Source organism: Cnephaeus nilssonii, assembly GCF_951640355.1.
Source record: "Cnephaeus nilssonii genome assembly, chromosome: 2".
Lineage (NCBI taxonomy): Eukaryota > Metazoa > Chordata > Mammalia > Chiroptera > Vespertilionidae > Cnephaeus > Cnephaeus nilssonii.
The window spans coordinates 108139915-108716630 of record NC_137073.1 but is presented as its reverse complement, the minus strand read 5'-3'; the positions used below and the strand labels follow the sequence as shown (position 1 = coordinate 108716630).

Below are 576716 nucleotides of genomic sequence, written 5' to 3'. Positions count from 1 at the left end.
TTGTTATTTGCCTGTAGGCCAGATCTTCTGCTCTTTTGGCCGACAGCAGTGTTTACCTTTTTCACTGCAAATGCGCTGCAGCCTGTGTCATTCAGTTAGCAACAGCCTTCCCATCACTTGAGCGTTATTCCTGGGGTTCTTGAGCCATTGTCATTGTGTAAGCACGCTTTCTGTTTGCACTTGCAGCGTGGAGCAGCCTCTGTGGAGAGGGCCCGCCTCCCTCTTGCGCTCTCGACTCCTCCTGGTCTCTCCCCACTTGACCTGTAGGGCAGGAGCCAACCTTACCCAGACCTCACCAGCAGACAGGAATGCACCCTTTGTAGAACATTTGCAACGGGATTAACACCCACCGCACAGAAGGCTGGAGCCAGTGAGGTCCCGTTACTCTACTTGACACGAGTGGGGGACGTCTGTGCACTCCAGCTCCTGCTGCATTTCCGGTGTGTCCTGTCCTTCCACTGGGTCCACTCTGGCTGTGTGGACTTTGCTGCCACTGCCATTCCACCTCCAAGTCAGTTGGGGGCGCTAGATAAGAACATGTCCCATTCTGACACTTTCCTGTCTTGTGTTCCTTCAAATAGCAGGCTGCTAAGTAGGTGGCCGTTACCAGAAGTCAGAGGATGGGAATAATGCTGGTGGAGGGAATGTCCAGAAACTCTTCAGTTTCTCTTTTTTATCCAGCCAATGCCTCTGTCCTCCCACCCATTCCAAACCCTGTCATACCAAGGGATGAATGACAGCGTGGCCAGGCTGATCCCTCTGGGACTGTGTAGAAGGCCAGTCACTACCCTGGACACTCACTATGGGTCTAATTTAAATAAGTTTTTTAAAAATTATTACTAGGATGTTCCGAGTGTTCTCTAAGATTTATGCAGTGGATGTAAATTTCTAGGATAGTCCACATACCATGCCGTTGGAATAGGTCCTGTTTTCCAGTTTCGCTGATGGAGTAACGTTAGAAATGAATTTGCTCTCAAGCTTGAACTGGACTTCTCAGTGCAGGGAGAACCTGAGAGAGTGTCTGTGGAAACTTTATGCAGGAGGAAATGGGCTCAGAGAGGGTTAAATAGAACGTCCAAGATGGACACAATGAGTTGTCCGGTGGGGCGGGGCCACTTCCCTGTGGCCTTAACTCTGTTGATCCTGTACCGTCCTGCCTCCCTGTAAGGCAGTGCTCTGTACACCAGTCACCATTAGGCAGATTCATCTCCAGTGGGGAGAGCTCCATTGTGCATGGGTATCAGCAAAACTCATGATACAAGGAAGAGCCTAGCACTGTGGCTGCAGTGTTTCTTAGGGTTTCTATGGGATTCTTTTTGTTCATTATCATGGTCTGTAAGTCTTGCTGTATTTGAGGGGCTGTTTGTTTTATGCCTTCAGAGACGTGTAGACTTTGTGAATCTATATTTCTAATTAGAATGTACTGAGGGTTGTGCACCTTATTGGCCATAACGTCAAAGTCTTGAAATTCTATAATCATTTTCTTTCAGATACTATGGCAGAAAATTCTCTTCCTCCCTCTCCCCACCCCCTATTTTCCTTCTTTCCTTCTGTCTTCTCTTTCCTCTCTCCCTTCTTTCTCTTCCTCCTCTTCCTTCTCTAAGCCTTCTACTTATCTCCTCCTTCTCCTTCTTGCTCCTCCTTTTGCTAAAGGAATGGTTGGGAGTGAATTGTCAGGATGATGTTACAGGGTATGTTTATGACCCAATCAATGCTAATTGTTTTCAAATAAAACATTTTATTTGGTGGCTCCCTAAACTAAAAACCAAACCAAACCCCCAACCATAGAAAAAAGGATATATAGCAAAGACTTAAACAGGCTTCTCCCTAAGACTGTGAAATCTGCAGTTCCTAATGGCATTCTTGTGAAGAAAGTGTGATAATGGATGACATGGTCATAGACTAGATTAGATTTATGCATATTTGATTCCTGCATCCCTGGAATTTTAAGAAGGGATCTGGGACTCCCGAGGGTGTAAAAGGGGCAGCAGGGTTATCTAACTTCGCCAAACTAAAAAAAAAGCACAATCAAGCCAATCCAGGTTAGCATCTTTCCTTAAGAGTCTGGATATGGTCTCACAGGAGTAATGCCAGTTGTTACAGGCCAGAGGGCAAAACTCGATTTGGATTTTATTGCTAAGAGTCCTCACAACAGAATTAGTTCTGGTCAGGCTGCAGTAGGCAAAGGAATTAATGCTAATGAAGGAAGAGTGTAACTAAGCTCACACTAAGGGAAACAAATACATTCCTAGAGATTAGAAGACACAAATGTTCCCCATAAAAGGAGGGGTGGGACCTAGTCTCTTCAACCAATGTGTGTGTTTCCTCTTCTCTGGAAGCTTCTTTTCTTGATGTTGTTTTTTAAGGCAATTTAGACCACATTTGATAATATGGAAATTGTCTAGCCATGATGGTGTTGGACGATTAAGGGCCTTTTAAGTATTCCCCTGGCACCTCAGAGATGAAAGGTGCGTGATCATCGCAGGCCATTTGGAAATTGTAGTGACAGTCTGTGTGGTAAATGCTTCCTTGTGAACTTACGGTTCTCATCTGATTTGGGAGCCTGCTGATGGGCAGGCCAGGGCGGCGCTTCGGGCTTGACTGCTTCACTGCTCATCCGTAGCTTCCTTTCGTCCCCCTTTCAGCTTGGGAGCTCCGCAGTATTTCAAAGCCCACGACACTGCCCAATCGCATTCCTTAGAATAGAAGGAAGCACGTCTGTTTAAACTGAATTAGGGGACGTCTCCCGAGGCCAATGAAGCTTTTATTGACCCGTATCTGGAAGGCCTAAAACACTAAGTGGCTTTCTTTGCTTTGTGCTTTATTGTTCCCGTGCAAAGGTAATCTGAATTGAGGTTTGATCCAGCTGATGTCAGCTGAGAAGTGGGACGTCATGCATAGGACAAAAGGAGAGCAGGAGGCGGTGGGAGGTGACATTTTAAAATACTGGGGTAGACAGACTACTTGGTTGAATTGGAAAGGGAGCACCTGAGAAGTTCAGAAAGTCAATTAGAGGCTTCGGTGCACTTGCTGGGTGTATACATGTCAGATGGTGAGGGCTTGCTGGGGAGTCTAATAAGGTTCCCAGCAAAAGGTACCCAAACTGGAAGATGTTCCAGATGGAAAAATAACTAGGGAGACAATTGGATAACCTTATAAATAAGGAAAAGTTGGGATAGAATTAAAGTGTAACAGCATCAGATCACAGAACCAAACTGTGATAGAGTTATTGATGTATGTATATATGTGCTCGCCTATGCACGTGTATGGATGTATAGTCACTACAAAAATATTTTTTATTTTTAAAGAGGAAGAGAGAGAGAGAGAGAGAAATGTCAATGAGAGAGAAACATTGTTCGTCTGCCTATGTTATTTTTCCATCTGGAACATCTTCCAGTTTGGGTACCTTTTGCTGGGAACTACCCGGGCATGTGCCCTAACCTGGAATCGAATCAGTGACCTCTTGGTTCATGAGTCAATGCTCAAACACTGAGCCACACTGGTCAGACAAAGATAAACCTTTTTAAGTGAACACTTGCTGTGTGCCAGGCACTGCTCTGGAGTCTGTGATTTGAATCTCACAAGACATCATTTCTCTGAGTGGTGCTTTGATTTCTGTAGGAAGCTCGACCTACAGATGTGGAATTGTCCTTGTTTGCCTACAGTTCGCCTCCAAAGGAATTAAAACAACAACAAAAACAAGCCACAAAGCTATCTGATTCACTGTGAGTACTATCATTAATCTCATTTTATAGGAGCATAAGAATTTGAGTAATTTACCAAAGCCACGCAGTTAGGAAGTGGAATCACTAGGAATTGAACCCAGGAAGTTTGGGACCAGAGCATGTCTGCTTAACGACTGGACAGGCACTTCTTAGTTTTTTCTGTTTATCATCATGCCAACATGCACATACAAAGATGCTTGTGGGAGCATCATTTACATAGCACATTGGTGGTAAACATCTACATGTTCTACCAGAGGGAACGCTTACATAAATGTTGGTATATTCACGTGAGAGAACACTAGGCAGCTATTAAAAATAATATTCTAATGGAATACATATGAATATTAGGTAATGTTAACCGGAAAGGCAGGCAACAAATTCATATGTATAATTTGATGCCACTTTGGTGTTTTAATGATTATAAAGGGGAAAAGTGTAGGCAGTCCGACTGTATCAGGAGAATGAGTAAATGATCCGTGACTTAGTCATAGAGTGGAATACCACATTCAGTTTAACTGAATGAAAGTGATCTCTGTGGGTCAACAGGCGTCAATCTTCATGCATACTGTTGACTGAAAAAAGCCACATGCAAAAATTAAAACATACAAAAGTAACATACATAGTTATGGATGTATAAGACAGTAACAGTGTAAAACTATGCACCAAATCACCATACATAGTTATGGATGTATAAGACAGTAACAGTGTAAAACTATGCACCACCAGCCTCAGGATGGCTGTCACTTCTTTGTTTCTTTTAGGTGGGAGAATTAATTAGATAAGGCTGGGTTTTAGCTGGACCTATTTTATTTTTAAAGAAAAGAGAAACCTTGGTGTACACTCAGTGGTATAGAAGCTTCTTTTATATTACTTTCTGTATGTTTGAAATATTTTACGATAAAAAATTAATATATGTAATAGATACTCAAATATACAGGATGTCCCCCCAAGATGTATCACCCTTTAACAGCTGATAGCTCAATTTGGAAAATGAAATGTATGTGAATAAACACTAATTATTCAAAGTGTGTGTATACATTTTTGGGGGTCATCCTATATATGGAAGAGAGTAGCAGATAGGCATCAAAATATAAACAATTCTTATTTTCTTAAGTTGTTCTGTATTTTCCAAATTTCCTATAGTGAGCATGAGATAGGAAATAAAAACAGCAAATGACTTTTTATAAAGTGTCAATATTTTGGGGCAAAGAGCACTGCATTGGAAGACAGAATCTGTTCCTGTGTGACAATGGGAAACTCACTCAGCTGATTTGAGGCACAGCTTGCTTCCCTGCGTGGGTGGCATTGGAGTCTCTGTGAAAGACGGGCTCCATGTTCAGTAAACCGACTTATTTTTCTTGGTAACCGTGGTGCTTGGTTGGCCATGTGACTGATTCTTGCCAACAGAACTGGAAGAGGCAGTTAGAAGTGAGAACACCTCCCTCTGTCTGCTGGCTGAACAAGCCTGGGTGTCTTGGAACCCTTGATTGAGATGGTGGAGCCACAGCGTGGAAGTAGCCTGGATCCCGTGTGTCACCACTGGGAGGAGAGTGGCCCAACAGGAACATACATACTGGATTCTGTGAGGACAGAAGTCAACGTTTGGGGTTGTCAGTTACAGTGGTTAGCTTGCTCTGACCAACGCAGGCTCCATCTCCAGGTTCCTCCAAAGTCCAATCTATAATATAAAATAAATAATAATAAAAGCGTAATATGCAAATCGACCGGACAGCCGAACAGTGGAACAACCATCTGGACAACCTTCCGGACGAAGCTGGGCTGCGAAGGCCTACTCTTGCATGAATTTTGTGCATTGGGCCTCTAGTACTCTATAAACACAAAGAGGTCTTCGGTTTCAAGTTGTCTGTCCATACATTTGACTCTTGCTGAGATTCACTAGTCTTGGGGACAAATGAATTTAAACCATTAATTTGGATGTGTCCAAAAGAAGAAGTTGTTACAATAATAAGTGAATTGAAAAGATAAAGAAAAGCAGAAAGCAGGCCAAGGAAAAGGGAGAACCAAGTACATTTGGGGAGGGAACAGTTCAAGGCTATTATGTTTTACATTTCCTGAGAAAAACAACCTGTACCCCTTTGATCTTGTTATATGCTCTATTTATATATATCATATATATATCGTCGCACTTAATCAATCCTGTCAGATGAATAAGCGAAGGTGTGGCAAGATGCTATCAAGTGCTAATGTTCACATACTTGAGAAGTGCCGTGGTGTAAATGTGTTTCCCCAAAATTCATATTGGAGTCCTAACCTCCCCCCCACCAATTCTGGTTTTAGTAGGTGGGACCTTCAGTCATGAGGGCAGAGCCCTCATGAATGGGATTAGTGCTCTTATAAAAGAGGCTCCAGAGAGACCCTTAGCCCCTTTGCCCCTGTGAGGACACAGTGAGAGGTATTGGCTGAACCAGGGAGAGACCCCTCACCGAAAGCCCATGTGCTGGTGTCTTGATCTCAGACTTTCAGCCTCCAGAACCGAGAGAAATCCATTCCTGTTGTTTATCAGCACCCAGTCTGTGGTGTGTTATTATAGCAGCCTTAATGGCCCCAGGTACGAAGCCAGCACTGCTTAACTGCTGGGGTTATAGTCATCCTGAACTCAGTTCTGTGATACGTGGGCGATGGTGCCCTTTCAGTTCGGGGAAGGCGCTGAGTGGGACCTGCAGGAGTGGGACAGGCTGCGCTAGAACCCTCCGTGGCTCTGACTCTTCCTTAGCCTTTCCATGCCTTTGTTCTTAGGTATAAAATCGGGTAAAAAATACTACAAAACTCCTGTTGTCATTTTGAGGATGAAAGGAATTCATGCAGCTAAAGCAATTAGTATAGACCTGCCATAAAGTTGAGTCACTTGGAGCCATGACATGAATTCCAAGTGACCCTCGTTAAATCAAGATAAGACTCTCCCCTCTCCGTCTGGGTCTTCCATAGCCACCAATCTAAGCCAGCACAGGTGTGATTGGCCTTGACAAGATGTCGCATTGCACTAGTCATGTGCTCCAAAATTGCCTTATCAGACCAGCAAGTCATACTTGCTGAAGTCATCGCTGGTCCTCAGGCAGCAGGAGGAGGTGTCCTGCAGGGTCACTTACTGCTGCATGACCTAGAGAAGGCGACTCAAGCTCCTGGAGTTTCCCGGTCTCCTCTGTGAAGTGGGAGAAGACACCTACCTGTCATGTAGGTGACTATGAGGATGCAATGGAATTCCTTAAGCTCAGTGCCTGGCATGGAAGAGATGTTTGTCATTCTGAGCCCTCCATGTCACTTCTTTGAAACCCAGCCATGGTTGAAGCTCAGAAGACATATTTCCAGTTTTTCTTCAGAACACTGTGGTTTTGTTAAAACTCACATACATTTTTGGAAGCTTTTATTTGTTTACATTTTCCCCCCAAACACCCATTTTCTTGAAGGGAAATGGAATCTGTCTGGTTTTGATTCATTTACACTCAACTTGTTAATATTGTTTTATAAGCACCAGCCAGCATCCAAGTAGCGCCTGGAACCTTGTTTTAAAAACTGCATTTTTTAAAGTCTAGAAGTTTATTTTTCTTCCTTTCTTCTTCTTCAAAAAAATGCTAGAAGGGAACTGGACTTTAGCACCAGTCTGAGTTTGGGTTTATTCTCAGGGCATGACTGGCTTCCAACAGATTTGGTAAAAACACGCTTTGCCATTCCCGCTTTCGAAAGTTCAGCTCCATTTAATTTACTCTTGAAAAAAAGCTTTCCTCTTCCAAACGAAGAGAACGTTTGTGTGTTCTGTCGCTTGTTCTGCTGGATTGTGAGGTTGGCGTCTCTTGAAGACCTTTGCTGCATATTTGCATGGCCCTGGTTTTCTGCGCACCCTAACTACATGGATCTGGTAGAGGGTTTTCGGTGGAAATGGGTAAGAAGTTGCATTCATGTAGTCAGACATGAGAAATTACATGTAATTATCCAAACCTATACTCAACAAGAGGAAAAACAGAAGGGAGCTGGATGCTTCCCTTGGTGTTTCTCAGAGGTTTCTAATGAGCAGGACACCAGCCCCGCTCTCTACCGTATCATTTTACCCGCGAAGCCCGTCTAGTAAACACAACCCCAAGACAATGCCGCTTACTTGCCATTGTGTATAATCGGCTTCATCTGCTGTTTCCGGGCAAACAATTGCTCATTGTTCCTGCTGCTTCAAGGTTTGGAAATGGAGTTTTCTCTCTGTTTCCCAGGGGAGACAGGAAGCCTGGAACCAACAAGGAGCAGCCACATCACTTGCCGTGGGTCTCCAGTTGTGCATCTGTGTATTTTAGGAGATGAGTTTGCAACAGATTAGACTTTTGTGTAAATTTCAGTTTGCACTTAGGTGCTGGAGCTCAGAGGGGCTTCCTGGGCACACTGGGTGAGCCTTGGCAAGTCTGATCGGAGTGCTCACTTCCAGACAAGGAAGGCGTGTTTCTGGTTTTGTTAGAGGAGCAGTGTGTTCCTGTCTTCTAGTCTTCCACTTTGCTGCTGTTGAGAGGCAGCGCGTGAAATGTCACACCGATGGTTTTTATCTCCACCTCCATCCTGAGCATTTTGAGCTGAATAAGGGAGACCCACAGGTATCAAATCAGTTTCCTATGCACCTGCACGCAAATTTTCATGTAGCCAAAATAGCCACAGAAGGAACGCAGGAGATGAAGGTGGTAAACAATCCTTGCAGCTCTTCCTACCTTAACTAGGCAGGAGGAGCCCAGTTTGAACCTGCCTGCCCAAACCCCAAACTAAGAATAATGCCCCCCCCCCCCCCCCCCCAAATACTAATGGAGGTGGGGTCTGGGAGGAGTGGAGTTATGTTTATGGTTTGTTTGGCTGTTTTCTTTTTCTTTTCTGAATTTTTATACAATGTGTGTGTGTGTGTAGCTTAAGTTTCTGTTTACCAAAAAGATGAGTATGTATGTTTGTTTTTGAAAGTCAAACTGGTATATAGAAGTGTATAGAATGAAATGCATGAGTTCTTTCCATTCAACCTCCAACCACACTCTGCTCTCTAGAGATCACGGTTGGTTTTGTGTGTAAACGTCCAGACTGTATTCTGTTATATATGTGTAACTGTCAATGTTATGTTGCGAGAGTGGGACTCCGTGTGGTGTAGGTAGAGAGCAGTTTCCCCTTGCTGCTCTATAAATGTGATGCGCAGGCTTGCTCTAACTTTCTTGGACACAGACACAGTTACAATTTTGGGGTCTTCTAAACAAAGCTGCAATGAATATTTTTATCTGCATTTTTTGCATGTGTGAATACATGCTAGTATATCTCTAGGATAGAGGCATAGAAGTGAAGCAAAAGGTTGAAAAAGGTTTGTACCAGAAAAATTGTGCTCGATGCTGCAATGTGCCTGCAGGAGAGGTGTATGAACGCTCCCCCTCCCCCAGCAGTGCCTCAGGGAACCCGGTTGCCCACAGCCTTGCTCCATATTTTCATTGTTTTTCATCTTCACCATTTTGTGGGGCCAATAGTGATCTCATCATTATTTTATTCTGCATTCCCTTGGTTACTAATTAGGTGAGTTATCTGTTCTCATGTTTGTTCATTTGTGTCCGTGCTCTTTGAATTGCCCCAGCACACATCCTTCTCCAGTTTAGGATTCCAAGGTCTTTCCCAGCAGCTGGTAGTTCCAACCAAGGGAGAAATGGCAAAATGATAAAGGAGAGAGAGACTGTGGAGACTGGGTGAGAACCCTGGCCCGGCTCCATGAGGACAAGAAATGGCAGAAATCCTACCACTCAGATTTTATCACTTTTATTTCCAAAACTCTTTGCAAGTCTGAATCTGAAACAACGGCTACCCTTTTCCTGAAATTGACACACAGAATTTTAGTAGTAAAATTTCAACCAATTCCTTGTGTTTGAGAACATGTATAAACTGACTTTGAATCTTAAGTCCAAGCAGTGGCATTTACGCATTTTTGTTTCTTGGCCTTTATTTGGCACGTATTAAAAATTACTAAGGGCATATTGGGTTGAGAGGAAGAACCAAATGAGGTTATTTAGGAACACCTAGCAGCCATGGCAACATGCCTTTAGAAGACACGTACTCTGCTAAAAAATATTCCACTTATAGGTAATGACAAACGTTTGCCAAACAGCCCCAAGCTAACCCAAGAAAGAATAGGCAGATGGTTTGAGGTGTGTCAGGAACAGGATTTAGAAAATAAGATTATGGTTATGTTGGAAAGTAAGCAATCATTGTAAACAGACTGAGCAGACTCACTTTTTGCATGGGGCAGAGGAAGAAAGGGGTTTTGCATTGCTGCCTGTGAATTGGAGTTGGCTCACCTGGATACATAGCTCTGTGGGGATTTACAGATTTTGTAAGCACTTGTATAGACCACATGACTGGGTTTCTTCAGATCTGAAGCAGGGGAACCACATTCTAATTCTAGACTTCCCTGATGGCATTGGCCCTGTTTGGGTTGTGTTTGGCATACTAATCCACATCCGTTTCTACATGAACATAACTATCACATCACTTGAACCATCAGTGGAGAAGACAGTGAAGAGAGCTGGTCTGTTTATTCCTGAATGCCTATTTTGGCAGAATGAATTAGAGGGCATAGAGCACCTCCCAGGTCTGATTGGCCTATCCCAGTGGTCAGCAAACTCATTAGTCAACAGAGCGGCAAACCGCGGCTCGTGAGCCACAATTTGCCGACCATTGGCCTATCCTATCTAATAAAGAGGGTATATGCTAATTGACCCTCACGCCATTGCAAAGATGGCAGCACCCACAGCCAATAAGGAGGGGATATGCTAATTGACTGCCCCACCCTCAAAGGTGGCAGCGCCCACAGCCACAAGATGGCGGCGCCCAGTCCCCTCAGCCCCGCTGGGGCAGCAGGTGTGCGGCAAGGCCGGGCCCTCCCCCAGGTGGGCCCTGCCACTCTGTGTGCCTGCCTCTGGAGTCCCCCAGTCCCCTCAGCCCCCCAGCCGCCCAAGGCTGGCCCAAGGCACAGGCAAACCTTGGATGGTGGCTGCCCAGCTGCCTAGGGCCGCCTGAAGCTCAGGTAACCAGGGCCAGCCAAGGCTTGCGCTGCCGGCAGTGGCAGCAACAGAGGTGTGATGGGGCATTGCCTTCCCCTGATTGCCGGGATGCCTCTTGCCCCTGAGGACTCCCGGACTGTGAGAGGGGGCAGGCTGGGCTGAGGGACCCCCCCTCCAGTGCATGAATTTTCATGTACCGGGCCTCTAGTTTGCTTATAAGACCAAATCCTAGGCCTCGAAGGTGTAATGAAGGTGTTTCTTCCCAATTCAACTAAGAATTTAGAAAGAAAATGCTCCCTCTGGGGAATATTTTGGCATCTTCCATGGGAAGAGGGAGGGGTTGTCCATGGGGATTTGCTGACAACATGAGAATAAGGGGGTCACAAAGAAAGCCTGGAGATCTCAGAACTGGGATGCAGATGAGGCCCCCTTGCCTGGTTGGGAACCGTCTCCATGAAAGTGAAGGGTGGAAGTTGGCCTTCAGAATACATTTCCATTAGTCCTAGTATGTGACCGCTAGTTCCCAGTGGTAGCCCGAAAAGCATGTGAGGCCTCCAAATTGGCGAGGCCAATCTCTGACTAATGGGGAAAATTACCCAATGAGAGTGAGCAATATTGCGTCACTGGTCCAAATTCTTGCATTGCCTTTCATGTAGGTAACAGAAGAAGACTACCAAAAGGAGCCGGGACTGGTTTTAACATGGCCTGTTGGTCACCGAGACAGGAAATATTTGACGTGAATCAGACTCCTTTGGAAAATTTTTCTTTGTCTTGAGCCTAAGGTTTCCAGGTGTTAGTATTACTGAACACTCATCTAGCCCTTTTGTGTATTAAAAATGTGCCCTCTCATCCTGGATACAAAAAGTTGGCCTGACTTGGCTCCATCATGTTCTTTATTTGTACCAGATTTTTCAACATTAACCCTTTTGGAGAAATGGGGTCTCTTAAATGTTAAACTGAGAAAACCAGTCCTGACCAGCTATCCCAAAGAACAGCATTGCGGTGACAGGCTGAATTGATCCCAGATGGATTCTGAAATGGGCGGATTAACAATTACGTAAAATGGCCTAAATATGAATTACACAATGGTGACCCTTTAGAAAGTGGCTTGACCCACAGCCACATGAATCCTCAGAGCTGGGGCTTAGATACACTTCCTTGGTCAAAATGATGAAAAAATGTTAAGTTAAGCTGGTGTTGGAAGATGGCATAGTTTGAGAATAGCTGTAGCAACTGAGGCATTAAACTTGCCTTCCTCATCACTGATGTCAGAAATGAGAAGCTGGGGGCCCAGGATAGAGGCGACTCAGCTCCTTTCTCTTGTCATGAGACTGTGTTGCGAAACTCTGATTTTGTACATTTGCTGCCATGTCTTTAGGTGATAATATCAGCTGAGCAGAGGAAGGCCCAGTTTGGGCTCTGACCCCTCGCTACCTAAGTACAGTAAATATAATGACGATAATGAAAACACCTCGAAAGCTTCTTTATTTATTTCTCCATGGGAAGTCATGAGATTAAATGGGGCATTCATTTAGTGGGTCCCATTTGGGGGGAGGGGAGAGATATACAAACTGTGAGATACCTCAAGCCTATGAGATCTATCTTGGACCAGAGGGTCCATGTCTGACCCCAGGTAACAGGGGTAACCTGGGCAGACTGCAGGATTAGATGGGACTACCTCTTTTGATTCTGTTTTTAAGAGAGATATGAACTGTGCACCTAGAACAAATTTTTCAGGACACAGGCTACAAACTATATAAGCTAAGAAACGACTAACAACTTAGGTCAGATAATAAATTCCAGCAAAATGCTTTCCTTTCAATAAATCCAATGTCAAAGTCCAAACGGCCTTTTTGAACACCTCCATGATATACAGGAAGCATGGGACTCTGGGAACACCCCTCCCCCCCACACACACATATTTTAGCACAGGTCTGTACAGTCTATAAATCAAGATTTCTTGGGAGGAGATTTCTAAGTCTTAGGCTGGTGGTTATCATACAAACCAGGCTGCATATTAGAATTATCTGGGAATTTTTTTGGGGGTGGGGGTGGGGGAGGGAGACCAAGTTCCCTGACTCCATTCCAGACCAATCAAATCAAAATCAGGGCACTGAATTCTTTTTATAAAGCTCCCCAGCTGATTTTAATGTGTAGCCAGGTTTGAGAGTCATTTTCTCAGTAGTAGCTTGCTGTGATGGTTACTCTGACATTTCCTTCTCTCTTCCAGGTTTACTAGAATTTTCCATTAGACTCTAGGCTCCTTGAGGGCAAGGCTGCCTTGCAAAACTCTTGGTTTTCCAGAGATCTAGCTGTCAATAATTTATTTGTGAATACCTTTGCACCAGAAAGGGCACCGAGTTCTAGTGCTGGGTTCTTTCATTCATTCGCTGGGTGACCCATGGGTAGGGTGGCCAGATAAAATAGGTAGGATGCCTAATTACATTTGAATTTTACATGAACAATGCATAGTTTTTTAGCATACGTATTTCCCATGCAATGTTTGCATATGTATTTTTGTTTGCTAAATCTGGCCACCCCACCCAGGCATGTCTTCTTGGTCTCAGATGATTGATTCATAAAATGGGAAATGCAGGCTGCAGGGATTAGAAGATTGCACTGGAGCCCTGGCTGGTGTGGCTCAGTTGGTTGAACGATGTGTCATGCACCAAAAGGTTGCCAGTTCGATTTCAGTTCAGGGCACATGCCCAGGTTGCAGGCTCAATCCCCAGTAGGGGGCCTACAAGAGGCAGCCAGTTGATGTTTCTTTCTCTCACATCAATGTTTGTTTTTTACTCTCTCCTTACCCCTCTTCCTTCTTCTTTTTCTAAAATCAATAACAACATATAAAAAAATTCATTGGAAAGAAAAAAATGTTTTAATCAGATCCACTTTTATTATTATTATTATTATTATTATTTATTTATTTTTTACTTTTAATTCTCTTTTAATTTTGTGGCATCATTAACTTCCTACTTCTCAAGGAGCATGATTTTTAGCAACATTTACTTTCTGGTTTTATTTTTCCTCCTCATAATCTTTCTTCTTCTTTTTTTATTGTTTAAAGTATTACAAATAGTAGTACATATGTCTCCTCTTTTTCCCCCCCAATTGACCTTCCCCCAGCCTCCCCTACCCCCCCGGCACATGCCCTCACCCCCCTCCCAGTGTCTTGCGTCCATTGGTTATGCTTATATGCATGCATACAACTCCTTCAGTTATGCTTATATGCATGCCCACCAACCCTACCCAGCCTTCTGAACCACTTTTAAATATTATAAATTTAAATTGAAGTGTGGCAAATATTTTCCCCATTTAGGATTTGCAAAACTGGTCATTAAATGGTGTGTGTGGGTGCATATAATACTGACCAGATTGGCAGATACAGTGGTTATTATAAAAGCGCTTCTTTTTCTTCATTTAATGATGGTTATATGGATTTCAAGGGACTCTTTCAGGTTAACACCAAAAATGTAGTCTTTTCAGTTTCTATAAAGATTGGAGATATTTGATTTTGAAAAGCCCTTCTCTCATCAATTGATTTCTTCAAAGCACACAGAGGGTCTTTAGCCCACCTAATTGAGAGCATTTTCCCCGCAAAACAAATGAAAAGTTTTGTTTAAATATTATTGTGTGTGTATGGGTGTGAAATTTTGTCCTATTTCATTAAATGCTGCAACATGCAGCAACTTTTGGAGTTCTAATACTTTATTCAACAATAGTTATTATATCGTATTTACATATATACAGTTGTCCAATGCAAAGCTAAATGGAATGGAATTTGCATCCTAAGGCAATTTCTGTAAACTGAAGAATCATTAAAATTTGAATTTCCAAATGATTTTTTTCCCATCTTAAACTCATGGAATGGAGCAAGTCAGATGTCCAGGAGAGTAATTAGCAGTGTTCTTTTAAAAACAATCACAACTTTTGTGAGGTGAAGACTTTCCTAGTTTCACCTAGCATTCATGTAGTAAGGCAGGGCTGGGAGAACACTAATGCCTGGTACATGTAGCACTTCCTAAGGTCACCAGAGGGAAATGGGAGGAGTTTTCTCACCAAAGTGAATTTTACAATATGGTCAACATTGTAACAGGAGAAATATTAAAATGTGAGTGTTTAAAAAATGACTGTTGTAATATCTAAAAGAATGCCGTTTTCTGTTATTTTAATAGCAAGGTCAAATGGAAAATAGAAGTCTTTGGACCTACCAGATTGGAATTCCTTTCCTGTTCTCCAGTCTCTTTCCTAGAAGCATTTAGGGAGTGTGCTGATTACTTTCATTATTCTGACTGGGATTCTCAGTGGACATTTTATATCCCAACTTCCTCTTTTTCATTTTCCCCTCCCAGGTGTTCCTCTGGGCCAGTGGTCGGCAAACTGCAGCTCGCGAGCCACATGTGGCTCTTTGGCCTCTTGAGTGTGGCTCTTCCACAAAATACCACAGCCTGGACGAGTCTATTTTGAAGAAGTGGCGTTAGAAGAAGTTTAAGTTTAAAAAATTTGGCTCTCAAAATAAATTTCAATCGTTGTCCTGTTGATATTTGGCTCTGTTGACTGATGAGTTTGCCTACCACTGCTCTGGGCCAGACACTACACTAGATGGGGACACACCCTGCCCCTCTTGCGGCTAGTCAACAGCCCCTCAGAAAGATTCTAGTCCTTTCTATTTTAGTACCCGTACTTGCAACAAATTCTACTCCAGAAATCATTATTGTGCAACACTGTGTGCTAATCCTTGTGCCAAACATTTTATATGCATGATTTCACTTAATCTTCAGAACAATCTTATGAAATAGACATAATTATCTTCAATTAACAGATATTTTGAGGTCTATATAAGTTAAACATCTTCCCCAGGGCCACAAGGGTGTTAAGTGGCACTGGTAGAACTTGAACTCAGGGCTCTGGAGTTCTTGATCACTATGTTATGGTAAAATTCTAGTTTTATAATAGTGACATCATTCATTAAACAATAATGATTATTATTTTTATAGCAACACTTACTGAGTACTTACTATGTGTCAAGTATCATGCTAGGTGCTTTACTGACCATCTCATTCGTACCAGGGTTAAGTCGGATGATATCCTATAGGTAGGTGAGTCACACAGCCGAAAAGCAGCAGACCCAGCTACCCATCCCAGAGTATTTATCTCAAACCCTCATGACCTTCTGTCTTCATCCCTCCTCTTCGGGAGTCTCTGGCTATTGCCAGTTATGTCTAGAAGGGTCTGAGTACAGAAGGCTCTTCCTTCAGCACGGGTCTTCTCTCTGCCCTCCTCCTTCCCTTTCTACAAGGCTGGAAGTTATCATCTGCTTGCCCCATTGCAGAGTTATCATCTGCTTGCCCCATTGACTGAGACACTATGCTGCCCGTCCTGACATAAACTTGGATTGGATGTCCAAGGTGGCACTAGCTGCCCTTGAAATGAAGCAACCTTTCCCTTGGGCTCCTTGAGCAAGGCCATTGTTATCAATGAAGACACACTCAAGGCCGGGCTACAGGAAAAATGCTCAGCCTCACTGAGCCCATGTTAGTGACACAGATGAAACTGTTCTATGGAAGCATCAAGTCGGTATTTGATCCTGAACAGAAGGATTCTGGTCTTCACAAAAGGAAAATGGTTTAGCAAGTGGCATCTAAAGATATTGTGAATCTTGTGAGCTTAGTTGGTAAAGATGGGACATTTAGGAGGAGATGTGGGGTATGATGACCATATGTTCTGGTTTATGCCTGTTTTATCTCAACATGATTAATAATCAGCATCCAGCTCACCCTCAAAAGTGTCCTGCGTTGGCCCTGGCCAGCATTTCTCAGTGGTTAGAGCATCAGCCTGTGCACCGGAGGGTTGCAGGTTTGATTCCCAGTCAAGGGCACATTCCTGGGTTGCAGGTTCGATCCCTGCCGCCGGTAAGGGTGCATGTGGGAGGTAACCAATTTATGTGTTTCTATCTCTCTCTCTAACCCCTCCCTTCCAGTCTCTCTAAAAATCAATGGGAAAAAATATCCTCACTCCTCAGGTGAGGAAAAAAAAAAGTGTCCTGGTTTGGATGGTAAATTATATGGTTGCCCTACATAAAAGAGGTAAAAAGTAAATGCTATGTGATTTGTTTATCTATCTATCTATCTATCTATCTATCTATCTATCTATCTAACAAATATTTATTGAGTGCCCACATACTCTGCACCTGGCAGTGGGCTAGGGAAATAAAGCAGATAAGGTGCTTGGCCTCCTGGAGATTAAAGTCTAGTAGGTGTGACCAACAAGTAACAAGTAAACAAAGAAATGGATTTTCACAAGTTGTGATAGGAATTATGAAGGAGGTACCTGGGAAAAAGAAAAGAGTGGCAGGAGTGGCCTCTCGGGGGGCATCTGAACATGGGGGACTTAGAGGATGAAGAGGTGTCGGCCATGGGTTATGTGGGTGGCGGTCAGACTGGAGAACCTGCATGAAGGTCTTAAGGTGGGACAGAGCTAAGTATGTTCTGAGGGTGAATGGATTGGAAGTTAGGGTACAATTGTGGGAATGAGGGGAGGTTTCAAGGAGAAGGGAGAAGGAGGCTTGCTTATTAGCAGAGTCTTGAAAGGTGATTAGGGGAGTGGGTATTCCACTGGGAAAGGAGCATGAGCCAGGCCCAGGGTGGGCTTATTAAATAGCAGGTGTGCTCGTTGGACTGGTCTATAAGATCCGATGAAAAAGCAATGGGAGAACATACTGGAAGCTGGGCTGGAGCTGGAGCAAGAAGTTGCAACATGTAGTTTTCATTCTGATGCTTCTTAGTAGATGGCCTGGCTTTGAAGTTATGCCTACACCAAGTGCTAAATTCTGCTGCCTGCTTTTTGTTCTGTGTAGTTAATTAACAAGAGAACTAATCTGCTGGGTTTGTGATGGAAACCAGTAGGTTTTCCAGATAGAAGAGATGTCTGTTTCATCTAAAATTTTAGGGTTTTTGGGGAACATACCAATTATAGTCTGTTTTAATGACTGCAATTCTAATTTACACATATTTTAGCATTTGAGAAAACTATTATGTTTCAGGGGCTCAGTTCTGATACCTCCCCCCTCCATTTATTCCCTTCTTCCTCAGCTTTCATCCACAGATTGCATAGGGATTTTTTTAACCAAATTTCTAATAAGTAGGCCCTAAGAGAGTTTTATAAATACATTTCAAATATATCATAAATACATGTAGCACTGGACTAAGGCTCAGATTTCTGGATTAAAACACACATTTATTCCATAGAGCTGGGTGATATTTAGGAAGAATTGCGAGTGATTTGGAATTTGTCTTAGGTATGATAGAGCTAATGACTCACTCCTTCTTTCCCCATTTACTGGGCCTTCCACTAACACGTGTAGCGCCTTATTGCAAACGTGGAACGAGACCTCTCCCTGCAGGCAGAAGCAACCCTCTTCCAGGTTGCACATTGGACAAGAGGAGTGTGAGCTGGATCTCAGCCTCCAGTCTCCTCTTGCCTGGGTGCTGTTGTGCAGCAAACAACCGGTATGGCGGTCCCTGATCGTCCTTTGCTGTGGCTCCAAACATTCAGAAGATCTTAGCTTCCAGCAGAGAGTAGCAATAGGCCTGATCTGTCAGGGACAGGAAAGACTTTTTTGAGATCATAAAGGCTCTAATTATCTGCTTATGAAGCCTCAAGTTTTAACCCTCTGGTTTGGGTTTCTTGGATCACACTTGACTTGCTCTTGGACCCCTTTGATACTTTTGTCTCGGGGGAAATGTTTAAATGTTCCTCCCCGAGGCAGTATTTTCTAAATTGAAAAAATAAGAAGTAAACAGAAGTTCCATTTATGTCCCCCCCCCCCCCCTATGTATCGAGTGGAGAGCCCACTCCTGGAAATCCTTTAGAAAGGCAAACATTTTCCACTTCTATGTTTCAGCGGATAATTCTTGACTAGTCCTCATCCTGTGTGAATCACAAAATAGAGGAACTCATCAGTCTGTTCCATGCTACCACTCTCTTGGTAGATGTTCACCTCGCCTGTAATTCCAAGTGCAAGTTGTTCAGTGATCTGTGAGGCTCAATGCGCCTCTGCCTCCAGTGATGCTCAGTGCATAGCAAAGAGCTCAAGAAGCAAGCAACCAAAGAACCCCTCGTCTGATTAGTCATGGGAACAGAACAGATTTGACTCCAAGATCAGAGCAAAACTGTGGCACTAAAGTAGCATTCTGATTGGCCATTGCAACTAGATTTGTAGTTGCCTGTAATACAGAAGTTAGGGTATTTTCCCTCTTAATCCAGATATATAAATAGACTAACATCCTAGGCAGGGGTGTTGGAGAGCAGGATGATGGCATTTTTTAGGTGCTTCAGTCACTCTAATTTTGGACACACACCTTACAACATACAGGAGGCATGTAGGAATCAGCACTCAGAAATGCCCTGGCTGACAGGTCTCATGGCTAAGTTACAACAGTTAACATCCATAGCATTAGTGTCTTAAATTATTCCCATAGTCTGCATGCTGGTCTACCTCCAGGTTTCAGGCAATTCGGCCCAGAGATGTGTACTGATACACTGTACAGCAGTTACCACTTGGATTCTGTTGTCCTACCAGTAGATTCATTTAACCTCTTTGGAGTTCTCAATAAAATTATCTAGGAGTCCTACACCTTCATTCTAATCCAGTGTTTTTCAAATTCTAATTTGCAACACATTAAGGGATTTGACATCAATTTACCCATGTTTGGGGCAGGGGGGAAGAAATGATATTAAATAGACTAGAGTAGTAAATATCAAAGTGGATTCACACAATAAAAGTTAGTATTATTGCTTGAAATTTTCTCTATATTCCATTCAAGACATATCACCCCATCTAAGATGTACATTTCCCCCATTATCTACACTAATAAAAGAGAAATATGCAAATTGACTGTACTTCCGCAACACCCACAATCCAATCAGGAGTGAGTATACAAATTAACCCAACAAAGATGATGGGTTAATTTGCATACACAGGCACACGAAGCGAAGACTGAAGACATAAGACCGAAGACTGAAGATGACTGAAGACCGAAGACTGAAGACTGAAGAGGCTTGGCTTCTCCGCTGCGGCCAGAGTGAATTCCTGGGTCCTGGGTGTCGGAGGAAAACCCGTGCCGGCAGCCAGGGGAAGGAGGGCCTATTGCACAAATCTTCGTGCAAAAGGCCTCTAGTTTCATTATAAATCTCTGAAATCAAGATGAATTTTATTATAGACAGCACTTTTTTTCTTTCTCAGTGGTAAAATAATGATATCTTGAAATCAGTGACAATTAGATTTGATACATGTGTGTACTGGGTTTCATTGCAAAATGTATTTCTTTCTGTTGGGAATGACCTGAAGAGCTTGAAGCAGGCTCTTTTCACCTGGGCTTTCCAAGTTCCTTCCCCACTGGAGGTTGGGTGGTTGGTCTCTTGCTGCCTGAAGACTTACGCAGGATTTCTGATCCTCCATTGTCACCTGTTTACTGATGGGGAATGGTTGTCCTCCCTCCACAGGGAAGTATGTATTCAAAACCTGGTCATCTCTCTTCAGACGTTGAAGATGAGTCTGTGAGGCTGGTCATAGTGTCAAAGATCTTGGGAAATGGTGCTTCTCTGGTCTGACCCTTCTGTTCACCTGTGTGTAGGGGGAGGCAGTTCTCTTCCTCTTCTTATAAGGTCATAGGTCTTATGGGATTAGGACCTTACCCTCATGACCTCATTTAATCTTAATTACCTCCTAAAGACCCTATCTCCAAATACAGCCACATTGGGGGTTAGGGCTTCAACTTATGCATTTTGGGGGGGGGACACGATTAAGCCTATAGCAGTCACTGTACCCACTGAAACCTTTCCTCATCTACAAAATGAGGACACTCATACTTGCCTCACTGGGTGAGTGGGAGCATTGAAAGAATACATGGCACTCCAAGGTAGCTGGTGTTTGTTTTCTCTTGTTCTGTAACTTTATTCTTTGGGAGAGAAAATAGTAAAAGTGAGAATGTCATGACTCCGTGATAGTATGTGATCCTATTGACAGAATCTAAAGCCAGAAGGTCCTACAGACTTTAAGTGACTTGTCCAAGGTCACGTATTAAGTGAATTACAGAAACTGGCCAAACCCTAGGTCTCAGCACGGTGAGGCCTGTGTGATGCGACATTGTCTGACTTGTTTGGCTCAGGGTTGACAGAGTGGGCGGACCGCTCAGCAGGCTTAGATTTGTCTTGGGTATTTCACAGCAGTGCCGCCCCCAGACACATGCAGGCATTATGGGCTGAGTGGAACACTATGTGCCCTGTGTAAAGCTATCCTTTCATTGGATTAGTGAGCTGGGGCGGTCTCTTTGGCTATGCTCAGGTCTGGCCTCAGAGTATCTGGTTTCAGAAGAGCGTGATTGGCCAGCACGCAGGTCAGAGAGAAAAAGTTCTGCGGGGGTCACCAGTGCCCTTGGGGAGAGGGGATCGTGCTTCTCAGCAGGCAGAAGGCTGTGCACCAAGTGCATTGTAAAGCGCAGGAGCTCAAGCAGCTGAAATAATTTGCCCTCTAAGGCATTTGGGTTTTGAGGGGCAATGTCTGCGATTGAATGACTCTCCCCAACTGAACTCCACATGGCTCCAGTTACCCCGATCATTCCAGGCTGCATGGGCATTCTTGCTCTTGTCATGGGTGGCTAGGCACGTTATCCAAGACCCGGCTGGTGTGAGGGTAGAGAATGTGCTCTTTCCCAGTTGTTAGGATTTCAGTGTCAATGGCTGAGCTCCATTGCCCCCGAAGATTTCTTCAGTGGAGCGGCTCTATGCTTGAACTCTCACCATTCACAATGAATTCCTTTATGTGTTGACGTCTTTGGGGTCATTATCATCCCTCTTTGGGCCTTTAGAACCACTTCATCGATGAGAGGGTGCCAAGCTATGTGAGTCTCATCTCAGTTGTCAGGCAGCTGACCCCGTGGAGAGGTGACATAATGCAGACAGAGAAATGGTGTAGCTGCAAGTCAACCTATCTGAATTTATCTAACCCCCTTGCTCTACAGCCAGGGAAACCAGAGTAAAAAGACTCATCTGAGGTCACACCATTGGTTAGGATGAAGCCTCGTCAGCTATCCAGACTTCTGGCTTCTGCTTCTGTATTTTTTTAAAGTATAAGTGACGATGAAGAAAACAGATCGGCTGCAGAAGGCCGAGCCCCGGAACACAGGGAATGGGAAGGAGACCAAAGACAAACTCTAACTGCCTCCCAGCTGTGCCTGAAGCCAGTTCTGGTGTCAGCTCTCACGCAGGAAATCCCCTCTTATAAACAGAGTCGTGTTCCAAAAGTTCCTTCATGTTTATTTCTTGAATCGTGGGGCTTGTTTTCCCATGGAAATCATAGTTTGAATGTTTTAAATGGTGAACTAGGTTGCCCACGATCTAGCTATAAAAATCTATTTAATTCATGGAGTATCTAAAGAATAGTATTACTAGAAGTATTTCAATAAGTCCTACTCCACACTTGCTACTATTGCTTCTATGGGAGTATAATGTAGGGTGCTGAATTTTAGATCAGGCATTAAGAAAGCCATCTCCCGCACAGGGCAGGGGTGACTCTTAGAACAGAATCAGGAATATGAACATGGCACAAATTAGGAAGCTTGAGAGTGGCAGGGGGCAGCCACCCTCTCTGAACCTCAGCTCTAAAACAAGGACAGTAGGAATAATTTTGTCCTGCCCACTTCATAGGTTTGAGTGGAGGACTGAGTGAGATAGTAGATAGGAAAATGCTTTGGGGAAAAAAAAAAAGAAAGAAAAATAAGCCCTTTTTAGGTCCATCACTCCCTAGATATTTCGATGGGGTAGCTGGGGAAAGATGCTGGGGTGGTGGTGGAGCTATGGGGATGTGTTCAGGCCTTAATGAATAGTATGTGACAATAAAGTAATGGATAGTATGTGACAGTAAAGTAATAGTTACAGAGAGCTTGCAAGGTGCCAGGAATGGTCCTGGGTGCTTTATGAAACTAATTTATTATAACCATTGTAATGATTAATTTTAAGTATTAAACTGGCTGGGTTATGGTACCTAGATATTTGGTTACACAGTAGTCTAGATGTTGCTGTGTAAGGTATGTTTTAGAAGGAGATGAACATTTAAATCAGTAGACTTGCCCTAACCGGTTTGGCTCAGTGGATAGAGGCATCGGCCTGTGGACTGAAAGGTCCCAGATTCGATCCTGGTCAATGGCATGTACCTTGATTGCGGGCATACCCCAGTAGGAGGTGTGCAGGAGGCAGCTGATCGATGTTTCTCTCCCATCGATGTTTCTAACTCTCTATCCCTCTCCCTTCCTCTCTGTAAAAAATCAATAAAATATATATTTTTTAAAATCAGTAGACTTTGAATAAAGCAGAGTACTCTCCTCCACATCTTTCTTACACACACACACGTTCTGTTTTTCTGGAGGACCCTGACTAATACACCCACTTAACAGGGAAAGAAGCTAAAACACAGGCACTTTCACAAGTAAGAAGTTATGGCAGAGAGTAGGTAGCTGTTCACCAAATCATTTTCCTCTTCCCTCTGGTCATGCAACAAGACTACATTTCCCAGCCTCCCTTGCAGATTGGTGAGAATGTGTAATGGAGTGCTGGTGGGTGAGACAGTGATCACACACTTCCAGACAATGACCACTCTTCCATGACTACTGACTTCAAGGCCCTGGGTGATGGTAGGGCCATAAGATGGAAGGAGCCTGAATCCCTGAATGACTGCATGGAGCAGAGTCGCTTGGCTACAGGCACACTGCACAGTGACCTGAGGATCAGTAAATTTGTGTTATGTTCAATCTCTGAGATTTGGGGGTTTGTGTTGCTAATTATAGCACTTTCCCTGACAAATATAGTGATGGAGTTAGAGTAGAAATCAGGCCATCAGGCTCCAGAGTCCAGATCTCTGTACTGTTCAAATATCCTTTGCATTCACTATTCAAGAGCTCAGAATAGGAAATGCCTCCTTCGCTTTTCCCTATCTGCTCCTGAAAACCAAGGAAGAGGTACTGAGCACCACATCCTGGAGCAAAAGGCCAGACACCATATTCTAGGGTGCCCGAAGCCATGCAGCGGAAAGTGAGTCCTGGGACATAAGAGGTGGGAGAGGAAGCAGACCGGCACAGAGTGTGCACTTGGTCTGTTTCCCAATTTCCCTGGCTGTGGCCTTTGTCTTCCCCAAGCAGGGTAGTTCCTGACTCTTCACTGACTAATACGTGTGGTCTGTTTATGCTGGAGTAGACTGTGGAAACACACAGCACGTTCTGCGGGTGCCAACCATTCCTCACTGCGCGATGCTTTTTCCAAGCTAAGTTCAACAAAGGAGGGAAGAGCCGCCTCAGAGCTGCTCAGGGAGGCTGGCGCGAACACATTTTTCCACATAAAGGTTGCCCTCTGTAAACAAAATCAAGGCTTGGGGGAGAGCGGGCTGCTTTGTGTTTGGGTTTTTGTTTTTCTCCTTGTGCAGTTGGGACTGGTTGGCCACTCTTATCCAGGCAAATCATGCCACCTCCCTGAAGCAGTGACATTCCTTTGATTTATCTAGGGGTTTAATTCTAGGGTCAAAAAAACCTGGGTTGGAAGGTAACAGATTGAGCTCTTGGGAGTAGATTAAATGAGATGACCAAGTCTTTTCACCCCATAGAGCAAAGGAGTCTCTGGGAGGAAAGTATAGATTAGAAAGGGATATGTTGATCCTTATATGCTTCCATTGATGCCAACCCAAAACCCTGTCCATGTCAGCTTCTGTACTGAAAGTGACCTTGCACACAAGCTCAGGTGCAAAATCCAAACCTTGAGGCATGTGTAATCCAGCTGAGTCTGTGGGAAGAATTTGTTTGGTTTAGTAAAACACAAAGTTAAATATAGTATAACAACTATATGAGGTCAAAAGATTTTTTTTAACAGATTTTTCACTTTTCAACTAGTGTTAGTTTGTTTAACTTCAGCTTCTGTCTAATCCATTCTTTTCAAATAAAGAAAAGAATTAAACAAAGGTTTAAGTTGACCAGTTAGTTTATTTTTGCCATATAGACCCTGACTACCTTTGTTTAAATAAAACAATGGTTGATTTCCTACAGTTTAGTAGAACTCCAGTATTTCAGCATGTCTGATTTGGAGGCATTGGCGGGGTGGGGTGTGTGTGGGGGGAGGGATGGATTGACAAAGCTCTCCATGTACCTGTGATCTTTCCTACTCAACCACACTCTTCCTTTTTTAAGAACCTCTGTTTTGTGGTGGATTGCTGCATACTTATTTGAGCTTGAGGCAATCAGGTTTCTTGATGACAAGCAACAGAAGCAGGCTTTGCCTAATGTCAAGCAAATGGAGATTTCTTTATTTATATTAGGAGTCATCAGATTTGGTGAGCAGCTGGGAGACCAACCTTGGGAATGATAGGAACCAAGAAGCAGAAAGTGGGAAACACAGCAGAGACCCAGAAAACAGGATGTGGGAAACTCAGCAACTGTCTCTATCTCTTAGCAAAAACCGTGTAGCTGGGATGTTACCACCACTGCTGCTTCTGCAATGAAGATGACTTCTGGGGATTCCCTGCCTATTGTAGGCAGAATTCTATGGATGTCCCAAGATTCCTATCCCCTGGTTATTCAATAGATCACTAATCTACACATTTGTGTGAAAAGATTTTGCAGGTATGAAGTCCAAAGTCAGTTGACCTTAAAATTTGGAGATAATAAAAATGGGCCTGATCTAATTATATGAGCCCTTTAAAGCAGAAGAGGAAGGCAGAAGGGGAAGTCAGAGAGATTCAAAGCATCAGAAGGATGATGTGTGCTGTTGCAGGTTTTCAATATGTAGGGAGCCATATGCCAGGACCACAGAATTATTGCAAGGAGCTGAGAGTGACCCCCAGCTAACAGAGCCCAAAAAGAAACAAGAAAGTCTTACAACGGCAGATGTGGCTCAGTGGTTGAGTGTCGACCTATGAACGAGGTCATGATTTGATTCCTGGTCAGGGCACATGCCTGGGTTTTGAGCTTGAGCCCACCAGGGGGTGTGCAGGAGGCAGCTGATCAATAATTCTCTCATCATTGATGTTTCTATCTCTCTCCCTTCCTCTCTGAAATCAATAAAAAAATAAAAGAATGAGCCTGGAAGAGGCATGTCAGATGAGACCACAGCTGGCCAACATCTTGTATCTTATAGATTCTGTATTAGTCAAGGTTCTCCAGAGAAATAGAACTAATAGAAGATATAGGTATAGATTAAAGATATAGATATATATTCATTATAGAATTGGTTTACATGATTACAAGGCTGAGAAGTTCCATGATCTGCCATCAGCAAGCTGCATAACCAGGAAAGCCAATGGTATAATTCAGTCTGAGTCTGAAGGCCTGAGAATTGGGAGGCCAGTAGTGAAGTCCTAGTCCAGGTCCGAAGGCCTGAGAACCAGGAGTGCTGATGTCCAAAGGTGGGAGAAGATGAATGTCCCAGCTCAAGCAGACAGCAACTTTACCCTTCCTCCACTTTTTTATTCTACAAAGGCCCTCAGTTGGATGATGCCTACTCATATTGGTGAGGGCCATCTTCTCTACTCTACTGACTCAAATGCTAGTCTCTTCCAGAAACACCCTCATGGACACACCCAGAAATAATGTTTTACTATCTATCTGGGCATCCCTTAGACCAGTCAAGTTGACACATAACATTAACCATCACAGACCTCGATCGAGCAAATAACCTAGCCACAACATCCCAGGATTCTGACCTCATACAGACCTATAAGCAAATCAATGAGTGTTGTTTTAAAATGCTGTTTGTAAGCATTTGCTACATAGCAATCAGTAACTAATAGCAGAAGAAGGTTTATAGTTGTGAGTATGCCAGAGTTTATTCTTGTGTTATTATTTATTAATTATTGTACTAGAGGCCTGTTGCATGAAGGTTTGTGAAACAGTCCTTCCTTCCCCTGGCTGCCGGCACTGGTTTTCCTCTGGCACCAGGGACCCAGGCCTTTGCTCCGGCCACAGTGGAGAAGCCAAGCCTCTTCAGTCTTCAGTCTTCAGTCTCCAGTCTTCCCTCGGGCTGGAGCCTTTAGTCTTCGCTGTGTATGCAAATTAACCCGCCAGCTTTGTTGGGTTAATTTGCATACTCACTCCTGATTGGCTGGTGGGCATCATGGAGGTATGGTCAATTTGCATCTTTCTCTTTTATTAGTGTAGATTATTTTCCATAGGAAAAAGTGTAAACCTACTTTTGCCCACTTGCATACTGTGCCCTGTGTCACTTGGGAGTTATACATTATTGGAGACAGTGTCTTATTGAGTGAGCTTAGGCCCCTGACTGTACCCCTGGGCAGGTATTGTATGGATTGATCTTTCTCTTTGTGCTTGGGAAGTGGGCTCTGAGAATTACCTCCTGCCATGGCTACACACTATAGGAAAGAGCTGATTTCCCCAAATGAAATCAGGTGTGATAACAAAAAGACATAGAGCTAGATAGCCCTGGTAAACGTTGACCACAATTTTCTTCATAAATGTTCTACTGCACCTCCTGCTGGACCTGCATGTGGCTACCTTATGGGCAGGTGCTAACCACCCCAGAGTTCCTAACACTTCCCTTCCTATTTGCAGACTTCTTGCGTAAAAATGTGGATAGCGTGTTGTGTCTAAAGTACCAGCGTTTGAGGATAGGCTTAGGTATGTTTAAGAGGTAGAGTGGTGTGATAAAAGGGCTCTAAGTTTGGGAGTCTAGACAAGTGGATTTTAATCCTGGGTTTTCCTTGGTGTCAATTTGGGCAATCACTGACACTCTATGGATTTAAGTTGCCTCTCTGAAAACTGGAGGACTGTGATTAATGACATCTGCAGTCTCTTCTAGCTGAAAGAGCTTCTGCTTATCTGTCTTGAATTCACTCATTCATTGAATAATTAATTATTGAAAGTTATATATGTGTCAGGTTGTAAGGATATAGCAATGGGCAAGGATGGCATGACCCCCGACGTACCGGCTCAACATTACACAGAAGTTAGGAAAACCTCTCTGAAGAGATGATATCTGAGTATGAACAATGGGTTGATAGGCAGGATACAGTTGGGCACAGTTTAGACACAACCCATGGTATCTGCCAGCCTGTGTTTGTATGGCCCTTGAGCTGAGAAATGTTTTTACACTTTAAATGGTGTGTTAGTTTTCTAGGGATGCCATAATAAAGTATTACAAATAGAGTGGCTTAAACACCAGATTTATTGTCTCACCGTGTGGAGGCCAAGTCCAAAATCAAGGTGTCATCAGGGTTGGCTTCTCCTGAGAGCTGTGAGGGAGATCTGTTCTATGCCTTACTCCCAGCTTATGGTAGCCTCAGTCTTGTTCCTGATTCTCACATTGTCTTTCCTCTATCTGTTTCTCTGTGTCCAAATTCCCCCTTTTTATAAAGACACCAGTCACATTGGACGAGGGCTCACCCCAATGACCTCATCTTAACTTGATTACCTCTGTGAAGACTCTATTTCCAAACAAGGCCACATTCAGAGGTCCTGGAGATCAGGGCATCAACATATCTTCTCTAACCCACAATAAATGGCTGCATTTTAAATATATATATATATATATATATATATATTTACAGTATCCTCAACTTTGTCTCTTGACCCACAAAGCCTAAAATATTTGCTATCTGGCTCTTTAGTACGTAAACAGTCTGTCAACCCTGATCTAGATCAGTAGCTTTCAAATTTTAGTATGTATCTGTCATTTTGATGGCTTTATTTTCGGAGTTTTGAGAATTTGCAAGTGTTGGTGATGCTGCTAGTCTAGACAGTGGCTCCCACATTGGAGTCCTTGGATGTGCCACATCATGTAGGGAACTTGTTGACAGTACAAATTCCTAGCGCTCCAGACTTAGTCAGAATTTCCAGGGCCGAGGCTAGAGATGACTCTAGACCAGGTGTGGGAACTCCTGGTCTAGCTTAATTATCTTGGTCAGGAAGAGTCACTGACTGGATTATTCCTTTTTGATTGGGTGGATTGCTTGGGTCTCATCTGTCTGTGAGAGATCAGGGCAATTGGGGATCCTGTTCTTCTCCTCAAGACTTGTGCTGAAGGAAAACGTCATTGAGAAATGTATTGTCTGGAATTTTCCAAGGCCAGGGATCTTTGTTTAGGCTGTTTGATAAATATTATTGTCATTAAGTGGCTTGTCAGCAGCTCATGGTAAAAAGAAGACATATTGACTGTAAACTTAATGGGAGCCAACAATGTGGGACATCTGCTGGGAGACCTCAGGCCTGCTGGGCTGCATGGACAGCCACATGCCATCCAGACCACAGAATGTAGCAGTCCATGTGCCCTGGGGCCCGAGCACCGTGACTCCTGGTCAGTGAAGCAAACTTTCAGAGAGACATTGACACCTGGAACATTTCCAGGGGAAGGAGATGAGGGATCTGGAAACTAAGAAAGAAGGGTTGAGAGAGGGCTTAGAAAATGGTGGCCTGGCCGAAACCGGTTTGGCTCAGTGGATAGAGCGTCGGCCTGAGGACTCAAGGGTCCCAGGTTCGATTCCGGTCAAGGGCATGTACCTTGGTTGCGGGCACATCCCCAGTGGGGAGTGTGCAAGAGGCAGCTGATCGATGTTTCTCTCTCATCGATGTTTCTAACTCTCTATCCCTCTCTCCTCCTCTCTGTAAAAAATCAATAAAATATATTTTTAAAAAAAGAAAAAAAAAAAAGAAAAAAAAAAAAGAAAAAAAAGAAAATGGTGGCCTGCAGACCAGTCCAGCCACAAACATTATGCTCAGCAATCTTAGTGCTTAAATTTTTGGGGGAATTTGATTGTCTTTGAGTAAAGCGTTTATCTGGCCAGTCCCGTGACCTTTCCAGTTCCTGTCTCTTTATGCCAGCCTCATTCACAGAGCTGTGTTATCTCCTTGCTCTCTGGGCTTTACAATTTGAAAACTCTCAGGAGGACTAAAGACATATGATCAGGTTATAGAAGGCTAAGGAGAGAATATGAGCTATTTAAACTATCCAAAGACATGCACTCATTTGTCCGTTGTCTATTGAGTGCCCACAATATGCCAGATGCTGGGGGAACAATCGTAACAATCATAAAACAGCTCAGCGTGGCCACTCTTAACATTTTCTTGTAAAGTGTACACACAAAAAAACAATTGCACCATGTGGTGAGCACTTTGAAGGAAACAGCAAGGGCGTACGTAGAGAGCAAGAAGGAACATCTTAGTTTGATGGTGTGGGCAGGTCAATTGCTGGCCACTGGGAAAGTGAGAGAAGACCTGCCATGTGAGGCAGAAGTGTGCTAATCCTGGTTTTCTTCTGAGGATGGATAAGGAGTCCTGAGGGGCTATTTGAAGGACAGATTTTATTTCCTCATAAGAAAAAAGCTTTCCAATTAGAGCATGTAGGGACCTTGCAAGATAATGAAGTTCAAGACAATGGAAATGATAGGCCTAACCACAGACCTCGGTAGGTAGAGTATGAAGCAAGTAGGTGAGAGGGTTTTCTCATCTCCAAAGAGATCCCTTGCAATTCTGAGATTCACTGAGGTGATATGGTAACAACAGCGCCAAGGCAGAGAAATCCTATTATACATCGTGTCTAATGGGGTTGTCTACACATTTCACAGGCAAACAGAAAAAGTAGACGTGCCTCATTCCACAGAGAACAGAGAACTTAGACTGTACAAATGGGATCTTGACGTGGGAAAACCCTGGGGGACTAATGATGTTTCAGAAAATTGATCTGAAACTGTCAGTCAATGGCCCCTGTGATTATGTTCTTCCAGAAGAATGGGATTGGAAGTGATCTGGTGCTCCAGTCCCTGTTATCCTTAAAAACTACAGTATCTGTTGAGCCCCATCCAGATTGTGGAAAACCCAGGCAGCCATTCTGAGCCCTGTTTTGTTTGCCTGTTTGTTTGTTTTGTGGGTGTTAAGGGGCCAAGCTAGAATCAGACTTCTGGAGCCATCCAGTGAGGGAGGATGTGGTGGTCCCATTAATACAAAAATACCTCTGGGATTCAGACACTCAGCACAGGTGCCACGGGTCAGTTGCTCAGCAAAATGAACACCTCCCTCCTGACAACTTCAGCTCCTCCCTAGTCTACCACCTCCTCTCAGGCTCTCTCCTCTCCATTAGTAATAATTACAGCAACTAATTATGAGAGTTGCCTACATGCCATGCTTCCCATATGTTACCTTCTTTAATGTACAAAGCAATCTTTTCTCCATTTTACTGATGAAATCAAGGCTCAGAGAGGTCAGGCTGGCAGCTCAGGTCACACAGCAGCTTAGGCACAGACTGGCTTTGAATTTAGGGTTGCCTGGCTCCAGAGTCCAGCTTTTCCCATCAAACTGTCTCTCATTATCTTTGGGAGTAAACGCTGAAATTAGTAGGTTTGAATTTCTTATCATAAATGTGTTAAGAAATTTTGCTGGGGCTAACCCTGACAGTAAACCTATATTGCTAGAAGGGGAATCTCCTCAGGTTGCATACAACTTTCTCTCTAGAACAATCCTGCTTTATGTGTATCTGTGTGTTTTTTTTTTTTTTAAAGTAAAACTGATAGCCGAAACCGGTTTGGCTCACTGGATAGAGCGTCGGCCTGTGGACTGAGGGGTCCCAGGTTCGATTCCAGTCGGAGGCATGTACCTTGGTTGTGGGCACATCCCCAGGAGGTGGGTGTGCAGGAGGCAGCTGATCGATGTTTCTCTCTCATCGATGTTTCTAACTCTCTATCCCTCTCCCTTCCTCTCTGTAAAAAATCAATAAAATATATTTAAAAAAAATAATAAAGTAAAACTGATAGTTTGCTTAATTTTATATTACTTCTTTGCACTTTTCCTTTGCATTGTAAAGTCAATATATATATTTCAGAGAGGAAGGGAGAGGAAGAGAGAGATAGGAACATCAATGATGAGAGAGAATCATGATAGGCTGCCTCCTGCATGCCCCCCACTGGGGATTGAGCCTATATCCTGGTCATGTGCCCCGACCGGGAATTGAACCATGACCTTCTGGTTCATAGGTTGACACTCAACTACTGAGTCACACGCCAGCCAGGCTGGTTGCAGTTTTAATTCGTTTGATTTCATCTCCAGACTCACCTGCAGAAGGGCTCTGGAACCCTGAGCAGCACCAGGGCCTGGGAGACCTCTCTCTCCCTCCCAGCTCCTCCCCAATGGCTGCTGACGCAGCAAAATGCCTATTGGGGAGCAATGCTGTTCTGACCGGTGTATTTCTGTGTTTGGGACTCCTCCAGGTTCCAATGTTCCATGCCAGCCCACACTATGGTGAAAAGTTCAGCTGATTTCTCTTCATCCTATCAAACTCTTTCTTTCTCTATCAGGCCTACTCCTCCACCCGCCTGTCCTCAGCTAGGCAGTTTGTCCCAAGTATGAAAATAACCACTACTTTGTGCTCTTCTATGAAGGGCATGTCGCTCTCTGGAATTAGTTATTTAGACTGTGTGTGTGTGTGTGTGCGTGCGTGTCTGGTAGTCTTTGATGGCTTTAAAGGAAAATATAATAATTTTTGGTTTGTTATTTCTTTTTATTATGTTGAAAGTGATCAGCTCTATGCCTTTCTCTGGGAGCAGGTTTTCCATAGTTCCTCCTAGTTTTGTCTTAGATTAGCTCTGCAGGCAAGTGTAAGGCCTTAGAGGAACCTAACTAGCCACAATTCTGGATTTAGACTTATTTAGATTTAGAATGCCCATTGCCTGAGTCATAAGCAGTATTTGGCCTTATAAAGTATTGCTGTTGTGTTAACCCTCCTTCCCACCACCCAAAGCAGTTAGCTTTACCGCATAAGCTTATTCCATATGCCCTTTTACTTATTCCAATTTAATTCAAGTCTTTCTGGGTTTTCCTTCAATTCATCTCCCTTGGTACCGTCCTGCTCTAACTACCACAGCCAGATAACAGCAATAGCTTATTCCTGACATCCCAGCTGGTTTGCCCACTGCCCTCTGGGTGCCCTCTAATCCAGTCCCCACACTGCATCCAGACGGATGGTTGTGAAAATGTAATTCTGATCAGATCATCCTCCTGCTTAACTTCTTCCAGTGGCTTCCCACTGCTCTTAAGGCACAGACAGAGCTCCTCAGCATGGGCTCTCCAGCTCGGTTTTGCGCCCCGCCCCATTTCCCAGTGCGCCACTGGCTTTCTTTTAATCCCTACTCGCTTGGCTTTCTCCCACCACACAGCCACTGCGCATGCTGATCTCTCCCCTGCTTAACTAGTTCATGCCTGTCCTCTTCCCCATTCAGAACTCACCTCAAGTATCACTTCTCACAGCATCCTTCCCTGACCTCCCTGGATTTTCCTATCTCTTTTCTTCTATGTGTTGTCACTTGACCCGGTGATGAACTTCGCATTTGTTTGTCAGATTATCTAATTATTGGCAATATCCTTCATTAGACTAGAAGCTCCAATGAGGACAAGAAAAGTATTTGTTTTTCTGATCACCATTTCATCCCCAATGCCAAGAACAGTGATTGGCACTTAATAAAACTGTGTGGAATAAATGAATAACAGAATAATGAATTTGGAGAAAACAGATACATTTACTTTCTTTAATATGGGGTTTATTCTTTAGATGGTTCCTGTTTTCTTCCTTCTTTTCCCTTCCTCCCTCCCTCCCTTCCTCCCTCCCTCCCTCCCTCCCTCCCTCCCTCCCTCCCTCCCTCCCTCCCTCCCTTCCTTCCTTCCTTCCTTCCTTCCTTCCTTCCTTCCTTCCTTCCTTCCTTCCTCTCCTCCTCCCCACTCTTTACCACCACCATTATCATCATTTCTTTCTTTTGTTTTCTAAAATCTTTAGAAGAAACCCTTGGACTTCAGAAGTTTGTCTTAAATTAGATTTATATAAGGCCACATATTAAGTAGGAAGTATGCCTACTTTTAAACTCTGAGTTGACCATGATAAGTGTGTTATTTGGTTCACAATAGCAAAGGAATATGGCTCACAGAGCAATAAAGGAATTCTCTAATTCTTCCTTTGCTGGCTGCGTTGACATGTCTATTTCTCTTGACCCAGATAACTAGATTGGATGGGAATTGAACATTTGCCAATTAATTAGCGACTTAAATCACTTGTGAAAATGGCTGTAAAAATCAACTCAAGCTGGCCTAGCTGAATTTTCAGATGCCATGTAAACATAAATGGTGTTTTCTTTTTCTGTGGTGGTGTCCAAGGAATTGTGGTCAAGACTTAAGATCATTTAAGACCTCCCCCATAGAGTTCTTCTTCAAAGACTGGGTCTAGTTACCTAAGCTATTCTTAAATTATCTCCAGGTTTCCAATTCCATTCCTCATCAGTCTTTTGATCCAGTGTGCAATTACGGGCATTGGAAATGGTGGAATGTAAAGGAAACATCTTTCCTTTAAAAGTCAAGAAGATTGAGTTTCACACTCACATGGGAGTGATTTTAATGTTTTGGTTCCTAATAATTCTTTGGCACAACATTTCAAATGCTACTGGCACCCCAAGATGACTCAGAGTTGAGAGATTCTCAGAGTCTCTGTCAGTGGCTTTGCCCCAGCACTTTAAACCTCAAAGAAAAACAGCACACACGGCTATTCCATCTCTCATGTGAGGGTGCGATCCTCTGCCTCTCCGTCTATTACAGATGGTAAAAGATATTGCTTGAGTGAAAGCAAGAAGACACAATTAAACTGTCTGCTGAAAGGAGGTAGTCAGCTACTCCCTGCCATCTCTCTCTTTCTTTTAAAGAAGAAGTAAATAAGTTCAAAAAAGACTATATTGCATCTTAAATACTTAATTTTCTTGACATTTTAATATGATTAATGGGAATTGAGCCAATCTGGAATTGTTTTAAATGTCAAGAAATGCCTGTTTATGGACTGGTGTGTGTGTGTGTGTGTGTGTGTGTGTATGCTCACACACGTGAATGTATGTGACATAGATTATAAAAAAAGAGCATAATTATTCTATGGTTGAACATATTGCAGGTCTCAAGAAAATGAAATCATTGTTCCGATTACTAATTCCTAAGCATTTTTCTCTTTTCATTATCTTTCTCTTCTGCATGTATATAAACATGGGGTAATCATGGGGAAAAAGATGTACCCTAAGCCTTGAACAAGAATCTTAATGTTATTTTACTGAATCACATTTTTAAGGAACATTATTAATTAAGTTTTTATTTCTCAATATTCACTTCAAATGAAATCTTTAGCACTGTCTGGCTAGAAAGACAATATGATTTCTTTATATTTACTAGTTCAACAATTTTTGAGCAGCTGCTATGCACATGTATTATATTGGGTGCTACGAATTATATGTTAACTTGGAAAAATTATAACTTTACTTGAAAAATACTATTGGCCTTCTTCTCTGTGCATCCCTTGTATCCTGACAAATGAGAAAAAAATTGTACAACATATCACAAACAAAAGTTTAACTATTTTTAATATACAGTATAAGCAGCCAATTGAGAAATGAGCCAGGGTGTCAAAAAACAGCTAATATTAATAGATACAAAATTAAATATCAGTGGATAACTGATGTGAGAATTATTTCATCTTTAGTAATGCTCAAAGAGATACCTATTTAAACAATGAGATGTGATTTTTTCCTGTTGAACTGGTGAGTGATATTATCTGTTGGAGAGATGGGTTATGGGAAGCTGGCATTGCTATACACTACTGCTGGAATTATAACTTTCAGGGAATACAGTTTGGTAAGGTGTCTAAAAGCATTAACTTGTGTATATTCTTGACTAAACAATTCAATTTTTAAGAATTTATTCAAAGAAGATCATCTTACATATGCACAATAATTTATGTACGATTATGCTAGTCCAAGTATTGATTCTAATGGTGAAATAGTACAAACATTTATAAAACCAATGAGGCGATTGGTTCAATGAAAGACGTTTGCATTGAAAACTACACATCAAAATTGGGATCATGCTCTATATATCATTGCATGATCCTATTTTATTTAACAATGAAAAACATGACTCCATTGCTGGCCAACATTAATTTTTCCTACTTGTTGGTAATGGCATCTTATAATTCCTTTGGGAAACCATCACTCCTCACTGACCTTTTCCCACCTCTAAGGAAAGGAGCTGGTTGATTTAAGTAAATAACCATGTGGTATCCTCCTGGCCACGGTGATGTTGTGGGGATGCACATGCCATGTAAACATCACATCTCACAGGGGTGACCTTGAACCTTTGGCTGGGAACTACAGGGACAAAGACTGCCTTGCTACTTAAGTTTGCGAATGTGGAAGCAAGTGGCTTCAGGCGCTGTTGGCAGCCATCTTTGAACCATAAAGAGAGACCTGAGGATGGAGCTAATGCAGCTAAAAGTAGAGCTGGGAAGTGGTGAGCGAGAAACCAGGTGCTCCTCATATCCTTGAGCCCTGGTGAAGTCTTGTCTGAAGCAACTATTTTGCATGACCTCAGACTCTTCAGGTATATGAGCCAATACTTGCTCCTCCCCTTTCCACTTCTCAGAGGTGATTTGGATAGTGATATATGTTTCATGCAGTTGAAAGCATCCTGACAGACACCTATCTCTCTGTCTCAAACATATAACTTATATGCTCAGGACACACTGATTCCAATTCTAAATAGCAAATGGCCAAGGATGAAAATATGCGTATTACTGAAGCAGAGGCTATGGTCAAATATCATGATCATTGAAAGAATTTTTGGACTGTAAGAATAAATCTGAAATTATATGCAAACTAGAGGCCCAGTGCGTGAAATTTGTTCACAGGTGCGGTCCTAGGCCTGGCCGGTGATTGAAGCGCTGCAGCACATCCACTGCTGCCAGCGCTGCGTACGCCCACCATGTTCCACGCCTCTCCCTGGTGGTCAGCACATATCATAGTGAGTGGTCGAACTCCCGGTATCCCAGTCAAATGACTGCTCAAGGGGACAATTTGCATAGTAGGCTTTTATTATATAGGATGTTTCAATTATTTTCATAGTTAATATTTAACAGTCAACATTTTAAATTTTGTTATTATATTCTAGGGACATAATAGTTTCTCAGAGCTGGCAACTGCTAGACAGTTCTTTTAGCCACTATTCTGCACATTCCAATACTAAAGAGAGGAACACTTTCAACTGGCACATTTAAGAATGTTACCAACAACTTGTACATAGCAGGATATAATTCAAGCAACAGTTTCAACACTGTTTTTTTTATTCTTTAATAAATATATTTTTAATCCTCACCTGAGGATATGTTTTTATTAATTTGAAAGAGAGAGGAAGGGGGAGAATGAGAGAGAGAGAGAAAGAGAGAAATATGTTAGAGAGAAACATTGATTCGTTACCTTCTATATGCGCCCTGACCAGGGATCAAATCCAATACCCTTTGGTGTACAGGACGAAGCTCCAACCAACTGAGCTACCAGGCCAGGATAACACTGTGTTTTCTAAGAGAAGTTTTTTATTGAAGATTCATAACGTTAGCAAATCACAAAAATTCTTTATCTTTGCGGTAAAGGACTGGTAGCTATAGCAATAATGTCAACAAGCTTTTTATTTAAAATGATAGCTTCTACAAGCTCAAAGACTATAAAGAATTGCTTTATTAGAGGATTCTTAGGAAGTTTATTATTATAAAATTGGATTAGTCATGTGGATTCATTTTTCTCTAATACCTTATTCTATGCTTTATACCTTCAATATTTCTTTCTTTCTTTTTTTGTTTTGTTTGTTAATCCTCACCCAAGCATATTTTTTTTCCATTGATTTTTAGAGAGAGTGGAAGAGAGAGGGAGAAGCAGAGAGAGAGAAACATAGATTGGTTGCCTCCTACATGCACCCCCACCAGGGCCAAGGATTGAGCACGTAACCAAGGTACATGCCCTTGACCAGAATCAAACCTGGGACCCTTCATTCCTCAGGCTGATGCTGTATCTACTGAGCTAAACTGGCTAGGGCCTCTTTATATTTCTTGTGCCTGGAAAATATGTTTTATTGTGGATGCTATGGTTCATGATTTGGGAACTTTTTCTCCTTGTGAAATTTTAAGGTGACAGAGTTTACACAAAAGTTTTAATTCATCTTTTTAAAAAAAGAGTGAAGAATTGATGCAGAAAAAGCATTTGACAAAATCCAACACCCTTTCTTCATAAAAACTCTCAGCAAAGTGGGAATAGAGGGATCATACCACAACATAATTAAAGCCTTATATGACAAACCTACAGCCAACATCATATTCAATTGGCAAAAACTTAACTCCTTTCCCCTAAGAACGGGAACAAGACAGGGGTGCCCACCGCTCCTCTTTGATATAGTACTGGAAGTGCTAGCCATAGCAATCAGACAAGAAGAAGAAATAAAAGGCATCCAAATTAGAAAAGAAGAAGTAAAACTGTCCTTATTTGCAGATGACATGATACTGTACATAGAAAACCCCAAAGACTCCATCAAAAAACTACCAGACCTAATAAATGAATTCGGCAATGTAGCAGGATACAAAATTAACACCCAGAAATCTATGGCTTTTTTATTCACCAATAATGAACTCACAGAAAGAGAAACAAACAAACAAACAAACAAAACAATCCCATTTACCATTGAACCAAAAAAATTAAGATACTAGGAATAAACTTAACTAAGGAGGTAAAAGACCTGTACTTGGAAAACTACAGGACATTGAAAAAAGAGATAGAGGAAGATATAAACAAATAGAAGAACATACCATGCTCATGGATTGGTAGAATCAACATCATTAAAATGTCCATACTACCCAAAGCAATCTACAGATTCAATGCAATCACCATTAAAATACCAACGGCATATTTCAAAGATCAAGAACAAACTCTCCAAAAATTCACCTGAATAAAAAAAGACCCCGAATAGCCACAGCAATCCTGAGAAAGAATAACAAAGTTGGAGGGATCACAATACCAGATATCAAGCTATATTACCAAGCCACGGTTCTCAAAACTGCCTGGTACTGGCACAAGAACAGACATATAGACCAATGGAACAGAACAGAGAACCCAGAAATCAACCCTAGCCATTATGCTCAATTAATATTTGACAAAGGAGGCAAGAGCATACAATGGAGTCAAGACAGTCTCTTCAATAAATGGTGCTGAGAAATTTGGTCAGATACATGCAAAAAAATGAAACTAGATCACCAACTTACACCATACACAAAAACAAACTCAAAATGGCTAAAGGACTTAAATGTAAGATGGGAAACCATAAAAATCCTACAAGACTCCACAGGCAGCAAAATAGCAGACCTATGTCGTAGCAATATCTTTACCGATACAGCTCCTAGGGCAAAGGAGACTAAGGAGAAAATAAACAAATGGGACTACATCAAAATAAAAAAGCTTCTGCACAGCAAAAGAAACCATCCCATTTACCATTACAAAACAGAAATTTTCCTTACAATAAGAAAGCCTACTGCATGGGAGAACGTATTTACCAATGCTATTTCAGATAAGGGTTTAATCTCCAAAATTTACAGAGAACTCATACAACTTAACAAAAGGAAGATAAACGATCCAATCAAAAAATGGGCAAAGGACCTAAGTAGACACTTTTTGAAAAAGGACATACAGAAGGCTGAAAGACATATGAAAACATGCTCAAAGTCACTAATCACCCGAGAGATGCAAATCAAAACAACAATGAGGTACCATCTCACACCTGTCAGAATGGCAATCATCAACAAATCAACAAACGACAAATGCTGGCGAGGATGCGGAGAAAAAGGAACCCTCCTGCACTGCTGGTGGGAATGTAGATTGGTGCAGCCACTGTGGAAGACAGTATAGAGTTTCCTCAAAAAGTTAAAAATGGAACTCCCATTTGACCCCGTAACCCCACTTCTAGGACTATAGTCCAAGAAACCAGAAACACCAATCAGAAAGGATATATGCACCCCTATGTTCATAGCAGCACAATTTACAATAGCTAAGATTTGGAAACAGCCTAAGTGCCCATCAGCAGATGAGTGGATTAAAAACTGTGGTACATCTACACAATGGAATACTATGCCACTATAAAAAAGAAGGAACTTTAACCATTTGCAACAGCATGGATGGAATTGGAGAGCATTATGCTAAGCAAAGCAAGCCAGTCGGAGAAAGACAAATATCACATGATCTCACTCATATGTGGGATATAATGATCAACATAATTTGATGAACAAAAATAGATCCAGAGACAAATGGCAGGGGAGGTGGAGGGGTTAGAGAGCAACCAAAAGACTTGTATGCATGCATATTAGCATAACCAATGGACACAGACACTGGGGCGGTGGGGGCTTGCTTGGGGTGGGAATGATTGGGGGGATCAATTGGGGAAAAAGGAGACATATGTAAAACTTTGGACAATAAATAAATAACTAAATAAACAAATAAATAAATAAATAATGTTAACTAAAAAAAAAAAGATGAAGAATTACAAAACAGAAATTTTCCTTAAAAAAATTATGGCCAACTAGAATTAAGTTGCTGAATACCATTCTGCCCAATTTTATTATTTAAAGTGTTATAAGCATGCTTTGGTTTAGAAAGGATATCATGACATTCCTACGTTATCTTGCTAATTCATTCTCTATTTATATTTGGTTAGTTTATTCTATATTAATATTGTGTTAATAGTTTAATATTTGCCAACTATTTCCTTATTTATTTAACTTTTAAAAGATTCTAGTAATCACTTTGATACATAAAATTAATAACTTGTAATCATTCTTAATTATTATAGCATTTTACTCATATATTATATATTTATATTCATATATTTTAGACTTATTATATATACTTACTAGAGGCCCGGTGCACGAAATTCGTGCACTGGGGAGGGTGTCCCTCAGCCCAGCTTGCACCCTCTCTAATATGGGACCCCTCGGGGGATGTCCAACTGCAGGTTTAGGCCCGATCCCTGTGGAATCGGGCCTAAACCTGCAGTTGGACATCCCTCTCACACGGATCGCCCCAGGCACCCCCAGGGAGCGGCCACGCCCCCTGGGGTGCAGATCGCCCCAGGCACCCCCGGGGAGCTGCGGCACGGGCGGGGCCACGCCCCCCGGGGTGCCAATCTCCCCAGGCAACCCCGGGGAGCAATGGCAGGGGCGTGGCCACGCCCCCCGGGGTGCCGATCGCCCCAGGCACCCCCGGGGAGCGGCCACGCCCCCTTGCCATGCCCCCAGGGGGTGCCGATCGCCCCAGGCACCCCCGGGGAGCAATGGCAGGGGCGTGGCCACGCCCCCCGGGGTGCCGATCGCCCCAGGCACCCCTGGGGAGCGGCCACGCCCCTATGCCACGCCCCCCCGGGGGTGCCCATCGCCCCAGGCACCCCTGGGGAGCGGCCACGCCCCCATGCCACGCCCCCCAGGGTGCCGATTGCCCCAGGCACCCCCGGGGAGCAGCAGCATGGGCGCGGCCACGCCCTCCGGGGTGCCGATCACCCCAGGCACCCCCAGGGAGCGGGCACGGGCGCGGCCACGCCCCCCCCAGGGTGCCGATGGCCCCAGGCACCCCTGGGGAGCAGCGGCACGGGCGCGGCCACGCCCTCCGGGGTGCCGATCACCCCAGGCACCCCCAGGGAGCGGGCACGGGCGCGGCCACGCCCCCCCCAGGGTGCCGATGGCCCCAGGCACCCCTGGGGAGCAGCGGCACGGGCGTGGCCACGCCCCCCCGGGGTGCCGATCGCCCAGGCACCCCCGGGGAGCGGCAGCAGGGGCGCGGCCACGCCCCCCGGGGTGCCGATCTCCCCAGGCACCCCCGGGGAGCGGCAGCATGGGCAGGGCTACGCCCCCCGGGGTGCCGATCACCCCAGGAACCCCCAGGGAGCGGGCACGGGCACGGCCACGCCCCCCCCGGGGTGCCGATCGCCCCAGGCACCCCCGGGGAGCGGCAGCAGAGGCGCGGCCACGCCCCCCGGGGTGACGATCACCCCAGGCACCCCCGGGGAGCGGGCACGGGCGCGGCCACGCCCCCCCAGGGTGCCGATCACCCCAGGCACCCCCGGGGAGCAGGCACGGGCTTGGCCACGCCCCCCCGGGGTGCCGATCGCCCCAGGCACCCCCGGGGAGCGGCCACGCCCCCATGCCACGCCCCCCCGGGGTGCCCATCGCCCCAGGCACCCCCGGGGAGCGGCCACGCCCCATGCCACGCCCCCCGGGGTGCCGATCACCCCAGGCACCCCCGGGGAGCAGGCACGGGCTTGGCCACGCCCCCCCGGGGTGCCGATCGCCCCAGGCACCCCCGGGGAGCGGCCACGCCCCCATGCCACGCCCCCCGGGGTGCCCATCGCCCCAGGCACCCCCGGGGAGCGGCCACGCCCCATGCCACGCCCCCCGGGGTGCCGATCACCCCAGGCACCCCCGGGGAGCAGCTACACGGGCGTGACCACGCCCCCCCGGGTGCCTATCACCCCAGGCACCCCCCGGGAGCGGGCACGGGCGCGGCCACGCCCCCTCGGGGTGCCAATCGCCCCAGGCACCCCCGGGGAGCGGCAGCAGGGGCGCGGCCACGCCCCCCCCCCCCCCCCCCCCCCCGGGGTGCCGATCACCCTAGGCACCCCCGGGGAGCGGCTGCACGGGCGTGGCCACGCCCCCCCGGGTGCCTATCACCCCAGGCACCCCCAGGGAGCGGCAGCACGGGCGCGGCCACGCCCCCCCGGGGTGCCGATCGCCCCAGGCACCCCCGGGGAGCGGCAGCAGGGGCGCGGCCACGCCCCCCCGGGGTGCCGATCACCCCAGGCACCCCCGGGGAGCAGCTGCACGGGCGTGGTCACGCCCCCCAGGGGTGCCTATCGCCCCAGGCACCCCCAGGGAGCGGCAGCACGGGCGCGGCCACGCCCCCCCGGGGTGCCGATCGCCCCAGGCACCCCCAGGGAGCGGCAGCAGGGGCGCGGCCACGCCCCCCCGGGGTGCCGATCACCCCAGGCACCCCCGGGGAGCGGGCACGGGCGCGGCCACGCCCCCCCGGGGTGCCGATGGCCCCAGGCACCCCCAGGGAGCGGGCACGGGCGCGGCCACGCCCACCGGGGTGCCGATCACCCTAGGCACCCCCAGGGAGCGGTCACGGGCGCGGCCACGCCCCCCGGGGTGCCGATCGCCCCAGGCACCCCCGGGGAGCGGGCACGGGCGCGGCCACGCCCCCCGGGGTGCCGATCACCCCAGGCACCCCAGGGGAGCAGCGGCTCGGGCGTGGCCACTGGGCACCGCCATCTTGATTTTATCAACGGTCGACAGGCCACCCGGAGTCCCGCCCTCAGCCTCCGCTGGCCCAATCATGGGCATAGCGGAGGTGCGGTCAATTTGCATGTTTCTCTATTATAAGGTAAGATATTTATACTTGAAACAAATTCTCCAACTGCTAGAATTTTAATATATGAAGCACATATAGGAATTGTCCCTCCAGGTTACATTTAAAATGCTTATGTATATTTTTAGGTGAATATTTAGATATCAGCTCAAAATCCAATTATGTCTTGTTCAAGTAACTGACATTATTGTAGAATTGATGGTAATCTGTTGCACCATACAGTCACTGAACAGACATGGGTTCAAGGTTGCCACATGGTGGAAAAGTTGGTATTCAGCTCTTTTCCTTGCCAAGGCCAAGGCCAGAGATGAAACCAAGGAGCAAATTTTGGAAAAACACAGAGGCCAAGGCCCAATGTTGGTGTAGCACTTATGTATCATTTTTTTTAGCAGCTACATCTTATGACTGGACCAGCATTTACTTACCCAGCCTTCCAGAGAAAAATGTCTGAAAACACGTGCCTCACAATGATAACAGAGCTTATCTATGGGTGGTGAAATTACAGATAATTTCTGTAATCTTTCTCATTGCTTATCAGTATTTTCCACTTCTTTCTACAATAAACATGTATTACTTGAGTAATGAAGAAAAAAACAAATCTAAAATGTCTATAATTTAGAATGAATAACAACAAAAAGTAAACAAATTTACAAAAACAACATCACACTAAAAACAAAACAAAACAAGACTTAAAGGTGCACCCGGCAACCCCTGCTGGTGAGACGTTGCCAGGCCTTGGAATCTTCAGGAAGTTTTTGCTCTGATGGCTCCTCAATTCCTCTTGCTGTGAGTTAAGCCCTTGCATCAAAGGAGCAGAGCAGCTGCGAATCCTCATCTAACCCCACCTCCAGTCGGCATGACACTTCATCCCCTGACTTCTCAGTTTTAGGCTATAAACACTTTCTTTTTGGTGTCTCTTTGCCACACCCTTGCTCGGAACAATTATAGAATTAAGGCTGACGGGACAAATTCCGCCCTCAGGACATACCCCAGTTGTTTTATTGCTTTGAACCTCCTTGGCAGAATGACGAAAGAGGGTGGGGGTGGGCGACATGGGTGAAGGGGGTCTGGAGGTGCAGGCTTGCAGGTATAAAATCAGTGCGTCGTGGGGATGCAGTAGTGTCTGGCATGGGGACTATTGTCAATAACACTGTCGTGCGTATTTGAAAGGTGCCAAGAGAGTAAACCTTAAAAGTTCTCATCACAAGAAAGAAAAAAAGTGACTCCGTGTGGAGAAGGGTGGTGAGTAGACTTCCTATGGCCATCATTTTGCAGTGTATGCAAATATCGAATTGTTATGTTGTACAAGTGAACCTGATAAGATATTATATGTCAGTTATATCTCAACAAAATACAAAAGCTTGTTGGAGCTAGGCCTTGCAGCACCAATTTGTAGAGGACTTCTAGAACCCAGCAAATAAATAGAGTTAGAATGGTTATTCTAGAAGCTCAAAGATAGAATAATAATAATAATAATAATAATAATAATAAAAGCACAACCCAAAACCAAGCAAATCATCACACACACACACACACACACACACACACACATACACACACACACACACACACTTTCCATATTCCCTGCCAGAAAATGCAGGAAAAGCCATTTCCGAGTTGTGTTGGGCCACTGGCTAGAAGGCAGCACAGTCTCTTCTTGGGGTGGGCCCAGCTAGAGAACAAGGGTCTGGACGAGGCAGAGCTTCCCAGCTCAGGCGGTTAGTCTGATCCAGGCGGTGCGGGTTCGAAGTCTGGCCGTCTGCGTAATTCTAAAACGAAGCAAGTGGAAAAGAGACGTTCACAGTGAAGACTGAGCAGCTCCCTGTTGTCCAGTCTTGCTCCCTCTGAGTGTGAACTGAGTGCGAGTATGGAGTTGACACGCTCACGGCCTGAGCCATCCCACCAGGCAGCTGCCTTGAGGGAGTCCCTGTGGTGACCTCCTGTAATACGGCCTCGGAGGAACGTAACAAATGGTCTTTTTGGGGGTTTACTCTTTTTCAAGCCTCTAAACTTACGGATTCAGATGAAAGTTGGGCAGGAGGTAGGGGTTGACCAGAGATATGGTGTGATGGTCCTGACCGAACCAATCACTGGACAAAGTAATGAGCACCTAGAACAGTGGTTCTCAACCTTCCTAATGCCGCAACCCTTTAATACAGTTCCTCATGTTGCGGTGACACCCAACCATGTTGCTACTTCATAACTGTAATTTTGCTACTGTTAATGAATTGTAATGTAAATATCTGTGTTTTCTGATGGTCGCAGGTTGAGAACTACTAGCAGGATTGCCTAAGACCATCGGAAAACACAGATATTTACATTACGATTGATAACAGTAGCAAAATTACAGTTATGAAGTAGCAACGAAAATAATTTTATGGTTGGGGGTCACCACAACATGAGGAACTGTATTAAAGGGTCGCGGCATTAGAAAGGTTGAGAACCACTGACCTAGAAGAATAGTGAGTTGGATCAGTTTTAAACTGGGAACGCACAAATTATGACTATAAATGATATTGTGTTGTTTCTGATGGTGTTATGAATGGCGACACAGTGAAATCAAAACGATAACTTTATTTGGTGCAGTAAATTATTCTAATTGGGAGAATCCAAAGCACAAATGATATGCCAAAGAATCCTGTGAATTTGTTTGGCCTACACACTCAGTGACCTTGGACCAAGATCCTTTTCTTCTTCAGAATTAGAATTAGAATTAGAGACCTTTGGGCACAATTTAAAAGAACCCCAAAATCTTCTTTCCAGCTCTTTGGTACATTGTTCTTTTCCTTGGTTTACAGGGCAAGTATAGAGTGTATTCATGCAAAGCTGCAATTGAATAGATCTGAGTCGGCTGTTCACTCTTGGAAAAGGTCTTCTCCCACGTAGTCTCCTTTTCTTTCCGTTTTAGACTTGGTGCAGAAGCGTATACAGGGGTGGGAAGGAAGATGGAGCTCATCCACATCATCGGAATTCGATGACCCTCTTGCTTAGAACATCCCGGCCAAGTGAAGGCAGCAGCTTGTCATTGGCCAGTCGTTTTGATCCCAGGACGGGCGATGCCCACGGATGGAGCCGTGCCACCCAGGGCTGTCACCCAAACACTCTGTGGGATCGTGTCCAGGAACTAAGCGCCCGGCGCCCCTGGAGCTGGCTTTGAGATGTTCTGTGGTGACGGCTGTTGTCTAGGACCCTTCGCTTACTAACGCGACTGACGTCACCAGGGTTGAGGAGAGCAGAGCGTCTGTCGCTTTGCCGAGAGTGAGGCAGTTGCTAAGGGGGAGGTAGTCTAAGGAGGGGCTCCTGGCCCGGGTCCTGCCGACTCTGCTGAGGGAAGGCTGATTCCAGTCCACAGATCATTGTCTTCTGAAACCTAATAGGACACACATTTTTCCAGTAAGTGAGGCAATTGCAGAATCCATGTTTCACAAATGCTCCAAAGAGGATCTCACACACACACAAAAGTAAACTTATAACTGATAGCCCTCGGGCGGGGGGCGGGCGGCAGGGGGTGGCGGGGGGGGGGGGGGGGGGAGATTGTATTTTCAATGACCAGGCTCACATGGCCTTCCACTGAATCTGGAACGCTGTTGTCGGAACTGGGCGAGGAGCCAGGTCTCAAAATAGCGTAAATGGGAAATATTTCGGCAAGCCGTGTGATATACACTAGGTGTGTTTGGTTATTGTAACACATTTCCCTTCAGTGCTTTCAAAGGCTGCGTGATGGATTATGGGGTTTGAGATGGCTGTAATAGGTGTTACTTCCCTTGTATGACATACCTGGGCTACAGGTCACAGGAATCGGAACTCACTTAGCAGAACCGGGGTGCATATGCCTTATTTGGGGAACAGACAAAAGCTTATTCCCAAAATAGCAACAGCTTCAGGTGGAGGAGGACACACAAATACATTAGCTTCACCTGTAAAATAGGGACGGTTGATTGCCCAAGTTATTTGGGGCTTTAACATTGTATGATGGAAACAAATTTTCAACCAGTTAATTTCAGATCTGTAAGGCCCGGCCAGTAATTGTCAGTACTTTGGGGACCAAGCTCAGCACTGACGTGAGGATTAAATGAGCTGATGTATGGAAATTCCCTGCCCTGATGCCTGGCGCTCGGGACATGCTCAGGAAGTCTTAGAGGCTGTGATGGTTGTTTTTATTGGTGTGTTTTGAGACCTGTTTAAAACCAGCACTACAGAGCCTGGCTCTGCCCCCTGCCCCCTGTACCTCTCACACGGCCTCACAGAAAGTATACATTTCTTCCAACAATGTTGCCACTGTGCAAATATCTCCAAATTTTGCCCCTAAAACGAAGATGATTGCTAATAGAATTAAAGGAATTAAGATGGTGTACAGGAGATACTTTGTAAACCAAAGGGAGCTATTCAAATATAACCAAAAAATGTGGGTTTGGCTCTTGCTGGTGTAGGTGCCCTCATATTGAAATCTCTTCAATATCTGTCTGTTTTAAAATGTAGGGTTTTTTAAAATTAGTCAGATATGGTGAGGCCAACAGATCAGGAGATGATGGCCATTGAAAAGAGAGTCTGTCACTCACAGTTCCCAAGAGGAGGGGGCATCCCAAGCCTTGTGGGGCCACACGGGGAAGCTCCAGGGTCGTGCAGGAGACAGAAGGAATGAGGGGAAAGCATGGGCATTACCTGTATTGTGGTTTTTGTGGGAAGAAATGGGCAGGGCTGGGTGAGCAGGCTAGGCAGTTTGGGATTGGCCGGTGTGAATGATTTCCGCAGGCTCAGGGAGGGAGGGACTGTACCTAGTCCCGGCGTGATTGGACCGGATAGTGGCTCAACTGGGGAGACCCTGATGAAGCAGGCAGTTGGTAGGTATGGGCTCCGGTGTGGCTGGTTCATTATATTTGAATAGCCCTCTTTTGTTTACACATTATCTCATGTCCACCTTCTCAATTTGTTTATTCCTGTCAGCAATTGTCTTCATTTTAGAGACAAAGTTTGAAGATATTTGGAGATACTGAATGAAAGGCATGCTCTCAGCGCAGTTCCTTGCTATCCCTGGGAATTAGCCAGCCCTGGGAGGGACGGTCTCTCCCTAGACTGATTTGAAGCTCCTTGTGAATAAAAGGGATGAATCTGATGAAACATCTTTTATGTGGTCATAGGGAGGCTTACAGGTAGGTCCAAGTCAACACCATGACATAGAGTTGGAGAGAAAACCACCCTTTTCATCGCCTCTCCTGGCCTCTTCATATGACTCGGCCCGTTCAGGTTCAAGAGGAATTAGAGGATTTGGGGCACCTTGAAGTGGCCCCTGGGGCACAGTTGGGCCTTGGTGCTCCCAGAATGGGCAATGGAAGTAATGGGTCATTTCCCCGTGGCTTTGCAGGCCGGAGTGGAGCAGTGGGAGCCAGAGCAGAATGAGAACAGACAGGCACACGGGAGGACTCTCTCTGGGCATTCCCAAGAATAACTTGCAGGGCCACTCTATAGCCCTGAACCAGTGCACATCTGGGGCGAACTATGGAAGACGCCATTACTTTATTTCACAGCCTCATTTTATAGTTCACCAATATCCACTGAGTCCTTTTTCTCAGTTCCACAAGGAAATTCATCTTATGTATTTTATAGCCTCTTCTAGCATTTGCCCTAAATGTGTGTTGACAGATTGACCACTGCCCTCTTTCACCAGCCTGGTACTGTGGTCTGGATCTGCTGGGGAGCAGGTGCCTGGAAGGTGTGAGAAGTGCAGGGAACAGGAGGAAGCATGGAAGGCAGGCAGAGCCATCAGGCCATGCTGCAGGTCTGGCACCCGTGGAAGGAGGGAGGGGAGGGGAAGGCCTCGGTGGGAAGAATGTCAGACTGCAGCACAGTTCTAAGAAATGGTCAGCTGGGCTGAGGGGAGCCCTGGCGTCCCATGTCTTGCTGGAAGGGGCCTGCCTTCCTTTCCCATGATGCTCAGTCATCGTCTGGAAGCCACACGGCGGAAGTACAGTGGAACCCAAGAGGCAGCAGCTGGGCCAGCAGTCATTTATGCTCCCAGCAGCCGGAGATCTGAGTGGTGCATTTTCATTGCTGCCACCTCTGGGATCAAAACGATTTTGACTGCTTCCCAAATCCAAGTTAGCTCGGACAGTGGATGACTTGCCCCCTCTGGGAACAGTAGTTGACGGCAATCCTGAATGAGGCACCCTGAAAGGAGGTAACTCTGGATTAGTCGAGTTCCAGCAGGGTCAGCGAGGGTGACCGCGCAGGGTTCTCAGAGGGGGCCGAGATCTAGCCCCCCGCTTGCTCCTCAGGCTGCCTGCCTGCCCTGGGCAGGGCTGCCTTTTCCAGCAAGGTGGTTCTTTTTCACTTGCATGAATGTTAGCACTGGGGGCTGGTTTCCTATGCGTTCGTTGCAAGTTCAAGCACATGTATTATAAAGCTCCACTTTTGGAAAGAGGGCTGTCTACCTCCATCTACCTCATGGAGACCTACTAAAACTCTCCCACAAGATCAAAGGCCTGGGCTCCTCTGTGCAAGAGCTGGCAGCCTCCCCCCACTTCTTTCTTAATCTCTCCTCACTGGTGGAACTTCTCCCCCCAACCCCCATCCCTCCTCTGCGGGTCCCACCCAGGGCTGCCCCGAGGTGCTGACCTTTCTGTACCCACTGTGCTGTGTTCCATCACACACCACCCTGCCGGCGCGTTCTCCTAAGAAAAATGTTGGACCAAATAGCTTCAGCAGGGGGTTAAAGACTGGCAACGCCTCCTGAGGGAACGGCAATAGGTAATATTTATCCAAGTTACTTTGTGTTAGGTGCCAGGCCAAGTGACTTCATCTCATCTTCATAACAGTGATGAAAGGGTAATAGCATCCCTGCTTTTTCAGGAGGAAACCAAAGCTCGAGGGATTAAATAACTCCGCTAGAGTCACATCGGTAACAAGTGGCCCAGCCAGGTTCTGCGCCTGAGCATTTTCCCTGCAGACTCCTTGCTCTTAACTGCCACACAAGCTTGCTTCCACCCCAGAGCCCTCTGACACTGCCCTCTTGGTATCAGAAAAACTTCTGGAAAAAAGAGAGAAGTTTTGGTCAACGCGCCTTACATTATGGCACAGGAATCAGTGTTTTTCAAAATAGTTCAAACATTTCCCAACCAATTTCATTGATCGTGAGCAGCATTTCAAAAACTTAAAATACCAATAATAATAATAAAAAAGAATATAATAGGCAAGAAAATACCAGAGGTCATTGCATATACAAAAGGTAGGTATTGCTCAGGGAAACTTGTTTCAGTTTTATAAGTGCATATGTTTGTGCGTTGTATGGCTAATGTATATGCATATGCATATGCATCTGCATTGTCTGTGATTACTGAGCTCTGTAAACCTACACAGACAATGTACTGTTAACTCTGGGGTCAAGGTCAAATGAGTCTGTTTCACAGTTGGGTGCTGGATTAATCTGCTTCCTCATTTATCTGGCCCCAGAGGAGCAGAGAGCTTAGTAGATAGCTATGCTGGCCTGAGCTCACCCCAGCCCTCACTTGAGCTCCTGACCTGCCTATCCGGGAAGCAGAGGCCCTGCAGGCAAAGATGTGCTCCCAGGAGACCTCCTCCCTGCCCACTCGGCTTAGCGCACCCTGAAGGCATGGTGGCAACTTGGTCCAGACGAATCAGGCCTTACTACCGGGGAGCTCCAAGGTTACAGAGCACACACAGTGTGAAACACTACTTTTATAAAAGTGAGTAATTTAAACATTAGTGACATTCACATGTTGACAACACATGAGCCCTTTTTCAGTGAATAGGAACAAGTGAGTTAAATCCTAGTTAGCAAGAAGAATTTAGTAAATTAGAGCATGGGACAACTTTGCCACTGAGACCCATCTGTGAGCCGTATCATGAGTTACAAAGATAAATTGAGGACGGGTGAGGGTGAAATTCATGCTCTTTGTTTGCAGCATTGGAATTCCTAGTTATTCTTTTTGTATTGATTTCAGGGAGGAAGGAAGAAGGAGAGAGAGATAGAAACATCAATGATAAGAGAGAATCATTGATTGGCTGCTTCCTGCACACTCCACACTGGGGATCGAGCCCGAAACCTGGGCATGTGCCCTGCCTTGACTAGGAATCACACTGTGACCTCCTGGTTCATAGGTTGGCACTCAACCACTGAACCATGCTGGCTGGGCCCTAGTTATTCTTACCTGTTCATAAGATAGTTAAGACCAGGGCTGCAATGATCAGTTGTTGGCCAACAATCATGAGGGCTAACATTGGTTATTTACTAAGTGAAGACATTCTTATAAGCTCTTTGATATAGATTATTTTATATATATAATCCTCATAGCAATCCTGTAAGTTAGGTTTCATTATTATTCCCATTTTGCAGGTGGGGGATTTGAGGCTGAGCGCTTGAATAACTTGCCATGGCCGTACGTCTAATAAGAGCCTACAGAAGCTCTGTTGATTGCTGTGATAGACTGACTGCAGAAATGGCTCTGGTTCTCCCTCATCTGCATCTACATCTTTTTCAATGTGGCTTCCCCTCCTCCTATAAAGGGACAGAGTCAATTTTCCCTTGACTTAGGGCTGGCCTTGCGACTCTCTCTGGCCAGTAGCTTTGGTGGAAGTGAGTGTGTGTGGTGCCTAGGCCTCAAGAACACCTGGGCGTTTCTGCTTTCCCTTTCGAGCCTCTGATTCCACAATGGGAACTAGCCTAGGCTAGTCTGCTGTGGGCGAGAGGCCACATGAAGCTGAGACAGGACATCCTCGCTGAGGCCATTTTAGACCAGCCCGCCGCTCACCAACCTATAAACCTACATATTGCAGACCCATGAGCAAGCCCAGCTGGGACCGGCTGACCCTGGCTCAGCTCAGCAGAACTGCCCAGCCAACCCATCGATTAATGAAAAGTAATAAATAGTTGTTATTAGCTGCTGAGTATTAGGGTGATTTGTTGTGCAGCATTATTGTGGCAACAGGTAACAGAGTTGTCCATCCACAGTCATTTCTTCTCTTTTCTTTGAAAGCACAATCTGCTTCCCACAGCAGAGGTTTAAAAGGCGTATGTTTACTTTTCAAACTTGTTTGCAGGTCGGGTGATCTTGTTCTGGCAGATGTACAGGGAAGCCAACTTTGTGGGAGAGGTGAGGGCAGGGGAATAGTTCTGAGAAACATCTTCCTTTCTGAAAAGAAAGAATGTAGAAATGAGACAGAGGCCTTCTCCTTTCCTTCCTATCTGCTTTGAATATTATTGAAAAATAGAGACTTGAGCAATAGCAGCCATGTTGTGACCACAAGGCAACAAGCCCACGACCAGCAATCTAACCATTGGAAAGAACAGAAAGCTGAAAAGAGCCAGGGTTTCAGATCACATCATTCAGTTGTAGAAATAACCCTGGAACTGCCTCACCTTCTGACTTATTTACTGTCCAAGCTTTTGTGTGTTGTTTATTCTAAGTGACTCAGTGCAGAAACCAGAGTCCAATTCTGGGCCGTCTACTTTGTAAGCATTATGCTGCACTCATGGAACACTGAGTGCTGTTAAGATAATAGAACCCTGGACTTGAGAGGCCCAAGTGAGTGTAGCCTGTGGTCATTGACAAGGCTTATTGTTGCCAAATGCTGGAGTAGAATCTAGCTCTTGCCCTGGCCTGGGCTGGAGCGGTGCCTGTGAGGATCCTTAGTCTCCTGGCTAACAGCACCAGGGGCCAGAGCATGAGCTTTCTTGGGGGAAGTCAGAAGGATCCCAAAACTTTTCCAAAGACTCAGAAGCAGCAAGGTAGAGGGAGGAAATATAAACTCCACCCAATACCCATGTCCTGCTCTCATTCCTGAGTCCAATCTGCAATGACAACAAAAACTGTTCTAAATTTGTTGTCAAACTAAACATTCCTTCGTATGGTCTTAATTAAATGTTCATATTTTGTAGTGTTTGTTTTATCACAAAATTATGTTATTATTAATAAAGTATCTTTGATCATATAGATCTAACTAAGAAAAACAGACTTTGTCTACACAGAAGAACCCATATCAGACTTCACACTGGATCTCATGTTTATTGGTTATATTATCTCTTTAAGCCAAGTCCAGGGTCATTTTCTGCCCCTGGCATTCTGTCTGGCTTTCTCACTATTCCTTATCTCCCCAAGTGGTCATGTGCTTTGGCCCCTTCCTGTTTCCCTGGTGTCTACTTCCTGTTGAGTCTCTCCTAGTATCAATGGGTCTCTCAGCCTCTACCTTTTCATGTGTCATAGCTCCTGGTCTGCCTCACACACTCCTGTCTAATCCCTATTGTTTGCACGGCCAACCCTGTCTTTGGTCACCCACAACCCAAGTATTTCCATCAGTGTACTCATTTATTCCTTTGCCTGTTACATAGCCTGAGAAAATCTTGCACAAATCAATCATAGTTTTTCTGTTAAAAAAAAATACAGTCCCTCCATCCCCTTCCTTTCCATACCTAACCCCACAACACACAAAAAATTCTAGCATGAAAGTTGGAGGTGGAGCAAATGAGAGGACATCCAGATAGATGCATGTTTTTGGAAAATGCTAGCACCCTGTGTTTATCACTTAGCAGGGCCAAGGACATAGAGAGAGATGTCGTGCACCTGCCTGGCAAACAGTTATTTTTTTCAATAGGCAAGACCTCCAGATCCTGGAGGGAAATCTGTACCTTATGGTTGGAAGACCTTTCAGGAGCACACGTGGGCATTTTGAAGAAATGGCTCCTCTTTTTCTATGTTACCTGCAAAATGCTAACTGGACTCTTGCAGAGATAGAAGAAATAGAAATGGCCGATCTAGAGTCATTAGCCTGGAGTTTTACAAAAAAAAAAGGGGGGGGTGCGGGAGAGAAACACAAAACATCTGACCACTGGCTCCTCCAAGGCTGCACACAATGACATATTTACCCAATTTCAGCATTGTAATTGCCCTGCCAACCACAGGGCATTTCCCCTTGCAGTAGGGACTCTCCCATCCAGGGCCATCTGGAGGGCCTGCCGAGGATGTCCATATGGCAAGTAAGGGAGAAACACACCAGACCCTGTCCAATCTGCTATATATCAATTTTTGTTTCAAAATGGAAAAAGCTAGCCCTAGCCGGTTTGGCTTAGTGGATACAGTATCAGCTGAAGGGTCCCAGGTTTGATTCCCATCAAGGGCACATGCCCAGGTTGCAGGCTTGATCCCCAGTAGGGGGCATACAGAAGGCAGCCGATCAATGATTCTCTCTCATCATTGATGTTTCTATCTCTCTCTCCCTCTCCCTTCCTCTCTGAAATCAATTTAAAAAATGGGAAAACCTATGCAGATATGGGTTCTTACCAGAGGAAGGCCAGCTTGTTGTCTCCCATGAACACTTGAGGGGTGGGGCCTGACTGGTGAATTCCATCTAACCTCAGCTTTGCAGATTGAGAAACCCCATGGTTAGCCCACCCAGTGATGTAGCTTTCAGGGATGGGCTTGCTATAGAAAGACCTACAATTGAAGGAAGCCAAGTTCTGATGAGAATATATCTAGGTCAGTATCAATTCACATGATCGAACTGTTGAATGGCTTGAGGTAAAGACCATCTGCCATTCCTCACTCCATTTTAGGGGTGATCTTGCCCATGGAGCCAGAAAACTCCCTTTGATGGTGCTCTTTTTTCTCTGTTTCTTGGGCTGGTTGACACTTTCCTTGCATATGTCAGCACATTAGAGCAGATCACGCCATCTACTCCAGCAGGCCTCAGAGCCGCTCTGGTCCTTAAGGTGGTCATGCATATGTCTGTTCTGATCTATTTTGTATTGATTTCAAAGTTTAAAGCATTAGAGACACTTTCATTTTATTTCCAAGTCCTTAGGGGACACTGCCTTACCATCAAGTGCTGTCAGCAGCTTTCCAGCCATCCCTCTGTGTGGAGGTCAGCATGTGGGCCCCACTGTCTCCCAACTATCTCCCCCTAACCAGCTCTATTATTTTGATTCTGTGTGCTTCTTTTTTATTCTTGTTGTTTTGTTTCTTTGTTTTTTTTTTCCCAAAAGCTCTGTAGCTTTATGGAAAGACCAGTGTTTCTAATATTCCAGTTGCTGTTAGAGATTCTCTATATCCACATGAAGCTAGAAAAACTCGAGGAACTCTGCTAATGGGACCCACTGGTATTTCATCTGTATCCTCACTGCTGCTCAATAGTTACTTTATTCAGCTCAGTGCTTCTCCATAGCATTCTCCCCTGAACAATGTCCACACTCTCCATTTCCTCCAGCCCTCAAACTAACTTCTCTGCCTTTGTTGTTCAATGAAATATTAAAGGTATCTGCATGTGAGTTTTCAAGTTCATCCTAAAATTTCCATCTTCTTCTTCTCTTTATTCTCAGAGGAAATAATATTCTTTTCCCTTTCAAATGCTAGGCCCATACTATATGTCCTTGATCTTAACTTTTTGTTTTAGTGGTTCCTCCAAGATTTTGTTGTGTTGCTCTTATTCCTGCTCTACTGAGTTTCCTTCCTTCCTTCCTTCCTTCCTTCCTTCCTTCCTTCCTTCCTTCCTTCCTTCCTTCCTTCCTTTCTCTTCCTTCCTCTTCCTTCCTCCCTTCCTTCCTTCCTTCCTTCCTTCCTTCCTTCCTTCCTTCCTTCCTTCCTTCCTTCCTTCCTTTCTTTTCTTTCTTTTCTTTCTTTCTAATTTATCTTTATTGTTGAAAGTATTACAGATGTCCCCTTTTTTCCTCCACGGACACCAATTACTCCTTTGTTATGGGCTCCTGCTCCTTGTCTTACAAACAAATGCAGGCCTTCCCTATCTAAAAAAATTTTTTTTCTCTTACCCCTCTACTCTCTTGAGTTAGCATCTTATCTCCCTGCCCTGTCATTTACTCTCAGCATTTTGAAGTGGAGTCTAATTGCCTGCCTCCATTTCCTCACCGGTGTGTTCTCCCTAATCCCTCTCAGTCTGGCTTTCATCCCCACCAGGGCTGTGAGGACAGGACATTGTGGACATCTCTCATTCACAGGGTCTCCGGGATTCAGAGCCCACTCAACAGCATGGAACACACTCCATCCCCGTTGCTGTATCACATCTGCTCTCCTGAAATGAGGAAGGGGAAGAAAACAGGGAACAATACTTGATGTTGACTTTAGAAGCAAATATGTTGGAGTCACCAATTTAATTTAAAAACAGGGTTTTGATGAAAAAAGCAAGACAAGGGGTCTACTACATAACAGCGAGTTAGAGAATACAGCTGAGTTCATACAGTTGGTCACCATCAGCACAAAGCTGGTGTGTACGTTATAACCTAGGGGAGTAGAATTCCATTTACTACAACTAGTACATTATAGCAAAAATTGCTTTTATAGGAAATATAAAGTGTCCAAATGTAAGCTTTACAACAGCTATGCAAAGGAAGATTTGCGACAATCATAGCTTAGTAGTCAAGGTTTACATTCCATGGGAGATACGATAAAACGTTTGTGGTTAGAAGCAGAAAAATCACAGGAGAGCTTCTTTGCCTTTTTCAATAAACAATTCAATTTTATGATGACAAGATACAGAGTATGTATAGATTTAATTTAAACAGGAACTTCTGCCCACCTGGATAACACTTCTTATTCTTTTTCTTAGAGTAACAGCTATGTATAATTTCCTGCCTTCTTTATTTTTACGACCAAAAGATGATTTTAATCCAGAACCTTGATATCTTTAAAACACTTTTGTCAACAGTCTCTTTCTGTCAAAATTGTTCTTTCTTTATTAGTTCCTACTTATAAAAACGCTCAGGACTTCCAACTCCTAAAAAGATAAAAGAAATATTATTTCAACCCTGCTCCCTCTTCAGTTAGCATCGTTTGCTTCTCTTTTCTTATTCTTAACATCTTAAAGGTAAAGGCGACACTGCCTATCCCTACCCCAAAATTTCTTATTAACCATTGTGATCCATGACATACTATTCGATAATGACTTTGAATGAGATTTAATCAATGTTTTAGGGACTTATAAACTTTTATATTCATAGAATTAACTTTAATCAGCACCAACTACATGTCAGATGCTTTATATACTAGTATTGTTGTCTTGTTTAATCATCATAACTGCACTGAAGTAGGGGCCATTTTTGTCATTTAATAGTTGAGAACAAAGATGTTGAAGACAAAGCTGTTCATTGCAGACCCTGGTCAAAGTCACCCATCTAGATACGTGTGGAGTGTAGATTCAGCCTATAACAGTCAGGATTCCTAGTTGCAAGCAATAGAAACAAAGGCTGGCTGATTCCAGCAGAGAATGAATTGATCATGTGGTTAGACCGTTCACAGGCCAGATATAGAGTTCAGGCTGCATAGCTAAGAGTGATCCTCTTCCAGCCAGAGGTAGATGGGTGAGGACACGTCAAGCAGCTCTAGACATGGTGGCTTTTACTGCTAACACTGCCAAATGGACAGTAGACAGAAGATGCCCTCATCAGCATCAATCTCATCACTGCCCCAGGAACTTCATATTTCTACAACTCCTACTCCATCAGGGAGAATTTCTTGTCATCCCCCTGATAAGAGGTAGCTATGGCTGACTGGCAGAACATAAGTCATGGGATTGCACCCTAGCTACAAGTTTTCTTAGGAAAGCAAGTCTGGAATTTTTTATGTCTTTAGTGGGAAATAGGTTTTGTCTCCCTTCAAGAATCATAATTTGTGTATATGTATGTGTTGGGGAACAGGGTGTACCCTTAAATTAAGGAAGGTGGGTTCAGGTATTGGATGTTCAAAAAGAAAAACTCGTTGAATTACCTGAATTCAAATGTGTCTGACCCCAAGTCTTTCCTATGTACAATGAAGCATTTTGAAAGTCGCTAATGATCCCAATTTTAATTACTTTCTCTCTGACCCTTTTTGTTAACAGCTCTAGACATTTGATGCTTTTGAGTATATCTCTTTCCTTCCTTTCTTCATTTGTTTATTCTTTACTAAAAAGAAATTAATTTATTGTTTTTGCAAAACAAAAAAGTAGAAAAGAAATAATAAAGAAAAGGACAAAGTTTAATGAAATAGAAGATAGGCAAAAAATAGAGAAAATGAATAAAAACAAAAGTTGGTCCTTTAAAGTATTAATAAAATTAATAAACCCACAGGTAGACTGATAGAGAAAAAAAAGAAAAACACAAATTATGTGGCATCTGTACAGACCCTACAGATATCAAGAAGATGATAATGGGGATATTATAATTTTATGATGATACATTTGACAACTTAAAGCACTGGACAATTTTCTTGAAAAAGACAACTTTCTGAAATTATCTTAAGTAAATATAGAAAATGTGACTACTCCTGTATTCGATAAAGAATTCTAACCCATAATTAGAAATCTCTCCACAAAGGAAATTCCAGACCCCAAGTGGCTTCATTTGTGAATGCTACCAAACATTTAAGTAAGAAATAATATGCATGAAATGTATCTAGCTGCAATTATGCCTGCCTACAGAACACCAAGGGGATCCTAATGGGGAGGGATAAGCATGGAGGAAGTTGATAGTTTGTGTGGTTCTGCCAGCAATTTGCCAAGCTGGAGAACGGCTTAAGAGCATCATCTAAGATTTCATGCCTGCTGCAGAGGACCTGCCTAACAAGTGGATTAAATGGTTTGTTCCAGTCCCTTCCAGCCCTTGATGTCTAGTCTTTCACAGAACAACACATAATAGATGTCATATGTAAAAGTGAAATAGTTGTTTATCAGTAGCACTTCTACATACATGCACATATATACATTTCAGATGTGAGTTTATGCTAAATATAGTTCATGTAAATATAGATACTTATCTCCTTAAATGTTTCCTTATCTAGTCTTTGTTGCCATTCATTCAATCACCATTGTTGCTGTTTTCCACACTGCCAATTTTCCAGTAGTGAACCATTTGTAATCAAATACAGAGAAACTGGTGCATCCGCATCAAATCTAAACAGAAAGTAACCAAACAAGTATGTGAGAATGGCCATTAAGTAATTCCCTTAACAGTTGAGATTGCCTGGGTCGAATCCTGTGAATATTCCAATTTTCCATGTCAGCTTCTCTTGCTTTTCCTCTAGGACAGTGGTCGGCAAACTCATTAGTCAACAGAACCAAATATCAACAGTACAACGATTGAAATTTCTTTTGAGAGCCCAATTTTTTAAACTTAAACTTCTTCTAACGCCACTTCTTCAAAATAGACTCGCCCAGGCCGTGGTATTTTGTAGAAGAGCCACACTCAAGGGGCCAAAGAGCCGCATGTGGCTCGCGAGCCACAGTTTGCCAACCACGGCTCTAAGACCACATACTCAAATGTTTTTTTTAAATATTCCAATCTTATAGGTTTATTTTTATTTATTTATTTTTAAATCCTACTTTATAGAAACTATCCTTTTGGAAAGGATCTTCATAAAAGCCAAATATGTATCTGAGAATCCTCTTGTGATAAGATAAACTAAAGACCATGTTTGCAAAGCCTAACTGAATGTTCGCATTCATTTTACACCCAGACAAAATTTTAGCCAAAGAACGTGGGTAGCATCCTTTGCCCTGGTCTGAGCCTAAGCTAGATTCCTGATTCAAATACCTCTCAGGGCACATTCGCAGAAGCCCGTGTGCATGGGGGGTGGGGACACTTTCTTGGGAAGCAGTTATCCTAGGGACACAATGAGGCTGGACAGGTGTGTCCCAGTAAGAAGCCTGGTCCTTGATGGGGTGGCCTCTCTCAGCCAGTTCCTCCATGACAGCATGTCTGAGTCCAGAGGACAGAGAAGACGAGGAGTCAAAACTCTGGGAGACACTGGGGCAAGGGCACACTGTGTGGGAAGGGCAGTGCTCCCCACTCAGCACAGCGGAGACTGCCACTTCCGGCACTGGTGGAAGCCATGTGCCCGCGGGGGTGGTGGCAGTGCCCTCGGTGGGAGCCAGGTCTCAGAAGCACAGAGAGGGGTGTAGGGGGGCGGCAGAGCAGCTAAGCTCAGCAGACACGAGTGGGTGCAATGGTGAAGATGCCTCTCTGAGCCCTGGAGACAGTGGCCAGATGCTGGCACACACTTCCAGATTGGGCAGGGATGGCAGCGGTGGGGTCAGAGTGGCGGGAGAGGGAGAAAAGCATAAACATGTATGTGAAAAATGCCCACCCTGTACAATGTGTTTGGGAAAGTGTATTTGGATCAGAGGGAGGAGAGAAGATAATTAAGAATCTTTGAAGAAGTTTATCAGATATTGTGCAATTTGCATTTCATTTGTCTTTTTAAAAAATACTTGTTGAATGTATTCATTCTCAAATAAGGCACAACTTGAATCTATTTATGTAATTTTATTAATGGTATCAGAAATAGTTTATTAAGTATTTTCAAGGAAAACATTGAGCCTGACAAGTCAAATACTTGACTTTCCATTTCATAAGTAAAAACGGATTTTATGCACCACATCACTGTTGAAGACATCTTACATCATTCCAAGTTTTAAAGAAAAAAGTCTTATGGTTGTCATAGATTATCAGACTGTGGGACTGAGAGTATCCTACTAGGGTGAGGAGGGGTGGCATAACTTATGACGAAAACGTAAGGGAAAATGAAAATGGGGAGGGGATTTTGCAAAGGCGGAGCAATGACAGAGGAGGGTTACTGGATAATGTTCTTAGATGCATCATCCAGCTTAGCTCAGTGGTCTTTACAAGAGGTGCTGCTCCTGTGAGTTACTCCGCTAATGAGCCCGTGTTCTGGTGCTCCCAATTAATCACCAACTCTGTGTCGCTGGGGACCAGCAGCGAAAATCCCTAACCAAAGGCATTCTGGTTAATCGGGTGAGAAGGCAAACAGGTAACTCGAGTGAAACATGGCACAGTGCCAGTAGAGGTATGCACAGAATGCTTAGGAAAGCACACGCTCATTATTCTAATGGAGAGTTAGAAAGCTTGAGTTGCACAGTGTATGGGGTGTGTAGGCAGACAAATAAAGATGGGAAGGGTATTCTAGAAGAAATAGCAAGAGCATGGGATTATACGTGGTGTGTGTGTGCCCACAAGAGTTGGGGGTTGGAGGGTGGAGGTGAGAGAAGCTGATTCACGTGGGGCAGGCAGAGTGCAGGATACCAGGGCAAACTGATGTCACTGATGCTGAAAACAGAGACGGGACAACTGACAAAGGAGAAAAGCTATGCATTGGACTGTACGATGCCAATTGTATTTTTCTATTTTTGCCCATTCTTTAATCTGTCCAACAGGATGTATGTAGATATAACATATAATGATATAAATTATATATCACCAAATTTATATATAATCACTAAATTGGGTTATTTTACATAATTACATATTGTATATAATTACATATCACAATTATAGATCATCACGAAATTGGATAATATTAATACATATCATTGTGTATATTACATATATAATTTATGAAACCACAAACTTTTTGGTAAATTGGAGTGGAATGCAGCAGGAAGCATACTCACAGGCTCATATTATTTCCTTAATCGTCAAGTAGCATGGTGGCCGGCTCAGGCATCCCGGTTTTCTCACAGTTGAAATACTTACATGGGCTATTGCACGTGTATAATGCCCTTGGCCTTGCATGATTGATGCTCCCTCAGAACTGTTTAGTTTTTGTGTAATTTATTCCCTTTTGGTGAGCAGAGACCGGCTGCTGGCTGGGGAGTCCCAGGCTGGTTCTCGCCTGCTCCCCCACAGCAGCCTGGGGGGCCTGGGCACACTCCCCGCCTTCTTTTTCGCTCTTCAGGGAGGTGCGCCTGGAATGAGCGTTTTCATGTGCCTTTCAGGGGCAGCACAGTCTGGTGGCAGGTGACGGGACCAGGACCCAGGACTCCTGATTGCTGTCTGGCTCGCCCCAGGGTGCCCTTTAACAAGTAAGTGGGGACTCAGTCCTGCCATCTGTTGAATGGGGATAAGCACACCCGCTCTGCTTGTTCTGTGGCTCGTCACGGGGATTAAATGCGATTGTGTTGGAAAGTGAAGCACTTGGCAAGTATCAGCTGGTCGTAGCGCTACATAGCTCTGAAGTTCCCACACAGAGGACCGTGCTGCACCAGCCACTTTCCCAGTCTTACCCAGTTCCTTCATGTTCCTGTGGTAGTGTTAACAAGATCCATTAATATGTCCATAGCATACATCATCATCTTAATAGTTAAGGTAGTGCTATTCATTCTGCAAACTCATCAGCATGCCACCATGTTCAGTGTCATCTCCAAGAGTCAAAAATGCCCTTTACTCTGTCGGTTGCTGTGTGGTTTACCAAAAGGATAAAGCAAAAGTATGTTTCCTTTACTTAAAAATATGGCAGAGCTTCAGTATGGCCTTTTTCTGTGGGAACCATGTAAATAAAGAAGCAAATAAATAATAATAAAACACCACTTTCAGAATAGGGGTCACCACTTACCCTTGGACTATGTGGGGAGGGAAAGGTGAGACCGGCTTAGGAAGTGAAATTAAAAAATAAATAATGGCAGACCCTGATCCTGTCATCATTTCTCACCAGACCCAATTAGACTTTGAAAGGAGGACGCGGTGGGTTTCATTTTAAGCCATGGGAAAACAACATGCAGTTAAATACCTGCACATAAAAATGTTGGGGTGGGTGGGTGTGTGGGCCAGGAGACGTCAGACAGCACTGGGCTCACAACCTTGATCCCCAGACCTTTCCCCATTAAGTATGATGATATGTGGCCAACCCTGATGGCGACCTTACTGTGATTGGAAGTGCCTGGGGCTACCTATTTGGGGAGATCTTTCTTACGGAAGTACCAGACCAAGCTTGTCATTGTTTTTCAAAATGTATTCAGCTAGCAGAAGAAATCATATTGCATTTGAGGTAGACCATTTGTTTAGAGACCATCAAGTGAAAGGATCTTTTTGAGGGAAAGGGACAAGACTAAGAGAGACGAATCCTGGACCACCCTAGCAATGCAGACCAGAGTGGAAAGTTGTCATGCCAGATCCTGCTGGTTGTTTTACTTTTTCTTTCTTTTTATTCTTTGCACAAATATTTCTTCAGCTCCCATATCCTGGGAGCCACTTCACAAACTCTGTAGTAATACAAAATGAAGAACAAGGCTCCTTAGGAAATGTCCGAAATAGACAAGTACAGCAGTGAGCTATCTGAGGCAGGTGAGTCGCGTTCACCGGCAGTGACCAAGTCTGCAGGGGAGGAAGGTGGCTGGCCAGCAAGGCTTCTCGGAGGATGGGGAGTTTGAGAAGAGCCTAGAGAGGTGGCTAGAATGGTGAAAGCCAAAGAGAGGTGGTGGGAATCGATTAAAAGTGTAGAGGTGTGAAAATGGCGTGTCTTTCCAGTTTGGCCAAAGAATGGTGGGCTAATGAGGGACGAGGCTGAAAAGTATGTTGAGGCTTTGTTGTAGATGGATGTGCCAGGCTGGGGGGAGGGTGAATTTCAGTTCATTGCCCCCAAGGGGACCACTGGAGGCTTCTTCACAGGGGCGAAATGACTGCGGGATTGAATGCCTGGAAAGGGCGGCTGGGAATGGGTGAGCCAGGTGGAGTCTGTTGAATGGCGGAGCAGAGACCATCGGGGAATGAGGTGGGGCATTGGTAATAGGAACCGAACTGAAAAATTTTTGTGGAGATAAAGTCAGCAGGACACGGCACCTTGCTAGGTGAACTGATGGAGAAAGAGGGTGTGCGTTTTGGCATCAGAGACAATGACTTGCAAGAGAATTGTGACACATCGAAGGAGTAAATGATGGGTTTTGAATACCCTGGGAAATGATGCAGGAAGAGGGTTCCTGGGCACATGGCAGGCATTTGTGTTGAATAGGTTTTTCCAGGGAGATCCGCTGCTCTCGGAGGACAACGGAGAGCCTGGGGCTTCCCCAGATCAGGGATTTTATGGGTAAGATGGTCTAGACAGGGCTGTTGAAGTTTGGGCTGGGTAGGGGTAGACATGAAACCAGAGGTGTTGATGGGTAAGAAAGTAGGAAGGGGGCTTAGGTGGAGAGGGGGGCGGGTAAGCTCAGTAGGAATCAGGGAGTGAGACAGTGGAAGACAAAGAGAGAGATGGTGATGTGTGAGGAGGGCTCAGAGGGGGAGATCTTGGAGGTGGTGGCTGTTGGAGTGACGGAAAGGACCAGTGTGGAATTGGGCCATGGTGCACAGACTCGAATTGTGGGCGTGGAGGAACTGTGAGGCTGTCAGTGGTGAGTAAAAACAAAGTCCCAAGAAAAATGCCCAAGAAAGACTGTGGGAGGCATGTATACATGTTGTATGTGTTTTGGGAGTGGGGATGGGGGTTACAGAAAAAGGGAAGGAAATTGCTGTATAGATATTGCCTCACATTTTTATTGCTGCCTCCTTAATTCTTTATGCATTGAGCCAACTTGGAGCTTACTCTTTTTTTATACAATCCATGTGTTTTCTCATGTCTTTGAATTATGCTGGATGTAACGTCTTTTTCTTTTCTTTTTCTTTGTTAATCCTGTTCCTGGGGAAACATCTACTGCAATGACTTCTGCCAACTCAGATTTTTTCTTAAATTAGTCTTTGCTCTCTCTGCCAAGGTTAATCTAAATACCTCACACCTGGCCCGAAATTTCCACTACAGAGTTCATTGCTCTGGCTGGAAGAGCAAAGAAGGGCCAGGCAAGAAGGCAGAGAGCTTCAGGTGGGGGGAGAGGGAGAAGGTGGGCAAACAGATTTGAACCCGTGGTGGAGGCCATGATTACAACTAAAGCATTTGAAAATTATATCAGATCCAAGGTTGCTTGCTTTTTCTTTGGTTGGGTGGGTGGGTGAGAGTGCTTTTCTTGCTCAGATGTCTCGAGAGGCAAAGCCATGGAGGAAAGGCAGCATGTTATCTGGACAAGGCTGTGAACTGAGAGCAAAAGGAATAACCCAGACTTCGTTTAGCTTTGGCTGTCCAGTCACTGCTGTTGGACTAGAACCTTGTCTGGCCTCCATGTATGTGCGCTCTGTCTACGTAGACAAAGGAAGGGGCCTTTGAGTTTCAGAATCCCTTTTGGGGGATGTCACGCCTGCTGCAGGGGTCTTCCCTCTACCTTTTCAGTTTTCCGGGTGGCTGCGGAGAGCCCAAGTTGCTCCCCTCGGCTAATAAACCCGCTGATGGTGGGAAGCTTTTTGTTGAAGGTTTCTGTTCATTTTGTTCAACTCCTGAGCCCTGTCCCACTGGAATCCTTTGGGGAAGATTCATCCATCGTGGAGAAGGAATGGGAAGGACACTTGGTCCTGGTCAGCCAGAAAGGTGCACCCGAGTGTTTGCCGCTGACAGGAAAGTGGCTCCTCTGGGGGTGGTCAGCGCATGGCTGCTGGAGGGGCTGGCGGGCTGCAGCTCTGACCCAGCCCTGTGAGTCACCCCGTGAGCGTGAGCGGAGAGGCCAGTGAGTGAGAGAAGTGGTTTCTGACTGCATAAGCCTTGGCAGGAGGGAAAGTCGAAATCCAGGCCTTGGAAAGGCCTGTTTTAAGCTCAAACTCTGGATTTCACAACCCGAGGTTTAGCTTTGAATGCAAATAAAGAACATCACTTTCTTGGTAACATTCTCCTGGGACTTGGGGGAGTGGGGGAGAGGGAGGAAAATGAGAGGAGGAACAAGTAACTTCTAAAACATGCAATAGGGCCATTACTTAAGCCTCATTGTTTAAATTCTTGAAGACAACTTTCTCCTTACTGAATTCCGTGTTAGGTGAGGTTTTTTTTCCCCTTCTTCTTCACTCTAATGAAATATCTCTTCTATTTATCTTTCATAAGACCATGTTTCATCACTTATAAATGGGATTTGCTTGGTCAGATGAATTTGTATAACTTAGCTAACCTTTGAAAGGTGAGGGAAAAGAAACTTTTTTTAAAAAAATGAAAACCTACGGTGGGCTGTACACACACACACACACACACACACACCACTTTTCTTTCACCTGGAGACCACCAAGAGCGTATGGATGGCGGAGAGCTGGTCTGGTTTTTGTTTGGATTGGGTATTTTTATTTTTAATATTTGTCCTCTGAGTCAGAAGTGGTTATCTCTTAAAAGAAAAATTTGATGGCTTGAAAGCTGGGTGTTTGTACTTTCCCCTCGGAAATGTTAACATTTAAGTAGCCTTCAGTGTGCTCCCAGCTAGCACCCCGCTGAGATAAATTAGTGACCTTCCCCCACGAGCCCTGCCCCCAGGCCCTGGTGCACTTACCTCCCCGCTGGCTGGGAGCCCCCTGTGGCCTGAAATGGGCGATTCTGTGGGAGACTCTGGCAGTCTGGGTGGCGTGAGTGCCTTGCCAAGACAATGGTGGCTTTTCATGCCGAGTTAGTAATCTGAAGAATGCGGCAGGCTGTCCTTGAGAGGAACCTGCTCCTGTTGATGTGTTTATGTGGTTTCCGGAGGGGGGAGGGAGAGGGGGTCGGGGCTGGGGAGGAGTGAGGGTGGAGAGTGACATGTGGATTGCCTGGAAATTTACAAGTCAGTTTGAACCTGATTTATGGAGACTTTATGAAAGTTTTAAAAAAAAGTCACCTCTCCGGTTTCCTGACACATTAAGTTAAAGATTGATGGAAATGAGGTTTTTCTGTTTCCAACCCTGACCCCGATGACCCAGAGACCCTACTCCTATCACAGCCCATGTGTCCAAGTCGTTTTAAATGGCATCTTTTTGTAAAATTCTAAGTTCTACCTCCCTCGTCTGCCTGGTCCATCTGCTCTCTTAGACACCCTGCTTGGCGTGTATGTGGCCATGCTGGGTGTTAGCGGCTTGCACAGTCTCTTCCAGCATAGCTTCAAGGGGGCCAACTTTGGTATCTATTAACTGGCTTGTCTACCACCATGGCAGGTGGGGGCGGGTGGGGGCGGGTGGGGGCAGGTGGGGACAGGTGGGGACAGGTGGGGGCAGGTGAGGGCAGGTGGGGGCAGGTGGTGGAGGGTGGGGCAGGTGGGGGTAGGTGGGGGCAGGTGGGACGTGCCACCGGGTGGGCAGTGGAGTTCGGAGTGTGAGTGTTCATGCACTTTCATCCCTGCTTCCACCTGAGCCAGGGAGTGAAGACAACACACTGAGCTTCAGTTTCAGCTCAGCCATTCGCTGACCCTCTGGGAGCCTCAGGCTTCTTGTCTGTAAACTTGAGGAGGTTTAGAACCACCCACAGGACTGCTTTGAGCTTTAAGAAAGGGATTCGCCCAGCATAGCGTTGGCAAATGTTAGTGAGAGCAGTATATGGAACAAGTACAACTTGTGATGTATTCAAGACACAGCTTTATCTTTGCTGTCCTTGGTACCTTTGCAGTTTATTTGGGGGGGCGGGGGAATGCTCCCGTACCCCGGACGAAAAATCAGGCAGGCCTGTGACTACCGTGCTCGTTCCCAGCTTGGAGTGCCTCTAAGTCATCTGGTCCGGAATCAGAAGGCAGAGAGCCCGCACTGGTGACAATAAATGTTCTGCACTTGACCTAGCGGCAAATCTCCCCTCCACCCCGACGCCCCGGGTCTGTGGTCATGCTGGCCTCAGCTGTCTTCCTTCCCCTCTCACCAATGACGTCTCTTGTCCCTGCCAGTGTGGTGGGATGTGTGGGGGGAGGGGAGGAGGGGGAGGGAATGAGATAAGGGGCAGAGCTGTTCCTAATCAGAACTTGGGTCCACAGCTCCTGGCAGCGCGTCCCCTCCCTCTGCAGGACGCACTGGGCTCAATGACGGGGACCCGCGAAAGACAGCTCGCTAGGTGTTCCCCAAACCCACTGGGAAGATGAGGGGAAGAGAGTTCAGAGAACAGTTTTCTCTAAAAATTTTCTCACAACATCTCTTTCTTGTCTTCATCCTCTGATCCCTGACTTACGTTCCAGGTTCTCGGAGCTACTCCTCTGGGTTTGTGTGCCTGTGTGGGTGTTCGTTTGTGTGCATGTGTGTATTGTGCACATGTGTGCATGTGTGTTTCTGTGCAAGTGTGTACTTGTGCACATGTGTGCATATGTGTGCACGTGTGGGTGTTTGTGTGCATGTGTGGGTGGATGTTTGTGTGCACGTGTGTATTTGTGCACATATGTGCGTATGTGCATGTGTGGGTGTGTAGATGTTAGTGCGCATGTGTGGGTGTGTGTTTGCATGCATGTGTGTACATACGTGAGTGTGTGATGGTGGAAGAAGCTGTTTCACGTTTGCCTTGTTATCCTGATATTCATCGTTTTGACACCTCAGTCTAAATTGAGGCAGGAAATGTCCACCTTCCCACACATGCGCATTGGCCATAATTTACCATAAAGGAAACTTTAATCGATGGCAAAGATGTCGCAGAATGGGACCTTAGCAATGATTAAAAACCAGTGCCTCGGGGCAAACAAAGCACATGGTTGAGGCAGTTGAAAAGAAATTGACAGTTGGTATTTCAAAATAACTTCAAAGTCATGGTGATGAGGAAAGCAGAGCTTTGGCGAGTTTTAATTTGTTGTTCAGTTTTGTTTTTATTTTGAATTGTGTGAGTGTTGGGGTCCAGGACCGCTTAGAGGGCCTACTATTCTCATCAGGCCCAGACCTCAGGTCGCCCTGCCAGGGGCTGGTCCAGGCGCCACCGCTCCCTGCCCTCCCGGGGCGCTGCAGCCGCCTGGGGGGTGCTGCCTGTCATGCTCATGGCGCCCTGACCTGGATTCGCCCTCTGTCCTGTAGTCTAGAGCCCACTCGAGGCCCCTCACCCTGAGAAGCCTGAGAGGTGGGCCCTACACCCTGGGAGCTGACCTTGTTTCCCGGAGGCCTGGGCGAGCCTTCGGGGCACCCCGCAGGCGGCTGTCCCCCTGCCCAGCCCTTGTGCAGCGTGGCCGGTGGTGAGAGGCCAAGGCTCGGAGCCCCAGTCAGTCCTCATCTGATGTCCTCGGGCTGTGTGACCTTGGACGCATGACCTAACCTCCTAAACAGGACGCGTGTAAGGCGTATCGCCACGGGGAGTCTGAGAATCCCCTGAGGTCAGGAGTGTGGGGTGGTTAGCTCGGGCCTGGCCCCTAGTAAACACAGGCAGCTCCCCGCACCCACCTCTGGATGTTCTGATTCTAGAATCTACATTTCTCACAACTTTCCCCAGATGAGTTGTCTGGTGATCCGGTTTGGAAATACTGGGTACACCTCCTCCTACTCTGTGGATTCATTATCCTCCGCAAGCAGGTACCCCATCCGATTTAGGCAGTTGAGGCCGTGTGGGTCAGTGGTTAGAGCTAGGACTCTGGCGTAAGAACGCTTGGGGTCAAACCCCCGCTTTGCCATTCTCTATAGTGTGTACCCAGGGAGGCTTCTCACCCCCAGTGCCTCTGTTTCCGCATCTGTAAAATGGGGACAGTAATGGTGCTGCCTCCTGGGGTTGCTGGGAGGATTCAGTGAGTTAACACATGCAGAGAGTTTAAAACCACAGCAGGCACACAGTAAGCACTCAGTACATGCCAGCTACTATTCGGGTTACTGATTTTGGAGCACTTCTCACATACCCTGAGGAAGTCTTACAAACCATCAACAAAAATGTGAATTGTTTTACAAATCACCTTCATTCTTTAATCAGTTCTTCAGTAACATACAGGCCACAAGTTACAATATGAGCCGTCCAAACATGGCAGAATTTTACTCATTAAATAGTAAGTAACTACATGTGAAGTATAATCATTGTAAAGCAATTTAAAAAATCCAGGACCTAAGGTCTGCCCGTCTGCCGCCCATGGCTGTCTGGCTCAAGCTTCTCTGTCGCCTCATTTAAGTCCTGTCATAGCTGCTGCTTAAAAGCCTTGTTTCGTGTTCCCTTTGCATTTATGGCACCTGTAGGTTCATTTTTTAAACAGTTTAGTATCCCTTTTTTTAAAGATATATTTTTATTGATTTCAGAGAAGAAGGAAGAGGGAGAGAGAGATAGAAGCATCCACGATGAGAGAGAATCATGGATCGGCTGCCTCCTACACGCCCCCCACTGGGGATCGAGCCCACAACCTGGGCATGTGCCCTTGACCGGCATCGAACCTGGGACCTTTCAGTTCGAAGGCCAATGCTCTAGCCACTGAGCCAAACCGGCTAGGGCTAGTATCACTTTTTAAGGTTAATTTTCACTTGATGATCTAATTTAAAAAATATATTTTTTAAAAAACATTTTTTTGAAAATGTGAAGGTGCTGATCGTTTTTTCTTAATACGTACTTTTTGGTTATTCTTTCCCACAAAAGTATCAGCATGGAGGTTAGCAAAGAGGCTTTCGCTTTAAAACAAAACTAAGCAGGGCCTACCCAACTGAAATACGTTGCTTTTTAAAAGGTCTTTGTGCTACACAAGCTTTTAACAGGCTTCACCACTAAGTTCAACTCAATGTACAGTGAAGTCTGGTGTCTGGAAACCATAGTCTTGAGTTTTAAGTGCCATTATAAGCAGCAGTGGTGAGCATATTGATGCAAAACATCTTTGCACATACCCTTGATTATTGCTCTAAATAAATGATTAGACGGAGAATTGCTGGATCAAAAGATACGTCCTTTATTAAAGTTTTGTTGCCTATCAAGTTGCATTCCCAAATAGCTGAACCAGTTCATACTCCCACCAGCAATATATGAGAATGCTCATTCCCTGCAGGCTCACACCGACACTCGTTAATATCATTTGCCAGTTTAATAAGTTAAAATGGTATCATATTGCTTAAACATGCAACTTTATGCATTCTGCCCGTGAGGTTGAACATGTTAAATCTATTTATTGACCACCTATATTTCCAACCTTATAACTCATATATGCACATTCTTTGACCATTTTTAGGGTTACTTCTTTTTCTTATTAGTTTGTAAAGCTTTTTATGTATTAAAGAATCAAGTTCTTTCAAATATATCACAAATATTTTTCTAGTTTGTCCTTTATCTTTTAACATATTTTTGATGCATAGAAATTTAAAAACATGTTTGCAACTTAAAATTTTCCTTTTTAATGTTATTCCTTTCCTTAAGAATAGATCTTACTAACCTAAGTTTCCATAAATAATTTTTTAAAAACATCTAACTCTTCAATATATTAGGCATTCATTTACTATGTTTTTTCCAAACAGTCGAACATTTTATCTCAGCACCAGGTATAAGTCACACCCAAGAATTGTTCCTGGTTCATAGTTGGAACTGAAAAAAATATGTTTGGAATCAATGAATGAATAATTAAGCTAATTTTCTTATTTAGGAATTAACTTTTAAAGTTTAATCCAGCATTTCCTTATATTTGGAGAATGAAGAATAGACAAAAATACTCATGTGTGTTGCAAAAGATCACAAACCTTGAAGAAAGTAGACCATGGTTGTCATGGAGTCATTTCCTTATGTGACCAGAGCCACCCGTTCCCCAGTGCACCACCGCCTCTAACAAATGCTGGGAAGCATGGGACTATTTTGACAGAATGGCAGACCCTGTTGGCCGCTCTATGACTACTTCCCACTTTTTCTTTAGAGCAGTGGTTCTCAACCTTTCTAATGCCGCGACCCTTTAATACAGTTCCTCATGTTGTGGTGACCCCCAACCATAAAATTTTTTCGTTGCTACTTCATAACTGTAATTTTGCTACTGTTAATGAATCGTAATGTAAATATCTGTGTTTTCTGGTGGTCTTAGGCTCTACAGGTTGAGAACCACTGCTGTAGAGCCTAAGACCATCGGCAAACACAGATATTTACGATTCATAATTCAAAATTACAGTTATGAAGTAGCAACGAAAATAATTTTAATGGTTGTGGGTCACCACAACATGAGGAACTGTATTAAAGGGTCGCGGCAATAGAAAGGTTGAGAACCACTGCTTTAGAGGGAGAAACTGATTTTATTTAGGAGTGGGTCAGCAACATGCTCAGGAAGGTGGTCCCAGGGCAAAAATCATGAATCATCTAACCATATAGGAGTAATACCCAGTGTGTGTGTGTGTGTGTGTGTGTGTGTGTGTGTGTGTGTGTGTGTGTAATTGGTTTAGAGGTGGGCATATAACTCAGTTATGACTAATGGGATCTGCCTGGAAGTCCACTGGGGAAATGTTTACATATTCGTAGGAAAGGAACAACAGGCAAGAGACGTTTCCTCCCCAACCTCCTCTGCTGCCCCCCCCCCCCAATATACATACACACTTGCACACACACACCCTTCTTCCTTTTGGATATTGTCATGTGAGGATGTGATACTTGGGATTATGGCAGCCATCTTGCCAATATGAGAGGAAGGTCTGAGTCTTAACAATGTTGACTTTCTAAAAATTAGTCCATTCTCTAGACTTCTTGTTACATGAGATGATGAACCCCTATTTTTTAAAAAATAGTGTTTTTTAAAAGTATATATTTTTATTGATTTCAGAGAGTATGGGAGAGAGAAAGGTGGAAACATAAATGATGAGAGAGAACCATTGATAGGTTGCCTCCTGCACACCCCACACTGAGGATCGAGCCCACAATCGGGCATGTGCCCTGACCCGGAATTGAACCATGATCTCCTGATTCATAGGTCAGCACTCAACCACTGAGCCATGGTGGCCGGGCAAAAAATTAGTTTTTTTTTGTTTTGTTTTGTTTTTTATGGCATCAAATACTTGTTCTCTTGGATGAGGCCCTCAACCTTTTTGGGCTTTAGTTTCTGTAAAATAGCGTGGACGAGCTGGATGTTGTCAGAGTCCTTTCCAGATGTAAAACTACAGTTCCAGCCGATGACTAGTTGCCCAATGGAGCATCTTCCTTTTCTTTATTCTAAGAGAAAGTACTTTAAATCCTGAACTACAGAAAATGATAGCATCTGTAGAGTACATTTCACATACATTATCTCTTGTAATCTTCATAGCCACTCCGAGAAATAGGCATACCCATTTTGCAGATAAAATCAAGACTCAGAGAGGTCAAGGACATAGCCAAGGTGTCTCTGGTAAGCTGGCTAAGCTGAGACTTAAACCAACCCAGCTTCTCAGCTCTGATTCCATCCCTCCTTCCCCTGTGCCTTGTAACCGCGGGCATCATTATCTTTGGTTGGTTTATAGCAGCAGACAAGCTTCCAATGTGATTAATTTCTCTTGCTGTCCAGATGATCACTGATCATTCTGAGAACAACTCCACGAGCAGCCAGAGGCTCCAGAAGGAATTTTACCACCCACCAATGGGTTCTTTTTTAAATGAACTTACAGGGTCAGGCTCTGATGTTTATATGAAAAGAGATAAAACACACCTGTTCTCTGGGAATATACTTTAAGGAAAGGAGAATATATGACTTATTTTGGATAGGATATTTATAACTTACTAATCTATAAACTAAATGATGAATTACTGAACGTCAGAAGTCTGCAGGCCCTGGCAGAATACAGTTTACACCCTGATCATGCATCCCAGCGCCGAGAGGAGAGGAGAGATGGCTGTGACAGGTGGGGATGGGCTCCTTGCTCATCACACCCCATTGCTGATGAGTAGCGGCTGCAGAGCTTGGGGACACATACCTGCCATCTCCATCTCCAAGGCCTACAGTTGCTATAGCAGGAGGGAGGTTGACATCCTCTGGGCCTCCCCCCGCCTTTATGGTTATGTCCTGTGCATCTAGCACAGAATCTGGCCCGTAACAGGCACCCAATAAATATTTTCTGCATCCTGTTGTTGATTAATGAAGTTGAAGCCTGAAGAGGTGAAGTGACTTGTTCAGAGTAAAATAACTAATAAATGACAGAGCCCAGACTTCTGGTCTCCTCGGTTTCATCTGTTAGGTTTAATTCCAATAAAACTAGAAATATGGACTTTGTTGGAGGTCAGAAATATCACTACACATGGGAAAATCACTGTTTTAATTGTGTCTCAAAATGTCTGGGATCCAATATAAATACATCATTCATATAAAAAGCAGCCAAATATGTCTTCCTGGATGAGTAGTGATATAGGTAGAATGGCTGGAATAGCTCTGGGAGTCTTCAGTTGTGGAAATCAGCCTTTGTTCCAGGGCCACTCTGAGGTCTATGGAGGTCTCTGGTCAGCCTGAGCAGTCCCTTCTCTATGGCCAGCATGACCTTGGCCACCCTTCTATACCTATTGGGCCACAGGCATAACTTCCCTACAGCACCTCAATTTCTAGACACATGTTGATGGCTTAAATATGATCCAGTGAGCCACCTTAAAGGAGAAACAAAGGTGCATGATAGAAACAAAGATTCTGAAAAGACTTGTGTCTAGGATGGAGAAGAGTTCAGACACTTTGACTTGGTAATGAAGGAGAGGAGAAAAGAGAAAGGACTGTTCGCTCTGGAGGGGAGAGACTGAGTAATGTTCGTTGTATTTAGCACATAGCAGGCAAGTATTTGTTGAAAAAATGAAAATTTTAGTTTTATTACATATGTTATGCACATATTAAATGGATGCATATATATCTGAGTGTGTGTGTGTATGTATGTATGTATGTCTGTCATTGGTTGGATGGAGCAAACATTATGTTCCCTGCTCTCTCCTGGCTGAGTCACTGGTCATCTTTCTTGTTTTAACAGTAACTTAGAGTCTCCCAAACACGCTGCTTGACATGATCAATCCAAGTGGTCCCACTATATGGCTCTGACTAGCAGAGAGGATGGGATCCATATATATAACAAGAAATTTCCTGATGTCACTGGGGAAGACGTTTCCTCTCTTCTGTGGAATCCACCTGGCAGGATTCCCTCTTTCTGATGGACAGAGCCACTGCATTGCACACATTCAGGGAGCACTGTGGTACTGTGATTTATCATAAGATAGATATTTGGTCTTCTGGGCACAGAGTTTCTACAAGTCTTGTAATTTCCTTAATGGTGAGAGCAATGAAGATGTCTTTTGCTGTGTTAGTGAGGTGAATTTTAGAAAGCTTCTAGGGTTAGGGGCTGGTTGCTGGGAGAACCAACCAAGTGCTTTGAGGATTGGAATTTTCTGTCCCAGCACCTGAGCTCTGGGGAGAGGGGTTGGAGGTTGAATCATCCCTCAATGGCCAATGATCTAATCCATCATGTCTATGTAATGAAGCCTTCATAGAAGCCTGAAAGGACAAGGCTGGGAGAGCTTCCAGGTTGGTGAGCATAGAGACTTGGACAGAGCTTGAAAGCTCTGTCATATGCAGCTCTTTGCCTGGATGTTCCTGAAGCAGACCCATTTACAGTAAACAAATCTAGAAGGTCGGATGTTGCTCTGAGTTCCGTGAGATCTAGCCAATTATTCAAAACCAAGGAAGGATGGGGTCCTTGGAACCTCCCATCGATAGCCAGTCAGCCAGAAGCCCAGGTGATAACATGGACTTGTGACCGGGGTCGGAAGGGGGACAGGAATAGTCCTGCGGGACTGAGCCCCTCACCTGGGCCCTTCCTACCATCTGGTGTTGTCTCTGGGCGATCGTGTCAGAATTAAGCTGAACTGTAGGAGATCCATTTGGTGTCTGAGAATTGCGTGGTGGTGTGGAACCATCCAAAATGGGTGCTCAGGATCTTCGAGGTAGCATTGGTATCATGTCTGTGTAAGTTCCATGAATGGTGAACTCTGAGTTTGTGCAACATGAGGACCTCTCACAGACATGAGGAATCGTATATCCCCAGAAGCTGCTGGCAGTCATCTTGTGGCCATAGGGACGCCAGCCTTAGGGTTCATACCACACGTGGCAGACACACTGGAGATCTAGGGTGAAACCGGCTCTCTGGTGACACTGCTAAGCACCCACACAAGCCCTGCTGAGCCTTCCTACCTCAGCATCACGTGGCCCAATGCCCTCCATTGTTTAAATCTGCTTGAATCAGGTTTTCTATGACTTGCAACCAAAAAGGTCTGAAGAGACCCACCCAGAGCAATGGATGTCTTAGATTTGAAGCATCAGGTTCATCAGTGTAGACACCCAGGTCAGACCACTTAGATCTGAGAGAGACTGTTTTGTCCCGAGTGTCCAATTTCACACCCTATTTATAGTCTCAAGATAATTACTCAGTGTCTGTTTCAGCTTAGAATAGACATGAAAGTGTCTATACACATTTAACAATTCTCATCAACAAACTTCAGCAGAACTTCCTTTACACCAGGCACTTTGCTAAATGCAAGGTCATACAATACAGATTTAAAAATCAAAATGTGTTTAAAACCATGAACAAGACAAGAACCCAGCCTTCAGGATCTTGCAGTTTCCTGGACAAGAGGGGGTTGTAGAGGAGGTAGGAGAAAGAAGGAGGCCCCAGATGCCTCCTGTTATATAAGGCACAATTGTTAAATGTAAAAAATGATTTAATTCCAAGTTGGGGCATCGGTAACGAGGTCAAGAATAAGTTTGCCTATGAGCTGGACTTGAAGAATTCACAGAATTTCCATAGCCAGCAATGAGGGTAAGGGCATCCCAGGCAACAAAGGGTAAGCAAAGGTCAGGAGGCAGGAAATTAGGGATGAACACTCTAGTGTTGCAAGTGCTGGTGTGTGGTAGTGAGGTAGTGACGGATCAGCTGGGAGGTAGGAAGGGCCCAGAGTTTGGGGGCCTGGAACGCTTTCAAAAGGAGCAGGACTTTATTTAATAATAGGATAGTCTTCATACAAATAACAATATATATCTTCTTTTGTGTCAGAAATTGGTCTAAGAAGATTACATCTATCTATCTATCTATCATCTATCTATCTATCTATATTTAATCTTTTATGACAACTTGATGAAGTGAGTACCATAATTATCATTCCCATTTTGCAGATGTGGAAACTGAATACAGAGAGGTTAGGTAACTTGTCCAAGCTCACACTGCACCACACTGGGCTGGTGAGGTGGGCGTTAAACCCTGGCAGGCTGCTCCAAGGCCTGAGTCCTCCAGGGTACCCAGAATAGTAGCCATGTGGCTACTGATGACTCAGGCATGACTGTGGAGGACAGAGGGCAGCGGGGCTCAGGTGGGAAACAACAAGAGTCTAACTAGGTCAGAGGCAGAGAGAAGGAAGGAGAGGAGATGGAGCAGAGGGAAAGACACAAATGAGGGACCTTCCCTGCAGGACTAGAAACTGGGCCACTGCCCTGTACAGTTCATCCTGTAGTGTTTACAGATTGAGCTTGGAGTGCACTTCGATGGACGATGCCCTCTGTTTCCCCATATCAGACCCAGACTCCACCTTCATTTCCCTCTCCAGGTGAACACATTTTTGACCCCTGTTCCATAGAACCTGATGTCAGGGAGAACCAAGTGAGTCAGAAACGAGGGTGTCTAGCTTGAGGGTGGCGTGGATGATGGTGCTTTTGACACAGCATAGGAGAGGCCAGGGCGAGAGAACTAACTGCTAGCCTCGGGTATGTGGACTGAGAGCTCTCTGGGACACACCTATGGATGGCCAGTGGGCATTTGAAAATAGAGCCTGGAGTTTGGGGCTGCAAATGGTTCTAGCATGGGTGTAGAGAAACTAGTTAAAGTCATGGAGGAGGTGTCAGTAACACACGAGGGCCGGGTCCACGTGCCTGAAATGGACAGATAGCTCATTTTCATCCATTTTAATCATTCAGTTGTATCCCATCCTACTCAGCAGGTTTTAGCCATACAGATCAAATCCCAAGAAACCAGAGGTTCTGGCCCCTGGCTGTGCATGAAAACCACCTGGGGAGCTTTAAAAATGCAGACTCTGGGCTTCCCCCTCCCCACCTATGAATTAAATGAGAGTTATCTGGGCATGGATATCATTTTAAAGTCCCCGCTGTCCTCTCAGGCAGTCTGAGTGTTCAGCAACACCTGGGTAGTTGATCAGAGGATCTTAAAAGTAAAGGAAATGCAAGAGGCATGCTACGCCCCAGTCCTAAAAAGTCTGTGGTATTGTGCCTATTACCTTACATCAGGGGTCCTCAAACTTTTTAAACAGGGGGCCAGTTCACTGTCCCTCAGACCGTTGGAGGGCCAGACTATAGTTTAAAAAAAAAAACTATGAACAAATTCCTATGCACACTGCACATATCTTATTTTGAAGTAAAAAAACAAAACGGCAAAAACACCCGCATGTGGCCCGTGGGCCGTAGTTTGAGGACGCCTGCCTTACATGGAGCACAAGAGAGAGTCAGACACCTGGTTATTCAGAGCAAATCAAATGATTGGACTCACATAGTGCCTGTGATAGTTGAGAGCAAGGTTTAATGCTTAGACCCTAAACGTTGTATGGAGCCTAGTTCAACCCTTCCTTCAAAAGCCAGGTTTGAGCCCTAGCTGGTTTGGCTGGGTAGATATAGAGTGTTAGTCTGTGGACTGAAGGGTCCTGGGTTTGATTCTGGTCAAGGGCACATGCCTGGGTTTCAGAGTTAGATCCCCAGTAGGGGGCGTGCAGGAGGCAGCTGATCAATGAGTTTCTCTCATCATTGATGTTTCTCTCTCTCTCCCTCTCCCTTCCTCTCTAAACGAATAAAAATATATTTTAAAAAACACAAATAAAACCAGGTTTGGCCCCTGAGTCGGAAGTGGGACTGAGCCTGCTGGGGGCAGGCAAGCTGCCCAACTGTGAAAGGAGATGGGACCAAAATGCCAGGAGCCCCATGGAACATTCATGCTTTTTAATGAGCCCATGGTGAACTTAGCTCATCTTTGACTATAGACAAAGTCATCATCAAAGTAAAGCAATAAATAGACAGATAATTAGATTAAAGTGTTACGAGTGACTTTAATGAGCAGCTAGGTGGCTGCCATGGCCCAAGCTGTCCGATTGAACGGCATCTCATTCACTGTGGATGATTGAAACTAAAACAAAGAGTTCCCCTAATTCTAATGATTTAAGGTAGGGTATGTTTTTCTGACTATAAAAGTAATAGATGCTCATTGTTGAAAATTTGGAAATTGAAAAAGGATAAAAGAACATCAAAATCACTCAAAATCTTACTACTGCGGGTAACTGTCTTACTGTGTTCCTTTCTGTTCATTTTAAAGTGCATGCATATATGACACTTATGGTTGCCATCATGCTATTTTATAACTTTATATAATTGTGTTTTACATATTTTATTTTATATAATTTTATTTTTCATCAGGCATGATATCATAAGCATTTCTCCGTGTCGATTTAGGAGCATAATTTTAAGTAGCTTCAGAATTTTTAATTTGTATGACTGAAATATAACTTACTCAATCATTCTCCCAATCTTGGAGCACTTATATTTTTCTCTTTTTTATGTTATAAATGATCCTAGTATCCTTTGTGTCCAAATATCAGATTAATTTCATAGGTCAAGTTTCTAAAAGTAGAAACACCAGGTCAAGAGTATGAACATTTAAAATATAAAGTCACAATTCTGCTTGGATATGTTAGTGTTGGAATTAGTGGAAGGGTTGGGAGGAACTCTGGAAGTTGGAGAACCTGCAAGTTGACCTACAGTCAGGCAGGCAGGACCCCGGGGATCCTCACGCTCTGTCTCCCTGCTCCCCACGGCCAGTCTCTGCGGCTGAAGTCAAACCATGGATCAATCAGCAGATAAGGGACAGAACACATACACACACACACACACACACACACACACCATGAAGGCATTGTGAGCACAGCATCCACCTAAACTTGTGTCTACTACATGAAGATTCCTAGAAATAAAATTCCTGGGTCAAAAAAAAGTATGTTTATCTTAGAAGTTCTTAATAGAAATAGCTGAAATTTCTTGCCAATTTATACCCTCACAAAGTCTGTGTTTGTATCATAATCCTGTATCTGGCAAATATATATACATTTAATTCCTCCAAAATGTGATAGCTGAAAAACATTATCTCATTTTGTCATTTTAATTTCCTTTTCTTTTTTAACTTGCAAGGGTTCTGACGGTTAATGATCAGATATTTGTATTTGCCCTTCTGTGAATTGAATCTTCTATCACTCATGCCCTGGCTGGTTTGGCTCGGTGGATAGAGCATCGGCCTGTGGACCAAAGGGTCTGGGTTCGATTCCAGTCAGGGGTACATGCCTGGGTTGCGGGCTCAGTCCAACAAGCAGGAGGCAGCCAATCGATGATTCCCTGTCATCATTGATGTTTCTATCTCTCTCTTCCCCTCTGAAATAAATAAAAATCTTTTAAAAAAATCATTGGTTGGGATCTTCGTTATGTCAATTACTAAAAAACATGCCTCTCTATATCCCACTGAAATTGCCATATAGTCAAGTAAAAGCATTTGTTTCCTTGAATAATGCAAAAGGCTTGTTTATACCTCATGGGCCTCTTCAGTGTGCCAGAGATTTGAATCTTGTTCTAAAAGAATGTTTAAAAAAAACATACAAAAGCTCCATATAAAAGTCTTAAAATTTCCCTTTATCAAACATGATTTAAAGGCCTTTGATTTGTAAAGTACTAAAACCCCCTTTGGCTTGTGTGGGAGTGGGGGACACAGTCTTTCACTAGCTGCTGGGTGATTAGTACTTGGAGGAGAAAAACAGTTTTCTCATGTAGACAGAGGAATAAACCTATCAAAGATTAGCCATCAGCGTGCACAGCCTGGCCTGTTTATGGGTAAGTCAAGGAAGATAATCAAAATTATGGGGTTTTTAATGATCGTTAAATAACTCTTGATGTGCCAAGGCAGGAAGTCCTGGGTTTTATGTTTCTAAAGAAAAATTGTTTGAGGCTAAGCAGTTCTTGGCTCCTCATAACTCGAGATCATCACCTTAATCGGGAGGAGGAATCTGTAAAAAGAACCTCACCGTCAGTGATGACTGCGTTATGTAAGCAAAAGAAGGCATTAAGGATCAAATGAAAACAAGACCCAAATCTCCTTTGAGACACTGTCTCCTCCGCCCCTCCCTGTGCTGTGAGTTGACGTGGCCAGATGGTTCCATTTCATCGTTCTTATCACAAATGTCCTTTCTGCAGTGGGTTTGATAAGCCCCCAGAATAGACTCCAGCTTGTTGAGTCTGAGGACGGAAAACATTCCCAGTGCTTTCATCAGTTCTCAGAATCAGGAGGAGCTTGTAAAGCCGTGGACCTTGCGGCCAACATCCTAGAGATAGGCTCTGTCTAAACTCATGTCTGTCCTATCCCAAGGGTTTATCTTCCAGCTTTGCAGGTAGGGGAGGGGAGGGGAACAGAGGAGGGAAGAGCACAGGGGACTGGCCTGATTAGCCTGGCCCACCTGGGCTGCCCTTCCAGGTCTAGAGTGGGCTGAGGGCATCACTATGGACATTTGCTATTAATTGAGATACGTATTTTTCTCACATCCAAAAGTTCAAAACAAGAAGGCTCCTAGGTAAGTTCCCACACTCCAGGTGGCTCTCTGCCACCCTCTGTTTGTGAACTATATCTCCCTGTGGCCACAGGATGACTGCAGGGCCTCCAAAATCATGGTCTTCATGTGATAGCTCCCCAGACAGAAGGGAAAGAAGAAAGCAAAAGGCTTTCCTTTGGTGCCTGGCTACTTTCTACCAGGAAAAAAATCCTTCCTAGAAACTCCCAGCCAACTTCCTCTTATATCTCATTGGGTCACCTGACCCAGAAGTGGGTCACCTGACTGCCACAGGTTTCCTAGGTAAAGTGAACTAGGGCTGTTCTGATTGGTCTAGACAGGCTGCATTCATTTCCTGGGGCGGAGCACATTGCTTTCTGGACAAAAGGGAGGCTCTGCTAACAAGAAAGGCTATGGACTGGCTACCAGAGAGGCAGCTTCCAGGGACTGGAATTAACAAGTCACTTTACAAAGTAACCTTCAGTAGGTGACATGACTTCATGTTATACAATTAAAAAGGGAGCCCTGGCCAGGTTTGCTCAGTGGATAAAGCGTGGGCCTGCGGACCAAAGGGTCCTGGGTTTGATTCTGGTCAAGGGCGCCTACTGTGATTGCAGGCTCCTCCCCGGCCCAGGGCCCTGGTTGGGAGCGTGCAGGAGGCAACCAATCAATGTGTTTCTCTCACATTGATGTTTCTCTCTGTCTTTCCCTCTCTCTAAAAATCAATGGAAAAATATCCTCAGGTGAGGATTAAAATAAGAAGAAGAAGAAAGAAAGAAAAGGAAAGATCACATGGACCAAGTTAAAGCAGAGAAGCAAGTTAACTGAGTACCTGTCATGTGCCTGGCACAGCGCTTGGCTGGTGTCCGATTCAACGCCCTACAGATGCGTGCTGTGGGCCTTACCTGCGAGGAATTACAAGCTGCCTGAGTAACCAGAGAGAACAATAGGAGCCAGAACATTCCTGAGGGCTAAAGTGGGAGGTAGAGAAAATACTGACATGGGAAATCAGGATGGGGAGACATCCTTGCAATTTGGAATCAGGAGAGGGCTTCAAGGAAGAGGTGGATTGGGTCCAAGTGGGATTTAGATGAGCAGAGAGGACATTCCAGGTGGGAGGACATTGCAGACCTGGGGGAAGGGCATATCAAAGGCTAAAACAAGAGTGCATGTGTTTGGGGGAGGGAGGGCCAGTCCGTTGAAGACACCTGAGTTTGGAGCAGATTTGGAGAGCCACTGATAGAATTCGTGGAATGTCAACATTCAAAAGGGCACCTCTGAGAGCAGGATGATGTCTGGCAAGTGAGTTTTGCTTCATGAGTTTTCCTGGAGGAACGTTGTTGTCATTGGCAGGGCAGTCTTGCCTCTAATGCTTACAGATAGAAGCCCTGTTTGTTGGTTTGAAATATTGCTGATGGGGGTGCGGCTGGGCTGCCGCCTTCTGGGGACAAATGACCATTTGTTGTGCACGTAGATTGCACAAAATCAGACATTTCCTTGTAGCTCCAGTCCTTATTTACACAGCATTGCATTCAAAGAAAGAGCAACACTGCCCTGGCCTTCCTTGAAAAATCACATCCACCTTTATTACACGTTTTCCTAGAGGGTGCCTAGTAACCTCGGTAGCCATCTTGCCCTTAGCCCAAAGGTCTCCCCTCCCAGCAGCTGCTGGACCCTCTCCCTCGGTATCCCCAGAACAACATGCTTCCTTCCCTTTGACTCCCCCTACTCCTTGTTCTCACATCACACCTTCCCCAAGATCCTGCGCCCTCTCTGTGTGCAAAGATCCTCAATTATAAACTGGACTCAGGAAATCCACCCAGACAAGAGCTTTGTGAGCTGACTGCAGCAATTGGGGGGATGGGGAATTGAGAGATTCCTATGCACATCCCTTTTATTCCTCTTCCCATCCAGTCCATCAACCTACAGGCTTGCAATTATTTTATTGTGGTGAAATACATAAAATATAAAATCTGCCGCTTTGGCTATTTTTAATGTACAGTTCAGTAGCATTACATTACATTCACAGTGTTGTGCAACCACCTCCACTATCTACTTCTAAAACGTTTTAATCATCCTAAACAGAAACCCTGTGCCTATGAAGTGATACCTTCCCATTCCTCCCTCCCTCCAACCCCTGGTAATCTCTCATTAGTATTCCATCTCTCTGAATTTTTTCTAGATATTTTATGTAAGTAGAGTCACACATTATTTGTACTTTTATGTCTGGCTTCTTTCACTTAGCGCCATGTTTTCAAGGTTCATTCATGTTGCAGCATGTATCAAAACGTTGTTTTTCTTTATGGCTGAATAATATTCCATTGTGTGTATATAGCACATTTTGTTTATCCATTCATATGTTGGTGAACATGTGGGTTATTTTCCTTTTGGCTATTGTGACTCATGCTGCTGTGAACATTGGGGTACAAGTATCTGTTTAGTCCCTCTTTTCAATTCCCTTGGGTATAAACCTAGGAGAGGAATTGCTATGTCATATGGTAATTCTAGGCTTAACTTTTCAATGCAACACCAGATTGTTTTTCAAAGTGATTGTACCATTTTACATTCTCACTGTCAATGTAAAAGGGTTCAGTTTCTCCACATCCTCCCCAACACTTGTTTTTTATTTTTAAAAAAATTATTATAGCAATCCAGTAGGTGTGAAGGGGTTAGGATTAGGGTTTAGGGAAATGGGGAAACCAAACACAAAATAGAACTTAAAGAGGAGATAGAGCGGGAAATCCACTGCTGCCGTCTGAGTGATGTGGGCAAAGGGAAGAAGCAGGGTTACTAAGGTCTAGGGAGCAGGCTCATTGGGCAGAAGGTAGAGCCACAGGGGAGATATGGCTTCTGCAATAAATACCAACTGAGGCCAAGCAGGAAAGGGAGAGGAACGTGGTTTCTCCCCTGGCTCCATGCCACCACTATCTGAAACCCGTTAGAAGTAGTCACAGGTTCTGGGATCACAGGACAATGCAGTCTGTGGGAGCCCTCCCCATTCTCTCTACCCCTGGTCCCCTGTAAGTGATCCAGACCAGAACAGAAGAGGATGTAGAAGGGATCTAAGGCTACATATATAGGCCCAGGAACTGCAAACAAGAAAAGGAAGACCCTCCTAATATTTGGAGTGTAGGAATCTGATTTGGAGTGTGCTGTTTTTAAAAAATAATGATAACAGTAGTCAATTACTGAGTTTGATCTACATGCCAACTGTTAGGCTCTTTGGTGTTATCTAGTTTAAATTCGTGAAAAGGCCCAAAGTGGTCAATAAAGTTGAATAGTTTTAAAGACAGAAAGAATGAGACGCGGTTAAGAGGCTTATCCAAGCTTGTAACTGGCAGAGCCAGAACTGGCATCCGGGCACATCGCTCTTCCCCGAGTCTGTGCTCCTAACCATGATGCTTGCTGCTTCCCGGCAGAGAAAATCAAGGTTAACAGTTCTTTGAGACTGAAAGTAGTTTTCTCTCCGCTGCTGCTGGGTTCCACCTGGCTAGACAGTCGTGCAAATATGTGAGTGAGTTACACGCAGCCAGTGTCATGAGGAAGATGGGCGATGCCTGGGGAAGGGAACTATAAAAACCATTCTGCCCTCTGGGCCAGCTTGCTGCTACTTCTAGAAATAATGTTGCTTTCTCTCCAAAATGAGCCAGCATGTTGAAACTGCCCACCATGTCTTAGAAGCAAGGGCAAGAAGCTCAGCTAGATGGCAGCGGCAGGAACTGCCCGAGGAGGCCCGTGGCCGCCTGGCCTGGCACCGGGCTGTGGGGTGGAAGATTGGTGGAGCTCTGAGGTGCTTCTTATGGTGTTTCATCCACACACGTGGCTTCTCCATGCCTCCTCCATCATTTTGGAATCAGTTTTCTGCATAAAATTCTCCCTGTGGCTGATGACTTCGGGAGTCCTTAAGGAATGAGATCAGCTGGTCCACTGAAGTACATCCAGGGTTCTCATCTAGTGAGGAAATCTGATGTAGTTCAACAGCATCTTCCCCACATACCCATCCCTCTTCACTTCTCTCATTTTCTTTTTTTTTTTTTTTCACTTCTCTCATTTTCTAACTTCCTTTTCTAGGGCTGGCTCACTTGCTCCAACGACACAGACCTGCTTGCTTTTCCTTGGACCCATTAAGCATGATCTTGCCTCTGCACGATGGCCTTTGCCCTTGCCATTCCATCTGCCTAGAACACATTTTACTTATACATCTGCTCTATCCTCTTCCTTTCCTCTTTTAGGTTCTCTGCTCAAAAGTCACACATAGCAGTGAGGCCTTCTGTAATTATTCAATTACTAGAGGCCCGGTGCACGAAATTCGTGCACGGAGGGGGGTTGTCCCTCAGCCCAGCCTGTACCCTCTCCAATATGGGACCCCTCAAGGGATGTCCGACTGCCCGTTTAGGCCCGATCCCACCAGGCAGTCGGACATCCCTCTCACAATCCAGGACTGCTGGCTCCCAACTGCTTGCCTGCCTGCCTTCCTGATTGCCCCTAACCGCTTCTGCCTGCCAGCCTGATCACCCCCTAACCACTCTGCTGCCAGCCTGTTTGCCCCCAACTTCCCTCTTCTGCCGGCCTGGTCACCCCTAACTGCCCTCTCCTGCAGGGTTGATCACCTCCAACTGCCCTCCCTTGCAGGCCTGGTCCTTCTCAACTGCCCTCCCTTGCAGGCCAGGTGCCTCCCAACTGCCCTCTCCTGCTGGCCATCTTGTGGTGGCCATCTTGTGTCCACATGGGGACAGGATCTTTGACCACATGGGGGCAGCTATATTGTGTGGTGCAGTGATGATCAATCTGTATATTACTCTTTTATTAGATAAGATAGAGGCCTGGTACAGGGGTGGGGGCCAGCTGGTTTTCCCTGAAGGGTGTCCTGGATCAGGTGAGGGTTCCCTTGGGGCGTGGGGCAGCCTGAGCGAGGGGCCTGTGGTGGTTTGCAGGCCGGCCACGCCCCCTGGCAACCCAAGCGGAGGCCCTGGTATCTGGAATTTATTTTCCTTCTACAATTGAAACTTTGTAGCCTGGAGCGGAGCCAAATCTAGGGCTCCCTCCGAGGCCGGCAGCCATTTCTGTTGGGGTTATAATTGAAACTTTGTTGCCTTAAGTGGTTGGGCCCGGCCAGGGTGTGCGGAAAGCTTTGCTTCCCCTGTTGCTGGCGGCAACCCTGGCCTGCTATCTCAAGCTCCATTCTGCCACCATTTGTTTGAATTTGTTTACCTTCTATAATTGAAACTTTGTAGCTTGAGTGGAGGCTTAGGCCTGGCAAGGGCAGGCGGAAAGCTTGGCTTCCTCTGTTACCTAGGAAACCTTGCTCTCTGTGGCTGTAGCCATCTTGGTTTGGGTTAATTTGCATGCTTGCTCTGATTGAATGGTGGGCGTGGCTTGTGGGTGTGTCGGAGGTATGGTCAATTTGCATATTTGTCTATTATTAGGTAGGATTAAAATAAAAACATTCTTCTCCACTAAGTTCCACTCCCCTGGCTTTTCCCCATGGCACTTATCACCTATACCCGTGGTTGGCAAACTGCAGCTCGCGAGCCACATGCGGCTCTTTGGCCCCTTGAGTGTGGCTCTTCCACAAAATACCACGGCCTGGGCAAGTCTATTTTGAAGAAGTGGCGTTAGAAGAAGTTTAAGTTTAAAAAAATTTGGCTCTCAAAAGAAATTTCAATCGTTGTACTGTTGCTATTTGGCTGTGTTGACTAATGAGTTTGCTGACCACTGAGTCCTATACCAAAAAGTTCTCACACTCTAGCAGGTGCTAGAATCACCTGGAGTGAGGTGGGCAGGAACATTCAAATCCAGATTCCTGGCCCCACTCTCAGTTTCTGATTCAGGAAGTCTGGGAGGGGCCTGAGAATTTACATGTTTCAGAAATTCCCAGGTGGTAATGCTGATATGGATTCCAGGACTACATTTTCAGAATCACTGTCATATATCTATCTGCCTAATTGTCTATCTACCTACCTACCTACCTACCTGCCTACCTATCTACCTATCTCAAGTTTGTTGGCTTTTAGTTGTTTATTATATTTTAATAATTTTAATACTGATCATTCTCCAATTATATTCTCTTTCCAGTACACATTTATTTATTTGCAATTCCTTCCTCCCTTTCATCTGTCATATGAGCTTTTCAAAAACCTGGCTTCCATTTTTCATATTTATTATTCTCTTTCTCTTTGTGGCTCTCATTATTCACACCCCATATTTTCTTTTTTCTTCTTCCTTCTTTTTGTGTGCTCTATTACTCTTTACCTTCCTGAGTTGAATACTTAGCTCGTTTTCCATCTCTCTTGTTTTTTGTGTGACATGTATTTATTTAAAGCCCCAACTAGCCCTCTAAGCACTGCTTTAGCTGCATCCATTAATTTTGACATGTAATGCTCTTCTTGCCATAAATCTCTGTAGTTTGTTCTTTTCTTTCCCCTCTGTGTTTTCAATAACTTCTTATTTGCTCTTGCACCCAAATGTTGTTTAGTTGAATTTTTTATTTTTTTGGTTTCCAGACATTGGAATTTTTTTTAAGCTATCATTTTGTAGATTTTAATTTTATTGCACTGTGGTCAGAGAACTGTCTGCATGATGTTAATGCCTTGAGATGTCTGACTCTTTTTTAACAACCCAAAGTATGTCCAATTTTTGTAATGTTTCATATGAGCTTGAATGAATGTGAATTTTATTTCTTTGGAATGAAGATACCTATATATGTTCGCACATTTAATATACAGGGTGGGGCAAAAGTCGGTATATAGTTGTTGGTATAGAACAAGACATGCTGGTTATGATCCTTACAATGACTTCATTAGCTGTGTTTCACGCACTCACAACTGTAAACCTCCTTTGCCCAGCCTGTATATTAGAGCACTTATATTAACATATTAGTACTTCTCAATCATGTTATTAAACCTGTACATGTGGTTGTTGTCTGCTTAACCCATAATTTCCTTCTCTGTTTGCTCTCATCTTTCCTCCTGAGATTCCTTTTAGAGAGATGGTGACACTTCTATCCCTTAACTCTCCTCTCATTCTTCCCATCTCTAGCCTTTCCTGATGCCTACTGGGATAATTCTTTATCTGAGCATCCAGCTTGTACATTCAGACTTTGTATCCGCTGTTTCCTGGCCCACAGTGAGGATCAGGATAGGCATCAGGCCAGGGAATGTGGGGACGAGAACATAACTCAAATACAAGCTCTTTCTCGTGATTGGCACTTCCACTGTGCCCCAGGCTCTCTCCAGCATAAGGTCATCAACATCCCCCCAACACGACCCCAGCCAACTGGGTCCCCACCAAAAACCTCCCCGAGGATTTCTCACCATGTTTGTGTTTTTTGGCTGAGAACACTTGAGATCCATCAACTTCCCCATCCCTCCTGTAGCATCCACAGTCCTGGGGTCCATGAATAGTCATTTCATGTCCATCCTGGATTGTCTGTGGGTCCCATTTCACTATTTTCGTAGCCACTGCTTGTCTTAATTTTAATCTTTTTAAAATCACGCAAGAAAGAAAATACCAAGAAGTGTGGGATCATTTTATTAGCAACAAATGTCTGTCAATATTAATTTATCCCATGTGTGATATATGAGTGAGATAAGTGCCAAACTATTATATTTGACTTAAACAACAGGAACAGCAAAGAAGGAACTGAAATTTTTGGCTAGTAGAGTAGCTACGTTTTCTCAGCGAAGTTGACCTGCTGAAGTTCAGAGGTCTGGAGTGAAAAACTTCAACAGAGGTTGAGACAAGTACTGAATCTGGGAGGACAAGTTTCTCAGGATAAATTCCCTGGATTTTGGCTGAGTGGTTTCTTCATAGAGTTGCTGGAGTTCACAATAAAAAATATAGGATATCCAATTAAATTTGAAAAACAGCTTTGCATGCCAAATTTTGGTAATTTATTTTTAAATAGCTGAATACAGGACACTTAAGGAATCCTGGTGAAGTCAGTACATGACACAGGACAAATCACTAAATACGGGACCGATCCTGTGTACATAGGTCACCTGGCAACCGTTTTCCCATCCACTGGCATTATTAGACTCAGGAGTAATGGTTGCTCACAGTCATGAGAAAGGTCTTCCTTCCAAAAGCGTAACCCATGACACCACGGGGGAGAACATTCGAAACTGGGAACATTTTGGAAATTCCAGGACAAGTATTTGCACAAAAACAGGCCTTCTGCACACCGGAGACCCTCAACCCTGGGGGTCCACCAGCATTACGTGGGGATTGGGTTGCCAGGTAAAATACAGGGTGTCCAGTTACATTTAAATTTCAGATAAATGGGAGTAATTTCTTCATGTAAGTATGTTTCAAATGCTGCATAGGATATACTTATAGTAAAAAAAAAAATTGTTTAGCGGAAATTCAAATTTGACTAGGTGCTCTGTAACTTTATTTGCTAAAGCTGGCAACCTTACCCGGGGAGCTTGTAAGACACACCCTGGCTGAGCCACAGTCTAGGCCAGTGGTCCGCAAACTGTGGCTCTCGAGCCACATGCGGCTCTTTGGCCCCTTGAGTGTGGCTCTTCCACAAAATACCACGGCCTGGGAGAGTCTATTTTGAAGAAGTGGCTTTAGAAGACGTTTAAGTGTAAAAAATTTGGCTCTCAAAAGAAATCTCAATCGTTGTCCTGTTGATATTTGGCTCTGTTGGCTAATGAGTTTGCCGACCACTGGTCTAGGCAATTAAATAAAAACCTGACAGGCCCATCTCTTTGTCCGGTTAAGAACCTCCCCGGTGATCCTAAGGTGCGCGCAGGGTTGAGCATCCTGCCTCTGGAGTTTCCAGCAGACCTTCTCCAGCTTAAATTTTCCTGTGAGTCACCTTGGGTTTCAGGGTCAGTTGGGGGCTATGGGCTGAGGAAGGGCAAACCGCAGGTGTATCCTGCTCGTGGGTGGAGTTCCCAAGGCCTTTGCTTTTTCTATCGCCCGGCATCTCACCCTGGTCCCTTCCAGTCCATTGTATGTACGTGTGCATGTGCCCACACCTACATACGCTCTTTCTTTTTTCAATTCTTAGGGGAAGTCCAAAAGTTCAGGTCACTGGTAAGATCAGCAGGAAAGTCTGGCTTGTTCCTCTGGAGTTGCTTAGTCCAGATCCCAACCTTTAAGGGTATACCCGCGACAAGGAGCTGGTCACTAGTGAATGCTGTCAGGTGTGGAAATTTGACAAAATCTCCTGAAAGTTGCCATATACTGCAGAACTGCCCTCCAAATACTAAGGAGAAGCGGGACTGGATGGGTCCCTGCTCCTGGCCCTCCGAAGAGGTGGAGGTCGACGAGTGGGAAAAGCAGTGATGCTTAGAGAAGATTTGATTCCTTTTTTAAAATAAGTCTTTATTGTTCAGATTATTACAGTTGCTCCTCTTTTTTCTCCCCATAGCTCCCCTCCACCCAGTTCCCATCCCACCCTATGCCCTTACTCCCGCCCCATTGTCCTTGTCCATAGGTGTTCGATTTTTGTCCAGTGTCTCCCCGCACCCCCCCCCACCCCCTTCCTCCCCGATTCCCATCTCAGTTCCACCACCTAACAGTGGTGTGGCTTAGCCAAGACGCTTCACTGGCCTGCCTCAGTCTTCTCCTCTGGAAATTGGGCTGGTTACACTTCAGGGGGCTGCCGAGGGTTAGTGAGAGATGCCGATGCACCCCGCACAGTGCCTGGCGCAGGGCAACTGCCCATCCATCGGTGTCGCCCAGTTCTGCCTTCAGGGAGAGAGCCTGTTGCCATGACAACGTCCTGACCTCAGCATCCAGGCTCTGCGGGAGGAAGGGGCCGAGAGCAGCAAAGGCAGAGCTGCGGAGCTGCGCAGCAGCGGCCCAGCTCGTGTTTATGGAGAATGGCATTTACAGCCGAGCGCTTTCCAGGGTCGCATATTTCAATAACACAAAACAAATCACACCAAAATACCAGCGCACACCCCTCCCTGGAAAAAGAATTTACTATGGATTTTACGAGAAGTTGACTGAACTGTTGAAAGAATGTTGACATGGAGAGCCACTTCTGAAAGCTCTCTCGGGCTCAGAAACATTTGGGCGCGTTATTAGCACCCTCTTCTCCAGCGGGGGCTCTGGCCCCGGGCCTGGGGGTGAGCCGGAATATCGCCGTTATCTCCCGCTGGACACGTGTCCGTTCCAAATGAGTCATTGCCGGGCACGTCAGGAAATGCCTCTCACCGGTACCCCCGGCGGAATGGCACGCAGGGAGCGCAGTATTCGACTCAGAATGCCAGGCATGTGGACATATGTTGCAGAGGCTGGGGATGCCCTGGTTTTATTTTATGATTGAAAAAATGAATTCAACTCCTGGTTCTTCACGTGTAAAGTGAGCAGGGAATTTGTTCCGCCTGACTAGTGTGGCCAGACATGGATTGCATTGTTTTTGTGAATAATGATATAATCCAGCTTAAATATATTCTGGTGTGAGTGTGTGTATGTGCACATATATGTGTATAGGTTAGATTATAAATAGAAAGTACATATATGCATAATATGTGTTAAATACATTGTGCTAAAAAATATGCTCTGTGTGTGTGTGCGCGCACGTGTGTGTGTGTTCTGTATAACTCCTAAAAATAAGGTGATTAAGGAATATTCAATGACAAGGAGAGGTAGTAAAGTAAGAAGTTGAAAATGATTATAAAACAGTATTAGAGTCTGATCCTAGCTTTGTAAAATTACACACACACACACACACACACACACACACACACACACACAGAAAAAACATACCAAGCAAAAATTCGTATACATAACAATAATTAGTTAGCTAGCTCTATCTGGGTGGTTGGATTACTGGTGATTCTGTTTTCTTCAGGCTTTTCTGCATTTTTTACATTTTCTTCAATGAATGTCTTATTTTTTATAACTAGGGAAAACCCCCCACAATGTATATGATTTGGGGAAATGGGATGGAAACGCTGGTGTTTTCTACGGCAGCGGGCCCGGCAGCCGCCTTGCCTTCTCGGTGCGATGGCGGAGACCTCACCGTTTCCTCGGCTGGCCTGGCAGGGCGAGGGGCGCCGCCTCCAGCAGGTGGGCAGAGCTCAGAGCCACCTTGAGCAGCGCTGCCTCGTCCAGTGAAGGAACCGGGGCCTGCCTGGTACTCGGCTTTGCACTTGAAGCTGAAAAGGGTAAAGTGACGCCTGAGGCCCAGACGGAGCCCTGAAGGCCCGGTGCTGGCCGGGGTCCCGCGGCCGCCACGGTGAAAGTCTCACGAATTTTTTGACAGAACCCCGCATGTTCACCGGGCCTGCAGATCATGTTGCTGGTCTTGCGTGAACCTCTGACCTCTCCAACGCGGGGTCAGAGATTATACAAAGAAACAAAAAGAGGAAAACCACAGTTTCGTTTCCCACTGCTTCAAAGGCCTGGTCTGGAGCGCACCACCAGGTTGAGGGGCCTTGGGATGTCACCCTCGAGGTCCCACGGCATTTGACACGTTCTGTTTATTTAAAACACAGAGCAGCCCGGCCGGTGTGGCTCAGTGGTTGAGTGTTGACCTATGAGCCAGGAGGTCACAGTTCAATTCCCGGTCAGGGGGCATGCGGGAGGCAGCCGATCAATGATTCTCTCTCATCATTGATGTTTCTATCCCTCTCTCCCTCTTCTTACCTCTCTGAAATCAATACAAATATATTAAAAAAAGAAGAAGAAAGAAAGAAAACACAACACAAAGCAAAGCAAACAAGCTCAATACCAGGTTGGTGGTGGCTTTCACTCAGCGGATCGATTTTTTTTATCCTCTGGAGGTGGTTGTGCGGGGGCCCTTTCCCGGCCACGCACCCCCGACTGGGGACCCTGGGGGCACATGTGTGCTCTGTTCTCAAAGATGTCGAGTGACCCTGTGTCGTCAGAGGGAAAGGGCTGCCCCGCTCCCACTTTCTAGGCTGTGCCTTGGAGGTGTGTGACTTACTTTTCTGTGTTTGTTTCTTTAAAGAGTAGTTTTACTCAACACCAAAAAGTGCCATCGATACAGTTCCCCTGCTTGGTTGGGTTGGCACGCTCTTAAAAGAAAAAGTTTGCATTTCATCCTGAATTACTTTGAAGGAAACTGCACATTTAAAACAGAAGACAAACAAGCCCATTCTTGACTCGGTCTTCTGCCAGAAAGAGGTAGAAAATCATTAGTCCAGTCGCCCCGAGGATGGCTGATACTTCGGTCTGCACGGTGTTTCACACTGGTTTCAAGCTTTGCTCTTGAATAAGGCACGAGCCTGCCTGGTGGCCGTGCGGCTGGGCGAGGCTGGCCTGGCCTGGCCTGGGCAGCTGGGGCCTGCGGTCACCTCCGCTGGCTGCCTGCGTGCCCCCCTGAGCCCGGCTTGTCATCTCCGTGTGGGCTCAGCTCCGGAGAGCTGGCCGTGGGCTCAGCATGCCCTGCTCAGTCTTGGTCTCACTGGACCCTGTCCCCGGCGGCAGGACCCGGGCTTCTCTTGTTACAAAGTCTCACCCTGCCTCAGCTGTTGGAACCCGGTCGCTTCGCACCTGCTTCGCGGAGTTCTGAGCGCCCCTTGTTTCTGATGAGCTGCTCACCTCGTAAATCCACCCTCTCCCGTTCTCAGCACTCGGCCACCACTCACGTGTGTCCCCGCTCAGCCCCTCGCAGCACCAGGAGGCCGCTTTGAATACCTCTGTTGACGTTAAAATTCCCCCAATAATGATGGACGGAGGATAGAAGTTGCATCCTGATAAAAACAGCCTGGCCTGAGGGACAATGGCCTTCCCCTCACACCCCAGGTGCAGACTTGTGGTTTTCCTAAAATCCCAGGAGAAAGCTGGCTCACCTTCTCACCTCTGCTTGGGGAATGGTTTGTTTGTTTTCCCTTCCTGAAGTGGCTGTCTGAGTTCTTTTCCCCTCAAAGAGTTTCAACACCACTCATCGCTGGAAATGCTGAAACCCTGCGCTCCAGGGAGCCCCTGTCCCTGTGGGGCTGCTCCCACCAGGGACGTCTTCAGTAAGGGAACCAGACCCCAGGCTTCCAGCCCTCACCGGCCTCGCCGAGGACAGAGCTGCCTTCCTCCCTTGTCCCCAGGCTGCAAAGAATCTCCCCTCTGGGGGTTCAGACAGCGGCATCAGCGCTTCTAGATTCTCTAGAGCTGAGTTTGCTAAAACCTAACGATGTCAGTGAAAGTAAATGTTGCCATAACATCATGCAAAAACAATAGAGACCCTTTTCTCCAGGTATGTTTGGGGTGGTCTGACTGGGGTGTACAAGACAGACACTTTGGGAGACCCCACAGTGATGCCGTCAAAGAGATGGACAGGCATCTTCTAGCATCACCAACACTGCCATAAAGAGCCAACTGGGAGAGACGTGCCATTGGTATTAAGACACCATGGACCGCGCAGGAGATAAGTGGTGCTGAGTATGTGAAGTCAGGACCCTCACACATTGCCGTTGGGAATATACGGTGGTGACTGTGCTATGGAGAACAGCGTGGCAGGCTCTCGAAATGTTAATCATCGAATTAGCTAGAACAGTGGTCAGCAAACTCATTAGTCAACAGAGCCAAATATCAACAGTACAACGACTGAAATTTCTTTTGAGAGACAAATTTTTTAAACTTAAACTTCTCCTAACGCCACTTCTTCAAAATAGACTCGCCCAGGCAGTGGTATTTTGTGGAAGAGCCACACTCAAGGGGCCAAAGAGCCGCATGTGGCCCGCGAGCCGCAGTTTGCCGACCATGGAGCTAGAACATAGCAATTCCACTCCTAGTTATCTATCCAAGGTGATGAAAAGATAGGTCCACACAAAGTCTTGTACAAGAACGGTCATGGTAGCATTATGCAGACTAGCTCAGAAATGGATACAACCAAATCCCATTAAGGGATGAATAGATACACAAACTGTGATATACTGACAGCATGGGATATTATTCAACAGCAAAAAGGAATGAAGTACTGATACATGTCACAATTTGGATGAAGCGTAAAAACATGCTACTTAAGCCAGCCACCTGAGACCATGCACTGCATAGGCATCTCTACAAAGAGAGATCCGACTAGAGTAGACGACTGGCTGCTTGGCCTGGGGCTGGAGGCCTGGAGAGTGATGGCTACTGCGCATGAGGTTGCTTTTGGGGATGCTAATGGTCCCACAACTCTGAGTATTCTGAAAACCATTGCCTACTTTAAATGGGTGAATTTTATGATATGCAAATTATCTCAATTAAGCTGACACCTTGAACAGAACAAATAGTCATTTCTATTGTAAATGCATAATAAAAAAAAGTCACAAGACCAGACCCTCCCAATTGGAAATACTGATCAAGGTAGATTTGGGTAGCTTGGCCCAGGGTTTTTGTTTACTGGGGGTTAAAGATTCTGCCAAGTAACGACAAGTTCACAGCTGGTCTAGGAGAGTAAGTGATCTGGTGACAGGCTTCCTGAACGGAGAGGCTCCATGTCCCTGAGTGGCTGGACCCCTGGGCCTGGAGGTAAGCACCCACCCCGGCTCCAGCACACACTTGAGGGCGGAGCCTCAGCCGCCCGTGCTGAGCTTAGAGTGCTTTGCCTCTGACCCGCCAGCTAAATCTGGCCCAGGCAGCCAGCCATGGTCCGCAGAGGATCGCTGAGAACTATGTTCCTTGTATAAAAACCTTTCCAGTTTGAAAAATTGCTCCAGGTCCACCTGCATGTGTCACTGTATTTGGGCCATTTGGCTGGAAAATGGATGGAATTTTTCAACATGACCATTTTACAGCTTGAAAGATAAACTGTTTTTTGTTCTTATTCAAATATTCCACTTGTTGCTAAGATTCTGCCAGTGGAGCTGAGCTTCACCCTGAGAATTATTTACACTGTCTTCTCTAACTCACTCTGGGTATTGTCATGGCCTTAGAAATGGAACCTCTCCTTCAGCAACCTCAAACTCTTTGGAGTTGTTAACATCCTATTTTTGTTCAATCTCATGAAATCCCCCTCATCAGAGAACCTGGGTGTGAGTCTGAATTCTAAGCCTCAGCTCTAGCACTAAATTGTGCATTCTGTTGAGCAAATAACAATGAAAAATTAAAGAGTACTGGACTGGACTTTAGGGAACCCTCGGTTCCACACTTTGATTCTATGCATTAGGGCCAACGCGCCTTTGGAAGAGTGGCAGTCAAGTCACAGCTAGTTATTTCGGGCCTTGGTTGGATCTTTAAAGTGGGATGGGTACTATTTTCCTTTCATTGTTGTCATTGCTTCATTCATGGAACTGTTGTAAGGATAAAGTCAGATCATCTATGTAGATGTGTTTTGAAAAAACTTTAGGAGAGCTAGATAAATAGTGCTTTTAATAAAGACATGCAAACTCAAATGAATTTTATTCTGAGAGGGTTAGTGTCTCCACTGAGTAAGTCTGAGACCCTAGACATCATTAGGAGTGGACACGTCTGACGCTTGTCTGATAAACATTGTGTGACCGGAGTAGAGGAGCTAATTCAGTTTTCTCAAGTCCGGGAGGAAAACTGTGCTTCATACACTGGGTTCCCACATATCTTTTAGATATCCATCAGCTGTGTCATGTTTCACTCAGAGGAGTTTGTGAGAATTGGAGCAATGAGGGAAAAGCTTTGACATGATTTCCTAATGAGGAAGAAGGAGTCTGAAAGTGCAACTGTGCCATGTCGCCAGGGTAAGAGTCACAGGGAAGCAACCACAGGAGAGGGTTTGAGACAAGGCAAAGATTTGGCTCCAGAAAATGATAGTGGCAAACATGAAATAGCTGTAAACCACTGATGCGAAGACGGAAAGATGGGACGATGTAGGCGTTCTCAGTTTCAATTTGAATGGGGGGGGGTGATTCTGAGGATTGTGTGATGTTCTAGTAGCAATGACAGCTTTCCAAGCCCATGCAAGCATGTCAATTGTATCCAATTTACCCATAACTAAGTGGGGCGATGTGTCTTAGCTGAAAAATCAGGCTAAAGGACTATGGAAATACACATAGAAATTCCCACATGGGAAGTACCATGAAGAAACTTGAATGAAAGTAAGACTGAACTAAAATGCACACCTCTTGATGCAACCTTTAACAGGGGTGCAGAACCTTTTTTCTGCCAAGGGCCATTTGGATATTTATAACATCATTTGAGGGCCCTACAAAATATCAGCTTAAAAATTAGCCTGCTGCATTTGGTCAAACATTTACTTAACTCACCCCTAAGGCCTTGGCAGGGCCAGTCCAAATGATTTCTTGGGCCTTACACAGCCCGTGCGGGATGTTCCCCACCCCTGCTTTAAGAGAGGCCAGATGCTTCTGTCATGCTCGCTGAAGCTAGTTCCACTTACAGCATGAACTGCAACTTTGCTCCCTGCTAAGAGAGAAAATAAAATCGTTCTGGCAGATTTTCTGCAAAGCTGAGTGAGGTTTAGAATTAGACTGTAGTCTTTACGCTTAAGCTCACAACTGAAAATGTTTCCAGTGCAAGAGAAGAAAAGACAGTTTATGGAGAGAACTAGCAGTTGGAGGTGTCTGCCCAATCCATGCTCCCCTTCTCTAGGGCACCATTCATAGGGATGGGCTCCTATGGCATATCTCTATTGGGTAACCTCTCCTTCATTGTCAAAACTGATTGGACCAGTGAGGGGACACCCAACCCAGGTTGAGCCAATCAAATTTTCTTCTTCCAGAACCTGGAATTAGGGTTCTGAGATGCTGGCCAGATTCAGCTGAACGTTTGGGCTAGGCTATGATGTGAAGTGGGGTCTCAAACAGAAGCAGAGAAGACTGGTGATCAGAAAGGGAAAAATAGAATGATACAGGTACACAGAGAAGAGCAGAAACAGAGACTATGTGGCCTCAGAGAGAGGAAGAAACTGAGTTGGTTCTGAAAGTTTCACAGTTTCTGGTCCAAGTCATTATAAGGCCCAGCTATACTTCCTGCCCTAAGGTACACACATTTTCTGAAGCTAGTTTCCACTATTTTCAATTTGACAAGCTTTATCCAAAATCTCAAGGAATTTTGTAGATGAGAAAAGATCGGATGGTTATCCTTTTTTGTAAAATATCCTTCTTGATCCCTAACATTTTTCTTGAGCACTTTGTTTTAGAAAACTTTAAACTAGAACACATTTTTTAAATGTCATATGAATATCATTCACATTATTACATACAAATGCCACGTTAGCTGGGGATGGCACGATCCTTAAATCGCAGCATAGTAGGGCCTCACTGAGTATTTGTCAAATGAATGAAGGACTTTTTCTTTGACAGCTACTCACTAAGCCCCCTTCCCAAATTAATCCTACATTTCTAAAATTAATGGTTAATGTTCTTGGAAGATCATTGTGTCTTTCATCAACACGTAAATGAAACATTTTTATAGATTTCCTAGACCACATGGCCTGCATATGCCATGCAGTTGTGTTATTTCCACAGAAGAGATTGATTGTCCCCTATTAGCAATCAGAAGAGGAAGAACGGTGTTGGGCCTTTGAAGATGTAGTTTATGGAGAGAACTAGCGGTTGAAGTTCCTACATGAGAAACTTTTAGTTTAGGGTTTATTCATTTGCCCTGTAGATACCTAAATGTAAGGGTAAAGTGATTTCCTTCATTTTAGAGTTAGTCCTGGAATCAAGTCCTGCTCAGTGTCTGGGAAGATGAATCTAACGCCTCTCTAAACGGCATGACATGGTTTCCGGAATTACCTTGAAATTGTCTGTGAAGAGCATCTCAGCTGCCCAGGAGGAAGAGGAAAGTTAATCTTTACTGGATGCCTTCACATCGAGTGACCACCTAAGGTTGATTTACAGGGGTCCTTATGGACACAGGTGGCCATCTGTCATTTGATGGGGAAATGGTGGCCTCTGGTTATCCCCACATTAGCTACACAGCCTTTTGGCCTAGAAACTTCCTGAAAGTTAATTTGGTAAGAGAATCTCCTGAAATATTCCACTGCAACTGCCCATTTTGAGTCCCCCATTAGCAATGAAATAATTCCTAGCCTATGACTTTATAAGGATAGGTGCTGTGTGTTTTCTGAAGCTGTAGCACACATGAAGGTTTTCTTGTGACTGATTATGTAAGAAATTTCTGTGTGATTTTTATAGCAATATTGTTTCTGTTAAGCATAATTTAATTTATGGAATAAAAGAATGAGACTAATGAGTTACTTTAAAGACACAAAGGGAAACCACAAAGATAATTTCTTTTGTTTTGTCCCTAACATGCAGAGTCAAATTCTCATTTGGTTCCACATCTTTGCAGGACAGTAGATAGGTTTGTATTTATCACGAGTCTGGCAGCAGAGATGTTTATGGGGAAGCAAAGATGTTTATTTCCTGACGTCTGTATCAGAAAATAATAGCTACAAGTAACAGCTCCCATCCCCCAAACAGTAGCTTACACAAACTTTCAAAAAGTCTAGAGGATAGTGGTTAATGGCTTTGGAAAAAATGGCTTAAAGACAGAAGATCTGAGAGGAACAAAGATGTAAAATGGTGCAGAGGCCTGTCCTCATTTAAGCCCCACCCACAAGACCTCTGTGCCACCCCAGGGGCTGGTACTCTGGGAAATGTGGATTATTAGCTGGATGCATTGCACCTCCCAACAAAATGATGGTTTGTGCGGAGAGGGCTGCTCCAAAATTACTTCAAAGCAAAGGTGAAGACAGGGTCCTAAACATCTGGAAATAATACCTCACTATGGATATGTGTAACCCTGCATGTATCTACACTTGCTTGAATCTATTTCTGTTGTCAGCCAACCTACTTTTTGTAGGAAAAGTCAACCATGCTGGAAACAAACAAATTCAAGTGGTTCTTTCCAAGCTGGTCTTTTTGCAAGATAGGAAGAGCACAGTTGGTGATGGTTACGTAACTTCACCATTTTGTGGTCCTCACTCACTTTCTAAAGAGCCACATGGGAACCATTAATACCTGGAGAGACTTCCCTGCCATCCCTGTGCTTAACCCCCCCCCCCCCCACACACACACACACACGTGTTCAAACCTTTCATGCAAACGAACTCCCATCCCCCCACCATATGCCAGACTGTCCTTGAGCCCATCGGTGTTCCGAGTTTGGGCTCTTCTCAAAGGCTCAGGGCATATGAGACGCATGATGGGACTGGAGCAGGAGTTTAAATCCCACATATGCAGGAGAGTGTATTAGTTTTCAGCGTTTTTCCAAGTTTGGCTCAGTGACCACCTGATTCAAAGCACTTGGGGTTTGTTAACATGCAAATTCCTGGACTCCAAGGACAGGTTCTGCATCTCTGAGGGAGAGCCGAGGAGATCTGCCAGGACAGCGCAAGCTCCAGGAAGGCAGGGACCATCTATTTGCCGCTATTGCTGTATCCTCACTGCCTGGCACAGTGCCTGGCATGAGGTTGGCACTCAACCTGTTTGTTGGAGATGAGCGAGCACTTACAGTGCTTCCTATGTATTGGGTACTGTTCTAAGGCCTTTTCATTATGAACTCATTTAATCCATATAACAGCCCTTTGGGGTGGCCACTGCTGTTACCCTCATGGGACAGGTGAGGAAGCTGAAGCACAGAGAGAGGAAATGACTTGCCCAGAGTCTCAGTTAGTAGGTGGTGGAGCTGGGGTTTGAACGAACGCTTGCTAAATAAAATTAATGATCAACAATGAAGCTAAAAATATTAGGTTGGATAGTAAAAAAGAAAGAAAGAGTTACTAAAAAATCTAGAGAATTGTGGCAGTCTCAGAATGCAAAGATAAATTTATGGGAGGAGCCAGACAAGTTAGCAGGGCCAATAACAAACTGTGTGATGCATACCATGAGAGAGGTTGGCTGGGCGTGAGGCCAAAGGAAGGAGTAGGAGAGGCAGTTGGGGTGTGGCCATGGTGAGGGTTGTGCCTGGAGGATGACAAAGGGAGTTGTTTGCCTTGATAAGGACACGTAGGCAGCAGCAGAGAGCTGCCCAGAGAAGAAATGGGTGGCTTGGGGCTTCTGGGAGGCACAGGGAACAGAATGAGAAAATGGATGAGCTCGGAACTATGTACTTATTCCTTCTCGTGAGCACTACAAAGACCAGTAGTTACTGAGCATCCATCTGTCATATGCCAAGGACAGTCCTCTATCCACATGTGCAGTCCTCATCTCTGCTGCAGTCCTATGAGGCTGTTAGATTCCCATTTTATAAATCCTGAGAAATAACAGAACCACTGACTTAACCATTTGCAGGAAGAAACTAGTAGTCCATAATATAGTACCAAACCTTCAAAATAGTAGAAAGAAAATGTCCAGAAAGGTTATTATAAAGAAACATAAATGGTAAACCAAATGAGATGAAGTCATTTTTTTTCAACACGGTTCACTGTCATTTCTCTTTAATGTGCACATTTCTCAATGCCATTCCACTGAATGTCAATTTCATGAGTGTTCTGTGTTCCAGATACTCTGAGCACTTCTCCAAAGCTGAATATTTCATATAAGAATGGGGTAACTTTCCCTTAAATGCAGTTTGCTTGTCAGAAATGAAGCAAAAACTTCCCTTTGTCAAATGGAGAAACAAAGTCTGTATGACTCTGAATGTGAAGTTTACACATGGTCATGGGTGTTTATATGTACTTAAGTGTGTTTTCTTGAGCATACATAGGGTGCTGGATGTGTGTTGCATGGCAGATACATATGTGAAGATATTCCTAGTCACACTTTCCCAATTCCCACCCATAACTCTAAACTTCCCTCTGTGAATTTATGAAAAACTGTAGACATAAAATTAAACTTCTTTTTCTAAGAAAGACAGATATTTTATTGTTTAGAAAATACTTGAAATTCATTGTATGTTCAACATTAGCAAAAACAAGAAGAAATTACCATGCCCCAATAAACTGTGAACTTTAAAGGACTCTGTCAAAATACAAATTGGCATATACTTTATAAGTATATATTATAAACAAGTTTTAAGTAAACAGATAATGTATCAAATCACTAAATTGATGAATGGCTATTACAGAAATTGATTTCTACATTTATCAGAATTATATTGGATAATTTATAACAGAAAATACCAATGGCAGAGGCTTAAGATAGAGGTTTATTTTTCCCTTCTGTAAAAGAAGTAGGAGGTCATTAGTGTTCCAAGCTCCTTCAATCTTTCATCTTGACCATCCTTAAGGCTTGCCTTCCATCCTCAGGCCCACCTCATGGTCCAAGACGGCTGCTAAAGCTCCAGCCATCACGTCTAGGTTTCAGACAGGAAGAAGGAAAAGGGGAAAATGGAGGAAAGGACAAAAGAACAAGTAGCAGCTGCCTGTCCCTCTTTTAAGGAGTTTCCCTTGACATCCTGCCTGAAAAACATCACTTGCATCTCAGAAGCCACTTCTAAATGCAAGGGAGGCTGGGAAATGCCATCTTTCAGCTGGGCACATTGTTTCCTGGAATCCGGTTAGGGTTAGTTTGGGGAGAAAGGAAGGACTCATGGTTAGACAGTCTTGGCCACAATACTGTACCCAAATCCCAAATTGGTTCTGCACATTAGGGCTCACATTTTAAGTAAGGAAGAAACCCTAGTGTCACTCTTTTGGCACTACAAAAATGAGGTCTCAGGTCTCTGGTCCCCAAAAAAGGGCCATAGACAACCCAGCAGGCAGCTATCAATCTAAAGACACAGGAACCTTCCTACTTTGGGTGATTCGTGAGAAGCTGGCCTCAGAGATCTCTCGGCCTTCATACTAATGTCTGCCTGAGAATCACTAGACATACCCCAATCCCAAGCGATAGATGAAGGGTGACAGAAGAGAGGGCCAAAGACAGTAGATTACTGTTATTCTCCAAACTTCCAGGGATGCCCCTGAAAAGATGTAGTTTTCCCATACAGGTTAGCTTGGACAGGGAGTTCCTTGTGATGCCATGTAACTGGTTGTACTAAATCGCAGCACAAGCTGTTGGGTCATTAGCACTCGCAGGTGAGTGAGCTGTGCGTTGGGACGAGGAGAGGGTTTGTCACATCCAGCCGGTGCTGCTCCAGCCCGGGAAGCCCTCTCAGTGGAAATGCTCAGGGCCGGGATGAGCTCCTGCCTGGTGAGGGCTTCGTCCAGAAGAACATGATGCTGAGCCCTGTCCTGGGGGAGGCGTGCGATTTGTGCCACGTCTTGTCTCCAGCAGTGGTGAGAATCCCACCCCTGTGCTCACAGTCACGTCCAAAACCGACATGGGGTCTGCTGTCGTTATGAGCATCCTGCAAACAGCGGGGCTGCCCTTGTGGTAGCAGCACTGCCAGGGGCCGTCCCCTGCTGTCTGTGGCACGCGGTGACGTTGCAGAGATAGGACACACCGAATTAATCCAAGCAACTGATGGATAGTCCCTGCCCTCCTTCCAGACGTTATGATTGCACCTCTTTCTCCCTCCTTTTTCTTTCCCCCTGGAGCCTTTTGTTTTCTGATCTTGCTCCAAAATCATCGGAAGGTTCATAGCAACCTAAACACACTCTAGGCTAGGCTCACCTTTCCTTGGATGTGCTGGTATTGTGTTCTGTGAGTTGTAAAAGGTTTTTAAGGCTTACCCAAAGTTAGGCTGAGAGTACCTGTGGGGGAGGAAAAAGGTAACTCTTTGGAAAGGTAGCTGGGGGAGAGAATACTGTGGCAAAGGGGCTGTGGGAAGACAGAAGTCTCCATTGTGCCAGGGCCCCTGGGGCTGGTGGGAGAGTCAGGAGTAGAGTGGGACTGAGAAAGCCTGGGCAACACCCAGTCAGTTGTCTCTTATGGCAGGATTTTTCTCATGCGGCCCCCTCCCCCAACTGGGCTCCAGACCTGCATCCCAGGGACTAGAAGCTGCTAGTTATGTCACCTGCCTCCAAAAGGAAACTTCGGGCGTTGCCATGGCTGCTGAAGGGTTTATAATGATGTCAGGACTTGAATTTGAGCTGAGCATTTGAGGGTTGTTGTGGAGACGATGTGGGGGAGTGTATGCTTTTCTACCACTTCTCACAAAAATGGAGAACAGCACCGTGTAAGAGAAATATAACATGAGCCACATATGTCATTTTAATTTTTCTAGTGCCCACCTTAACATGACAGATGAAATTAATTTTAATGTATCTTAACCATATATATTCAAAATAGTATCATTTCAAAACGCAATCACTATAAAAATATTAGTGAGATACTTTGAAATTTTTGTGTGTACAAAACCTTCAAAATCTGGTGAGCATTTTGCACGTGCAGCACCTGCTTTTCAAGGGCTCAGTAGCCGCATGTGCTAGTGGCTACCATGTGGATCAGCCAAGCTCTGGGAAGACCCATTGCTTCCATGTCAAAGCTACTTTTATCTGTCTTCCCAGACTCAGTGTCTCTCTTTGGAAATCTCTCCCTTCTTTCTCTGTACCCCCCTTAACTTCTTTCTCAATATCTCCACTCTTTCTCTCCTTTTCTTTCTTATACCAATGACCTGTATAAGTCACTTCTAGAATCATTAGAAATGAGAAGACAGTCAGGACCAGGAAAAAAGGGACAAAAAGAGCTTAACTTTGTGGTATAGAGAAGGGAAATAGGACCAAAAAAATGGTATGCTGTGGTAGCCAAAATTATAACATATCAAGATCGAAGAAATAATATTTCTAAGTGAATTTAGTATGAAAAGAGCTCATTAAATTAATTTCATTCCTAGTAAAAAAGAAATACTAACTCTCCTCTGTGATTAATTACTCCATGCCCAAATGTGTCAAATTGCCCAGTAGGAACCATGCTGGCTTTCCTTCAGTTGCATAGAATCTATTTAATCATTCCATCTCCTTCTTTATGAACTAGCATCCAAGCTCGTCCACAATGTGTGGGAGCGTTCTCAGATCCTATATATACTCTTCTCTGCCACGTGAAGCCCCCAACTTATACCCACGTTTCTTGGAATGAGAAAATAGTTTATTCCCTCCTCTTCCTTCTTCCTCTTCAATGTTCAAGGTGAGTTGAGCAGAGCCTCCGGGTGGCTGGCTCAAAGCTGTGAGATGTGGGATTTGCTGGGGTTGAAAGCTGTTCTTCCAAGTCTTGACTGTGCAGACAGTCCAGCTTCCCTCCGGTCCTGTTGCACTCACTGCCACCTATTGAGTTCATCAAAGACCCTTTTTGGATGATTCTGAGTATCCCAACTCTTCCCTCTCATTGGAATGCATCACAGATACAAACATCCTTTCCCAAGTTTGGATTTGGGGCCCTATTGACATGCTGCCTCAAACTCTCAATCCATTGAATTAAAATAAGTCAAACCGTTGTTCCACCTCCTAAATAGAAATGGTTGGTTGGCTGGTTGGTTGAATATTTTGACTGCTCATTGCCACATTTAGATATACTTTTGGTCAGATTGTCTTTCTCGCCACGTGCTAGCTCGACATTAAAACACGGCTCTCTTGGGCTCTAGCCTCACTGTCTGCTGAACCAAAGCTTTTGTTGTTTTCTGTCTAGCTTATCCACCACCCACTTCATTTGACCTTATAAACAAGTTTAAATAGATTTCTCGGATAATGACCATTTTAGCTGGCAACTTCCCGTTGAGATATTACAGCGGGCACAGTGCAAATTAGAGGGCAGAGCAGCAAGCACTAAGAATCATGAGACCCCGGGTAAATATAGTAGACGTGCTCAGCCTCGGAGGACAAGGCTGGGTCTGCTCGCATTTACCCACTGACTCAGGGAGTGACTCGGGGCAGGCAGAGTAAAACAATCATTGGTTTCATCGCGGGTGACTCAGGCATGTTGATCTCGATACGGGGGGCCGAAGAAAGAGTTTACTGTCACCAAGACACCTCATTTCCATCCTGATGTTTCACTGTCCCCTGGGCTTGCCTCTGAGTTCACGCTGAGGAAAACAAAAACGCCTTTTATACACTGGGGTGGGTGAGGGGAGGAGGGGGAGGGGACGCTGGGTGATAATCAGGTTGACTGGCCTTATCAGCAATGAGAAGAATCTTTCTAAAGCTCAGTGAATGGGTAAATAGAAAGAGGTGGTCAACCTGGTATGAAAAGGTAGCCTTTAAAGGGTGGTTTTGCTTGACCTGGTGATATTTTGATGTAATGTGCTTCACTGCTCTGTGATCATTCTCAGTAGTTCAGGTCTACAAGTGAGTTAGACTTTCTTTTTTAATGTATCTTTATTGATTTCAGAGAGGAAGGGAGAGGGAAAGAGAGAGAAACATCAATGATGAGAGAGAATCATTGACTGGCTGCCTCCTGCACACCCTACAGGGGATCAAGCGCACAACCCAGGCATGTGCCCTTGACCGGAATCAAACCTGGGACCCTTCAGTCCACAGGCTGACGCTCTATTCACTGAGCCAAACCACCTAGGGCGTGAGTTAGACTTTCAAGTTAGACAGCCTGCTGGTCTGCTCAGCACCCAGCACAGCATTTTACATCGACTAGGTGCTCAATGGGTGCTGAGAGGGTGAGTGAGTGGATGAAGGGCTGAAGAATGAGATGTGATTAAATCGTCAAGGGCTTGTTCACTTTCTCTGACAGTAGCTTTACTTGTTGACCTGACTTCCCAGGTGTCAGGGTGGTCCAATCTAGCCTCACGTCTTCTTCCTTTTCCTGAAGTTTAGAATAAGGGTTGACTTCACAAGCATTTTCAGTTACTTGGTGGCCATCTGATGGGTCTTTTACGTTCAGTTATTTGCAGTTCAGACTTATGTGGCCTAGAAGGGAAATATTTTGGATAACCTTTCATTAGTCCTTATTAAATAAACTTAATATATCCCCCTCCTCATTCCACAGAAATATATTTTCATATTTTCTGAGTTGAAACAGGGAATGAGAAAGTATACTTTATAAAACTGTATGGCAATTTGATGGACAGGATCTATGTGCTGATTATATTGAGTTTGGGTCCTGGTTTGACTTTCACAAAACCATATTCTGCTAGGATCCTGAGATAAGCATTGAAAAGTAGTGAATGACCTTGAGCTAAGGATACAACAACATCTCAGACCAGGAGTGTAGGGGACACTGCCTGGCTCTCCTCAGATCCCCTCAAGTCCATGTTACCATTTCGGTATGGCCCTCCCCTGGCTTCCATGTGCTTTTGTCCCATGGTTCACATTTGTGACTCTATAGAAGGCTGCCCCTTTGACTGCAGCTTGAAAACCAGAAGAGCCTGAGGGTCTCTATCTCTCTACAAAGGAGAGTGAAAGCCCAGATCTATTGCCTTAACTTGGAAAAAATGTGGGCATGCAATTCACACTCTGGAGTTCTCTTGAAAGATCAGACTCAATTTTCACCCTTTGTGAAATTTGCCTTGAAATCATAGCCCTACCTGGCTGTCCCCCATTCCATAGCCACCATCCATCTTCCTCAGTCCCTCATAAAACAAATCTTCATTTCAGAGTCTACATCTGGGAAAACTGTCCTAACACAAGGAAACTGTCCTAACACAGTTTGGGCTAAAGGTCTGTAAACAAAAGGAAAGGGGTGATGCTGCAGTTGAACCAGGATTATCACCTCCTTTTCTAGGCACAGGAAGACTCCCCTCTGCATCTTTTCTCTCTCCAGTTCTAAGCAGTAGACTTTTGGAGATGGCAGACTCTGGCAACCGTTCCCTGAATAGAAATGAACAAGCCTTCCCCCCCATCTCCAACATCCCCAATATAGTCTGTGTTCATAATGTGCAATTTGGAAATGATGACCAAAAGCATAATCATAGTCACAGCCTTATATCACTGCTCTGTACCCACACAGCCTGTTGCTCACCCCACCAATGTTTACCAGGAGGCAGCTTGCCAGAAAGGAAATCAGCTGTGGGGGCTGCACAATTCCAGGAGCCAATGCATCAAGAAGGCATTTGTGACTTTTGGGTGTGGGATAAAAGTGGAACAGAAGTAGTGTCTGTTTGCTGCGTCATGGGAGTAGCACTGGGAGACCAACCAACTCTAGTTGGTAGAACCCAGACTTTTAAGACCAACTTGCTGCCCAGTAGGAAGGCTATCCAATGGGTGAACCCAGCACCATGCCTCTCTCTGTCCTTCTGTCTGATTTTTTCAGAAGGAGTGCCAATCTGTGATAGGTTACACTCATGTGATGATTATTCTATTGTGCGTCCACTGACACTAATGATGCACAGACTTTCCAAAGCTCAACTGTTTTATAATGTTCCAAAATTAATTCCAAGAGCATTTCTGGGAAGAGGAAGGGAACTACTTTGACATATGGAAAAAATCTGATGATTTGTCTGAAATTGATCAGCTGAATTTTTACCTCCTTTGCCCCCTTCTAGTCTCTTAAGAAGTAAGAAGCAATCAGCGTCACATTGTCCAATTATTCCAAAGCAAGGAATAATCAATAGCACCTTACACTTAAAGGGGCTTTCTTTAATGACCTCAGTTTGTCACACAGAATATGACATTGTGAAATCACTAGAAACTGAGTCTGTAGCTCATGAGTTTTGACTTATGGAGTAGCCCAGTCCTAATAATCATTATTCTTATTGTTAATTAATGATTGAATTTTAAAATATATTGTACATAAATTCATATTGAAAGAAATGTCATCCTAGAAGATGTTTCAACTGCCTTGATGAAATGAAGATATACTATAATTAGCACTGCCTTCAACCAACATTCCGGGACAAAGCAGATTTTTAAAAAGAGTATTTTGACACAGTTTGGTCTTAGTGATTCTCTGGTTCCTCAAGGATAGAGCTTTGTAATCATACCTGAAGGGGGCTTATCAATTCTGAGTTAAATGAATAAATAAAAAATATATATAATATCATTGATCCATCCATTCATCATCTTATTTAGTACCTCTCACCTTAACTATGCTTTTTAAAGTGTTGTTTACACTGTCGGCTGGTTTTATAAGATTCTTTTTAAACCAAAGGCAAAATTCAGTGCAGTCACTGTCTTGTTGAAAATAGCAAATGTATAGTCTAAGTCTATGAGATTTTACAACTTTATAGTATAGATAATCCAGGCTTTTATAGGATCTATATGACATCTAGCCGTCAGAAGAGAGGCTGCCTTCCCCATGTATCTCTTCTTCTCGGCAAGGAAACCTTCTCAGAATCCCCCAAGCAAGTCTTTGTGTATTACTGACCGCAATTGGATCCATGCTCTTTTCTAAACCAATTGACAAGGGAGGTAAATTTACAATAGTTAGTTAGGATTAATAGAGATTTGCTCCCTGAGTCATGTAAAGGAAGGGTGCAGGCCTGAGCAAAAACGAAGGAAGGGAGCAATGGATGACGGCCAAGACACCAACAATGTCTGCTCCAACTGCCCAGCTTCTTCTGCTGCACAGTCGGGAGAGGTGTGTCTGAGGAATGGGAGGTGACTTTTTGTAAGGGCGGCTTTAACTGATGACATGAGGCTATTAAGCTATGATTAATGGATGAACATGCTTACCCTTCCAAAATGTCTCACTAATGAGCCTTCTGAGAAGTCCTACCTTATTCTTTTGGGTTAAATTATTTTATCTAGAATGAAAGTACTTAGTAAAATGCATGTATAATTTTGGAGTGGTATCGCACAGTTTATTTAGCAACTCTTTTTTTTTTTTAAGCACCTAATAGCAAGGCACGATGGGAGGTGCCAGGGGAGATGCAAGACTATATCACAATAGTCCTCCATAGTGACAATCTATTCATTTGAGTGAGCTATGTACACAGAAAACAAGGTATAAAATGGTGCCAGGGAGATGTGGCTGGTTGTTGGCATTTAGAGGTAGGAACTGTAACTTTGAATGGTGTAGAAGATGGAGGGAGAATGGTGGAGAGGACTCTGAAATGGAAACGGAGAAAAGGATAATTGAGACATAGATTTTCATGGAGATGAGAAGCATGGGGAACATACAGAGAAAACAAGGAGCTCTGCTATCCTAGGAGGAAAGAAGTTGGTAACTCATGGTTGGCATTTGGTGCCACGCTAAGGAGTTTGGTATTTATAACAAATATAGAGAAGATCCTGCCCGGCCAGCATGGCTCAATGGTTAAGCATCCACCTATGAACCAGGAGGCCATGGTTTGATTCCTGGTCAGGGCACATGCCTGGGTTGTGGGTTTGATCCCCAGTGGGGGGCATGCAGGAGGCAGCTGATCAATGATTCTCTCTCATCATTGATGTTTTTATCTCTCTCTTCCTCTCCTTTCCTCTCTGAAATCAATAAAAATATATTAAAAATACATAGAGAAGATCCCTTAAAAGTATTGGAAGGAGATGACTTTTTAAAAATAGAATTATTTTTTTAGAGCAGTTTTAGGTTCCCTCTGGTCCTGTTGTACAGAGTTTCCATATGCCCTTGCCTCTGTAGATGTATAGCCTCCCCTACTATCAACATCCCACACCAGAGTGGTATAGTTGTTACAGCCTACATTAACACATCATCACCTTAAACCCATAGTTTACATTAGAGTTCACTCTTTGTGTTGTACATTCTATGGGTTTTGACAGATGTTTACTGACATGCATCCACCAACATAGTAGCATACAGAATAGTTTCACTGCCCTAAAAATCCTTCATGCTCTAATTATTCATTCCTCCCCTCTAAGCCCTGGAAATCACAGATCACTTTACTACCTCTGTAGTTTTGCTATTTCCAGAATGTCATACAGTTGGAATCATACAATATGTATCCCTTTAAGATTGACTTCTTCCACTTAGTAATATGCATTTGTTTCCTCCATGTCTTTTCAGGAAGTGCCTCTTGATTAGAGATTTTATTAGTGAAATTATTTTTTGATTGGTGAATAAATTGGGGAGATTATAATAGACTGGCAATGGTAAAAGGCTTATATTTATTCATTAATGATTTGAAAGGGCCTAGCTAATTATAAAGCAATTATATATTTTGATATTTGCAGTAATCTAGAAGCAAAAAGATGAGACATTAAGGACAAGTAGTATGGTCAGAGAAGTTCAGGTTTACAAGAGTAACCCACTGAAATGTCTTTGACATCCAAGAGGCAATGCAAGGGTACCAGGGCCCCCAAGATACTCAGAGTGGGTGCAAGAGTTGGAGTGAGGCCCAATGGCAACTTGGGCTAAACTCAACATTTGGCCCAGAGTAGAGATTTCTCCCAGGCGCTGGTAGGTTTGTTTTATCCATGGAGACTAGGTTCCCAACCGTTGTCTATAGCTCCGGGCATTCTTGGAATTGGCACCAGCCAGTACCCAAATATCTCATTTGTCCTTCACTTCCAAATGACTCAGCAGCTTGTTATTCATGTTGTCTGAGTTGATTTAGGAAACTCTACTAGGACAGATGAGACCTAGTTTCCTTGGGGTCTTTATTCCTCCAGGTACTTTTCCATGATAGCAGCTTTGATGACCTATGCATTTCTGCCAACAATACTAGTTCTTTAGTTTGCACTTCCAAAATTCTTGGTGGCAAGTCCAGAGTTCAGGAATTCACTTCCCCAGCAATTTTCACTATGTTTGAATAGAAGTTGGCATTGGGATTTATGCAAGGCCACGCTATATATTATGATGGATTCTAATTGAGAATTGGGAAGTAGGTAATGTTAGAAAACAGCAAAGATGAATTCATTAGACTTTATCCATATCCATCTGTAAGAGAAGATATCTGTAATTTTTAGGACATTTGATATCAGGGTTTACTTTTGCCTGGTGTGCACCGTGAGAACATATTGGCCAACATCTGTTCTGTTATTGGTGGTGGCCCATGTGGTAGCACTAGTTGATATGTTGTTGGGCTATCACCATTGCACAAAATGCTGAATCATAAATTTAAGAATAAAACAAGTAGAGAAAAATAACTTGTTCAGGAAACTTGAAACCCCTAAATTAACACTTTTACATTGGTATACCCTGGTTAGATATGGCGACTTTTGGTGATTTTGTATCTACAGATAATTAGGTACAAAGAGGAAACTAATGTGAAAACTAAGTGTCATATTCAGAAGTTCCTTTGGTGTGTGAAACATTCTTTTCAAGCAGAGTTGATAGTTCAGTAGAATCAGAAAAGTCTCAGGAAAAAAGTTAGCATCCAGATGGGTGTATTAGTTTTCTGTTGCCTCTGTCACAGATTACCAGACTTAATGACTTAAAGCAACACAAATGTATTATTTTACTGTTCTGGAGACTTGAAATGGATGTGAATGGGCTTAAATTAAGAGGTTGGCAGGCTGTGTTCATTCTAGGGGCTCCAGGGAGGAATTGTTCCTTTGCCTTTCTTAGCTTCTGGAGGATGCCTGTACTTTTTGGCTCATGGCCTCTTCCATCTTTCAAGTCAGCAATGCCAGGTTGAGTTGCTCTCACACTGCACCACTGATACTAACCCCTCTGTCTCCTCCTTCCACGTTGAAAGGACCCTCATGATTATATGAGGAACAGTTGGCAGCCCAGTGGCAGGTCCCTCCTGCCGCACTGCCCTCTGCAGCGTGGTGGGTTGGATACACAGGAGCTGCTAGCACTGATGCTTATAGCTAAGCTTCCCTTTGACATTGCATGCTGCCACTTAACAATATCCAGGTTTTGTAAGTGGTTCCGAAAAACAGTTTATCATCTTGGAGCAAAGCTCAACCATGGGAAGGAGACTTTGCCACATGTGTAATTTCACTGTCAATTCTTTAGACATGGTTCCATTTGGAAATACTTTTTTTTTTCTAGCCCATTTACGTTATCTCAGAAAGATAGTTCCATTCTTGCAGTCTCATTGATTGTGTTCTTATGCCCCATTGATGTCAGAGTGAGGCTGCGTTATTCCAGTTTCTTGTCATCGATGCTTCAACAAAGTACTTTAAGTAGGTCTTTTAGAACAAGATGTGTACAAGACCCCAAGGACAAAACACACAAAACCCATGAAAATCATTTTAAGATGCAAACAAAATGGTCCAAGTCCAGTGAGACATTGGAAGTGGCTGGAGTTTCTTCTCCCCTCCTGCCTCCCCATGTTCCTAAGCACCCTCTGTCTACCGCCTTGGTCATATTGATTAAGATGTAAAAATTATCTTTCTGGTCTCCTTGTTTCAGCTCAAGTGTGAACACACAACTATTTCTTATATTTTCTTCCCAGAACTCTACAGTTATCAGCTGAAATAAACAAAGAGAAAAATTAGAAAAGAGAAAATAAATTTCAAAAGCAGTGTTTTTGGAAATACTTTTAAAATATAAGAAGGAAAAAGAAATGCCCTTGCCAGCCTGATTAAGGTAAAAAGATAAAACGAAAAGAATTAGGAATGAAAATGGAGAAAAAATATGGATTCCAGTGGGATTAAAGCAATATGAGACAATCCCCCTATGGCAACAAGTTGAAAATGTAAGGTACCGTATTTTCTGGCGTATAAGATTTTCCTGGGTTAAAACGTCATCTTATACACTGGAAAATATGGTAGTCCAATATATCTAATCCATTATATCTAATCCCATCAATATAGTCCAATATACCGTATTTTCCGGCGTATAAAACAACTTTTTAACCCAGGAAAATCTTATATGCCCAGTCGTCTTATACGCCAGAAAGTACACTAAATGTATTGACTATGGACAAGTGGAAATATCCTTTGAGTCTGATGGTTTTTCTCAGACCAAAGGGAAAGAATGCCGAGGCAAACCTGGACCTCCAGGAATGAATGAGGAACATCAGAAATGGTAAATATGTGGCTGAATATACAAGATTTTCTCCCTAATTTCTTTAAAAGACATTTGACAGTTTTAAGAAAAATTCACAACATTGTAACCTTGTCTTGTTGGTGTATAAAAAGAAATACACATGACAACTATAGCATATAGCACGCAAGCATGTCAAACTCGTGACCAGTGGGCTGCATGTGCCTGCCGGCTGCGAGTTTGACATGCTTGTGGGATATTGACTTACACAGTTGCAATATACAAAAATATTAACTCTAAGGAGACTATGAAATACTAATAAGTATCTTCATCTATAAGCAGCCATTAAAAAACTATAAAAATTCAAATAGTCATAGCTAAAAAGTCTGTTGATAAATTGAAATCAAATTCGAGGAAAATATAAAGTATCTAAAATAATCCAACACTAAATGAAAAATGTGTATAGGAAAGTGATTAAAATTTTCCATAAAAATGGACTTACAGTTGAACTTATAAACTCTCTCTAGACAATTCCAATGGGCAGCTAGTGTTGGTAGTCACTGATTTAATGTACTAACCCAGTGGTAGGCAAACTCATTAGTCCACAGAGCCAAATATCAACAGTACAACGATTGAAATTTCTTTTGAGAGCCAAGTTTTTTAAACTCAAACTTCTTCTAACGCCAGTTCTTCAAAATAGACTTGCCCAGGCCATGGTATTTTGTGGAAGAGCCACACTCAAGGGGCAAAAGAGCTGCATGTGGCTCGCGAGCCGCAGTTTGCCGACCACAGTACTAACCCATCAAAGAATTGATAAAAGAATGGGGCAATTGCCAAAGGAATAGTATATCCGGACTGTGGTACTCCAGACATTGTGGCTTTGGGATAAAGGAGATACTTTGGAGTTTGGAGCTGAAGGTCCTTTCCATCACCCCTTAATTCACGCTGTGTAGCAGCTGGAAGTTTCGTCGGTACCCCCAAAGCTTTCTGATCAAAATTCCCCATGTATCCCGACTGCAGCTTATATGGTCCCATTCGTTACCATTGACTAAGTGCTACCTGCACATTATCGTGGTGAATGCTCACAGTGATCCTGTGAGGTAGACATAATGAATTTCCTTGTACAAATGAGGAAACAGAGAGGAAGTAGCATGCGGGAGGCCACAGCTCAGCATGTGAGAAAACAGGTTCTCCTGTTCTCTGAGCCCCACAGTGCTGCATCCCAGGGGCCAAGGGTGATGCTGAACAGATTGGTTTGAGGAAAGGGACCAACCCACTCAGCCTAGAGCAGTGGTTCTCATCCTTCCTAATGCCGCGGCCCTTAATACAGTTCCTCATGTTGTGGTGACCCCCAACCATAAAATTATTTTCCTTGCTACTTCCTAACTGTAATTTTGCTACTGTTATGTTCATTCTAGGGGCTCCAGGGAGGAATCATGCCTGTTATGACTTGTAATGTAAATATCTGTGTTTTCTGATGGTCTTAGGCGCGACCCACAGGTTGAGAACCACTAGCAGGGTCGCCTAAGACCATCGAAAACACAGATATTTACATTACGACTCATAACAGAAGCAAAATTACAGTTATGAAGTAGCAATGAAAATAATTTTATGGTTGGGGGTCACCACAACATGAAGAACTGTATTAAAGGGTCGTGGCATCAGAAAGGTTGAGAACCCCTGGCCTAGAGGCTCTGCAGACCCACCACCACAGGGCGGCCTGTTGGGTCAGCTGCCTTTGGACCTTGAGTTGCACTTCACTAAATTATAAATAAGCCCCCTTCTCCCTCCTCAAAGCCATTGCCCTTGGAACGTCAGCAGCATTTCCATTCGCCACTCTCTTTTCAGATGTGAGGGTTGGATAAAAACATTGTATTTCACATCTTCCTTTGCCCCTTTCGCCTGCTCTGTTAAGACTACCACAGATATTTAGGGCTGGGAAAATGGTGGGGGGGTGGGAGAGGCGGGACTGGTAGGTGCCTTTGTCATCACCATCCTTTCTCTCCTGTTCTCTTTCTTCCCTTCTGCGGAATCCAGAACCTTTAGGCTATTTAAGCAGGACTTTCTCTCAGGAGAGGGTAAGCTCGGTGCATTACACTACAGTGTAAATGACTGATAGGCCCCAGGTGCCACCTTTCCCAGGGACAGTCACCTTGGACCAGGGGACAAAGAGTTCAGTCTGGGAGTCTGTTGCACGTGGACTTGAATCTGAGACTGCCTACGTGCTGGTTATGTAATGTTTGGCAAGCGACCGAACCGGTCTTGGTGTCAATGTCCTCATCTCTAAAAAGGGAATGATACCTCAGAGAGCTGTGGTGAGGGTTCCTGAGACTTGAGAAGGTGCCTAGCACAGTGCCTGGCACATAGTAGGTGCCCCTTAACTGTTCCCTTTTCCTGTGACCCCAGGGCAGAATCCATGCATCCGTTCGGCAGGAGTCAAAGTGCTTCCAGACATGTTGTTTCAGAAATCCTTCAACGGCAGGTGGCCGCTGCTTTCTCTGCTCCAGGGACAACACAAGGGACACACTGGACTTGTCCCCAGTCACACACACACACACACACACACACACACACACACACACACTCCATTGCTCTGTGACATAGATGGGTCATGTAGGAAGGTCGGGACTATATTTAGCCTCCAGGCTTCTTGTCAGCCCTTCCTTTCCACCCGGAAAAACCTCCCTGAGACCCTAGGTGTGAAGGCCCATATCTCTCCTCTGGTGCACTAACTGCTGGGATGCATTTTGGATGAAACAGCTACCTTCTCGGTCTTTCTTTCGACGGCGGTTGGACTGCAGTTCTTCTGAATGAGAAACTGGAGGCTGCGTGCACAGCGCGGGGCTGGAATGCAAATGCGCCTTGGCTTTGCGTCTCTATTCCCACGCTTAAAGCTTAAAAAGGCGACTTAGGAAAGAACAATGCAAAGCCCTTAATGACGGAGCTTTCAGGGGAGCTTTGTGCACAAGCTCGACTTTCATTATCTGTCTTTGTCATCCTTGTAAAAGATCCCGTTAGACTCTCTACCGAGGCAGAGGAGCCAGGCTGACAGCGGGGAGGGGTTGTTTCATTGCTGTTACCTTTGCAAGTTTGGAGCGCGTTTTCCTTTCCTAACGGTTCCAGGAAAAGAAGGCCGGATTTGAGGGCTGTTGGGGGAGTGAAGGACTGAGGTGGCGCTGGCTGCCGCACCACAATTCTTCTCATGTTGCAGAGCCTGCCAGGGACAGTAGGATTCGGACTTCACCTTGACGGGGTGTACAGGCCCAGGCTCTGAGCCACAGGGATCTGGGTTCAAAGCCCAGCTAGGCCACTTACCAGATGGCAGGCCTTGGCAAGCCATGTAATCTCTTCATGTCTCAATTGCCTCACCAGTAAAATGCGCAGAATGGCAGTATCTCCAAGGGTCTTGGTGAAGGTAAACAGAATTTATGTAACGTGTTGTCATGTTGCCCGGCCGAGAGTCAACTGAGGCTGCTGCCCTTCTCTTCTCTGTGCGACCAGATGGAGCTGGGCCCGCGCAGTTACCTTCCGTGAGGTCAGATGCCGTCAGTGGGCATCGCGGGCGGCGTTGGGCGGAAAGAGAGGTCGCAGAGGGGAAATAACTTTTGGGGGGTGTGTGTGTGTCCCACTTTTTGAAACTCAAAGGATAAACTGTAAAAACTCCAGTACATTTATTTCGATAACTATCTCACGGCAGCAAGTGCAACCAGCGTGGCTCAGTGGTTGAACGTCAATCTATGAACCAGGAGGTTATGGTTCGATTCCCATTCAGGGCACATACTAGTACTGGGGTTGTGGGTTCGATCCCCAGTAGGGGGCGTGCAGGAGGTAACTGATCAATGATTCTCTTTCATCATTGCCGTTTCTCTCTCTCTCTTCCTCTCCCTTCCACTCTGAAATCAATAAAAATATATTAAAAACAAAAACAAAAACAAAAGAGGAAGCCCAGCACCAGCCCTGGGAGCAGAGCCGCTTACCTGGCCCGGAGATGCTGGCTCTTTGGAAATGTCATGTTCAGAGCGCAGGGTCTGATGAGTTAATTCCAGTCCAGGCAGTAAGTATCTTGTAGAATAAATAACCGTGGTCATGCCTTTCTGAAACATGTTTTCTGGGCTTTTTTTTTTTTTTTTTTCTTTTTCAAACCAAAGGAGTCTTTTCTGGCTCCTGAACACAGGCCGCCCTCGTGTATTTCCTAAGCTAATCCATTATAAATTATGACAGGCTCCCGGGAGCCTGGCGGCCAGCGCGGCCCGATCCGCTGCCCACGTCTCATTTTTCTGTCTTGGTCATCTCCGACAAGCTCCCTGCGTGACTGGTCAGGAGGCGGCTAATTCCAGTCCACGCAGTTTTCAGATGAGCTTCACTTTATTTTTAATTTCCCCTCAAATCCACGCCAGGCGCAGGCCTCGTCAGTTACAGACATAGCTCTCTAATCTCTGCCGCCCTTCCGTAGTGCATCCTATCAGATGAATTAAGGTCCAGTTACATATAAAAGTGATTATGATCAGCGAAATGTCTGCCCACAGGGGCCCTCTCAAGACGGCCAAGCTGCGAGGCCCCGCCCGCCCTGCCGGCCCCGGAGGCCACGCGCTGTACCACACAAATGACCCATCAATAGTTTCCTGAAACCCACGCTGCCTCGGGATGTTCCAGCCCCGTGGCCTCTGGCCACCACGGAGCAGAGAAATAAACCGCTTTCTCGTGTTGGATGAAATGACTTGTTTTCTGTCTTCATCCAAGAAGATTTCTTTTCAGAAAAACTGACCTCATCCTTTTGAAATCTTCCCAGTTCACCTCTACAGGCATCTGGCTTTCGCTCAGAGCAGGTGACTCCTTCAGACCCTGACATTTTGAGGGGTCGGGCTTCTTGTCGTGTCGAGGATTCTTGGGAGGCTCATCCGGGCGGTTCTCAGGGCAGTTCAGGGCATGCGGCCTCTGTTTCCCCCTCCAGTCGCCGGGGGCCAGGAGCACACGGAGCAGGCATGCACGGGGACTGGGAGGTAATTGGGGACCAGGGAGCAAAGGGATGCAGGCCCGCTGGGTCTGCTCACAGCGTTTCTCCTCCACTTCCCGGAAGAGGAAATAGTCCCAAGGTCGCACTTAGTTACTGTACTTTATCGTCTCGGTAAGTCAGGAGGGAGAGAACCGGGAATAGTGTAACAGAAAGGTTATTCACGGCAGAGAACCGGGAATAGTGTAACAGAAAGGTTATTCACGGCCGAGGGGCTGGGTTGTGCCGCCAAGGAAGGGTGTGCTCTCGTTGGCCGCCCTGCCTCTCTCTGGGCCGGGGTCCCACAATATACAGTCTGCAATCTTCGGACTTCTGCGACAAGTGGGCAGAGAGCTGGGGGCATCAGGAAAGCCTTCCTTATTGGAGGTTCTAGAACAATGATCACAAAACCATAACCAGGCTGGTCCTGAGCGGGGTGTCTCAGGAGTCCCCCGGATCAGGCCTCTTCCTGTGGGGTTTTCCAACTTGCTGTGCAGACCCCACAGTGGAGGGGGCCAAGTTTGTTCAAGCCCTTTGGTACGGTCAAAGTGGAACCAAGCTGATAAAAGGTCCACCAAACTCTCCCCCATCTGAACCCTGGGCAGAGCCCAGGGGCAGTGGGAAAGGCGGGGGGAATGCTGCCCCCTACTGGCAGGAGCCCGAGTTACACCGGCTCCCCAGCCCGCCAGGCTGGGGCCCAACTGTGCTCTGGGACAAGCCAACCTTGGTAGTCACCCAACTTGAGAATCTTTTGAGCCCTTCCTGTCGCCATGCCCCACCCCATCCCATTCCACCCTCGCCTCTTTCTTCTCCTCCCTGGCAGCCAGGCTGTTGTCAGATGTTTACCCCGAGTTAGGACCTCAGTGGCTCGCCTGGGGCCTGGGCTGGGGGGTCAGGGGAAGAGCACCCCGGAAGACAATTCCTTTGGGGGGCATCTAGGGTGTGGCAGATGGATGCCCACTCTCTCCCTGTGCCTGACGGACTGCGTGGGCTTCTGCGTGTTTTCCCTGGTTGACTACGGCCGGTCTCCGGCGTGCAGTGGCATTAATCCTACATTAGCCCAAGTCGGATGCCCTTTTTTTGGGAACACCGGTGTCGTGTCATCTGCGCTCCAAACGCCCATCTCAGTGGTCTCAATGTGGTCAGGACATCCGGATTTTGTCACATCATTGTATCACTGTCCCCCGACCCTGACTCCATCCTTCAGAGCCCCGAGGACATGTAACTGGAAGCTGCTCCCGCTGCTCCCCCCCTCGGCGCGGACCCCTGTCACCTGCCGCCTTGGCATCATCAGCCAGGCATGCACTGTCACACTCCCAACCGGAATGCCAGCTTGCTGCTTGAGATTCACACCGACACTCGGTCCCCAGAGGGCCCCTGGCGGAGCCAGGGCGGCCTGCGCTTGGGAGCACATAAAAGCACAGGAGTCCCCGGGCTTGCTGGAAGCACTTCAAGCACCAGCCCCACGGAGAGACCTTGACCGCATACTCGCAAACTCCACAGGCCCCCAGGGCTCAAACACCATGATATTTATGCCCCGGGTGAATAGCCAGCATAGCTGCCTGGTTAGGCAGACATGGCTCTCAGTCCGGGCCAGCGTTTCTGACACCTGTTAATTGGCATTTGAGAGAAGTGAGTCGGAGGGGGGTGGGGGGCCCTTGGATCAGCGGCCAACCTGTACCTGAACAGCAGGGAGCCCAGCAAGGTTTTGGCCCCCCCAGCCGGTAGGAGGCTCCCCGGGGGGATGAGCAAAAGAGTCCGCGGGTTGCCAGAAAGGACCGTCCAAGAAGGAAGAAACTGGGAAGGAGGGGGAGAAGAAAGGTAAGAGGGAAAGAAAAAATAGAGGGCGGTATTTTTAGATCTGCCAGCACAGGGCTTTGTGCGGGCACCCTGGTCCCTGTGTCTGCGGCCCCGGGTCTGCCGGCCCCGCTCGGAACAGGCAGTCCCCGTCCTTCCCTCCGAGGTGCAGACCCGCTCACCCTCCAGGCCAGCTGCAGGACCACTTCCTCCACCAGCCCCTCTGGAGCCCCGCCCCGCGGCCTCCTTGGCACTGGCCACACTGGGTTCAGCACCTCAAACTCCCCTGTGGGCTTCTCCGGCTCCTCCCCTGCGCCCCTCCCCCATGGTTAATTCCCTGAGCCTTCCTCTGACCCACACTGCCCAGCACAGTCCTAGGCTCACAGTAGGTCCTCGGTTTCCTGCTGATGGATTGGGGTTCTCCCCTTCATCTTTGTCTCCTGTTGAGCCCCAGGCCTCCCGCTCTAACTCCCGCTCAGCAAAGCCCCCACTGCATCCCCATGTGGCTTCCAGCTGCCTCCCAGGGCCCTGGGGGTCTCCTTCCCTGTACCTGTCTCGAGGTTTGGATGGTCCACAGCTTGCCCTGAGGTGACTTTAGTAAAAATAGTTTCTGTATTTCATTATCAGTGCACAAGAAAATGCCCAGGAAGTCCCTGCTTATGAACTGACTTATATTCCAAAAAGTCAGCTTGTAAATGCATTGTTTGAATCTGGGGGTTCATAGAAACAATATTATAAATATCATTCATTCATTCATTCATTCATCAATTCAACAAAGACATCTTGAGCACAACCACAGGGCTGGCGCTCTTGTAGGTGCTGGGCATCCTGCAGGGCAAAGCATATTAAAACCCTTTGTCCTCAAGGAGTGTGGACGCCGGTGGAGGAGACAGAAAACCCACAAATAAATGAGTGAGCTGTAGAATACACCGGCTGATCCCGAGACCATGGGAAGGAGTAGAATGGAGAGAGGAGTAAGGAGCACTGGGGTGGGCTGGGGTTATAAGTAGGGTGGCCTGGGAGGGCCTTACTTGAGAGAGACCTGAAGGAGTGAGAGAGTGAGGGGCAGGGAAAGTTCCAGACTCAAGGCAAGAGTGAACTTGCTCTGTTTAAGGAACAGCATGCAGGTCAGATGAGCTGGAGCAGGGTGAGCACTGGGGAGAGAGAAATACTGGCTGGTTTCCCCTGGCCAGGCCACTGGTGTCCATTTAGTCCATAACACGTCTAAGCTGTAATTCTAATTCAAAGCCATGCACATTTCCTGATGCCCACTGTCTGCCAGGGATCAGGGCTAAGTGCTGGTACTAATATCTCAGCTACCATAACCACAGTTCTCTGGGAATATCCCCTGTGTGAGCTGGAGAGTGCTAGGGACCCACAGAGCCCACTCCAGGTAGCGTGGGGGCAGGCAGGTACAATGCCCGGCAGACAAAAGCTCCCTCCTGGAGGCAGCATGGGCCACCAGAGCCATCTCTTTTTTTTAATTATTAATATTTTATTGATTTTTTACAGAGAGGAAGGGAGAGGGATAGAGAGTTAGAAACATTGATGAGAGAGAAACATCGATCAGCTGCCTCCTGCACACCCCCTACTGGGGATGTGCCCGCAACCAAGGTACACGCCCTTGACCGGAATTGAACCTGGGACCTCTCAGTCCGCAGGCCGACGCTCTATCCACTGAACCAAACCAGTCAGGGCCAGAGCCATCTCTTGATTTCTCTTGTGCCAGACGGCTTCCACCATCTGGGGCGAACAAGGGTCTCTTGGTTGGGAGACTCAGCACTTGCTTTGTGGCTGAGCGTTGGTTTATGGGCTATGTGACCTTTCTGATCCTTGATTTCCTGGTGGTGGTAATGACTGTTTTATCTTTTTTCGTGTGTAAAAATTAAATGAGGTTAATGTATATAACAGAGCCTTATATAATCGTCTTTTGGTCTGAGTTGTCATGATTTCAGAGCAGTCACTCTGGGTTCTACGTCAGGAATGAAGTGAAGGAAAAGGGCTCAGACGTAGACACCTCCCACTGACACCTTCATTTCTGGGAGTTGCTGGCTTTATATGGGCTGTCTAATTTCCTCTGCTGGCGGGGCGGGCAGGCGCAAGGTGGGGAGCCGCTCTGCTGAGAGCCAGGTGGGAGAAGGCACCGCTGATGAAAGAGAACGTTGCTTGACTCCTGGGGAGGTTGTGGAGTAGGGTTTCAGGAAAAGTACATAATTCATTTCAAAAACAACAAGCAAGAGAACAGACCCGAACAAATCGTGACAGAGGTACAATCCCATTTCCCCTTTGTACACTGCTCCTTTCTCTCCATTTCCCTGCATCCTCAGGCCTCATTTCCCAGGTCCCATGAAGCTGCTCAACTAGCCCAGGTCTCACCACCCTGGCCCCAGCCATCCAGTTCCTCCCAAGCCTGCCTTCCCTCCAAAGCTGTGAGAATGGGGGACTCTACGGAGGAAGGAAACTCTAGGCGCAAAAAGTCACTTCCCCATTACTGTGGGGCTCTGCATTCTGGAGAGCCCTTGTCATTAGACCTTCTTCCTCAAGTCACTTGCCTCTGCTCCCCTGTGATTTGTACCCCTACACGCTGGCTCATCCTCTGAGGGACTAAGAGGCATTTTAACTAACAATTCTTTTAAGACACAGCTTTTCAGATATCTGAAGACAGGTCCTTACCCCAACACACTCAGTTCAAGATTTTCTCCTTATCTTTGGTATTCACATCATGAAGTATCTGCTGCTGTTGTGTAAATGCTGCCCTGTATGTAGTATGTGCTTTCTGAAGATTCATAACCTTTGCCACTTCATGAAAGTTCTTAGCCATGAATTCTTCAAGTCTGCTTCCGCCCCAGCCACTCTTTCTCTTTTGTTGAAATGATTACATGCATGTTGGAACCTCTCAGTCGACCTTCCCTGTTTCTGACAATCTTTTCATTTGTTTCTTTATCTCTCTGAACTGTGTTCTGAGTGAATTCTTCAGAACAGTCTTCCAATTCACAGATCCTCTCTTTAACTATGACGAGTGTAGTGCTCGCCCAACATTGTTTTATTTGATTTTATTATTTCTATATTTTAAATCTCTATGACTTTACCTTTATATTAAATGCCTGTTGCACAGAAATGTGTGTCTTCATTTAAAGTACAGCATTTCCTTTTAATGTTTTCCTTTTGCATTCCGGTTGTCATGGCTGTGTTTGCAGAACAATGGGAATTTAACTCTCTGTCTTGACTGTCCCTTCATGGTCCCCAAACTGACCTCATATGCCTGGTCTCCTGAGCTTTTCTGATCAGGATCCTGTCCTCTGACCATCCCCCCCCATGGGGTGCAGGCTCAGAAAGTCAGCCATAGAGACAGGGGGTACTGAGCAAACAGGATTCTACCAAACATATGTGCTTTTACAAAAGCATCCATAGGAGGATTAAAGGAAGACACCAAAGGAATTTCTTTGAGGCAATTAATGGGCAGGCTTAACCTGGGTCAACCGTAGGCCTATGATAAACAATGCCTCTCAATCCAGGGGAAATCGGGCCAAGTTCATCTTGCATGGTTTTTGGGGACCTAACTGCTAGTCAATGTCAGAATGTGGTAGCATGGGGTCTGAGACCTGGGTTTATTGTTGCCTAGCACCAGGTAGCCAGTTATGGAGGAAGAAGACATGGAGTCACATCCACCCCTAACTGCTGGAGGTGACCAGTATTTACCACTAGATCTGTCAACTGCTAATGGCAAAATGGCTTTAGGTCCTTTTGCAATCCCCTCTATTCTTAACAATCCTCTTCATTTTCCCACCTTCTTGCTTCCTTCCTCATCCCCAGTATCATCAAGTGACACCTAATCAAAGAAAGTACCACAGTCTGACATTGACCAGCAGTTAGGTCCCCAAACAACCAGGCAAGATGATCCCATAAGCTCAGAATGTCCCCATGTGGTCCTTTCAGACAATCTGACAAGCAAGTTCATGAAAGATTTACCCCAAAGAAGCCAAGCCAAACATATCAAACATTCTGACAGCAGAATCAGGAAACACACTTTCCTCCAAGTGTGGAGTCCAGAGGATAAATGAAATTCCAGGTAGGCTGCTGGACACCCCAGATTCACGCAAGGGCAGACAAGGACAGTTAGGCAGGAGACTTGGAAAGGTCTATATCCTTCAAGTGAAATCTAAAGATAGAAGTGAAACTGCAGTCACTTGTTCAGACAGAGGAACAAAGCACTCTCTCAGATCTGAATGACTTCTATCTCATGGCTTGTTTATTCTAATCCCTCCTTTGGTCAGAAAATGACTCAGTTTCCACTCAAGTTTGCTCATTCAACCACCACCCCTCACAGTCTTCAAGAGACATTTTCGATATAAAGATTTTCATATGGACTTGAGGCTTCAGAGCTAGGACAGCAGGAATCAGCGCAGACATTGGTATCACGTGCCTGTATCTGCATTTCTTTAACATTCTGGTCTGTTCAGTGCAACTGGATAGCTAACGTTGCACCTTAGGTAATACTTTTCTCAGCCGCTAAACTCCCTCTAATTTTTCCCCATTGGTTGGACAGAAAGACCCTGGGCTTCATCTACTGGCAGAATTTGATCAAAGCATTGGGGGTCTGGCTTTCAGCCTAGCCAAAGGTGCTAGGGACACTAGCAGGCAAACACACCACCCGTCCTCCATGGTGGAGCCAAACACCCTCCATTTTATCACGTCTATTGGGATGCTTAATATGAAGATCACATTGGGTTAGGAGCCAAATGCCTGGATTCAGGCTCCGTTATCTGACAGCTTGGTGTGTTTTTGTAAGTCACCTGTTCAATGTCCTAGTTAGTGAAGCGGGGCTAGTGAGAGCACTCAGACTCACAGGGTGGTCATGAGACCAAAGGGCAGACTGTGCAGATTTAGCTTTGTAAATCGTGTGCAAGGACATATTTGTATCAGTCATATACATGTACTCAATTGCTTTTTGTGAACCTACCTTATATTTCCAAGTAGACCTTAGGATTCTAGAAAGGGGAGGCTACAAACTATGAGTGTTTGTGGTACCTAGAAGAGCCTCACACCTATTGGTGTTTAATGGGTAAGTGAAAGAGTAAGGTGTTTTTTTAAAAATATATTTTATTGAGTTTTTACAGAGAGGAAAGGAGAGGGATAGAGAGTTAGAAACATTGATGAGAGAGAAACATCGATCAGCTGCCTCCTGCAAACCCCCTGCTGGGGATGTGCTCACAACCAAGGTACATGCCCTTGACCGGAATCGAACCTGGGACCCTTTAGTCCGCAGGCCGACACTCTATCCACTGAGCCAAGCCAGTTAGGGCAAGAGTAAGGTTTTTTTTTTAATAGAGAAGAAAGCAAGGACTTGTATTAATATTATATAGTATATCTAGAGAATTGTTTCAACACCATTTATTCAACCAAAAGTTATTGAAAAGACATACCATTTTCAAGGTTTTGTTGAAGCTTGAAACATAAGATGAGTATGATGTAGCCTTTGCCTGTAGGACATTAAGTGGAATTAAATGCTGAAAGGGCTGAACGTCTGTACTGAACACAATGGGGACACAATGAACCACAGGGAGTTGAGGGTGGACCTGAGAAAAGGAAGGAAGGGCTTCATTAGAGAGTGAAGCATGAACAGGGTCTTGAAAGATGAGTGAGCACTCGACTCAAGGGGACCCAGAGGACACAGGCGCTCTGTTCAACAGGAAGAGTGTGGGCAGAACCCGGAACAGAGTGCAGCTAAAGGCTACGGTGGTTTGTAGGGCCAGAGAGTAGGGAGCAAGAGGGGGGTGGTTAGAAAGAGGTGAGGCTGGAAAGGAAGTCTTTCCCACCCTTGGTTTCTAAGGAAGGGGTTTTTCCTATGTACGCTCCTGACTCCTCTCGTGCTTGGGGAGGTGCAGTGACTTCTCTGGCTGGTAAGTTAGGGAAGAAGACTTAGGCATATGTTGCTTAGACTTGTCCTCTTTCCTCGTGAGACCACGATTGTCTGCCACATGGAAATCTGCTCCTCCCTGTCCCAATCCACATGCCTGGGGCTCTGTGGGGGAGTTTGCCCAATCAGGGGATCAGCTGGTAGGCCCACCAGCTCTCATACTAAGCTGGGTTCCCCAGGTTTGCCTTTATCAGCAATAAAGGTGATTCTCAGGCCATATTTGCACTCTTTGTTTTATTTTGCAATTTGTCCAGAGCCCACATGGGGAAGAAGATACTGTGTGCTGGGAACCCAATGAGGGGCAGACCATGGAGGGCCTGGACTGCTCTGCCTAAGAGTTTGGAATTATGTGGACCAAAGGGTCTCCATGACAATGAGCACAGGATGAGAGGGCCCGCAGAAGGCAGCAGTGAATGGATCTGGGTATCAGGACCACTGGGAGCCAGCCCCAGCTCTGCCACTAACGACCACTTGACTTTGGTCAAATCGCTTACACTTTCCCGGCTTTAGTTTCCTCATGTGTAGAATGAGTTGGTTTATTAAAATCTTTAATAATGGCCCTCTCAAATTATTTAAAAAGGAGGATTTCCTAACAGGAGGAAGTTTGGAAGACTAGAGTAGGTTGTGGAATTTCTTTGCTTGGACGTCTTGAAGAAGCAGCTGGTTTAGCATTCAAGGTAGAAGCACAATCTAACTCGTGTATGCTGGGTACTCTATCTATGTGAACTCTCTCATTTAATCATCATGCCAACCTATGAAATAGATACTATTATTATTCTTCATTTACATATGAGGAAACTGAGACTCGAGAGTTAAGTAACTTGCCCGGGAGCCTACAAGTAGTGAGTGCCCGTGCTGAGCTTTGAACTTGGGCAGTCCGGCACCATGGCTGCAGGCTCCAGCACTTCACTGCACCGCCTCCATGCTAAGGGTCAGCTCTGAGTCCTTTCCCAAAAGCCCATCACGATCCATGGTGTCTCTGGAGGGACCCAGTTTGCAGCTTCTCAGACACGTGCAAAAGGCAGGTGCTTGGCTAGTGAGAGAAACCAAACTCTTTTGGCTCTCTCTTTGCTCTGTGCCCTCGGTTTTGACATTCAGGGGCGAGAAACACTTGTTTGGCAATTAATAATGCGCTGCCTTTTGACATCTCTTCTATTGATGTCTTTATTGTTCGGTTTCTATGCACTTATGACTTGTCTCCTTCCTTAATGTTGATTTCCTGGTTACCTCACCAGATGCTCTTCTGCATGCTTGGACTGTGTTATTTCATTTGACACTCACAACAAAATTTCAAGGGAGGTACAACTATTATGCCCAATTTCCAGCTGAGAAATCTGAAGCCCAGAGTTTGGAAGGATACTATTCAACTGCCCGTAGGCCATAGACATTGACAGCATCTACTAGGACCTTGATAGATATTTGCAAGGGGATTGATTAGTCAAGGTTCATGTATTTCAAAGATTCTCTTCATCCGGGTCCTTTTATATCATCTTCTATTTATTCTCTACTTAGTTCTCTCTTTTCTATATTTATTTTTATTGGCTGTGTCTAAGATGCTGTGGAAAGCCAAAACAGCACAACTGTGGGATATTCCTAAATGCCTGTTCTAGGAGCCCGGGGGAAGCCATAATACAGAGTGCACACAGCACTTAATAGTTATGCATTAATTGACTAACGTATTGATGGTCTGTTGGTTTGCTTCATGATCTGTTAAACATGTTTGTTCATTCCATTGTGAATTTCAGAGCTGGTAGTTACATTTTTCCTTGCTTTTTTTTTTTCTTCATTCTCCCGACTTTTGGCTTTTCTTGCTACCTGGAAGAGACATGGGAGAAACTAAAATCAGTAGAATGAGGGCTTATGGGGAAGATATGCTTTTCTGAACTGGGTTCTGTGTGTGTGTGTGTGTGTGTATGTGTGTGTGTGTACATATTTTTGGAGGAGGCTGGAGCTGGGAAAAATAAAACTCTCTCCTCTCTGCCTCTTTAATGCCTCATGAATTGTGTGTCAATGCCAAATCCACAATATCTACTTTTTCCCTTTGGCCCTGACAGGGAGAGTTTAGTCTTTTCTGGGAGGGGACAGGGTATATCCACTGTGGACCAACCGTCCACATTAGCACTGTCCTTTGTGAGCCAGTGCAACCTGACTGTGGCTCAGACAACAGTGCAGTGACTGCAGCTGGAACGCACACGATCAGGGCCCAGATAGACTCGCAGGCCGAGGTTGATTAATCCTGTGTGCCCACGGCCTCTGGTATCCTGACTCGTTTAAACCTCTTGTTACCATCCCTCTCATTGTAAACAAAGTCAGTTCGCCATGAGAAGAGTTACGCAAGCACCGACACAATCGACTCTTGGCCTCTTCCTTGCTGACCCTTCTCGGGCGCGCACTCTGCTTGGAGTTGCAGGTAGGGAAATCTCAGATCCAACCTTGGGCCTGTTTCCTTTGGCTTCGCTTGTGACACGTCTCCAAACAAATGTTAGCGTTTTGCAACTTTGGAAAATACCAGGAATACATGTTTCCCCATCAAGCCCAGGGAATTCTCAGCACTGGAGCACGAGCTGTCTCTCCACGACTCTGCACGCGGAGAACCAGTGTGCACGGCCTCCCTCTGGTGCATGCTCAGGCCTCTCCGGCTCAGGTGGCGCACGTGGCCATCTGCATCGGCTCAGCCTCAGCTCAGCAGCACGTGCTGGAGGAGCCCGGCTCAGCCCTCAGCCAGGAGGCTCCCGCTCTCCGCCTGCGCGGAGAAAGCATGGCTACATTGAATGAACCTGAGGAGAGGGGATGCTCGCCCACAAATTCTCGTGGTCCGGGTGGGCGCTGCATTATGAATCCCGCAAGCATGCAGTTCACGGTAGTGAGATCTGGTCATGCAATCTATGCCTTTCCTGGGATAGGGAGTAGCTACGGTCCACCCTTGTTAAAAATCAAAGGTAGGAAAAAACTACGAAGAAGCAAACTACGAGGAGGAAATGTGTGTGGCTGCCAAACATATGACATCCATCATTGTTAGGAGGGAAATGTAAGTGAAAACTACAAAAGGGCACCACTGTATGCCCATCAGATGGGGTAGAAATGTCTGACACTACCAAGTGAGGGTACAAACGTTGAAGGCTGGGAAATCGTATGCCCTGCTGGTGGGAGTATACATTGGTTCAAGTCCTTCTGAGAAAAATGTAGCATTTTTCAAAAAAATATGTATTTTTTTATTGATTTCAGAGAGGAAGGGAGAGGAAGAGAGATAGGAACCTCAATAATAAGAGAGAATCATTGATCAGTTGCCTCCTGCACGCCCCGCCCGAAATCCAGGCATGTGCCCTGACAGGGAATCCAATCTTGACCACATTCATAGGTTGATGTTCAACCACTGAGCCACACTGGCCGGGCAAAGTCTCACACAGTGCAGAGGAGATATGTACATGGAGATTTAGAGGGAGATTATGTGTTTAAAAATGGAAATAACAGCATCCATCAACAGTGCATAAATAAATTGTGCCACCTTCATACAATTAAGTCCTAGACTGGGGTTAACAAGTGCTGCAAGCATCAACATGGATGGAGGTCACAAACAAAAGCCACTTGTAGACCAATAAACACAGTATGATATTACTGATATAAAGTTAAAAGCAGGCAAAAATACCACATAATCCTCAAGGATCCATATATATGTACTAGCGTTCCCGTTGCAGGAAAAATCCTGCAATAGGGTTTCCTGCTGCACTCTACCCCGCCCTGCCTGCTGTCCTCCCTTGTCCCCCACCCCGCCTTCTCCGCCAGCCCCCCTGCTTTTCTCCCTTCTCCGCCAGCCCGCCCGCTCTTCTTTCTTCTCCCCTGGCCCCGCCTCCGCTCCTCCCTTCTCCCCCGGCCCCACCTGCGCTCCTCCCTTCTCCCCCGCCCCGCCTTCTCCGCCAGCCCGCCTGCTTTTCCCTTCTCCCCCGGCCCCGCCTCCGCTCCTCCCTTCTCCTCCCCCCGGCTTGCTTGCTTCTCCGCAGCTTTGCTCCCTTCTGCAGCTCTTGGCTTCTTTCTATGCTGTCTTGATATGCAAATTAGCCGCCATCTTTGTTGGGGTAATTTGCATACTCGTCCTGATTGGTTGGTGGGTGTGGCTTGGCTGGTGGGCGTGGCTTGGGCGTAGCGAAGGTGCAGTCAATTTGCATATTTGTCTATTATTAGGTAGAATATCATTTATACTAATAAAAGCATAATATGCTAATTAGACTGGATGTCCTTCTCGACGACCTTCCAGATGAAGCTGGGGCTGCGAGGGAAGCCCGGGTCCAGGTGCCAGAGGGAAGCTGGTGCCGGCAGCAGAGGGAAGGAACGCCTACTCTTGCATGAATTTTGTGCATCGGGCCTCTAGTAAAAGTATAAAGAAATGCATGGGCTCTGGCCCAGTGGCTCAGTTGAAGCATTATCCCATACACCAAAAGGTTTCGGGTTTGATTCTTGATCAGGGCACATACCTAGGTTGTGGGTTACATCCAGATTGGGGCGCATACAGGGGGCAGCAATCAATGTTTCTTTCTCAGCTCTCTCTCTCTCTCTCTCTCTCTCTCTCTCTCTCTCTCTTCCTTCTTCTTTTTCTAAAACCAATAAACATATCCTTGGGTGAGGATAAAAAATAAATAAAAATGAAAAGCACAATGTGATATTACCTCACACCCATTAGGAAACACACACACACACACTGGTGACAAGGATGTGGAGAAATTGAAACTTTTATACACTTACTAGAGGCCCAGTGCATGATTAAATCATGCACGTGTAGGGTCCCCTAGGCCTAACCTGCCATCCAGGCCATATCCACTGCCCCGCAAAGCCTAGCACGCTCCGTGGACACTGCTAGCAGCCTGCTCCCTGCTTTTGATGGCAGGGGGTCCGCTGGTGCCAGAGCGGACACACAGCTCCCCGCTTTCGATCACGGGGGAGCTGGGTGCCTGTCCTCTGGTGCACCAGGCCTTTCAGAAGCCTCCGCCGCGCCGGAGGCTTCTGAAAGGCCTGGTGCACCAGAGGACAGGCACCCAGCTCCCCCGCTTTTGATGTTCCGTGGTGGGACGTGGGCTCGTTGCCCCAGAGGCCCCTTCTGTGCCGCAGCACAGCTATGGCGCAGACGCTGAGCTCGCGCCTCCGCTGGTGACGCGAGCTCAGCGTCCCGCCGGCCCAATCGGCCACCCGGCCACCCCGAGTCCCGCCCCTCCGCGCCTCCTGGCCAATCATGGGCATAGCGAAGGTACGGTCAATTTGCATATTTGTCTATTATTAGGTAGGATTGGTGGGATTATAAAATGATGCAGCCATTATAGAAAACAGTATGAGGGGGTCTAAAAAATTAATTATAGAATTACCATATGATCCAGCAATACCACTTCAGGGTATATACCCCAAATAATTGAAAAGAAGATCTGGAAGAGGTATTTGGATACCCACATCCATTGCAATATTATTCCCAATAACCAAGATTACAGAAGCCTCCTAAATATCCATTAATAGATGAACGGATAAAGAAAATGTGGTATACACAGGTAGTGGAATATTATTCAGCCTTAAAAAGTGAAATCCCAGCAGGTGTTACAATAATAGATACAGCTTCAGGGCATTGTGCTAAGTTAAATAAGCCAATCACAAAAAGACAAATACGTATAAGTGATCCCACTTCTATGAAGTATCTAACGTAATCCAACTCATAGAATCAGAAGTAGAATGACGGTTGCCAGGGACTGGGGGAGGGGAAGAAAAGGAGTCGTTCCATGGGTACAGAGTGTCAGTAATGCAAGATGGAAAGTCCTAGAGATTTGTGTAGAGCGGTGCATGGCACACAGTCAACAATACTGTCCTGTATACTTAGACATTATTAAGAGGGTAAATTTATGTTGTGTGTATTTTTCTTAAGTCACAACTGAAAAGCAAAAACATGATGAAATCAAGGACCCATGTTGGGACGACTTGCCCATGATCCTAACTAGTCAGTGCTGGGGCGAGGTCTGGAGCTGGCCAAGTCCAGGCCAGGGGTCTTCTTCGGCCCCTTGCCACCTCTCTTTGCCTTGATTTCCGTTTGTTTCTGTAACTCCTTTAGTGGTGACTGCCCTGGAGGGACTCGGCTCTGCTGAGCAGTGAGGCCTCTCCTTTCAGTTTGCTTCTATCTTGATGAGGCCGCCCACCAACCGTCCACAGGCTTTTACCCGAGTTCCCGATTTCATTCCAACAACCACCCGCTGTGTCCTATGCGCTCGGCCTCTGCTGCCTTTCAGATGTGGAGCGCGAGGTCCTTCCCAGGCAGTGGAGACGCACGGCTTGCTTACTGGATGAAACCACAGCCGAAGGAGAGAGAAAGGTGTGAGGCCCAGGAAGGTCAGAGGAGTTATCTGCCATTGCAGTGCCATCCCTGAATTGCCTAGACCGGTGGTCGGCTAACTGCGGCTCGCGAGCTACATGCGGCTCTTTGGCCCCTTGAGTGTGGCTCTTCCACAAAATACCACGGCCTGGGTGAGTCTATTTTGAAGAAGTGGCGTTAGAAGAAGTTTAAGTTTAAAAATTTTGGCTCTCCAAAGAAATTTCAATCGTACTGTTGATATTTGGCTCTGTTGACTAAAGAGTTTGCCGACCACTGGCCTAGACCTTCTCCAGCTCTAGAAGAGGAAAGTGATTCAAAGACGGAAATAGAGCCGTTTTGTGCCAGCAGGCTCACCTTTGCCCTTGGAAATAACTCCTCCCCACTACCCTCTGTGACACTCAAATCTGACGGGTTCTGTGAGAAGAGCATAGGCAAATCCCTGACTCTAGGACACCTTTCTGGAGATTTTCGTAATGTGGGGTTGACGGAGACTTTGCCGTGAGAGGGGGCATGGGAAACGCACCCAGAGGGGGAACCGGGCATGTGGAAAGCCACAGGGTCCCGCTCCTAATCCAGCCCTCCCGTGACAGCCCACCCCACCGTGTCCTGGGCCCTTGGCTGGGGGCCTTTGGCTGCCTTCGCAGGGCCCACCTGCCCCGGACAGAGTGTGAGGACAGTCGTTAGAGGACAGCTTAGTGCAAAGCTGGGCAGGCAGCCCCCTCTGGGGGTGGGGGCCGGCACTGGTCAGCCGCCTCCTGGTTCAGCTCAGGTTCTCAGCTTGGAGAACGGAGGCTGCCAGTTGTTTACACCGACTCCCTGATGACTTTGCTTCCCTTCGCTGAACTGGCCCAGCCGGGCTCCAAGAGAAACGCCGCTCTGCAGAATGCAGGCCGGGTGCTCAGGGCGCCGGCCGCCCCTCTCCGGGGCCTGCCCATGGCCTGGGGGCGCATGGGGTGGGGGTGGGGGTCTCCTGGTGCCCTCGGGCCCCTGCGACCTGGGTGCTTGTGGGGAAGGGATCCCGATGGCCAGGGCGTTCCTCGCCTCGGGCGGCGCGTTGATCCCCTCCGGCCCCGGCCTGACCTCTGGGCCCGGGTGTTGGCACGGATTTATGACCCTGAGCTGCTCTTTATCTCTTCGGGAAGTCGGCGTTTTGGTTGGGAAGTTTTTCAATTTCCTCCTGGCCTGGACCAAACCGCTCAGATTTCCAAGGGCGAGATGAGATCCCCTCTCCTCCGGGCCCTCCGTGCACGGGGTGTGTTACAGGCTCGCTCCAGGCTGCTCCCGGCCTGGCGGGGACCTGACAGGCCCGAGGGAGGGGACAGCCGCCCCCTGCAGCCCTGCTCCTCTCACGCCCATGGGGGCGCAATGACAGCTTTTCCTAGCTGTCCCCTGTGCGTCCCCAGTCTCCGCACAGAGCAGAAGCCCTCTGAGACCCCAGGTCTGAGGTCCAGGCTGCAGAACCTGGACCGCGGATGGAAAGGAGAGAGCGGATCTAGTCCTCTCGCTTGTAATCCTCCTGCAACCCTATAGCATCGTCCCCAAGAGGAGAAAGGAAGCCAGGCCGTCCAGAGCCACGCACTGGGCTTCTCCCCAAGACCAGGCTCCTTTGGGGGGGCTTAGGGGGAAGCAAGAAGTTTGCATCCAGTGACACACATTTTTTTTTTTCTCCACGAGATCTCCCCCTCCTGGCCCAGCCTCACCCCCCACCTCCCTCCCCCCCACACACACACACACAGGCAGGGTTCCCTCTGAGCCTGTGGCCCACACCGTGTCATTTGAAAGTCAGGGAAGCGGTGGAGTGGGGCTCCCCTTTTATACGTCCCCTGGGATGGGCCCTCTCACCCTGCGGCTTCGCCCACTCCGTACGGGATCGCTTCACCCACCACTGAAGTCCCGCCAGCCGGGCCTGCAAGTGGCAGCTGTCGCCGTGTTTAGGGCAGGAAGCGGGGAAGAACATGATCTTCAATTAAAACGGCAGCGGGGACTCGGCGGGACAGCAGGGTCTGATGGAGACGGATGACCCGGGAGAGGAGCGGCCGCGTCCCGTTCCCAGCTCGGCCACCAGCTCCCTCCCGGGGTGACCTTGGGCCTGTCACTGAGACCTGCTGGGCCTTCGCTTCAGCTGAAACGCGGTGGTGCTGAGACCTGCGTCCTGGCCGGGACGGGGTGAGGATTAGGGAGATTAGGGGCGTGGACGGGCTCCTTTGATCCCTCAGAGCCAGCAGCAAGGGTGGGGGGTGCAGACGGCGGTCTTAGGCGGAGGGGCATCGGCCGCCAATGACAGGATGTGATTGGAGGTGCAATGAAAAGTCGGGGTGCAGGGGTGCCTCCCTGGCCAGCCTGCCGAGCTGCTCGGGGATGCTGGGAGGGCTGGAAGAGCAGGTTAGACATAAATGCGACCCATGTGCCATGGGGGCCGCGGCCGTCCACAGCCTCTTGCCCGGTAGCCGGCGTCGTTTGCCCGTTTCCAGGAAAGAGGGGCCCTGGGGACAGAAGTGGGAGGACAGTCACTGAGGACAGCTTCGTGCACAGAGCAAGAGATTGCGACGAGGGACGTGGAGGGCGGGGAAGTGTGTTCCGGAAGCTGGTGGAAGCACACGGCCATCGATGCCAGGTTATCAGTGACAGCACGCTGGCCTTCCCGGGGCTGCTGGCTGCTGCCTGCTGTCCGTCCCCGCGGGGCCATGTCCGCCTGTCCCTCACCGCATTTGCTCTGTGTGGCCTGGTCACGGGGTTCGCCTGGAGGGAGCCGTCCCGGAGGAAGCACGACGGCAGTGACGACGGCGCCACCAGTGCCCCCTCTTCCACTGGCACCAGCACACGCTTGCTGGGGCGCAGGCGTCAGGCTCGGGAGGGTGACGGAGTCCTGGCCCTGCCACTTTGCTCTGGAGCCCCGGATCCTTGAGCTTCCTGGGACCCCTCTCATGGCCTGGGAAAGGCCTGCGCTGGGGTGCTTCCCCAAGGCGAAGGGGTGCGTGGGAAACCGTCCCGCGTACAGGGCAGAGGGCTGCACAAAGGGCAGATGTGGGCTCAGGCAGGCAGGCTGGGTTCTGCTTCAGTAACAAGTAAGACGATGGCAATAGCTCCACCATTCAGCCACGGGAGATTTCCTACTCCCGCTGCGTGCCGCCCGCAGCTCAGCCCCGTCCTGCGGTCACGCCGGGACGCAGGCCCACGGAGCAGCATCAGGGCAGGGGAAAAACAGAACATGGAAGGCACACACCAGCTGACCTCGCCTGGGCAGGGACGTGCCATCCTGTCCTGTCGGGAGGAGACAGAGCTGGGACATTTGCTCACAGCCCTGTCACGGGCACAGTTGCTACTCCACGAGCCTGGACGAGAATTTTCCTCCAGGTCCCTCCGCAGAGGTTCCTGAAACTGCAGAAGAGCACGCGGCTCCCTCCCACCCCCTTCCTGCCTTTGAGTCCTCCTGGACCCTGACGCTCTAGCACATTCATGCCTTTGCTGCAGGCTGGTTGTAGAATAACCCGAGGCCTCTCTCTCAGAGGGGTGTCCTCCTTTGTCCTTGGTGCCCAGGCGGCAGGCGCCTCAGGGCGACCCCCCCCCCCCAGGCGGCAGCTAATTGCACCAGCTTCCATGCTGCTGGGAGGACAGCTCCCCTTGCCTCCAGCCCTTCCTTCCTGTGCCAGGTGCCTGCTGGCCATCCCGTGGCCCACACGTGGGTCTGTCCCTCTTCCATCCCTGAGGACGCTTTCCTGCAGGGTGCAGACATCTCCGACCTCCTCTCCTCCCCACCCACAGGTTCCTGGCACTCTCCCTCCTTCCTCCTCATGCCCCTTGTCCTTGGACACTTTAGCTGGTCCTCCAAGAGAAAATGAGAGCTTAATATAATACTATTAGTAATAACAACAACTGTAATAGCTTACCACATGCAAGGCTCTGTTCTGACAAATATTAACTCATTAAATGCTCCCAATGTCCTATGAGATGTGGGTTATTGTCACATCCTCGTTATAGAAATGAGGCGGGAAACAGGGCCAGAGAGGTTAAGGAAATTGCCCAGGTCACACGGCTAGTAAGGGGCAGAGTTGGAATTTAACTCCGGAAGTCTGGCACATTCTTTTCCATCATGTGGGTTATTTATACAGCAGTTGAGAGAGGTGGCCGAAGTTAGAGAGTGTATAACCTGCCGAATGCTCCTTTTGTGGATGGAGGAGAGAGCATTCCTGGTGTATTTTGAGGCCATGACTGCCCTCTGGTGGTCATTCGAGAACATTGCCACTCAGCGCGAACTGAACAGAAGCCATCAGCGAAGGGCTTTACAGGAAAAGTCAAAGGGCAACTGGCCAATGAACCTGCAGCTCACGCAGCCATGGCATTGACGATTTCTTTCCTCTGGCTTGGCGTGTTTTACATTTGTTTCTTTTTTCCCCTTGGAAAAAATTAAGGGGCTTAAAAAGCTCTCCGCCTCTGTGAAAACCAGCAGAAGAAACCACAATTATGCAGCTGTCACATGACAAGTGTATGTGTGCATTGTCATGGAAATGGTTGTGTAGCACGGAGGCCCAGGAAACCTCATCCTCCGCAGCCGGGAGAGCACGTTTCCAGTCGATTATAACTGAGTTAGGGCAGAATGCTTTCCTGGGTCAATCAGGGTATTCTTCCACGATAGAACGTTGCGTGCAAGAAGATCCTTATTTTTAAAGCTCAGGCGTGTTGGATCCCTGACGATGTGACAGAATTGAAAGAGACTAGGCCGAGTTTCCCTCTGCGTGAAGAAGCGTTTGCCACTGTCTTTGCAAAGCCTTTTGTTGTTGTTGTTTGTTTGTTTGTTTGTGTTTTGCAAGGCCTTTTCTTTGCCGTGCGTGCTGTGTGGTGTATGCAACCTCAGGTATGCCACCCGGCAGCTCTGGCTGTTTGGCAATTGGCTTAAGAGTCTGTTCTTTGGTTCTGCTTCTCTACATGAGTGGTTCTATTTTTTTTTTTAATTACCTTTATTGTTGAAAGTATTACAGTTATCCCCCCCTTTTCCTATTGACCCCTTTTCCCCACCCCTGCTCCCCAGGCCTTCACCTCACTCTTGTCCGTCCACATGAGTGGGTCCTAAGGACAGACTCAGGGTGTTAGTAGGAGGCCAACTTAGGTCTCAAGTCTAATTCACTTTCTCAGATTCAGCTGTTAATAGAAAGACCTGAATTTTAGAGTGACTGGGCATTTGTCTAGCTTGAATAAAATAGATTCTATATTTACATGTTTTTTTGTAAGGGTACTTTATAAGTTAGAAGTCAGGGAGGTGAGTTTAAGTTCTCTGAACTTTCAAAGTCACGAATCGGGTATTCAGCCCTAGCCGGTTTGGCTCAGTGGACAGAGCGTCAGCCTGCAGACTGAAGGGTCCCGGGTTCAGTTCCATCAAGGGCACATGCCCGGGTTGCGGGCTCGACTCCCATGGGGGGCGTGCAGGAGGCAGCTGATCAATGAGAAAAAATAAATAAATAAAGTTCAGCCTTTTGGGATTATCCATGTCCAAATAGACATTTGAGGTCAGGTTCTGGTTGGTGGTGGAGAGAGGAAGGTGGCCGTGGTGATGTGGCTGTAATCAGGCGCCTCAGCCTGAGACGTAGCGTTTCATCAGTGACCACTCTTCACGGGGCAACCTGGCTGTTCAGAGTGCGCCAGCCAGGAGGGCCCCTCGGGAGGCACAAGGTGATCCAGCCCAGTAAGTCTTTATGGGGGGCGGAGGGAGGAGAAGGGGATCCCCACCTGCTGCCACAGAAATCCAGTCCTGGAGGCTGTGTGTGGGGACTGTCCCGATGGCTCCAGATAACAGGTGGGTGACGCGGCGTCGGGCTCCGGGCGCCTGGGTTTTCAGCCCCGGACAGCATCATCAGCATCTGCGGTGCTGAACGTGGCTGCTGAGAAGATTGAGCGAGTCGTGTGTGCACAGCACTGACGTCACCAGCAGCAGATCCTGCCCCCATCAGAGCTCCTCCCCCTGGAACACACCCCAGTATATAATGCGGGAAATCACCAGAGAACCGCTGACAGGAAGAACTAGAAAGGAGACCTACCTCAGGGCACGCTTGAGGATGTGTACGTGCTCAGCCCCTCCACACGCCCTGCCTGGACCACGTACATGCATACCCTGCCCTTGGGTAACTTTTTCTCGCCCATGCCCAGGCCATCATCTCGATACAGGCTGCCCGTAAATCCATTTCCTTTCTGCTGCCGGTCCCAGGGTCCCGACTTGCATTCAACTGCCCCATGGATGGCTCCGTCCATTTGTCCCCCCCTCAGCATGTCCAATGGGATCCGAGCTCCCTGTCTCTGCCAGTGCCTCCCCTGACGTCTCGGTTTCCTTCAATGGTATCTCCACTCTCCCAGTGATTCCAGCTCAAAACCTCCCACTCCTCCACTTGCTCTCATGTTCTGTCCCATTCCCCGGACCTGGTCACTTGCCGATACGTCTTACATCTGTCTTCCTCCTGCCGCCTGAAGGCTCCGTGTAATGGACCAGTGTACGTTTTAGAGTCAGGCCTGGGCCCGGATCCCAGCTCCATTGTTTCTCATATGTAGGGATGTGGACTTTTCCCTTAGTTTCTTCAATCCTCGTCTGTAAAATGGATTCAGTATGAGTTCGGTGTGATAACCTAGGTCAACCGCTTGGCACCTGGCAGATGCTCACGTTCATCATTCATCCTGAGAAGCTTTCCTCCCTCCCTGCTTCTCGCCACCTTTCCCTGGCTGCTTGCAGATGCCTGCTTGCTTTCCACCGGCCCACTCTGCAAGGGGGTGGGAGCTGGGGCTCCCGGGTTCCTGTCCCAGGGGCCTTTGCCAGGCGTCTTCTGCTTGGGTTCCACCAGGGGCACACTCACTGGGTCTTGGAGAGCGAGGAGGGTAGAGGGCCAGCTGTACTGTCTCCAGGTGTGGAGGGCTCTGCTGGGCTGATGGTGAGGGACAGTCCTGGGCTCTGGCTCCTGGTGGCGCTGAGGCCCTCTCCTGGTCCCAGCGCTGAAGCTCAGTGGTCCCAGCACCAGCAAGCAGGGTCCCTTGGCCATCAGCTCTGTCACGTGGTGCTCCCACCAGGGACGTGGCCTCGTGGTCCCAGGACTGTTCCAGGTGCTGTCCTGCTGCGGTCCCAGCAGCTGGGAGGCACCGCCGGGTGGGAGGGTGGCCTTCAGCCCAGGTAACATCGCCTCTGTGTTTCTGCAGCCAAGGTGACCGAAGTTTCTTCCCCCAGCTACGAATCTCTGGGTCGCCTGGCATCCCTGGCTTTGCTCTCCTGGCCCACGCAGTGTTTTTGTAACTAATCCCCTGGATGAAATCCTCTAGCTTAGAAGAAATGTGTCGTTTGGTACATTTTTCAGGTTAGACTCTGAGGGACCCACCACCACCCACGCCCTCTCCTCCACCACACTCTTTCTGATCTCCCACAAAGAGGTCATCTGTTAACGGCTTGCTATTATTTAACACCTTTGGGCATCTTTGGGCACTTGTCATTTGTCATCTTGTAGAAAATTGGCTTATGTTATCCCATGCAATGTCCATTAGATAGTAAGCGCTTTGAAAGCAGTCGCCGAATCGTAATCATTGTCGTATTTCTCACAGCAACGGGCTCAGTGCCACGAACTCAGTGAATGCTCTGAGCAAATATTGGTTGATTGGAATTGATGTTCCACATGGTCTAAGATCTCAGTCAGTTCTATTGCCTTTGTCATGCTATGAGAGTGGTACTTACAGCAACAAATTTAAGGGTTTTTTGGGTTTTTTTTAAAGAAACCTGTGGTTAAATTGAAAAAATATTCTACCCAGTAATTCCTCAAACTGAAATGAAAATATTTGCACGCCCTATTTCCTGTCTTCTACTCATTCATTCCTACACTTAAAACAATGCTTTCCACAAACATGACCTCATTTAAACTTCACTTTGATGATGTAAAATAGGAATGAATACCCTCACTTCACACAGCACGGAATGACAGAGTTTGGGCTCCTAACCCAGGCTTTCTAACTCAAGGTCCAGCCCTCCTCCTTGCTGTTTTGATAGCTTTTGTTTGAAGTTGGGGTTCTGGCAAGCCTAGGACCCTCATCCTCGAAGTCTTCTCCTTACTGACCAACGCCATTAGACACACAGCCTTTCATGTTACAGAGCAAGGAACAAATTAACAGATTATTCGTGACTCCTTTGGCATCTGAAATAAAGGCCAAATGGCCGTTTTATTCCTTTGGCTGAGGGACGGTGGACAATCATGTTCTCAATTTCACAGTTCGTCGCGCGTGCATTGATTTGATTAGCGCTGGGTTAGCAACGCACCGTGGAACCTCCCGATATCTTGGCAGCCACTCTTTGATTGCTTTTCAGAACCGTAGACTCTGACCAAGGGTTATGAGTTAAAACCCAAGCGAGTGCTGCAGACAGACATTGAATGCAGTCCAGCCCCGGCTCAAGCTATTACTTCTCTCCACCTGTTTATGATTTGATTTTTCGCTGGTGCCACTTCTTGTCTCCGGGGCTGATGCTATGGGAGCAGATCTCCTCTCCGGGCCAGGAGATGACGGGCAGTACGCGTGCGCTGGCAGAGAAGAAAGGTCCTTCCATGTCTGTCCGTGGGTGGCCCCCCAAGTACCTGGAAACACAGCCCGGGGAGCTCATCTTGCGATCGGCTGAGCAGGAAATGCCCTGTGGCCGGCTAAGCATGCTGCGATTTGGAAGGTACTGGAAATGTCCAGGCCTACATGTCATTCTCTCCACCACACCCTCCGACATGATAGTTGATGCCTGAATTCCACAAGCAGTAAGTCACTTTTTCCTTTCCATCTGGTTTTTGAATCCTGAGAAATTGAACACATTGATGCTGCGTATCTGATCTTGTCCAAACCCCTTATCTGATCAGACAGTTTTGGCTCCAGAAACTTAACCACTCTTTTAAAAAACAACAACCCAATTTTATTGATTTTAGAGAGAGAGGAAGGGTGAGGGATAGGGAGAAAGAAACACCGATGAGAGAGAAGCATCAATAGGCTGCCTCCTGCACAATCCCTGTTGGGGATCGAACCTGCAACCTGGGCATGTGACCTGACCAGGAATTGAGCTGGTGACTTCTTGGTTCATGAGTCAACACTGAACCACTGAGCCATACCAGCCAGGCCTTAACCACTCTTAAATGCCAACCTAATGTTGGCGAAGTACTTAGGATACTGCCTGGTATGTGAGTCTTTAAACAAAGGAAGTTATGCCCTAACTGGTTTGGCTCAATGGATAGAACGTCGGCCTGCGGACTGAAGGGTCCCAGGTTCGATTCCAGTCAAGGGCATGTACCTTGGTTGCGGGCACATCCCCAATAGGGGGTGTGCAGGAGGCAGCTGATCGATGTTTCTAACTCTCTATCCCTCTCCCTTCCTCTCTGTAAAAAATCAGTAAAATATATTTTTAAAAAAACAAACAAACAAACAAAGGAAGTTATTACTTTTGTTATTATTACTATCACTATTCAATTTGTTTTGTTGGAAAGTCAGCTAATAATAATGGCTAAATCTTATGGAGTTCATCCTATTCTTGGTATCAGCCTAAGCACCAACTTTGCTATTGAATGAATCATTGCAACCGCCCTATGAAGTAGGTACTATTATTTGATTCATTTTAAGGACGAGCAAATGGAGGCAGAGACTTATAGCACTTTTCCCAAAGTTAAAGAACTAAAAAGTGGAAAAACCAAAACCCAACAGTTGGCACCTCTAATAGTGGAGGAATGGAAGGAGGGGCGGCAAGAGTATTCTAACAAACGAGCCACCTACTTCCACGAGGGCTGGGAGGCAGAGTCTATCCGGAGAATGTTTAAGGGAATTTGTCTGGACAAAGAAAAAATTCCAAGGCTGTGTCAGTGAGGAATAATAAATACGGGCCCGCTTTCTCCCCAAAGCTTTCAGAATGGGGCACATAATATGGGAAGAGCCTGGATGTAGTACTCCCTCAGGCAGAAGATGCACTAGAAATGTGGTCTCCCCCTTTCCTGGCTCACATCAGATTTCTGTGGCAGACGACTCCCGGGGACATGCTTAGCTCTGTGCACAACCAACTCCAGCCTTGACCTGCAAATCCCTCCTTTCCTCCTCCCCTCGAATGGAGTAATGAAGTCATGTGTTTGGGCCAAATAACTTCAGAGAGCGTGGTTCTGGTAGCTCCCATGGGCGATCTCCAAGGGGAACTTGACCTTCTCATGCTCCCTATAGGATATCTGTGGGTGCAGTTATACCTACGGCTTCACCTTGAGAGTTGGGAGACTTCCTGACAGAAAAATGGGAGTGATGGAAAGGACAGAGGTAGGACTGTGCACGCAGACCCAGATCTGACGAACACAGTTCAGGCACGGAAGAGGGAAAGGTGGTCTTTCATCCTCCCAGTTGTCCAGCTCAACTCCTGGACTCTGGCTGCAGGAGGGAGGCCAGCCAGCCACTGGTTTCCATGCATAGCCATGTATTTTTGCTCACAGGTCAGGGCTGGGCTGGGCCCTCAGCTGCAGGTTGGTCCAAATCTGTCCTAGGAGGCTCTCCTCACCCTTGGATCAGTGGGATTCTTGGAGCATGTTCTTCTCACAGAGAGGGCAGAGTCCACCTGGCTTGGCACAGTTCCAGCCTCTGTTTGCATCGTGTCTTCTAACATCCCACCGGGCAACGCATGTCCCACGGCCACGCCCAGGGCTAAGGGGTGGGGAAGTACACTTTGCCTCTAATAGGACGATCTGCTAAGTCACATGATGAAGGGTGTGACTCTGGGGAAAGGTGAAGAATTGGGGTCACTACCCCAATTCAATCTACCACATCCCCGACTCCTGGGACAGGAGCTGCTGCATCTAAAGCCATGACTAGCCAGGATTGGGAGGGCACCTTCACTCTGGTCAGCTCTGGTGGCCAGGGGCCCCGTGGGGCCGAGGCAGTGCGCTGTGAAAGACAGCGGGCCCAGGGGTGCCCGTGGCAAAGGATCCATCACTTTCTGGGACTCTTTTCATAAAAAGTTTTCTCTTTGCCCACGAGATGGCGCCCAAGGCCAACAAGCCCAGACAAGCTGGCTGTTGGGTCCTAAGTCTCTGCCCAGGGCTAATGGGTGTGCCTGGTACAGCTTTGCCTGGCGCTCCGGCACGATCAGGGCAGGCCTCGCCTCTTGCTCACACCAGGGTCCGAGCTGGATCCGCGCCCACTTGGCTTCCGGACCTCTGCACACCTAGGCCAACACGGGACTCCCTTTGGAATGTCCCCCATAGATTTATTAACATTTTCCCAAACCGAACAACTTTACCTTGGAAACTTCTGTTTACAGACTCCAAAGGTTCCCCAGCCCAGAATTAACACACCTGCCCACCTCGAGCCAAGACATGTTGTTACAAATGTTAGCATGAATGAAATCGATAGTTCGTGTAATTTCAGCTTTGGGGGTTATGGTTGCACTAAAGAGCCCGCTATATCGTCCAGTGTGGCCCTGGAGCAGCAGCGGGTGCCACACCAGGACTCATAGAAACGCAGACTCTCAGACCCACCCTTGACCCACTGGCTCAGACTCTGTTGGAATAAGACTCCCCGGCTATGCCTGTCACATTCGAGTTTGAGAGGCACAGGAGAGCCACGAGCCCGTCTGCCGCCTTCAGGTAAAAATAAGGGGGTGCTTCTCTGCAGGCAGGTGCAGCCACAGACTTCTGAGCACCGCGGGATTTCAGCGCATTACACAGCGAGCCTGATTGCTGATGGTCCTGGGAGATCCTCTCTCTCTCTCTCTCTCTCTCTCCCCCCACCCCCTCGGTCTCTCTCACCCTCTATTTCCCAATCTCCCATTCCCCTCTTTCTGTAGGAAATGTGCCAGGAGATCCACCATGATATACATATATAATGTTTGTTTGATCAGAACACAGCAGCTTACCTTGCCAATGGTCTGTGGAAAGCACTTTCTGATTGCCAGCCACAGGCCTTGGGGTATTTATGTCCCACCCATTAGCCCTGGGAATCACGCGCTGCTTGTACTCTGAGTCCTGGGCTGAGCCCTCAGCCACGTGCTCACTCCCACTGCAGAGTCTCTTCCTCCTGCCTCTTCCTCCCCACATTCACATCATCCAAAACAGCGCATCTCTCTTTAAAGACTTGGGGATCTTGTTTAAAGAGCAACAACAAAATACTCTTGACCGTCCCTGCATGAGTTCTCATCGTGTTCCTCCTAAGCCTTTCTGTCTGATGCCCAGCATTGGGGGGATTAGGTTAAATCCTCCTGGAGAGCCCTGGCCTGAGCCAGCCCTCGCCTTTGCTTATTCCGAGGGTGGTGACCTCCTTGGTTTCTCATGCCCCCAGCAGAGTGAAATATTAGCGAAAAGAAGAAGAGTGGCAAAGGGTAAGAGAGGAGCCAGGAAAAGAGGCATAGATAGCTGGGGAGAGGGAAGCTGGGAAGGAGGGGAGCAGGGAGGCAGGAGACACCCCGCCCCCAGCCGGCTCAATGCTATGGCCACGCCCACCTCACCTCTGGGAACTGGGCCCCAGGCTCCTGCTTCAGGGTTAAAACACGCTTCCCAGGCATCTACAGGCCTCCTTTCCTCCCTTCATGAAGTTTTCTGCTCAAAATCTCTCCCCTGGCCCACCCCACATAAAACTTTACTAACACACCTCCCTCTCCCACCCTAATCCTGCTCTACTTTCCGTTCCAGCCTTGATCAGCCTCCTGGCCCCTGACATGGAGATTTTCCCTTAGTCTCACTTGCTAAGGGAATATTCGTCCCAAAAATAGAGGCTCTGTTTCGTTCTCCGCGGAGCCTCCAGCTGGGAGGACAGAGGCTGCCCCCCAGTGGGGGCAGCAGAGCTCTGAGAGGGGAGGGGAGGGCTCGCCTGAGCCAGCACTGTCCTAAGGTGCTGCCCGTTTCAGCCTGCTCAATCTCACAGTAACCCTGGGAAGCGAGGCACAGAGAGGCAGGTGACCTGACCAAGGTCTCTGTGTTTGGGCACGTCCCTGACTTTCCATTGGCCAGGCTTCCTCCAGTAGGGACGCTCCAGGACAGCTGTCTCCAGCCTGCTGTCCGCTTTTGTAGAGAAAGTTCTAGTGGAAATAGCCACACCCACCGCGCTGCTTTGTGCAACCATGGCAGAGCTGAGCCACGGCGATGGAGATGATGTGTCCCGAGAAGCCTAAGACACATCCTGTCTGGCCTTTGCAGAAAACGTTTGCTGGCCCTTGTTCTTGAAGGCAACCTGACATGAGAACAAGCAAATGCCTGGTCCTGTGGTTGAGGGTGCTGGTCCAGGAGCTGTTTCCTCGCCGCTTGTCTGGGCCTTCAGGTGAGTGGAGAGAAAAGAACTCCAGCCTTGGATTCAGGGAACGCGGGTCCTCATCTCTGTCTGTTCCTCATCAGTGGTGCGATCGCAGCTCATCGCTCCCTGTTCCTGGATCTGTTTCCTCATGTGTGACAATAATGATAGTGACAGTAAAAGTAATAGCTCTTGCTAAACGCCAGGTTCTGTTCTTCGCCTTTTACTGCATGATGATCGTGTTTGATGCTCTCGGTGAGTTACCTGGGCTTTTCATAAATACCCCGACTCTACCCATCCGGGCACCAGGGAGATCCGGGCACCAGGGAGATCTGTGCTTCCCACCCACCTGGGAGTCAGTGTGGCCTTGGACTTGTCTGGTGAACGAAGTGTTAGAGGAAGTGACACGTGCAACTTCTGATCACACTCCACTAGTCTGCGCACACATCCCCTCAGCCTCTTTCCTCGCCCTCTACCATGGCAACCGTGAATGTTCCAGGAAGCGCACATTCTGTCATCTGGTGGCAGGGGGTGGACAGTGTAGACCCCCCTGGAGCATAAGTATTCCATACCCCTCTTTTTTATTTGTTTGTTTTTGAAGCCACTGAGTTTGGGGGCTGTTTGTTATTGAAGCATCAGCTGGCCTAGCACACAGCCATTAAGATTCTCTCCAGGTCAAATTTTAGATTTCAAGAATAAAATTCCAAATTCCTCAGAGGTGGGATCTTCAACATTGTCTTTTTTTAAAAAAACAAAACAACATATTTATTGATTTCAGAGAGGAAAGGGAGAAGAAGAGAGAGATAGAAACATCAATGATGAGAGAATCATTGATCGGCTGCCCCCTGCACACCCCACACTGGGGATGGAGCTCACAACCCGGGCAAGTGCCCTGACTGGGAATCGAACTGTGACCTCGTGGTTCAAAGGTTGAAGCTCAACTACTGAGCCACACCGGCCAGGCAAGACAGCCTTTGTCATGGGGGGATGTTAGCCAGTGATGTGGAGAAGTGAAGGTGCAGCGGAAAGGACAGGAGAGAAACAAGGTCCTTTGTGAATGAAGATGGTAAAAATCCAGTTTGCCCAATGTTATTTCAGTTATAGTTTTAGGCAACCTTATCCCCAAACATAGGCTCCTGTGACCACTTACCAATCCCATCACTGCCCATTCCTTCGGGCAAGGCACTTAAGCTCATATTAGAATGTGTGGGCATGCAGACACTGGCAGGCTGTGGCTTTTGGAAGGGCAGGTGGCAAATTAAGCTATTAATAATCACAAATAAATACCAATGCCTCAGTCACATTAATATGATTCTAAATGCCAGTCAGACCCAGGGTCGGCATGCTTTTTAAGTTTAAGAAAGTGAAAGAAAGTTTAAGAAGGTGTGTCTCAGTGGTTGAGCATCAGCCTATGAACCAGGAGGTCACCGTTCAATTCCCAGCCAAGGCACATGCCCGGGTTGTGGGCTTGATCCCCAGTGTGAGGTGTGCAGGAGGCAGCTGATCAATGATTCTCTCTCATCATTGATGTTTCTATCTCTCTCCCTCTCCTTCCTCTCTGAAATCAATTAAAGTTTTTTTTTTTTAAGTGAAAGAAAGAGGTTGGGGGAGAGTGCAGAGATGATTGAATTGTAAGCACGATGTGAGGTTTCTGTAAGCCTTTACCTTTTCCCCTCCCTCCGTTAGTCAGAATGCTCTCAGATGGCGTGTTCAGCCTACAGCGCGGAGCACCTGCTGGCTCACACTGGCAAACTTGCACTGCCCTTGGGCATTGGGTGGAATTATTTCACAAGTCGGAGCTTTCTGCGTCGTTCTAGAATGGGCAGCGAGTGTCTGTTTTAAGATGAGCTAGGGTCATCCTAAGGTGTAGGTTGCCTTTTGTGTGACCAGCAAAGTCAAAGCCAAATGGCAGCCACGTTAAGGCTGTGGTGTCTAAACAGTAGATGAGACGCATGGCTGTGTGAGCCGCTGCCCTGATCCCCAACAATAACGGCAAATGTTTGCTGAACACCTGCCCTGTGCAGCCCCAGGCCTCCTAGAATGCTGGCCACTAGGCCACCGTGTGGCACTCCTGGGACCACCCCCTCTATCAGGCTGCGCAGCACTGTCGTAGAGAACGCCGTGTGAGCGTGCTCCCGGGACTTGCACAAAGTGGTCACCTTCTCTGACTCTCACCTCTCATGAGCATCTCACCTCCCAGGCGCCCTGGAGGCTGACACACTGTCACCAGGCATGGGCAGGTTCCCAGGGCTAACTCTCTGGGATCGAGGCAAGGGGGTGGAGTCTCTGGAGCAGGTGAGTGGAGCAGAAGAGATGGAGTGTGACCTTGAACTGCTGTTGGGTACAGGAGACAAAGGAGGCTCTAGGGCAGAATGGGGTGAGGGGCTTTGAAAGTGCAAGGGCTCTGTCCCATGTTGGGCAGAGCCAGAGGGGAGGGGACCCTCCTGGGAAGAGTCCCCAGGCTCAGGATGCTACATTTCTAGGTGCCCCAATGCATGACAGTACGTGTGGTTAACACATTTCAGGGATTTAGAGGGACGAGAAGGCTTTGTGGGCTAAATGATGTTGTTTCTTCCAATGTGCTTTGCTGTCTTTACATTTTTTACTTTGAGAATATATGGCTTTCATAATCAGGGAAGGCAAAAGCTAGTGTTTGACAAAAGTAACTTGTGTGTTGGAAAAAGAGGTAGAAACATGAGTACACATCATTAATTATTAATTATTTACATTGACTTATAATAATGACAATAATTATACATACATATAATGATACAGTAATTATAATGTAATTAACTTACACTGATTATCGATAACACTGAGAATGCATGAGTGGCAGCCATGGCATGGGATGTAGTCATCTGCATTCAGATTTGTGTCTGAGGGAGGGAGATATTTCTGGCATCTGGCTCATAGGACTCTGTGAGCTTCTAATTTCCAAGAGTTTGTCATATCATGTCATGAGAACATCTGTGCATGGTATAGTCAGGCCCTTCCTTTGTAATTATTAGCTGAACGGAAAAGTACAGTTCAGGTTTCTAAGCTTATAATCTTTGGAACATCCAGTATATCCATTTGAAAATGTGGACTTTCAAATGAGTAAGATTTTTCCTGCATTGTATAAACTCATAAGATATCCAACAGCAAAAAGAAGTCCTGTTGTATGTGAAGCCATGGGCAGGTGGGATTTTCAGCCCATGTAATTCTCTAGTGGGGGCAAGATTTCTTTGTATCAGTGTACATATGGTAAATGTGGAAAAATCCCATTTCACGTCTTTTCTTCCTTGCATTTTCCTCAGTCCTTTCTCCCCTGTTTCTGTGATTCCCTAACCATGTTACTTACCGAAGCTTGGTATGTTTAGGGAAAGATTCCTATACAATGAGAGCCGGGCATGAACTCTGCTGTCTCCACGTGGACACGTTCTGAGAGTGAAGAGTACAGGCTTTCCCACAGCAAGTGAACATGAAATGAATACAACATTCTTGTTTTGTTCTAATAACCCTGGGAAGTGATCTCTTGTAGCACCCCGAGGTAGGAAGACCTTACCTAGTGTCCCTCTACAAGATGTAAGAGGAAATATTGGGTCTAGAATGGTGGTAACTTGTAAATTTGGAGCTGAAAGGAAACTTCAGTTCATTCAACTTACTCATGGATGAGAAAAGGAATACCTAGGCTCACTGATGATCACCCAGCCAGTGGCGGAGTGAAGCATAGAACCCTGGTCATAGTTCCCAGCTGAGGATGTATTGCGATGCTCTGTGTCCAGCAAGGGTTTGAGTTCACTCTTCCCCTAGCATGTGCCTCATTGCAGATCAGAATTTGTGTGCCATCCTGACATAAACCCTAACAGACATAGACTTCCAGTCTCTGTACACTGAATAAAGAGCATTGGAAAAAGAAATTCCGTTTTGCTGGTTAATCCCACATGATGGGGGGGGGGGGGAAATGAAGAAGAGTGATGAAATAAATGAAGACAGTGGATTTTAAGAAGCACTGATATGAAAGCTATGATTTATGCTCATGAACAATCCCCACCCCCAATTCTACCTCTTTACATACTGAAATGTTCACCCGTTGGATTCCAGTTCAAAGCGAAAATTCCAACTTGGTGAAGCGGAGATGAAGATCTGAGTTGACTCTTGTTTTAGTGTGACCTAAATGCCCTATCCATGCCAACTTTTTCATTTTTTTTCCTATTTTGTGTATTAATGATGCCTTCTTTTCCCCTTGAAGTTTAATTCCATTGAAACATCCTATTTAACTGTTCTACTTGCCACAGTCTAAACAATTCTCCAACCAAATGGTTCTGCCTCCTAGCACAATGCCTCCTCTCAGAAGGCCAGAAACACAGATATGCAGCAAACAAAGTGCAACTGTGTTAAAGTTGTTTAAGAGCCCTCCAGTGAGCAGCCCACCAATGCGGGGGGGAGGGCAGGGAGCAGACAAGGGGGCGGGCTGGAGAGGAAAGCAGAGAAATCCAAAGAAAGAACAACAGTTTGCTTCAAGAAACAAAGTTAAAGAACACCTTTTTATTAAAGAAGAAGAAGAAGAAGAAGAAGAAGAAGAAGAAGACAACAACGACAGAGGAGGAGGAAGAGGAGGAGGAGGAGGAGGAGGAGGAGGAGGAGGAGGAGGAGGAGGAGGAGGAGGAGGGAACTTAGAATAAGAATGCAAAGCATATAGGATCCATCCATCATCAGTACTCCCCAGGGAAAGAAAACTGTCTTATCTAGAAAAGTTAAGCAGATGGATGGCTGTTGCCATGGAGATTGTAAGCTGCCTTGGGCAAAGCTCTGTGGGAGTATTTGTGACATTTTAGGGTGTCCATTAGATGGGTGAGGGTGTCCTATTAGACAAGAAGACTCAAGGAGTCAATCCATTGGTGTAGCCAGAGAGTCTTAACATCCCTGAGATGGTTGCATGCCATCAGGAAGTTCATTCTTTAGTGTCAGGAAGAAGAAAGGAATCTTGGTTGGCGGCAGAGGAACATGGAGCTGGCTGTTGAAAATGGCCTGAGGCTAGAGAAGAGAGTTCTTAACAATAAGCTATTGATTGTGAAGAATTTCAGAGACAAGGCAGGGAAGATATTAATGGAAACCATGGATGAGTTGTGAGACTAGGCATAATGGGATCATATCAAGTGCCCCCCATACAGTGTTCCGGCTTTTCATCCTTAGGCTTCTATGGAAATGTATGTTTCCTGACTCTTGAAGCTCAAATCAGCCCAGTGTCCCAGAAAGCGATGTGTTTTTCTCTCTTACCAAGTGAAGCAGTAGATAGAGGGATGTCTTGAAGTCAACCTATAGCCTTCTTTTTGAGACATTTATTTATTGAAAATGACAATGACAGTAGATTGTGAAATATAGCTGAATCGTATCTGAAGGATAAAGATTGAAATCCTTGAGATTTAATTTGTCACTTACCCCCAAATTGCGTTTTTATTTTGAGGAAAACTTAAATCTTCAATTCTCCTTCTTTGCTCGAGTATCTACTTTATTTGATGAGCTGTGTTCAGATGACACACAGATATTTGGGACCCTTTTGCTGGCTTTAAACTTATAAGCCAGGCTCAATTTTATAAACCAACGTTAGTTTCATCATCTGTCTCAGTAATTCTCAAATAATCGAGTGCACAAGTGAAACTGAGGGTCTTTATGACTTTGGTTAAATTCAGTTTGAAATCCTAGCTCTAGAAATCTCTCTCTCTGTGTGTGTATCTCTGTTTTGTTTCTCTGTCTCTGTCTCTATCAGAGAGAACTAGCCTTTTCCCAGAATAATTAGCAACCTCCGAAGCAGGAGAAGACAGTAAGTAGCCCAGGCCTGACTAATGGTCACATGGTCTGGACCTCTGGCAGGCTAAAGATAACATCTTGACCTAAGTTATGTTTCAGTTCCCGAGCCCTAAAGTGGACCCACCCTCTGGCTACTTCCCATGAGACCAGACAGAGAGACGCCAGAGCAGACCTCAGAGCTGTCCTCAGGACCTGAAGAAATGATTCATTAACCTTACCTCACTTCTGACCAATCAGCTCCCAGCATGACCCTGAACTCCTGACCCACATAGTATCTTGGGACATTGCCCTATAGAATCTGTATCACACAGGCTATCAAGGAGTCCAGGCTTTTGAGCATTAGCTTCCCACTCTCCTGGATGGCACCATTCATAATAAAGCAGCCCATCTTTCTCCACTGCAGTTCTCGGTGTTTAGTATTTGGCTCTACTAGAGCCCGTGGACCAATTCTTTCAGTTCTGTAACATAAGAACCCACTGAAAGTCTGTTAAGTTGTAGGTTCCTGGGACCCATCCCCAGGGATTCTGACTCAAAAGGTATGGGACCTAGGAACCTGCCTTGTGACAAACACTCTAGTTCAGTGGTCGGCAAACTGCGGTTTGCTGCTCTGTTGACTAATGAGTTTGCCGACCACTGCCTTAGGGAAAAACACTTAAAAAACATTTTAATAATGTACTAATGTCTTTAACCAGAAGTCAAAACTTCTGGTAATGCCTTACGCAGTGGTCAGCAAACTCATTAGTCAACAGAGCGGCAAACTGCGGCTCTAGGTGATTGCGATTTTCTCCCAGTTGGTCCACCAGTGAGCGGTACTTTGAGAAACACTACCTTGCCGCATCCCCTTCCAGTCACTGTCCCCTTCTGCTTGTCCTGTACCCCCTCCACTTCCCACTGCCAGACAGAACACTTCAGAATCCACATCAAGGGAAAACTAAGTGCCCCAAACTTTCTCAAAGTCCATCTCACAAGTCAGCAGCGCCCAACTAGGTGCCCAATCATCCCAACTCTAACTCTTCCATCCTTTAGAATCAGCCTGTAATTCTACTCTCTCTAGAATCAAGCAAAGTGAGAATGAGATTGGCGATAGCTTTTCTTGAAACAAATCACAATCATCTCTTTAGTCCTTTGGTCCGTCAATTACAAAATGAAACAGTTGGACAGGACCAATGGTTCTCAGACTTGTTTGGTAGGCAGAGTACCGACAAATCTTTGTGGAATGCTATAGAATATAAAGCTATTTACTTACTTCCCGTGTATGAACCAAAAACAATTTTACTAAAAGAAAACTTGGCTTCACAATATAAAATCATCACCATGGCCACTTGAGGGGCAGATTATCTTTCTCAAAGATAGTCACACTCATCTACATATCCCATCCCACATATTTTCCTTATAATGTGCCTGACACTGCTAACACTGAGAGGTGGGCTCTATATGTACTCTCCCATCGAATCTGGGTGGAGTTTGTGACTGCTCTGATCCACACATTTTGATAGAAATTATTACTTTGTGACTTCCAAGGCTAGGTCATAAGAAGAATGCATTGTACCTGATACTCCCACCTCTCAGTTACACTGGAACCCAGCCTCCATATTGAGAGGAAGCCCAATTATCATGAGGCAGTTATTCTGCTATTAAGGAGGCTGTGTCACCTTGGTGTAATGTTTGGGTTAAGGGATGGGGAATTTTTGTTCTGTCAGCATTGGGACAATCTCTTATTATCTGTAACTGGCCACTGAGCTTAGGAGTTTTCCATTTATGTCCCTTTAGAGATTTTTCATGGCAGACCTGGTTATCATAATAAGAAGTTTTGATTTTTTTAATTTATTGTCTAAAGTTTTACATATGTCTCCTTTTTCCCCGATTGATCCCCCCACCCCCAAGAGTTTTGATTTTATTCTAAGTGCAATGGGAAGCTGTTGGAGCGTTTTAAGAAAAGGAAAGTTATACCATTATTTTCATTCTTAAAAGATAATTCTGACAGATTCATGAAGAATGGGTTGTGTAGAGAAATATGGAATCTGGGAGTCCTGTAGGAGGTTATTTCAGGAAAAAGATTATGATGGTGTAGACAAAGGTGTAACAGTGGGGAATAAAGCTAAGTAGATGGATTTTGGTTTGGGATGTGATTTGGAGGGAGATTTGACAGGCTCTCCCAGTGGATTAATCAGGGAGGGTGGTGAGAAAAAGAATTCTCTTAGCTTTTTGACTTGATGACCTGGTTGGAGAACAGAGCCCTTTACTGAGATGGAGGGAGGAGTGACTTCGGGCTGGGGAGATGCAGAAATCAATAGTTCCCTTTTGAGATCGACTAGCCATCCATTCAGATATATCAAGTCCAAAGAAGGGAGGAAAGAGGTGAAGGCTGAAAAGGGTAAATGGGAGCATCACCCGCCTATTGATGCTATTTGAAGCCATGGGGCTAGATGAGATCAGGGCAGCAAGGAAAATGAGGGGAGTACAGGCAAAGCCCTGGACAGTCTCTGCCTGGAGAACCGCTACAGAAGGGGCAGCTGGCAAAGGAGACTGAGAAGACGTCCCTGGCAGAGGGAAGCAGGAGAGGCTAGCGTGTCTGTGTGTGGATGGGGATAAATGGGTGGAAGGAAAAGAAAGGTGGGGAGGAAAGAAATAAGGACAGAAACGAAGTCCTTGAGAAGTGGGAGGAGAGATAAGCACAGGAGTGGAGGCTTGGCCTTCCACAGGAACAGAGAAACCGTCTTTGCGACCGACGGGACTGGGGACAGACTGTGTGTGCAGAGGCTGCAGCTGGTGGATCTCCTGTGGGAAGATGAGAGAGTTCAGCTTGAGTCACTTGCTCTAAACCCGCTTGTTTATTTACTTGATAATCCTCATGGAAAACCTGTTTATAAAAGTCAGCAGGTCTTCAGGGAGGATCAGAGGTTCAATTTGGCCTTACGGGAAGGTGTTTGCATTGCAGAGTTAATCTCAGAGCCAAGATTGACCCTGGGCAAAAGGGGAGGTAAAGAATGCTTTATCTTTAGAAACCCTCCATCTCCCACATCCTTCACCATTTCTCCCACCTCCTCCTTTTTGATCCGAGTACTTTACTAACTCAGATAAAAAAAAGAAAGCATCAAGTACACTTCTCTATACCAAGTCCTAAGGGCGTGAATGTCACCTTTCCCAGGACTCTTTTCCTTTTTAGAGAGAGTTCTGGGAAAAGAGAAGAAGTTCCCACTGCAAATCCCCAGTGGAGGAAGTTCAGGCCCAGGGAAGATTTGGGGAGTGGCTTTGCATTCTCAAATCCCAGTGGGGACAGTGATCATCACACAATGGCAGGATTGAGAAACAAAACATCAACCCATCACTGTGCACAAATCTGATTACCACTCACAGGTGCCAGTCTGTTTTATCTTCCCCGGTACTTGTGACACTGTGAACTATCATCCTGGGTGTGAGGGAAGAGAGACCAGGAGAAGGGGGAGGGGAAGGGAGGGAGAAATAAGGGAGGATAAAAAATATACTATTTGGCATAACGTATTGTCGTAGTTTATTGACTCTAGCTGGCCATGGAATAACACCTTTCTAATAACGCGTTTTATATCATTAGCAACTTTAGTTTGCATGTTTAAGACATGTTGTGATTATCACGTATTCTACATCAAAATGGGCTGTTTGTGAAAGCTGGCTTAGTTATCATCATGCCACTGCACTTACCTTTAATAATAAGGTATAATAAAATTTTAGATAGAGCATTTCTGTGTGATCTATCAGAGGCAAGGTAGAGAAATATAGTTGGCTATTTCATAATTGGGAGAAGAGCAGAGTCAATCTAACAATATTACTGGCAACTGTAGCAGCCACCATACTGAGCATCTGTGCCCAGCACAGTGTTAGGTATTATCCCATCTCATTGTTCTCATTGCGTCTTGTAGATATTTTATAAAGCCCATGATTTCATAAAATAAGTAGCTGTAAAGTCTGCAGATTTGAAAGGTCAGAAATAAGGTGGCCCTCGAAACCCGCACAGGTCAAGGCACAGGGATTTTTCACAGTAGGATTTTCTCAGGTCCACAGAGCGCATGTTCCCTGTGTTGACTTCTGCCTCACTCAGGCCCAAGGAAACAACACCCTCACCCTCTGCATTTGCTTTTTGGTCTCAGTTCTACATCCCTGAATCGTCTCCAAAATTCCTACTGATGTGAGTGCTGTGCAATGAAAATAAGTTTAAAGTTATCACTGAGCTTAAACCCCACCTGGCCCCTCCCCTCAGCCAGCAGCTGACACTGAGGAACATGCTATTTCAGGTGGGCAGCTCGGAGTCACAGAGCCTGCATTTGGATGTCGTCTCTGCTCTCGATGAGCTGTGTACCTTGGTCAAGTTCCTTACCCTCTCTGGTGCTCAGCTTCCTCATTAGGAAGTCAGGAAATCCTGGCCTTCTGGCGAAGATCAGATCAGAGAGAGTATGTGAGCATACATACTTTGTAATGGAAAAGACACATTGAATTTGGAAGGAAGTGGGGGCGGGGAGAGAGAGAGGAGATGAAGAGAGAAAGTGCTTTCAGGACTGGGAATTGTTTGACACATATGGCACACATTTGATTACTAGCTGTAAGGATGAATCAATTTCAGTGAGAATAATCACAATAAATAGCTAACAGTTCTCTCTCTCTCTCTCCTCCATCCCCGATAGTTTCCAACATCTGCCCCACCAAAGCTTTTGTGAAGAGGTAAGACTGCAACATCACCTTCTTGGGGCAATCCTAATAAGGGGAAAAAAGGGAGTGAAGGTTTCGGATAACTCAAAAGCTGACCAATCAGGCCTTGACTAATTGAGAGTTGATTGCTTCACTGGGGTTCCTGAGCAGCCAGTTCAGTGGACACACATCCAGGCATTGTGCACCCCCCACCTCGCAGGTCCCCAAACACAGGCACAGGTATTTGACCTTGACCTTCACTCCATGAAGTCTAGGACCATTGGATCTGTGTTTGGCACAGCACATTCTGTGTGTGCTCATTGTGTGTGCCTCATGCATGCTTAGAACATGTCTGCCTGCTTTCTAGTGAAAGCATGGAAAACGGGGTGACCTGCAGCCATCACTTACCTGAAGCACAATTAAGAAAAGATTTCCAGTACAGTTTATTTAACAGTGTCGGTGGAATGATTTTTAGGCTGTGAGTTTAGTAACTGGAAATAGTGTAATAATGAAGTGAAATCTGTAATATGGATAAGATAGATTTATACACTAAATCTATATATACAAAAGCCAACCAACCTGAATGGCGAAACAACCAGAATGACCAGAACAACCGGTCGCTATGATGTGCACTGTGGCAGCCAACCGGCCCGATGGGGGCATGGGGGCCTCCCGGATGGCACCCCCAACCTCACGCAGCCCCTCCCTCCAGCCAGCCCCACCCCTGATCGGCCCCCCCATCGGGGGCTGAGCTGGCGGCTAACTTCCCGCAGCCCCTCCCCCTGCTGCTGGCCCAGGCCCGATTGGCCCCCATTGGGGTGGCCCGGCCGGACCCCACACGTGCACAAATTTGTGCACTGGGCCTCTAGTAGCTATATAATTAAGTGAACTCTAGATTTCACTAGCGTTTGTTTGGCATCTTGAATGCTAAATAAACAGGTATGTGAACTTCTACAAGAGTCAGTAGAAAAAAATAAGAGCTCTCCACTCTTGCCTTCCTCTGCACACGACTGCAGTGGAGTAAACAGCCATCGCCCAAGCCGGCGTGGGGAGCCTGTGGTCGCTCACTCCCCAGCAGAAGCCACACGTTGGGGCAGATGCCAGTCTCCTCTCAGAAGAGCGGGCACGGAACATAAGTGCTTTCTGAGATCCAGGGAGTCAGCAGCCACCACACACATTGCCAAATCTTTGGCCTTTCTTCTCAGTCTGGGATCAGAATGGTTCTTTCTGAGGCCACTCTGTCACCTTCCTCACAGGAGGTGAGAGTGCGGCCCTCGGCTGGGGTGAAGCGGGGAGCAGGCTTCAGTGAACCCACCCACACCATGCATCTCCGTGGGCTCCATCACCGCCTTACTCCCTGTTCATTCTTCTCATGATGATTGGCTGGGTTATGGGCGAGGCACACCTTTGAAAAGATAAAAACAAATGGGAGGGCTGTGGGGCTCAGAGGGGACAGGACCACGTCTGTCTGCTTGGAAAGGAACCGTGCTGGCTGTGGACGAAGCCCTGGCGTTTTGATGTGGGCTGAATGGGGACTCCGTTCTCCAGGGCGCGGCCCCGCTGTATCCACAGGTTCTCCTGGGAGCAGAATCACGCTCCGCCAAGACTCAGCCTGCGGGGACCGACTGAGCATTCAGTGTCGGTGGCAATGACCGCAGCACACGCTTCCTCACTGTGCCAATGAGAAGGGAGCCTTTCACGGTCAGCACCCTGGTGCACTGGTCCGTGACCCTCCGTGTTATTTCTTTGGCATCAGGTCTTGCCAAGGGGAGACCTCACAGCACGGGGAGGGCCAAGGGCAGCCCCGATCGAGACTCGATGGAGAGGCTGCATCTGTGTCCTGGGGCTCAGATTCTAAAACACGGTTCCCGGGCATCTAAACACTGAATTTGGGATAAATTCTTTTTTTTAAAGTTCATTGGTATAAAATCATTTCCCTTAAAATCAAAGTATCTAGAAAAGAGGCTTGTTGTGTATAGGGAAGTGTTTGCTTTCCTGGAATGTATGCTAAGCACTATGTCAGGACTGTGGCCGCCCTCTTGAACCCAGAAGTCTCCCATGGCAGAGGCCTAATCCTCCCCACCCCTTCCCTCTCCCCCCTGGGCTCGGGCTGGCCCTCCCCCTGGGCTCACCACTGGCCTTCATGGCCCAGCCGCCATGCAGGTAGTGCGACCTGGAGTCCGAGTTGAATGGGAGGAAGGCCGAGTGATGTTTACAGTCCTTCTGCCTCCCTTTGTAGTCACCAGCTGGAGTCAGATGGGGGGTTTAAACTGGGGCCCCCAACCCCTTCCCACCCCCTCCCCCAAAGAGGTCTGTGGATGGAATTCAGGGAATCTGAGAAGTTAAATGAGGGAAAAATGATTCATTTTTATTTTCTCTAGCTAACTGAAATTTAGTATTTTCTTAAATTTTGAATGAAAGCAACCAACTACAGTAGAATTAACAGTATCCATGACATTGTAGCCAATAAGTATGATGGGTATTTTCTTTTATTTTATTTTATTTTATTGATTTTTTACAGAGAGGAAGAGAGAGTGATAGAGAGCTAGAAACATCAATGAGAGAGAAACATCGATCAGCTGCCTCCTGCACACCCCCTACTGGGGATGTGCCCGCAACCAAGGCACATGCCCTTGACCAGAATCGAACCTAGGACCCTTGAGTCCGCAGGCTGACGCTCTATCCACTGAGCCAAACCGGTTTCGGCTATGATGGGTATTTTCATGTCACATTATGAAATGTAGTTATTGGTGAGGTCACGGAATGCTGTGTGGCCCTCTGCACGGTGACTCCGTGGCAGTGCTTATTGGAACAGGAAGTGCATATATCACAATTTCTTAAGTATTCTGATAGCTGTATTTCAATATTACTGGTTTTGCAATCTGAAGTAATTCATTTTATGCATTTTAAAATAATATTCTTAAAATACTTCTCTGGCAACCGTTCTTTCGCTTCACCAGACAGCCAAGTGGGTGCCTAACACAAAATCATCTGAGTCCCTGCCTGGGGGTGGAGCGGTGAGACCCCGAGATAGAAGGGTCCTGGGTGTGGTGTGACATGACTGCTCGGAGCAGACCCCTCCCCTTCCTTCCTCCCTCTCCCGCTCTCCCATCGATTCACTTTAAATGTGATATGAGCAGGAAATAAACCAACTTGAATGGCTTGTGCCAGCAGTCAGTCTATGACCCACGCATTGCCATGGGAAGGAGGGAGGAGAAGCTGACGTTCATGTTGGAGGTGACATTCCGAATCCGGTTTGCTTGTCCACCTGCCGGCCTCCAGCTGCTGGGCTTCATCAGTGTGATCCCCAGCGAGGCGCCCTCAGCTCAGCAGAAGGAAGCACCTTCCTCCCGCATCCTGAGGGAGAGTCCTATGGCTGTGTCCGCGGTCAGCTCGAGGAGGGCACCGTGCAGCTGGCGAGGGCTTTATAAAACTGGCACGGAGTGGCCTCTGCCCACACTCCACAGTCGTGGAAAAGACAGCAGCCGCTTTCACTGGCAGACCTCACGCAGTGAGCCGCGGCCCCGCGGTGGCACTCTGTCCTTTTCCTTCCAATTCACGTTTCTTTCAGGGCAGAAGCCATGGCATCTGAAAAATCCATATTTGTTGTTTAAGTTGGGTTTAAAACAACAAGAAAAAATTCTGATGTAGTCACCAAATTTGGTGGTTAAATGAGTTAGGAGACGGTGATTACCGTGGCCAAGCATGTGCTTCTCGTTATAAGTTCAGCTGGAAATGACTTCCTTTCCTGTTCTTTTCCTGATTTGCTTCACAGGAAAAATGTCTACGGTTCTACTTTAATGGGCTCCTAACGATGTTCTAAGGACTCACTTGTATGTTATTGGAGAGCAATGGGTTTCTGCGCCCAGTGAGGTTGATGATTATAGACATTCAAACCCAGATCACATCTGTAACATGTGCAATTCATTTTTAACCTCAATCTACTTGTCAGTAGCTAATGCCTCAATGTTGCTGGACTTTTAGCCTCTTACGTAAGCATGCGGGGAAACAGAGTACTGTAACAGTATTCCAAACACTGCAACTTCAGGGAGGCATCTGACACGCTGAAAATTGTCTTTGTTCCTGAGCTGCCCACATCTTTTTTGGGCATCTTATTTTCAAACTAGAGGCCCGGTGCATGAAATTCGTGTATGCGTAGGGTCCCTATGCCTAGCCGACAATCAGGGCCGATCAGGCCTTCCTTCCCCCAGCTGCCGGCTGCCAGCCAGGGCCTTCCTTCATTCTTCACCGCCCCCCGGTGGTCAGTGCACATCATAGCGAGCGGTTAAACTCCTGGTTGGTCAAACTCCCAAGGGGACAATTTGCATATTAGCCTTTTATTGTATAGGATAATTTAACTTGTAGTCTGAGTAGATAGTATAATGTATACAATATCCAAAAAGCATAAAAAATCGTCTGGGGACAAAGCAAGCCCTTCCCTCTCCCTCGCCTTTTAGAAACCCAGTTTCCTGCTCTGAAAACTATCATTATTACCCTTTTCTTATAAATCTTTTCAAAAGTATTCTGTGCATACTTATGTAAGCATGTGTACATTCGTTTTTCCATGCAAATATGACAGTATTCTATAAAAACTCTTTGTAACTTTTCTTTTTATAATGTAACAGTATCATCTAGAACTTTCCATAACAATATCTAAAGAACTTCCTTTTTGGTACAGTTTTCCATTTTACATATACACCATGCTCTGTTGAAACAGTCTCTATTAATGGGCATTTAGTGGTTTCTGATCTTTTGCTATTACAATATTGCAAATAGCATATTTGCCCAATAATCTTAGCACATGTGAGAGTGCCTGTTAATCAAATACCAAGGAGCAGAAAATTCGAGCATTTCAAATCTGAGAGCTACTGTAAAGGACTATCTATCTATCTATCTATCTATCTATCTACACAAAGCTAAGTGTCCATCAGTCTGTCTGAATGGTAGCTATGTTGTGCACTGACCACCAGGGGGAAAACGCTCAACTCAGGAGCTGCCATGATGTGCACTGGCCATTTAAAAATAATTGGCACCGTGGACCTGGCACCCACAAAGCAACAGTCGGCTTCACCCAAGTGGGACCAGGCCCTGCCACAACCCCACCAAATCGCAGCCAACACTGCCAAGACCCCATGGTGCAAAATGCAGCCCACAGCCCATCCCAGCCCGGAAACTGTGGCTGTGGCTGTGGATAGCAATGCCCGGCTTCCTCTCCCTAGCGACTAGCCTCCTTGGAGTTTCTTCAGCCCAGGAACTTGACTTGCTTTATAGCCAGGTGCAAACATTTTACAGTTTAACCAAATGTTTGTGAAGCGCTTTACCATGCCTCCTCTCATTTGATCCTCACAGAAGTCCTGGAGTAGGTAGATAGGAGACTCGGTAGAATCCTATTTTCTTTTCATTAGCAAGACATGAATAGCAATATTAAAATATTTCTTCTAATTAATTTCCTTTCAATGTGCACGAATCTGTGCACCAGGACACCAGTGATTACATAATTATGTCTTTAAATGCCATCTAGTAGAGAGAAATTCTTCTAAAGAAGCCCCATGATGCAAGGGGCCAGCAATGCTTTGCCTCTCCTGGCCTCACTGAAGGGCTAAGTAGACATAGCAGCCTAGACCTAATGCTGGTGAGCAGAAACAATTTGCAAGATGAAGAGATGTTTAGAGCTTGTGGTGGTGGAGGTGAGGGGAGTGAGAAGAGTAGACCAATGCCATTTAGAATTAAGGCCAGCCTGGCTAAAGATAACAAGAAATGCCTGGGTTAGGAAGGGTGACTACCTGGAAAAGATCGTTGTGCGATTGTGGAAAGAATGGGGTGCGGAGAAGGAAGAGAGGGGAGGAGAGAGAAGGAACCCTGATGCTGGGCCCAGGTTAGAAGATCCAGGTTGGAATTCTGGCTCCACCTCTTCCTAGAGCTGTGTTCGAGTGCCCCACATTGGGCTGCCAGTTGCGAGTGTCCCCCCCACGTCCCACGTGGGGTTCAGGGCTCAGGTTCAGGGTTCAGTTTCAGGGTTCGGGCTCTGGAGGAGGCCACACACAAATGAAAGAGACAAGACAAGAAAATACTAATTTGGGAACTGGGGGCCAGGTGGAAGCCCAAGAGAGGACTCCGCTTTGCTCTGGCCTTGCCATCCCTTTTTTTCAGGTCTGGGGTACACCCATAGCCCTTAGGCAGGCAATTCCAATAATAGCTGGATGATAGCCCATCAGCAAGGATTTACATAAGACTAAAAGGTGGAAGTTGCTTCAGCTCCCTTTGTCTCGACTAGACAGTGGGTGCATGGCTCTGACCCTTGCCAGAGCCTCAAGGTTGACCAGCCTTCCGGGTTCCTTGTCCACACCTCTCTGCTAGTGAAGCCAATGGGCAGCTTCCAACACTGTGTGACCTCAGAACAATCAAGATAGCAGTGCTTACTTCCCAAGGTCATTGTGAGCGATAAAGAGAGGCTGCATGTGAACATGCCTGGTAAACAGTGTGAATTTAACAGTGAGTGGAATCTGAATGCCTTTAGGTTTTAACATGGTTAGGCACCAAAGAATATTAACTTCAGAAAGTTCTCCAGATCATCAGCTCCTTAGAAGCTGGGCTGTGTCTGCCTTGTTCACTGTTCCGATCCCTGTGCCCAGAACTGTGGCTGAATCAGTGCCCAATGAGTACTCACCGAATGAAAGAAGTTCAGGTCATCTCTACACAACTGACGAGTGAACTGGAGATGCAAAGGGAGAGGCTGGTTAAGGTCGGAGGTATAGTTCGGGGAGTTATACATTTATTTATTAGACCTAATCATTAGGAGGAAAACCTACCCATGTAGGTATTTTATGAAAATTTGTTGATTGAATCAATGAGTGAATGAACTTTTCAGAGTGCTTTCAGAAATTATTTCATGAAGTCATGGGCTCCCCACACCCTAGAGGAGGAAAAGAAAGATTTTTATTTGAAGTGTGTCGATTACAGTGACTTGAACTGTTGACAAAGTTACTGCATATTTTACTTTCCTGTATTTTTAAGTGATTTTTCGACCTGTGTTTTGGTTGGAATAGATTAACAATGCATTTTAGTCCCTGCTATTGGTCATGGAATTCTAAAGCCTGCTTTAAGTATCAATGTGTTTTATGTCTCCGTATGGAAATATATGGATAAAGAACAATTCCTCAAACTTTCTCTCTGATCAAGGATCAGGTTTTCAAAATGAAATGAGGAAATTGGGTTGGATGATCCGGCATGTTCTTTTCCCTAAAATTGTAGAATTGTGTGAATAAAAGCATAAGAGGAAGAGCAGAGGTTTTAAAAAAAAAAAACACAAACAAAAAAAAAACTCCACCCCAAACCCCCAGGATCCCTGTGAGACAGAGCCGCATTATACCACTTGGGACATGATAATAAACACCTGACACTTATGGAGTGTTTACCAAGGGCCAGGCCTCAGATACCTGTTTTTCTTAATCCTTACAGTCCCTATAAAAGGGTGTTGGAAATTCTGCCTGGTGCCGGCAGTTGGAAAGGAGGCTATCTTTCTAAGCGCCTACCACGATTGGAAGCAGCAAATGTGCCAACAATAACGAGCTTTGTAAAAGTATTTGCTGCCCCGAGTCAAAGAACTGTCCTCCACGGGGGTTGAAAGGGCTATTGAATCTGGGGGTGGTCTCTCCAGCCACAAAGACATGCGGAAATCATGTCATCTTTGACTCCCAGGGCAGGGTTCTGGGTGGCTGGGACTCCACAGAGCAGAGCTTTTTTGCTTGCCTCTTCCCTCTCTCTAGAATCAGCTCTTTTTTCCTTCACTGGTGGTGATACTCTTTCTCCCTTCTGTCTGTTTTCTAATTTTGTTGTGAACTGGCTCAGCCCAACTTGGCAGCATAGAGTCCTCAGGCTCTTTTATCCACGCTGGGTGGATGTCCAGTCGTCAGGGCTAGGTGAGCTCCACCCACCTCCAAGCCCACCATCACTCTGCAGGAAATAAAAGCAAGAGAGAGAAGTTCTGCTCCCACTCAGACATTATTGACAAGAGGTCATAAAAGCACACAACTCAGTGACTTCATTCAGGCTTTGCCCATTTAGATGTTCCAATTACTCCGTGTAAACGGAATATTTGGAGCAAATGCCATAACATCTTAGAAGCAGCTTTGGTTAACCTTGTAGTTGCCATCAGGTAACCAGAATCCTCCAAGCCAGCTTAGAGTTTGCAGTGAATGTAGGACTATTTTGGAATTCAACCTTGGGAACCATTTGAATGTGTGCAGAGATTTATGTTTTAAATCCTGTCCATTCAAGGATAGTGGGTGCTTCTACACTATTCTAGCCTAGCAGTTGGCAAACTAGAGTGCTCAAGCACAAATCTGGTCTGTGCCTGTTTTTGTAAATAAAGCTTTATTGGAAGACAGCCATGCCAATTTAGCCATGTACCGTCTCTGGCTGATTGCGTGCTGCCGTGACAGAGCTGAGTGATTGTGACAGGGATCATTTGCCTGCAAAGCCAAAAATAATTTACCATCTGATGCTTTACAGAAAGTCTTCTGACCGCTGCATTAGCCAATCCACACAACTATTTTCAGCAATGAAAACCCATTGTTAATATTCATATTGCTAATTAGCGAAACCTCTGGTGTGGATCAGAGACAAAGATAGCTGTCGTGCTGACAGCAGCTGTCTCTGGCATGTGGCCTCCTTATTAAGTCCTAGATGACACCCCTGCAATGTGCGTGTCCTGCTAGAGCAATCACAGCGTCCGAGTGTTTATGAAAACTAACGCACATTTACAGAACATTGTCAATTTTGAAATTCTAAAGGTAAATTGCAGTCATCATAATACTTTCCTTTATTGCTTCTCAAACCCCATTTTTGGTAATGATTATGATTAAACCTTCAGACACTCTCAAATCAATAACAATGTTAAGCCCAGAGTTTGAAAAGTATGTTAACTAATTGGACCCCAATGCGATAGCTAAGATAGAACAGGTTTGTTATTATCCCATTTTACAAAATGAAAAACCTAAGTTCTGAAAGCGTACCTCATTGTGTCACAGTTGCAGAACTGGGGAGTGATTGAGTGAGACTTGAATTTGAAACCTTTCATTTCCCAGATCATAGAGTCTCTCCTCTACACCATGGTAGCTTCCCAGTAACAACAGCTCATCAATCATCTTTTTGGAGCAAACTTGACAGATTTTAACTTCAGCCAATAGAAAAATATTCCTCTTCAGAAAAAAAATAATATTCTCAGAAACTTCTTGACTATTTTGCAAGCTATCTTTACCTTCTTTCTTCACACTTTTTATTCTTGAAGTTGTAGAGCCACCATTGAGTTTCAGGATTGGTTACTAGGGGTGGGGAGAAATTTCCTAGGGGAATCAAAGGAATGAAGGTAAATGCTTAAAAATGAATCTGTTTCATCAACTACATAAATTGAGACCCTACAGAGTCAAAGAAGGCTTTGCAAGGCCACCCTGACTTAGACGTCTGTGACTATAACGTGGTGGAACAGAGCTCCAGTGCTAGACCGAGGCTCATACATGTTAGATGAAGAAGAAGCTCATTATGAGGTCAACGAGTTCACCCCACTTCACCCTTACAATGCTGGGCTGTTCTCTCAGCTGTGTTTGACTGCATGGGAAGTTCATTTATTATAGATTGACTGGGCTGGGGTTATTAGAACTGGTGTGTTGTCTCCTAAGCCTTTTCTCAGGCACTTTTCCCCCATGACTCTAACCCTCAGTTTCCCGTAATCTATTCCTCTCCATCCCATGGTATCGTCTTGGCTGGATTTAAGCCCCTAATTGGTGCAGCTGCATTTGCTTCTCCCATCTGCAGGTTCTGAGTTGGAGGCAGGAGAGTTTTTCCTCCAAGACAGTCCCTTTACATACATGGGCTCCAATGGGCCTCTGTCATTACCATAACTTCTGGGGAAGAGGAAACAGGGGTAAATATTATATTCAGGAATAAGAATATTAAGATATGAGTTCAAGAAGGAAGTTCGAGGTCCTCTCTTCAGACCCCTGGTTGTCTGCAGTGATTTGGATCACAAGTCATAATTGTATGGATTCTACTATCAAATAGGTGCCCCCATTGGAGACTTTTAACAACTTTAAAGCAACAACTCAATAGTGCAGAGACAAAAATGAGTTCAAGTGTGAGTCCATTGGTAGATGTTACAACAGCAGTATGTTAGGAGAAGTCCCGTGTGTGTGCATTGAGCAGACATAAATCACTTAAAGATAGCGTCCCATTTCTGGACATCTAGGAATCTTCTATGTGATTCTTCTAGATGACTTTTGATGATGCATGGATATAGCAGTGTAAATGTTGGGAACAAGACAGGACTTTCAAAAGTTTGAGTTCAAGATTAAATATTTATCATCTAGCCTCAATAGAAAAAGGGGGAAAATACCCAATGAAATCTTGAATTCTGATTTTGGGGGAGAAGACTTATTTTTCTTTTAAAGATAATTTACTTTTCACATAACACTAATCTGAGGATTACATAGGGAATCACAGTAACACAGAACCTCAAAATCTCAGCGCCTTCAAATAGCCAAGGTCCATTTTTCATCCATGCCACATATCCATTGCAAGTGTTGACTTCACTCTGGGACCCAGGATTACAGAATGACCACTCTGTGGAGCATGGCTGACCACTGTGACAGAGAGAATGGAGCTTTGGGAGGGCGTGAGCCAGCAAAAAGGCTCCACCCAAAGTAATGTTTTCTCACAACTTATTGACCTGCACTGGTCACATGCCCCACTCAATCCTACCTAGAACCTGGACGACAGAGAACTGAAAGCATTACTAATAGCGTCCACCTGCCATTCAAGGTTGGAAGGAAAAAATTTGGTCTGGAGCATGTGCAAAGTCATGCACATCAAATGCTTCTGGTAAGGGTGACATGTTGACTCTTCAAAAGTAAACATTCACAATAGCAAGAGGCTCTCTGCCCAATGGTACTGTGCACTTGGAGAGTGGACATTGGGAGCTCTCTGAAAGTTTAAAAACATTGACGCCTGGGTTCCACTCCAGGGTTTCTAATTTAATTAATTTGAGATGCAGCTTGGGCATCAGGATTTTTAAAGCTCCTGGAAATGACTTAAGGTGTAGGAAGAGTAGAACGTCACTGGTCTATTTTAAAGGACCTAGTTTTAGGGTGATTTTTAAACCAGTATTATGTATTTATCTGTGTGGTCTTAAGTCGGTTAACCTCTCGGATCTTCATTATATTGTCTATGAAATTAGGGGTGGAATACAAATGACTTCTAGCAAGACTTCTGGCCTTAAAAAATCTCTCATAGACCACTGACTTCTATTTAGAAAGTGTTTCAGAGCTAAAGTCACTAAGTGCAGCCAAATTACTTTGTGAGTTAATCTGGTCAAGCTCCCATATTTCTAATGATGGAATAAGGGCAGTCATTGGAAGGAGTCTTTCCCAGGTAAGTACTTGGGCTTTTCCACCGGAACAGGAAGCCTGGGCAGGCTTGGGGAGAAAGCCGTGTTACAAAAGAGATGTAAAGTTAACTTGATCTCCTGGTTGTATGTGGACTGAAGGTGAACTCCTTGATCTAAAACGAAAAAATTGTATTACCTAAGGCTGTTCAGATAAAAATAAATTTTAAAAGGCCACCTCTTTCCATTCTTCTTGCTGAAAATGGAAAAGTTAAAGGTTTCACAATTTCTTCGCCATGTAATCTTATCTTCGTGCGGTCAGTGTCTTAATAGTGTATTGATTGGCTCGCACTCCCGCTGTCTTTAAAGAACCATTATGACTCTGTTGGGCCAAACATGAAAAACTACTTTTAAAGACCTTTCTAAAGAGTTTTTTGATTTTTCAAAAGCTTCTTGGGGGCTTATTGAGCTTCTCTGGCAGCTGGAATTAACTCTACAATGCACTTTCTCTATATCTGACACACAGAATCCATCTGAAGCCAAAAGCTATCAATGATTCACAGGAGGGAGAAGATAAGAGAACCCTGAAGATAAATTAATGCCATAATTATTTACATGGGCACCGGTACTTTTAGGCTCTTTCTGAGTGTTGCATTGCATTGGAAACTCAGGATAATTATCAAGAGCCATCTTAAATATGTGAAGTTGACTCCAGTACTAGGGGAGAGAAAGTGTAGAGAGAAGATGGGTGGGAAAAATTAAAATGGTTAGTGCATAAAATAGCATTAAACTGTTTCTCAATTATCAAAATGCCTGGCAAGTTGAAACAAGACAAAAATCTTCATTTTTAGCTCCACTGGATTTATGCAATGTCTGTATCTCTCTTCTTTAATTATTAGGAAAAAAACATGAGAATAATTTTTATTGAATGCTTAGAAAATTGAAAATGATAATACACTAAAATCCTATCACTTTGGGTGATGATGGTAGTGTGGGTGGGTCCTTTTTCTTCTTTTTGGAATCTCTGTGTTTTGCCACTTTTCTCTGTTAATCATCCATATCTATATATATAAAAGGCTAATATGCTAAGTATCCGACTGTCCGACTGGTTGCTATGATGCGCACTGACCATCAGGAGGCAGACACTCAACACAGGAGCTGCTGTGATGTGCACTGGCCATTTACAGAGAAACAGCACTGTGGACCTGACGCCGACAAAGCAACACTCGGCTTCCCCCAAGTGGGACACAGGCCCCACCACCACCCCTGAGCAACACCCCACCAAATCGCAGCTGACACTGCCGAGATCCCATGGTGCAAAATGCAGTCCACAGCCCAGCCCAGTCCAGAAAGGGTCACTGTGGGCACCGGGTAATGATGTCACATAGCAACACCCAGCTTTCTCTCCCTAGTGACTAGCCTTCTTGGAGTTTCTCCAGCCCAGGAACATGACTTGCTTTATAGCCAGGTGCAAACATTTCACACTTTAACCAAATGTCTGTGAAGCGTTTTCCCATGCCTCATCTCATTTGATCCTCACAGAAGTCCTGGAGTAGGTAGATAGGAGATTGGGTGGAATCCCATTTTCTTTTCATTAGCCAGAAAATGGAGATTTAGAAAGCTTAGAAACTTGACCTGACTGAAAAGAAGTAAGAAAATGGTGGACCTTGAAAATGACTTCAGGTTTTATCACTGTGCAGAATATAGTCAAACACTGCTACAGTTAAATATTTTACCCTTTGTTCTCCCTGCATGATCTATAATAATAATCTGCATTGTGTTGATATTTACTGCTGTGTTGCTGAAAGAGAAGTTGGGGTGCTTCACTGGGCTGGAAAAAGTTTAGCTAAATCAGAAAGCAGGTCTAATTAAGCAAGTTTATTCTATATATATATGAAAGGTTAAGTTGACTCGTGTATACATGATACATATAAAGCTCTCGCTGGCACCAATCGCACCCATGTGTTTCCATCTGTCATTGTCAATCATGAATTTGGTTGATATGTCTCTATTATAGAGAAAGGGAAAATAGCAATATTAAAATATGTCTTCTAATTTATTTCCTTTCAGTGTGCACAAATTCGTGCACTGAGCCACTAGTATATATATGTATTTGAAACTGGCTTCCTCCTCACTGGGTTTTGTAGAAAATTACTTGAACCTCCTTAGCCTCATTTTACACCTCAAATGAAGATAATGATGGTATCTACCTCAAAGGGTTGTGGTAAATATTAGATTCAATCACATGAAATAGCTATTTGATCATCTCTTAATCTATGAAAATGGTGATTTGAAATGGTTAAACATAATTGTAAACACTTAGCATTGTGCCTGACTAAACAAAGGTTAAGATTATATTAGCTATAAACAAAGGTTAAGGAACTACAGACAGAACACATTTGAAAATAGAAAAGACATAATATGCAATTTTTTAAATTCAGGTTTATTGAGGTAAAATTTACATGTAGTATACAGTTCTAAAAAAAGTTGGCAAACACATACAATTGGGTAACCATAGTCAAGAGACAGAACAGTGCTATCGTCACCCCCAGAAGATACCACCTCCCTTGTAGACAAGCCCTCCCCTCTACAGTCTCTGGCAACTGCTGATTGTTAAAGCTAGTCTTTTTTTTCTTCTTTATATTAATTTACTAGATTTATCTTTAGTGTTTTTGTCCAAATAAAGTTTCATAACTTTTAAAATGTAAAATATAAACTGTTGGAAATCATTTGCTATACTTAAGTATCATACATCTACTTCTCTTCCTACTTTTTTCATACTTTACCCTTGTGCCTAGATTTCCAAGCTTATACCAGGTCTACTCCGCAGAGCATCCGAGCCGGCTCCTTGGTTCCCTTTGAGCCCTGAAACATTTTCTTAGCACATTTGCTTCTCCACTGGGTCTCAACCTGACTTCTCCAACTGTAGGTCAAAGGAGTTATGCTTCTTGGCAAGTTTGTTCATCATTATGCCAAGATTAGGCAAATAGCACCCTGTGGTTCAAGCCCTGGGGCTCCCTCCCTGGAAAAATCTCTCCTCAAGCCGTGATGTTCTGAATTCAGACAATAATAGAATCTTAGGATCAGAAGGTTCTTCAAGATCACCTAGACCCTTACCACTCAAATGTGGCCTTTGGATCTGCAGCGCTGACATGATCGGGAGCTTGTTAGAAGCGCAGAATCTCAGGAGCCACTCAGACCTACTGAATCCGAATCTGCATTTTAACAAGATCCCAAGAGCTGAGCATGCACATTAACGTTTGTGAGGTGCTGCCCCAGACCAGCCCCTCTTCTGATGGATAAATCCCATCTACAGTGTCTTCCTCCTGACAACCTCTGTGTGCTTATCAGCTTTCCACTTCCAGCTTCAAGGCTAGGCTCTCTCACTGGAGAGCAGGGGTTGCCGACCTTGCCCATTAAAGTCACTTGGGGAGCTTTTACAAATCCCAATGCTGAGAACTCACCCTTGGCTAACTAAATCAGATCTCAGGAGAGGGGCTGGCATCAGTATTTTATAAAGCTCCGAGGCACTGGTATTTTATAAAGCTCCCCATGAGATTCTAATGTGCAGCCAAGTTATGAACCACTAGTCAAGAGCCATCCATCTGCATCTTAGGCTACTGACTTTCTTCCTTGCTCTGATTTTCTGTGAAAATGCAAATATCCCCTCAGAAACAGGTATCCCTCATTTACACTGTGCTTTGGAATACGGTTCATTTTTTAATCCAAATAATTTATTGCAAACTCTTTGATATTATACACTAGTTGGCTTGGCAGTTCGCACAAAATGGAAGTGCAGGGTATGAAGACAGGTTGCTAAGGGGTAGACTTCAGGGCTAAGTCTAAGCTAAGCTGCCTTGATCAGGAAGGGGCTGGGCCAGGCCAAGATCCAGGAGTACCCCCTTAGCCAGCCCACTTGAGGTTTTGGCCCTCCTCTTGCTCCTGCCCTCGTGGTCCTGCAGGGAAAGAGAGGTGTGGAGAGGTAAGAAGCTCTGCAGCTGCCAGGCCGGTGGGCCCCATCAGCTGAGCATGGGGTTCCCAGTCTAGTCCTTGGCCTGAATGGTCCACGAGAAATTTTGCTAATGTCATAACCCTGCTGGCCTCAAAAGCGGAGAGTAGTTTTTCTCCACTCAGTAATCCTCTTGAGTAATAAGCCCTTTTGTCTGTGGCATGACTGTTTAAGAAACTAATGTCTGAACTTTTTTCTTTTGCAAAGATTTAGGGGGAAATAATTTTGTTGATGTTTTATTAGCTTTTGAAAGATCTAGTCATATTTAGATAGTGCTGCATTAGAATCATTGTTGTTTAGGAATTATATAAATTATGTTAACAGTAATTTTGAACAGACTAAATACATGATCAAGTAAAAGTTTGTTATTTCTAAAAGACAATCAAATTACTACCCATAGCCATATTAATTTACTATTATTAAAATATAACATAAAACAAATCCTTATTAATATGTAAGTTTGGAAGCTCTCACTTTAGATTTGAATGAAAATAAAATTGAGAAAATTTGCAACGTACAGATTCTTCTTTCTACATATTTGTTTTTCAAACTAAATACTAATAGGCTAATTTATTTGGATATTTGAGGATAAAACACTATCATACCCCTTTCTCCCTCCCATTCCCTGATCTCCTAGCCCTTTAAATCTAGACAAATATATAAGAGTGCTTGTTTAATTATGAATCTGACACAGGTGCTTTATGGATTTAAGAAGTTGATTCTCAGTTCCTTAAACATCTTAATAGGTTATCTTAGCAATACCTTGCTATTAAAGTTTACTCTTTAGACTAAGCATGTATTAGAGGAAGAGAGGATGTGTTTTGGGTACCTAGAGAACTTTAGATTATTTCTGTTCTCCATTAGGGAACATGCAGTTTGGCTTCCTAAGAAAACATGAGAAAAGAAGGAGAATATTTTAAGAATATTAATTTTTTCTAAGTATAATTGTTTTTTTCCACTAATATAATATATGTATTTCAAATTTTTTTAAAATGAAATCTCAATTTGGGCACATATATATTCTACTTTCTTTACTAGGTTACATTTTTACTTCAATAATGCTTTATCTTTATATCTGAATACATAATATTAAAATTAATGCTAACACTTTAGCTTAAGTCGTCCATTCTATTCTTAAGGAAAACATCTGGAAAAGTCACTTTGAAGGGACTACTTTCCTAAAAAATGTTTTAAATCATGAAAAAAGAAATCATCTACCAAATTCTTTTACATAAATTCTGATTTCTTAAAGAAGGACACACTGGTGAGGGCGACCAATTTGAACTGGCAATTTTGTTTATCTGCTTGACTTGTCATTAAAATGCTAAATAGTTAAAATTTGAAACTGTGCTATCAAACTTGTTAGCTAGTCCTGTGGACTTTTTGGAATACAAGCTAGAATGTTCCTTCTGTTCTCTGTCTGTTCCACTTCCTTTCTCCTCTCCCAATTTATTCCCTTGACTTCTGGGTTTCTCCTTTGTCCCGATTCCCCTCCACATAGTTCTCCACTGTTTGGGAAGCCCAGGCGTAACCCGGCATGGGTGGGATACATGGGGGCGCACATATACATAACACACTTACTGGTGCATACAAAGTAAAGCCACTATATTGGTCCAGTCTGCTGTTCACCCCAGTGAAAGGGGGTGGCTTCAACTGTGTGTTGTCGTTTTTTCCCTAATTAAACTCATGATAATAATAGAGCTTGGGACCAAAGAACAATTAAAACCATCCCTGTCTGTGCGCCAAATGAATAATTTCCGGACAGCCTACTTTGTGCAAGTCAACATCTGTGTCTGCTTCTTGGGTTTCCCACTATCTGGGCTCAGGAATCTCTTTGGTCTGTTCCTTCTGCTCAGACACCAGAGCCATGGTGGCATTTCTCTGGGATAAGTTTGGGTCTGGACAGGATTAGGGAGGTTGTGCCTGGGGCTGCCGTGCCCCAGCCTGGATGCAAGAATGTCCAGGCTGGGTAGGATCTTGGGCTTCATGCAGTTCAGCCCATGAAACCGATGCCAGGGAGGCAATGTGACTCACCCAGGGACATGCGATGAGTAACAACCCAAGGAGAAGAAAGGGGACATGAAAAACATGCACACTGGATCAATTAGGAGGCACTGAGGCTGAAGGAAACTATGAATGGACGAGTGCTCCCAGCAGCTGAGAGGACTAGCAGGCGCCCCATCCGGGTAGGTATACCCTGTTTGTGTTCCTTTATTTTGATGGCACAGCAGCCATTATTCCTTCCCGGGACAACCCCTGCCCAAGCACACCATCACCTTGTGGGAGAGATCTCTCATTGTTCCAAAACACAAGTCTTGATTTTCCATTCTTCCCAGTTCGTGTGGAAAGTGTCTGGATCAAAGCTCCATCGTTGTCCCCACGTCCCCTGTGCCAGCCTAGACACACTCCCCTGGTGCTTCTGCCCTGGAGCGCAGGAGAGGCCTTGGCTGTCTGTGATACACGGGGAGGGATGGAGCAAGATAGAGCCCAGGTCAGGTGGTGTGCACGGTGCCCTGGGTTATCCCATCTGCGGGGCACAGCCTTCAAAGTAGGTGTGACACCCCATCAAACAGGGAGGGAGCCGAGGCTGAGTTCGTCCCTCGTCCTTCACCGTTGATCTTGCTTCGTGTTGTCAGTTAACTTGAAAACATGAATCTCGGTCATCCCCTCCTGCTTTTTGGATAAGGCACTTCCTTAAAGCTACCCGTTCCTCTTCCTCCCATCAGCACTACCGTCCTGACATGCGGACAACGGCTCCTGCTCACACCTTTCCTCTACCCTGTCTTCCCCGGGCTGGGCACTGTGGACGGAAAAGGGGCCACTCACTAAACCTGACAGGCTCCGGGGAGGCCTGTGTGGCGGGCCCCACACACTCAGAGACCGGAAGTAACCACCTAGGATGGTCTGACCATTAAAATTCCTAATGAAAAGCAGGTCATGGTGGTAGACGTGTCCTCGGCCCGTGGCTTCCTTGACAAAGGTCAGTCTTTACCGTATGTGAGCCTGTCTATTGTCTTTTTTTTTCATCTAGGATGACAACATCCCTTTGAAATGTCACTGTCATCTCCTTTTTCCAGACCCTTTAAAATACTGCCATAGAACCCCTCATCGCTATCTTGTCCCCGCATGCCAGCTCCAGATGCTGTAGATGTTAACTCGCCGCACCCGCCGATGGAAAAGAAGTGTGTCTCTCCATTTGCTTTTTATCTAATCTCACAGATTTCCCTGCTTTGCTTTCTCCCACCCCCTTAATCTCCCATTTTTGGATTTCATGTAACCCTCCTTTCACCTCTTCCTGTGATTGTCATGTGCACAATCAGCTGCAGAACTGCCATTCTCCAGAGCACTGAGATTTTGCTTCCCAGCAATGGTCACTCTGGCTTAAATCACAGCTCGTAAGACTTTGTCTTAGGCTGGACCTCCTTTCGTCCACGGTACAAGCCAAGCACACTGCTCCAAAGCTACTCCCCACCCCCTGAGTACCCCTTCCGCTTAGTGACACCTGGCCATCACTCCACACCTCCAACTCTTCCACGCCCCTCCCCCTTCTCACCTCCTCCCGTAAGAAACACACAGATAAAAATATAATCAAACTCAGATGGAAAAACTGGCCTTTCGCTTCTTCCCACAGGTTTTCTCTTGGCATCCGAGAATCTGCATTTGTTTGTAGTCACTAAATAACCCAGACACTGAGCCAGCATTCCTCTGCTTCCTACACCACCTCCCAACCGTCTCCCGCCCCGCCCTTCACACCTCCCATTTCCTGTCTGGGTGGACTGGGAACTGTGAGTCCTCTGCCTACAGCTTCTCAGAGGCAAGGACTGTCCTGTGGGGTATGCAGTGCCTCTGTGTGTGTGTGTGTGTGTGTGTGTGTGTGTGTGTGTGTGTGTGTGTGTTTAAATGTTGCATTTTTACTGTTTTCTTTTTTGTTTTTTAATTTGCAAGAGACTGTTGCTTTCCAACTGAAAAGTATCTTTCCGAGAATAGAACTTTTACACGACTCCCTTTATTTTTAAGCAGTGACCTTTGGCCTGGGGGAAACATAGAGGCTCTTCTGGGGAAGCTGAGATTGTGAGCTGAGACTCATCTTAGGCAACACTCTCATGTGAAAGGAGAGAAAAATCAGGTCTAAAGAGGTGATGGAATCACCAGAGTCCCACTGACCATTAGTGACAGGGCTGGCGCGAGAGTGCAGGGCCCTTTCCCCTAGCCCACCGAGATGTTCCTGACATCATCTCTGGTCACAAACAAGCCCTGCCCTTGGAATTGCGGGCTGGCGCTCTGAGAGGTGCCTTTGGGAGGCTGAGCCACGGTGTGTGGCCACTGGGGGGCTTCGGCATCGTATGATGTGTGTGGTCCCTGGACCTGGAGACCCACACCCAGGAGATCCCTGACATCTCCAACCTGCTGCAGGGGCGCCTGCACCAGCAGGAGGCCGCAGCCTCTGGCTCTCTTTCTTTCTTTTCTTTCTTTCTTTCTTTCTTTCTTTCTTTCTTTCTTTCTTTCTTTCTTTCTTTCTTTCTTTCTTTCTTTCTTTCTTTCTTTCTTTCTTCCTTCCTTCCTTCCTTCCTTCCTTCCTTCCTTCCTTCCTTCCTTCTTTCTTTCTTTTTCTTTTTTTTTATAAATATATTTTATTGCTTCTTTACAGAGAGGAAGGGAGAGGGATAGAGAGTTAGAAACATCGATGAGAGAGAAACATCAATCATCTGCCTCCTGCACAACCCCTACTGGGGATGTGCCCGCAACCAATGTACATGCCCTTGACCAGAATCAAACTCTGGACCTTTGAGTCCGCAGGCCGACGCTCTATCCACTGAGCCAAACCGGTTAGGGCATGGCTCTCTTTCTTGCGCATTAAATCTGGCAGCACTGGCCTGAGTCACATCGTGGGCGACTGCCTCTCATGCCCCCTCCCCTTGGCAGCCCCTGACCCAGACTCTTCATTCCCTCCTTCTCCTAAGACGTGTGGCACCTGGATCTCTTCGTTGGGTTTCTCAGTCCCTATCATTCCTCCTGTCACTCCACCTGGACTGCCCTGTAGTCTTTTAAAATGCAGTCCTGCTTTTAACACACATAAAGACATTCCTAGGAGTAATACAGAAACAGTCAAAGAGAACACAATGCTATTTCCCCCCATCTATGCCAGACCCTCCAACCCCCTTCCCACACTCAGTCATCACCCGCACTCCATTCTGCATCTTGCTTTGTCCATTTTGATCCATTTTGGCGCATGAAGCTCTAAGCCCATTATTTTTAGGTAGCAGGGTCATGCTCCCTTCTATCCCTGATGTATTTTCCCAGCTTCTCCCCTAGTGCAGGAGATGATTATTGCTTCCAGGTGTTGCTGTTGCAAGCGGTCCACACCCCACATTCTGATCCCCGCACACCACGATTTCCCCTCCCAAAGCATATTACACTCATGTTCTACCTGCTGTAGACCCTGGTGTTGATGTGCTAGGTGACAGCTTCATTAGCGAATATGTTAGTCTTTACCTCTGTGTCAACAGGCACAGTATCAATGAGGCCTTTCTTCCTTTGCAGGAAGAATACCCTCATTTCAAGAGGGGTCACTGAGATAAAAGTTCTTAAAACATCTCTCTTCCATCTCTCGCCAGTGCATTTTGGGACAGAAGGGGGATAAGTCCTAAACAAGTCATACTTCCAACCCATGGCAGTATTTCAAATCTTAGGAATTTCAGGAAAACAGAGAGACCGGTAAGTGCGATATTTTGGAGCAGAAGGGCTTTGTTTATGCCCCAAACACAGAGCGCAGGGTGGCTGTGTACATGCTTACACCAGGTGAGGAGCGCAGCCACAGTGTTAGCCCCGGACATCAGCTGGGCTGATGCTCGCAGAGGAAAAGACATGGTCCAGAGCATCCTGGAAACCACTTCTCCTCCCTTGGAGATGCAGCTGCCCGTCTCTGTCTCAGGAGGGAGAGGCCATTGAAAAGGCTGTGATCACATCCCTATCATATACAGAAATCTACTGCTGATCGAAATATGGAAAGGAACTGATAACTCTTTTAGAAAAAAACAACATACCAACTAATATCTTTGTGACCTTGGGGTAAGTAAAGTTTTTTGAACAAGATATAAAAAAATGCTAGAAAAACACTTGACCATCTGTACTACATTAAAACTATGGCTGTTATTCAATCAAAGTCATCATTAAGAAAGTTAAAACACAAGACAGAGGGTGAAAAATATTTTTTCTTCCTTCTTATTGAATTTATTGGGGGTAACACTGGTTAACAAAAAATATTTTCAAAATAAATACCCACCCCCAACAAAAATACTGTCACTTGTATCCAGAATATATAAAGAACTTTCACAAACCAATAAGAAATAGATAATCTGATAGAAAAATAGGCAAAAGGCATGAACAGGCACTTCACAAAATAGGGTATATAATGGCCAATAGACAAGTGAAAAAGTACTTGACTTCATTAGTTATCAAAGAAACACAAATCAAAACTATGTGATATTGCTGCACATTCATCAAGTGACTAGAATGAAAAAGACAATATCAATGCTGGTGAGATTGTGGACCCACTGGAGCTTTCATATGCTGCCAGTGGGGGTGTAAATTGGTAGAGCTACTTTGGAAAACTGTTTGACCATATCTTCCAAATCTAAACATATGCCTACCGTATAACCCAGTAATTCTGCTCACAGTTATCACAGCAGAAATGCTTACTGTGCTTCCCAAAGACACCTACCAGAATGATCATACATGCATTTTTGGTTGTAACTCCACACTAGAAAACACCCAAAGGCCCATCAGCAAGAGAATGAAAACAAATAAAAATACATGTACACAATGGAATAGCATACAGCAACAAGAAATAACCACACAGCTTGAATGAACATCTGAAACATAACATTGTGTGAAAGAGGCTAGACATAAATGATTACAGAACTGGAGTAAACTACTGGATTCCATTTACATAAAGGTCAAAGCAGGCAAAACTAATGCAGATGTTAGCAATCAGGAAAATGCGTTCCCATTTGGTTGTGGGGTAGGTTACGATCGGGGGAGGAATGAAGAGGCTCTTAGAGCCCGGCATTGTTCTGTTTCATGGTCTGGAGGCTTATCTCACGGGTTTATTTCCTTTGTGACAACCCATTGAATTATACACTTAGGATTTATTCACCTTATTTATTAAAAAGTTTACATTAAAACGAAAGGCTGGAGAATCATCAGGTTGCCCAACTTAACTATAATTCCCAGTCACTTCTAACCAGTGTTGCTAGAAATGTATGCAGAAGGAAGGACAGATTTGGGAATACCAGCTAATTTATTCTGGTCACTCCAGTTCTGCCCTTGGGGAGTCCTATCCTACCTAATAAAACAGTAATATGCAAATTGACCGCACCTTCGCCATGCCCACCATCCAATCAGAGCGAGTATGCAAATAAACCAGACCAAGATGGCGGTTAATTTGCATACATAGGCGCCCTGAGCTGACCCCCTGCGACGGATTGCAGGGAGCTGGGGTCCGCTCTGGCACCAGACAGAAAGCCTCTGCAGGAGGCTTTTGGCCTGGAGCTGGAGTGGACACCCAGCTCCCGGCTTTTGATGGATGGTGGGCGTGGCAGACACCCAGCTCCTCGCTCTGATTGGATGGTGGGCGTGGCACGCGGACCCCCTGCCATCGAAAGTGGGGCCAGCTCCCATGCTATCGAAAGCCGGGAGCTGGGTGTTCGCTCTGGCTCCAGGCCAAAAGCCTCCGCCCGAGGCTTTTGGCCGGGTGCACGAGCGGACCCCCTGCCATCGATCGCAGGGAGCTGGGGGTTTCTTCGGCCTGGTACACCAGAGGACCCCCTGCGATTGATCACCTGGGCAGGGAGCTGGGGGTCTGCTTTCGGCCTGGGCAGGAGTGGACCCCCTGCGATTGATTGCAGGGAGCTGGGAGTCCGCTCCTGCCCAAGAGGCTTTCGGTCTGTGCAGGCCTGGGCAGGGGCTGAGCCAGTGATCAGAGGGAGCTGGAGGGGCCTGCCCAGGCCTAAAGCTTTGGCCAGAGGCTTTAAGCCTGGGCAGGGCCCAGCCCTCCATTGGTGTGAACTATAGAGGAAACACCTTTTCTGACTGCACATTGGCTAAGCTTCCTGTATGCCACTGGTAATGTTCTCAGTAATTTGGGTAATAAGAATCCAAAAAGGTGATCTAGGGTTTTTCCACCACACTTCTGGAGAAAAATATGAAGGTCCGCTGCTGGAGGGCTAAGAAATGTCATATCCTGCCCTAGCCGGTTTGACTCAGTGGATAATGCCTCAGCCTGCAGACAGCAGGGTCTGGGTTTGATTCTGATCAAAGGCATGTACCTAGGTTGCAGGCTCCTCCCTGGCTGGGGCCCAGATCAGGGCTCATGCAGGAGGCAACCAATCAAAGTGTTTCTATCTGTCTTTCCCTTTCTCTTCCACAATCTCTAAAAGTCAATGGAAACATACTCTCAGGTGAGGATAAAAAATAAATAAAGAAATCCATATCCTATGAAAGACACATCTTGAAAATGCCTAAAGAAAGTTATCATTTTTTTTCATGGTGAAGGGACTGGAGTCCATGTTGATGAAAACACCTTGGTGGCTGCGGTGACTGGCAGTGGCTGCAGCAGCGGGGTGATGGGGCCGGTGCCTTCCCCTGACCAGCCCAGTTGCCTCCCACAAAGGGAGGCCAGACTGCGGCTTAGGTACGCTCCCCGTGGGGCGAGGGCCTAAGTCGTCAGTAGGACATCCCCTGAGGGCTCCCAGTATGTGAGAGGGGGCAGGTTGGGCTGAGGGACCCCCAACCCCCAGTGCACAAATTTCGTGCACCGGGCCCCTAGTTATGTACATAAGCATATTTATACAGTTGTGAGGCTAATGGCTATATTTCAATGTATTATTACATAGGTTGTCACTTGTAATACAGGGTCTTCCTCTCTTGACACAACAGCATGATGCATTGTTATCTAGTGCTTCCTTGGTCTGCTTTGTGGAGCAGTTGGTTGTGCAGCTGTCTTCTTTCCACAGAATTTTAGTCTTCTGAGTGCAGAAGACACTGTTGGGTTTTCTTTCCTATTAGTCTTTCTGTTCCCAGCACAGAGCCTTCTACAGAATGGGATCAAATCTCAATGAATGCTTGCTTCATTTCAGGGGTGGGGAGAGCTTACATGTTTGGCTGATCTATTTTTATTTGTGTATTTTAATTGAAAATGTATGGAAAGTTTGAACTCTCTTGATACCTCCTCAAAAATATATACATCTAGGGAGGGAGTATGAGGAGGGATGACTGGGGGTGATGGAAGTTGTACAGTATGCTGCTCTTTGCTATAAGGCATCGTTCAGTGCACTTATTATTTGTGCACTTTTCTTTACTTGTTCTATGTTGATTAAAACATGTCATCTACGTGTATGTAACATAAAGTTCTAGTTTGATAAGACACTATGTTGATGAGAGTTTGTGGAAATGGTCATACTCAATTATTGCTTGAGGCAGTGTAAATCCATACACTCTCCTTGGGAGGATTTGGCCAAATTATCAAATTGAAAAGGCATGTATCCTTTTGGCTGAGCAATGGCTAGTCTAGAAACGCACCCTACAGTCTATTATAACATGCGCACACTGTTGTATATTCAAGATCATTCACTACAGTGATGTCTTTTACAGTAGAAATGAAAACTATAGAAGAAAGGACAAATTGCTGTGCATTATACGATAGGATATTATTCAGCAGTTAGGACGAGGGAGGCAGATCTGTATTTGCTTATGTGGAAGGATCTTCAGGTTCCAAAGCTTGTATGAGATGCTTCTGCTTGTGTAAAATGTATGTGTGCACATTTGTTCCTAGAATATCTACGGAAAGATACATAAAAAACTGATAACAGTGATTGCCTCTGGGAGAGGAAGGGGTGAAAGGAAACTTAATTTTCACTATGCACGCTGCCTGATGCACATTTCAAATTTTATCTGTACATATAACCTATTCAAAAACTAAATTAAATCTAACGCTAATTTCTTTGCCGCTGTCTTTTTCTCTCGTTTAGGGACTTTCTAAACATTTTGTAATTGGTAAGTTCGCCTTCACTTTCTTCTAACAGCCTCCAAATCCATTCCAGGGGGCAAGGGTCAGAGTCTTCTTTCATGATATTGAGCAAAGCAGGCAGGTCGGTCTTCTGCTGGTGACCTTGTTAATTGAGTTTAGACCTCCAGTGAATCTGAACAGATTTTTTAAAATGAAACATTCAAAGCCTCTTTGCCCTCTTTAGCTCTCTTCCCCCCAGAGGCAGGAAGAGTGTGAAAGGCAAGCATTCTGTTTGTTCGGTTTGTCTTTCATCGTGTTTCCAAGGGCCGTAAGCTGGTTGTCAGACTGGAAGAGGGAACCTTGTGGGGTGCGGTTTGCCTGGCAAAGGAAAGGAACAAGTTCAGTGGAACGTGTGCCCTAGATTTGGCACGAGCAGATCTCAAGAAGCAGGTTCTTACTCGATGGCCTGAAGACCGGAGCTCTGGAGGCCTCACAAGGGAAATCTAACCAGGCGATCAGAGGGAATCCCGCGAGGAGGAAACCAGAGGGGGCTCTGAAGAAGCAGGCCAGCTCCCACACCGCCAAGGGCCCTCCGCCGAAGATGGAAGGGGGGCCCCGGGCCCAGTCTGAGGAGGCGGCGCGGACAGAGGAGGAGGACACCGGCCAGGCTGCAGCTCAGGCCTGCACAATGCGCAATGGACACTTTGTATGGTCTCTCAAAGAGCATATTCCGAGCAAAAGTGACTGGGCTTAGACGGTGCTATTTTATCATGTGAAGAGAAAGCAAAACCTGGAATTCGCTGATGGTTTTATCCAGGCCCTATATTTTACCGAGATCTACGACAAGCAGGGCCCAGGACGAAGCCCCCACAGGCCCTGTTTCTCAGTCCCCCCTGGGTCAGCTCTCCCTGCACCTGTCCCACAACCTGGGCTCTGGAACCACACTATGTGGGTTCAACCCAAAGTCTGTCTCTTGGGAGTGCAGGACTTTGGGCAAGTTCTTTAACTTTCAGGGCGTCAGTTTCTTCGTCTGTCAAATGGGAGAATGCTACTAACGATACCTGTGTGGGATGACTGTTATTGGGATTAGTGAGCAATTCAGAGGGTCTGTTAGATAAATGCTGGCCATCGTGCTAATGGCTATTATTACTTCCAATTTCCACATCAGGGAGAATCATGTTTGAAGTGGGAAGGAGCAGAACCAGCCTGGGAGGTATCTTCTCAGTAGCACCTGCCTGGTTGTGGGTGCCACCTGAGGTCAGATATAAGAAAACTAGAGGCCCAGTGCACGAAATTCATGCAGGGGGGGGGGGTGTCCCTCAGCCCAGCCTGTACCCTCTCCAATCTGGGACCTCTCAAGGGGGGACTGCTGGCTCCCAACCGCTTGCCTGCCTGCCTGGCTGATTGCCCCTAACCGCTTCTGCCTGCCAGCCTGATCACCCTAACCATTCCCCTGCCAGCTTGATCAAAGCCTAACTGCTCCCCTGCTGGCCCAATTGCCCCTAACTGCCTTCCCCTGCTGGCCTGGTCACCCCTAACTGCCCTCCCCTGCCAGCCTGATCACCCCCAATTGCCCTCCCCTGCTGGCCTGGTCGCCCCCAACTGCCCTCCCCTGAAGGCCTGGTAACCCCTAACTGCCATCCCCTGCTGTCCTGGTCTCCCCCAACTGTCCTCCCTTGCAGGTCTGGTCTCCCCCAACTGCCCTTCCCTGCAGGCCCGGTCGCCTCCAACTTCCCTCCTCTGCCAGCCCAGTCACCCCTGACTGCCCACCCCTCCAGGCCTGATTGCCCCCAACTGCCCTCCCTTGCAGGCCCGGTCCCTTCCAATTGCCCTCCCCTTCTGGCCTTTTCGCCCACAACTGCCCTCCCCTGCTGGCTATCTTGTGGTGGCCATCTTGTGTCCACATGGGGGGTGGCCATCTTGTGTTGGAGTGATGGTCAATTTGCATATCACTCTTTTATTAGATAGGATCCCTTCTCATGGGAAGAGCTGCCAACAACTTCGGGGCTGGAGTTCAAGCCCAGGCCCCTGACTGGCCAAGGATGCTGAACCCAGGTCCCTGTGGGTGCCAAGGCAGGGCCTCGGTCACTTCTAGGGGCGTTGATCACCCTTAAGGTCTGTGACCCCTGCTTTTGAGGCAGCGCCCTGGGGGCAGTCACCCCGCCAGGCTCCCAGGCGGGCTTTGTTACGGCCACGAAGTGACAAGCACAGTCCCTCCCGACTTTTCTCGTCCGGGTCCGTGTAAGGGACAAGCTGTGGTGTCACAGCTAGACTTCCCACTACTCAAGTTGGAGTGGCCCTGGCATTTATTTACGGGCAGCTGCACATCCCAGATCGCCACCATCAGGGAATATATGCTCAGCTTGGCTGACAAACAAGATCCGGCTCTTGACAGACCTTTCCGGGGGAACTTCATTGGGGGATAGATATAGGTCAGCAGGCGCTCCCTCTGGTTCCAGACCGCGGTGGAAGGAAGGGTCTCAGCCTCAGCGCCTGGCCCTGGGACAGCGACCACCGTCCTCCGCTGCGGGGACTTCCCCGGCCTTCCCTCTCTCCCGGCACCGGCACCAGGGAGCTGCGCTTCCCTCCTGGGTTATTTGTTGTATCTGCTTTCCCTTCTGGCTTGGAGCTCAGCGCGTCAGGCGACTTACATGCCAGGGTCTCTCCTCTCGCAGGGAAACCTGGCAAAAGGTGCATTTTGCTAAGCCCTTCGGGCAGCAAATCCGGAGGCGAAGGTGTCTCCACGGGCCGGGAAACCAGCCCAGGAGCTCCGATCCAGTGTCAGGCACCAGGACGCCAGGCGCGCCGGCTCCCAGCCAGGTCTTCTCCGCCCTCCAGGGGGCCAAGCTCGCGTCTCTCTCGCCAATGTCAGGCTTAACGTGGAGTTTCATCTCCGCCGCTGAAGGGTCTCCAGTTGCCTTCCTCCGATGCCAGGGGGCCCCGCTCCCCCACTCGGGGCCTTAATCTCCACCCGGAGTTGGCGTCCTGGTGATGGGGCCTCAGCTCTCCATCTGCGCGTCTTAAGTCCCATTTATCTTCTTAGCGCCCAGCCCGGCCGGCCCCGCCCCCTCTTCCTCTTCCCCGCACCCACCTGCAAACCACAGACCCTCTCCTCCCCCACTCCTCCCCCCTAGGGCGCTGGACCGACCAGACCCCCAGGGGAGGTGTTGGGGAAGTCCCCAGGCGGGTGGAAGCCACCGAGAGCGAAGCGGCTGGAGGAGGGGGTGAGGGGTGGGGGTGCAGCCACATTTCAGGGTGAGGACCGTGGCCGAGGGTCCGGGACTTGCCATCACTGACCTCCTGCCCTGCGTCTCTAGTGGCTGAAGTTGCCCTTCCTAGTCCCCCCCACCTAGGTCCCCAGCCGGGAAGGGCTGAGCCGGGGGTCAGTAGAGGGGGTGGTGGGCGGGCCGTCCTCCCCAGAGGTAGGCGAACAGTCAATTGTCTCAGGGCCCGCCCCGCTCACTTCCACCCGATTGTAATTACATCCCCGGGCGGGTCCAGCCTCCCTCCCTCCGCAGCCAGCTGGTCCCTCCCGGCGGGCCTCCTTCACAGCCCCCGCCTCCTCGCCGCGCCCCCCCCCCCCCCCCCCCCAGCCCTGCTGCTGGCGACTGGCTTCACTCCCGCACGCCGACCTCCGGCTGCGGTCCTGCCTCCTTGGACTCCTGGCGGTGGCTGGTCTAGCTCCCTCAGCCCCTCACCTCCTCCACCCCGCCACGGGGTCCGCGGGGCCGGCGTCCTCCTCGTCCCCCCCCACCCAGGAGACGCCCTTTTTCTGTGCGCCCGGGACTTGGAGAAACTTTGCAGGAGCCCGCGGTGAAATGGATTTCATCCCAGGCATCTTGTTCCGGCTCTTGCTCCTGGCTTCCAGCCTCCGACCCGGCCCCGTGTTGCTCGGGGAAGCTCGCCGAAAACCAGGTAACACGCTCTGCGCGCTGGGGGCGCGCCACGCCCCGAGCGCCCAGGTCCTGGTCCCCGTCCCTGGCGAGGACGCGAAGCGGTCCACGCGCCGCCTCTCTCTGCCCTCGCCAGCGCCAGTTTAACCGGGTTCATCGCTGCCCAGGGCTGAGAAAAGACAGGAGCTGCACCCCCCCATCCCCGCCCCCAGCCCGAGGCGGGGGTGAGGGGTGGGGGTGTTCCAGGGATATGTGTTTGTTAAAAGAATGATCTATTATGCAGGCACTGTAGAGGTGGAAGGTTCTGCATTTGATCCCAGGGACCTGAGAGCGGGGGTAGCGATCATGCTGTCTCAATTACAGAGGATTGCAACTGTGCAGAGGCAGACAGCTCCTCCTGTGTCTCCAAACATCTTACTGAATTCATATTGTCCAGAGCCCAGCCATTTCCTGTGAAGTATCTGAAGGTTTGCCTGGAGTCCCCCCTGCGCAGCCCACGCACTGGGGAGGGATGTGGCCTCTAATGTCAGGATTCTCTTCCACTCTGACTGGGGATGCTCTCTCAGAATTTCATCTGGTTTTGAACTCCTGCCTTTGCTCTGAGCTTTCAACCCAAATGTCAGGGTTGTGGACGATTAGAAGGAATCGGAGAGAACTCGAAATATAGTAACTTGCATTTCCTTTGGTTTCACCCGTTAAAAAGTCTTCCTGTATTTTGTTTACTTTGCTTTGGCCTGTGTTGTGAGATTATTCCAAGTCGAACATTCTAAGCAATGAAGTTCTAACCATTGTTTGCGCCGAATAACGGTTTTTATTTTTCTTTGCTGGCACTATATTTAGAATTCTGGAAAATCTGTGGTTTTTTTTTCTTAGTTTACTTTGTAAGCAAGGTTGTCTTATGGGATTAATTAAGCCTTATGAACAATGGGAAACAATATAACTTTATTTGAATGCAGCCTGCAAAACTTTGCAGAAAGTGCAGTTTGTCTTCACAAATAGCGTTTTTCTAAGAGTCAAACCAGGGGAAATTCATCAGAGGGCAGAGGAAATAATCTTGGCAGATTCCCATATGGCTGCTTAAATATGTTCGTGGTTCAAGGATCTCTCCATTTGGCAATATGACTTGTTGCTGTTCAGCTCGGGGAGACACCCTCACTCTTCAGACTGTATCTGTTATCACCTTGCTACCTGCCCTGGAATGGAGAACATTAGCATAATTTGCAGCATACTTAAAATATGAGCTATTCTATTTCCCTGTTTCCACTGTTCAATTCATCCTGAAGATAATAGCAGCCATCCAAGGTAATATTATGTTAGTTTCTTTTCTTACATGCACACATACATACATCTACCAGGGTTTCAGAGAAGGGCCACTTTTTAACTTTCTTCCTTAAAGTAACCACATCGTGATCAATTACATTCTCCGGGTTTATTTATTCACATAAAACCATCTACTCACAATTTTGAATAATGCATAGTTCTATCTGTAGTTCTTAACCATCAACAGTATATGCAATGTTCTTTAAAGGATTCCAAGCCTTGAAGCAGATTTTTAAAACAAAGCACTTTACAAAACCCTGCTGTATAAAACTGCTCCTAGGATTCATCATGTTTCCTTTCGTATTTTTTGGAGTTCCTCTCCTAGAAATATTTCCTACCTGGTTCATTCAGCGCCTCATTCTGCCGTTCATGCCATGAAGATGCCTCTTTGGTTTTTATCTGAAGCGTAGATGGGGTTTTAGTAGTGGAAACTCCACCTGTTAAACATGTTAGCGTCTTACTAGCAAATACATCAAATTTGAGGTAGGAGCGTTTGGACTATGCTCAGCTTAGATAAATGTTTCATTACTTTATAATTTTATCCAGACACTGGCTTTCAGGTTGGAAAGCTGCTCCAATTAAAATGACAGCTACTTTATAAAATTCAGGGGAGAAAAAATTTCCTCCTGGGCTCATTCACATCCCTCGGAAAGACCAGTTTTTGATCAAGAAAATTGGTCCAGATTAAAAACTGAATGTGCCCCCTTTGGCTCTGATGTGAACAGCAACCAGCTAATTTATAATCTTCCCCAGACACCAGCAAGTCCTGCTAGGATCCATATGGAAAGTCTTTGTGCCTTGTTTCCCCAGTAGAAATTGGGTTGTGGGCAGTACTTTGAAGGTAGTGTAGCCACCTTGTAGGTGGCGCAGTCCTGTTTTATTTGGTGGCCCTGTCTGTCACCTCACACTGTGAAATCTACTTTTGACAAGTCCAGCTTTGCTTGAGAAGTTTTGTATTCAGAATCAACCTGAAAGTTCCCCATCCCACCTACATCTGGTGACACAAAACCAAGTAGCAGCTTCAGTTATGAGTCTAATTTGGGTCCAACATAGGCACCTTCTCTCGAGACACCCCAAGACAGGTCATCTTCTGTAATTGAACATTAATAAAGGAACCTCTGCATTTTCTGAGTAAAACAAGAAATGACAGTTTTCAAGTTAAGTCAAATTAAATAATAACACCTAATTAAGTGCTTGCTATACTGTTCTAAGAACTTGACACATTCAGATGTATTTGATCAACCCAACAGCTCTGGGAGGTGGGTGCCATTATTACCCCTGTTTAACTGAAAATGAAATTGTGGTTTGGAGGCATTCAATATCTCCCCCAAGGTCACAATTAGTACGTGGGGGTGTGGGAATTCAGGCTCTGATGTTTGGGACAGAAACAGTTTTCAGCAGCTCCTGGGCAGAGGTGTGCAGCCTGGCACAGCGGGCCTGCCTCTTGGTTGGAGAGGGGCCCTCCAAGAGACAGAGCCCAGCAGGGGGTTACCCCTGCTGCTCTGTGTGGGGAGCCTGTTGTTGCTGATGAACCTTTGTACCTGGGATTGCACCCAGGCCTCCAAAGATAACAGAGTGTGAAAGATACCAACAGGGAGTTCTGGAGCTACTGTCTACTGACCTCATCCACAGGAATCAGGCTGTAACCTTGCTTTCTCTCGTTGAACTCCTGGGGGCTGAGGCTTGGGCGGGGCTAGAGAGCCCACTGGAGTGCCTGGAGGTAGAAAAGGGGCTTCTGAAGATCGCCAGCACTCCGTCATACCCCCATGAGTTGGAAATGCCACTTATTGGATGTCCTTCATTCCTTTTCAGATTACAGATTAGAATCGTAGACCCAGAAGGACATGCAAAGCCCTTATTTTACAGCTGGGCTGAGGGTGGGTAAGGGACTGTGCAGGTTAACAGACACTGAACTTGAACTCTTGAGTGGTCTCTGGCACTTCTCCCTTAGATTGAGTCTCATGGAGAAGTGCAGGTGAGCCTTCCGATGCGGGCCAGGAAGAGGCGGAGGGAAGGCCAGACGCACCTGCTGGACCAGCACGCACCCAGCCACACCAGCTCGCAAAGGCGGATCAATACCTCTCGGTGTTGATGAACTCTGGGCTGGAGGACCGCTCGAGGGTCCGGCCATCCTTCCTCCTTTCCGGTTTGCCTGATGTCCCAGGGTCAGTGGGACCAGGTCAGGTTAGGGTTCAGAATGTGAGGTTTTCCCCGGAGGACCTGGGGCTCCGCAGTCATCATCAGGGAGATGCAGATTTCTACTCTTTACCTTTGTACTTTCCGTTGTGTTTCTCTATCCGTAAAATTGGACAAAAGTATCCCCTTCCTAAAGCACAAAGCACAGGACTTGAGGGGGCGCGTCTCTTCTGAATGTCCCTCCTTCTCCCTTTCCAACCAACCATGCTCCCCCTCGTTTTATTGCCCTGTGCAGATATTGTGTGTTTATTTACAAACTGAAGGCAAGATCCTCCACCGGCCAAAAGATTTCAACTAACTGGAAACTCAGATGATGGTTAGCATTTTTTAGCAACTTTTAAAAATTAAGATATGTGCACTTTTAAAAAATATATTTTTATTGATTTCAGAGAGGAAGGGAGAGGGAGAAAGAGAGATAGAAACATCAATGATGAGAGAGAATCATTGATTGGCTGCCTCCTGCACACCCCCCACTGGGGATAGAGCCCGCACCCTGGGCATATGGCCTGACCCAGAATTGAACTGGTGACCTCTTGGTTCCTGGGACGACGCTCAACCGCTGAGCTACACCCGGCTGGGCAGATATGTGCACTTTTTGATAGATATAATGCTACTGTACACCTAACAGACTACAGTATAGTGTACACATAACTTTTATATGCACTGTGATTCGCTTTATTGCAATATTCGCTTTACTAAGGTCATCTGGAACCGAACCTGCGCATCTCCGATGTGTTCCTGTGTGTACATCCCAGCACCTGGCTACTCGGTCAGTTCAGGACCACAGCAGAAGTACCTTCCTTTTACACTTCATGCCATCAGCTCTCCTGCCCTTCATCATATCTAATCCCTATAAAGAAGCCCAGTCCTCTCTCTCTCTCTCTCTCTCTCTCTCTCTCTCTCTCTCTCTCTCTCCCTCTCTCTTCCTCCCTCCCCTCCCCCCTTTGGTTTTCTAAGAGGTCAAGGGACAGAGAAGTCAAGGTCAGGGGTAAATGTAGTAAAACATGAGGCAGTACTTCTTTCTCAGAATTCTTTCTCACGCAAGAGTGACTTGTCCAGGAAAGAACTGAGTGGTGTTTTTGTCTTTGTTTCTTACCCTGAGCCAGCGCTCTCATAGCCTTAGAATTCTTTGGGGACCGATTGTCCATCTGTTCACGGGTTACTACGGCTCAAATGTGGTCCGGTGAGTCAGAACTAGATTTCTGGAAGACAGGGACTCGAGCATCTGAGGCTGAGATAGGGCCTTGGCTCACACAGGGTTACCCTGTGATATTCTGTATTCTCCTGCCTCACCCACTCGGCAAGCAGGACCGTCATCTCTCCCAATCGACTAAATGAATGACGTAATGTCTTGTTGCAACAGGTCTTTGGAGCTGGCCAAGACCCCTGCCACTTGTCTCAGTCTCGGCATGTCATGCTGCAGGGATCGGAAGTGCACCTGCTGTTTTAGGGATGGAAAAGGGAAAAGGAGGAGGAGATACTACAGAGCCCACAGGGCAGTTGTAGGGGAAACCCCCAGACCCATCTTTGATTCCATTGGTTGGGGACCTCTGTTTTGAAGAAGGACCCCAGAGTGTGGCCCCAGCCTTATGAAATGAGCTGGAAGCCATTGCCACCTTGAAGAACCCCTGATCTCATGGGATGGGGAAGCCCAGTGGGGGTGATGGGGGGAGGGATAGACACTCAGGTGAAAGTCAAATCAAAGTGCTGCCAGCAGAGGGCGCACCTTCCTAAGCTGGTTCAGAGCAGGTCTCTGACCTCAGAAGGTCTCTGGCCTCTGACCCAAGCCAGTAATTCCCATGCGGGTAAGAATTCTTGGAGTGCGTCCCAGGCACCTGCCTTTTTGACAGGAACCTCAGGTGACTTGGTGCATGTAGGTTGAAGTCCACACCTTGAGACTTGACAAAGTAGAGTTTGGGCTCCTCCCGCTGCCTCCCTTCCTCAGGACCTCTACCCCAGGCACTCTGCACACCACCCACAGTCTCCACTTTGTTCGTCCACACCAAGTGGGTTGCCAGCAACAACCTGCACCAGTACTATAGGCAGCCTCGTGCTTAGACTCTTTGCGGGTGTTCTGAAGGTTGGATGTGGGACTCCAGTGGTCTCCTGGAGGCTCCTGAGGGATATCTCTTCCCAGCAGACCCTCCTCCTACCCACCTGCCTTCCCCATGCCAGTCATGCAGAGATGGCTGCACAAAAGAGGGAAACCCTGCAGCAGCATGAACAAAAAGCCATGCCGAGCTGCATCAACCAACCTCTCCTCCCCGCTTCCCTCAGGCCCACTCCACCCCCCAGCTGTCTCCCTGCCTCCATGGCTGGTTTCTGCTGGCTGAGCAGGAAGGCTTGGGAGAGAGCACCGACTCTGAGATTCGGCAAATTTGGGTTCAAGTTCTGACTTTTTTTTATTGGTGACTTGGTGACAGAGAGCAAGCTGTATGAGCTTTGTATGCCTCAGTTTCCTCATCTGTAAAAATAGGATAATGAAAGAACCTACCATTTAAGGTCCAAAGGAAGATTAAATGAGGCAGTACATGTACCAAGGCATTAAAAAGGGGAAGAAGCCTGAAGCTTGAAGGCAATATTTATGAAACAGGGATTGTTTAATCTACTGTAAACAGGGGGAAAAAACCTGAATGACTAGGTTAACTGAAAGACTATGTTTCAGGCATGGTGATTGATAAACACAGGCACTTAGGAAGTCATGCACTTTTATCCTTTTCCATACATGCTAATGTATGATTGCTTGCATGTGACTTAATTTGTACTGAGTTGTAAAATTTTTCAGATAAATTCATTGACAAATCAGAAGGACTCTGGTCAACCGCGTGCCTTGATTTTTAATTTGGAGAACGCGGCTGCCAAGTGTGTGGTCTTGCTTGAATGGATTTCTTTGAGAACCAGTAACCCCAAGGGTGATGGATGATTTCTGCCTAGTAATTGTCTTGGGCAAGTTTTGCAGGGGGTGGTGGTGGTGGTGGTGGTGGTGGTGGAGAGAATTACCCAGGCTGAGGTGTGACTGCGGGTTGGTGAAAATGTCAACAGAGCTAGAAAGCTAAGAAATGGTCCATGTTTGCTCATTAATCAGTCAATAGGAGTAATTCCTGAGCCCCTACCTGTGATGTAGAAAGATAAAGACCCAGCGGCTCTTCCTTTTTCTATGAATGATTCTTGCATTTTCTCAGCTTTGAAAAAAATCCCCCACTTACCCCAGAAAACCCCACCAGCTTATTTCCAGAATCAAAGGAAATAAAGCAGACTAGTGCTTTGAAAGCTAAAGTGGTAGAAAAAGATAGGCTATTTTTATCTAACAACAATTGTAGTAATTATTATTACCTTAGCCAACTGGAACAAGCAAGGACACACTTTCTAAAGCTTTGATCTCATTTCCATTCTCTTCGTTCGTTCTCCACTCCCCTGAAGACACTGGAAGATTCTGTCTTCGTCTGACTCTGCAGATCCGAGCAATTTAAATCTTAACACTTGTGTTTGCTGACAGGGCATCCAAAATCTTGAATCAGATTTAATGCAATGCTAATGCTATTTATTTTTCTTGGTGCGATACGTTTATATTAGCCCGTTAATGGTTTACATTGTGCAGAAGGAGTTGTATCAGCAGGCACTTTTCTGTAACATCTGGACAGTTGGAAACATAATACTTAAAGACAACCTGAGTTTAAAACCTTCCTTGGACAGATGGCTAATTTTATTGATCTAATCTTACACTTAGGAATAGGTCCCATGATCCTTTGCTCATAATTCTTAGGGTGAGCAGAGACATAAGTAAATTGGATGACGGCTGTGAATTAGATGCCTGTTCTATTGTTTGTGATTTATTTTAACAGTCACTGTGTGAATTACTTTAATCTCTACCCTAAGGGTGCTTAATTAATACTTGCAGTAATCCAGGAGACAAACTAGCTCCAGCGTAAGAGTTTACATCTATTTTAATCTCTCGGTGGGTGAGTGTGCGGTACCGGTGGCTAATGCTTCCAGCTTCTCCTACGTGCTAGCCAGGAACCCACCCTCCGGGGCTGGTTAGCTCCCGTTTGAAGAACTTGGTAATGAAGTCCACTCTCAAAGGTGGCTGGGAAAATACTTGAAGGGATGTTATCAAAAATCCAAGCCAGAGGGTTTGTCAATTAGCACAAATCATGGTAGAAATAACGTTTTCATTGGTGAAATGTGGGATTAGCTGGAAAGGTTATAAGCTGGGCAAAAAATAAGAGTGCAACCAGGCCAGCAGGGGCTGCTTTGCAGCTGGGCTAGCACCCCACGTAGGCCTGTGTGTCCCTGGCCTAGCAAACGGCAGGCTCATTTGCTGGTGATGCTAGCTCGTTTGCTGGTCCTACCATTGGAATTTTAAAAAATATATATATTTTTATTGATTTCAGAGAGGAAAGGAGAGGGAGGGAAAGATTAATGATGAGAGAGAATCATGGATCGGCTGCCTCCTGCACGCCCCACACTGGGGATCAAGACCACAACCCAGGCATGTGCCCTTGACTGGAATCGAACCTGAGACCCTTCAGTCCGCAGGCCGATGCTCTATCCATGAGCCAGGCCAGCCAGGGCCCATTGGAATATTGACCCATCTGCCTCAGCAAGGTGCTTGGACCAAACAGCTCCAAACCTCAGGGGCTTGCCGCAGCACGTGTTCTTCATTTCCTCCAAGTCTGAGGTGAATGTGCCTCATTGGGCAGCTTGGGCTGGTCTCCAAACATGTCTCCATGTTGTCACGTCCCCATCTTTGCATGGGCCGCCAAGGTGTCGTGGGAGGTAAGGAGAAAGAAGGCTTGTGTGAGAGACTTTTGTGTGCCAGGTCGGACATGGTCACGTGTGAGGCTGGGAAATGCTTGGAGATCATCGGTGAGCAGAGGAGAGGGCCAGCTGTGGGGGGTTGTCTGTGATGCAGTGCCTTGGAGTTCAGTCTGAAACGCAGGTAGTTACCCTCTGGCTTTCCTTGTTGGGGGCTACTGCTATTCAACAAAAGATCCCAAACTAAGCCGTCAAATTGACTTAGGTCTGTTTGCCGTGGGGCCCCAAAATATGTGTATGGCTCCATGGATATAAGCTATTTGTTGCTGCATATTTCCTACATTTTACAAAAAAGTAAAATTAGTTCCTTTTAAATAGTAAAATATCCAGCCCAGCCCCTTTGGCTCAGTGGTTGAGTGTTGAATATGAACCAGGAGGTCACAGTTCGATTCCCGTTCAGGGCACATGCCCAGGTTGCGGGCTCGATCCCCAGGGTGGGGCGTGCAGGAAGCAGCTGATCAATGATACTCTCTCATCATTGATGTCTCTAACCCTCTCTCCCTTCCTCTCTGAAATCAATATATATATACATATGTAGTAAAATATATAGTGGGTAGAGTGAATTTCTTTTTAAAAATAATTATTTTATTTTATTTTATTTTTTTTAAGAGAGAGAGAGAGAGAGAGAGAGAGAGAGAGAGAGAGTGAAACATAGATTGGCTGCCTCCAGCACGCCCCCCTCTGGGGATGGAGCCTGAAACCCAGGCAATATGCCCTGACTGGGAATCCAATCGGCGACAATGCCCCACCAACTGAGCACACTGGCCAGGGCAAGCAGAAAATATTCCTAAGGCACAGCAACAACCAGAACACATCCCCTCCCCCCCCCCCCGCCCCCCTCCGCGCCTCCAGTTTTTCTGGAAGCTCTTTCTATTTGTGCCCCATAATAAAAAAGAACATTCAGGGCAGAATAATTTATTCAGTGAGAGATGCATCTGAAAATATAAAAATTATTTTTTAGACACCACAGCCTACTTTGATGGGGATGAAGGTGATGTGGACTTAGCCCAGCGAAAATAAACGGATACATTTAGCGGAGCCACTGCCCTTTTCCAAGCACTTCCAGAGAATTGATGTCCTGTAACCCTTGCCCCACTAGGAAGTCTGGAGCGGATGATTTAGCAAAGAGGAAACAGGCATAGCCAGGACATGAACCCAGGTCATCCAATCCCCAGGGGTGCGCCTGCAGCTGATGGGGCAGAGCGAGGTCACTGCAGAGTGCTGAGTCTAGCCCTGCAGCCCGGAGGGACCCGCAGGGACCTTGCCAACAAGGCTCGCTACCCTTCCTGGCGGGGTCCCTGCGTATCATGGGCGCTGTTTAGAATGAACGGGTACTGCTTTCACTCCGACTCCTGGCAGGTTCGTGCATTTTGCAAAATACATGTTGCCTGAGGGGCTGTTTGCAGTTGAGAAACAGCTGTGGTCCCTGAAGGAGAGCGCTAGCGTTCCCCAGGGGTCTTCTGTAGACGACCACCCAGAGGACTCAGCCTGACGCTTTCCACTCGCCACTATTTAGCCATCTTCGTTAGCGGCAAACCTATTTACTGGAACTTCAATGTGGCATCACTCAAGTCTCAGGGCTTTCCGTTAGTTTCTTAAACATCTCTGGGAGGTTCTAGGAGTTCCCAATTGGTGTAAATAAGTAAACCATTAGGTTGAACAAGGAAGCATTCTTTTGATAGTTATTTTAAAATAATTGATGGATTTTGACGACAACTTATACGTGTAACACACATCCCTTCAGCTTGCAGGAATGGTAACAAGAATCCTATAAACAGGCCTAGGTTTAAATTTGAAATTTATGGCTGTCTGACCTCCGAAGAGTACTTAGTCTCTTCATACCTTTGATCTCTCACCTGAAATATAAGGGTCATAATAGCTGCCACAAGGGTTTTACGTTATAAATAAATGAGATGACGTGATGACGAAATGCTCCTAGGAAAGTACTGAAACATTTGGTCACAATGGACACTTCAGAGCCAGTCCTTATCAGGTAGGTCATTAAGGTTTATAGAGTCGATGTAATTGGAGAGCTGATAGCTTGTCATGTTTGGTACAACCTCAAATACTGACAGCATTGACACAAATGTATAACTGAGCTTACTTAGGCTCCTGTGAAAATGGAATTGAAAAGAATTTCATTTCCTTAATTTTACATTATTATAAAAGACTTTTAGTGTCTAGATCAGTCATAACATTCATGTCATTGATGAAAGACCTAGAGTCAGCTTAGAGTTTAATAAAAATAGCCAACATTTGCTTTGGACTTTGTACACAACCAAGAAGAAAGACTTAAGATCACATGTTTTTACGTCGCCACTGTGGTAGATATAGATTTTCAAGTGTCAGCTGTATGGCTCCTTACCCAAAAAGAGGCTATTAGCAGTTCGAATAGCAGTCATTTCCCATAGCTACCTTCTTTACTGTGACATTACGAGAATGCATGTAAAAGATGCTACTTCTATGATGTCTACTCTCTCCCCATTTTGAGTCAACCATTCTCTGCCAGAATGGTCTTCCCAGGTGCAGTTCTCATCACTCTTGTGTTTAATATTCTTTTCTGGCTTTCTGTTGCCTTCCAAACTCTAAGGCTGAGCATCTGAGGTCTGTTACATATGCCCCCAACTTACTTTTCCTGTCTTCTCACTGGATACACACCTGTATCCCATCCAGCCAAGTGAGATCATTTGCTGTTCCATGGACCTACTGTTCGCCCACCCCACACCCCCAAATGCAATGACCCTTCAAAGCATGGCACCATTGTCCCCTGCTCTGTGAAACCTTCATGCCCTCTCCCAGCCAGCAGCCATTCCTGCCTTCTCCCGTTCTGCCTGTGTCATTGCTATCAGTGTATCTGACCCATGCCTCCTATTAGATTTGTAACTTTGTCAAGGAAAGCACTATGATGTCTTCACTTCTGTGTCCCCTCCATCACCCGGTGGAGTGTCTCGCATGCTGCCAGCCTTTCCCATACAGCTATGGAATGGAAAATGATGGCCTCGTTTGGGGAAAATATGTTTGAACATCGTGTGAATGACTTGATCCAGCTCCCAGCTCCCAAATTCATTTCCTTCCTCCAGTACAATTCAGAAAAGAGGTCACTTCCACGTGTGAACATTTTTGCTTCACCTGAGCAGACATTTGAAAACGCGCACTGCAGTGTGATTTAGAGAAGGAAAGGGCCCAGGGAGTCTGTCTGCATCAGTATGTAATTTCAATCCTACCTCCGTGCTGCCAGAGGCTATTGGAATTGTGGGTTTTTAAGGAGCGTCTGATTGAGTCTACTCTCTGAAATATGCCATTTTCGATACCCGGAGAACTGGTAGAGCTTAAAGTAACATGTGGGGCTGCTTCAGACCTGCTTTTTATCATGTCTTGGAGGTTAAGAAGCAAAGGCAATACCTTTACTACTCATACATCAAAATATGGGAGGAGTGAGGAGGTAAAACAGTCTAATGTTCAATTCCTCTCCCTCCCCATCTGTCTTTAGATCCAAAGAAAGGAACCTGGGCCTTGTGTGGGAATGGCATTGGTGGTGACTGAGAAGGTCGGGCTGCAGGAGGGGATGAAGGCAGTCCATCTCTCATAATGAGATCTGGCTGAGAGGTCAGGAGGAAACTGTCCTCAGGGCCTTCAGCATTCTTCTTCGGTGTTATTGTGCTGACCCTGCCTTGCGGACAAAGATCAATTCTGTAATCCCTGGAAGGCAAAGCGGCCAAAAGCTAGTATTTGCAAAGGTTTCTGCAGTCTTTGCCATTGAAAGGACCAACATGCCTGATAAAATGAATGCCCCTGGGCGGCCCAATTGAAGCAGCAAATTGATTGACCCATTCACCAATTACATATATTTAGCTCTTGGCATATACTCAGCTCTATTGCGTATATATGGATAAAGTAGAGTTGAAAAGGAGTTGCATTGTAATAGGAAATAAAAAAGCTAAGTAAAGGATATGATAAGGAAGTATTTAGGGGAGGGTGTACTGCTCTCTGAACTTGACTTTGAAATACATCAGAAGTAAGATTCACTGGTGGGTGGAGAGAGGGATAGGGTGCTGGGTATGTAGGTGGTGAAGCAGGTATAGTAGCATTGATGGTAGAATCCACGTGGTGAGTTTACACATGTTCACTCCAAAGCCCTTTCACTTTTCTCTGTGCTTGATTATTTTCCCTAAGAAACTGATGGAAAAGATGAGCTAAGTATTAAGAAAACAATCGAAATGACTGCAAAGTCTGACATGTCAGGAGTGGGGTTCCCCCATGGCCTGCTCTGCACCCACACATTGATGGGTCCTGTGTTGCTGTCCTGCTTCTCACTCCATTCTCTGCTTCCCCTACCCTGCTCCGTGCTCTTGGGGCAAGTGGCTGTGCCACTCAGACTGCTCTGTTCTTTCGGTTCCACCCAGAGGCAGGGGCGGCATCAGAAGGAGGTCGGAGGAGAGTGGGAAGAAAACGCGGTGTGTTTCTTCTGGATTCCTCCCTCCTCTGGTGCTGGAAGCCAATTCCAGCATGTCATAATTACAAGAGTTTCATCAAAAGGTTGATGGAACTTGGGACTCAACAAGGGCTGAATCACATATGTAATCATCTGTTGGAATGGCTGAAAGGCACTTCCCCCAAACCTAAATAGGATGATTGTTTGCTGCAAGACAGCTCAGGGCCTCTTAATCTACATGTTATTGCCTCCTGTTGGCCAAACACCTGAACAGCTGTAGGCTATTCCCCAATCTGACAATGCTTCTGTACCCTACCCTTTGAAGTGTATTATCTCCATCTTGCCTTAGGACAAATTGTGTTAATAAAAAGCAAGGGTCCTGAGACAAGGAGAAACTTAAGCTCCTTTAGCTGAAGCTCCTCTAACCCCCAATGTTTTTAAAAATTATCTTTCGTCTTTGGACTCTTATTTAATCTACACACAGCCTTTCTCCAGATTGCTGAACCCTTCTTAATGCTGGAACAAGAACCCCGGCATTCTGGTACTAAAACCACATCTCTCAGCCCTCCATGGCTTCCAACTCTGAGGACTCCATACAGTATTTTCTCTACTTCACTTTCTGCCCTGGTGGTATTGGCAGTGTCTCATTGGTGCTGGCCTCTGGGTGCATCAATATTCCTGGTTGGTCCTTAAAGATGCTCACACCTCTGTGACTAGCCTTTTAATTAAACTCTTTTTTAATTAAGTAAGTTCTCTCTGCTGGGACCCTAATTGATACCTTTGGTACCAATGCTTTCTAATATATGCAGTATTTCTGCTACTTTCCTCCTTAGGCATAGCCATAGGGTTTGATTTGTGTTTAGCTTGCACCCAGAACTCTCTGAAGGTCAGGTCTGATTTAGCTGCAGGATGCCTGCTGTACATTCCTGGATCAACTACAAGAGCAATAGAAATCTGGACCTTTTGAGACTGAGCGTGACCTCTGGGCCCAAATCTGCAGGCTTCTTGGATAGGAGCCCATTGAAACTAACCTGCCCACTGCTGTGTGGAGCCGAGAAATAATTGCAGGTAATAGAAATTCTGGCTCGAATCAGTTTGGCTCAGTGGTTGCAGTGTTGGCCCTCGGACTAAAGGGTCACGGGTTCGATTCCAGTCAAGGGCACGTACCTTGGTTGCAGGCTTGATCCCTGGCTCCGGTTGTGAGGGAGGCAACCTATTGATGTTTTCCTCACACATTGATGTTTCTCTCTCTGTCTCTCCCCCTCCCTTCCACTCTAAAAATCAATGGAAAAATATTCTTGGGTGAGGATTAACAAGAAAACCTCCCAAAAAACAAAAACAAAACAAAACAAAACAAAAGGAAATTCTGGGAGCCTAGAGGTTTCTGGAATACATATGTACTGAAGGGAAGGTAATTTTTTATCTCTTGAGAAAGTCAAACTAACCTCTTATGACTCTAGTGAGTTTGATCTGAAGGAAAGACCCCAGCAAGCTTGGACTTTCTCCCACTTCTTAGGTTTGTTGCTGGTTTTGATGCTCTGGACTTTTTTAGACTCTCTTCTGATTTCTGGGCTATAAATACCTTGTACCTGATATTTTACTCACAAGTAGAGTTGAAAATGCTTATTATGCAAACTTAAAAGAATTAATTAGGTTATACCCATTGTTTTTGTTTGGATTCCCCATTAACCAATCATAGGACAAAGATTTGAATGAAAATAGTTTGAGATGTAAAACAAAACAACACAAAAACAAAATACAGGGGAGTGGGGAAGTGAGACAGGGAGTCCATGGTTTTCGCATCAAGCGAGTTACACTGTGGGTGATTATAGTTTAAACTCATGGGAGAAACTCTAGAAAGTGATATAGAACTCATGGCTGAGAGTTATCCGGTCAGAGGGTGAGGCTTGGGTATTTACATCCATTTGTTCTGTCCCTGGAAGAAGGCTGTGGTGAGGGTGCTGTTACTTCCCCACACGTCCAGCTTGCGGGCTGGCTGCCAGTGGGCCTCTGTGTCTTCAGAGAAATCTCTTGGATAGAAAGTTGCCCAGATTGGTAGCTGGAAGTGGGCTGGCCAGCTCCGAGGTGAGGCCTGAGGGATTATGGCGGTACTAACAGTTCTCCTTCATCCAGATTGACTAATTATATTTGGGAACTCAAGACTGAATACCATTTACCATTTTGATAGTGTCAACGTAAGAAACATTCAAACCTATAGAGAATTTTGGTGAGTTTATTTGAGCCAAACGGTCGACAGTTGCTGGGAAGGAAAATCTCAATGCATTGAGATCATGCTCCAGAGCATGGCATCCTTGCGCATTGTTTTACACATCACAATCAAAAGAGGAGACCTAGGTGGGTTACATGGAATCCATTGGTGATAGTTATGGAGGTGGGAGAAAGCAAAGCGAGGAAACCTCTGGGATGGGGTAAAAAGGAAAATGATAGACACATACTTCTTTGACTTAGGTGTGTGCAGGATAGTTAACAGTCAAAGATTAACTCAATAACAATGAGGGGATTTGTGGTCTCTGCAGAGTGGTGCCTGTGCTTTGAGGGATCCAGAAAAAGGAACGTTATTTTGACATTCCAAAGATATGTTATCATATGTTAGCGTAGTTGTGAAAAGACAATAGACAGGCTCAATTAGGGTAAAGATTGACTTTTGACTTTTATATGCCGGCCTAGGACATGACTACCCACCATAAACTGCTTTTAGTTAAAAAGTTTTCATTTCAGACCATCCTTTGTGGTTATTTTAGGTCTCTGAGTTTGTAAGGTCACCACACAGGCCTCCCCTGAGCTTGTCAGGTTTAACATGTGGCCTCTTTTCATTCACAATAGACAACCCTTTCCCCCAAAGGGTTTATATATGTTATGGGAAGAAGGCAAAAGATGTTTGGATAGTCCAAACCCCGAATTCCAGTTCACAGTCCCAACTTGAATCAAGATTTATAGCAGGATGAGTGGGGGGGGGGGGGGGGGAACTATCTACACTACAGTTCAAAATATAGGCTATTGATGGAACCATTTATCCAGTTAGAGGTATATAGGAAGGGTTATTGCTTGGGTTTTAAATCTAAGAACCACCATCAACAACAGACAAAAAACCCCACCAATTTGACTCATTTGTGCTCATTGAGAAGGCCAGCGGAAATGCCAGTCTTCATTGCTTACGGTTATGCTCTGTTATTTAGAATTTGCTTTTAAATGGTGGATTGTTATAATGAGGATGAGTCCGCATTTCCATTTAAAGGCAAGAATCATGCATTTACAGCACAATAACATAGCTAACATTCATATAGTACATGCTACATGGCAGGCACAGGTAGTGACAGCACAGGCTCCCAAGGCTGGCATCATGGAGCCCTAGAATCTTAGCACCGGAAGGGACCTTAGCACCTCAACTGTCTGACCCTGTGTGGCCTAGTGAAGGTAAGACGCTTGCCTAAGGTCATGCATCTAGTGAGTGACAGATTCAGCCCTAAGACCCAACAAGTCTTCTGACCCCTGGCCTAGTGCTCTGTCCGCTAGACCCACCACCTCTGTGACCATGGGGTAGGTCGAGACTTCTATTTTCATTGGCCATCTATTTTTCCTTTGCGTGTGGTCTTGCTTGTATCTTTAGAGGTAATGAACCCCCAGCCAATTTCCTAAGGCAGTGCTGTGCCTGGAGGAACGAATGACCTGTGAAAGGTGGCCCAGGCTGCCTTCTCGCACCTCCTGATTAGCTCCAGCCTGCAGGGTCTGTGAGAAGCCGCGTCTTCCCAGCCCGAGATCCGCAGGTGACAGACAGGGTGCCAAGGCTGAGAAAAGAGTACATTGGACAGGATCAGAATGCCCATCTGGAGCATCTCCACAGCATGCTCTTAAATGCATCCTTTCAAGAGGCACTCTTGAAGGGGAAGTTGAGGGGAAATTTGTGTCATAAGACAGTATCAGTGGCTTAGTTAATCACTTGGCTTGCCTCTCATTGTTAGGGATAACCTTGAGGAATTAATTTACTATGGCGATGTTCCCGAACATTTTTAAAAAGCACAGTTACAGCCATACCTCATAAAGCACTGCCTTGTGAAGAATTGATCCTTTAGAGCCAAGGTTAGTGAACTTCTGTTAAGGGCCAGATAGCAAATATTTTACTTATTTGTATTTTTATTTATTGGGTCTGTATTGCAGCTACTCAGCCCTACAAAAGTAGTCATAGGCAATATGGAAATAAATGTGCATCACTGTGTTTCAATAAAACTTTATTTACAAAACAGGCTGACGGTCAAAGATTGCTGGAACCCAGTATTTAAATATATATACATTTTCTTTTAGTTAAGAGATAGCAGTGCACGATTTATTTGACAATGTTTGGATGTAGGGGCGAAGCTCTTTTCCTTTTTAATATGGGCCCACTGATTGGAATTCTTGGTCATCCTTCAAGCATAAACTCAAGCAACAGGGCGTTATGTGAGTACAGAAAGTGGCTAGATTTTTCAGTCTTTCAGAGTTGTAGTAATTGTTGTTTAGGGATTCCTTTATTGAGTTATTGCAAAGCAGTAAACCTAGCTTTTACAGAAACAACATTTCTTACTCTATTTGTATTTTATTTATTCATAAAATGAAAGGTCATGTGATTAAAATAGCATCATGGAACAATACAACCGAATCTTGATAAGCACGACACTCAGCTGGTGGGGAGGGGGTTGAGGGGGATGAGGGAGTGGTGCCCAGGGGCCACGCAGAGTGGATCTCGGCCAGCCGCTAGCCTTCCCAGGGCCCTGGCAGCCTTTAGCATCCATACGCTCTACAGAGGGAACCGAGGCTGGTGATTCATTCCGGACGTAAAAAGGTCAGCTTTCCTTTGCTCAGAGTGCTTTGAAAAGTTTGGTTTGGCTTCGTTAAACAGGTCTTGCCCTCTTGTTCACACTCATATTTTGCACAGGTAATTTCTTCACAGTGCACAAGCTCCTGCCAAACTCTGGTGAAATTGTCAACTAATGTTTGCCTTGGTGGCGTTCAAAGCAATGCAATTCTTTTCACTGAGTAACCTGCCCATTGTCCATAAAAGCTGTATCTTCTGAAGTGACACATGTAGGTAAAAAACATCGTGATTGACCATTTCAGAATTTTTATAAAACTTCAACATTCAGATAGCTTTACCTGCCAAATATTATTTCAAGTTGCTTAGAAATGATACACTTCCATTTCTCGTCACGTCCCCTTGCGGTACAGCTGACCCCATCACCATTGTGCAGATAAAGACACTGAGGCCAGAAGAAGTTAAGTGGCTGAGCTGGGATTTGAACCAGGGGCTGGAGCTTTTCTTCTTGACCACGTCTTTCTGCCTTTCCGGGCTGAGGTTGCCCACCAAGAGTGGGTTAGAGACTTGACCCAAGTGAGCCCTCTGACATTGAAATCTCTTCCATCGTACAGTTCACTCCAATAAGCACAAGGGATAGGCTCTCAGCACAGGGATCGTGAGATAGCCTGGGGATGTAAGGTGAGCACAGCTCCTCAAATCACCCGGCTCCTCAAGGAAGACACCTGGGTGGCCATGGTAGACATCCAGCCAGTGAGGTCCTGCCAGGGCATGAGAAGCCGTGAGTAAGAGCTGGCCATGCCTCTTTGATCCTCAGCCATGTGCCGGGAGCTCCAGCAGACTTATCTATATGGACATAACATTGCCATTAGGAAGCCATATCGCTGGGCTGACCACCCGAGGGCAGGATCTCGTGCCCCAGCACCATTTCCTGTACTTTATACAGATTATAAAACGGTGAGCAGGCATCACTCCCGAATAGTGAATCTGTGCCTATGAAATGATAATCAGTGCTTGAACACACTCAAGCAGTCAGGTCTGATCTAAACAGACCAAGGAGGGGTTGAACATCAGTTCAAGAGCCAAGAGATTTTGAAAAGTCAGGACCCTGCTGATGTGTTGAGCTGCCTTCAGATAAGAGATGTCTCTGAGGGCAGTGATAGAAACAGGAGATTGACAGGTTGTGATGACAATAGCTCCTATTTGCATGGTGCGTCAGAGTTTGCAGAACTCTTATCTTATCATTAGAGCGGCTACTGGTGATAGGCTTGGGAGTCAGATAGAGCTGTTTTGCAGTCCTGCCTCCTGGATTTGTGACCTTGGCCACGTTCCTTCATCTTTCTGACCCTCAATCTTTCATCATGTGTAAAATGGGGATAAATCATTTCCCTTTTGGAGTTTTATGAGTTAAGTCCTTCATTGCTTGCGATGTGCCCGGCACAGAGCACAGTCCGCAGTAGGTTCAATGAAGATCTTTGCACGTACAAGCAGGCTCACTCACAGGATTGGCAAAGCCAGACCCCGGGCCTCCTGACTCTTACAGGAGTAGTTTCTGCACTTTATCATTGTCCAGAGGCAGCACACTTCTGTTTAATGGCCTGTAAGGTGAAGGCACCGACTGTCCAGTCAGAATAGACAACCAACCCATCAGAAATAAATGGACCCGTGGTCTGAGCTGAGACACGGAAGTGAATATCACTCATGCCCTGAGTGGGAGCAGGGACAAATGAATGTGCTTTTGCTAATCACTTATTTATGATTACAGATTCATTTATTCCTTCAGCACTTGTTTAGTTAGCAAGGACCCTATGCCAGGTATTGCACCAACTGCTGGGAATAAAGTGAATAAGAAATATAATAATTTCTCTAAAACTCATTAGCGCTTTGCAAAATTCCAAAGACATAATGATTCCTGTTGGAAACAGAAATTACTTAGTTTCTAATTTAACTATATTAGATTTAAATCATCTGATTACAGATTACAGCACTAATTACAAAGCTGAAAGGTACACTATGAACTGTTTTTTCGGTATAGCTTCTTAAGACAGGTCTTTATTAATGTCTTTTTATATAACTGAAAATTCAGGGCACAGGTTAGATGGTCTGCAGATTTTAACAGTAACTGTTAAAAAGGGCCTACGTATATGATGAGACTGTTTTATTGTACCACCCAATTTTCTTGACATCTAGCACTTTTAATATGATCAGTAAAATAGCTGTAACTTCTGGGGTTGTGAAAGAAATATGGTCATTTTTTAAAACTGGAAAATGGAAAAAAAGATATTGCTGAGGAAGAAAGGAACTTCACTTTGATATTATCTATCATGCACATTATTATTCTCAGCTCTGGTCAAATAGAAGTCCCTCATTTCACAATTGTACTTTACCTAGAAAAATTAAATAATTTCATAAAACTTTATCAAAGAGTCCCTATTTAAGGTATGAGAGTGGGGTTTTGAGTTTCTGAGACTTTGATCCACAAGTTGAGAAAATATAGGGCACCTATATTAGTTCTTGAAGTAAAGTGATTTTTTTTTTCCAGTTACGTAATGAAGCTTAGGATGACCTAAATGCTAATATTTCTTCTGGTAAGACACTCTCAGATTATAAGAAGGAAAAAGATGACAGTTATTCACTTTATTTTCCTTAAAAGTTACATAATTTATTTTTCCAGACAATACTAAAGTAACCACATTGTTGAGTGACCCCTCCGCTGGCTGTGTAGACCAGAGGTGTTACTTCTTCAACGCTGGGGCAATTGTGAGTGGTAGGAAGATCCCTGGGTTAGAAGGCAGGGCTGAGAGCGAGCCATCCTCCATATGTCCTATAGTTGGATCCATAACAATGTCTGGTGGTCAGGGATGGTGATCCCTATGTGGGCAGAGGGAGAGGAGGGCTTCTTTTGGTTGTGTGGGGTAGAACCTCTTCAAACTCAGGTCTCAAAACAAACCAGCCTTTCTGAGACCCACTGTTCTTCTCAGTTGCCTTTTTCTTCTACCATCTTCCTTCTAGTTTCCAAGCTTGGATCGCTGGAGTCATATTTAATTCCTTTCCTCTTCTCTTTCATTTGCTGATTCTTCTTCCCTGGCATTCACTCTTTCCCACTTTCACGTTCCATTTTCTAGGTCTTATTTCCAACTCTTTTTACAAGAGGCCTGCACTAGACTCCTAACTAACCTGCCTTCAGTCTCTCTGCCTCTTTCCACCTGTATTAGTCAGGGTAAGCCAGGTTATGCTGCAGTAAGAAACAATTAGAGAATCTCAGTGGCTTAAGACAAAATGTACTTGTAGTTTATTATCATCATAGATTATAGGAGACTGATATCCACAGCATCTTCACTCCGTGTTACTAAGCTCTACTATTTAGAATTTTGTCGGTTCCTGATGGCAGGGGCTAGAGGGCCTGGAGGATCTGAACATTGATAAATAATATTCTGTACCAGAAGTGACACATTGATTTTCACTCACAATCATTTGCCAGAACTAGTCACATGGCAGAAATGAGAAATTCTCTTGTGCGCTTGGAATAAGTGGAGAAATGGATATTGGGGAGGTTAGGGGGCTTTACTATTTTATCTGACAATGAAGGCAAGAATCCTACAATGAAGGCCATGATTCTACCAAGAAAATCAGAATCCTCCAAGGGAGGCCATTGGTAGTCTCTTCAAAGTACTCCTTTATTTAAACCTTTCCATAGTACCCTACTCATAGTATCACACACCCTAGATTTCAAGGGTCTCTCACATTTATTGACTAGCCAATATTTATCAAGCACTTACTATGCCAGATACTCTGCTAGGTCCTTTATATTCATTATCTTACCTGTATCTTACAAAAATTATTCAAGGTAGGCGTTATTATCTCCATTTGACAGATGAAGAAACTGAGGATTAAAGCGTGTCCTGCTTTGGGTTCCTCCAAAATCAGACCCTGTAGCAAAGACTCGGGTGCTAGGAAGGGCAATGAGGAAAGGGGGTTGTGATAACAGCGAGAGAGGAGTGTGAATAATGTGATAATGAGAGGGCTACCATTGTAGGCAGTGAGGGCTCTCAGTCCAGCTGCGGACCATCTGAGAGAGTGTATATAGCAGAGCTCTACACTTCAGGCCATGGGACTGGGCTAGCTTTCTACCAACTTCTGAATGTCTGATTGAGGGTTGCTCTTGAGATGTTAACTACCAACTACTTTTGCCCTGCCTTACCCTGCACACACTTGTCAACTGTAGGAGCCCCTTCAGCAAAGGGGTACAAGCCGTCAGTTTTCTAGAACAGTGCTGATGACCTGACGGGCTATGAGCATTGGCAGTGTCTGCTACAGAGAGGTGAAGTTACTTGCCCAAGGATACAGTGAATAAGACTTACACCCAAACACTCTAATTCCCAAACCCACTGTCTGTCCACACCGACAGCTTACTGCTTACTAACAATGAACACAGGTCTGTGCTCCAGCCAAAATGCATCACTGACCCCTCTCCGGTCCATCCTGTCCTCTTTTTCTCCATCCCTTTGTTCATGCCATTCCTTCTGCCGGGAGTTTTCTTTGCTCGGTGTCTCTTATTTAACTTCTATCCAGGTTCTGTGCTCAGTTCAAACATCGCCTTCTCCATGAAGCCTTCTTTGATTATCAGAAACACTGCCTCTTGCGACTAAACCCCACAGTGGCTAGTTACACCGCTGTCCTGGCCCGCCTGGCAAGGATGCATGTTTGGGTCTTTCTCTGGGTTAGACTATAGGTTTCTGGAGGTCATGGACCATTTTTTATTCAGTGTCTTCTAATGGTGGTGAAATAGACAGGTAAACATTACTGTGTAGGTGCACGCATGTCCATACGCATGTTTATATCACTTGCAGGCCTTGCTGGCTGACCTTGCAAGGGCCACACTGAAGTCTGGATTTCAGGAAGAGGTGTTTTTCCTGTTTTTATGTTGCTGTGTCCCCATCAGCTTCTCTACTGCCCCGACTTCTGGTATCTGTGTTGCCACTTGTACCTTCCATCCTTGAGTAGGGCCAGGAGACGGGGCTGACTGACGACGGCAGGGTGGTTTCCTACCGTGCGCAGTGGTCCCCTCCTCGTGTCTGGTCTGGGAGATGTGTCCCCCATTGTTTCCACTAGAAATGCAAGTGGAATCATGATGGTTTGCCCCATTCGGATGACATGACCAGGAGAATGCAATTAACCTTAAGGTGACACCCCAAACCATGTGCCAAAGATTACTAATGACCAGGAGGTGACAGAAACCTTTGGCTTTGTTTGGTTCCCAACGAAGTCCCTTTGCCTGAGTTGCACTCCCAGTAGCTGGGAAGAGTGGTGTGGACTGAAGATGAAATTCAGTGGCTCTGCCTCGCTTTCAAAGGGACAGTCATGTTCCTGAAGAATGGCCGTCAGTGCACACCGAGTCCATACTAAGAAAGAACAGCAGAATGGGGGCGTCACTTTTCTCACCCCATGAGGTTATCTAACAGGGTCCCCCCAACCTCTCCTTCAGCCCTACAGCTCAGTGTTAAATCGCTGATCTGAAGACGAGCCCCTGGCCACAGGTGCTCATTCATCCTAAGCAAAGAAAGGTGACCCTTCTGGTCTTTTTCCCCCTATGAGTACAGAAACAGATTATATTATTAGGCAAATCCTTTCTGAAACAAACAAACAAACACCCCTATCAAATTACTTGCCTTAACAATATCCTGCGCAGCAAATTCCTACGTCAGTGACGTAGTGGATGGGGAAGAAAGCATTTCTTTTATCTGTTTTAAATGAGTTGTCTTTCGATTTCATTGACTGCCCCTTAGTTCTTATATGACTAAGAGTTTATTGGAAGAATGGCAGCCATGGATGGACCTGGAGAGCATTATTATGCTAGTGAAACAAGCCAGTCAGAGAAAGACAAGTACCATATGATCTCACTTAGATGTGGAATCTAGTGAACAAAATAAACTGACAAAATAGAAACAGACTCATAGATACAGAGAACAGACTGACATCTGTCAGACAGGAGGGGGGTTAGGGCGTGTGTAAAAAAGGTGAAGGATTTAAGCATAGACACAGACAATAATATGGTGATTACCAGAGGGAAAGGGGATAGGGAGAGGCTGAAGAGGGTAAAGGGGGAATAAATGGTGATGGAAGGACACTTGACGTGGGGTGGTGAACTCAATACAGTGTACAGATGATGTATTATAGATTTTTACACCTGAAAGCTATATAATTATTAACCAGTGTCACCCCAATAAATTCATTAGCAATTCACTTCTGATCCCTGGAAGAGACTTGTTCATTTCTGTTAAATTTATCTTCAAGAGCAGTTAAGTCTTTCCTAAGTGTGGGTTTGTTGAAGTCAATTATAAAATTATAAAACTTTGCTCTAATAAACAAGTTTATCTTCTCTTCAAAAAAAAAAAAAAAAAAGAATAGCTTTGTGGTATTTCATGTTTGTCTCCACTGTTTAAATAGAGAGTCTACAAGGAAAACATTGACAAAATCAGCTGCCTGGTTGTGAGTCTCTTGTAAGTACAGGCAACCTAAAAGTTTGTTTTTGTCTTCCAGCCTCTGAAATCCATCCCATTTATACATCACTCATGTGCCCCCATTTGCTATTCTATACTAACCCAGTCAATGAATTAGTAATTATCCTGAATAAAAACCACATAAAGATCCCAGATGTACTAAGAGGATAGTATACACATGTACACATGTAAGTATAGTTTTCAAAGATACATGAAATACATGTTGCTATTATGTGAGTTTTGTATATACACGTGTAAGGGATTTGCCTGGACTGGGAGGGTGGGCAGTGATTAATCAAGGAGAACTTTCTGGAGGAGTCAAATTCTGTGTCATTGTTAGGAGGAAAGAACATAATGCTATAGTAAGTCATATAAACATTTATTATTCTTATACCTGGTGAGACAGTGATATTTCTATGGAGAACCATTAACAATTGTTAAAAACACTATCAGTTCCTGCTCTCTGTGCCCCTCCCTGTGGAACATGCAGCCGAGTTGCTCTCGTGCAAAGCGGCTCCATTGTAAATCTGCTTTGCTGTTTTCTGTTTGTTTTTTGGTTGCCGCTTTTATTTTCGCCTTGAGCCTCTGATTTCACATGTTTTTCATTTTCACTCAGACGAGTTTGGACTGTTATTGACTGAGAACTTCTAGTCTAATAAGGCCTTTTATTTTTAACCTCTTAATTGGCCCCAGGTTTCAAACCCTGAAGACCCTTGGCTTTCCAATCTGGGCTGTAGGCCACTGTCCTCGTGTGTGTTGTGGTGGGAAAAACATGGGGTTTGAATACGAAGACCTTGGTGTGAGTCAGCTGTGTGACCCTAAGCGAGACCTTCAACCCCTCTGAACTTCTGTTTCCTTGCTTGCAAAATAAATTAAATAAGAATAGCAATGCTTACTTCCCACAGAATTACAGTAAGGATTAAATTCAGTCATATGCATTCATGAATTGTAATTGTGTTGTTTTTTTTTAGTGATCAGCGTTATAATTATCCTGACACTGTATGGAGACTTGGCTGCCAAGAATTTCTCCTTTAAGGTCTTCCTCAATTCCCGAAACACTTCCATTGGGAACCGTTAGCCACACAGAAAACATATTTGTCTTTAGCAGTTGCTCTTTACCATTCCCCTCAGGTGTCTTCATATGCAGCTCCTCAAAATAGAAACAGTAGCGTTGTAGGCTTTACGGGGTTATTTCCTAAGATCAGTGCCATATGTCAACGTTGCACAAGGAGGCAACATTATTGTTGAAGTCTTTATTATTATTGTTATTACTAGGGGCCCAGTGCACGAATTTGTGCACTGGTGGGGTCCCTCGGCCTGGCCAGCCATCAGGACTGATCAGGGGAGCCGGGGGCTGGCTAGTTGGGGGGAGGGACCATGGGAGGTTGGCCGGCTGCAGAATGTTGGCTGGCACAGGAGGTTGGCTGTGGGAATGCACTGACCACCAGGGGTCAGCTCCTGCATTGAGCGTCTGCCCCCTGGTGGTCAGTGTGTATCATAGCAACTGGTCGACTGGTTATTTGGTTGCTTAGGCATATATATATATATATATATATATATATATATATATATATATATAGATTAGGCACAGAGTGTAGTGTATATGCTTTGATGTCTACACATGTGACTCATCAGGAAACTATTTGTAGGAAAAGGATTTCTGTTTAAACACTGAAATCACACTCTGTGGGGTTGACAGTCACCCTGAGCATTGAGATCTATTAGGAAGAAGTAGATTCAACACTCCCATGCCACATTCACTCTAGGTGCTCAATCATTAAGCACCCCTTATGTTGGCGTTTCTTTCTCTTTTCCTTATTACTCTTGTTGTTGGCAAACCACTCCCACACTCGATGGCTTGTAAGAGCTCTCATTTATTCTCACTCGTGTTTCTGCCGGTTGGCTGGGTCAGATTATCTAGGCTGGACTCAGCTGGGTAGTGCTGTTCAAGGTACAGGTTCTTCTGGGTTTGACTCCTTGTTATGGGTCAAGTTCAGGTCTGCTCCATGTATTTCTTTTCTGGGACCCAGGCTGCAGGGACTGTCATGGAAATGACACAGGAGGCAAGGCCAGGTGCACAAGAACTTGTTATGCCCCTTATTGCTTCATCTCTGCTAACAGCTAACATCTCATTGGTCAATGCCAGTATTATTGCTAAGCTTAAAGACAAGAGATGAGGAAGGATAGCTATATCTACATCGATACCTACATCTACATCTTTATCTATCTTTATGTTTTTTTTTAACCCTCACCCAAGGATAGTTTTTCCATTGATTTTTAGAGAGTAGAAGGGAGGGAGAGAGAGAAAGAAACATTGATGTGAGGAGAGAGAAATATCAGTTGGTTGCCTCCCACATGAGCCCAGACGAGGGCCAGGTATATGCCCTTAACCAGGAATCAAACCCATGACCCTACTGTCCAAAGGCTGATGCTCTAACCACTGAGAAAAATAGGCCAGGGCATATCTTTATCTTTGTCTTTATCTTTTTTATCTTTATCATCTATCATCTCTTTCCCTGCTTACCTTGAAACCAAATCCTATGGCCGAGCCCAATGTCAAAGGGGCTGAGAAGCATACTCCTTCCGTATGGGGTGGGGAGGTTAAGTATTTTTGATCAATGATCTAATCGACCCCAAATGCATAAGTTGAGTTCCTGTGAGTGAAATACATATGTGTGGCGCAACTCCCCAGCATAAGCACAGACCCAGTGGCCCTCTCCACAGGCCATCCTGAAGTGACACAGAGAGGATGATGGTCACAGGATGATGCTTCCATCCAGAATCTTTCCCACTATTAAAAAAGATGAGAGGCTGTAGGTGCTACCGGCTTGCCTTGCATCTAGCTGTAATCAGACCATTGCTCTCCCTTTCCAGAAAGTATATCTATCATGGTTTGTTTTAAAAAACAAACCAGTCTTCAGCTTGGAACTTCAGGGATGCTTAGTAATGAGTTGCTGTGATAAAGCGCACGCTGGTGGCAGCATGCCGTGACCAAGAACCACAGCTGATTCCAGGAATCACTGGCCAGTGTGTCTGCTCAGCTGACTACAAAGTGAAGTTCATGGAGCATTGTAGTGACCTGGGTGTTTTTTTAATTGACATTTCATCAGTTTTGGTTCAGAAAGGAAAGAATGTTTGTAACAGTAATCAAGACAGAGAGAAGCCCATGTCAGATCTTTGAATAAATGGGTGTTTTAATACAATACATGGAAAATGTTAAAGTCTGACTGATGAAAGAGATGTAGATGGATAAACTACCTAATGGAGGATGCCCAAATAAGCTATCCCTTTTCTTTTTCTAGGTGCATATTAGAAGAGTCCCAGTTTTTCACCAAATGGAAAAGGTTAGAAAATAATCAATCAGAAATAGAAATTTGACTGATTTTTTTTTTTTAAATTTAGGCTGGAACTGAGAGGGGAATCCTTCTTTGAACTTTACAACTGAGATGTACCTTCATCCATACTCCAAACACACCCACACAATAAGTAAGATTATGGCGATGGTTATCAGGCAACTAGAAAAACCACCTTCCCTGTTTCCAGCAGAAAAATGTTCATGGAAAGAAGAATCTATTCCACTGCTAAGCAAACCGCCCTTTTCTATTGAGGGTGGGTTGAATGGCCCTGGCTCTATATTATCTACTTTGCGAAGGCAAGTATCCCAGGGCAGGTAGTACAAGTAGCGGTCCTGAAATGTAGAGGAATACTCGCTATAGATTCAGGGTTAGAGCTATTTAGACTGCAATAGACAGTCCCAAGCAAGCCCCATGATACTTTGAGGGGGGTTAACAGTTGACTTTTGGTTACACCCAGCACTACTGGCCATGCAATGCTTTTGAAATGATGTGTCTGTCGGTAAAAAATAGTGTCCATGAGGTATTGAGAGGGTAGGATAGAAAGAAGAGTGGTCTCCATCCAGTCTCTAGGGGAGAAGCCCAGGCAGAAAGACGGAAAGACAGGCCCTTAGCTCTTAGTGTTTTAACTGTTTTAAACCGAGCTAAAGAATTGTTCTACAGGAGGCAAGTGTCAATTTTTGATGATGATAATGATGATGATGATGATGATGAAAGAACTGACTTACTGAATATGTGCCCTGGTAAGCTGAATAGTCTGGATTAACAAAAGTCAGTTTAACGCTGACGTCCATTCCCTTTCATCTGGACTGAGCAGCCTCCCAGTGTCCTTAGCTGCCTCTAACTGAAGGAGAATGGCCTCTTCCTTACAGAAGAATTACAATGAATAAATGTCAAAGGATGAAAGGAAACAGAAAATCACCATTAGTCAAATGCTGCGATAATAACTAATACAGGCAAGAACCATTAAGGGATGCTAAAATTAGGGGGTGAAAGTTTGAGGAGAAGCAAGATAATTCATAGTAACATGTTATGTTCTCACCGAAGGATATTTGTTAATGACAAAGCCAAAAATTTTAACTTTACACTAGAAAAAGTTGGCAGACACTACCTCATCCACGTGACCAAGGTTAACCTCACCAGTAATAAGACATATTGACATTCTGTATCCTCAGAGAGACGCATCACTTCTGTGGTATTCTTGCCCAAAATGTGTAATCTCGATCTAATCATGAAAACATCCAAATTGAGGGATATTCTACAAAATAACTGACTAGTATTTTTCAAAAGTGTTAAAGTCATGAGAGATAAGGAAAGATTTAGGAATTATTGTAGATTGGAGGATATTAAAAAGACATAACAATTTAATGCAATATGGGATCCTGAATTGGATTCTAAAATAGAATAAGGATATTTGTGAAAAAATTGGATATTTGTGGCAAAATTAGAATAAGGACTATAGTTTACTTAACAGTATTGAAGAATGTTATTTTTGTAGATTTTATCATTGTGCTAAGGTTATGCAAAGTGTTGATACTGTGGGAAGTTTGGGAAAGGTTATACAGGAACTCTACTATTTTACAAATTTTCTGTAAGTATGAAATTATTTGAAAATAAAAAGTTTAGCAAAATAAAGGTATAGTTTAAATTCCAGTAGTTTAGGGATTTTATTGTATCATTAGGGTCACCATTTTATCAAATAAAGACCATGATCATCTATTATTTACCTACCAAGAAATATAGAAAGCCCTGGAATTTTAAAAATTCTAATCTCATGGCAATGAATTTTAAATTACACAATTCTGTTTAGCATTAAACTGTCAGTTGGATATTTTCTTTCTTCTGATGCTGCCCTGTGGATTATGGACTTTTTTCTATAGACTAGGCTAATGAACAAGAAATCAAATCAGAAATGGAATTTCAGAACAATTCTGTCCTAACCAAGTTTGCTGGCCTCTCTGAGCCTGTCCTGGCTCTGTAGTAATGACCTGGTCTCTAAAGTCACCTTCTCAGGAGAAAAGGCAGTAGGAGCCTTTCATTAGTAAGTATGATTAGCACCAAAGGATTGAGCGTGTTGTTCCTGGGCTCACTATCCAAATGGCAGCAGGAGGTGCTTCCATTATTTCTGGGCTCTGAAAACCTCCCAGCAAAGATTCAGAGCTATTTCTGGGTATTCCCAGCTGCTCCCCATCAGGGTCCAAGGACAATGTTTTCCCAGTGCCTTTCAGCCAGGATCCAGCACCATTCAGCCCAAATCCACATCATCCACATGGAGCATAGACAGCAACCTGGGGAGAGTGGTGTCTAGAAAACTGAAGTCTTTGAGGGCTAAGGAAGACTCAGGCAGAAAACATGTCCAAGCTTGACAAGATAGGTAACAGAGGAGCTGTTAGGGAAGGACACAGGGCCAGGGATGGAACTTGCAACCCAGTTATGTAACCTTTGACAAGGAATCGAACACGAAGCTCTAATCACTGAGCAGCACCAGCCAAGGCTTGAATATTCTTTTAAAGTAACACTAATGCCTATGGTCTTGATCCAGCATCTAGAAGGGTTCAGAAACCTGGAGAAGGTGCTGTGTGTAAATTAAATAAGAGTCCAGAGATGAAACATAATTTTGAAAAGCATCATGGGGAGTCAGACAAGTCTTAGCTAAAGGAACTAAGTTCTCCTTGTCTCAGGACCCCTTGCTTTTTATTATCACAATTTGTCCTAAGGCAAGGTGGAGATATACACATCAAAGGGTAGGGTTAGGTACAGAATCCATTGTCAGATTGGGGAATTACCTCTGGCTGTTCAGGTGTTTGGCCAGGAGGAGGCAATAGCATGTAGATTAAGATGCCCTGAGCTGTCTGGCAGCAAGCAATCATTTTATGTGTCCTTTTCAGGTTTGGGGAAATGCCTTTAGCCATTCCCAACAGGCGATAACATATGTGACTCAGCCCTTGTTGAGTCCCCAAGTTCCATCAACCTTTTGATGAAACTCTTGCAATTATGACATGCTGGAATTGGCGTCTGGCACACTGTGGCTGCTGTGTTGAGACTGGGCTATTGGAAGTTAAAAATAGAAACAGGAAACCAATGGGGAGGTCATTTCTGTAATCCAGGAGAGAGAGAGAAGGTGGTGACTCAGTCCAGGGTGTAGCAGTGGAGGTGGTGGGAAGGGCTGGAGTTGGGGCTACATTTCAAAAATAAGGCCAACAGGATTTCCTGATACATGGATGTGGGGTGTGAGTAAAAGGGAGGAGGCAACAATAATGCCATAATTTTTAGCCTGGGCAGCTAAGACGAAGGACTTCCTGTCAGTTCAGATACAGGAGACCGGAGCTGAAGCAGGTTTGATGGTGGTGGGAGGAGCAGGAGTTTGCGATGTGTTACATTTGAGATGCTTGCTAGACACCCAGGTGTCAGGAAAGCAATTGAATATGAGTCTGGAGTCCAGAAGAGAGGTCGTGGGCAAAATGCTGGTATTTAAAGCCAAAGGTGGATGAGACCGGCAGTGGAGGGAGTGTAAGTACTAAGACATTACGAAGTCAAAGCAAAGGAGGAACAAATGGAAGGTTCTGAGAGGGCGTGAGGTAAGCCCAGGAAGCCCCCAGGAGAGCATGGTAAAGACAGGGTGGCAGGAGGACAAAGGGCAACTGGCGAATGCTACTGATAGATCAAGTGAGGGGGGCAGGGGGAGCAGAGAACCTGCTCTGGATTTAGCAGAGAGCATTGGTGACTTAGAGAAAGACATTCAGGGACAGGGTGAGGCTAAAAACCTGCCCCAGATGGGTTAAGGGAAAATGGGTGGAGAGGAGACAGTGAATTTTGATGGCTCTTTGGGGGAGTGTTGCTGCAGATGGGAAAAAAGAAATGGGTGGTATTTTCCAGGAAAAGGAGAAGCAGGAGAATTTTTTCTAAGATGGGAAAATAACAGTAGGTTGAAATGATGAATAGCTCAGGTCCTTTTAATAGTGTTATGACATCTTCCTGTGCTAGGGGGTCACATAGAAAACCCAATAAAATGTTGCTGCTGGTGTCAGGTGAGGGTTGGAAGAGGTGGAGTGGAACAAGATAAAAATGACATGGGAAGGAAAAGAGAGATAATTGAGGATCGACACATCTTAAATTCTGTGAATCTGGGGAGAACTGGTTATCAGCCATGTCTAGATCAACCCAGCGTCTTGTACCAGGTAAGTTGTCCAGTGCCTACTCTACAGTAGGCATTAATCTTCCTCTTTTCTGACAGCCCAAGGGCTCAGTTTAATCCTATGATAGAAAGAGACCAGCCTCAACTAGACATATGGACCTCATAAAATAGACGGGGGATCTTTAGATGATAGTGATGGACTTGGCATAGACCTGAGAGTCAGGCTAGTTGACGTTCAAATTTCAGTGTGTCTTGGGCAATGCTGTGTGAACTTGGGCAAGTCTCGGAGCCTCCATTTTCTTATCTGCATCATGAGAACTGTAATAATGACCACCTTAGAGGGTTGTTATAAAAATGCAGTGAAAGAATAAATAGAAATGTTGATATACCTAAAAAAGAAGCCAGTGAATTAGTTCCCTGCACCCTTCTAAAATATAAAATAATTTTATTTGCGTCTTAGGTTTGTTTTTCCCTAACAATTTAGAGGCACTTCTTCAGATTCTTGACATTTCGTACTCTATTTCTTTAAGAAACTTGTTTTTAAGTGTCTGAGAATAAAAAAAGGGAACCTGGAAAGCAAGCCTTTTATCTCCATGTTCAAATAACAGTAACATGGACAATATAGATTTTTCTAACACTTCCCTAAAGCCTGGTAAGAGACAAAGCCTTCGTTATCTAGCTCCAGGGTGATTTTCTGAACAGGTTGTACATGCTTGAAATGTGGAGTTCATGAGTAATCTCTACTCTTGCTGCTCTCTAGCTGTCCTCATGCCCGAATAGCACCAGTTTCAACCGTGAGCTCACTCTAGACTCTTGGACTCCCAGGGCTTAGCAGGTGTCATCCAACTTGGTGTGTACAGCTGCTCGTAAAGAAAGATCAGGCAGGTTTGTCATTCCCATTTTACAGAGGAGGTAAGAAAAGCACTTGCAGGTTGTGTAATTGCAGAAAACATACCCCATTGTCCCTGGGATTTATCCAGAACATTTCTAGGAGATTTTTAAAGGATTTCCCAAAGATAAAAACATTTCCCTAGTCAACTGTGACATTCTCATTAGTCCTCAATCAGTGAGGAATGAAGGGGGGAGGCAGCTGAGCAGTCGCCTAAAATATTCCAAGGAAGTAAAAGTTTCACTGGAAATATAAGATGAAGGCAATTATAGTTACCAGAATGCTCCTCAGAGAGAGTTCTTTATGATTAGAAGATACATTTTGATAAAGATACTTTGGGATGGGGTGGATGAGATAAAACCCTCAAGGGGAATTCTTGTTAACAAAAGAGTCCCCGAAATTCCCTGTAGGGAGATGGATCCAGGTATCTTCAGGGCTTCTAAGTTTTGCTGAGTGAGCCATGCAAGCCTGGGCCAGAGCTGAACTGCTGGGCGATACAGCTAAAGCTGAGGCCTATGTATTGATCATCCTTCTTCACGGTTCCCCGGGCAGTGCGCAGCGGTATGGGTACCACACTGAAAAATGCGTACACAGGATGCCGAGACCTCCAGTCTTCCTTACTCATCTCCCCTATTGTTGGCAGACAGACTCCCCCTTTCAGGTCAGATACTAGAGGGTCCCTCTCTGGGATTTGACCAGCCTCAGAGGAATGACTTAACAATATCGGCATTAAAAACTGTTCCAACAGCGACAGTCAAGTTCACAGTCAGGGAGCCCCACTAACACCCACAAGTTTACAATGAGCTTTTTATATCCTCAATATCTAAATGTGAGCAGATAATCATGGCTTCTCAGGCATCTAAAGGATGTCTAACATGAAAGATAGAAACCAAAATTATACCACAGAAAGGCGCACTTGGAAGAAAGAGGGTCTATGAGAAGGAAAACTATGTACTAGTGAAAGAAACACATCAAAAAAGTACTCACTCAGATCCTGAGAGATAACATATTGCCACCATTGCAACCATGAGAGATGAGCAGGATAGTATATAAAAGGGAATACTAACCAGAGGGGCGGGGGGCGAGGAATAAAAAAAAGAAAAAAAGAGAGCTCTGGGGTTTTGCTAATATGATACCAGAAATTAAAAATTCATTATAAAGATTAAAAAGAAAGTTGGAGAAATCTTTTGGAAAGTAGAGCAAAGAGAAGGCAAAAAGGAAAGAAAAGATAAGAAAAGTAATGCCCATTCCAGGACATTAAATGTCCAAATGACGGGCATTCTACACGGAAGAATGGGGAGGGGGGACCCCCACAGAGGCAGCACTCACTCACCAGACACTGGGTGGGCACGGCTGTCCTGGTGGTCAGCAGCCTGAGCAGTAATCAGAACAGTCGGACTTGCAGAGATCTTCGGTGTTGGCTAGTGCATCGCGGCATCCCTAGAACGGAAGTAGAAATAAACCTACGAAATTATTATTTGGTTTGTAAAAGTCTAGTCCTAGTGAACAGAAATCTCTTTTGAATCACCACAATTTTTTGAAAAGACAGCATCACTTTGAAGGGCCGCCAAATTATCAGTCAATCCACCAATCTAAGTTCAACATAAAGTCTGTTGGGAATATCTTTCCTGAGACAGTGGACCCAGCAGAAAATCCATGTGAGGCCTGATGGCTACCTAGTTTGGGCTGAAGTCCTGGTTGGTGGTGGCCTGGCCGCTAGGCTCACAGGGAAGCCAGGGCCAGTCCCCAATGCTGCTTTGAAAGCTCCATATTCAGGGCCATCTCATGGAATTGCATTGCTGCTATTGCCGCTATTCTATAATTTATATTCGTTTTTGCCTTCACGTAACTCTATTTATTCTGCTTACATACGCACTGAAGTTACACCGCTGCGTTTACATTATTTCTCAGGCCCGTGAGAAAAGTCACCTTGGGCTGGTCTGTCCCAGCGAGCCCTGCTGCCCTGTGGGTATTCATGCGCAGTGTTGGTACCATAGCGCACACGCCAAGGTTGCAGCTGATGGTGTGGGAAGGCTTATCTCTCAGCCTCGACCCCTGGTTGCACTTGCCTCATCCCTCTCACTCCTCTGATACAACAGGAAAAGGGGACAGACACCCTGTCCACCATCAGACAGTAAATTCAGCTCTTTGCAGGGGCAGGTCAAGTCCAATCTGCCTTTCACTTTAATGAATGATACCCCCGACACTACACAGTAACACCAAATGCCTCCACACCCCACAACACAGCCCCCAACTGCCTGTCAGCCTGACAGGGCATGGCTCAGTGAGCCACAGTGAGGAGTTCGCAGGAGCCAATACTGTTAGAGCCTCGAGGGTGCCGCATGTGTGAGGACCACAGGATGGACACTAGCGGGGACATCTTCCCTGGAACAAGAGCTCATTCCAAGTGTTTTAGCAGGTCTGGGAGACCTGCTCTGCGCTTCTCCAGCTCTTACTCCTCCAAGTCCCTGAACAGGGTACTCTCGTCATTTCGCTAAGTCTGTTGGGCTCTGAGGTTGCTCTCTGCCGAGTAGCAGAGTGGCCAAGAGCTGTGGCCTCTGGGGCCAGACAGCGGAGCCCAACTCCTGCCGTCACTTACTAGCGGTACAGTTTGTGCCACGGTTTCCTCATCTGTGAAATGGGAATGGTAATAACACCTCCTGCATGTGAGTATTGTGAGGGTTAAATGAGTTACACGTATTATGTACTGAGTTAAATCGCTCAGACCCGAGTGAAACGTAAGGTCTCAAAACGTCTGTTATAATTATTCTTTATTTTCATGTGAGGATGTTGCACACCCCCATCTCCTTCTTCATACTTTTCCCCCTTCTCTAGGAATTTCTTTGTTTGAATGTTATAAATTAACCACTGAAAAGAGAAAAATAATTTTTTCCTAATGTCTTACATAAAATGTCAAATTTTCCCGAACGTGTTACATAAATTTAAGGCCATTATCATCTACCCTTCTGGCCTGAATTTGCAGACAGTGTTCAAACAAAGCACAAGGTTGAAAATGTCGTGACATTGACTTAAGATTTCAATCTCATAGGCATTTTATCTGACGTGCCCCATTTAAACCCAATTTGGCCAATAAACTCTTTCCTCCTCTCCAAGAACTGTTCACGGGTGAGAACTACTGCAGAATGGCCACCTCAGGTGTCGTTCTGTGCCAGAAAGCTGTGATGGGGAGGCTCCTTCCAGAGGTGGCCAGATGTGGGTCAGCTTACTTTCCCACTGCCCCCCCCGCCCCACCTGGCCCCTTGCCTTTCTCTCTCCTACTTGGAACCAGGGGTTTGTCACTAACGTCATGTTATATGCAGCATCCATCTGTGTTTTTTGTTTTGTTTTGCTTTTAATTTTTTTCTGTTTTAATGGAAGCAAGAATGGAAATAAAGATATCTACAAAACATTGCAATGCATTTACACTCCCCTCTCACTAAGCTCCTTATCAAATCATGAACTTGGAGCAAAGTTAGCAAGCCTAGAATTGCAGATGCTGAGGAAGGAAAGCCAAAAAGGAGGAGAAACAGAAGGAAGGGATGACGTGGACATTCAACGCATACTTTCTTAGCTAAGGAAAAGGGGGCCGCAGAGGGAAAAGGGGGAAAGTCTGGGAACTGTATGTACTAGTGAACCAGACAGTTTGCCCAGTGGTTAGGAAGGGGTGGGAGGGGCAGACTTGGCATGCCTGAGTTCACAGACAAGCTCCTTTGTTGCTAGTCCTGTAACTACAGTCACTTAACATTCTCAAAGCCTCAGTGTTCTCATCTGTCAAATGGTCTCCATGGGTTGTTGCAAGAGTTAAATGTCATAATCACTGTAGGGTTACAAGCACTGGCTTTGGAGCCTGTCTATCTTGGTTCACATCTTGGCTCCATCACAGACTCACCAGCTGTGTGGTTTTGGAAAAGTTGCTCTATCTCTCTGTGCCTCAGATTCTTATCTGTAAAGTAGGGATAATAATGACACCTAATGACAGGATGATATATGGGGTCAGTCAGAGCATACCTGGCAGCTAGATGTGTTAGATGTTATTCCGCCTTTAGTTGTAGGTGCTTCTGCCTTGGTTTTGTAAAGTACCCAACATGACACCTGACTCAGTCAATCCTCAGTTATTATTATCAACCAGAGGCCCAGTGCACGAAATTCGTGTGTGCGGGGGGAGTGTTTCTTAGCCCAGCCTGCACCCTCTCCAATCTGGGACCCCTCGAGGGATGTCCAACTGCCCTCTCACAATCTAGGGCTGCTGGCTCCCAACTGCTCACCTGCCTGCCTTCCTGATTGCCCCTAACCGCTTCTGCCTGCCAGCCTGATCACCCCCTAATTAGCTACTCCCCTGCCAGTCTGATTGATGCCTAACTGCTCCCCTGCCAGCCTGTTTGCCCCTAACTGCCCTCCCCTGCAGTCCTGGTCACCCCTAACTGCCCTCCCCTGCAGGCCTGGTCACCCCTAACTGCCCTCCCCTGCAGGCCTGGTCCCCCCCAACTGCTCTCCCCTCCAGGCCTGGGTCCCCTGCAACTGCCCTTCCCTACAGGCTTGATTGCCCCCAACTGCCCTCCCTTGCAGGCCTGGCCCCTCCCAACTGCCCTCCCCTGCTGGCCATCTTGTGGTGGCCATCTTGTGTCCACATGGGGGCAGGATCTTTGACCACATGGGGGCAGCCATCTTGTGTGTTGGAGTGATGGTCAATCTGCATATTACTCTTTTATTAGATAGGATAGAGGCCTGGTGCATGGGTGGGGGCCAGCTGGTTTGCCCTGAAGGCTGTCCCGGATCAGGGTGGGGGTTCCCTTGGGGCGTGGGGCGGCCTGGGCGAGGGGCCTGTGGTGGTTTGCAGGCCAGCCATGCCCCTCGACGACCCAAGAGGAGGCCCTGGTATCTGGCATTTATTTATCTTCTATAATTGAAACTTTGTAGCCTTGAGTGGAGGCCTAGGCCATCAAGGGCAGGTGGAAAGCTTGGCTTCCTCCATTGCCGGGGAAATCCAAGCCTCCCTCCTGCTCTCTCCCATCTTGGTTGGGTTTATTTGCATATTTGCTCCTGATTGGCTGGTGGGTGTGGCTTGTGTGTAGCAGAGGTACAGTCAATTTGCATATTACTCTTTTATTAGATAGGATCATTAAGATGCTCACTTATCTCTCATAAAAGTAATATGCTCTTTATAGAAAATTTAAACATCTGGGAAAGTAGAAAGAAAAATCAGTCATTTTGAGCCACCTTCAATAAACTTTTGCTGATTTTTTGGGGGGTTTTGCTCAGTATAACTTTGTATTGTATGTACATGCATTTTGTAGACTGCCTTGTTTCCATAACTTTCTAACAGAAGCCTCTCCCATGTTATTATAAGCTCTTGGTAAACATCATTTTAATAATTTCAATGATAGGCCATTGATTACATATACATTAATTTACTTAAACATTCTTGCCTGAATTCATGTTTGTTTGTTTTAAAATATTTTATTCATTTTTTTAGAGAGAGGAAGAGATGGAGAGAAAGAGAGAGAGAGAGAGGAGGAAATGCTGCATACAAAATGATGTATGCCCTCCTCCTCACCCCACACCAGGGATTGAACCACAACTTGGGCATGGGATGATGCTGCAACCAACTGAGCCACACCGGCAGGGCTCATGTTGTTTTTAATTTTTTGGTATATTGAGATGAACATGCTTGTGCATAAGACTTTTTCTCCCATATCTGAGATTATTTCCTTAGAATACATTGTGAGAAGTACAAGTATTAATAGTATATATTTAAGAGTCTTCATACGTTACCCAATTACTTTTCAAAAGAGTTATATCAAGTAAAACTACAATCAAAATATATAAAAACACATCCTTTGGTTTTGGTTTTGTTATTTTTAAAACCTTATTTTAATTTATAGATAAGCAATGACCCTGAGGGTTGCAGTAAGTTGTACTTTAATATTCATGTGTTTTGAGTATTTTTCTGTATGTGGATTTTTAAGCTATCTTTTCTAGTCTGTTCATGCCCTTTATCCATTTTTCTCTATAAACTGTAAAATGTTCCTGTTGAATTTTGTATGAGTTCTTTATACATTAAATGATACCATTTTTTTCCTGTCTGTAAATATTTGTCCCCGGGCTATATTTTATCTTCTGTTGTTGTTTTGACAGGAAGGAATGTTTTGTTTTTAATTTGTTGGGTAACCTGTTTATTTTGTGTATGATTTGTTCTATTAACAAAAACTTAAAAGTAAACATCCTGGGGTGATTGGAGTGAAAGGGGGAGAGTCTTCTTGTTTTATGGTTCATAAATATAAATTCCTCTAATTCTTTAATCCATCCGGAGTTAAGTTATGTTGGTGTGTGGTATGAATTAAGGCTTGAGATTGATTTTCTCTTCTAATTTGCTAACCAACTGTTCTGTCATCTGTGGAATAATTCTTCCATTCCCCATTGATCCCAGATACCTCTCTAATCATAAATTAAGTTTTTTTTTTAATCCATTCTAGGGCTATCTGTTCTTTCCTATTGATCTGCCTGTTCATTTCTATGCCAATACCATGGTGTTTTAATTATAGTTAAAGGATATTTTAAGTCCACTATTTCAAGAGAGAGGCCCAGCAGAGCCAGAAAAATTATGTGAATGTGAGGATATGGGCAATAGATACTTACAAATGCCTAATAGTCTTCTTTTCCTTGCCCATCCTTGGGACCTGAACATGTCACAGCATGACTGGTATTTGTGGAAAGGAGATACTCGGTGATGTAAAAGGCCTCCCAGGCGTTAGCTCCCCTGGACAGAGCTTAGGTGGGTACCGCTGTCCTTTGCCTCTGCCTCTGCTTTCTCTGTGTTCCACATGAATCCCTCCCCCCCGACCCCCCAACCAAGGAATAGCATCTTTTCTCACACCTTGACGGGTTGCTAATGTTCATCTATGATATTGGCATCTTGAGCTCAGGTGAGGCCATGTGACTAGCTCTGCTCAATGAAGGTGAGTGGTAGTGACATGTGTCCCTGCTGGGAAGAAGCTTGAAGAACCAGTACACGGTGCACCAGGCTCCATTAGCCTGAGCCCCACAGTGGGGAGAGCATGGAGGAGAATTGGAGCCTCAGCAATTTTGCAGAATGAATGACAAATTAATCGTTATTGTTGTAAGCCACTGTGTTTGGGGGTCATATATTACAGTGACATGACCTAGCCTGCCCTGACTGAGAGCAAGTGTCAGGATATGTCACTGTTGGTCTGACATGAGCACGGGCTGATGGACATGCACACCGGCCAGGACACCATGGGAGTGCACCCGGCATGATTGCTAGCCTGGTACTTCAGTCAAGTCTTATCACCCCATCTCTTTAAGGTGACTTTGCATACCTCAAATCTCATTTACTGGGCATTGATTTTCTAACTTAGATTTTATAGTCCTTAGTGATGCCAGCCCCTCTTCTCTGTTACCAAGGACATGCTTTGCTGTGCTGGGCAGTCGACAACTTCATATTTTATTGTTTCCACTATGTTTATCTTCTCTCCTCATTGAGATCATAAGTCCTGTAGTCATGGTCAATGTTGCTGTTATTTCTGTCGCTTCACAGACTATAACGCCGCCTTGGGCCTGCCTGCCTTCATCTGAGAATATGTGTTATGTACATTTTATATTTTTCAAGCCTGCGTGTGAAGTGTTCCCACTGTGCTTTGTTACTTAATCCTAAGACTTATTGCTCCTAACTGAACAGACCTGCACAGGTGACCAGGGACGAGAAGCATCAGAGCGGGAGAAGGATTATGGTGTCCTCCTCACCAAGAGGGGGGATGGGAAAGTCTAATGATCACAAGGCTTGGTTTCTGGAGTCCAGCCGCCCTGGATTTCTAGCTCCACTTATGAGGTATTGTGATAGGGACAACCTATTGGATCTCTCTCAGCCTCAGTTTACTCATCTGTAAAATGGAGTTCTTTGTAGAGATTGGATGAGAAGATATGTGTAAAGTGCTTAAGCACAGATTAAAGTAGTTATTTTTATTTGTCTTTATTACTAGGTTAGCCCAGATGTCTCTGGGGTCCCCTCGTTCCTAGCTGGTTGATTAAATTTGGCACGAAGTTCCCTGCCTTATTCTCCAAGGCTTTGGAGTTGTCCTCAGTTCATGGTCTGTCTCCATCACCTTGGAATAGCTCCTTACCCCCTCTCCTTCTCAGAGTTCTCACCCCTGAAACAGGACAATATCAGTACCTATCTTACAGAGTCGTTGTGAGGATTGGTGAATCAATACATCCAAAGCCTCTAGAACAATCCCTGACATATAATGAGCAGTCAGTAAGTTTCCACTGTTGTTATTCTCCATTTCCACATTTTGTAAGTTTGGCAATTTTGATTGAATATTAGTCATCCATTCTCTCCATCTTGCAGGCTCAGTTCCATTACATCCTGCTGGCTTCCAAAGCCCACGTTCCTATTACCTGCCCCTCACTAACCCCTGAGCCTCCTTGAGACCTAAGGTCCAATTCAGCGGCTCCTGCTATTTCTCTTCTGGGGAGTAGCCTTGCCAGGTCAGTTTGCCCCCAATCCTAAATCTGGGAAAATAAAATTTCCCCATTTTCTTATGTTACCATTTAAGATGCTACTAAGAAAGGGTGGAGGGCAAGGCAAGACTTGCTGTCTTGGTCCAAGGGCAGAATAAAGGGATATGCAGGTGATATGATTTTTGCCACAATTTACTGTCTCACGGAGCAAATTTTTTCCCATCCACTACAGTTCCAACAGTTCTTCCGTCATATGATCCTGGAAGTGATTGAAAATATCTATTTTGGGTGGAATTTCTACTGCTGGGATGAAATCCTGGCTATTCCATTTTCTGTCGTATTGAACATGTTAATAATTGTCTTCCCTCAGTCTCCTCATGTAAGTGGATATGATGTCACCTACCTTGCAGAACTGTTGAAAGAATTAAAAGGAGTAACTTACAGCCCTCGCCAGTTTGGCTCAGTGGGTAGAGTGTCAGCCTGCAGACCAAAGAGTCCCAGGTTTGATTCCAGTCAAGGGCATGTACCTTGGTTGCAGGCTCTTCCCCAGCCCGGGCCCTGGTTGGGGCACGTGCAGGAGGCATCCAATCGATGTGTTTCTCTCACATCGATGTTTCTCTCTGTCTTTCCCTCTCTCTTCCACTCTAAAAATCAATGGAAAAATATCCTCGGGTGAGGATTAAAAAAAAAAAAAAGTAACATACACAATGGTGGGCCAGTTATGTATAGCCAATTGTTACAGATATCAGGAATGCGGTCAAGGATCACCTTGTTAATCCATGAGTGAGTGAGAATACAACCGCCTGGGGTGGGAATTCCATCCTTTCGCCAAGCCACACCTGGCCTGGGGGTCTGCGGGTGGCAGGGAGAGGAATCTCTTTCCTGTTTGCCCAAACAGGTCCTATGGTCTTGGGGCTGATGTAATGGGCTCTGTCTGTAAAATGCTGAAGACCGCCAGGCTTTGAGATGATGGTCAATAAATTGCAGTCATTATCATCCTTAGTCCATCCATATGCCGAAACTATGAGCCTGCTGTTCTCAAAGTTACCAGCATTTTGAGAAATGGCGGTGGTTGGTTTAGTTTCCATTTTTAAATGACTGTTCATCTCTGTTCCCTGAAGGATAAGAAACCGTAAGCCTTTGGTGGTTTAAAACAAGTTTACGCAGCTTGTTGACCATGAAGCTTCATGTGCCACTAACTCAGTGCTTTGTCAGGAAGGAGCCACAGGTGAAGGTTTGGCAAAATTGGCAAAATGCTTCTTGCTGCCATCCTGCAAATTGCAGAGGCCAGATTCTGGCTCAGCACAAGGGAAGGGGGAAGCTGCTCCTAAGTCAGGTGTAGCCTAGGCACCCCGCCCAGATGTGCTACCCTATGGTGCGGGGGGGTGGGGGTGGGGGTGGGGGGGGTGGGGGGGGGAGGGTTGGCAGAAGGAAACAAGAGGAACCCAGCCCCGAGAGGACAAGAAAGAGCGAGAGCGGCCCTCGGCAGTGAGTTCCTGTGGCTGCTCAGCCGCTGCAAGCGGCAGTGAGGGATGCCATCAGCTCTCTGTGGTTGACTTTCAGGCTGGGGACAGGTGCGTTCCAGGCAGGAGGCAGCCTTGCCCTGTCGGAGGAGCCCTGCCTGAGAGAACAAGGCTCTCCTCCTGGATTATGATGAAAAAATTACATTTTTCTTCAGTGGTTTTATTGTGAGATTAATTTCAGATTTATAGAGGAGTTGTAGCAATCGCATAGAGTTTCCATAACTCAGCTTCCCCTCATGTTAGCATCCTACATCGCCAGGGTACACTCATCCAAACCATGGAATTAATATCGGTACATGCCATTAACTACAGCAGCGGTTGCCAACCGCGGACCACCGGTTGGTAACCACTGAACTAAAGGACAGTCCTCCCTCAGATTTTATCAGTCTGTCTACAGATGTGTCTTTTTCTATTTTAATATCTAAACCAGGGAAGCACATTGCATATTTTTGGTCCTATCTCCTTAGTCTCGGTCTGCGGCAGATTTTCTGTCTTTGTCTTTCATGTCCTCGGCACTTTTGAAGAGTATTGGTTAATTATTTTGTAGCGTGTCATTCAATTTGAGTTTGTCTAATATTTTCTAAAGATTAGACTGCGGCTGTGTATTTTTGGCAGGAACACCAGACAGATGAAGTGTCCTTCCCGTCTCATCATGAACAATATCAACATGGCTCCCCATTGGTGATGTCAACTTTGATCATTGGTTAAAGTGGTGGATAGCAGGTTTCTCCACGAACGCTACCATTTCTCCCTTTCATACTCAGTTTGTTAGAAGTGAATCACTAAATCCAGCCCACACTCAAGTGAGGGAAGTTAAGTGCTATCTCCTAGGACAGCGATTTTCAACCTTTTTCATTTCATGGCACACATATTTACTAAAATTCTGTGGCACAGCAAAAGATGGTATATTTCTTGCCACTCTGACAAAAGAAAAGGTATAATTTTGATTCATTCACACTGGACAGCTATTGTTGTGTTGTCCTTTTTTTATTTGACAATCTAAGGGAAAAGAGGTCAGTGCCCCTGACAAAATAGTCAGGTATTGCATGTTTTAAAAATTCTTGCGGCACACCGGTTGAAAATCGCTATCCTAGAGGAAGAAAATAAAATAAGTTGTGGACATGTGTTAAAATCACCACAATAATTAGTAAATATTTTTGATGAAATGCTTTGAGGCTATGCAAATATTCTCTGTATTAAAGCTTCCCCCACTGGGGTTTTTATTGACCCATGGATTTTGTCTGCAGCAATGATCACTGTGGTGTTCTCATAGTGATTCTCTCTTTCCACACAAGGACCCTCATTGTGGTCACGTTCTGTGGGCTATTGGACAGCATGGAGAGCTGCATTAGGACATAAGAGAGAGGGGGGGAATTAAAGATGTTCCCAGGTTTTGGACCACGGGGAATATGGGAGAGGAGGAGATATGGAGACTGAGGATGATGGTTTCCATCTGGGACGTTTGGAGTTTGGGGTGTGTGAGCCATCAAGGCTGAGAAGACCAGTTAGACATCCACGTGGAACTTACTTGCAAAGGTACATTTTGTTGGTGCCTGGGGATGCTGATGCCGTGGGACTGAATGAGATCACTTGGGAAAATGGGACTCACAGTGGGGCTCAGAGAGGGGTAGGTGGGGAGTTCAAAAGGACACCCACATACTGATTTGTGCAGAAACTCACAATTGATTCAATAAGCTAACAAACTATGAGATGCGATATTTTCTCTCCTTCTATCCTGATAAATGTATTTTCATCATTATCTGGAAGACCACGTTCAAATTTGGATTTCTCAGACTCCTTGAACTTCCACTTGAAAAGAGGCGACGTGAAGACAACTGGCCGCTGAGCCCTGGCCTGGTACATCCCTTGGTCTGCCCTTCACTGAGGGAGCTCCTGGGTTTGGATGTAGACACCTCAGCCTGCAAGCTCTGTCTATCACCCATCCTGGCAAACTGCAATCCACTGGCCACCCCTGCCCCTGAGGGTACACACTCTAGCAGCATGGTCACGCTCAGAAGGACAGACCCAAGGAAGTCCAGTAAATGGGCTCAGGACTCTCTGGGTAGGGAATCTGGAGTCTTGGGTATTCAGGGTAGTGGTCTACAAGTTGAGGGGGGTGGGTCCAGGATTCTCAGCAGGCATGTCCTCTTGGTCTGGGATGCCACACTCCGGCCACGGGGAGTGATTAGCCTGAAGTGGTGGGTTACATTCTACAGTTACACTCTGGAGTGTTGGTGGATCACTCCCTGGAATTATAGCCTGGAGTGTTGGATCACTCTGGAATTATACTCTGGAGTGTTGGTGGATTACTCTGGAGTGTTGGTGGATCACTCTGGAATTATACTCTGGAGCAGTGGTCGGCAAACTCATTAGTCGACAGAGCCAAATATCAACAGTACAATGATTGAAATTTCTTTTGAGAGCCAAAAACCTACTTCTGCGCATGGGCCACGAAGTTTCAATCACACTGTACGTGTGCGCCTGCACGTGGTATTTTGTGGAAGAGCCACACTCAAGGGGCCAAAGAGCCGCATGTGGCTCGCGAGCCATGGTTTGCTGACCACTGCTCTGGAGTGTTGGTGGATCACTCTGGAATTATACTCTGGAGTGTTGGTGGATCACTCTGGAATTATACTCTGGAGTGTTGGTGGACTACTCTGGAATTATACTCTGGAGTGTTGGTGGATTACTCTGGAATTATACTCTGGAGTGTTGGTGGATTACTCTGGAATTATACTGTGGAATGGTGGACCACTCTCTGGAATTACACTCTAGAATTACACACTGGAGTGGTGGATTTCAAAGGGAAACACAATTGTGATGTGAATGCTACCCCCTGACCCCCCAAAATGCAGCTGGCAGGGCTCTGGAAAACACTTCGTATTGCTCCTCAGTGTCTGAGAATTTCTGGAATCCCTGGGTAATTGGAGCAAACACTAGCCTGTGTCTTAAAGTCAATTTTTACTCCCGCCTTGAAGGCATCACCTTGGAATTGGCCCTAGTGGCAGATCTGTGGTTACATATTCATAGCGCTACTTTAGTAATAATGGTTGGAGCAAACTTCAAAAAGATGGAAATAAGGTGTGTGTTTTTCCTATTCAGAATTTCCCGACTATTTTTAGTTAGTCTGGGCACTTTCCAGTGCATCAGTGAATATAACTTGGTTCATTCCGTGAAAATCAAATAACTAAAAAGCTAGCAATGTATTTCTGTCACAGATGATATTTTTATTTGCATTTTGAAGTGTTTTTATGAATTGGATCATAAAACTAATTGAATCGGAGATGAATTTTGCTCAGGAAGTTGAAGTATTTTATGAAATACAATTACCATAAGAAACTGGCCTAATTATTCAGAGTTTTCTGGTATAAAAACCTAATACAGTTTTGAAAGCCCTCCAAAGGAGAGAGCCCAGGAATACAGCTCCCTCCTGGCAAAGAAACCCTCTGTCTTTCTTTATCTCTTAAGAAGTATAGCTTTAGCTTACGAGAACACAGCTCCAGGACATATTGTGTAAATGCATCATACTGGTTTTAAAGGCTAAAAACTAGCCTTCTAGTGTATAATATATTTCTCTGTCATTGCAACCATTGTTGGTTAAATATGATTGTTGTTCTGCATCTAACTGCTTAAACCTTGTTCCGTCCACATGTCAGTGGTCTACTACTTTGATTTTTTTAATATTGAGGAAGCACTGGTATCCCAGAAGATCTCAATGCTATAACCATTATCAAAGCTTTTTTGCTTCATTCAGACTTTTTGGAAAATGCAGCTGGGGCTTGGCTGGTCCAAAGACTAGACTTTTCTCCTGGAGGCTCAGAAATTGTAGAGATGTGTGAAGAGTTAGTTTCACTCTCATCTTTCACTCGGGTAGCTGGAAAAGATTTGGGGGAATATTTTGGCTCACCCCATTAGGACCACAAAGATGTCTCCTAAGCTGACATCAAGCCATGTTGGCAAGACATGGCTTGATGTCAGCTTAGGAGACATCTTTGTGAGTCTCTGGCCTTCTGGTCCTCTACCCTTCCCTGCCTGGACTCTATCTCGGGGGTTGGGAGGGTAAGGAGGGTGTTGGGCAGGAGGCACTTACTGTCTTACTCTTTTCTTTAGCCTACCCTGTTCTATAAATAGGCCAATAATTGTACCATCTGTGTATAAGCAGTGTGTTTGGTCTGCAAATATAGCTTCAGAGCGCCCCCAGCTGGAGACGTGCCCTACCCTCAAGGGCATTTCAAATCAATACACCAAGAGAAAAATGCAGTGCTCCCTAAGCAAATGTGCCTTCAGACTAGGCCTCTGTGCTTCCTTCCAAGCAGAGGGCCACTCATGCACCCCTCCTACTCACAAGTGTGAAAACCACCAGTCCTTGGGCCCCAACAACCTTATGGTTGCATTCAACCACTTTGCAGGAAAAAAGGTTTCATTTGGTTTACTAACACATGTTCCCCAGAGGGCGTGCAGGCTGTAGAGGCTGCGGGAAGGGAACTATCTCTTAGGATCCAGAAAGGTCAGAGAAACCAGCAGGGAAGTCTTGACCAATGGCCAACAGGTTCCACTGTGCACACAGCTCTGAACAGTGGTAGTGTTGCTCCAGGCACCGGGTTGAAGAGGATTCTGAGCGAATAGGAGAGGATGGGTACCCTGTGATGTTTGATGTTGAGGGTGAGAGGTTTCTGGAAGCCATGGTGGATGGTGATGTTGTTTATCGGGACACCGATTACCGGAGAGGCTCAGGTTGAAGAGAAAGATGATGAATTCAGTTTTGATGTGTTGACTTTGAGGGCCCAGGTGACATCTGGGTCCACTTGGCAGTTGGGTACATAGGCCTGCCCCTCTGAACGGGAAGGCTGGGCTGCAGAAATAGATTGGGGAGCCACCAGCATATATGTGGTAGCGACTGGCAGGGATGAGAGCACCCAAGTAGAGGGCGTAGTGGGAACTGAGAAGAGGAGGTTGGGCAGAACCACCCAGAACACCAACCTTAAGGAGTGGAAAGAGGAGGAACATCTCTATCTTGTTTCTCACTGTCTCAGCCTTTTGTCCCACAAGGGTTATCTATTCTCTACATCCTTGTCACAGTTATCTCCTGTCTTTTTTATAATAACCATTAGAGGCCCGATGCATGAAATTCGTGCAAGAATAGGCCTTCCTTCCCCCTGGCTGCCGTCACCGGCTTCCCTCTGGCACCTGGGACCCGCGCTTCCCTCCAGCCCCCGGCAGGCACCCGGGACCCAGGCTTCCCTCGCAGCCCTGGTTTCATCTGGAAGGATGTCCGGAAGGACGTCCAGTCTGATTAGCATATTACGCTTTTATTATTATAGATTCTAACAGGTGTGAGTCGTTGTGGTTTTTGACTTGCATTTCCCTGATGATTAGTGATATTTAGCACCTTTTCATGTGCCTGTTGGCTATTTGTATGTTTTCTTTAGAAAATTGTCTATTCGGATCCTTTGCCCATTTTTAAATTGGATTATTAGTACTTTGCTGTTGAGTTGTCTGAGTTCCTTTTACATTTTGGGTAATAATCCCTTATCAGATATATGGTTTGCAAATATTTCTCCAATTTTATTGCTTCTAAATTGATCTGAAAATCAAAATAATAATAATAAATACAGCATCTTATAAATATTAGTTATTTTTGGAAAAAATAGTCTTCCAGTTGGTATGTGGGACATAGGAGCAAGTCTATGTGAAGGCAGCATCTCAGAGCACTGGGCTTCCCCACCAGCTCGAGTTTATAATCTTCACGAAGACGTGAAGCCAGGATTCTGGTCATGTGCCCCTCACTCCTCCCCTGGATGTTGTGAGACCTGGCTGGGCCATTCACTTCAAGTCTCATTAGCCCCGTGGCAATGATCCTCTAGCTGCCACTATGAAGAATCCAAGGGGACAAAGTTGTGTGACATCACTTAGAATCAGAACTGTCCTAAGGAGCCAGGGTTTAAAACTGGAAATATATCCTATATAATAAAACGCTAATATACAAATCGACTGAACAGCGGAACAACCGGTCGCTGTGACGTGCACTGACCACGAGGGGGCAGACGCTCAATGCAGGAGCTGCCCCTGGTGGTCAGTGCACTCCCACAGGGGGAGCGCTGCTCAGCCAGAAGCCAGGCTCAAGGCTTGCAAGCACAGCAGCAGTGGTGGGAGCCTCTCCCACCTCCACAGCAGCGTTAAGAATGTCTGACTGATGGCTTAGGCCTTCTCCCCATGGGGAGCGGAGCGCGCCTAAGCCTTCAGTCGGATGTCCCCCGAGGACTCCCAGACTGCGAGAGGGTGCAGGCCGGGCGGAGGGATCCCTCTGAGTGCATGAATCTCGTAGTATTACATATTTAGTGTATATAATAAATCCAGCAATAAATAGAATAAAAATAACAATATACATACATAAATATTTTAATCAGCTTAACAATAACCCACAACCGTCGGACTAACTATACATAAATATTTTAAAAATTGCATGTGACTAAAAGGAGGTATATTCTACTAAATTATTAACAAGACTCATTTCTGAATGGTGAAATTATTATTCTGTATTTTCTAAATTTTGGCAATCTGCATATATTGTTTTTATGGACATTCCATGTATTATGTGTAAGTATAAAATTATTTAAGGTAAATGTATAGTAAAACACTTGATATTTTCTAACCCCCATTTTACACTTAACCATATTTTGAAACATTCTGCAATGGGAATATACTGGCTATATAAAGACATGTCTATATACCTCATATATAAGACGTCTGTATGCTACTGAGTTAAAAAAAATTCATTATCTTGCTTAAATACATTCCAAGCTCCTAGAGTCAAGTGAGAACATTTGAATGTCCCGCTGCTCGTCCCTAAGGTATTAGCAGTTACAGAAGCGACTGAGGGCAAGAGCTGGGCTGATCTCCCTTTCAGTGCCAGGTTGGGAGGGGACAGCAGTGACGTCATACCAGAGACACGGCTGCACTGCCGGCTCTCCACCTATAGGTGCCCTCTCTTCCATCCTGTGCAAGTCCCCAAGGTGCACGGACCTCTAACACAGTCTCTTTTGTTTTGGCAAAAACAAAACAGGCAAGGTGGGGCCTCCTCTGCACGTGGTGCTGGACGCATTGAACTGCACGGCTGTCAGCATCCAGTGGAAGATGCCAGGGCACCCCAGGCACCCCGTCGCTGGGTACACCGTGAGTACCTGGGCACGGGGCTCTGCAGTGGGTGCGTTGGGATAACCGGGTGCTCCTTCTCATCTTTGCTGGTATGACCTCCTCTCATCAGCCCCGCGTCTCGATCACTGCCCCCTTTTCCCTCCTGAAGCCAGAGGAAATGTTTCCTGTTCAAGGTCATTTGTAAGTGCCCTGAAGGTCAGTTAGGATCTACCCTGTCCTTCCTCTGCTCAGGGATCGGAAAAATTAAAATACGTAAAAGACATGGTTCCTGTACCCAGTTGCCTGCAGTCAAGTAGCAGGAACATGGGGAATGCTAGGGAGTCACTGTGGCATGTTGTCCATTCGTACAAAATATCGTAACATCCGAGCCAGGGGGAAGGGCTGGCCGGCCAAGTAGGGGAGGGAAGAGAGAATGCGTTCCTGCCTTCCACAGGTTGCAAATCGGACTGGCTGGAGCCCCCAAGATGTTTTCTTTGAAGTCAAAAGATTTCAGAGAAATATTTGGAGTTCTCAGCTCTCTGGGGGCAATCGGGAGAGCTGGCTGCACTGGGCCCACATTCCCATTTCAACAAGGGAGGGTAGCCATTCATCAACGCCCCTGTGCTATTGTCTTCTTAGAGTAGAGAAAGGTGTTTCCCGACTCGGGTTGTATCCAGGGTGGGAAAATGCAAGGTTACCTGAGAGCGTGGTGGTGAGGAACAGGCGCTGGGTCCAGCCAGTCCACCCCACCTCACTGACGAGAGCCTGCCTCTGGCCTCTGCAGGCTTCCGAGGTGACCCTGGCCCCGTGTGTGATATCAGTTGCCCTGCAGTGTGTGTGAGGTGAGGCAGGGCACCCCAGAGCCCACTGCAATGTGAGCGCCCCTAGAACCCAGACCCAGATCCGGCGGGGAAGCCCTGCGCTGCCCTCACCCGCTGTCTGCACCTCCCCAGGTCTCTTACTTTGCCGTCGGCGCCGATGAACCCCTGCGGGAGCGGAACCGCAGCGTGCAGCTGGGCCAGGACTCCGCCACCGTGAGTACTCCATCCGGCGGCCCTCCTGGCACACCCGGGCTTGGCACTTCCCAGATACTCAGGAGGGTTTCTGATTGGGGGGCGGGGTGCTGTATGTGTAGTGACAGTAACAATGTCGTGTGGTCCTCGCGAATGTGTGGGTACCTTTCGTGTTCACGTGTGTCTGCATCTCCAAAGGCAGCCACACGAAGAAAGAGTTTGGACGTCAGCACTCGCATCCTGGACCCATCCTACCCCGTTTATCACACGAGAAAACATCTGCCTTATAGCTGTCTTCCCTTCTTTTCTTCCAAAAGTTCAACTCTGGTTTTTGTGAAATCTCAATAAAGCTTTATCAGTAACTATGACACAGCTGTGTCTTCCCCACTGCCTGGCGACACAGTGCGGAAGACAATGATGTCATTTGCAGGGTACACTCCAAGGGTCCATCCTGCCTGTTCTTCTCCAGCCTGTCCTTCCACTAACCAGCTGTTGGCTCTCCATCTATTTCTTTTCTGTTTCCTGTCTCGGTCTGTCTGCGTGAATGTCTCTGCCTTAAGCCTGTTCTGTTAGCTTCTCCCTCACTGTCCTCCTGCCCCATTCTGCAATTGTCCTTCAGGCTAGAGCCTTCCCCGTCCCTGCAAGGAGCTCGCAGGAGTGCCCAGAATACTGTGTCCCTGTGGGTCACTCCACGGGGTCCCTGCCTGCGGCGCGCACGGAAACCTGTTTGTCCTGGGTGCTAAGTAGCTATCCCTTACTGCGCCTCTGTTACCTGCCGGGCTCCATCCCTCCTGCTCTCCATCTGTGCTTCCATTTCATCTTGGCCACTATCCTATGACCTCATTTTACTGATGGATGCTGAGACTCGGAGAGGAATGACTTTCCCCAAGTCAGACCCGACGAGCAACAGAGCCGACTGTAGACCCCGCACCCCGGGGCCCTGCTCTGGCTACTGTCACCAAAGCCCTCGTGACTCCGAAGGAAGTCCTGCACAGTTTCAGCTCGCGTGCCCTTTGCATGGTGTGCGTTTAATCTCAGACTTTTGCTCAGACTGTTCCTCATTCGCCTCAGCAGCCCTCAGCCCCACTCTCTGTGGTTCCCTCCACCCTAACAGGGGAGGAGGGGTTGGCCTCACCTAGGAAACTATTACCTGAGGTTCAGTCTCTCCTCGGCAGCACTGGAACTTCCAACAAGCCTGTGACCCATCCAGGTCAGCAGTGTGCTGGGCAGTGTCCCCGCCCCAGCATCCTGTCCTGCAGTGGGCGGGGCTAGCACTGCCTAGGCAGGGAGGGTGACAGGTGTTTCAGAGTCTGGATAATGCCTCTGAAATCAAGATCCTGCCCCATCTGTGAACCTGGGCTGGACACTCGAACCCCTCGACTGTTCACTTCACATTACACGGTGTGTCTGGGATGGCCACCGCGGTGGACACATAAAACAGAGGCCAGGAGGGACAGCACCCCGGGGTACAGGCCTCCTTCCTATCCTTATAGGTTGGGTGACTTTGGCCAAAGTCACTTATCCTGTCTAAACCTCACCTTTCTCCTGTAAAAAGGATATAATAATTTCACTGTTATGAGTGCCAAGTAAAATTGTGTCTCTATAAGTCTTTGGTCACACGTAAAAGCAGCCATGTCAGCTATCATGCCTGGTGGCCATTGCCTTTATGGTAAATACATCCTCTCGGTTAGAGCGTGTTATTGGGATATAGCATTTGATGACCTTGCGGATTTCAGTCACTTTCAGAGTTGCGGCTGGATGCCCAGCTGAGATAACAGAGCCCTGTTCTGGGGCAGCTTTCAACTTATTGGGGAACCCCCAATCAGTTGACTAAACAATAGAGAGCAGCAGGAGGCCACATGCCACTAACATGCCACTTAGCAGACAGACTGAGGTTCTGAAGAGGGAGGGATCCCTGTAGGAACAAGAGGTCAAATTGGGGGCTGAGAACTGAGGCCTGCCCGCCACTTTCCGGAAAGGCAGGAGGGAGGGGCATTCAGATGGACAGGATGGTTTGAGCCAGGGGATCGCGCACGCGTGGAAATACGGGCTAGACGTGAGGGCAGTGAGGCAGGAGGGCAGAGTGGGCTCTGGATCCAGAGGACTCACGTTCAGACCCTGTATTACACCCAACCAGTGGGTCCCCTGACCCTTCTCAGTTCCCGCACTGTCACACAGGGTTTCCCATGGCATCCATCCACAGATAGTGTGTCTCTGACGGCAGGCTGCGTGCCAGGGTGCAGCGGGGGCTCTGCAGCCAACCCCCAGGGGGCTGTGGCTTATCTGAACTTTTCAAAGGAAACAGCTCCATCCGTGTGAGCTAGTACTGCCAAGTCGTTTGGGCATAACATGACTGACCCCTGAAGAAATGGACCTGCTAGGCACTGCTTTGGACTAGAGCTGCTGTCCAAGTATTTCTGAGATGCTCAAGGTGACGTGAACACAGGGGGTTTGGGAACCTCTGCCCTGTATCGTATCATAGGGGTGCCATGAGCATTGGACAAGGTCTTGATCAGAGAGTCCTCAGCAGCATACCTGCCCGAGTAGGCACTGAGTGAGGGTCCGCAGAATCGGTGTGGGCAGCTGCCTGAGGCTGGAGTGGTGGGGGACCACGGCTCTGCGGGTTCATTTCACCCCGCAGGCCTTCCTTCCTTCTCATGTGCTTTTGTTTCCTCTCCTTCGCAGGGGCAGCCTGAACCTCCGGCGGTTTTTGTAAGTATGCCTGAGAAAAGTTAAACCCTTGCCCCAACCCGGGATCCAGGGGACCCTTTGGATCAGAATGTTGATTTTCCCGCATCTGCCTCTCACTGACCGAGGCCCAGACAAGATGCTTAGTTCCCGCAGGAGCAGGACCGCCCAGCATCCCAGGCAGATTCCATCCTCCTGTGTGCTGCTTCCTCTCACCTGGCACAGGAGGTTGAGGGGAGCATCGTTAAAGGTTGCAGTCATTTAAGCTCCGTTCCAAAACTCGGTGAAGAAGATTAAAAAGGAAAGGAAATTTTTAAACTAGTGAGAGAGCCTTTGTGCGCGTGGTTTCCCCCCACCCCTTTCTCTCCTCCCTTTCTTACTTCCTCTAACCCCGTGGTCGGCAAACTGCGGCTCGCGAGCCACATGCGGCTCTTTGGCCCCTTGAGTGTGGCTCTTCCACGAAACACCATGGCTTGGGCGAGTCTATTTTGAAGAAGTGGCGTTAGAAGAAGTTTAAGTTTAAAAAATTTGTCTCTCAAAAGAAATTTCAATCGTTGTACTGTTGATATTTGGCTCTGTGGACTAATGAGTTTGCCGACCACTGCTCTAACCATTTGAGACCTCAGTGAGACAGGACCTGTCACCTAAAACTGGGTGATTGCTTTTGTTTGGATTGAATGACAAACAAAAGACTGGGTTGGCAAGGGGTGAAATGACCAAAATTACCTGGCTGATGATGTGGGATTCCCATGCTTTCTTTGATAATCTGCCGATGTAGAGACTTCTGATTTGGTTAGCATTTGACACTTACCTTTTTTGTAGGAGAGCAACCTACAGTTTCATCCTGCAAAAATAAAGAATAAAGCAAATCAGGGCAATCTGGCCATTTCTTAGAGTTAGAAATAGAAAAGGACGTTTAAACTGGCAGGATCCACACTTTTTATCATGCATACCATCAGTAAACAAATATTTGAGCATGTACCGATATATGTATATTTATGTACTTATTATTTATACATGTGCCACTCTACTGATATATTATGCACATTATAACATCGCACAGAATTTTAAAGGAGGACAGCAATTCTATTTGGGTCCTACCCAAGGTTACAGAGAGAAAACTTAACCAGGAGACTTGCATCTAGTCCCAGCTCTGTCACTGCAGCAAGGGTGACTTTGGGCAAGGTCATTGGATCCCTCTGAATGTCCCTTTGACTATAAAATGGAGGGATTGGTGGGTAATGGTCCCCAAGTCAGGCTTCCTTTGTCCCCTGTGGGGCATATGGGGATCTGTGTGAGCATTTTAGTGGACAAGCTTCAGGGATGCTGGCTCTCTTGTAACACATAGGACAGACCCATATGAGAAAGACTGGTCCTGACCCAAAGCCAATGCTGCCCTTCCTGCCAGACCCTGGACGACACTCTTAACTTTCTGTGACCACCAGGGAATGGGACCTCCCCCACCCCTGCCCCTCCCTCCACCCTGGCCCACACAGCCCTGGTCTGGACAATTGGAAGAAGGATGTCAGGAAGAGAGTACTCTTCTGTTTTTCTGGTGCCTTCCATCTCATGATGCTAGATATTCCCAACTTGCACCAGGGCAACTGAGACCCAGCCCTGACTTCAAAGCTACCAATGAAGGTTATTGAAGGGGAACCCTAGCGTTTCGGTGTTGGAACTTGGGCCCAGAGAAGTTAAGTGGCACAGCTACTTGGCTCAGAACCTGGGTCCCCTGGCTTCTTGTCCGGGGCTCTCACTTCGTGCCTCCTCTCAGCCATGTGAACTGGCTGCCCTCATAGTCCAGTAACTCCATGTCCGGGCTAGTGAACAAAACAACATCGAGCATCATTTCTGGAAACAAATGGCCTGGGTTTCCAGCAGTCGGAGAAAGTGAGAGGGGGAAAGTGAGGTCTGAAATCAGTGTCCAACATGTGAGTTCTGATTTTCAGTGATAACTCTGAAATTTCTAGTACATAAACTTACACATATATAGATAAAATAATAATCATCTGGTCTTCAGTGTTTATGATAAGTATGTTTTGTAGGTTTAAATATTATCTAATATTTTTCATCCACATATTATAGAATTAGAGCTTGGGCCTTAGAGTTAAACAAAGCAGGCTTCAAATGCCCACCTCGCCATTCATGTCCTTGAGCAAATCGCTAACTTTTCAGGGGTTCCCTTTTATCTTCCACAAATGAAAATCAGAGTGATACCTACCTCACAGGCTGGGAGAAGAATTAAACCAGGCTGTCCGTGTTTCTGGGACAGAGGAACAACACTCGATGGGAGCTGCACTTGTGTTGGCTCATAGCTAATGTCTGTAGTAACCTGTGAAACCACATTACGCCCCCACACTTCATGCCACACAATAAATTCACAGGAAAAGGGATCCTATAGCAAAAGCCCGTGAGAGCATCAAGTGGGCTTGGAAATGCATCTCTGCTTCCATGGGAAAAGCGTGTGTGGCACTTGGGAGAGAATGAGAACTGAGTCTGCTGTCCACCTACGTCCAGTCTCAGAACCCAGCTTGACCTGAAACCAGGGGGCAGATGGTGGAATTGGGTGCCCAGATGCAGGGAACTCGAGCAGGAGGGGCTGTGAAAGCAGGTCCAAATGTTCAGCAAAGACCCCTTGTGCAGCTGCATGTAGGGTAGATGGGGCTGGGGGGGGGGCGGGGAGTGGAGGTAGACACTCTCCAGGTGGCTGTAGAAATGGTCCAGGTCAGGATTCAGGGAAAGTGGAAGAAGGGAGCATCTGAGAGGCATGTGCAGGTGGCCCGAGGGGGGTGGGTAGGAGGGAGTCAGCCTGTGTCTGGAGTTCCTCACTAGCTCCAGGGCCTGGAGCACGGGTATTGACGCTGGGAATCCAGGTGGAGAGGGCAGTCTCCCTTTGAGCTCATCAGATTACCTTGGACATCTTGGTTTCATTTGTTTTTCTCATTCACTAGTTTGTGCATTTGTTCATCAAAAAGCATTTCGTGGGCATTTGCTACGTGTCTGATAACACTATGCTGAGCTCTGGGATGCCAGAGGAATAAGAACTTGCTCCCTGCCCTCAGGTGGGTGCAGAGAAGGTGACAAACAGACAGTTACAATGTAAGGTGAGTGGTGTTAAGACTGAGGTACACCAAGGACGCCAGGAAGCACAGAGGCACAGAGGAAGGGTTGCCTAACCGGACTGGAGGCTGGGGGTCAGAGAAATGAGGTAATGTCTGGGCTGAACTGAGTCATGAGGGCTGAGCGGGGCTGAGCCAGGCAAGACTGGGGAGAAGGGCATTTCATGGAGAGGGAGCAGCAGGTTCAAAGGCCCAGAGGCAGGCGATTGACTGGCATAAATCTGAGCCCTGCCAAGTCCTTAAGTCTGACGGGAAGGTGGAATGCAGGGAAGGGAGGTGGCATGAGATGATGCTGGAGGGATGAACAGGGGACACACATATGCTCTCCTAAGGGGTTTTAAGGTGGGAACAGACATGGTCAGATTAGGGGTTCAGGAGGATAACTCTTAACTGTGGAGTCTGCATTGGAGGTGTAGGCAGTACTGGTGGCCTGGTAATTGTCAAAATTGTGAGGACTTGGACTGAAATGCCTGTGAGGACAAAATGACATTACTAGAGTCAAGTGATCTGAAAGAGTAATGGTACCTGCATAGGTAACCTAGTGAGTGGCGGTGAGGGAGGATGGGCGAACAGGGAGGAAAGTGTCAAGAATTTCTGGTTTGGACAATGAGAGCACAAGAGGTACAATAAGGTGGGTGTTTTTTGTTTTGGGTGGGAGGAGGAGAAAGGATTAGTTGAGCGTTGGTTATGTTGAATTTGAGTTGCTTGGTCGTTGTTGGGTGGAGATGTTCAGGAGGCAGTCACAGGCCCACGGCTGGACTCCAGAGGCAGGTCTGAGCTGGAGATGCAGATTGGGGAAGGCAGGTGCTGGAAGCTAAGGGAGCAGGAGATGAACTTACCCAAGCAAGACGACAGCAGTCCTCCCTTATCCCAGGTTTTGCTTTCTGCAGTTTCATTACCTACGGTCAATTGAGGTCTGAAAATATTAAATGGAAAATTCCAGAAATAAATAATACCTGTTTTAAGTTGCATGCATTCTGAGTAGCGTGATGAAATCTCTTGCCATCAGGCTCTGTCTAGCCCAGGTCATGAATCATCCCTTTGTCCAGAGTCTCCACACTATACATGTTCCCCACCCTTTACTCACTTATTGTATAGATTCCAATAAAGGGTGATACTCTAGTCTTGGGAAATACATCATGGTGTTTTCCTCTTTACAAATTTGAAAACTTGGCCAATCTCAAAGAAAGCAAAACAACCTCTGTCCCAAGCAAAATTTCACAGGGGTCTCAAGATGCAGCCTTCATGGAAGTTGTCTGGTTTGCCCCATTGACACCTTTCCTGTTTGGTCATTGACAGGAGGAAGTGATCGGAGATTTGAAACCAGGCACTGAATATCAAGTGAGCGTAGCAGCCTCCAGCCTGACAGGCAAAGGGTGGTTTAGCTCTCCTCAGCATGTTACCACCTTGCCCCAAGGTAAAATGGATTCAATTCATTAATAATAGGAAACTGACGGGTGCTCTTCATTCATTCCTTCATTCAGTATATATATCAACAAGGACCTACTATGTACCAGGCACTGTACTAGACTCTGGGAATTCAGTGGTGAACAGAACAGCTCCTGCCTACTTGGAACATAGAGGGGTGGGTCAAGACTCCATCTAATTAATGTGTAGTCACAGATAGTGATAAATGCTACCTGCAGTGCTGTAAGAACGTACAAAGGGAGACCGGATGGAGGGGGGAGGTAGGAATTCCCTGAGATGACTTCTAAGTGGAGATCTGACAGTGAGTGGGAATTAAGAAGGTGAGGAAGAGACGTGGGAAGAGAGATTTATAGGCAAAGGGGACCCAACAAAGGCTCACAGAGTAGGCACTGGGGGCAAAGATGCTTTGATCACACGGCATTGCTCACAAGGAGCTTCTGTCGAGGGAGAAGCAAGCAGTAAGCGAGCAGCCAGTGTATCCGAGGTCTGTGCAGTGGCCTAGGAGCACTCGGGAGAGAGCACGTCCTCCACCTCCAGGCTCAGGGAGGGTTTTAGGAAGAATCATGTATTTGCCCCAAATTTTAAAAACTGCCTATTTTGCTGGGAAGAGAAAGCAGGAGAAATGTTTCTGGCAGAAGCAGGAGTATAAAGAAAGGCTGAGTGATATGAAAGTCTGGGTATGAAAATAGTAGCAGCAGTTAGCTTTAGGCAAGAGGATCATGGGTGATGCCTATTTCTTTACACATGAGGGCATTTCCCAAATGTCCTCCCACTGGTATATATTCCAATTATCATCGGGACACACACACACACACACACACACACACACACACACACACAAAGTAAGTGGCTGAGCATTTATTTTCCTTGTAGGTAAATATCAATTCCAACATGCAAACAGATGTATGATTTGAGGTTTTAAAGGATACACTCCATTGTGTATCCCAAAGTCAATGGTCTGGATGATAGTTTAGTTAGATTTCCAGCCAGGGGGGCTGGGGAAAGACGGGGAGACAAGTTCTTACTGACTCCAGCCTTACATGGTGAACCCACTTGTGTTTATTTTTGTGTTTGTGTGGTGTGGATTTTCAGGCTGCTCTGAATAGAGAGGTTTAGGCAGTAGGAAGCAGACCTGTTGTTTTTACATATATTGAGCCTCTCCTGCAGCAAAGATCCTAAACCAACTAGTTGCCTGCTGTCTTGCCTAGATTCCTGCCTGCCTCCGGCAGCACCCCAGCAGCCGCACGTCACTGTGGTTTCCGAGTCCGAGGTGGCCCTATCTTGGAAACCTGGAGAGAGTGAAGGAAGCTCCCCTATTCAGTACTATTCTGTGGAATTCATCAGGTGAGTTTGTATGTCACACCCAGAAGCCAAAGGTAGTGACCTCAGGTATTCTAAGCATGCTAGAAGACTAGAGGGAGCATGGGCTCACAGTGTGTGTGTGTAACAGATGACAGAGGTGTGGAGGCCTGGGCCAGCACCTGCCCCCTCCTCTTCAGTGGTGGGCCATCTGGTAAACCTGTCCCCACTCACCTGCCTCTTTCCCATTTCCCTTCCACAATTAGAGACAAGTCTGCCTGCATTTCAGGCTGGGAACCTGCCTCCCTGCCTTTGAAACATTGTCTTTGAAATAAATACTCGATGGTGACTTTTCTGGAGGCAGAAGGAATAAGACCTTTAAAAACAAGTACAGTTCATTGTATCTGTATTGCCTTGGGCAAGTTTCTTGGTGTAGTTTCAGCTTTCTTTATTCTCATCACCTCTCCAGCCCTTTTTATTCCGCTTCTCAGAGGGTACAAGGGTGATTAGAAGCTTTCTAAGAGTGTAAAATGTGAAACGGGCTTCTCAATGCTGCTAGGTAATTTTGAGCAAAAGAACAAAACGAGCCGAAGGAATTCCCGTCTAAGGTCCATCCTCTGGGCCCCAGTTGCAGTTGGGATGTGAGTGGAAGCACCGAGCTATTGAAATGAGGTGTGTGGAGTCAGTGTACTCTGCAGGAGAGGCGAGGGGCTTGTCTGGGGCTGCCTGCTGCACGATCACGAAGGGTCTTGCTCAGTACCTCGTTCCCGGGCTCTCTGAAGCAGGGACAGAGGATTCTGCCAAGATTTGAGTAGCTCCGCTCTGGTCCTTGACTTCCAGCTTATTCCTTGGCCGTGGGAAACACATTTGTTTGTCCAGAGAAGTTCTGCGTGGAGTTTCTTCAATGCTTGAGTACAGAGCTTGTTTCTGGCTGGTTTGTTGAATTCCAAGTGGCAGGAGCTTGAAGGAAGATGAGGCAGGAATGTCGGAGCTCCTGGGACTGTAAAGTCCAGTGGCAAGTCTAAATTCAGGGAGGACAGATCGTGTGACCTCGACAGTCTGTCTCCATCCATTTCTGTGCCACGCCTTCCCCTTCGCTGGCCTCAGTTTCAGGAAGGCTCTTCCTGTAGGTGGCCAGGTGGCCACCAGGCACTGAAGATGTGCAGCCGGCTTGTGTAGCTCCCTGCTGGAAAAGAGCCCTCAGAGTCTCCGTGTCCACTCTAATTGGCCAGACTTGGCTTCCTCTCTGTCCTCTGAGCCAATCAGTGTGGCCAGGGAGGAGACCACACTAAGTGGTCAGCACATGTCATATTCTGAGCTCTGGAAGTGAGGAATGGCAGGTTGTTCAGACCTGGAGTACATGACCGAGAGCTCAAGAGGATGGAAATTGTGGTGCAACTAATGGAAAAGAGAAGAACATTAAACAACAAAAAAGTTGCCTCTTATTAAAGCTCCAGGCCAATGCTCTTCCTTAAGGGTAATCTACATTCCTGCTGTTGAGTAGATTTGGTAGACAAAGTCTGGAGTAGAAAAGATTCTAATTCTGGTTTCAATAATAGTTAAAAGTATAACATAGGAAAGTCCTAAAACTACAGCTTTCTTATGTACAAAAACTTAACATTTCTAATTTACCAGCAAAGCAAAATGTAATACTTCAAAATTTTGGAAAAAAAGCAAAGTTTTTTAAAGTTAGATGATCTGTGTAACCCCCTGGCAAAAATGATGGTTATCGTTTAGTACTCGTTTTGCTCTGAAGCGTGCATTTTTAAAACTTGTTTTAAGTCCGGCATCTTGGTAGAAGGTAGAAATTACAGCTTGTAGCCTTGTGTGTACAACTGAAAGTAGAGATATGAAAAATTCACTGGATTAAGAACCAGAAGAATTGGGGCAGGTGGCCCTGTGCCTGTCACTTCCTCTGCTGAGACCCTCCTTGCCTCTCATAGTTTGGGGTCCCCCCAAAGCAAAGCCTGAGACAGGGACTTGGGTGCAAGTCATTTATTTTGTTTGCACAGGTGTTTATTTTATTGTTTTTGTTTAGAGGTAAGAATGAGAAATGAGGAAAGTGAGAGAAGGAAGGAGGACACATCACCATGTGTGACTCAAGCTCCTTCCATGGGAGCTTGATGCTGCTGAGATCTCTCTGGAGTGTGCTGAGTTCTTCCTCCGAAATGTCCCTATCGGAAGGACAGGAGCCTCTACTCTCCACCTGCCTCCTCCTCTGCTGACCAGGGTTCCCCAAGGGGGCATAGTTCTCACCTTCTAGGCCCTGCTGGCTGTGGATCAAGGACGGTTCCTGGGAGGGAAGGAGCTGTGATAGGAGGGCAGCAGGTGCTTGTTGAGGTTGGATGCGGGCAGTGCCAGGAGGAGAGTCTGAGCTCACAGGAAGCTCTCTGTGCCACAGCTGCGGCTGAAATCAGAAGTGGGGGGACCCGGGAGCTGACATGGACCCCCAGGCATTGAGGACAGTATCCTTAGCTGCAACACATGGTGAAGTGTGGTTAGGAGAATCAAAGGAAATCACAGATGAGGAAGAATTTGTCGACATTAAAAACCTAGAAGAGTGCCAGGTAGATGTGGCTGTCCTGTACCTACATTTAATAATTATCATTTCTCTCCAGCAAAAATGCATTTTAACATTCAGAATTGTCTCTAACAGTTGAGGGGTTTAGGTCCCAAATTCTTATGTATAAATATTTTAAAATTATTCATCATCATAACAAACTGTTACATATATGTTTTTTTTTCTGTTTAGCTTGAAAAATATACTGTAATAATGCCTGGAAAGCTAGCTTCAAATTTAGTATTACTGGACATCTTGGAGTTCCAAATGGAGCATGGTAGAATGGGGAAGCCAGCTCCTGATTCCAGCCCTATACTAGGAATTCTGCCTCTATGATCTCTTCCAGAATATGTGACTGGTCACGTGACCTTATCTCAGCCCCCTCCATTTCCTCATCTGTAATGTCAAGTTCATGTGACCCTCATTTCAGGGCTGCTGTGTATAGATTTCACACAGTGTTTATACACAATAAACATGCAATGTTTTGTTTCCTTCCCACCATTATTTTCCTTTTACAAAGAAAGAAAGTGAGACTCAGTTGCTGAAGTTGCTTAGCCGAGACAAAACGACTAGATGAGGACAGAATTAAAATGGGAACTGATGTCCCCTGATGTCCAGCCCCGTGCTCTTTCTACACAACCCATATCTCTTCATGTCTGACCCACCTTCCGAGAGGGAAGGAAGTGTGAACGCAGCCCGCCAGCCCCCAGCCCTGATGGCCAAGGGCATGGGGAGCCTCCGCTCAGCTGCTGTTTGCTGTTGGACCAGAAAGAAAGCTTTCGCAGCTGGTTGTGGCATTTACTATTTGGCTGCAAGATAAATCCCCCCATTCATTTGTAAACATCTCCGAGTCTCTCCCAATACAGGTGAGGCCTGAGGATCTGTGTTTAGGGAGAGCTTTCTTGTGCTCTAGCAGGAATTGCAATTAGCCTGAACAGCTCTAGGGGTCTTCAATCATTCTGTTTTCCCCAGAGAAGTCTGTTTAATGTTTAATATTGAAGTCCTTTTGCCCGGATACAGATAACCTCCTGCGTATAGAAACACCTGTGACGGGTCTCCCTGGGAGCCCAAAGTTGCTTGTTATATCCAAGAGGCAGACCAAGGCTAAGAAATTGTCTAAATCAGTTTATGGCCAGAGGTTATCCTCAGATTTCAACCATCTTAATGTGAAGTTTCCATCTAGGTTCTGTCCTTGGAATTAGGTTCCAGTTCTTTCTCTGTCTTGGTAGGTACTTATACATCAGTTGCTCTTCTTATTTATGAAATGAGGATAATGGTATCAAAGGCATTGCTAGGAAATAGTCTTTAAAAATCTTTAAAAATACTTAACTGACTAATAAAAGATTAACCTGAGAAATTATACTAGACCAGGGTATGGGGAACTGACTGCTCACTGGCTAGTTTGGTGATGTTGCAGGTAGACATTATGTATTCATGATGCTCTCCAGAGCCCTGGACTTACGACCAAGCACATTTTTGTTCCTTATCCAGCTTCTATTTTCCCCTACAGTTGACCTGAGGTTGTTCATTATCCTCCTTGCTAACAGTAGATTTTAATTTTTAATCAGTATAGAAAAGATTTGAAGAGGCAAATTCTAAGTAAGGCTGCAGGCTGTTACCTATTTTGCAATATTTTCAAAAATGTTACCTGCTTTCTTAAAACAGAAAAATCGTGCATTCATGATGAAAGAGAACATTTCTAAAGTGATACTGAAAATTTATTTGTGGGCAGTAATGCTTAGCGTTTGTTAAAATAAGAACCAAGCATAAATATAGCTACCTATGTTTTGAAATATTTTGTCTATAAATGTCTGAGAAACTTTCCTCTCTCTGCCTAAGAATTTCCCCAGGGTAAGTGTCTTTCTCATAAGCAAAAAATATATGTTATGGTGGCCATGAAAACCAAGTCCTGGAAAAATATTCCTCACCCCTGATGCTCCAAATGGGAGGCCATACTTCACATACTAGTATGCTATCATTAGACTGGTTAAAGGTGAAAAATAGTTTTAATTGAACTTACCTGTAGTTTTTCTGTAGTGTGACCTGATTTGTTAAAATTGCTTCGGAGCTTTGCTATGTCAGTTGCTGAAAGCGTAGATTAAAGTTTTCAGTAGCTGTCTTCAATAAAAAAAAAGTCTACCCCTGACTTTCCTGGTGTGCGTGTGGGAAAGTTCACAATATTTCTGTGTATATTTTAGGGGCACAGGGTCAAGAAATGCGGATCTCTAAATCTCAGCCCGAGACAGTCACACGAATCAATGGGAAGGAAAAGGGTTTCTTTCTTTTCCCTTTCACACTTTTCTGCCCAGATAATTCCCCGATCCCTTGCAGATGCCTCCCATCATGAGACTTGGGAAATTCATCTTCACACAGGGCTGCTTCTAAACTGACTTTCACTTGGGAATCTCAAGGTCATGCCCACCTGGGTGGGTTTTGAAGATTGTTCACAAATTGACATTTTTTTTTTCAAAAGTTGTCTGTCTTTCCATCCTACGCTCTTTGTTAATGTACAAGTAACAAATGAACTTAGTTCCTCACAGAAAGTGACCCTGCAGAGGCTGTTGCTGAAATGAAGATCCCGTTGGGGACTCAGAATGGAGGCTGGACAGATTCTGGATTTTCCTTGAGTGTTTTTACGGGATGATGTGATTTGAGTTATGGTTGAGGTCACAGCCTAAGAGAGTTAAAAGAAGTTTCTCATTCAGGATCAAAACTTACAGTCCAATTATTGGTTTCATCTCTCAGCTTTAAGTTTGTGCAAATGTGGGGTCAGAAGAGAAGATCGGAGCTGGCTCCAGTCCTTGGGACCAGTGGCTTGATTCCAGTCCTCAGCTTCCTTACATATACCCTAAGGCTGCGCCATTTGACCTCTGAAATCTGGTGACTCTGACTTTCCATCCTCATGACAAAGGCGAGGCAGTGTACCCTGGTGGCTTATGTACAGGCTCTGGACCTAGGCTCTCTGGTCCAACCCTTGCCCCCACCACTGTTAAACCATGTGCTCTTAAGTGGATTATTTATGCCCCATTCTTTGTACCTCAGACAGATGAATGGGGATAACAATTTGCTCACCTCATCTAGTTGTGAGATTCAGTGAGCTGATGCACATGAATTGCACAGAACAGCACCCGGCACATAGTAAGTGCCTCCTCTATGCACGGTCTTCCTGTTGATGGATTCTGTGATAGGTCTGTTCTGCTTTCTATGGAGCCATGTACTTTCTTGACTAGAAATCTTTCTGCTTGCTCTTCTCTGCCAGGATTACTCTGCCACCTCTTTGCCTACCCAGCTCTTGTTCATCCTTCAGGACGTTTGTGTAATGATCACTTCCTCCAGAGAGCTTTCCCTGAGCTTCTGCCCTTCTTCAGGCTAGGTTAGGTACACCTACAGCATTTACTTGCGACACTCATCACACTTGCAGTGAATTACTTGTTCAAGTTCATGGTCTTCCTCACCATGACATGCGGACAGTGACTCCCTCCCTTCTGTGGAATACAGCACCTGGCATGGAGTAAACATACCACGTGTCAGGCAGGGGCCGGCCAACATTTGGACACAGGCGGTCATGGGATTGCATCTAGAGAGTGCCTACAACTCGCTGGAACCTGCTCAAGCCCCTTAACCTCTCTGCGCCGCACTTCCCTCCGCTGTCCTTGGGGATGATGACAGCAGTGACCGAGGAAGGTTGTGCAGATGGAAGGGTGTCTGCAAGGAATGAGCAGAGTAGCTCCCGGGGGATTTAGTTTGTGTTGGTTCTTTTTCTCACCCTGAACCACGTGGAAATGGAGATGTATTTCCACACTGGCCCAGGGGGTTCCATGAATCCTTTCCTGCTAATCTCAGAGGCCACGACAGAAACCAACATCCTGCATCCCCACTGCAGAAATCAAAGCCAGACAAAACCCCCACACGTGTCTGCGCACCCACCCCTAACCCCCTCCCACACAATATTGTTTATTGCTTTTGTTTTCTTATCACGAAAAGAATATCAGGATGTGGCGAAGCTTCAAAGAACACCTAAGTGCACCAGCCTGACTGAAAGTCCCGCTCTGGGTTTATTTCATCTTGAATGCTAGCTTGCCTTCTGGAACTCTCTATAGTGTGTGAGTGAACTGTCAGCTTTTTTCACAGCGTTTTACTAGGATGTATATCAATAATTGGGCAAATGGCTGTAATACTTACCAGTGATGTAGTCCGGCGTGTTTTCCTGCCCCTAAAACTATAGAACTTACAATTTAAATAACTGTTTTTCCCCCATTAGTTAATTTGGGGGAGAATGGAGGAAAATCCAATTTCTTTGTAAGAGGTTATGCTTTTTAGCTCTGAGCCTTCTGACCGCCAGGAATAACCTTAGAAATAAGTGAGAATGGGCTTGCTCGATGTCAGCCGAGCCTTCACAAAGAATTCCTTTTCCTGACCTTTACTTTCCAAGTTGAAAGTCTCAGGAGCACCTTGCAGACTGGTGCCCGGCCCCAGAGTTCCTGGTCTGTCAAGGTCACCCTCTGGGGCTCGGGTGGGAGGGCAATTCTGAGTGCCTTGCAGAATCTCAACAACTGTCCTTCCTACACATCGACCCCCGAAAGCTCCAGCCCCTCCCACCACGAGCACCTCTGGTGCCATCCCTGGTCAGACTGTGGCTGGCGACCTAACCTGAGCCCTTGTGTAGGCAGGAGCCCTGTGGGAGCGGTGAGTGGAAGTGTGCCCTTGCTGGCCTGGGACGAAATGCCAGCTGAGTTTCCTTCTCCGCTCTATCCGTCTGCTTGTCATTGGGGTGGGCTGAACCAATTTGTAAATAAAGAGAGAGGGCTGAAAGCTGAAGGTCAAATGATACATTTTTTAAACCTGTGACTACTTGGTGGTTCTGGACTTTCCTCTGCAATTCATTTCCGTGCCGAGCAGCTCCCGTGACAGTGACAGAGAGCGGAGGCTCTTTAAAGCGTGAGGTTCTCGCTCGCCTCTGCTGTGTCCCCCTGGGTGACCTTGGGGGTCATGTCTCTTCTAGAACAGGGTGCTGGCCTGCACTCTGCAGATCCTCAGGAGGTCCATGGATAGGATTCAAAGGGTCCCTGGACTTTGGTTGGACAAAAATTACATCTGTAGTTTCACCAAATCTAGTGTGCTTTTTAAGAAAATATGAACATAGGCAACAAGCCACAGTGGTATTACTAATTCCTGAGACTTTGTCAGCATTAGAATTCTAGATGTTTTCTTATCCCATTACATGTTGCACACATTCCCAAATACTAGTCATGCTCATCACTACTTTAAAGTTATTGTAGTAATTAAATCTATTGCGAGGTATTGTTATTTGATGTATTAATAAAGAAGTACATTTTTAGTATATCATAATTTTTTGTTTTTATCATTGTTTTCAATATGATTGGTTTTCTTGGTGATCCTATGTATGTCATTTTATTCATTAAAAATATTCTGAGCCTGGCTAGTGTGGCTCAGTGATAGAACATCCACCTAGGAACCAGGAGGTCACGGTTCGATTCCTGATCAGGGCTCGATCCCCAGTGCAGGAGGCAGCAGATCAGTGATTTCTCTCATCACTGATGTTTCTAGATCTCTCTCTCTTTACCTTCCTATCTCTCTGAAATTAATAAAAATACATAAAAAATATTCTGAGAGAGGTCAGATGCTTCCTCGGACTATCAAAGCAGCACAGACAAGTTTAAAGATTGCTGTTTCGGTGCCCAGCTGGCGTGGCTCAGTGGTTGAGCGTCAACCTATGAAACAGGAGGTCACGGTTCGATTCCCAGTCAGGGCATATGCCTGGATTGGGGGCTCAATCCCCATTGTGGAGTGTGCAGTAGGCAGCCAATCAATGATTCTCTCTCATAATTGATGTTTCTGTCTCCCTTCCTTCCTTTTTGAAATCGATAAAAATATATTTAAAAATAAATAAAGATTCCTGTTTCGGGCCAAGGGTTGTACAACTCTTTCTCAAGGGTCAGATAGCAAATATTTTATGCTTTCCCAGTTATATTCCCCCAACACATTACTTACACAACCTGGCAGCTGGCTGAAGTTTGCTACCCCTGGTTTAGGGCATCTTGTTATTCCTAAGGTGAAATTCTAAAGATGTTTCAGTTCAGCTCAACCACCACTTATTTGACACTTACTGTGTGCCTACATCCATCCAAACATGTACTGTAGAGTATCTTCCATGTGCACATTGTACACAGAGCTGATGTTGCTCTGTCCTCCTCTACCCAAAGATGCTCTCTTCAGTTATCCAAACCCAAATACATCCCAAGCCTAACTTAATTCTTCCTGGTCCTCATAGACTTTCCCCAGGATTTCCGTTCACATTGACCCATTCAAATAGAGCTCTTGAAATATGTTATTTTGCACTGGCTTCCTACTGATCCTTAGATGTATTATCTCCCAATTAGATTGTAAACTCCCTAAGAACTATGTTTGTAGTTCCTTGAGCCTCCAGAATGTAGCTTCTGTGATGGTAGCCAGTTGATAATCATTAATCACTTGCCAATTGACTAGCCCATGGTAGCTGCCTACTGGGTTTGATGGTAACCAAGAAAAACACTTGTCCACTAAGGATGAGGTTGGCAATGGGAGAGGTGTTTAAAATGCCAAAGGAAAGAAAAGGAATGAAACAGAAAAGTATACCACCTACTGATTGTGCGACTTTGGATAAATTATTTTCTTCAGTGTCCATATGGGTCAAATGTGAGCCTCGACTAGACAAGTGGCTCTTAAAGCTCTTGAGAATCTGATAAAAGCTGAGGACCCTTTACTAAGAAAAATACAATGATGTTGACACATAAGAGCTCACATGCAATTTCTGAAAGCCTTCAGGCACTTGGGCGAAATGATCTCGAAGATGCTGATAACCAGGTTGGACGCTACCTTGTCAGGGGTCATGCTTCTTCCCACCCCATTGTACCAGTGAGTGAGTCTTGATCACTTGAATCAGCTGACTTGGATTTGAGTAGCCACTGCCGGCACCTTGCTTGTGCCCCCGAGCTCTGCTGCCCAGCCACCTTGCAGAGGTGCTCCGCTGATCCCTGGAGATGCAGGACCTGACCCAGCCCTCGCCCACCCTTTGGAAAAGTGCTCCCAGTGCCCATCTGCTGGTGGCTGCCCATCTTTACCTGGGATGGCAGCGCATTCTTAGTCTGCTTCTCTCCCTCTAGCCTTTTCATTGTTGGGGACATTGGCAGGCAGAGTTGCTATGGTGATTTGACTGGCCACTGAGTAGTTGAATAAAATAATTTCCTTTAATTGAAAAAGGAAGCTGTGGCTGGAGGGAGATCTAAGGCAATAGTTTTGCCTAGTTGTCCCTTTCTCAACCTCCCCTTTGCACTGCTGCACCTCGAGGGACTCACAGCATTGAAATGCACAGCCCATGAGAAGCAGAGGCCAGATGGTAAAGGTTTTGAACTGGTATTCAGTCTGCACGAGCTGTCCTCTCACTCTATATAATGAAATGAAAGGTTAATGATTTTAATCTCTCATTTGCTGAAAACATAGCTTTCTTTCCTGCATTAAATGAACGAATACAAAGTAATCGCCCTTCCAGGGAGGGGGTGTATTTTTACAGGACGATTGTGGCCGGTAGTTGGGTGAACAGTGGCATCCGAGAACAGTTCCAGGTCAGCTCCTCTGGAAGTGCCACAGGGAAACTTGGCAGGGACTAACAGGAGAGAAAGACTGCATCTGACCTTACTTTTAGGGCATTCCCTGTGGCTTTCCTCTGTGATTTTATTAATTTTAGTTTGTGAATGTGTTTCCTTCCACTCTCTGAGGTTTCCTCTTGGATGACAAAGTTAGTTTACACGAGAAGGCCGTCTTTAGGGAGAGGGGATCCAGAAAGAGAAACCGGCCCTGCTTCCTCCAGTGGGCATGCCACGTGACCTCTGCTGCTCCCACGCGTGGATTCCTGTGTGGTCCAGCCCCACAAACCACTCGGTTCCGGGAGCCTGAGGAGGCATCTTTTCTTGGGCTTAAGGACTCCATTTCACCCTGCTAGAGAAATCGATGTATCATCTGAGCATCTCTTTCAGCAAAATGAGTATTTCCATGCCCAGTAAGTTCATAAAGGATAAACATCAGTCTATTTTGCTTCCTGCCTTCTTCTAAACACCTGTGAGCAGAGGTGTTTAACAATAGAGCACCAGAGAGGGGACCAGGCAGCAAGCTAAAGGGTGGAGGCTACCCCCCAGCCACTGTCCCCCAGGTTTTCATCCAATATCAAGGGTCTTCTTAGTCTAACTTTCCCCCATCAACCCAAGTTGGCCTCACCATTCATCCGCTGTGACCTCTGGCAAGTGACGTACCTGTCAATGCCTTAGTTTCCCCTGCAGAATGGGGGAGGGCGTTCAATGTGATTACCTGCTGCATAGGGTAGTTTGGGGGAAATACATGAATTAAGTTGGAACCATGCTTGGTCCGGTAGTGTTCCCTTACTCATGGTTTCCCTCTCTGCGGTTTCAGTTACCTGTGGTCAACCATGACCCAAGAATATTACACTGAAGATTTCAGAACTAGACAGTTCATACATTTTAAATTGCACGTTGTTCTGAGTAGCATGATGAAATCGCCCACTGTCCCACTCCGTTCCCCTGGGGACGTTACTCATCCCTTTGTCCAGTGTCCGCAGGCTCTCTATGCTACCTGCGGGCTAGTCATTTAGGAGCCGGTGTGGCTATCAGATCAACTGTTGAGACGGGTGAGAAGGGCAGGTCGGCCGTCATGGCATCGCAGTGCTTGTGGTTGAGTTAGCCTTATTTTACTTACTGATGTCTCCAACGAGCGAGAGCGGTGATGCTGGCAATGTGGATGTGCCAAAGTGAAGCCATAAAGTGTTTCCTTTAAATGAGAAGGTGAGTACAACAAGACATTTGAGAGAGAGAAACCACATTTACATAACTTTTATTACACGTATGTTGTTGTAATTGTTCTATTTTATTATTCGTTATTCTTGTTAAAATGTGTCTAATTTATAAATTAAGCTTTATCATAGGTATGTACGTAGAGGAGAAAACATGATATATTCAGGGTTCAGTACCTTCTATGGTTTCAGGTACCCACTAGGGGCCTCGGCATGTATCCCAGTAGATAAGGGGGGGATACTGTACTTCCTAAGAACTTGATAAATGGTGACTATTATTTGCAATTAACACAGAACCTCCACTCCAGCTAGGCCACCCTCACTGTCCTCCTGTCACCCACAGTCCTTCCCAAGTGTCACCTTGCAGCTCTTATTACCCAGAATGCTCTGTTCTCCCACCATCTGGGAAGTTCACACAGAGCAGCACAGATCCAGTAGAAATGCAATGTGAGCAGTATGGAGGTTGAAGTTTTCTAATAGTGGCATTATAAAGGTAATATGAAATACGTGAAGTTAATTTTAATAACATATTCTAACCCAGTGCATCCAAAATATCATTTCAGTATGTAATCAATGAGATAGTGTACATTCTTTTTTTCATTTAAAAATCCAGTGTACGTGCTGGGAGTCTTAATCCAGCATCTAGAAGGGTTCAGGAATCTGGAGAAGTGCTGTGTGTAAATTAATCAAGAGTCCAGAGATGAAACATAATTTTGGAAGGCATTTGGGGGGCCAGAGAAGACTTAGCTAAAGGAACTAAGTTCTCTCTTGTCTCAGGACCCCTTGCTTTTTATTAACACAAATTGTCCTAAGGCAAAGTAAATATATATCAAAGGCCAGGGTTTAGTACACAAAATCCATTGTCAGATTGGGGGAATTGCCTTTGGCTGTTCAGGTGTTTGGCCAGTAGGAGGCAATAACCTGTAGATTAAGATGCCCCCAGCTGCCTGGCAGCAAGCAATCCTTTATGCATCCTTTTCAGGTTTGGGGAAATGCCCTCAGCCATGCTGACATGCTGGAATTGCCTTCCGGCATGTATGTTTTACCCTCACAATACATTCTAGCCCCATTTCAAGTGCCGACCAGCCAGATGCACCCAGGTCTAGAGTAAGCAGGTGGCCAGGGTTTCCTACTAGCCCTGTGAGGTGTGCAAGTCCCTTAGATAATGGCTAACATGTGCTGAGAGTTAATGATGGGACGCCAGGCACCATACTGAGATTACAGATTTTATTTCATCTGTACCACAGCCCTCTTAGAGAAGTACTTCTATTCCCCCCAGTTTACAGATGAGAAAATAGAGACTTACAGACGTGAAAGAGCAGCTGGCAGGATTTGAGTGGCTCTGTCCCTCTGTGTGCTGCCTCCCCGGGGGCGGGTCTGCGTGAGGGTCTGCGCTCTCTCTGCACGTGGGAGCAGTTCTACAATTTTACTCGGAGTAGGAAGAATGGCCACGGACAGAATCCGCCTGGGTTTTCCCATGGCGATTCCTACAAATTAGTCACCCCATAAAACTTCTATTTGTTTATTTTGTGAACAGACTGTGAGCCCACGGAGTCTGTGCTCCCCTGACCTCCGGGAGTGGGGCTGTCAGGGGAAGCTCGTCTATGAAACATCTGCAGGCCGGAGCCCTGGAAACAAACTCCCGTGGGGGGTCTTTGTGCCAGGAGCAGGCGGCTGGTCCTCACCCGGGGTTTAAACACTGGCCCTGAGAAGGATCTGCCTGCTTTTACTGGCAGGCACTTAAAAACGACGACCTGTGATTGAAAATCAAGCTGGCTTCCAGATAGGGACGGTCCCCTGTTTTCACAAGCCTTGCTTGAGGGGTTCAATGCCATTGGTGTGCATGGCCGCAGCGCCCCTCTCCTCTGCGCCTGACCGCGCTTCTTGTTTATCTCGTTCTTTCCCCAATCAAGGCCAGATTTCGACAACAGTTGGACCTTCATCCAAGAGCGGATCCAGATGGACTCCATGGTTATCAGGGGCCTCGATCCGGACACCCACTACCAGTTTGCCGTGAGAGCCATGAACCCCCACGGCCGCAGCCCGCGCAGCCCGCCCAGCCACACCGTCCGGACCTCCCGTGAGTACCGGGCCCTTAGGGCTGAGGTCGCCTCCTGAGGACCCACTAAGTGCCCTGCGGAAGGGCAGCCAGGGCCCGGACTCTTGGGCCTTTTCTGCGACCGTTTCCCAGCCCTTTGGAAGCCCTTCCAGCGGGGACACGGGCTGTTTCTATGGCCACGTGAGGTCAGCGGAGGATTTATTTTTGCACCATCCTTGGGGAGCGTGAGGTCAGTTTTCTTTCACGACCGCAGGAACAGAGCACATACCACGGCCTCCCACACGTTTTATCCTTTGAGATAATGGGTTCATTTGAAAACCACAGGATTTAGAATAATGCGCCCAGATGCTTCGGGGCTATAGTGTTCGCTTGCAAATCAAGGGCGCCCAGGTAAGCCAGTCCCTCGGAGGAGGGTCAGGGAGAATCAAAGGCGTCACTGGTGTGCTGACACCTGCCGGGGCCCTGATGGCAGAAGTTCCCGTCGGTCCCAGCGCCTCTCCGGGGCTGGGGGAGCTGGGTGGTTGGCAGATCTGCTGGGCATTTTTTTCAAAATGTCAGATTAAACTCTTATTACAGTCCATAGCTTAAGGAGCTCCCCCAGGATGGGTTCAGGAACCACTTCAGTTACTTGGACCTCCTTGCCAATCCCTGCTTAGAAATCTTTGTCTTTTGAAAGTGGGGGGCACATGTACCTATAGCTGGAACGCTGTGTAGCCGGGAGGTCTCAGAACTGAAACTTGGAAGACTGTCATCTTTTCAGTTTTGCCAGTAAATTCCTCCGAGTTTCTGTCTGAAGGGCCCTGAGTCCCCTGTCCCAGGAAGGCAGCCGCCCCACACTGTCCCTTGGCTTTCCATTGGCCGGAGCGGAGCCCTATTTCTATTGGTTAGTGCAGTGGTCGGAAAACTCATTAGTCTACAGAGCCAAATATCAACAGCACAACGATTGAAATTTCTTTGGAGAGCCAAATTTTTTAAACTTAAACTTCTTCTAATGCCACTTGTTCAAAATAGACTCGCCCAGGCCGTGGTATTTTGTGGAAGAGCCACACTCAAGGGGCCAAAGAGCCGATTGTGGCTCGCGAGCCGCAGTTTGCCCACCACGGGTTAGTGCATCTGAATAAATTCCTCCCCTCTCCTCACAGGACACCCACACAGCTGACTTCCAAGGTTACGGCTCTTATCAGGGTGGAGAGTCACCAAGTCCTAGGAATGTGGGCTCTTCTGAGAGCAGCCCTTAGCCTAACCGTGGGTGTCAGGCTTCTTCCTTCACAATGAACTGTTGGGGGATACGGAGATGTGATGAGGACACACAACCCTACATACACAATAACTATGATCACCCCAATAACTGTTAAATTCCTCTTCTTCTTTCGAGTTTAGGAGCTAAAACTCCCCAGGCGTATGACCAGGAATGAAGCACCTTCTTCCTAGAAATGCTAACGATTCTGTTTCAAACCCAAGGAGGGCCTCCTTCCCCCCAGCTGGCTGAGATCTATGCTATAGTCTTTGGTTAAACTTTGTGCTGCATGACCCAAAACTGGGGTGACAGGAGCCTGGGCACGCCTCAGCCTTGGATCTGACTGTACTTCGAGCGTGGAGTTTGTCTTTACGACAAACGAGGCAGTCACATGCTCACCCCACTCTGCGAGCTGACCCACACTCACTTTCTTCCTTCATCCCTAGTGTCTCCTTCCCCACAGAGGCAGGACACGGGAAGGATGAGATGGCCCTGGGTGTGGGTGTGGACATTGGAGTTGGGGGAGGGGACGTGGGTTAGGGCATCTCTTGATCTTTCTCTTTTTAAACTGAAGCATGGGTCTGGTCTTGGAGTTCCTGATAATCATTGCCCCCTGGGTGGGTCCCAGTTTTGTGGACTAAGTAGGATAAGGTATGTGAAAGTACTTTACAGATATGTAGTGGTTTTTTATTGGATTTATTGGGGTGACGCTGGTTAAAATTACACAGGTTTCTGGTGTACGATTCTACAATACTTTGTCTGTATATTGTATTGTGTGTTCACCACCCCAACAGATACGTAACGTCTCATTACAATGGGTCTCCTGTGCTAAGTAAAATGTTATCATTTCAAAGTAATTGTGTGCAGGGGAGGTGGCTGACTCAGTGAAAACTCTCAATCATGAAATAGTCTTAAGTAAATATAATTTAATGACTTTTACGTATGTACAGTTACTCAAATCAGGATAACAGAAATGGAATCTGTTAGATGGCCTAGTCAAGGATACTAAGAATGTGCTGTAATTCGTATTTCAGTCATGTTTTTTTCTCATGATCACTTCCAATGTTTTAGAGAACCCTGTGTTCCGGCACATTCACACTGCTTATTTGCTTTTAGTTTAGACTGTAATTTTGTTTCCAAAACCCATTTTCCAATATATAAAATCCCCTAATTACCAAGGAGCACTTATTTGGATCACAATGGATTCTGGATATTAGAGCTACCGCTGTGAGTCTCCTGTGAGCCAGACACCACACTGAGCGTGCTCCCCGGCAAACCCCGTACTAATCATCACGAACCACCTTGCGCTGGAGGACGGTGTCCCTTTCCCTAGGTTTTTACAAAGTGCGCTTTTGAAGGGTTGTGGATTTTGCCAAGAATAAAAATTACAAAGGCAGGATTTGAACTCAGTTTGGCTGCCTGCAAAGCCACTTCCCTGAGTGAGATTCAAATTAAAGGTGGTTCTTATTATTCTAATGCCAATAGCATGAGGATGGTAAGGTCAACAATTAAACAAAATGGACTGAGGAAGTTCTGGCAGCACAGGACAAACCTATAAGATTTTTTTCATTGAAAACTTGGAGGTAGCCCTGGCTAGTGTGGCTCTGTTGGTTGGGTGATGTCCTGTGCACCAAAGAGTTGCTGGTGTGATTCCTGGTCAGAGTACATGCCAGAGTTGCGGGCTAGATCCCAACTAGGGGGCGTGCAGGAGGCAAACGGTTGATGGTTCTCTCACATAGATGATTCTCTTTCTCTTTCGCCTTGCTTCTCTCTCTCTTTAAAATCAATTTAAAAAATATTTTAAAAAACCTTGTGAGGTACACTGTCCTTACATACCAGCCTGAAATTCACCCAGTATGCATCCGTATAGCCCTGGGACGCTGCAGCCAGCAGCCCTTCTGATTGGTTAGATCCAAGTCCAACCAGTGGTAAATCGTTTGAACATGGCCTTGAAGGAATTTGTGAGAACAGTATTTCCAGCTGTTGGGCTTTCCCACTCGCTGCTCCTCTTCTTCCCCACCTCAGGGTCCTTCCTACCTTGCCATTTTCTTGCTGTGATGTCCACTTTGCTCCCTAAGCAGTGAACTTCAGTACAGAATGTTCAAGTTGGCTACTGAGGCAGAGTGCCCAATGGGAACCTTAGATCCCACCCTGGACACGGCCAATCACTGGACTCCTCTTGCCTATTTTAGCCTACGCCCACCTCCTTCCAAAGGAAAAATAACACTTCCGCTCTCTTACTAACAAGCATTGACTTCCCTATTAATGCCAGACCCTATTAGCAGCTTAGTTGCTCAATGGGAACACTGGTAGATCTCAGTTGCTTTTGTGTCCGTAGTTACCGAAAGCCAGGGCCAGCGTCTTCCTCCATTAGCGCTCAGCCCAGCGAGGAGGGAGGAGGGTTTTGAAGGCTTCACTGGAGTGTTGCTAGGCATACCCAGCATCCACAACTTAGCTCCACAAAGTCACTGTACAACGGACCAAGATCCTAAGATCTTTTAGTGTCCGTGTCCTCAAATGAGAAATGGAGCATTTCACTGACCTTGACCGATAATGATGCTGCCTGTGTTTACGTCCATCCTTGTACCGGAGACCGTCCTCCCAGCACCCATTCTGTTAGGAAACACAAAGGCCAAGGTCACGGTCCGGTCCCTCACCCTATCCTGCTCGATTTTTTAAGAAATACCAACAACATTATAATTTGCCTCAGTGTTCCATGGCATTCTTTTATCCCCGTGATTGATTTCATAGATTAGCCCATCAGAACAGGGAAACCTCATGTACACGGGCCCACACGTGACTTGATAGGACATGGGTTTGCCCCGCCAGGCAGTCACTTATTCTCTGGGGCCAAGAAGGATGGAACAAGTAATACAAATGTGAACTATGAATAATAGAAACGGCAGACGTCAGAAAGTGTTTGCTTTTTACCATAGACACATGAAATGGAATGAAAAACAGCTCACCTGTGTGACCAGCTTTAGGATCATAACAACCTTCCCTGGGAGGTCATCTCATCCTGGCGCCCTAAGCCACTTACTTCTCGTGTTCTACGCTCATGATGCAGGCAGAGAGAAGGGAAGTTGGTACCCTCAGGGTGGTGCCCAGTAGAAGGTGTTCTTTTCTTCCTATCAAAAGTCACTTTTCTCTTCCCCACCTGGGGGCATTGGTACCCTGTTTTCTCTGCTGGAACTCTCTCTCCCCAGATCCTCCCATGACCATCCCTCAGGCAGGCTTCCCTCTCACTGTTACCCCGGCCCCATTTCCTGCTTGATTTTCTCCGTAGCCCTTTCGCTGCCTGAAACTATTTATTATCTGTATCGACCCTCCCGTATAAGCTCCAACTGGAGTTGGAATGCCTTGTTCAAGGTTGTGTTCCCAACACCCTGTAAAAAGCAGGAGCTCAATAAATATTGATTGAGTACGTGAATGGCTGAATAGGACTTAACACAGGACTCCTTTGGGGGCTGGATAACTTTCTACTGCTACTGGCTGGGGAATTCAGAGGAGATGGGAGGAGAAAGTTGGTCTAGAAACCTTTGGGTTGCCCCAATGGCTAAGTTCATAAAGTCGAACTCCAAGAATTGTCAAGTGACACCAATAAGAGCAAAGTAAATACAATAAAAGAGGGAGGGAGGGAAGAAGGAAGGATGGGAGAAAGCAAATCCCTGAGGACTAAGTCCAAGGCAATAAAGATGGTGAAGAGGTGTTTGAGAGAGATCCCAGCGATGAAGAGTGTAAGTGAGGAAGAGAGACACTTTCTAACCAAGCCCTTGTTTTGCTCCTGTGCTATTTCTTGATCATTAGAATAAACTTTATCATTTCTACACTAAATTTCTCCTCCCATCCTAATAGGCCTGATTCTGGTCCTCAGAACCTCAGAGACCACATAGGGAGGTGGGAGAGATGTTTGATTTGTTTGGTTTTTGCTGTATTCTCCCCACAATCCAATTTCTTCAACAGTTTCAGAAACTTCTTCTACCAAGCTGAGGCAAGCCCAGCCTGGCTCAAAGCAATCAAATTTCTCCACTAACCCTGACTCCACAGTGGTCCCCCTGCCCTCCTCCCCGCCACCCTCATCCCTAGATAGTTCTAGGGACCATTCTCAAAGGTCCCTAGAACTAGAAGGAAGCTGGGCAGAAGCAGGAAGCTTACAGGATAAAGAACAAGAGAGGGAGAAGCAGGAAGTAGCTAAGGAAGGGGGAAATGGTGCAGCGCTGAGTTGGCTTGGCGTTTGCGGATTGACGGGCACACGGCCGGTGGCTCTGGTCCAGCGGAGCATCTGCAGGGACCCTGAGTGTGCGTTTGCTGGGGTGGCACCCGGCAGGAGCGGCTGCATCTTGGGCCGTGACCTTTCAATGGTACAAAGCAGGTGGCAGTCCGATTGGGCCTCTGGGACGTAGTTGGCTGAACTCAGGAGAGTCTCCAGGAAATGTGGGGAATCCTCTTATGGGTAGCAATTTTGCCAAACTTGGAAGGAATCAGTTCGTGCACATGAATGAAATTGTCGCCTTGAAAGGTATCCCTGCAATTCACCGTTCACACGCATGTTCTGACGTAAGTATGAGACCCGGAGAGCCTGCGAGCCAGCTGCTTTCGGGCAGGTCTGTGCTGCTCCTGCGGCCGAGAGAGCAGCGGAGGGGGGCTTGCTTCCCCGGCATTGCTCCGGGAGCCTGGGATAAGTAGGCCCATAAATTGGCGAGCTTGCGGATTTGTAAATCTTCGGAAGGCGAGACGAACGAGGAGACGGAGGAAGAACACGTCGTTTGTTTCACTCAGCGCCGAGGCAGTCTGCATGCTAAGTGTGCAGCCCGACGCACACATAACTTCGGGTCTGACTTTGCATCCGGGCGCCCGCACGGTCCTCGATTCTGCACGTGCTGCAGCCTCCCCGCGTGTAAATCTGGGTGACAGCCTGTTCCCACGGCTTTATTGGTTCTGAGGGAAATGATTCACTTTGCTGTTTACACTCCTGCTACCTGTGTCGCTCCTCTGAGGCCTTCGGCGTCTTCCATCACCACACAGTTACTTAGAACCCGTGCGCCGAGATTTTACCCCCTCTGGCTAGTCAGGGGAGAGAGACTAGGCAAATGAGAAGCAAATATAATTTCCCAAACAAAAGGCGCTCGCGGAGCTCCGGGTCAGCCGCAGCCTCTGTCCATCAATCCGCCGCAGGCAGCGGCCGCCTCTTTACTCCTCCCCTTCTCAAGGGATTTGCACACGTTAACATGTTGGAGTGAGTTAACACAAGTGTTAAAGATTTTCCCTTTGCTTCCCTCCGTTTTCTTTTCTTTTTTTTTTTTTTTTATTGTATGATTCCATTTATATGAAATATCTAGAAAAGGCAAATTCATAGAAACACAAAGTAGATAGGCTACCAGGGACTGGAGGGAGGAAGGAGTGGGGAATTCTTGCTTAATAGGTACAAAGTTTCTGTTTGGGCTGATGAAAAGGGTTTGCAAACAGTGGCCATGTTTGCACAACATTGTGAATGTAATTAATGCCACTGAATTATACACTTAGGCATTGTTAAATCAGGAATTTTATGTTCTGTGTATTTTATCACAATAAAAAAAATCAAGACATGAAACAGTGTAAGCTTTCTTACTTGCGGCCAATTTTTTTTTTTTTTAAGAAAGCAAAACTAAGCAATACATTGTCTAGGCATATTTTTTAAATTTTAATAAAATGGAAAACAAAACATAATATGTTACCTCTCATGGGAGGCCGGAGGAAGGCTCAGGAGAAAAGCACATAAGTAATTATAAATATAGGTGATTATTGCTAACGATCCAGCTTTTAAGTGGGGTGATAGTTTCATTAATGTACATTGTGTTAGTGTGCCTTAATTTTATTTTTTTTTAAATTTTTTTTATTAAGGTATTATATGTGTACATATCTTACCATTGCCCTCCCCACACCCCACTCCCATATATGCCCCCACCCCCCAGAGTTTTGCATCCATTGGTTATGCTTATATGCATGCATACAAGTCCTTTGATTGATCTCTTATCTCCCCCACCTCTCCCTAACCTTCCCCTTGTAATTTGACAGTCTGTTTGATGCTTTACTGTCTCTGTATCTATCTTTTTGTTCAAGTTTATAATGTTCTTTATTATCCATAAATGAGTGAGATCATGTGGTATTTTTCTTTCATTGACTGACTTATTTCACTTAACATAATGTTCTCCAATTCCTCCCAGGTTGCTGCAAATGATGAGAATTCCTTCTTTTTCATGGCAGCATAGTATTCCATTGTGTAGATGTACCACAGTTTTCTGATCCAGTCATCTGCTGACGGGCACCTAGGCTGTTTCCAAATCTTAGCTATGGTGAATTGCGCTGCTATGAACATAGGGGTGCATATATCCTTTCTAATTGGTGTTTCTAGTTTCTTCGGATATATTCCCAGGAGTGGGATTACTGGGTCAAATGGGAGTTCCATTTTCAGTTTTTTGAGGAAACTCCATACTGTTCTCCACAGTGGCTGCACCAGTCTGCAATCCCACCAGCAGTGCACGAGGGTTCCTTTTTCTCCGCATCCTCGCCAACACTTGTCGTTTGTTGATTTGTTGATGATAGCCATTCTGACAGGTGTGAGATGGTACTGCATTGTTGTTTTGATTTGCATCTCTCGGATAATTAGTGACGTTGAGCATGTTTTCATGTGTCTCTTGGCCTTCCTTCTGTCTTCTTTTGAAAAGATTCTATTTAGGTCTGTTGCCCATTTTTTTATTGGATCATTTATCTTCCTTTTATTAAGTTGTATAAGCTGCCTGTAGATGTTGGAGATTAAACCTTTATCAGTGATGCCATTTGCAAATATGTTCTCCCATGCAGTGGGCCTTCTTGTTGTTTTGTTGATGGTTTCTTTTGCTGTGAAAAAGCTTTTTATTTTGATGTAGTCCCATTTGTTAATTTTCTCTTTAGCTTCCATTGCCCTAGGGGCAGTGTCAGTGAAGAATTTCTTTTGGCATATGTCTGACATTTTGCTGCCTGTGGATTGCTCTAGTATTTTTATGGTTTCCCGTCTTATGTTTAAGTCCTGTATCCATTTTGAGTTTATTTTTGTGTATGGCGTAAGTTGGTGATCAAGCTTCATTTTTTTGCATGTATCTGTCCAATTTTCCCAACACCATTTATTGAAGAGACTGTCTTTATTCCATTGTATGTTCATGCCTCCTTTGTCAAATATTAATTGAGCATAGTGGTTTGGGTCAATATCTGGATTCTCTATTCTGTTCCATTGATCTATATGTCTGTTCTTGTGCCAGTACCAGGCTGTTTTGAGAACAGTGGCTTTGTAATACAGCTTGAAATCTGGTATTGAGATCCCTCCTACTTTATTCTTCTTTCTCAGGATTGCTGTGGCTATTCGGGGTCTTTTTTTATTCCAGATGAATTTTTGGAGAGTTCTTTCAAGGTCTGTGAAATATGCCGTTGGTATTTTAATGGGGAGTGCATTGAATCTATAGATTGCTTTGGGTAGTATGGACATTTTAATGATGTTGATTCTACCAATCCATGAACATGGTATGTTCTTCCATCTGTTTACGTCTTCCTCTATCTCTTTTTTCAGTGTCCTGTAGTTTTCCGTGTATAGGTCTTTTACCTCCTTAGTTAAGTTTATTCCTAGGTATCTTAATTTTTTTGGTGCGATGGTAAATGGGATTGCCTTTTTAGTCTCTCTGTCTGTAAGTTCACTATTGGTGTATAGAAAGGCCATAGATTTCTTGGCGTTAATTTTGTATCCTGCTACATTGCCGAATTCATTTATTAAGTCTATGAGTTTTTTGACGGAGTCTTTCGGATTTTTTATGTACAATATCATGTCGTCTGCAAATAAAGACAGCTTTACTTGTTCTTTTCCAATCTGGATGCCTTTTATTTCTTCTTCTTGTCTAATTGCAATGGCTAATACTTCCAGTACTATGTCAAACAGGAGTGGTGAGAGTGGGCATCCCTGTCTTGTTCCTGTTCTTAGGGGAAATGTCTTTAGTTTTTGTCCATTGAGTATGATGTTTGCTGTGGGTTTATCATATATAGCTTTTATTATGTTGAGGTATGAGCCATCTATTCCCACCTTGTTGAGAGCTTTTATCAAGAAAGGGTGTTGGATTTTGTCAAATGCTTTTTCTGCATCAATTGATATGACTATGTGATTTTTATCTTTCAATTTGTTTATGTGATGTATCACGTTTATTGATTTGCGGATATTGTACCATCCTTGCATTCCTGGGATAAATCCTACTTGGTCATGGTGTATGATCTTTCTGATGTACTGCTGGAGCCGATTTGCTAGAATTTTGTTGAGGATTTTGGCATCTATGTTCATGAGGGATATTGGTCTGTAATTCTCTTTCATTGTGTTGTCTTTATCTGGTTTTGGTATTAGGGTGATGCTGGCTTCATAGAAGGAGCTTGGAAGTGTTCCTTCCACTTGAATTTTTTGGAATAGTCTGAGGAGGATAGGTTTTAGTTCTTCCTTGAATGTTTGGTAAAACTCTCCTGTGAAGCCATCAGGCCCCGGGCTTTTGTTTGCTGGAAGCTTTTTGATGACTGCTTCAATTTCGTCCATAGTTATTGGCCTATTGAGCTGTTTAGATTCTTCTTGATTGATTTTTGGAAGGTTATATTTTTCTAGGAATATGTCCATTTCCTCCAGATTGTCCAGTTTGTTGGAATAGAGTTGTTCGTAGTATTTTGTAACAATCCTTTGTATCTCAGCGGGGTCTGTTGTTATTTCACCTCTTTCATTTCTGATTTTGTTTATTTGGGTCCTCTCTCTTTGCTTCTTGGTGAGCCTGGCTAGAGGTCCATCAATCTTGTTTATCCTTTCAAAGAACCAGCTCTTGGTTTTGTTGATCTTATGTATTGTTTCTTTGGTCTCTATGTCATTTATCTCCGCTCTGATCTTTGTTATTTCCTTCCTTCTGGTTACACTGGGCTTTTCTTGCTGCTCTTTTTCTAGCTCTTTGAGTTGTAGGGTTAAGTAATTTATTACCATTGTTTCTTGTTTTTTGCAATAGGCCTGTAGAGCTATGAACTTCCCTCTCAAGACTGCTTTCGCTGTGTCCCATAGATTTTGGATTGTTGTGTTTTCATTGTCATTTGTTGCCATGATGTTTTTTATTTCTTCCTTGATCTCTCTGGTGACCCAGTCCTTGTTTAATAGCATGCTGTTTAGTCTCCATGTGTTTGATTTCTTTGGATTGTTTTTATTGTAGTTGATTTCCAGTTTTATGCCACTGTGATCTGAGAAGATGCTTGATATAATTTCTATCTTCTTGAATTTGAAGAGACTTTGCCTGTGACCCAGCATATGGTCTATCTTTGAAAATGACCCATGTGCACTTGAGAAGAATGTATATTCTGTGGCTTTGGGGTGAAATGTTCTGAAGATGTCAATTAATTCCATCTGGTCTAGTGAGTCATTTAGGATTGCTGTTTCTTTGCTGATTTTTTGTTTAGAGGATTTGTCCAGTGGTGATAGTGGGGTATTAAAGTCTCCTACTATGATTGTGTTGCTATTAATCTCTCCCTTGATATCCTCCAGGAGTTTTTTTATGTATTTGGGTGCTCCTATATTGGGAGCGTATATGTTTACCAGAATTATTTCTTCTTGTTGGATTTCTCCCTTTAGTATTATGAAGTGGCCTTCCTTATCTCTTGTTATGGCATTTACTTTGAGGTCTATTTTGTCAGATATAAGTATTGCTACCCCAGCTTTTTTTTCATTTCCATTTGCCTGAAAGATATTTTTCCATCCCTTCACTTTCAATCTGTGTGAGTCTCTTGTTCTGAGGTGGGTCTCTTGTAGACAGCATATATATGGGTCGTGTTTTTTTATCCATTCAGCTACTCGATGTCTTTTGATTGGAGCATTTAGTCCGTTTACATTTAAAGTTATTACTGAAAGGTATTTGTTTGCAGTCATATCTATTTTTGTGTCTGTATTCCTTCTTACCTGTTTATTTCTTCTTTTTACAGTATTCCCTTTAGCAATTCTTGCATTGCTGGTTTGGTGGTGATAAACTCCCTGAGGCTTTTTTTGTCTGCAAAGCTCCTGATTTTCCCTTCAATTTTGATTGATAGTCTTGCTGGATATAGTATTCTTGGATTCAGTCCTTTGCTTTGCAACACTTTGTATACCTCCTTCCATTCACTTCTAGCTTGTTGTGTTTCTGATGAGTAATCATTTGACAATCTGATGGGTGTTCCTTTGTAGGTAACTCTCTGTCTCTCTCTTGCCGCCTTTAGGATTCTCTCTTTATCATTTATATTTGCCATTGAAATTATGACATGTCTTGGTGTGGGTCTTTTGGGGTTGATCCTGCTTGGGACTCTCTTTACTTGCGTAACTTTTATCTTTCCCATATCCGGGAAGTTTTCTGTCATTATTTCTTCAAATAGATTTTCTAATCCCTGCTGCTCTTCTTGTCCTTCTGGCAGCCCTATTATACGCATGTTACTTCGTTTCATGTTGTCCCGAAGCTCCCTTAGGCTTTCCTCCTGCTTTTTAATTTTTTTCTCCAATTGCTGTTCAGCTTGAGCTTGTTTCTGTACCTGATCTTCTAACTCACTAATTCGGTCCTCTGCTTCTTGTAATCTACTGTTGAAACTTTCCATGGTGTTTTTGATTGTAGCTATATCACTTTTCATTTCTTCCTGATTCTTGCATAAGTTGTTGATTTTCTCATCCATCCGATGTATAAATTCCATGACCATTACTCTGAACTCCTTTTTGGTCATGTTGCAAGCTTCATTTTCACTAATTTCCTTTCTTGGCGACTCCACATTTTCTTTCCTCTGTGAGTTATTTCGTTTCCCCATTCTGGCTATTACCAGAAAGCTCAAGCTTCTGTTTGCATGGACCTGGGCCGTGTGCTGTGGGGACTTCGCTCCACCCTAGTTTCACTGAAGTGCTCTGACACTAGGACGTGTGACTGTCTTTGGTTGGTGGGAACCAAACTTGCCCAGGATCAGTGTCCCCAGTGTTCCGTGTGGTCTCGTGTGCACATTTAGAATCAGGGGCCCTGTCTGCACCACACTGTTGGTATGTGCCGAGAATGAGATCCTTAGCATGTGCCAGGAGTCAGAGTTTCCCTGTGTCTGCACCAAGACTCGAGTGTCAAAGTCTCTGTTGCCTTGTGCGGTTTCTCGTTGAGAATCAGGGTCCCTGTGTGTGCACGCACCAACAATTGGGGTCGCTGGCTCTTAGTGTGAATGCGCTGTGAGTCAGGGATCCCAGGCAGCTGTGTCCGGCGTGCCAAATTCCCTGAAGTGGGGCTGCGTCCTGTGTGTGCTCTCTCTACTGAGCCAAACCGGCTAGAGCGCACATTCTTAAAAACCTGAAGGTGAGCCGGCTCAGTGCACTCTCCCAAAGTCCCAGAAGGGGGGCGGAGTCCGTCCTGCGCGCCAAATTCCCCAAAGGGAAGCCCCTCTGTGCACGCTTTTAAGAATCTCCGAAGGGGGAGCTGTGACCCGCGAGCCAAATTCCCCCAAATTCCCCGAAGGGGAGCCCTCTGTGCGCACTGACAGATTTCCCCGACGGGGAGCTGCTTCTGTCCCGTGCGCGAGCGCGCGCCAAATTCCCTAAGAGGGAGCGCGTCCCTGTGCAAAGCTCGGCAGCTTGGGCCAGGGGCGGGTCTATCAGTTACTATGGCGCTGTCTGTGCGCGCGCCTGTGAGCAGCTTGGGGGAGGGGCGGGTCTATCAGTTACTATGGCGCTATCAGCGCCTGCGAGGAGGGGGATAGGCTCTTTGACTCACGGAAATCTGCCGGGAAGTCTGGATTCTTGTTTGTTTGTCTGAAGCTGTGATAGCAGTTCTCTGTCCCCAGTGGCTGCAGGGTCCTGGTTTGTGTCAGAAGCCAGGATCCGAGTCTCAGGCAGCTCTGTTTCCCAAGATGGCGTGGTCTCTGCGTCCGCACCAGCCGCCGAGAAGTGTCCGCTTTGTGCGCGGGGCTCCGCCGTCTAGGGCTGCCCTGTTCGGGAGCCCCTTGGAAGACCTGCAGAATCTAACTGACCCTATCTCATACACACACACACACACCACACACATCTACACTCTCCTCTATGGGTTCCTCACTCACACTCTCTCTCTCCCTACCTTCCTGCCGGTCGCCATCTTTTTCTCCCCAGTTCCCTCCGTTTTCTTGTTACCCATTTTGTTCTCTTTCTCTTGGACTCCTCATTCCATGGTTATTCTTTACTGCCCTTCCATTGGGGCACTTCTTGCTTTTACACAATTCTCCATGCGGATGGTGTCTTCGCATCTCACCTTCTGAATCACTTGGGTTCTCTAATGGGCCATGATCGTGCGTTAGCTCAGTGAAGTTATAGGAAATCAGCCCAACACAGCGAGAGACGTACTGTGTGTGTGTGTGTGTGGGGGGGGGGGGGCACAGTGACAGACATATGGGAGGACACAGTGAGAGATGTATAGGAGGGACACAGGCCTGCTGGCCAAGTCGGCTGGATCTCATCCAATTATGCAGCCAAACGTGGAACAAATAGGTACAAACATGTACAAGTCAGAGACAACCCTGGGAGAAAAGACGGCTTTTCTAATGATCTCAGGTGTCACCAGGCTCCTGGCAGGAGAGAGAGGCACGCACAGTTGGGTCATTTGACATGAGTTTAGCGGAGGGACTATTTGCACAAGTTCTGACAGACGCAAGGAAATCAAGAGGAAGCAATGACCAGCTCCTGGAGACAGACAGGGAGGGCCAACGGGCAAGAGCTGCGACCTTTGGCCATGTGTCCTGGGACAACCTCTTAGGATGGAAGTTGCTCTGACTCCTTTTCCTCCCTCCTCCACTCTCCTGTGGGGGCTTTCTGATGTGCAGCACACAGCGGGAGCCAGACAGGGCAGCCTCCCGGGGCCCAGGGCGGAGTGGAGAAGGGCAGGGTGGTTCTGGGGGCATCGGGAAGAAGTCCACAAGGAGGAATAGTATCATCTCCTATAGTCAGAGAATGGCGCCTTTTATGTGGGTTCCAAAGCCACGAACCATTTTTTGGTCTTTCACGCTTATAGACTTAGGCACAGACCTTACCTCATTCATCTTTGCCTGTTTACATACTGCAGTGAACATAGGGCATCGTCAGACCTCACAGTCGAATGCCGTTGACTGAGGGTTTGTGAACTCTGAGCCGGGAAGGACTGCCTCAGTCAGCCGGGAGGACGCAGGCCTGAGTGACCCGGCAGCCTTCTCAGGGCCACCCGGGGCAGGTCCTGGGCAGGAACCCAGGCTGCCATTACCTTGTGAGGGGGAGTCCCATTTTCTAAAGAATCAGTCCCCCACGCTATTTTACACCGTACCCATTGATTCTTCCAAACTAATATTTAGTGCCTACTGTGTGCCAGGCACTGTTTCAGATGCTGAGAATTCAGCCGTGAACAAGACAGACAAAAGGAACCCCTGACCTCACAGAGCTCACCTTCTAGTCAGGCAGACAGACAGAGAACAAATAAATCTAAAAATGCAGATAGCATGGCAGAGGGAGAAAACAACACAGGGAAGGTGACGGGCAGTCAGAGAAAGCCTCCTGAGAAGGTGGCATTTGAGCCAGAAGAACGGGTGGCCTCTCTGGATATATCCTGGATCAATTATCTAGCCAGCCAGCCAGCCACCCTTTGTAGGAAGAGCATTGCAGGTAGATGCCAAGGTCCTGACGCAGGCACATCCCGGGGCGTTCCTTGTTCAGGGAGGGAAAGGAGGTCTGTGAGCTGGACTGGTAGATCCGAGGGAGAAGAGTGGAAGGAAATGAGGTCACAGTTGGTGGTGGCTGATTAGGACCTAGGAGACCACAGGAGGCCACTGGACTTAGCTTTTGCTCAAAGAGAGATAGGAAGACTGGAAGGTGGGTGGAGGCGTGGAGGGTGGCGCTTGATCAGGTTTCAGCAAATTCGCTCTCACTGGTTTGTGAAGGCAGGACACTAGAGGGGCAGGGGCAAGAGCAGGGAGGCCAATGCAGTTAGCCGTCCTAATAATCCCAACGCAGAAATAGCTTCCTTGTGGTCTCTAAATAGAAAAGGTAAACCATACTTTTTAAAATATATATATATTTTTATTGACTTCAGAGAGGAAGAGAGAGGGAGAGAGAGATAGAAACATCAATGATGAGAGAGAACCATTGATTGGCTGCCTCCTGCACGCCCCCCACTGGGGATCGAGCCCACAACCTGGGCATGTGCCCTGACTGGGAATGGAAATGGTGACCTCTTGGTTCCTGGGTTGACACTCAGCCGCTGAGCTAAACCCGGCCAGGCAACCATACTTATTATTGGAAAAGAAATACAAACAACATAAAAAAGTGCAAAAAATAAAAACTATGTCTGATCTCAGTATCCAGACATAACTGCTACTCACAATTTGGCATATAATCTCCCAGAATCGTTTTTAATCTAATGATGAAGTCAGAGTACCTGTGTACTTTTTTGTATAACACAATGCTATATACATCTCTGAATGTAAGTAAGTACAGACCTGCCACATTAATTTTAATAACCATGGTGCATTCCATTATAAAGCTCTACCCCATTTATTTACTAATTATTTTCGATGGACATTTAGCTCATTTCACTATTTAACGCAAAGCAGAGCCACTCGGCAGTGTCCTGGTTTATCCTTTGACTTGTCCAGGTTCTTTCCCCTTTGGCTATCTCCACGGAGCACAGTGGGTCAGGATGGTACCACTCTCTGGTTTTATTGATGGAGACTATTGTGCACAGCCATTGGCAATGTGGGTGGCATTTGACACCCACGTCTCTTACCTGCTAGTCTAACCTTTAGTATTTTGGTAAGTACTATCCATGGTTAAGCACACTTTTGAGAGTTTTTTTTTTCCCCCAAAGAAAAGACCCATCTGCTATGAGGATGAAACTACCCATTGTTTAAGCTCAGGTTTCATAGTGGACGTTTTGGTGGTTCCAGCTTCTCATCCCACCTGCGTGGCGAGCAGAGACCTGTCACGGAACAAGATAGGTGGCCATCTAACTCTAACCCTAGTGTCCACTGCTTTTAAGAATGTGAATGCATGCCCATTCTGGCCCAGTGGAAAGTTCCCCTCATAAGTAGTCTGGATCACACAGTCATAAGGGATTCCAGAGCCCAGCGGACTCTGAGGATCAGCTACATAAGGAAACCTTTGGAGCAGCGGTCGCCAGCTGGTGGTCCGCAGACCGCTGGTGGTCCGTGAGGTCCGAAAGGTTGGCGACCGCTGCTTTAGGAAATGACCCACAAATGCTCCTTGGGAGCCAGCAGGAAGAGGCACCCCCAGGTGGTGGCAGTTCACAAGTAACCCAGCAGGTGGCGATAGGGCACAGACTCTCAGAGCCCTGGGAGCCCTTTAGAATTAGTTTGGAGCCACTTGAAATGGTTGAGATGCCTTTATACAAACAAACACAGGTTTTGCAGAATAAAAGCCATCCTTAATTTATGAATAGAAATTTGCATTTTGTGTGTTAGTTTTTCTTATAGCGCAGTACCCTTGAACTTGTTTTGCATTCAGTCAGTGGTTTGACTGTTCTGGTTCTAAATAAATGCCTTCCTTTTAATGTTCTCTTTTCCTAATTAACAAAGTGCCAAGTCGAAAAGAGATAAGTTATGCACTTTAATTATAATAGCCCCAGGCTATTGGGAGAATTCTTATCGCTGGCTTGGACTGCACGTTCGGTCTTCATTTAGAAATAGCATGAGTAAAAGCTTCATGTCGGCGCTGGGTCTGAGATCTGAGGTGGCGGGCCCGGCAGGACCCAGCAGCGGCGATCTGGGTTCCCGGCATCTCCCGGTCATGCTGTGTCTGGCCTTCCCTGTGCGCATTTCCTTCCTATCAAAAACGGAACATGACTGTTAGCCTGGGTTAGTGTGAGAGATGCGGAGTTTGAGATGCTGCGAAGAGTTCTTGAGGACGGCACCGGGAGTCCAGAATTCCAGATCAGCTCTGCCACCAATGAGCTGCCTCTCTGGGCAAGTCCCATGGACTCCCTGAGCATCAGTTTACTCCTCTGTAAAATGGACTAGTGATGGCTGATCGCTAAGGTCTTGCTACAAAAGTCAAAATTTCTTGGACTCTGAGTCTTGGTAATTCCATATTCCTTCCCACCCTCTTATCTCACAGTCTTTCTGTCCCCAAACTGAGAAGGAACTTCTGGTTTCTAGGAGATATGTTATATACAGTGAAGAAACAGCAGTTTTTATCCAGTGAGTCATAGGTGCCTTATTTTACTTGTCAAGACGAGCAGAATCTGGAGCCATTTCCATTCTCATCATGGTGCCATTTGGTACCTGCAGCCACACGTCGAGGTCCTGTTCTCAAAGGACTTTCCTTCAAGATGGCCTTGCTAGGATGGGTTAGGGGGCAGGAAGCCACATCTCCTTCTTTGGCCTCAGTTCACACTGACATGAGAAGTTGTGACTGGGAGGTATCTCATGTCTCTTTCAATTCTAAGCTTCCAGACTGAGCAGGGGGAAGGGACGGGAATGGTGGCAGTTTTGGAGGAATGTCCTTGGGTTTGGGGGCAAAGTCTCACCGTAGACGGCTTCCTCTCCATGCATGTCCCACCGGGCCAGGACGGACAGACAGAGTCCACCGTAGTGTGGAGCGTCGCAGGAGTGTCTCCTGTGCCGGGTGGAGACCTTGGTCGTTGGTGACTGCGTGACGTGTTAGTTCAATGGAGGGTGGGAAGGAATAACAAGAGTCTGAAGTATGGTTCTGCCCTCAAGGGGTTCACAGCCAAGTTGGGAAACACCAGGGCAACATTCTGAGGCCAGGAGTTCAGAAGGTGTGACTACTGTCTTAATCGTCTATTGATTTCATCAAGCTATGGGAGCTGAGTGCGAGCTTACTCTCAGGGGCAAATGTCCGTGTGTGGACAGCCCCACCCAGGAGGAGGGGGAAGAGTGTCCTACAGGTCATGGCAGCTCCATCTTTTGTGGAGTCACCATTTCTTCTCCAAAAGAGTCTGATGTTTCCTTCTCAAACTAGCACTTGAGTTGGATCTTTGGATGATGCCCTGTGTCTCCACAGAATGTATGTAGCTGGAGGAATGGGAGGCTATGCAGAAGGAGGTAGAAAAAGGAGCAGGAGGGCAATGTGGAGAAGAGCATTGAGCAAAGTCTTTATTCAGGAGTCAGCTGGTAGACCAGCTTGTGTGTTAAGACTTTTGAAGAGGGGAAAAAAGCTGAAGACACAATTCAGAGTCAGATTATAAGAGGCATGATGTAATCAAAGAGATTCCAAGGATAAATTCTAGCTTTGCCATCTACCATCTCTATGCCTCTAAGCAAGTTCTTTCATCTTTCTGAGTTTAAATCCCCACATGGTAAAATGGGAGTAATAATACCAATTTCAGAGGATTTCATGAGGATTAACAGAAGCAATGTCTGAAAAACTCTTGTCAGGGAGGAAGGGAAAGGGAGAGAGAGATAGAAACATCAATAATAAGAGAGAATCACTGATCGGCTGCCTCCTGCATGCCCTACACTGGGGATCGAGCCTGAAACTTTGGTCAGGGACTTTTTAAGAAAAACACATATAAAACATATAAACATAATATGAACACTCACATGTACCCAACATCTGTCTTAATGAATAGAATATTAGAGAGTATTCTTGAAGGCCCTGGAATGCCTCCTGCACGTCCTTCTCCTAACTTTCCACAGGTATTTTTGGTCACTGTCTTAATCATTCAAACTACATACATATGTATTCTTACATAATATATTAAGTTTTGCTTGCTGTTGACTTTTATATAAATGGCATTACACTGGATGTGTTTTGTGGGTTTTTTGTTTTTTTTGCAACTTATGTTTTTAACATGAAATGATGTGAGATAAAGCCATGCTGATGCATTATTAAATGCCCATTCATTAATTTCCCCTGCTACATAGTATTCTGCTCCATAGATATATCATAATTCGTTTATCCATTCTCAAATTTGATATTATAAATAACAAATTTGAGATCTTGTTTTCTGTTACAAATCCTAATGCTATGAACATGTTTTGCACATCTCCTGGCACACCTGTTTCCAGGTTTTGTAAGTTAGGGTAAGATTGCTGGGTCCAAAGGAATCAATATTTTCTACTCTATTACATATTTTCAAGTGTTTTGCAGAGTGGCTGTACACATCCAACATCCGTGAATACGAGTCCCCATTGACCCCATCCTTGGTGATGTTTTTTGTTGCTCAGCTTTTACCCTTTTGCCAGTCTTGTCGGTATAAAATGGCAGCTCTTTCGGGGTCTAATTGGCACTTTCTTGATTACTTATGAGATGAACCCTGTTTTGTATTTTTTGGTCATGATCCTTCGTCTTCAGTGTTGACTTCTTTGGGTGCCCACCACATCCCAGTGTCTTCGGCGCAGCTGTGTGCGGCTGAATGCGGGTGGACAAGGGGCGGAGGGTGTGTTGACAGCATTGTGCTTCTTTTCTCTGGGAAGGCCCCGAGGAGGAGGGAAGTGGCCGCTACGGACCCCATTACCTAATGAACACGGGAGTCGGCGAGGATGACGACGGATTTGAAGACGACTTAGATTTGGATATTTCCTTCGAGGAGGTAACAAAATCTCTGCTGTTAAAACCCAGGTGTTTTTGTTTTCTTGCTGAACTAGGTAATTTGGCCAATGGGCTGTAAGCATTTTACGTAAAACTGGGCTCGTTTGCCTTGAATACATCTATTCCCTCTGACTATTAGGCTCCCGGTGATCATAAATGAGTAATAACTAAAGGCCAACCGTGCTGATGTTCTGTGCCTGCCGACTTCCAATCTGGCCAAAACATACTGAGATTTCCCACCAAGTCCAATCTTACACAGTTAGGTATTACAAGCAAATGAGCAGGTCCTTGACAATTCCATCTTCGTGATATTGTAATAAGAAGAAGAATAAACAACCATATAGTATCAGCTTTACTGCTGATTTTCTGACTAATACAAAGCAAGGTACCAAAAGTCCTCGAGCCTCAAGTTCTTTAGCCATAAACTGGGGCCGGGACTGTCTGCCCCGCCTACATCCCGGGGTATCAAAAGTGACCATGTTTTCAAGTGTTCGGCATCCACCATAATAAGGCCGTCTAATTCCTGGTGCTCTGTCTCAATCCTTTCCTGGCTGTAGGTGAAACCACTTCCTGCTACCAAAGAAGGGAATAAAGTGTTGGTCGAATCCAAGTTTGTGCCAAGATCAAACCCAAAGACCGTTGCGAGGCTGGTCCCCCCGACTCCAGCCTTTCTCCCTCCGGCTGCGGTGGCTCCCCAGCCCACGCCGCTGAAGAGAGAAGGGAAGAAAGGCATGCCTGCGGCGCCCAGGCTCTTTGACATGCCGTGCGATGAGACTCTCTGCCCCGTTGACAGCTTTTGTGCCAATGACTACACCCGGGGGCGCTCACGGTGCCACTGCAACCTGGGCAAAGGTGGTGAGAGCTGCTCAGAAGGTAGGCCCTCGGTGGGGGGCAAGGACACGGCGGTGGGTTGGCCCCACTGGATGCCAGGGGGCAGGCTCGCTGTCCACCTCTGGTTTCTTCTAACCCTTTGTCTAAGATAAGCCTCTTCTTTTTTAAAAATATATTTTCATTGATTTCAGAGAGGAAGGGAGAAGGAGAGAGAGAGAGAAACATTAATGATGAGAGAGAATCATTGATCGGCTGCCTCTTGCACGCCCCACACTGAGGATTGGGCCTGCAACCCGGGCATGTGCCCTGACCGGGAATCAAACCACGACCTTCTGGTTCATAGGTCGATGCGCAACCACTGAGCCATGCCGGTTGGGCATAAGATAAGCCCCTTCTTCCCTGTCTAAGTCATTACATGAGCTACACAGGGCAAACACGAGGCCACTTCCGTTGCGTCTCGTTAGAGAGCAGCCCTCCTGCTAAGTGTGCCAAACGGGTAATACCTGTGGTGCAGTGACTAAAGCATCCCGGTGGCACCTCGGGGCAGTGGGCTTTCCTTGAATCACAGCTCTACTGAAGCAAGTGCCGCCGGGATATGTGCATGCAAACTGGGAAAGGCCTTAATGCGCCCATGCACATCACAGACGCACCGCTGGCAAGCAGGCGTCGGTGATGGTGATCCCACAGCCACCGTTTCCACGTAGGGAAGCGGTGACAGTCTCCAAAGGCCCAGGCTCCCCCTGAGAACTCCAGGAGCTCAGAGTCCCCAGCCACGAGGACTCTAGGCGTGACAAGTGGAGAAAAGAAGAGAGTGAAGGAGGCTGAGCCGATGAGAGGTTTCACTCAGGGACCCCCACGCAGCGGTGCATGTTGATTTTTGCATTTGAAGAAGAAGAGGGAAACGACCTGTTTCTGTGTTGTCTTCTCCTCTTCTCAGATGTTGCCATACAGTACCCTCAGTTCTTCGGCCACTCCTATGTAACCTTTGACCCCCTGAAGAACTCCCATCAGGCATTTCAAATCACTCTGGAATTCAGGGTAAGAAGGCTCCTTGTTTGATGATTGTCCACTGGATGTCCTATCATAGGGGGGAGGGAGAGAGGGGAGAGGAGCTGGGAGGGAAGTAGCAAAGGTCAATATGGCCCAGACCCTGCCCTGAAACCCGTTCCCAGGGCAGCAGGGAGGACGGGCTCGTTCACACATTCAAGGGCGCCAGTGAGGGGGTGGGTGCTGTGTGTTATTGAACTGTGCAGGCGGCTGGCCTGAGGGTGCCCAGAGAGAAGGTTTGGGTCCCAGCCATGATGCTCATAACAGGGACTCCTCCCTGGCCAGGACGTCAGAAGGCATAATGCATTCTCATCCCCAAACCGCTTTCAAAGGGAGCCCAGATGTGTGCCCGCGTTGCTGCGGCTGGAGCAGAACAAATAAAAGCTGAAATGAGCGTCCCTCGCATAGAGTGAGGCCAGTAGATGCCCTCCGCTCTGAACCTACTGCAGATAGGATCCAGTCGGCACTTCAGCTTAAAGTGGTTCTCCTGTGTATCTCAGACGACAGGAAAATGTCTGGAGATCTGGAAGCAAGTCCCTTTGAGGTCATGGTCACAATGTGTTGTTGTTGTTGTCGTTTTTAATTGACTTTAGAAAGAGAGGAAGGGAGAGGGGGAGAGAGAGAACCATCGATTTGTTGTTCCACTCATTCATGCACCCAATGGTTGATTCCCGTGTGTGCCTGACCCGGGATCGAACCTGCAACCCTTGTGCATCAGGACGATGCTCCAGCCAACTGAGCCACCGGGCAGGGCCTGGTCACGATGTGGAGCGTCCACAGGGGTCCTCAAACTTTTTAAACAGGGGGCCAGTTCACTGTCCCTCAGACCGTTGGAGGGCCGGACTATAGTTTAAAAAAAACTATGAACAAATTCCTATGCACCCTGCACATATCTTATTTTGAAGTAAAAATACAAAACGGCAAAAACACCTGCATGTGGCCCGCGGGCCGTAGTTTGAGGACGCCTGGTCCAGAAGATGATGGGTCGCACTCCAGGAGAGCCAACATGGGTGAAAAGCAAACCAGGCTGTCAGACGGGCTGTTTTCCCTGTCCTGTCCTCCTGACAGAAGGGGAGAAGAAGCAAATTTGCACGCCTCTGAGGGAGGGAAGTAAAAAACAAAATAAAGGAAAACCGCAGGCTGCTGCTGGAGAGAACAGAATGGATGAGACGAGAGCTGCCTCCCCGTGGCGCTGGTCTCTGCCGTGGGTTTCCTGAGGCTCTGCTGGCGGGTCCAGAGAACAAGCAAAGAGCAGGTGGAACACGAGGCGGCCTCCCCTTTATCGCCGCCTTGGCATTGCTCACACAGTGTGTACCCCTGCCCTCGGGGTGCTGGGACCAGGTACCTGGGATTCACTGGGCGCCCCGTGCTTGTCCTGTGGTAGGCCCACCGGGGAGCACGCTCAGGGTTCACGCTCATGCGTGTGTCCAGGCGGCGCGTTACGGACCGGGCAGTGCGCATTGTCCCTGTGGCTTTTGTCTGTCCGACAGGCAGAGGCGGAGGACGGCTTACTGCTCTACTGTGGGGAGAGCGAACACGAGAGGGGCGACTTCATGGCCCTGGCCATCATCCGACGCTCGCTCCAATTCAGGTAACTCCGCCGAAAGCCCACGGATGTTTTAATACCACCTTATGTTATATTTCCATTTTTATAGTGTGAAAAAAGTAAATGCAGAATGGGTTTTCTTTTTAATGTTTTTATTGATTTCAGAGAGGAAGGAGATGGAGAGATAGAAACATCAATGATGAGAGAGAATCATTGATCAGCTGACTCCGCATGCCCTACACTGGGGGTCGAGCCCACAACCCGGGCATTTGCCCTGACCTGGAATCGAATCATGACCTCCTGGTTCATAGGTCAATACTCAACCACTGAGCCATGCAGGCTGGGCCAGAATGGGTTTTTGTAGATAGGGAAGAGTGTACATAAGGTGAACGTGGGCCAGTTTACTAAATACTGGAGCATGAGGGCCATAGGTGACCTTTGCAGAATCAGGTACCTGACAACCATTCATTCATTCAACAGCAAGTGTTTCTTGAGCACCCACATGTGGGCAGATTGAAGATAACTAGACAGCTAGACCGACGTCGTCCCAGAGAACAGGTTCTGGCTCTTCCGGGCACACATGTAAACTGCCCCTGGTTCTTGTAAACCTAATTCTGAGCGCATTGGCTCTCAGAGAGGCCGTCAGCCCGAGATGATGTCCCTGGGATCTGAACACACAACGAGCTGATTGATCAAAGGATCTTTCCTTTTCCTCCTCCGCAGGTTTAACTGTGGAACTGGGGTTGCCATCATCGTAAGTGAGACCAAAATCAAGCTAGGGGCCTGGCACACGGTCACACTCTACAGAGATGGGCTGGACGGGCTGCTGCAGCTAAACAACAACACGCCCGCGACGGGCCAGTCCCAGGTGAGTCCCCGCACGCCCTGCCCACCCACCTGGCACCCACCAGAGGCATCTTGAGGGCCCACCACAGAGCGGAAGCACACTTGGCAGGACTCAGACTCCAGGTGGGCCGTTGTTCATGGAGCGGAGCTCTGGCATGCTCCTGTGGGATCTTGCCACCCCAAGCGGGCGGCTGTCAGGGCACACGTCCATCCCCCGTCCACGCAGGAGAGCGGAATCTGCAAGCATCATCGCGGTGGGCGCCCGGGGACAGGTTCTTTCTCCACAAGGACAGGAAAGCCCGGGGCAGAGGGAGCGCCGCTGTCAGTGCCAGAGGCGAAGCTGGCTTCTGAGACGGGGTGTTGCAATCCTGCGGCTTCAGAAAATAGTTCCAAGGGTTTCACTTGGTTCCATCTGTAGGAATCGTCCATTCGCCTACCTTTTTTGGGGACCATGATTATAGGAAGTGGTGAAATAATTTACCCGTTGGGCTACTCAGCAAATCGCCCAGGTATTCACATATTTGTCATGCTTGGGGCAATTTTAGAACTGTGTTTGGAATAAATAGTTTGGGTTAGCAACCCGCCAAGGAACCGAACCTATAATTATAATCAGTCAGCTGTCCGTATTCTCTGAGGGAAAATGTAGCAAGAAGGCCTTTGTGTGTCTGTGGAGAGCTTCCTCCCTGCCTGGGCTCTTCGCTCCTCTGTGCTGGCGAGACATGTTATATGAAGGGCCATGCCTTGCTGATCCCCGGTAATGTGGACCCTGATGGTTCCAAAGGAACAGAAATTCAAGATAATGACTGTGAATCCAGTGAGATCACGTATGCATACGTTTCTAAGGAATGAAAATACAGAATAAATGAACTACAGAGTCACATCAATGCCAGAACAATAGGCCCATATGATTAAAATTAAGTTTGATGGGAATAAAGAAGCTTTGAACTTGGGTCCAAAATATTAACATGAAAAAAGGAAGAAGAAGCTATAATAGAAGCAACACCTCTGAAAATGGTGTAAGATTTAAAGCAAGGAAGTTCTATGAAGGTTAATAAATAGAACCATGTAGTAACAACAAGCTAATGAAATGATAGGTTACATTAATAGAGGCATACCATCTAGAAAAAGGGAGGTGATAATTCTGTTTTATTCTGGTGACTATATGTAATGGTGACTGATCACTTGGATCATTTGATTGTGTTCCGATCTGTGACCACACTCTCAGAGGTTTATAGAAAAACTGGAGCATGTGCAACAAGCAGTCAATGAAACAGGAAGATGAGTTGAAATCCCTGGAGTGATTAATTGAAGGAGGGTTGTTTAGTGTGGAGAAGAGAAGATGAAGGTGGGGAGGGTAGCTTTCATCAGAGTCAAAGGGAGAGTGTTGAGGAAGAAGGACTCACTTTGTGATCCCAAGGCTGACCCTGAATGGGTGAGCCACAGAGACCCAATTTTAGCTTTACCTAATCATGCACAGGTGTGCAGACACGCAACAGACTTTCTCAGGAGATGGCTCCCTGTCTGTGAGGATGTTCCAAAAGAAACTTCTCAGAACCTTTGGTAGCGATGTTCAAGGAATCCAGCAGTCAACGGAAGCTTGGGTTATATGAGTTTTCATATTGCTTCTAATCCTAAGTCTGATTTTAATGACTGTGAGAATTAATTGCAAGAAGCATATAATCGTATGGGTACTCAGGGCAACATTTATCTCTGTACTCCCAGGACATGCTAAGCAAGTTGTATGCGCAGGACCACGGATGTGGAATGTTTAATAAACAGCCTTGGGGAGAACATGACTCTGTCTTAAGCTGGAGTTCCTCAGCGACAGGCCAGAGAAGGAGTCTTGTGCAAATGGTGCATTCACAAAGTGTTGCCATAGGAACCTGTAAGGGAGGGAGAGATGAACGGGGAAGGGCGAAAATAGGCCCAGGTGAGCTCTCAGGCAGACCTCTTCGGGGCGCGGCTGCAGCCTGCCCCCACAGGGGAGCTTGAGTATAACTTACACCTCCGAGTGACTCCAGCCCAAAGCCAGCGAGTTGGATTTTCATACTTCTGCACTCATTAAAAACTGTTAAGGGCTGTGCTAGGGGAATGCAAACTCTGGGGCAATCCCAGTTCTCTACATAAGCAGGCAAAGCAGGCTCCGGGGGCCTGAAGGCAGCCCTCATCAGAGCAGGTAAAGGCCAGGCTCGAAGACTGTCGCCTGGGGTGTCGTGAATGGGGCCTCCAAGGACCCAGCTGCCAAGGAGAAAGGGATGGAGCGCTCAGGCCCCTGCGTGGTCCTGGATCCGGGGACGGGCCAGAGGGTGGATATGGGATCCGGAAGGAGCGAATCCGGAGGATGTGGATGAAATAAGCCAACAGGGCACCCATCCCTGTGACAGAGGCGCATGTCGGTGGCTGGCAAACAATCCTTAAGCTTCACTGCACGTACTTCCACCTGCCAGCTCATCGTCAGTGTACTGTTCACCAAGGAGTCTTATCTGTTCATGAGCAGAGATAAAGCCATGACTGGAGCTTCTACTTTTTGGTAACAAAAGTATAAAGGATGAAGATGACATTTCAGTGGCTTAACTTCTGGACATTTTATGAGTCTGGCCGCATGCCTTCTCCCAACCCCCTTCTCTGTAGCCGTTCATCCACATGAACGAGATGTTTCCATAATCGCAGAAGCGGGTGACCACCGAACGTTCAGGTCTGTGTTTTATAACCTCACAAGCTGCGACCCAGGTTGCGGTTTGCTGTAAAACTGGAAATGTCTCCATCTAACTGTAATAACACTTAAAAAAAAACACACCCAAAACGTTCTATCCCTGAGCAAATTTCAAAATATTTTGCAACAAAATCTGCTTGCTAATCCCTCGCCCCGCCCCGTGTTTCCTGCAGGATGTAGTGTAAAGGTGAGCAGGACAGAGAAAGGGGAAATGTTAGCCCACGTGCACGCACGCTAAGTGTGACCACCTTCAGGACACAGAGCAGCCCTGTGACCCTCCCAGGCCCACAGCACCGTGGTGGCAGGACTGGCAGGAGAAGGTTGTTTTTGGATGCCCAGCCCGGTGCACGGCCTGTTGGGTTGCTCTTGGCTCGGGCTCCCCTCCCCTCCTTTCGAGGCTTTTCGAAGTCCTCCTTTCTCGAAACAGCCCTCTGAGAAGCTCGCCGAGTTTCCTGTGGTGACCCCAGGTTTAAGTTTGCTGAAGGGCAGCGTCTTAAAGACAAATACCCCGGGTTTAAGTTTGCTGAAGGGCAGCGTCTTAAAGACAAATACGGATGGTTGTAAGCTACATCCTGAGCACGTCCCTTGTTAAAATCAGTTGCGTTTTTGGCTTTGGATGTTGGTTCTTGAATCACGGTTTTCCTCTTTCTTAAAGGGCCAGTACAGCAAAATCACCTTCCGGACGCCTCTTTATCTTGGTGGGGCGCCCAGGACTTACTGGTTGGCCAGAGCCACAGGAACGGACCGAGGCTTTCAAGGCTGCGTGCAGTCGCTCAGGGTGAACGGGGAGAGAGTGGACATGCGGCCCTGGCCCCTGGGGCGAGCCCTCGGCGGGGCCGATGTGGGTAAGTGGGTGCCTAGTGGTGCTACTGTGTGTGCCTTTTTGGTGTGGGCGGGTGTGGGGGTGAGTTGCAGTCAGTCTGTGTTCGCGTCTTCTGGTGACCTGCACTTGAAAATGACCAAGCGCACCCCCCATGGGCCTCTCTGATGTGTTTGGTGAAGAAAACTAACCAGCCCATCTGATGTTGAACCTGTGAGCACCTTTACTGGCGACCACTTCCTCTCCCTCATAAGATCATAACTTTCGGGTAGAAACAGGGATCCTGAAGTCACATGCTGAGGCCTCATGGAGCCCTCCCTGCCCCTCGCTGCTCCAGACAGAGGCAGCCCTGACTGAGGCCAGTTCATAAGCTTAGATGTGGCTGCTGAGCTCCTTCAGTGCTGAGCTTGGTTGCTGCAATGTTCAACCAGCAGGCGGCAGCGCTTTAGGTAACTGGGGCCACAAAAATTAGGACACTTTCACCATACTCACTCTTTCACATTGCGGGGAGGGAGTCACACTCTCGTGGGAACAACAGAGGGAGGAATGAAGCAAAAACAACTCGGCCATCCCCGTCAGCGGTCCTACAGTTGCCCCCAGATCTAGTATGTGATTTACTGTGTCCACCACGTTTTAAAGTCTCAGAAAGAACAGCGAGGATCCAGTGCAAAGGAAGCGTAGGTGCCACTCATGCTGAAGGCTGGCGTGCAGTGGTAGGAGGTGTGAATCTACAGGAGTGGGAACCCAACTGTGTCTGTGCAGAGCCCTGAGCCGTGGCGTGGCCAGCGCCGTGGCCTTGGGCTGGCTGGCCACGAAGCCGCTGTGTGCTCCCGTTCTGTGTCTAGGCGAGTGCAGCAGCGGGATCTGTGACGAGACCTCGTGCATCCATGGTGGCACCTGCACGGCCGTCAGAGCTGACAACTACATCTGCCTCTGTCCCCTGGGATTTAAAGGGCGGCACTGCGAGGATGGTGAGAAAGAAGCAAGTTGATGGCATTTCTGTTGCTTGTTAATGGGTGGGGCTGTGAATTTTCATCGGCCCCATATGTGTTTATGGGATTCACATTGCTTCCCGGGGACGGTTGGGAGAATCTTTTTTCTTTTCTTAAAGGTGGAGGGTCTTAAAGTATCAGTGTCAAACCAAACCTTCACTTTAAGATATTTCCGGGTCAGGTTTTGGGGGCTCTTCTTGGCCCTCAAGTAACTTTGAAGAGCTTATATTTGTGTGGCCTGTATCGGGCTCAGTTCGAAGCATTGTCAGCTCATGCTGCTTAGAATATCTGAGAGTTTCGGAGGGAAGGTTGGGAAGACACGCCCAGAAACATCAACCATGCAAGGGGAGAGAGTGATCTTGTTTCATTTTCTTTGCACTGCTCTGCTGAATTATCCCACCTCTCAATAACATTTATATTGATTATATAAAAATATATATAATCAATTATATACATACATATGTATAAATACATGGAAACACATGCACACACAAATACACATTTTATATAATAAAGAGGTAATATGCAAATTGACACTCACACCCTCACAAGATAACCACCTACAACCAGGCCTGCAGGGGGGTTAGTGAGGAACAACCAAACGACTGAATAAGCAGGCTGCGTGGGGCGACCAGGCCAGGAGGGGAGGCAGTTAGGGGCGACCAGGCAGGCAGGCAGGTGAGCGAGTAGGAGCCAGCAGTCCAGGATTGTGAGAGGGATGTCCGACTGCTGGTTTAGGCCTGATAAACCGGCAGTCGGACATCCCCCAAGGGGTCCTGGATTGGAGAGGGTGCAGGCTGGGCTCTAGTATATAATAATGGAAAATTTTAAAAGATTTTGGAAAACCACACAGAATTAAATGTGTTTTAACTTTTCCACCAGTGATTCAGATTTGGACTTAAGACACCATTCTGGAGAAAGTTTTTGTAACACTGTAATGTAAAATCTCATGTCACTACCTGACTAGCATGGCTCAGTGGTTGAGCATTGACCTATGAACCAGAGGTCACAGTTCAATTCCCAGTCAGGGCACATGCCCAGGTTGCGGGCTCCATCCTCGGTGTGGGGCATGCAGGAGGCACCAGATCAATGATTCTCTCTCATCATTGATGTTTCTATCTCTCTCTCCCTCTCCCTTCTCTAAAATTAATAAAAATATTTATTTATTTATTTTTATTTTTTTAAATATATTTTATTGATTTTTTTACAGAGAGGAAGGGAGAGGGATAGAGAGTTAGAAACATCGATGAGAGAGAAACATTGATCAGCTGCCTCCTGCACACTCTCTACTGGGGATGTGCCTGCAACCAAGGTACATGCCCCTGACCAGAATCAAACCTGGGACCTTTCAGTCCGCAGGCCAATGCTCTATCCACTGAGCCAAACCAGTTAAGGCTAAAAATATTTTTTTAAAACCTCATGCCACCTAGAAGAGGGCATAGGAGTTGGGGTAAGCGAGACTGTTACATACCGTCTCGTATCTCCGTAGCCTAACGTAATGCAGGCTGATCCTTGCTCACAGTTCACATGGCTGCAGAGCATGGAGGTGCTGGCGGTGGTGGGCTGGCCTCTGCTCCATGCAGTCATTCAGGGACACAGTCCTCCGATTCCTGCGTCCAGCCAGCAGAGGGCGAGAGGGAACACAGGGAGGATGGAGGCAAGTTCTCGGGGTCCCACCTGGAAAGGTGTAGTGCTCCCAGCCTCATGCCACTGGCCAGAGTTCAGTGAGCCCACCCACCTCACCGCAGGGCAGTGCCCAGGGGAAAAGAACACGGCTAGTTCTGCCACGGAGGGGCTTCTAACCTTATGCTTGTCTCTTCAGCTTTCACCCTGACCGTGCCTCAGTTCAGAGAGTCTCTGAGGTCCTACGCTGCCACGCCCTGGCCCCTGGAGCCCCGGCGGTACCTGTCCTTCATGGAGTTTGAGATCACCTTCCGGCCGGACGCGGGCGACGGCGTCCTCCTGTACAGCCACGACACGGGCAGCAGAGACTTCCTGTCCGTCAACCTGGCTGGGGGCCACGTGGAGTTCCGCTTTGACTGTGGCTCCGGGACTGCTGTGCTCAGGTAAGGGCTGAGAGCTTTAGGGGCTCCCCTTCCCCGGAGAGCCAGACTGCAGCCACGTTGGGAAAAGGTGAATGTCCTTCAATCGCGTGTGACCTCCCTGTCTTCCTGCAGTTAGTTATCCTTCCCGAAGCCTTTCCTGGCTAATCCAGAGCGCAGGCTTCCTGTCGATCGTGCTGGCCTGCTGCGAGGCGCCCTTTTCTTAAATGACTGCCCAATAGGTGCTGATGCTCTGCTTGAAGCTAAGGAAAACGGGCTTGCTTCGGGTGGGCGTGACAGCCTTCCTCTCCACGTGGGGTCACACCGCGCCCTCAGCAGAGATGGGATGAGTTGTAATGAATCAGCACCTTGCCCCGAGCGTCACTTGGTGGGCACTTAGCCAATAAATGATGGCCAGTAAAATAGTACTAACAGAGCCCTGGCCGGTGTGGCTCAGTTGGTTGAGCATCATCCCATGCACCAAAAGGTTGCCAGTTCGATTCCCAGTCAGGGCACATATCCAGTTGCGGGCTCAATTCCCTGGTAGGGGGCGTGCAGGAAGCATCCAATTGATGATGTGCTCTCACATCGATGTTTCTCTCTCTTCCTCCCTCTCTCTCCCTCCACTTCCTCTCTCTCTAAAAATCAATTACAATATATTTTTTAAAACTATTAACAGAAATTTAATGAAGAGTAATGTCCTTGGTGACCTCACTTTGCATTTTCACCTTCCTCTTTGCCGTTTCTCCAGTGGTGACTTACGCTTGAGCGGGTCTTTCACCGCTCCCCGTGCTCTGGCAGAGTCCCTAGCAGGTGCAAAGCCCCCTCTGCCCAGTGTGCTGGAGGAGGCTCAATAGCACACCCGGCAGTAAATCGATGCCTCAAGTGCTGGCTGGTGTCTGCGGAATTGGTTCTGAGTTGTCAGAACTTTCCCTCGGCTACCTGGTTTGGGTGTGAATTCACTCAGATCGATGGCTCAGTGCAGCGTCAGTATCTCTGTGAGTCCCGGGAGGGGCAGATGTCTTTCTTATTTGTGTGTCTCGCTCTTCTTAACTGTGTCCTCCCCTGGTAGTTTACCTCCAAGCCGGAGGCATGCTTCTTCCCACGTGTGTTACCTCTCCTCTGCTGCGGCTCCCGGGCACGCCCCGCCTCCGAGCGGCCCCCAGCAGGAAACCAGTGAGCTTGCTGTTGTTCTGAAGGTGATTGCAGGTCACAGTCGATCCACTCATCTTGCTGGGCTGTCATTTTTACAGAAAGAGCATGTGGGTGAGATGTGACAGCCACGTGAGGCCCTGAATTGCTGGTCATATTTCATGGCTGATGGGAAATCACTGCATTGGATTTCCATAATTCTTCAAAAGGCCAGTTTGTTTCTGCCCTTATGGCTGAACCCCTGCCCATCAGTGATACCTCCCACCGGGGGGACGGACAGACATGCTTGTACCCCTGGTTCCGCAAACACACCTGGTGTCTCGAGACAACGTTGGGGGGTACTTAATTGATCCCGTTTACACGTGGTTATGCAACCAGTCTAAGTGTTCGCTAAGAACTATTTGTCAAGTTGAAAAAGGAAGACGCCTTGCGCATCACCTTGTGCTATCAAGTGGCTTCGTCCTGGATAAGGAATGACTGGCAGGAGCCTGGGGGGGGGGGGGGGGGGGGGGTTGTGGCTCACCAGCGCCCCTCCTGGACAGACTACTCCCTGCACCTCAGCAGTGCAGCTGAGCTGTGGGGGGGAATCACAGATTCATGGGACCTCAGAAGGCCAGCTTTTCTCTTCCTAATTCTGTGCCTACTTTTGACAAGAGTAGTTCTTAATTAAAAAACAATAATTTTGCCTGACCGGCATGGCTCAGTGATTGTGCATCGACCTATGAACCAGGAGGTCACAGTTCCATTCCTGGTGAGAGCAGATACTCAGGTTGCAGGCTCAAACCCCAGGAGGGGGCATGCAGGAGGCAGCTGATCCATGATACTCACTCATCATTAATGTTTCTCTCTCCCTCTCCCTTCCTCTCTGAAATCAATAAAAATATGTTAAAGTAATAATAATACTAAGTTATTGTTTTCCTGCCTGTCAGGAAAGGTGCCTAGGAACAAAATCCTTGAGGATCTGGGGTGATGGAGCGGAGGCTCCAGGGCAAACCGACCACTGTGATCATGGATGGGGTTTCAGACACCCCTTTGGGAGATAATTATGTTACAAACCATTCCAAAGACTCCCTGCTCAGTTAAGCAAATTCCGTGAAAGCCTGACCTACAGGAAGTTGTGGAATTGGCCTCAGCGTTTTAACTTGAGGAAAAGGGTGGGGTGATCCAACTCATTATGAGCTGGATTCAAAAATGGTGACAATTGTAAGGAGCCGGCGACGGCCGTGATCGATTCAGCCGGGCTGAGCGAGCGGTGTATCCGCAGAAACGGCCTCTGCGGGGTGAGAGCAGGACCGGGGTGCCGTTCCTCAGTGTGGACACGGGCCCGTCGAAGTGCCGCTGGGTTCTCATTGCCTATTGATTTAGCCAAGGTGATTAAATCCTAATTGCAAAGGTCAAATCACAAAAGCATTTGCCGGAGTGAAAAAATCAAGTAAGGGGTGACGACCTTTCCGTAACGGGGCACATTGGTATTCCTGATGGCTTCCCAGCGATCACCCGGGACCCCAGAGTAATGAGCTGCAGCGGAGGCCAGGAACCGCGGCGCTAGACATACAGACGCAATGGGTACACGCCTTGTACACCTCACTGCAGACAGGAACGTGTCAGACTCTGACCAGCATCATTGAAACTTCAAGTGCTTCCACCTTGAATTTAAAACTGAATTTTTAAACTACTTTTAATCCTTTTCACAATCTCAGAGAACACGCAACCTGTCCTTGCCCCAGTGATTTATTATGAAAACTTTCTAACATAGAAGTTGATAGAAGAGTACAGTGAATGTCATACCCACCTCCATTCATCCACAGTTAGTGCTTTGTTATATTGGCTTTTATCCCACATCTAGCCTTCCTCCCTCCCTCCCTCCCTCCCTCCCTCCCTCCCTCCCTCCCTCCCTCCCTTCCTCTTTCCCTCCCTCCCTCCTCCTCCTTCTTCCTTCCTTCCTTCCTTCCTTCCTTCCTTCCTTCCTTCCTTCCTTCCTTCCTTCCTTCCTTCCTTCCTCCCGCCCTCCCTTCCTCATTTCTTTCCTTTTTTCCATTCATCCATTCATCCATCCATCCATCCATCCATTTTATTTTCTATGTATTTCAGTGGATACTGCAAGACATCAGTACACCAAGGAATCTCTGTTTTACTCCACAGCCTGTATAACTCCTTCTTCAAAGCTTGTGTGCAACAATGGTCACCTTTTACCCTCCTGCCACCCCTCATCTAGAAAACAAGGCTCATCCTACCCCCGTTCCAGGCCTGCGTAAGGAATAAACAAGATAATGGATGCCATGTTCCCACCGTGCAGGGGTCCGATAACTGGGGCGAACACTGCTGTGTCCACTAAGTGAGAAGGATCGTTTTCTCTTTGCCGAGCAGAGTGAGGTGCTGAGGTTGGCATCCGTGTCATCGGAGCCGGGTCGATGGACAGCATTCGTAACACGAGGATGCTAACCCACGCTCAGTCTCCCTCCTTCCACAGGAGTGAAGACCCCCTCGCCCTCGGCCGCTGGCACGAGCTGCGTGTATCTCGCACAGCGAAGAACGGCATCTTACAGGTGGATAAGCAGAAGGTGGTGGAGGGCATGGCGGAGGTAAGGACTCACCCGTGCTCCCGATGGTGTGTGGGGCTGTTTCCTTTCTGTCCTGGAGACAAAGTGGTGAAGCACATGGATGCCAGGGCCAGGCTGCCTGGCTAAACCCGAGCCCCCCACCTGGCAAGTTACTTAACTTTTCTCTTCTTCAGCCTTGAGCACGGATAGTAGCAGTAGACGCCTCACAGGGCAGCTGCACGGATTAAGTGAGCTAATACGAGGGCAGCACCTAACACATTGCCCGCCGCCCCCTTCGTTCCTGTGGGCGTGTAATACAGTAGCTCTGAAACCAGACTTCGGGGTTCAAAATCTGGCTCCCTTTACTTACCCATAATGTGAACTCAGACTCTGAGTTTGTGCTTTCTCATCTATATAATGGGGGTAAGAATGGTGCCTACCTCATGGAGTTGTGCAGATTATAATAATGATATATGTCACACACAGCAGTCCCTGGCATAGGGTCAGCACCGTTTAGCTTTACTTATCGGTAGTATTTATATTGTACTCTCATAGCCTCAGGGGCACAGAATTTCTACTCAAGTTTACAACTTGATTTCATTTCCAAGGATATGTCCGGAGGAAAACGACATTTTTAAAGAAGAGATAGGAGAGATCTGCTTTAAGCTATAACCTACTAGGATTCTGCACACCCCAAACATTTACAGATGCCTAAAGAAGTGTTTGACTTTATTTTGGGCATTGCAAGATTTAAAGAGGGCAGTGGTGAATGTGGGTGTTCTGGTGAGAAAATGGATCGGTAGAAAAAAGAAAAGGAAGGAAAAGAGACTTTGGGTGGGGACAGAGGTATTTGGTGGGGAGAAGAGGAGAAAAGACACACGTGTCTGGGAACCACCTCGGGGACAGCAGGGGAAGGGGGGTGTCCCAAACCTCCTTGGGAATTAGAAGAATCCCACACTGCCTGAAGGTTATCGACAGAGACAATTCAGTCTGTGATCTGATGAAGGCATAGCTGTGGCGCCTGAATATGACAATAGCCGGCCATGCCGAGTGAGGAGTGTGTGTCCAGCTCAGTGCCGGGAGGGCCGAGACTGTGCCTAGTCAGTCACACAGCCCCGGGACCAGCAGCTCATCACAGGGCCCACTTCCCACTCACGCTCCATGTCCATCCATGGCCAGCGGCAGCTTCCGCCTGAGACCCAACCTGGAGGCACCGGGGGTTGGACGAGGCCGGGCGAGCCGCCCCAGGCTCCGAAAGCTCCTGCCCAGAAGTGGTCCCTGTCTCTCTTGCTTCCGTTTCACTGACGATCAATCGCAGGCTACGTGCCCCACGTGAGACCGACAGGTTGGAGGCCGGCTCCCTGCCGGGGCGGGGTCCTGCTGGCTGAGCATCCACCCCTTTGCTGTGACACATCCCCAAGGTAGACACTGCGGTTCCCCTATTGTAGATGGTGAACCTGAGTCCCAGAGAGGCTATGAAACTTACAAACATTCAAAGAGGTGGTGAGGGGCAACACAAAGCAATGGGAGCGTCAGACCAACATGAAGACAGATTGTCCTGATGGGTCTTCAGGGACCCGAGGGTGCATGTGCTAGTCTTGACCATCTTTTCTCAACGTTACGCCATGTTTTGTGTTTCCCCTGTTGGCAGGGCGGCTTCACGCAGATCAATTGCAACACGGACATTTTTATTGGCGGAGTCCCCAGTTACGACGAGGTGAAGAGCAAGTCGGGCATCCTCAGGCCATTCAGCGGGAGCATCCAGAAGGTACGGCTCGCTTACTCTGTTGTTGTGTGACCTTGACTCCAGGCACTGGAATTGAGAATTGTGACCCATGCACAACCCGCTGTATCCAAAGGCATTTGGAGAGAGTTTGGACATGTTTAAGATTTCATTTGTGAATGCTCACAGCAAGCTTTCCAACCCCATGTCTTACATAGTCTCAGTCCGCTCCTGGGTCTATGCCCAGCAGACGTAGCATGAACGCAGCTTGACGGAGATGCATTTTCACAGCCAGTCCACAAACATATCCTGGGGCTGGCATCAGGTCGCTTCCAAAACTTCCACGCAAGGGAAGGAGGTGAATGGATCTAATAGCAACTCTTGGCTCTACGCTTCTCTGTAGCTCACTTGGCAGTTTGCTGAAGGCAAGAACCAACTCTTGTTGCCCCTCCAACCCCCCACTTTAGCAATGGTTCATCAGTCACGTCGCCCAGTTCTTCAATCACGTAACCCAGTTCTTCAATCACGTAGCCCAGTTCTCAAGAGCGTCGATTAGAGTCCTTCCATAGAGGGTGCAGGAGGAAACCGCTCAGCTAGTGACAGACACAGGACACGGACCCCACTCACATTCATCTCTTCCTCCGTCCCCGGAGGCTGCCCTGCCATGACTCTCAGGTGGGAGAAGAGGGAGTTCTGTTGGCAGCAGACACGCAGGGCGACTCACCAGCCAGGTCTCCAGGCCCCCAAACCCTGGGGGAAAGGGACTTGAAGAGAAGCACATTGGGTTCCTGGATGTTAGCGTCATCTAGTTTTCCTTCGGGCACCAGGGGTGGGGGGTGGGCCACTGACCCCTTCAAACCTGAGGTGGGAGGCCCAGGGAAGGAAGGTCCTACCAGGATTTGCTCCTGGGAGCTGGGAAGGGCCCCTGGGCTCAGTCTTTCTGGGGATCCCGGTGTGGGGTCCAGGCACTATTTGCTGACTCCTGTGTGTTTCCCTTTGTTGCAAACGGTGGTGACAGTGACACCTCAATTCAGACCTTTACTCCCCTTCTTACCCCCCATGAGTGGGTTTGGCCTTGTTTAATCTTGTGTTTGAAATTCTCACTTGGGAAGCAAGCTGAGGTGCTAAGAGGGTTCACCCCCTCCCCACCCTAGCAGGCCCCCTCCCTGGCACAGCGCACACAGCCCTTTCCTGTCCACTCCGGGAAAGGCCACCCTCCCCTCCCAGGTCCTGGCCAAAGCCTTGGCTGTGGCGTATCCTGTGGCGATTGGTGCGGTGAATGGCTTGTCTCAGTTACGGTGAGTTTCACAGCCCTTCACTCACAGCATGAAAAGGGACATGGACGGTCATGGAGGGATTCTGGCTGCTCTCCAGCAGCTTCTGAGATTCAGGACCGAGGAAAGTTTGCTCCCAGCTCCCCGGACACTATCCAAGGACCAGGCCAGCCTGTGCAAACAGGGATTAGGGGCCGGAAGTGCCATTGCTACCTGCTTTGGACCCCCTGCAGGGCGGGGTCTCCTGGGGTACTTTCTCTCCCTGAGTTCTGCAAAGCCTTCCCCACATGGAACACCAACAGCTTGGGTAGATACACAGTCTGAGTCAAGGGCTGGAAACAATGGGTGTATTATTTGGGGTGGGAGCCCAGTAAGCTATTCCCAGAATTCCTCTTTCTCCAGAGCCCCCTGCAGGGAAAAGGGGGTGGGGCCCGGAGCGCTCTGGCCCCAGTGAGCATGCCCAGCGGTGGTGAGAATGTGAGCTGAGTTTCTCTTTTTTTCTTTAATGATGAGGAAGGGGCTGTAGAGGGGAAGGGAATTCAAGAGTGTCAGGGAAGGAGGACAGGACAGCAAGAGCTGGGGGACGCTGGCTGGTTGGTTCAGTTGGTTGGAGCATCGTCCTGTACACCCAAAGGTTGCAGGTTCGATTCCTGATCAGGGCACATACCTAGATTATGGTTTTGATCCCTGGTCAGGTGCATACAGGAGGCAACCAATTGATGTTTCTCTCTCACATCCTCACATTGATGTTCTTTTCTCTTTCTCTCCCTTTGTCTCTTTCTAAAACTCAATAACACATCTCCTTGGGTAAGGATTAAAAAAAAAAAAAAGAGCAGGTGGGGCCATCGGGAGGGCTCCATTGATGGAGCCTGAGGCAATACACCAGGACATTAGTCAGGCAACAGAGCAGTCCAGCGAGAAGCCGCTCCTCCACCCTCACCTGAGCCTTCACTCCGTGTTGGTTCTTCGTTCTGGGTTCTTCCCATCTCAGGCTCAGCTGCATCTCAGGGCCACCTGGGAAGCCATGAAAGGTTACTGATGACTGATCGCACCCTCAGAGATCCTCACTCAGATATCTGGGTGGACCTGGGTGTTAATTATTTCCTAAGTCCCCCGCGATTCTGAGAGGCAGCCGGGTGGGGACCCCCGCTTCGTAGGGACTGGGCCTTCTCATTGAGCTCTGAGCCACCAGGCCTTCCAGACCACAGGCACAGCCCCCGTGTGCCCTGGCCAGCACGTCGGTTCCTGCGTCATGTCACTTAGGACTATGAAGGCAGCTACCCGCCCTTATCTCCTCTTCCCGAAGCTCTCGCTGCGTGTGGTCTGGGTCGGTGGCCGAGGGACACTTTATACACCGCTGAGATGTTTCCCGAGCCCCTGACTGTCTACGCTTTCTCTCCCAGATCACCCTGAACGACCGCGCCATCCACGTGAGGCACGACTTCACCCACGGCGTGAACGTGGACAACGCAGCCCACCCGTGCGTGGCGGGCCCCTGTGCCCACGGCGGCAGCTGCCGGCCCCGGGAGGAGGGCTATGAATGTGACTGCCCCCTGGGCTTCGAGGGCCTGCACTGCCAGCAAGGTACGAGGGCTGGGGCCTGGCTGGGCCGGGCTGGTGCCGGGCTGGGGCCAGGCTGGGCCGGGCTGGGGCGGGGAGGGGAGTGCTGGTGATACCAGTCCAGCCGGTTATTTTCATCAGCGATTTCAGTGACATAGTAGATGGCTAATCCTATATAATAAAAGGCTAATATGCAAATCGACTGAATGGCAGAACAATCAGTTGCTATGATATGCACTGACCACCAGGGGGCAGATGCTTAATGCAGGATCTGCCCCCTGGTGGTCATTGCGCTCCCACAGGGGAAGCGCTGCTCAGCCTGAAGGCAGGCTAATGGCTGGCGAGCACAGTGGCAGTGGCGGGAGCCTCTCCCGCCTCCGTGGCAGCTCTAGGGACCTCTTGGGGGATGTCCACCTGTTGGCTTAGGCTCACTCCCAGAAGCAGGCCTAAGCTGGCAGGCGGACATCTCCCGAGGGGTTCCTGCTCCCACCCCCAGTGCACGAATTTCGTGCACCAGGCCTCTAGTCCCATATAAACTGCTATACTTATTTAACGATTAAAATGCTGAGATCCTCCTGTAACAGGAGGTAAACAGCTTCCCCTCCCGACTGCCCTGGCCCCTTCCCTGAAAATCCCCTCATGGCCCTGCATCCAAAAGGTTAGCCCATAATATAGGAGAGCTTCCAGGACCCCCCTTCATCTGAGGCACCCCCAGAGCCCATCCTGATAGGCTGATAAATGTTTTGCCTCAATATTTTGACCCCACCTGTGAATGTTATAAAGAATCTTACCAAATACAGAAAAATGTGAATTGTATTTGGAAAGTATTAACAGCCTTCCGGTAGAGTGCTATGTTCCTTGCCACTTAAGTTTCCCCTGTGCCTCAGTTTCCTCATGGTGAAGTGAGAATAAAAATAGCAATAGTACCTAACGCAGAGGGTGTGCGGGATCAATGAGACGACACATGTTCCTTGGAAGAATGCCGGGTGGGTACTCAACCAGCACCAGCCATTATTGCTATCGGTGAGAAAAATAAAAACCCATCCTGTCCGAGAGCAGGGGCAGGGCGCAGTACTGGCTTGAGGGAGGCGGGACCGGGGCCTGGTGTCAGAGGCGGCCTGCCCTCATACGGGCATCACCTTGGGCCATGGGGAGCTTCTTGTTCAGGGGTCAGGATGGCCTCACCTGTTTAGGAACTAGTTTTTAACAAGGTAGGCAGGCCCGGAGGACATCGGGCACCAGCCCAAGTGAAGGAGTGTGCTGTCTTCCTTGTGTGCTTCCAGGTTCCTGATTTTCATCGGACGTAGGGCCTAGAGGGAAACGGGAAATGAGGGCAGATGTTTCGGGATGTGGGAGGATAGGAGTTGTTTTGCAGGAGTCTTGGAAAGTATGAAAGATGCCAAGTGGCCGGATGGAAGGTTCAGTAGTATTATACTTAAATGAATTTTGAAACCTGCATGGCAAATCGTATGAAATATGTGCATTAACGTAGCTCACCCGATGATAACCCCCACGGAAGAGTCCTAGACCCATTTGTGAACGGGCCCGAGGAGAATCCCAACAAGGGAATCCCTGTTTAGCTAGCAGCGTGTACCTGGCGAGATTCAGTTCCCGAGCGGCCCGTGCACTCAGAAAACTGGGTTTGGCTTTCACGGGTCAGTGTGTGAATCTCGGGGCCTCCCCTCCGGCACAGGCAGGGCAAGCTCGCTCCTGCCTTAAACACCAACGCTAATGCTCAGTGTGTGAAGGCCAGGCTTCCGTGAGCAGTCAGCAGCTTCGGGAATTCGAGGAAGGACAGGGTCATGTGTGATCTTGCTAACCCTCGCTTCCTGCTACAGGACATCAACCATGAGGTATGAAAAGCTCAGGTGTATAGCTTTGTAACCGTGGGTTCAGGTTCAACGAGAAACACATTGTACCAGAATGAAGGGACAGACCTCCGGTGAGGGTCTGGGCTACCTGGCGAGGTCCCAGGAGTGGACAGTGGCAGGGGACCTGGGGGGCATTTGGGCCTCTTTCTGCAGCTCACTGTGCTGGAGCCATCAGCTGCCCCCTGTCGCATCGTTACCCCCTTGTGCTTTGAGAAAAAGATGGCCCTCTGGCACCGTGGCCACCGCTGCCAGTGCTGGGTGTGGGGGTGGGGGTGGGGATTCACATAGGGGAGGCCCAGTCTGCAAACAGCTTTCTCTCCCGTTATGCGGCTTCTGAGGATTAATGGGGCTTGGGGTGCAGCCTGGTGCCGCTCAGAACATGTCTCCCAGGCCCCAACGGGCACACAGCGGCGCACAGATGGCTGTCATCCGGGGGAGAGCGTCTAGTCCCGGGTCAGGATGGCAACGCTGGGAAGTGGGCCGCTCTCACTGATCTGCGGAGATGCAAAAGAACATTCTACAAGTTTGGGTACATTCTTAGCTTGAAAGACAGGAATAGTTGGAAGCAATCTTGATGGGCAGAGAAAACCCTGCCTGATCCAGCAAGGTGGTTCATAGCCTCGTCGATGTAAAGATTCGGGTTTTTTCCCCACCTGAGGACCAGGCCATCTTCAGAAGCAAGACCCTGGTGTTCCCCTGGAGTTAGGCCTGTCCTTGTACACCGAGCAGCGTGGGGTGAATCCCCAGCACCAGGCCCGCTCAGTCCACACCCAGGGGCCCCCTTCTCCATCAGGAACGTGGTGTGGGGCCCCTCCGCGAGTCGGGTTTCTCTGGCCGGCGCAGGGTGTGTGAGGGCAGGCAGGTGAATCCACTTGGGACCTGGCCAGGAGACAGGGGTCTAGGACCCAAAACTCAGACAAATCCTGGGGAGGCGCTAGGCCCCCTGACCATCGCGGAGGTCTCGGGAGCCCCGTTGGTCCCTGAGAGGTCAGGGTCAGGAGCAGGCGGGCCTGACCCTGACCGAGATGGGCATGGAGGTCCTCTGAGCCCCGGGGGCCCCCAGGCCACTACAGGCTCCCCGAGGCGGCAGCTGCCGAATTGGGGCCGCTCACCCCAACCTCGGGAACCCACCGGCTCTCGGACTCACAGATCAGGTCCTGAGAAAATCATCAGGCTTGACTCTGGTGACCGCCTCACCTTCATCTTGGGGCTCTCCCTCTTAGGTGCCTTCCTCCACCTCAAACCTCAGCACCCTAATCCTGCGACCCCCCTTCTCATCTCACCCGAGGGGTGTCAACAAGGCCTCCCTCCTCAAAAACAAATGCCCCCCTTCCTTAGAGATTTCTTCTTTCTACTCATCCAAATGTGCCATCGGATGTTCCAGCTCCTCACCGCTCTTAGAGCCACGCAAGGTACTGAGAAGTCAGAGCCGCCTTTCCCAGAGTGCATGCAAGAATTTAAGTTCTAAAGAATATTAATGGCAAAAAAAGGAATATTGATGGCTGTTTTTCACACAGAGAGACAGACACACGTACATTCACATGCACAACATGGGAGGGGGCGTTCTGTGGTCAAAGAAGTTTGGGGAAACGTGGTTAAACAGCTCTCTCTCCTGCAGGACTTCTCAGAGCCTTTGTTATACTCTGAGTGTTCCAGACACGGGTGTAGGATGCAGCTGTTTTGTCCTGGGGTTCTCCCAACCAATAGCACACAGGCTGCTTGGGGAAGGAATAGGGGCCTGGTCCCCCTCCCTCCCTGTCCCCTCATTACTGAGAAGTTTGGACTCAGGCCATGTAGGACCCTGCTGGCCACTAGATGGGGCTATGTCTCTGCAGCAGGTGAGCTGATGCCCGCTCACCCCTGACACCCTTAGCCACTGAGGCCACGCCTGGGCTTCAGGCATGCGCTCTTCATGGATGCAAGGTCCCAACACACGGGATCTGGCCTGATCTACATTGACCTACCACATACGCAACACTGAGGACATTTTATGTCGCCTTTCGTAGCTCCCACGCCATATTGTTGGGTCTGATTCGGATTAATGTTCTTTGGTCCCAGTGTATGAAACATAGATCCAGTAAGTAGAGGCTGTGTTTTATGAAAACGCAGTAAATGGAAACACAAATGAAGAGGGTATGCCTACCACCGGGACTTTCTTTCCTTAGGTGGTTTGTGATTAAACGATGAAGCACTGCTGCTGTTCAGCCCAGATGTCGGTCTTCAGTGTAGAGCAGGTTTTTGTTTGTTTGTTTATTTGTGGCCACAGCGTCTGATTCCTGGCGCTGCCCCAGCCCGGAGGGGGAGCTGCCAGGGCGGCAGGTGCGTCCTCGGCGGCACGGCCCTGTGTCAGGGAGGTGCTGAGCGGAGCCCTGGCTGTGGGGAAGGCTGGATGGCAACCCCCCAGCTCCTCCTGTGACTGCACGAAGGAGCCGCCCTCCCTTCCCTCTTCCTAGTCTGCAGGGAATTGCAAGTCCCCGAAGGACAGGGTGCTTGGCCTGGAGGCTGCCGTTCCCTGGGGCGGAGCATGTTCACGTGTCCTCGGACGGCACAGGCTTTTCGGTATAAATGGGAGGACGTGACAGAAACACATGGCAACGGATGCCTCAGCAAGGCTTCGCCCCAGGGAAAAGGCAGTGTGACAACACAGACGTAAAGGGTCTGGTTAAATGTAACCATGTTTGCAATATTTAAACACACCACGAAGGGCCCGGGGGCCGGAGGGTCGCCTCCAGCCCCCGCGTGTGAGGACAGAACGCACACTTACGAATCCACACGGACCAGCGCGCGTGTGTTGTCACTGTTTTGTATTCCGTGGTGTCACTTCTGGACGGCTCCCCTGCCCTTTGTCCCTCGCCGATGACCAGAGCTCTGGGGTCTTGCAGTGGGGGGTGGGCAGGGGTGGGAACGAGGCTGATATTTTCCACTCGGGAGAGAAAAGAGGCAGCTGGCTGGCTTATCAGTCCTTTCTCACACGCAGCCCAGAGCCAAGGAAAGTAATAACCACTGATTGACAAGGTCAGTAACTCTTTAGCAGGAGCTGTTTCTCCAGGTTTAGCCTAAGTGAGGACTGTCGGTTCAAGGTCAGGAGCCTCAGAGGTGTCAGGCACCTTACCATTCACGTCTTCTTGGTCCCCCGCCACCCCACCCTCACCCCCACGGGAAGCTGGGGCTGGGAGGCCAGCGGGGCGTCGGAGGAAACTCGTTGGTTCCCGATGGTCTGCACAGAGAGGGGGTTTTACATGCCCGTGAGAGTCTGACTCCCCCTGTTCTGTTTCATGCTGGCACGCGGCAGAGTGCGGGAACTACTGCCTCAACAGTAAGTACAGTGAGTCCTGCGAGAGACCGGGAGCGCGCCGGGCTGGGGCCAGGCAGGCTTGGCCAGCTCGGGCACGGCGCAGGCCACCACACACAGGGGTACCCGGGTGAGCGGCGAGGGACTTGGACATCCCTGGAGGGTGGCGGGAATCCTCTCTCCAGAAGAGCCGCCCTGAGAATGCACTTGAGTCCCCACTGGGCCTCAGGATGCGCTGAGCTCCTGAGCGGGGGCTTCGCAGGCAGCTGGACGGGGCTCAACAGACCCCTGAGAGGCTCCATGTGCAGAGCAGACATGTGGCAAGCATGTCCTGACCATGTCAAGGAGTCCAGGGGAGCCCTAGCTAGTGGCCACAGGCCCACGTCCACGGCCAATAACAGCAAGGACAGGCCCTGCCCGCACCTCCCACCTGAGGTGGAAGCAAACCCAGAGGGGCATGTTGGTCATGGGCAGCCCGGGAAGACTCCTCCACCTGCCTGGCCATTCTCTCTTCTCCTCCGTTCTCAACTCCCGGTACGTCCTGCCGTTTCTTTCTTTCTTTCTTTTTTAAATATATTTTTATTAATTACAGAGAGGAAGGAAGAGGGAGAGAGAGATGGAAACATCAATGATGAGAGAGAATCATTGATTGGTTGCCTCCTGCATGTCCCCTACTGGGGATCGAGCCCACAACCTGGGCCTGTGCCCTTGACTGGAATCAATCCTGGGACCCTTCAGTCTGCAGGTCGATGCTCTATCCACTGAGCCAAACCGGCTAGGGCTTCTCCTGCAGTTTCTTGCTCTTGTTTCTCCCCTGGCCCTCCCTCCATGTCTGCCCTCTGGGTCTGTCCTCTCTGCACTCTGCCTTTTCCATTCCCCTCTCCTTTCCCTGCCCCGGGCTGCCCATCCCCGGAGTCCTTGCTATTCCTGCCTCCCCTCCTTCTCTCTCGGCATTTTCTTTCCCCTCTCCTCACTCTAGCTTGCCCCTTCCTCCCCCGCTCCTCAGGGTCTTTTTATTTTGCATCCCACTCTCTTCTCCTCCCCTTTCCTGCCTTTCCTCCCCCTCCTCCTCCTCCTCCCACTTTAACCAGAAGGTGGGGAGGCTGGTGGTGCGGCCCAGACTTTAACAGATGAGACTTGCCTCTCTGTCTCTGGCCCTAATAGGTCCTCTGGGCCCTCAGGCTCCGTCCAGGGCTGCGTTGCTCCAGAGAGCAGTTTCTCAGAAATGACTTTTAAAGCTTTTATTTCTCTTCCTTTGCTTTCCTTGTTTCTTTCTTTTAAAAATTTTTACTTCTAATGAAAAGATTTTGAGTAGCATGCTGTAGGTGACCTGTCAACATAGGAACTTATTCTTGGGGGCTCAATGCTATTGGGTTTTGGAGTTGGCTGTTATCTCTCTCTTTAAAAAAAAAAAAAAATGTTTAGCCCGGCCAGCGTGGCTCAGTGGTTGCGAATCAACCTATGAACCAGGAGGTCATGGTTCGATTCCCGGTCAGAGCACAGGCCCGGGTTACAGGCTCGATCCCCAGTGTGGGGCGTGCAGGAAGCAGCTGATCAATGATTCTCTCTCATCATTGATGTTTCTATCTCTCTCTCCCTCTCCCTTCCTCTCTGAAATCCATACAAATAAATATTAAAAAAAATAAGAAATGTTTAGAAGTCACGTTTAAACTCCTGGTTGTTTGTAGTGTCCACTAATGATATATGTTCTCCTGGGTGTAGAATCCTTAGTTCAGTGTCTTTTTTGCACCAACCACATATTTTGTGGGACTCTAACTTGTTTTGTGAGCAGGCTTATTCTTCTTGTTTTGCACATTTGTTTGAAAATGAGATTCATTCTACCTTAATTCTTTCAACTGTCACTTCTGTGTTTTTCTAAAGAGGAAAGAGAGATGGCCGTGATCTCTTTGCCTGGCATCTCCTAAATTATCCCTAATCTTTGGCACCAAACACAACCACGTAACCTATTCTTGTGCTGACTGCGTGCAGAAGGAAGATTTCTCAGGAAAACAAGGGGAAGGCAAGTTGAGAGGAAAGAGACAGGCTGCTGAGGTCCTGGAAAGTGAAGGGTGGGCTGAGGAGCAGAGCCGGGAATGCGGGGATCAGTCTGATTCCTGCTCTGTTGCTCTCTTAGCCGTCTAACCTCAGGCAGAGCCTTGATGACTTCTGTGCCTCGTTTCCTCTTCTAAGAATGGGAGTCCCCAGCCCTCCCCTTTCTCCAGTCTCCCTGCTGCTTCATGACATTGTTGTGAAGAGCTTAGGAAGTGTGACGCTGGAGGGGATTTGTAAAAACAAGTCAGGGCCTCGTGGCTCACAGTTGGCCAATCTCCTGCGGTCATGGCTGAAAGGGTTTGGGGGCAGATTGGCCTCAAATAGGGAAATTTCAGTGGGCTTATTTGATGGTTATTTCCTCTGCCTCCCTTGGAGAACATCTAGGGTTGCCCCCAGCTGCTCCCCACGTGGCCCGAGACCGGCTCTTAGGCTTACAAGAATAACTGGGCAGGGTTCAAGTTTCAGCATGTAGCAAGCCCTTCTCAGTAGTGCTGAGGGCATTCACCGTGCCGGCCAGCCCGGGGGAGGGGACCACAGGGAGGTGCCAACACCAGGCCTTCAGGCCAGGCAGCTCCAAACCTGGCCGAGAGGAAGGAGCCGACCAGCTGTTCACTGTCCTGATCCCAGGAGCTGGCCTTCTTGCCTCTGTGTGTGTCCCTGCCCGTGGCTGAGTGCTGGGTCAGGAGAGCCATGGCCATGTAACTTACGCTTTCTCTTCTGCCTCAGCCATCACAGAAACCATTGAGATTCCGCAGTTCATCGGCCGCAGCTACCTGACCTACGACAACCCAGACATCCTCAAGAGGTAACGCGTTTCAACGGGCAACGGGCACCTTGTCTCTCGGGGGGTAGATTTCGTAATAGTTTTCCCAAGGCTTTTCCTTATTTTATGAGCCAGAAGATAATTCTCAAAGAAGGCAGTTTAGCCATGGCCTCAGGGGAAAACAGCCACATATCATAAACACAGAAACTGGAACAAAACAAAACAAAAAAACTTGAAGAGGCAGCCTTTCAAACAACCCAAACCCTATGGAGGAGGTTGTCTGGCCTTGGGTTTTCAGGGCTATGAGTGATTCCCCAGTCAGGGCAATCGATTTCAGAGAGGAAGAGAGAGAGAGAGAGAGAGAGAGAGAGAGAGAGAGAGAGAGAATGAGAGAGAATCATTGATCAGCTGCCTCCTGCATGTCCCCCACTGGGGATAGAGCCCACAACCCGGGCAGGTGCCCTGACTGGGAATCGAACAGTGACCTCTGGGTTCATAGGTTGATGCTCAACCACTGAGCCACACTGGCTTCATGCTGCTCTTGGCCAGGGCCTGACGCTTTGCCGCGAGCTGCAGCGGAGGTCCCGCAGCTCCACCAACAGTGTCAAGTCCATGTCCTACTTCCCATCTTCAGCAGCAAAGGTCCCTGTCCTCCGCAGCCGGCCAGCTCAGTGAGGGCTCCTCAGCTCTCTTCATGTGGACACGGCACACGGAGGTGCCCAAGTCACCATCCTGGCTGGTAGGCCCTGGTGACTGAGGCTCCAGGACCCCCCGACCCCCACTCCAAGCTCCTGGTGTGGAATAGCCTCTTACGTAGCCATGGGAAGGCTGGCCCTCGGCAAGTCCTCAACCTGGGGAGCTCGTCTTTGGTCCTTTCATGCCGCCTCTTCTTTTTTTCTCCCTCCCCTCGTTCTCTGTAGTTCCGAGTCTGCCATCCCCCACAACACTGCCAGCACCATCCTAGAATTTTCCTTCCTCTTCAGGTTGACTGTTTCTTAACAGACTGAGGCAAAGCTTTCAGCTAAAAGCACCCAGTGTGTAGGGTGGAGGTTGGTGGCTTTTCAAGGAACAAAGCTGGGAGACATTTTCCTGGGGCATTGGATGAGCATTTCCCTGGTAACTGAACCCACACCAGACGGCAGCCATTGCTTCATTTCTCTAGTCCCACTTGGGTTCATGTAGGTGGTTTTGGTGGGGCCTTAGGCAAGATGGATTTCCGCCCGGAGACACCCTCTTCTTTCCTCAGCCCTTTTCTCCAAGGATGGAATGGCGTTCAGTCCCCAGAAAGCAGGGACGGTGTGAAGGGGCCCAGGTCGTCAGCCCCCTGGATGCTTAGCGAGTGGCACTGGGCGGCTTGGTGGGAACAGGAGGCACTCGGTGGCCCTTGTGCACATGTATGTATATGCATGAACACATGCATGTGCGTGAAGCCACAGGCAACAGTCAAGTTCAGGTCTGTTTTGGTTAGATGCCTTTGGCTGCAAGTAACAGAAAACTCAGCTCAAAATGGCTTAAACCAGGGGTCCTCAAACTTTTTAAACAGGGGGCCAGTTCACTGTCCCTCAGACCGTTGGAAGGCCGGACTGTAGTTTAAAAAAAAACTATGAATAAATTCCTATGCACACTGCACATATCTTATTTTGAAGTAAAAAAACAAAACGGCAAAAACACCCGCATGTGGCCCGCGGGCCGTAGTTTGAGGACTCCTGGCTTAAACTAAAGGGTGTTTATTATTCCACGTAACAAGCAATCCGGACTTAGACTGGATCCTGGTGTGACTAATTCAGAGCATCAGCTGGATCATCAAAGACGCACGTCTCCTCTGTCCTTTGGCCTTGTTATCCTCAGCACGTTCTCCAGGGGTTACTCCCTTCCTGGTTATAAGATGGACATAAATCAGGCCACTCTCCAGTGGAACTGAAAAAAAACAACCTTTTTTTCTCATGTGACTCTTTTTAAAAAGAAAGGAATCTTTCCTAGAATCTTCCTGCTACATTTTCTCTGTCTCATTGGATAACAGCGGGTCACGTGCCCATCCCTAAACCACTCCCTGCACGAGAAAGGGAACCATCATGCTCAGCTGCCTCCAGTCAGCGTATCCAAGGCAAGGGGGGAAGGCAGGAGCGTGAAACAGGAGATCGGGGAAAGCAGGCCTCTCGGGAATGGGCCAGAGCGGGGGGCTCTGCACCTGGCCTGGTGGGAAGTCACCACGTGGCCCTGCTCCTCCCTCTCCGCTCTGAGGCCCCGCGTGGGAGGGCAGCCGCGGTCTCCTGTCTCGGCCTTGCTGGGAAAGCCTAGACAGAAGTCCCCCCCTGTTCACTGCTAAGTGCCTCTACAGCTCCAGGTTTGTGGGACAGACAGGGGATGGTACAAGTGACGGGAGACTAGAGACTTTTCCTATGGTGCCATGTTAGTCGCAATATTAAATTACCGTTACTCTTACTCCCTTTTACTTTAAGACCTTATACTTGCTCTTCTCCCTGCGAAACACCGGTCACTTTAGAGCAACCATGTCAAACTCAAAGGCTAACACGGGCCAAATAAACGAGGCATGTGGCCCGCGGGCTGTGAGTTTGACATGCTTGCTTTAGAGAGGCGATTTCTGAACGAGTCTAGTCCCAGGAATTGATAAAAGCTCAAAAGCCTGTGATCCTATTCCCAGCCATGGCTGCAGGGCCCGGGCCGGGACCTGCCAGAGTCTCTCTCCTCTCCTCTCTGCCTCTTGTCCCCTCCACCCTGCCTTCGCCACAACACCTCGCATCTGTCACTCTGCCTCCTGCCCACTCACCCCTCTGTCCTCAAGGACGGTCATCACCAGAGCTGGCCGTCCACAGCCACCATCGTAACCCCAAGAAGCCGCCAACTTGGGGCTCTTGGAAATTACAAAACCCACTTTCTGTTGGGGAGCGGGGAGCACTTTCCCCAGGACCCGTCTGTGGCAGAACAGGGAAGGAGGACTGGGTGTAGATTGGGGTGCAGCCTGGGACTTTGGAGTTGACAAGAGCCTGGTTAACCTGTGGCTCATCGCGTGCTCGCTCGAGGGTGGCACTGCACCTGGGACGGAGACTGCTGCAGAGCGAGCCTTCAGGTGCCCTCCCCCCCCCCCCCCCCCCCCCCCCCCGCCGTGGCCTGGCTCACAGCGCTGACGTCTGTTCTCAGAGATGCAGGCTCGTCCTTGCACCGGGTTTCTCCAGGCCGGCGGACGAACCTCAAAAACAGATACCGTGGACAACGGTTAAATGGGGGCAATTGTGTGTTTCCTCCAGGGTGTCCGGCTCAAGATCAAATGTGTTCATGAGGTTTAAGACGACTGCCAAAGAGGGCCTGTTGATGTGGCGGGGAGACAGCCAGAGGTCCAACAGCGACTTCATTTCCTTGGGCCTTCGGGACGGAGCCCTGGTGTTCAGGTAAGCCCTCCCCGCTGCCTTCCGCGCCACCTCGCAGGTCATGGCAGACAGGGAGGCGGAGTGAACCGAGCTCCGTCGGCTGGAATGACCGGCGCCTGAAGCTCCAGGCTGGGCCGAGGCCCCTGGCCTTTCCTCCCGGCGTCCTCCTTCCGGAGCAGCAGGCAGCCAGCCGTCCACAGCCTGAGGGCCAGGTCTGGCCCTCCACGCGTTTTTGTCAATGAAGTTTTATTGGGACGCTGCCATGCTCATTCGTCTATGACTGCTTTCATGCTACAGGGGCACACTTGAGTAGTTTTATTTATTTATTTATTTTTTGAAATATATATATATATATATATATATATATATATATATATATATATATATATATATATATTTTACTTCAGAGAGAAAGGGAGAGGGAAAGAGAGATGGAAACATCAATGATGAGAATCATTGATCAGCTGCCTCCTGCACGTCCCTACTGGGGATGGAGCCCACAACCTGGGCATGTGCCCTGATTGGGAATGGAACCATGACCTCCTTACCACTGAGCTATGCCAGCAGGCACACTTGAGTAGTTTTAATAAGGACTGTGTGGCAAAGCCTAAAATGTTTATTATCTGGTTCATACAGAACAGTTTGTGACCCCTTTTGTACTGTGTTTCTGCCTTGTGCTCCCCACTTGCAAATGGAGACTTGGTGCAGCTGAGCGGGGCCCTGAGTAGAGGACTTGGTACAGCTGGGGTGGCCCTGAGTAGAGGACTTGGTACAGCGGGGGTGGCCCTGAGTAGAGGACTTGGTACAGCGGGGGTGGCCCTGAGTAGAGGACTTGGTACAGTGGGGGTGGCCCTGAGTAGAGGACTCATTATAGCCGGGGTGGCCCTGAGTAGAGGACTTGGTACAGCCGGGGTGGACCTGAGTAGAGGACTCGGTATAGCCGGGGTGGCCCTGAGCAGAGGACTTGGTACAGCCGGGGTGGACCTGAGTAGAGGACTTGGTACAGCCGGGGTGGACCTGAGTAGAGGACTTGGTACAGCGGGGGTGGCCCCGAGTACCCGGCTCAGGGCTCCGGCTCACAGTGTTGAAGACCCAGAGTCGGGAAACCTGGTGTTCAGTTCTGACCATGCTCCCTGTTAGCTGTGCAGCCTTGGGGAGGAGAGAGCCTGCTTTCCAAGCTCCCACTACCAAGAAGAGCAAAGCACAGATTTGTATCTCAGCAGATCAACCCCACCTTTGGCTTTTTGTAAATGCTTCCTGGGTGATGCTGGTAAGGAAGTCCCTGGAGTTCTTAGCCCTTTTCAGTGAATTTAGACCGCGCTCAAGTTTTTCACTTGGGAAGCTAGGAAATAGCTAAAGGGTCCCGACCACTTCTCCCCACCAGCGTGGGAGGGGGCTGGGTTCCCACGGGCCTGGACTGGCTTGTGTAACAAATAGGAAAATGCATCCTCTACCAGGGTGAGGAACATCCGGCCCGTGGGCCGGGTAAGGCTGGTGAAATCATTTGGTCTGGCCCTGCCAAGCCATTAGGGGTGGGTTAGTTAAATGTTTGACCAAATATTGCAGGCTAATTTTTAAGTTAATAATTTTGTATGGCCCGTGAATGATGCTATAAATATCCAAATGGCTCTTGGCAGAGAAGGGGGTCCCCCACCCCTGGGTCTAGACCAGTGGTCGGCAAACTGCGGCTCGCGAGCCACATGCGGCTCTTTGGCCCCTTGAGTGTGACTCTTCCACAAAATACCACGGCCTGGGCGAGTCTATTTTGAAGAAGTGGCATTAGAACAAGTTTAAGTTTAAAAAATTTGGCTCTCAAAAGAAATTTCAATCGTTGTACTGTTGATATTTGGCTCTGTTGACTAATGAGTTTGCCGACCACTGCCCTAGACCACTGGGTCTTGAAGTCTGGTCCCTGGACCAGCAGCATCGTCACCTGGGACCGTCTTAGAAATGCAAACTCCCAGGCCCACCCAGAGCAGAAAAGCTCTAGGAGCGGGGCCTGCGCTGTTCCCACCATTTCTCTAGGCGAGAAGGGTTTACACCCTGCAAGGTCTCTAGACCACCATCTGCTCCGGAGGGCAGGAGTTTATCCGGCTTCCCTTCTTTACCCCCCCTCCCCCAAGGGCCTAGCATAAGTGCCACTAAATCATTTGAATTGGAATAGACAAAGGTAACTGCACAACGGAGAGGATGAGACTTGGTTCTGGGCCTCTGTGGGCAGGCGCTGCCTCCCTGAGAGCCAGAGTAGGATCATGGCACTCTTTCCCATTTGACTAAAAAGCATCTTGGGAGGCAATGTCCCTTAGCCAGCCTCGCACTGGCCCCGGAATAGCAGGGCGTGCTCAGTGACGCGATCCTGGGACTGCGGGGGATGTCAAGAGACCCCTGTGGCTGAAGGCTAGAGGTTGGCCGATGAGGGCAGTTCCACCATCTCCGCGCCCTGCCCCCCTGGCCCCAAGGTCAAACGCCAAGCTTTTCACACCCCACTTTCAGGCTGGCTGCTGCGCAGCCATTTTCTTGTGGTTTTCCTGTGGTTAACCTCACCAAGGCCTCAAGTTCTTGATTGTGCCCAGAAAAGGGAATTGAAACAGTAGCTCAGCCGTGGGTGGGAGGCCAACTTCCCCCCCCTAAACCGCCAGCTAAACCTATTCACTGCCCGCCCCCAGCAGGACAGGGAGACTCATCTGCTCGGGGCCACCTCGCCGCTCCCCCAGGCCCTGGCCAGCCCCCCACAGGCCCTGGCCATCCCCCCACACCCCATGGGCACCCTTCCAACAACTCCACTCCATCCGGAGCTGTTTCCTACGTTCCTGCGTCTTTCTCGGGTTTCTGAAAAGTGGCCCCTGTTTTTCTTTGAAGACTGGAGCTCTGGTTGTGTTCTGTGCACAGGACACAGCTCAGCCCCTCCCCGGCCTGCCCTGGGCCCGGGCCCACAGCTGCTGCTCCGCTGTCGCCTGCCTCCAGCAGGTACTTCCAATACAGATGCGTGATGCCCTGCGGGAGGCTGGCACGGAGCGGGCTAGACCACAGGCCAGTGGTTTGAAAGCAGGGAGCTTGTTTCAGAGGCGGGTCCCTGGGCCCAGCCCGCAGACTCGGATGGAGCAGGTCTCCGAGGGCGCCACTCTGACAGGAAACAATCTGGGACCACGCCCTGGGGAACGGGTCTGAGTGGCCAAAGGCATGAGCTTCAGAGCCAGACAGGCTGGTTCCCAGGGCCACGTGACCTCCTGCGAGTGGCCGGACCTCCCTGTGAGAAGGAAAGGGTTGGTGGTGAGGGTTGAATTAGTTCCTTCTCGCAAAGGGCTTAGTGCAGGGCCTGGCATAGCTAGTTATTCGAGATAATGATTATCAAACATATTTCCCTTGGTCAAGTGTTTCTATGTTCTAAAAACCCTACCTCAGATGGATAACATAAGGAAGTTAGCACAATATGGAGCTGCTTCACAAAATGGAGCTATGATTATTGTTCTTGTTTTTAATAAGACCTAGGCCCCGCCTGAGAGGAGCTTCCATTGGAGGAGCTTAGAGAGTGGACTGGTGTTTTGGGTAGAAAAACCGTGTTTGAGGTTCTGGTGTTTGACCCAGGTCCAAAGCAAACAATAGAAAACGTAAGATGGTAAAATATATTCTCAGCTTTGACTTTTTTTCTTCACCGAAATGCTGCTCCTTGTGCTCCTTGTGCTCAAAGCCCTTCTGGCGGAGAACGAGGGGGAGCAGTGGGACTCCGAGGGAAACCATCTGAGGCTTCTGGGCAAGGTTACGTAGAGGAAGGGGAATCCGAGTGCGCAGCCCAGTGCGGTTTTCCGTCCCGGTTTCGTTTCATTTGGGTTCATGGTTGCATGTGGGGCATAAAACCCAGTGAGCAGGTTCTGTGAGGATCCCTGACCTGACCGTCTTTCCCATGGGACCTTGGTAACATTGTCAGGCAGCAGAGAAGGGACGCGATCTGACCTTGGCGAGGTGCCTGTGCTGCAGTTTAAAGGGCCCAGCTAAGTAGAATGTGGCCACATGCAGGCGGCCGGAGGGTTTCCCGAAGGCCTCCCCTGGGGGCATCTCCATGCACAATGATTAGGAAAACCTGCATCAGGAAACCAGTCATGCTGACCAGGTCCACAAGACCTTGCTGGTGAAACCGGACAGGCATTTTGTTGCTCATTTTTTCACTCATTCTTACATTTTTCCTTTTTTTAAAAAAAATTGAGTTATAATTTACATGAAGTGCACAAATGTTAGGTGTGCAGTTTGATACATTTTAAATGTGTAAATACCTGTGGATCCCCTCTGTTCCCCCAGCCCCCTCCACACACACACACATACATACACAGAACAAGAAACAGAGCATTTTTCACATCCAAGAAGGCTTCCTATGCAGCAAAGAGAACCACTAGTCTTGGTCATTTATTACTATACTAGAGGCCTGGTGCACAGATTTGTGCACCGGTGGGGTCCCTTGGCCTGGCCTGCAGGGATCAGGCTGAAACCGGCTCTCCGACATCCCCCAAGGGGTCCTGGATTGCAAGAGGGTGCAGGCCAGGCTGAGGGACCCCACCGGTGCACGATTGGGGCCGGGGAGGGACTCTAGGGCATGTCTGGCCCATCTCGCCCAGTCCCAATTGGCCAGACCCCATCAGCAAGCTAACCTACCGGTCGGAGCGTCTGCCCCTGGTGGTTAGTGCGCGTCATAGTGACTGGTTAAATGGTGGGAGGGACAATTAGTGTATTAGGCTTTTATATATATAGAAAGACAAAGGAAAGAGAGATGCCAGGTGCCTGGGAAGCAGAAGGTTACTAGAAGGTCTGAATCAGAGGAGTGGGGTGGGTTGGAGAGCCAGGCCCTGGAGACGCCAGCTACGTGTGGAAGCCCTGTGTGGGCTGATGCTGGAACCCGTCTGCCGGGCTCGGGGCGGCCCCGGAGCACAGCCTGGCTCTGCATGGACAGCCGTGCCCGCAGGCTGCCGAACAGGAGGGAAGCCCCTCCTTTGTCCAAACACAACTTCGAAGGTTCCCACTCCCTGGATTCCAATCCCGTTCCAGGCCAGCGTCCTGCAGCTTTCTCAGGTCACCTCTGCTCCACTCTGGGCGCTCCTGGCCCTTCTGGTTACACATTTACAGCCTGTGGTTTGCGCTCACACAGGACTGCTCTCCCAGGAGAGGCCGAGGAGTTTAACTCTCGGTGGCAACTTCCTCCTGCCGCCAGCTCCCCGGGGTCTGCTGCCCAGCGTCCGCGAGCTGCATCCATCCGGCACATCCCTGGGGGTGGCGGGATCCTTTGTGTGGGTTCTACTCTGTGCTGTGCTCCGTGCCTATGTTGTCTTATTGAATGTTCCCTACGGCCCTTCAGCAGGTAGAATTAATCACCCCCACTTCTCAGATGAGGGGCCACAGGCTCACAGAGATGAAGCCAATCGCCCAAGGGCAGGAGCTCGTCACTGGCAGGAGTGGGAATCAGGGCGGGTGGGTCTGACCTGTGGGTCCCCGCGCCTCTCACGAGGCCACACGGCCACTCGGCTGCGGGTCTGCCGGCCGGGCTCAGCCGCTGTGCCGTCAGGCCTTGGCTGCTGAGTAATGAAATCTGACAACTTCCCCCTCCGGGCTGCTTCGCACAGGAGACGCCTGATGTGGGAAACTGGCTGGGAAAACAGTGGCGCTTTCAGGGGCGGGCCGCAGCCTCCTCTGGCCGGGTGTCAGGTCACCCAGTTCCATTCTGGGTTAAGTGTCAGGCGCGGGGACTCCTCTGAGCCTCGTTCTTGATGAAAGGACCCGAGCGCTTTCCCTGGGAAAAGCCAAGCGCTGCCTGTTCTCGCTTTTTTCTCAGGCTGAGCGCGCGCAGGAACCCAGGGCCGAAGCCAGGGCCTCGCCTTCCTCCTCCTTGGCCGGTGAAGTTCAGGAGAGACTTGTCCTCTCCCAGGATGAGGAGAGAGCTGCTCCGGCTGGGAGGCGTTTCCTCCCCAAGCAGGGTGACCAGGGGAGGGCTGGGCACGGGCCCAGGGCCTGCCCAGGCCAGTCAGTCACTCGCCAACGATGGTTGGGTCCAATCGAATTAGAATAATCGAATGAACACTGGACTGAGAGCTATTTCTCTCTGGTAAACAAGCTGTGTGTGTCTCTGGATGCCCTCAGGGTATCGGGGCATCTGGAAGCTGGAATAGAGAACAGGAAGCTTCTGAGTGGACCAGGTATCAGAGTCAACAGCGGGGGAGGAGGGGCAGATAAAATCCCAAGTTCAAAGGGATTTTAGGCAAATTCCTTTCATCTCTTTGGGGCTCTTTGTTTTGCTTTTTAAAAAGTGAAAACACATGTATTGGTTTCCAAGAGCTGCCATAACAAATGGTCACAAATTGGGTGACTTAAAACAACAGGAGTTTATTCTGTCCCAGTTCTGGGGAAAATACCCTCAGGTGAGAATTAACAAAGCCCTACGTGCAGGTGTGTGTGGGCAGGTGGTCTGAGCCTCCCTAGACTCTCATGGCCGGCAATCCTTGGCTCATAGCTACGTCACTCCAACCTCGTCTTCATCTCCGCATGGCATTCTTCCCTGTGTGTCTGTCTGTGTCCAAATTTCCTTGTCTCATGAGGACTCCAGTCCGACAGGATTTAGGGCTGTCCTAATCCAATATGACTTCATTTTAACTAAGGACATCTGCAAAGACCCTGTTTCTAATTAAGGTCACACTCTGAGGTTCTGAGTGGACGAGAATTTGGGGGGACACTATTCCAGCGAGTACAACACATTACAAATGATAAAGCCTTTCTTGTTCCTATTGCTACACGGATGCTTCTGACCTTGGCCTAACGATCATCAGCCTTGAGGACATTTTTCCGAGTGAAATAAGCCAGTGACAGATAATGTAGCATCCACTTACAGGAGGTACCTAGAAGTGGTCCAACTCCTAAGGTGAACAGGAGCATGGTGGTTGCCACGGATGGAGGGAGGGGGAATGAAGAGTTGCTGTACAAGGCGGGCAGAGTTTGAGCTTTGCAAAATAAGAGTTCTGGAGAATGCTTGTACAACAAGGTGAGCGTATTTAGCACAACCGACCTGCACACATAGAAGTGGTTAAGGCGGTAGGTTTTATGTTATGTCTATTTTGCCACAATAAAGAACATATTTTGATCGTTCCTGGCCTAGCGTGGAAACCTGATTGATAACATTGTTTTGTTTCGCGTGGAGGAAACAGCATTCTGAGTTCATAGACCTTTAGCCACGAGGTCCATGGGAGTGCGTGTCTGCCTGGGCGTCAGTGTGTGACTGTTCTGTCTTGTTCTCTCCACCGCCCTAGCTATAACCTGGGCAGTGGTGTGGCATCCATCCTGGTGAACGGCTCCTTCAGCGATGGTCGGTGGCACCGGGTCAAGGCTGTTCGGTGAGTACCTCCCACGGCGCAGGACAGAGCGGAGCCCAGCAGCGGTGGGACGTGCTCTCCAAGTCCCTTCAGTCCCATGTCCTCTTCCCCAACTTGTCTGGCCTCCCACGCTCCTCATCCAGGGCATGGCTACCAACTCCCACTGTGCCCTCCATTGACCGTGAACTCCCAAAGCTTCACTCACCAGCGACTTTCTGGAGAAATTATTTAGTTAGTTGTGTTAATCCGCACCTGAAAATATTTTTTCCCATTGGTTTTTAGAGAGAGTGGGAAGGAGAGAAGGGGGGAGGAAGAGACAGACAGAGAGAGAGAAACATCGATGTAAGAGAGACACATGGGTTAGTTGCCTCTCCACACGGCCCCAACTAGTGACTGGGGATCGAACCTGCAACCCAGGTATGTGCCTTCGACCCTAATCAAACCCGTGAACCTTGGGTGCACTGGCCGACACTCTATCCACTGAGCCACACTGGCCAGGGCTGGAGAAATAACTTTTTGATCGCTACCTGGAAGAGGGCCTCCCTATTTAGTGAGATCTGGGTATCACTAGTGGGGTGAGATGTGGGGACATGTGTACTTTGAGGAGTGCTCCACATCTCATTATGTAGGCCAGTGATGGGCAACCTTTTGAGCTTGGTGTGTCAAACTTCGCCAAAAAACTGAGCATAACTCAGGTAGTGTGTCACTTTGAGGAAAAAACATTATTTTGCAAATGTTTCATCCTCAGGAGCAGCAAATGTTTCATCCTCGGCATGCAGCGTCATCAGAAATGGCTACGTGTCATCAGAAATGGCTACGTGTGTCAGTGCTGACATGCGTGTCATAGGTTCGCCATCACCGATGTAGGCAATTGCCCACTTCTTCTTTGACATCACTTTACCTGAACCTCAAAAGCTCTGTGCATCCTGCACCTCACAGAAGTCTCTACCCTGACTTCTGATTCACTCGGGGTGAATCACTCCCTTAAAATGATGGTCTTGCTACCTATGTCCATATTCCTAACAATATACTGAGAAGTCAAATAGCAGGCCCAAACTGAGCACTGTGAGAAACCTCAGTCTTGCCATGTTACCTGCAGGTTCCAGGAGATGAGCTGAACAGAGGTTTTTATTTGGGTTCGCTGAGAATTTACCATAACCCTTTCTGGGGAGGTTAGTGGGTGAGGTCAAAGGGGAGGCTTGGGAAACATGGGACTACCAAGGTCAATTTCTTACTCTGAGCACGCATAGGCCGTAGTGGGAGTAGCCTGGCTGGACCCCACTCTCTTATCCACTGTGCCTGCCTTTGATACCCTAGAGCAGTGGTCGGCAAACTCATTAGTCAACAGAGCCAAATATCAACAGTACAATGATTGAAATTTCTTTTGAGAGCCGAAAACCGACTTCTGCGCATGGGCCACGAAGTTTCAATCGCACTGTACGCGCATTGACCACTCTAGGGCAGTGGTCGGCAAGCTGCAGCTCGCGAGCCACATGCAGCTCTTTGGCCCCTTGAGTGTGGTTCTTACACAAAATACCACGTGCGGGCGTGCACTTACAGTGCGATTGAAACTTCGTGGCCCATGCACAGAAGTCGGTTTTCGGCCTGGGCGAATCTATTTTGAAGAAGCGGCATTAGAACACTCAAGGGGCCAAAGAGCCTCATGTGGCTCGCGAGCCGCGGTTTGCCGACCACTGCCCTAGAGCAAGCATGTCAAACTCAAAGGCTAGCACGGGCCAAACAAATGAGGCATGTGGCCCGCAGGCCCCAAGTTTGACATGCTTGCCCTAGAAGGTGTGTGAGGACAAAGAGGCAGATCTGTGCCCACCAGCTGTCCACGTAGCATAGGAAGTCCTGGCGACAGTGATCTTGATGAAGCCCAACTCGAGTTGTTGAACAAATGATATAAATATTAATACCATAAGAGAGATAAAAGAGGTTGTTTTCACAAGAAACAAGAACTGTTTGCTGTAGGAAAGGAACATTAAAAGACCAATAACAAAGTGCAGCCTGGGTCGGTATCCCCCCAAGAGCTATGGACGCAGACGTGCTTTTTGAAGAAGCGCGGGGCGGGATGGTTTGGGAAACCTGCAAAGCCCTTCCATAGATGCGCACTTCCACTCCACTGTGCTCGGAGTCACTTTTGGGTGATTCTTTGGGTCCTTTCAAAACTTCTAAGCCAGCGGTTCTCAACCTGAGAACCGCTAGCAGGGTCGCCTAAGACCATCGGAAAACACAGATATTTACATTACAATTCATAACAGTAGCAAAATTACAGTTATGAAGTAGCAACGAAAATAATTTTATGGTTGGGGGTCACCACAACATGAGGAACTGTACTAAAGGGTCGCGGCATTAGCAAGGTTGAGAACCACTGTTCTAAGCCATTCTTTGTCCTTCCCTAGAGTATTCCTCCACCTATGAAACCTTCTTCTTGGTTTCCCATTGTGCTCAGAATAACCTGCAAACTCACCACGTGTTAATTCTCCTCTAGTTCCCTCTCACCTGCAGGATACATTCTCATGAAGCTCCATGTGCCCTGCACCCTCAGCTCTGGCTTCCTTTCTCTCCACTCAGCTCCCACCTCCAGAATTCTCAGTACTCAGGCTACATCAACTCCTTGTTGTCTCTATCTCTTCATAGTGACTTCCTGTTGGCATCAGCTTCCTCCTGCGCTTGACCTACCCAGCCTTCAAAACTCATCTCAGGCAGACTCCCTGGGGCAAGCTTTCCCTGACCCTCTCTCCACCTCCTGTCACCCCACAGCCTCCTGTCACCCCACAGCGTGCTGGTGGTCTTCCACCGTCCCACCGTGAGACCGAGATGTCATTTGTAATGTGATGGTTTTGTCTTCCTCAGTAGACCTAAAACTCCTGGGAGCCAGGAATGAGTTTTTTGTTTTGTCTTCTTTTTCCATCTTTACAGCTCTATCATTTAGCATAGTGCCTGGTGCAGAGTAGGTGCTTTCCTACACTTTCATTGAAATGAATTGAACGAAACTCCCGAAATGGTGGTGTTTTTTTCCAGGGACGGTCAATCGGGAAAGATAACCGTGGATGACTACGGGGCCAGAACAGGCAAATCACCTGGCATGATGAGGCAGCTCAACATCAATGGAGCTCTGTACGTGGGTAAGTGACCTTGGGCCAGATCTAAGTTATGCCCTTTTCGTGTTACTCCTCGATTGGCCATGCTGGGGCTCCTCCAAGGCGTGTGCTTCCCTGGACCAGCCAAATGCTTGGAAATAGGAAGCTCTCCAGATAGTCCATTCTCCCTTTTCTGAACTTCTGACTCATGGTGAGGGGGCAGGAAGCACTTAGAGGCCTTTGTGCTTTGGATGGATCCACCAGGAAAACCACGCTTTTCTTGTTATAGAACAGGAATCTGCTAAATATAGCCCCGAGAATTCCCTCCGAGGAAGGAGGATCTGTTTTCCTGGCCCCTTTCAGAATTAGAATGAGTGGTATTTCTGTAAATAGCTTAGAACCCGCTAGCGCACACACATAAGTATGCCAAGATGTCTCCATCCGTATACTTTCTAAACATGGACTTAATTGAAAGCACTCAACATCCGTGAATTTCTTTCAGTTAAGATGAGAACACCTCTAACTACACACTACATTTTGTTGATATTATACAACATATCAAAATTTACCAGATTTGGTTTGAAGTGGCCAACTGGGTCAGAAATCACACACAGTGTGTAGGTATTTATAGCCTCTGGTTGTGTATCAGATTGAACCAAGTCAACCTGTTCCTTCAAGGATAACTCTAAAGTAGATGTGAGGCTCTGAACCGTTCGAGGGACCCCCAGTCCTCACGTATCCTGTCAGCCCAGGGACACCTTGGTCAGCAGACACTCGAGTATGCTAAGGAGACATGGTTCCCTGTGGCTCACCCCTCTCCTTCTGGCTCCCCGGCAGGTGGAATGAAGGAAATCGCTCTGCACACTAACAGGCACTACCGGCGAGGCCTCGTGGGCTGCATCTCTCACTTCACCCTGTCCACCGATTACCACCTTTCCCTCGTGGAGGACGCCGTGGATGGGAAGAACATCAACACTTGTGGAGCCAAGTAACACCAGCTGGCCTTTCCCAAGGGACGGAGCCTTCAATCCTGAGAATCCCGGGGGCCCCGAGACCCTGTGCCATTCACGGAGGCATGGGGGCCAGGTGTGTTTCCTCTCATCCAGGATGAGAGTCCGGACCCAACAAAGGAGTCCCTGTGTGGCCTTTCCTGCTGACGCTGCGTGCGGGCCACACCCCACGGAATCCTCTGTGTGGGAAGCATCGAACGTGGTCTGTTGACTGTGCAATGGCCATCAGAGATCACACCTGAAGGCAAATTCCGGAGCCCATCTGCTGTAGGCAATGACCGTGTTGTGATTCATAGTGCAGTGAACCAAGAAAAGAGAGAGAGAGAGACCCAAAGGGCAGTATTAAAATATTCCTCTCCTTCCCTGACTCATGACACTTACTGACAGCAGAATGACTGTGTGACCTTGAACCTGGGATGTCTCACCTTGGCCCATGAAGTGTCAGGATTAACCCCTTCCACTCCCCGCTGGCTGGTTCAATGTGCTCTGACTATTCCATGAAAATGAGAAGAGACTAAATGTAGAATCATAACGCTGCCCCCCCCCTTAATGAGAAACCCCTACTTTTTATAATGCTAATCTAAGAAAATGGGCACCCCGATTTTGTAGCTGTCCTTTTGTATGTGTATATTTTTATAGCAGCAGATAGTCCACACAGTATAATTTTGCAACTTTGGGTGGACGACCCTGAACTCTTTGCACAGTTCCTAAAAATTTTCTCCCAAAGGAGACTTGTTGGGGCCCTTCATGGCATCAGTGGGGTAGGTAGCTGGGGGTGGGCAGTCTCTTGGGGAGCTGACCATTCTCTTTTGGTAAATGGTGACGGCTCAAGAAAATGGATCTGAAGCTTCCAAAATAAGCAGATTAAAAGGTACCTGTGTTCCTGAGGAGGGGTCACTGTCATTTTTGTTTTAAGAGGGGACTGTCTATAATAAACTTGAATCAAGGCGATGAAGAAGGGTAGAGCTCATTCACTTATTCATTCATTTGTGCAGGTGTCTGAACCCTGCGCAGGCCCGTCCAGAAATGGGCGCTAAGACAGTTAGTGTCCCTAAGGCTGTACTGGAGGGGAGGAGGGGGTGGAAAAGCAGGCATGCTTCCTTCTGAGCCATGGGCTGTCCCTTTGCCATTCACGCACGTGACGATGGGGACAGCTGGCTGGCTGGCAGATTCCCATGACACGACTCGCAAAGGGAAAGGTGAGATGCACGCTGCCCCCAACGAGCAGGGAAATGTGATCCAATGCACACAAGAGCCTATGTTTAGTCCCAGTCATGACTCACCCTTGTTTGTGCAGCCTTCATTCAGCGAAGACTCGGCGCTCTGTGCAGAGCACAGCTGAGGCACATTCAGAATTCTATAAAATGAAGGAATAAACCAGAGACACACCCCTCCTGCTTCAACCTCTGCCTCCTGTCTTTGGGCTCCTTTGATGACCAGGATCCTCCCTCCCTCCCAGAGGAATAATGGGAACAACAACAACAATAACAATAATTCATCCTCTCCTACACATGTCTCCTTGCGTGTGCAGTTTGGAGAAAGGCCATGTGGTATGGTAGCAAGTGGGTTTTACGACCTCCCATATGTCCTCCCCTCATACCTTTTCCTTGAAGGCAGCTCAGGCCAGTGCTTCCCAAGATGTAAGAGTTGCTTTCATAGCACATTTTGAATCAGTTGCCTCCAGCCAAAAATATCATCGTGATTTTAGCAAAACATCCCGCTGAGCTGAGGCCAGAAGAGCTGTGTTGTAGATGAGCTATTGTTTCGTGCAAGTGTTGTCCAGGGAAGAATGCAGTGACCCAGGGATGCGGGCTGGGGGCGGGGGTGTTGAAGCAGATGAGAATCCTGAAGCACGGACTCGGGTGGGATGCAGGAGGGGCAGAAAGGGAAGGGGTGACAGACACCATGATGGATTCAGGGCAGTAGAGACCCTGCTGGTGAGAGGGCTGCAGGGATGGGGACCCAAGAGCAGCTGGTCACATGGGAGGCTCCGGGCAGGAGAACAGGGTAAGAGACAGAACATCCCAAGCCAGGAGGAAGGTTCTGTGACCCCCTCAGTGAACAGAACCCAGGAGATGCGGGATGAGTTTATAGCAGAGGTGGTTGTGAGGGTAAAAACTTTGTCCTGAAACTGAGGGATTAGACCCAGGTTCAGAGGCGGGAGAGCCGAGACGGGCTGAGCCTGGGTGTGTGGGTCCCCCATTTTCTCTCTAAGACAATAATGCCAAATGGCGAACAAACACAAACCCCAGTGGCATACCAGGATAAGTGTTTATCGCTTACGTGCCTTGAGTGCTCACCTTGGCAGCTCTGCTGATCTTGGCTGGCTCGACTAGGCGCTTCTTCTGGTCTCGGCTGGACTTGGTCCCTGCGTAGCAGTTGGCTAATTTAGGATGGCCTTGCCTGAGACGGCGAGGTGACTTGAGTCAGCTCCATGTGGCTGTCATGCTCCTCCTGGGACCCGTGGGAGCCCGACATGCCCTTCGCATGACGATGGAGGAGGGTAAGGGCACTAGAGGGAAAGTGTAAGGTCCTGCACAGCCGAGGTCTGGAACTGCCACGTCCTACAAGTTAAAGTTCATAGGTTTAAGAGATGAAAATACAGACTCCACCATCCACCATCACCTGGCAAAGGGCATGGGTACAGGGAGGGTGATACAGTCACGTGCTGTTGGGAGAAGGGGTGCAGTAGTCCTTCTGTGGGGACCTTGGTGGGGGATGGGGTCTGTGAAGTTCTCAATGATTGACCCAGCCAGGCCCGACCAGTGGGGCAGCATTTATTCCCTCCCCGCCCCCCACCTCCTCTGCTGCCTCCCTGTTCTCATTCTTCCACCTGGCCACCTGTCCACCTGTCCTCTGCCGCTAGCACTGTGGTGATTCTGAGGAGGAGGAAGGTGGAACCTGTGCTGGGCTTCTGGGTATCGGCTCTGGGGGCGGGGAGGTCGGGGGGCACATGTTGGAGAAGCTGGCTGGGCTCCTGGCCCTCGAGAAGCTTAAGGAGCACAGGGAGCTCTCAGGTTCACAGTCCGTGCCCTGGCCAGGAAGGCCCGCGGGAAGCATGGGTTCCTGGAAACCTTTGTCCCACCGGCAGGACCTGGGAGAATTCCCCTTGTGTTCTGAGCACGGATGGCTGGAGGGTGGGGCCAGGGAGAGGACTGCTCTTGATTTTCCTAGTAAAACTGACGGCCACAACCCCGTATTTCCTCTAAGCCCAGTCCTGGGATTCTCTCGGGAAGGACTGCGGGTCTCCCTCGTCCCCTCGCTGCTGCCCCAGAAGCCGGGAGGCAGTGCTGACCGGCCTGCCAGGCACCACTGGGAGCCGCCTGCTCTCCACCCCCTCGCTCGCCTCTCATTTCCGGAGCCCGTCCTGTTCCAGCCCCAGCTGCTCCAACACAAACAGGCCCTGCTCTCCCTCCAGCAGCCCTGGCCCAGTGACCAGCGCTTCCTTCCGACGGGCGCCCCGCCCTCCGCCCGGCCCTCCCTGAGTGGGAGGAAGGAGCTCGGAAAAGTGCCCGGAGCTGGCGGCCAGATCTCCACTTGGAGGAAACACTGCATTTTTCACCTTTAACCTAGAAAAATATGGTTCTCAGAAAGCTTGTTTTTAGCACTGGGAGTTCCCAGAGGAGGAAGCATGGGGAGCAGGAGGGGCGCGCGGCCTCTCTCAGGCTCCACAGCGAGCCCTGGGCCCAGGGGGCTGCTCCGGGGAGGGACCCCGGGCGGCCTGGGAGGCCCGGCCCTGGGGACGAAATCGAGGCGAAGGCCCACGGCCAGGGGCTTGGACAAGGCCGCAGCTGCCTCCCATTCCCGTCCTGCTCCAAGCCCGGCCCTGGCCAGGAGCACACAGGAGCTGCCCCGGAAGGTGGAGGGGGTGCAGGTGGCTGTGACACCCAGGCCCTCGGCTGAGCGGGGTGTGCTGTGAGCTCACCAGAGGCGGGAGAGGTCCCCCAGGACTAAGTCCCCCAGCGCTGCCGCCCCGAGGAGCCCAGAGAGCAGAGGGCCGCCAGCAGGGTCCGAACCCGAATCCGCAGTGAGGGCCGCGGTGCTTGGGCCCCCCACAGGTCTTGCCCCGATGGATGGGCCACTCGCCTGCATCCCCACCAATGCCCTCCCGGAACACGAAGGGAAAGACTCAGCCCGCAGCCCGCCCCGCTGCCCTGAGGGTCGGTCAGGTCTGGGACAGGTGGCGGCCAGGCAGCCGGCTTGCAGGTGGCCGTGCTCAGGCGGCAGAAGGACTGATCCAGCTCAACGCACGGCGGCTCTGGGATCAGCCCGTGAGCAACTGCGCTGCCACCTCACGTCCAAAGAATGTTCCTCGACACGGCCCTCCTGAGACGAGGGCCGGGCCCATGGACACGGCCTGCGTGACTCGGGAGGACGGAGGCTGGCCAGAAAGCCCGGCGTGACATGCATGATCCCACCCCCTGGACGCGACCACCACCACCACGACGCTTCACTGGAGCTTTTGTGCCCGTTACCCCCACCTTGGGATGCAGCCTGCCCGAGGCCAGCATGGCTCAGGGCGTCCTGGGGCTCCCCGGCCCGCGTCTGGCTGGCAGTGTAGTCCTGTGGGTGAGGGGGCGTGGGCACAGGCCAGTCCTCACCACAGCTCCGCCTCTGCCTTCTTCCAAAGTTCTCCCACTGCAAGGAGCGGGGCGAACAAAGCTGAGAGCACAGACCAGAGCCACTCCATCAGAGCGGGGGTCGGGGTTCCCCACAGGCCATGAGGTCTCGGTTCAAAGTCTTTGGCCCTCTCTCCTTTGCCTTCCCCGCCATGAATAACCTCCAGTGCTCCGGGGCGCTGTGGCAAGCTGTTTCCAAGGAGCGGTGAGCTCCCCGGGGCCGTGCCTCGCCCTGGGCCTTACCTGACCCTGGGCCGTACCTAACCCTGTGCCCTGCCTAACCCTGGGCCGTGCCTCGCGCTGGGCTGTGCCTAACCCTGGGCCATGCCTAACCATGGGCCGTGCCTCACCCTGGGCCGTGCCTCACCCTGAGCCGTGCCTAACCCTGGGCCATGCCTGACCCTGGGCCTTGCCTAACCCTGGGCCGTGCCTCCCCCTGGGCTGTGCCTAGCCCTGGGCTGTGCCTAACCCTGGGCTGTGCCTCGCCCTGGACCGTGCCTAACCCTGGGCCGTGCCTCCCCCTGGGCCGTGCCTAGCCCTGGGCTGTGCCTCGCCCTGGACCGTGCCTAACCCTGGGCCGTGCCTAACCCTGGGCCGTGCCTCGCCCTGGCCCCGCCAAGACCCGGAGGAGCAGGGCAGGCTGCAGGGAGCACCTGCCTCTCCTCCTCGTCCTGCCGGCCTCGCCGAGACATCTTTGTCCTAGAAAGTGCCTGGCTTCCAGGAGCACGCGTCTTTTCCTGGACAGACGTGAGGGGGACGCGGTGTCTCAGCAATTTGGATGAGGTCGCTGCTTCTCTGTTTGTCTATCTTCGTCTCTCTGACTCGCTCAAGTTCCAAACGCTTTACAAAGGCCCAGACATCTCCGAACAGGCGGCACGGCCTCCCCTCCGGCCCCGGCCGCCCACCTCCCAGCCGGGGCCCAGCCCGGGGCACGGCCTCCTTGGACAGCCCAGCGCTGGGGGCTGCAGCTCCCACGTGGCTAAAAGATGACTTAGTGGAACATCTCTGCCGAGGAAGGCCAGGGAAGCTCAAGAAACTCGCTCCTGCAATGCACTCACTTAGAAACAAAGGTAACGGCAGCGGCCCGGGCTTAGCTGCAGGGAGCCTGCGAGAAAACGGGCAAAGCAAAGAACGTCCGAGCCCAGGAGAGGGGTGGGCTGCGGTTACCGGGCCTGCTGCACGGCCTCAGTGAATTACATACATCAGCACATCCACAGCACTTACACATGACAACCCACTCCTTCCGCAGGACCATGTCCGAGAGGGCAGACAGTTAGAAGGTTCAGAGAGGCTACTGCCGCGGAGGAGATGGTGGTTTTTCTTTTTCCTTGTACCTGTTTTCTTGTCCTCCAGCCAGCCTGCAGCGACTCTCTTGTCCTGTCCCCTCGGAATGTCGCCGTTCGTCTTTGGAGGACTGGTCCTCCCTCAGCTCTAACACCAGGCGCTGGTGAAAGTGGCCTTTGCCTAGCGCCGTGGCTGGCAAACTGCAGCTCGTGAGCCACATGCGGCTCTTTGGCCCCTTGAGTGTGGCTCTTCCACAAAATACCACGGCCTGAGAGAGTCTATTTTGAAGAAGTGGCGTTAGAAGAAATTGAAGTTTAAAAAATTTGGCTCTCAAAAGAAATTTCAATCGTTGTACTGCTGATATTTGGCTCTGTTGACCGACCACTGGCCTAGCGCCTCTGCCCGGGCACGTGACTGGAGCAGCCACGTGACCCAGCCAGGCCAATCGCGATCCTGGGTGGGGGCTGGGAGGAAGGGTGCTGCCTCCTTCATGGTAAGGCTGGCCGCTTGGAGGAGCCTGGACCCACAGGCCCAGCTTGGCGGGGCCCTCGGGCCTGAGAGAAGGAAGGCTGGGACACAGAGGGATGTGGGCTACCTGAGGGAGGAGCGCCATCTGGGAACGTACAGGGCTCACCTACCCAACGTGGAGGCCCAGGCCGGGCAGGGGTCGGCTCCCAGAGAAGCAGGTGGCTCCCAGGGAAGACAGGTGGGGAAGGAATGGGTCACCTGGTCATGCAGATCATCGCTGGAAGGACACAGAGAAACGCACCCGGGAGAGTGAAAGACACTTTAAAGCGGGAGGCGGTGCGGAGGAGGGTGGCCAGACCTGTTGGCACTGCAGATAAAGCCCCTTAATCCCCATCAGCCCGGTTGTCACGGAGATAAGAGGAGGAGGGCAGATTTCCCTGGAACAAAGGGGAGCTGCATTCACCACCCACTGGAGCGCCCCCTGGACAAAGCTTCATGGCCCGGACCTGGCCACGCCACCGCAGGGAGCCTGCCTGTTGGAGGGGACCCTGTCTTTCCACAGCTGGAGGCTACTCCCCAGGATCGCCCCTCTGTAAAATAGCACATTTCTAATAAATGCAGGAAGTGTTCAAGGCAGTTATTGAAAGACAATTATCAAGCACCGGACACAGCAGATACCGTGCTGTGCTCTGGCTGCGGGGTGACTGGGACGTTGCTCAGTTCCCGTTATCGATAAAGCGTTAGACTGTGCTCGGGGCTGCGGAGGGGTGCGGGGCTGGGAGGGCCAAGGCCCAGGACGGGGTCCTGGGCACTGGGAAAAGCTTCGCTGGTCCAGCAGCTGAGGCCCGGGCACGGGCGTGAGGCCGGGTGAGAGCACCGCCGTCCCCCGTGGGGTCAGGCCCCGCGGTGCGTCCAGCAGGACTTTGGGGTGACTGACATGGAACCCAAGGCGCGTCTGAACTGGTTTGGAGGCGTTGACACCTGCAAGGTGCCGGTCGGAGAGCCAGGTGTTGCTGAGGTTCCTCAGGGGGTAGAGGCACCTCTGTTCTGTGGGGAGCAATACTCACACCACCTGGAACGCTCCGAACTTAGGAACAGTCGGTTCAGAGCTGAGGAGGAGAGGTGGAGTAGCTTCTCTGAGGCCACCCGGGGAGTACAAGGTGACCCCGAGCCTTCCGAGCAGCTCAGGCGGGCCGGCAGCTGCCCTGGGCCTGAAACCTGCGTCAGCCACCCCGGGAACGGACAGGGCCGAGCGGGCGTGGAGGAAATGGGGCTCCGGGCCCCCTTCTGAAGGGTGAGGGCTGCCTGCACCGGTGATCGGGGACTAGGAGGGCCCATTTGTTCACAGGGCTTCTGCAAGGCCTCCTGGCTCGCCCAGCAGCCCAGGGGAAGGGGGTGGAGGTTGTGCAAGCGCCTCCAGGACAGGAACATAAGCCCCATATCCTGCCTCTGACAACTTGTCTAGACGAAGATGTTGGAAGACGGAGCGATGGATGGCGCTGGCGGGGGCCTGGCGGGGGGATGACAACGCAGCTGAGACTTGAAAGTCGTTCTCACCTTTGGAAGGTTGGGAGGCAGATAGGAATGAGCAGCTCAGAGCACTCACTGTAACGTGATCGCCCCTTAACCGCTTCGATCATCAGAATCCTCGCCCAAAGCTTTTCTTGTCTCTTTAATGTGAGACTAATCACTCTGGGATAAAACCAGCTCCAGTTTAATCCCAAATCAGTTCAAGACATCTCTGGTTACTTCAGCTTCTCTAGTTCTCGCAGACGGAATAAATACTTTCAATTCAGTTTCACTGTTAGTCACTCCAGGGGGAAAGTGAATTCTCATACAGCTCTTTTGTAAAGAACTTGGGTTTGTAAGCTAACATTTTAGCGTGATATAGAATACTGTACATTAAAAAAAAAAGATTATTCAGCGCTTTAATGTTCTTCCCCAAAATTATTACATCATCCCTCTCTTTCTGACCTTTTCCAAGTTTCTGGGGTGGATGGTGCTACCTGTTTTGACTCAAGAATTCACCACCTGGAAAACAAGTTGTTTACTGGGGGCCCCGGTACCTAACTACTAACACCTGTCACAGTTAACGCAGACGTGGTCTACAGGTGCCTCTGGGTAAATCCAGGCCCGTGCAGTTCAGTTGTTCCTCTAGGTCCATGGTCGGCAAACTGCGGCTCGCGAGCCACATGTGGCTCTTTGGTCCCTTGAGTGTGGCTCTTCCACAAAATACCACGGCCTGGGCGAGTCTATTCTGAAGAAGTGGCGTTAGAAGTTTAAGTTTAAAAAGTTTGGCTCTCAAAAGAAATTTCAATCGTACTGTTGATATTTGGCTCTGTGGACTAATGAGTTTGCCGACCATGGCTCTAGGTCAGGGGAGGGGAATCTTTTTTCTGCCAAGGACTATTTGGATATTTATAGAAGCATTCGAGGACCATACAAAATTATTAACTTAAAAATTAGCCTGCTGTATGTGGTCAAACATTTAGTTAACTTACCCCTAAGGCCTTGGCAGGTCCAGACCAACTATTTCTCAGTCCTTATACGGCCCAGGGGCCGGACGTTCCCCACCCCTGCTCTAGGTAAGCGCAGGCTCTGTAGGAATAAATTTCTCCCCTATGAAGTTCTATTTAAGATCAATTCATACTTTAAAATTACTGAGGTTTTGCTGAGTCAATGACTATATTTCCAAATTCAACAACTTGCAATAAAAGTTTTATGTATTCCTAGAATCTCCAGAAATGTTGATGTTTACCTTCATAGGAAATTAATTAAAAACCGTATTTTAAGGACCGGGATTTATTTGATAATGTCAGATATCCACTATTTGATTATCCACTATTTGTTATGCTAGCTTCCCTGGTAAATAGAACATAGATTTAATGAAGCATACAAAGGGTTATATCAATGGCATAGCCATTTAGTGATTGCCTTGTGTAACTGTTTTGTAACCACTAATTCTTAAGGGATGGAACCAAAAGTGTTAGAACAGAATCCACTTTTCCTAAGTGCTTAACACAGGAAGAAGAAGAAAAAAAAAGCCCACATCTGTCAGTGTACATTGTAAGAAAATATATTTATTTTTTCCATGACAATACTATGATAAAATTGTTAAATACATGCATGTTTTAAAAACAGACATAAGTAACATCTTTAAGAGTTAACAGCCAAGCGTACTAGTTTTACATTTAAGGTATCTTAGTAATAGGTTACTTATATTCTATGTTCTTGCTATAACCATGTTCTCCAAAACATATGGAAACTAAATTCTGAAATTATACAATAATATAAAATGACCAAATTTTCCATCCTAACGCCACATAATCTCCAAATTTTCACAAGGCAGAAAATACTTGTTACCTTTGTAAGTGGAGTTGTTTTATCCCACATTAAACTCAGAGTTTTGCGAGTTAGAGCGAGTCGCACAAATGTCCTACAACCTGCAGTTTGCTTCCTGTATATGTATGTAAATGCTTCTTCTTATATGACTAAGCATGATCTTAGATACAGAACATCATGACTGATCATTCAGGTAAAAAAAGAAAAAAAGAAACAAAAGGTTGGTAGTGGTAACATTTCAAGAAATGAAGAAGGGAACAGGTTTAGATCTGCAGCCTCTCCCTCTCTTTCAGCTACATCTGCACACACCTGACTGAACAAAAATTAGTAAACAGTTGCTAGTATTTATTAAAAAAAAAAAACAACCACGAAGATATTTAACATACATCCCTTTTGAAAAAACACTCATTCTACAAAGAACCTTATAAAAAACAAAAACTTATATCTGTTCACAGTATGTGTATTTTGTAAACAGTAATTCACTATAATGCAATTTTGAAAGTAGAAATGGTGATTTCCTAGCGCTTTCAGAACTTATGGCCAGCTAATGAAAGAGAATAAAAATATCAACATTCCTATGGTACCATCTCAAATTTGGGATCTCTCTCTATCCAGGCCAATCTTTTCAAGCAATTCTAAATTGAATGTTTTTGTTTGTTTTTTTTAAAGGCCATGTTGTTTTTGGGTGGAAATAATGGGATAAAAACAAATCTCAGGCATCATATACTACTTACCTTTCCACAACAATAAACGGAATAAGATTTCTTTTTGTGTGTTGCCTTTTATTCATAATGTATCCACACTTTTCCTAAACATTATGTAGGAGAAAAAAAAACTAAATAGGATATATCATAAGTAATGGAGAAGAGTATTTGGAATTAAACTGGGGGCAGACTATTTTTAAAAATTTATGAAAATCATTCTTCAGTATTGTTTTCTATGATCAGCTGCAAATGTCACAATACTAATGTCAACCTAAACACTAACTTGTTCACATTTTAACAAAATATTGTATTACCACACAGAAATCTTTTGTGTGTTTTTTTTTATAATACACCCCTGGAATGCTTAGGAAAAATAATGAGTTCAGAAACTGAAAGTTAACCATTTAAGATGGAGTAATTATAAAGAGAAGTACATTTTAAATGTACATAACGGAGGTCAAAGAGGGTATATGGGGGATAATGGTGATGGAAATAACATAAGGGGGAAAATAAATGTATATAAGGAATGCAATAATTTTAAGTGAGCAATTCAATCAGGTGTACAAAATATTTTTTTGCTGAAGTGCAGCAGCATAAGATCTATGTTGTTATTTTTATTTTTAAAAGTTCTTATTGGCTACTGCAAAGGCAATCTTAGGAGATAAATATACAAGTGTAATAAAATCAATTCCCCTGTCAATTCAATATTAATTTCCCCATTCACATCTCTTAGTTTTTAAGGTATTGAGTTATAGCAACCAAAAAGTAATGTAAGTTATGACGGCTTTGTAATTGGTTAATATTCCATCAGTTATAGTTACTCAAGAGTTTTTAAACTTCTTTATTTCTATGGTTCTTCAGCTAGGCACTTGCACATAAAAACATTCAGAAGGTTTCCTTCTTAAAATACTACTCTTAATTTTCATTAAAGTGTTGCACAGTTGGAATTTGTCTTGCATAGGTAAACTCTGTATAACCAGGACACTTATAATCCAAGATATTAACATTCTTAATACAGTGAGAAACAAGCACTACTTAAGGTTAAAAAGAACAGAATCCTGTCCTAACTCAGTATCATCATTCAGTGTATTTAGATGTGTTCTCGATCAAACCACATCCCCTAAAATCTTACCACACACCATCAAGCCTGACATGTGAATTGTTGTTCTTAATCCTCATACTGGCACTGATAATCCCCTGGGCACATAATCCACGAAGACAGAAGCAGACCAACATCAAACCAAGTACTTTCCAATGACATTCGAAGGTCATGCCTAAAAGATGCATTTCCAGTAAGGGTGGACGCAAATCCTCGCGTGAAAAATGTTCTAAAAAAGATGGGCATGGTACCATGAAACTTTTGTTTCAGCAGAAAATACTGGTTTAAAATAAATGCTGCAGAGAAATAGTTTATCAAGAGAATGAGTGCTCACTTCGTTGATGAAGCTGCACGTCAATGCATTGTTGGTTTGCTGGAACACATGCTGGTGGGTACAAACACGTCCCAAGTCGCCTACCCACCAAATACAAAGGGCTGGGAACACTTAAAATGAGGGGGAAATGCGTTCTCGGGTGATACGTTTGCCTGAGTCTTTCCCAAGTTGTCAAACTGCGGAGCCACTTCTAAAGCACTGGATCTTCAAGCCAATAGTCTCAGATCTATACGTTACACCTTAACATAATACTGCCCTTCAGGAGAACTCTGGACACTGCACAGTCTGGGATGGGACTCAGTCAATGAAAAATTATTCACTAAACCTTCACGATGTGCCTCGTCTTCGAAGTTAGCTAATGAGCCCACATGTTACTCGTGAGATGCCCAATTTTACACTTGCAGGATAAGAGATTTCATAAAAGACAGATTTTAACAGAAAACAGCAAAAATTACTTTAAATACACAAGCAAAAGGTCTTCTCAGATCGTGTGCCTGAGCAGTAGAAAATTCTGATGGCACTTTCTGCATACTGACATGGTAGGGAGTACTTTAATTTCAAAATACCATAAAATTGATTTCAAATTCCTTTTGGAAGAAAATATTCCTTAGTCTCCTTTACTGAACTATATCTAATTACTCAAATACAGAAAGGACAGTAATGTTCTTTAATATGGATGGTATGAAGACGAATTAAGAAATTATAGGCCTAATTTCCTGCAAGAATACAAGTTGCATGAAGTGTTACGAGTGGGGCTTTTGCCACAGCAAAAGTTTAGGACTACATGCTCTCCGTGAAATCCTCCGATCCATGAGCCGGGAAATCAATGCTGGTATGTAGAGTGAGGCTGACACTTCTGCCCTTGAACTTTTCCGTGAACGGCTGCTTCCGGGTCTAAGCTGCAGGCACACAGCACCTCTGTCACCTGAGCACACAGACACTCAACTCAACGATCCAGGTTCTCAGGACCACAGTCTCAAACCCAGGCTTCTACAGGCAGGCTCAACACACTTAAGACTTCAGTTATACATGGGTCTACTCCATGCAGTACATCATGTTAAACAAAAGGTCTATCTAATGTTAAAAGCCTAGCTAAGTCTCCTAAGAGTGTTTTTATATTGAGTAGTGTTTTACTTAAGGGGGTCACTCGCAAGAGAAATCCCATCCCAATGACCACCAGGGTCTCCCTTCCCCATGAGGGAAGCTGGACTTGAACTCGGCTGGGAGAGATGTGAACGTGTGTTCTGTAGGCAGCATTCTTCAACAACACAGTGGGACACAGCTCGTGGACAGAGGGAAAGGATGTGGGAGCCCCAGGGCTAGTCACCCTTAGCCAGACAAACGGATCATTAGTTAGAAGGGCACAGGTCCAGACGGTCACAGGTGAAATACATCAGTATCGACGACAGAGCTCACACAATCTCTGATCTTTTCCCATGATCACAGTTTAGTGTAGTCTAGAGCAATAAAATCCCACCTTAGACAACACTGATCCAACTTACAGAGATAAAGGGAAGGACCTATGGGTTTCTTGGGGGATGAGGCAGGATCCTGTTGGGGACAAGCAGTATTATGATGATGAGCTTTGGGCGGGGGGAAAAGGGGAGCCCCAGGTCTGAGTGTCTCGGGTGAACGTTAAGGGCAGGAGTCCGACCGAGCAAACTCTGTTGGGGATGCTTTAATTTGATACCTGTCTCATTGATGAAAACCTCTATGAACTATCACATAGTTTAAATATCCTAGTGTATGTACAGAATTCTATTTCGTTCCACACGTCCACATATCGCGGAAGCTCGGGGACTCAGCTGAATTCCAGCAGTTAACATCAGGATTCATACCCCGAGCACCTGCACAGATCTTGCCCTTTGTCACCCTGTGGCTTTTTCCCACAACATGGTTTTTATAGAGATACATTATGAGCTAGGAAAATCCCAAACTGATCCATTATGTACAGATACATTACAGAACCTCTGATGAGAAAAAAACAAAACAAAACAGGCATATCTTAAGATATTTCAAAATTTTAAGTACTCTTAAGTATCAAAAGATAAAATACACAGACCACCTGAGGGCAGGAACAAAATAAGATACACTTTGTAGCTTTTCATCTGCTTTTCTGAGAACCAAGTCCAATCCAGACATCGCCTGTGAACCCCGAGGGCGGGCAGAGGCTGCGGGGGGACCCCTGACTCTGGGCAGCTGTAACACAGGGGTGCCCACCGACTCACGTGGATCTTGTGACATTTCACCTTAAAGAGCCCTTGAGTAACTGTCCCTGTAAGAAGCGTGATCTTTTCAGTTTATCTCTTTAAAATGGAGGACTGGATCGAACAGTCGGGACTGATGAGCACATAAGAGAGAGGAGCGGCGAAGAGGCGCGATCAGAAGGAACATCGGCTACGAGGTGTCCCAGCCGCTGCCCGGTGACCCAGGAGAAGCTGAAGCCGTCACCACTGCACAGAGAGCGAATGTCACTAAGACCCTGCGCAGTAGCCGTCTCCAATGGGAAGCCCCCGGAATCGTGTGTTTAGGGGTAATGTTGAACTCGCTCATATATGCATGCAACTGACACCGTGGAACAAAAAGTAACCCAGATTAAAACAACAACAACAACTGAGATCTCTGGTCTTAGGGATTTAAGTTTTAAATACTAGGCAATCAAGTGCGACATGGGAGGCTAGCAGAAAAGTTAGGAAAATAACGGAGAGGTTGGAGAGTCCCCCCCCCCCCCCCCCCGGAGGCAGGAAAGGCGATTCTGACTCGGGCTGCTCAGTGTCGTGCTCCTGTTCCAAGTGTGTACCCCTGAGAAAACTGTGTGATTGACACCCATTATACAGCAGGCACAGCGATCAGCACACGGGCCAAACCCAACGCTACCTCGCTGTCGCTACACTAAACAATGACATTGACTTGTAAATGCTGTGGAGAGAGGAGGAGAAGTGTTGAAGGTCTTCAGATCTGTGCTTGGTTTTCACCCAGGATGGAGTCAAGGGCAGGCAAACCCACGCCCTCTGTGGCTTTGACATTCCCCTTGCCTGCAAACCGGCTTGCAATTCCGTCAAGTGTCCATATGAGAAAACCATGAACGACACAACAGGGGGCGGTTGCCGGGGGATTTGTTCTGCACGTATGGGCCGGGCAGCGTTCGGCTTGAAATACTTCTGGAAGGGAGAGAAAGGGAGAATTCTTTGGCTCAAATCACAAACAGCTCCAGACCTTGAGCTGCGTGGGCTGAGTCTCTGCGTGACTCTGCCGTGTAGGCTACACGGAAAGCAGCGGACACTGCCGTGTGACCCACGTGGTGGCGCCCACCTCGCTGACAACACTTCACAGGACCCCCCAGGGGTGCCCGGGCCCACGCCGCAGCACCGGCCACGAGAGCTTATTGAGATGGCGGACGGAAGTGACACGTTAGTCGTTTGGTTTGTTCTGGAAAAAGTTTGTGAAGGACCACCCTCCTCCATTGGATCGCGGAGAGTCTTCGTCCTTCGGGGGGATCAGGAACTGTCGGGAGTTGATGGAGCACGGGCTCCCGAAAGACACGGCATCGCTGTTGCTGTCCGTGGACCGGGGGGAGTCCGGGGACACCAAGGTCCAGGCGTTCACAGTGGCCTGAGGCCTGTAACCCGCAGTTTTCTCCAAGTCCCCTTCCGCGGCGGCCTCGTCCCCGGCAGAGGTCACGGGGAGGTGCATCTGGGGCTTGTAGCCGCCCCCCGCGCCCGGGTCCGCGTCCTGCTCCGCCTCCGGCTTGGCCTGCGGCTGATACATGGACTGGACGTCGATGTACACGACTTGGGAAGTGGCCCCGGCTTCCTCCGCTCCTGGGTTCGGTATTTCTTCCTCGATGACGGGGGGACAGTAGGACACGGCCACGTGGTTTTCGGGCTCTGCCTCAGAGCCGTCCGGGGGACGCTCGGCCACGGGAGAAATGATTTCTGTGTCCTCTATTTTAGGGACTGCTGTTCGAGTTTCCAGAACCTCGACGTTATTCGGGGTACAGGGATTCATTTCCAATGTTTTCAGGGCACTGCTTCCCTGGAAATCAATTTTAAGGCAGAGATTAAGGCCAGCACCAAAGCTCCCACCGAAAGCCACATTATTGCATCTATGTTTTCACATCTGCTTGTAAACATCTGTCTCTGCGTTCTGTAGTGCCTACTAGAGCAAAGCTAATTTTGTCCCTCCATATCAATATTATTCTTGCGATTAACAGCAGTGGGAAAAGAGTATGACACCAATGATTTAAAATTAGGAATTGTAGAAATTCAGCAGATGGTAGAGCCCTTTATTTTTTTTCCATCTCTTTGACTTAGGATGACATTTGCATGTTAAAAATTTTCATAAAAGACTAAAAATGCCAAAAGCCAGTACTTCAAAGATAAATGTAAAAATAAACACAGGATTACCTCACAGACAGCCTTCTGAAACTGTAACGCTTTACAGTTTTCAGGATTAGGAATATCAGGGTAGAAGGTTTCTTTTATCCTTTAAATAAAGAATAATTAAGTACATTTAATAATTATAAGGTTAGCGATTAGACAACGAATAGTTAATACATCATGAGGACTACTCTGACATTTCACAAGAATAGTGTAATGGACATGAAATAAAAATGTGGGATCAGCCCTGGCTGGTTTGGCTCAGTGGATAGAGCGTCGGCCTGTGGACTGGAGGGTCCTGGGTTTGATTCTGGTCAAGGGCACATGCCTGGGTTGTGGGCGCAGGAGGCAGCCAGCCGATCAATGATTGTCTCTCATCATTGATGTTTCTATCTCTCTCTCCCTCTCCCTTCCTCTCTGAAATCAATAAAAAATACATTTTTTTTAAAAAGTGGGATCATTTTTAGTGTGATCACTAGAACTTCCCACACGATGCACTGAGAGGCTCCACTTTTAATACATAAACACCTACTTTTATTTCCAGAACTACAATCGCTCATGTCTCTTATGAAAACGGAAAGCACAGAATTAAAACGTGACTGTGCCAGCAGGCCAGAAGCAAAGCGCGGGCCTTGCTCACGTAAAGCAAGTGTTTGTGCCGCAACTGCACGACCTGCATCACGCAGCCTCTCCTGCTCCTAAGGGCGCAGACTGCGAGACTGAGAGCGAGAAGGCTCTGGACTGTGAGAGAGAGAGAGGCTGTTCGTCTTGAGCAAAAACTAAACACAGACAAAAGAAAGACTCAGTGCCATACCCCACTCACAGCTACTCAAAGGGGCTTTATCATTCAACATTCCTGCAGGAAAAAAGCTGTTAATGCAAATCTGAAATGCTCTAGCGTCAAAGTCAAACTCTCACCTTACTTCAGCTTTTTTTTTTTTTTAAATACTGAAATCAGTATTATGAAGTGATTTTTGGTCATGAGAATGTGGTTATTACTAAGGTAGGGTAGGGCATGCAGATTTCAATCATTACTATTTGGATTTATAAGCCAGGATTGCTAGAATGAGTTCTTGCCTTTGTCACAAACGGGGGTATTTTTAAGGCCAGGGTGCATGAACACCACAGTTTGTCCTAGCCCAGCCCACGGAGGACCTTGCCGGCTCACCACCAGGCGCTCTGTCTCGCCTCGCCTCACTTCACCTATTGCCATTCACCCAGACACAGAGTTCTTCTCACTTTCTCCAGATGCTCAACGTCTTTCCAATTCCCGGGTCCTCAGAGAAGTCATTTTTCTCTGCCGGGAGCATCCTTGGGGACTCTGCCAGATGGCACTCCATAGGGCGCCTGGCAACCACCTGCGGTGACGGGTCCTCCTGCTGCTCTCAGGGCGCCCACCACCCTGCCGTACCCGCCCTCTGTGGGCGTGAACCTGCTGGGTGGTTATGGGTTTAATGCCCAGCGCCCCCCACGCTCTAAGTCTATACATTTACTTAGTTTACCACCATTTCCATCCTCACGGGGGAGGAGGCATCCATGTCTGTTGACTAAACGAATAAACGACCAGATTTTCTTAATAGATCACTAGACAAGTGAGATCTTAATCGTTAAGCTACATTTAATCTTGCATAAAGCTACTGTCACATTTAAGCTTGTGCAAAGATTTATTTTGAGTACAATTACTATTCCTTTAAGTCAATAGGAAACACAGTAGGGGAAACATTTGTACTTTTACTTTATTAATTTTTAAACCTTTAAATAATATGCCAAACTCTTGCCCAACATTCGATCCAACATTAATCCTGACTAAAACAAGTATTTCTTTTTACTAACTAGCTTCAACCGAAAAAAAATGTACTTATGTGTTAAACATAAACTAAACAGAAGAGCAAAAGTAAACGCAGGTACCATTACCATTCTCGTTTCCGGTAACAAAGGACACTGGTCACCACCCCGACAAGGACCGCCACGGCCACGGGGATGAGAATGGCGATGATCAACCCCACGGCTGGAAAGAGAATGTTGCAAATATTAACACCCCCACTTCCTGGACGGAGTATAGACTACATTTATAGTAGAACACATTGAAGTTGGTAGCGGAGAAGAAAAAAGTCCCGCCTGCTCCAGGAACACTGAAACTATTCAAGTGTGACCTTCGCGCACGTCAGCAGTTCCTACCCTCGCACTTCAATGCTTCCGAGCAGGGTTTCTCAATCTCGGCCCTACGGACGCTGCGGGCCCGCTATTTCCTCACTGTGTGTGTCTGTGGGCGTCGGGGGGAGGCAGCTGCGTACATGGCAGGAAGTGTAGCAGCATCTCTAGGGTCCTCACCCCTAGCTCTCCGAAGTGCCAGCAGACACTGCCGGGTGTCCCCAGGGAGGCGAAATGCCCCCCGGTTGAGAACCACAAGCTCGCAGTCATCTACGTAAGCGAGTGTGTGATCTCAAAGTAACTCACGAGAATCAATCCGAGGTCCTCTCGGGGCCTTTTCCCCCTGCCGTGTGCCCGCTGGAAAAATGCAGTCAGGCGGGAACCTTAGGAAAGGGGGCCCCTACCTACCCACAGGTGGCCAGGAACCCTGTGCCTCTGGGTGGGGGAAGCGGCTCCGCGGCCCATTGAACTCACAGTTCTCCTTGGTCACCACGAACATGCCCTTCTCGGGGCCCAGGCCGCCGTCCGTGTAGGCCCGCAGGACCAGGTGGTAACTGGTTTTGCCCTGAAGGTCGGCGATCCGCAGTGTCTTCTGGGAGATGTCAGTGATGTTCTTAACTTTCACGTCGGAACGACCTGTTTTTAAAGTGACGAAGACCACGATCACCTCCAGGCATTTTAAACCCGTGGTTACCGCGGCTGTCACACCCGCGTCCCTGGGAGGCGAGTCCAGCGGCTGCCCATCTGCAGGCCCGGGACCGGGGAGCCAGCCAGAGCCACGGCCACGCTGCACCGCTGCCGCCGAGGAGCCACGTGAGCTGGAGGTTTTATTTAAACCCCTGAACCTGAGCGTCTCCAACCAGGAAACAGCGCCAGGCCTTGTCTGGCGAGGCCGGGGGAAGCTCTCACACTCGTTGCCCGGAGTAACGGCTGGCACGGGGAAGGCAGTGCCCACAAGTCGCTTCTCTCCCTGCTGCGAAGAGCATGAAAAGCCACGAGCAAGCCCCCCGAGGCGGGGGCAGCGGTCACTCCGTCGGGCCTGCCTGTGCGTTGAGAGCAGAGGCAGCGAGAGAAGACGGAGAAGACCCTCTTCACATCCGTGGGGAAGACTCCAAACCACCCAGAAACAGACGCTTTCCAAAGAGGCACCAGTGAGGCACCCCCTCAGTCATTCCCGGAAGGAGAGAATTGTTGAAAGGGCGTCGCCAGCACACACACAGGCATAACCCACAGACACAGACAACAGTGTGGTGGTGGCCAGAGGGAGGGGGCGGGGGCCGCGTGGAGGCGGGCAGAGGGGGAAAAATGGGGACGTCTGTAACAGTGTCCGTAGTAAAAGTAAAGGGAAAAAAGAAAAGAATTGTTTAAACTATTATTTTTTAAATTTCAACCAAAGCAATACAAGACACTAGTTTAAAAAAAGTTAAAAAAAAATAAAAACCTAAATCGTATTATAGAGCTAAGAACCAAAAAGCGGCAGTTCCCTGCCAGCTCCTGCCCCCCACCCCCCACCTACACCCACTTTACAATCATGTTATCAGGGTCCTTGGATATTGGTTGTGTGGGACCACGCAGAAAGCTGTGGTCCAACCATTTCAAAACAAACGTGGATGGGCAGTGCTTGATTTTTAAATTTCGGAATTATCTACCCAGGTCCCACAGGTAGACGCTTCGCTCGCTCGCTCCCACCACTACCCCTCTGCCCCCAACCCCGCATCCTTCATCCAGAAACATCAACACATTTGGCACAGCTGGTGTGTGCATCATTGTGAGCATATAAATATGGATTAGTGCTAAGACGAAATTTGGTCTGATGTTTCCTGTCTTGCTTTTCTGTTGTTATAACTGCTTTTTACCCTTATTTGCTTGCTGTACCCATTCCTAATTCTTCCCACATCCTCCAATGACTAGTCAATACCACTTTCTACGTGGTCCAACACAACCAAGACCCAGGATCATGGCCCTTCCCCAACCCTCTGCTGGCCTCCCTCCCCGCTCCAGAGTCTGCTGCCCCGCCCCCCCCCCCCCCCCCCGCCAGGCCACTCCTCCCAGAGCCTCTGCCCTGGACTGGACCCCCCGCCCCACTACGTCCTCACGGGTACACTGGTGTAGCGGCTTCCTGAGAGAGGGTGCGTGCGGGAAGGAAGCGTGTGCAGGCCTGCATGTCTAAACATGTCTCCATTCTGCTTGCATACTGGTTGGTAGACGGCCGAGTACAGAATTTCAGGCTGAACATAACTTTCACTCAGCATTTTGAAGACACAGCCGTGATGCCTTCTAGAATCTGGTGCGTTGTTGAGAGTCTGGGGCCAGCTTAATTCTGAGGGAGTTCTGACCTCTCTCCTGATGTTTCCGTTAGCGTGTCAGTTCTAATATGCACAGTAGCTCTCAGCGGCCCAAAGACAGCTTCGCTCTGCTCTGAATGACTGCTGCCCCACATGGAACCCGTTCCCTCTGATTCCCTCTGGCTCCTGCTTCCATGCGAGGGGCTTTCTCAGCCACCCGGTTACCCCTGGCGGCGACCCCTGTTCCAGAGCCACTAAAAGGCCCACGAAGGCCCGTTGCGTGTGGGTGGGTTCCCTGGGGGGCGGGCCCCACTGACTCCTGGTCGGGAATGAGCTGGCTTTCCCCTGGGGCGACCCCTCAACTGTCAGCATCTGTGATGTCTTCCACCAGGACCCACTTACCTTTCCCACAGGAAGCGCCTCTCATCCCGGCCTGAGAACACAGGCCCGGAGGCGTCCTGTTAGCTGGGAGGGAGGGAAGGAGGAGGGGGGAAGGTTGTGCCGTTCCTAAGGGGTGTCTGCCCCCCCCCCCCCCGTCCCGTCCCATCTGGAGGCTCTTGGTTCAGTTTCTCCAAAAACACCCCTCTTGTCGTCAGGCAGGGCAGAGGCATTCCTATCAGCCACATGAAGCTGGCGGAGGGCTTGGGTTCTAGCTGCTCCTCACGCAGACTTTCCATCACCCCGCATGTCCAGCCCAGATCCATCCTGACATTCGCTCTGATCCTGGCCCCTCCGGATGAATCCAATGATTTCTCAGTGACACTGACTGCCCCCTGGATCCCACCACTACCTCCCAACAGCCCCCCAATGTCCAAATCCTCTTTCCTGGCGCACTCCCACCTCTCTAGTTCTCTTTGTCTCTGTGGCTTTATGAATTCTTGTTGTGTTTTTCCTGTCTTACTCTGATTTTACTGACCAATCCACCAGGTCGCACTGGAAGTCTAGCTGCTAGAATTTTAACTGGCTCAAGTGTAAAATTTCTGAGCATTTGAGGACAATTACAGCAGACTCTGATGTCTGTGGAATCTGGTATTTAGGGGTTCCCTCCTTCACAGGCCACTCTGAAGGCTCAGGAAATGCAGGCTCGGTGACTGGGAGGCGCAGTTAACACAGCTGCTCCGGGGAAGGGACTTGGCGCAGGCCGGTCGGCGTCTCCACGCGGATGCCCTTCTCTACCTGTCAGCCCAGCACTGAATAATCAAAGTGGCTTCTTTCCGGGGAGAGGTCACTAAGGGAAATGAACGCCCTCCGACTGATCAGATGACACGCTTGAGTAATGTGGCTGCGAGTAAGGAACATCCGACTCCCACAGAAACACAACGTAGGGAAAAGCCAGAGCCGACATCAGTATTTCTGTAGTTGCAAACCCGGGAGCTCCGAGTTCTCTGAATTCTTTGGGCATGCACGTACAGGTGTCAGGGGTTGGCTGTATTTTTAAGATCTAATGGATACACTCGTCCCCAGTCGAGGCAATGAAGCTTCTCAGTTCATTTTGGCCGTGGCTGTGAGGGCGGCTGTTTGTCAGAAAACAAAGGAGGCGCCGAAGCTATGCTTTGGGTTCCTGAGATTTCCTCCTCCATTATTGTAAGTCCAGAAAGACTGGGTTTTTTTTGTTTGTTTTTTTAAGTAACCTTCATAAGATGCTATGGTATGGGTCAAGCCAGACTAGTAAGAGATGGGGCTTAGAGTCCAAGGCTTCCGAATAAATACCTCGAATAATTTCTGAAAGACTGCACACTTCATTTATCATGTACCTCCGACCTTAACATTCTCATAGTCATAACCTGACTGCATTTTCACTTCCCCGTTTTTCGGAGTTTTGGAAACCAGCATTCAAGCAAGGAGCAGCATTCCTTCCTCCGTTATTTGTAGTGAATGAAGAGCTTCTGGGAAACACTACTGTCACTGGAGTGACTAACTTACCTGATTCCAAACCTCGCATCTTCGAGGTGTCTCTCTCTCCCTTTTCAAAGTAAAACACGTAGCCTCGTAGGAAGCCTCTGAGCTCCTCCACGGGTATATCGTCCCACTTCACCAGGATCGAATCTGCAGACGTGTCCTCCACGGTGAAATTTGGTGCAACGGTTGGAGCTGGAAAAGGGAAACGGTCAACAGCTGAGGGAGAGTTCACCAACGCAGAGTAAGACATCAACAGTTAATGAGTTTCTAGGCTCAAAAAGAGCTAAGCTAGCCCTAGCCAGCTTGGCTCAGTGGACAGAGCATCAGCCTGTGGACTGAGGGTCCTGGGTTCAATTCCCGTCAAGGGCACACGCCTAGGTTGAGGGCTCGATCCCCAGTAGGGGGCATGCAGGAGGCAGCCGATCACTGGTTCTCTCTCACCATTGATGTTTCTCTCTCCCTCTCTCTTCCTCTCTGAAATCAACAAAAATATATTTCTTAAAAAAAGAGCTACACTTCACATGAAAAGCTTATTTCCTATTTAATCACAGATATTACTACACACACTTGGGCTGTGAAGCTAGCAACCGAACATGCAAAGGCAGAACTTGCAACCTAGGGCAGCAACCTACACAAAATCTCTAAGTGGCTATTCAAACTGATTCCATTTGCATTTTCCCCTCTTTAGTGATGGTCTAGCATAAATTAACAGCTGTTTAAATTTGTGTTACCTACAAATGAAGTATTTTTGAAATAAGATTTTTTTCAATGACAATAAATTTGTGAAATACAAACATTAAATGAAGTAAGAATAAGTAACCATAAATAATTTTAAATGTATCACACACGTTATTCTTCCTTCCTTGAACTCAACATCCCAATTTAATCTACGTTTAGTCTCCAACTGTTGTCCATTCACGTTACCTTGACCTCTAAGAAAACGTGCCCACGTAACTTACCCAATTCTTCTACATATCCAATTACAGAGCGCAGCAGCTGATAGCCGTGGTTTCTGCACCCGTACAGGAAGAAATGGTACCGCACGCCGGGGCGAAACTGATCTGCAGGAGGGACACACGGCTATGAATATCTGTTTTAGAAATATCAACCTTAGAGCAGCTTCCCCTGAAACGGCCCAAGCAAATTTTCAACACACGCTTTCTTATTACAAAAGATATACGTCCATATTTTCAAAACTGGGAAATGTTCAGAGTGGAAACTGACAAAACAGATTAAATTCACGTTTATTGTAATGAACACATCAGCATTATAACACATCACCTTGAAAAGGGGAAAATGGTGATCAAGGCTTTGATTTTGTTCCTTAAAACCAGGCAAAGGCAGACTGAATCCGCGCTGGGTGACCTCGGGCAAGTGACCTAACTTCTCTCCACCCGGTAGGGCCTCGGCTCCCCTGCCTCGTGGCTGGAAGGTGCTCCTCCTCACCCCACAGGCGTCCGCTCTGACTTCCATCCGGATACGGCATCTAAGGCGGTGCCTCTCTACGCCACTCCACACCCCCCACCCCACTTTCCCCCCTCTCCCCCTGCCAGTCTCTCCCGAGAACCCTCCAGGCCCAGGTGAGGACGATGGAGGAGAGCACACGACACCAGTGTGATAGGCTCAGGAGCTGCCTGTGGGGGAAACGCGAGGGGAGGCCCAGCAAAGGGGTGGGTGCAGCCAGCTGGGAGGTGCTGGGAGGTGCGGGGAGAAAGGATAATGGGGGCCACCATCCCTGCCCTGGCCAATTCTGCACCGGAAGCAGCTTGGCTGCCTTCCAAGCAGACCCGGAACGTGACCAGACCCCACACATGGTCATCTAGCAAAGGACTCTCATCCCCACCATCTGACAGGGACAGCGGGAACGAGAACAGCCAGCACTGCTTGCTCTCGAACCACACGAGCAGGGGCGGGCCAGCCCTGGGGGAAGGAGGGCTACGGGATCCAGGCCCCGTGGGTAGACACAACACTGGTCAGCTGCTTGGAAGGAAGAGTGCGGATGGAAAGAGGGCACTCATTCCCAAGGGCAAGGCTGGCTCAGCCTGCAGGTTCCCAAGTGCCCCCGGGGCTAATCCAGGCCACAGGGCCTCAAGGGCAGCTCACCAGGGGCTCAGGGTGGTTAGCCATCAGGGAGCTGGCCCCGCCCACTGTGCCCGCTGCCACGCCCAGTGCCCTTGATGGACGTCAGGCAAAGTGGTCATGTGGGTGCAGGGCCTTCGTGCTCAGGTCTCCCTGACCCTGGTACCGGGGCCCCGGGCGAACACAGGCAGTAACACTGCATGCGGCCCCACTCCTAGTTCTGCAGCCTCCTCCGTGAGCATCTCCCATGTTCTTAAACCTTCCACACACGCTTCAGGGCTGCTCCACTCTCCATTTCATACAAGTGCCAGGACCGGCTCCTTCTCCTACTCGCTGTGTTCAACGTTGACGACGATAGACAGTGCTGTGGTGAGCATGCTCAGCTGTGTATCTGTGCTGCTCTCTATCTCTTAGAATAAACTCCTAGACAAGTAATTCCTACATCGAGGGATCTGAACCCTTTCACACACGCATGCCCCAAAGCACCTTCCAGAAAAGCTGGCCAGCCCACGCCTGCCCAGCGGGGTGGGAGAGGGGTCCCTGCACCACACCAGCCGCCCCGCCGGCTGCTCCCCGCCCCCGCCCCCGGGGAGCCCTCTGAGCACGCACCCGACTGGATCACGGCCTCGGTGCTGTCGGCGGGGACCTTCTTCCAGTCCATGAGGCAGGGCTGCGGCTGGGACGCATTGCACCACTTAATGACGTAGTCGCAGGTCATGTTGGGGTCGTAGTTCCACGTGAGGAGGATCCCGTTCCCCATTCCGACTGTCTGCTCTACTTTGAGATCATCTTCAACGAGAAAGGAGGACGTTTTGCTGGCGTTACGAATAATGACGTAAGGCAGACCTCATGAAAATGGGCACGAGTTAGAAAACTCCCCTCCCTGCAGAGAGATTTTAGAACAGGGCTCCAGCGAGGTAACCCGTGAGTAAGTGTGGGAGGGGGGCTCTGCTATTTGTGCTGTAACCATGGCAATCACCTGTGCATACAGGTGAACTCAGCAGCTGAAACAAAGGAATGAAAAGGCAGGAGGATCAGGGGGCGAGGTAGTGGGGCCAGGACACGAAGATGGAGGGCCAGGGCCGGGAAGGCTCGGGCAGAGGGCATAGTGAGGGCACCGGAGGGGACGGCAGGCCGGACGGGGCAGGGCGTGAGTGGACAGTCGAGGCTGCGCCCTCCTCTTGTCACCCCCCTGGGTGCGAGCTCCGTGGCAGCGGGGGCCGAGCCTGTAACCCCAGCCCGGGCGGAGCACAGAGCCGGAGCGGGAGCGCAGTAGCAGGAGGCAGGTGTGGCCGTACCAGCCTGTCCCTTCGTTCCTGGAAGACTTCCCCCGCCCCCCACAGGGACTGCAGGGGTTCTCGGCAGGGAGAGGAGGAATCTGCTGCAATGGGATGGGATGGGATGGGATGGGGTGGGGTGGGGTGGGATGGGATGGGATGGGATGGGATGGGGTGGGGTGGGGTGGGGTAGGATGGATGGGATGGGATGGGATGGGATGGGATGGGATGGGATGGGATGGGATGGGATAGGGTGGGGTGGGGTGGGGTGGGGTGGGGTGGGGTGGGGTGGGGTGGGATGGGATGGGATGGGATGGGATGGGGTGGGATGGGATGGGATGGGATGGGATGGCCGGGATGGGCACAGAGGGGCAGAAACCTAAACAGGGCCCGTGGGAGACGGAAGGGTGAGGTGCAGAGGCTGGTGGGAAGGGGGCCCGTGTGAGGCTGTGTCGGACCTGGGCCTGGTGATAAGGGAGGCCCAAGGTGGGGGGTGAGAAACTAGCGTGGGTTGGGACAGCGTGGCCAAGAGGGAGAGGGACACTTTGTCCACAGTAACAGGAGAAAGAAGTACAGTCGGCCCTCTGTGTCTGCGGGTTTTGCATCTGCTGATTCAATCAGGGTGAAGGCAGTACATCTTTTTTTAAGTTTGGGAAATGTATTTACTTCCCACATCACCAATCATTGATATGAGTAGCTTAATCTTTTATCTCCTCAGGACAAAAATAGCACTACTGAGTATCCATCACAGCCTATGGAGATCTTCAATTTTAGGCCACAACGTTAAGAGCTCCTGGTCTTAGGCCCATAGCTCTCTTTGAAATGACCAGGAAGGCAGTAATCTCCTCAGCGGCTGGGAATCCGAGCATGCGCAGGCCACCTGTACGCACTGTTCTAGCCATTCCCTATGAGAATCGTGAGCATCCGGGGGTTTGGGTTTCCTGGAACCAATCCCCACACATACTGAGGGATGGCTGTAATTTCTATGACTGACGTATGTTTAAGGGTTTGGTAAAAAGCCAAAAATTTTCTGATCAAAATTTTCATTCATGAAGCAACCACTGTAGAACACAGACAACAATATGGCTTAGAATAAAGAGGACTTTGGGCATTAACAGCGTTGGCTCAGTGAGGTTAAAGCCTGCAACGTCAGCCTGTGCTGCCCCGCAGGCCTGCCGCTAGGGGACCCTCCGGGACAAAGGCTGCTGCCGGAGGTCAAGAGCGAGAGCGGAGGGCCAGGAGCTGTGAGCTCTGCAGGTCACTGTCCTCTGGAGACACATGGAAAAGGCAACAATATCATTCTTGCACTAGGAGATAACCCAGCTGCTTCCCATCATTGAGAGCAATGAGATACCTAAGTCAGTGGTCATCTGCTTCGGGGCTGTTCACACATCTCTCAATCTCTCTCTCTCTCTCTTTCTGCTGCCACCCTCTCTGGGGCACAGGCAGGTGTGGACAGCCAGCTGTGCACTGACACTGGGCCTGGTGGGTGAGGAGCCAGGTGTGCACTGACACTGGGCCTGGTGGGTGTGGACAGCCAGGTGTGCACTGACACTGGGCCTGGTGGGTGAGGAGCCAGGTGTGCACTGACACTGGGCCTGGTGGGTGAGGACAGCCAGGTGTGCACTGACACTGGGCCTGGTGGGTGTGGACAGCCAGGTGTGCACTGACACTGGGCCCGGTGGGTGAGGACAGCCAGGTGTGCACTGACACTGGGCCTGGTGGGTGTGGACAGCCAGGTGTGCACTGACACTGGGCCTGGTGGGTGTGGAGCCAGGTGTGCACTGACACTGGGCCTGGTGGGTGAGGAGCCAGCTGTGCACTGACACTGGGCCTGGTGGGTGAGGACAGCCAGGTGTGCACTGACACTGGGCCTGGTGGGTGTGGAGCCAGGTGTGCACTGACACTGGGCCTGGTGGGTGAGGACAGCCAGGTGTGCACTGACACTGGGCCTGGTGGGTGAGGACAGCCAGGTGTGCACTGACACTGGGCCCGGTGGGTGAGGACAGCCAGGTGTGCACTGACACTGGGCCTGGTGGGTGTGGACAGCCAGGTGTGCACTGACACTGGGCCTGGTGGGTGTGGAGCCAGGTGTGCACTGACACTGGGCCTGGTGGGTGAGGACAGCCAGGTGTGCACTGACACTGGGCCTGGTGGGTGTGGAGCCAGGTGTGCACTGACACTGGGCCTGGTGGGTGAGGACAGCCAGGTGTGCACTGACACTGGGCCTGGTGGGTGTGGACAGCCAGGTGTGCACTGACACTGGGCCTGGTGGGTGTGGAGCCAGGTGTGCACTGACACTGGGCCTGGTGGGTGTGGACAGCCAGGTGTGCACTGACACTGGGCCTGGTGGGTGAGGAGCCAGGTGTGCACTGACACTGGGCCTGGTGGGTGTGGACAGCCAGGTGTGCACTGACACTGGGCCTGGTGGGTGAGGAGCCAGGTGTGCACTGACACTGGGCCTGGTGGGTGTGGAGCCAGGTGTGCACTGACACTGGGCCTGGTGGGTGTGGAGCCAGGTGTGCACTGACACTGGGCCGGGTGGGTGAGGAGCCAGGTGTGCACTGACACTGGGCCGGGTGGGTGAGGACAGCCAGGTGTGCACTGACACTGGGCCGGGTGGGTGTGGAGCCAGGTGTGCACTGACACTGGGCCGGGTGGGTGAGGAGCCAGGTGTGCACTGACACTGGGCTGGGTGGGTGAGGACAGCCAGGTGTGCACTGACACTGGGCCTGGTGGGTGTGGAGCCAGGTGTGCACTGACACTGGGCCGGGTGGGTGAGGAGCCAGGTGTGCACTGACACTGGGCCGGGTGGGTGAGGACAGCCAGGTGTGCACTGACACTGGGCCTGGTGGGTGTGGAGCCAGGTGTGCACTGACACTGGGCCGGGTGGGTGTTTTGTGTTTCTGAAATGTGCTTTGCTCCTCTCTCCCTCCTGATTCCCCGGCGATCCACTCAAACACAGAACCAGTTCGGTAACAAGTGATAAGACTGCCTCGAGCCAGAATGGAAAAGATACTTAGAGGGCCCTGCCTGGACCAATCTGTCTTCCTTTAGGAGTGGGTGGTCAGAGAAAGATACCCCATGTTGGGGCCGAACAGCAAGGGGTGGGGTAACTCAGAAGAGGGGCTGATCCGAAGCAGAGGTGACGTGGTATGTGAACTCCCCACTCAGGCAGCTGCCGAGGTGGCCGAGGAGGAATGGCCCACTCACTGCTAACCCATAAAACTTAAAGGAAGGCATTAAGCAATTTAAAAATTACACCAACTTTTTTTTATTAGTTTATACTGAAGGTCTGATTTAGACTTTAAGAAGAACTTATCAATAAGGGATTCCTATTAAAAGAATGTCTTATCCATTTAAACTGAGTATCTTTTGCTTGGCTGGTGTGGCTCAGTGGTTGAGCTTTGGCCCATGCACCAAGAGGGTTTGACTCCTGGCCATGGCACCTGCCTGGGTTTCAGGCACAGTCCCCAGTCGGGGCGTGCAGGAGGCAGCCGACTGATGTTTCTCATCGATGGTTCCATCTCTCCCTCTCCCTTCCTCTCTCTCGGAAAACAATAAAAACATATTTGCACTGATTATCTTTTCCTGCCCGACAGGAAACAGCCTAGCTGACATAGAATCAACTCCCGTGCTGTTGGGGAGGTAGATAAAAACGGTGTCTGAATAAACTGTTACAGCATTCTTCCTAAGAGTAACACCACGACTGTCACCCTCCAACATGATGCGTTAGAGTAACAGGCAGCGGAGTTCTCTGTCCAGCCGCAGATGCGTCAAGGTGAGACTCATGACTGGGTCTCAGTGAGCAGTATTCCGGTCTGTCCCTCCTTGTATACCAGCAGCAGGACGGGAGCAAGCCACCCTTTCCAAAAACTTCACTCCCGTTCCCCTTCTCAGGCACTACGTTCCCTACGCACTCACCGTTTGGAATCTCCATGCTGGCTATTCTGGAAGGCGGCGAGGAGCCCACGGAGTTTTTTGCCACCACACTGATGATGTAGTCATGTTTGTCCAGTTGCATTTCTGCCTTGTGCTGAGGATCAGGGATCTCAGAGAGGGACTGTGTTTTCTCCTCTGACGAACAGGATACGTTATAGAAGAGGATTTTCCCATTAGCTTCATTCATGGGTAAAGGCTATGAAAAACAGAAAGCAATTTATGACAAAGCCCTGCAAAATAGACCATCGAGTCCAACCTGAACACTACACTATCACGACAATATAACGTCAGAAAAGGGGATGCTGTCACCAACAGTATAAAATCCACGAAGACCTGGGCAAACCAGGAAGGTGAGACAAGGAGAATGACGAGTGCTGTGAGCAATACGAGCACACAAAACTGTAAGAACTGAGTACACGAAAAACAATATTTAGCCCGGCCAGTGTGGCTCAGGGGTTGAGTGTGGACCTATGAACCAGGAGGTCACAATTTAATTCTTGGTCAGGGCACATGTCTGGGCTGCGGGCTCAACCCCCAGTAGGGGGCATACAGGAGGCAGCCGATCGATGATTCTCTCTCATCACTGATGTTTCTCTCTCTCCCACTCCCCTCCTCTCTGAAATCAATAAAAATACTAGAGGCCCGATGCACGAAGATTTGTGCAAGAATGGGCCTTCCTTCCCCTGGCTGCTGGCACCATCTTCGCTCCGGCCCGGAGCCGCCTTTCCACCTTCCCACGCAGCCCGGAGGCTTGGAGCAGCTGGGGCAGTGCAGACCGCCCCCGGCCGCTCAGCGCCTGCATATGCAAATTAACCCATCTTTGTTGGGTTAATTTGCACACTCACTCCTGATTGGCTGGTGGGTGTTGTGAAGGTACGGTCAATTTGCATCTTTCTCTTTTATTAGTGTAGATATTTAAAAAAGCTATTTAACCTCACATTTTTCAGAAGCCAACCACAAAGTTCCAAGAAGCACTGCTCTATATAAAAGCAAAACATTAACAAGTATGGCATCACAGCTTTTTAAAACATGCACTGTTTTCTCATTTTAAGGGGGCACATGCTCATTACAGAAATTGTGCATTGTTTCCTTCTGGCCACCTAGCCCTCGGGCCTTCTGTCTCCTCCGCTGGCCCCGCCTGCTTTGCTGGGCTGTATACGCTGCCACCTCCCCGGGTCCCACCCCACCCCTTCCCACCTGCATACCTCCCCAGGGATCCCACTTATACGGGGTTGGGCAACACAGTTTAATTCTTGTACTGTTGCTTATTAACTACTGTGTTATTTTTCTATCCCCCGCCCCCCGCATGCCACAAGGCTTTGTCTCCAGCTCCCATCTCTTTGAGCTCAGAGCCTTACTTCAAACCATCGCCCACTGGGCTCGCCTCGGACATCCCAGTGACACATGTTTAGAAACCTCAACATGTCCCAAACAACGTAATTTCTACCCAAATATGGCAGAACAATTAACCTCGTGGCTGCAGTTAGTCTGAATCACTTCAACACTTTTAATCCTCGGTTAAACAGTCATCTGGTTTGAACAATATTCTGAACTTCCCCCACACTGGAGTAACTTGGGCAAACGCTACCATTACTGTGAGGCCTGACAGGCCGCCGCGGGTGGCTAAGGGACGCAAGTCCCATCCAGACGACCTCTGAGCAATGGGACTTCTACGCTCAGGCCTCACCCCTCAAAGCCGTAGTGATGTCAAAGTTTTGCAAAAATAATCTTGTTTTCCTTTCCACAACAAAATTCACTACTTAAAGGAATCCGATTGTGAAACCTGATGTAGAAAACAACTGTTGGTGTTCTTAATGTTCATAAATCAGATAAAAACTATAGCAACAGAAATGTTCATTCCACTAGAAGGGAAAAACAGTAAAATATAATGCAATTCGTATTTTATCTAAAATTTTACAAAACTAGTTTAGCTGTCATTATTATGATATCGTTTATTTAAGGGAAACAAATTACATATAAAATCTATTTTAAAAACTGGTTTCCTACTCATCAAAGAAAAAAAAAAGGCAACACAAATAGTCAGGACTCGACCTTGTCGCGTCTGGCTTTGTTTCTGACTAACGTGAGAGGGACTGAATCCATGAAACCCTCAGGCCTTTTAGAGGCCTCGTCAATCACAGCACAGAACGCCGAGATCTGAGACCCTCACTAAAGTGGCGGGGGTGCAGCAGCGAGGAGGAATCAGGGGGCGAGGAGCCCGGGTACGTTCTCAGCAGTTCTGCAGGTCTGAGGAATCCTGGCTCCCCGATGCCCCAGGACCCTGTGGAAGTCAGGTGGTTTACCATAACCAAGTCACATAAATATTCAAGGAAACATGAGATAGTTACCTTCCAATATATTATTAAATTCTTCCCGTCAGAGCGCCACTCCCTCCAAGTGTCCGGTCCCTTTGAAGGAACTAGGAAAGAGATGGAAAAGTTAGTATGTGAGGGTGCTACCACGTCAGTTGATGTCCATGATTGAGATGGTGGTGCTTGCAATTTGTTTCTAGGCTTTTGGAATTCTCAGTAAGAGATAAGCCAGTCGGAGAAAGATAAGTATCACATGATCTCACTCATTTGTGGACTATAGCGAACACCACAAACTGATGAACAAAAACAGATCCAGGGACAGAGAAGCATCGATCAGACCGTCAAACCTCAGAGGGAAGGTAGGGGAGGGTGGGGGTAAGGGGGAGAGATCAACCAAAGGACTTGTATGCATGCATATAAGCCTAACCAAGGGACAGAGACAACAGGGGGGTGAGGGCATGAGTGGGGGGGGGAATGGGGGGATAATGGGGGGATGAGGACACGTATGTAATAACTTAATCAATAAAGAAATTAAAAAAAAAAAAAAAAGAATGGGAAGCACTCAGTGGCTTCCACTTAGAAAATGAAGAAGGAAACGCTTTCAACGCCTGCAAAACACCCGGCCCCTTAGCATGGTAACAGCCCCATCAAGGCTGTAAGTGCCGGGTAGGGTCCCCCTCTGTCGGCCATGGCTACACACTGGCTTCCTGGCTGCTCCTCAGACCTGCGGAGGACGCCTGCCCGGGCTCCCTGACTTTCTCGCCCTCCCTTCCTCTGCCCGAACTCCCTTCCCCTGAGAAACCACCCGCTGGCTCCCTCACTCAGGGTCACCTTGTTCCCGAGGTCCTGCCAGGTCACCCTATTTAAGATTGCAACTCCCCTCCCCCACCCCATCTGCATTCCCCAGCCCCCTTCCTAGGTTTTATTTTTCTCTGGGGCACTCACTACCACCCGGCATACTGATATATAATACAAATAATGATTTCAAATTCTCTATCCTCTGCATTCCACGGGCAGAGATTGCTGTTCTATTGCTGCTCTGTCCCTGGAGGCCAGAACAATTCCTGACACATGGTGGGTACGCAACAGGTATTTGTCACATGATGAATGGCTTCCCCTCAATGAAGCATAAACAAAATGCTCCTTCCCTTCCGCCTGCAACAGCTCATCAACCGAAGGCAAACGCCTGTGGGTCCCGTTCCTGCCCTTGTGGGTCCCTCCCACACCGTATCAGGGTTGGCTTGTGTGACCAACAGGGAAGGGCAGACGTGAGGGTATGGCCCTTCTGAGGCCAGGCCACACGGAGGTTGTGGAGGCGGCCTTGTTCTCTCTGGGATCGCTAGGTCCAGGGCAGCCGGCTGCCAGGCTCGGAGGACACCAGCAGCCCTGCGGGAGGCACGGAGGCTCCTGCCCGCGGCCCTGGGAGAGAACCGCCGGGAAGCAGACCCTCTGGCCCCAATCAGGCCCGAGGCCGCCCCCACAGGGTGCGTGGACTCAGGAGAGATTCTCAGCTAAGCTGCTCCTGAGTCTCTGACCGGGACACTCACTGAGAGGCAGGAACTGTTTGCTGCTTTAAGCACAGAGTTGTGGGTAACTGGTCACAGAGCAATGGATTCTCTGGACTCATGCACAGGATTCATTTCTGACCATCCAAGTAACTCTTACACGCACTGCAAAGCCCCTCTCCTCTCTCGGTCTTCGTGTGGAGACACAACATCCGATGAACCACCATCGCTTTTTGTTGTACTGTTTGTTCAGTTTGGGAGGAGGAGTTTTATATCCCCTCTGTCATATAATGCAAATAAAGAATGTGCTGTCTTTTGATGAATGATTCCTGAAAACCACACCTATTTCTACTTTCTGTTTTAAAGCCGGCAACTGGGGTTCAGGGGTTGAATCTTATTCTGTCTTTGGGGATTGTAGTCAGAAAACCAGTTACCTGACTGCATAGCTAGTTTGCTCTAGGTGTAACCGTGGAAACAAGCTTGAGACCTTAGCCCCAGCCATTTCTCAGGCCTAGGTCAGAAACAAAAATTCCAACAAATTCCCTCCATTAACACTTGTTTTTTAATAAGAAAGGCAATCTAGATCATGAAAAGGAGGAAAGCGTGTGAGAAAAATCTCGCCACGATATCCCCACGGTTCCAAGTGTGGTCTCCTACCCATCACTTTAACACAGACATGACTTGCAGGGAGGGTAGCCTCATCCTTGCACACGGCACATGCCCAGCATTTCCCATAGCATCAGGAAACCTTAAAGGCCATCATTCAAAATGTCTGTATAATGTTTTACCAGCAGGCGTTATGTAAGTACCCAATTTGTCTCCCCACTCTCCTGTTTTCAGTCACTTTGGTGACATTTTTCTCTAAAGACAGTTGTGGCATGTCAGGATCCATAGTAATAATTAACCATAAATCATTCTGTTCACTTACTGGCTTCTGTGGTTAAATATTGTTTTTCACTGCTCCATTTGCTCCATTTCCAGAAAGTTTCACTAGAACAACGAATCCGAAAAGCATACACAGTGTACGGACTTAACTTGTCCACAGCGATGAGGTAATTTGAATTGTCTACTCCTTTGATTGTGACATTCCGCTGTTAGAAAACAAACAATATGTGCACATGAAATATCACGTGTGTATGAATACATACATATATACACACTTTTTAAAAATAAGAAAGCCTCCCAAATGTGTAAGCAATTGACCGAACAGCCACGTGAGTTTGCCTCTCTAAGATCATCCCCTATCATATGGTAATTCGTATATAAATGCCAAATCAGTGAAATTAAGCTCTGCAATAGCAATAAACAAAACGGAGGTGTCTTTTATCCAAACACTGAATCTAATGAATAATGGCCGGTTAAATTACGCGGAGAGGGGCATATAAGTTTGGCAAATCGACGGCTAGTGGTGATGCAGTAAACCTTAATGTCCGTGGGCGATCTAAGGTGACCTTGAGGGCTGCAGGTGTCACTCAGGTGGTGTTTGGAAGCTTCCTGGAAGCACGTTCAGCTTAGCCCTGTTTTTCAATGAGGCTCTTAGCACCGCTCATCTGGTGCTCAACGTGCAGACTATTCAACAAATATTTAAAGGAAATAAAATTAAAAGGAAGCCATCCAAAACAAATCTGAGGATTTGCACACCCCGGGGAGGCCTGGGATCCCCCGGGTACTCACTCCAAAGGAGCTTTCAGAGTTCCAGCTTGCAGTGCAACTGAAGACAGTCTAGAAACCATTAGTAAGTTTCCAAATGAATTTTTAAGTACGGTATCATTTATTTTGGACGTACCACCAATTACAAGATGGTGCCGTATAAAAGTCAACCCAAGTATTTAAAATGTATTAAGAAGTCATGTTTTGACTTATAATAACCAATTATAACTTGCTCCTGCAGCTGCACTCAGCGGTTTTAAAATCACATCTTCTCTCGGGTGCCAATTAGTCCATTATCTGATGCTAAAGGTTACAGCAGAAGCCACTCACTAATTCACAAATTTGTTGAGCACCAGCTACATGCCAGGTGTTACACTAGACCCGGAAACCATCTGAGGAGAAGTCAAACTTATGCTCCGTAGTAGCCAGTATTATAGTTGTTCCCAAGTGCACATACAATGCTGTCATTACACTCATACGTAATATCGTGGTTCTTAGTAAATCTCTGTAATCAATAGTCAGAGCTTATGCATATAAATTTACTTGGTTATTTTTGAAAACTAAGTATTTTATCAATCATAACCTCTAAGGAAGTTTGCAGGAGAGTCTTACTCACCAATTCCCGTACTGAATTAGCTTTGTTAATTTCAACTTGACATAACAGTTTAATCTTTGCAAAGCTGCCTGGTAAGTGCCAGGAAAGCGTAACAGCTGTTGAATTAATATCCTTCACTCTGATTGAAGTAGGAGTATGGGGGGAAACTGTAAATATAATTTTTAAAGATTCATTACTTTAACAGCTATTTTCTGATATGACAAATGAGAATCAAGGGAAATAAAGACCAAGAGAGGTATTGTTAGTGCTGAACAACAATATTCTGCTCAGTGTTTGTGAAATAACGCAAACCTCGCTTCACTGCCGACAACGTGCCAACATTTTTTAAGAACCGACCTCGCTCAGGTTCCTGAACTGGTGTCAGGAATACTAAAAGGTAGTCAGAGCATAGTCTCTACCTGCAAGGAACCCCTGACTTACCTGGGGGAGAGGGGGTGTGACAAACCAAAAGAAAGAAAATGAACAAGAGTATAGATGCTAAGTTCTAAATGTGGGGCACACAGATTAAGCACCACAGGAATCTATATATATAAAAGCCTAAGCGACCATCGCAACCGAACGGATGACCGAACAGGCTGCGTGGGGTGACTAGGCTGGCTGGGGGGTTAGTGAGGGGCAACCAAATGACCGAGCAGCAGGCTGTGTGGGGCAACCAGGCCAGCAGGGGGGTCAGTGAGTGGCAACCAAATGACTGAGCAGCAGGCTGTGTGGGGCGACCAGGCCCGCAGGGGGGGCAGTTGGGGGCAACCAGGATGGCAGGGGGAGGCAGTGAGGAGTGATCAGGTGGGCAGAGGGAGGCAGTGAGGAGTGTCTAGGCTGGTGGGGGGGCAGTTGGGGCGACCAGGCCGGTGGGGGGGGCAGTAAGGGGCAACCAGGCTGGCACGGGGGGGGGGGCAGTTAGGGGCGACCAGGCTGGCGGGGGGGTGGGGCAGTTAGGAGGCAGTGGTCCCGGATTGTGAGAGGGATGTCCGACTGCCGGTTTTGGGCAGTCCCTGGGGATCGGGCCTAAACTGGCAATCGGACATCCCCTGAGGGGTCCCAGATTGCAGAAGGTGCAAGCTGGGCTGAGGGGACACCCCCCCCCCCGTGCACGAATTTTGTGCACCGGGCTTCTAGTCCTGACATAAACATGGTGAGGGGAATCCTACAGTGAAGACGGGACTGGGGATGAGCCTGGAAAGAAGAATCAGACTAAAGCTGGCAAAACGAGCGCAGGAAAGCATTTCAGGTCGGGGTCTTGGCACAGCGGAGCAGAGTGCGTGCTACGCTGGGGATAATGCACACACGAGTCTGAGGGTGGGGAAGAGTCATGTGGTGAATAAGGTTGAAATGGCAAAACGTAGCCATCGTGTCCTTAAGTAAAACAAGGAAATGAGAAAGACAATGGGAGGAAATAATGGATGAAGGTGATTTACGTGTAACAAACCAGGCAGCAGGACCACTGCCCATCACCGGCCAGGCCATACCAGAGGGCGTCGGGTTTGAGCCCTTCTCCGCCTCTGCCCATCTCCGTGCTGCAGAGCCCGGCATGGCTGGTGCACATGGAATGACCATGGGAATGAAGGCCAAAGTGCTGGGCCATATTTTATCTCTATTTTAAGCTACAGATTCATGGGATAGGCAAAAAATTAAGAAGTCATCAGCAGTGAAAAGGAGTGAGCTATTCACTGATCCAGGCAACACCTAGGATGGATCTCAAAATTTACCCTTAGTAAAAACGCCAACCTCCACAGGTTATACACGGCACGATTCCACTCATATAACACTCTCCAAATGACAACACAATAGAGATGAAGAACAGATCGGCTGCTGCGTCCCCAGGGACAGGGATGTGAAAGTGTGTGGGGGGGATGGGGGCGGTGTTAAACGGACAGCATGAGGAAGTGCCTTCGTGGGGACAGCAGTCTTGAATGTGTCGGTTCCGTGAATCTAAACATAAATCCGATCACATGGACCTACATACATACACGTACGCAAAACACACACACACACACACACACATAATGGAATGCATATAAAAACTGGTGAAAACTGGGCCTGGGCAAGGTTGGCAGTGTGGTTCGCAGTATTGTTCCGAGGTCAGGTGCCTCGTTTGGATATTGTATTACAGTAACATCAGGTGTTACCCCCGGGGAAAGCCAGGAGAAGGGGTCACAGGGCTCTAATTTATTATTTTTTTGCAACCACCTACCATTATTTCAAAACAAAAAATCTTTAAAAACTGGGCAAATTTTTTTTTTTTCAGAAATCAAAAACTATTAGATAAAGCCACTGACAGTTTCTATGCAAATGAAATAACATTCAAAATTTTACCTGGATTCAATAAAACGGTGAAACTTGAAATTACACATTTTAAAATGACATTTACAAGATTAATACTAAGTAATTATACAGAAAATAATCAGTAAAAAGTAATCCCTAGACGGACTTTTCATTAATCTCAAGATATTTTGCCACTTCTAAAGTTACTACAAAACACTGGTTTGTGTAGCAGCTCACCTTTCTCAGTCACGTTGATGAAAATCGTTGATTCTGATTGACCCAGAGGATTGAGAGCATTCAAAGTAAAATTATATATTTCTTGATTTGGAAGCACTTGAAAGAATAACTGATAGCTTTCATTTATGGGTGCTACAACTCTTTTAAATTCAACAGATTCTCCAGAAAAACTGAAAATTAAGAGAGGAATAAGAAATATTAAAATTATATCAAGACCTGGCTGGGTAGCTCAGTTGGTTGAAGCATCATCCCGATACCCCAAGGTTGCTGGTTCAATCTCCAGTTAGGGCACATACAAGATCAACCAATGAATGCATAAATAAGTGGAACAATAAAACCAATTGTTTCTCTCTTCCTCCACCCCCCCCCTCTAAAATCAATCAATAAAAAAAATTTTATTTTAAATACCAAAATGGCAAAAGATAAATGGTGCAGGAAAAAAAATGAATGGGTAAATTTCTAGTAATTAATGTTTTCAAAGTATTTCTATTTCTAATTATAGATGTACTACATCCTCAGAGAAGAAAGTGTATACGATACAGTAAATAGAAGAAAATAATCAGCTGTAAGCCCGCTACTGAGAAAATACTCTCTGCTCGTATTTGAGGCTTCTTCCTTCCGGGCTGTGTGAAAAAGGAGACCAGTCCAGCCTGCACGCATTGAGCTGCGGTATATCCCATTTTACACTAGTCTCTGGTTTTCTATCTTGCTCATAATGTAAAACAGATAGAGCATTTTGCTGTGTCATGTGACATCCTTCTGATGGACTCGGTGCTACTGAAGTCTGGCGTCCTTTCCTGGTGACGCGTACCTTTCAAACAAAGTGTAACTTGTACTGCGAGGGCCCACCAAAGCCGTCGGCCTTCCTGGGTCCCACGTACAGATAATCTCTTTCAAATCATAAGTCTCACAGTTCAGCTTTTGAGGAATATCAGGTGGATCTAAAAGGAAAAAGAAAAAAAAAACACGTACTTACTTATTTTTACATATATGCTCCCTGAAAATGTTCTGTTTCATATATGTTAATTATATTTTGTACCATTTCTTTAAAATGAGATAATGTACTGTTTATATTTTACTTTTTGAACAATGCAGGAATTACTGTTCTTTCCATAGCATGTTTGTTCGGAGTTCATATTACATAAGAAATGACAGATTAGCCCTAACCGGTTTGGCTCAGTGGATAGAGTGTTGGCCTGTGGACTGAAAGGTCCCAGGTTCGATTCCGGTTAAGGACATGTACCTTGGTTGCGGGCACATCCCCAGTAGGAGGTGTGCAGGAGGCAGCTGATCAATGTTTCTCTCTCATCGATGTTTCTAACTCTCTATCCCTCTCCCTTCCTCTCTGTAAAAAATCAATAAAAATATATTTTTTAAAAAAGAAATGACAGATTAAATTATACTGAAGAGTGACTATTAGCTCATTTGAAAATCCCCCAATAGCAACTCAAAGATAGTGACTCTCATTTTTCCCCCTTAAATACTATTTGAGTCTATAAAATCTCTCAAAGGAAGGTGTGTCCAATAAGTTAAATCAGAAAAATCTACAGGTTAAACATATTATTATTGATCACCATATATATGGCTTGAAAAGAAGTACTAAGTCATATTAAAAGTCAACGTAAGTCATGTTACAAGTTTCGAGTTCTTAAATAAGTCCCAAGGACTACTATTTACAAAGTAACTCTCAGTAAAATTCTGCATCTCCCTATATTGAAAGTGAATACTGCTCTTCCGGCATTTTCATTCTTTATGGAAACTATTCTCTCTGGCTTTGTTCAGGAAGGACCAGTAAAAAGAAAAAGGTGTTTTGTTGAGTGTGTCTGAGACTTTTAAAGTGATAAGGGAAAATTCTGCAGTCTGATAATGATTATAGAAATTGATATTTCTGTGACGTTTAACCGAAAAGATAGGGTGTCCCAAAACTTTATCCAAACTATCTGCCACTGAAGGTACGTTTTTTTAAAAACAATAATCTACTTGTTGAAAAATTATATAAAATAATCTTATTTTAAAACAACTAAATGTTTAAAATAGTTCTTAGTTTATCAACCAAGACTTAGCAAATTTCACGTACCTGCTCCAGAGATAAGAATAATGTCCTACAGTGATGTTTTAGGTAATACCAGGAGGAGTGATGAGTATTTATGTCAAAGTCTAACAATTTGATAATGAAATTAATACTGACATATTTGGTTTGAAAATTGTTTTAAATCTAAGGCCAAACTTTCAGTCACTTTATTAAAATGACAGCAAATTTTTTAGTATATTTTAAACGCTTATTATTTTAGTATTTGGCAGATATATTAAGTTGAAATACTTCAAGTCCAAATAACAGGCGCAAAGTAGAAAGAAGTGGAAGCCAAGTGAGAAAGAGAAAAAATATGAGAGGGCAGTATTTACAAGTTAACGTATGGCTTTTTTTTTCCTTTCAAAGAAATTATCTTACAAAAGAATCAACTGAAGCTAGGCAAGCTAGGTATAAATCAATTGTGTTTCTATGTACCAGCACATAACAATTTAAAAATCAAAGCCATTTTAATGAAAATATTTTCAAATGAGAACATATTAAATTTGACATGTGACATAAATATTTACATGCTCCAATCCTATGTCACAGTGTATTACTTTAAAACATCTTAAGTGTGATGAAAGATTAACACTTAGGTCAATATTTAATGCTGAAGTAGCTCCCGCGATAAAAATGACTCATTTGAATGATTACTGAACAAATAATGTTCACAGAAGATCTGTTTTGCTTATGACTAAATTAGCTCATACGTGAACACTGACATGTATTGGTAAATAACAATTTTCCTGTCTGTGAAATGATAAATTTGTTTTCAATTACAAGAATAAACTTGAGAAGAAAAAAAATCCATTTCTGATTGGCATAAACGTAGGAGTAAATTTACTAAAAGATATACAAGGCCTCTTACCACTAAGATAAATTAAAGAAGACCTAACTAAACGGAGGGATATACCAGGGTCTTGGGTTGAATGACTCAATACTGTAAGAAAGAAAATTTTCCTAAATTGATAGATTTCATGTAATCCAAATCAAAATATTGGCCGGTTTTTTATTACGAATGTGTGTGGAGAGGGGGAAGCTGACAAGCTGATTCTAAAATTCTTTCCAGTCTTTTCAATAAATTGTGGGTTAACAGGATCCCCATAGGGGAAAGAAAACAAATAAAACTCCATCCCTTCCTTACACCATAAACTGCCCTGGTTGGAAGTTTCTAAAGAGCTCCCTTCAGAGGGAAAGTCTACAGCTGCTTCTGAGTTCACAAATAGAGAGTGGTAGTGCCACCGACAGATGTTACAAGTGAAGGTTAAGTTAGGAAATAAATGGGTCTGTTCTAGAACTCTGATAAAAGATTAGAACACTAAAATAATAACACCTGTGAATATTCTCATCCTTTAAGTTTTAATTTTTTTCTTTCATGCTTGTAAGTGGATATCTCACTTTTGGTATCAGCTACTGGGCAGCTTCCCTCCGTATACCACTGCTTCTCAACTTAGACTGCACGTCATAGCCTAAAATACCATCAGGAAAGAAAATCTAATTTTCTGAAACTTAAATTTGAACATAACCTCACCCTCACTTGAATTCCAGTGCATTACTGGGGAGGCCAAAAGAGAGTAAGGTTACGGCCAACAAGCTGAGAAGTGCACCTAATCCTGGTTCTTCCCTTGGAAGTGGATCAGCAACTGAAGGTAACTCATCCTAAGTGTCTATGGAAGTGAGACAGAGACGGAGGGCCGCTGACCTGGAGCACAGCCGAGAATCAGAAAGAAGCGTAAGAGCCCGGCAGGTGTGGCTCAGTGGATAGGGCGTCGGCCTGCGGACTCAAGGGTCCCGGGTTCGATTCCGGTCAAGGGCATGTACCTTGGTTGCGGACACATCCCCAGTGGGAGGTGTGCAGGAGGCAGCTGATCGATGTTTCTCTCTCATCAATGTTTCTAACTCTCTATCCCTCTCCCTTCCTCTCTGTAAAAAATCAATAAAATATATTAAAAAATGAAAATAAATAAATTAAAAAAAAAAAGAAGAAGCGTAAGAGCCCGGCAGGTGTGGCTCAGTGGTTGAGCATTGACCTATGATCCAGGAGGTCAAGGTTTGATTCCCAATCAGGACACATGCCTGGACTGCAGGCTCAATTCACCAGTGTGGGGTGTGCAGGAGGCAGCCTATCAATATTCTCTCTTTCCCTCCCCTTCCTCTGTGAAATCTATCCTGTATAATAAAAGCCTAATATGCAAGTCGACCGAACAGTGAACAACTGGTCGCTATGATGCACACTGACCATCAGGGGGCAGACACTCAATGCAGGAGTTGCCCCCAGCCCACAGGACCCAGGCCAGCCAAGGCGTGTTCCCACAGGGACCTCTAATCGCCCTGCCGATTGCCCCACAGATCAGCCCTGACCGCTGGCCAGGCCTAGGGACCCTACCAGTGCACAAATTTCATGTACTGGGCCTCTAGTTTTTTTTATACAAGCGTAAGAAAATCACAAAGCAATCGAAACCCACTCACTACATTTCACACACTTCATTTCAGGAGACCCTTAGACCACATGCAGAGCCTTTGAATGGAGAATGTGGGGGGGGGGGGGAGGCGAGGGGAACAGAATCCCTGCAGGAGACAGAGCTATCTCTGCACCAGCCCAGAGTGACCGCAGGGGAGGGGACTGAGAACTCATAACAACCTTATTTGTGTACATTCAACACAACCCATATAGATCCGGCAACCCCACAGCGACTTCTGGATTGCCCTGGAGATTAGACCTGCAGGAGTGAGCACACGAATAGAGAGGTGTCCCTGCACTCTGGGACACAGGACACACAACACAATAGGGAGGACGTCTTCTCACCCGTGTCTCCAACTGCCCTCTTCTCAAATATGCTCTTCTTAAAGTGGGAGAAACAAATACCATGCTATTGAAAGATTTTGTGTAAAATCATTACAGTTTCTTTCATTCGGGTGCTTATTTTCAAAAGGTATGCTATAATAAGGTGGGGAATTAACTTATATGATAATAATTCTTAAACAAAGGATTCAGAAATACTATATACTAACTTCTCTTGACTCAGCGAACCTGTTAACTGAGAATTTAAAATAAAATTCTTATTATAAAGCCTACAAGATATATAGATACACATATGTAGACAACAAGTTTAGATCTCACCTGTAAACAAGTAAAAATAATGCTGCCTTTTAGATCATTTATATTAAAGAATAAAAAAAACACAAGAAATAGAATCACTCCCAGCCCCCCGAAAAAGCATTGAGGCTCTCAAAGGGCAAAAACTAATTAATAGAAACAGTTTTAAAAATATATATTTTATACTTACATCCTGCAAAAATAACTGTTCCATACATGTCTTTGTTTGTCATGAAAACCACATTTGTTCCACTACTTATAGAAACAGAAATGTTATGGACCTTGATCGCCACATTTTCCCCATCGAGATGAATAAGGGGATACTTTGAGTAGCTCATCTGTGCTGATGATACTTCTTCTTGAGTCACAAAACAGAACGTTATATCTGAGCCCACAGGTACCACTTTGTCTTGAGGAAAAACCTTATTCTGAGTATCAGTAGCCCCTAGAAAGATCAAAAGGAATTACAAAGACTTTAGAAGTCTTTCACCATAAAGTAGACCAGTGCATACAAAACATACTTTGGCAGCTTTATAATAACAGTGGCCGAAGATAAGGGATGTCCTCCAGGTTACAAAGGAGCAAGGCACATACAAGAAATATAGTATGCAGGTTTTATCTACATACTAGAGGCCCAGTGCATGGATTCGTGCACCTCTGGATCCCTCAGCCTGGTCTGCGGGGATCGGGCAGAAACTGGCAGTCCAACATCCCCCTAGGAGTCCCAGATTGCGAGAGGGCACAGGCCAGGCCAAGGGACCCCAACGGTGCACGAATCCGTGCACCAGGCCTCTAGTATGCATATAAGATCTTTGGTTAATCTTTTCCTGCCCTCCCCATCCCCCCTTCCCTCTGAGATTCATTAGTCTGTTCCATGTTTCCATGCCTGTGTGTTGAGTGTCTGCCCCCTGATGGTCAGTGCACATCATAGCTACCGGTTGAATGGTCGAATGGTCAAACAGTCGCTTAGGCTTTTATATATATATATAGATGGTGTAGCGATGGTGGGGAATGGTGGGGATTGTTGGTCAATGTCTAAGGTCCTAGGTTCATGTCCAAGAAGTTCTAAAAGTTTGATAAATGTGTTTACTAGTATATCCACATGTGAAAAGTCAACACCAAGCACAAGTCAGTCATTAATTCCCTTCCTGTGAGTTGATCTACGTATTTAGGGCAGGCTTCCTACTTTCCATCAGCCTGAAGATACGCTGGAGTACTCCACCTCCTAAACAGCACTTTTCCTCTAATCCCAACGCTATGCAGCTTAAAGCCACACCTTTGGTTTTCATTCTCCTGAACAGCCAACTCTTTTAAATTACCTCTCGTCTCCGTTCTACCTACTTACTCTTTCCCCAACGGCAAGGTGGCTCTACCCCAACCATTCCACACGGGAGTGGCCGGCTGGCCGAACTGCTCCGTCACCGGGCACTTCTGAGCGATCTTCCCTTTCGACGTCCACAGCATCTGGTCGCTGCCCCATGTCCTCCTTCTCGAAACTCCCTTCGCTCTTGGGTTCCCTGGCCGTCCCCTCCTGGGCTACTCTTCACCCCTGGCGGCTGTGTGCTTTGCTGGTCTCTCTCTTCCATCCTCTCTTAGACATAAAGCTTCGAAGGGCTGGGTCCTTGGTCTCCGTTCCCCATTCCCTGAGCTACGGGAACCTCCGGGATTGAAACGTTTTTCACCTCACATATATGCCTCTGATTTTCAAAGATGTTATCTCCAGCTCCAACCCGTCGCCTGGGTCGGGCGAACCTGTATTTCCAGCTGCCTAGGAGACACTGCTTTCCAGACACGTCCCTCGAGCTCAATGTTGAAAAATGAAGTGGATCTCTCCTACCTGATGTGTTCTTTGTGTCTCAGTGGAAAGCAGCGCCAGCTACCCAGCTGCCCAAACTAACCGTCATCTTTGGCTCTACCGCTCCCTGACGAAACACACCGTCCCCAATTCTCCTTCTGTCTCCTCAGTGTTTGCACACCGCCCCCCTCGTCCTTTCTAACCCCGGGGATCTAGTCGCGCCTTCACTGTCCTAAACGGCAACAAGATTCTCCTTATTTATCCACCTGCTCCAGCCCTTCCTTCCTCGGATCCATTTCTCCAGACTGTCACTAAGGTGAAGAATCTACGATGAGGAGCCGTCTTTTTAAGAACGTCGTTGTATTGCCAATAATTTGCTGGGCCCCTCCCTTACTGCCAGCATTCTACCTGCACAGGAGTCTTACTCAGTGTGATTTGGGGCATATGTGCCAATTCCCATGTCTCTGCAAGAACTGTCACCCAGAGGGGTCTGCTCTGTGGATGAGAAATGGGGAGCCTTTTTTTTTTTTTTTTTTAAATACAGACTGGATCCCATTACCACCTACGTGGTCTTCAATGTCTACCACAGTGATTTTCAAACCTGGATCGTTTTCCAATCACTCAGGAAGTTCTTTAAAAATACAGAGTCCTGAAGCCTATCTCAGACTTTCTGGATGAGAACACTCTGGGAAGGGGGGCCTGGAAGATCCCCAGGTGACCCTCATGCAGAGGAATGGGGGTCCAAGAGCTGAAAGCTGCAACTACATCTTCCCCTGAAACAAGGCAATCCCACCCATGGGAAACGAACATCCCATGGAACAGAAGCTTACCAGAAACGTTCTGCAGGGGGCTCCAGTCGCTCCACTCTTTGCGGCCAGAGAAGCGCGCGTCGTCAATGTAGCGCCGCAGGCCCACGGAGTGAGTGGCACACTCCAAGGGCAGGTCCGAGGCCCAGCTCCAGCGGTGGACTGTGTCCTTCCCGTTCAGGGTTGTGTTGAAGGTCTCCTGCAAAATGAACACCAATGTCACACTCTATTCCCCGCTGCAGGCTCCTCCCCGCCTGGGCCCTGGTCAGGGCGCGTGCAGGAGGCAGCCCCAACCTATGAGTTTCTCTCACACCGATATTTCTCTCTGTTTTCCCCCCATCTCTTCCATTCTCTCTAAAAACCATTGCAAAAATATCCTTGGGTGAAGATTTTTTTAAAATAATAATAATAAAAGAAAAAGGTAAAAGGAATCCACTGGCCGATCTTGGAGACCCTTGGGCCATAGCTTCCTAACGAATGTGCCGAAAGACACTGAGGTCTGTCTTGAATGGGTGATGGGTACACCTAGGTTTGAATCTGCAAACCTAGAAGATCCTCAGAGAGAGTTATTCACAAATATATAACTGATAGAATACTAGTAAGCTTGAGTATTTTAACAGGGGATTTACACATTCTGGAGAGAACTTAGGATTGAGTTAGTGAAGTAGATAAATGATAAATGAAACTAAAGACAACATAAGAAATTATACTAAAAAAAAAAAGAAGAATAGTATCTACTACTTGGTTGAGTTGTAAATAGTGTTTATATAATTATAATACAAAAAAATAAATACTGGTCTACCAAAAATTGTAACAAAACAATACTGAGAAAAGAAAGAAACTCTGTGTGTGTGTGTGTGTGTGTGTGTGTGTGTGTGTGTGTGTGTGAGAGAGAGAGAGAGAGAGAGAGTTTGAGAGAGAGATAGAGATAGAGATAGAGATAGAGATAGAGATAGAGGAGAGAGAGAGAGAGAGAGAGAGAGAGAGAGAGAGAGAGAGAGAGAGAGAGAGAAGTAGAGAGAGAGAGGGCATATGGCATGAAAGCAAGCACACACGTATGTGAGGTGACAGGGGACTAAATTCTCATCTTCCATTGTTCGGAGGTAATAAAACACTGCTCACAACTGGGGAAAAAAGGAAGAGAGAAATGGGAGTAGCAAAGGTGCCACATGACCCACGGGTGTCGTTCACACGCTGGCCTGTGCTCCACCTGGCTTCCACGGCTGTACGGGAGGGGGTGGGCAGAAACTGGCAACTTATAAACGAAAACACTCTAAACATACTTACAAGCTGAACATCAATACACAGTGTTCTTGATCTTTAAAGTATTATAAAATAATTGCATTATAACCTGTCACAAAATGACTGATAATAAGCAATTCTAACGAATTCTGATATTAATAATGCATAATTATAAATAAAAATGTCACTTTTATGGTCCTGGCTCATTTACCCTCTTATATTTCACTTTTTAAAATGAACTTGTTCGATCTCTATTTTCTTACCTCTGGCTGTGTCTCCCATACAAAGATTTTTCTTCAAAGATCACATGTACTCTCAAAAGTAGAGAATTACTACCTTGCCTTTGCAGTCTTGTTATGAATGAGTCATGTAACCTTAGAATAATATTTCTGTTCATTCATGTTTGATTTCACTCATACTTCAAAGAGATTCCCTATTATTCTAGCATCCCTACATTAGTTTTTAAAAAAATCTACCCCACAAAGGAAGTAATGACAGCTAATAATGGTTTAGCAGCTTTATAAATACCCTATCATTAACTAGAGCAAATATTAGCACCACTTTACAGATGAGAAAAAGGGGGTTTTTGAGAAGTTACCCTAAGCCAGGAAGTAGGAACCCAGAATACAAAATCTTAAGCCATAATAAAAAGCTGCTTAATATAATTTTAAGTAAGTAATAATTTTGAGACAACAGGGTAGAGTTATTTCACATCTAGCTGTAAATTACATTGACAGACAAGATTGCCATTAAAATTCCAGAAAAGCAAGAACATCTTAGGCTGAGGTAATTAGGATGGGCTTTAAAATAAGGAGTAGGATTTTACATGAGTCTTGAAACCTAGGTTCAATTTGGATAGGTGAAAAGGGAGGGAGAGCATCACAGATGAAAAATTATATTGTTGTTATGTACAATAAGTACAGTGGCCGAGCAGACTCTGGCCCCAGACTGCCTGGGTTCGAGTCCTGGCCCCACCACTCAGTGTCTCTCCGGGACTCTGTACCTTCACCTGTGAAATGGGGCTGATGCTCGTAGTGCCCCCCTCATGGGCCTGCTATGTGGATGCAAAGGATTAACATGTACAGAGCTTTTACAACAGTGTCGGGAACTCTGGAGGCATGAGATACATGCTAACAACAGCGGCTGCTATAGTTTCAGGAATGTAATACTTGGATTGTCAAAAAGGAAAAATAAGATAACTAGCCCTAGTGGGTTTGGCTCAGTGGATAGAACTTTGGCCTGTGGACTGAAGAGTCCCGAGTTCGATTCTGGCCAAGAGTACATGCCCAGGTTGTGGGCTCGATCCCCGGTGGGGGGTGTGTGTGTGTGTGTGCAGGAGGCAGCTGATCAATGATTCTCTCTCATCATTGATGTTTCTATCTCTCTCTCTCTCCCTCTCCCTTCCTCTCTGAAATCAATAAAAATATATTTTAAAAAGATAGCTATTAAATAGAATATCCTATTTATCTTTACTATTTCATCTATGAACTTAGGCAAAGAAATTGTAAAATCATGAGATATTGTCTAATTCTTAAATCTACAACTAAGCATATTGCAAACCCATTAAGGAAGAAGAGTAAAAGGATAAAAGGGGGAATTACCACGTTACCAGCTGTCAAAACTTTTCACTACTATTTCTCACTATCCCTTAGATTAAGAGCAAACTAAAGACAGATCATAAGGAAACCCATTAAAATTGGATTTTAAAAAAAATAAGAGAAAAAAAGCATTAGTACTAAATATAAGAATCAGAGTAAGATATATTCAACCTTACAGATTTATACAAAATTTCTCAATAATTACTATGGCTAAATATGTTTCAAAACATTTCTTTTTATGTTTATAATATTAGACAAAGATAAAATAATAGACTAAATTATATGTACACTTATTTTATTTATGTAAAAACATGCATATAAAACAGGGTAGACTGGAATACACAAAGACAATGTTTACTGTGCCCAAGTGGTAAAATCATGGATTGTTCCTCCCTTAATTTCCTTTTTATAATGGCTGCACATAATTTTAATCATTGAGTTATTAGTGGGGGTTTTTCTAAACTGATTTTTAGAGAGAGAAGGAGGGTGAGGAAGACAGAGACAGAAACATCAATGAGAGAGAAGGATCGATCGGCTGCCTCCTGCATGTCCCCTACTGGGGGACTGAGCCTACAATCTGGGCATGTGCCCTGACCGGGAATCAAACCAGCAACCTCTTGGCTCATGGGTTGATGCTCAACCACTGAGCCACACTGGCCGGGCATGAGTGATTAGTTTTTAATGAACCCTGAAAGGATATCTGATCTACTTCCCTAATAGTCCAAAGGTTCACTGATGCCACCTTAAAAGCCATTTTAAAAAGCATTCAGCTTCTTTAATGCCATAGGAGAAACATCTACTCGGTTCAGACTTACTAATTTTACGAGTTCCATGCTCTCTTTACGTAGGACTTTAATTTCCCAAATGACATTTGCCTGATGGGGAAAGGCAGAGCCCCTGTCACTCCACTCCAGGTGTAACGTAGACGTTGAGAAATTGGCAGACAAACGCAGGATCTCCGGAGGGTCTGGAATGAGGGCTTAAAAAAGGAAACAGGAGATAACACTTAGTAAAATAAGTAATGATTTTTTATATTGTACTTCAATTAGTCAACTCATCTTAAACTCTATTCCTCCCTGATAAAAAAAAAAGTACTCAAGAATGAGAAGCAAACTCTTAAACCTATTCCTGAAAAAAAGAGAATATATGTATTTATATGTATAAGCAGCTCCCAGTGATTCATCGGCCAAATTTGAGAAAATTCTTTATCAGCCGGCTGTTTCAAATCCCTAATGTCTCTTGTAATAGCAACTGGGTTCCCACCACACGCTGGTGTCACCTGGTCTGGGACCTACAAGTAGGCCACATCGGAGAGAAGTAAAGGAACTTCTTCTGTGCGGCTGCAGGTCAGGCCTACGAAAGCGATGGAAAAGGATGGAAAGTTTGCTCTGGGAGCTCTCTCTGCAGCCTTCCCACTGACCTCCCAGTGTCAGAGCCCCCCACGCTGGGGGCGTCACTCACAGGAGGATGCCATGGGCTATTCCTGGTTATAGGTATCAATAAGTAGCAGCAAGACCATAATAAAGGCCAAGACACTGAGGGCGGCGGCCAATGGGTCCCTGGGCAGATCTGCAAGTCCTTCAGGAAGGCTAGGTCAGCAGGGCAGGGGGCCGAGAAAGGGACAAGGGGACCAAGTAGGAGCCTGCCGAGCGGAGCCATGAGGCTTGGATCATGATACATATATGGAAAAGCCAGGGCAAAATCTGGTGGGCATGTCATAGAAATGACTGGACCAAAGAAATGCAGGGCTGGTATAAGGAGAAAGGCAGACGCCTGAGACCTCCTCCAGTTTCTAGCCCAGAAAGGCAGGAAAGGCCAAAGGAAGGAGGGGCCATGGTGAAGAGATGCAGGAGACTGCGGGGGGGGGGGGGGGGGGGAATACCGAGTCTCCGGGGAAGAAGAGGCATAACCGAGGGGTATGCAGACAGCGGGGCAGCAGAGGGAGCCGGTGGACCCCGACTCGAGAGGACCTGGCTGGGCGGAGCTGGAGAGATGGATGTGCCCGCGCAGACGCAGAACAGCCAAAGCTTGCCTGGGGGCCAGGGACAGACAGTTCCACCTGCAAGAGACCAGAGACCCCGCAGGGGAGGACACAGAAGCCGAAGGAAACCAGGGAAAATCCAGGGCCACTGAGACCGAAAGAAATGGGTTGCCATCCAGGCAAACAACACAGAGCTCACAGAAGACAGAGAAGACCAGTACCACTGGTGAGGGCCCCTCTACATCGAGAAAGAAGCTGGGGGCGGGGGGGAACCTCAGGGGCTGCATTACAAAAGGTAGAGAGAGGAAAGTAGGGAACCTTCTAAATCTTCAGGTCCCCCTCTCTATAAGGGAAGAGGAAATTCCTGAGTATCTTGTGGATCAGTGGAAAACACACAGGGTCTGAATGGGCCTGTTCCGTTCTACGAAATGCAGGCTTTCTGGTCTGAGGGGCCAGACACCCGGGTTCTTTCTTGCATGCTCCTTCCTCAGTGACAGGAAGGGGTGGGGAAGCTCAAAGAAACACACGGACATGCCTTCCCAGGCCTCAGACCATCCTGGTGGCTGCTGGTGGCTGCCCCACGAGGCTCGAGGGCCCGTGAAGTCCCGGCAAGGGGGTGGCCGAAGGTGCTAAGTAACCAAAACAGCAGAGCAAACCCGTATCATAAATCCATCTGGGAACTTCAAACGAAGTCCGCACTAAGTTTAACCACAATCTGCTGGCCACAGTGCCCACGGGGGTCTCCATGAAATGTCTGGGGCTGCGCAGGAGACTGCGCCTGCCGACAGCAACATCGACAGCACGCAGCTATCTAGGACCGTGGGGCCTGCTCGCGGGCTCTGCTTCTAGAAAAGGGGCGGAGGGGGGGAGAGAAGCATCTCAGGGCCGAGAGCGGGGGCCCAGCGTGCAGCGGGACCACACGGTGCAGGGGCTCCACAAGGCGGTTCTTCCAGACACTTCGCGACGGCAGGAGGTAGTGACTTTAACATTATGAAACGGGGCGTATTTTACCAAGGCCACATTCATCCATTCAAGTGCTGTCCTCCCCGAAAAGTCCACACAATTTACATTTTACCTAAATAGCAGGGGGCGACTCCAAAACACGTCATTCCCAGTATTTCAAGCCACAGGCAGCAATTATAAATGAATGGATCTCTCTCTCTCTCTCTCTCTCTCTCTCTCTCTCTCTCTCTCTCTCTTTCTCTACGGTATGCATGGGAAGGTGCCTAAGCTCCCATGATACTTGGAAATAGATACTTGAGAACAATTTCTAGCTTTCTAGAAACTAGGAACGTTCAGCTAAGAAAGAAATTCCATCAGTCCTGTTTGTTTATTTTTTAAAGCTAGAGCATTTTTCTCCCAAACCTCCCTGTTCTTTTTGCCTCGGGACATCCGAGGTCGGGGAGCCTTCCCAGCTCCTTCGTAGGCTCCACGGTATTTATTCTGCCTCAGACGGATCCAAATGACCAGGTTATCACAAGAAACCTAGACATTAAAATTCTCAAAAGGACTTATTGTTGTGCCTAGCCCTGGCCAATTAGAAAGTTATCACACGTATATACATATATATGTGAAACATCTTGTTCTCCTTTGATATGCACACTTTTAAAAGCATCTTAAGATCTGGGGAAAACCTGATTTCGCTTGCTTTCATTTAGTGGCAAATGGCCAAAGAACCCTGCTTCCTCTAGCGCTCGGCACCTCTCATCCCACAGCGTCCCCTGCACACGGCAGGTGCCCAGGGACCTGCGGATGCACCCACCTCCCTCTCTCCTGTTCATCTAACCTGCCTTTCCATTTCTTTTCTTTCTTTCTTTTTTTTTTTTGTTTTGTTAATCATCACCTGAGGATATTTTTAGAGAGAGTGTGTGTGTGGGGGGGAGACAGAGAGAGAGAAACATCGATGTGAGAGAGATACATTGATTGGTTGCCTCCTGCATGAACCTGTACCAGGGCCAGGAATCAAGCCTGCAACCTAGGTACATGCCCTTGACCGGAATCGAACCAGGACCCTTTAGTCCTTAGGCCGATGCTCTATCCACTGAGCCTTTCAATTTCTTACCAGTACTATCTTAGCAGTAGTAGTAGCAATACTTAGTATTGGGATACTATTATCTAATATTTAAATCACAATCGAGCCATTATTAAAAATGCTTTCACGAGATCACCCAATATACAAATACAATGAGCTATCAATCAAATAAGTCAGCTAGACTCTCCCCTGATGTGCCTTCCTCATCCTTCCTGACCCTGTCACCCTCCAGCAGCTTCCCAGACAGGACCTTCGAGCACCCACTGCAGGATCAGACAGTACAAACGCGCTCTCAGACGGAGTCCTGGGGGATTTTTAAAAATCTGGAAAAAAACTGAGATTCCTCGTACAATACGACAAAGCAATTCCATGTGAATGAAAGATTTAAATCAGGTATGAAAACAAAACCAGAAACTCATCAAGAGAAACTGCAAGAAATACCATTTACATAAAGACGAAAACCCGTGGTGTGAACAACACCACAAAAGTTAGAATTTTAAACTTGGAAAAGTATTTGTAACAAATGGGACAGAAGTAACAACCATAATAATGTCAGCATGAGGAAATTTACAAAGGATAGAAATCGTTCAAAAAAACAGAAATGACTGATAATTAAAAATAATAACCGTCACAGAAATGCAAAAACAGCGGAGCTGTAATCTGGGGGCCGTCAGACTGAAATGGAAAACTACGAAGGACAATACCCAGTCCCGGCCAGGAGGTGGGAGAACAGGCACTCTCTAAGAGGACGACGTTTTGGGGAATACAGAGAGATTCAGAACTTTTGGAGAACAACTGGCCATGGATATGAAAAGCCATAAAAAGTGGGATTTCCTTCAATGCGGCGTTCCCAAGTCTAGGCCCTCAGCCTATCGAAATCACCACACCAAGTCGGAAACACATGTGTGCAAAAGATGCTCATTAAAGCATTGGTTAGAATATTGAAAAACTGGACATAAAACTCTCAATGTTAACAACCAACCATTTAAGGTAATTATGGCACCTCCCCTCCATTCAGTGGAATAGGACGCAGTTTATATTTAGGTAACAGCTGGGAAAGCTATCTGAGTTATTTCCCAAACTCACTTTCTTTTCAAATACTTACACACATTTTTTTCATTCAGTATGAATCTGCTTACAGGACTTCCAAAGTCATGTAGCGGGCTTATCGTTATTTCATAATGCCCAGGTGAAAGAGTTGGGATTTTAGTACTTGTTTTCCCCAACTGATAACAAGAACGGGTCCTGCAATATAAGAAATCAAATTTTAATCAGCAGATAAAACTAACAGAACACGTTCCATTAAAACCTGATTAACACAAAAGGCACTGGAACATATCTTACGCTCTTTTGTACACAAAACCACGACAGCTTACACTGCATTTTAAGAATGCTAAGAGAGGGTATAACGGTAAGTGCATCGACATGGGTGGAAGGAAAATCACCAGATTGTAGTGGAAAGTTGAGGAAGCATGGATGATTTCTTCAGGACCCAGGACTGCAGCATGCTCTTCGAACCCGGCCCAAGTTCCCTCTCCAGCCTGACCTCCCACTGCACACACCACCTCCCTAAACACCCCTCTCTTCTACCCGACACCGACCTCAGAAAGGACACTGGCTACGGTCACCCTAAAACACACCCCAGACTTGTCTGCTCCTCTGTCTTGGCTCCTGGTTCACTGAGCAAACTTTCTGGGCAACTCTGCCTTCACAATGCTTCTCCTTCCCACCACGCCCTCTCGGACAGAGCGACTGCCTCCCTTGGGCTCCATGGCCCTTTGGATCTTTACGAAACACGCTTCCTTTCTTTCACCGTCGTTCATACGCATTCCTAACGTCCCATAAAAAATTTAACTCAAGCAAAGGGACTCTGGGGGCTCCCACACCCCTGCCTGCACCCCAGCACCTAACAGGGCCTGGTCATCATTCACTCAGGGCTGAGGGCTTCAAATGCGGGCTCCCTCCTCTCAGCTCATGGCGAGGCTTCCTTTGGTGCCAGCAACACACAGCTGCACAGGGCAGGGGCCCGAGACTAAACCAACAGACCCGAGTGAAGCCATGTTACTCAGCGCCTGCTACCCGCTACCCTGCTACCCGCTACCCTGTTACCCTGCTACCCTACCCTGCTACCCGCTACCCTGTTACTGCTACCCTGCTACCCTACCCTGCTACTCGCTACCCTGCTACCCTACCCTGCTACCTGCTACCCTGTTACCCTACCCTGCTACCTGCTACCCTGCTACCCGCTACCCTGCTACCCTGCTAACCGCTACCCTGTTACCTGCTACCTGCTACCCTACCCTGCTACCTGCTACCCTACCCTGTTACCCTACCTGCTACCCTACCCTACTACCTGCTACCCTGCTACCCTACCCTGCTACCCTACTACCTGCTACCCTGCTACCCGCTACCTTGTTACCCTACCCTGCTACCCTGCTACCCGCTACCCTGCTACCCTGCTATCCTGCTACCTGCCACCAGATACAAAACTTGGCTAAGCAGTCATGAGGTAAGATTGCTATCAATAGCTTTCTCATACCACAAATGTTTATTCATACCGGAAAAGAAAAACAAAACACAAAATATAGCTTGTAAAGGTTAAAGTTAATCCCAGTGCGTTTTTTCCACTCTGTCTCCCCATACCAGCTATTTCCCACAGAAAGCACAAACAATGCCAGCTGCACCTGTGAGAGGGGCTCCCTGCCCCACGGGTCCGGAGAGGCCCTGCTGGGAGGAGCCCCAGCCTCCGGCTCCCCTAGTGAGCCCTCCGCACTGACCCTCTGGGCTCGGGCTGGGTGCCCCCTAGGGACTCGCCCCTCCAGCATCTAAACCACCGAATTCTCCGAATCCGGGGATGTCACCCGTTCACGCACTGAGCCCCATCTTCTCCCCACCCGGAGCGGCCTTTGTCCTTTTCTGCCGAGAAGACAGTCTGCCCTCTCCCAGCCACGCCTCCTGCGGGCCGCCACCCTCCGGCCGGGGCTCGCTGGCCCCACACATCCCGTCAGCATCACGTCAGGTCTGTCCACTGTGAACCCCTGGGGGGGGGGGCGCCCACTCCCTCTCCCTGTGGCTGCGGGGCTCTCCACCACACTTTTGAGGGTTCCCCTTCTGCACTCGCAGTGGGACTGCACTCCCCACCCCTTGAAGCGGGGCCTGCAGACGTGACTTCAGTTGCAGAGAAAGCTGAGAGAAGTCACATGATCACTTCCACTTCCGGGAGGCAGGGGGAAGCCCTCCAGCTGTGCTCCCTGCTTCCGGTCACCACAGCCCCTGGGCCTGGGCTGAGGGGGAGACTCGGCAGAGATACCGGCGGACCCAAGACAGCACAGGACACAGCGGCAAAGCGTCCTTTATTTCCGCAGCAGAGAGGAAAGGCATGAGAATTGAGGGTTGTTTCTGCAACACAACCAAACTCATCCAAACTGAGACATTACCCCGGTTCTTAGGACAACACTCCATCCATGCCCACCAAATGAGAAAAAAACCTGAGTGTGCTTGTAGTTAATTACACATTTACATCCATCCACAGGAGGACCGCCCATCAGCCAACTGGGACTTGGAGCTGCTCAATGGGATCCTCTGGAATCACGGAGACCAGGGGTGGGGAACACCCTGCCCCAGGGCCATACGAGTCCCAGGAAACCATTGGGTCTGGCCCTGCCAAGGCATTAGGGGTGAGTTAGCTAAATGTTTGACCAAATATTGCATGCTAATTTTTAATTTGATAATTTTGCATGGCCCACAAACAGTGTTATAAATATCTAAATAGCCCTTGTCCGGAAAATGGTTCCCCACCCCTGATTTAGACAATCCCATGGGATGGGATGGGGGAGGAGCATGTTCTGGCTTGCAGGCAGCCCAAAGGCCTCAACCCCGGCCTTCGGAGCGTCTCGCCCACGCCAGCTTACCTGAGAGGGTCAGGTGGTGTGACAGAAGGGTTACTTCCCCTTTTCCTTATTAACATGAACCCGCTGTGTATCTGGGAGAAAGCATGGCCCAGCTCTGTGCCAGTCGGCTTAGCCATCTGCCCGGGTTCTGCCCGTGGGACGCGGCGCAGGTGTGTGTGGCCCTTCTCAGAAGTGTCCTTAGGGAAGAGCATCCTCTCTTCCTCCCGCTTTCCGGAATGCAGACCGGACAGCCGCTCCTCAGGCTTCATCCTGAACCACGTGACCAATGCCGAGGACTGCGGAGCAGCAGGGACAGAGGAACCTGGGGCCCTCGTGGCCACAAACAGCTGGTCAGCCCTGAAGTCACACTCGAGACCTTTTACATGAGTGCGAAGGCCCAGCTGCTAAGCCACCGTTACTGACGTTTCCTGTTAGGCACAGTCCAAACCAGCTTAACTCAGTGGTTCCCAACCTTTGTTTTGGCCCTGCCCCACCTAAGCATCTCTAAAAGCCTGATGCCCCCAGTGACATATACTTCTTATTATTCAAAAAGTGAACTCCTATTCACGTGGAGGAAGCCTAAAAGGCCATTAACTTGGTCTAAACAAGCTTCCAAAGAACATGGCATCCAGGGGAGAGAAAAATAAAAGAACGGAAGGATGGTTGAAGTACTGAGGAAGAAATCACTCAGAAATTGTTTAAAAAAAATAGTATGAAGTGATATGAAAAAACAGAAAAGTTTCAAAACATATAATAAAGACCTGAAATGCATAAATATGTCACAATATATACTTATATACTGTATATGAGGCCCCTAAAACCATAACAAATGCAAAAAATTCACTGTTCATCACTCTAATCGCCCCCTTTAAAAATCACATTGCCCCCCTGTGGAGCGTGTGCCCCATGTGGGGAACCACTGGCCTCACCGATATAGGCAGACGCTGGCCTGGGACAGACCAGCCAACCTTCCCCGGAGAGATCAGAACCCACCACAGGCCGGGTGAGCCACCTACTCCTTGTTCATATGATCAAAGTTCTGGCCCGGAGAGAGGTTTCTTTCCATCCCGACTGATGAAAGAGTCAGCATTTGTAGGAAAGAGGGAGCTCAGATTTCCAATTTCCTTCGTAAAATGCACAGAACAAGATCGTTACGCTCCAAGATGGAAGAGAAAGAACCTCTGCTTTTAGGCGGAGGCTGTCCATGAATCAAAGCATTTCCGTTACCTGTTTTTGATGCAAACATCGTAGAGAGCTCCGCGGCCTGCTCCCGAGGGCGCTCTCCAAGAACAGTCCCAGGCTTGTAAATCGCTGGTTACACACTTCACGTCCCGAGGAGCGCCTGGAGACGCAGAAACCACACATACACACACACGGTGCTTAATGATGGAACTGCATGTAAAAAGCAAGTTCAACTGTATTCAGTAAGTACAAGCATATGTGTCTGCAGAGGGCCCACGCTCTGGGTGCGGAGATGAGCCTGCGGGCCCAGGAGGGGGCTGGTTTTACGTTTCTTTTTGTAGCTCTGGCTTTAAAAAGCTCCAGAGTAACCTGATGAAAGTGGGCCAACCGCTAACCACTCAGGGGGTAGGCTTCCATCAAAAATTCCACTTCCAGGCAACGGAGATAAATAGAGGGAGTGCCTGTGTGGACTCTGTGGTGGGACCCAGAGGGGGCCTAGGAGAATTTTTATCTCCAAGAGCCTCATGTGCTAAAAAAAAAAGAGAAAAATAACTCTAGGTAAAAGCTATGTCTTTCCCACAAACAGGGCTCTAGACACTCCCAGGCACTCCTGCCTCACGGCTGGCTACCAGACTGCCACCTACCTAGAAATCCCATAACCAGCCTTCAGATTTTTATGCAGCACATTAAATTTACACGGTAATGAGCTCACACAAGGATCTGAAAAATATATAGTTCACGTGGGCCTAAACAACGGCAAAGCAACCATCCGGAAGATCACAATCTAACAGCACTCACTGCGTCTATAAAGTAACATTACGTCATGGAACATGTCAGCACTGTGCAATGAGAAAATGCCATTCTAAGAGGAAAATGCGAAGAAAGGAGGGCACAAAAGGAGGGAAAGAGAAAGGATGAGAGGGGGGAAAAGGAAGGGAGGGAGGAGGGAGAGGGAAAAGCAATGAAAGTATAAAAGAGGTATTCTATCTCAGACTCCCTACATCAGCCATTTTCAACCTTTTCATCTCACGGCACACATAAACTACTAAAATTCTGGAGCACACCAAAAAATATATTTTTCGCCAATACGACAAAAAAGTAGGTATCGCCGAAACCGGTTTGGCTCAGTGGGTAGAGCGTTGGCCTGCGGACTGAAAGGTCCCGGGTTCGATTCTGGTCAAGGGCATGTTACCTTGGTTGCGGGCACATCCCCAGTGGGGGGTGTGCAGGAGGCAGCTGATCGATGTTTCTCTCTCATCGATGTTTCTAGCTCTCTATCCCTCTCCCTTCCTCTCTGAAAAAAATCAATAAAATATATTAAAAAAAAAAGTAGGTATCATTTTAATTAATTCACACCTTATGACTAGTGTGTTGGCTGCTGTCATTTTCTTAGCTGACAATCTAAGGGAAAAGAGGTCAGTGCCCCTGACTAAATAGTCATGTTTTAAAAATTCTTGCGGCACACCAGCCGAAAAAAACACACCCCTGCTCTATATAAATGTCTATGAAAAAAGCCTTTTTCTCTAGTTTTCACATAGAGCTGACATGATATTTACTACAGCACTAAACCATAAAGCTGTTGGTATAAAAGAAAACAAAAACATTATAAGCGCTCACATTAGAAAGTATCAGTGATTATACTCAAGTTATTTAATCATGATCTTGGGGAAAAGGAAATAACATCAGAACTAAAACCAGGGGAAGAAGGATAATGTTTTATACAAATAAATTAGGTGACATCTAAACAAACATTCTTAATGTAGTTAAGTAAAATGACAACAAGTAACGTATTGAAGAGAAATACAGTATGTGATTTGGAGGTGGGATGGGAGCGGCTGGCCCAGAGGAGCCTGGGAATGTTCTGGAGAGACGGTTCTGCACCTTGCTCTGGGGGCACGAAACTGTATGCACTTGTCAAAATTCACAGAACTGGATCCCAAACGGGTGCATTTTATGGAATGTCAATTATACCTGAGCTTTTAAAATGGGGAAAGAATGCTTGGATCTATCTTTAAGGGCCTTTTCAAAAGGAACCAAACGTCTGTAGAAAAAAGATGACCAGGAGATGGATTTTAACCACCCAGCAAACCCTAGAGGTTTCAGTGAAGACACCGGACCGCACGGCAGTCGGTTCGTTCCCGGTGACGCTAAGGCACTTACCCTTTCTCTGGCTGCTTACTTGATCCATTAAATACAGAAGCATAAATGTGGATAAGAACCACCGGAGATTTGAAGTCATCCTCCTCCCTTCCCCGGCCGCCATCCGGGTCGGTCGTCCTAAACACGAGGCCACGTCCATCCTCCGTCCGGCGTGGGCAGCCCTAGGCGAGGAGGAGAGTGTCAGAGGCGCTCAGCCCCGCCCCGCACGGGCCTCGCGCCGGGCATGTGCGCGCGGGCACGGAAAACGGACCCGGACCACGCCTGAAACCCGGCACGCTAATCGCCGGGGACGCTGGGCTCCGCCGACGGGGCTTTAGGGGACATTAGCGATCGGACACAGCTGTCGCTGCAGATCCATTAGAGGGTCACTTTTCAAACGACGGGCTTCAAGTTCAAGATGACGGCAGAGCACGCTGCTCTCCACTCTAATGCTACCAGGGTAGAGAGCAGCAGGCATGAAACTGAAGCTCAGACAGACAATTTTAAGGGGTCCATGGAATGACATTTCAAATTAATTCGTTTACATTCACCTTTACAGTCACTCGTTTATGACAAGTACTATCAGTTTTCCTTTGACACTGTGGTATAAGGTTTCTATTTCATATACATTTAAATAGTTTAAAGAGTAAAAACAATGGGAAAAGTAAGATAGGGGGTTTGCAGATGTGATAAAAATACTGATAATAACACACAGCACATGGCATTTGAAATGGTGACTGACCTGGTGGGCAGCCGGGAGGGCCAGGCAGCAGCCCAAGGGCCAGGCCCTCCTCCAGGCACCGGGCACAACACCAAACTGGACAAAGTCCCTGCCCTCAAGGACCTCATCAGACTCCTCGTTCGACCCAATGTCGCCTCATTTTTACGTTGGCACAGACCACCGAGGATCACAAACATACCGGGGTGGGCAAGGCAGGTTTACAGAAGACAAATACAAATAAACACTGTAAGAATTAATTAATAACGATACAAGAATACAAACTGTTTCACCTCCTCACAACTATACACCGCCTACTTTCGCCCCGCCCTGTATATGCAAAGCAGATGACATTAAGGGGAAATTAAGGATAAACAAACTGAACAATGAAAAGGAAAATAAAAATCACCCCCAGAGAAAATGGGGAGAACGTGGAAAAAATAAAAGGAAAAATACAACAGACAGCCACCTCTAAATAGTATTCTCACAGCAAACAGGGCCCAGCCATGTAGACAAGAGACTGGCCCCAGCCTGTGTGACTCGGTGACGGAGTGCTGGCCCACGGACTGAAGGGCCCCGGGTTTGATTCCGGACAAGGGCATGGACCTCGGCGGCAGGCTCAATCCCTGGCCCTGGTCTGGGTGCGTCCCAGAGGCAGCCACTCGATGTCTCTCTCTCACATCAATGTTTCTTTCTCTCAGTCTCACCCTCTTCTTTCCACTCGCTCTAAAAATCAATGGGAAAATATCCTCAGGTGAGGATTAACAAAAAACACACCAAGAGCCTTGGCTTGGGGCGACGGGTGCACAATGCGCTGTGCAGCTGATGTTTTACTGAGTTGTCCATTTGAAACCTGTGTGGTTTTGCAAACCAATGTCACTCCGGTAAGTTCAATAAAAAAGAAATGTAAAGAATAAACTGTCTTCCGCACAGGGAGACTTTAGAAAGTAAAAAAAAAAAAAAAAAAAAAAGAGGATGCCATGAAAAAGGAATAATCAGAAATAAAAATAGCTCTTACAAGTTGAAGACATTGCTTAATATTAAAATTTTTTCAAAGACAGATAAAAACATTGAGCAATCTTTCAGGGGAAACAAAAGACAAAAATAGAACATGTCACAGGAGATAGATACAGGGACTTGATAAAGGAAAGGAAATCCCACATCTAAATCACCAGAGCCTGACAGGAGAATCCAGAGTCTGACAGGGGAATCCAGAGCCTAATAGAACTGAGAGCCTGATAGGAGAATCCAGAGTCTGATAGGAGAATCCAGAGTCTGATAGGAGAATCCAGAGTCTGACAGGAGAATCCAGAGCCTGATAGGAGAATCCAGAGTCTGATAGGGGACTCCAGAGCCTGACAGGAGAATCCAGAGCCTGACAGGAGAATCCAGAGCCTGACAGGAGAATCCAGAGCCTGATAGAACTCAGAGCCTGACAGGAGAATCCAGAGTCTGACAGGGGAATCCAGAGCCTAATAGAACTCAGAGTCTGATAGGAGAATCCAGAGTCTGACAGGAGAATCCAGAGTCTGACAGGGGAATCCAGAGCCTAATAGAACTGAGAGCCTGACAGGAGAATCCAGAGTCTGATAGGGGACTCCAGAGCCTAATAGAACTGAGAGCCTGATAGGAGAATCCAGAGTCTGATAGGAGAATCCAGAGTCTGATAGGAGAATCCAGAGTCTGACAGGAGAATCCAGAGCCTGACAGGAGAATCCAGAGCCTGACAGGAGAATCCAGAGTCTGACAGGGGAATCCAGAGCCTAATAGAACTCAGAGTCTGATAGGAGAATCCAGAGTCTGACAGGAGAATCCAGAGTCTGACAGGGGAATCCAGAGCCTAATAGAACTGAGAGCCTGACAGGAGAATCCAGAGTCTGATAGGGGACTCCAGAGCCTAATAGAACTGAGAGCCTGATAGGAGAATCCAGAGTCTGACAGGAGAATCCAGAGCCTGAGAGAACTCAGAGCCTGACAGGGGAATCCAGAGCCTGAGAGAACTCAGAGCCTGACAGGAGAATCCAGAGCCTGACAGGAGAATCCAGAGCCTGACAGGAGAATCCAGAGCCTGAGAGAACTCAGAGTCTGATAGGAGAATCCAGAGTCTGACAGGAGAATCCAGAGCCTGAGAGAACTCAGAGCCTGACAGGGGAATCCAGAGCCTGAGAGAACTCAGAGCCTGACAGGAGAATCCAGAGCCTGACAGGAGAATCCAGAGCCTGACAGGAGAATCCAGAGCCTGAGAGAACTCAGAGCCTGACAGGAGAATCCAGAGCCTGACAGGAGAATCCAGAGCCTGACAGGAGAATCCAGAGCCTGATGGAACTCAGAGCCTGACAGGAGAATCCAGAGCCTGAGAGAACTCAGAGCCTGACAGGAGAATCCAGAGCCTGACAGGAGAATCCAGAGCCTGAGAGAACTCAGAGCCTGACAGGAGAATCCAGAGCCTGACAGGAGAATCCAGAGCCTGACAGGAGAATCCAGAGCCTGACAGGAGAATCCAGAGCCTGAGAGAACTCAGAGCCTGACAGGAGAATCCAGAGCCTGAGAGAACTCAGAGCCTGACAGGAGAATCCAGAGCCTGACAGGAGAATCCAGAGCCTGAGAGAACTCAGAGCCTGACAGGAGAATCCAGAGCCTGAGAGAACTCAGAGCCTGACAGGAGAATCCAGAGCCTGACAGGAGAATCCAGAGCCTGACAGGAGAATCCAGAGCCTGATGGAACTCAGAGCCTGACAGGAGAATCCAGAGCCTGACAGGAGAATCCAGAGCCTGATAGGAGAATCCAGAGTCTGACAGGAGAATCCAGAGCCTGACAGGAGAATCCAGAGCCTGAGAGAACTCAGAGCCTGACAGGAGAATCCAGAGCCTGACAGGAGAATCCAGAGCCTGACAGGAGAATCCAGAAAACACTCTCCTTAACGGAAGGAAATGGCAAGGCCCTGCGTGGCTGCTGCTGAGTGCTGACCAAAACCAAGGACGGGTCCCAAACTGCGTAAACAACCAGAACCCGAACGTACACGAGGCCGACCACACGTGGGGACAGTGTTCAACGATTCTCAGGATGAACCACTTTCCAGTCAAGCCCAGTGTCATCAAAATGGCTTACCAGAATGAAAATGTACTCACGGAACGTCTAAAACGCAAGTTGCCAATGTAATGGAATTACATCGTCTGTATGGGAGTAACCGAATGAAGGAGACGAAAATAACCACACACCAGATTCACTGGCTGGCTAAGCATGACCCTGAAGTGAGACAGCCCCTCACTACAAGTTCCCAGTCATCCTAGAAAAAAAAAAAGGGGGTGTCCCACGAAGTGGCCAGGGCAGGGGGTGGAGGCACGGAGGCCCGCCCAAGCCAGGCGCTGGGGACTCAGGTGTCACCCAGCTCCATCACTAAGGAGCGGGGAGACTGAGGGCAAATCACTTAACCTCCCGCCTCGGCCTCAGGCAGGGCACAGAGGCCGCTCTACTCCGGCCACAGGGAAACTTCCAGAGGGGGGCTGCAGCCCTGCATGCCTGCTGGGCCACACCAGCGGGCACACTCCTGGCACAGGCCCGCGCCAGCAAGTGCGACTGCCCAGGCCGCCCCAGGAGGTCAGTGCGCATCAGGGTGGGGGCTCGGGAACAGAAGCATCAAAGGCAGGTCGCCAAGGCCGGCGTAACTGGAAATGGGCAGGATGACGATGACCACTTTCCTTTGTCATCCCACCGACGGAGAACAAACATTCTGAGCAAGTCATTTAGGCCAGCGGTCGCCAACCGGTGGTCTGCGGACCCCTGCTGGTCCGTGAGGTCCGAAGGGTTGGTGACTGCTGATTTAGGTGATGCAATACTATGTTGGTAATAGACCTCATTTCTCTACTGGGCAAAACTTTCAAGTGGACTTCTCTGAGGCTGATCAACACGTGAACAGAGCCTTCGGGTGTATTTCCAGGAAAGGACCCGTGAAACGTGTCTCTGCTCCCTCTGGTCACGACACCGACAGCATTTGCTTTTCTCCCCACCCGGGCCTTACTCATAGAGGAGGGCGCATTTTTATAGAATTCCAGGAGCTAATCTTCAAAACTAGGATAGCCGTCCCGTGCTGCATCAGCAGACTAACAATGCAAATGCCTAGAGCAGGGGTCCTCAAACTTTTTAAACAGGGGGCCAGTTCACTGTCCCTCAGACCGTTGGAGGGCCGGACTACAGTTTAAAAAAAACTATGAACAAATTCCTATGCACACTGCACATATCTTATTTTGAAGTAAAAAAACAGAACGGCAAAAACACCCGCATGTGGCCCGCGGGCCGCAGTTTGAGGACGCCTGGCCTCGAGAGCAGGGCAGGCACCGAACTGCACAGGCAGGTGCAAACCCAGCTGCCCGCCGAGTCTCTGAAGGGGGCGGCCACCGGCCAGGAACCCATTCTCTGGCAAGGCTACCACAGGATGTGATTCACCCCCAAAATGAGGCAGAAAACAAAAATGAGAAATGAGCCCGAGCTGATGTGGCTCAGTGAATAGAGCGTCGGCCCGCAGACTGAAGGGTCGTGGGTTCAATTCCAGTCAAGGGCACATACCTCGGTTGCAGGCTCGATTCCTAGCCCTGGTTGGGATGTGTGCAGGGGGCAACCAATTGATGTGTCTACCTCACATCGATGTTTCTCTCTCTGTCTCTCCCTGCTCCCTCCCCGCCACCCCCCACGCTCTCTAAAAATCAATGGAAAAATATCCTCGGGTGAGGAGGATTAACCAAAAAAATAAACGAGAAATGATCCATGACACTGGAGTTTTCACCCTGAGAAGTAGCCCTGTGTCTCCCTTCCACACGCCCAATCTCATCCCAGGTCACATTAAAACTGACACTATCCCCAAGCTGCGGTATCCCTTCCTGAGTCCGTATTCACACAGAGTTTGCCTTCTGATGAGAATTCCCGCTCCACTCCTTTCTGCCACCGTCCTCAGTTCACCTGGGAACCCCCAGGTAGGAGGTGGGGGAGCTCACCACACCTGTGCCAGGCGTTCGGCCTTCCCCGGGAGGCCAGCTGCCCCGTCCTCTGCCTCCACACTTTACACCCCACTGCAGGGGCTCCACAAACGGGCCAAGAGCCAGGCCCACCCACCTGCGCCTCTGGAAATAGTTGCACTAGGACACATCACACCCGTGGCTTGTGCGAGGCCCCTGGCTCCTTCCCACGGCAGCGTTAGGGCCGAGTGGAGACAAAGGCTGCAAGGCCTGCAAAGTCAAAACCATGTCCTGCCCGGCTCCCTGCCCGCAGCGGGCTGGCCCTGCCCGAAGGCAGCACTTCCCGCTTTTGTCATTCCTCCCACAGCCTGCAGCTCCCTGGGCGGAGTTCACTGCTCACCGTCAGCCCCCAGGGTCCCAGCCCCAGCCCCTGGCACTGAGCAGACACTGCAAATGCTAAGCCGGCACCTGGATGAGTGAACAGCAAGACACAAATGAATACACGTCCACGCTCTAGGCCAGACGTCCTCAAACTACGGCCCGCGGGCCACATGCGGGTGTTTTTGCCGTTTTGTTTCTTTACTTCAAAATAAGATATGTGCAGTGTGCATAGGAATTTGTTCATAGTTTTTTTTAAACTATATTCCGGCCCTCCAACGGTCTGAGGGACAGTGAACTGGCCCCCTGTTTAAACAGTTTGAGGACCCCTGCCCTAGGCTTTGGATGGTTGGGCTTCAGCTGACCCATGTCCTGCTGACACTCAGAGCACAAGTCGGGGCTGTGGTTCCTGGACCCTGCGCCGAGGAGCCCCCGGCACAGAAGCACATGAACTGGATGTTACGGTATATTTTTAAATTTTCAAAGCAAAGAAAGTGACATCTGTTCAACGCTGTGGAAACCTTCAGCTCAAGACGGCTGTTTGCACCCGAGGCCATGCTGCAGGCCTTTCTGTGAGGCACATCGTTGTGAAGGGAGAGTCGCTGTGATAAAACACAAGTACCATCCAGAACTCAGCGCAGAAGTGGGAATGAGCCCAGGCCAGGGAGCTCGGATGGTTAGAGGGTCAGCCCATTACACCAAGGTTGCGGGTTCAATCCCTGGTCAGGGCACTTCTAAGAACCAACCAATGAATGCATAAATAAGTGGAACGACAAATCTCTCTCTCTCCCTCTCACAACCCCCCTCCCCCTCTCTAAAATCAATACATAAAAAAATAAAAAAGAGAAAGAAATGGAAATGAGGGTGGAGGTGTCCAGTCTGGAGCCAAAGTCTGGGAGGCTATGCAGTCCCTAACAGGTTCATACATGTGGCTGTTTACGAATGAAATAAAAATATTTCCCCCTTAAGTGGATATGCATTATTTTTTTTAAGCTGCTATTACTGTGTCAGGCTATACATACTTAGTAAGCTGTTTGGGCCCAACTACTTCATAAAAGGACCTGCTAGGTATTCCTTTTGACCCGGGGGCACCATGAAAACGCTAAGGAGACACTGAGGGCCTGGGAACCCAGGAAGTGTGGGCGTCCGAGCCGGACAGCGGGGCGGCTCTCGGTTTCCATGGCGACGCTTCAGCGGGCCCTCCGTGCAGGAGGGTAACTGAAACCCAACTCCCGCTTTGTGGAAAGAACACGTCTTAGTGGACTCTGCCAAAAGGACCGCGGTTACGTCTTGGTCTGCAATCGAAATAGAACGTTCCTGTCGTCGTTACAGTGTTCTGCGTTTCCCGGGAACGCTTTACCCTGCCATCCAGACTGGTGTTTCTCAGGATCCTCACCCAGTTCCGGCAGTCTCCACCCCAGGGGGGCTTCCCTGTCAGTCTGAGAGCCTGCTCACGGTCAGCCTCACACATGAAGACACAGGAGCGCATCCCTGCAGCGCACCCCAGGCTCCCCCTGCTCCGCACCCCAAGCTCCTGCTCGGCCCGGCAGACAAGGCCCTCCCGTGGCCACCACCCCCGCCCTCCACACCACAGAGGGCCAACACTGCAGCTCCCCTAAGGCTCACACTGCCGCTGGTCTTGGGGCTCCCCCTCAAACCAGGGCATCTAAGGACCTCCCCTGGGGATGTCCCCCACACTCCCTCCGTCCCACCCTCAGGGGCCACCGGGAGCTCTACCCATCACACTGGAGAAAGTGACCGGCAGGCAGGAGCGTCCCATCGACGTGAATAAATGCCCGGCACACAAATGACCTTGTTTGTCCCTCCATCACAACGATGAAAGGCTCTCTTATTACAGTAAAGGGACAACCTAAAGAACACTCCTTCTCATTCAAAAACACCCAAACGATCTTTAAAATGCAGAAAGCATGGTCAAAGCTGACCTTCAGAGAGAATCAGGAGCAGCTCCGCCCCCCAGCACCTGCTTCCTCACAATCTCACCGAGACCAAGGAATATCTTTTTAAAAAATATATGTTTTTATTGATTTTTAGAGAGAGAGAGGAAGGGAGAGAAAGAGAGAAACATCAATGATGAGAGAGGAACATCGATTGGCTGCTTCCTGCACACCCCCTACAGGGGATCCAGCCCGCAAGCTGGACAGGTGCCCTGACCGGGAATCGAACCATGACCTCTTGGTTTCTGGGTGGACGCTCACCCACTGAGCCACACAGGCTGGGCAGGGATATCTTTTTTCTTAAACGTTAATCTTTTCCAACTGTTTGGCTATAAGTGCATTTCCTGGATTGTGTGGTCAAAATGCCCTTTTCGGATGGTTACTGGTAATTTGCAATGTTTTAGTTATAAACTGCTTATTCTATCTTTTGCCTGTTTTTTTCCTCGTTAGGTATTAATCTCTTCCTCACTGCCTGGTAAGAAAGAAATATCCCAAGATGCACATTAACGGTTATACACACTGTAAATCTAGTTCCCGGTTTGCTTTCTCAGTTTCCAATGAGGCGTCTGTTTGACTTTCATGAAGTCAGATTTCTCAATTTTGTCCCTTATGGGTTCTGAACAAAATTCCCCTCTCCTGCCAAGATTATGTCAATTGTCACCTATACTGTCTTCAAGTACACTAAGGCTTTTACTATGGTAAGCTGTAATCCATATGAAACTAATTTTGGTGAACAGTGTGAGTCAGGGACTCATCCCTACCAAATGGTTACCGCTTATCCCAACACCGTTCGTTAAACAACCCACTCCTCCCCGCACCGACCGGAGAGGGCCCCAGGATGCCACTCCCTGGCCCACTGCCCCTCCACCCCACCGTCCCGCACTGCACAGCATCATCTGTTCTCGGGGCTTTAAGCATCACTCCTGAGTAATGACTTCCAAACCCGTGTGCCCTGCACTGGCCTCCTTCCGGTTCCGGATGAACCGTCTAGTGGGCAATTTCTTGCCTATCCACACCAATCCACGCAGATGCGGTCCTTCGGGAATGACAATGTTTTGATACCACATGTCCCTTGGATGTTTCAGAGATGGCTCAAAAACTCCACGTGCACGAAATGAAACTCACTTTCCCGTGCCAAGAGGCTCTCGTGCGCCCCGGTCCCTTCGTGGCACCAAGCAAGCGTCACCCTTGATTCCTCCTCCTTCCTCACCCCTTCCACCTAACTCACCAGATTTAACCCCCAAAACAGGCCTGGATTCATTCCCCTCCCCTCTACCTCTATCTCCACTTCCAGGGCTCTGGCTCAGGGCATCCAAATCACGACTTATCCATCCCACGGCTGCCGGCAAGGGCCTCGCCAATCCATCTTCCACAATGACTGGCCCGGCTTTAAATCTCGCCTTTATTTTTAACCCTCTTCCTCGGTTCAAACTCCAGGCTAAACGCCAGAAGGCTGCACCAGACTGTAGGCGGGACAAACTCAAACTCAGACCTGGACTCCACCATCTGCTCTCCCCTCACCACTCCCGGGGCAGACCACCACCACAAGCTCTCTGAATGCTCCCCCTGCACCCCGTCTAACTTCCACGTGGGCCTCTGTCAGATCGCACCAGGCATTCCAGAGTCTTTTTTCCCGTCCTTCCTCCCACCCTCTTTCCCATCCGTTATGACCTCCCTACGAGCAGGGGTTTATCTTGCATCTAAGGGGGCTTTACATTTATTTAGTGGCTTAACAGATCCATCCCAATGGAGCAGGGGTCCTCAAACTTTTTAAACAGGGGCCAGTTCACTGTCCCTCAGACCGTTGGGAGGGCCGGACTATAGTTTAAAAAAAAACTATGAACAAATTCCTATGCACACTGCACATACCTTATTTTGAAGTAAAAAAACAAAACGGCAAAAACACCTGCATGTGGCCCGCGGGCCGTAGTTTGAGGACGCCTGCAATGGAGTCTTTGGTAAGGATTTCAAATACTTTGATGACACCCAATTGTTGCTTCAAATTCCAGAGAGAAAGTTGAATGATACGTTTTTGAGCGCACTGGTTTGCCATAGAGTTCTTAAGTATTATTTTTCAGATACCATGCATTGTTTATGTTTATTACGAGCAGGCACGGTTTTACGTTCTTTAAATGCAATATTAAGTTTAACCCTGTAACAACCTTATGAGGTCAGTTTATAACAAGGGAAATGGAGCACCGATAGGTTTTGACACTCGCTTGTGGGCACACTCGGTGCGTCAGGGGCAGAGCTTGGATTTCAATCCAGGTCTGACTATACATCTCATCCCTAGACCATGGCACTAGACTGGAAAATGTGGAGCAAAACTCACTGGACCGGGGTGGAAGTCCTGGGCTCCAGTCCCCAGCCCATCAGTGACTAAGTGGCAGGTATGTGACCTGAGACAAATCCCCTAACAGCTCTGACATTACACAGCTACGACCCAGGGCCTACTTTCCCCACGTTAAATGCCATAAGAAAATTTATAGTTGCATGATTCTTAAACACACCTTGTTTATCTCCTCTATGAACTAGAAGATGGAGAATGTGACCAGGAATGCAGATCACCCCCGCACCCCCAGCTTAATGCTGTTCTTGGGGGAAATACTACCTGCTTTGCCAAGCATCTCCATTTACCACAGCTTGACAAAGGCCCGGCAGTTCAGGGAACAAAGAAACCCCGCCAGCCACCACCTTACTGCCCTCCTTCCAACGCTAAGTGTGCTTTTAATTGCTTAGCTCTCATGGCAGCAGGTGCAAGCTCCCACTTACTGGAGGGTCAGCCCATCCGCTGAGGAAGGTGGTCAGCGGAAATGCCAGGGGGAGGGGGAGCGGGGAGAGGTTAGCTGCTCACTGCTGAGGCGCCTCCTGCAGGAGCCTGAGTCTAGTGTAGTCACGACCTTCAGGGTTTTCCAAGAAATGCAGGTTTGTTGTTGTTTCTTAATGTGAGATCTCCTTATTTGTAAATGCTGGCAACTAATTCCAATTTTTTTCAAAAACCTTGCACGGGCCAAACAAAACACACGCGCAGGCCAAACACAGTTCTGAGGGCGCCAGTTAACAACCTGTTTCAAAATGCACTGGCGTTAGAAACTTCTGGTCTTGCTGCCGAAATAACCTGAAGATATAAACTGTTTGAAGACGTTCCTTTCAGCGCACAGGTTTTTGACATAAATGTGCCTGAATGCTTTCTTCACGCTCTTCGGGGTCTGAATCTGAACGCTCTCCTCCCCAAAAGAACGCGAGTAGTCTCTTTCTTTCTCCATGGTATTGTTTAACCCCAAATCTAGAAATCCCAAGCATCCTTTTAGAATACAAATGCTTCTCTCCCAAAAAGAAAAACACACCAAAAAAACTGAAATTTACGTTTTCTTGAGTCTCCTACACAAGGGTGGAAGGCAGAATGAAAAACGCCACAGATCCTGAAATAACTGGCGCTGGGCAAAGCTATTTAGGAAAGGAACACTGTCAAGAAAGCAGATTCCACAGACCAGGGACGTGTGAGCCGGACGCGGATCCTGGATTCAATTACAGGACTCACGGGAGAGGGGCCCACCGCACCCCCTTATCTGACGAAGCTACTGCACTGGGGAAGCAGGGGTCAGAAACACGCAGGAGGTGTCTTGGTTTGAACAAGATCTTACCGAATGCCCGAAACATATTTATGTGCAAGATGAAGAAATACAGAATTGTAAAAAGAAAGTACGGCGGGGGCGGGGGGGGGGGGGGGGGGGGGGAGTGTCCTTTCACCACGTGACCAGCGGTGCTGATTAATGGGTGCTGTCCACATGGACAAGCTGCAGGCAGATGTGACAGAGTTCCTGACACTGTGACTAATGAACTGGATGGAGATACAGGTATCATATCAATCAAATCTCTAGGTTAGGAAATGGGCAAAATAGCAAATATATTGGATGAAATAAGGAGGATTCCGATGAATTCATCCAACGAACTAACGCTAATCCAGTAAGATTCGTTTAGCATAGGCACCTTCAGCCGATGGTGACGGTAACGGTGACAGGCAGAAAATGAACACACGCGGGCTGGAGCAGAGCTGATTTAGCAGCAACCCGTAGGAAAAACACAAAAGACTGGTCAGCGGCATGGACCCGTAAGGCAAAGTAACTGCCAAAATGAGAAAGAGGGGGGCGTGTCTTGTCTCCTCACTCCATCACAAAGCGTGTCGGACCCTGCCCTCCAGCGGCAGTAACATCGGGGTAGGCATTCTTAGCCTGAAAAATTCCCAAGTTGGTAACACAACATTCAGGCAGTGTTATTATGAAGCCGAAGCTATTACGATTGCCTTTATTACCGCCCCAATTATTATACGTCCCCACTCCAATACGGATCTTACTCTAAGTGTTCTCACCCCCCCCCCCCCGCCCCCCGTCGGTGCAGCCAACTCCCTACTTTCCCCCAGCCTTACCGGGGTGTAACTGACAAAAAGGTTTATGTGTTTAACGTGTACAGCGTGATGACTTGCTATATACACTGTGAAGCGATTACCGCAGTCAAGTTCATTAACACATCTGCCGCCTCCCAGTGACCTTCCTCTCTGTGTGGGGTCTACGCTGCCAGCCAACGTCAAGCAGCCACGGCGGTTTGAGAACCGATCACGCTGCTGCCCACCAGCTGCAGGCTCCGACCCTCCGCCCAGCAGCTTCAGCTCAGGCAGCCACTGTGTCCTCTGGCTTCACCGGCTCCCTGACCCCCAGGCCGCCCACACGGGGGGCTCCCTCATCATTCCGCCAGGAGGCACACACAGTAAACATGTCGACGTGTGTGCATCTGCAGGGCAGGGCTCCGCAGGTCTGTGTGTGAGAGCTTTCAACACGCGGAGGCTTCTTCAGACGTTTCATCAGGAGCTTTAGGAAAAGGCGGGCGCACCGGGCACGAGGGGGGGGCTGTCATTACCACGCGAGCGCCGCTCCCTGGACGTGGGGAGGACACGCTCCCCGCAGCCTGGCCGCCGTGGCGGGCCCCTCCCGGCCGCACCAGCGCGCCTCGCTGCCTCCGGGCGCCCCAGTCCTCCCGGCACCACCTCGGGTCACCTTTCTGAAATGTCGGGCTCACGCCTGGAATGTTCCACGGCTGTGCCGGGCCTACAGGAAGGGTGCCCACTTCGGCATGGACGAGGCTCCCTGCTGTTTCGTGTCGCCGAACGCCCCAGTCCCACGCCGGCCCACTGCCCCGTGCTCCGGTCCCGCCAGACCCGCCAGGCTCCGGCCTCCACGTCACTGCGCACGCTGCCCCCCTCTGCCCGATGCCCTCCTCACTCCCCTCTTCCCTGTCCACGGAGCCAACACCTCCTCGGCCTTCAAAACCCGGCTGGCATCTCTCCTCCCCACTGTCTTTCCTCACTGGGCCCCAAAACAGACACACTCCTGCTGCCAGTTCCCACCCAGTGTACGGGTCCGTCCCTGCTGTCTGTCTTGCAGTGGAACTAGGAGGGACGTGAAATCGTCCTTATCGTCTCTACCAGGAGCCTAAGGACCAAAGGCAGAGGAGACCCGCTGAGCATAGGAGCCCTCCACGGCTCCCCGGAGCACCTGAGCCTGCGGTCCCAGCGGCCCGGCCCGGGGATGCGTGAGCCCGCAATCCCCGCGCTGCCTCCGGCCGGGAGCTGCAGAGCCCGGAGCAGCGCCCTCTGCCCTGCCGGAGCGGCCGGCATCTGAGAGAGGGCGCTGCCCGGCCGTGCTCTGCGCTGCCAACGGGCTGAAGCCCGCATGCCCGCACCGCGTGGCTGCCCTCTCTGCCATTGCGCACTCAGGGCCTCTCACAAAGAGGCATCGGTGTCTCTTCATGGAAAGTGCCCCCCTGCCCCCCCCCCATCAAAAATCAGAAGGCTCCCTGCTGGTTCCCCTGGGGACGGGGGAGTAGCGTGGGCCTTGGAAAGCCATGGTGGGGCTAGAAAAAAAAGGGACATAAATAGAGAATAAAATGCTGACGCTGCTGGTGGCTCCGACCTGTGACGTGACCTAACCCACCGTGCTTTCCACACAGGAGCGAGACAGAAACGATCTGTGGACCCGGCTCCTTCTGTTAGGCTGCGCCAGGGAGGTACAAGCCAAGGTCAGCGCTTGTCAGGAGACTGCCAAGACCTCTGAGGGTTTACTTTATATTAAAATATTTACAATGGCCCTAACCCGTTTGGCTCAGTGGATAGAGCGTCGGCCTGCGGACTCAAGGGTCCCAGGTTCGATTCTGGTCAAGGGCATGTACCTTGGTTGCGGGCACATCCCCAGTGGGGAGTGTGCAGGAGGCAGCTGATCGATGTTTCTCTCTCATCGATGTTTCTAGCTCTCTCTCCCTCTCCCTTCCTCTCTGTAAAACATCAATAAAATATATTTTAAAAAATATTTACAACGGCTGCCAACTAAGAAAAAACACACACAACTGTCCCTGCATAAAGAACAAATGATGAAATTAATGTCAGATAGGAACATTATTTTAAACTGAGAGCTTTATTGCTGTCATCCCCAGTAAGATTATGTGCTGGAATTTCCCAAACAGAATGCCCATGAATTCCACTCACCCTAAATTTATTAGTACGAGCCCATCTCAGTAATTTTATAAAAGGCAATCTCAAAAAGGCAAGGCCCTCCCCGAAGATATATGGTGGCAATTGTAAGACTATTAGCCCAGGATATTCTCACGCGTGTAGAATGTAAGTCGTCACTAAATCATCGGCGAGTGTCAGGGAGAAATAACCTCCTCTGCTCCCCGTGTAATTTGTGGAATAAGCGGGAGGAATGTTTGTGTTCACGGAAAAGTAACAGGACAACAAGGTCTCTTTTAAAATTGCAGGGGGCGAAATGAGGCTCCCCGACGGTCACCTGTGGTAACAGGTTGATTGCGTGTGCCTCCCGGCCCTGAACTGGACCGGTCACTTCCCGTGTCATCCCCATCCCGGGGCACGTCTGTCCTGGGCATTGCGGTGGGTCTGAAACGTACCCACTGCCTGGCACACAAAGGCCCCTGCTAGCGACCGAGCGGGTGCCTCCCTGCGTTCTAACAACCCTATAGAAGAGCGGACCCTGACCTTCAGGAACTCATCGTAGAGGATTATTGAAGAACACAGTAAAAGAAAAAACTGCCTCCCATTCAAAATACAACTTCTTGGCAACAGAAAGCATTTCACTTTTAAAGTAAATAAAAAGTCAACAGAATATTTCCTAGGGGCCAGAAGCAGTGGAATATTTTGTCAGAATGTCCTGAAATGCTTTTCACAACAGTTTGATGTAAGCTATTTAAAAAAAAAAATAAAAAGGTTATTCTGCTTAGAAACCCTGTCTGAACAGGAATATATAACACTGGCCTCAATCATCCTATCAGGTTGGTGAGGTGAACGTAACATTTCCCCACCGGCACCCGCAGGCACCGTGAGCTGGATGCTATCATTCCCATTTCACAGAGACGGAGACGGACACAGAGCTTGCCCAAGTTCACACCACCAGTGGATGGGAAGTGGGATCTGAACTCATTTCCTTTAGAATATAACATGCTTTACATGCTGGAAATCAGGAAAATACAAAGAATAACACTCATCTGTAATTTCAACACACAAATTAACATTTGGTATATAACCTTTCTGGCATACCCCTCTCCCCCTCACTCATACACACACACACACACACACACACACGCACACACACACCGGCTTGCGCTCTCTCTCACTTTCACCCTCCAAAAACAAAAACCTTAGATCAACTTACACATACTGTCTTGCAATCTGCTTTTTGGGTTTACAAATTCTGAGTACCTTCCACATCCATCAGCACTGCCCTCCCTCAGGTTAATGCAGAAAGCGTTCTCCATTATATGGGTACTAGTAGCCCTGCACACGAATCCGTGCGCCAGTAGCTCGCCAGTAGCTCGCGGCCACCCTCCAGTAGCTCTCCGCCCACTGCCCCACCCTCCTGTAGCTCCCCCCTTCCTCCTGTCTCCGCCCCCTAGCCCCCCTCCCCCCGCCATAGCTTGCTGCCCTGCCCCCTCCTGTAGCTCTCCACCGCCCGCTTGTAGCTCGCTGCCCCACCCTCCTGCTGATCTGTGATCTGGTTGTTATGTGGTCCGTCTTTACGCTTCAGGGAGTAACGACCATTTGCATATTACATCTTTATTATATAGGATACCATCACTTGTGCAGTCAATATCCCTATCATTGGGCATTTCAGTTGCTTCTAGTTTATGATTATCATAATATCACAAACAAAGCCACGAATGTCATTTTGGCAAATTAGAGGTGGCTTTTTGGCGTGCACTTTTTGTGGAGGTCACCAGATTCTGGAGATGAGTTCCCGCCAAACTTCCAGAGAACACACCCCTCCCGATGTGAGGACACCCCATTTAGCAGACTTCCCACCAAGTGAAGACTCAGGGTGGGGGGCGAAAGCTGCTGGCAGGAATACGTGTCCACACGCACTGCGTGGGCGAGGACCAGGGCTATCGACTGGACTCTGTACACATGCTTTGTTTTGTTTTTCCTTGAATTCCTGGTGGTGGAAATGCCTGACTAAGGGGACATGGCACATTTTTGAGGCTTTCGATGAGTAATACAAAATTGCCCTCCTGGAAAGTTGTCACAATTAAAACACCCACCGGCAGCATTTGGAAGTGACAATTTCCAAAACTCCCCGTTTGGCCAGCTTTGTATTTAAACAGTCAGATCCCTATATGGCCCTAAGTTGTAAAAACAGTGAAGCTATTCATAAGGCACTTCTGGAAAAACAGCAAACAGCTGGACAACAAAACGCTAGGTTTTAAAGTACGTACGTTTTCAAATACAAAACATAACACGTCAAAGGCATCGGGTCCCAGCAGACTGAACTCAAAGGAATGACTGACTCCTAGGAGAGCCAGAGGCCCCGGCTCAGAGAGACCCCACTCCAGGGAGTGAGGCGCAGCATCTCAGCATCTTCACTCGCCCTTCTGGCTCCTACGAGGCTTAACCCTTGGCACTCGCTTGCTTTTTTCTTGAGTCCTTTATTCTACTCGGGATTTAATTTTTTAAATACCCCAGATTTTACAAAGCGTGGCAGTAGAATAAAAAACTGGAGTTTCTTTTCATACAAACTGATTTATTTGGATTTTTCTATATTTCAAATTATTGATACATTCGAAGAGTAATTTTAATCTCGACATCCGAGCGCAAAAGGTTAATAGTCTGGGCTTTAATAGCAGCATCCTCTATTTCTTAACAAGAAACTCAGGAAATGGTATATCCCTCCAAACTTTAGAAATCCTGCTTTATAGCTAAGGTGCAACCTGAAGTTCTTCAAATCCTTTTCGATAATCCTTTGTTCCACAAATATCGAATGCCTACTCCTCTGGGTCTTGGTTTTTTTTTTATCCGTAAACTTAGGAGGTTGACCAGATGATCTTAGGCCTCGTCTGGCTCTCCAATTCTACACATCCTTTGGTTTAAGTTCCTATGACTCGTAAGAGCTTTGCACGTTAAGCTCTATAGTGTTCTCCCGTGAAATCAGAGCCAGGTTTTCCAAGATAAACAGTTTTGCATCTACAGGACAACGCTGATGATGCAGGTATCCTCAAGGCATAAACACAGGAGAAGGTTCCAGTTAGGTGGAGACGTACGCTCCCACTTTAACTGTTTCCTAGGAAAGATTTCCAGCACGCGCCTGCCTCCTTCCCTTTCACGCCGCACTATAAATACTGAGGCAGGACCCGTGAAACAGGACCTCACTGGCATGGCGGTGGGTCCCCAGGCCTGCGGGCAGGAATGGCGGGCACCCAGCTTTTAGGGGGCACGCTGGCACCCACCCTCAGGGGCTGCCGCCCTGAAGTCCTGGTGTGAAGTCGTACTTCTCTGCAGCTTACTCCTGCCCCGAACTCGATACACACCCAGCTCTGTCCACAGAGCGTCCACAGCTCACTGCTCCCCTGGCATTTCTAATATTAGAACTGGGAGCACCGCTTCTGCCACCACTTGTTATTTTCCACCAGATGCTCCTGCCACCTCCACCTCAACTGTGCTCCGTCCGGGGTCTCCTGGGAGGAGTCTGCTTCTTCCCTCAGTGAGAGGAAGGTACAGCTGGGGAGGGGGGGGCACTCAGGATCCAGCGCCCCCCCTCTAGGGAAGAGCCACACACAGACTTTCAGGAAGAAATATCGCCTCCTTGTGGTCGTTCAGGATACTGCCACTGAATAGTGTAGATACAGGTATTCTCAACCACAGGCACATAGAAGGATACCAAGGCTTATTCTGTACCTGCCCTCCAAACCAGACGAATGGGTAAGAGCCAAGAGTTTCTCACCTCTATGCAAAGGTACACGGATAATTTACCCACCAGAAGTTCTTCCTCACCTGGCCACGTAGAACTACAGCCTCTGCTCAGCAGCAATGACCAGGGCTGGTGAGAAGGTGTGTGCAATTCCCGCACCTCTACAGTCCGCAAAGGAAATGCAAAGGGAGTCGTAAAAGAACCTGAAACTCAAGCATCGAAGTCTCCACGTTTGTCACAACCAGTTAAGTATGCAGCGGGTGCTATGGGCTTCTGCGACTGGCCTGCAGGGCCTTCACCTCAGGGACAGTGACAAAGGCGATTCACTTAGGATTTGGGAGTCACAGCATCCACCCCTGACACAGAGCTGGCACAGAGCTGACGAGAGAGGGCTGGAAGACAATATGATCTTACACGGAAACAGTTCCCTGGGTTCTGGGATCAACCAAGTAGAATAGGAAATAAATAAAAAATCAGAAACCCTTGTTCTGCCGCATCACCAAGGTCCTGATGTTGAACTGGAGCCCAAAAGTCCCAGTCCAGGGACAGGCGACGGGTTCTTATGAGATGTCTATGACAACTGCTTGGCACAACATTCATTTCCCAAGCTTTCAATTAACATAAAGGAACATATATTTAGAATGAAAAACAGATTAGAAGTGGGAAGAGGAAATACCACGGTTCCTGATATTCCCTAAAATAGACCATACACACATTCTTCCTGTGAGGAAAAAAGGACCTGCAGAAAGTACATAGATGTGCTCATCGGCCTGTCATCAGCCCCAAAGGACTAAAAAATGCGGTTCAATAAAAGGGCAGCTTTGAGAATTCTGCACTAAACCAAATGGCCAACCCATTGAAATCAAGGTGAAGCTTCTGACCAAACGACCTAGAAACCACTCTAATGTCCTAGAAAATTAGATATGTTTTTAAGGCTTCACACTTCAATTTCAGAGACTAGCGACCAAATGCAACGGACTTAACGCAATCATTTGAGAGGCTGCATTAACAGCGGAACAGACTTGAGAAAGGCAAGGGCCAGGGCCAAGGCGAAACACGCAGAAAAAAAGACTTCCAAACCTAACATTCTGACCAAAGGGGCAAGATTACTTTTTAAACTCACTGATTACTCATTATTTCAACAAATATTCACAGCCCATTGTGACCGAGGCTGTTGCTTGGGAAGCAACCAGGAGCCAGCAGATGTGTGCCTACCCGCCTGGAGCTCCCAGCAGGTGGGGAAACCCCACCACCCAAGGTCTCTCTTCCAGTCCTGGGAACATTCCTTGACATATACAAATACAGAGGGCACCGTTCCCAGCGCCTGCTCTCTCCTGCCTGCCACTCTCCCCCTTCACCATAAACTCCAGCCACACGGGCTGCCTCGGGTCCTCTGGCACCTGAGCCTCAGCCCCCGCTCCAGGGCCCCAGGGCCTTTGCACTTGCCGTTCCCGCTGCCTGAGCTGCTCTCCCTCCAGATCTCCCACGAAACACGGGCCTCTTCCTGTCCTTCAACTCTTGGCTCAAATCTCTCCACCTCAGAGGGCCTTGTAGAGGCATTTAATCTAAACCAACAGCGCACCACCACCACCACCACCACCACCACCACCACCACCACCACCCCTCTACCACAGCAACGCTTTTTTAATTACTTTTCCAGTGTTTATCACTATTTGATAGTATCTCCTTTACAGTTTCTCTGCTTTTTATCTGTCTCCTCCCCTAAAGTGTGAACTCATAGTGGGGCATATTGGCCCTGTGCATTGCTTTATTCTTCATCCCTAAAACACTGCCTGAAACAGTATAACCAATGGAATCCTTCTATGTCTTTAGAAGAGCTAATATAAACAATATTAGCAGAGTTGTACCACCATGACAGGTACTAAATAATAAAGGGGAAAGACTACACCTTAAACACTAAAAGGTTTGTTTGATCAGTTAAAACAAAGAAAGGTCATTATTGCTTGCACTGATCTTCAAAACATTCTCAAAAATGAGCATAATGGAAATATAAAGCTCACCACTGGCTAATATTCAAATGTTATCATGGATCAGGCTCAATTTCTAGCATTAGCAACTGCTTCCACAATTGATTCTATTCTGAAAGCATTCTGAGACCTTAATTTTTTATTTAAAAGAGCCAAATATTTTCTAAAAGCATCCTCTCCTTTAAGTCTTATTCATAACCTCCTACCAAACTGTACAATCTGTGCCTCTATTGTAGCAACATTCCTACAATATGAGATATAGGTGATAATCTACAGAAGGGAGGGATTTAGTGCCCAGTGGCAAACAAGTTTTATAAAACACAAACTATCCTCATGCTTGCTAGAATAAAAAAAAAATATTTAAACCCTGAAGAATTTTTCTTCCAGATTAGTCTTAAAAACTGTCTATCTGTTCTTTTACTCCTTGTGTGGAAGAGCTAAGGCGTTCATCAAGGAACATGGCTTTAGTTACTGAGCATTATCATTTCGCCACAAAGACACCAAAGGTCCTTATGGACCACTTTGAAATTATATAAAATCAAAAGGTGCGCATCCGAGTAAAGGGGCGTTTATTTCCTGGAATGTACTGCAAAGAAGTAAATGACCTCCTTGGGCGTCTGGAAATCATTGAAATCCACTTAAAAACCTCAAGAGCTAATGTTTCACCATTTCATCGCAAAATATCAGAAACAACCTACACATATCTCAATAAAGAAGAGGTTAAATCAATTATGGTTTCTCCTTAATGGAGTACTCAGCAGCTGTTAGGGAGTGAGACAGCGCTCTTAGGTACTGACAGAGAGTCGGCCAAGATTCAGTACTCCACGGGGAGGGCCGGGAGCTGGTGCGGAGCAGAAAGGCAAATAAAAAGGACACACACTAACTGTTCAGACTAGCAAGGAGATAAGCCAGGAGCTAGTGACCCTGCTCCCTGGGGGGGAACGGGGTGCAGTGGGGCATGGGGAGAGGGGTACATACCTCTTATTCTGTACCTTTCCATACCGGCTGAACTCCCACAGGGTGCACAGCTTGCCTGTCCCACAGATCAATGGGGTAGTTTTAAATATGAGAACAGTCTGTATTACTGCCAACTTATTATTCAGGATGGCCACCCAAAAGCCGAAGCAGCCCAAGTCACAAAAGTGTGTGCTCTCCACCGCGGTGTCACCCATCCTGATCCCCAGAAGAGAATTCCCGGGTCCCCCCTAAGGAGAGAGGCAGGCGCGTGACCTCACCGATCACAAAAGCAAACACGCCTCCATTCAATTCTTGGAAGAGAAAGAGCCGCTGGGTTCACCTAAAAAAACATGCCTCATATTTAAACGGAGCAGGTACCGAGCCAGCCAAACCTCCAAACCCAGGCCGTTTCTACCTGGCCATAAAGCAGCAAGTCCAAGGGTGAAACAAGCCAAGGGCCAGTGTCCTGCTGGTGAAAACCCACTACAGGTAGGGTCTGCCAGGCTCGGACAAGGAGTCCTCTGACATGAGTGAAACATGATTTCAGATCTGTGGCAAAATAGTCATGTAGGGAGAGGGGCAAGCATCATCTGCAGAATATAAGGCTTTTAAAAGTTGCCATTTGTCGGGGAGGGGAGTTCGCTTTACATTTAGGTTAGGGATCATCTGGATGGCCCTGACTGGTACTATGATGTCGCATTAATTTTACTTCAAGCAACTGTTTAAACGTAACGATAAATCTGGAACTGAAAACAGAACAGAGAGGAAGGCAAACTTTCACAAACTTTCCTGCTAAATGTAATCTTAAAAGAACACATAAAAAGAAATGCAAAAAAAACCCACCAACAAACCCACCATTTCTCCACAAACACCACTCATAACAGTAACACAGTAGATCAATATTTGACTGTATTAAACACACCCATACACAAAGGAACACAAAGATACCCAACTGCAAATAAAAGAGCTCCTGTATTTACGGTGGCAGGAGGCGAGGACCAGAAAGGCTCACGTTATTCAAGCCCAGACGCACACTCCCCACACCGACGCGGGGCAGAACGCATGATGCCGGCTCCGTCCTGGGAGACGGACACACCAGCAGTGGCATTTGTCAGGAAGCCTAACTGTCACCGCCAACACTTTTACTTTGGGTTTCACCAGTATAGCGCCTTGGGATATAAGCATGTGAAGCTACAGGCAAATCAGAGAAAAACAAGACTTCAATCTCCTTCCCATCCCCCAAGTTGGCCGCTGGTCTCAGAACTTACTGCCCTTCGTGGGGCATAAGTTCGCAGCCGCGGAGTCTGCGCCCTCCGAGACCCGAGGATGGCCAAGGGCGCGCGGACAGCGGCGGGCTCGGAGCGCTCCCCCTCCCCCACCCGGCCACTCAGCTCCGGGGCTCCCCAGACCCCGAGACTGGAGCCGGCCCAGCGCTGCCCGCCACCCTACCACCCTGCCCGGGCCGCGGGGGCGACCCGGCGATGCGCCCCCGGGACCGGCTCCGGGCTCCGGGCTCCCCCTGCCCGCGCCGCGCCCACCCGCCCCGGCACCCACCGGCCGCTCCCGCGCCGCTATCTCGCCATCCCCCGCCGTCCGCTCGGCTGCCTCGGCCGCCGCGGGGGCTGCCCGGAGTCCGCAGTCGCCCGGGGCTGGCGGCGAGGAGAAGGAGGAGGAGGAGGAGGGCCGGGCACTGCCAGCCGCCGCCTGGCCTCCGGGTCCCGGCGCGGGCTGCTGGACACGGCCACGGGCGAGGGGCGCCCGCTGCCCTCTGCGCGCCCGGAGCCGCTGCCGCCGCCGCCAGAGCAACGGGCACGGCCACGGCCACGACGGAGACGGTCCGGCCGGGATTGCGGCGCGCGGGGGCGGTGCCTGCACGCCACTCGGCTGGGGGCGCTGCTGCCCGGCCCCGCCCCCGCCCCGCCCCGCGCCCGCACCCCCGCCGGAAGCTGCCCGCGCGCCCCCGCCGCGACGCCCCCACCCCCCCGCCCGGCGGCCGCGCGCTCCGGGCTCGCCCGCTAGGCCGCCCCTGGGACTCGGCGGAGAGCGGCCGGCGGGTCCCCAGCGCCCCGAGCGGCGGCACCGCGGAGAGTCCGGTCCCCGGTCCCCAGGCCGATCTCGGTCCCCAGGCCGGTCTCGGAAGGTCCTGGGAGGGCCCGGGAGACCGGAGCGGCCGAGCCGGTGCAGAGCCTCACGCAAGGCCGGCCGGACGCGCGGAGGCCCTGCGGGAAGGAGAGGGGCTCCCCAAAAGGCTGGAAGGCGCTTTGCACACCGTGCACGGCGGAGAGGACCACGCGGGGCCTGGTTTTAGCTTCCCCTGTAAATACACCCGAAAACCAGCTCCCGCGCCTGGGCGTGGGGCGGGGGAGGGGGCGCTTGCAGGGATGTTACGAGTTACCTAAAATACCCCCAAGGCCGGGGCGCTGCGGCGGGGGCCACCCTCCTCCTCCCCGGGCCGGGCTCGCTCAGCCTCCAGGACAGGACCCGCGGGGGCATTCTAAGAATATCCTGGAGCCATCTAGTCTTGCCTCCAAGGCGTGGTGGGCTTATTTGTGCGGAGAAGAAAAGGCTCCCCTAATGGGGTGAGATTTTTCCTCCCTGCATTGTTCCCGTTTCCGCAGTTGCACTTGGCCTCGGTTTTCTCCCAGAGCAATGCACCAAATGAAATTAGCCGGAGAGCGTTTGATGGCGCAGAATCCGGTGTGGAGATGTTGACGCTCTGTGCCGGACGCGTTTGATGATGTTCTCTTCGGCACCATTAACTTCGCGGAGTTCAGAAACGTGCCAGCTCGGACGCCGGCGTGCAGCTGGGCGCCCAGGGCTCTGCAGCCACACCTTCAGTGAGAGCCCGGCTTGTGTGTTTCATGTGTTGTTTATTTAAGGCACCAGCGTCCAGGCCAACGTGTTTCGTGGAGACCATTGGATGAAATTACAAAGCAATTTCTAAATTGGCAAAATGAAGCCTATTTTCTGCAATGACTTTTCCCTGTTGATAATGTAGCCAAAATGGGCAAAAGAATACACCTGCCAGGGCATTACTTAACTACGTAGGCTCCCTAGAAGAAAATGTTTCACCCCAACACATGGTCCATGCCAGCGTCCCGATGAGCTCTATCCAGTTGCACGTTTAGAACACCAAAATCAAACGCTTCTGTCATCTGTACCTATGAGTGTTTGTCTTCTTTGTTTGTTGCCAGAACGAAAGGGGGGTGGGTAGGAGGCATTGAAGGGGAAAGAGGGTCAAATATATGGTTACGGAAGGAGTTTTGACTTTGGATGGTGAACACACAATGCAATGTACAGCTGATGTGTTAGAACTGCACACGTGAAGCATATATAATTGTACTAACCAATGTCACCCCAGTCGATTTAATAAAACTCAAAGAAAAACTAAATGTTTCTGAGGAATAGAGTGAAGAAGTAAAATGGAGTCGCTATAGTCAAGCTGCTCAATTACTAAAATCAAGTAGGCTGTAATGAACGTTCTGGAAATGAAAGGCTTTGTTCTTTGGAAGAATGGACCACTCACCCAAGCAGCCAACAGGAGAGGATGGGCCTTTGTTATTAAATTACATCTTGGCCCTTGACCGGCTTCTCCGATGGGTGACAACATGCAGTGGAGTGTTTATCCATCAGTGGGACAAGATATGGCCTTGTTCCTGGAAGAAATTTTGGAACCAAATACAAATCTACAAATGCAGCATAGTCGTTACCAGTGAAGGGTTGAAATGAGTGAGACTATTCTTCATTTTAAGCCTGGCTGATAAATGTAGATTTCAATTGGTTTATTTTAGAGCACAGTTTTGGACAAGATTCAAAACTTTAATTAGATCCCTGTAACAAGAAGACATATGAGAGCAATCAGCTAATTTTCTCTAGCTGTTCTGTTCTTTACCCAAAGTGGTTTGGTTTGGAATGCTATTTGAGGGGCATGAAAAATTGGATAAACACCATGAACAATAGTATCTTCCCAGGATTCTGTTTAGAGTACTCTTTTTTTTTTTTTTTTTTTTCAGATAAAAAGATTTCAGGAGTGTTATGTAAACCATTTTGGTAAATTATTATTATGTCCCTAGCATGGCCCCGACAGAATTGTACTTTGTCTTCTGTTTACTTATACTGAACTTTCTCCCAAAGAGACTTAGGTGGTTTGCCATGAAAGACAAATATTAAAAAAAAAAAAAATCAAGAAAAACTCACTGAGACTAACAATAGCATTTGAGCACAAAACTTAGTTCCAAGCTTCCTCACAGCCAAGTGAAATGGGGGAAATGAAGGTTCTCCTAATTCTCATTGCCAAGTGGAAGGAATCACACAGTGTGCTTAGGAGAAAGTCTTTCCTGGCCTATGTGCTGAGAGGGATTTGTCATGAGGGTCTTTGGATGAGGGATATTCAGAACTAAATTAAGAGAGACACTTCCTAATGATGGTTTTGGACATCTTTTAGTGGCAGAGCTAATCTGTTTTTTTCTGGTGAATAGCTTTGAAATTGCACTTGTTGAAAGTAAGTAGCCAGGCTCCTACAGAGTTTTCTTTTCCTTCCTTCTTTCCTTCCTTCCTTCCTTCCTTCCTTCCTTCCTTCCTTCCTTCCTTCCTTCCTTCCTTCCTTCCTTCCTTCCTTCCTTCTCCTCCTTCTCCTCCTCCTTCTTTTAATGTTGGTCTTTGAAGGCAAGCCAAGAAGGTAATGTCAAATCTTGGTTTCCCTTTTCCTTCTCCATAAAAAAAGGGGCTATTAAAGGTAGCTATTTCGTAGGGTGGTGAGGAGAACAAAGAGTTAATGTCTATAAAACCACTTACTGCTGTAAGTGTTAAACGTGCTCTAGTTTTCCTCAGCCAAGGCGTGTATGCATAGTTTTTCCTCTCCTCTTATAATTTGTCTTTTACTATAAACCACCTCCGTCCCCTTTTGGAAGAATGTGTGTTGTATAAGCCTGATATAAAGTAGGCAGTGAATGTTAGCTGCGGCCTTTATCATTATTATGATTTTCTATTTCCACTCCTAAAATGATCAGAGCAGATGTATGAGCTTGCTTTGGGGCTAGGTGAGGTTGTGAGGGGATTAGAAACTGTTAGCCTTAGTAGGTAAAGCGTAGAGGACTGAGGAGTACACAGGCATCAATAAGAACCCATAAAACCATCTTGTTCTCTTTTATTGCTCTTACTGTTTGCCTATCACGTTCTGTCCTACATGGCTGCACTTAATTGTTTGACTTAGGAGCCCTGAGTAATAGCCCTTCCTTCAACGGACTTACAGTTAATTCCTTGGGTCCTTAAGACCCCTCATCTAAAGAATCTTGTTAACTTTCTTATACTTTTGACAGGTAAACGCCTCACCCTGTTAAAGCTAACTCCCAGAGCCAGAAGCCGAGGGTTGGGGCAGGGAGAGCCGGGGATGTGGAGTGAGCCCCTGAAAGGACCGGACACCACTAGCAAGCCCTCTCTTTCTGTAAGGATCCTGCCTGCCCCTCTGCTCTGTCCCCTTCGCCATGCTCCCCTCATCCATCATCGAATCCCTCATTTCAGATTCTGCTTTTGTTTTTCTTCCTGCCATGCCCAACTTCTCTTTGCTGCATCTCCACTCATCCCTCCCATCCTTTCTTAGGGTCCTGCCTCCCTTCGCCTTTCATCTCTTGTTTTGGCTCCCCAAGCCCTCTCCTCTGTCCCCACTTTTGCTTTTTCTTCCCTGTATTCTTCACCTGCTGTCTAGAGTCATTTAGAGGCAAAGCAAGACATTAGAATCGATGCTATCCTATTCCGCTTAGTCCATCATAGACCCAGAATCCTGGGCGAATATTCTCCGTTGAGCTAATGGATCCCACAAAAGAGCAATTGACTCCATCCTCAGTGGCGATATAAAGCCCATTATTTAATTTAGTCCTACAGCTGCTGCACTCGGTTGTGTTGCCAGAGGCGTCTTGAGAGGATGGAGGAAGAAGCCAAAAGATTAAGGAATTGAGCTGAGGTTAAGCCAGAGATAGTGGAGTAGTTCGAAATTGGCCCAAATTCCGTAAATCCTTGAATATATGATTCTAACTGATGCACTTAACCCACAGCCTTCCCTGGTCTGAACATCACCAAAGTCTAAAACCGGAAGAGAGTTTTCATTTCCAGTTTCTGGCTGGGAAGAACTTCCAATGGTTAAGCATTTGCCAACAGGCTTACTTCAAGGTCTCTAAGCCATTGGGCAGCTGAAAATCACGGGTCAGTGAAGTCATTTCAAAAACAGCGATGTCCCCAGGGTTTCCTTCGGGTGTCTAACCTGGGACACCTCCGAATCTCCTATCGGAAAGTAGGAGGGGCCATCACTATGGCAGCTCTGGTCCACGGGGACATGTCTGTTGATGGTTGCCCTGCTGGAACTTGAGGGAACTGAGGACACCACTCTCAAAGGGAAAGTCTGCAGGTCTGTCTGAGATTCATTCTGAGACAAGCCCAAGAAATCTTGGTTTTCAGGCGATTTGGTTTAATCACAGAATTGTATGCTCCAAGAGCTGACAGAAACCTTAACACTACCTAACGCAAGGTATCCTGCAATTCTAACTCTGGTGCTCACAGGATCTCCTTGTATCCACCTCGGTAGGCCTAACCTGGACTACACCAATTAATCTAAATTCACCAGATTTTTTTTTTTTTTTTTTTTTTTTGTCTTAAGGAGGAAAGAGAGGTGGTTGTGCGTGTGATCATCTGGTTGGGAGATTAGTACTGACAGGTTACTAACATACATCATCTCAGTGCTAGGCATGTTTTTATGTTCTAGGTATTAGTCCTACTTTAGAGATGAAGAGATGAAGAAAACAAAGCTCAAAGCTCGAACACAGCAGTCTGATTCCAACGTCATTTTAATGATTGGGAAAACACCGGCTAGAAGTAGGGTTTGGAGCACTTCATTGCAGGTAACAGCAATGGACACAGATGAGAACTCCCAGCGTGCCTGGTACTGTGCACCAACTCATTCTGTTCTCTCAGTGGCTCCGGGGGTTGCAGGGAGGGTTGTCATCCCATTTACCAAGGAGACCACCAAGGTACTGACAACAGTGTGCTTCAAACCACGGCAGTCTGGCTCCAGACCCCGCACTTCCAATACCGGACTGAGTCCCACTCTGAGTGCCAGCACTAAACCTTCTGCACCTCCAGTTTCAGGAGCCGCACTGGGATCTTGCCTACAACTTGCTGCCACGGTAGCTGGGGCTTTGATAAAGCTGGGTTTTGACCAGGATCTATGCAAAGCCCTTCCCAACCCAAAGGCCTGCTCTTCAATCTCTCCTTAGTCCGATTTGCAACTCAACTTTGCCTTGTTGGCTTGAATCTAACGCTCTCTCTTACACGTCCCTGTCTCAGCTTTTCTCACTCATTGAGAGAGATGACATGCTCTTTCTTCTGGGTGTGGTGTGATTTCTGCCGTATTGTAAGGCACCGTGTGTCCGTAGGGCCTGGCTCACCCCACAGTTCCCAAACGTCTCTCCCCTGCGTTGAGACCCCATAATCATATTTTAACACCGTCATTTACCTCGTGGGGTGAGTGCTTCCTTCGACATGAAAGTATCTTTATGTTTAAAACCCCCAACATCCAGGAGCACCGACCGCCCCCAGACACTTCCATTGGATTTAGAGAGAGTATTCTTTTTGCTTATGCCTTATGACACATCTTTATTTTACACACATAATTATACTCGGTTTCTGAGCCCTGGATTTTCAATGCATTTGTCCATCCGTAGAAAATAAAAATTTTCAGTTAAAGAACAAAAAATGTTAGAATTCCATATCGTGTTCAGTATAACAGATATCAAAGAAGACTGATGGATGAAGATTCCATTTCCGCAAGTGGTGGAAATGCAACCCTGACTAATTTTGCAATGCAGGGCAAAAGGGAGGAGGGAGAGGTCATGAATAAGCACACAAACTTTTGGAGCAAAACCAAAGGAGACTTTTATCTTCATGAAGTTTACATTTTAAGACCCTTTGAAAACTTGGTCAGAATGTGCTTTATTAGCCTGAGTTGCCCAAAATACTCCTGCTTTAAAATTAAATTCCTATTAATTAACTAAAAATAGTTTTCTATTGCTCTCTGTTTTTCTTTTTGCTTTCCTTTTCCTCTTTCTTTCTTCCTTTTTTTTCCTTTTTTTTTCTTTTGCTTTTTGTTCCTGTCTTCACATGACAGGAAGTTTTAGACCTAAATGTTTAAAATCTTAACTTTGATTTCTCAAAAGCCCAATGTTAATCACAGCACATGAAAGTAATATAAGTTAACATGTAATAGTCATCCTAAAAGATATAGGAAATGTGTTGTTCCTTTGATTTAAAAACCTTTCTAGTGGCTAAAAGTAGAAATAAAAATATGCAGATATATCAGTTGGTTTAAAATCAACACTTTTTTCTTTGTAGGCATTTTTTAAATTGCTATTCAAGGGAAAGGAGAACATAAAAGAATCATTTTGTCCCAGCCACTAATAGATTACACCATGGACATATTAATATTTTCCTTCTTAGTTCCCTTATCTTGTGTCTCTATATTCTGGTTCACTAGTTTCCAAAGACATTGGGAAGTTAACCAGTTTTGTGCAAAAAAAGGGGGCTCCCTAATCAGAGAAGTTTGGGTGATAATGAGTTAAATAAACCCAAACCACTTTAGGCCATTTTAGAGCTGTTAGTTTATTGTGGATCTCCAACTATAATATAATGTGATACGATGTGATGTGATAATGTAACTCAGGGTAGAGGACATTGCCCAATACTCATTCTTTCAGTAACAATATCCTAATTGTCCCTTGGGGATCCACCCCTTCCCCATTCTTAGTCCTTGACTTCTGGTGGGTTTGTCCCCCATTTCCTGGCTCTAGGAATGGTCATATGACCAGTGAGGCACTGGTCAGTGTTTAACAACCAGTTCTCCTAAGAAAAATAGCTTTGGTTTATAGCATTTGCCTATGTCCATGGTGTAAACACTCCCATCATGGCCAATTTCACGTTTCCAAGGTTAAATCATGGAATGTGGAGTTGGGAAGAGACACACAGTCAGTTCCTGGGAGCTCAGCTCAGCATATCCGATATGTCCTGGACAAAGTGAATCAGATCCTCTATCCCTTTGGGCACATAATTCAACTCTGAACAGCAGCTCCTGAGGCCCAATTCCTTGAATATTTTTGGAACTGTTGTGGAAGAGTCATGTCTTCAGCTGGGTTGCTGAGAGAAGGAGTTGGAAGAGTTCTGGTGATCTACTCGCCATGTGACCCATTTCGAAAGAGCCTGGCTCAGAAAACAGTTGCCTCAGCGAAGAGAAGAGCGACACTGAGGGATGAAGAAGGACCAAGTTCTGGTATTGCTGATCGAGTCTCTGGATGCAGTCCAGCCTGACCTCTGAACTTTGCAGTTGCATAAGCCAATGAAGCCCTTTCCCTTCCTTCCTCCCTCTGCAGGCATACACTATCTATCTGTCCGTCTGTCTGTCTGTCTACCTATCTGCCCATCTCTCTATCTCTCATCTCTATCGTTATCTGCCTCTTTATTGTTCTTTCTTTGCTTATTTATTTCGTTTTCTTTTATTAAACCTGCTTGAATTGGGTTCTGTTCCAATGAGTAAATATGACCATGCTATTCTTTTTTTTTTTTTCAAAGAGACTCTTATGAGACTTATACCCCCCAGAGCAATTTGGGAACTGTGGTTCTAGCTCATTCTCCCCCGCACACTTCACGGAACTTCTTCTCCCTTATCTTTACCTGGAAACCTGAGGTGGCTGTTCAGAGTTCACGTCCTCTAAATGAAACTCAGATTTTCTGCTGAAAATACACTCCCCCTATGTCCCTAGTTTTCATGAACTTGTGCATAAATTATGTTCTTGGCCAGGGAAATGACAGTGAAAAACACACAGTTCTTGTCATCATAGAGCACTCATTGGAGAGGGAGAAACAGACAACACATGAACACATAAGTAGATAATATAATGTCCATGTCAACTTGAAATAGTGCTTTGGGAAAAAATAAAAGGCTTAAGGGATAGAGAATAAGAGGAGCTGCTTTTCTAAATGAGAGAGTTGGAGAGATCTCACTGAGATGTTTTTGAGCAGAGAGGCTGAAATGAGGTGTGAGATGGAGCCTTTGGATCATCTGGGGACCAACAGGTACATGGCTGACGTGTTGCAGAACTTCAAGGAGGCCAGGGTACTTAGAGTATGGGGAACATGGGAGAGGTATCGGGGGCCAGGTTACAGATTAGATGGAGCATTGTAGGTATGATAAGGACTTTTGATTTCCTTCTGTGTGTGATCCCTCTAGCCTGTGTGTGAAGAGTAGCTTATAGGGGTCAGGAACAAAACCAGGGAGGCCACCGAGGAGCCTATTACAGTTGTCCAGGGTAGAAATCAGGCTAGCTCAGACCATCATCCTTCTAGCTATCTTGGTCTGGCATCTTGGACTTAAACTTATCTGTCACTTGCTACATCCCCGCATAGATGCCCAGCTGCAGATTTTATGTCTACAATGCACCACACAGCCATTGGAAACAGGTTGAGTTTCCCAGGATGTAGATTCTAAGACAGATTAGCATGGAGGAGGTTTATTAGGGAGTTCTCTTGGGATAACAGCCTGTTGAAGAGAAGAGAAGGAGCAGGCTTGGGCAGAGAAAGAAGTTCATGGCCATACAGGGAGTTCTGAATCTGTGATGATCCTTCAGAGCTGTTCTGAGCTATGTGAGAGGTAGGGGTCTTTAAATCACCCACAATAATCAGCCATTAGATGCTAACCATTCCAGAAAGAGGGCATGATCAGGGGCAAAGGGGCTTCACAGCTGAGGGCTCCCGGTTGACAGCATTCACAGTGACTTGGTTAGTGAGGCTTTTATTCCTTTTTAAAAAATATATTTTTTGATTTCAGAGAGGAAGGGAGAAGGAGAGAGAGAGAGAAACATCAATGATGAGAGAGAACCATTGATCGGCTGCCTCTTGCCTCTTGGGGATTGAGCCCGCAACCCGGGCATGTGCCCTAACCAGGAATCATACCATGACCTCCTGGTTCATAGGTCGGTGCTCAACTACTGAGCCATGCCGGCTGGGCTGAGGCCTTTATTCTTGAAGAGGGTCTGGGTGCCATATTACAACATCCACCACACCATCTGTTTCTCCATTTGTCTCTGAAACTGCCCTGATTTAATTTCTCATTCCTCCTGCTTAGACCACACTCCACTATGCTATCTCCAGAATCATGCTCCAAAACTAAAGCCAAGTTGTTCCTTATTGCCTATAGAATCAGATTTAGACTCCTTAGCATAGCATTCAGAGCGTTCTAAGAGCCAAACATCTCCCCACTGCAATCCTCCTCACAATCTGGGCCGATGTGCCTACTCTGCACACCCTGAAATCCATGCTGTTGCTTGAACCTGAAATGCTTTCCTCCAAAATCCTATCTATCCAAGTCCTATTCTTAGAGGCTAGTTCATATTTTACCTTCCTCCTTCCCAGGACCTCTGTTCTAGTACACGTTTCACTCTGCCTGGAGTGAGTTGCTTATTTGTTAGCTGAGCAAGGGCAGCAATGAGGTCCTCAGCATTTCAACCCCTGCCCCTGAGTCCCTAACAGCATTTAGCATTATGGGCTCCCAGTAAATGTTGGGTGACTGGTCTACTTCCACTCTCATCAATTGCCTGATGGTCTCCTGAGATGGCAGTATAGCAGAGTGGCAGAGAGCAGGGTTTCTGGATCCATACTACTTGGGTTCAAATTTGGCTCCGCAGCTTACTAGGTCCATAAACATGGGCAGATTTAACATGCTATGCCTCAGTTTGCTCATCTACAAAATAAGGATAATAACACCTACTTCACGGGGTTACCATCGTATGAAATGAACAAGCACAAGTAGAGCATTTAGAGCAGTGGCTACGGCTTCATAAGCACATATAAGTGTTGGCTTATAGAGATTGCCAGGGGACCTGGCCATGTCACCATCCTCTCGCTGGCCTGTGTTCACCCGTGCTCATCAAGTCTGCGGCAGAGGAGACTACATCCATATACTCGGTGAAGGGGATTTCACACATCTCTTCTGCAGGGAAATCTGTTAACAGAGCTCTTGTTTTCCTCTTACGCGCATTCCTTTAATGAGAGCATATTCTTGCAAAACATTGGAATTCTTCGCTTTCCTGGGGCCTTTGCAATCTGAACTAAGACTGGTTTGATGATGAAGATGAAGCACATTTCTAATGTAGCAAAGAGAAAGCAAGCACCAAGCATCACATTTAGGAATGAATTGAAAAGTGAATCGATTCACAGACACCTTTGACCTGAAAGTTCACCTAGTCCAGGAGATAAGAAAACAAGGAGATCATGTGACTTGTCTAATGCACACTAACTTATCCAACTTATTAAAGGACATAGTTACTCAATCACATTACCCAGCTTTTTCCCAAAGGCCCTATTTTCTTCAGTATGCATAATTCAAACAAAAGTAGCTCTAACTTGCTAAATCTGCACAGAGCAATAACAAAGACATTTTGTTTATTTCTCAGACTTCTTGTTTTGTTCAAAATTTCTCCTAGGTTTGGCATAATACCTACTGGTTTCATAATTACCTTCTCCTGTGAGGACAAATAGTGACTGTAATTATTCATTCAGTTATGTTTTCACTCATTTACCCGAAAGTCATTTGTGGAGAGTCTTTCATGGACCAAGCACTGAACTGAACATTGAAAATGAATTTTAAATCATATTAAAATGAATAAGCCCTAGTGTTCTGCGACTGGCCCACATCTGTGGAATCTGTGTGTCTGCTGGGTAGTCCAAGTTTAAGCCACTTCAGAACATGGGTACAGGCAAGGAATTGAATTGGTCTTCATTAGCCAAAGGTGAAGCGTTATCACTCAAGAGTCGGTGATTAGATTCAGAGCAAAGTTGCCAGATATAAAATCAATTATCATTAAGTGAGAATGGTTTTCTAAAAACAAATATTATATACTTGTCTCTTGCACCCTCTCTTTCTCCCACTGATTAAGGTCTATAAAAGGCAGGATCAGCTCGAACGATATGACTCAGTGTTTTAGCGTCAGCCTATGAACTAGGAGGCCACAGTTCAATTTCTCATCAGGGCACATGCCCAGGATGCAGTCTCAATCCCCAGTAGGAGGCATGTAAGAGGTGGCTGATCAATAATTCTCTCTCATCATTGATGTTTCTATCTCTCTCTCCCTCTTCCTTTCTCTTGCTGAAATCAATGAAAACATTCTTTTTAAAGGCAGAACCAAAAAAAGAGGGCGTTATAAATTTTGTTGCACAGCATCATGTTATAACACAATATTAATGCAGATGTTATTGTTTTTCCACCAGCTGCTAATCAGTATTAGATGGGAAAATTCCCACGGTCAAATCAATTTGGAAGACTCTTTAGTGTGCTTGCTTTTCTGAACGTTCAACATGCTAATCTGCACTATGGGTCTCCACAAGGGGAATCAGTATTTGGCCTCAGTCAAACTATCTTGCCTGCTGAATCCTTTTTTTACAGTGCATTGTCCATGAATAGTTCCAAACCCAAGCTCAATTCAGTAAATTTCTATAACCCACCACCCATCAGGTATTGCTTTTTTCTAATTAAAAAAATCATTTTATAGTCTAAGCCTACCTTCCTTTTATATCATACTAGAGGCCTGGTGCATGAAATTCCTGCATGGGGGAGGTGTGTGTGTCCCTCAGCCCAGCCTGCACCCTCTCCAATCTGGGACCAACTGCTCGCCTGCCTGCCTACCTGATTGTCCCTAACCACTTCTGCCTGCCAGCCTGATCACCCCCTAACCACTCCCCTGCCAGCTTGATTGATGCCTAACTGCTCCCCTGCCAGCCTGATTGCCCCTAACTGCCCTCCCCTGCAGACCTGGTCACCCCTCACTGCCCTCCCCTGCAGGCCTGGTCCCCCCCAACTGCCCTCCCCTGCAGGCCTGTTCCCCTCTCCAACTGCTTTCCCCTGCAGGCCTGGGTCCCCCCCAACTGCCCTTCCCTGCAGGCCCGGTCGCCCCCAACTTCCCTCCTCTGCTGGCCTGGTCACCCCTAACTGCCCTCCCCTGCAGGCCTGGTCCCTCCCAACTGCCCTCCCCTGCTGGCCATCTTGTGGTGGCCATCTTGTTTCCACATGGGGGCAACCATCTTTGACCACATGGGGGCAGCCATCTTGTGTGTTGGAGTGATGGTCAATTTGCATATTACTCTTTTATTAGATAGGATAGAGGCCTGGTGCACGGGTGGGGTCCGGCTGGTTTGCCCTGAAGGGTGTCCCGGATCAGGGTGGGGGTTCCCTTGGGGCATGGGGTGGCCTGGACCAGGGGCCTGTGGTGGTTTGTAAGCTGGCCACATCCCCTGGCGACCCAAGTGGAGGCCCTGGTATCTGGGATTTATTTATCTTCTATAATTGAAACTTTGTAGCCTTGAGCGGAGGCCAGGGCAGGCCAGGCTGGGTGGGAAGCTTGGCTTCCTCCATCGCTGGGGGCAACCCAAGCCTCCTGCTCTCTCCAGCTCTGTGGCTGCCGCCATTTTTGTTGGGATTTATTTATCTTCTATAATTGAAACTTTGTAGCCTTGAGCGGAGGCCAGGGCTGGCCAGGGCAGGAAGATTGGCTTCCTCTATTGCTGGGGAAACCCAAGCCTGGTGCTTGCTCCATGGCTGCAGACATCTTGGTTGGGTTAATCTGCATACTCGCTCCTGATTGGCTGGTGGGCGTGGCTTGTGGGCATAGTGGAGGCACAGTCAATTTGCATGTTTCTTTTTTATTATTGTAGATAGTATTTCAGATGTTTTAATATTGAGAAAAACGACTCAAAACCATCTCTCTGAGAACCTTGTCTTTACTTGAAAATCATGACTGAGGCGCCCCGTGGCTTGTGTGCTTGTCCCGCGCTCATGGCAGACATCTCTCATCCATCATGCACTCGCTCCACGCAGGTTTGCAAGGGGTTCAGAATCATTCTCAATGCCATGCTATAGAAGCAGTTTCCCATCCATGAACATGGCCTGGTAGATTGGCATGAACTTGCCCTCATTGTTAACAATAGCCACTCTGGGCTAAGCATTTTGTGAGGCCTTTTCCTTAGAATCTCTCATTGCACCTCATTTTAACTGCTCTGACTTTAGTCTAGGTGCCAGCATCTCTCACCCAGACTATTGCAATCACCTCCTAACCAATCAGATCCCTGCCCTTGGCACCAAGAGAGCAATCCGAAACACTTCCATAGTCTACAAGGCCTGCATGACTTGGACCCTCTGTACCTACCCAGTCTCTTCTCTTCCCGATTTCCCGAGATCCAGTCATTGATCCACAACTGGATTTGCAGGTTTAGAAGCTCAGGCTTCTTAGTGTCATGCAAATCAACTCACCAGATTAACGTGCAAGCATGATGCCAATTTATTAATTTAAGATGAGAAGTGGAGCAACCAACCTAAGCAGGTGTTTCTGTTGACCTGTTTGTGACCTCTTTTTGGAGGCTACAAAGAGTGGTCATTGAGAGCCTGTGGGTCGGGATCAGACTGCCTGAGTGTGAACCCTGCCTGGCTCCATGCTTACTAACTGGATGATCTCGGGCCAGTGGATCCAGGTGCCTCTCAGTGTCCACTTCCCCATCACTAGGAGGGAGACTGAAAGAAAACCTACCTCCCTACATTGTGATGAGGATTAAATGAGACAATGCATACCGCTTAGAATGGACATTGATGCATAATAACCCAAGAAATATTCCTACAGTGGAAATCTACTTGAATAACCAAGTTAATATCAGAGCAAAGGGTGGGAATCTTAAACAGATTTCTTTTCAAGTTGTGTTAACCCCATAAATCACTATGTACGTATTCATCGATTCAATAGTGATTGATACCCAAATTATTTCAGACATTACTAGAATCCCTTGGTGGTCCCTCATCCCATAAATGTAAGTGAATTCCATGGATGAATACTGAAACGCAAATTCACAAATCAATCTATGTTTCTGCACTCACCAATTCTATCCCCACTCCTGCTCCACTCCCAGCTCTCTCCTTACTTTCAGTTTAAAATGTTTCAAAACCAATTAAGGCAAAGCCCATCACTTACAGGCCCTGCCTGCCCCTCCCACCTCCTCTCCCTGCTGCTCTCCCTTTGCTTCCTGTTTGCACTCTCACTGCCTCCTTTCCTCACACACGCCACGCTCCTCACCCTCCTGAGATCTCTCATGCTATTTCACCCGCCTGGAATTTTTCTCCCCCAACTCTTGGCCTGGCTCCTGTCTACTTGGGCTCAGCGGAACTGCCCTGACCCCCAGCCTAGGTTAGATCCCTTCATCCCATATTGTAATTAAATGATCATTGCTCACTGTCTTTTCCTGGTAAAGCCAGTGAGGACAAGGACCCTTCCTTCTTGCTCACCACTGAAGGCCTGGTGCCCTGCACGTGGGTGTGCATTCCATCAGTGGCTGTTGAATGGATGGATTTAAACTTCTCCATAACCTGGGTTGCCTGCGATGGAAAGCCAGAACTGGGCCTCACGTCACACAGTCACAGCTGTCCGAGCAAGGTTCAAACACAGGATGTTTGACTCCCACCCAAGCTCTTCACGAGCCCACACAGCTGCCCCTGCTTTCGGCAAGCTGCACACCTGTCTACATACAGCATCGTTCACCTCGGCTTCACCTGCACTTCACCTCCTCACCGTCCCAGCCATTTCTATCCCGAGCTCTGGACTTTCCCCTTCACTCTTGAGCCTGTCCAAAACTTCCCTATTATATTGTATTGCAAATCATCGAATGAGGTACAAGACGCTTTAATGAGCCAATTAATTAGGAATCATTTATTCACACTCGGCCCAGAGGGAGGTGTCTTTTCCAAATCTCTGAGCCCTGAAATAGAGGAAGCGTCTCGTATTTATACTTTTCGAGCCTCTTTGTTTGCAGATATTACAAAGGGCTCTGTGTGAGTTATTGTTACATAGTTGTAACCTTGAATACATAATGAGTTTGTACTTGGCATAAGAATATGGGAATTATCTATCACATTGGATGGCTAGCTTGCAAGGTCAGACAGTTAAGCTTATCTTTTCCTATTATTTAAACTAAAAAACAAAGTCATTTTACAGAACAACAGACTGTCTTAAAGTGACAGAGTTTATAATGACAGAGTGTACAGGACTAGGGGCTATCTAACAATAGCAGAGAGTTTTAAACAGCAGTTTTCTATACAAGAGGGAAGTTACTATGCTTCATTATCTCTACCAACTGTTTACCGCTCTAGTTACGCCACATTTCATCTTATCAAGATTTCTTTTCTCGCCTACCACCCTGCAACCCCACTCCTAGAGGGGGACCCCTTCCCCGAAAGGCATGCCCTGGAATCTTCATAGCACTACTCACAGTAACCCCATGGAAGCACGCCAGTGCCCGTCCAGTGGACTGGATCGGCTGTTCTACATTCACACAAGGGCCAGTATGTGTCCATGAGAATGCAAGGTCTGCAGCTTGACCCACAATATGGATGAATCTCACTAACAACATTGAGGGGAGGAAGCCAGGCACATGCTCTATGATCGTGTGTATAAGAAGTTGGAAAACTGGCAAAACTAATCTGTGGTATGAAAAGTCAGCATGGTGGCTACTCTTGCAAGAGTGTTGGGTTGGAGAAGGTGGCGCGGGGCTGACCATGTTGTTTCTCGATCTGGGAGCTAGTTCCGTATCAGTGCTTCACTTGGGAAAATCGATCAGTGTGTCCTGTTGACATGTACACTGTTCTTTATGTGTATTCTACTTCAATAATAGGTTTTACAAAACAACCCCCCTATCTGTTTGTATCTGACTAGTTTAATCAATAGACACCGGTTTGAAACCGAATGCCCCTGTCCAATGTGCTGGCCACCCACTGGCCCAGATGGAGCTCCTATGCAGGTAGAAAGTCCACTTGGAATCATTTAAAGACTAAATTGGAACAGACAGCCCCCAACTGTGACAACCAGAAATGCTCCAGGGACATTGCCGCATGTCCCCTGGGGCAAACTGACCGCGGTTGAGACCCACTGGCCTGGAAGGGCTTACATGATCCCCACCTGCACCAGGAGCCTGCGCCTCGCTCATCTCCTGCTCCGCCCTCAATTGTACGAATCCGGCCATGCTGGTCCTGACAGATCGTGGGCTACCCCAGGCCCACTAGCACCTCCTGGCTGCTGCACTGCTAGTTCCTCTGCCTGGAACCTTCTTCCTCCAGCGTCTGCAAGGCTCCCTGCCTCACCTCCTTCAAGGATTTGCCCGAAGGTCACCTTCTCAGGGAGGCTTTGCCCAACTTCATTACAAATTGTAATCCTCTGCACGCCTCATCTCTCTATCCTGCTTTGTTTTCCTCCAGAGCACTTACTACCCTCTAACCTAGTATAAAGTTTATTTATTTTGTTTATTGTCTGTCTGCCCTATGACAATGGAAGATCCAAGGGGGCAAGGATTTTGTTTTCTTCACTGCTCTTCCCCTGGGCCTAGAGCAGCAACTGGCCCATAGTAGGTGGTCAATTAACCTTTTGCACTGGGATGTCGAGTGTGACTCGACACGGTTAGCATTAAATCCCTAGTAGAATAAAGGAATCGAGAAAAAAGCAAGCGAGTGCAAAGGGTTAACACTTGTTGAATAAAATCTATGGTCCGTGCAGAGTCTGACATGCATATGGGAGGCACTCAATGAATAGGGGTTCCCTTTTCCTCACTCCTCGTGACCAAGTCACTGTTGTAACCCGATGGCTTCAGGGTTTAACCCCTGTGCTCCTGTCTTAGGTAAGGCTCTCCTTGTAAACTCCACCAATCAACATTAGGGTCTATCCCTTAGCCCAGAGGGTGCCATGACCTTGGTTGACTGGTGCTCTTGATTCTGACGACCTCACTCCTCCTTACCACTGCCAGTCAGGCTTAGCCCTAATCTGACAGACCATTCACCTGTGCACACTATATCTAACCTTCCTCATGCAGATTACTGGTCTGGATCGCCACCTTCCTGTCCCTGGACTCCAGGTGCTGAGCCCCTGCTGGGCCTGTGCCCAGTCTTCACCCCTCTCCTCCTACCAGCAGCACCCCACCCACTGCCTTCCCAGAGGCACAGGCAGGTCTGGTCTCCAGTTCTGACATGACCTACCCACACCCCCAACTCCACAACTTATTTCTGTCAAAATCTTGGAAAAGCCGAGGGAGATTGCATCTCCCTCTTCTCTGCTCATTTACCGAGAAACCTGAAATCGCGGCAAGCCTATTTTTCCATGAAAGGCTGGGCTGCATTTTCTTGCTTCCACTTGACTGTAATGTGAGCCAGCACTCGGAGCCATAGAAACCTGACAGGGTTCCGTAAGCAAACAGCTGTGAACGCCAAGTCAGCATGCCGCAGAGCCTCGCGTGGAGGAGGACTCGAGGCTGGGCCGGTCATCACTCCGCTGCCTTGACATGACACGAGACAGTTCTACTGGCAGGCCTGGCAGTCATGTCAGCAGGGACTTACGTAGATACAGTAGTTAGTTGCCTGTGATAAGAAAAGATCAGGAAACCAAACACATAATATTTTTACCTCCGGTTTGCTTGTGTGCCTGCTGGGGGGAGGGCTGTGAGCAAAATCCAGGTACATACAAAGCCCAACCTTGTGAAAATTGGTAAAGCAACACGCTGAAAACGAAATGTTTAGCTTGGACTAGCTCTCTAGACAAAATCCCAAAGTGCTCCCAAAAGTGAGACCGTTGATTGAGCCATAAAGCGCTTGTCTGAGATAAAACTGGAGATCGCTTATCAAGCTGTCTGTGGGATCCGTGATTTGATGACACAAACAGATATCTGAAGTTAGAAGAATTTCATGAGTAGCTCAAGGACACCAGTTGCAAAGACTATTATTATGATTTGGTTTCTGGACATCTGGCCGCGGTATCCAGGCAACTCATGCTCCACCCTCCTCTTTCTTTCCATTCTGACTTCTAGCAGTTTGTCTACAAGCTACCAAAGCAAGGGGCTGACACAGATAGGCCCTCCGTGCCCTTGAACTTTTCAGTTCCTGAACGCTCTGGGGGATGGCAGCCACTTAGCACCCTCACAATGGTCAGTCGGCTGCAGGGGCAAGAGTCTGGCTTCCCGGCTGGCGCTATGCTTCCTACAATGGTCTGCAAACAGCAAGGATACATGTTACTCCTCCGTCCCGCCGAGGAGGGAAGGTGAAGTGAGGGAGGGCAGAAGCTGCTCCATCTGCATGACCACACAAGTCACACACGGATTGCACACCTCGGAGCTGTTCCTCTGCACCGTCAGGTGTTGAAATCTGAGGCCGAAGCTGACAACAACTAGAGAGAGTTTAATATTCTTCCTAAACAAGCCTCACCTCATTGTGGTGCTGCACTTTATGTTTTGAGCATTAACAAATAAGCATAGCTGCTATGTTTTGATCAGAAAAAGCATTAACAAATAAGCATAGCTGCTATGTTTTGATCAGAAAAAGAAGCCACATTTTTTTTTTATAAAAAAGATCTCATTTTTGGAATTTCCCAAATTTCTGGTAAAATACCCAAATATCTAGATCTGGGCAAAACTCCAAGTTGTCTCAGAAATGACTCCCAGTGCTTCAGTGAATGATGGCATAATGCAAAACATGCAGAGGCTGCGCTGAGTCATCCATTAGTGACATTTATTACACACTCACTGTATACACGGCCTCCTACTAGCACATCACACAAACAAAAATTCAAGACAGGGAGTCTATTTGTACCAGGGAGACACACAGAGGAAGCTTTCTTTAGGTAAAAGATACAGGTCAATGGAGAAACATCTTTGTAAATGTCCTTACCCTACAATTGTTCCATGACAATGAATAAGTGAAACTCTGAGCCGTAAGCAGAAAGGCACTGCAGAATCCAAAACCTGCTTTTATACAGACATTTGATGCATAGCGTCTTGGTTAAAAATCACAGATGAGTTGATAGACGTCCTAATAGAGACTGAACTTCCTTTCTCTGGGATACTTGGAAGAACTCTTTGTAGCAAATGGCTCTCATTCCAGCCTTTAGTAATTGACTTCAAGGGACAGGGGCTGCCATGCCAGCATTTTGCTCACTAAACTTTATGCATCTCCAGAAAATATGGCTTCCATGCAAACTAAATAATTTTGAATTCAAAGCAAGGTTAATAGGTATATAGATTCAACATATCTAGTAGAAAAGTTTTATTAACAGGAAACCTTGAAGTAGAGGACACAGGTTCCTATGGCTGCAATTAGACCTCACTGAAATCTAGAACATTGAATTCCTCTCTGAGATTTTCTCAGGAAGGAAGAGATACCATTTGCTTACTTCAAACACTTTGGACTAAAATTGCTTGCTTCACACAGTTTAGGAAAAAATCTGCTTTGGGGGGAAGATCCAGTGTGTGAGTTCCCTTCCCTGTCAGCTCGCTACTACACCGTCGGAGAAATGGCATGAAGTCCACAGTGGCAAGATTGCACCTTCCCTGCCCAGTCTTCATTGCCCCCTTGCTGCTGGGAACAATGCCCTCATTTCTTTGGGGGGAACATTTATGATTCAGGTAGCTGTGATGTCATCCCTGTCTCCAGAGCTGGGCACGTGGCCCAAACTGGCCATAGAAATTGGGTCAAAGATTGGCCTTCCCAAGCCAGACCAATGAAACCCAGTTTGGGGAGCAGCAACTTGTGGCTGCCATGTTGCTCCTCATGGGAGAGCTGCCTGAGAAGGAAGCTAATCTGGAGAAAGCAGAGCTGAGAGATGGAGAGACATACTTCAAAGCCGTCTTTGAGCATCTAGATTCAGCTGAAGCATCCATCTTATATAAAAACTGCTGTTTGAAATTTTAACCCTGCTATTTTGGCTTCTGTAAATGCTTGCTTGCTTAAATAATAAGGAAAATAAGACTTACTCCCATTCCAGAGAGGCCATAAACCTTCCCCAGACGAAGTTATCAGTGCTGGCACCAGGCCAAGCCTTTGGTTGAGGTCTCAAAGCCCCAGCACATAGGGCTCTTTAAGAACTTGCAAAGGGGACCAGAAAAACCCCACATTTGGGAGACAAAGAAGGTAAGAAGATATAAATAGAGAAACTTCCTCCATGTTTTTTGCCCAGAATTTGAGAGACATTTTTCTCTGGGCCCACGCGTAATAATATAATAATAATAATAATAATAATAATAATAATAGGTGTAACTCCATCTCTCTAAGCATTGCTTGGCTCTTCTCCGGTTTTTCTGTAACACAGCTATAAATGAATATAGTTGACCTACACCCTTACTGTCTACCTCCCTACTCCCTACCCCCAGTCATTCCGTACCCCGCTGCCAGGACCTCTGCCTGGTCACAGCCTGTCAAACTTCCCTGTTGGAAATCACGGTCCCCAGAGTCTTCAGGTCCTGCCTGGCCTGCTGGCTCTTCTTCCCAGGAGACCTGCACACCGTCCTTGTCTTGCCCTCTCCCCACCCGTGACACCTTCCCAAGGCAGAGTTGGTCTCCAGTTCTAACACGTCCTGCTCGTTCAGCCAGCAACTAAACTTCATTCTCCCAAAACCATGGACATTTAATTCTCTAACTAATAAACCAATATTTATTTTTATATTTTTAATATATTTTTATTGATTTCAGAGAGGGAGAGAGGGATAGAAACATCAAGGATAGGAGAGAATCATTGATTGGCTGCCTCCTGCATGCCCCCTACTGGGGATTGAGCCCGAAACCTGGGCATGTGCCCTGATCGGGAATCGAGTTATCACCTCCTGGTTCATAGGTCAATGCTCAACCACTGAACCACACAGCCAGGCTAGTTTTATTTTTTGCCTAAGAAGATTTGAATGAGGTTTCTGTCATTTGCAACTGAAATAATCCGTGATCTTCATTGGTAACAGAAGTTAATCTTTTTAGAGAAGATTGATTTTTTTCTTTTTAAAGAACCAAAGGTCACTTAGAGCCAGGCTTTTTGAAACAAGACACGCATTCAAACATGAGAGTGCCATTTTGTGCATACTATATTTTGCATTATATTATAACTAGAGGCCCGATGCACGAAATTCGTGCAAGGCGCTTGGCCCTCACAGCCCTGGCCATCCCTCACAGCCCCAGCTTCGTCCAGAAGGTTGTCCAGACGGTCGTTGTGCTGTTCGGTCTAATTAGCATATTAGCTCTTTATCATATAGGATGAAATATAATGAATATAAACTAAAATGCAATTAAACTAATTTCACACATGCCTCTAGTAATTCAAAAGAGGAGTCTCCCTGGTGCCTCCTTAAATTGGAATGGCATTTATTTAAATACACGTTAGCATATAATTGTTAATCAAATGAGTGGCTTTAGAGCGAAATACTCTCCCAGGCGCAGCTGACTGAGCACCTGCATTGGTAATGTCTTGGGAGGCTGGTTTAACATTCAGAGTCCTTGGACCCCCTCCAGGCCCATTTAATCAGACTCTCTGGGAACTGGGCCTGGAAATGTCCGTTTGGGCCAATATCAGGTAGTTTTCAAAGGTGTGCCATTCCTTTAAGTCCTGTTTCCTATATATATATTTTTAGTACATCTTCAAGTGTTACTGCCTGAACCTAAAGAATAATTCTAAGAACATCTCATCATTGGTAAGATTGGAACTGAATTTAGAAGTGCTTAGGATGCAGTCAGTGTAGGCCAAGTTAGCTGTGGCAACAAATAACCAAAATACTAGTGGCATCTGACTCTAAAGGTGTATTTCTTATGCATTTACATTTTCATTATGAGACGCTCCAGATCTCTGGGTGTGGAAGCACTTTCTATCTGGGACATAGCTGGTCTGGTAGCAGAGGGGATGTGGGGTAGGCGGACCACAGGCAGCTCTTACTGTGTCCACTCAGAAGTGGCACGTGCCCACGCCACACGCCATTGGCCAAAGAAGGACACACATCCACCACTGTGTTCACTGGAGTAGGGAAGGATAATCCCATAGAAAAAGGATGGTATAGGGTGAGGCAGCAAATACTTTGAACAGAAATATACTCTACCGCCTAGGACATTTGATTAAGGAGCTGATGTGTTCTTGAAAAAAATGGGGACTCTGTGGTCACATAGGATTGAAAACTGCCGCATACTCTAGTCATCTCTGCAGCTATACAAGGATACAAGGTAAACCAGTACATAAAGACTCTTGCAAATCCTGCAATGGAAAAATATTAGGCTTGTATACCCCATGTTTTAAACTTTTTTTTTAAATGCTCTATGATTTTCTTTATACATTTTTTTGTTTCCATGGAACCCTTTTCAAACATCATCACAAAATACCTCAACAATTTGAGGTGCATTGGATACAGATGCTATTTGTACTGTAGACAAAATAGCATTTTCTTCTTCGCCTACTACAGAGCATGCATGTGGAATATTGCTTGTAGAGTATTGCACAATAAATTCTGTGTAGCTTCAAGCTATTTGTATGTAAAAACATTCTGGTTTTCTACTAAGTCATCAGAAACTAGAAGAATCTATGCAAATATCCTTATTATTATTCTAACTAGTTACAGGCGGTTGAAATGTAATAGTGTCACTGGAAAGCATATAAGAAGTGAATCAAATAAGCTGGTTTTTCCAGGTATGGGAGTGTTCCAGAAAAGATTTTACTTTTAAATCTTTCTCATTACCATGTTTGGAATTAGGCAATGCCTGTAAATTGAGGTAATGCACTTTTTCCCCCCACTTATGGGAACCTGTCATTTTAAAAGTTCATAGCAGTTCTGTAGTTACCAGTAAGCATAAAAGTACTCAGCTCTCTAAGGGCTGTGATGGGGAAGTCATTTTCTCTCCCTCCACCCAGTGCACCCTGCCCCCCACTGGGATGCTGGTGACCTCCACTGTGTCTGTCACTATGTACAGGCCTGCCCCCCACTGGGATGCTGGTGACCTCCACTGTGAGGTCACTCTGCAGGGCCTGCTCCCCACTGGGATCTGGTGACCTCCACTGTGTCTGTCACTATGCACAGGCCTGCCCCCCACTGAGATGCTGGTGACCTCCACTGCATATGTCACTCTGCAGGGGCCTGCCCCCCACTGGGATGCTGGTGACCTCCACTGCATATGTCACTCTGCACAGGCCTGCCCCCCACTGGGATCTGGTGACCTCCACTGTGTCTGTCACTATGCACAGGCCTGCCCCCCACTGGGATGCTGGTGACCTCCACTGCATATGTCACTCTGCACGGGCCTGCCCCCCACTGGGATGCTGGTGACCTCCACTGTGAGGTCACTTGGCACGTGGAGGCTCTTGTTTCTCAAAGTCATTATGTGGCTGGCACATGCCACCAACAGAGGTGGCTGTGGTCACCTCCTGATATTTCCAGTTTTAAGTCATGCTGGTGGGGGACACCTATTTGAAACCCCTTCCTCTGTTCTCTGACATCTTTCTTGCCTTTATCACTGCTTCTCAGCCTCTCCCTGCCTCCTCCTTCTCTGTCTATCCTTAAACAACAGGGCTCTCCTAATTCCTGCCCATAGTTGTCTTCTTGACTCGCTCTCTACACCTGCTCCCTGGCCTTCTGCTCCACCCGCACCTGCCTCCACCCCACATGGCTCCCGAGCCCGGGGGCCATATTCTAACTGCCAGCAGGTCATGTGCACCTGGCACTGCATATTTGCCTCAAAGTTTAGGTTTCCCCAAACTCTTTCTTTTCCTCCCCAAGCTCGAGTTTCCACTCCTTGTTGCACCACCTGTTTAGTCTCCTGTGTTATAAAGTGGGACATTATCCCTGGCCCTTCCATTTCTCTCACCCTTAAGCTCCAACTCACGCTCCTATTCTGTGCAGTCCAAGAAACATGAGACTCAAGACCTTCTCCATCTCATGTGCTGCCTCCGTTCAGACACTGGATACCATTTGCCTGGATTTTGAGAGCGTGATGTTGAGGTGAAGAGTTGGATTGTGGCACCCAGGTGGCTTGGGATGGAATTATGACTCTTGTGGACCTTCCCCATCACAACCCTTAGAGAGTTGTGGAGTGACCAAGTTACTTAACCTATCTGTGCCTCAGTTTCCTATTAAAAAAAGGATCATTAAAATACCTGCCAAATGGGCTTGTGAGGATTACTTCGATAAATATATACAAAATGCCTGGCAAATAGAAAGTGCACAATGTTAGTTACTAGGACTATAATGACTCTTCACCAGCACTAGTCTCTTTCCACTCCCATTCAAATCATCTTCCTAAGAAACAAATCTTGTCATGTCACTCCTTTGCTCCTACTGGCTTTCTACCATTTAAAGAATAAAGTTCAACTTTCTTAGCATGACACTTAAGTTCCTTCCACTATCTGTTCCCAAGCTGCCATTCCATCTCCGTTTCTGATTCCTGAGGCTCTAAACACTGAGTCTACATTCTGAGCCATGCAAAACTTCTCACCACTCCTCACACACTTCATAACCATCCACAGTTCTGCACCTTTGCATATGCTACATCTGCGTGAGTCAGCTTTCCTAAGTTGCTGCTATAACAACCATCCCCAGGTCTCAGGGGTGTTTCACAGCGCTGGTTTCTTTCTTGCTTATTACAGTATGTGTTGTCTGCAGCTCTGCTCCAAGGTCTTCTTTACTCTGAGAAGCCCCCTTTCTGAAAGGGGTGCTTTTTCACGTGCAGAGGAAAAGGAGTAATGCTGGAATGTCCTGATGAATCTGAAAGGTATTCCTCAGAAGTGGCACAAAATATGTCTCACATTTTCTTGGCCAAAGCAAGTCACATGACTAAGCCTGATCTTAACTGGGGCAGGGAAATATCAACCTCTCACAGGGAGATGGAGCAAATCATGAGAAACAAAGAGATCAGCTCCCATTTCCCTGTATTTGAAATGCCACCATATGTCTCTCCTTGTCCCCATTCTTCAAAACCTTCAAAGCTCAGTCATCTGCTCCTTTGTGAAGTGTTTCTGTTGGCACCAGGCAGAGTTAACTCATTTCTCTTTATCCTCTAAGGACTCTGGCCCCACTTTCTAAAAAACAGTATCTATTTCCACCTCCCTTTGCCTCAATTTCTTGACTTGTCTATCCCCAGTTCCAAGCACCCTGGTACTCAGAATATGCCAACACAATGAATAAATGAGGCAGTCTGCTGCTTCGCCACTTAATAGCCATGGTTGGGAAAGCGCTTCCGCCTGTGTACTGTGGTAGGTGGCCAACCGACTCCTTCATGCAGGCAGAATGGAGGCTCTCAGACCAATGGGAAAGCCAGCGTGGTTTTTCCTTCACACCCACCAAATACGAAGATCATTTTCTTATTTTGCTCTCAGTCCGTTGCTATGTACCAAGAATCAATGCCGTGAAAAGACACTGATTATGCATATAGCCTTGAGCATTTATAGACACGCAATACTCAAATGAAAACAGATTATGCCCGTATAGTATTTGTCAAAACATTTGCCTCAAATCAGATTATCTGTTGAGAAGACAATATCAGCAAAATCACCTGAATGAATCATCAGTAAGTTTCACCTTTGCTAGACTCTTAACACGATACTACCTCAAAGTGCTGAGTGTTCAGTTTAACCCTAACTGTTGCAAAGTCATCCCTGTCATCCCCTCACAGGCACTGTCTTAGGTCAGGTGCCATCATTCTTACCGGCACGTGACTGCTCCCCTACGTGGTGTCTCAGAGGCCCAGATGCGCCCCCACCACTCTCAGCCTCCCGCCAATCAAAAACTTCTCATGAGGCATCACCTTTCTTCTAGAGCTTGCCCAATGCCCTCTCTTCACCATCCCTGAACAGTGAAATCCCGTCCTTTGTAAGTTCTTATCACTGTGTTTTATCAAATCACATTGTAATTATTTGTTTTTGTGTCTGTTTCCTCTTAATGGGATAAGAGCCTTTGAGAGCAGGTACTGCCATGTCCAATTCCTCTCTACACGCAGAGCAAGTGCTTTTGCACATACTCACGATGCTCAATTAATGTTTGTTAGATTGAGTACTGCTGAACTGCGGGGAGAAATATGGCTTACGCGTTTTGTGGTAACATGAAACAATTAAAAATGCTTTTTGATCTGGTGTTTTCATGCAAGCTAATATTTTCATGATTTATGGGGAATATAGTGTCTCTAGTGTTAACCACTACGTTTTGAGTTAATTAATGTGAATGTTAACTTTCATACACAAACACCATGCATGACATTTGTAAATGAACCAATTCTCCTGAGAACATATTAGTATACTAAGAGAAATAAAGTCTTAAAAAGAAATAGTCTTCATAGATATCATAGAGCTAAAGAAAACGTAGAAGGTACCAAATGTCTCATTGCTATCTTTGCTACAGAAAACAAAACTGAAAGTTTCACTAAGACATGAAAGCGAAAGAAATAAAATGAATTTATGTGTGCTCTAAAAAAACAATAATAACAGGACAATATGTTAATTTGGCCAGATCTCCTAAAAGAAAAAGAAGCTAAATGCAAATTACATCCATTTAATTAGTCCAAGAAGGAGATTTTCCGTTTTGGTATCTGTAACACATGTTATGTAAGAAATTGTGAGTGAGTGTAGGAGGGGGAGAAAGAGGTTGTAATTCAAGCGAATCTTCCCAGAACCCTGGACTGCACCAGGAATGGGGCCCGAACAAGCACGGCTACTGCCTCCTGCAGGGGCATGTTTGGAGGTGAGTTTTTCAGAGCCCTCACTCGAGAAACACAACTTGAGCATCGAAGGGCTCCCAACGTCCAATGACCTCCGTGTGCTTCCCATGCGGGTCACAATGCCGTGGTGGCTTTGGCAGGTGGAATGGGATGGGAACTTTCAGATCTCCGTCCAGCTTTTCAAAAAGGCTGTATGCCCGCGGGACACCAGGAAGGCCCTGCTATTTCTAAAGGGCAGGGACCCACAGCCACACAGAGGCACCTCTGGGCCATTGTGAATGGTCACTTAGTCACTCATTTCCTGTGTAGCCAAACATCCAACTCAGCTCAGAATTACACCATAACTTTGAACGTATCAGTTGATAGCAAAATATGACCAGTGAGCTCCCTTGCTAGCTGAGCTCTCATGGATTTGGAATCTACCAGAAAGGGCCGGTGAGACCTTCCCCTGTCCACTCCCTCTCCACCAGGAGAGCATGGCGGGCCACCTAGGTCAGTCGACCCCCTTCCCTACGTGCCATCAGCAACCAGTATAGCGTGAAGCCTAGGCCAAGTGGAGCGTCACTGTTAATTGCTTACCCACCATCCACTTCCATCGTTTCCCTCACTAAACACTTGCCCAACTAAGTGTTCATTTTCACAGTCAATAAAACACGAGTAGCTGTTTGTCTGGGAGTTCCGATAAAGCTAATTTTCTGTTAAAAGGAGACAGAGACACCACTCTTTTACCTGCAGCCAAATACATTCCGAACTGATACACCGAGTCCATTAATAGAAGCTCCGTCAGGGCTGCCCAGGGGAAAGCCAGACTCAAGCTACTCGTAGTAGTGGAATTCGTTTGGAAGAGGTAGAAGCCAGTAGGTTCTCCTTCCCTTTTCCAAATGTCCCTTCAGATCCACCCACCCCACCTTCTCATGCAATTCTGGACCAGTCTTAGAAGATGGGATCCAAGTTCCCGTTTTGTAACATCAATCCTGATACATGGCATACCAACATTATGACTTCATTCCTTGGAATTATAAAGGTTCTTCCAACACTAAGGGTCGTTAGCATTTATCCTGCCCATGTTAGATTGTCAGCAAAATTTGTAACCTAAGAGACCTGGTCAGTTGAAAGTCAAAGAAGTCTCACCCTTGTTCATAATCTTTTAATAAAAGGAGATGCAACTCTACACACCAAATTTTACATAATCTGGTCTCCATTATGAAAACCCTATCTTAAAATTCCAGCTGCAGGTACAGTGTTCACCTGTTATTACTCAGGTCTGACTCAGCTATTGACTGACATCCATGCAGATTCCATAAGGACCTTTTGCAACTTGTATGTTTATATGCTATTCCCACCGTCATTTTACGAGTGCCAACACATAGGTTTCTATAGACAGAGGTCATATTGCTCTTTTGAAAAAACAGCTCTGCAAACTGGTACCATCTGGTTGATGACCTGGGCTGTGGATGTTGGCGCCTGGAGCAAGGCCAGCCCGAGGCCCATGCAGACAGACAGGTACACCAGAGCTCTCACATCAAAGCCGCTCTGTCCTGGCTCCAAGTTTGGGTTTGGCACATTGTTTCATCTCCTCCTGCTCTAAAACTCTCAAATAGTGTTCAAAAGAGTGGGCACAAAAAGGCAGTGTGCCTATCTTCCTTGAACTCCTCATTGGAGAAGTGTCCACCACAGAATTTAGAAATGACACAAATTCGTCACTCAAACACTCTGATCAAGGACTGTGGGCACCATGGACTGGACATTTACCATGAGCCAATGGTTGTGCTGAACTCTATACACAATCATCTCTTTCAGCCTCTCACATCTTATGGGCCGCCATGAGTCTCCTGGTGTTAAGTCCTCCGTGCATCCAGCCTGTGTGTACTATGAGCAACTACTGGGCTAGACTCGGGACCGCAGTAGTAACCAGAGTGGGCCTGATGCTCCCCACCCCACCCGGCCTCGCCCTCCACACGCACAGGTATCCCATGGATCTGAAGGGGGACAGACATCACAGTGCAGTGAGTGTAGAGAAAGAGGAAACCAAGGAGCATACAACAGGGGCTCTGACCGAGGTGCAGGTGGGAGGGCAGATCTTACTGAGCGATGTCTAAGCCTAGACATTCGTGGTTATGCACGTGATTGGAGAGGCGATGCTGATGCTGGGGGTGAAAATCACTCCACGCAGAAGAGACACGATGTTGTTGAACATCACAGGGGCAAGAAAGTGCCAAACAGCCCTTCTGGGGGCCAAAAACAAGGCCACTGTGGCCGGAGCTGAGAGAACAGGGACAGAACCGGGAGAGAGAATGGAAAAGGGGCCAGATCCTGTGGCCAGGTTTGGGGCTTTATCCCAAAGGCAACACGCAGCCATTCAAAGTGGTAGCTGTTGACATTGGTGCGTGTGTGTGTGTGTGTGTGTGTGTGGAGGGTGGACAAAGACACTGATGATCAGATTTAAACTGAGATTCAGATAAAAGAGTGGGTACACTAAGAGTGTGCAAAAAGAGTGGGTGCAAATAGGCAGCGTGCACTTTTACCCAAAGTCACTCTAAAGCTGGACTTTGCACCCAGTGTGCCTGACGCCCAGGTACCATTGTGTGCATCATTGTGGTGTCTCCTCTGACACACTCCTCTGCCTCGCACAGCAATGAAAGGGAGAGCAGTGGTCCTGGTGGGGTTGGAGAACGTCTGGCCCACGGGCTGTGTAAGGCCCGTGAAATCATTTGGTCTGGCCCTGCCAAGGCATTAGGGGTGAATTAATTAAATATCTGACCAAATATAGCAGGCTAATTTTTAAGTTGATAATTCTGTATGGCCCGTGAATGATGTCATAAATATCCAAACGGCACTTGGCAGAGAAAAGGTTCCCCACCCCTGTGTTACAGCGTAGTGAACTGAAGACCTCCATATAACTGATGCTTCAAAAGGGCAAATACTCTCTCAACAACGATAGTATATAATAAAAGATGAACTGTCATTTATGAAGTGCTGACTACACATTAACTTTCATCATCATCATCATCATCATCATTAAAAACACATTAACGTTTATGGGGTCCTCGCTATGTGCCAGACACTGTCCTAAGCTCTTTGTGTGTATTATCTCACTTAAATTTCACAAGTATTCAGTCAAGTAGATTCCATCATTGTCCCCCCTCACAGAGGAGGAAACTCAGACACAGGAAAGAGAGACAGTAGTCACATGACGATGCAAACAGATATACAACTAAAATGGGGCCAAGGAGGCTGAAGGAAGAGTTTGCAACGCTACGCCCCGGTTTCTATTAGTCGCCATGGTATCTCCATGCGCATTCTGCACACGGGGCAGCAGAAGCAAGGTTTAAGGAGGGAGAGAAAAAATATTTAGGCCCTTGGCTGCAAACAACCTACTCGGAGTCTCCTGAGTCATGAATCAATGATTTCACTCTGTGTCATGTCGCATCTGAGCTGCCATTAGCGAATCGTTTAGCTTGGAAGCCTAAGTGGCAATTATGTGCACATTAAGAGTTCCAAAACATGGGTCTCACTCCAGCTCCAACTCGCCCTATTTTTACACGCGAACATTTGCTGCTGCTTATATTACAGAGGCCAGGCATCGAACTGACCACTCACATGGGCATGCCAGGGAGCCCATGCTTCTACTCGAACTTTCCGTCTGCTTGGTGGGATGTAGAGTTTGCTTAATGACTGTGTTTATTTCTGTTCAAAGCACTGGAAATAAAAGGTTTGTGCAGATGTTTTGAGGACACCATATAGGCTATTCACAAACTCTTGTGGTTGGGTCAGCCACTGCAGTAGGTAGGACCAATGACTCACTCTGCACTGGGTTTTGTTGGTTCATAAAATACTGTTCGGGCCTTGTCCTAAGCAAAGTTGATGTGTTCATCACAAACGTTGCTGGTTGGGGAAGGGGGCCGTGGGGGGATGAGATTGTGTGACATTTTCTGGATGACTGAAGTTCTTTTCAATGTTCCCGGTCATTCCCAGACTGCTTTGGACACAGAAGCATTGGAATCTACTAGTAAGAGCCGCCTTCAATTGGAGTGTCTGGCCCAAACCCTGCGTTTTCTGAAGGAGAAAGCTGGTTCCCTGAGAGACTGAGTCACAGGACCAATGTCATGGGCCTGTCGGGGGCACAGATGTGTTTGGACCTCCATCCCCCTGAGAGTCAGCGTCCACAGCCCCTTACTCACTCCACGCTGACTAATAGACAGACACCCCTCATTCCTTCTGATGTGACTGCTTCTTCTCTTCTCCCTTTTCCATGCCTCGAGTGTCGTGCCACGAGCAACTAAAATGCCATGCGTTAACCCCCTACAATGGCTTAGCGCCGTTGCCAACTGAAGCACAGCGATGTAACTCTACTGTTTTTCCTAGGAGTAGAGTTTGGAACCGAAAACACTTCACAGAGGAAGACATAAAAATGTCTAGAAAAGGGCTGTGGAGGAGCCTCATAAGCAAAGGAACTGTGAGAGGGCGTCTCCACGGCATGTGTAAGAGAAAATGTGAGCATAGCTGGTGGCAATAAATGTGACAGCCACGGGCGCTGGGTATTCCAGCCACGGGGTCTGACGGGATTCCGTTCCTTTCTAATGGGTCAGGGCGGATGAGGAGGAAGAAGAATGTCAGGCAGGAGGTGCGGGGAGAGTTTGTGAATGCCACCGGGATGGGGGATCTGCCATGGCTAAAAGCTCAAACCGGTGCTGTCCAATACAATCGCCACTGGCCGCATGGGGGAAGTGGAAATTGTTCAAATGCAACGGAATTTGAAAGCTCAGTTCCTCCATCACAGCAGCCACATTTCAAGCGCTCAGTGGCCCCACGATGCTAGTGGCTGCTGCGCGGCCCACACAGGTGGCCAGCACCCTCATCCCTGTGATGGTCCTTTAGAAGGGCAAACATAGACGATGCATCAGGAAGACAAGGGCGGATGACTGCGAGGAAGTGGGGTAGAAGGAAAAGCAGAAACAAGGGAGATGGGTTACACGGACTGACCCAGAGCAAGAACCTGCTTTGGGTTTGATCTTAGACGCCAGGCACTCGCTGGATGTTAAAAATGACGGGGCTCTGGGCAGAAACATCCTGTGGTTCTGGCTGGCAGATATTCCTTTGTACAAAGAAAAAAGTGTACCTTCTGCAAAACTGTGAAACAGGAAAAGACCAGTGGTTTCCAGGGCCTGGGGAGGGGAGAGAAGGGATGGAGGGGTGAAAGGTGAAACACAGGGGATTTTCAGAGCAGTGAAAGTGTTCCATATGATACAGAAATGGTGAATACATGTCATCATATGTTTGTCAAAACCCACAGAATGGACAGCACAGAGAGTGCATCCTACTCTAAAGCACGGACTTCACAACATGTACCCACCGACATGGGCTCATCAGCTGTAAGGCACCCACCGCTCTTCTGCAGTGTTCCTAATGGGGGCGCCTGGAGAGGGCAGGAGGAAGTGGGGACGGGAACTCTCTGTACTTTCTGCTCAGTTTATCTCTTAAACCTGAACCTGCTCTACGAAATAGCATCTATAAATTAACTATTTCCCATAAAATATTTGCAAGTGCTCTAAAGCCCCCATTTTCACACAAACAATGGGATGACAATTAAACATTAATTTAGTCGCAGCTGATAATCTAGTATAATTATACACATATATCTGTCCTATAAAAGAGGCAAAGCAACAGGGCCCTTTTCCAGGTGCCCACCGCACAGTGCCAGGCACTCCTCTTGGTGAGCAGAGGGCCAGCTGGATTTCAGCCCACACCGGTGCCCTCCCTCCCGCAGGCACCTTTGTGCAGTGCACACACCGCACAACTGTGGCTCTCCTGGGGCCCCGTCCATGACTATTGTGGGGCTGTAGGCGCTGGCATCCTTATGTGGCTGGGGACAAAGAATGACCATCTCTGTGGGTGCCAACAACAGGCTGGAGAGTCACTGAGATCAGTAAACTCTTCGACATCAGTCTTAGCAACATTTTTTTGTATATGTCTCCCCGGGCAAAGGCAACAAAAACAAAAATAAACAAATGGGACTATATTAAACTGAAAAGGTTTTGCACAGTGAAGGAAACAAAATGAAAAGACAATATACAGAATGGGAGAACATATTTCCAAATGATATATTTGATAAGGGGCTAATATCCAAAATCTATCAAGAACTCATACAACTCAAAATCAAAAAAGCAAACAGTTTGATTGAAAAATGGGCAGAGGACCAAACAGACATTTTTCCAGAGAGGATATGCAGATGGCCAACATATGAAATGTAAATCCAAACCACAGTGAGATATCACCTCACACCACAATGGCTACTATCAAAAAGTCAATAAATAACAAGTGTTGGTGACAATGTGAAGATAGGGCAACCCTTACATGCTGTTGATGGGATTATAAATTGGCACAGCCACTATGGAAAAAAGTATAGAGGTGCCTCAAAAAATTAAAAGTAGAACTACCATGGTGACTCAGCATTTCCACGTCTGGGCATTTATCCAAAGAAAACATAAATACTAATTCAACAAGACATATGCACCCCTATGTTCATTCAGCATTATTTGTAATAGTCAAGATATGGAAGCAACATAGGTATCCATGATCGATGAATGGATAAAAAAGTATATATATATATATATATATATATATATATATATATATATATATATATATGGAATATTATTCAGCAATAAAAATAAGTGAAGTCTTAGCATTTGTGACAACGTGGATGGGTCTAGAAGGTATTATGCTAAGTGAAATAAGTCAGACAGAGAAAGACAAATACCATATGATTTCATTTATATGTGGAATCTCAAGAAACAAAACAAATGAACAAACAACACAGAAACAGACTTAAAACAGAGCTTTGGCCGATGTGGCTCAGTTGGTTGCGCATCCTCCCATGCACTGAAGGGTTGCCAGTTAGATTTCTGGTCAGGGCACATACCTTGTGGGCTCCATTCCCAGTAGGGGTCGTGCAGGAGATGGCCGATCCATGTTTCTCTCTCATTGACGTTTCTCTATCTCTCTTCCTCTCCCTTCCTCTCTCCCTCTTAAAAAGAAATCAATAAAATCATATTTAAAACAAACAAACAACCCCTCCCCCAAGAAAAACCAGAAACAGAAACAAAGAACAAACTGATTGTTGCCTGTGGGGAGGGGGTTGAAAAGGTGAAGGCGACTAAGAGGTATAAACTTCCAGTTACAAAATAATGAGTCTCAGAGATATAATGCACAGCAGAGGAAATGCAGTCAATAATTTCATAACAACCTTGCCTGGTGACAGATGGTTACTAGACTTACAGGTATCACATTGTAAGGTGTATAAATGTAGAATCACTGTGCTGCATACCTGAAACCGATATAATATTGTTGCCAACTGTCAGCTAAATAGATTTCAATAAAACAAACAAAAGACAAGACAGACTTCCGGAGCCCACCCTAGACCAAGTGATCTATGATCCGTGCCTTTAGGATGGGGCCCGGGAGTCTGCCTTCCTTTCGGTCAGCTTCCTAAGTGATTCTGTATGGACACTGCAGTTGTGGGGGTATTGATGTAGATTGGGGTTCTCAAACTCCAGCACGCGCCCCAACCACCTGGGGGGCTCCTGTGCACACAGCTTGCGGGCCCCACCTCCGCTGCAGCCAATTCAGTAGCTGGCGTGGGGCCTGAGAGGTTGCGGTATCAAGCTCCCGGGCTGCTGCGGGCTTTCGGGCCCACACTCTGAGAACCACGGCTGTAGACAGAGAATCTCTCCTCACCCAGCAACGTTTTGAAAAGCCAAGGAAGTGTAAAGTTCCACTTACCATTCACCCACAGGATTGAACTAGCTTCTGCCACCCTGCTACTCAGATGACTAACGCCGCGACCTTCTGTTCACCTCATTAAATAACTTGGAGTTTTGAACGGCAATATGAAAAGGGATCTCACCTGGCCAGGCCTCGTCTGGTACATTGTCCTGCTTCCAACTGTTTACATTATCATCAGTCCCGTCCTTTCCTCCTGTTTGGGGGTGACCTGCAGAACACCATTCAGCCTTGTGTTACCTTGAGCTCAAAAAATGAAAACCAGCCCCTTTCTTCACTTGCCATAAAGAGATACCCTGCCAAAAAAAAAAAAAAAAAGGTGTACAAAGAAAGAGAAACCTGAAAATATTCTGAACTTCAGAAAGTGTTATTTTGGGGAGCTTTCTGGGACAGGATGTGCCCATCATTAGCTAAAGGAAGCCCAGCTTCTGATAAACATTATTTTGCCTCACGCAGATCAAAGAGAGCCATTTATTGAAGGAAGGGATGGAAGTATTTGGTGAGGCCCTCCTACAGGCTCCCGGTAAACAGGATAAGGCCTATCAATGAGTGCTTACAGGGCCAGGCCACCGTCCCCGCGAACAATGGAGCAGCAAGAACAGTGGGTGCAAGGAAAGAGCCTGGTCCTGACAAGACTGTCCTGCCAAGAGGACGGCAGTAAACAGGATTAGTTGTAATGAGATTATCAGCTCCAGACGGGAGGTTGGCCTGGGGAGCTCTGAGCTGCATAAAGAGAAGACGCAGCAGTATGTAGGGGAGAGGATTACAAAGCCTGGGTCCAGGGCTTTCCCTTCCTCTCCCTCCGGCCCAGGGATGCCCTCTCTCCTGGGCTGGAAACGTAGTCACTGTAATTGCAAATATCACTTTGCAGGAGCAGAAGAACCAGCAGCGAAAGCACTGGCATCGTGGTTCTCGGAGATGCTGGCCATGTCCGGAGACATTGGAGCTGTCACAACTGGGGAGGAAGGGGCTCCTTGCATCCGGGGCAGAGGCCAGGGCTGCCGCCCAGCACCCTGCCGTACACAGGACAGCCCCCTGCAATACCCCTTTCCTTCTTCCTTCCTTCCTTTCCTTCTTCCTTCCTTTCCTTCTTCCTTCCTTTCCTTCTTCCTTCCTTTCCTTCTTCCTTTCTTTCCTTCTTTCCTTCTTTCCTTCTTTCCTTCTTTCCTTCTTTCCTTCTTTCCTTCTTTCCTTCTTTCCTTCTTTCCTCCTTCCTTCCTTCCTTCCTTCCTTCCTTCCTTCCTTCCTTCCTTCCTTCCTTCCTTTCCTTTCTCTCTTTCTTTTTATCTCATGGAAATTTCTTTGCACAGATTTATAGGTTACATTTAATGGTTCCTTTCTGGGTTCTGATTATGAAAGGCATATAAGCTCATTACAGAACATCTGGGGGTGGGTAACAGGAGAGCGCAGAAGGATTAAACGTGTACTTACCTTATCCTGTGTAACATTACTGCCAATATTTGGGTATGTTTTCTTTCGAGATTTATAAAGATGAATTTAAGCTGGGATCATGCTGTTCATGAAATTCTACTTGATGTTTTTTTAAAAAAGATTTTTATTATCCTTGATGCTATCTCATATGAATGCAGTTGTGCCATTAAAAGGGCTTTGAAAACACGAGCTTAACAATTGCTTAATATTTCATCTTGGAATTTACCGTATCAGTTATCTGTTGTTGCATAACCAATTACCCCAGAACATAAGACAAGTATCTACCATGTCACAGAGTTTCTGAGTATCAGGAATTCAGGAGGACCCATGGCCATGGGGGCCCCACACATGACGGGCTGTAGCTGGAACACAAGCTAAGCTGGCCAGACGCTGGACTGGACTGGACTTGACTATGGAGCAGGGGACCTGGGCAGTGGCTGTAATTCTAGCCCTGCTGAGGACAAGACCGGGCTTTTTCCGTGGAGGGATGGATGGACGGGAACCCCCACGTCAGGAGTCCTTTCCCACAAGTATGGAGTAGCAGCCTGGCTCTCCCCTCAGCGTCGGAATTCCTGAAGTTGATCTAATTTCCTCCCGAGCGAATTGTCCTGCCCTGTGCGGGGAAGATGCCGAGGCAGGCGGCTGATGATGACTGAGGGAATTAACAACAGGTATGGCGAGAAGGATGCCAGGGGCCTGGACTCCCACGGGTAATACCATGCCCAGGACAGTCATTTTCCGTCTGGGACCCACGGAAGCCCCAGGGTCGCTCAGCTACCAGGCACATAGATCCACGCACTGGTTCCAGGAGCAGGGGAAGGGTGTGCAATGCTGGCTCTGCCGACAGACAACCAACTCGCCCCCTTTCTGGTTTCTAAGCCTCCCCGGACCTACAGCTGGGAGAGAGCAGGGGCACCTCCTCCAGTTAGGCGCTTCGGTGAAACTGTTGTAGAAGACCGAAGAAACCCAAGTGGCGCTTAGAGAAATGGAGTTACCCAGCTTTATTACGCCGGCGGTCTCAGAGGAGTCACCTCCAAAATCTGAGCAAACCAATATGGTGGAAGCCCCTCTTTTAGCCCCTTTTGGTGTCTTTGTCCCCCAGATATGGATTATACTTCCGGGCCTTTCGCGGGCTTTGCAAAAAGCCCCAGGTGTTGGGGGTCTTGAGACCATATCTAATGGCCTGGCCTGGCGCCAGCGCTGATAACCCCCCTCCGGGGGCTGTGTCATGGCTTATGGCCTCTGTCAAATGTGAGCATTTAGGTAACAGGTCTTGTAAGACCAGATTGTGGAGGAAACGGGCAGTGACTTAATTATAGGTTATCAAGAATGTACATTAGGTTACTGGCACAAATTCAGATTGCTAGCCCCCCCCCCAAAAAATAAAAATAAAAAAAAGTGTTATTTTCCCCATTAAAACTGCGTAACTCAGAGACGAGCCACAGAAAACACAAAGTGAGTCGGGGACATGGGCTTTTGTAAATTCAAGACCTTCCCGTTCTCCTGTCTAAAAGATAAACCAGTGGCCATGCCCAAGTCTCCAGGAAACACCGTTTGAAAACCACGGCCTCCAAGGCCGCTAGCTAAGATAGGCAGTTTTGGTAAAGTGGCCGCAAATCTGACTCTCAGTGTTCTGGTGCCACGACGGAGCCTCCAGCCCAGTTACAGAGCCCGCGGGGAGTAAGAACGCTCTCGGAGACGGAGAGCTCAGTGTGCAGGCAGAAGCAGGGTCTGAAGGATGGGGGTGGAGTGGACGGAGGCCCAGCTCAGGGCCATGTCAGTCCAGAGGGCTTGTGCCCCAGGTGGTCTTTGAAGCTGTGGGTGTGGATGAAATGGGAGTGAGACGAGGGCTGAGCATGGGAAATGGCAAACGATTCCACGATGTCTTGTATTTTCACTTCACTTTTTATGTGAAGCGTATGATCTCAATTGTATTGCAGGTTCCTTGGTGTTAGGGGCAGCTCTAGACACGTAAAAATTTTTATTTATCATCTTAGTGTTTAGACAGAGTAGATGCTTAAGAACTCAGTGTAGTAAGTAAGTTAATTAAACTTGTTTTCTCCATCATTGAATTTTAGGACAGAGCCTTCTTTTGGCCTCCATTCCCTTTAGTTTTAATGATTTGAGTTCTGCCATCATCAGGAGCCTGAAATGTCTCTTTAGCAAATGGTCTGACCTCAGCCTTGTCAAATCCATTGGCTTATTCTCCAGTCTCCTGCAAACTCCGCAGCATTCAGCAGTCAGCACTGTGATGCCCACCTTCGCTTACCAGTTGCCTCTGCTGGTTTTCATATCACTATGTTTTCTTGTTTTGATTTCATTTTTTTAAATCCTCACCTGAGGATATGTTTTCATTAATTTTAGAGAGAGAGAGAAAGGGAAAGGGGGGAGAGAGAGAAACATCGATGTGAGAGAGTAACATGGATCAGTTGCCTCCTGTACCCACCCTCATCAGGGTTCGAACCTGCAACTTAGGTAAATGCTCTGACCGGGAATTGAACCTGCAACCTTTTGATATATGGGACAATGCACCAACTGACTGAGCCACCCAGCCAGGGCTCTCCTCTCCTTTTTTAAACTTTTCCTTGACAATCTCATCCATGCTCTCCGCTATGGCTTCTATCTTTCCTGATCATTTTGGGCCTGATCATTGCTGGCCCTCTGGAATTGAGAGAAGGAGCTGAGTGCATGCACCTTTCAAAAAAGCTGCCAGCAACCTTGTTGGATGCTGGAAGCCAACACTGGTCTGACAGGGTGGACAAGGATGGAGGTAGAGCAGGAAACATAGTAGGAAGGTTGACATTAGGGGGGCCAGTCAACCAGAACACAAACTTGAAGAACTGGATTGGAAATAGGAAGAGGGAGAGATGCAAGGTACAGGCAGGTCTGATGTCGGTTCAAGATTTCTCTCATGAATGCTGAGTTCTGATCATGGCACTGTTCTTCTCCAGGTTAGTGTCCTCCTTCTAAAATCAGGACAGCAGTAAATACTGATTTCCAGACCACAGGCCCATGAGGCTTTGATGTATCACTCTACTGGGCCCTCCCTATTGCTTCCTCCATGCTCACTTGGCATTTGTTGTCTAGGGTTCTACATTTGGCTGGCTTCTTTTCATTTCCTTTCTCACTTTGCTGAGTGATCTTATCCGCTCCCATGGCTTGAGATACTATTTTTAGGTTGACAACTCCCAAATATACATCTCCAGCCTAAACTCAAGACTTGCATTTCTATAGATTACATAAAAACCTGAGCATCAACGTGCCCCAAACTGAAGCCATCCTCCTCCAAGCGGACTCTGTTCCTCTGCCTGGTTTTTCTCCTGATAATGATACAAACAGCCACCTGGTTATCCAAGCCAGAAACTGGGGAGTCATCTTGGACTCATCTTCCTCCATCTGTAAGTCAATCTTGCCTCTTGACCATTTGTTCATTTGGTCACGCTTTTCCTTCTCCGCTGCCGATTTCTTGGTTATGCCCCATCATCTCTCACCTGGCTATCTCAGCAGCTTCCTAACCAGTCACTTGTGCCCAGTTTTGCGAGCCCCCAATCCATCCTCCATGCCACTCGATACTTTTCAAAGTGGGAAGTTGATGATCTTACTCCATGGTTTGATGACTTCTCATTGCCTATCCTCAGACAGAATTTAGACACAATCCCTAACACACATCTCCTTCCTGGCTCGACCTCTTCCGTCTAGGTTTATATACAGTCATTTTCCAAGTAGTACTTCATGCTTCATCCACACCTGGTGGCAATCTCCCAAACAGCATGCTTTCCTGACCCCTTTGCATGGCTGCCCACGAGCTGGAATGCCCATTCTTTTCTTTTGCCTTTTTTAACATTGTTTAACCACAATATTTTTTATTAGGGATTTTAAAGGTAACTAATTCTTAAAAATATTTTTTTCAATTACAGTTGACTTTCAATAATATATTAATTTCAGGAGTTTTTTGGTTAAGTCTCATCAGGCAAGGGAAACAAAATAAAAAAGAAACACATGGGATCATATCAAACTAAATATATATATATATATATATATATATATATATATATATATATATATATATACAGCAAAGGAAACCATCAGCAAAATGAAATGGAAGAAGATATTCACTGATATACATCCAATAGGGATTAAAGTCAAAACATAAAGAACTCATACAAGTTAACACCGAAAGAACAAATAATCAGATTTTTAAAAAATGGGCAGAAGATTTGGATAGACATTTCTTCAAAGAGGACCTACAGATGGCCAATAGACATATGAAAGGATGTTTAAAATATTAATCATGAGAGAAATACAAATCAAAACCACAATGAGCTATTACTTCACATCTCTCAGAAATCATCATCAACAAATTATCATCAACAAATCAACAAACAAGTGCTGGCGAGGATGTGGAGAAAAGGGAACCCTCATGCACTGCTGATGGGAATGCAGACTGTTGCAGCCACTGTGGAGAACGGTATGGAGTTTCTTCAAAAAATTAAAAATAGAACCATCATATGACCCCACTAGCCCACTTCTGGGTATTTATCCAAAGAAATCCAAAATACTAATTCAAAAATAGATACGTATCCCTATGTTCATTGCAGCGTTATTTGCAATAGCCAAGCTATGGAAATAACCTAAATGGAATGCCCTTTCCTCTTATGCTGATGGATGCCAGCTCGTCCTTGAAAACTCAGTTCTTGCGTCAGCGTCTCTTTGAAGCCTTCTCTGACATTTTCTAGATCTTTCCACTTCCTCATCCCTTGTACACACCTGTAACCTAGCACTTAGTGGACTGAATTCTAACTCCTTGCTTAGGTTTGTATCTTCCCCATAAACTCTGAGCTCCTGGAGGGCAGGGCCTCATCTCAGGGTCTCTCCCTGCAGCTCGCACAGCGCTTCTAAGCTCTGTTCTCCAGAGTTCCCACCCCACAACTTATGAAAGGTCTTCCTGACACAAGAACTGGTGGCCAGATGTGTTTGAGGAAGGCGGCATGTTGACAATACACAGGAGCTCAGTGAAGTCTTTCAGCAGAAAGATCTAGTTTAACTCCTCTCCAAACCCAGTGGGAGAGCCTAAGCAGAACCTTCCAACACATGTGCCAGAGGCCAAGGTGGAGACATGCCCAGATGATCAGGGAGCAGAGAAGGGTTGGCCCTGGCTCAGGGGCCACAGCACTTCTAGAGGAAGTGACCTCCATCCCTCCCAATAGAATAGTCAGCAATTTTTTAAAAATTTGTTTTTATTGATTTTAGAGGGAGAGGGATAGAGAGATAGAAACGTCGATGAGAGAGAAACATAAGATTTGCTGCCTCCTGCATGCTCCCAACTGGGGATCAAGCCCACAACCTGGGCATGTGCCCTGACTGGGAATCGAACCTGTGACCTCTTGGTTCATGGGTCGATGATCAACCACTGAGCCACACTGACCGGGCATAGTCAGCAATTTAATCCCCAAGAGGGAAACTCTGGTGCCCTAATACTTCCAGAGACTGAACTTCAGGGTTGGATGTGATCATCTGGAGAGTTTAAAGAAAGTCAAGTCTTTCAGGATGTTCTCGTCTCATATTCATTCCTGTGGTCAGACTCAGCTTTGAACTGGCCTGCCACAGGCTGAATCACATCCCTAAACCCAGCGCACTTACCGCCTTGCGTCTACTCTCCTATTGTTGATATTTTCCTGTGTACGGCCTAGTGGTCTCTAGTCACAATGCTTTAGGCTTACGAAGGCGGGCAGGGGTTCTCCCATAGACTGCGAGCCCCAGGCACAGGGCACCAAAGGAATGTTTATTGAATGCAGGAAACACAAGGATAATTTAATATTTCCTATTTGCATTGAGGCAGTTGTGATGGCGCAGAGCCTGAGCTCAGGTACGTCAAACCCCTGGGGGGCATTTTCTGCAACGGCTGAGGCTGAGGGGAGCAGACCCTTCCTTCACTTCTGCCCAGAAGGAATGAACTCGCTAGTTCCTATATAACTCCCAGATCCGCAGATGGGGGAAAGGGGCTTGTGGGCATCTCTGACTTGGCTATCCAACACATTGCCCCAAAGAAGGCCAATTGTTTTAAAGACATCAAACTATATTTCCAGTTTTGCGTGGGGGCAGTGCCCTTCAGGATGAGCACTGTGCCCAGTGTCTGGACTGGAATCTTGGCTTCATCACTTGCTGCCTCTTTGACTTTGGGCAAATTACCTGACCTCTTTATGCCTCAGTTTTCTCATCTGTAAAATAGGGGTGATTATCATAGTACCTACCTCCTAGGATTCTCATGAGGACTACATGAGTTACAATGCATGTGGGATTTAGAAGAGTGCTTGGCATGTAGCAAGTGCTATATGTGTTTGTAAAATCAATCGATCAATATTAGTTTCTAGGTTGGGGCAGAACCAAGATGACACAAAGGATTATGGCAAGAGAGTGCAAATTATCAGTAGTGCCAGAACCTACTGGGCAAAAGTAGGAATAAGAGTCAGTTCTTCTGTTGTCCAATTTCATCCCTGACAACCTACAAAGTGGGCATCATTTTCATGTTCTTAGAGAAACCAGGCTCAGAGGCGGGCATGCGCAATGCTGTGCAGCTCTGAGTCAGGGGATGGATCCAGCCCTCAAATTCATGCCTGTTTCACTCCCAAACCCCATCCTTTCTCATTAAGTGACACTTTCTCTCAGGAGGGTATTTGCATTAGAGGTATTTCCATGACTCTCTGGTCAGGAAGCAATTCATAAGCCTGTTTAAAAAAATACATTTTTATTGATTTCAGAGAGGAAGGGAGAGGGAGAGAGAGATGGGAACATCAATTATGAGATAGAATCATGGATGGGCTGCCTCCTGCAAGCCCCACACTGGGGATTGAGCCCACAACCCGGGCATGTGCCCTGATCGGGAATCGAACCAGGACCTCCTGGTTCATAGGTCTATGCTCAACCACTAAGCCACGCCAGCTGGGCTCATAAGCCTCTTAAATCATGTAATTCATGTTGATTCCCACCTATATGTTTAAAACTCATTAGTACTTTTATTAGAAAAATTAAACTTGGTCTGGCTGCAGGAGGTGTGCAGGAGACAGCCAATGAATGATTCTCTCTCATCATTGATGTTTCTATCTCTCTCTCCCTCTCCCTTCTTCTCTGAAATCAATAAAAATATATATTTTATTTTAAAAAAGAAAAGTTAAACTTGCACACGACTCCTTTGTTTCACACACTACAATAAAAAGCAAGCCTCTCTCTCCTTCACATTCTCCATTCCCCAAATCTTGGGCAACATTTCAAAAACAAATTCAGAGACTGCTTTATTTATTTTATTGTTTATTGTGCATTAGCTCTACCACCACTTCTCATGTGGGTGTTTCTTTCAGAAATAATCTCTGCATTTATAAACATTTTAAATATATACAAATGAGAGGGCGCTTTCCTCACGTTATAGGCTTCCTCGCTTACACGCCAATGCACAGGTGAGGAAGAGGAGGCCCAGGCGTGACTCAGCAGCTCCCATGGGCTCCCCTGCATGTCCGCCTGGGCTTCTGTCTGATGCACTTGGTTGAATTTCTATTCAGTGTTATTCCTGAGGCCTTATTGTTAGGAACATGCTCTTTGGGTTCGCTGCTTATCTCTAACTTAAAAAGAAACGTGGTGTTTTTTCTGTTTGCTTTTTCAACCTTCAGTTTCCATGACCTTAAAAAAAAAGTAAGCACAAACTGAGCTGGTCTAAAAGGAGCCTGCTTGCAACATGATATGGGGCCTGGATCACGACCAGCTAAACTTTGGTGTAAGGTTCTCCAAACACATTTTCCAAGTGGCAATTGGTTCATTTCCATTGACACACTCCAGTGGTAAAATGGTAGTCTAGTATGTCAGAAGGGGAGCTAGAAAGCTAATGGATTTTTTTTTAAATTTTGAAACTTAGGCACCATTTATCATCCTCGTATTTAGCCAAATGCATATTTAAGGTTAGAACTGCTGAATACAACGTTCTAATAGTGTATAGTTTTCATTGAGATTGATATTTGATGGGCCAGACAACCTTTAACATCACTTTTTGCTTTAAAATGTATGATTCTCTATAAAAAGAAAGTCATTTGCTCACTAAACCTGGTGAATTATGTAAAACAGCTCTGGGAAATATTTCTGAATTGTTTTTTGTTTGTTTCAAAAAGTTTAGTGCACACCTAAAAAATTACGCATTGTATTACACATTGTTTACCAACGCCGTAACTCCCTTTATCAATGCAGACACAATCTTTGTAGACGTGATCTTTCTGTATGAGGATATCATAGAAAAGCACAGAAGAAATGATGGTCCCTTCTGAATGTAAATGGTGGAATGCCGTGATTTAAATTGTGAAGTTAGGACTAATCTCTTAGGCTTTGAAAATTGCTCCCTCTCATCCTCTCTAACCCCCTTTCCTCTTTTATCTGAGGAGGGAGAGTGAGGTAGGTAGATATGACTTTTAAAGGCCCAATGCAATGCCTATGACTAATGAAACATTAATGGTTGTGCTTAGTACACCTTGAGGAGATCTCAAAGCAAAGTCTGTTCCTTTCATTCTATTCACTTACTCCCCAGGAGTCCCACCCTATCAAGCAGCGCTCCTTCTCACTGGCCGTCCTCAGCAGTCCAATCCAACTGGGACATTGTAGTCCTTCAAGAGTGGCATTTAAGTCCCCTGTGAACCCTTCGCCATGCCTCCTTGCTCTCCCAGCCCCAGTCAAGGTTAACCAACACCTGCCCTCTCCCTGAAGGGTCAGCAGCTGCTCCTGCCTCCTGGCTCCTCCCATCACTCCATCATCTGCAGCCTCCGTGGAGTCTCTCCTGTGGGCCACACAGTGCTGGCTCAGAGTCAGGGCCACTCTGACCGCTCTTAGTCATGGCTTCTATGACCTTGTCCCCAATGCCCACTTCCTCCAGTGTCTTCACCCACACAGGCATGCTTGCCTCCCTTTGCCAATACTTACAACAGCCACGCCATCCCTGTCACCACCAACTCTCCACCAGGGCTTCTGCTATCTCTAGGACATGTCAACCGGGTGACCTTGCTCCCCCAGAAGAGCAATGTCTGGAGGCAGTTTTTGGTTGTCACATCTGGGGAGGGGGGAGCTGTTGGTCTCTAGTGGGTAGAGGCCAGGGCTGCGGCTGAACATCCTACCTTGGACAGACAGCCCCTCAGAACAAAGGAGTCTCCAGCCCTAAATGCCAGCAGAGCCCAGGCTGAGCCTCCTGCTCTGGGAGACAGTGGAGGCCTTGATTCTCTTTTCGTACTTTTGGCAGAAAGACAACAACAAAACAAAACACAGTCTGTCCTCCGGGCCCATACCTGGAGCCCGCTGTTCTCTTCCTCGCTTCCCAGCTCAGGATCTTGAGGACCCAGCCTTTCCATCCAGAGTGGGTCCCTCTCCTCCCGGGGCGGGGCTGGGACAGGGGGCTCCACCTGGGGAGAGAACCATTTCAGACCAGCGGTTTTCAGCGCTGGCTGCACATCCAATTCACGTCATTTCAAAGACTTAGAATATTTAGAAAAACACATACTCAGTATTCAAATTAAACTGGTCTGGGGTGGGGTCTGGGTGACATTTTTTAGAACACCCCCCCCCCCCCGCCAGATAATAACACTGTGCAGCCAGAGCTAATGCCCGCAGGACTGGCAGCCTGTTGAATGCGCAGAGCAGACCTGCCCAGAGAGCCGGAGGAGGTTACACCTGGACCCGTTAGCACTAGGGAAGGAGGAAAGTCTTAAAACTGTGGTCAGCCTGGTCATCAGGGCAAATTCGGATTCTCTGAGGGTCGTTGTTCAGAGTCTTTCTATATCTCAAACTGGGGCTTACACTAATTTTAAATATTTATCAAAACCAGGAAATGAGGGTAAAAGCTATCTTCATAATTAAGCAGTCTCTGCTAGCTATTTATGAGTCATGGGGAACAATGTTTTTATCTTCTTTGTAGGAAGATAAAGTCACCCTGAACTGAAGCTTTGAGAGGAATCATGGTTTGTGAAAATAATGGGGTAGCATCATAAATCACAAACGTTGTCTCTATGATATATGACCACTCTAATTCTGTACATTTCCTCCCTGTTTCAATACAATGGAGTCTTTATAATACAAATTAATCTGGCATTAACCTTGGAGTCAGTCATTAGTCCGCTTTCCCTAATGAAACTGAAAAGAGTAAGCCTGTCAGAGAAAGATAAGTATCACATGATCTCACTCATATGTGGAGTCTAATGAACAAAATAAACTGATGAATAAAATAAACCAGAGACAAAGAAGCATGAAACAGACTGTTGAATCTCAGAGGGAAGGTGGAGGTGAGGGGTGGGAGGGGAGTGATTAACCAGGGAACTTATATGCATATATGCATAACCCTTGGACACAGACAATAGAGTGGAGAAGGCCTGGGAGGGGTGGGTGGAGGGTGGAGAGGGTTAATGAGATAAAAACAAACAAACAAACAAACAAACAAATAAGACATCTGTAATACTTTCAACAATAAAGATAAATTTAAAAAAAGAAATGAAAATAAAAATACTTCTCAATGCTCAGGAATCTCATTAAATAATATGTAACTTAAGTAAATCATATCTAATTTCTATTTATTATTATTATCATTATTATTATTATTATTCTGAAGCCACACGCTCAGCATTCTATAACGAAGTAAACATTGGGTGTCTAGTTCATTCTATGGGACCATTTTAGCAAGTCACTGCACTGCTCCCAACTGCTTCCGTGTCAGGAATATGACGGTGCCACCAGGTGACGTGTAAAATTATTCTCAAATTCAAATTAGCAAGAAGGCAGATTACCAGTCTGGCAACCCTAAATAACAGCAAAGTGCCTGGTGTATTGCCTTGGCATTTACTGAGGAAACATGCCATTTATCAATCAACAAAAATGTCCTGAGTACTCTTTTGACAAAAAAGAGTGTGGGGCGTTGCTATGGACACTTGAAAGAAATAGTAATACATCTCCATGGTTTTACTATCAATAAAGTTGGAGAGATACAGTTACATCAGATAAGAACATCCAGATGTGCCAACTGGTATTTCATTAAGTCAGTGAACATTTATTGGGAACCTATTGCATGAGTTAGCGCCTCACCTAATGAGTATCACAGATAATAGTGCTGATATGTTTGGGGGAAAGCTGTCACTTTTCTCCATTCTTATAAACTACGGTAATACACTGCGTTAACTCGCCAGTGAGTAGCATGGTGTTATCCACTGTCTCAAGTCTCTTTCACGTACCTAACTTATACTATGGAAATAGCACGGGTTTATCTGATTCTTGGGTAATTATGGAAGTCCCTCCCCTGTCACCTGCTCCTCCAGCTGAGATGACCACCTTTGTTGTGTCCCACGGACTGACTGTTTCTAAGCTGAGAGCTGGTGGTCATCGATAATTTGATAGCGAATTTAATTAAATGTGCATTGATTGAGGGCTATGTAGGAGAGGTGCGTCGCGAGCATTGTGTTAAATGCTGGCAATACAGAGCGTAAACATCATTTATAATCTGCCTGTGTAGTTCATAGTCAAGCAGGGAAATAATTCAATTATGACACACATGATAGATGTACAGTGATAAGGCCTGTTCAATGTTCAGGAGTAGCTCATTCATTCATTCATTCATTTAGCAAGTATGTATCTAGTGCCTATTTCCTCCAGCCGCTATCCACATGTGTACTGTACACTGGGGAGAAAAAAACAGACACAGTCTCTAAACTTACGGAGCCTGCAGATGAATGGAAGAATAGGTAAGTGGATGAGCAAACAGCAAAAACAGTATGTAATTTCCAAAAATGCTCAGTCCCATAAAGGAAACAGGCAGGGCACAGAGATAACGGGGCGGGTGGACCTACACTCTTAAATGTTTCTCAGCGCCTCCGCTGAGACCTGAAGAACAGAAGAGCCCATCATGCAAAGAGCAGAGGTGAGGGCCCCGGGGCAGGGGCACGGCACGGCGAAGGCTGGGAGGCAGGAGTGAGCGTGGCGAGCCTGGGGACTTGAACTTGGTGCTGTGGTTAAAGGGGCGAGCAGCGGGGGTGAGTCTGGAGGGAGGTCAGCCACGGCTTTGTGGATCAGATAGAGAATTTATTTAAGACCTGATGAGAAGCTGTTGAAGGATATTACATTGGGGAGGACAAGAATCTAAGTTTTAGACATTTGCTCTGGGCGCTAAACAGAGATCATATGGGAGAAGACATTTGTGGTAATGGGGAGACCATCTGGGAGAGTAAGTGGGCAGGCAAAAAACTATGGCTGGCTGTGAGGTTTACCTTGGACTGTGATGGATGTGAGGGGGGGGGGAAGAGAAGACCCTTGTGAAGGGGTCAAGGAGGCTACTGCACACGCAAGCATGGATCTTGGGGAAGAGTACAGGGTGGGGACAGCGCTGAGCACGCTTCTGACAACCGCAGGGCGTCAAAGGGTAGGAGCAGATTAAGTCATTTGTGGAATTAAAAAGAGGGAGCCCTGTCCCCAGTCACTGCAGCCTTCCCAGGAGCTGAACAATGTGCCACGTTCAGGCTCCCGTAAACCTGTTCGTGTCACCGGTGCATATAAAGCACCTGCTGTGGAGGAATGTGCCAGGGTACACCTTGACCCAAAGGGGAGGGAGAGGGCAGATGTCCTGGAGGCAAAGGGGACGCAAGCGCAGGCTCCTTCACCAGCATGGCCCGACAAGGCCCGGGGTAGGATTTTGTATTTGTAGGTTAGTGCTGCTGCTTTTTCTCTAGAGAGCCCCCAAATTCCTAAAGTTCAGGCCCCACAACACCGGGCTCTGCCCCTGGTGGGGGAGCTTCAGGAACAGAACATGCCATCAGGAACCACCAATGCCCTGGCAGTGTGGTGCCGACGGGGCCTTTAGATTAGATTACCTCTGTGCTGGGCCAACTAGAAGTTGTGGGCAAACATGGTCTTTGCAGAAAAGCTTTCTGTTCAAAGCTATCCCCTGACCTATTGACATGTGCCCCAACCAGGAGGTTGGTGACAGCACTGTGAGGGGGGAGGGCACGGCCTGGGTCAAGGCTGGGAAGGGGACGAGCCATGGGCATCACTCTGGCCATGAGAACACCCTGTGGGTAGCCGACAGAATGGACCCACCAGCAACCAAGAGCTCATCCAGTTCGCCGAACAGAAAACGTTTGAAGAAGAGCAGAAGGAGTAAAAATGGTCAGGCAGACTGGCTGCATAATCCACAGGGCCCAGTGCAAAGTGAAAGCATGGTGGGCCTGCTGTTCAAGAGGTATTAACAGCCCTAACCGGTTTGGCTCAGTGGATGGAGTGTTGGCCTGCGGACTGAAGGGCCCCAGGTTCAATTCCGGTCAAGGGCATGTACCTTGGTTGCGGGCACATCCCCAGTAGGGGGTGTGCAGGAGGCAGCTGATCAATGTTTCTCTCTCATCAGTGTTTCTAACTCTCTATCCCTCTCCCTTTATCTCTGTAAAAAAAAATCAATAATATATATATATATATTTTAAAAAAGGTAACCCCCTTTAAAAAAAAAAGGTATTAACAATTTCAAGATAATGGCAGCAGAGCATGAACCCAACAGCTGGGACCCTTTTGAGCAGGGACCCGATGTGGCACCACAGGCCACCCACCACGAAGTCAGCCCTGGGAACGGAAGAGAACTTCGGCGCAGGGTTCTCACATTTATTGGGCATGTTCTATGTTCCAGACACAGGCAAGACACTCACAATTCATTTTGCCTTCAGAAGTACTCTGTGAGAGGAATGTTATTATTGACCACTTCACAGCTGAGAAATCAGGTCTTACAGGGGTTATTTGCACACACACGCACAGGTTGTCCTGAAGGGACCAGAAGTCACTGCCCACGTATTGGTCAGAACCAGAAACACGTGGGCTGTGTCATAGGCTCCCTTAACAAAGACGTCAAAATGGCTCGATGAGTCTTGTGAACCACAGCTGAGGCCGTAAATAGGAAACGGACCCCCTGGTCCTTTTCCAGTTCCCTGAACCATTCAGCTCCGAACTAGTGCAAAGCGGTTGTCCTTCCAGCGAAAGCTTCCAGACCTCCCGGTTTTAGTAGTTAGCTGCTCTGGCTGGCATAGGGTTAAGTGACTACTGCTTTATTTGCAACTTATTTATATTAAAAGTGAAAGGTCAAATTCACACAGGGTGAAATAAAGGGCTCATTATAAACATGCAAACAAACGCAAGTGTTCGCTGCCAAAAATATCCAAACAAACCAAACCAGAGACAAGAAATATCTCCTTGGCTCAAATGGTGCAGTTCTTCCACAGAGATGAAAGGAAATCCTGAAATTCTAGACCAAACTCAACCAACTACAAATTTAATGTTGCTCCTTAGTGGACACCAGGCTAAGGGAGAATTGATACACTGGCTAATTTGAGCACCGTGGACACCCACATTACAAGCTGAGGCCAAAAAGATCTATTAAGGCACTGGAATTTTCTAGCATTTTCTAGCAGTCTCCAAACAGTCCTATCTTCACTCATGCTTGTTTATTTGCACACACTATACTGTAAAGCATAGTTAAATTCCTTTTATAGAAAGAGTCCTTTATTTACCTGAGTTCAAACATATAGACAACATGCTTATACATGAACTTCTCACATAGGTGCTCTTAGCCTTGTTTTAGCATGGAGAGTAATGGGAGGACCGAGATGGCAGATGTGTGATTTTTAAAGTACATGTGGGTCTGACGTGATCATCACCAAGGAGACATGGCCTCACATCAACATGAGGAACTGGAATTGAGCCCGTCATGCACCGGTGCCAACTCCGTGGTCCTAGAAACTGGTGAAACGGGTTTGGTACTGACTTTGATCTACACACATGAACCTCGGGGCTTCCACCGAGAGGAGAGTTTACCAGACTGTGGTTCTGGGGCCTTTTCTGAGAAGAAGGCGGAGATAGAAACTGGCATCTGTTCTTTCACCCACTACAAGGAGCAGGCAAGCTTACCAAGTCCATTGCTCGATATGAGGAAAGTAGGATATTGTGCTAAGTGAAATAAGTTAGAGAGGAGATTGTAAACAGAGAAAAATGGTGGTGGGAATAATAGGAAGGGGCTCAGAGGTGGTGAAAATGGGGTGATGTTGGTCAAAGGCACCAACTTCCAGTTATAAGATAAATAAGTTCTGGGAATCTAATATACAACATGGTGACTATAGTTAACAAGCCTGTTTATAGATTTGAAAGTTGGGAAGAGACTAGATCATGAATATTTTCACCACAAAAAAGAAATGGTAGCTATGGGACACAAAGGAGGTAATAGCTAACTCTATGGTTAATCGTTTTGTAATATATAAATGTATCGGATCAACCCAATAAATTATATTTCAATTAAATTGAAAAATAAGATTCATTAAAAAAAAAAAAAAAGGCAACTGCCAGGCTATTTCCCAGAGTGGTTGTACCATTTTGCATTCCCAGTTCCTGTTCCTTCAGATCTTGGAGAATGCTTGATTTTGTCAATCTTTTTCACGGCAGCCACTCCAAGAAGTGTGCTGGTATCTCATCAGATTTTCACCTTGTGTTTCCCTAATGACTAAACAACTTGAGCATCTTTTCATGTGCTCATGTGCCATGTGTATGTCTTCTTCGGTGAAGTGTCTTTTCAAATGTTTTGCTCACTTTTCAAAAATCGGGTCAGTGGTTTTCTTATTATTGAATCTTTTTATTTTTAATTTGGAAAAAGGTATTTACTATGCATGTATGCAACTTATAGCTAGAATATTTTCTAAAAATATCTACATATTACTTTTTTAAAAGCAGACTAAGAAGAAAAATGGGCAAAAAATTCTTTACAAAAGAAGATATTCAAGTACTACATAGCCTATGAAAGTTTGCTTAATTTTACTAATAACTAGAAGCCCAATGCATGAAGATTCATGCTAGAATGGGCCTTCCTTTCCCTGGCTGCCGGCACCGCCTTTCCACTCCGGCCCAGCCCCAGAGCCGCCTTTCAGCTCACCCTGCCTTCCCACGCTGCCCAGAGGCCCTGAGAGACGGAGGGAGGTGTGGGGGGGGGGGGGGCAGAACACCTGCATTGTCCTCGCTATGGCGATGACACAGCATCCCACCCCCTGTTGCTCAGCTCCTGCATATGCAAATTAACCACCATCTTTGTTGGGTTAATTTGCATATCACTACTGATTGGCTGGTGGAGGTACAGTCAATTTACATGTTTGTCTATTATTAGGTAAGATTAGGGATATGAACACTGAAATTACAATGTGATCCAAAGTATTCCTGTCCCGGTATTAGCAAGAATGTGGAGCAGCAGGAACTCTAACATGCTATTGCTCAGGGCGTATATTTGTGCAACCATTTCTATTGAATCTTTAGAGTTCTTTATGTATTCTGGATACAAATCAGATATATGCTTTGTAAATATTTTTCTCACAATCTATGGCTTATCTTTTCATTCTCTTAACAGTATCTTTTGAAGAACAGAAGTTCTTAATTTTGATGAAGTCCAGTGTATCAATCTCTTCTTTTATCGATCATGGTTTTGGTGTTGTTTCTAAGAAATATGCCTAACCCAAGCCTATGAAGAATTTCTCCTATGTTTTCTTAGAGAAGGGTTATTGTTTTGGCTTTTTATTTATGTCTCTGATCCATTGGTATTTATTTATTTGTTTTTTGTAAAACATATTTTATTGATTTTTTACAGAGAGGAAGGGAGAGGGAGAGAGTTAGAAACATTGATGAGAGAGAAACATTGATCAGCTGCCTCCTGCACCCCCCCACTGGGGATGTGCCCGCAACCAAGGTACATGCCCTTGACCAGAATTGAACCTGGGACCCTTCAGTCCCCAGGCCAACACTCTATCCACTGAGCCAAACTGGTTTCGGTTGATCCATTGGTATTTAGTATGAGGTATAGGTTACAGCAGCTCAATTGTTTTTTGCATATGATCATCCAGTTGCTCCAATACCATTTTTTGAAAAGATTATTCTTCCTCTAGTGAATTGCCTTTTTCCTTTGTCAGAAAGCATTTGATTGTGTATATGAGGATGCACTTCAGACTTTCTAGTCTATTCCATTGACTTGTTGCTCCATCGTGGCTGGAAGCAGAAGTCTGGGCTCCCAGCAACAGCATCTTGAGTGGATACTTCTATTCTCTTCTTTCTCTGCCGTGGACAGGGATAAAGGAGAAACCCTGGTGTGTACGGAGGAGAAGGAAAGGAAGGATTCATTTTTTCCCCTGCAAGTGGAGAAGTCGTTTTGCACACCCCAACCATATACCATTTCTCTAAACAACTCACAAGCTACCTCAGGATTTCCGTCATAGGCTACCCACCCACGGTGTGAGGCCCGCAGATGCTCATATCTTTTGTTTAGAGCCTGGAGCTACGTGAAGGCCAGACTCTGGCTACGCCTTAGAAGATAATCTTTCTTGGTTCATGCTTCTGGGGTTAAATTAAGAAGCTGATTCATTTCTACTGGTTTCTACTGGGTGCTGTTCACCAATGGCCATTAACATGTCAGTGGCATCGCTGTATAAATCCCATCTTCCGTCTGTGAAAAGAATACCGATTAGTGTGACTACACCTGAATCCAATTAGCGTTGCCTCTTCCCATCTAATTTTTTAAATGTCATTTTGTTAATGTGAATTTTAATAGTGATTTATGGCAACAGCATTCCTTTACCGTCTCACGTTACCAGGTAACTTCTTGAGGTCAGAGAGCAGTAAGAGCCACCTTGCTCATAATTCTGCTTTTTCATTTCCTGTGGTAATATTTTTGTTACATTTTCAATCTTCTACTTTCAATCACACTTAACTGCGCCCCATTCTCGGGCTGACTTAGTGTGCTCTTCATGTCAGATTTTACAAAGCACATGTTTCCTGGAAGGGCTGGTCTCCATTAGCCGGAAAGGACAGGAAATGGTCCTGTCAGCGCTCCGAGAACCATCTCTGAGGCTGGAGCCCAGAGTTCACACCGAGTTATGTAACCCCGAGGGTTGATCGAAGGCTTTCGTTGGCGTAGAGGGACAGTATGGGCTTAAAAGCAGCTTGGACATCTCTAAAGCGGGGGAGGCGGGGGAGCCCTGATAAGCACATCTCATTAACTATGTTTTCTGCCCTGGAATTTGTTATGAATCCTGACATTCCACAATCCGCACAGATAAGTACCAAACAATTACCAGAAGAAGAGCGCTGCAGTGTGGGAAATGGCACCCTCCCAGCCTGAAGGAGCCAGTGAGCCTCCGGCCACTGGAGAGCCACTAAAGCACAGGGGGAACCCGATGTGACAGCCTGGAGGAAGCTCTGAGAGTCCAGGAATCAGAGGCAGTCAAGATTGCTGCGGTTAAGAGCACAAGTTCAAGGGCACGGCAACCTGGGTTCAAACCTCGATTCTGCTACTTTCTAGCTGTGTGAATTGGGGCAAATTACTTAACCTCTCTGCGTCGCAATTTTGCCTTCTTAGGCTGTAGACATAATAGTTCTACATAGGATTGTTGTTCCATGACAACTCACTTAAAATAAATTAATATACGAAAACCCTTAGACCAGTGCCTGACATATAGTGTTGTTAATGCTATTACCTTTTTGTTTAGAAATTGAAATATATTTGACATATAGCATTGTATAAATGTACATTTATATATTGCACTATGATTTCCATTGTAAAAATAGTGCTTTACCATGTAGCATAATTATTATTTCTTTTTTGTGGTGGGAATAATGAAGATCTACTCTCTTGGCGAGTCTGGTGATTACGACACAATGCTGCTGCCAATGTTCACTGTGCTGTGCATTTGACTACCAGACTTGTTCGCGTATAGTTGCAAGTCTGCGCCCTTAAGCAACATCTCTTCATTGCCCCACCCCAAGGCCCCAGTAACTGCCATTCTAATCTTCCATTTTTCATGCATCTGACACTTTTAGATTCCACATGTACATGATATTACTTGGTATTTGTCCTCCTCCGTCTGACTTACCTTACTTAGCAGGATGACCTTGAGGCCTTATTGAGGATTTAACCAGGTTCAGATTTGTATAGCTCAATATGGTGGCCGCTAGGCACCTGTCACTATCAAGTGCTTCAAGTGTGCCCAATGTGACAGCATAATTGAAATTTGGATTGTGTTGAATTTTAATTAATTTTAATTTAAACCAAAGCTTGACTCAGTTATTGGAATAATTGTAAGTATGTTTGAACAACTTGGACATGTGAACTGACTCTTTCAAGTATAAATTTTATGAAATCTAAGTACAGATCAAAGATTTCTGATAGAAATTTGGTGTTCAGATTTTGAAGATAAATTACAAGGAAACAGACTGAAAAAGTATCTCATTGCTATTTTTAAAATATTGATTGCATGAAATAATAATATTTTGAATATATTGAGTTTAATAAGAGATATGAAAAATATTTTCTCCTGTTTCTTTTTCCTTTTTAAATATGGCTCCTGGAATATTTTAAAGAGTACATGTGGCTCACATTACACTGAACAGGGCTGGGCCAGATTATGAGGGAGCTTATTTGCTCTGCTAAAATGTTTGGACTTTATCCTAAGTGCATTGGGAAGAAACAGGATCGAATTTACATATTACATATTTACATATCAGAAAATTTACCCTGGCAGCTGTGTGGGAAATGGAATTGAGGGAAATAAAACCAGAGCTATGGAGATCTTTTAGCTGCAGAAAAATAGGCAGGAAAACTCATGGTCTGAGTTGTGGATGGCAGTGTGGATGGGAAGTGGCACGTTGAACAGGTGGCTTCCCTCAATAAGCCCAGATGAGGGGAGTCCAAGTTGACTCCAGGGGGTGTGGCTTGGGGAACAGGATAGATTCTCTGAGACAGAACCTAGAGGGCAATTGGAGAAGATAATTTAACTATCAGACTAAGTCCCTTTAAGCAAACCACCGATCCCTTCCACTCTGATAATCCTGTGCTTTCCCAAATCAGCTCCTAAGTGAGGAAGCATGAAATGAAGTCCAAAACCTGTCTCTATTTTAAAAACAACAAACAAACCAGACATATCCCAATATGGTCACTGCCATTTGGTGAACATAGTGAACAGTCTTCACCTGTACTCACAGAGCTTCCAGAATTCAAAGGGAATGTTTCTGAAATGGGGGTGGAAGAGAAGAACCTATGGAGACATTCCTCCCTGAGGGGGAACGCATTTCCGTGGAAAGCTGGCTGGCTAGGAATCCAGCCGCATCCGCCCTTGCCCCAGGCCCCATCTCGCTCCCAGTTCTAAGTCCTGGCATGCGGAAGGCTCATACTCAGTAGCTGCCGAACAGATGACGCTTACTTAACTCCTTGGAGCCTCAGTCTCCTGATCTGTATAAATGGGATGATTATTTTCACTACGAACAGTAGTTTTGCAGATCAGATAATCACCTACATAAAGTGGCACTTAACTGCCATTTATTAAATTACTAGAGGTCCGGTGCATGAAATTCGTGCACAGGTGTGTGTGTGTGTCGGGGGGGGGGGGGGGGGTGTCCCTCAGCCTGGTCTTGGCCTGCAAAGACGCCAGCATTCCTCACTCCAGCCTCTAGCCAGAGATTCCTCCCCTCCTTCCTCACAGCCTCTGGGAAGATGCTTGTCCTGGGGCCTCCTCAGGGCCCTGGCCCACGATGCCCTGCAGCTCAGGTACTTGGGGGCTTGGGCTTTCAGGTCTGGCTTCTTCACCTGGCATGGTGAGCATCAGCTGCCTTGGGAGCCTTGCCTCAGGAGTCGAACCCTTGGACCATACTACTTGTGAGTGTTGGAAGGGGGCGGCCTCGGCGGCAGTGATTTGATGTCTGTAGCGTGCCCACCGGACACACACACACCCCCCGCCGCAGCGCCACGCTGGTCCAGTCTGGACTGCTGGAAGGAGGCTTCCAGTCTGCTACTGGGGGCTGCAGGTGGAGGACCCCGGGCACCCTTAGGGCTCTGTCAGCATCAGGAACTGGAAAGATCCATTTTGCCGCACAGACACTGGGCTCGGGGCCCCACAGGTCCCTTCCCTCCTGCCACAAGGCCGGCCGGGGCGCGGACTCTGGGCGCGTGGACTCTGGACTCGTGGCCCCAGAGGCCCCTTCCCTCCCACCGCATGGCAGGCCGGGGTGTGGACTCTGGGCGTGCGGACTCTGGGCTAACGGCCCCATAGGACCCTTCCCTCCCACCACACAGCTGGCCTGGGCACAGGCGCTGGGCTCACAGCCCCACAGGCCCCTTCACTCCCACCACACGGCTGGCCTGGGTGTGGACGCTGGGCTCACAGCCCCACAGGCCATTTCTCTCCCGTAGCACAGCCGTGGCTCAGACGCTGAGCTCGCGCTGCCACTGGCCAGAGACCCCCTCCCCTCCCTCCGAGGCCAAGGAGCAGATGCTGGGCTCCCGTTGCTGGGACAATGCCGCCAGTGTCTGCTATGGGCGCTGCCATTTTGTCGTGGAGTGACGGCTAATTTACATATTACTGTTTTATTATATAGGATAGTAATTATGAGTACATCTTGGAATAAAGTTAAAGCAGTGGGTGAAGTTCTTCATGCTATATTTCAAATACTGCATGTGGCCCACTTTGTTTTCAGACTACCATTCTGGTCATTTCCAGGGCCATGGGACATGGCTGGCATACATCCCCTAAATGTCAAGGTGGTCCCAAACCCCAAACTTTTGTTCTGAGCATAACCTTCAGCCTTCCCTCCAGCAAGTCTCCAAGCAGGGCAGTGTGGCCACTAACAACGGCGCCTTTGTTAACTGTCTTCTTCTCTTTGTTCCTCTTTCCTATCCTCCAGGCGCCCTGGGAGAGAAATCTTGAAACTCAAAGGGTAAAAAGAGGACAGGAGAGACCTGAGCCAGAGCGAAGGTCTTGCATCACACACTGATTAACCAAGGTCGGCTCTTCCCCACATGGAAGCTGAGGCCGCTGTGTGTAGCTGAAAAGATCACCAACTGACCTGCCCTCCTTCCCATGCTGAGTGTGCCGTCTCCAAACGTGGCTTAGACAAATATTTATGTATAAAGTACAAAAAGCAGGCCAGCGGCTCTTCTCTGTCGTCGAAGAACAACGCCATCCGTCTTCTAAAACATTTTGCAGGGAGCTCACACTCACCCACCGGGCTGAGGAGCGAGTGAGCACTGCAGAGCCATAGGAAGCGCGAGGCGGGCTGTGGAGCTGCCGATGGAATGGCCAGGGGGTGGGAAGCAGCTCCAGAGGGGACACTTGGCACGAGGATGTTCCCAGAAAAACAAGGCCCTGAACTCGCAGTCCATCGAGCCAGTGTTTGCCAAGTGGCTCCATCCACTGTTTCCTGCGATGGCTCGTCCCCCTGGAAGAGAGGATCCTGGTCCTGAAGGGCCGTATCCTTTGTCAAGATCAACAAGGCACACACTTGAAATAAACAGAAACCCACTAAGCACTTAGCTGGGTGATGCTGACTGCAAGTAGAAGGAGAGCTTCCAGAAGGGAAATCAATGTGGGGTAAGGGTGCAGAAATGGTCTACGCAAAGAAGATGGGGGTTAAAGGAGGATGGAAAGATTTCAGTACAGGGAGGGAATGAGGGAGGGAGTTTCAGGGAGGGAGGGAGATGCAAGGAAGGAGGAAAAGAGGGAGGGAGATGGAGGGAGGGAATGAGGGAGGGAGATGCAGGGAGGGAGGGAATGAGGGAGGGAGATGCAAGGAGGGAAGAAAAGAGGGAGGGATATGAAGGGAGGGAATGAGAGAGGGAGATGCAGGGAGGGAGGAAATGAGGGAGGGAATGAGAGAGGGAGATGCAGGGAGGGAGGGAGGGAAAGAGGGAGGGAAGAAGGGAGTGAATAAGGGAGGCAGGCAGGAAGGGAGGACATTGGAAAGTGATGAAGATGGGGGAGTGGGATTCAAAGGCAAAGAAGTGCTGCTCAGTATGGCTCACGTGGTTCCCTCGGTATCCTCACCCTCACTCTGCAATTCACTCAGTTCTCTGCTCAATGTCCCTCCTCTCTCAAGCCCCACCTCACAATTCTCTATTGTTAACGTCAAATCCCTTTTCTTATATCTTCATCCACCACCCTTGCTAGTGTATGGACCTAGGATTACTTCTAACGCTTTACATATGAAAGTTGTAGCTTTCAAACCAAAGCAGAAGAGCCGTGTGGACACCCAGCACAGGCTGCCCCCCGCTCAGTGACCACTGGCCAGCGGCTGACCCTGAGTGGTCTCCCTTCATTGCCCGCCTCCCAGAGGACCAGCAGATTTCATCCTGGCATTTGGAAGAAGATGTGGGAGCCCAAAATACTGCTAACAGGGGCAGAAAACCCCAGGGAACACAGGCTCTGAAATTGTAGGGTCATTTGAGAGCTAGCATTGAAAAGACCCATTTGTCTTTCTCTTTGTTTCCTCCTTCTTATTCTTTTATTTCCAGAATTTTCCATACATGGGTTCATTTACAAAAGAAAGCCAAAGTTTGGCTAAGACACCTTCGCAAAATGAAGGCCTTTGAGAACTCTGGTCTGGATGGAGGCACAGGCCCCACCCCCACCCCCACGCTGTCCCTAAATTACTCCCTATAATTTGTTCGGCTTGATTCTACCCTGAGTGTCCAGGCGGTTGAAACCCACAGCCCCTCTGGCCCGTGAAGGGGAGGCGTCTCTCCTCGCCCCTCCTCTCCGTGGATCTGAGGCGGCTGGCCCTCTGCCCGGCTCTGCCAGAAAGTGGCATGACCACCGGGCGACTGTGGTCAGCCCGGGAAGAAAATCTCGGGTATTCACAGCTAAACGAGGGTTTGAAAACTGCTGGCGACTGAGGGTTGGCTGGGGAAAGGAGCAAGAATAGCAGCAGAAATGCACTCTTTGACTCTGCTTCTCCCCCAAACAGGTCCTAAAAGAGCCATAGAAAGGATCCCAGTGTTCGTGGCTGGGCAGGGCAGATTGAGTCCTTAAGCGAGTGCCCGTGGGGCAGCTGGGCTGTTTCCTTCCGGGTCCTTCTAAGGTCACACAGGACTTCTCTGGGCCCCTCCCACTTCTGAGTAACATTTCTTTTTTACTCTAGGAAAGACCCTCTGGAGCCAGGACCTGCCCATCCAGTTCACATTCCAGATGCCTTGTCTGCTGGGGACAACGCAGGGGCTCCGTTCCCACCACTTTGTGTCCAGCCACGTGGCCTGTGCGGGGAGAATCTCGGCTCAGCATCACCCAGTGGAGCCAGGATCTACCCGCATCAGCTGAATTTGTTCTTTCTTTTTTTTCTTTAAATATATATTTTATTGATTTCAGAGAGGAAGAGAGAGAGAGAGAGAGAGAAACATCAATGATGAGAGAGAATTATAGATTGGCTGCCTCCTGCATGGGCCCTACTGGGGATCAAGCCCACAACCTGGGCATGTGCCCTGATCAGGAATTGAACCGTGACCTCCTGGGTCCAAGGTCAATGCCCAACCACTGAGCCATGCCAGCCGGGCCTGAATTTGTTCTTTCAATGGTTTCTTCTCACAGCGAGAAGAAGGAAGACGTGCTTCTATCTTCTGTCCTGAACACGTGTCAGGCATCTGGATACCTAACTTCTTCCATCCTAACTCACTGCCTTGCTTAGGCCCCAAAGGCTGGGAAACGGAGAGGAGGTTCCCTCGCTATCCCATCTTTTCTTTAAAGCCAATGGGCCTGGACGTGGCAAAGGTATTTGTAGGAAAGGACTGCACCCGGGAATAGGATGGTGCCTGCTGTGCTCCTTGGTTATGTTTATTCACTTAAGGGAGTCAGCAAAGCACAGAGGCCTCAGGACCTGCAAAGTGAAGGTGGCGCTGAAATGGTGTCTCAGGCGCAACTCAAGCAGGCGGCACCCTCCAGGAAACACGCTGGAAAGGGCTGAGGCTGCTCCGACCAAACTGAAGGAATTGATTTGCTACCGAATGACTGCTGGTGTCCTCGAGTGAAGGTGCATTGCTGGAGAGCCAGGGTGACTCTTTGTTGCTGGCAGCACTGTGAGCTACTAGTAAATGGGCTGTTGTGAGTGTGCTGTTGGGTCCACGCATAAGCCACCATCTCTGCCATCATGGCTGCTCTGTTCAAGAAGCCATCATATAAGCACCAGGTTGGAGAGGGCAGAGGCTGCCTCACATCTACCTGCTGAGTCACTTGTCTATTTAATGCCTCTTCTGCAGTACAGGCTAGCGCTGCCCACCCACATAGGCCCATCCAAAGGCCTGCTCTCCAGGTATCCTTGCCCCCTTCCCAGGCCCTGACAAACCAACCAGGCCATCGGCCATGTACTCTGCTTCCAAGGACCATCCAGGTACCGTTGCTTTAGGCTGAGTGCGCTGGAAACCAGACTCTGAGACAGGGTTGGATGTAGAAGGTTTCTTTTGGAGAACACTCAGAAGAGTCATCTTTAAGGAACTGAAGGAAGCAAGATTGGGGAGAAGGACAGAATAAAGCAAGACTGCAAGGCATTTTTATCTCCACATCAGTTTGTCATTGGTCACAGGCTGCCCCAGGCAGGGGACATAGTTTTGGATAAGACATAACTTCAGCTGAGAACAATTTCTAGTGAGGGACATAGCTATGTGTTGTTGGCTGACGGTTATGTTAGTTCTGAAGAAGCAATCTAGGCAATGATCATAGTATTCACTACAGCATTAGACCATCGGTTTGTCCTAATTCAGATTTGAGTTTCATTCATTGCAGTGTAAGAAATTAGCCAAAATTTAGTGGCTGAACACAATAGTAAGCACTTATTATCTCACAGTTGCTATGGATTAGGAATTGAGGAGCAGCTTAACGGGTTGGTCCTGGCTCAGGGTCTCTCTCAAGGTTGCAGTGAAGATGTTGGCTGAGCCTGCAGTCATCTTAAGACTTGACCGGGACTGGGGAGTCCACTTTCAAGATGGCCAGCAAGTCGATGGAGGCAAGAGGCCAAAATGGCTGGTCACATGAACATTCCCATAGGGTGGCTGTGAAAATCCAACAGAGTAACCCAGAAGACACAATGTCTTTTATAAGCCAACCTCAAATGTTGCATGCTGTCATGTCTATAAATCCTGTTGGGTATGCATGCCGGCTCTATTCATTGTAGATAGAGACTGCACAAGAGTATGAATAACAGAAGGCAAAGACCGAAGGGGGTTGTCTTGGAGACTAGACATCCCAAAGAGATTTCATCGATCTAGAAGTCTTGAACCAAAGGTCCTTCTATCAAATGCTCAGGTCTTTTTATTATTTAACTCAGGAGCTAGACATATCCAGAACGTGGGTATGGTTGAAATTCATTCTATATGTGGACCATAACTTCTCTTCTTGCTACACACAACTATGTTTACATGAAGCAATCCATCACTGCAGTAATCTATTGCAGCAGATTATGCCACAATTTAAAAACATATTATTGTTGTCCTAGAAATAGGTTGGAAAATCATATCATTGTGCTGTAAAGCTTGTGCCATAAAATTGCATCTTTTCTGATTGAGGTATTCTCATACTCTCTAGGGATCCATAGAGAAGCTTATATGTCATCATCTTGGAGATTTAAATATTAAATGGTGGTTTTATGATTATTTTCCACTTTTACTCAAGAAAGGTATATAAGTTTATGATTGGTAACTATACTCATAAACCATTAAGATCTGTTAGCCAAAAACTGTGAAAGTAGATAGCTCAGTGGTTCTCAACTTTTCTAATGCCGCGACCCTTTAATACAGTTCCTCATGTAGTGGTGACCCCTAACCATAAAATTATTTTTGTTACTACTTCATAACTGTAATTTTGCTACTGTTATGAATCGTACTGTAAATATCTATGTTTTCTGATGGTCTTAGGCGACCCTGCTAGTAGTTCTCAACCTGTGGGTTGCGACCCACAGGTTGAGAACCACTGCTGTAGAGCCTAAGACCATCAGAAAACACAGATATTTACATTACGATTCATAACAGTAGCAAAAGTACAGTTATGAAGTAGTAATGAAAATAATTTTATGGTTAGGGGTCACCACTACATGAGGAACTGTATTAAAGGGTCGCGGCATTAGAAAGGTTGAGAACCACTGAATAGCTAAATGTGACTTGAGAGACACTACAAAGAAAGGAAAATACATAGTACCTGTTCTTAAAGACATTAGTATTTTGTGAGGAAAACAGCACGAACCCTTAATGAGCTCATAAGAACTACATAGATGTAGCAACCAAACCAGAAACCATGAGAATAAAATCTTAGCAAAGTTCTCTCTGGCCTCCATCTTTCAGCAAATGCTTTTCTAACCTAGAAAAATACTCAACTGGAAATAGAAGAGCAAATCCCTTCTGCTAGCATCATGTCAGGGACAGACTGGAAAAGAGGAGAGGAGGGATCAGTCCTTACTGCCTGTCACCTTAGTGGCCTGGAGGAGTCAACGCCAATTATAAATAGAATATTGCCTCCAAGACGCCCTCTCTACCCACCAGATCACACCACATCCCCTTGACTGAGGGATGCCCTTTTACCCAAGGCTGTAATTCATTTCCATGACTACCAGGAAGGCCAGAACAAACACATTACTCTCAACAGGAACTACATTTATTTTGAAGATAGAAAATCAATAACCAAGATATTTATTTTGCGGAGAATGTGCAGTTGGTTTAGAAGCATTGTACTCAGGTCTGATAGAAAAGTCTATGTGACCGGAACTTAGTTTACTGGACTTGGAATCAAGAGGAATGAGGTCTTTCATTTATTCACTCATTCATTCAACAAATGTATTGCTCATGCAGGCACTGTGTTAGGCAGGGAGTCTACCGAGCTTAAAAGAATAAGTAAATAAAAGAGTCCTTGTCTTAAGAAACTCAAACTCTAATGGAAAAAGCAATACAAAATAATAAACCCTATGATAGAAATGGGTGCTGAGCATTGGGAGAAAATCTTAGAGTTTGTTAGGTGAAGATGGGGGAAGAAAGTGTGCTCTGAGCAAAGAAAACAATGTTTTCTAAAACACGGAAGCCAGAAAGAATGTGGTTTGTTCAGTTAATTGCTAATTTTACTGGAGCTCAGAGAGTTTGTAGGGAAGAGGAAAGAGATGAAGCTACCATGAGTCTGATCAGGAGAGGTTTGGCAAGAGGAGTCAGGATTTATTGAGGTTAATTGAGAGCTTCTGAAAGGCCTTGAGGAGAGTGAAAGGATTCTATTTGCCTTAAAAAAAAAAAAATCGCTCTGGGAACAGTGAAGAAGGACAAGAATGTATCAGAATAGATCCCCAGGGAACTCCCACATGTATGAGGGAAACAGAGCCAAGAGGAAGGCGGAGAGGGGAAGCCAAAGAATTCAAAAGAAATCCAAGAGCAAGTGGTTTTGTGGACGAGAAGGAGAGTGCTTTAAGAAATAAGAAGACACAAGAGTGCCCAATGCCACAGAGAGGTCAGGAAAGGCCAGGATGAAAGCACGTCCACGAGATTAGCAGCCAGAAAGGCATCAGAGCCCTTATGGAGAATCATGTCTGTGGGTGGGTGGACTGCAGGTAAGGAGGAAATGGAGTAAGAGGAGACGCCACCTCTTCTAGAATCCTGGCCCTGAAGTGCTTAAGGTCCCTCATTAGAGGAACGTACAATTGAGGGATTTTATTTTATTTTCTAAAGATGGGGAGAATCACCCAGCCAGTGTGGCTCAGTGGTTGAGCATCGACCTATGAATCAGGAGGTCACGGTTTGATTACTGGTCAGGGGACATGCCCGGGTTGCAGGCTCGATCCCCAGTAGGGGCAGAGCAGGAGGGCAGCTAATCAATGATTCTCTCTCATCATTGATGTTTCTATCTCTCTCTCCCTCTCCCTTCTTCTCTGAAATCAATAAAAATATACTTTAAAAATAAAATAAATTTGGGGAGAATTGAGCACATCCCTATGTGAGCAGAGGATATAGGAAGTAGTATAGTGGTTAAAGGAGCAAATTCCTGAAGACGTGAGGAGAAATGGATCTCGAGCACAGAGTGGAGGTGACACTGGAGGAAAGTCAGCTCTTCGACTGTCTAAGGAGAGCCCAGGGAAGATTGGTGGTGCTGAGGCAGAGGTGATGAGCTTGAGGCTTGTCTTGTCTGTTACCTGTGGGGCAGGAGAGAAAGTCTCTGCTGGAATGGATGGGAAGGTGTTGTTGGGCTTGAAGACATGTAGACAAGTAGGATAATTGGGGAATGGGAGAGAGAGGTTGACCGGGTGAACCTGGAAGAATCCTTGTGTTGAGACAAGCTCCTCTTTTCTGACACAGGGAGAAGAGCCTGATGCTGCCAGACTGTGATGTTGGGCAACCCAGTGGGCCTCCCACGCCTTCTTCTTCCTTGTGGGAATTGTCTCTGAGGTTTCTGTAGTTTTAGCTCTCGATTCTGGTCCTTTTCTTACTCCTTTTCAAACAAGAAGTAACTGTACATCGACTAGCTGGCAGCGTGTCCTAGCCGAGGGGAGATGGCCCTTCCTCTCCATCCTCCTGAAAAACCAAGTGATTCAGCTTGTGGTGTATGAATCAGTTTACTTCCATGGAAGTCAATTCTGTTGGGCCATCCTCATATATTTTAACCTTTAGTGACAACAACTCTTGGAATTGGTTAGTGATAACAACTTTAGTGACAACAATTCTTGGAATGCAGTCAGAGCAAAGTGCTGGTGAGGCCCTCCACCCACTGCAACCCTGGTTTTTCAAACACATTAAATGTTCCATTGGATTCAATAAGTTTTTCTGAAGCACCGCCCATGCACCTGCAACTATCTTGTAAAACCCAGGGACAGTGCTCCATCCGGTTTCCTTTAGGACACAAATAACAACTGTGCCATTCTGTTGCTCATTTGTGAAACATGTTATGACCACAGTCATGGTATAATTCTTAAAATTCTATTTTTGAGCATTTTCCCTTCTAAAATTCTTCTGTGATTTATAAACAACAAGAGCAAAAAATAAAACCCAGGCCCTCTTTTAGCTAATAATGCTCCCTCTGACTGACACCCAAGGAATGGAACACAAAGGGGAGGAGGCTTGAAGATGGAACCAGTGCGTGAGAATGGAGAAGAAAATAATGAACTCAAATCCCCAAACCACTAATTTCTCAGAAACAAAACTCGTGTCTCCCTGGCCTTTGGGAAGCATGGAATCCTTGGGCAGCTATGGCCTTTCCTTTGAGTGCTGCTTGGCCACACCCCCTGAGAGCTCAGGGAAGCACCACAGCTATCACCCTTGCATTTGGGGAGCCCAACTCCCCAGCATGGCCTGAAGCAACGACAATCACTTGTGCTTTGTGTCACCAGCAGTTACTCATTTTATTTGTATTAAGGGGTGAGGCATGCATCTTGCAGCCCATGGCGCAACCTTCAACCCAAGAACGGGACTGGAGAATGGGCGCTTCTGCTTTCTCTTTCTAGTGGCTCGGGTTCTACTGTTCAAGGCCTACGTTCTTTCAAAATATTTTACAATATATTAGTGACTACACCTCAAAATATTGATCTATTCACTTTTTGGGTTTACTGTCTGTCTCCCAATGAAACTGTAAGTACCAAGAAGATGGGATTAAGTTTCTTATCTTTTTTTAAACATTTTTTATTGAATCTATTGGGGTAACACTGGTTAATAAATTATATAGGTTTCAAGTGTACGATTCTGTATTACATCATCTGTATAGTGCAGTGATTATCAACCTTTTTCATCTCGTGGAACACATAAAGTATTAAAATACTGTAACACACACAAAAATTATATTTTTTGCCAATCTGAGCAAATAGGTATAATTTTGATTCATTCATAGCAGAAGGCTGTTGTTGTATTGGAGATATATATATATATATATATATATATATGTATATATATATATATATAGATAGATAGATAGATAGATATATGTATATATATATATATATATATATATATATATATATATATATATACATACACACTAACTTCCCTCCCCTGCTGACCTGATTGCCCACAACTGCCCTTCCCTGCCGGCCATCTTGTGGTGGCCATCTTGTGACCACATGGGGCAGCCATCTTGTGTGAGGGTGTGATGGTCAATTTGCATATTACCTCTTTATTATATAGGATACATATATATTCTAAGGGAAAAGAGGTCAATGCCCCTGACTGAATAGTCAGGTATTGCATGTTTTACAAAGTCTTGTATCATACCAGTGTACCACAGCACACCTGTTTAAAATTGCTGGTATATTGTATTGTGTGTTCACCATCCCAAATCAAGTCTCCTTTGGTTTCTATTTATCCACCCTTTCCCTCTGGCAATCATCATACTGTTGGTAGATTGAGGTTTTCTCTCCCTTGACTAAAGTATGTACTCTGTTATCATTCTTATCTGTTCCAAATGAGGCTGAACAGACTGCAGGTACTTGTCCATGTCACTCTCATGGCATGAATAACGGGTGTTCTAGATAATTCCAGTAGTGTCACAGAATCACATATTTTCAGGCTAAAAAAAATAATCTATCTAGAACAATTTTCCAAAAAATAGAGTCTGAGTCTTTTCAGCTACTTTTAAAAAGAGGTAGCCTGAGGGATCCATATATATTTGCAAAATCAAACCATGCTGGTTCTCATTAGGATAGCCATATACCTTATTTTTTCAAACGGGATAGTTAGAGATTGAAAGGGGACACTCTTAATAAGTGCACTGGACAAAAGGCATAAATTGGAAGTATCCTAGAAAAACCAAAGTGAATATATGATTATATAGTAAGTAGAGTTGATTTACAGAATTTTTTGAAACATGAGCTCCATGGAGAGAAGGAAGCTTTACGGAGTTTTTCTTCTACTCTTAGGCATAGTTTTTTTGTTTGTTTGTTTGTTTTGTTTTTATATATATAAATTATCAGCTCAGCAAACTCCTTGACATTTCGGCTCTCAAAAGAAATTTCAATCGTTGTACTGTTGATATTTGGCTCTGTTGACTAATGAGTTTGCCGACCACTGCCCTAAGCTAAATAATTCCAAGACTTATATCAGCTTCCTTCTTATTTTCCAATAAGATTTAATCAGATTTCCTGGTCTCCTCTGTGCCTTTTCCAAGGTTCTCTGTGGATCCCTCTAGCATTTGGTACCCAGAATTGAGCCTAATCTTATAGGAAGGATCCAGGGGATATTATTTCTACTGTAACATAGCTGTGAAAACTACCTTGCCCTTGACATTCAGCCTCTATTACAGGTCCACATCTAGCCATGAACATTCCTTTAAGAATTTAAAACACAGCAGGACTAACCATTGAACCTTGACCGCGCTGGAGTCCTTCAGAGAGCAACTGCTTGTTCTTAAACAATGTTTTAGTAACGAGCCATACTGCCATGACCTCCAGCTTATCTTATCCAAACATTAGATATAAATGACCCTTCTAATTTTGCTGTTGTAGAGTGCTCCTTTCACAGGTGTTTTGCTGTGAAGAAAGTAGTGAGCAGGCACTCCAATGCTACAAACAATGTTGGGAATGTGGGAATCGCCTTGTGCTGGGACAATCAGTTCCCCGGGAGGCACAGTTGGCAAGAAGAACGGGCTGGTTGAATGCCTGCATTGTGTCAGTCTCCGTTCTTGCTGGGCAGACCCAGGCACACAGACTCCAAGACTGACAGGGCCAGAGGGCCCTGACATAGGCAGATGCACCCCCTCCCCCCACTGTATGGATGGCAGGACCAGATTGCAGCTTCCTCTTGTCAAGACAGGTCTTGGAGAAGATGGAACGAGGTGTCTGCAAACATCACTTTTGTTTCAGTCAAGTCTGTAGCTCTTTCATGGGAAATGATTCCTTCCCCAAAGCAAGAACTACTCCTATCTCCCAGATCTCTTTCACTGCAGTAATTTGAGTCAGGCGCTAAAGAAAAATGCATTTCAGCTCTCTTTACACTGAAGTCTTCTCCTAGGCAGTCCTCCTAAGCCAGTCCTCCACATTTTTACTCAAGTCTCAACAAGTAGCTAAACATTGAATCTTATGTCTGCCTCCTTTTATGAAGTAGCTGGGTTCCAGAAAAGTTTGGGGAGTGCTGAACCAACTTACAAGGCTCAGGGGAGCCTGTCATTTAAGTGATCCCTGCAGATATTTTATTGTAAAAGAAAGAATTCCTTCCTCCATCGCCTTTAGTTGCTGTCTTTGATGTTTTGTAAATTATGCGGGGTGGGGCAAAAGAAGGTTTATGGCTGTTTGTGTGGAAAATGAGTAAATAATAATACAAGAATAAACTGTGTTGCGTGTATTCACAACTATAAACCTCCTTTGCCCCGCCCTGGATTTTCAGACATCAGGGTTGCGCAAAGGGAGAGTATTTATTGTTTGTAAGTCTGAAGTTGGTGTGTGCCAAAAGCTTCCACACACTCTCCTTCGGAAGAGGTTTATCTTTTCCCTTGCCTGCCACCCTCTCCCACCCTGGGTTCAAACTGAAGACTAACTTTCTCAGAGGGCAAAATCAGGGCAGGAACGATCGCTTTCATTGGTGCCTCCCCCCCCCCCCCTTTCTTAGCTCCTGTGGGCAGATGTCCGAGACCCAGGCTCTCCTTGGTCAATCCCACAACCTGAAAATCCATGTTAGTCCCGCCATGGACCAGTAGCGTAGTCCTGCCAGCGGAAGTGAGCTCAGATCCCGTCACGAATAGAGACACAGCAACTGAATCCAGGGGGCCCTCCTCTGTAGAGTCTTTAAATGGGGCCAAGAAAAAAACAAGCTTCACCCTGGCAGCGAATGTGTCCTCCAGGAGCCCAGTCTCCCTCAAAAATACCTGCTACTCACCTGGCAGAAAACTAGCAATGCCACAGAAGTCCAGCCCATGAAGGTGGCTCTTCATTTTGCAACGCTGACATGCATTCTGGCAGACCTGGTCCAGGAAGTGTCCTCAGTTTGAGGGAACCAGATCCAGGGGGGCTTCTGTGTTTGCCTTCAAGCTCAAGTGCATGTCTTCTCTCCCTCCCTCCTGTCTTCTTTCCTTTCCTTCTTTCTTTCATGCCTCTTTGCATTTATTTATTTATTTATTTTTTTAAGATAAAACTGCAGTGATGGGCAGTGTATAGAAAGGAACTGTAGTCCCTGGAGAACCTTATTAGTGATGTGCCGACATGAGAATTTGCCAGATTCAGCGGAGGCCAGACGATGCCCAAGCGATTGATTGGTTCCTTTTATTTTCTCTAGGATAAAAATACCTAAAAGGCAGAGAGCAGATCCCTTCCACATGAGACTCAATCTGAGCAGATTGTGGGAGGCTGAGAAACAAAGTCTGTTGAAATGTGACAGCATTTGTTGGTCGCTTCCCAAGCTCCCATGTACTAAGTTGACCTCCCCAATTTCAGTTCGGGGATCCCTTTCATCCCAGGGAAGCCGGCCGAAGCGAATTTGTGTATCCAGGGGGTCATTAGGGGTGAATGTGCGACATAAGTTAATCCAGGCAACGGTTCCCAGGACTTTTGCTGGGAATGCTGGGACAGAGATGCTCTCTCTCCTCGGGATGTGAACAAGGACACCCACATTGTCCCGGTCATCCTGCCGCCGAAAGATCGCAGGAGACAGCCAGTTTCATGGACAGCGAAGCAGAGACTCCGGAAGAAACCAGGTCTGTTTTGACATCCTTAAGCCACCGGATTGAACCTCGCTCGAAACCAAACCAACAACTGGATGTTTTTGGTTACATGAAGCCAATAAATTCCTTTTATTGTTTAAGCTGAGTTGAATTGAAGTTTCTGGTCTACACAACCCAAATATTATTAATTTAGATAAACCGCATCTTTGACTAAGAGCACTAATGGGTGACGGGGTGGGATACGCACGCACACATCCACGCGCGCGCACGCATGCAGCCCTCCCTCTCTGCACGATGCACGCAAGCTCTCCTTGGAGGACAGCCATGTGTAAGACGTACTTGGTAGTGTGACTGTGACTTAAAGCCGACGCAGAAGTAACTTTTAGAAAGAATATGCAGATGGCAGTCAGTTCAGACAGTTTCTGAAGGAGGATGAGGGCTTCGTGGAGGAGGCGAGATTTAGGCAAGAACACGTAGGAGGCAGATGGATGAAGGAGAGAGAAGCCCGGGGAGCCATGTGAGCCAAGAGGCCCTGGCCTCTACATCAGCTGTACAGCACGGTGGCCCTGAAGGCCACCACCCTGTCAGCGTGGCTTTATGAAATACTCAGTGTAGTGTCTGGGGATGCGATAATAATGCGCTGAAACTGACCCTCTTTTCTAGGAAAACCAATCGGAGTTCTCTCTGGGCAAACAAGCCATCACCTTCCCATATGCAAAAGTCTGGGTGCAATTCAGCTGTCCAGTCTCTTCCCCTTCAGTTCCCTGTGTAATTTCTGCCTCGGAGTTACAGGAAATTTCTTTCCGAAGATCCATTTGGAGGCAGATCGTAACATAATGCTCGTGAACATTCCACTCTCGCAATCGATGAAGGCGGCACTCACTGCAGAAATCATCAAGCACAGGATGGAATCTGATATGCACAAAGCTGAGGTTTTAACTAGGCCCAAGAAGCTCGCTGATGCTGGGCTCCAAGCTGCGGCCTGGTTTGTTTTCCTGCCTTTGTCTTATATTTTTATATACTTTTTAAGGTCAAGCTTTTTGAAGTAGCTTATAGTTCTTTTATTCTATTTTAGTTGTTCAAGGTTGCCACCAAGGTCAAATCTACATAAAAATAAGCATGCTGGCAACCAGCAAAGAAAATGTTATTCTAGGAAGAAATGAAATGGCTGTTGTGACCTTGGATCCCCTGCCACACCCTCCTCACACTCGCCTTTTGACTCCTTAAGGAAGAAGGCTGAATTGCTCCAGGCCAGTGTGTGCCAAGCAAATCAGAACTGCTTTCTTGGCAAAGATAAGCTTTTCTAAGTTAAAAGACATCCTGTCCCCACTGAATCGCCACAGGGTGGGGACGGGAGATAGTGTGGGGACATGGTTCTCATTCTATAATCTGGATTAGGAGCAAGACGAAAAACAGTGTTACTCGTTCTTTCTTTTCTCACCAGGATCATGCTGGTTCACCTTCCCTTTCTGGAACTGTTCTCTACCAATGTGTCTCACAATCATCAGATCATCATTCTGAGCTTGTGCTTTAAAACCACATTAGAAGAATACTTAGCATATCTTAAGTAATAATGAGTCATGAACAATAACAACACCCTCTGCATATGATTGAAAGAAAGTCATTCTCACTATGATAATTGCTTCAATCTTTAGAAAAGGTATAGGTATTTGTATTATACTAGTTAAAGAAACAGGACCCTTCAAATATTCCATAGTTTATGGCAGCATTCATAGAATTGGTGGGTAAAGGGATTTCAGTGTTGCCTGAAAGATAAATTTGGTGTCACTATGATTTATTAAATGGATGTTACTCTTCCCCCTGACTCCATCCAAGTCCAGCACCACCACCTACATACTCATGTGATTACAGAATCAGAAGAGGACATTGACTTCAGATCCCTATCGTTCTGAACTAGGGTCAGAGAAGTTCAAGAATGCACTGACAGGGCAAGAATGTATTCTCTCAGGAGTAGGCTTATGGATCAAATGTCATTTGTCCCAAAGCCAGTGTGTCATCAGAAGTACTGAAGCCATTGAAGACCCAAGAGAACTTTAATGGTCTCCTTCTAAATCCTTCCCACGGTTAATCAGGACTAGAATGGATTACTTACTACACAACAATAAAGGAGGGGAAATAACTGATACTCAGTAGTACATCACTGATAAACCACAAAATAATTATGATCAATGAAAGAAGCCAGACAAGAGTACATACTCTATGACTCCATTTAAATAAATTTCCGGAAAATACAAACTCACCTAGAGTGACAGTAGTCGGCTCAGTGGTTGCCTGGAGTAGGGAGACGATAGGAGTAGGGGCCAAGCAAATCAGACTGCTTTCTTGACAAAGATAAGCTTTTCTAAGTAAAAAGACATCCTGTCCCCACTGAATCGCCACAGGGTGGGGATGAGACATAGTGTGGGGAGGAATTACAGTATGGGATCTGGAACCTTTGGGTTAAATTATATGATCATTATATTAATTGTGGTGCTGGTTTACTGAATATAGTCACACCTCAAAATGCAACAAATCGTACACTTTAAATATGTGCACTTTATTGTATGTTGCCTCAATAAAGCTGTTTTTAAAACTCAGTGATAGAAAAAGTAGATAACAGGATAAGGGAATTGGCCCGGAGGGCAAAATGTGCAACGAATGTACTATTTCTCCAAGTGCAGCCCACCGCTTTTATTGGTGGGCACTCCCTTCCAGTTTCAACTTACTGCCTCCAAGCTGAGCTCTTGTCCTGCTACTTTAATTTGTGTCTGTGGAAAAGAGCTATACCTCAACAACAGCAAGTGGTTTTCATGACAACCCTTCTTACTAACCTGTGTCACCATCTAAGGAAATTCTTAAGTTTTTGTGATATACCATTACTAGCTATCCATTGACAACACATCAATAATATCTTCTTTCTGGGTACTTAATGCTCTTTATTTATTTTTTTAAATATATTTTTATTGATTTTTTTACAGAGAGGAAGGGAGAGGGATAGAGAGCTAGAAACATCGATGAGAGAGAAACATCGACCAGCTGCCTCCTGCACACCTCCTACTGGGGATGTGCCCGCAACCAAGGTACATGCCCTTGACCGGAATCGAACCTGGGACCCTTCAGTCCGCAGGCCGACGCTCTATCCACTGAGCCAAACCGGTTTCGGCAACTTAATGCTCTTTATTGGTTGCCACAAGAGTTCTGGTGGGGGAGGCTGTCCCAACTCTTAGTCCTCAAATAATACATGTAATTGTGGGGAAACAATCTAGACAGTGGACTTGTCTCCTCAAAACAAAACTGTGTTGGGAAGAAAAGGAGAGAGATCGATGCAAGATGCAATGCAATGACAGGGCAAGAATGAGAGGTCCTTCATGGGCTCCTTGCTCAATCACGTCCATTGCTAACAGACTTCTTTGGGACAACGGGGAACTTTTAGATAGAAGGCTAGGGGAGAGGATATTGGGAATTTCATGAGAGGGAAAATGGCATGTCTACACATGAAAATATCTACAAAGCTTAGAGACGCATCTAGAAGTGGGGATCTGACCGAGGTGGGGGTGACATGGGGCAACTGTGGCAAGACTTGATCATTGTTTAATTGGTGATGGCATATGAGGTTCAGCATACCATTCTTTTAGCTTTGTATATATTTGAAGTTCTCATAATAAAAAGAGGTTTAAAGACGTTGTTAAAGTACTGAGAACATTGTTAAAAGAGGAGAGAGACATACATCACAGTGATGAGCAGAGGAAAGGAAAGAACTGGCCTGCACATTAGAAGATTGGTGGAGGGAAGGTGGGGGGGGGGGGTGGGTGGGTGGGTATGGAGCTGCCTCAGACCTATTTTGAGACTTGACCTAGCCTGACTGAGTAATCTTGGATAAAGTCCGTTACTCGGGTAGATCTGGGAAAGTGCTTGCCTGTCAGGTTCTCTCCATTCCCAGTGAATGGGTGCAGTTACTCAAGGGCCTCAAACTCTCCTAAGTTTCTTTATGAGCTTTGATGGTCCTACTCCTGGACCCGATGACAAGCGGGCTGCCTCCGCCCTGCTTCTGGCCCCAGGGAGGCTGGCTGTGCGGGAGCCACTTCATCGCAGACAAGGGCAGTTGTCTCTGACTTTTGAGAAGCTGGAAATCATCTCTTTGTGTTGGGGCCCTTTATTCCTGTGGTCCCCCTCCCTGTGGCCGACAAGAGCCTGGCGACAAGAAAGGGTGAGCCGACCCCAAACAAGTTCTCCCTCTACATTTACAGGGGAAACCATGACTTTTTCAAGGCCCACAAATTATAGGGAGGCAAAGGGTGGAAAAATCCAGAAAAAAAAAGCACACAAAAAAACAAGAACCAACCATACCACCCATAAAAATATGCCAAATGGGAGGGGAAGATGCCTATAATTCTACTGGCTTTCCTATGTATTTAGTTCAGTCATTTAATGAAACAAAACCCAGAAATTCCAGGCATCTCTCCCAAACAAAAGAACCGCTAATGTTTGCTTCTGGTCAGCATGTGAAACTTGGTTAAAACCCAAAAGTTAGACATAGGTTCCTAAGGAGGGTCCCTTACAGGCCGGAGCTCAGATAGGGAGGGCGTGCAGGCCACATGCTTTCTTTTCTTTTCTCTCCTTTTCTCTTCTCTCCTTTTTTCTTTTCTTTTTTTAATATGTCTTTTTTTAAATTTGATTTCAGAGAGAGAAGGGAGAGAGAGAGAGAGAGAGAAACATCAATGATGAGAGAGAATCATTGATCAGCTGCCTCCTGCATGTCCCATACTGGGGATGGAGTCTGCAACCCAGGCATGTGCCCTAACCAGGAATTGAACCGTGACCTCCTGGTTCATCGGTCAATGCTTAACCACTGAGCAACACAGGCCGGGTGCCACATGCTCTTTTACCTCACTGTCAAACTAAGAGTCCAACCCAGAGTTACCAACAACTGGGAAAATATGCAGGAGATGCTATTCCTCCTGTCGCACGCACAAAAAGTAACAGTCACCAAAAAAGAAAGAAAGGTAATTATTCAAACCACGGCAGGAGTAAGATTGTCTAACTCACCCGAACCCCCATGCCCCAAAATCTTGATTGAGATGATCTAGATTTCACAATGTTATCAGTCATCAACAGATTTCAACCTCCCTTGAAAGTGCTTCCAATTGTTTTAGTGGCTAAAGACACCGAAATCAACACTGGATAGAGCAAAAAAAACAAAACAAAACAAAAAACACACAACAAACCACTTATAAATGTTCCCATACCTGCCAAAACTGGAAAGCTATAAATAGGGGTAGCAAACACTGTTCAAAAATATTTCTCGGGGAGAAAACAGGCGGAAAAGAGTGAATAATTTTCAAAGAAGTAGGGATTTTTTTTTAATTTTTTTAAAGCTAGTTCATTTTGCAACTTGGAATTGCTGGGGCCATGAGGAAGAGAGGAAAATATAACTCAGCCGTGATAATGTTTCCCACACCCATAAGAATGCTAAACTGTTGTTAGCTTGATTAAAGCAATTACATTGTATGCAATATTGATGTGTTATTATATTTTTTTTGGTCATTTCCCCTATTGCTTCTGAGAGAAGGCAGTGTTTTTCAATACCATGAGCCCTTATTGTGTGTTTAAGAAAATAACCTATTTTCTCCCAAGACAAAGCTCTGTTTGTCAAGGTCATTTAACAACTGAACCAGAACTCAGGTTGAAATCTATGGTAATGTCTCATATTGAATTGCCCGACTCTCTCTTTAATCATACACTCAGCTATTTGTTCTTCAGACGTCTAACTCTATTGTTAAGAGCTCGCGGCTGCTATTCTCAGGAACAGAACTCTTTGGAGTTGAACACTTTTGAGTTTGAATCTTGCTGCTGGCCTTGCTAGCTGTGGGAACCAGGGTGAGTCCTTAAACTCCACTTGCCTTGGTTACTCCAGAAGCGTTCCAGGTGGTTCTCTCCTTAGAACCTTACGATGAATTGATCTGGTTACTGATTTTATGATTAAAAATAAATCTATTTAGAAAAAAAAAAACGCATGGGGAATAACATTGTCTTTGGTGTGCAGAATCCTATCCTATTATATAACTTCATCTCCCATAAGTTGGAAATGAAATGAAATGTAAGGGCATGTGTATGTGACTTACTTAAGACATATTCAAGTATTCAATAAGTGCTGTAGTTATTTTCATAATAAATACTTCCTGATTAGAAGCATAGAGCAATCATTTCCTAGATTTAAAAGGATGTTGCTTATAAGTACATGTATGAATTAAAATGACAATGAACACCATACACATGCAAATGACACCATTCTGCCAATGGACCGGTTAGTCCCAGGATGTTGGCAGAGCTACGAACTTCACCTTCATCTCCCACAGGACAGCCTTGGCGATCCCCACGGCCAAATTGATGCTTTGTTCATTCTCTCACTAGTTTCCTCCTTTCTGTTTGGGATACAAAACATTTCATTTTGGTTTCTGACCCTATGAAGGGGAAGTCCCACAAGACCAAGAGTATTCAGAGCCTGGGTTGAATGCTGAGGTGGCCTGGCCTTTATGCACAGCAGTCTGACCTTGCTGAGGCCACTGAAGGACTCGACATGTCACATGGTTCTCAAAGTCAAGAAGAAATTCAGCAGGACTGCCTCTGAATCCCAGCTGATTGAGCTCTTTCATGCCTTTTAAAGGACATTTAAAGAAATATGCCGTCTCTTAATTTATGTAAGAATTACATATTGTGTGTGGTCCATGTGAGGCAGGATAGTAAGAAGCCAGGAAAATTCCTTGGCAAGTGGAATGGGGACACTGAGACAGATGGCTGATTCAGACTGCTCTCCTCCAGCCCCGAACTCACCTGCCCCCTTCTCCCTTGCATGGTCATTTCCTTAAGCATTAAGTCCTCAGGACAATGAAGTTCTGCTCAGCATCAAATAATCTTAGGAACATGCCTTGGGTCTGTTGACCACAGAAACAGAGTTTTGGTCAAACTAGAGATAACATCTAGGCCTTAGTTGTGCTTCAGCTCCAGGCTCAGGAAAGCAGCAAAACCAGACAAGGTGACTCCATGGCTGGCATCAGGACCAGATGCAATGACTAATGACCCTCTACCCTAGAGCCGACCAATCAGTAGCGACCATGACCCTAAAAGGGCTTACCTGGAAGGCTGATAAATATTCTCTTAAGATCCTCCCAAGACGTCCTCTAAAATTACCACTTTTAGAAAACCCTTAAGGCAAGGACCCAGTGTGTGCAGGCGTTTCCTCTCTCTCTCTCTCTCTCTCTCTCTCTCTCTCTCTCTCTCTCTCTCATGCCCACGCCTTCCCCTCCTTCTTTCCTAAGGCACGTACCTTTGTTTTCCTTCTCCAAGGGCCCTTCTTCTGCTTCACTAACTTGTTTCCTGAGTCCATGCAGCCCAGCTGGCTCACTTCTTCTGCCTCTGTGACTTTCTTTCTAAAGGGCCAAGGCATCCACACCTAGGCTCACTCCTGTTACAATAATCTTGCCCTTCCTTTGTTTCACTGTCTTCAGCTTTAATAAATGTACTCTTAAAAGCACCTGGACTTGTGAAATCTTTTCCACATGAAGTCCAGTACTGAGATCCGACACTACCGCTAACACATCTATATGTCTACACACTGTATATGTATAGTTTTTAATGTTTTTTTTTCCAGCTTTCTTACCTCAAAAGCATGGTTGGAAAGTTTTGCTGTTATTGGCATGCTGCTCTTTGGGAGATGGGTAAGAAGATGAATTAGCCTGGGTCCTCTGAGAGGCAGATGATAAAGTGGGATTGAACATGAAGGATTTGACAGGGGAAATGCCTGTGACAGACCACGCGTAAGGAGCTGGTGTGGCTGGGAGGGGCAATGCAAGTCTGACCTGAATAGAGGAAAGAGGGAAGGAAGGTTGGGTGGGTGCATCCTAGATCGCCCTGAAGTCTACAGAGGTTCTTCCAGATGGTCAGGAGGTCCGAGGAGTCCCATGCCCCTCTTCCCCCCAGGAGCAAGCCAGCCTTGGCATCCCTGCTGTGTCCAGTTATCAGCTGGGACCAACCTGAAGAAAGTATAATCTTAGAGCAAACCGGAGATGGCTCTCAGATCACAGCAGCCAGGTTCAAGTTCGCTCCCTGGATGTTGCAGGTCTGCAAGGTATGTTCTCATGGCAGAGACCTCAGGCAGCTGGAGAAGTGAGAGGCCGCCTGACGAAAATAGGGGCTGACCCCTCTCCAGGTCCCCTGCACATATGTGCACGTGCGCGCGCGCACACACACACACACACACACACACACACACACACACACACATTATGGACACACACAATGAGAGATTTATGTTTTCTGAAAGGCACAGATAGATACTTTTCTACAAAACAGTGTGCATCACAGAAAGTCCCCCAGGCTCAAAGCCCCCTGCCAGTGCCCTCTGAACTTTTGCTAACTGGGTTCATGCAAGCCCTGTCTACTCAGCTTCAGGAATTCTCCACCAGCCAAGCTCAAGTACCCAGGGTAGAATGCTGCTCCAGTTGCTCCAGGTGTGTGGGCTTGGTGTGCTGGTGTGGGACCCAGTCTGTCATATTGGTCTGATTATTCACAACCAGCTCTGAGGAGGTTTGGTTTGTTTTTCTCCTGGGAGGGAAGAATGTCTTAGAAGTGGCATTGGCTGAGGAGTTTAGGAGGAGAGAGAAGAGAAGGAAAATGGGAGAAGGGGAGAGAGGGAGAGAGAGAGCGCCAAGTTTCTTATTTACATTACAGGCCTCCTTCCTGTGCTCTGCCTGATGCAGACAAAGAGCCAGGAAAGCCCTAGCAAGTTCAGTCAGGTCCCCAAAAAGGGGTGACATGGCAGCTTGAGGGCAGGTAAGCTCCTAAAGCAGTTAAGTCACTGACGTGGCTCCGGGGAAGTGGGTGGGGTCATAGCGGAGCAGTCTCAGTGATGGCCCTTTGGGCTCTGGAAGCCACCCTGACAGTGTCACCTCTGTGGGGTTCAGAGCAGAAAGGAAGGACAGGCCTCCGCGAGGGTAGAAGCTGGACCATCTGAGGAGCCAGGAGGAGGCGGCGGGGAACAGCTCAGAGTGGGAGTAACAGTCCATGGTGCTCCCTCCCTGCTCCAGTGGGCATCTGAGGACCTTGCCATTCACTCAACAAATAATACAGACAGCCCACTAATCTTTACTCCGGGCGCTGCGGTGCAATCCACTGTGGGCAGAAGTAGGGGTGGTCCCTGCACACACGGGGATGCATTGTAGTTGGGGAGACAGGCATCAATAAAGCAACCCACCAACCAGGGCCAAAGTGTGATGTGCTAAGTGCTCTGAAGGGATGGATGCATTGGTCCATGAAAAGAGAGCTTCGGTGTTCCAGAAAGCCAGAGGGGGCCCCGAGGCAGGGACTGCCAGCTGAGGTCGCAAGTGTCCGAGCCTCAAATCTGCAGGAGCAGAGCATCGCAAGCAGAGAAAGCACGTGTGTCCGGCCCTTTAGCGGGAGGAGAAATGGTGCCCAGGAGACTGGGGTGAGGAGGGAGGTGGAGGGGCGTAGAGCTGGACAAGGGGGTGGCGATGAGGCAAGGGCAAGAGCAAGGTTCAGTGGGTCATCGCAGGGCCTTCATTTCTGTCCCAGGAGCAAGAGGAGGCTACTGAGAGGCTTTCCAGAGGAGGAGTGCAGTGACGAGAGCTGCATTCTGAAAAGAAAGAAGAAAGCATCCTAGCTGCAGGGTGGGGCTAACCTGGGACAGGGCGAGAGGAGATGCAGGCACCACGGTTAGGGATAGAGATGATGCTGGCTCCAACCAGGATGGCAGTGAAGGGGACTCAGAGGGTCAGTAGGGGACTGACTGGGAATGAGCTGGCCATGACTTGGGCAGGGGCTGAGCCAGCAGCCATGACTCCTGGGTGTCTGGCTTGCACGTCTGTCTGGGCAGGTGACTTCACAGAGACAGGGAACACTGCACAAGGACCAGGCTAGGGATGGAGGTGAGGAAAGTTCCCTTGAAAGATCTAGGAAGATCTTTCAAGTAGGCAGTTGCATACATGGCTCTAGTTTCTGACAATCTCTTACCCTGAGGATGTGCGACGGACTCCTGCTTTAGGTGGCACCAGCTTTAGGATGGTCCTTGGGGAGGGGACACATTGGTGAAGAAAGTCAGTGGGACCAGGGCATGAGGGTCTTTGCAACAACTTGCTCTCCATCCAGAGCAACTGGAGCAGCATTCTACCCTGGGTACTTGAGCTTGGCTGGTGGAGAATTCCTGAAGCTGAGTAGACAGCGCTTGCATGAACCCAGTTAGCAAAAGTTGAGAGGGGACTGGCAGGGGGCTTTGAGCCTTGATAACGGGAAGTTCTGGGGCCTCATCTCTGTCCTTCAAACCCTAAAGGGGAGCTATCCACAGTCCAACACCACTGCTGACCTTGACTGTGGTGTGCTTTTCTGGGAACCTCAGGAGCAGTGTGCTCGGACAGAGTTGTCTTTGGCTTGGCCTGAGGCTGCCCAGGAGCGGGCCAGGCCAGGCTGCTTCTGCCACCTGGAGGACAGAAGCGGAGGTGGAACCTGGTCCTGCCTCTCAGTGCAGGTGCATGGAGCGGGGGCGGGGGAGGGGGTGGGGGGGGCACAAGGACCTGGTTTCCCTGAGAAGTTGTACAAATCAGTGTCCACAGGTCCAACAAGGGTTCCTGGAAGTCAGGTAAGGACACAGGAAGCTGGGAAACCACTGGGCCCCTTCCCTTACAGATGACCCCGGGGGCTGCTCTCAGGAAGGGAAAGAGGGATGGGGTAACCAGGAGTCCCACTGATCGGTCTATTTTTATACTTTTTTAAACATTGTTGGAACTCTTCCCATCGGGGACGAGGACAGACTTGTCCCTTGAGTTGGGGAAAAGGAACGAAGGATGGTGCCTCAGCTCCTGCCTCTCCCCTTTTGGGGTCTGTCCTTTGCATGAAGCATGTGTTTTCATCTGCTCAAGGGCCTAGCAGTAAAGACCCGGCTCTGTGGGCAGTTTCCCAGCCCTGCCTTCGCCTGGGCGGCACGTTGTATTCCGTAGCCGTCTCAGGATCCCATTGGCTTTCCTACAGAACCTTGCTTTCTAATGTCACCGCTATCGACACTAAAGGGACTTTTAAAAAAATCTGTGTCTATGTTGAGCAAGGCACGAAAGTGTCACTTCTGGGCCCCTTAAAGCTCCTGCATACACAGAGGACCACTGAGAACTTGAACCCTTGGGGATCTTTCTGTGGCTTAAAAGCTGAGCATCCTCCAAGCTCAGAGAATTCAGCTCCCTGAGAACTGAGCTTAGCCTTCCAACGGCCGCCTCTAACATGACCTGGGGCAAGAGTGTAATAGGTACTTGTATCCATCAGTGGTGTGATGGAGTCGTAGAGCCACTATAACGCAAGGAAAACGGAGCGAAGGGACGTTTTTGCTTCCCCCTGAACTCACAAACTGGCTATGCAGAGGCCTTTTCCACTTGCCCCTTCGAGTCCATTGCCACCCTCTTCACTCTGCCTGGCACCGGGAGGCTGGCCTGTGGGAGGCACTGGTAGGAGGCCAGAGGGTGGGAGAGAAGTCAGGGTATTTTGACCCCCTCTCTGCTGGCTGTGGTGGCCTGTTCACCTACTGATGGTCAAACTCCTATCAGACCCTCTCCCACATCACAGCTCCTACTACGTTCTGATAACCACACCTTCTCCCCTTGACCTTCAAGCCGAGGAGTGGTCATGGCTGCTCACTGTCAGGCCCTTGGTGCCTCACCCTCCCTCCTGATCCCACACCCGGGTCCATACAATCTCTACACACAGTCCCCTCTTTTTTTGTTTTTTTAATCCTCACCTAAAGATATTTTTTTCATTGATATTTTTTGAGAGAGTGGAGGGGAGGGAGGAGGGAGGGAGGGAGAGAGAGAGAGAGAGAGAGAGAGACAGAGAGAGAGAGAGACAGAGAGAGAGAGACAGAGAGAGAAGCATTGATATGAGAGAAACACATTGATTGGTTGCCTCCTGCATGCACCCGGACTGGGTTGAGGATCATGCCTGCAAACCAGGTACGTGCCCTTCACCAGGAATAGAACCCAAGGCCCTTCAGTTCGAGGGCCAATGCTCTAACCACTGAGAAAAACTGGCCAGGGGCAGTCCCCTCTTCAACACTCTTCAATCACTGCCTTGAACACGCTTTCTGTTCTCTGGTGAGACCTGAGTACTATACTACACGACCAATGGTGGATTCAAAGACACATGAATTTCAGTCCAGAGTCCTGTCCTTGCTCACACATTCCCTGTGGGTCCAGCAGCCAGTTAGTCACCTCCTAGAGATGCCTCTTTGGGAAGCTCCGCCCCTCACACACAGCTCACAGCTGCCCTAAGTCAGTCTCAGTTGACAGGCAGGGATAGCATTTCAGTACAGGAACACCTGTGCGTTACAAATGCCTGCAGCTCCACACGACCCAGAACCTGAGAGGGCCTAGGAATCTTTAACCCCCGGAAATCAGAGATTGAAGAGTTCTAAGGTGGTTATAAAGGTCACAGCACCTTTTGCGTCCTGCTGAATGTCAATTGAAAATGCAAAAGAACACTATCATGATTAACTCCTGTGTATTTGAAAAACAGATTTCTATTTTCCCACCTTCCCTGCTCTAAGACAAGAGACTGAAGACAAACGACATGGTTTTAAAAATTAGGGTGCACTGAGCATCTCTTTAGCAAAAAGAGGGAACAAAAGTAATGTCCTCATACCCTGCAACTCCCCACTATATGTGCTGTGGGCAAAACTTAGGACTCCTTACTTGATTAGAAACTCTTTACTCTGCAGTGAGCAAAACTAAGCCAATGGTTGGGCTCAGACATGGTATTCTTTAGTGGTAGTCCGCGGACACCTGCTTTGCTTTGTTGTGTTTGTTGAGTCAGGCCGGAGGGAGCGAAAGGATGATTGTTTCTATTGGACATCTTCCTGCTGGTCCCCAATGTGGGGAGTTTTGGCCTTGCTGATTGTGCATAGAGAACAGTGCACTGAACTCTCTTTATGGAGCCCATATTATGAGATAGATGCTCTGCTAGGCATTTTCATGTAAAATCTCTCAATATTCACAACAGTGGTGCAAAAGGCTATCATTCCTATTTTACAAATGAAGAAACTGAAGCCCAGAGGATGAAGATTGAGGTACTGAGTGTTAGTTAGGATTGGGATCCAGTTAAAAACTTCTAAACCTGTAAAATATCACCATGCTGCCATTTGGTTCCTTGTTTCTGGGCAAAGATATGGTTTCCAGTTTGTCCCTGACTAGCTATGTGACGTTGGGCCGTTCTCTTTACCTCTCTGGGCTTCAGTGACCTCCACTGTGAAATATACAATAACGAGGCAGGGCTAAAAGAAGGCTAAGCGGTAAAATAATTTTGTATTTATACTTATGTAAAAATATTCCCCAAGCCCTAGCTGGTTTGGCTCAGTGGGTAGAGTGTCAGCCTGTGGATTGAAGGGTCCTGGGTTCGGTTCTGATCAAGGGCACATGCCCTGGGTTGCAGGCTCGATCCCCAGTGAGGGGTGTGCAGGAAGCAGCCAAATGATGATTCTCTCTCATCACTGATGTTTCTATCTCTCCCTCTCCCTTCCTCTCTGAAATCAATAAAAATATATTTAAAAAACAACAAAAAAGAGAGTTAAAAAATATTCCCCAATAATGAGTGCATCAGTCAAGACTCAGAAGTCACTCTAGCTATGTCAGCCAGAAATTTAATTCAGGGAGGTAGGTGCTCACGGAGGTGATTGAAAGGGCTGGAGGAGCAGGTACTGGCCACTCTGCCAAGAGTGAATCTGATGAACAGGCTGGGGTGCGGGGCCCCTAGACTAGAGGCAGGCATTACACCACAATGATCATGGGTTCAAAGTCAAACAGTCCTTAGTAACAATAGCATTTCCACTTACGAGTGGGGCAATGTATCTAACCTCTCTGAGCCTTCATTTCCTCAGCTATACAATCAGATAACAAATGTAAAAATCTCTAGGACTGTGATGAGCACAGCGTAGGTAGTCAATTAAGTTTTGTCCTCTCCCCGTTTCCTGGGAGTGGAAATGTGTTTATTGGAGAATAAAGAAAAATGTGTGAACTAGAACAATGGGAAATTGTGATAAAGAGGTAAGATGGGGCCAGAAAATAAAGGTTTTCCTTTAAAAGGGGGGTCAGTGATAAGGGCTGATGGCGCTTTTTGGATAGGAAATGGTATGAGGAATGTGCTGCTCTGGCAAAAATATGGAGCCATATCTATGAGAAGCAAGCTGTTCTCACAATGGGTAATAGGAGATGCCAGCCTTTGCCAACCTCTTTAAAAGAATGTTCCTTCCAATTTCATGGAAAATGCCCCGTGGGAAGCCACAGAAGTAGACTAAAGACCTTATTTAGTGGAAAGTATTTAATTAAAACAATGCCTCCCACTGTTAAGCTTAGAAGTAGAGTGTATGGTCCCAACAGGAACAGAATAGTAGGCCTGGGACCACTCCCCGTGAGCCATAGAGGAAGGGCTGAGAACAGTAGTCATGTAAGACAGAACGGATCTGACTCTGATATGATTGTGTGTCCCCATAAGTACGACTACATGGTAACTGCAGAGAAGAGAAAACAGGCATGAGTTTGGAGCAGAGAAATCATGTGACCTCTTTGCCACATGGCATCTGTAAAATCACTCAAGACCTCAAATGCTTACAACACCAGTGACCTCGACCATACAAAAAAGTTTGTAATTCCTTCCAATGTCAAGACACTTAAACACTAAAATGTACCTTGGAATGTATCTAGTAGTTGCTTAGTAGATTACAGCCTCCAACAGGTGCTTAAAGTAGATGCTTAAAATTAAGAGTGCACAGATCAGCTACCCCAAAGCCTTCATGTTCTAAATGAGGTAACTAAGCCCGAAGGGTTAAGTAAATGGCTCAAGGTCACCAGCTAGATAGTGGCAGAGTCAGAACTCAAGTTTTCTGTCTTGCAGTTAATTGTCTTACCCCTCACTCCACATTGTTTTTGGCCCTTGTTTCTGAGGAAATTAGGTTTACATGCATCATGGTATTTTGTGAGAAATGTTTAGCCACTTAGGCCATGATAGCCATCTGTCTGGGCCTCTAGGAAGTGCTTGTGACCAAGAGGTCTCCATGAAAACACCCTGGAGGGGAAGCATCACTTCTATCATGCACTGAGGAGAGTTGTACCAAGAACATGGCTCAAACGGTCAAGCCAAAGGACACGTTCCTGGGCAGGGGCTGGCTCAGTATGCATGGGTTTCTTCTGGACCCTTTCCTGTTACTGCAAGTATTAAACATTTCCTCTGGCTTCCTTTGGTGCCAAAACACGTACATCACAGAGGCAAAACACAGTCTTGAAATACTAACACATACAAGGGACCAAGGAAGTGAAGAAGACCAAGGAAGAAAGGGAGGGAAGGAAGGAGAGAGCTAGAGACAGAGACAGAGCTAGTGCTAGAGACAGAGATAGAGGAGATACAGACACATACACACACACACACACACACACACACACACACACACACGAACTAGAAAGAGTAAATACATATGCTAACAAAACCATTTTTCCTGGGCCGCACCCTTCACCAGAAATCTGAAAGCTGGGCTCTAATTCAGGAGCCAATCTGTTTTGAGTTTCTTTTCATAGTTTGTAGGCATCTGATTCTTACCAAGGATTCCCATGGGGGAAATTGTTCTTTCCTCAGCTTAATGAGGATTATTGACAAAGACCAAGTCTCTTTATTCTTCCCTGTAGGTAAAGAGTGACTCATGGATGGCTGAGGGAGAAAGTCCAACATCTCTAAGAGTTAAGACTCCCCCGCTCCCCAGCCTAACAATTTGTCACAGCAGCCACCCTTGCCAGTGGGAGCATCGTGACACAGTGGCAACATGTGCTTCACAGAGGGTGGCCCTTAGTGACAGCGTCTGGGAGCAATGACTTCTCCCACACAGAGAGAACGCTCCTCCAGTGAACCATGGAGACAACCATCAGTGCTTACTCGTGTCGGTATCTTTTTGGATCTTGGGGTCCCTCATCTCTTCCAGTAGCTTCTGTGCTATTCAGCAGGTGGAAGACTGCATAGGACTCCCTCTGCCCCTCCTCTGTGGACCAAATCTCCAAAGTCCTCAGTACCCTTTGACCAACACTTCCATACTCACATACCGTACTTTCCAGCGTGTAAGACGACTGGGCGTATAAGATTTTCCTGGGTTAAAAAGTCGTTTTATACGCCGGAAAATACGGTATATTGGACTATATTGATGGGATTAGATATAATGGATTAGCTATATTGGACTACTGTATTTTCTGGCATATAAAACGACTTTTTAACCCAGGAAAATCTTATACGCCTAGTCGTCTTATACACCGGAAAATACGGTAGGTACCTTAGAGAAAAAGCTCACACATGTCCACAAGGACCCTCACAAGGCTGTTCATTGAAGCATTGTCTGTAATGGAAAACACTTGGAAACAACTTAAATGTCTATCCATAAGAGATGATGAATATATGTTGCTGCATTCACAGAATGGAATAAATACAGTAGGTAAAATAAATGACATTGGGATACATGCAGCAATCTGGATGAATTTAAAAAATGTAATAATGAAGAACCCTGGCTGGGTAGCCCAGTTGGTTAGAGTATTGTTCTGATATATCAAGGTTTCGAGTTCGACCTCTGGTCAGGGCACATACAAGAAGCAACCAAATGAATGCATCAATAAGTAGAACAACGAATTCAATTTTCCTCTCTCTCTCTCCCTCCTCCCTTTTCCTCTCTTAAGTCAATCAATAAAAATATATAATAATGAAGAAGAAAAGCAATATAGAGCAGAATACCATTTATACAAAGTTTGAAAGCACGCAAAATAATGCTTCTTATTATTCACTGAGGAAGTGAGCAGAGACCTGAAGAAAGTGGGAAGAGAAGTCATGGAGATATTTGGGGAAAGAGGGCTCCGTGGAGGAGAAAGCAAGGGCCTAGGGCCTGATGTGAAAACACATTTGATGGGTTTGAGTAAGAACAAACAGGCTGTTATGGCTGGAGTAGAGTATTAGGGGGAGGGCGAGAACAGGAAATAAGGACAGAGAGGTAGCCAGTTGTAGACCACAAGGGGCCTTGTAGAGGCCATTGGAAAGTTTTGATCAGAAAGCCTGAGGTGTGAGGCCAGAAATCAAGGTCCAGTATTATGTTCTGCATTGACGTCTGGGGGAAGGCCTCACATGACTACCCACAAGCTCTTTTTAAGACCCCCTAGCCAAACAACCTTTCTATCAAATTGTCAAGGTACAGTCCCTGCATCTCCCTTGATTATTCAAACAACCAAACACACCCCCCTGTGGGAACCAGGGGGCACCACATCCTCTTGATACTACAAAGCCAGCCTCCCACCACCCCTGGACACTCACTCCGTTCCTGAGTGCAGCCCCCACGTGGCCACGCATGGCCTGCAATGTACTCCTCCCTCAGACTGCGAGCATACGTGACTAATAAACTGTCATCAATGCCATCTGTCCAGTACTGGATGCCATGCCTGTGACTATCAGTCATGCCTGTAAGTTTAGGCGGGAATCCTACCGCATCAATGGGGTGACTAGGAGGGAGTTACAGCAGTCACGTGAGCTGATTTATGCTTTATGTGGATGCCAGCTAGTGTTAAGAATGAGCTACAAGGAGGTAAAAACAAGACCAGATGGGGACTGTGGCATCATCTGGACATGCTTCTCATATCGCAGAGATGAGAGTGGGAGTGGCGATGGGGAGATGTGTCTGGATTGAGAAATACTGTGAAGGCACCGCCAGTATGATTTGCTCAGAAATCAAATGTGGCTACAAACGAGAGAGAGGCATCTGCTCTGAAAACTGGTTGCACTTTATTCATGTGAAGAAACTGGGAGAAGGGCTGTTTTATGGCGAATCACCCTGTCTTACATAAATTGTGGCAGAAATAATAAAAATAAAAGGGAAAGCGTCTAACTCATTTTGTGAGGTTGGTACGGTCTTAATACCAAATCCAGGTCAAGAGGATGAAACTGTCTCTAGACGAATTTCACTTAGGAACACAAACATGAAAATCCTAATTAAAATATCAGCTATCAAGAGTTCAGTAATGAATTTAAGGCATGAAACATGATCAAAGGGGGCCCATCCAAGAAAAAATGCTTTAGGAAAAGAAAATATAAAACTACTAAAATATTTTATCCCATTAATGGACTAAAGGGGCAAAATTACATGATTATCTCAACAAATGCCTGAAAAGCATCAAATAAAATTCAACACCTATGTCTCTTGGATAACTAGGAACAGAGGGAAACATTCTTAACCTAACGAAGGCTTTCTAGCAATGACCTACTACAATCCTCAAATTTCATTCCTCATTCCTTCACAGCTAAGGAGACAGGAAAGCCTTGGCCTCGCTGCCTCTGGGACAGAGCACAGGAAGTCCTGGGCAGTGCACTAAGAGCAGGAAGGAAGGGGATCAAATTGCTGTTCTTTGCAGTTACACTACCCTGGTCAAATGCAGGGGAAACAGAGGAAAATCAGTCAACTGCCACGTGTCCAAAACGGAAACCATCCCCACACGCTACCATATTTTGAATTTAATTTAAAAAATCATCTGACTCTGGAGCTGAATAAAGGGTGTCAGCTTCTTCTTGCGAGGTGCTTGGTTCGATTACTTCTTCATCTGGTGCCATTTATGGGGATTGAATTTTATTTGCACAATATAATATATTATGATGATAAATTCAATAATAAAATAATGATAATTTTCAATTCTATGGAAATACCAACAAAAGCGAGCGCGAAATAAAAATAAACCGTCGACACGAAAAGCCTCAAAAACACTAAATTTTTTTAATGCTCCAAAGATGAAATCTGAAAAAAAAATAATGAAGAATGCACACCATGTTTACCATTTTAGGCGTGAAATTCATGATAACACAAACAAATCTCAAGTGTCACAATGAACAAAAAAATCTCAAGTGTCGCAGTGTTCATCTCTCGCGCAGCCCTATATATTGATTCTGAAATTTCTTCCATATGCGCTGGAATATTGATGAATTTAAGTTACTATAATTTCTCTACAAACCCAGAGGTGTCACTAACAAGTCTGATTTTAAAACTGGGCTTCCAGAGTTGATATGTGAGGTTTGCGGCTATAGACGTGCATGGCGTGTGGGGAAGGTCCGCCGCTTGCATCTACAGACGCTTATGGCGTACAAAGGGTTCAAAGGGAGCTCAGCAAATTTGTTAGATATAAAACAAGATATAAAGCTCAACAGTGCTCCTATAAGCAAGCAATTACCCAGTGAGTAATACAACAGGATATAAGGTGCCATTCATAGAAGCAGCAAAAGCTACAAAGTATACAGACATTAACCAAAGAAAACATAAGATTTTTATAGAGAATAACTTTAAAACTATTAAAGCACATAGCAGGAAACCTAAATAAATGGAGCATTAAATACCACATAGATTAACAGCTAGCTTTAATATCTTATAGAGCTCTTTTTTTTTCTTGGTTAATCCCTAAGTTCAATACAATTACAATCAAAATCCCAGATGGATTTTTTAAAACATAAAATAGATTCTAGAATTTATGTAGCAAAGTAAGAATTCTTCAAGAGTTAAGGCAAAACCAAAAAAGCTAACAAAAGCGGCAGACAATAAGGACGATAGCTAAAACCCACAAATAATGAAATTTTAAGATTCTCTTGCAATCCAGTTAAGTCAACATTGAAGGTGAAGTTCAAAGCAGAAAACATGGAGAGAAGAACCCTTCTTTATAGATAATACTAGAGGCCCAATGCATGAAATTCATGCACTCGAGTAGGGGAAGGGGGGTGTCCCCTAAGCCCAGCCTGCACCCTCTCATAGTCCGGGATGTCCAATTGCCAATTCAGTCCCGCTCCCTGCGACATCCTTAGCACTGTCCTCCACCGCCGCTGCGCTCGCCAGCCATGAGCGCGGCTTCTGGCTGAGTGGCGCTCTCCCTGTGGGAGCGCACTGACCACCAGGGGGCAGCTCCTGCATTGAGCATCTGCTCCCTGGTGGTCACTGCGTGTCATAGCGACCGGTTGTTCCACCGTTTGGTTGATTTGCATGTTAGCCTTTTATTATATAGGATGACAAATTAGAAAACCACATTATAAACACCAGCCAAGTTAAGAATTGCAGTAAGAAAAAAATGGACAAAGGTATAAACAGATGAATCACATGAGGAAAAACCAGATTTCTAGTAATTATATGAAGAATGCTCTCCCTCACTAGTAATCAGATGAATGTAAACGAAAACAAGAATGATATCCCACTTACTACACAGAGATCGGCCAAAATGAGGAAGCCTTAACAACAAGTGCTGGTGTGGATGTGGGGAGCAGTCACCTCATGCACCCCTGGGGCAGCACAAAGCAATGCCGCCTTCCTGGGCAGCAGCCTAGCCATGCCGACTGAAATGAAGAATGCATCGGCACGGCACCCCTAAAATCCTACTCCTGTGAGGATCCTCCAAACAGTGAGTGTTAAGACATCTTCGAGGAGGCTCATGCCCCATTGTTTGTGGTAGCAGGGACTGGGAGGCAATCTACATGTCCATTGATCAGGGAAACTGACAGAGAAAATGTGTGATATGATTCTTGGAATTCTGTGTGACCATCAGACATAATGGACAAGATTTACACGAAGCAACATGGACAGACTTCAACACAAAGCGTTGAGTAAAAAAATAATAATAAGGGAATGAGATTCAAAGCTTGATAGCATTATGTAAATCAAAAACACTGATACAAAATAACATTATATATATGTATTTTAATCCTCACCTGAGGATATGTTTTTCCCATTGATTTTTTTAAAGAGATTGGAAGGGAGGGTGGAAGGGGACAGAGAGAGGTGAGAGAGAGAGAGAGAGAGAGAGAGAGAGAGAGAGAGAGAGAGAGAAATGTCGATGTGAAAGAGACACTTCCATCCCTTGCCTCCCACAGGCATGCACCTGGACTGGGAGGTAAGGAACAAACCTGCAACCCAGGCACATGCCCTTGACAGGAATCAAAACTCTGAGCCCTGGCTGGTTTGCCTCAGTGGATAGAGCATTGGCCTGTGGACTGAAAGGTTCTGGGTTCAATTCCAGTCAAGGGCACATGCCTAGGTTGTAGACTCAATCCCCAGAAGGGGGCATGCAGGAGGCAGCCAATCAATGATTCTCTCTCATCATTGATGTTTCTAGCTCTCTCTTCCTCTCCCTTCTCTGATATCAATAAAAATACATTAAAAAATAAAAACAAAAAAACTCTGACCCTCTGGTGCACAGACAAATGCTCTAACCACCGAGAAACACCAGCCAGGGCAAAATAACATTAAGTTTTAAGGATGTATATGTGTAAATAAACACCAGGAAGACAGATGGCACTGATGTAGACTGAATACACTATAGTGAGTCACATAGAGGAAGGGAGTGGGAGGAGGAGTAAAGGGGGAAGATATAAAGATAGTGAGCGGGGTCTTGCATGGGCCGGTGCTGACAACAGATCATGAAGCACTCCATAGCTCAATTCTGCCTGCCTGAGGCCGAAGACAAAGTGAAGAAAGGAAGAAACCTTTCGGGCGATCTCTCTCTCGGTGTTCTGAAATGTCTGTCTCGCTTCTTCAGAAAAAAAGAAAGCGTTTCCTAGGACCCAGTCAAAGACAACCTGTCCTCCCTCCCCAGGCCTGTAGCTGAGCCCTCAGGCCTCAGTGTCGTCGCCTGCGAAGAGCAGTGCCCCTGCGCCAGGTCTGACGGGTGCATCCAGAGAGCCGAGCCACGCAGTCCCCACCCAGTGTCTGGGTCAGTGCCCAGCCATCACTGTTACTTGAAATCGCAGAATGTTAGGATCTGACAACATCTCATTGGCTAATGAGTCAACTCTGTCCCACTCCTGTGAGGCTGGACAACCCGAGGGCTTGTGGGACTTGCCCACAGCCTGCAGATAAGCAGCGAACAGAAATGAGATGCCAGCTCACCTCACGCATCACCCACTTTTGTCCACTTCCACTCACTGCCTCCCCAGGCTTCCCGAGAAGACTTATACAGACGCATTTTCCTGGGACTAAGAGGAATTTTTATTCCTGGCGTTTAAATCCGCATGGTGTCAACATTTCTGGCCAATAAAGCACAGTGAATGGAATAAAAAAATATAGAACATAGAAAAGACTATCCACAATAGCTCTTTTCAAAGATATAATGCAATTTCCAAGTCATTGTCCAAAATTAGGAGGGAAGGTGCCTATAGAGTTAGGAAGAGGAAATTAGGAAGCCGGCTGTTAGGTATCGGGGTGCAATAAGCCAGGCCAGCAGGCTGTGGGCATACCAGGCTGAAGGCCATTAGTTGAGACCCAGCAAAGTAGAAAAGGAAGAGAAATTTAAAAGCAGGGCTCTCTGCCCCTCCTCCAGAAGAACACCTTTATTTCTGTCTCCAAAATGCAATGTGGAGGCCAGCACACGGCTGCCAACCATGGGAAGCCTGCCATCCTGCTGGATCCTGCTGTCCCCACGAAGGTGTCAAGACCATGGACCATTCTGGAACATGAGGAGAGCCACCAAGGCCATACAGAACCTGGGCCCCGGCCGGGATGAGCACACCAGCCTCAGCCGCAGTGCTAAATACCACAGTGAGAGTTTGAATGGGGCTTAGCATCAAAACAGAATGGTTTACAAGAACCCAGCGTTGGCAAGCTCAAAGCCAGCCTCTTGATCCTGCCCCGTGTACGTGGCCTTATCATTTCACTACACAGACTCCTGCCTGCTTGCTTCCTCTCCTCCCCCCGCTCTCCCTCAGCTAGTTTCTATCATCCTCCCACGTGCAGGAATGCAGAGCGTCGTGGGCCTTGCTTTGTGATCCAGGGCACGTGTTCCCATCTCCAGGGGCAACCATTCCCCCTACTGTACGCCAAGAGAAAAGCAAGGGGACTCTGTTCTGTCCCTTACACTGTCTTCCTCTCAACTTTCTCCCCGAGAGCTCTGACTTCTGCTCAAAATCTGTTTTCACCCTTTCATGAGACATGAACATTCAGAGAGATGTCCACTCTTTGTGGGGCAACGGAGAGCAAATCATTAACTCTGTGTACACTCAGATGCCAAGCAAGGTTTCCCCAAAGCCATTCGTTGGAAAAAGAAAGAATCATCTTATATTCAGCGTCTCCTGCTATAGGGCCTTCTCATCATTATTTTATATCAAACAACGCAGTTCTTTTCACAGAAGACACATTATCCTGAAACACCCCGAATCAATGAAGATTCTAATGTTTGTAAGTGGAACCAGTGAACTGTAATACATATTTAAGTATTCTTTCACGTGGGTGAATGGCCTCACAGTTGCAAGAGTGAGTGTTGAAAACAAGCCTTTAAGCATCACTTTTTTTTTTTTTAATTCTTCATAAGCATCACTTTTTAAAGTAGTACAGCGATTGGTCGTGTGTGGATGTTGAGAATAGGCAACAGCAGGAAGAAGGAAGAAAACAAGGATTTTAATGCTGTGCTGTGGCTTGGGACAAAGTTGAAATATGAGAGTGGAAAAAACAGAACTATAGTAGTATTTCTTTATACAACATATAAAATAATATACAAATGATATTAATGTATCCATTTTATAGGTATATGCAATCCTTTAAATATACATAGCTAATTGATAAAGTACTGATAAGTAAATAATTGGTGATTTTTTTGCTACGTTTCTAATATTTTGGGGGATGGGAAGGAAAGGACTTATTGGAAAATGGAAGCGGGTCTCACGTTTGGCATTGCCTTATACTAGGGCATATACGGTAGATCCATAGACAATGGCCAAGCCTAAGGAGGTTTGTGGGGGAAGAACCACCCACACTTTCACAGCAAGTTCTCCTCTTTTCTCAGTGACATTGAGAAAGTATGTTTACCTAACAGTCTTCACCTTATCTCCCAGCCTTAGCACAGGATGGCTCTTCTCTGCAGGTGGCCATGCTAGTCTGTGAGGAAGCACGGGGCGTATTATAGAAGAAAGTGAGTGTCTGAGGTGCTGCTTCAAAAGCAGCCACTTTAGGAGACTATACATTCATCCCAAGAATGTCAGTCCGGGGCCAGAGCTGCTGGGAGGGCCTGGTGAGGACGCCTCGGCCTTCAGAGCGGCCCCCGCACTTCATAGACAGCCTTTCTTCTCTTTGCTTTTAACCCCAAACGGTTATACTCGCCCCGCTTACCAGACTGGCCTCTGGATGACTTATGGCTCTTTCCAGAAATCATTAAATCCACTCCCTTCCATGGCTCCCATCCCCCACCCCACCCCAAAGAATGGAGACTTGGCACAGAGCGGGGCCCTCAGGAAAATGCTTTGCAGGCTCCGAAGACAGTTCCACAAGAGCAGTTCCAAATGTTTAGAGGAAAAACAACATAATTAGAGTAAGTATATGACCTCCCAGTGAGAATGTGCTGAAAAGAGACAGCATTCCTTTGGGTTCTAAGTTCTGGGAGACTTTTTTTTAAAGAATCCTTTTATATTCCTGCCTCATGTCTGAAATGTACAAGCCTTGCATATCAGACCAGGTACCTGGGTTTAGCAAGGAATTTCATCTGCTTACTACTTAGTCAAAATGAAAGCCTTAAGCTTTTCTTTTTTTTTTTTTTTTTGAGATTAGCCCTATCAACAGAAGCATAGTTTACAAACTGACCATGCACATTAGCAAGAATCAATGGAGTAAAATGAATATTCAATCTTGGATTCTTTCGCAAAGCAGTGAAACCATCACCCCAATAACAACGCTAAACATGAACTGCAGGCAAGCCCGGATGCAGTCCAGGAGTAAGGTAATGAATCACCACCTTCGGGTGCTCATTTGCAGAGGGCTGAAAGCCTTAGCTCTATGGACTTGTCTCATTTATGGGCCTGCTGAATACATCTTTCCTCTCACATTTTGGCTCCAGCAGGTTCCATTGTCTCCGTATAGCATACTCTGGTTTCAGTCTTCTGGACAGTTATTTTGTGATGAATTCATCACTATTCTGTTTTGGACAGAATCTCCCAGCACATAAGCTATTCCCTGTTTGGAAATTAGGCTGTTTTCAAAACGTATTTTAACTCTTTCAAGCCACTAGAGTATTACTTAGGAAGTTCATTGAGGCAGTAATTTCCCTAGTAGGAGTAGCTGATTCTCTAAATGCTGTCAACAAGCCAACTTGTGAGTTGATAAGATCCAATGCCAGACATATTGCAACCCAAACCAGTTAAGAAATAAGCTACTTTGGGGATTTAAAAAGAGAAAACGAAGCCAGGGAAATTTGCTAATTCTTTTGGACAGAATTTTAAAATTAGGGAATGAAGGAAAACAAACAGGACTTTACATATTTGGGTATCAGAAGAGCATTTGATTCAGAAGAGTAATTTTACACTTAGATTAATTCAAGCTGGTTGGACTATTTGGAGACTAAAATGTATTCATTCTAATATGATACTCATTAAATTCGCATTTCCCATTACCTCTGGAGAATGCACAGTGCCAAATGCAGGCCTTTAAGATAAGTCCTTTCACTGGGCAAAAGTTTTAGGAAACTTTTTCCAGGAATTTAACCCACAGGAAAACCCAACAGAAACAAGAGCCATTTACATTTGTCCACACTACAGCATTTCTCTGGGTCCTGCCAGGCAGTTTTCAGATATCTCAAGTCTATCTCTCATTCCTACCTCTGGTATTTCACTACGACAATACCAGACATTGGTAGAGAGTTTGCAATCATCAAATGCTTTCTTTGTACACTACAGGCCCGGTGCACGACTTTGTGCACTGGGGGTAGGGGGGCTCTTAGCCCAGCCTGTGCCCTTTAGCAGTCTGGGAGCCCTCAGGGAATGGGGGCCTAAGCTGCAGGGAGTGGGCCTAAGCCGCTGCCACAGAGGCAGGAAAGGTTCCCGCCACCACCACTGAGCTCGCCAGCCAGCCATCAGCCCGGCTTGTGGCTGAGCGATGCTCCCCCTGTGGGAGTGCACTGACTACCAGGGGGCAGCTTCTGAGTTGAGTATCTGCCCCCTGGTGGTCAATGTGTGCCATAGTGACCGGTTGTTCCACCATTCGGTCGATTCGCATATTAGCCTTTTATTATATAGGATGTTCTGCACCATTCTGTGGGTTTAGAAATGCTTCTCCACCTGAACGTAAGCTCCAAGAGGGAGGAATTTTGGTCATCTGGTCTACTGTTATATCCTCAGAACCCAGAAGAGTGCTTGGCACTTGGAAGGCATCAGCAACCATTTGTTGACTTCTGTAAATAAGGGACCTCCAGAGGAGGAAGAATGACACATTTGTTAAACTCCCTAAGGTCTTCAGACAGCTGTCCTATTTATTCTGTTTTTACAGAATCCCATATTTTGTGAGAACACTGTCTTCCTTTTTATTGGGTCATAATTATACATCACACACACACACACACACACACACACACACACACACACACACACACCCCTCACACATTTCATTGTGTGATAGTGGCCAGCAGCAATCTAACTTTTAAGAATTGGTGGAAGCTCTTTAATTAGGAACATTTAAAACCAGAAGAGATTCAACATCAAAAGGAAATAATGACAATTTGAAATAATAACACTTCAACCTTGTTCCTTTTATAGATCTAAAAGAAAGTCATGGGTATGTTCATATTTACCCTTTGGTTTTTTTTTAACCCTTCATTATGGTAATTTTCAAACACACACAAAAATAAAATGAATAGTACACTGAATTCTTATGAACCCAAAATACAATTTCAACACCTATCATCTTAGTATATCAACCTTGTTTCATCTGTAACACATACATATTTCCATCCTAGTTTCACTAGATTATTTTGAAGCAAATCCCAGATATTGTGTCATTTCTTCAATCAATAAATATATGTATGCAATAAGAATTCTTAGAAAATTACATGTAAAAGCATTTGAAATAATCCCTTCATGTCATAAAATATCCCATTAATGTTCAAATTCCTCTGGTTTATGTTACCAAATTGTTTTTATAATTGCTTTATTGAAGTCAGGATTCAGGAATTCCACCCACATGCATTTGATTGACACATCTCAAGTCTCACAGTCAAGGCCCCCTCTCTTTTGTTTTTTGTTTTTGCAATTTACTTGTTGAAGACACCAGGTTACTTATCCTGCAGAGTTTTCCACTGTCTAGATTTTGCTAATTTTATTTCCATGCTGTTGTATAAGACGTTCCTCAGCCTCCTTGTTTCATGTAAACTGAAGGTTGGATCTAGAGGTATCATCTGACTCAGGTTCCGTTTTTTGGTTGTGAATCCTTTACAGACGGTGTTGTATATAGTCTTCAGGAGGCACATCATTATGCTCTCTCTTTTGTGATGTTAGCAGTCACCATTTATTCTTATAAACTCTTCATACCCTAAACTTTGGGGGTGATATGATACATAGTTTAACATATTCATTACAATACCTGTGAGTTTTATTGTCTTAGCCCAGTGGTCGGCAAACTGCGGCTCGTGAGCCACATGCGGCTCTTTGGCTCCTTGAGTTTTTAGCAAAGGCCAGCTTAGGAGTACCCTAATTAAGTTAATAACAGTGTACCTACCTATATAGTTTAAGTTTAAAAAATTTGGCTCTCGAAAGAAATTTCAATCCATGTACTGTTGATATTTGGCTCTGTTGACTAATGAGTTTCCTGACCACTGTCTTAGCCCATTTTCATTTCCATTAGTTATATAACATTCTTTCTTTTAAGCATCAGTTTCCAAAATTCCATCAATCATGCTAGTGTGTTATGTCTTCTGCAATGAGACGGTTACTCTTCCTTCCTCTACCTCCTGGCCACCCACCTTCCCCTAGGAAGGAAATAGGAATATCATGATGGTGCAATGGACTTTGTAATGATTCTTTTAGAATGTTGTCTTGTTTTGACAGCATTTTCCTCTGCTTGTCCCACAGAGCCCCATTTTTGAGGCCACTATACTTGCCTTCTAAGATTCTGATCACCAATTCCAATATGTAGGTTTTTCCTCACAACGCCAAGCAATTTTCTGACACCAGTTGGGTATCCCACAATTCAGCTCAATTCTGACACCATCTGATAGCATCAGATCCCACAGGTTCAGGGATCAGTCCCACAAGATTGCTCCCCTCCCCCTACTTCAGATGCCAATTGCATGTCTAGGTTGTCACCTGTGCTTCCCATGGACTAACGATAAAATCAAGCGTTCCAAGACCCCCTCTTTGGTTTCCATTAATTTGCTAGAGTGGCTCACAGAACTCAGGAAACCCATTTACTCATTAGATTACCAGTTTATTACAAAGGATATTGAAGGATACAAATCAACAGCCAGATGAAGGGATACATAGGGCAAGGTCCTGGATAAAGGAGCTCTTCTCCTGTGGAGTTCAGGCCCAGAACAATGGCACATGGCAGAGTTCTGGTTCACTAGCTTGGAATCGCCCCAAACCTGGTCCTTTCGGGGCTTTATGGAGGCTCCTTTACACAGGCAAGATTGATTAAGTCACTGGCCATTGATATTGGATCCACATCCAGTCCAAATCCCTCCACTCCATCTCCCTCCACTCCCACCCTCCAGATCTGGAGGTGGAACTGAAAGTTCCAACCCTCAAGCATATGGTTGGTTTCCCTAGCAACCAGCTCCCATCTTAGGTGCTTTCCAAAAGTCACCTGTTACATAAACTACGACAGGATTGAAAGGGGTTTGTTACGAATATCAAGAAAACTTTATTGCTTTTATCAGGAAATTCCAAGAGTTTTAGGAACTCTGCCGGAAATGGGAAGAAGAGCAAAAGTATATTTCTTATAAATCACAGTATCACATCTTCCTTTATCATTTTTATTTTCTGCCCTCACAAAGTATTCACAATATAGGAATATGTTTCATTTCTTCCCTACTAATATCAAAGGCCCACACATTACAGGGCTTGTCTGAACCTTCTCTTGTTTCTAGCTTCTTGCTTAATTGGGGCGAAGTTGACCACCCACTCCTTACTGAAAATCCTTCCTTTTCTAGGTATCGCTCTCTCCTCCTTTACCCTCTATCCCTGTATTACTCCTTCTTGGTCTCCTTCAAAGTTGCCCCTTCCTCTGCGCATCCCTGAAATGTGACTATTGCCCAAGTGTTGTCATTGGCCCTCTTCTCCCTTCACATGAGGCTGAGTGATCGGAGCCACCCCCTTGGCTTCGACCACCGACATAGGAGGATGACTCCCAATGCCAGACCTTCAGCCAAGGCTTCTATTCTTGGCTTAGAATTGTGTACCCAACTGCTTACTAGTAATCACTCCCAGACAATTCCTCCTCCATAGGTTCAGAACAGAGCCCATTACCTCTTTTTTTCTTCTACCCCACGCCTGTCTGTCTTTATATTCTAGCTCTATGAATTATATCACTGTCAACCACAACCATCCGATGAGCAACCTGGACTCCTCCTAGGTTCCTTCCTCTTCTGTCAGGTCTGATCCATCACCACTCATGCTGACTGCTCCTATGCACACTGTCTCATACTTGTCCCCTCTGCTATTCCCATGACCTCACTATCGCCTAACTTGTTGGCCCGCTTCCTAAATTGTGCCCCTTCCATCCATCCATGCTGCAGCCAGAACAGTTTTTCTAAAACACAAATGATTTACACCACTTTTCCATTTAATGTCCAAACTCCTTGATATGACAGTCTTCAACCTTTGGCCATGGTCCTCTTGTTCACGCTTTACACCCCAAAACTCACATATGCAGTCACACATGTGAATTTACTGATATAGACTCTAGCTCAATATATAGCAACTACTTTCAATTTTTGGCCTAGATATTTGCTCTTCCTCTTATGTCGTATGTCATTCTATGCCGTTGTGTGTTTGTACACACTCTCCGATTCTCCCCACTCCCTCCTCGGCCTGTCTTCCCTTTCTCCACCTGGGTAGAGAGATTACTTAACCTTTTAAGCCTCAGCTCCAGCCTATTTACTTCAGGAAGTCTTTTTTTGAAACAATAAGTCATTAAACACCTCTTCTCTGTGCTTCTAAAGGTCCCTCTGTTGCCTCTACCATGGTCTCCTTATGGTTTGGTGTTGGTTTACCTGCCCCATAGACTATAAGCAATGTGTGCTAGGTCTTGGGCTTAATAATTGTATCCCCAATAACAGACATGGCCCCTGGCCCATTGTGGGTGTTCAGTGAAGGCAAAAATGAGTGAAACCCAGTCATCTCTATCTCGATACACTCGGGTGAATTTTGCCATCATCATCTCTACCTGGACAACCATCATTCCTTACAAGTCTCCATCCTGGTTATTTCATCTCCCAGCTCTGATCCTACCATCTTCCTCCTTAAAGGGCCGTTGCTCCCCAATTCTGATCTGATCCTTCAGGGGGCAGGTGCCTATGGAAGCCAGGAATTTATATTGTGTTTATAAATGGTGTGAGGCAGAAAACTAGCCTATAAAATGAAACCCAGACTCCTCAGTATGGTTCCAAAATGCCATGTGATCTGGTTTCTCTTCAAACCTCCAAACAGCTTTGGACTGGGCCGTTCCAAATTTCCACACTTGCACCTGGGCTCTCCTGCATTCGTGTCTCCACTAAGAAGGCATGTTACGAAGTCTTGGATTCCTTTCTTTCACACAGTCCTCACCCTCCAAGATCCATCTGAAGTGCCACCTCCTCTGTGACACCCTCCTTGACCCTCTCCATGTCGCCAGGATGCTATGTGTCTATTACTCTTCCACTTACCGTCCAAACTGCTATTCCAGTGACCACATTTCATATTGATGCCATTCTGTGCCACGTTATGGAGTGAGATGTTGACATCACCACCTCACGAGGGTACAAAATCCTTCATGAAGATGGCAGGTGTTTACCTTATTCATTTTTATTGCGTTCCCCCTGCTCACTCCCTCCTCTAGCCCTGAACACTTGGCACAGTTCTTGACTGTCAATATTTGTGGATCCAACGTGCATTTTTCTCAGTGAAAGCAGCTCTTCCATAGCTCACAGTTACTGGAACTCACCATTCCCTCCAGTTGTGAATGCCAGTTCTCTGAGTCTCTTGCTTCTTCCTTTCCTCCTACCATAGACCTTTGGCCTTATCTCAACTTGAATCCCCCAATTCTTCATATTTCATATTTCCTTGTTAGAACTTTCCTTTGCAGGGAAAGAAACATTTATCCTAATCACTTTGGGAGTTATAATTTTAGCATGCTCAAGATGTCTTCCATCTTATTCCCCTGGGTGTCTCAGACCCTACACCTGCTTCCTGTAAGAGGGCAGCCACCCCCCATCTACCTGCCCTCATATGTTGAGCCATTAATGCCTCTCCACCTCTGCCTCTCACTCCCAATGAGATAGGCATTTCCCTCATCTCATTTTTAGATCTTGATGCTTTAGAACTTATTATCCTCCATCCTCCATTCTGAGATTATCTTCCCAACACAACAATGGAAGCTGACTCCTCTCTCTGATTAAAAACCTTGCCCAGATAAAACTCTGGTCCTAGCATTGCAGCCTCCTCCAGAACTCAGTGTCACTGCTGCCTTTAATCACATTTATTTTACAGCATCCATAAAGCAATAAAAGATTTCAATCCGCGCACTATGCAAACAGTTGGCTGCAGCCAGCTATAACTTATGAAGATAAAACTGGTTCCTGAGCTATTAGATGAGGTGGGTGGCAGAGGACGCTTCTCCTGGGCTTCTCTCGTCCTCCCGCCTTCTTCCTAATGGTCCCTCTGTTGCCTGGCATTTTGTGTTTGCTCTTGCAATGTGCTTCCTCTCCATTTGGATTCTAAATGGGCCTTCCTTTCCCTTTCATGCTCTTTAATTGTCTCCACCCTGCACATCCCACTCTGCACTGAGGTCTCGGGTCCCTTCTCTGTGCGGTCACTAGATTTCATGGGCCCATTTACTGCCCTATGTCCGCAGAGGGAGTACAGCATGGAGGGCCAGGGTCCTGGCTGGGCGTCAGCCTGCATTTCGATGCTCTGCTCTGTCACGTTGTGAAATCATGGGCAAGTCGTTTAACATCTCTGAGCCTCAGCTTCCTCATCTGTGAAGCAGGGGCAACGGAAGTACTTGGTTCATAATGAGCATTGACACTAGCTGTCACTGTCTTCGACAATTTGGCTCCAGCACTTTGGCAACTATACACATTCTTATTCAACCACCCACCACCACCACCATGCTTTAAACTGGTGTGTATGTGTCTGGCACAGGTTGTCATTGGCAAAGAAAAAAATAGTAGGTTGTACAACTATCCCTGTTTTGAACCATTTGGCTTAAGAACTCAGGGGTATGTTAGGTTTCAGGGCCGATCTCAAAACTTTGAAGCCCCCCAGGATGCCTTTAGAGTCTGTGCCTATTTTGCTAAGATCCCCTGAGAGTATAGTGGGCCACCTTAGTGCCCATGAGCAGCAGGATTGGGGGGAGGGGGTGGAAAGATCCAGAACTCTTCTCCCTCTGGGAGGTGTCCCCAGTCTTCCAGGAACAAACAGAGCTCTAACTTCCAGGGGAACCCCACAATCCATCAAAGCCCTCACAGTGGGTCCAGAACAAGCACAGAGCCGGACAACAAGTGTCCTCAGCCAGTTTCCCAAGGACCCGGATGCTAGGTCTTCCATTTGGAGAGGAAAAAGCCCAATTCAGAAGGTCAGGTGACCTGGCATCTGAGCTGTGTGACCCCCCCGCAAGTGGACCGCCCTCTCTGGACCTTGGCTTCCTGCTCTGTGGAGGAGAGGGGGGATCTCAGGAGCCTGAGCTAGCTGATTAGGAAGATCTCCTCCATCCTGAGCATCTGTGATTCTACAAAGAAGTTCTTCCTCAGCCAGGCCAGGCCAGTGCCCCCGGCGCAGCAAAGACTTCAAGGATCTTCTCTAACTCTCAAAGCACGTGCACAATTCTTACTTTAGAAAATACTGTCAAGTCGAGAGGGGCCCCTGTTCCCTGACAAGGACGCCGGCTGTTTGTCTGCACGTGTCCCGTGCAGCCTCCAGGCCAGTGTTTGCTGGGATGCTGTGCCCACTCACACCCTCATCCTAGGAGCTGCCCACGCTCAGCTTGGGAGCAAAGCTTTCTATTTATTTATTTTCCCAGCTCTAACCTGCTATTTACAGTGTGCCAGGCACTGTTCTAATATTATTCATTTAAGGTCCGTAACCATATGAACCGAGAGTTTTTATTATTCCCAACTGAGGCACAGAGAGGTTAAGTGGCTCAAGTCGCACAGCCGGTGGGTAGCCAAGCCAGCTCTTAACCCTGCACTGAGCCGCTGCTGTCAGCTCCGGGCACATGGAAGGAGCAGTGGGCACCCCAGACACCCATCTCTGACTCCCTGCCCACTTGGCTTCCCGACTTTACTGTTGCCAGTTTCTAGGGGCGGTCACAGCGAATCTCTTCGCAGACCCTCGGGCTGGACCTGCAGGGGCGGTGGTGTCATGGAAGAGGCTCTATTCCTACAGTTGAAACACGCGGGTTGCAGCCCACTCTGCCTTCACTGCTTCTGAGGCTGCAGGCACCCAGCAGCAGCCTCTGCCACCTCGTTTTCCAATGAGGCTCTGAGTACCTGCTCAGCAACAGAGGGAAACCCTGAGACCACAGGTGGTGAAGTGCCTTGAAAATTATAACACAAAGGACAAATTAAGGGATAACTGTCAGCATCTGGTCCGCTGCATGTCCTAGTCCTTGACTACACACACTTGTGGAACTGATGGTAGACAGAAGCCAAACGGGAATTGGGAGAGCACTCTGCTGGGGGCGCGTCCAGGAGGCGGTGGCAGCTACCTCCCTTCATCTGGGGGAAACTCAACCCTACTCCCCTGGGCCTCGGTACCTGTCAAATGACCTGCTCCCAACAGGCCCTTTCCCTCCGAGACGCTCAGAAGCGGGAGGCGCTGCATCCCATGTATGTATCCTGTGGAGCCGGATGGTGAGGGGGCCAAGCACAGGCCCGGGCTCTGGGCAAGGCCGTGCGGTCAGGAGGGAGGTGTGTGTCACCGAGACCAGCAATTCCCTTGGGCTGTCCCGAGCTTGGTGACAAAGGCTAAAATTGGTGCCGGGCAGAGCCAAGCTTTAGCTAACCCTAGAGAAGAGATGTCAAACACCTCTCTCTTTTTATCCCTGAAAACAGAAGCTTGAAATCAGTAACCCCTGACTCACCCCGGGTCTGAGGGTAAGGCCAGCCCGGTGGTCCCTCCTGATGCCAGGGGTGAGATCTCGGGCCAGAGCTGGGCGCGGGTGGGGCCCGGGCGCTGGGCACTCAGCTCCAGCGCTGCTCAACTCTACTGACTCGAAAGATCAAGTGAGCCTCTCAATGTGGGCAGTGTCCCCTTTTCAATGAAAAAAACATTTTTTTAATAATAAAATAAACATGTCCTGCTGGCTGAGAGGAATCCCTGCAAGCTTCCAGGAACCAACATTCCCCAGCTCTTGTTCATGTTCAGGAGGGAAGCCTGGCCGGGCGCAGTAGTGGGGACTTGTTGAGCCACATCTGGTCTGTGTAAAGTTACAGGAGTGGGCCCAGTGGGGCAGCAAGGGCTACTGCGAAACCACACGGAGACTCACGGAAGAGAAAGTGTGGGCTTGAGGGGAGAAAGGCACAGTCAGCATCAATGAGTCCCCAAATATTTTTATAGGGGGGTTGAAAGCAAAAAAAAACAACAACACACACACACAAAAAAAAACACACACAACTCTCCCAAAACTCCCCACAAGCCCAAACAAAGCCGCAGTGTGTCCCCATTTACCACCAGCCTGGTAATCACACCCTCCAGGACTTTTACAGTTAGGCTGGGACCGGAGCGAGGAGGCACTTCCTATAAACAAAGGCCGCCCCCTCCTCCCGGCTCCTGCCCTTCCCTCTCTGCACAACTAGGAGGTCAAGCACCCGCTTAACCTTTTGTATTCATTAACGTTTTGGCTCCCTTTTGCCAATGAGGAGCCAGAGATAAAGGACACATAAAATGACCATTGGAACTCATGAAGGAACGCTTGCAAGCAGGCCGAGGGCACCCACCCACCCCCAAAGCTGGGTCTGTGCACACTGAGCAGGGGCTGACCCCGCCTTTAGGACCGCAAGGCGTGGATCTCCGTAGATCCCAGCATCACTTTGCCCACCAGAGCCCGAAGCGAGGGGCTATAGTCTTGGAAGACGGTGTTCAGTGCGTAAGATGGTGGAAACTCAGAATTCTACCCACAGCCAGATGGGGGAAGAGAATTGGATGTCTTTTCCGAACCCTTCCTTCCCCTCCCAGCCTCTGCTCCCCAAGAGGGAGACTTCTCAGTCCTTTTTCTCTCCTGTTTATTTTATGTAACTTTCCCCTAAGCTCATTTCCCCCTGGCCTCCCCACTTCCCACCCTTCCTGTGAGCCCTTACGTCCTTGCTCACTTCACAAGGAATGACACGGCTCTTGTTTGGCACTTCATAGATCATCTCTAGTTGTCCCCTTTGTTATAGCCACATCCCCGCCCCCCCCTCTCTCTCTCTCTCTCTTGGCTATGCTTGAGTTCAGTTGCATCCATACATTTCTCTACCACAACCCACTGGCACCCATCTTTCACTTTCCTGTCTGCCTTATTCTTTGCCTCTTTGGTGCATCTTGTCTCACAGGCCCTCACAGGTACAGGGGATCCTCTCCACCTCTCCAGCAACTCATGGACTCCACAGGAGCTGGTCAGACAGCTGCTGCCTTACTATCCGTCACTCCACAAGGCAGGGGATTTTGTTGTGATGAGTATTCCGTGCTTCTGTGTGACTATAAATTGTGCTTTCTTCAGAAGACTGTATGGCAGTGATTGTCCATCTATAGCATGCTGCAGTATCACTTGGTGAAGTAAAACAGATTTTGGTTGCCACCCAAAGGAACTCCTGGTCTGAGGTTGGGCCTAGAAACCGAGGCTGGAAAATAGCACCTTGAGAAAGTTACTCTCAAGTTATTCCGTGTAGAGCAGGTCTTAAGCTACCAGCCGATTGGATAAAATGACTGGGATTTCCATCCTGAACTGGTCTTCTGAGTCAGCCTGCCTTACCCTGCAGGGTTAAGAATTGTCACCTGGGCCCCTCCAAGACAAATGACCGCCACAAAACACATCAGGAAAATCCCTCGAATTCCAAGCTAATTGACAGAGATTCCAGAGATAGCTAGTAAATACTTCTTCCTTCTCTATTGAGGATCAGCAAGAACAATAGTTGGCTCTCAGCCCACCCAGCAAATATCATTCTGCCCCAGAGTTCTCTGTGACTTTTCAGCGTCTTACTACATCTATGAGAATAGAATTTCTCTAAAACAGAATTCCAAGCCTAAAAGAGCAAATTTTATAGTACCTGGAGGCAGACCATTCAGATGTTTTAAGTTCATTTGGCATGGCTGAAAGAACTCTCACATTTGCAAAAATATCAAAGTTCATTTTTGTCTCCAAAGAGCTGAAATATAGCTCTGTTTTCAAACTCTAATGGATTTGGCATGAACACCATTTCACAAAATGTGATTTTTTTTTTTTTGGAAGACTAAAAAGAAAAAAAAATGGAGTGTGAACTAATGTAATAACAGATTTCAGAATGCCAGAATGCTGGAACTTAAACAATGCTGGACATTACCTAGTCCAGAACCAATTTTTAAAGGTGAGGAAACCAAGGCTTTGTTAAATAACAAAACAATAATAAAAACCACAGTTCCTAAAGGCTACATTATCGCTGGTGGAGGGTTTAAGCAAAATATAACAAATTACTCATAGGACAATATAACGTAAAGTACTTTTAATGGGGCAGATGTTCTATGAATACAAGGTGTTCATAGAGATTGTGACAGAGCAGAAGGAATGACAGACTTGGAAACGGGAGACATGAGTCCAATGTAGCATCTTGGCCATGTAAGAACTTCAAGATCCTGGGTAAGTCATGACTGAGCTTAGTGTCTTCATCAAGGTGATAACATGGGTTGTTTTAAGGATGAAGTGAAGCACTGCATGGGAAAGTACATTATAAACTCTCCAATTCTATTAGCTCAGTGAAAATACTCATGGAGTTGCACCCAGATGGCCTGCTTAGAGGTAAGTCTTTGTGTCCCCTTACTTCAGTCCCTCTGCCTAATCACCAAAGTCTAAATCCATATTTTGGATCCTGGTTGTTTGTGGCCTTTTTGTTTTCTCTGTTCCCATTCTGTCCAAAGACAAACAAACAAACAAACAAACAAACAACAACATAGAGCACCCCTTGGCTCAATGATGCCCATTTGCAGTCTGGATTCAGGAGAACAGAAGTACAAGTGGATTGCTTCCATTTCTGTCTCCCAGCACCTAACACAGTTCCCCAACCTACAACAGTTCCTCAGTGTTTATCAAATTGTACTGAAGGGAATAGAACAGAATGGAAAGGAATGAACTGCAGAGACCTCCCCTCCTCCCCGCCCCGTGTCACATGCGGGTGAGGGTGGGGGCTACATATTTTCACCCTAAATTCCCTCAATTCAGCCTTCTGGCTCCAATACTTGTTATCATTGTGGCCTTTTAGGCAAATTACATAGTTGTCTTTCCTTGTCTCATTACATGTAAAATGAAGATAAAGACCTGCCCTCCTTCTTGTGAGGTGTGTGTAAATGAGAACTCATCATGGCATATTACCTATAATTACCACTATTAGCGCCTAAGTGTGACTCCAAAGCCCTTACTCTGTGCTGCCTTCCCTCCTCTGCTCTTTCTCCTCCTCTTGGACCTTGCCTCCTTGGCAGGCCTCCGTTGCCCTTGGCAGTGTTTCTGATCCCAGTAACCTGCATCAGAATGATCTGAGGTTCTACCCATATGGGTGGAGTCAGACTTTTTGGAGCTGAGGCTCAGGAATCTGCATTTTCAAAAGCGGCCCAGCTGCTTCTTCTGTACCCAAGGAGGTCAGAGCCACTGAGCCAGACTGACCACGGCCGCCCCTCCACTGCTCAGTCCTCCCACCTCCCCTTCACCCCGGAAGTGGCCCGAATCCATCTTGCCACACATCCTCCCTCCCCTGCACACCCCCATCTGCTCTTCCAGGATCAGCAACACAAGACGGATGCCAGCTCGCTGTGTGCACTCACCATTCCAATCCGCTTTGAATAATGGCTTATTGAAGTAATGGCTCATCTTGCTTGAGAGGCGGGCCCATCAGAGAAGGTGTGTGGGGGAGAGGGGAAAGGAGAGGCAGAAGGTTGGGCTACATCCATTCCATGCGCAAGACCCACCAGGTACAAAGATGCAACAACTATCCACCTAGAAAATCACAAGCTGCACCAGCATCAAGCCCACAACAAGAACCCAGCAGAGCAAGCAAACACAAAGGAGGAGAAGGGAAATCAGTATTGTTTGTGTTCGAGTTTTATCTTCTCTCACAAGCACAGTAGATCCCTTTCAGAGAGGAGGCCAGGTGTCCTTTACCATCTGCTTTCACTTAACCCAGCTCTGCAAAGATTAGTCAACCAACCGCCCCTACCCCAACCCATGAGTCCACCAGAGCGCTTCCACCCGTGCCCCTCAGGGGCTGCTAACACTGATCCTGAGAACGGACCCCACGGCTCACAACATTTCTGGTTTTCTTATCATGACGATTTCTTTCTTTGCCCAATTTTCCTCTTAAAAGTGGGCTTAATCTCTGGTTATGTAAACAACTCCAGATACTCTAATTCCTGAGAGGATATCAAAGCTCTGTACTTGAGTAGGGGAAGGACTTGAGGGGGTGGGGAAGAATGGAAGGAAAACAAGGATTAATTATTAAACGCAGGATTCTAGAATTCACATACCATTTGTCACTTTTCCTCTCTGAGTGCTCTATCCCCATTAAAGGCGGGGAGAGCCAGGCTTCTCACCCTGGCAAATTTGCTTAATTATGTTTTCTCTCTCCTACAGTGGGTAGGTTTCCATGGACTGGCTCAAAAATGCACTTCCTCTGGGTGTGTCTGCTCCGGACAGGAATGCAGCGGCCCTGTCTGCTCTGATCTGCTGCAATTTCTTATTTTACAAACCGGACTTGGAACCACTTAACAGAAAGCAACATGCAAACAGGTGTGAATAATATGCAAATCAGCTCTACCACCCAGAATCCTAGGAATGCTGTTATAACAGAGGGGAAACACTTCTCTCAGCTCTATTTTACTTGCTGGAGCTCGGGGCAGGGGAGCAGTTCAGGGCCGAGGAGTCCAAGGAGAGATGAGGTGATAGAAATAAGACATCCCTGATGTCCTCACTGTTCACATGAGGGTAGGTCCCGATGTATCCACCACATTTTCCATGCTGTTTCAATAACATGTTTAATGTTATTATTACAGATCATGGGTGTTCTGACTCAGGGCTTGGAAATCCAGTCTCTGCAATCAGAGGTGTTGTCCTCCCGGCACTCAGAGCCCAGGTGGGGACAACCCAGGAGAGTCATATCCCACAGCCCTTCTTAGAACCTGGGAGAGTCACCCATGTCAGACACCATCTAATCCACCTCCCCCATTTTACAGATGGGAAACTGAGGCCCAATGGTCCAGTGTCACTATGCTATAGTGAGCTGGCGGCTACACAGAGGTAAGAATTGGGCCCTGTGAGTCTGAGTCCAGGAACCGCCATGTCGCCCTTTAAGAGTTTACAAAGACTAGAGATGACGTGAACTCATTTTCTGAAGTCGTCATCATCTTAAAGAAGAGAGAGACAAAGGGGATAAGGTAAAGAAGGAAGCTGTGTCTAGTATGGGGCAAGGAGCACAGTGGTCTGAGTTCAGGCTGAGAGATAAGACACAATATGGATCAGCCACAAGGTTGATGTGTGCACTTGGAAACTCACCCAACCGTGCTAAGCCTCGGCCCTCTTCCTTAGAACAGAGCTAAGTGCCTACTTCTCGGGGTTGTGTAAGGATTACAGGGGATAATGCACACACAGGCCCTGGCACACACAAAGTGCTTCATAAGTGTTGGCTCTTGTTATAATAACCCCGGTGCAGACATCCAAGGACTAGGATAAACTGCCAAGGCATCAGTCCTGGGAGGCCTGTCCTTAAGGCAAACTTCCTCCCTGCCAGCTCCTCTCTTCCAGCCCTGGATCCTGGCTGCCCAACCCTCCCCATGCCTCCAACCCAAGGACAATCGTGACAACCTTAGCACTCAGCTCCACGCATCTTTCCAGAAGGGTGGCAGGGCAAAGAACAGAAACGAAGCTGCAAAAGGCCCTGGGGTAAAGGGTGCTGGGAAGGAATAGGACATAGGAGGGGAAGGAGAGCGCCCAACAGGATCCCCTTCAGCTGCTCTCGCAATGCTGGGGGGTGTGATTAGGCAGAGAGGAGAGGGAATGTGAAGGACAATGGCAGCACGCCAGTCCTCCATGGGGTTACCCAGGCAGCAAAACCACCTTCCCCTTACCTCCCATCAGCCATCGGGCAGCCTGGGGGAGTGGGAAGGCTTGTATTCTCTTCCCAGGACCGTTAAAACCATGTCCCATAAACACTGGTTCAAGTGGCATTCTAATCACTGACTCTGTCCTTGGTCGCTGTACAACGACTATGAATATTTATAAAGCTGACCCTGGTTCCACAAAGAAAGATCAAGTCACATTCATGTAATTTTCATGAGAAATACCTCTGATCTGCGTCTCTGAAATTCGGCCATACGGCCTTTGTGCATCTGAACCCAAACGCCCTCGTTCCTATCTCTACTCGAAAACCCAGTGCACTCTCCTCCCTGACCCCTGATCTGCACTTTTCCTTTCGAGTCCCCATTTATCTTCTTGCGAAACACGCACCCGAAAGGACAACAGGATAACATTTTCTCAAGACAATATTTGTTTTGCAGAGTGTATTCCTGACACTGGACACCACCCAGCTGCCGGGACCCTGGAGGCGGAGAGGCTGAGGTTCCGCCGCTGCGATGCAAACCCCAGAGCACAGCGGATCGCCTCGGTTTCAGAGAAGTCATTCTCTTTTTTTCCTTCCTGGACACTGTAGCTGACCCCCCCCCCCCCCCCCAGAGATAAGAACAAACAGAATGTGTTCTGTCTCCCCCAAGATTGCTGCCTCGGCATATACTCCCACTCAAAGCTTTTAAGTGTTTGACTTACACATTTGTGCACACCCCCTCAGTGGACTGTGAGAGTTTGGTTTCATCTCCAAGAAAACTGGCGTTAAAATAGACCTTTTCCCAGCAATAATAATCTCATTTACGATAAATTATTCTATTCTCAGTGCCTCTGAGACGCATGAGAGCTTTTATGTAACAGAGAAGCCATCGGTTTCCGAATATTTTAATGCACGTTTCCATATTTTTCTCATTCTTAATGCAAGGACCACTGACAGTATTGGAAGAGAATGTCTTTTAAAAGCAAATTTATGGCAAATGTGCCGCCCGTGCCATCGCAGGGCTGCCCTGGGGAAGGGAGCAGGGCAGGGATGTTCGAATTCGCATTTACGTGCATAAAAGAGTGACCCCGACAGAGAAAGACGATGTTCCTGGGCAAATTGAGAAGAGGCGGGAGACCCGATCCCATGTGGGCCCCATCCTTCACTTTGCGGTCCGTACTGAGTTACTGTCATGCTTCATGTCTCCCATCGGAGATAGGGGGAAGAGCAGAGGCTGGAGAAACCAGGATGATGCTAGAAAAGAGCGTGAAGTCAGAGCCTTTGCGTGTTGCCTGGAAAGAGGGGCTGCTTTGGAAAGGCAGAGCATCAGGGAGCAGGTAGAAAGGTCTCTGCCAGAAGTTTGACTATTTTCATGTTCTCAGTGTTCCTTTCAGAGCCGAGTGTTTGGATGCCGTCTATCTGAAAAGCCACCGTGACGGGGGTTCTTGATTAGGAAGCTGGTGTCAGGGTAAGGAGGTGGGGGGATAGGGTCAGATTCAAAACATACGTGTCCCTGGTTCTGTGACTTTAATTTATGCCAGACTTTTGGGGTAGAGCCCGTGCTGAGAAATCTTGGGGGGGGGGGGGTGATTCAGATACCCTGCCTGATTAAAAACCACTGCATTAGTATAAGTGTGAGAGTTAACCTCAACCACCTATACTTACAAGAGATAAGAAAACATGTCCTTGAATGAGCCATCTGGCACTTCTGAGCGAAGAAGCCAGCTCTTGTGGCTAGCTTTCTGGTGTTCTTTTAATAAAACAGTCTATGTATTTTCTGGACATTAATATTGTTTATCTATAAGGGTTTTCTATTGCCGGTAGTTAGTTCAAAGTCAATCTGGATAAATACAACAGGGCTGGGTGAAGAGTCTACAGAGTGGGGATCTAGTTTTAGTTCTGGTCAGACGAACTGTTTTGGCCTCAGAGAGGTCACCCAACACCCTTCCAAGCACCTGAAAAGCGGAGAACAAACATAACAAGAGGAAAAGAATCCGTCAGTATGGGGATGACTGAGTAACAGCAAGAGCCGAAGGAAGAGTAACGCATGCATTGCCTTTGTCCTATGTGCCAGGCACTGTGTTACAGGCTCACACTGTTAGAATGGACACCTCGAAGAGCAACTGTCTAAGGATGCTGGGACCGTGGGGACCAACGGCTTAGATGTGCTCTCACATGGTAGCTAGTAGCCATGGGTAGCTATAGGACACTTGAAGTGTGGCCAGTGAGAATGAAGATGTGCTGTAAGTGTAAACCACACACTAGATTCTAAAGGTTTAGTACAAATAAAAAGAATGTAAGTGATGTCAGTTAAGGTGGTGACCAAATTCCCTGGAGTCATTTTCAGGACAGTCCTAGGACCTCGGACCATAAAGAAAGCAGAGTAAGCAGGTAGCTTGGAGTGGGTCTGCAATGGATGACTTGGTAAGAAATCCTGGTACAATATAGCTACTTAGGATGTGGGCTCTGGAGAACATCTGCCTGGGTTTGAATCCCAGATCAACCACTTCCTAACTGTGTCTAAAGGCACGGTTTCCCCAGCTATATAGTAAAATTGCTTAATCCTAGAAGCTAACTCAAAGAGTTGTGAGAATTAAATGAGATGCATGGAAAGTGCTTACTAACTATGCATAGTGAGTCCAGCAATAAGTATTGGCTGTTGTAGGATAAAGTTCTAACGTCTGGCTCATCACCCTCACCGCAGTCTTTCTTCCATTGGTAGAAAGAATCAGTGGGTTTGAAGTCTAGTCATTTGAGACGTAGAATTACTCCAGAGCAGTGTCACCAACTGGTGGTCCGTGGACCACTGGTGGTCCATGAGGTCCGAAAGGTTAGCAACTGCTGCTCCAGAGCAAGCCAGCTCTGTCCTGGGGCAGAGGGGAATGAAAGAAAGAGGCTGCCACCTTGGGCCTTGTTCCTCAGGAGATGAGAGGAAGTTGAGCTACTTGAGGACGTCTCCTGGATACTTAGTGCAAGAAGTTGGGGTGAGTGTGACCTCCCCTTGCCCATGGTAAATAAAGAATCCTTTGCCCTGCATCCTTGAGCCATCTCTCTAGGAAAGAGGACGCCCCAGGTCCCCAGGAGATCCAATGGGCACAGCTCCAATGGCCTGGCAGAGCCAGCTGGGCAGCAGGAACTGTGCATCAGGTGCGAGGGGGGCTGGGCCAGCACGAAGGGTAGAGGCAGGATTAGAGAGTTTCTGCTCAGAGTGGTCAAGGAGTGGCATGGTCTCAGGGCACAGGGGAGGAGAAACACAGGGAACTTCTGGAGGCTTCCTGAGTGGAAACTCCTTCTCTTTACAATTCATGCCCCTCCACCTCCCTGTCCCTGGAAGGGATGTTTAGAAGCTAGCGTGACTTACGTGTGATTTTCCTCAACTTGGTGCACCTCCTCACTGTTCCTCTAAAGCACAGGCCAAGATGACCACAGGGAGGACATGTTACTAGTATTTTGGCCAATAACATGTCCTCCCTGTGATTGGCCAATGGAAACCAATAGCACTTCAGAATGAGAGTGTTGGCTGTTTTGCTGCATTGTGGGAGTCAGGTGGGAGTTCACCTTGAGTTGGAACTAAGGAGAAAGGGAGTTTGGGGCCAGAGTGGTCTTTCCATCCTTCCTGTTTCTCTACCAAAGATCACATGTGACAGGAAGCCTGGACTCAGCAGAGAGAAGCAGGCAGGCACCTGGATATTACTGGCAAGGATTATAACACCCCATCGAGGAAGAGATTCTCTATCACAACAGGGAGGCTCAAATTAGTCAAAGTCTTGGAACTGTCTCCTGATAAATGAAATGTAATCAATTAGGATAACTTCTTTTGGGCTGCTGCATGTCTTGTTCCTTTCCCTTTGTTTACTTTGGATTGCCACTGAGGTCAAGTGCGAAGTTGTTGATCTCACCCCAACTGCCCAGGATCCATGAGCACATCTGCGGCCCAGGACACAGCACTCGGATGACCAGCTGTAAAATGTGGTGCTCAGTGAACCAAACCACTGAGGAGACACAATCTGGCAATAATCTTCAGCCAGGAGAATGTGATTTGCATTTGCTAAAGTGACATTTTAGAAAGAAATATGACAACCTGGAATGTTGAAGCAACTTCAGTTCTCTGACATTGCTGGTGGGAATGTAAATAAATCACAACCACTTTAGAGGAGTGGCCATATCTCCTAAGGCTGAACATGTAAATACATTATGCTGCAGCAATTCCACTCCTGTGACTATGCCTAATGGAACCATATGCATGCACGCACCAAGGCACATGTATAAGAATGTTCATAGCACCCAGCCGGTGTGGCTCAATTGGTTGACCTTCATCCCATGCACCAAGTCATCTGTTAGATTCCTGGTCGGGGCACATGCCTGGGTTGCAGGCTCAATCCCCACTAGGAGACATGCAGGAGGCAGCCGGTCAATGTTTCTATCTCTCTCTCCCTCCCCTTCCTCTCTCTGAAAATCAATAAAAACATATTTTTAAAAAAGGAATGCTCACGGCCACACTATCCAAAAAGCCAATCTGTAGACACTTCTTTTGCACAACTTCAAAATCCGCTGGGCCCCACCTCTGCTGTCACTACTGATTTCCTGCCGGCTTCGGCTTCTAGCAGGTGCAATGAGTAATGTCTTGCCTGCGCCACACACATCAGACTTCCTGCAATGCTGCTTCTCCAACTTGGGATTTCCCTGGAAAACTTATGCATGCGTGACCTGGCAGAACAGGGGAATGTGTTCTCAAAGGAATGCAGGTGGGACCATTCTTGGCCAAAGGGAGGCAGGAGCCAATGGGCAATGGAAAGAGGATTCTACCCTCTGTTTCCCCTGGTGAGTAGTTCTGAAATGCATTTCCCCAGCCCCTTAGAAGACGCTGGTAGGACTGAACACAGCTAACTGCAGTGGTTCACTTAGCACATCCACACGTTGGCCTCCCTCCCCTCTCATGTCCCTCTCCCTGGCTGGCACACCTGCTCCCAGGAAAAACATCTCCAAATAAAGTGTCACCAGGCAAACTTCTGTCTTGGGCTCTTCTTTTGGGGAAACCCAGGCTAAAATAGCTCAATTTGGAAACCACTCAATAGCAAAATGAATAACTAAAGTGTGGAATATTTATAAAAAGACGGTGGAACTCATCCACAAACATAATGTTGAATCAAAGAAGCTAGCTTCCATTGATACAAAGTTCAGAAGCAGGCAAAATCCCAGTGTGAAGAAGTCCGGAGAGGCTGCCTTTGGGAAGGAGGAAGGGGCAGTATTTGGGAGCGGCTCTGGGGGAGGGGGGTGGCGCTTCTGGGCATACTGGCGATCTTTTCTTTCCTGAACTAGACACTGTTAAGTGGTACTCACTTTAGGAGACCTCCTTGGGCTGGGCTTTCAGGGTTGGCACATTTGTGCTATACCTGGGTTTTAAGAGTTTAAAATGAAGAGATAGTGATGACTGACCCTTTTCCCTTTCTCAACAACAATGTGCAAGCTTGCGCTAGGAAGAGCGCCATTGATATCCTCAGTCTATGACCAGAGATGCAATTCCAGCTCCTTCCCTAGCCAGAAGGCAACATGACTAAGTGAAGATGGCCCAGCAGAACTGTGCTTTTCTAAACAGGGTGAGTTCTCTTTAGTTCCAGCCAGTGAAGGGGTGGTAAACGGGCACTCAAAAAAAAAAAAAAAAGCAAGGAAGAAAGGGAGGGAGGGAAAGAAGAAGGAAGAAAGGAAAGGAGAGGAGAGGAGAGGAGAGGAGAGGAGAGGAGAGGAGAGGAGAGGAGAGGAGAGGAGAGGAGAGGAGAGGAGAGGAGAGGAGAGGAGAGGAGAGGAGAGGAGAGGAGAGGAGAGGAGAGGAGAGGAGAGGAGAAAAGAAGGAAGGAAGGAAGGAAGGAAGGAAGGAAGGAAGGAAGGAAGGAAGGAAGGAAGGGAGGGAGGGAGGGAGGGAGGGAGGGAGGGAGGGAGGGAGGGAGGGAGGGAGGGAGGGAGGAAGGAAGGAAGAAAAGAGAGAAAAAGGGGAGGTCCAGGTAGGGCAGGGAAGGAAGGAAAAGGATAAATAAAAGCCCTAATTTGTAGTTTGGCCAATACCCATGGTGTAAAGAATCTCACTGTGGCTGATTTCAGACTATCAACTATTTAACAATTGTCTCACAACCTTTCTGAGCACTTTGCAATCGGCTCCTGTGAGCCAGGCTGAGCTGGCCCCAGCACACCACCAGCTCTAGCTGCCATGTGTGAAAATGGTTGCAGTGTGTCCTCATCTTGGAATTTTTCAAAAGAAGCCAGAAATCTGGATTTGTATGTGAAAACTCCTGATTTTTAAACGATATCGACTGGTTCAAGTTTTTCAAAAACACCTTCCAAACCAAGAAAACAATCCACATCTGCAAATTAGATTTGACCTCATAGAACGTCAGCTTTTGACCTGTGGTCTGCAGACCGAGTCCTTAAGCACCGACCGTCTCCCAGCCTCCCTGATGCAGCAGGGCCCTCGCACGGAGCCGGGGCTCACTCTGAGTGGCAGGGTGGTGCCGTGAGTGGAGCTCTGCCTGGGGGTGGGAAAGCTGGGTGCCAGTCCCAGCTTTACCATGGAACTTGCTTTAGTTATACCTGGGCCTCAGTTTCCCCATCTGTTTTGGAATGCCTTCTGAAGAGGTTCTTCTCAGAGCAGAACTTCCAGGTTTATGTAATGACCATAAAGGCACGCCAGGCTCACCTTGGGGATGGGACAAACTTTACAATGTGGCAGGAGTACTTCGGGGCCAGGTCACTGGGGTGACATGGCAGGCGAGCAGGTCACTGCTTCTCTCTTTCCACTGCCACCCCTGCTCATCAGAGAGCAGGTGAGGCCATCAGTCTAACGATGCCACCGGCTGTGGGGAGTCCTGTCCTGATGCTCCGCAGAACACAGACTCCTTGATTTCCAGGGAGAACACGTCCATGTTCCTGAAGGGAAACAGGACGGCAGGAAGGTCTGAGACTTGAGTCTGTCAGGCCTGGGCTTGCAGCCTGGCTCTGCCACGTACTGACCAGGGACTTCAACCTCATGCTCTGAGTTCCTCCCTCACGGGATGGTAAGGAGCAGCATCAGCTGTTTAAAGGGTCTAACACAGCTTCTGGCACACAGCGTCCAATCAATGCTCATCGCCATTATCATCATCATGATTGATCAAGGCATCTATTTAGAGGTGCTGGACAGCCAACAGCCCAGATCGTCATTAAAATTTCATCTTCTGTCTCCTTGTGTTTCATTTGGTCTCTGTTACTCTGTTATTTTAGTTACTCAGCCAGAGCTAATATTTCTGCAAGATCCAGACAGGTCTGGACACAGATATTCTGATCAAATCCAAATTTATGAGCTCGGGAATGCTCCCTGGGAGATGCTGCTATGTATCCTGCTGGAGAAATGCACAAACCAGCAGGGGAAAGCTTCAAACTTTGAATATCTGAGGAGGAAATTAGGTGGTTTAATCTGTGCTATTAATTTATTTTAAAATAATACATATAAGTTCTCTGAAGGCAGGATCAGTAACTACATCAGAGTTTGAGATAAAGAGAAAAATCAGTCATGCCAAGCCTGTTTTCACTTAAAATTTTGCTATTTTGTTCACGGAGGATTTTTTCATTGATTTTGGTTTTTAAAGTATTGCATTAACGTGTTATATTGATCACTGCATACTCTGGCATCCTTTACATTTTGTACTTCCTTCCCCTCATCCCCGCCCTGCTCACAGTCCTGTGAGTACCCAAAGCCAGCAGCCTCTTCATAAAAGCCTTTTGAATGTTTTTGAGAATTTCTAGTTGAATGCACTCAAGAATGTGACTAAGGTCTCCTCATATAATGAGCTAGCAGTCAGGAAGCCGGGTTCCAGCTGTAACCTGAAGGTGAGAAATCACTTGCGTACAGTACCAGGCGTCTCTGAGACTCTCTTTCACTTTAAAATAAAGGCACACACATGCATATCACAAGGTTGGAACACCAAATGCTGACTAAAATATTCCTTTGACCTCTGAGTGTTTTTGGCATCCCTGTGAAGTGATGGTAAACCGGCACTCAAAAAAAAAGGCAAGGAAGCAAGAGAAGGAGGAGGGAGGGAAAGATGAAGGGAAAAGAAGGGGAGAAAGGAGGAAGGAAGAGAAGAAGGAAGGAAGGAAAGAAAGGGGAGCCTGGCAGGGAAGGAAAGGAGAAATAAAAGCCCTAATTTGTAGGTTGGCCAACGTGCAAGGAGCATTAGTAAGAGTTCTCAACGCATACAACTGTGTTCACTGCAGCCTCCTCCATTGTATCCACGGGACTACCCTGGCCATGACACAGCCATCTGGAGGGCTAGACAATTAGGCGTGGAGGCCACTCAGCGAGGACCAACGCGGATGATTGCTGAAGGAGAGACTGCTGTCGCAGCTGCAGGGCTGCCACTGGGACCGCCACAACCTCTGCACACCCCGTGTCCCCCTGTCACCCTCCTCAGAGGTCTCCCACTCCCCACTGGACTCTGCAAACTTCTAATCGAAGTCTTGCATGGGCATCCGAGGAGGCCCACGCCTCTCTCCGTTCGCAAAGGAATGTGGAAAAGTGAACTTCTGGCACTTCCTGGGGAAATGGAACCATAAATCTGAAGAGTTTCAAACCGAGCAGGGGTTCTGGAAAGTGCCGGGCAGCTGTGTGGCATGACGGATGTCCATTGCAAAGCGGGGGTTTTGCAGGCGCAGGCCGCATTCACAGGGATCCGTGCAAACACGGGGCCGGGGGTTCCATGTACCCTTGGAGAAGCACCTCCTGTTCCCTGCAGGCATGCTCGAAGCCACCCTCTTCCCTGCCTCCCCTGGAAGCAGACGTGTTTGTGAGAACTCGGGCTGAGATGCTCAGGGCATCACTCCCGATGTCCCCATCATCCCCTCACACCCTCCGATTTCCCCATTTCCTTACCGTAATCGGGCAATAACGTGCCGGGCCTGCCCCACGGGACGCTCTCTGGACTTATTAAGTCTGAAAATGCTCGGGAAGTGCATCTGCGAAGGCCTGCAGCCAACTGTCATCACGGTCAGCTTACAGCACTCTCTCAGGCAGCAAAATATTTTCAAGTTCTCAAATCCTGGCCCCCGCCCATCCCTTTATTTCCACTTACCTAGCCTGGCTGGCTCTGCCGTAGAGGCCTCACAAACGCAAAATAAATCTCCCGTCTGTCTCCTTTCTGTAGATTACGGGCCCGGCACCAGCACAAGGAGGTGTGCTGTGAAATGAAGCAGCTCCCTGGGAGCGCGCCCTCCTCTGAAGGAATCGGAGTCAGGCGCTCCAGAGCTTTCCTCCCCGGCTTCTGAGAATGGCCCGCTGGCCGGAGAGGCAAGGACTCTTCACTGGCACAGCCCCTTACCTTCCTCACAATGGCCTTCTCGTGCCCTGCTCTAGTTTGAAACGTGTGGCTGCCTCATTGTGTGTGTGTACATGTGTTTATGTGTGCACGTGTGCATGTATGTGTGTGTGTCTGTGTTTACTTGCTTCGTTTCCTCTTTCATATTGTGAATTGATGGACATTGGGGACCAGGACACATCTCTGCCTTTCTCCCAACAATGACTCAAAACAAAAGGAAAAAAATGCAACTAATGAATATTTTTGGAAGTGACTTCTAGTTCTTATGCAATAATTTTTCTTTGCCTTTTCCTTCCTTTCATCATAAATTAGTTGGTTTTTCCCCCAGAAACAATGTAATAAGGGCTGATTATATCCTAAGGGTAACAGCACAAATGGCCATTTAATTAATAATATCGGTGAAAATTGTTTATCACAAAGGAAATAAATAAGAAAGTCCTCTTTAAAACTACTGAAAACATATAAACAAGAATCCTAGGGAAGAAATTACTTTGGAAATATTCTGTAACCAGAGCGCGCCTGGAACTCAAAGAGCAGCAGGTACTTCGGGGAGAAGGAGGCAATGGAAACATCCCGGGGCTGCTTAGCGGCTCGGCCTACAGAGCTCTGGCAAACCAGGAGACGCCAACATTGGTTTCGTTTAATCTAATTTCACTCCCAACAAAAAGGGAGTTAAATCAGTACAACTATTTTTAGGTTTATTAGACTTAATACAGCTTGTCTTTTGGCTCACAAATGAGACCAAGAAAGAAAGAAAAACAGGTTTCAGCGTAAAAGGCAAGAGTTGGAAGAAAGTGGGAAAACATCAAAGTGCATGTCTCATGACGTGCAAGAAAGAAATAAGCTGGCGTGGGGTTAGCGGAAGTAGGGGAGCTGTTATTACCCTTCTATTGAGTGTATGGCTCCTCCTAAAGTCAGCGGGGCCAGATCACTTGAGGCCATACAGAACATGAGCAATGAGAAGAGCATGCACTACGATTTGTATTCTTGAATGGATCCTTCTGGTTGCTGTGTTTGTTGGGGGTCAAGACTGGAAAGTGAGCAGTGGACTGGGCAGTAGCAGGAGAGGTGGTAGGAAGTGGTCATATTCTGGATACATTTTTAAGGTTGAACCATCAAGATTAGCTGATGGTTGGTGGCACCTTTAGCCTTGTGGGTTAGTTAACTATAGGAAAGTAGAAGGTAAAGTAAGGAGGAAGCTCTTTGGCTGGGGTATATGGAAAATGTCAAGTTCTGAATTGTCCTATGTTGACTCTCAGTGGCCTACCTGGAGGGGGTGGGTGGAGGGAGCTCCAGGGTTCTTGACCAGACTCATCTCCTGGCACAATAGGAGAGAAGACTCATCACTCTAGACTTTCATTCAACAAATAGCATTCATTGCATGCCTACTGTGTACCAAGCACAGTGCTGAATAGTTACAAGCTGGTTAACAAGGTTCCTGGTTAACAAGGAGCGTACACGCTAGCTACTAAATTGCTTTATGGATATGAGTATAACATCTCTGTGCATAACTTGTACTTTCTTCTACTCAATTTTTCTCAAATGCTTTCCTTTCTCTGAGGTCTATTTTCACCCGTCAAAGCCCTCTCGGGTTCAGCTGCGGGCTTCCTTCTTCATGAAAACTCCATGATTTCCTATCTTCAATTTTAAAGCCCTTTTTGATACCTTTTCTATAGTACTCATTATTCTAGAATATACTTTTTATATACCTGACTTTCCTCTCTTACTAAACAGCAAATTCACTAAGCATGAGTCTTGCCACTCACCTGTACATTGGCCATAGCACATACTTGATAATCAGGAAGTTGCAAAAGAAAGAATAAATACATCTTCCTAAAGGAGAGAGTGCAAACATAGAAGTGCAGAGGGTCAAGGGCTTTTGCAGTTTGATAGGGGTAGAAGCAAAGGGAATTCAGAGGAAAGACAGAGAAAGAGCAGTGAGGGAAGAGCAGATGCAGGAAGGAACAGTGCCAAGGAGGGGAAGAGCAGTCACCAAGTGAGTCTCTGCCAGGACAGGGGTGCTGGGTACCAATGACAGGACACTGGGTGATGGGACAGAGGCCAACTTGCAGGAGGCTAACAAATGAATGCTGTAAATGTGACTATGACCAAATTAGCTGACTTTCTCTATATTACTATTATTTGCAGGAGTTGTTAATTGCCATTCAATACTTTTCTATTCTCAGGGTTCAGGGCAGGACACAGAATCTACTGCAGGCATTTCAGTCTGGAAATGCTGAGAAGCAGAAATCAGGGAGCTGCCAATAGACTTTTGGTTTCAAAATCAATGCGACTTTTGGTCACATCCAGAGAACAGGCTGCTGCTGTTGCTGCTGCTCTTGCGATGCCCACCACTGCTGCTGCCTCAAGCAACCACCTCGCCCTGTGAAGCTGGGACCTGCTGTTCTAACACTCAGAACAGTTGGAGTTGACCCATTGGCCACCGCCTAGAGGACAGCCTCTGCTTCACATCTTCCATCCAAATCCCGTGCTAGGGCAGCTCCCAGGAAGACTCTAATTCTCATGTAGAGCTCTAGCTGCAAGGAAGTCTTGGAAGAGTCCTTTTCAGCCTTCCAACCTCTCCACATACATGGAGGGCAAAATGGGGGTTGAGAGTACTCATCCAAACATGTACCACAGCATCCCAAGAGGTCAGCTGAGAGGTGAGAGCTACTGCCATGATACTGTCCCTTTGAGTGACAGTTGGCTGTGCAGGAAACCTTTCGTATCTCCTGCCTCCTACTTCAGAATTTATGTCTCCCTCCTGTGCGATTTCACAGAATGTTTTTCTTATAATATTGATTACATTCACCTAGGTTTTATTGTTAATTAAGTGTATGCTGCTCTTCCTCGCCAGAGTACACATATAAAGGCTTGTGTCTTAGTCCGTTCATGCTGCTCTAACAAAAATACCATAAACTGGATGGCTTATAAATAGCTGAAACTTATTTTTCACAGTTCTGTAGATTAGGGAACCCAAGTTCATGATGCTGGCAGGTTCGGTGTCTGATGAGATCCAGCTCCCCTACTGATGGCTGTCTTCTTGCTGTGACCTTACATGGAGAAAGGAACAAGGGAGCTCTCTGGGATCTCTTTGATAAGAGCACGAATTTCATTAATGAGTGCTCTGCCCTCATGACATAATCACCTCCCAATAGCCGGATCTCCTAATACCATTACCTTGGGGATTAAGTTTTAACATATACATTTTGGGGAGACGCAAACACTAAGACCATTGCAGCTTGGAATGGAGTTTAGTAATAGATAGTTCTCTGTTATTATTAATACTAGAGGCCCAGCACACACAATCCCTAGGCCTAGCCTGCGATCAGGGCCATCTTCCACTGGCTCGCCAGTCCCCAGTCCCGCCCTGCTGCCACCCACCCCGGTTCCCTGTTCGCCATATGGCAATTGGAGCCTGCGGGCCGGGAAGGTAGGGGGGAGGGACCAAAAAGTGGTCAATGCACCTTATATCGACTGGTCGAGCAGTCATTTTGTTCTTTAAGCCGTATGGTTGCTGGGCTTTTATTATATAAGATTGTCTCAATTTATCTCATTTTTAAATCCTAGTAGTTCTGTGGGTGCTCAATCTTGGCTTGCTAAATGAAAGAGTGAGTTCCTAAGCCTCTGTCTTCATAAATAGTAACTCTTCCCTGAGTGCCCCTCCCCCACTCCCCAACAGAAACACAAACACACACAACACTCTCAAAACTTTGCTCAGAAGTCCAGTCAAAATGGTGGTGTAAGTAAACGCAGTACTCGCCTCCTCCCACAAACACATCAAAATTACAACTAAGCTACAGAACAACCATCATTCAGAATTGTCAGAAATCTGGCTAAATGGAAGTCCTACAACTAGGGAATAAAGAAGAAACCACATTAAGACTGGTAGGAGAAGTGGAGATGCAGAATGGGCTGGTCCCACACCTACATGTGGTGGATAAAAATCGGGAGGGATATCTCAGCTGTGGAGGACCCTACTGAGGAGTGAGGTCCTCCAGTCCAGGGTTCCAATGCCAGAAAGAAAAATCCCCATTACTGCTGACTATAAAACTCAGCCGAGGGAAATGGAGGGCTGCTGGAGTCTCAGGCAGTTCCTCTTAAAGGGCCTGCACACAGACTTACTGAGACTCGCTTGCTCTGAGCTCCAATGCTGGGCAGTAGCTCAAAAGGCACCAGGGACACATGTGGCAGGGGGGAAGTGTGGGGGCTGGTCCTGCATTGTCTACCATCAGGGCAAAGCTGGGGAGGCAGCTTTCTCCCAGATAGAAGTGCTGACAGAGGCCATTGTTCCTTAGATGAGTCTTCCCCAACAGAGCTAGCAGGTGGGTACCATATCTGAGTTTTCATCAACGTAGCTCACCCTGTTTGCCCCACCATGGTGATTCCCTGGCGCCCTACCATACCCAACTTTCAGAACCACCCAGGCAGTTTCCAGTGGTTTTTCCATACAAATGGCCTGTCTTGGCATGCTTCAGATTTTTCTAAAATTTCTCAAACAAGCAGCATCTGGCCTCAGCATGCCCCAAACCTCTCACTAAAGTGGCCCCAGGCCCAGCCCTAGCAGCAGCCAGCCTTGGTTCTAAGGTCAGTACAAATAGCAGCCTAGAGAGAGGATGGGAGAGAGAGAGAGAGAGAGAGAGAGAGAGAGAGAGAGAGAGAGAGAGAAATATCAATGTGAGGGAAAAACTTCAATCAGTTGCCTCCCGTATGCGCCCCAACTGGGTATCAAACCTGAAACCTAGGTATGTGCCTTGACCTGGAATCAAACTCAAAACCTTTTAGGTGTAAGGGATGATACTCCAACTAACTGAGCCAGGGCTGAACAGTACCTTCTTATATAATTTGTAAGCATTTTTTCAATTCCTTGGCAAATTGTCATAATCCTAATGTCACAAAATACCCATTCTTTTTTCTCTTTAATAGTCTATTTTTTAGAGGAGTTTTATATTCACAGCAAAATTTAGCATAAAGTACAGAGTTCCCATATACCTCTCCCCGACACATGCACAGCCTCCCCCACTATCACCCTCCAGCACCACAACGGTATATTTGTTCTAATACATGAACCTACATTGACACATCATAGTTACCCAAAGTCCATGGTTTACATTAGGGTTCACTCTTGGTGTTGTACATTTGATGGGGTTTGGCAAAGGAATCCACTGTCATAGCATATAACAGTTCTACTGTTCTAAAAGTCCTCTGTACTGCACCTATTCATCCCTCCCGCCCCTCAGCCCCTGGAAACCATTGATCTTTTTACTGTCTTCATAGTTTTGCCTTTTCCAGAATGTTAAATAGCTGGAAGCATATACTATGCAGTCATTTTAGACTGGCTTCTTTCACTTCGTAATATGCATAATACGTTTCCTCCGTGGCTTTTCATGGCTCAGTTTTTCTTAGTGCTGGATAATATTCCCTTGTTTGGATGTGCCACAGTTTACTTATCCACTCCCCTATGTAAGGGCCTCTTGGGTGCTTCCAAGTTTGGGAATTATCAATAAAGCTGCCACAAAAATCCATGTGCAGGTTTTTGTGTGGATGTAAGTTTTCACTTCCTTTGAGTAAATACCAAAGAATGCAATCTCTGGATCATATGTAAGAGTAGGTTTAGTTTTGTAAGAAACTGCCAAGCTCTCTCTGCTCCATTCTGTATTCCTATCAGCAATGAATAAAAGTTCCTGCTACACACACACACACACACACACACACACACACACTTCCCTCACATCATTCCTCCTACCCCCATGGACATGTTCTTGGGAAAATAACAAGGAGCACTACTTTACAAAAAAAAAAAAAGTGAGGACATGTGTTTTAATGCTTAATTTTCCCTGAGTGACCTGAACGTTATCAGACCACACCGGCCCCAGGGAGTGACCGACTCTAGGTTGCCAGCGGTTGACTGGCTGAGCAGGATCCGCAGCCGCACAGCTGCTCCTGCTCTGCATTTGGGGGAATGTTGCTAAAGATTAATGGAGGCTTTATTGAAATCAACATCCCCTCCCTTGTCCCATGCAAGACTTGACTTGGCTGCCAATAGTTTTCAAATTAGTTTATAATGAGTTGCTACAAAACGCTTTTAGCAAGCTGAATACTATTTACTGAAAACTTTGTACCCTGCAGTTCAATTATGTTGAACGTATATTCTTTAGCCTCCTGTGCGGCTGCCCAGGACGGCCTTCGGCATGCGAGGGACACAGAGCGAGCCCTTGGGGAGCAGGAGCCAGTGCCCTGGTGGGTAGCTGGGTGCTGGTGCCCGGACATTTGCACGGCTGCCCTTCCAGGAGCAGCAGCATGGTGTTTGGTGCATTTCAAGAGTGCCCAAGGTATTTCCTTAGTGTCATGGGATCCGATAATGCACTGACGGCTGAATTTGGAGACACGGCCCAGACGGTTTGGTTATTCTCTCTGAGGGAGGTGTCCGCTTGGCCGGTGTGTAAATGTAGTTCCCGCTGGCAGTGGGCATCCACTGTATTGAGGGCTCTTGACATCTCCTTCCAATGGGAATCTAGAGCAGAGGCGAGGCCCCGGGAAGGGCTGTCGTGAGAGTGGGCTTTTGTCTTAGGGGAGAGACTGTCTCCGGAGGTGGGGAAGGAAGCCCGGGGCTACCCGGGCAGGCAGAAGTGAGGTCCAGTGGGTCCATGGGGTTCCCACGCCAGGCAATCCACTTTCCTGTGCCAGCTCAGAACACACCCCCTCCCACCCCCACCCCCACCCCGTTTGTCCCCTCAGGTCATTGCAAACGCCCGGGAGGCCTCTTCCCGCCTGCTTGTCTCCGGCTGAGTTCTGAAGCTCCTCCAGGGCCTTTCTGTAGCAGACGTTCATCCCCTTGGCTGAAAGGAGCATGGCTCCAGGGGAGCCGTGTGGGCCCAGAGCCAGGGCGCCGAGGAGGAGACAAGTTGGACCGAGAAAGAACTGGGTCCCATGGCAACCCACCAGGATGTGCTAGCTCAGAGCTGGCCCACCAGGGCCTTGAATTATTCATCAGCTTTCACAGAGAAACAAAAGGCAGAGGCGGCTCATCTTCTCCAGAACGGACTGTCCTACTCTTTGACCTTGAAATTCACCATGGGCATCCTGAACTCTCCCGTGCACTTTGGGGAGGGAAAGCAAAGTACCCCTCATCTTCCCTCTCCCGACCGGCTGGGTCCCACTGAGCCGTGTCTCTTCCTACTGAATGATTCACACCGAGCTTTGATGCTTCCTCTTCTCTCTGACTATCAGGCCAGGCAGGTTCCCAGGCCTCCCCTTGGATGACCTTGACATTTGGGTAGGCACCAGGAATTGGGACAAATGCCCTGTTGACACTAGGGCCGTGCCCAGCCCCCAGGCTTTCCTTGGGAGATGTCCCAGACTCCTGGGCCTGGACAGCCCCTTCACATAAGAACAGAATTGGGGGAAACAGAAGGGACTTTGTCCCCATCATCACTGAACTTAAACCCTCTTCCAGCCCCACCCCCTTTCTTTCAACCCAGGTCCTTGACTCCTACTTCACCAAAGAAATAGCATCCATCAGGCAGACCCTGCTTTCCTCCTCTGCCTCGATATTCACCTACAGAGGCGCCCACTGTCTTCCCACCATCACCTCCTCCTTGCCTGCCTCGAAGGAATCTTTCCTCTAAAAACACTCCTGCCCCAGCTGTGCCCTTTGCCTGAAAACTCTGCCCTTTGCTAACACCCTGCTCGCTGGTGTTCAGTCCCCCTCAGAGGCAGTGTGCCGTGCTAACCAGGGAGCCACAGGCTTGGGGACAGGCACTGGCGTCGCCACCTGCCCGCCATGTGACGCGGGCTGGGGCAGCTGCCCTCAGCACTGGGTGGTTAGACATTGTCTGGGTCTCTGTTAATCAGAGGTGCTGCCATCCCTGCAACCTCACTAACGGGAGCATCTACCGGACAGAAGTCTTAGAGCAAAGCCTAAGGCTGCAAAGCGTTATTGACAAGCAGGCACAGGACTGAATCCATTTTTGCAAGCTTGGTCGGCCCTGCTCCATCTCAGGCACTCCACTGAGCACCTTGATGAAAGAGTCACTTCAAGGTCAATGGGACAAGACTGACAGCAGGCCCAGCCAGCAAGAGAGGGGAGCAATTTGGGGAACAGGACCATCTCTGGGGTGTGGATTCCTGATTAGCACCTACCTATCCAGGGGAGGCCAAAGTTAAATTACACACACCAACGTCATACTCTGGAATACCTTAAAGTAAATCAGCACACAAGCAACATAGCAGTAAATGACCTCTCCCTGTGCCTCAGTTTCCTCATTCTGACAAATGGCAATGATAATGATATCTACCTTATGGGGTGTTGGGAGGATTAAATGAGTTAATACACATAAAACATTTAAAATGGAGCTAGGCACACAGTAAGCACTCAGTAAATGTATTATTACATTTCTCTGAACTCATTCATCCCCATCAACCTACAGAATTTCTACCTAGATCTGTCTTTCCCTCAGGTATGCCCTCTTTGCTACTAAACTTCCTCGAAGACTAAATTTCACTTTATGTCTCTACTCAATCAACTCTACCTCAGCTTTCCACTTAATTCTACCTTTTGATCATAGTTTCTTATTTAATTCCTCAAACACTTGTTAACGTGCTTTGAGTGTGTAAGGATGGTGGTTAAGCATATATTTGACAAAATGTGACTCAGATGCTCATGATAGAGAAAAGAATGCATAACTGTAAATTCCTTGAAGGCCAGGGCCTCATCTTAAAATGTGATTTTAAAGCAGAGGTAGGGCTGTTCATTTGTCACAGATGGAAATGACTCACTACCTCAGTAGAACACGCATCAACCTCTTAATATTCTTAAGAGTATTGACTTTTAAAATAGGGAAGATCGAGCAGTGCAGGATTCTCTCAATTCAAGGGCATTTTATGTTTGTCATCAAATACTTTTCCATGCCTTAAAGTCCAACAAAAAGCAAAAATCCCATCAAATAACCGGTTTTAGTGAAAGTTAACATTTTCTCTGAGCAGTAGCAGAATCAGTTATTGTCTAACTTGAATGTAAGAGCCATGCCCGGGACTCCACTTCGAGTGTTCTCGGTATCCGGGCAACGGGTCAGAGTCTAGTCAGTATCTGGGCCAAGCTCTTGAGTTACTGTGCACCTTCCAGCAAGCTCAGAAAGCAACCCCAAAATCCCATGGGAAGGTCCCTCCCAGGATATAGTAGGATGGTCCATCTAAGTCATCCCCTCATTTGTCTTACTTCAGAAAGAGTTAAAATTGGACCTAGAAGTGTTTAAGAGTATCAAAATAGCAGCATTAATGTTTTGCCTTAGGAATCTGAGCGTATTTGGTATTTTATATGTGGGAACATTTAGGATAATTTGACCTATTTGAGTTATAAATAGGTCAGTGTTGAAATTTCAGTTTAAAATGTTAATTGAGTAACAATAGTTTAGACTCTTGATTTTAAGTAGAAATCTCACTGTTTTATACAGTATTGAAACATCTAAGAAAAATTAAGTTCACCACACTGATAAAATTGTGACTTGTTCATTCTTTAAGACGTTATTGGTATGCTCAGGATTTTTTTTAAGCCCAACAACTAAGGTACTAAGGTACTTAAAAAGAGAATCAGATCCAGAGACATAGAAGCATGGAACAGGCCATCCAACCACAGAGGGAAGGCAGGGAAGGGTGGGCGTGGGGAGATGGGGGTAAGAGATCCTGCCTGTACATAAGCATTACCAATGGACACAGACAGTAGGGGGGTGAGGGGCATGTGCTGGGGGGGGGGGGGTGGCCAGGGAGAAGTCAATGGAGGAAAAAACGAGACATATGTAATACTTCAAATAATAAAGAATTTAAATTAAAAAGAGAGAATCAAATGTATTAAATTTGTACACACAGTTTAAAACATTTCAAGTAGTTTAACTGAATGTGTAAGTGATGCAACATATCAATCTAAGGTCTTTGAAAAGGATTTTTAAACTGTGCTAGATTTACAAACCTTCATCTATTTACAAGGAGAATTTAAGATGGAAGACTGGAGTTTCAGATGGGTAGCTTGATTAGTGTCACAGCTGGAGTCCAGGAGATGAGGCAAACAGAGCCTGCGGTTCCCACTCAGGGGTCCCTTTCAGTCCAGATGAGCCTGCTGCCAGCCAGTCTGCCGCCCTCACTGCCTCCATCGCACCTGCCCCTGTCCCAGCTGACCTCGCTGCCTCGCCAGTCTTCCTGATATCAGTGGCCCCTGCAGCGGGGCTTTCCCGCATTCTCATAGTAAAAGACCCCTCCTTCCCTGCGCGGGGAAGAGAGAGGCAACAGCTAAAGGGGAGGGATAAGCCTCTGCCCCATGAAATTGGAGGGAGGTAAGCAATCCTATGAGTTTCATTGCTGCGGCCAGCGGTTAATCCGCTAAGTGCCCTGAGCAGTGTGGTGTGTAGGTGTGTGGGGTTCCTCCTGGTCTGCCCCACGCTGGGTGGGATCTTGGGGGCCCCTCTCTCCCAACCTACAAAACAGGCTCTGAAATATATGCTGAGGCAGCCATTCTCAAACATGTTGGTCTCAGGACTCTTTAGCATTTTAAAAATTATTGAAAGTCCCAAACAGCTTTCCTTATATCTGTCGGGTCGTATCTACTGGCAGAAAAATTAAACGCAGGAAATCTTGAACACGTACGAATTCCAAAGCACACATTCCATTTGTCACCAGAGCAAAGATGTCATCGTATGTCATGGAGCTCTGGAAAATTCCACAGTACACTGGAAGGAAACCAGAACATGTCACCCCAAAATGTGCCTCTTTGGCATAAAAATTATTTTGAGCTGAAGGCAATTAAGAAGCAGAAAGCCCAGAAAAAGCTCTCCCTTTTCTGCCTGAAGGCAGGCTCCCAAACCTCCTTTTACCACTGCCCAATTCCTCAGCCCCCAGGGGAGACCAGAGGGGCTGAGCACACCGGTCCAGCTGCCCTTATCCTCCCAGTTGCTTCTTCACCATCCCACTCCTCGCCCAGGCCTCTTTGTCTCATCGGCTCTTCACAAATGTATTGTTTCTTTGTCTAAAAGGTATACTGGTAAAAGCTTCCTGTCTAGGTGCCTTTGGGGGCTTTGTTCTCTTGTGAAGGCACCACTGTACATGGAGAAATTCAGTATAATGTGTAAGCTTTTCTCCTGTCAATGTGTCTGGGTGAGTTTAATTTTCAGACCCAGCCAGGGACCCTAACCTAACAAGGCTGACGACAACTCTTTCCCGTCCTACACGCTCTTAGAGGATAAACATGTAGAAAAACCTAGTGTCACTGGGAACTGTGTTGACCTCACACCTTGAGGACCACGGTGGTGATAGCCTCCCATCATGAAGGCAACGTTCCATTTCATGAAAAAACAGCAAAAAAGAAGGTTATTATTTTAACTTTTAACTGGAGATGCCACTCCACACTCGCTTGCTTTCTCTTTGGCCTCAGAGCTGTGGGGACCACAGGCGGAGAGAGTCCGAGAAGCCCATTTCCACTTGCCAACAGGCTGTCTCCACAGGCCTCAGGTGGTCCCTCCCACCTGCCCCGCTCCCGCCAGGCCGGGCCCACAGTCAACTCCAGGACACAGCCTGTCCTTGTGAGAACTGGGCAGGCCACGCAGAATGAGTTCTGGAGCCGCCGGGAAACCGGCTTCTAAAGGGCTGGCTCTTACTTAGACCCACAGAACCCAGCGTACCTTCTGCCCAAACAGCCTTTGCTGGCAAACATCTTAAGAAGTGGTGGGAGTCTGGAGAGCTGCAGGAGAGGAGAATGAGAGGGCCCAAGCAGGCAGCACCAGCAGATGCTGATGTCAGGAGAGGGGTGAGCCATCACCACCAATAGGGCATTGAGAGCCCCCATCTCGGCTGGGAGCCCGAGCACACGGCAGCCCAAGTCCTGTTCCCTGGGTGGCCCAGGGCGCTAGGCCATGAAGGCTGGTAGGATGGTCCATGTCTCCTACTCGTGCCATCATGCACTTTCAATACCACGTCTTTTCACTCAAATGCTGCTTCACCAAGATGCTAGCGCTCAGGGGTCTGGTTAGCTCCCCCAGGCCATGTTCCACTCCCTCACCTGAGCAGGCACTCTAGAGGATAAGCGTGTCCAACCCAGGGTCTCTCTGCTTCAGATTCCTCAGAAAGCCAGTCAAGACAGCCCACAGCAAGGCAGAGGCAGCCCAGAAATGACGATGGACCCTCCCACACCCTTTCCTGCCCCCCAAATCAGAGGAGCAGACACCTCCTCCCACTCCCTTCCCTTTCTGCATTCATCTCCCACCTCCCAGGGCAGATCTGCAAAATGCTTTGTTCCCGGATCTCCTAGCATTTTTGGAAAAACTAGGTATCCTCCCCACATATAAAATTTCTATTGCAAGTTTAAGTCATTGATAAATATGTAACTTCTGACACGTTCACTAACATTATGAAATCACTAGATTACATGTGTTGAATACCCACCTTCATCTCTTCAACAAGCTCTTTAACATGAACGGCTCTGTCACAGCCAGACATTTCCCATCATTCACTATTCCTCCCGCACTCACATCTCCAGACACGTTACCCACAGAATCTTAGCACGATATTCTTTTAAGCTCAGCAATTTTTTATTGATCACTATATCATAATTCTCAGCAGAAACATATGTATATAAGCTGAAATTTTACATGTTACATTTTTTCTAGATTGAATATTTATGATTATTAGTTCAAAATTGAAAAAGTTAAAATTTCTCCTCATCATAAAACTCTATATGTTAATCAATATTCTAGATTGATTTATCATTACAATTTATATTACTATGTAATTGGGTAAAATAAAGTCATTATAACATTTTAAAATAATTATTACACATAAAAAAAGAAAACTAGTTTTTTAAAAAGATTAGTTTGTGTATCATGGATGAATACTGCTTATTGTGAGAATAAGACGATATTTTGTGGAAATGACCAGCACTAAATGTGCGGAAAAGTTGGAGCAAGCAGGAGACTGCTACCCACATTTAAGAAACAAATGTGGATTTATAATACTCAACAATCTTTTGTTGTAAGCTAAAGGAAACTTTCCCTTGAGTCAGAATCAATGTCTGAGAAGTACTCCATATAACTTACTTTAATTTAAAACTAGAATCTTAACCTTTCACCTCCTCCTACTTGAAATCAATGCAGAGTATGTACTTGAGACAGAGACACCATCACTATTTCAAGTTGCCCCTCTGCGAGGCGCCTGGAGGACTTGCTTCCCTGGGGAGGAGCACACCTGGTGAGGCAGTGCTGACAGGTGGTCCTTGCCTTTGAAAGGCGCCATGGGGGGCACTGCGCAGAGAGATGGGGATGAGGACCAGTGGGACACCAGGCTGTGCCTCAGAGGGATCAGTGTTAGGAATGAGCACGTGTGGAAACTGGGTCTAGAAACTGATTCTATAAGCATCACCCACACCGCGTGCTCCCTGATGGGACTGTGTGTGCCCCTAACTGTGGGTTGTTCTAGGGCAACCTCTGTCCATCCTCCGTCCCTTCACTACACCTACCCCAATGTTCATTTCGTCAAGCAAAAGATCTAAAGCCTCCCCCCCCCCACCCCCGCCACTTCAACAGGCCAGTGAGAGCCAACTTCCTCCAAGTTCCAATTGCTCATTTCTTCTTCTTCCTCTCGCCACACTCACAAGCTTCCAGCACATACATTCTCCATCCCAGGGACCTCAGATCTTGGTCACAGGAAGACGTGTGTGAGATCTGATGTGCTGAGACAGGCCAGACATTCTATTTTCACTCTGAAGGCAGACACTTTCTAAAGGCCTTGCCCAGGTTGGTGGAGGAGGTGCGAACACTCCTATCTACTCTCCGGCATCCTTTCTGCACCCTTCCCCTCCCCCCGGAGCCAATTCAGCAGTTCGGGGTTTCTATACACGGTAAGCTGCGCGGACCAGAAATGCCTTGAATAGAACCTCAGCCTGAGGGGCAGAGCTAACTTTGGCCTCTAGCTCAGAAGGCTCTCCACAGCCCAGTTTCTAGAGGGAAATAGGAAGGGGGCGGGGTTTCTCCAATGTGGTGATGACAGAAGTGTAGAATGAGAAGGCACAGGGTGAGCAGCTCGGGTATAAGAACTGAGGACCCAGCCCGGCCCGCGTGGTTCTGTGGCTGAGCATCGACCTATGAACCAGGAGGTCACAGTTCGATTCCTGGTCCGGGCACAGGCCTGCGTTGCAGGCTTGATCTCCAGTGTGGGGTGTGCAGGAGGCAGCCAATCACTCATCGTTGATGTTCCCACATCTCTCTCCCTCTCCTTTCCTCTCTGAAATTAATGAAAAATAAAACAAGTAAATAAAACAAGAACCGAGGACCCAGTGGGTGCTCACCTCACCGCACCCACTTGTTTCTGCCACTTCACAAGAACAGGATTTGGAAAGGGGACAGAAGGTAGAGCCAAGCCTGCTTTCCATGACAAAGGCGAAGAAGAGAGACTGGCCTTAGGCCATATCTCTAAGCAGCAAAACAAGACTGCCTTGGCAGCCTCACCATCTTTGCCAGACTCCACCCAGGCACCCCACACTGCTTCTTCCCCCCACCCCAGCTCCCTGCGCAGGGATGTTTAGGCTGAGGGGCCTCCCTCCTGGCAACCCAGGAGGAGGAACGCCCAAGCACCTGGATCCCCTGCGGTTTCTTTGACTCACAAATCCTGGGGTTCCTCCTTTTCAAGCCTTAGCCTGACAACTCTAGACGTGTCCAGAACGTTCTGGAAGTGGAGCACTGGATCTGAAAGAGTGATCTGTTGGGTACTTCTGTGGCTGTAAAAGAACTAATTCCTTTATCATGCTATGGAGTTGTGGTTTGTAGGCTGCCTCATAAGGCCACTAGGCACATTATAGCATATTATGTTAAACAAAACGTTGATGACTTCTGTGGAGTAGCAGGATATTTCTATGTACTGAGCATGATGTCAGTATTATTATCCTCATTTTACACATGAGAAGTACATAGTTGCTCCAAATTCACACAGCCCAGTCCTGACAGAGAGGAATGGTGAACTTGGTCTCTTTACCTGATTCTAAGGCCACACTTGTCCTGGGCTTCACACTGCCTCTCAGCTCCTAGTCTAGGCCCTCCACAACCTGGCCCTCTCCTATCTCTCAGGCCTTCTTATCCTTCTACCCCTTTTTACCAGATAAGAGCCAAATACATAACAGTCAACATGGCACACCCGAGACACTACGGACCTGAACACATGTCACCTCCCAATCTGAGGGTGCCTGCTGTCCTACCTGGGTCCATATTGTCCTCTCGACCTTGACATTCATCCCTGCCCCATTCCCTGGCATTTTGTTGCTCCTCCTATTGCCTCCTATATGATCCTATTGCTTCCCTCTATGACAGGACAGGGTTCTCCCCAACCAAACCCTCTCTCTTAGAACCCTGTTTCCTCTCAAGGAAGGATATAAAAGCAGATAATGCAGCTGATGCTTGGTGAAGGTAAGAAGACAGACAGCATTTCCATTAACAGAATAACACACTGGGATAATGCAATTAGCCCACATTAGCAAGAGCAAGTGGGAGATTTTGTTTTTATTTGGTCAGATGATTGTTGACTGACTAAATCATGCACTCTAAAGCTCAACCAGGAAAGATGGTTTTGCATGCCTATGTCTTGGTATAAGCAGGAACCAGAGTAGAAGGGGCAGGGGGAAGGCAGTGAAGGCAAAAGACAGAGAATACCTGGGGAGGGACCCAGAGGGAGAGCGGGGCTGCTCCTGAGCCCCACCTGCGGTGGCCCCCCATGCGCTAAGAGGGAACCTAATGTTAACTCTACACTCTACAACTAGAACAGACCTCACATGAGAAAAATTAACTTGGGTAAATTAACAAAGGAAAAATGATCGCTCTATTTAGATGTTAAATGGAAATTAAAACCACGAGGCACCATTTGTCTACTAAACTCTAGAGAAGAAAGAAAAATGATAAAACTCAATGGTCAGTCTCCAGGGAATAGGTGGGCCAACAGCACTGTTATGCATGGGTGCAACTCTGCTAGCTCACCTGCCTCAGTGTCTCTATACCACTGCCCAGTGATCCAACTCTGAAAGACTGGAAGATACATCATAACCAACGAACTCAAAAGTAAAAGTGTATGAAGACGATGAAATCCAAAACCGCCTAAATAAGGGGGAATGGTAAATGAAGACATAGTCATTTGACGGAGAACCATTAGCCCATTTACAATAATATGTGACAAATACCATGGAATAACTTGCAAACATGCTTGTAAAATAATTTTAAGTAAAACAATACTTTAGGAAGCTGAATATACATTGGGACGGCAGCTGTCACATTCTGGCTTCCTGCCCAGTCCTGTGCTTCAGTGGGTTCAACACATCCATACTGCTCCCAGATCTGCCCACCACAAACTCCTCTCCCAGATCTGCCCACTGCAAATTCTGTTCTCCCCCTTTGTCTCCACCCTTACAGAAACGATCTCTTCCTCCTCCCTCCTCCTCCCCACTTCTCCCTCTTTCTCCCTCTTCCCTCCTCCTCCTCCCTCCTCCTCTTCCTCCCTCCTCCTCCTTCTCCTCCCCTCTTTCTCCTCCTCCTCCTCTTTCCTCCTTCTCCTCCTCCTCCTCCTCCTCCTCCTCCTCCTCCTCCTCCTCCTCCTCCTCCTCCTCCTCCTTCTTCTTCTTCTTCTTCTTCTTCTTCTTCTTCTTCTTCTTCTTCTTCTTCTTCTTCTTCTCTCCTCCTTCTCCTTCTTCTTCTTGCCTTACTGGATTTTGGGGTTTCACAAGGTGGTTCCCAGTGGAACATCTCAGGTAGACAAAAGGGCTTCTATGAATCTTAAGAATACTGTTCCTCAGCAGAGAGGCCAGTCACAGAGAGAATTATAAATGTGGTTTTGAGCATGTAGTGGACTTAAGTGAAAGTACTATAACACCTAGAACATTTTAAAGAGAGTCATACTGAACATAAAACATGGCAACATCTGTAACAGGCAAAACTATGGAGACAGTAAAAAGATCAGTAGTTGGCAGGCGGGGGCAGGGCAGGGAGAGATGAACCGACGAACCGCAGGGCATGGAGGGTTTTTAATACTCTTTCTGATACCACAATGATGAGTCCAGTCATTACACATCCCCCCCAAACCAGAGAACCTACAAACCCAATAAAGAATGTTAACATAAACTATGAACCTAGGTGATTATGAGAAACAGGTTCAGAAAGCTACTCAGGAGCCAACACAGGCTATTTCTTATGGAAAAGGAAGGTTGTCTCAGAAGGCAGAGCCAAGAGCCATGACGGAGGTGCCAAGAGCAACGGAGAACAATGGATCAGGGCCCCGCTGGGCTGCATCCTGCTCTCAGAAGAGGAGGACCGGGCCACATGTGCCTGGCAGGATTCCAGAGCTTTCTGAACCCATGCCCGCCATGTGCCTTCCTTCAGGTTCCTTTCTGAATGGAAGTATTTACTACCATTGTCCTATCCCTGTCTCCCATTGTTTGTCGAACATGTGCAGAGCATGCAACTTGTCCCATTTACAGGTTTCTGGGTCCAGAGGAGCCACAGCCAAGGAACTGCCTCCCCACCATTTGGAATTAACAGAAATCACAGGATCTGGGCCTCTGAACCTGATGCTGCAGTTGAATGAGACTTACGGGGGTCCTTGGAGGGAGGGGATATATTTTATATATGAAAGGCGCATTAATAATTGGAACTGCGGGGAAGGCTGTGGCTTACTTTCATGGTCATGGCCACCAGTGATTCATATCTTTAGGGAGCCACTGCCCACGATGACTTTGGGGTTAGCCATGTGACTTACTTTGGCCAATCGGACATCAGCAAATGTAATGCAAACAGAGGCTTGAAGAGACATGTGCTCACTGGGGCTTTCCCTCTCTGCTGCTCCTGTGGAGTCTTCCCACCACCATATGGAGGAGCTTAGTTTGGCCAAATGGAGGATGAGAGATCACATGGAGAGAGGCCCCACACTGTCCCAGCCATCCCAGCTGAGGTCTCAAAGATTTGAGTGAGTCCCACTCCAGCCCAGCTGGTCCAGACTACAGGAAACATCCAGTTATCCCAGAGAATCATGTTCATTGCATCAAGTCATTGAGTTTTAAGGTGGCTTTTTAAACAGCTAATAAAAGAAGTCTTAAACGGGGTAAGTCCAGCATATGAATGATGGAGGGAGGTGATACTGAGGTAGAGAAACCTCTGGGAAGAATGGACCCAGGTATACAGTTTCCCAAGACAAATGAAAGCTGATTTGAAAGAGAGAAACCATACTATGGTCCATGGGGAGCCAGGATGAGGAAGAAAATTCCAGAAGTCAAGTCCAATGGGAAAGTACAAGATGGAAACTGGAGCATGAGCAATACATTTGTGAGTCTGCGGGATTAAGAAGAGGCAGGCTGGTGGGAGGAATGAATGGGTGAGGATAAGAGATTCAGAAATAAAGCTTTAAACACGAGAAACACACAGGCCCTCCTACAAAGCAACTAACAGGTAATTAGCATGATGTACAATAGAAATACTGAAACAGATTCTATGACAGTGTGACCCTGAAATCTGCATGCTTAACCAGCTCCCCAGAAATTATTATTATTTTTTAAATCCTCATTTGAGGATATTTTTCCATTGATTCTTAAAGAAAGTGGAAGAGAGAGGGAAAGACAAAGAGAAACATCAATGTGAGAGAAACACATCGATTGGTTGCCTCCTGCATGAGCTCCGACCAGGGCCCGGGCCAAAGAGGAGCCTGCAGTGGAGGTATGTGCCCTTGACTGCACTCAAACCCGGGACCCTTCAGTCTGCAGGCCAATGCTCTATCCACTAAGCCAAACCAGCTAGGACTCCAGGAATCCTTAAACCATAATTTCTTTTCAGTGAACCCCCTACTGGAAGGGCTAAACTTTATTAAGTTGCCAAAGTTCCAGTTACATCCTTTGCCCAGGACAAAGGGTGCTCGATCACCTCAAACGTAACCAAGGATAATCAACATTCTCAAATCTAGGGGCACATTAGAATTATCTGGGAAACCTTTAAAAAGGATACAAATGCCTAGGCTCTACTGCACAGGAGTTCAATATGAATCTCTGGAAGTGGCATCTAGCCATCAGTATTTTTAAAACTTTCCAGATGATTGGATGATGCAGTGAAGGAAGACTCTGGAAGAGTTGATGTAATCCCTAAGCCAAGAGCCCATCAGGTTTCTGAGAAATGAGTAATAAATCTCTCTGAACTTCCTCATTTTCATGTATTTTGCGATTGATCACAACGGATATTAAACTAAAAGAGCAATGCTAGGAATTTGGTGACTAATGGCTAGTTCTGAGTCAAAAATGAAATAGCACTTATTTTCATGATGTAATCAAAGTCAAGTGAACATTAACTCAGACCCTATGAATCAGTGAATGTGATTCTCCGAAGAGTCTGAAGTCAAATTATCTATGAAAAGTTATTTTGTTTAATCTGTTAAACAAGATTTTTATTAAAATGTTCAAACTATTAAAAAAGATCTGGTTATAGAAGTGAGTAAAGCCAACCTGTTATGTGAGACAATAAGGAGTAGTGGGGAGCTGTGACAGTCAAATTTGCAGGGCTGGGTGGGAAGGAACTTTAGCACCAGTCAAATGTAAAAAGAACTGAAGGTCAAAATATGAACGTCTGAGTCATAATAGAAACCATTTTAATATGGAAGTGAACATAAGTATAGTGTTACAACAGTTAAGGGGGCAGGGAAGGTTTTAAGGAAGGGACGACCACTGAGCCAAACTGACTAGGGCTAAAATAATTTTAACATATTTTGAACATTTCCAATTGAAATGACTTTATTTGCAAATATGTTACAAATATAGTACAAGACTTTCTGTGTACTCGTTTACTTAAGTTAATTAATTTATTTTTTAATCCTCACCCAAGGATATGTTTTTATTGATTTTAGAAAGAGAAGAGAGAGCTCGAAAGAGAGAGAGAGAAGGACATCGATGTGAGAGAGAAATACCAATCATTGCTTCCTGTACGCACACCGACCAAGAATTGAACCTGCAACCTAGATATGTGCCCTGACTGGGACTCAAACCTACAATCTTTGTGGTGAACAGAACAACGCTCAACCAACTTAGCCACTTGGGCAGGTTATGTGCACTCTTCACCCAGATTCTCCAAATGTTAACATCTACCAAAACCTCTGTAAAATAATCAAAATCTGGACATTTTTCTCATATAATGCTGTTATGTAATTTATAGATCTTATTCAAATATCACCTAATGTTCTTTTTCTGGTTCAAGACCTAATCCAGGATCACACTTTGCATTAGGTTGTTATGTCTCCTTAGTTTCCTTTCATCTGGAATTGTTTGTTTTCGTCTTTCATGACCTTGACATTTTTGAAGATTGTTGTTCAGTTATTTTGTAGAATGGTCCTCAATTTGGATTTGCCTGACGTTTGCTCATGATTTAAATTCAGGTTATATATTTTTGGAACAAACACCACAAAGCGATGATGTATCCATCTGAGTGCATCGTGACTAGAGACATATGATGATGACTTAGACCATTACAGTGATGAAAACTTTGATCAATAAATTAAGGTGGTGCTTGGCATGTTTCTTTATTATAATGTTGCTACTTTCCCCTTTGCAATTAAAAAGAAACTTCTGAAGATGTAACTGGAGAGCCGCCCAAGTGAACAGGGACTGGCTCTCCCCTCTTTGGCCCTTGTCATGCTCATGATAAAGAATTCAGATGGGTAACAGAAAGCAGTGTTAAAGCAAAGCAAATAAATTTATTAAGGATACACTTGGCATAAAGCACAAGCGGGCAACTCAGCTAGTCTGAGTGCCCCACCTGGTAGAGGTTCAAGGGTGTTATACTTTCCCCCCTTACAGGTTTCAAGGTTCCCTTGCCTGATAGACTAGGTTTCAAAGTCCCCCTTTTACGTTGTTGTGACCTTTCCCAGAATTTATGAGAACATCTGGCGATTTTATCTTGGCAAGTCCCAAGATTGCTGACTTCTTTGCTCGGTGGGTGAGATAAACTCCTCTTTTTTTTCTTTTTTCCCCCTTCCTCTCCTCCTGCCCTGGCAGCTATTTATCTTGCTTAACAGAGAGATACTTTGAGATTATTAAATATCCTGTTTCTCATCATAACTTGTCCACAATTTTTAGCATTTATTGATGAATCTTATTACTGTGGTAGTTGCCAAATAGTCACAATGGCTCCAACTGTTCCTGTCTTTACATCTTCATCCTCTGATTCTGAGAGGAAGAGCAGAAAAAATAACTTCAATATTAGGATTGCATGCCAGAGTCCCAAGGTTTACCCTGATTGGACTGTTTAGGTTACATGACTACCTTAAATCAATGGTAAATGGGATATGTTTGGCCTAAACCCATGGTTGGCAAACTGCGGCTCACGAGCCACTTGCGGCTCTTTGGCCCCTTGAGTGTGGCTCTTCCACAAAATACCACGGCCTGGGCGAGTCTATTTTGAAGAATTGACGTTAAAAGAAGTTTAAGTTTAAAAAATTTGGCTCTCAAAAGGAATTTCAATCGTTGTACTGTTGATATTTGGCTCTGTTGACTAATGAGTTTGCCGACCACTGGCCTAAACCAACCAGTGGCCACACCATGGGTAATTGAAAACAGCATACCCTTAGAAAGAGAAAAGCGTATTCTAGATAGGCAACTAATAACCCATAACCAGGCCTTTTCAAATAAACTTGTTACCTGCCTTTTAAAAATAACTGCATGTTACCTTTCTTTAAAAATAGTATAATCTCTACATGAAATGAACTTATTTTTAGGTCTCTCTTTGGATAATGTAAGGCTCCATGAGAATAGGGACCTTATTTGTCTTGTTCATTTCCCTTGTAATACAATGCCTGGCATTCAATAAATATTTGCTTAATGGATGAATGAACGCATTGTGTTTATCTTGCATCTCTGAGACCTTCCAGCATAATGTCCCAAACCTCTAGGGTATGAATACTTCATCTGAGATGCTTGGGCTTACAGCTTCACAGCTGGTAGGTGGATGTCCAAAACCTGAACTCAGACTTGCTGACTCCACACATTGTGTATTTCCAACTATTCCAAGCTGCTCCGATGTGTTAAAATAAGCCCTCAGAGTTTTAGCACAGCTGTGTTCAGAACGCATGTAGGAAACACATAAAATATGATGACAGCTAGTGTCCAAATAATAATTTGGAAGATTAACAGGAGCCTTAAACATGAATTGATATTTTGCTTTTCTGATCTGGCGCCATCAACATACTCCAAGTTAAAATCACATCCTGCCTAATAATATATGGAAGAATGGGACTGATCTGTTGCTGGTTAGTTTCTCATTTTGCTATGGTAATAATATAAGGCACAATCTAATGTTGTTGATTGAATGTTGCCTTTATTAAAAATAAACCCTTTTTATCTGATACTGTTAGTAGAAAGGCCTGATCAACAGAAAAGAGAACTAACATTAACTAATTGTCTACCATGAGGTAGGTACTTCACTCATTCATTCACTTGCATCTGTTCATTTGTATCCACTCACTGAATGCTTACCGAGTACCTTCCATGTGGTAGGCATCATGCCAGGGGCTAGGGACACAGCATTTAGCATAGGTTAGGAAGACATTGTAGTGTATTGATTAAGATAATGATCTCTCCGGCCAGAAAGATCTGGTTATTTTCATTTCTATCTGGTCCCTATCCTCAACTTGCTTTATAATTAGTAGAGAAAACAGACATAAGTTTACACTTAATTTCCTCCAAAATGCTCTGAGATAAGTGTTATTCTCCCATTTTACAAGCAAGGAAATTGAGAATTTCAATAGTTTGTTCAAGCCCTCCATTAGTGAGTAAACAAGACAAAATTCAAAGATATCTGAGTCAGAAGCCCATGTTCTCTCCAATGATCTGTGTGAGAAATTGACAGACAGTGGTTCTAGCTCCTATTTTAGACCATTGGTTTTCAACCCTTGAGAGCTTTCATAAATTACCAAAATCCAGGACTCATGCTCAAATGCAATTAACTCAGACTCTCATGGTCAAGTCTCCCCAGGAGAGTCTAATGGGTCTGATCCTTCCATGTACAGCAGCAATTGTCAGAATGAAATCGGTGCTGTAAAAGCAGGGACATTCCAGAACTTTCCTCCACAGGGGCTCATGGTCATCACTGTGCACTTTAGGGGAAAGGTCAATTCAGTTTGCATTCCTTTTGCCCAAAGCCACTGCCCTAGGGTTATGAGATGCAGTGGACTGTCTATATGGCATCCCCAGGAGCTGCATGAGTGCTGGTGAACGAGGGTGGTGGGAATCCAGTCTCCCTCTTCGATATTGAGTTGACAGATAGCAGCATCCTTCACACACAGAGGAAGGAGCAGCCTGGGACATGTCCCAAACAAATGCAGCTGTTCTTTGTTTCTGGAGAGGATGCCAATAACATTTTGTTCCTTGGGGTTCTCAAGAATGAAAATGTGTGCATAGCTATAAAAACAAGCAAACCCATAGGGATAATTATCATACTAACCGATATGTCATATTTACTTAAGTAAATTAAGTGATAATATATATTTAGGTCTATATCCTCTTACAGACTTTATATTGAGATATTCTACAAAGAGAGGAAGAATAGTTCATTGGCCACTGAATACTCTCTGCCATTCTTCAGTCACTCAGAGTCAAGCAGCTCCCCAGACCAGGTTATTTCAGGAAGACATCTCAGAGTCTGGTCCACATAAATGGAACCTTCTCCTCTCTTATTTGCTCCTCCTAGCAATTCTGTGAAATACATGGTCAAGTAATACCATGCCCGTTCTACAGAGTTGGAAACTGAGGCTTAGAAAGGTAAAGCAACTTGTTCAGAGACCAGAAAATACAGTCTATTTTCGGGCATATATCTCATGAATTTCACATGTGCAGTAGCCACAAGGGGCAAGTGTCTCCTGCATTGGACAGTGCAGGTCTAGAATATCTCAAGGCAACTGTTAGACTGATGTACTTACTACATAAAATCAGGTTGATGATGCTTTTTCATTATTTGAGGTTTAATTTGCACCAAGCTGGATTCTGATTTAACATGAAAGGTAGGGTTTTGATGGGTAAGACAGTAGAGTTTTTTACAGAATTCTGCTATTGCCAGATACTGTGTTTGGCTCTGGGAGAATGGGGGTGAGAAAACACGGAGTCCTGGAATCCTCTGAGTAGAGATGTTTAAGAAAAGAATAATGATCTATCTGAAATTCTGGGAATATAATTCTAACTGGGAGCTCTTGGGAATTCAGGGAGAGACATTGCATGATGAAGATAATTTAGAATTAAAAATCAGCAAGTATTGAAGCTCCTATTGTGAACTCTGCAACTCTTATGGGTTGTGGGTGATAAGATAAGCACATAAGATAGACGTTAAGGATCTATAAGACTGACATATAAAAGAGCTGTCTTGGTTTTGGTCCTCCCAATGTTCCCCATGAAGACAAGGACTTGAACTTAAGTCATTTATTTTAGAGGCAATCTCATAAAGCCTGATAAAGGAGTGGGAAGTGAGACAGAGAAGGGCGGCAAGCCAATACAGGACGCATACATGAACCGGTGAGTGCTATGGACAAGTGGCACTCCACCCCACTGAGGATGCTCCGAGAGAACGTGTGGAACACGCCTCAGAATCCACTCACTGAGAGGCGCAGGCGCTGGGGTGTTTATCTGCCAACCCAACCCCTCATGGGTTAAGAGTATCTTCTAGGGCATTACCTCCTGGCACTTCCGACCCACATGCACTTGGGCTGAGCTCACTCCTGCTGCTAGGAAACATCCCAGGAAAGGAAGGAAGGGACAGGAAGCTATGGGTGTGCACGGGAACTATCAAAGACAATTCTGCAGCAGGGATCCAACAGTGTCTGCAATGATGATTAACACTCCTAAGTGCTTACCATACCAGACAATGTTCTAAGCACTTTACACGTATTAACTCACATGGCTGTATGAGGTAGGTACCTATTACTATCCCCATGTTTAAAAGGAGAAAACTAAGGCACAGAGTGGTTATGTAATTTTCTCAGGGTCATTTAATTCAGAAGAAACTGAGCCAGGCTCTGGGCTTGATGTCTTAATCACTATGATCTTAGTTACAAATACCAGGGATTCTCTTAAAATCAAACCTGCCTTTCAGAGAAAGGCTCCCCAGTCATGTTTTACAAATACTATACCTTATATTTCAACAGAAAACTTGCCTTTCAAGGTCTCAATTTTACATTCTGGACCATCTACCGAGCTCTTAACATCCAAATGCCCGCAGAGTAAGTGGAAGAGAGCTCTTCAAATCCACAACTAGACTAGATCATGTTATCAAAGATAGAGGTTGGCCAAGGTATGTATAATAGAAATGGAAGAATATTTTTATATGTCCAAGATCAAGACTCCAAAACTGTTCATAAAACCTCACTCTGCAGTCCTTCCTCAGATAACTGAAATGTCAGCAGGCTGGACTCTCCGGGAACAAATTCATTTTTCTGCTCATGGATCTCCATCCTTCTCTGTTGGGTCTCTACTCTTCACACTTTGATGGTATCTCAGGCCGACCCATTATCTTTTCTAGTTAGTCAAGATCAAGGATATCTCATTTTCAGGTACTAAAAAGACCAGTTTATTTAATCCAAAACTTTAATCTCTCATGTATTTCAAAGTTTCTCTCCTCCCTCAATACAGGCCTGACCTGGACTCAAATACTTGCGTTAAGGAAGAGTGGAGGATATTGATCAGTTCCTTATTCATCCTAAAATACCCCTCCCCCAAACTTACTCTGCTGCTTTGAACTCCTCCAGAACCAGGGCAAGGGGAGAAAGGAGAAGAATGGGGGCAAACAGCCTCATCTGACCAGCACTGTAGCAATATGGTGGTGGTGGCTTCTAGATGGCAAACCCTGGCCTTTTCTCTTATCCAGCCCTTTAGTGGTTTTTTGGTGACCTCCTTGCTGGGGACATCTGCCTGAGGTAAATAATGTCTCCCGACCAGCCATTCAGGATGCCCTCACTCCTACCTCCATAGCAGCTGACCCACCGGTCTCTTTCAGCTGGGTTGTCTCGTCCCTTCGAGCAGACCCCTTGGGTGGGGTCATTTCAAGGCAACCAGCACCTGGCTTTCATCTGAGATGACCACTTTGTCCCATGGATGACAGGATGACACCCGCCCTTGCCACCAGAGAAGGAAATGTTATTTGCTATCCCGTCTGCCCTCTCTCTTCACCCTATTACTGGGAACAATCCCATCAATCTTTTTCCTTTGGACTTTTGCTGACTCTATGCCCTCCCAGCTATGTCGAACACCTGTCAAACTTTCCCAAGAATTCTCTCTAAACCCATGGCAGCCTCGGATTTCTGCAGTTATGGTGGGTGAGTGGGCAAGACTTAGTCTGATCTCCTGGCCAACACCCCAAAGCACCCTACCTTTTCCCACCTCCCATCACAGTTTTCGTTTGAGTAGGAGGAGGAGAGGAAATGTCCTGGGTTCAGAAAAATCCTCTCTCACTAACCTCCTTTCCGTATTGTGATGGCCTTTTCTATTTGCAGGTGAAGGTGAGCAGTGCATGGTGGGTAGCAAAACTGGTTCCAACCTCTCATGGAACCAGTCAGTTTCAGAGCCTGAGCCAAGAGGACCATCTGATTTCCTCTGGCCACTTCTCTGGGCTGGCTTAACTGGAGTCACACAGACAGTAATCAAATTATGTCAAGATTAGAGGCTGGTGCACGAAATTTGTGCATGGGTAGGGTCCCTAGGCCTGGCCGGTGATCAGGGCCGATCGGGGCCTTCCAGCTGCAAGCTCAGGGCCTCCCTTCCCCAGCTGCCAGCTGCTGGCTGGGCCTTCCTTCGTTCATGCCATCCCCTGGTGGTCAGCGCACATCATAGTGAGCGATCAAACTCCCGGTCTCCCGGTCAAACTCCGGAGGGGACACTTTGCATACTGGCCTTTTATATATATAGATGTCTTCCAACATTCAGATTTCATATTCATAAGCTTAAGCTTTTGTTTGCTGTGTTTTTCTAACCATAGGACAATTCCTAAAATTGCTTGAAAAGTGGGGGAAATACCTTTCTTTCTTTTAGGGTATATGGAAAAATCAGCCAGGTATAACCCAGAAAAGCATTCAAGGACCCTTAGTTCCACCAGCATCCCAATCACTTCACAGTAAAGAAGTCTTATCAAAAGTGTGCTGGGGACACAAGCTTTGGAAAGCAGCCCCCACCTCCTGCAGTGCTCAGCCTCAGAAGAAACTTAAACAAGCAGAATCCCCACACGACATAACTGCCATTTCCATTCCTGGGGGGAGAGAGGGAGGGAAGTACCCAGAGAATATAGTTTCAAATGCTTAGTGAAACTTCAAATTCAGAGAAGTAGAAATCTCTCCCTCTCTGCTTTTATTATAAAAATCTCCTCTGTTTGAACAGGTTGATCTCTAAGCCTTTATTTCCATCATGTTTTCTTCTTACGGAGAATGTGTGTGAATCATTACGGCTATAAAACTACAGGACCGGACACTGATCCTTGCAAGACTTTTCGCTGGAAGAGAACAACGGCTTCAGTTCCCTGGCGGAGCCATCCTGCGCAGCCATAGATTTTCCTGTCCATGTGCAGCCAAGACTTGTGCTTTGCTGGGTAGAACGTCTGACGGTCTGTCTTCATGGAAGATTTAGGCACAGCAACCCAGACTCAGAGGGGCACCCTGCAGCTCCCAGAGTGCCTGTTAGACGGGCTTCTGCCTGGCCAGGGAGCAGCCCTCTCCATGGGCTGGCACTGCCCCGACTCCCACCCCCACCGGCTCGCCTCCCTCCCAGAGCCAGAACCCTTGGCCTGGGCCTGGTTGGTGGCAGGATGCCCAGGCGTGGAGGGACAAACCTTCCCCACCCCCATGCTCTCACATGACATCAGTGGGCACAAGAAGTGCTAAAGTACAGGAGGCGGCTTTAATAGCTGTGATTTAGTCGCTCCGCCATCAAATAAAATAAAGGCATGCCTTCAAATTATATGTTCCCTTAATAATATTGAACAGAATACTACTGAACAGCGGCTGTAGCTCTGGTACCCAGCTCAGCACCTTCCTTCCAAGCGCTGTGCCGTGTGTTAGCTCACTGGGGCCTGAGGCCCACGGGGAAGATGGCACTAGTACTCTGCTCCCCCCACACACACACACACCCGTGAAGCCATGGAAATGGCCGGTCACTGGATGCGACCTGCCTGAGTCACAAAGCTGGTTACTTTCAGGGTCTGCACTGAAAGCCAGGCTTCCTCCCGCTCAGAGACCTTGAGGAGAAGAACGCTGCTTAGCAATTTAAAAAGTGGTTATTTCCTGATTATGGAAATAAATTGTATTCGTCAGAAAATTGGAAAGATGCAGAAAGCACCAGAAAGAAAAAAAAAATCACCCAGATTCCTAGGCACAATGATATCCTGCCTGCTGTTGGCATTTGGACGTGCTATCTCACACGTGCCGATTTAAATGGGTTCATACTTGTGCATACTATTTTTTAGTGACGTTTCTTTCATTATCTTTATAATGACAAATGCTGTTATAGAAAACCCAACACGCATGGACACCACAAAGAACAGCAAAGTCATCCCGTAATCCCACCCACGGAGAGGCCAGCACCAGAGAGAAGTCTCATTGAATCAGACACTTAGAAAGCCCATAATGCTGCAGCATGCTGCTAAGGCCAGGGGAAGATGATGCAGGGAAAATTAAGGAAACAACATCCTGACATTATCCTTAGTTAGAATCTAGCCTGATTTGTTTCGAATGAATATCTCTTTATTTCTGCTTCCCTGCTCATAAATATAAGCAAGCGTTTCCAATTAATTTCACAAGAATATTTTCAGGGTCAATAATATGGCATTGGTCCGTCCGGTGTGGCTCAGTGGTTAAGCATCAACCTATGAACCAGGAGGTCACGGTTTGATTCCTGGTCAGGGCACATGCCCAGGTTGCAGGCTCGATGCCCAGTGTGGGATGTGCAGGAAGCAGCCAGTCAATGATTCTCTCTCATCATTGATGTTTCTGTCTGTCTCTCTCCCTCTCCCTTCCTCTCTGAAATCAATAAAATATATTTTTAAAAATAATAACAGTATGACATTGGTTGGGACTTTTGAATACTCTGAAAGAAATCAATAGTCTCCAGGCCATGAGCATGCTCACTTAGTTCAGGTTTCTCCTTGCCAGGCCAGACCACACGGAATCTGGGCTACATGACAATAGGAGAAGGTGGTTTGGCCAGAGATACACACTCCAGCTCCATCTAGGCCAGAGCATGAACGGAGCAGACAACACGGAGAATGTGGAAGCTCACGTTCCTATGTACAGTCAGACCCACCACAGCCACATCCACGCGCAGGTGCTCCGGCCTCGGCAGGGAACAGCTCTCTATCCTAGGGCGTTTGCACTGACTTTTCTTTGGAATCCTTTTGCTTTCTGTTTTGTTTGCTGATGAATCTCTCAAGTGCCTTGGAAGTGGTAGCTGGCATGCGGAATGGCGCACCATCTGACTCACTATCTTAATGCTATGGCTGCCCCTATGCAAACTGAGCAGACACAACTGCCTAAACAGCCAAGCGGTGGCAGCACCTAGCATGGGAGACGGAAGTGCTGATGCTACACAGCATGACGTCTCCCTTGTAACGCATAAGCATAAGACAGGTGCATTTTTTATCATGGCTGCAAAGAGGCCCCTAGAATTAAGTAATCAGGGGTGTGCCAGCTAGATGACATAAAACAAACCAAACCAATCAAACCAATGAGACATTAAGTGCCCTCATGATGGGTGTCAACTCACGTTTATCTCATGTGATCCTCACACCATGTGCCTCCCAGGACTGCCCCTCCTCCCGCACCTCCTACGTGTACCTGGCTAATGGCATCACTGTTTTCCCAGTTGCCCCTAAGCCAAGTTCCTCCGCATCATTCTTGACTCTTCTCTCTTTCTCATTTCCCATGGCTAATGAATTACCAAGCCACGCGGATTCTACTTTCTAACTATGTCTCAAATCCTCTACTTTTTCCCCGCCCACTTTACCACGGTCCGAGCTGCTGTCCCCTCTCACCCGGCCCACTATTAACGCCTTGGGTTCCCATTTCCACTCTCCCTGTGCCCCGGCCAGAGCAATTCTCTGGAAACACGGATCTGACGGCGTGACTCCTCCACTGGAAACATCCTAATGGCCTCCCCTAGTTCCTTTAATTATAAAAATTATTTCCATGCAGAAAAGTCACTCTTTGGAGTGTATGATTATGCAGATTTTGACAGATACACACAGCCATGTAACCACTGCAGCACTCTAAATATAGAACCGTTTTGTGTTATTTTGGTGATAAAGAAAACAGCTGTTAGAAAAACTCAGAGCCTGCTGTGTGAAAGGAAGTTTCGTTTCACTGGGGTAAATACCTGGAGTCCTGTTTCTGGGTCGTGTGGGAGCTGCCAGGCTGCTTTCCCCAGTGGCTGTGCCGTTTTGCAGCCCTACATTATGGGAGGAAGTCCAAGCTCCATCTGAGGCCCGCAGGGCCCGGCTCATCTGCCTCTGCCTGCCTCTCCGTCCACAGCTCTCTCCATCACCCACCCTTTCCACACGCTCGCACTCAGCCGCACTCACCTTCTTCCACTGTTGTGACAAGCTCTGGCTAATCTCCAGGACTTCCCACATGCTGGCTTCTGCCCCAAACACTTGTGCATTCCCCCTCTTTATCCAAACAACTTCTTTATCTCACCAACTTACACATCATCTTTGCCAGGACGCTTTCCCTGAACCAAATTAGGTTCTCCCATGCTTTTCCCTCGTTCAGTCATTTAACAAACATTCGATAAATAACACCCAGGGTCTTGATTGTGCTCCAGTAATAGGGAGATAGCCCTGAATGAAAGAGTCTCAAGTCCAGGCTCCCAACAAGCTGACAGACAATGGGCAATAACAACAACAAAACAAACATATGCCAGGATGTCAAGTGCAAAACAATAATAAAGCAGATAGGATAGCTGGAGGACACCTCTGTGACGAAGGGGTGAATGAGATAAATGAGCCGCTCCACAAATACCTGGGGAAGGACATTTCCAGGCTGAGAGAACAGCAAGGACGAGGATGTTGAGAGAGGAGAGAGGATGGCATGGAGAGGTGTGGCGTGTTCAGGAAGTAGCTTGGAGACCTGTGGTGAGAACACGGAGCTGGGAAGAGGTGAGGAAGAGAAAGCCAGGTCGCATGTGGCTCCTATAGCACCTCCACCCCATCACGATGTCTGTCACACCGCCCACTGTCCGCCTGTCTGTCCCTCTTATCTGTGTGCTCTTCGAGGCCCAGGTCTCTGTTCCTTCTGTTCATGACTAATTGCAAGCACTTAGCTCTGTGCTTGCTGCGTGGTAGGTTCTTAGCAAATATCTGAACGAATGAATGAGTGGATGGATGAGTAACATGAAACGTCTTGACTGATGACTAATCCCTGAGAAGATGGCACGCACCCATATTACCAGGGGAGAAAAGGAGGCTCAGGTTGCTTTAATGGCATTGCCAGAGGGAGAGATGGGTAGCGTGGCTGGAACCGAGCCTCCTCGTGATCACAGCTCCCTCTCACTATATCTGCACTATCTGCCGGATCCAAGGAGTAACCAGCCCTAACATCCAAACACCTACCTGCACATCCTCACTCTCCATCCACCCTCTAACCTTGAATTTGAAAGAATATCTTTAGACCATCCTTTAGGGCAGCAGTTTGGGGGGCAGGAGGGAATTAAGACCTACAATTTTTTTTTTATTTGATGCACAGAATGACTTCAAAAAACTGGGAAATCTAGTCTTAAAAAATTAAAATTTCACTCGGCCAGTGTTGCTCAGTGGTTGAGCATTGACCAATGAACCAGGAGGTCACGGTTCAATTCCCAGTCAGGGCACATGCCTGGTTGCACCTCGATCCCCAGTTGATCAATGATTCTCTCTTATCATTGATGTTCCTATTTCTCTCTCCTTCTCCCTTCCTCTCTGAAATAAAATAAAAACATATTTTAAAAAAATTGACATTTCTGGCTTATCTGAAAACAATCTAAAGATGTTGCAATGCTGGATCTGCAATCTCCATGGAAAAACTCTCTGAGCAGAAGAGCGCCTGCCCTTTATGCAGGCTGTGCCCTTCCAATTTGCCACAGCCCTCTCTATTCTGGTGCCTTGTACCTGCTCCACCTCACTGGTTTAGGTTACTAGCCTAGAGGATGATGACGTGTGGTTTCAGGCCCCATAACAGATGCAATCAGGGCCCATGGCTTAGGGAGTTTGGAGACTGCGCAGTCCCCTGCGTATTCCATTTCTCTTTCCGGTACAGTTAGGTGCTTGAATTCAGAAGGGAGTGACTGTCTAGAGTAGCCTACAAATCAGGACGTCAGGAAGCCAAAGGGATCCCCCAAAAGGTTGCATGCAGCAGAGGAGGTTCTAAGAGGGATGCAGGGAGGACAGCGGTGATGGCTGCCTTTCCCCACCCAGCTCCGAGCACGGGAGCTCAGAGTCACAGCTTAGCGTCTCACCTGTGCACAAGCCTACCTGGCTGCAGTGCCGGCTGGCCGGGCCCTTGCCTCTCCCTTGGCTATTTAACTCGGCGCTCCAGCCACCATAGATGGTCTAGAATTCAGCTGTCGCCAACCTTTCGGACCTCATGGACCACCAGTGATCTGTGGACCACCCGTTGGAGACCGCTGGCTGGTCTAGATTACTGTTTTATTGAAGACATTGATGCATATCAGGCAGTACTGATTCAATTAGAGTCTGGCTTGGGAGAGCTCTAGAAGAGAGCTCGAGGCCATTTTCCATGGCATGTTACGTAATCCAGGGTCTACCACAGATCCTGGCACAGTCACTGAAGCGTTGTGAAGATGAATGAACCTTGGGCAAGAAACGTCCCCTCCTACTTCATTTATAAGGTGAGGGGTTTCCACGTGACTCAGCCTAAGGACTCACAGAGCGCTGAAATTCTATAGGTCTATGGATGTCTAAGTAGTTATATGCAAAGTAGAGGTCAGCAATAAATAGCAGGGGCCTCATTTCCTGGGCATAGTGAAACAGATTTTAAGGATGGCAGGAAACGCGTAAGGAAGGCTCGGGTTTGCCACTGCTGAGCTGCAATAATGCCATTAGTCACAGCTGTGTTTCTCAGCATTGGCGTCAGAGCGCATATATCAGGAGTTTGCATTTTGCATATCAGTGGGGTTTACTTGCCAAAATGAATCCATTAAAATTTGCCTCCAGAACTCAAGAAACGTGTCTGAATGGGTGTGATATACAGGTGAGGCCAGCCTGCACAGACTGGCTGGGAGACTGGGGCTGCCTGGCGAGTGTGGTTTTACGCGCAACCACAGGCCCCTTGCCTGATCATTTTCTTCAGTGAGCCTGCTACGGTGCCTAAAGCCTGCCCATTTAGTCACACCTGTGAGGTAAGGCCTTGAAGATGCTCTCAGGTGCTCCAATAAGCAGAGAAGGATTTTAAATCCAAACATTTGCATTTGTTACCATGTTCTGAGCATCATTTTCTCAAACAGTAATGACGACGCTTGTAATCTATTCTTGAGGAACCCTGAACCACGCACTTGGCACTGCTGAGCGCGGGATCATTCCGTCCACAAAACCTCCTACGTGGCAGGTAGTCTTGGCAAGAGCAGAGCGCACACAACCCTAAGTGGCTGCAAACCCAGACCTGCTGATCCTGGATTTTCTCTCTTTTTAACGGTACATCTGACACACAGTGAAGTGCACGATCTTACATGTACAGCTCAACGAACATTTACATATGCACACCCTCATGCACTCAGATGGAAGACATTTCCAGCACCGCCCCCCCCCCCCACTGGCTCCCAGGCGAGTTCCCAGCCTCCCTCCCCTGAAAAAGGACCGCAGCCCTAATGCTTAGCTGTTGGGCTCTTTCTCCAGGTAAGCTCGAGGAGAAAGAAAACGGTCTAAGACAAAAACCATGGGAGGGGGAGGGAGCTAGACAATAGGACGGAACTGCCCCTGCAGAAACACCAGGGTTTGTCCCCAGGTGCCAGCAGCCCCTGAAACACACCCAGCTCCTGCCCGGGTGGCAGGGACGACCATCAGCATCTCCAGAGCATGAAGACGCCAGCGTGCAGAGATCATGGCAGGAGCTCAGGTCCTGCATTTTAAGCAGTCTGGTCTCTCCCAGTGCCGGGAATCCCAGTCTCTAACAAGAAAACGAATGCTGACAAATGAAAAGGAGATGTATTTGCTGGCACAGAGTCAACGGAGTGGGGAAACAGGCCAGCTCCGGGCTCCCACGGGAAGTTTCAAACCCACTTTCTAATTCTTCGTTTAGCTACCATGGACTCTTCGCAGCTCCGGCGTTGTGTTTTTACTTTGCTCCGTTTAAGTCGCGCTTCTCCTGCTGTCTGCCCTGTACTTCGGGATGCTGGCGTGGAATGCTAGACGCGCCTCTGGCTTCTGGACAGCATTATTTCCCTTCTCTTTCAGAGAGCTCTTCTCCAAGCTGTCAAGTGTTGACTGCCAGCTTGTATTTGATTGTTCTTATCAGCTCTTCTTTAAGCATGCAGCACTCTATCTACAGATCTGAAGTCCTGAACAGTTGGCAGGCTTAGGAGACACACCTCAGGGAAACCCTGTGACTTAACCTGCAGGGCAACTATAAAGATGACGAGATAGGTATGGAGGCTTCTGCTGGTGGAGAAAGAAGAGTAAACATTTTTCCAAGGGAAAGAAGGCTGAAGGAAGAGGGAGGAAGGGGAAAAGAAGCATCAAGAGTGGAAGAAGACAAGAAGAGGGGGGAAAAGAAAGAAACAGAAAAAAAACAACATGAACATGGTGGGAGAGAGGGAAACAGTGACAACAAGGAGGGAAGAGAGAGGGAGAAAGGAAGAAAAATTTAGAGAAGTCAGGGAAGCAGTGAGCAGAGGTAGTTCAGACTTTCAGAGGACAAGAGAGGAGTCTGTAAGACAAGCAAAATTGACCCCTGAAGCTTAATTATTTATGAAAATTGTCTACAATAAATAATTAGCTAAATACTGCCAAACATCCACCTCAATAGGCACCTAGAGAAAACTAGACACCTAACATTGCAAGTATTAAATATTGTGGAAGACCCTGAGCTCACACCCTCCCATGATCAATACTGAATATACAGCTACATATAGAGCAATTCCTCCTGAAAAATGACAGAAGCTGGTTGAACAGCTTCTGCACAACACCCAAGAGAGAAAAGAGAGGTGGCATAGAGAATTGGAGGTTGGGGGGGGGGGGGGCTGCAGGAACACTCGGAATCTCGGGATCTGCAGGAACTCTCCAAGATCAGAGGTTCCTGTAGGTGCTTTGTTTATGTTCCCTCTCCATCTGCTTAGCATGAAGAGATCTCTGTCTAAATGCTCTGGCTGACCTGTAAGGTGCCATGGGCCACACCAACCTGAGCCCACTCCAGCCCCAGACAGCTGGACTTCCGGGACATCGCCACACCAATATACCCTGGGCCACCCTGCACCAAGCCTACTCCTACCTGGCCAGCCAGTTGCACAGGGTGCCTCAGGCATGACACTCACTCTCTCAGGCTCTAGCAGCCAGCCAAACCACCCCGTACATTCAGTCTACACACAAGTTGCTCATACACAAGGCCACTCCTTCAAGATTGAAGAGAGAGCTGTTTTGTACAGTTCATCAAAACAAACACAGGAAGTCAAACAAAAAGAGAAGACAGAGGAATATGTTCCAAATAAAGAAACAAGACAAATGGACCCAGAAAAAAAAAAAAAAAAGCTAATGCAACAGAGATAATTAGCCTGATAAAGAATTCAAAGTAGCTGTCCTAGAGTACAATAGGGAATGTCAGTGAGAACCTCAACAAAGGCTTAGAAAATAAGAGAAGGAACCAATCATAGCTGAAGAACACAATATCTGAAATGAAAAACACACGAGAGCGAATCAACAGCAGGTTAGATAATACCTAGAGCAAGCAGAACCGTCCAGGGCCGCCCACACTCTTCTCTGCAACCCAACTGCACAGGCTTCTCCTGCTGTCAGCGACTTCGCTAAAATGGACAGTCTGCGTTTGCAGAACATTCTACCTAAGGAAAGCATGCAATGCATCTTGAAAAAAGCTCTGCTTAGCACTCTTGTTTCATGTTTATCGCAGGTAAACCTTCCGTTGAAACTGAGCTCCCCAGAAAGGTGCCTCGCCCTCCTCCTCCAGGAGTTCTAGAGAGCCCACATTTCCCTGTGTGTCTGTCATTACCTTTAGGGCAGGCCTCAGATACCTGCTAAATGGCAGGTCTGTTTGGCTAGGGGGCAATGTAACATGGTGCTTTTTAGCATTTACTTACCATTGAATAGCATCCCTTGCTAGTCAAAAGATCCCCACACTTTAAAAAATTAAACCTTTATACATAAAGAAACTGATTTTAAAGCACATAAAAATAGTGGCTCAAATGTGTAATGATATTCTATTTGCATTTTTCTTAAATTTATAAACATAAATGTGCTTCTATCATCAAAGTTAGAATTCTGAAACTAGTCACCTAAGTTCAAATCTTAGAAAACCTATTTAAAGAAAGAAGGCATCTTAGTGAACTAGAACAACTAGAAATTAGGTAACTTTAGTTTTAGTACTTCTTATTCATTAAATTGATATTATTATGTCATATATTTATTTATTCATTAATTCCAGAAGTGTTTTATTGAACACTTAGTATGTACCAGACTCTACTAACCTCTTAGGATACAAAGAGGAAAAGTTCATTCCAAATCATCCTGTACTTCCTCTCAGACTGTCACTAAATTGTGCCTAGTTATTTCAAAACTTATTTTGTTAATATCTGTCTCCCCACTTAGACTATAATCTCTACAAGAGAAGCAACTGTGCTATTGTTCATCGTTCTTTCTCCATCAGTTAGTCCAATACATGCCACATGGCATTTACTCCGCAAATATTCTTCAAATGAATGTATTTATCATAAGTTAACATTTACATAGCATTTACATCTATTATCTCATTTATTCTTCACAACAATCCTATGAGGTAGGTCTTGTTTTCCCCATTTTACAGTCAGGGGAACTGAGAAGTGAAAAAACTTGCCATAAGTCACTTAGCACAAGGGGAATTCAAATCCAGACAGTCTAGTGTCAGGACCCAGGTTCGTACCCACTATACTATCCTGACTATGAATGTATCCATAAATGAATTAAGGAATGAGTGAATGAATGGGTTAATTTACGTAGTTCATAGGCTCTTGGCTTTAAGTTTATTAATTGCAATATGAGGAGGGGTTGGACAGTGCTCCAAAACCTTTCCACCAAAGTTTAGCACAAGTTCTTTGTTTATTTAAATATTTTTATTGATTTCACAGAGGAAGGGAGAGGGTAATAGAATCATCAATGATGAGAGAGAATTATTGATTGGCTGCCTCCTGCACACCCCATACTGGGGATAGAGTCCGAAATCTGTGCATGTGCCCTGACCGGGAATCGAACCATGACCTCCTGGTTCAACCACTGAGCCACACCAGCCAGGCTAGTACTAGTTCTTTTAATTAATCACTTCACCAGATAATCATTAGGTGCTCTCCATTTGTCATTTTAAATGTCCTGCCTAATGTACAGGAATGGCTGGGGCTTGTGGCTGTATACTCTTTAGATTAACAAGGATGTCAAACTCAATGGCTAACACGGGGCTGATAAATGAGGCCTGTGGCCCATGGGCCGCGAGTTTGACATGCTTGCTCTAGAACAGGGGTCCTCAAACTTTTTAAACAGGGGGCCAGTTCACTGTCCCTCAGACCGTTGGAGGGCCGGACTATAGTTTAAAAAAAACTATGAACAAATTCCTATGCACACTGCACATATCTTATTTTGAAGTAAAAAAACAAAACGGCAAAAACACCTGCATGTGGCCCGCGGGCTGTAGTTTGAGGACGCCTGCTCTAGAATGTCCTTGCACTGCTGTTCCTGCCACTTGAGTTGCATCATTTCCAAACATGTTGGTGGCTTTTGCACTTATTACAATTCTAGAATTTAATTAAATATCATTGAAATGCACAGAATCTAATTCCAAAAAAAGTAGAGCTATTGTTTCTATGAAAACTATACAATTTAGCTGGTACATATGCAAGAATGGATTCTTGTCTATATGTTTGAAATCTTTCAAAATAAATAGTAAATGCTGGAAAAATAAGTTTAAATCTTTGGAAATATTTAACAAATGCAAATCACTTGCATCTGGAAATTGCTCCCTAATAAAGTATGAAAGAGACCATAGTCAAAGAATTGTAACACATCTTGAAGGACTTCCCACTCAGATGGCTTTGTTGGTGGCTTTAGATTCTCCCATAGACCAGACACTTAGTGATATTAGACAAGAAGAAACTCCAATCAATGAACTCACTCTCATAGAAATCTCCTTAGACTGACATCAAAAGAGAATGAATATACATATTTATGTCTTACAAAAATAAGATAAATAAATAAGACATTTCAGGCAAGTATGCATCATGTCCTAGGATTCTCCTGCTTAATCAATATTGAAGTGGATGTACACATGTTGCAGGAAACTTCTAAATCTTGTGTTTCATCCTAAAGTTTATATGAACTTTGCACCCCATTCTGTGGTAGAGATTAATACTGTTCACTAAATATTTCTAGCTCTTCTGGCCACATATAGGAGTGCACTTCCCTGACCCTCGGTGAAGATAGGTGGGCCTACATGACATGCTTTGGCCAATGGAGTGTGTGCGGAAACGACATCTGCCACTTTCAGATCCAGCCCATGATTGACTCTAGCTGTCCTTCCCTCCACTAGACAAAAGGCAAAGTTCTACAGAGTCTGCCTTATGAATCTGGATCCTGAATGAGGATGGAGTGGAACACGGGCCCCAGCTGACCCTCGTGGGCATGCCGCATGAATGAAAAATGAGTTTTGTTGTTTTAAATCACTGAGATTGGAAGTTTTTGTTGCCACAGCATAATCTGATTTATGGTGACTAATGTGTGTCCCATGATATATTGGTACTTGTTTAAATATGCAAATGTATCCCTCTCCAAATTTCAGGATACACTTAGCACTCCAGAGAGAGACACCACATTTATCTAGTGACTCCGTACGCTGTCTCCACTTTCTCCCAGGGGAGAGGCACAAAACCAGATGTCTGTTGGATTCCTTCAAATGCTCATATTATGTCATCCTTTGTGCATGAGGAGAGAGCAGGCGCCCATGACGGCTGTGCCTCTGTCACTTGACGAAACCGAATACAATTAAATTAATTTGATTAGAGAGCTGTTATATCCAATTTTGGAGCAATTGATTAGATTTTCAGGGAGCGAATCTGATTCGGTTGTTATTGTTTCAGTTGTCTTAATGAGGGAATTGGATTGCACAGCGATCCCACTGATGGTTTTGGCAACTGGCCTGCCAACTGTTGGCCATTTAGCCAGCACCACAGTTTGACCCTAGTACAGGATGTGACATTAATTCACTTGCATGCTAAATTCAAGCATTTTTTCCTACAAGCTGCTACGTGTCAAGTACGGTCATGTAATTAAAAGCATCCGCTGTAAATATTTAAAATGTACCATGTCCCCGGCATACATGCCACACCATGAGCTCTAAATATTTTACAATGCTGTGAACTTTGATTGGGTCAAGCTTCAATCTGAAACTATGTGCCGCCCTCTACTTCCCCGAAGGCCTTCATCCCAACATTCCTTAGGATCAAAAATTGATCGTTACTAGTTCTGAAAAACAACTGATTCTGATTCCATCGATTCAAAATGAAACCCCTTGTGCAATGGTGGAGGAAAGGCCAGGAGGCCGTCACGTGTCTGTTCCGCTCACTGCTGGGTGCACTCAAACAAGGCCCAGGCTGGCTGGAGATGCTCAAAGATACTGGATGAATAAATGAATGAGCAATGAACGAATGACTGAGAAGCACCAATATTTCCTTAATTCAGCTATTTCCCAGAAGCGAAGGAACTGCTCTTCTGAACAGATGAGGCAATGTCGCTTCATGGCTAAGTGCTTTGGGTGTGTAGTTAGTTGAGTTTGAGGTTGATTTCTGATCTTGCCACTGCAGCATACTGTATTTTCCAAAGGTGGTCACAATAGTATCTCCCATTCCACACATTCTTTTCAATATGAGCTTTCTACGCCCCCATCATGAGGTAGTTGATTTCTCCACTGTATTGAATCTGGGTGAACTCAGGGACTGGTTTGAGCAATACAGCTGATCAGCAGTGATGATGTACCAGTTATAGACTTAGTCCTCAACTGACCTGGCAGTTTCTGCCTCCTGCCCCTTGGAAACCAGCCATCAGGTGAAAAACAGAAACCCTTGAAATAACAAGGTTTTAATTAGATCATAGACTGGATGATTAAAACATGGAAAAGGGGTACATTTTGAGAGAAAATAGGATAGATTCATTGTTGGACATGCTGCATTTGTTTTGCCTTTGGGACACACAACTTGAGCAGGGAGTTGGTTGTACAGCTTTGGAACTTAAAGAGAGATTTATGTATTAAAGATATAGCTGTTTCCATTTTTAAATAACTCTATCTCATTTCATTCAACCCTATAAGCAAAACAAGGCACGTGTTCCCACTCCTGTCCCTTTTACAGATGAGAAAACTGCCATCCTACAGAACTTGACTTAAATGGTTGATGTCACCAGAAACAGCAAAGCCAAGTAGAAACTTGGTTTTCTCTCTCCTGGTCTTTCGGTGAATTGTGTAGGTTGAGATTAAGGAGAATGCAGCTTGATTTTCTAAAGTTGGGGCTTGCGCAGTTATTGAGCCTATAAAATTCACCGAAAATAAACCCAGAAACACTAGGATAGCCTGGACTCCAAGGTCAACAGAAGCTGTGAAAGTAACAGCTCATTTGATAGGCTGAGAAATTGATCAGGTGCAATTGCAGCTCTATAGCTAATGGATCAGCACCGAATCTCACCAAATTAAATTTAAACTGCCTCCCCGTAAAATTAAAATTTTCCCCGTCTGGTGCGAGGCCAGCCTGCAGGCTCAGGACGTGGCGGCGCTCCTTAGAGAATGGCCAATGCGACCAGCGTGCTTTCCCGGTCTGGGGGCTCGCTGTCCCCCCTCCCTTGAGACCGAATGATAATGCCGCACCGCTATGAAATACGCGCCATCATTTGTCACTGCTTTTCCTCTTGCCTCCACCCGAGACAGGAGTTCTGGCATGTTTAGTGTGTCATTAATTTTAGTTATGCTCTGAACATGGAGTGAGGAGGTCTCCCAGGCTACGGGTGACTGACAGTGTTTAGACAAGTCCAATTAAGTTTCTCGTGTTTGGAGAATCTTGGGAAGATAAATAAATCACTGAAACTTTCGTGATGAACACAGCCATTTGGCAATGGGCGCTCCTCCAGGGACAGCGATGCGGGTCTCTGTCAGGGGAAGGGTGGAGCCAGCTGCGCGAGCCGTGCTGGGACCGGCTTCCCGGTCACGGATGACCTCGGCGAAGCATCAGCCCAGCTCTGTTTGCACGTCACCTCCTCCCTACCCCTAGGCGCCCGTGCCAGCTGCTCTCTGGGTAAAACTGTGGACCGAAGACGCTTGCTTCACTGATCCCCACACAGGCTTGTGGTGAGGAGGCCGTGCCCAAAGGCGATGGATAATTCTGGGACCAACACACCTGGACCCCGCTGTTCTTTCCCAGGGCCTCCACCACCCCTTGCTCTGCCCCTCAAGTCCTGTCTTCCCAGGACGCCTTCCTACCCCCGGTGTAAGCAGCGTGCTAGTTCTTCCAGAATTCTCGCCTGGAGCAGTAAACCACCTCCCACATCCCTCTGCCCTCTGCCTCCCTCCCTCACGAGGGCATCTGTGAATGATGCTCATGAAGATCTCAGAAGCCATTAGGAAGGTGCAGGAAGTGGATATGCAAAATAACTACTAAATGGCATTAAAAACTCCTGTTAATTTTCCTGTTTGTTTACACCACGGTGGTTATCTGAAACATTTCAGTGCGTAGACGTTAGTTAGCCATACATCCTGGGGCACCTGCAGGGGAAATGGCATAAGGGCTGCTCTTAAAACACTTCAGAAAGAAAGGGGGGGCTATCGGTCAGGATCCTGTCAGGAGCAGAAACCACACAAGTCCTCGTAATGGGGGACTGGACATGAAGAATTAGTAGCCGGGTCACCGAGCGGCAGAGAGAACCTCAGGTGCCGGGGGCGTGGCAGTGCAGGGAGCAGCGAAGGCCCCAGGGTTGGGCCGCAAAGGGAAGGGGTCGCAATGCCAGGGCCCAGAGGCTTGGGGTGGGCCCTCGGCGGGTACCAGAGCTCCCAGGAAGAGGGCTGGTCTCTGGCCCAGGGGGACCCCAGGGCCTCTGAAGACCCCTGACACCTCCAGAGGCGCTCGGCTGCCTGGGGTCTCTGAGGAGGCTGGGGTGTGAGTTAGAAAACGTGCCAACTGGATGCTCCTGTTGCCCTGGAAGGCTTGGCCGCTGCCAGGGTAGTGCAGCATCACGGGGGGGGGGGGGGTTGGGGGGGAGGTGTAACAAACAGGGGCCCACAGGAGAGCAGGTCCCTCGCCCTCCTCCTGCCTCAGTCTCCCCCCAGCACCCACACTGGCCAGTCCAACAGGGAGCCAGCGGGGAAAGCAGAAGTGAGGTTGGTGGAGCCCAGGCCCAGCCCCTCAAAGGGAACATGCAGGGGGGCTGAGATGACAGTGGGCATGAGGGGCTCACAAAGCAGCTGGTCAACTGGTGAAACGGGGCAAGGCATGGGGGCCGGTACACGATTCCCCCTGTCCATGTGTGCTCGGGAAGTTTCTATAGGAAATTAAGATTTTTTAAAAAGGAGGTGACAGGCTCACTTTTTAAGAAAACTTTGAAACTGTTGGTGTTAGTATAAACACATCAACGTTATTTAATGGAAAACATTTTTTTAAAGATCTATCTACAATTCTGCCATTCAAGGAAAACGTTTGTCTTTTGTAGACATCATTTTGAAGACTTGCCTTATTAAGAATCTCAAACCCCAGGGTAACTGGCCCACTCGGTGCGCTGGGAAGTCCGTTTTAGTCCTCTCAACGCTTTCTCCATGGATGTTTTTCCATTTACACAAGGTGAGTGCTCGGCCTCCATCTGCACTTAAGGCTATGACCGAGCTCACTGTCAGACTGGCAAAACGGTAGCTTAACATTTAAACGTTTAACTTTCACTTTTCTCTGTGCATCTTTTCTCCCATCTTTTCCTCATGCCTACTCTCTTTGAACCCCCTCCAGGTAGCCCATGGACACAGCATAATCCACAGGGTTCAGTGGAATCACCGAGAAAGGCTGTTCCGGGGCACGGCCCGTTAGCCTGGATGGGGCTCTGCGTGTCACCCAGGTCGCGGCGGGCATTTCCTTCTCCTTTCCGGACTCCAGGCCGCCTCCGGGACCCCACGTGGAAATGGTCACGAGCTGGGCTGGGTCTCAGCGGCAAGAATAGGAGGGATTCCCTGTGGAGTCCACCCTGTCTTAGTGCTGCAGGAGGCTGCCCTCGCTGGGATGTGGAGAGTGGACGAAAGAGGAGCAAGGCTGGGCCCAGGAGGAAGTCAGAACTTGGAATCAGTAACTCAGGCCACAGCAGATGAACACCTGGGATACAGAACGGCAGCGGACGGGAACAGGGTCTGAGGAATACCCAGGAGGGGGAACCAACAGGCCTTGAATGCAGATGGGAAGTGAAGCAGCAAGACAGGAAAGTCAGAAATGGCCTCCCGTTTGCACGAGTGGAAAGGGGTGATGCTCTCACTGGCCGAGAGAGAGTCCAGGAGACCACTGGAGGGAGGAGATGTTGAGGTGCTTGAGGACTGGAGTGTAGGGTTCTGAGGGACACACAGAGGTGCACACTAGCAGGTAGGTACCCGGCCCTAGAGCCCAGGTTTTGAGGGATCTGGGATGAAGGTACAGGTGAAGAGTTCTTTTTTTTCCTATAACTGCATTTGTTTTAAATTCCAAAAAGATACACACATATATTTGAATTGTAACCAACTCACTGCACATAAAGTGTCTCTTGAATACCCTCCCCAGACTCATTCCTCCCTGAAGTAACTGCTGTTGACGCCTCACCTACACTCTCCCAGCACTTCCCCGGCCTTTACAGACAGCCTGGACGTACCGAACTGTGTGCTCTTTGCCTGTTTACCTGAAAGGTGTGTGTCTGTCCAGGTCACATTCTCCAGGAATCAGAGTCTGAGATGGAGATTTGCATGCAGGAGATTTGGGGTGGGGGGATGGGTGTGAATTGCTGGAACAACACCTGTGAGGAGCGAGGGCCCTGGGCCGGGCAGAACAGTCTGAACTGTGATGCGCGTGCAGTGACGTCTCTGCCAGGTGAATGGGGCGCTCCGGTGTGAGGACAGCCTTCGGAGTTAACCCGAATGAGGCAAAGGGACAGGCCATTGTACCCTCCCTTATCCCCCGTCACTGACTGAGGGCTGCCTCTGAGGAGGGGACTGAGGGCGATTCCTGGAGAGGGACTCTCCGGGACCCTTCAGCAGCGATGCTCCTGCTGGGATTGGAAGGGGAGACCTGGAGGCCCATCAGAGCATCCACTATACAGGCTGTGCACACAGTTCTGGAGCTTTACTTGTACACCTAAGACTCCATCCTGGAGATCATTCCTTGTTAGTAGTTAGATTGATCCTATTCTTCTTACCATTTTTTAAAAAGTTTTAGTGTTTTTTTTTGTCTTTATTATTAAAAGTATTACATAGGTCCTCTATTTTCTCCCATTAACCTCTTCCAGCCCGCTCCCATCCCCCCCTCCCAGACTCTCCCCACCCCATTGTCTGTGTCCACAGGTTACGTATATATGCATACCAGTACAAGTTCATTGGTTTGATCCTATTCTTTTTAACAGCTGCATAGTATTCCACCTGAAGATGTACCACAGTCTCTATCATCATTCTTGTTAATGGGCGCTCCAGTTGTTTCCACCTCTTCGCTGTCAGAAACAATCCTGCAGGTCAAATTGACTTGCAGCTTCTGGGAATGAGGGAAGGAGTCCCTCCCAGAGGAACCGGACATGACACAAAAGCAGCTCCACTCAGTCCCTGGAGAGCGAACAGAGCACACAGACTCTTGTGGGGGAGGGGGGTGCTCTGGGGAGGGGTGCGCTACCATGAGAGTTCCCCATTTCTGTGGCTTTTCGTCTGGCATTGATGTGGTTCATTTGGCATTTTGGCACCTGGTGGTGAGGGCACCGGTGGAAAAACCCACAGTCTTTCTGGTCAGCAGAATCAGAAAAGCGAAGCTGGGAAACAGTTGCAGAAGGGAGTGGAGGAATCCTGGCAGGGAAGAGAAAGGAGACCAAGAAAGGCCCCTACACCTGCCTGCCCACGTCTCAGGCTGGCCCATGAACCGTGTGCACAGCGGCGCAATGAAGCAGCTCAGCTAAAGCAAATGATTGGAATCAAGACCAGACCTGCTGCCCAAAGAAACACACTTTGCAGTTCCCGCCTCGCCAAGAAAATTGCCTGCTGCGGCAAAGGAAAGAATACACATTCTAGAAAAGTAACAAAACACAGGATCTCCATAACTCCACATTCATAGCATACACAATACGTTCCAAAACGACTTGGCATGTGAAGAATCAAGAAAATGGAGCACATTTTCAAAAGAAAAGAAACTGAAACACATCTGACCCTGAGATGAACCCGATGTTGAAATGAACTGGTATTGTCAGAGCAGCTATTTTGACTAACCTGGATAAAGTAAAGCAAAATATGTGCTCTGTGAATGAAAACATAGAAAAACTCAGCAGAGGTATTCAAACAACAAGAAAAATGTGGAAACTTCAAATCTGAAAAATACAGTATCTGAAAATTTTAAATGACTGGATGAACTTAATAACTAAATGGATATGTTTTAAAAATTAAGTAAACTAGAAAATAAATAAAATAGATAAACAGAAAGAAAAAAGATTGGAAAACTGAACAAGAGACTTCTCAGATAATATAAAATGGTTCAACACACAGTGAGTTTCAGAAGAAAATAGAGAAGAAAAAATATTTGAAGTAATAACAGCCAAAAGTTTCCCAAATTTGTTGAAAAACAGAAATTTACAGATTCAAGATGCTTTGTCAATACCAATTAGACACTAACATTGAAATGCATCAAACTGCTGAGCCAAAGATAAAAAACCTTCAAAACAACAAAATTAAAATGATGCATTTTTATATTAGGGAACAGAATGGAATTAAGAAGTGAATTCTTATCAGAATCCATGGAAGCCAGAAAAAAAGTGGGAAAATGTCTTTATAAAGGGGGGAAAAAATGATTTAGCAAAAGTATCCTTCAAAGATGAAGACAAAATAAAAACAATTCCAGATAAAAGAGACTTTGTTTCCAGCAGACTCAGACTATAAGAAATGCTAAGGGAAGCTTCTTAGGCTGAAGGGAAAAGATTCTGGACGGAAATTTGGATCTTCAGAAAAGAATGAACAGCATCAGAAATGGTACAAATAAATAAATGGGGAAATGGAAAAAATTTTCTTTTTGTCCCTCTTAATTTTTAAAATAAATCTGTTTGAAGCAGAAAAGAATGGCATTGTATTGTGAGATTTATAATGTAGCTATATAACACAAAGGACAGAGGGGTGGCTATAACTCTATGTATTTGCAAGGTTTCCATATTTTACACAGTTACCATGTTAACTGTGAAAAATTAAGAATATATGTTATAATCACTAGTCAACAATTAAGAAAAACGCAAAGCTAAAAAGGCAATACAAAAATTTAAACAGAATTTTAAATACTCAGATATTTTAAGGACAAGAAATGAAAAACAGACCAAAAACAACAACAACAACAACAAACAGAAGAGATGGGTGAAAAATTAAAATGGTAGATGTACCTAACATATTAATAATTACATTAAATATTAATGGATTAAACAATTCAACAGACAGAGATTGTCAGAATGGATATTAGAAACTACCATCTATAAGAGACATACTTTAAATGTGAAGATACAAACTCAAAGTAAATGAATGGAAATATATACATACTCATACCCCCCGCACACACACACAATTCAAATAGAAAGCATAAGAATGCTGCAGTGGCCAAATGAATATCAGACAAAATAGATTTCAAGATGTGGGTTGAATTGTGTTCCTCAAATGTGAATGTGACCTTTTTTGGAAATGGGGTCTTTGCTGATGCAATCAAGGAGGTCACTGAGGATTAGGATAGACCCGAATCCAATGATGAGTGTCCTTATAAGAAGAGGGAAACTTGGACCCAGACAGACAGGGAGAAGAAGGCTGTATGAAGACATAGACAGAGACTGGATTGATACAGCCACAAGCCAAGGAACACCAAGTCCTGCAGGCAACCATCAGAAGCTGAAGAGGCAAAGGATTCCCCTTTTCGGCCGCAGAGGGAGCATGGCCCTGCCCACACTGTGATTTTGGACTTCTAGCCTCCAGAACTGAGAGCGAATACATTTATTTTGTTTTAAGTCACAAAGTTTGTGATACTTTTTTTTTATAGCAATCCTAGGCAACTAACAGACAAAAACCAAAAGTATTATCACAGATAAAAGGGATTTTTTTTCCATTTTAATAAAAGGATCAATTCATGAGGAAGGCATAGCTATCATAAATGTGTATGTAACTAAAAAGAGAGATACAAAATATATGAGGTAAAAACCGAATGAAAGGGAGAAACTGACAACTCCACAATCTTAGAGATTTTATCAATCTTCTCTCAGAAATTAATAGAATAACCAGATGAAAAAATCAGCAAAGACATGGAAGACCTGTAAAAACACTACCAACCACATATAAAGGAAACCGCATATAAAGGAAAGAAATGCTGTTAGCCTTGGAACATTCTTTTCTGCTCTTTCTGCAATTTTCCTGATGTCCTCAATTATAGTCTTCATGTTTCTTCTGATATGAACATGTTTACTTTATTTCTCAAATTTGTGGTTACAAATGTTTTTGCTTTTAAAAAAATACCTTTCATCTTACATCATTTATGCAGCTTTTTTTTTCTCTTTCTTCTCGATCAGTCATTTTAAACTTTATTTTTCTTATCAACTATCTCTCCCACACATTGGTCTTTTCTGTTTTGTTCATATTTCTTCTTGTAGAGTTCTGGTTTCCTTAGTATAATAGAATAATAATAGCAAACACTTCCAAATGCTCTAAATATAGTCAGTCTTAAAATCACTTGCCACAACCCTATAACGAAGTACTATGATTATTCCCATTTTATTGGTCAGGACATTTAGGCATCGAGAAGTTAAGTAACTTACCCCAGGTCACAGAGCCAGCAAATGGTAGAAGTGTTTCTAACCAGGCAGTTGAGTCCTAGCTATACTCTTAACTATTGGGCAACCTATCTCTCTAGATTGCCAAATTAAATATCTTGATTCCTTTTCAATAATAACTTCTCTTTTATTTCCTCTTTATCAGTGTCCTCATTTTCAAATATTTTGCTCATTCTATTAGTTATATTTTTCTTCATCAAATTACTTTCATGATGATAACACCTTTATCATCATAAAATTTATCTTTCTAAGCCTTCTGTAGTGGACTGAAAAATGCTCTTTCCCCCCCTCCCCCCCCCCCAAAAAAAAAAAGATATTCATGTCTTAATCTCTGGAACCTATGAAATGTTATTTTATGTGACAAAATCTTGGCAAATATGATTAAGTTAAGGATCTTCAGATGGGAAGGTTATCCTGAGTTACCTGGGTGGGCCCTAAGTGTAATCCCATGCATCCTTAAGAGAGAAGCAGAGGCAGATTTGACATACACTGGGAGGAGGAAGTAATGCAAAGACAGAGCAGAGAAGGATTTGGAGATTGAAGTGATGTAACCACAAGCCAAGGATTGTCAGCAATGACCTGAAGCTGGGAAAAGCAAGGAACTGATTCAGAAGCACAGCACTGCTCACACCTAGATTTCTACCTGGTGCAACTGATTTCTGACTTCGAGCCTCCAGAACTTTGAGAGAATAAATTTCTTTTGTTTTAAGCCACCTAGTTTGTGGTAATTTGCAACCCCAAAAAACTAATACACCCCTTCTCTCAGCTACGCTGTTAAAACCTTTTCCTTGTTGCCTTCTTCCATGAAGAGAGATAATTTTATTCTTTCACTTAAAAAAATATTAGCTATAGACCCACTGTGTGCTAGGCTGTAGGGATAAACATGTAAAATAGACAGTGTCTATTCTGAAAGACCTTGGGTCAATGTTGGGTAGTGCTGGGCAGGGTATTTTCAAATAAAATACTTTAAAGTAAGTAGCATGAGACTGAGAAAGGCTACAAGATCACACGGGAGGGGTATGAGTTTGAGAGGACCAAGCCTGGCTTCTTTGAAGAGGTAACATCTCACCTGAGGCTTGCATGGGAAGTAAGGATGAACCAGGCAAAGAGTGGTGTTCCAGGCAGAAGGAACAGCCTGTGCAAAGGCAGCAATTAGTTCACCCTCGGGTCCTTTGCATCTGAAGGCACCCTTATTTTCCTTCAATTAACTGCTAAGACCCGCACAATGTATTTTCTTCTGTACCCTGTGCTTAGTAGTGCTCTGTTCATGTTTATTAATAATTTAAAGGATAAAACATACTTTTAACATAACCAGTTTCCTTGCTTTCTCTTCTGACAACATTCTTCAGGAGGAGACCCAGCAGCTGAGGGTTGGAGATGGGAGTCCTAGTTGCCATTTCCATGGTCACCTGCCCACTTTATGCAGTCTTTCCTCCGCAGTCCATGAGTTTCTCGATAGAACACACAGGACAACAAACATGGGCATGACCCCTACACGTGACCTTCAGAAACTGACTTTTAATTTGCAATGTTCCCAAAGCCTCCGGAAGCCACTGTCTAATCTTTCTGCCTCTGTTTAAGAAGTCTTAGCCATCTCTAACAATGGCATGACCTCACCATCCGGCTAGATCCTTAACTCGCCGTGGGCAGGAACTGACCCTTCATCTCGCTGGTATCTGCCCCTGCTCTCCAGCCAGAAACTGCACATAGAAGGTGAAGGGGGAAATGTGTATGAACAGCTGTGTTTTCTTTCTTTCTTGCCTTTATTGTGTGTGTGTGTGTGTGTGTGTGTGTGTGTGTGTGTGTGTGAAAGGTGAGAGAGAGACAGACACCCATATTTAGGTCCACGTTCTTTACAGTTCTTACCTCATGAGATCCTTTATCAATGTCTACTGATATTTCTCCACTAACCTCATCAACATCATTATAAGAATGTGATCTATTTAAAGAGCAAGAACGCAATTGCGTACTGTGCCTTCTGTGAGCTTTGAGCCTGCCCAACGGCTTTGAAGGTCAGAGGAAGCATTTAATAATAATGAGCTCAAGAATTCGCACACACTTTTAAATTTTCTTTCCCAACTGAAGGCCGTAGGGGGGAACCCAGAGGTTCAGGAAATGGTTGGCTGTGTAGAGAAAATGGTGTCACTTCAGAGCACAGCTGAATATATAGAGCGAACCCCCCTTTCCTCCTCAATTTCACAAACATTGGGTTGGCTGAGTTCTCCAGAGGCCCAGCCCTGCTCCAGAAGGTCTTTGTTTATCTTTGCAAGGACAATTAAGTGACAGGAATGTGTAATAGAGTGAAGGCGGCCAAAACAAACAGCTCTCGGTAAACACCATGTAAAAGTGGCTATTGTTGCTGGTGTGTCTGCAAGAGTCAGAAACCACTTGCTAATAGTTTAATTCCATTTCTCTGCAGACTGGCCGATCCTATTGCAGAAGAGCGACCCTGTGGTCTGCCGGGGAGAGAGGAGCCTGGATGGCCCCACATTTCACAGCATAGCTGAGCCACTGACTCATGGGCTCCACGGCTGAACCTCTGGGGGCTTGTTGGAAAATTCGATAAGATGTGAGGCTGGACTGAAAATCATTTGTGGTGCAGCTGATTTGCTTGACTACAGGGTAGAGTCTGAGATGGCCGGGCTGACTGAGAACAGCCCTGAGGGCTGTGATTGGCCAAGGTAAGCCTCACACCATGCACACCATGCAGGGAGAGTCCAGGCTGGGGAGGGTATCCTAGGAAGGAGAGGAAAGGCCCTCTGCAGAATCAGTAGGTGAGTCTTTCCAGTCTCCATCCCCATCCAGCCTCAGCCAGTAATCACATTTCCCCATAAAATGGACCGTGACTGGATCTTACCTGAGTCCGGAGTCCCCAGCTCCCTGACACGCAGTGACTGTGCTTACGGGGCAAGTAGGCTGCACTGCCCCATGCTCCCTCCCTCCCGGATCTCAGAGACTGTGGGGACTTAGTGTGAGATCAGCGATGCTGAGACAGGGGTGAAGGGGAGGGAAATAAAGAGCAAGCCCTTCCTGGGTCTGCAAAGGGGAGAGAGTTTAATAAAACACATGCACCCAAATGGAAAGATGACTGGTTGAAATTTGGTGAGTTACGTTAAAGGAGAAAACAATTCGAGGAAGGAATGTTTATCTCAAAGAAAACTGACATTTGGTTTTGCCATCAGGTTTCTAAAAAACAGTAATGGCACCCCAGGGAGGGTGGCCTCAGATCCGGGGCCTGGGACTGACAGCATTTTCCTCCTGCAGGACTGGCCTTTGAAGGTGAGACTTCTGATAAAGCCTACAAAAGCCCCAAGGGAGTTTCCAAATTGCCTGGGAACCTGATAAACTGTGTGAAATGAGCTCCCAAGGCCAATCATAGCTGATTTGTGCTTAAAACACCTTTTAGCTAGGATAGCCCTGAACAGGTCAAAGGAGAATGGCTTTGGAGAAATAAGCCATTATGAGTGGACCGTAAGTAACCCGGCAGCCATGGCTGTTTGCTGTACAAACTGCTCACAAATCCACAGACAGCATCTGAGTTGAGTACATTTTCCCCTTCATCCTATCACGGATGAAACTGCTCTATCTGTCAGAGTGGCTGAAAAGTCGCTCTGAGTACCACAGGAATCCGTCCTCTGCCTGGGGATTCTGGACATCACTTTCAGGGCCTGCCTGGCTCAAAGTTTAAAGCCCTTGAGGTCTTCCACAGGAGGAGTACTTGGTTCTACCATTGACTCCCAAAGAACCAAGAGGAAAACATCACTATCATCTTGGGATGCTTGAGAAGAATGAGAGAGGGGAGGACTGAGAATGAGAAGAAGATAAAATCAGAGGAAGCCAAAAGAATAAAGGCTTCATAGTAAGACTTTGAACCTAACTTACCTGAGTAGAGAGATTGGGATAACAGAGGACTTCCCAAGAACCCTGAACTCACATGATTACAACTACCCGTCATTCACCCATTCATTTTGTAAAGATTCCTGATTGTCATCTGCTTGCGTAGCATTGCTGTAGGTATTGCACAGGATTCAGAGATGAGAAGCAACATGATCATCTGAGAAACGTAACATTTGAGCACCTACCCAAAATACACATCATGAATGATAATATACACATGTCAAACTAGTAATTCAGTGTGATATGGGCATTTTTATTTAAAAATGAGATAGATCACTTATTTTATTTCTTTTTAATAAAATATGTTTTTATTGATTTCAGAGAAGTGAAGGGGAGAGAGATAGAAACATCAATGATGGGAGAGAATCAGTGATCAGCTGCCTCCTGCATGCCCTACCCTGGGGATTGAGCCCACAACCTGGGCATGTGCCCTTGACCAAAATCAAACCCGGGACCCTTCAGTCCGAAGTACGGCGCTCTATCTGCCGAGCCAAACCAGCTAGGGCAAGATCACTTATTTTAATTAGATTGAATTGGGATAGAGAGAGAACAGGAGTATTCACAACAAAAAGTAGAGCATAAATAAGAGACCAGAAGTCTGGTAATGCAAGGTGTGTCTGTAGACAGTGGCTTCTATATACAGCAGGTTTCATTTAGGGGAATGTAGGATATAAGGTTCGTAAGAAGCCTTGAATGATAGACTTTGCCCTATAGACAATGGGAATATTTGAGGGTTTGAGTCACCCCTTTATTCATTCATTCAACAAGCATTGCTGGAGTATGTTACATGTACCAGGTCCTTTACCTGAGTGAAATGGACAGTGGGAAGCTCATGGGCAGCGAGGTTGGTGTCTCTGTTGAGAAGCTTGTATTCTAAAATATGGATGGTTGAAATGACAGCTGACTAGATGTGTGGAGGAAGGGCGGGCTCCAGGCACTGTGCACACCAAACGCTGCTGCCACACCCAGAAGAGGCAAAGAACCCGACTCTCCTGCGTTTTAGGAGCAAGGAAAGCTTTCCCAGAAGGTCCAGAGTGGACACCCCCTGACACTTCTTTGAACAGAACTGGGCCACATGGCCATTCCTAAGCCATTCCTGGGTCCCTGGGAAGGAAATGGAGTTGCCTAACTGGTTGGTTAGCCACTTGGGTAGGTACTGGTGAGGAAATCTGCATGGCGACTGGTCTGAGCAGGAGTTACTGCCAGACTGCTAGTTAGCAAGTTTCAAAGGCCTGGACTTGTTTTATGTATGGTGGTAAAAATAGTTTTGAAAGTAGGATGTAACAGATATTTTGAGGAGAGAACAGCCATTAATTGAATGTGGGGGAGGGGAGGGACAAGTGAGAGGAGGAAGAGGTTTCGAGGTTGAATTGCTCCTCAGAATTTATCTATAGAAACAACAGAAAGATGGGGAGCCACTTACTAGTTCCAGAAACTTGGGAACTGTTCCCAGACTTCAAGTTCAGTTGTGGTTAACAATGAACAAACAAACAAATCCCAAAGTAACCAGCAGAATGCAGGACT

The 576716-nt window shown here is 46.8% G+C and overlaps 3 protein-coding genes and 1 long non-coding RNA gene across 6 annotated transcripts in view; 2 read left to right on the top strand and 2 right to left on the bottom strand.

Annotated features, from left to right (window-relative positions):
* The first annotated feature begins 185225 nt into the window (after positions 1-185225).
* On the top strand, positions 185226-321222 carry EGFLAM (EGF like, fibronectin type III and laminin G domains). Of its 2 annotated transcripts, XM_079793916.1 has the most exons (23): positions 185226-185520; positions 235010-235119; positions 236034-236114; positions 238779-238805; positions 243200-243317; positions 244537-244672; positions 257961-258127; positions 277791-277906; positions 278463-278778; positions 279674-279774; positions 281274-281374; positions 282053-282197; positions 285544-285733; positions 286554-286679; positions 288523-288766; positions 292365-292476; positions 294086-294202; positions 296835-297015; positions 304933-305011; positions 308236-308376; positions 315636-315719; positions 318726-318829; positions 319622-321222. In XM_079793916.1, the coding sequence occupies exons 1-23, from the start codon at positions 185424-185426 to the stop codon at positions 319774-319776; spliced, it is 3048 nt and encodes a 1015-aa protein (XP_079650042.1). In that variant the 5' UTR covers positions 185226-185423; the 3' UTR covers positions 319777-321222. The 2 variants fall into 2 exon arrangements, with proteins under 2 accessions (XP_079650042.1, XP_079650043.1); XM_079793917.1 differs by lacking the exons at positions 185226-185520; positions 235010-235119; positions 236034-236114; ... (14 more) ...; positions 296835-297015; positions 304933-305011 and adding an exon at positions 307070-307313 and having other exon boundaries at positions 319622-321157.
* Positions 321223-329864: 8642 nt separating this feature from the next.
* On the bottom strand, positions 329865-436752 carry LIFR (LIF receptor subunit alpha). 2 transcript variants are annotated; one of them, XM_079793416.1, is made up of 20 exons: positions 436724-436752; positions 380093-380253; positions 377978-378092; positions 373966-374105; positions 369663-369826; positions 366032-366206; positions 363597-363851; positions 359050-359179; positions 358239-358408; positions 355740-355885; positions 354402-354564; positions 352005-352075; positions 349639-349852; positions 345047-345226; positions 343318-343419; positions 342383-342550; positions 338649-338810; positions 337938-338031; positions 336051-336129; positions 329865-335679 (listed from the first exon to the last, which is right to left on the bottom strand). In XM_079793416.1, the coding sequence occupies exons 1-20, from the start codon at positions 436735-436737 to the stop codon at positions 335056-335058; spliced, it is 3327 nt and encodes a 1108-aa protein (XP_079649542.1). In that variant the 5' UTR covers positions 436738-436752; the 3' UTR covers positions 329865-335055. The 2 variants fall into 2 exon arrangements, with proteins under 2 accessions (XP_079649542.1, XP_079649543.1); XM_079793417.1 differs by lacking the exon at positions 436724-436752 and adding an exon at positions 402813-403125.
* LOC307112639 lies at positions 374112-375302 on the bottom strand. Its single transcript, XR_013814731.1, has 4 exons — positions 375265-375302; positions 375149-375168; positions 375048-375088; positions 374112-374962 (listed from the first exon to the last, which is right to left on the bottom strand). It is a non-coding gene; the product is annotated as an uncharacterized lncRNA (long non-coding RNA).
* Positions 436753-572874: 136122 nt separating the features above from the next.
* The window catches only part of LOC307105340 (uncharacterized protein), a 5745-nt gene continuing 1903 nt past the window's right edge, over positions 572875-576716 (top strand). Inside the window, exons 1-3 of the mRNA XM_079781080.1 lie at positions 572875-573008; positions 573715-573976; positions 574478-574574. Of these exons, the coding sequence (XP_079637206.1) occupies positions 573930-573976; positions 574478-574574 (144 nt within the window). The 5' untranslated portion in view covers positions 572875-573008; positions 573715-573929. The remainder of the gene's footprint in view (positions 573009-573714; positions 573977-574477; positions 574575-576716) is intronic.

Excerpts from the sequence above, each read along its gene's own strand:
- LIFR (XM_079793416.1), bottom strand. Across the intron at positions 363,852-366,031 it reads CCCCCTGCAGAACGTTTCTG|GGGCTACTGATACTCAGAAT; the intron begins GTAAGCTTCTGT and ends TGATCTTTCTAG. Across the intron at positions 335,680-336,050 it reads TTCAGAAGGCTGTCTGTGAG|GGAAGCAGTGCCCTGAAAAC; the intron begins GTAATCCTGTGT and ends ATTGATTTCCAG.
- EGFLAM (XM_079793916.1), top strand. The coding sequence starts at position 185,424 with ATGGATTTCATCCCAGGCATCTTGTTCCGGCTCTTGCTCCTGGCTTCC. Across the intron at positions 282,198-285,543 it reads CCGCGACGGGCCAGTCCCAG|GGCCAGTACAGCAAAATCAC; the intron begins GTGAGTCCCCGC and ends TCTTTCTTAAAG. Across the intron at positions 315,720-318,725 it reads CACCGGGTCAAGGCTGTTCG|GGACGGTCAATCGGGAAAGA; the intron begins GTGAGTACCTCC and ends GTTTTTTTCCAG.